The 576,716-nt window shown below is 46.6% G+C and overlaps 2 protein-coding genes across 2 annotated transcripts; one reads left to right on the plus strand and one right to left on the minus strand.

Annotated features, from left to right (window-relative positions):
- Window positions 1–70,254: 70,254 nt before the first annotated feature.
- On the minus strand, window positions 70,255–74,779 carry LOC109746711 (WEB family protein At5g55860). Its single transcript, XM_020305812.4, has 3 exons — window positions 74,445–74,779; window positions 73,248–73,429; window positions 70,255–72,169 (listed from the first exon to the last, which is right to left on the minus strand). Exons 2-3 carry the CDS (start codon window positions 73,398–73,400, stop codon window positions 70,418–70,420), a joined length of 1,905 nt encoding a protein of 634 aa, XP_020161401.1. The 5' UTR covers window positions 73,401–73,429; window positions 74,445–74,779; the 3' UTR covers window positions 70,255–70,417.
- Window positions 74,780–179,656: 104,877 nt separating this feature from the next.
- Window positions 179,657–182,488, plus strand: LOC109746713 (probable auxin efflux carrier component 1b). The gene is made up of 6 exons (XM_020305814.4): window positions 179,657–180,813; window positions 180,896–181,181; window positions 181,286–181,371; window positions 181,452–181,609; window positions 181,706–181,782; window positions 182,095–182,488. The coding sequence occupies exons 1-6, from the start codon at window positions 179,787–179,789 to the stop codon at window positions 182,159–182,161; spliced, it is 1,701 nt and encodes a 566-aa protein (XP_020161403.1). The 5' UTR covers window positions 179,657–179,786; the 3' UTR covers window positions 182,162–182,488.
- Window positions 182,489–576,716: the final 394,228 nt, after the last annotated feature.

Raw genomic sequence — 576,716 nt, forward strand, 5'->3', positions numbered from 1 at the left:
GTCGTCATTGGCCAAGAGCCGCCAGGTATTTAAACTCCGGGTTTACTTGTCAACCGATAAGGTATTCAAATCTTTAATAGCCAAAACTGGCTGATTTTTCATGATGATATTGAATGATTGAGGTTTTCATACCGGATTATATTATTAAAATCTTGAATAGCCAACATGGCTGGATTTCTATTGTGATTATCAATAACTAGTGTTATGATTGAGGTTTTCAAAGTCGCTTTAGCGCAACGGCTATTATTTTTATCAATGGGCATGATTTATTTTACAATGGAGGAAATAGTCCCGAGTCGCTGCAGGCTTACGACCCAGCACTTGGGGGCTACATTGTTCAAATCGAGATTACATCAAATATGCAAGTCCCATGTCAATGCCAGCATGCACCATGGCACTTGGGGGCTAATGCAAAGTCATTTTTTGCTCACCTCATTGAAGACCCGACTCATCACATCGTAATGAGCCGGCCCTTGGGGACTACCAATTGCTCCTGTCAAACAATTCAAGACAATTCTAGGATAACCCGGCTACACTACTATGACTATAGCCGACTCATGGGGGCTACACAACTGGATTTTATTTAAAGCCATGGTGATAAGTCCCGGCTTATTCATGCTGATTAAACCGGCCCTTGGGGGCTACAGGTAATATGGATATAAGGGAGAAATATCTTCAAATTCTCAGTTTTGAGTAAATCAGATTGACCTGGTGTCTGCAAAAATTACAAACCGGCGTCTGTGACAATTATGACTTGGCATCATCTATTTATAACCCGGCAATTTTGGTACTCATAAACCGGCAAGTTTTATATCTTTAAGCCGGCTGAATATAAGTTGAATATTTGAAGACCAATATTTTTGTCAAGTCAGAGCATTGAAAGCCGACTTAAGTGGATTGTCTCTTACAATATTTCTCAACAAAAGACCAATGTCAGCAAATTGATTCTGAAGCTGGCCTGTTGACCCGGATTTTTTCAAAGGAAGTATCTGGATTTTTTGCATTGGCAAAATTTGAACATATCTGCTAAAGAGATTTGTTATGAGATTATGGATACATATCAAGAAGGAAGATGACAAGGACTTAAGGATGATCAAGTGCCGGCTTACAAAGAATATTTAACCCGGGACACAACCTGTCAAATTTGTTCTTGTGTTTATATTGCAGATTAGTTTAACATGGATGAATCCAAATTAAACTGGGGGCTAATGTCGGGGATATACCCCGCGGTATGACCCGGCCGGAAGTATGACCCGGCCGGACTTGGCGCTTCACCGTGACCCGCCAGAGGACTGGCGACTCACGGGTCTGGCGGCTCACTGTCAGACGACTCACGAGCCTGACGACTCACGGATGACCCCGACGGTGGGTCAGATAGAAGACTAGGCCCAAGGCCCAGATGGCCGGCTCATGTGATGGTGGGCCGGCTTAAGAAGAAAGGGATGACGAATATTTCCTTTACAAGGAAGCAAGACCCGGACTTGTAATTAACTTGTAAGAGAAGATAGACTAGTCCTAGTCCTACTAGGACTCCACATGTAACCCGCCCCTCTAACTTATATAAGGAGGGGTAGGGCTCCCCAAAGGGGGACAAGGAACAAGAAACAATCTCTAGGGCTAGACACCGAGAGCCGGCCAAGCCGGCGACTCTCTCATGATCATAATGAGACCTAGCCTCAAACAGCATGTAGGGTTATTACCGGATGATGTTTCCCGGGGCCCAAAGCTGTCTAAATCCCTGTGTTGTGTTGTCTCTCTTGATTCCGCCCAACCCCTCTCAAGCTACCACATAGATGCGCTGGCCTCGCGACTAAGTCCTGACACTAAGGACATCTGCCGTGACAATTCCACAACACATTTTATTATTGCCTCTAGGGCATATTTCCAACAAAACCTTCTCCCGGAAAGACCCGATCAGTCTCGGAATCCCGGTTTACAAGACATTTCGACAATGGTAAAACAAGACCAGCAAAGCCGCCCGAATGTGCCGACAAATCCCGATAGGAGCTGCACATATCTCGTTCTCAGGGCACACCGGATGAACACTACGTACAGCTAAAACCAATCCTCGAGTTTCCCCAAGGTGGCGCTGCAAGTGGCTCTAGTTTGGACCAGCACTCAGAGGAACACTGGCCCGGGGGTTAAAATAAAGATGATCCTCGGGCTCGCGAAAACCCGGGGGAAAAGGCTTAGGTGGCAAATGGTAAAACCAAAGTTGGGCCTTGCTGGAGGAGTTTTATTCAAGGCGAACTGTCAAGGGGGTCCCATAAATCACCCAACCGCGTAAGGAACGCAAACTCAAGGAACATAATACCGGTATGACGGAAACTAGGGCGGCAAGAGTGGAACAAAACACCAGGCATAAGGCCGAGCCTTCCACCCTTTACCAAATATACAGATGCATTAATTAAATAAGAGATATTGTGATATTCCAGAATATCCATGTTCCAACATGGAACAAACTTCAACTTCACCTGCAACTAACAACGCTATAAGAAGGGCTGAGCAAAAGCGGTAACTTAGCCAAACAACGGTTTGCTAGGAAAGGATGGTTAGAGGCTGACATGGCAATATGGGAGGCATGATATAGCAAGTGGTAGGTAGCGCAGCATGGCAATAGAACGAACAACTAGCAAAGCAAAGATAGAAGTGATTTCGAGGGTATGGTCATCTTGCCTGCAAGGTTCTCAGAGTTGTCGAAAGCTTGATCCTCGTAAGCGTACTCAACAGGTTCCTCATTCACGAACTCGTCTCCCGGCTCTACCCAACACAAGAACACAAGCAGCAGAACCACAATCAATCACGGGAAATGCACAAGCAACATGATGCAATACATGAATGATATGCAAAATATGATATGCGATGCATATGCGTGCTCCGGAAGGAAAATGGTGAACAAGGCAGTAACTTTGCAAACCAAGCATGCCACTGGAAAGATGAGATGATTTCGGTCAAAATTGATATAAAGATCACCGGAAACGGATGCACGGTTTGCAAATGGCAAGCAAAACAAGAATGACACGAATCTGTGATTAACAACATGATAGCACTTAGAATGCAACAAGTAACAATTCTACAGCACTCCAACATCGCAACAAAGCATATGACAGTAATCTACAGGAGATGCTTGACAAAAGATGAACAGTGAGCTACGGCTAGATCATAACATAACAGGTTCAAACAAGCATGCCAAAAGTGTAAAAGATAACAGGTCCACAGACTTGGTGAAATTACTGGACATGCCTGAAACAGCATCAGGTAGCAATGTTCAGAGCACAAAATCAACATGCTATAGGAACTTAACATGACAAAACAAGGCATGGCAGTATTCTACTAAATGCATATGACAAAAGTCCCTTAGTGACCATAAGCCAAAAAGGACCAGAAGATATGATAGCAACCTTGTAAACATAGCAAGTTCTGTTAACAGGTTTCAGACTTGGCAGAAAACAGAGCATGGCAGAAACAATAATATGAAGGCATCTTTGTGAGCTTGATGCACTCACCACAAAGAAATGCATGACAGAACAAGCATACCTACAGCAAGATGGCATGTTTATGAAGCTATCCATGGCAAGAGCAAATGCATAGCATGTATGAAACAACTACAACAAGCTTGGAAAAATTGAATAACACGTAAACAATCTGCCATAAATATTTTATAGCAAAAGTAGAGCAAGATTGAGTCATGCTATGGCACTCCATAATTGCAAAAAAAGGCATGAATGGATCAATTACAACAATATCTACAAAAATCCTTACTAAACATCTCCAAAATAAGCATGGATCTCTCTGTAGCCACATGGATACATAGCAACAAAATAACAGCAGTCACAGACTTGGAGAAAATACTAAGTCTCTGAAATCAGAAACATTACGGAGCCTAGTTTGCATGCTTGTGCTAGTCACCACAGAGATCACAAAAATACATGGCATACACCACTGGAAAGATGGCATGGCATACAACAAAACACATGTAGAGCTCATGCCCATAAGATGCACAGATTAAATACAACAAAAATAACAAATCCTCAAGTTCTGATAATTAACAGCAGATAACAGCAACTAGCACTCTTGCACCAGAGATTTGGGCATCAAGATGAAATCAAATGAACATGGTGCAATGGAACAAAATGAAGAGAATCATGAGATGAACATTTATATATATTACACGCGCGAAACAGAGCTATATGCAGAGAGTTACGATGCAATGAACATGGGCAAATATTGTAAAATGCAAAGGACTTGGGATTTGGGGGGGGGGGGGGCAGAAAAAGTCAACCCGAGGAGATCTCTGATCCAGATCGGATCAAGGCCGGTGCGGGCTCGACGGGGCGGCTCGCCGGAGCAGCAGACGGCGGCGGCCGGTGACGGGACGGAGAGGAGGCGAGGAGCTCGGAGTCGGGGAAGGAGGAGAGGAGGACGGCGCCGGCGCGAGGTGCGGCGTCGGCGAACGGCGGGAGCAGTGGCGTGGCGGCGTGGTCGACGGCGGAGGGCGGCGCCGGCCGGCGGGCGGAGCTCCGCGGGAGCGGCGGCGGCGCGCGGCGCTGGAGACGGGAGGGCGCGGGCGGCGGGGGAGCCGCGGGCCGGGAGGGCCACGTGGCGGACGCGGAGTGGCTGCGGGGCGGCGGCGGCTTCGTCCGGCGGCGCCGGAGGCGATTTTTTAGGGTTTTGGACTGCGGATTATTTCGGGAGAGGAGGCATATATATAGGTAGAGGGAGCTAGGAGAGTCCAAATGAGGTGCGGTTTTCACCCACACGATCGTGATCGAACGACCTAGAGCATGGAAGAGAGTTTGGTGGGTTTTGGTCTGTTTAGAGAGGGGTTTTTGCTGCACACACAAACGGACTTTGCGGTTGCCCGGTTAACCGTTGGAGTACCAAACGACCTCCAAATGGAACGAAACTTGACCAGTGGTCTCCTGGTGGTATACCAAGGCCACTTGACAAGCCTCGGTCCATTCCGAGAACGTTTGACACCCGCTCACGAAAGAAAACAAGAGGGGTGCACCGGAGGAGGTGGGAGTGCCGGATTGCAAAACGGACAACGGGGAAAATGCTCGGATGCATGAGACGAACACGTATGCAAATGCAATGCACATGATGACATGGTATGAGATGCATGACATGAAAAAAATGCAAAACGAAAGACAAAACCCGACCACGAAGGGAATATCATAACACATAGCCGAAAATGGCAAGAGTTGGAGTTACAAATATGGAAAGTTACATCCGGGGTGTTACAGTCGAGGAGCGGAGCAACTCTTCTACTATATTGAAGATGAACTATGTTCGGATCTCCGATCTTGAAGTTCCGGATATTCTCTGGCAGAAAGGCATGTTCCGCCCCCGAACATGGAGCTGGACGATGAGCCTAAAGAATCAGTCGATATCTCGGAGCCCGAACTGCCAGGGCCGGTAGACTTCAAACTCCGGATCCAAAATCGGGTCAGGGTTCGGATTTCGTTCCACCCACCCACCCGTAGACGCTCTCATGAGCATCAAACGACAGCCTTAGGAAACGGTCCACCACTTCTGGGCCAGATTCCTCCTTGTCAAAGATAGGATAAAAGATTGTCGTGACGAAGACGCAATAGCAGCATTCTGCAACAACTGCGCGGACGAAGGTGTCCTAAATGCCATCAATCGTCGCCGCATACTAAAGTTCGCTGACTTAACAACTATCGTACAAAAGTATAGCGCGATGGAAAGCGCCTGGAAAATTCAGGCAGCTCGTTGGGAACCTTCGACGCCAACCCAACTCATCCTACAGGCGAAAAGGACGCACCCCCGCGGTGCACCTAGCCGAACAGTCAAAAAACATAAACCCATTACGCTGCACGACACCGTTCTGGAGGGATGGCTCAATGGCCCATGCAAAATACACACAATGTCGGATACCGTGGCAACCCACAGCCTTAGAGCATGTTGGATACTTCGGCAGGTAGCCAAGAGCGACGAGGACATCCTTATCAAGGACACCCAAGAACAGCACCCTCCAACAAACGACGATACTAGAGTATTGACAGTCTTCGAGACATTCGCTTCAAACAATAAGCGTAAAAGGGCACTGCATGATCTCGCCGAAGTTTGCCAGGTCACCGCAATTGACCCCTGGAACGACACGGCCATAACCTTTAACGCTAGTGACGAACCCAAATACAGAACAGTCCGAGCGCCAGCTGCATTAGTCCTCAGTCCCATCGTGGACGGTTTTCGACTTACAAAGGTCCTCATGGACGGCAGCAGCGGACTAAACCTCATCTACGAGGACACGCTCCACAAGATGGAAATAGACAGGAGCCGCATCGAGAAAAGCAGCACGACCTTTCGAGGTATCATTCCCAGTCGGGAAGCGCGGTGTGCGGGAAAAATTACACTCGATGTGGTATTCGGCACGCCGGAGAATTATCGATCCGAAGAAATAACTTTCCAGGTGGCCCCTTTCAATAGCGGATACCACGCCCTGTTAGGGCGAGAGGCCTTCATGCGCTTTCAAGCCATACCCCATTATGGGTATATGAAGCTAATAATAAAGGAAATATGCCCTAGAGGCAATAATAAAGTTATTATTTATTTCCTTAATATCATGATAAATGTTTATTATTCATGGTAGAATTGTATTAACCGGAAACATGATACATGTGTGAATACATAGACAAACAGAGTGTCACTAGTATGCCTCTACTTGACTAGCTTGTTGATCAAAGATGGTTATATTTCCTAGCCATAGACATGAGTTGTCATTTGATTAACAGGATCACATCATTAGGAGAATGATGTGATTGAATTGACCCATTCCGTTAGCTTAGCACACGATCGTTTAGTATTCTGCTATTGCTTTCTTAATAACTTATACATGTTCCTATGACTATGAGATTATGCAACTCCCGTTTACTGGAGGAACACTTTGTGTGCTACCAAACGTCACAACGTAACTGGGTGATTATAAAGGTGCTCTACAGGTGTCTCCAAAGGCACTTGTTGGGTTGGCGTATTTCGAGATTAGGATTTGTCACTCCGATTGTCGGAGAGGTATCTCTGGGCCCACTCGGTAATGCACATCACTTAAGCCTTGCAAGCATTGCAACTAATGAGTTAGTTGCGGGATGATGTATTACGGAACGAGTAAGAGACTTGCCGGTAACGAGATTGAACTAGGTATTGAGATACCGACGATCGAATCTCGGGCAAGTAACATACCGATGACAAAGGGAACAACGTATGTTGTTATGCGGTTTGACCGATAAAGATCTTCGTAGAATATGTGGGAGCCAATATGAGCATCCAGGTTCCGCTATTGGTTATTGGCCGGAGACATGTCTCGGTCATGTCTACTTAGTTCTCGAACCCGTAGGGTCCGCACGCTTAAAGTTTCGATGACAGTTATATTATGAGTTTATATGTTTTGATGTACCGAAGGTAGTTCGGAGTCCTGGATGTGATCATGGACATGACGAGGAGTCTCAAAATGGTCGAGACATGAAGATTGATATATTGGACGACTATATTCGGACACCGGAATGATTCCGGGGGTTATCGGATATATACCAGAGTACCGGGAGGTTTCCGGAACCCCCCGGGGGTTTAATGGGCCTACATGGGCCTTAGTGGAGAAGAGGAGAGGCGGCTAGGGCAGTCCGCGCCCTCCCTCCCCCTCTAGTCCGAATTGGACAAGGGGGGGCGCCCCTCTTTCCTTCCTCTCTCTCCTCTTTCCCCCCTTCTCCTAATCCAACAAGGAAGGGAGGGAGTCCTACTCTCGGTGGGAGTAGGACTCCTCCTGGCGCGCCCCTCTCCTGGCCGGCCGCCTCTCCCCCCTTGCTCCTTTATATACGGGGGTAGGGGGGCACCCCAAAGACACAACAATTGATCATTGATCTTTTAGCCGTGTGCGGTGACCCCCTCCACCATAGTCCACCTCGATAATATCGTAGCGGTGCTTAGGCGAAGCCCTGCGTCGGTAGAACATCATCATCGTCACCATGCCGTCGTGCTGACGAAACTCTCCCTCAACACTCGGCTGGATCGGAGTTCGAGGGACGTCATCGGGCTGAACGTGTGCTGAACTCGGAGGTGCCGTGCGTTCGGTACTTGATCGGTCGGATCGTGAAGACGTACGACTACATCAACCGTGTTGTGCTAACGCTTCCGCTTTCGGTCTACGAGGGTACGTGGACAACACTCTCCCCTCTCGTTGCTATGCATCACCATGATCTTGCGTGTGCGTAGGATTTTTTTTGAAATTACTACGTTCCCCAACAGTGGCATCCGAGCCTGGTTTTATGCGTAGATGTCATATGCACGAGTAGAACACAAGTGAGTTGTGGGCGATATAAGTCATACTGCTTACCAGCATGTCATACTTTGGTTCAGCGGTATTGTTGGATGAAGCGGCCCGGACCGACAGTACGCGTACGCTTACGCGAGACTGGTTCTACCGACGTGCTTTGCACACAGGTGGCTGGCGGGTGTCAGTTTCTCCAACTTTAGTTGAACCGAGTGTGGCCACGCCCGGTCCTTGCGAAGGTTAAAATAGCACCAACTTGACAAACTATCGTTGTGGTTTTGATGCATAGGTAAGAACGGTTCTTGCTCAGCCCGTAGCAGCCACGTAAAACTTGCAACAACAAAGTAGAGGACGTCTAACTTGTTTTTGCAGGGCATGTGGTGATGTGATATGGTCAAGGCATGATGCTAAATTTTATTGTATGAGATGATCATGTTTTGTAACCGAGTTATCGGCAACTGGCAGGAGCCATATGGTTGTCGCTTTATTGTATGCAATGCAATCGCCTTGTAATGCTTTACTTTATCACTAAGCGGTAGCGATAGTCGTAGAAGCATAAGATTGGCGAGACGACAACGATGCTACGATGGAGATCAAGGTGTCGCGCCGGTGAAGATGGTGATCATGACGGTGCTTCGGAGATGGAGATCACAAGCACAAGATGATGATGGCCATATCATATCACTTATATTGATTGCATGTGATGTTTATCTTTTATGCATCTTATCTTGCTTTGATTGATGGTAGCATTATAAGATGATCTCTCACTAAATTATCAAGGTATAAGTGTTCTCCCTGAGTATGCACCGTTGCAAAAGTTCTTCGTGCTGAGACACCACGTGATGATCGGGTGTGATAGGCTCTATGTTCAAATACAACGGGTGCAAAACAGTTGCACACGCGGAATACTCAGGTTAAACTTGACGAGCCTAGCATATAACAGATATGGCCTCGGAAAACTGAGACCGAAAGGTCGAGCGTGAATCATATAGTAGATATGATCAACATAGTGTTGTTCACCATTGAAACTACTCCATCTCACGTGATGATCGGACATGGTTTAGTTGATTTGGATCACGTGATCACTTAGAGGATTAGAGGGATGTCTATCTAAGTGGGAGTTCTTAAGTAATATGATTAATTGAGCTTAAATTTATCATGAACTTAGTACCTGATAGTATCTTGCTTGTCTATGTTGTTGTAGATAGATGGCCCGTGCTGTTGTTCCGTTGAATTTTAATGCGTTTCTTGAGAAAGCAAAGTTGAAAGATGATGGTAGCAATTACACGGACTGGGTCCGTAACTTGAGGATTATCCTCATTGCTGCACAGAAGAATTACGTCCTGGAAGCACCGCTAGGTGCCAGACCTACTGCAGGAGCAACACCAGATGTTATGAACGTCTGGCAGAGCAAAGCTGATGACTACTCGATAGTTCAGTGTGCCATGCTTTACAGCTTAGAACCGGGACTTCAACGACGTTTTGAACGTCATGGAGCATATGAGATGTTCCAGGAGTTGAAGTTAATATTTCAAGCAAATGCCCGGATTGAGAGATATGAAGTCTCCAATAAGTTCTACAGCTGTAAGATGGAGGAGAATAGTTCTGTCAGTGAGCATATACTCAAAATGTCTGGGTATAACAATCACTTGATTCAACTGGGAGTTAATCTTCCGGATGATAGCGTCATTGACAGAATTCTTCAATCACTGCCACCAAGCTACAAGAGCTTCGTGATGAACTATAACATGCAAGGGATGGATAAGACAATTCCCGAGCTCTTCGCAATGCTAAAGGCTGCGGAGGTAAAAATCAAGAAGGAGCATCAAGTGTTGATGGTCAACAAGACCACCAGTTTCAAGAAAAAGGGCAAAGGGAAGAAGAAGGGGAACTTCAAGAAGAACAGCAAATAAGTTGCTGCTCAGGAGAAGAAACCCAAGTCTGGACCTAAGCCTGAGACTGAGTGCTTCTACTGCAAACAGACTGGTCACTGGAAGCGGAACTGCCCCAAGTATTTGGCGGATAAGAAGGATGGCAAGGTGAACGAAGGTATATGTGATATACATGTTATTGATGTGTACCTTACTAATGCTCGCAGTAGCACCTGGGTATTTGATACTGGTTCTGTTGCTAATATTTGCAACTCGAAACAGGGACTACGGATTAAGCGAAGATTGGCTAAGGACAAGGTGACGATGCGCGTGGGAAATGGTTCCAAAGTCGATGTGATCGCGGTCGGCACACTACCTCTACATCTACCTTCAGGATTAGTTTTAGACCTAAATAATTGTTATTTGGTGCCAGCGTTGAGCATGAACATTATATCTGGATCTTGTTTGATGCGAGACGGTTATTCATTTAAATCAGAGAATAATGGTTGTTCTATTTATATGACTAATATGTTTTATGGTCATGCACCCTTGAAGAGTGGTCTATTTTTATTGAATCTCGATAGTAGTGATACACATATTCATAATATTGAAGCCAAAAGATGCAGAGTTGATAATGATAGTGCAACTTATTTGTGTCACTACCGGTTAGGTCCTATCGGTGTAAAGCGCATGAAGAAACTCCATACTGATGGACTTTTGGAACCACTTGATTATGAATCACTTGGTAATTGCGAACCGTGCCTCATGGGCAAGATGACTAAAACGCCGTTCTCCGGAACTATGGAGCGAGCAACAGATTTGTTGGAAATCATACATACAGATGTATGTGATCCGATGAATGTTGAGGCTCGCGGCGGGTATCGTTATTTTCTCACCTTCACAGATGATTTAAGCAGATATGGGTATATCTACTTAATGAAACATAAGTCTGAAACATTTGAAAAGTTCAAAGAATTTCAGAGTGAAGTTGAAAATCATCGTAACAAGAAAATAAAGTTTCTACAATCTGATCGTGGAGCAGAATATTTGAGTTACGAGTTTGGTCTTCATTTGAAACAATGCAGAATAGTTTCGCAACTCACGCCACCCGGAACACCACAGCGAAATGGGGTGTCCGAACGTCGTAATCGTACTTTACTAGATATGGTGCGATCTATGATGTCTCTTACTGATTTACCGCTATTGTTTTGGGGTTGTGCTTTAGAGACGGCTACATTCACGTTAAATAGGACACCATCAAAATCCGTTGAGACGACGCCTTATGAACTGTGGTTTAGCAAGAAACCAAAGTTGTCGTTTCTTAAAGTTTGGGGCTGCGATGCTTATGTGAAAAGGCTTCAACCTGATAAGCTCGAACCCAAATTGGAAAAATGTGTCTTCATAGGATACCCAAAAGAGACTGTTGGGTACACCTTCTATCACAGATCGAAGGCAAGACTTTTGTTGCTAAATTTGGAATCTTTCTAGAGAAGGAGTTTCTCTCGAAAGAAGTGAGTGGGAGGAAAGTAGAACTTGATGAGGTAACTGTACCTACTCCCTTATTGGAAAGTAGTTCATCACAGAAACCGGTTTCTGCGACACCTACACCAATTAGTGAAGAAGTTAATGATGATGATCATGAAACTTCATATCAAGTTGTTACTGAACCTCGTAGATCAACCAGAGTAAAGATCCGCACCAGAGTGGTACGGTAATCCTGTTCTGGAAGTCATGTTACTAGACCATGATGAACCTACGAACTATGAAGAAGCGATGGTGAGCCCAGATTCCGCAAAATGGCTTGAGGCCATGAAATCTGAAATGGGATCCATGTCTGAGAACAAAGTGTGGACTTTGGTTGACTTGCCCGATGATCGGCAAGCCATTGAGAATAAATGGATCTTCAAGAAGAAGACTGACGCTGACGGTAATATTACTGTCTATAAAGCTCGACTTGTTGCGAAAGGTTTTCGACAAGTTCAAGGGATTGACTACGATGAGACTTTCTCACCCGTAGCGATGCTTAAGTCTGTCCGAATCATGTTAGCAATTGCCGCATTTTATGATTATGAAATTTGGCAAATGGATGTCAAAACTGCATTCCTGAATGGATTTCTGGAAGAAGAGTTGTATATGATGCAACCCGAAGGTTTTGTCGATCCAAAAGGAGCTAACAAAGTGTGCAAGCTCCAGCGATCCATTTATGGACTGGTGCAAGCCTCTCGGAGTTGGAATAAACGCTTTGATATTATGATCAAAGCATTTGGTTTTTTACAGACTTTTGGAGAAGCCTGTATTTACAAGAAAGTGAGTGGGAGCTCTGTAGCATTTCTGATTTATATGTGGATGACATATTACTGATTGGAAATGATATAGAATTTCTGGATAGCATAAAGGGATACTTGAATAAGAGTTTTTCAATGAAGGACCTCGGTGAAGCTACTTATACATTGGGCATCAAGATCTATAGAGATAGATCAAGACGCTTAACTGGACTTTCACAAAGCACATACCTTGACAAAGTTTTGAAGAAGTTCAAAATGGATCAAGCAAAGAAAGGGTTCTTGCCTGTGTTACAAGGTGTGAAGCTGAGTAAGACTCAATGCCCGACCACTGCAGAAGATAGAGAGAAGATGAAAGATGTTCCCTATGCTTCAGCCATAGGCTCTATCATGTATGTAATGTTGTGTACCAGACCTGATGTGTGCCTTGCTATAAGTTTAGCAGGCAGGTACCAAAGTAATCCAGGAGTGGATCACTAGACAGCAATCAAGAACATCCTGAAATACCTGAAAAGGACTAAGGATATGTTTCTCGTTTATGGAGGTGACAAAGAGCTAGTCGTAAATGGTTACGTCGATGCAAGCTTTGACACTGATCCGGACGATTCTAAATCGCAAACCGGATACGTGTTTACATTGAACGATAGAGATGTCAGTTGGTGCAGTTCTAAACAAAGCGTTGTGGCGGGACCTACGTGTGAAGCGGAGTACATAGCTGCTTCGGAAGAAGCAAATGAAGGAGTCTGGATGAAGGAGTTCATATCCGATCTAGGTGTCATAACTAGTGCATCGGGTCCAATGAAAATCTTTTGTGACAATACTGGTGCAATTGCCTTGGCAAAGGAATCCAGATTTCACAAGAGAACCAAGCACATCAAGAGACGCTTCAATTCCATCCGGGATCTAGTCCAGGTGGGAGACATAGAAATTTGCAAGATACATACGGATCTGAATGTTGCAGACCCGTCGACTAAGCCTCTTCCACGAGCAAAACATGATCAACACCAAGGCTCCATGGGTGTTAGAATCATTACTGTGTAATCTAGATTATTGACTCTAGTGGAAGTGGGAGACTGAAGGAAATATGCCCTAGAGGCAATAATAAAGTTATTATTTATTTCCTTAATATCATGATAAATGTTTATTATTCATGCTAGAATTGTATTAACCGGAAACATAATACATGTGTGAATACATAGACAAACAGAGTGTCACTAGTATGCCTCTACTTGACTAGCTTGTTGATCAAATATGGTTATGTTTCCTAGCCATAGACATGAGTTGTCATTTGATTAACAGGATCACATCATTAGGAGAATGATGTGATCGACTTGACCCATTCCGTTAGCTTAGCACACGAACGTTTAGTATTCTGCTATTGCTTTCTTCATGACTTATACATGTTCCTATGACTATGAGATTATGCAACTCCCGTTTACCGGAGGAACACTTTGTGTGCTACCAAACGTCACAACGTAACTGGGTGATTATAAAGGTGCTCTACAGGTGTCTCCAAAGGTACTTGTTGGGTTGGCGTATTTTGATATTAGGATTTGTCACTCCGATTGTCGGAGAGGTATCTCTGGGCCCACTCGGTAATGCACATCACTTAAGCCTTGCAAGCATTGCAACTAATGAGTTAGTTGCGGGATGATGTATTACAGAACGAGTAAAGAGACTTGCCGGTAACGAGATTGAACTAGGTATTGAGATACCGACGATCGAATCTCGGGCAAGTGACATACCGATGACAAAGGGAACAACGTATGTTGTTATGCGGTTTGACCGATAAAGATCTTCGTAGAATATGTGGGAGCCAATATGAGCATCCAGGTTCCGCTATTGGTTATTGGCTGGAGACATGTCTCGGTCATGTCTACATAGTTCTCAAACCTGTAGGGTCCGCACGCTTAAAGTTTCGATGACAATTATATTGTGAGTTTATATGTTTTGATGTACCGAAGGTAGTTCGGAGTCCTGGATGTGATCACGGACATGACGAGGAGTCTCGAAATGGTCGAGACATGAAGATTGATATATTGGACAACTATATTCGGACACCGGAATGGTTCCGGGGGTTATCGGATATATACCGTAGTACCGGGAGGTTACCGGAACCCGCGGGGGTTTAATGGGCCTACATGGGCCTTAGTGGAGAAGAGGAGAGGCGGCTAGGGCAGGCCGCGCGCCCCCTCCCCGTCTAGTCCAAATTGGACAAGGAGGGGGGGCCCCCTTTCCTTCCTCTCTCTCTCCTCTTTCCCCCTTCTCCTAATCCAACAAGGAAGGGAAGGAGTCCTACTCCCGGTGGGAGTAGGACTCCTCCTGGCGCGCCCCTCTCCTGGCCGGCCGTCTCTCCCCCCTTGCTCCTTTATATACGGGGGCAGGGGGCACCCCAAAGACACAACAATTGATCATTGATCTTTTAGCCGTGTGCGGTGCCCCCCTCCACCATAGTCCACCTCGATAATATCGTAGCGGTGCTTTGGAGAAGCCTTGCGTCGGTAGAACATCATTATCGTCACCACGTCGTCGTGCTCACGAAACTCTCCCTCAACACTCGGCTGGATCGGAGTTCGAGGGACGTCATCGGGCTGAACGTGTGCTGAACTCGGAGGTGCCGTGCGTTCGGTACTTGATCGGTCGGATCGTGAAGACGTACGACTACATCAACCGTGTTGTGCTAACGCTTCCGCTTTCGGTCTACGAGGGTACGTGGACAACAGTAATTCCCTGTGATCTTGCGTGTGCGTAGGATTTTTTTTTGAAATTACTACGTTGTAACACCCAGTGTCATGCTACAGTAATTCCCTGTGATTAAGCTAATCATTTTTTTCAAACAGTGCTTAATCATCTTGTTCAATATCCCATTTGAAATTCTAGTCAATTCAAATTCAAGTGAAGTTTGAAGTTGCTCAAAAGTTGCTGGAAAAATGTTCATCATTTGTCAAAAATTCCATAACACTCCTTTGTTAAGGAACACAAGATCACTTTTGTGCAAAGATGAGCATTAGCAATTATAACAACACCAATTCAGCATTTTTAAATGCTATCCTATTTATGAAAAATAGAAAATGAATTCTTCTGGTCTCCAAAATATTTGTGGCACTGTCTAATATCACCTGGGAATAAAAGGGGCACTTCCCATATTTTACCAAAGAAAATGGCATGCCCAATATTTTCTTACCCATCTCTGATTATAAAAAAACAGAAAAGCAAAGCTATTTAAATAAAAGAGAAAACCTCCCCTGTATCCCCCCACTGGGCCTTGGACTAACAGGCCGGCCCAACCATCCCACTCCCCCGGGTCGTCTTCCCTGTTCGACCGACCTGGTCGCTACAGGGGCTGGTCGCCGCCGAACCCACCTCGCCGACCACGCCGCTACAGGCGCCGCGGGGAGGATAAGGACGCCAGCGTCGACGCCCTGGCTTCCGCCGAGATCTTTTCCCCCTTCCCCACACACTGCTGCTTCTCCTCTCCACCATGGCCGCCACTACCGTCTCCTCCGCTTGCTTGCCCGCGTAGCCACCGGCCTCGCCTCGCCTTGCCGACCTGTCCAGCAGCTCCATCATCGCCGACTGCCTCGTCCCCGTCTGGAGCGCCTGCATCGACGCGGACGACCCCTTCTTCAACCTCGGACCTCCATCGTCGCCGCCGTCGATTCTCTCCACCGAGCCCTCCCCGAGCACGCGTGTGCACACCTGCAGGGCCCGGTGAGCACCCTACAGACTCCCCTCTCTCCCCGTGTCCTCGCGTGCTCTCTAGCTAGCCGGCCCCGCCCTCGTGCTTCGGCCATCGCTATGACCGCGCTGCGAGAGCCGCTCGAGCTCTCCAGCTCCAGCGCGTGCGGTGGGCGCGCTCCAGAGCGCCCCTAGCGCCGAGCGCCACCCTAGTTCGCCCCTGACCCGCTCCCGCCTCGTTTTGTCTGAAGGACGAACCCCTGCCGCCTTTGCCGCGCTCTGGTTGCCGCCGTTGCTGCCTGCCCCACGCTCCCAAGCCGCTGCTGCCCCTCCCGACCGCCCTAGCGTGCTTGGGGTGCGCTGCAGGTCCCGCCCACCTACTAAACGCGCTCGCAAACACCCCGTAGCCGCGCCTCCGCCTGGTCCGTACGCAGATGCCGCCACGGCTCGTCGCCGGCGTCCTTGCCGGCCCCCTCCGCTCGTTCTGTCGCCACCATCGGACCCGCGGCGAAGTGGTCATTCGAAAACAACCGGCCGCACCCCGAACGGCCGCTCGGAGCCGGATTCCGGCGAGATCCAACGCATCTCCGCCGCGGGAGAGCTCGCCGGGGCTCCACCGGCGCCGGTGCCGACGTGGCCGACCGGGGCCACCCCCTTAGGTCACCGCCCAGTGGCCCGGCTGGCCTTGTTGACCCAGTCAACGGCTGACTGGGTATCGCCCAGTCACTGCCAGTGGGTCCCCCGTGGGCCCCGTTGACTGGTCAGCTAGTATGTTGACCGCTGATGCAGTAATGACGCCAGGATGATGTCATATTATCCTCTTCTGTCGATTTAAATAATTAATAATAATTTCATAATAATGTTCAAATCTTTGAAAAATCATTGAAAATAAACCATAGCTCGGATGAAAATGTTTTCTACATGAAAGTTGCTCAGAACGATGAGACGAATCCGAATACACGGTCCATTCATCTGTCACATGCCTCTAGCATGCTGAACATGGAAAATTCCCCCTCCGGTCATCTGTCTAACACAAGTCCGGTACCGGTAATACATTCCCGATTGATTTTCCCCCTTCACCTATATCGTTCAGTACTACGTTAGGTCGACCCTAGTTCTGCCTTTCGTCTTGTTATGCTTTGTGATGCTTTGTTTGCTTTATATTTATTGTTTCTTCCCCCTCTTCTCTCCGGTAGACCCTGAGACCGATGCCGCCCCTGTGATCGACTACGTCGACGACGACCCCTCCTTGCTAGAGCAACCAGGCAAGCCCCCCCTTTGATCATCCCGATATCGCCCATTCGATTCTATCATGCTTGCATTAGATTTTGCTACTGTTATTGTTTGCTCCTATTCTGATGCATAGCCTGCTTTTGTAACCTGCTCATTGTACCCTGCCTGCTTATCCTAAAACTGCTTAGTATTGGTTGGTTAGTGATCCATCAGTGACCCCCACCTTGTCCTTGTTGCCCCTGCTTCATCATTGAAGACCCGATCACGGGGATCGAAGACCAGGCCCCGGCACCGCACATCACTTTCCCCTTAGTTGCTCGACACTACTGGGTTACTATCGAGTGCCGAGGGTGAGACCTCTACAGCACTTCTGATGTTAACCCTGTAGTGTAGCTATTCGGTCGTGGTCATCGAGGGTGATTCCGCCTTAACCACTTCCGATACGACTCTGTCGTGCAACCCCTCAAGTGTGAACCTCGGGGGTGATTCCTCTTACGTTCACCTTGATGATTACATCAAGTGGAATCCATCTAGGGTGATTCCTCAGGTTTTCCTCTTGGTGTTAGACACACGGTTACTATGGTTACTATGACTTTACACTGAACCATGTTACTAAAGACGGGTCGACCCTGAGGGGTACCCGCGCGAGCTTAATTGCGAGTGATGTGGAGTCGGGTTGACCTGAAAGGTGCCCGCAAGATAATTACGAGGCGTGGCCGGGCATTCCTAGCCCTTGCCGCAAGTCCTCGAGACGGGGCAACGGGGTCACATCTTTCGTGAGTCTCTGCTTGTTACCGCGCGTTCCTAATCCACTACGATTTGGATATTTGATCCGAGGGGCCTCTGGCCTGATAGCACTAACCATCACGTGGGCATAGTATGGGCGTTCTGCGTCGTATGCATCAGCCGAAGCTTAATAGACGTCATGCGACTGAGCGGCGCGCGCCGGGTTGGACTGGTAAGCTCCCGCCTTTTTTAAGGAGGTAGCTAGGTCTGCTCACCGGCCGCCCACGCAACGTGCAGGAGTTCCCGGGGCGATGGCCCATGACCCCTGGGGGCATAGGTTTAGTCCGGCGTGCTTGACCTCTCTATTAAGCCTAGGTCGGGTTGCGGCGTATTGTTTGGCCGAGGCCGGGCATGTCCCAGGAAAGTGTGTCCGGCCGGAGTTAATCGAGCATGGTGGGTAAGTTGGTGCACCCCTGCAGGGAAGAAAACATCTATCGATAGCCTGTCCTACGGTAACAGACACTTGGAGTTCTATCCCGATCGATACAACTAGAACTGGATACTTGTGATGAGACTTGGATATGAGATGATAACTGGATAGTATGGCTCTGGGATTGCTTTCTCGCAGGGAGTCGAGAAAGGATCTCTGGCCGAGGTTGATAACACTTCTACTACTTCACTTTATGCTACTCTACTCCCTCCTGTTGCTGCAAGATGGTGGTTTCCAGAAGATGCTAGTCTTTGATAGGCTAGGCTTTCCCCTCTATTCTGGCATTTCTGCAACCCAGTCCACATATACAGCCTCTCTTTGATAATGTTGCATATGTAGTGTAGATCCTTGCTTGCGAGTACTTTGGATGAGTACTCACGGTTGCTTTGCTTCCTATTTTTCACCTCTTTCCATTCTTCTCGGATGTCGCAACCAGATGGTGGAGCCCAGGATCCATACGCCACCTTCGACGATGACTGCTACTACCCTGAGGGTGCCTACTACCACGTGGAGACCGCCGACGACCAGGAGTAGTTAGGAGGCTCCCAGGCAGGAGGCCTTGCCTTTTCGATCGATGTTGCTTTTGTGCTAGCCTTCTTAAGGCAGACTTGTCTAACTGATGTCTGTACTCAGATATTGTTGCTTCCGCTGACTCTTGTGTATTTGAGCTTATGTATTCGAGCCCTCGAGGCCCCTGGCTTGTAATATAAAGCTTGTATTATTTTAATTTGTGTCTAGACTTGTGTTGTGATATCTTCCCGTGAGTCCTTGATCTTGATCGTACACATTTGCGTGCATGATTAGTGTACGATTGAATCGAGGGCGTCACAAGTTGGTATCAGAGCCGACTGCCTGTAGGTAGCCCCCTTTCCAACTCCTTGGCCGAAGTTGAGTCTAGTCACAAAAAATAACTTTTACTAACATTGGTTGTGTGTCTTACGGGCTCACGTCGCCATTGGGTGGTATTAGGATCTTTTACTCCTCGTCTATACTCTGGGACTCTGATCTCTCTTCCATTCGGGTTAAATAATTTTGCTAACTCTAACACTAGGTTCTCGTAACCGCTTCCTCCTGGAGAGCTCCTTCAACACAGATGATCGTCTGCTACATCAGAAGACTCTGAAGATACTTCTTCGATGTTTTCCCGAGACCCTTGTGCCCTTCGCCGTTGCAATTCCCTGCCACCGATGAATCCCTATGGATAGCGACATACACTTGCCATCCAAACCTTTTCTTTTCCAATTGCTCTTGTTATTACAAGATACCCTGAAATACTTTCCGATATTCCGAAAATCCGTTGCGCCTGCTGCCTTGCAACTCCTTTTCCGCATGAATACATGTTCGAATAATTCCTCACACTTATCGAGGATATGTTCATTCCTAGTTATTCATGTGTTTCACAAAATATCCCGAAATGCTATTCGACCTTCCGAGAATCCTTTGCAACCTATTGCTTTGGAAAGTCTTGCGTGCCGGCATTATGGTTAATTCCATATTGCTAGTAATCTCCGTTGACATCCTATGTCTCTATCATTTCGAGTCCCTTCATCCAATTTGTTGCGAATGCTCGAAATCCTCAATCAGATCCTAGCATTCATCCTTCCGGCTCGGACGTCACTCCGAACATGGGCTTGTTCTTGGAAAATGAAACCTTGATCGATTGTCGATCTATATCAATTCAACTCAATTATCTTTTGATCAGAGCCTCTGCTTCTGATCTTCTGATTTAAAAATTGTAATCCATTTGTATTTAAGCTTTGAAGTTATCTAGATATATCTATAATCCGATGCCTTTGCATTCTTTCTTCCTCTGGTTGAGTACCGATAATCACATCAGATCCTTTGTGGACCGCCAAATCCTTTGTTGGATTATTTTCCGACATTGTCTTTCACATTCTAAATTCTCGTAAGTTTTCCCCTGACACATAATGCCTTTGGTAAATTCTATCATCTAGTTTTGTCAACCATGCTCAGCTTTCGAGCTGGTATAATTTACTCTGAAGTTTTTGCAAATGTTCCTAAGATGCCCCGATGGGTTGAACCAACGCCTTCCCTAATCTGCGTGAACCCAAAAGATTTCACCGGTCATACTTATCTGGTATTGCACCAGGTAAAACTTTCAACAAGTAATGTCAATGTCAAAATATGAGAAGTGAATGAAAGGTTTTGCATTGGAGAAGTGGGAGTCGACCTTGAACTTTGTGTTCATGCCCATGGACCTAATGTGGAACTTATCATGGAAGCTTCTTGTGATATAATAATCCCCTTATTATAAGTTCATATGGTATCTATGTTTGGTCCTTTGCAAGTGTGGTTCTCACCATGATTGTTCCCCTTTAATTCCATTTCTCGGACAAGTTAAAGCACTTGTCTCTGCAGATCAATGCATCTCCGCAACCTCTATTTTGATCTTCCTTCGAGTATTACCCTCCGGTACCTCAAGAATATCAAAGAACTGTGTTGCTTCCTATGAGTGTTCATCTAGTATTGTTTCTCACCGATTTCAGATTTTCCCCCGGGTTCTGAGTTATTAGTCACTCAAGAACACCTATAAGAGAATCGGTTCCACACTCTGATCCAATAACTCTAAGTAATTTTCGTTGCTTACGAGTTTAATAGTCCTTCAAGTCATTCCTAACCTGATCGACTATATCATTATCATACTAAAAATTTTAACTGTGCTACCTGGTCCTTCTTCCCGGAGCACAATTTCCGACAATGAGCTAAGCTTACATCGATCTTCCTTGTCTTATCATTTTTTGCCTTGAACAACAAGCTTGTTTTCGAGTTTGTGTTGTACCCATGGTTCCAATAACCTTTCGCTTCATCATTCCTTTGACTTGATGTCATCGCCGATCGGTTACATCTTCATGAAATCTCTCGACAAATGTGTCGTGATCATCACCAACATTCTGAGCTGTTGCAGGATATCAATCGAATTCATGATGAGAAATACCATTCTTGACCTTCGATGATTTGACTTATCATCGACAACCCCCTTGTCTTCTTTCCAACACATGTTTGATCATGTCTTGGTTTTACCTTGGACTCCTTGCTATTCCTGTATTTGTTCCTTGAGTATTTCTTGTGATCTTCAACTCCAACCCCTACTTGTAACACCATGTTAATGCTACCTCGAAGCATGACTGAGGTGTTCCGAATATCAACAAGAACATTGGAAGCACATTGTTGAATGTTTCTTGATCTATTATCCAAACACCTTTGTATGTGTAATATCATGATTCTTCCCTCGCCCCCTTTATCTAAATGATTTTGAACTTGCGGTCATATCATGTATATCCTGCTCCACTTCCCCTTGGGAAGGATATACTCCCAATTCTTGTGTGTAAACACATTTTCCTTTCCAATGTTCTGATTAATCTAATGATCACCTTTTCTTTTCCATTGTTTTGTTTAACCTTTCTTGTGGTTTATGAGATCTAAGCAGTAATAGTTCCCTGCTTATGAAAACACCTCGATGTACAAGCTCTGTCAGTAAGACCTTGTTACTATTGTTGATGACATTCCGGTAGCCACCGATGGATGAGAACTTTGCATATTGGTCCGCGTCGCCTTAACGAGCAGGAAAATGGTTCTCTTCGTCCCTCGCCCTTGGTACCAATGTTGTTGCCAACATAATTGACAGTCTATGCTCTGACATGCCTTGCTATCCTCGCCCTTCCTACTACTTTAACCCACATGGTGGGCCCATAACCCACAGTTCCACAGGATCGAAACCTGACTCTACCGTACACCCCTGTTTCCAAAGTTATTTCTCACACTTGGCTTCATATGCTAATCACGAGCCACCTTCTTAGAGATGATCAACTCTCGTATCAAACACAATCTTATTTCCGTTGTTCTAAAACCCTTTCACCTTTTTATTAGGCATCGAACAATTGGCTGCTCGCTTGAAACTTCTTATGGTACGTTCATACTTTGCTCTCGATGTTTTATTAAGTTTCACTCGAGAGATACTTTCGCCTCATTCCCTGAATTGTTCAGCAGATAATTAACCCTATAAGGGTCAGTTCTCCCGAAGTTACTCTTTACTTCTCCACTTAAATCTCGGGATGAGATTTCTTGTAGTGGGGGAGATTTGTAACACCCCAGTGTCATGCTACAGTAACTCCCTGTGATTAAGCTAATCATTTTTTTCAAACAGTGCTTAATCATCTTGTTCAATATCCCATTTGAAATTCCAGTCAATTCAAATTCAAGTGAAGTTTGAAGTTGCTCAAAAGTTGCTGGAAAAATGTTCATCATTTGTCAAAAATTCCATAACACTCCTTTGTTAAGGAACACAACATCACTTTTGTGCAAAGATGAGCATTAGCAATTATAACAGCACCAATTCAGCATTTTTAAAGGCTATCCTATATATGAAAAATAGCAAATGAATTCTTCTGGTCTCCAAAATATTTGTGGCACTGTCTAATATCACCAGGGAATAAAAGGGGCACTTCCCATATTTTTCCAAAGAAAATGGCATGCCCAATATTTTCTTACCCATCTCTGATTATAAAAAAAACAGAAAAGTAAAGCTGTTTAAATAAAAGAGAAAACCTCCCCTGTATCCCCCCACTGGGCCTTGGACTAACAGGCCGGCCCAACCATCCCACTCCCCCCGGGTCGTCTTCCCTGTTCGACCGACCTGGTCGCTACAGGGGCTGGTCGCCGCCGAACCCACCTCGCCGACCACGCCGCTACAGGCGCCGCAGGGAGGATAAGGACGCCAGCGTCGACGCCCTGGCTTCCGCCGAGATCTTTTCCCCCTTCCCCATGCGCTGCTGCTTCTCCTCTCCACCATGGCCGCCACTGCCGTCTCCTCTGCTTGCTTGCCCGCGTAGCCACCGGCCTCGCCTCGCCTTGCCAACCTGTCCAGCAGCTCCATCGTCGTCGACTGCCTCGTCCCCGTCCGGAGCGCCTGCATCGACGCGGACGACCCCTTCTTCAACCTCGGACCTCCATCGTCGCCGCCGTCGATTCTCTCCACCGAGCCCTCCCTGAGCACGCGTGCACACACCTGTAGGGCCCGGTGAGCACCCTACAGATTCCCCTCTCTCCCCATGTCCTCGCGTGCTCTCTAGCTAGCCGGCCCCGCCCTCGTGCTTCGGCCATCGCTATGACCGCGTTGCGCGAGCCGCTCGAGCTCTCCAGCTCCAGCGCGTGCGGTGGGCGCGCTCCAGAGCGCCCCTAGCGCCGAGCGCCACCCTAGCTCGCCCCTGACCCGCTCCCGCCTCGTTTTGTCTGAAGGACGAACCCCTGCCGCCTTTGCCGCGCTCTGGTTGCCGCCGTTGCTGCCCGCCCCGCGCTCCCAAGCCGCTGCTACCCCTCCCAACCGCCCTAGCGTGCTCGGGGTGCGCTGCAGGTCCCGCCCACCTACTAAACGTGCTCGCAAACACCCCGTAGCCGCGCCTCCGCCTGGTCCGTACGCGGATGCCGCCACGGCTCATCGCCGGCGTCCTTGCCGGCCCCCTCCGCTCGTTCTGTCGCCACCATCGGGCCCGCGGCGAAGTGGTCGTTCGAAAACAACCGGCCGCGCCCAGGACGGCCGCCCGGAGCCGGATTCCGGCGAGATCCAGCGCATCTCCGCCACGGGAGCGCTCGCCGGGGCTCCACCGGCGCCGGTGCCGACGTGGCCGACCGAGGCCACCCCCTTAGGTCACTGCCCAGTGGCCCGGCTGGCCTTGTTGACCCAATCAACGGCTGACTGGGTATCGCCCAGTCACTGCCAGTGGGTCCCCCGTGGGCCCCGTTGACTGGTCAGCTAGTATGTTGACCGCTGATGCAGTAATGACGCCAGGATGATGTCATATTGTCCTCTTCTGTCGATTTAAATAATTAATAATAATTTCATAATAATGTTCAAATCTTTGAAAAATCATTGAAAATAAACCATAGCTCAGATGAAAATGTTTTCTACATGAAAGTTGCTCAGAACGACGAGACGAATCCGAATACGCGTTCCATTCATCTGTCACATGCCTCTAGCATGCTGAACATGGAACATTCCCCCTCCGGTCATCTGTCTAACACAAGTCCGGTACCGGGAATACATTCCCGGTTGATTTTCCCCCTTCACCTATATTGTTCAGTACTACGTTAGGTCGACCCTAGTTCTACTTTTTGTCTTGTTATGCTTTGTGATGCTTTATTTTCTTTATATTTATTGTTTCTTCCCCCTCTTCTCTCCTGTAGACCCCGAGACCGATGCCGCCCCTGTGATCAACTACGTCAACGACGACCCCTCCTTGCCAGAGCAACCAGGCAAGCCCCCCTCTTTGATCATCCCGATATCGCCCATTCGATTCTATCATGCTTGCATTAGATTTTGCTACTGTTATTGTTTGCTCCTATTCTGATGCATAGCCTGCTTTTGTAACCTGCTCATTGTACCCTGCCTGCTTATCCTAAAACTGCTTAGTATTGGTTGGTTAGTGATCCATCAGTGACCCCCACCTTGTCCTTGTTGCCCCTGCTTCATCATTGAAGACCCGATCAACGGGATCGAAGACCAGGCCCCGGCACCGCACATCACTTTCCCCTTAGTTGCTCGACACTATTGGGTTACTATCGAGTGCCGAGGGTGAGACCTCTACAACACTTCTGATGTTAACCCTGTAGTGTAGCTATTCGGTCGTGGTCATCGAGGGTGCTTCCGCCTTAACCACTTCTGATACGACTCTTTCGTGCAACCCCTCAAGTGTGAACCTCGGGGGTGATTCCTCTTACGTTCACCTTGATGATTACATCAAGTGGAATCCGTCAAGGGTGATTCCTCAGGTTTTCCTCTTGGTGTTAGACACATGATTACTATGGTTACTATGACTTTACACTGAACCATGTTACTAAAGACGGGTCGACCCTGAGGGGTACCCGCGCGAGCTTAATTGCGAGTGATGTGGAGTCGGGTTGACCTGGAAGGTGCCTGCGAGATAATTACGAGGCGTGGCCGGGCATACCTAGCCCTTGCCGCAAGTCCTCGAGACGGGGCAACGGGGTCACATCTTTTGTGAGTCTCTGCTTGTTACCGCGCGTTCCTAATCCACTACGATTTGGATATTTGATCCGAGGGGCCTCTGGCCTGATAGCACTAACCATCACGTGGGCATAGTATGGGCGTTCTGCGTCGTATGCATCAGCCGAAGCTTAATAGACGTCATGCGACTGAGCGGCGCGCGCCGGGTTGGACTGGTAAGCTCCCGCCTTTTTTAAGGAGGTAGCTAGGTCTGCTCACCGGCCGCCCACGCAACGTGCAGGAGTTCCCGGGGTGCTGTCCCATGACCCCTGGGGCATAGGTTTAGTCCGGCGTGCTTGACCTCTCTATTAAGCCTAGGTCGGGTTGCGGCGTATTGTTTGGCCGAGGCCGGGCATGACCCAGGAAAGTGTGTCCAGCCGGAGTTAATCGAGCGTGGTGGGTAAGTTGGTGCACCCCTGCAGGGAAGAAAACATCTATCGATAGCCTGTCCTACGGTAATGGACACTTGGAGTTGTATCCCGACTGATACAACTAGAACTGGATACTTGTGATGAGACTTGGATATGAGATGATAACTGGATAGTATGGCTCTGGGATTGCTTTCTCGCAGGGAGTTGAGAAAGGGTCTCTGGCCGAGGTTCATAACACTTCTACTACTTTACTTTATGCTGCTCTACTCCCTCCTGTTGCTACAAGATGGTGGTTTCCAGAAGATGCTAGTCTTCGATACGCTAGGCTTTCCCCTCTATTCTGGCATTTCTGCAACCCAGTCCACATATACAGCCTCTCTTTGATAATGTTGCATATGTAGTGTAGATCCTTGCTTGCGAGTACTTTGGATGAGTACTCACGGTTGCTTTGCTTCCTATTTTCCACCTCTTTCCATTCTTCTCGGATGTCGCAACCAGATGGTGGAGCCCAGGATCCAGACGCCACCTTCGATGATGACTGCTACTACCCCGAGGGTGCCTACTACCACGTGGAGACCGCCGACGACCAGGAGTAGTTAGGAGGCTCCCAAGCAGGAGGCCATGCCTTTTCGATCGATGTTGCTTTTGTGCTAGCCTTCTTAAGGCAGACTTCTCTAACTGATGTTTGTACTCAGATATTGTTGCTTCCGCTGACTCTTGTGTATTCGAGCTTATGTATTCGAGCCCTTGAGGCCCCTGGCTTGTAATATAAAGCTTGTATTATTTTAATTTGTGTCTAGAGTTGTGTTGTGATATCTTCCCGTGAGTCCTTGATCTTGATCGTACACATTTGCGTGCATGATTAGTGTACGATTGAATCGAGGGCGTCACATACGTTCCCCAACAAAAAATGCCCGGGCCTAATGGAATAATCACCCTCGTCGGCGATCCGGATATAGCACTCCGCGCCGATAAAAAAACTGGATCCTTGGCCCTCGAGGCATTATCTGAGGCCCTTGCGGCTGAAGAACTAACCGCACTACGCTCCACTATGGGCAGAGACGATGTTATCCTGGACAAACGACCCAAATCTACCTCCTTCAAGCCAACAGAAGAAACGGTCAAATTTCAGGTCCATCCAACAGACCCGAAGAAGACAGCCTCTATCGGAGCGCAACTCAGCCCCTCAGTAGATGAAGCGCTGCGAGACTTCGTGCGCGAAAACTGGGATATATTTGCCTGGCACCCATCAGATATGCCAGGAATCCCACGCGAGTTGGCCGAACACAGCCTCAACATACTAAAGGGATATAAGCCGGTCAAACAAACCCTGCGGCGATTTTCCGAACCCAAACGACAAGCTATGGGTGAGGAGCTAGCCAAACTCATCGAGGCCGGATTCATCAAAAATATTAAACAACCGGACTGGCTGGCAAACTTGGTAATGGTACCAAGAAGGATAAATCCTGGCGCCTATGCATCGATTTCAAAGACCTTAACAAGGCTTGCCCTAAAGATCCCTTCCCCCTTCCTTGCATTGATCAAATCATTGATGCTACCGCAGGACACGACTCGCTATGCTTCCTCGATGGATATTCCGGATACCATCAAATCAAAATGAAGGAGTCCGATCAAGCTGCAACAACATTCATTACACCATACGGGCCGTTTTGCTTCAACACCATGCCTTTCGGGCTCAAGAACGCCGGCGCCACCTACCAGCGCATGATCCAAACATGCCTCGAGAAACAGATCGGCAAGACAGTGGAGGCCTACGTGGACGACGTGGTCATCAAAACTAGACACGTCGAAACACTAATAGACGACTTGCGTCTAACATTCGACAACCTCCGCACATACGACATCAAGCTTAACCCGGAAAAATGCGTCTTCGGCGTCCCCGCCGGTAAACTACTGGGCTTCATCGTTTCCAATAGAGGAATTGAGGCAAATCCAGCCAAAATCCGAGCTCTGTCACAATTGGCCACGCCAACCAAACTCAAACAGGTCCAAAAACTCGCCGGGTGCGTGGCAGCCTTAAGCCGCTTTATCTCCAGGTTGGGGGGAAAAGTGATGTCCCTTTATCGCCTTTTACGACGCACCGATAACTTCGAGTGGACAGACGCGGCGACAACCGGACTGGAAGAAATAAAGCTCTTTTGGCAAGCAACCCAATCCTGGCCGCGCCAAACGTCGGCGAACCAATGCTCCTATATATATCGGCAACACACCAGGTGGTAAGCGCCGTACTCGTCGTCGAGCGAGAACAGGACGGGCACAAATTTCTGCTCCAAAAGCCGGTATACTATGTATCCACCGTCCTCACACCATGCAAATCCCGGTACCCTCACTATCAAAACATATCATATGCAGTCTTCATGGCATCTCAAAAATTGTGACACTACTTTCAGGAGTGCTCGATCACGGTGGCTTCCGAAGTGCCCCTCAATGATATAATCAATAAACGGAATGCAACGGGCCGGATTGCCAAATGGCCATTGAGTTCCTGCCATTTGACATCACGTACAAACCACGTCGAGCCATCAAATCCCAGGTACTGGCTGACTTCGTCACCGAATGGACAGAGGCCGAACTCCCTAAAGAGTACGGCGCGTATTCCAACTGGGTTATGCACTTCGACGGCTCCAAAATGTTGGCAGGACTAGGGGCAGGCGTCATATTAACGTCCCCCAGGAGATATCGTCCAGTACGTACTCCAAATATTATACAGACTCCAACAATGCAGCCGAATACGAGGCCTTGCTACATGGCCTTCGGATGGCCGTATCAATGGGCATACAACGCCTGGAGGTGCGCGGGGACTCAAACCTCGCAATATCCCAAATTAATGGAGACTTTGATGCCAAAGATCCAAAGATGGCAGCTTATCGCAATGCCGTCTTAAAGTTGTCGGCTCGGTTCGAGGGGCTCGAATTTCATCACGTCGCCCGCGAAAGTAATCAGGCGGCAGACGTCCTTGCTCGCATCGGCGCTAAGCACGACCCCGTCCCACCTAACATCTTCTTCGAAAGGCTCTTTAAGCCATCCGTGGTGTGGCAAGGGGGAGACAGCAATGACAGTCCCGTTCCGAACACAAACATAGATAGCGAACACACCGATATCATCGGAGGTTGTGCCACCGAAATAACACCATCGGCCCATCTCATCATGGCAGTAATTGCCCCATGGACCGAACCATTCTTGGCCTACTTTAATAGGAAGGAGCTCCCAGAAGATCAGAACGAGGCTCGCCGCATTGTCCGGCGTTCAAAGGCCTATAAAGTTCATGAAGGAGAGCTCTACAAGAAAAGCACTACCGAAGTCCTTCAAAGGTGTATCTCCGAGGAGGAGGGGCGGCAACTCTTGGCAGAAATTCACGTCGGGCTCGGTGGGCACCACGCCGCTGCCCGGGCACTTGTCAGCAAGGCCTTCCGGACAGGATTTTATTGGTCTATGACCCGGGCAGACGCACAGGACCTCGTCCAGCGCTGTGTTGGATGCCAACTCTTCGCCAACCAAAACCATATGCCCCCAACCGCCCTACAAACAATCCCTATTACATGGCCCTTTGCGGTCTGGGGCTTGGACATGGTTGGACCACTTAAAGGGGGAAGCCATAAGAAAAAATATCTGCTGGCCATGGTGGACAAATTCACCAAGTGGATAGAGGCTCGACCAGTTAAAACGGCCGAGTCCGGACCAGTGATTGCATTTATACCCAATGTGGTGCACCGTTATGGTGTCCCGCACAGCATCATCACTGATAACGGTTCCAATTTCACAGCCGAGGAGGTGAAAACCTGGTGTGCTAATCTGGGTATTAAGCTCGATTATGCCTCTGTCTACCACCCGCAAACAAACGGTCAAGTCGATCAAGCCAATGGTCTTATTATGAGCGGCATCAAACCCAGGCTAGTGCGGTCTTTGAAATAACCAGACAAGCACTGGGTCGAGGAGCTCGACTCCGTACTCTGGGGGCTGCGGACCACGCCCAACCGTACTACCGGATACACACCTTTCTTCATGGTGTACGGTGCAGAGGCTGTATTGCCCTATGATATTATACATGACTCACCTCGAGTGTGTATGTAAGAAGAAAAAGAGGCCGAGTTGGATCGGCAGGACAGCCTAGACGCCCTGGAGGAGGAGCGCGACATCGCCAAAGCCCGTTCAGCATTTTATCAACAGCAGGCTCGAAGATATCAAAGCAGAGAAGTACGGGCCAAGACTTACAACGTTGGCGAACTCGTTCTACGCTTGCCGGAGAAGAAAAAGGACAAACTCAAGCCCAAATGGGAGGGTCCCTTCATAATTGACGAAGTTCTTACCAGAGGAGCGTACCGTCTTCGTGACGCATCAGACAATCGCCTAGAGCCAAACCCCTGGAACGCGGCCAGACTCTGAAGGTTCTATGCCTAGCGCCGAACTCTTTGTTAGTCTCCTTCTCCCCTATAGTTTCCATTAATTTTTTCTCTTTTACACATTTTTTCGCTTTAAAGCTCTCATTCGGCTTGATCGAACACTGCTGACGTACACATCTTTACATATATACGCCCATTATACCTGGGGGCTTCTTTAACAGAAGCTTGTTGATATTGTCTTCCGAGCGTCAAGCTCATCACACATACGTGTTTTCCCGTATGTCTTTTCTTCACCATTATATGCATAGATATGACTTAAGTTTTAGCCAAGCTGGGTTGCCTGGCTCCTGTGCTTACCCCTACGTTTCCGATTGTTCGGCTAGGTGGTAAAGGGAGCACCTCTGCGATTGTTACTGCCGGGTCATCCGGATGTGTACCTCAGACTGGGTGAAGCCGAAAGCTAGCGTTCTGAAGGGAATATTCGGTCGGTGGATGAAAAATACTTTTTGCACTCACTCTATGGTGAACCCCAGAAGCTATACACACTGTGATTTTCACATCACAATTCGGACATGTATACTAATGCATGCACACCCAGGGAAAGGAACCCTTAACGGAACCATTCTCCCTGGAAGATGTTTCTTACAATCTCACTGTAATATAACATAACTAGCCGGATACAACTTGTCTGTTCAAGCAATTATGACCCCTACGCTTAGTTTTCCACACATACCCCGGCCTATTCGGTTGTGACGGTATTCGGAAACACTCCGCACCTTCAGGTCCGGAGGTTGAAGCGAAAAGGTCTGCCATGACAAATGATATACAATTCAGCTAGAATTCTACATGGTGAGGAAAGTACATGGTCACTTGGACTCAAACACTTCTGCCTCTATACCATCTAACAGGCAGTCTAACTTATAATCCTGTTGGGAATATTTGGCAGCCACCTCTACTTGGTCATATACTAAACTAACGGGAATTTCTTCCCCATTTGGCCCCAACGGTCCAACCCGGGCCATGTGATTAGGATTCAACTTGGTATATCACGTCTTCACCATGGCCCAGGCTTCTCGCGCACCCTCTCGACAGGCCGATATCTTCCATAATCGGATATGCCGCCGCGCTCCCTTGAACAGCTCTACAAGCTCCTCCATACTTCCCGGAGGGGAGGCGGATGGCCATAAGGCCTTGGCAACACTCCGCATGGCCAGCCGAGCATGCTCGTGCACTTGCGACAGTCTTTGCAGCAGATCACTTGTTGATCCGGACACCTCCTCTTTAGGACAGCATGTTAATATACCTACAAGCATAGCTATATCAGTTCCATTTATCTCCGAACTACTAAAAAACAACAAGTTCGGGAACATACTGAACATGCCGCCCCGCAACTTCTTGTTCTCCTTTACGGAGTCGGCTAGCTGGGCCCGCACATCTTTCAACTCTTCACCCAACTTAGTGTTGGAATCCTGTAGCTTGTTTTTCTCGTCCCTGATGCGGGTCAGCACACGCTCGCCTGCGGCGTGTTGCCTCTTTGCCTCTTTTTCTCCCTCTTGGGCGATCTTCAACTTCTTCTCAAGTTGATCAGGAGACCCTATTACGCGATCAGTGGCAGTATTAGCACAGTTGGTATACATTTACTGTTCCTCGATGGACGGGAACGTTACGAGTGGGCAGCTTCTTCAAATTTTCTAGTTCGGCGGCAGCAGCATTTAGCTGCGCCTGACATTGCTCCAGCTCTCGGGCTAGCAGACTATTCTTCTCCGTGAGGACCTGGTTGTTCAACAATCCTTAAATCATTTGTGCCAACTGCTTTCAGTCTTGGGGGCTACGGGTATATGGCTATCCTTTTTTGACAAAGAAAACTTACCTGCACATCTGTCAGATATTGCCTCGTGGCTTTTCTAAGCCCGTCTCGAGCAGCTCGGATGTATGCGTCGCCCGAGCTAAAGGCATTAAATGCCTCGTTCGAGAACTTCGGGTCTCGTAAAACAGCTCTGCAGCGCCGATGATTCATGGCGCTCTCTACTTACGAGTTGGTAACAGACATATTGTCCGAACCCTCGGCCGAAGGGCAGTCCGGCTTTGTTCCTACATCGGCTCCCGTCTCCCCGACTGGATCTAAATCTTGGTTGTTGGGAGCGCGGCCGGCCGGACCCCCGGACATAGTTCGGCGAACCTTTTTCCTGTAATCAAACAGGCGCATAGGTCACAGTTGGACACGGCCACTGAAAAATATATTTATCCGTACCTCCTCGATGAGGGCCCTGCGGTGCCTTCACCGGCCCTCCTCTTCGAAGGCCTGCCGGCGCAGGAACCGATTTCCTCGGTATCGTCAAACGCCTCCCCTGTAGAACGCGCGACAATGCGGTGGGTGAGGCAGAGTACGAGCACCCTTTCAGAGAAGGTGTTTCTTGATTACCTACCTGTGAAGCAGGAAGAAGACCAGGGTAGTCGGCGATGATGGCCACTTCTGTGCCATCATAGCTCGTCTAGTAAAACACCCCCTCCGCGAGCACCACGAATATATCCGGATCCTCTTCAAACCCGGGATCAAGCTCCCGGTTGTGGTCCTCCGGCTGTGGGGCGGGACTATAAAATCCCTCGGTGACCTTTCGCCAGTGCTATCATAAGCAAACAAACTAGAAATTTATCAAAGGAAATTCGAAGATGGAAGGAGTAAAAGCAGAGGGGTCGGGCCTTACCCAACTGGGAGGGTTATACATAGAGTACCCGTCTCTGAGTTTGATGCGAAGAAATTCCTTTTCCTCCCCTTTGAACAGTTCGGCTAATATCTTAGCCAAAGCGGCAGGGGTATCCGGACCTTTCCGGCCGCAGCGAGAGGCGTCGTCCTCCCCATTGTAGTGCCACATTGGAAGCCCTCTGTATTGGAGCGGCTGAACCCCTCGCGCTATGGAGATCGCCATAACCTCGATTACTGTGAGTCCGGACTGAGTGAGCTCTTTTATCTTGCTCATTAGCTGACGAACCTCCGCGCCATCTTCCTCTTCAAGACTCCGGGGATGCCAACTGTGGCGTTTCTTCAGCGGGACGCGCGCAAATTCGGGAAGACCCTTTCGAACCGGGTCGGGAAGCGCGATGTCCTCTATATAAAGCCATTCAGAGGGCCATTCATCGGGTGCCTTCCTTGGTGTGCTGGATGGATATCCGGTATGGGCGACGTGCCATACTTTGGCTCCGCCCACCTCAAATATTGACCCTTCGTGATTGCGCGGGACGAGACAGAACAACTTCCTCCACAACTCGAAATGAGCCTCGACGCCCAGGAATAGTTCGCATAGAGCAACGTAACCCGCAATGTGCAGAATAGAGGCCGGAGTGAAGTTGTGCAGCTGGAGGCCATAGTACTCCAGAAGCCCTCGGAGGAACGGATGGATTGGAAATCCAACGCCTCTCAGCAGGTAGGGGACAAAACACACTCGCTCTCCCCCGGACGGATTGGGGAAGTCCTCTGCCTGAGTCCCCTCATTGAAGGAAGCTAGCCCCGTTCGACCAGGGACTAGATCTGCATGGTGAAGGAATCCCTGCGTTTGCAACTTCGTCAATCGGCTATGAGACACAGAACACCTCTCCCACTCACCTTTCTCTGGTCCGGGACAAGCGGAGGAGCTGGGAACACTAGCCATGCTGGAATGGTTTCTCCTAAGCAGTCTCTAGGATTTCTTCTGCGTAGCGCTGAATGGATCTGGGATCCAATCTCTTTAAATAGGTGCTCTTCCTCGCGTGGATGGGGTGTTATTCGCAAAAATACCCTGACTTTCCACATTCGCTCGACACGTGGAGGACGAAGATTATTTAACGCGCAGAAGCCAAGGAGGCAACATTGGATCAATGGCCGAATACATTACTTGGAGATCATTGAAGGGGGAACCTGCCTTGCAATGCCGAAGACAATATGTGTGCTGAGCACCTCGCTATTGAAGACTGGTTCGGGGGCTACTGAGGGAGTCCTGGACTAAGGGGTTCTCGGGCGTCCGGCCTGTTATCCATGGGCCGGACTGATGGGCTGTGAAGGCATGAAGGCCGAAGATCGCACCGTGTCCGGATTGGACTCTACTTGGCATGGAGGGCAAGCTTGGCGACCAACTATGAAGATTCCTTCTTATGTAACCGACTCCATGTAAACCCTAGACCCCCCGGTGTCTATATAAACTGGAGGGGTTAGTCCGGAAAGGATACATTCATTAGCATATACACATAGGCTAGACTTCTAGGGTTTAGCCATTACGATCTCGTGGTAGATCAACTCTTGTAACACTCATATTCATTAAGATCAATCAAGCAGGAAGTAGGGTATTACCTCCATAGAGAGGGCCCAAACCTGGGTAAACATCGTGTCCCCCGTCTCCTGTTACCATCGATCCTAGACGCACAGTTCGGGACCCCCTACCCGAGATCCGCCGGTTTTGACACCGACACCGGCCCAAGCAGTAAGAATCTTCTATACTGCGCTCTGCGTGCGGGGAGAAGACACAGCGCACCTGTTTGGTCTGGCCCATGTCCGGGCGGCCTGTTTTTTAAATTTTGATTTTTCTACTTTAAAATTTTTGAAACTTCAAAAAAGTTTCAAAAATTAGAAAAAATGAGAATTTTGAAATATAATGTTTAATAATTCTTAAATATTTGTGGATTCAAAAAATGTTCATGATTTTTTAAGAAATGTTTGAATTCAAAGATGTTTGCAATTTTGAAAACAAATGTTAGGGAAATCAAAAAATGTTCATGATTTTTTAAAAAAGTTCATTCATAAAAAAGGTTAATGAAATTGATTTTTTTTGCCAATTCAAAAAATGTTCATGAATTGAAAAATATCCTAAAAAATATGTTCATGACTAAAAAAATAGTTTATTGATTCATAAAGTGTTCGCTAATTCAAAAAAAATGAGCATGCATTTCAAAAATTGTTCGTTAAATCAAAAACATGTTCGTGAATTTAAAAAATTGTTCCACCAATTTCCAAAAAAAAAATCGTCGATTCTAGAAATGTTCGTCTATTCAAGAAAAATGTTTTAGAAAATGTTCACTATTATTAAAAAAATGTTTTTAAATAGTATATAATGTTCATGAATTCAAATTTCATGATTTTAGAAAATGTTTGAAAGTCTGTAAAAACTTTCACGAATTTAAAAAATGTTCATGATTTCAGATATGTTCACAAGTTTATAAAATGTTCATGATTTTCAAAAATTGTTCGCGATTTCACGAAAATGAGAGTAATAGTGGATCCTGGTGAGGCAGCAAAATGTGGTCATGGCCATTGTAGATCATGATTTTTTTTCTCCCGTTGCAACGCACGGGCCGTTTTGGTAGTAAGTTCTACGTAATAAAACCCTAAAAGCCGCTCAAAAACATAAAACCCTAAAAAAAGTAAAAAAAAAGAGGAAAGTGGGAAGGCCACGATGGTGCCACCGCGCGGCTGCCAATAATTCGTGCCATCAATGACCTAGCAAGGAGACCTCCTATTTGCCGCTTGCTGCGGCAAGGAGTCGGTGGTTCGCATTGGGCGACTTAGCTGGGCCGGCCCATTTGCAGTGACACGGGTTGTGACGTGAAAAAGGCAGAAAAAGAAGGGGCTGGCGTTGGGATTGGAAGTTAACAGTGCCCTCAAAAGTCAAGGTTTCCATGTGGAGACTTTCTAGGCATTCGCTTCCGACTACGGATGTCTTACACAGGCAAAACATGGTTGTTCAAGATGTATGCCCCCTATGCGGTTGTGATGATTCATGGAGACACACGCTCCTTTCATGTACCATGTCGCGTTGCATTTGGGCCCTATCGGATGAGCAACTCGTGTCACAGATGACAGCCAACGAAGAACTGAATGCCAAGCATTGGATGTTCGAGCTCTATGATACTATGAGTCATGAACTATTTACAAGGATGATAGTAACACTTTGGTCGGTATGGTATGTCGACGAAAAGCTATCCACGAGGCAGTATTCCAGAGCCCGATCCAAACCACTGCCTTTGTGGATTCTTATTTACATGAACTACAGCAAACACAGAAGCCGACTGTGCCACCGGTACCAGCTGTTCAAGAACCTCGAGCTGCTATAGAAAGGTGGCTAGCCCCGCCATAGAACTGCACAAAAATCAATGTTGATGGTGCGATCGCCCGATATAGAAGAGAAGGAGCAGTCTCATCTGTTTGTAGAGATAATCAAGGCTTATATCTTGGATCCTCTATGGTGGTGTACTAGGGAGTGACTGACCCGGTTATCCTTGAGACATTCGCCTGCAGAGAAGCGCTACCTCTTGATACGTCTCCAACGTATCCATAATTTTTGATTGCTTCATGCTATATTATATTCTGTTTTGGATGATTATTGGGCTTTGTTATACACTTTTATATTATTTTTGGGACTAACCTATTAACCGGAGGGCCCAAATTGCTGTTTTTTGCCTATTTCAGAGTTTCACAGAAAAAGAATATCAAACGGAGTCCAAACGGAATGAAACCTTCGGGAATGTGATTTTCGGAACAAACATGATCCAGAGGACTTTGACCCTACGTCAAGAAAGCAACCAGGAGGGCACGAGGTAGGGGAGTGCGCCTACCCCCCGGGCGCGCCCTCCACCCTCGTGGGGCCCATGTTGCTCCACCGACGTACTTCTTCCTCCTATATATACCTACGTACCCCCAAACCAACAGAAGCATCCACGAAAACCTAATTCCACCGCCGCAATCTTCTGTACCCGTGAGATCCCATCTTGGGGCCTTTTCCGGCATCCTGCCGGAGGGGGCATTGATCATGGAGGGCTTCTACATCAACACCATAGCCTCTCCGATGATGTGTGAGTAGTTTACCTCAGACCTTCGGGTCTATAGTTATTAGCTAGATGGCTTCTTCTCTCTTTTTGGGTCTCAATACAAAGTTCTCCATGATTCTCGTGGAGATCTATTCGATGTAATCTTCTTTTGCGGTGTGTTTGTTGAGACCGATGACTTGTGGGTTTATGATCAAGTTTATCTATGAACAATATTTGAATCTTCTCTGAATTCTTTTATGTATGATTGGTTATCTTTGCAAGTCTCTTCGAATTATCAGTTTGGTTTGGCCTACTAGATTGATCTTTCTTGCAATGGGAGAAGTGCTTAGCTTTGGGTTCAATCTTGCGGTGTCCTTTCCCAGTGATAGCAGGGGCAGCAAGGCACGTATTGTATTGTTGCCATCGAGGATAACAAGATGGAGTTTATATCATATTGCATGAGTTTATCCCTCTACATCATGTCATCTTACTTAAAGCATTACTCTGTTCTTTTGGACTTAATACTCTAGATGCATGCTCGATAGCGGTCGATGTGTGGAGTAATAGTAGTAGATGCAAGCAGGAGTCGGTCTACTTGTCGCGGACGTGATGCCTATATACATGATCATACCTAGATATTCTCATAACTATGCTCAATTCTATCAATTGCTCAACAGTAATTTGTTCACCCACCGTAATACTTGTGCTCTTGAGAGAAGCCACTAGTGAAACCTATGGCCCCCGGGTCTATTTTCCATCATATTAATCTCCCGACAACAAGCTATTTCTGGCACCGTTTATTTTGCAATCTTTACTTTTAATCTTTATCATAAAAATACCAAAAATATTATCTTATCATATCTATCAGATCTCACTTTTGTAAGTGACCGTGAAGGGATTGACAACCCCTTTATTGCATTGGTTTCGAGGTTTTTATTTGTTTGTGTAGGTGCGAGGGACTTGAGCGTGGTCTCGTACTGGATTGATACCTTGGTTCTCAAAAACTGAGGGAAATACTTACGCTACTTTACTGCATCACCCTTTCCTCTTCAAGGGAAAACCAACGCAGTGCTCAAGAGGTAGCAAGAAGGATTTCTGGCGCCGTTGTCGGGGAGTCTACGCAAAAGTCAACATACCAAGTACCCATCACAAACTCTTATCTCCCACATTACATTATTTGCCATTTGCATCTGGTTTTCCTCTCCCCCACTTCACCCTTGCCGTTTTATTCGCTCTCTCTCCGTTTGCCTCTTCTCGCTCGCCTTTCCTTCGCCATGTCAGAACCAAAAAGAGTTGGGGGTTCTCTCCTGAGCTTGGACGATCCTTCTATTCTATCTAAACTCATAAATAATGCTATGGAAAAACCTGCCGGAGTTGTCAATGAGAGTCTTAATAATTTTGATGAAGATGATTCCGGAATTTTTCGTTATTTACTCGATGAATCTTTGAAAGATGCTTGGCATAGGATGTTAAGGATCCGGGCTAGCTATGTACCCCAATATCAAATTGAGGTTTACCTGAAAATCTTTTATGGTGGGTTGCCTGCTTCGTTCAAACAAGTTTTAGATTCTATTTTTGAAGAGGGATTTCTTGAAGGGGACCCCATAGATACCTATGAAAAGATGAAAACTATATTTGGCCACCCCATGAATGAGAAAGTTGAATCCACATCTCTTTTGCTCTCCTACCAAAACAAATCTATCAAAGAGATAAAAGCTAGCCTAGATGCAAATTTCCACAACGTGCTTAATCTTTCTTGTACCATTAATAGCCACGTGCTTTATCAAAATAGAAAGATTAATTCCACAGATAACAAGTTTGCTCTTTTCTTCCCTAAAACCAAAGATGGTAATACCTAGATCTATCCTTGTTTTTATGCCTAGCTAGGGGCGTTAAACGATAGCGCTTGTCGGGAGGCAACCCAAATTTATTTTTAGTTTTTTTGCTTTTTGCTTCTGTTTAGGAATAAATCTTTGATCTATCCTCTGGTATATTTTTTATGTTTTAATTAGTGTTTGTGCCAAGTTAAACCTATAGGATCTTCTTGGATGATAGTTATTTGATCTTGCTGAAAATTCCAGAAACTTTCTGTTCACGAAAATAATTGTTAAAAATCACCAGAACGTGATAAAATATTGATTCCAATTGCTGCTGATCAATAAACAAATTGTCTAGGTCGTCCTATTTTTTCTGAATTTTTTGAGTTCCAGAAGTTTGCATTAGTTACAGATTACTACAGACTGTTCTGTTTTTGACAGATTCTGTTTTTCGTGTGTTGTTTGCTTATTTTGATGAATCTATGGCTAGTAAAATAGTTTATAAACCATAAAAATTTGTAATACAGTAGGTTTAACATCAATATAAATAAATAATGAGTTCATTACAGTACCTTGAAGTGGTGTTTTGTTTTCTTTCGCTAACGGAGCTCACGAGATTTTTTTGTTAAGTTTTGTGTTGTGAAGTTTTCAAGTTTTGGGTAAAAGATTTGATGGATTATGGAACAAGGAGTGGCAAGAGCCTAACCTTGTGGATTCACATGGCACCCCAATATAATCTAAGTACACCAAAAATCCAAAGCTTGGGGATGCCCCGGAAGGCATCCCCTCTTTCGTCGACTTCCATCGGTAACTTTACTTGGAGCTATATTTTTATTCACCACATGATATGTGTTTTGCTTGGAGCGTCTTGTATGATTTGAGTCTTTGCTTTTTATTTTACCACAATCATCTTTGCTGTACACACCTTTTGAGAGAGACACACATGATTCGGAATTTATTAGAATACTCTATGTGCTTCACTTATATCTTTTGAGCTATATAGTTTTTGCTCTAGTGCTTCACTTATATCTTTTAGAGCACGGCGGTGGTTTTGTTTTGTAGAAACTATTATTCTCTCATGCTTCACTTATATTATTTTGAGAGTCTTAAACAGCATGGTAATTTGCTTAAATTGGGAAATTAATCCTAATATGCTAGGTATTCAAGACTAGTAAAAACTTTCTTATGAGTGTGCTGAATACTAAGAGAAGTTTGATGCTTGATGATTGTTTTGAGATATGGAGGTAGTGATATTAAAGTTGTGCTAGTTGAGTAGTTGTGAAATTGAGAAATACTTGTGTTAAAGTTTGCAAGTCTCGTAGCATGCACGTATGGTAAACGTTATGTAACAAATTTGAAACATGAGGTGTTCTTTGATTGTCTTCCTTATGAGTGGCGGTCAGGGACGAGCGATGGTCTTTTCCTACCAATCTATCCCCCTAGGAGCATGCGCGTAGTGCATGGTTTTTGATGACTTGTAGATTTTTGCAATAAGTATGTGAGTTCTTTATGACTAATGTTGAGTCCATGGATTATACACACTCTTACCCTTCCATCATTGCTAGCCTCTTCGGTACCGTGCATTGCCCTTTCTCACATTGAGAGTTGGTGCAAACTTCGCCGGTGCATCCAAACCCCGTGATATGATACGCTCTTTCACACATAAACCTCCTCATATCTTCCTCAAAACAGCCACCATACCTACCTATTATGGCATTTCCATAGCCATTCCGAGATATATTGCCATGCAACTTTCCACCGTTCCGTTTATCATGACACGTTCATCATTGTCATATTGCTTTGCATGATCATGTAGTTGACATCATATTTGTGACAAAGCCACCGTTCATAATTTTTCATACATGTCACTCCTGATTCATTGTTATCCCGGTATACCGCCGGAGGCATTCATATAGAGTCATACTTTGTTCTAGTATCGAGTTGTAATCATTGAGTTGTAAATAAACAGAAGTGTGATGATCATCATTCATAGAGCATTGTCCCAAAAAAAGAAGAAGAAAGGCCAAATAAAAAAAGGGAGGCCCAAAAAAAAGGGACAATGGTACTATCCTTTTTTTCCACACTTGTGCTTCAAAGTAGCACCATGATTTTCATGATAGAGAGTCTCTTGTTTCGTCACTTTAATATACTAGTGGGAATTTTTCATTATAGAACTTGGCTTGTATATTCCAACAATGGGCTTCCTCAAATGCCCTAGGTCTTCGTGAACAAGCAAGTTGGATGCACACCCACTTAGTTTCTTTTGTTGATCTTTCATGCATTTATAGCTCTAGTGCATCCGTTGCATGGCAATCCCTACTCCTTGCATTAACATCAATCGATGGGCATCTCCATAGCCCGTTGATTAGCCGCGTTGATGTGAGACTTTCTCCTTTTTTGTCTTCTCCACATAACCCCCATCATTATATTCTATTCCACCCATAGTGCTATTTCCATGGCTCACGCTCATGTATTGAGTGAAGGTTGAAAAGGTTTGAGATTACTAAAGTATGAAACAATTGCTTGGCTTGTCATCAGGGTTGTGCATGATGAGAGCATTCTTGTGTGACGAAAATGGAGCATGACTAAACTGTATGATTTTGTAGGGATGAACTTTCTTTGGCCATGTTATTTTGAGAAGACATAATTGCTTAGTTAGTATGCTTGAAGTATTATTGCTTTTATGTCAACATTAAACTTTTATCTTGAATCTTTCGGATCTGAATATTCATACCACAATTAAGAGGGTTACATAAAAAATTATGCCAAGTAGCATTCCGCATCAAAAATTATGTTTTTATCATTTACCTACTCGAGGACGAGCGGGAATTAAGCTTGGGGATGCTTGATACGTCTCCAACGTATCTATAATTTTTTATTGCTTCATGCTATATTATATTCTGTTTTAGATGATTATTGGTCTTTGTTATACACTTTTATATTATTTTTGGGACTAACCTATTAACCGGAGGCCCAGCCCAAATTGCTGTTTTTTGCCTATTTCAGAGTTTCGCAGAAAAAGAATATCAAACGGAGTCCAAACGGAATGAAACCTTCGGGAACGTGATTTTCGGAACAAACGTGATCCAGAGGACTTGGACCCTACGTCAAGAAAGCAACCAGGAGGGCACGAGGTAGGGGGGGCGCCTACCCCTTGGGCGCGCCCTCCACCCTCGTGGGGCCCACGTTGCTCCACCGACGTACTTCTTCCTCCTATATATACCTACGTGCCCCCAAACCAACAGAAGCATCCACGAAAACCTAATTCCACCGCCGCAACCTTTTGTACCTGTCGTGGAATAGTCACGGCAGATATCCTCGTGCAAGGACTTAGTCGTGGAGCCATCACAACTAGGAAGCTTAAAGGGGTTAAACAGGACAAAGGACACGAGGATTATACTGGTTCGGCCCCTTACGGTGAAGGTAAAAGCCTACTCCAGTTGAGGTGGAATTACTTAGGGTTTCGATGACCAGGGAGCTAAACCGCTATGCCTGGCTATCGATCTGATCTTACTTGTCCTGAACCGCCGCTGGGTCGTCCCTTTATATAGAGAGGTTAACGCCCAGCGGCTCTCAGAGTCCCGGCCGGCTTATAAACAGTGTCCGGCTCGGACTCTTAACTATTCTTGCCTTACACTACAAGTCATGCCTTAACGGCGGTTTATCACTACGGGCCTTAAGCCGCCTCTAGGCCTTAGGCCCATTACTGAACCGCCATCCTCAAGCTTGATATTGGGCTTCATGTGATGATCTTCATGACATAACCCGGCCCTTCCTGGACGGGTGACTCCAGTAGTTATATCCCCAACATTAGGCCCCAGATTGATTTGAACCGGTTCATGTCAATCTTCAATACCTTAATAAAAAATCTTCTGGCTTCTGTCTGCGCAAAGGCTATAACCCGCCATGACATCATCTTCTGGATTCTTTGTAACCCGTCGTGACGTCATCCGCCATTAATGCACGTTCTGCTCAACGTATCTCAACGGATCCTTGTCTTAATAACTATCCCGAAAATTGAGGCGTCTCTGTAGCTGGATAATCATGTCTTCAGCCTCCTCGTTTCTCGCGCCCATTCATCAGCCGTCCCTTATAAGTAGGCCCGGCCCTTAGGTCTTCGTCATTCTTCCCTTTCCATCATCTTCCTCCTCTCGACACCTCAGAGCCCGAGCTCCGCCGCCGCCGCCGCGCATCTCGTCTGCACCAACCAAGGCCGCTGCATCGACCTGTCTTGACCAGAGAACCGCGGCGCACCTCCGCTGCTCATCAGCACCAGTAAGTCCTCGCCGTCCCGTATATTAGATCCGCATTAGGGTTCGCGAGTTCTTCTGTGTTCTTCGCGGTTCCTCGCGATTCCTTCGCAGTTCTTCCACAACGGCCTCCTTTGATCCAAGAGTAGTGCATAACTTCGGCGGTAGTCGTTTCACACCCATTTTCAATACTAGCAGATCCCTTTTGCTTGCAAAAAGACATCATTTAGAGCTTATGAACTTCTCTGTATCAGTTTTTAGGTCTAGAAATTTTTCTTTTCTGGACGATCGTTTGATCCAAAATAATCCCTGCAATCTGTGAAACTTGTTTGTGCAACACTTAGGCAGAAAACTGCATCTGTTAGCCATGGCGGCTCATATCGCCGGCTTAAAAGAGGCCATGCTTTGTGAAATTTCCGGATCATTCATAATAGAGTTAAATAACTTAATTGCTCATGGATATCCACGGCGGCTTAAATAACCTGACACAACTAGCCATATATCATTAGGCCCCTTCATAAGCCGCCATCTTGAATACTGAACTGAAATCTTCCTCCGGCTTAAATTTGAACCGGAAATTTTATTTTGTCACAGGCTTCCATCTTTCACAATGCCGCCTAAGGCTCCCAAAGCACCCATCACATGCAACTGGGTGAGATCCAACATCTGACAGCATCTTAGCTGATTTTCTAAAGACGGGTTATCTGCCAAGGAAAGAGATCATGTCTTATCGTGCTCCTGACCCGTCAGAAGAGAAACCTCATCCCAAGGAGGGGGAAGTTGTCATTTTCATTGATCACATGAAACGGGGTTTCGCTCCACCCGGCTCCAAATTTTTCAGAGATATCCTGCATTCTTTTGATCTGCGACCTCAAGACATCGGACCCAACTCCGTGTCAAACATCTGCAACTTCCAAGTATTCTGTGAGGTGTACCTCGGAGAAGAACCCAGCTTGCTACTCTTTAGGGAGTTATTTTATCTGAACCGCCAGAATGAATGTGCCAACGGGCCTAGCTTGGAACTCGGTGGAATCTCAATCCAACGACGGAGAGATTGTCTCTTCCCTTATGCTGAGCCGCCAAGCCACCCAAAAGACTGGAACCAGACATGGTTCTACTGCCAAGACACTTCTCCGGCTAATGAGAACCCTCTGCCCGGCTTTCGCGCCCTGCGTCTGGAGTCAAATCACCCCTTACCAGATAAATTATCTCAAGCTGAACGTCAACCACTTACTCCCACCATCAACAAGATCAAAGCTCTTCTGGGGAATGGCCTAAATGGCATTGACCTGGTCCGGGTCTGGATTGCCTGGCGGGTGATTCCTTTAAGCCGCCGCCCCGGCTTGATGTGTGATTACACGGGCCAGAAGGATGATCCTCTTCGGCACAGTCTAGACGACTTACCTGAGGACGTCATTGATGATACAACCAAGTCTCTTCTGAACGAGAGCCTGGCAGATTGCGGGAGAGTGGGCTTAAGCCCTTTCTGCAAGGCTAACCCGGCTCCAGCGGTACACCATTGACCTGAATACTTCTCCTTCCATTTTAACGATTTTGTCTTAACTCACTAACCTTTGTTGTATTTTACAGGCTAATGATAAATTCTGGAAGGTCAAGTATGACCACGAAGCTGCCAAGAAAGCCAGAAAAGTTAAGAAAGCCGCCAGAAAAGCCGCTCCCCGTAAGAAGGGGAATAACCTAGCGCCTCGGACCTACTTCATCTGGAAGACACCTCTGAGTCAGAGGTAGCTCTTGACTCTTTAGGCTCCTTTTTTAACCATCTTATTGACATGGATTATCAGCAGGAGGACACCGGAGCGAGTCATGAAGTGAATGAAGAGGTAACTATAATTTCCTCCGACTCCGAGCCTTTGCCGAGACAGAAAGTCCGAAGAGTAACCCGGAAAGTAAGATTTTCACATCCTTTATCTTATCAAGATCCTCAATTTCTTTTGAAGCGACAGATTTATGAGAGTCGGAGGCAGCCCCAGACCAGCAAAGATGCAGACCTCTCCTCCGGCTTACCCGAAGCATCAAGGAAGCGCTGGACTGAGGTTATCTCCGACTTATATTCTTTGTATCCTTTGGCGGGCGTCCCTCGTCAACCACTCAATTCTTCCGACTCAAACTACCAGGGAACTTCGTCTTCCTCCGGCGACTCAATGCAGTCCAGCTTGCCGGCTTTCAAAACCGCTCCCGGGTAATGATGATCAGTTTATTTTGTGCTTATCTTACTCATGTTTTTGCACTAACCCTTTGACTTGCAGTGTACAAGTGAAGCCCAGCAAGAGGGCGAAGAAAAATAAGCCGGCCGAAGAGCCGGTCCTGGCTGAGCCGGAACTCAGAACGGCTGCTCCTGATGCCTCTGTTGATGAGTCGCCGGCTGTACCATCTCCTGATGCCACCACTGCTCCAACTGTTGAACAAGCTATGGAAGGTTCTGAGAACCCAGAGATCCCCAGCCCGGCTCATCCAGATGATCCGGACGTTGAGATCACCCGGACTGAGTTCGTCGAACCGGGACGACCTACCGTGCTGGCCAAGTGCTCTGCCAAGGAAGAACTTCTGGAGCGCCGCCAGGCCAAGTTGGACATCACTGATTATGCTCATCTGAGCATTGAAGATATTGTCTCTGGCTATGTGAATCAAGTGCACAACAGTCGGGATCTGGAGATTGACATGGTGAAACAAATACAGCAAAAATCTGAGGTATAACTCTCTTTCTTACTCCATAGTTATACTTACCATGCCAGCCCCCAACTCTATTACTTATGATAAAATATGTTGTAGACTTAATACCGGCTTAGTAATCACTGCAAGAAAACCGGCTTACCTGGTAGCACTCAAGGTCCGGCTTAATCAGCATATCTGAACCGGTCCTTACCTTGTTTTAATCAAGTAGTTGAACAACAATATGCATTAGCCCCCAAGTGCCAAGTACCTTTGCTTGCAAAGTGCTTGGGACTTATTTGCATGAACCGCCACTTTAAATAGAGCTCTTCAGCATACATTAGCCCCCAAGTGCCAAGTGTCTTTGCTTGCAAAGTGCTTGGGACTTAATGTTGCATTATAATCACCCTAACTGTGACCCGGAATTTATACAGGCCGCCGTCAAGCAATTTGAATCGAAGATCTCTGATTTAAAGAACCACCTGAAGACTCAAGAAAATGAAACCCAAAAGGCCAACTCCAAGTTTGAATTCAGTGTAGCTGCTCAAGAGAAACTGAAGAAGAAGTTTGAAGCAGAGAGAAAAGCCTGGGCGGATGAAAAGACGGCTTTGCTCAGCCGGGCCGAACAAGCGGAGACCTCTCTTGCTGAAACAACCGCCGAGCTATCCGGCTTAAAACGCCATGTATCTCAGATGGTCTCCGCAATCTTTGGTAAGTTACTCTGTAAGTGTTTAGCCAGTTTACATCTTTTCCAAAGAGCATCTCAATTGTCGTCAGCTTACCTGACTTTGCAATGCAGGTCCCAAGAACTCCAATCTTAATCAAAACGTGCTGACAAAACTGAAGGCGGTTTATACCTTGGTGGAGCAACTTTACACCGGGTCACAACGTGCCTTAGCCGTTGTGGCTCTGTCAAATGAAGTTCCCACTCATCTGGCGGATGTACTCAGGCGGCTTGCCGTACTTCCTCAACGCTTCCAAGAGTTGAGACGAGCTTCTGCAAGAGCCGGAGCCATAGCCGCTCTGAGCCGGGCCAAGGCATTTCTACCTGAGCTAGACCCGGCTGACATCGCCCTTGGGTATCCCAGTCTAAAGGAGGACGGCACCCCATTTGACCAGAAAGACTTCGCCGCTTGCGTGAAGAGCGTACGCCCCTGTGGCCACACTGATTGGTAATGACACAGATCTTACCAAATATCAACCGGGCTATGACGCGGAGAATCAGAGGATCCCAACACCACGTTATGAAGCAATCAGCCTGATTCCGCCAACTCGTAAGCATACCTTCGCCCCTGAAGTCGACCCGGCTGGGTTAATTGATGATGAAGCTCAATTTGAAGCCTTGAGTGGCATTGACTGGAAATCATCAACCTTCCAGGACATGGAAACAGCCGGAGGAGCGGAAAGGGATGAACCGGAAGCTTCAGCCCAACAGCACCTTTGAGCTCTCAGGCGGCTCATGGTTATGTCTTAAAAAACAATGCATCACCTTTTGGACTCGGGGAGTCATGTAATAGAGTAGGACAAATACTTAATTTTGTCATGTCATCGCGCACGTGTGTAGCGCTCAACACTGTTTAAGCTGCCCTTTTATATGCTTCTGGGTTATGCTTGATCCTCTGCTTTCCTTATGTTTAAAGAGCTGTCTTTAATTGTCCTGCATAGAAAACAAATCACAAGTCCCTTGGCGGCTTACCGCATGGAGAATCATATATTTTACATATAACCCGGAATATGAATCAAAATCATAATAAACCGGTTCTCGATTATATCTTTGAGATAACCATAACAGCATACCTGTGATCCTTCAAGTACACTTCCGGTTTATTTAACACGAATAATGAGGTTGAGAACTCAACTCCGGTTCACCAGCACATACAATGTTTATTATGTGCTATCAACGTTTATTGATCAAAGTTAAACCGGTGGAATAAAAACCACCCTTGAATACTTTTGATGTGATCAAAAGAACTTGTTTGCAACAAAGAGACTTCAAAAATTTGGAGGCTTCTGATTCGAATACGACCAGAAAACCGTCCCAAAGGGGTTAAGCTAAGATTCGAATACGATCATATAGCCCCCAGTGGCTTTGGCGTTGCCGATCAAGAGGGTACCGACAGCTATGTTCTCTTTGGTTCGAATACGACCTATGTTTGAACAGGAAGCCCCCAAATGACCTTGAAAGTTGTTTAACGACGCTGATTCGAATACGATCCACGTCGGTTCCCAAAGGGGGTTGAGCTATGATTCAAGTATGATCAAGAAACTCCCCAGTGAGCTCGGCAATATGCCCATCAAGTGGGTATCGACAGCTATGTTCTCTTTGGTTCGAATACGACCTATGTTTGAACAGGAAGCCCCCAAGTGATCATATATTTAACGGCCAGATTCGAATACGATCATAAGCCGGATCAGCCTCCAAGTGATCATGTGATATCATAATGAAAATAACAATGACACATTTACCTTTGGAGGCGAAAAAAGGACAGAGGTCCTGCTTTATTATTCATCATAATATATACATGGCTATAGAAATATGTACATTATGAGAGCCGTTGGCTCAAGTGTAATACGGCCGAAGATGAGCAATATTCCACGGCCGGTGGGTCTCCTCCTCGGACTTACGTGAATCTTTGTGCTCTCGAACATCGATGAGGTAGTATGACCCGTTGTGCAAGTTCTTGCTGACCACAAAGGGCCCTTCCCAAGGTGGGGATAGCTTGTGTGCATCTGTTTGATCCTGGATGAGCCGGAGCACCAAATCACCTTCCTGAAAGGTCCTGGACTTAACCCGGCGGCTGTGATAGCGGCGCGGGTCTTGTTGGTAAATCGCCGAGCGAGCTGCTGCTACGTCACGTTGTTCGTCCAACAAGTCAAGAGCATCTTGACGCGCTTGCTCATTCTCCGCCTCGACATAAGCCGCCACTCGAGGCGAGTCATGACAGATGTCGCTAGGGAGAACCGCCTCAGCTCCGTAGACCATGAAGAAAGGCGTGTAACCCGTAGACCTGTTAGGAGTAGTATTGATGCTCCATACAACAGAGGGTAACTCCTCCACCCAACAACCCGGCGTCCGTTGCAAAGGGACCAAAAGCCGGGGCTTGATGCCTTTCAAGATTTCCTGATTGGCTCTTTCAGCTTGACCATTGGATTGGGGGTGAGCTACTGATGAAACATCAAGCCGAATATGCTCTCGTTGGCAAAATTCTTCCATGGCGCCTTTAGACAGATTGGTACCATTGTCAGTTATAATGCTGTGTGGAAAACCAAAGCGAAATATCACCTTTTTCATGAACTGAACCGCCGTGGCTGCGTCACACTTACTAACTGGCTCTGCCTCAACCCACTTTGTGAACTTGTCAACCGCCACCAAGAGGTGGGTCTTCTTATCCTTGGACCTTTTGAAAGGCCCAACCATATCAAGCCCCCAGACTGCAAACGGCCAAGTGATTGGAATCATCCTCAACTCTTGAGCCGGCACGTGAGCACGTCTTGAGAACTTCTGACAACCGTCACATTTACTGACTAAGTCCTCTGCGTCAGCGTGAGCCGTCAGCCAATAAAAACCATGACGAAAAGCTTTCGCCACAAGGGATTTTGAGCCGGCATGATGGCCACAATCCCCCTCGTGAACCTCTCGTAAAATTTCTTGACCCTCCTCAGGGGAAACACAACGCTGAAAAGCCCCAATAACACTGCGATGATGCAGCTCGCCATTGATAATTATCATTGACTTAGACCGCCGGGTTATTTGTCTGGCCAAAGTTTCATCCTCAGGCAATTCTCCCCGGGTCATGTAAGACAAGTATGGCACTGTCCAATCTGGGATGAAGTGAAGAGCCGCCACCAACTGTGCTTCTGGGTCAGGAATAGCCAAATCTTCCTCTGTAGGTAACTTGACAGAAGGGTTATGCAGAATATCCAAGAAAGTATTAGGCGGCACCGGCTTTCGCTGAGAGCCCAGCCGGCTTAAGGCATCAGCCGCCTCGTTCTTTCTGCGGTCAATGTGCTCTACTTGGTAACCCTTAAAATGTCCGGCAATGGTATCAACTTCACGGCGATAAGCCGCCATGAGGGGGTCCTTGGAATCCCACTTGCCTGATACTTGTTGGGCCACCAAATCTGAGTCGCCAAAGCACCTTACCTGGCTTAAGCTCATCTCCTTAGCCATCCGAAGACCATGGAGCAAGGCCTCGTACTCAGCTGCATTGTTAGTACAGGGAAACATCAACCGTAGTACATAACAAAAATTGTCACCTCGAGGGGAAGCTAACACGACTCCAGCCCCCGAGCCCTCCAATTGCTGGACCCGTCAAAGTGAATAGTCCAGTATGTGTTATCCGGTTTTTCTTCAGGCATCTGCAGCTCTGTCCAATCGTTGATGAAATCTACGAATGCTTGTGATTTGATAGCCGTGCGTGGCACATACTTTAAACCATGAGGCCCAAGTTCAATGGCCCACTTAGCGACTCTTCCAGTAGCTTCTCTGTTTTGGATGATATCTCCTAAAGGAGCAGAACTAACCACAGTGATAGGGTGGCCTTGGAAATATTGCTTAAGCTTCCGGCTTGCCATAAACACCCCATAAACAAGCTTCTGCCAATGTGGATACCGTTGCTTGGACTCAATGAGTACTTCGCTGACGTAGTAAACCGGCCGCTGAACCGGATGTTCCTTACCTGCCTCCTTGCGCTCCACCACGACGGCCACACTCACGGCTCGTGTGTTAGCAGCTACATACAACAATAAGGGCTCCTTATCGACAGGAGCAGCAAGAACTGGCGGCTCAGCTAACTGTCTTTTCAAATCCTCAAAAGCAGCATTAGCAGCATCACTCCAGACAAAGTCATCTGTTTTCTTCATCATCTGATATAGTGGTATGGCCTTTTCGCCCAGCCGGCTTATAAACCGACTCAAAGCAGCGATGCGACCCGCCAGACGCTGGACGTCATTTATGCACGCCGGCTTGGCTAGAGAGGTGATTGCCTTGATCTTCTCCGGGTTAGCTTCAATGCCTCTGTGAGAAACTAGAAAACCCAAGAGCTTGCCTGGAGGAACACCAAACACACACTTGGTCGGATTAAGCATCATCTTGTAGACCCGGAGATTACCAAAGGTTTCCCTCAGATCGTCTATCAAGGTCTCCTTCTCTCTGGATTTTACCACAATATCATCCACATAGGCATGAACGTTGCGCCCAATCTGATTATGAAGACAATTCTGTACACACCGCTGGTAAGTCGCCTGGGCGCTCTTGAGTCCAAACGGCATAGACACATAACAGAAGGCTCCAAAAGGGGTAATGAACGCCGTCTTCTCTTGGTCCTTAACTGCCATTTTGATCTGATGGTATCCGGAGTAAGCATCCAAAAAACTTAAACGCTCACAACCCGCCGTAGCATCAATAATTTGATCAATACGGGGGAGGGCAAAAGGATCAGCCGGACAAGCCTTGTTTAAATCCGTATAATCCACACACATACGCCAGGTGCCGTTCTTCTTGAGCACGAGCGCCGGGTTAGCTAACCATTCTGGATGAAAGACTTCAATGATGAACCCGGCCGCCAAGAGCCGGGCCACTCCTCACCAATGGCTTTCCGCCTCTCCTCATTAAACCACCGGAGAAATTGCTTGATTGGCTTAAATTTTGGATCAATATTGAGAGTGTGCTCAGCGAGTTCTCTCGGTACACCCGGCATGTCAGAAGGTTTCCATGCAAAAATGTCCCGGTTCTCACGGATGAACTCGATGAGCGCGCTTTCCTATTTAGGATCTAGATTGGCACTGATGCTGAACTGCTTGGATGAGTCGCCTGGCACAAAGTCAATAAGCTTAGTCTCATCGGCCGACTTAAATTTCATTACCGGCTCATGCTCCGTGGTCGGCTTTTTCAAAGACGTCATATCTGTCGGGTCAACATTATCCTTGTAAAACTTTAATTCCTCTGTCGCACAAACAGATTCAGCGTAAGCAGCGTCACCTTCCTCGCACTCCAAGGCTATCTTTCGGCTGCCATGAACCGTAATGGTCCCATTGTGACCCGGCATCTTGAGCTGCAAATATACGTAACACGGTCGTGCCATGAACTTGGCGTAAGCCGGCCGCCCAAATAAAGCATGGTACGAGCTTCTTATTTTGACCACCTCAAAAGTCAGTTTTTCCGCCATGTAGTTGTACTCATCTCCAAAGGCTACTTCCAGCTCGATCTTACCAACTGGATACACCGACTTACCGGGCACCACCCCATGGAAAACAGTGTTGGACTGGTTGAGGTTTTTATCAGTTAATCCCATACGACGGAAGGTCTCATAATAGAGGATGTTGATGCTACTGCCTCCGTTCATGAGCACCTTAGTGAATTTATACCCACCAACTTGAGGAGCCACCACCAAGGCCAGGTGACCTGGATTATCAACCCGGGGAGGGTGATCTTCCCTACTCCATACAATCGGCTGCTCAGACCATCGCAAGTAACGTGGAACTGCTGGCTCAACAGCGTTCACAGCCCTCTTATGAAGCTTCTGGTCTCGCTTGCACAAACTGGTAGTAAATACATGATACTGTCCACTGTTGAGCTGCTTTGGATGGGTCTGGTAACCCCCCTGCTACTGCTGCTAATTACCCTGGCCAGATTGCTGGTTAAAACCACCTTGATTACCTTGAGAATTCTGAAAATTGGAATTTGAACCGCCGCCACCTGAGCCGCCGCCCTGCCCATTGTTACCGTTGAACATGTTGGAATTCTTGAAAGCTTTCATGATCGCACAGTCTTTCCATAGATGAGTGGCCGGCTTCTCCCTAGAGCCATGCCTTGGGCAGGGCTCATTTAACAATTGCTCAAGCGTCGGGCCTGACCCGCCAGACCGGGGAGGCTGTCTCCCCTTTCGTCGGTGATTGTTACCCTGCGTGTTGGTGTTGGCCACAAACTCCATACCATCATCGGCCTTACGCTTATTACCTCCCTGACTCGCCGAGTTATGCTGAGGGCCCTTGCCGTTGCCATTCTTCTTTCCCTTCCCTGTCTTTTCCTCATCAGACGCGGGATCCTTGGTACTATCAGAGTCGGCGTACTTGACCAGAGCCGCCATCAGTGTACCCATATCGTTGCAATCGCGCTTGAGCCGCCCAAGCTTCATCTTCAGGGGCGCAAAACGACAGTTTTGCTCCAACATCAAGACCGCAGAGCCGGCATCCATCTTATCAGACGAATGTATTATCTCTTTGACCCGGCGTACCCAATGGGTTGTAGACTCGCCTTCTTGCTGTTTGCAGTTAGTCAAATCCACAATTGACATAGATTGCCTACATGTATCTTTGAAGTTTTGGATGAACCGGGCTTTTAGCTCTGCCCATGACCCGATGGAATTGGGTGGCAGTCCCTTCAACCAAGTGCGGGTAGTCCCATCCAACATCATGGTGAAGTATTTGGCCATTGCCGCTTCGCTGACCTCCAGCAACTCCATAGCCATCTCGTAGCTCTCAATCCATGCTCCGGGCTGTAAATCAGCCGTGTAATTAGGTACCTTCCTAGGTCCTTTGAAATCCTTGGGCAGACGTTCGTTACGGAGAGCCGGCACCAGACAAGGGACACCTCTGGTCCTCGTAGCTATGCCCGCCTCGATAGAAGCCGTCGGATAAACCGGGAGGGGTTGGTAAGCTGTCAGCTGAGCCGCCTGTTCCGCCTCTTGACGTGCTCTGTCTTGGTCTACTGCGTTAAAGGCTCCATTATGCGCCGGGCCATGGCCAGCTGGCAAGTCACGGCGCCGGACGTTGCTTGAGCCGGTCGCTGAAACCATGTGTCTGCTATAACTTGGGCTCCGGTTTGGACGAGGGGTTGAATGAATCCTGTCCCGGCTATATGAATATGCCTCCTGTTGTGCCAGAGCCGTCTGAAGAAGTTCTCTGACCCTGCGGGTTTCAACTGCCGTTGGAGAGTCACCCTCGACTGGGAGAGCCGCCAGTCGCGCCGCTGCCGCGATCATGTTTTCCAACGGGTTAGAATAATGACCCGGTGGTATTGTCACGTATTGAGGTAGGGCAATATTCACACGGGGAGGCCCCGTCACTTGCGGCTGAACCGGCGTTCCAGCTCCGGGTGCTGTGATTTCTGGTGGGTTACTGGGCCCTGCACCGGGCGTGTTGAAGAGGTTTCGAGGGTCATAAACCGGAAGGAGCCGAGATTGAGCCTTCTGATGCCTCCTCCTCATGATCTCATTGGATGCGTTCTGATCCATCGTGAGCCGGAAAGACTGCGCCTGAATCAGTTGAGTCTGGGCGTCCAGAGCCGCCCGTTCTGCAGCCATCCTGATTCCTTCCGCTGCCAGATCTTCCTTGGCTCGTGCTATATCCAGCTTTAACTGTGCCACCTCCGCATCATGTTGAGCTTGATCCGCTGGGACGATCGTGGCGGTTAGCAGGGCAGTCATCTTATCCGTGAGATCCATCAGCACCTGAGCCGATGAGTGCGCAGGGCCTCCTGCCCCAGCGGCGGAGTTTTGAACAGGTTGCGTGCCGGGCATGAAGATTCCAACCCGGCTTGGCGGCTCAAAAGGGTCCGGAATACTGTTGCCATCAGAACAACCCCCGAGCCTGCCGTCTTGAAGTTGATACAACGAGTCCGTCTCACCTGTGGATGATTCATCATTAGAGCAGATGGCCATCTCGTCGCTAGATCTAGATCCTTCAGAGAGTCCTCCGTGGATGCATCCCACGAAAGCACGTTTCAAGGCGGGCAGAGTCCGGGCGGGACTCGCACGCTGAGCCGTCTCGATGAGGTCGGCGCCGATGTCTGGCTCAGGGCCCGGCTCGCCGATCTTGCCAATGAAAACGTGGATTCTGCCGAAGGGGACCCGGTACCCGTACTCGATTGAGCCGGCGTCGGGGCCCCAGCCTGCGTCGTTGATGTAGAGCTTGCCGCGATGACTCTTGGTCATCCGGCCCACAGCGTATCCCTTGAGCCCTTCGAAGCTGCCCTTCAAGAACTCAAATCCACCCTACGCTAGCCCCACGGTGGGCGCCAACTGTCGTGGAATAGTCACGGCAGATGTCCTCGTGCAAGGACTTAGTCGTGGAGCCATCACAACTAGGAAGCTTAAAGGGGTTAAACGGGACAAAGGACACGAGGATTATACTGGTTCGGCCCCTTACGGTGAAGGTAAAAGCCTACTCCAGTTGAGGTGGAATTACTTAGGGTTTCGATGACCAGGGAGCTAAACCGCTATGCCTGGCTATCGATCTGATCTTACTTGTCCTGAACCGCCGCTGGGTCGTCCCTTTATATAGAGAGGTTAACGCCCAGCGGTTCTCAGAATCCCGGCTGGCTTATAAAAAGTGTCCGGCTCGGACTCTTAACTATTCTTGCCTTACACTACAAGTCATGCCTTAACAACGGTTTATCACTACGGGCCTTAAGCCGCCTCTAGGCCTTAGGCCCATTACTGAACCGCCATCCTCAAGCTTGATATTGGGCTTCATGTGATGATCGTCATGACATAACCCGGCCCTTCCTGGGCGGGTGACTCCAGTAGTTATATGCCCAACATTAGGCCCCAGATTGATTTGAACCGGTTCATGTCAATCTTCAATACCTTAATAAAAAATCTTCTGGCTTCTGTCTGCGCAAAGGCTATAACCCGCCATGACGTCATCTTCTGGATTCTTTGTAACCCGCCATGACGTCATCCGCCATTAATGCACGTTCTGCTCAACGTATCTCAATGGATCCTTGTATCAACTTCAAGACGGCAGGCTCGGGGGTTGTTCCTCTACATCATGTCATCTTACTTAAAGCGTTACTCTGTTCTTTTGGACTTAATACTCTATATGCATGCTGGATAGCGGTCAATGTGTGGAGTAATAGTAGTAGATGCAGGCAGGAGTCGGTCTACTTGTCGCGGACGTGATGCCTATATACATGACCATACCTAGATATTCTCATAAGTATGCTCAATTCTATCAATTGCTCAACAGTAATTTGTTCACCCACCATAATACTTATGCTCTTGAGAGAAGCCACTAGTGAAACCTATGGCCCCCAGGTCTATTTTCCCATCATATTAATCTCCCGACAACAAGCTATTTCTAGCACCGTTTATTTTGCAATCTTTACTTTTAATCTTTATCATAAAAATACCAAAAATATTATCTTATCATATCTATCAGATCTCACTTTCGTAAGTGACCGTGAAGGGATTGACAACCCCTTTATTGCGTTGGTTGCGAGGTTTTTATTTGTTTGTGTAGGTGTGAGGGATTTGAGTGTGGTCTCCTACTGAATTGATACCTTGGTTCTCAAAAACTGAGGGAAATACTTACGCTACTTTACTGCATCACCCTTTCATCTTTAAGGGAAAACCAACGCAGTGCTCAAGAGGTAGCACCTCTTGTGGTAGATCTTAATCGACAAAGTATCACAGTTGCATCGAATTGCCAAGAAGTTGTTAGCGATATCAATAGGGGGAGGGAAGGCCCCCATGCTGCCATAGTGCATGAAATAATAGGGCGTAAGAATAGTTTTCAGCTGTGTACTTTCATTCATGAGTAGAAACTATAATTATGAGGCTCATAAACTTGCCAAGTTCTCTTGTAACCTAGAAGTAGGTAGACATGTGTGGTTGGGGAATTCTCATGACCCACCAGTTGTATCTAGGAATGTTGCTATGGAATAATAAAGCTTGGTGAGTTTTTCTCAAAAAAAAAAACCTTTAAAGAGGTAAACAACACCGGCAAAACTAAAAACATCACATAGAAAAAATTCCCATAAACACAAGTTTGTGTGAGCGATTGAACCGAGAACCTCTTGCTACTGACGAACGTCGCTAGCCACCATCATTACTAACATCTTTTGAAAATCCCTGAACAATTTTTGAATTCAGGAACACATTTTGAAAACATGATTTTTTTGTGAACAGTTTGTAAAGTGAAATTCCCGAACATTTTCAGATTTTGTGAACAAAAATTCAAAGGCGAACATTTTTTGTAATTCCCTGAACAATTTTTTAATTCACGAACACATTTTGAAAACATGATATTTTTTGAAAAAATTGTAAAGTGAAATTCCCAAACATTTTTAAAATTTGTGAACAAAAATTCAAAGGCGATCTTTTTTTGAAATCCCCTGAACAATTTTTGAATTCACGAACACATTTTGGAAACATGATTTTTTTGTGTGGACAATTTGGAAAGTGAAATTCCCTAACATTTTTTAAATTTTTGAACAAAAATTGAAAGTCAAACATTTTTTGAAATTCCCGGAATTTATCTTGAATTTGCGAACAAATTTTGAAAACATGTGCATTTTTTAATTTGTGAACAAATTTTGAAAGTGGGAACATCTTTTGAAATTCCCGAACATTATCTGAATTTGTGAACAAAAAATAAAATGCGAACATTCTAAACTTTTGAACATTTTTGGTAAAGTAGCGAACAATTTTCAAAATTCTAATTCGGTTAGAATTTTGAACAAAATTTGGAAACGGGAACATTATAGAAAAAAAGAACAAAAAAATATTAACATGAAGCCTTTTTAAATCTCTGAGCGTTTGTTGAAAAATAAAAATGAATTCGAAAAAGGAAAGAAAAGAGAAAAAGAAACAAAGAAAAAAACAAAAAACAAAAAAGGAGAGAAAGGAAAAAAAGAAATAGGAAAAATTGAAATTGAAAAAGACATAAACCGGTTCAGGAACCTTCCCTTACCTTCTAGAAGGTTCGGAAAACCACGACTGGAACGTCTTACAATGTTCCCAAAACCGTACGATACTGTAGCGTGTTCTTTACTGATAATTGGGCCGGCCCATGTCAGTCGTGCGTCGCTAGCCTTGTGCCAACCTACGACAATCTGCGGCAGATAGGATTTCCCCTATCAAGCGCGTTTATAGCCTTTCGATATACTCTTCCCGTTCCTCGTATACTCCCTCCATTTACTTATACAGGGTCATTATAAAATATACATTTTGTATCTATATAAGACCACCAACAATAATCGAGATAAAATTAATGATATTTTCTCGTACTAGCAACCTATTTAATACTCGTAGCATGCAATCATAATGACAGTCAGCAGTTTTCTTCACTCAGTTTCCTTGCATGCATGCCGTGTATTAATGATCTCAGTAAACGAAAAGAAAAATTAACTTGCAAAGCTAGACATTAAATTTTACATTAATATCTGTAATATAAGTTTGTGGCCTTGTATATAAAAAATGAAAGGAGTATATGATGTGCATAATCATAGTTCTTCTTGCCGTCTCACCTTCGACCTCCCTTCGTTCTACAGCTCGCCTGTTGTCCTTCTATCCTGTAATGTCATCGGTGTTGTAGCCAGCTTACTTAGTTTTGCTTGTTTTAGGGGCTCCTTGGGTTGGGATTTCTATGTCGGAACTGCTCACTGGGTGTGCACCATGGTCCATGGGCAACAATGGTTTCTGGATTTTGACGGTGGAGAATTGGTTCCGGTGCGGCTGTCGGGGATAGAGCAAAGTCCTGTGTCCCTTGCGGCCACAGTTTGGAGCATGACGATGCCTCAAAGCCTATCACAGTCTCACATCTGGTACTTGTACTTTCACCTTTGTACTATAGAGATAATGAATTTGAAGATCGGATCGGAATTTGAAGAATTTGAAGAATTTGGATCGGATCGGATCGGATCGGATCGGATCGGAGTTTGAAGATGTTGTGCATGAATGCCATGGCCACTGACAGTGCTGTGTATGGGTGTTTCATTGGCAGAAAGTGTCCATACTTCGAGAACTTGTCCACGATGACCAGAATCACATCGTATCCTCCAAATTTCGGCAGCCCTTCGATGAAGTCAAGTGAGATCACTTCCCATGGTCGTTTTGGTATTGGTAATGGCTGTAGCAGTCCAGCTGGCGAGATCCTTTCGGTCTTGGCTTTCTGACATGTCTCACACTGTCGCACAAATTGCTTGACCATGTCCTTTTGAATTTCTGGTTCTGTTCCGAGCCATATGCGCCCTTGGTATTTGATCACCCCATCTTGTAAAGCGAAGTCTTTCTCGCTTTGTAGATCTAGCGCCAATCTTGCCATGAGCTGTCGTGTACTGTCATCTTGCTAATAGCTGGTCACAATTGTCTCCAGCCACGCTGGTCGAGCCACTGCGATTGCTGCTAGTTCCTGATGCTCGGTTGGTTCTTTTCGCGAAAGTGCATCTGCCGCTCTGTTCGTTGTTCCTGCTTGTACTGGATCCTGAACTGGAGCCCCACCATCTTTGTGAATGCCCTTTACTGTATTGGTGTGTTGAGACGCTAGTCGGTGAGGTTCAGGAGGCTTTTTTGGTCGGTACGGATAATAAACTCTGAGTGTTGCAAGTATGGACGCCAGTGGTCCACTGCCAATAGGAGTGTGAGGCATTCTTTTTCATATGCTGACAGACCCAGGTTCCTGGGGGCTAAGCTTCTGCTGAGGTATGCCACCGGATGCCCCCCTTGCATGAGCACCGCTCCAATTCCAGTTCCACTTGCGCCCGTCTCAACTACGAACGGCTTCGAGAAGTCTGGCAGCGCCAGCACTGGTGCTGAGATCAGCGCTTTCTTCAGTGCTTGGAACGCCTCCTGGGCTGTGGGCGTCCACACGAACAGTGTGTTTTTCTTGAGCAGATCATTCAACGCCTTGCTAATGATGCCAAAGTTGCGCACAAACTTGCGGTAATATCCTGCTAATCCCAAGAAACTTCTTAACTGTTTGACTGTTGCCGGTTGTTCCCACTCCTTCACTGTCTGAATGTGTTCTGTAAGTGTTGACACGCCCTTGTCGCTGATGTGGTGGCCCAAATAGTTGATGTGTTGTTGAGCGAATGAACATTTGGATCTCTTTGCCACCAGTTCATACTCTCGAAGGCGTTGTAGTACTTGCCGCAGCAACTGCAGATGTTCTTGATATGTGGCTGTATGCACCAGGATGTCGTCCATGAAGGCAAGTACTCCTTTCCGCGCCAATGTTCCCAGTACAATGGTCACAGTAGTTTGAAATGTGTTAAGTGCAAATGTCAATCCATAGGGCATCACTCGAAACTGAAAGTGCCCCACATGAGTTCTGAAGGTTGTTTTCTCCTTGTCTTCTTCGGCCAGTCTAATATGATGGTACCCTGCCCGCAGGTCCAGCTTCGAGAACCACTTGGAGCCTGCCAATTCATCAAGCAGTTCGTCTATAATTGGCAACGAGCAGTTTCCTTTGATAGTGATTGCATTCAAGTGCCTGAAGTCCACACAGAAGCGCCATGTCTGGTCTTTTTTCTTCACGAGCAGAACTGGGGACGAGAAGGGACTTACACTGGGTATGATCAGCCCTTGTTGTAGCATTTCTTTGATCTGTGCTTCTATCTCATTTTTCTGCTCTGGTGTATATCTGTAGGGCCGAATGCTGACTGGTTTTGCACCTAGTAACATAGGATTCCGATGGTCCCAACTCCGATGTTGTGGCAGCGTCTTGGGTTCTGCAAATACTAATTGAAATTCTTCTAGTAGTGCAGCAATCTCTGGAAGCTCTTGCGTGTCTTGTGCTGCTGAGGAGATGCTGCACAGAACTACCACGTGGGCTATAGCATTTTGGTCCTCCCACTCCATCAGTTGTTGTGCAGAAACTTGGGGCACGGCTGTCACCTTCGGTTGAACTCTTGTCAGCAAGATCCATTCGCATGCGTGTTGGAACTGCAGTGTTTTGTGCTCCCAGTCAACCCACATGGGTCCACATTGCTGCAACCAGTCCATGCCGGCGACCATATCATAGCATCCCAGAGATAGAACTCTCAGATCTGTCTGAAATGTATGCCCTTGTGTCGACCATGAGCAGTTTGGTATCATCCCTTTGCACTGGAGTATTCCACCGTCAGCTATCTTCACTGATGTGGTGGCCATTGGCTGAACTTGCTCCTGCAGGATCGCTGCTATGCCTTCGCTGACAAAACTATGCGAGCTCCCCGAATCCACCAGTATCAGCATCTCTTTGCCTGCAACTGTCCCAACAAGGCGCACTGTATGCGGTGTCGTCTGCCCTGTGGTTGCTACCTTGGAAATTGACATCAGCACCTCCCCTTCTTGCTCTTCTACTTGTTGATTCAGATCCTCTGCTTGCAGTAATTCGAGCAGCTCTTCCACAATGTGAAGCTGCACAGTAGCGGCACATTGGTGCCCTTGGCCCCATCGTTCTCCGCACTTGAAGCAGAGACCGTGTGCGCGCCTGGAGTTGCGCAGTGCGGCAACGCGATCCTCGCCAGCTCGCCCGCGCTCAGGAGCGTTCGTGGCGTCGATGTCGCGTCTGCCGTCAGCCGCGACTGGTGAACCCGGAAGTGGGTTCTGGGGCGCTGGTGCTCCCATTGCCAGCAGTGGTCTTGGGGCCGCTCGCGGTTGTGGCACATCTTGCCGCCTGTACTCTCGCCGCGGTAAGGCGTCCATCAGCTCCTCCTGCATCGAAGCCAAAGAAAACGCAGAGTCCAGGTCCTTGGGTTGATGTAACATTACACCCACTCGAATTTCATGTTTTAATCCTTCTAGAAACTGAGTGGTAAAGAAAACTGGATCAAAAGCTGGATTATGGGCTAAGAGGTGGTGCATGATTTCCTCAAACTGAGACATGTATGCTTGTACAGTGCCTGTCTGACGAAGAGTTCTGAACTGACGCAGGTGTGCCTGATACTGCTCACGGCCAAATTTGCCGCACAGAGCTGCACACAGCCCTTCCCATGACATCGACTCACTCTGCGCCTCATGTAGTTGCAGCCATCGCGTTGCGTTCCTCGTGAAATGGAGAGTAGCCACGCGCACCCACAACTCGGAGGCTATACCATACACACTGAAGTATTTCTCACATCGGGTTTTCCAAAACTGGGGATTATTGCCATCAAAGGTGGGGAAATCCAACTTGGGCGGCGACCAACTAAGATGTGAATTGGGTGCTGCGCGTGGATCTAATTCACCCCGATGCGGAACTAGATGCAGTTCAGAAGATGGGTTGGTGTTCACAGGCGTACCCTTGACCGGAGGCGGTATATGGGTGGTGACCACGCCATACGCCTGACCCCCTGTGTCATCGATCTTGCCGTGGCCTCTCGGCCCGTGGTGTTTGGAGTCGTCGTGGCTTGTAGAAGACGCCGGCCGCACCACCGTGTCGCTCTTCGGGATCGGATCCGTAGGCGCCACCAGTGCAGGGTGGAGCGTGATGCGCCCAACCTATCTGCGCAGATCAGCCACCTGCTTCTGGATGTGGGAGACGGCGGGGCGCCACAACTCCAAGGAGGTCTGGATCGCATCCATCCTCACCTCGGTGGCGATGCGCCCGTCCGTGACGGCCTTAGCGAGGGCCGCGAGCTGCTCCTCTATCGCCGCCACCTGCTGGGCTTGTTTCGTCTGGTAACGGGGCTTGGGGTAGGCGGTCTCCAGATCGATGGAGTACTGGACCTCTGATACCAGATTGTAACGGATCTCGTCGGAGTTTGCTTACAATCAGATCGGATCGTGGAAGAACTTGGAGACGAAGGTAGGAGGGTAGGTGGGGAAAGGGAGAGAGAGGGGGTGCCGTGGAGAGCAGCTCCAGTTATGTTTACAGTAATCCAGCCTACCTACTCACACACACTCACACGCCTTAAGTATTGGTGCCCGCTGGCGCTGTGCTGACTGGGTCGTCGCCCTCTGTTGATGGGCCTGCTTGACTCCCGGCCCCTTCTGTCATTGCCCTTGATGTAGAGGTGCTGACAGATCGTGTGAAGAACACCTGCTGAGATTCTTCTGAAGGGTGTTTACCTCTCCCTTTCAATGCCTTACCGAGCCTTGCTCACATGATCCCTCATCACTGTTTGAGTTTTTTATTTGCTTGACAAAATTTAATGTACTCCCTCAGTTCATTTTTATAAGACGTTTTGGACAGCTGACATTGAATTGTTTTGGGCATTGTCTGAATTGTCTAAACGTGTTATAAAAGTGAACAGAGGGAGTAGTATTTTTTTAGAAACAAATTAAGGTAAGAATGTTTCTCTTCCACTGCTCGGACAGTTTGGTGTGTATTTTTAGTGACAGATATCAAATCTGGTATCAATGAATTGAAGACTCTACTCAAAAGTTTTGAGAGAAGAATTTTAAGACAACGTCAAACAAAGTTAAAAAAAACTTTCCAACTGAATGGGAAAATAAATTCCTCACCTTACAAACTCTCGAGTGCGAGTAAATATGTGGAGAGAAGGTTTTAGTTTGTACTGAAAAATTTGTAGACCATTCTTTTTGAGATTTCTACACTGACTTGAATTATTTTCATGGGATAACTTTATTTGTTCTCCCCCCTTGACTTTATGAATACTTTATTCATGTCTTGTGATTTCTGTACTCATGCTGACATAGTTACAACTCTGGAAGCTTATTTTGAGGAGCTTTTTTATGGTACCCTATACTGCTATAGATGGAAGTGAGTAGTATACAATCATCCACCGTTGATTTCGTGAGGGTAGTCTCGTAATGCTAGCCCATCAGGAATTGATCTCTTGCCCCGGTTGTGTTGTCGCCCCGTTCCCCGCCGCCCACCCGACGACTAGCCGGCTTCGCCGTCGTTGAACTCGTCGTCCCGGCTCGCCCTCGCCACTGCCCCTCGCCTGCGTGCTTGTCACTGCCCATAAAAAAAGTACAGATCGCAGCCTTTCCCACCTCCTCTGTCTTTGGGACATAGCTCCGGTGCTGTAAAGGCACCTGCCTTTGGATCTTTGACATGTGGGCCTCACCATGCACACAAAGACAGGTGCCTTAAGGCATTGAAGTGCAATCCCTGTCTTTGGTAGTGGTACCATGGTAGTTAATCACGCATCTTCTGGTTGATGAAGATGATGTATTTTTGGTTGATTGATGGAGTCCGTCGATTGATGGCTTCTAAAATACTATGTCTAATTTCCCGAGCTAGCCAGCGCCCAAAGGTCGCGAGGCGGCCCCGCTGAAGAAGAGGAGCTCGTCAAAATCAGATGATTGTGCCATACCGCCGAGCGTGGTCCACGAGCATGGCCGAGGAAGGGACGCAGACGAAGACGAGATGCAGCGGCGGACGCCAGCAGAGAGGAAGGGGAGGAGAGGAGGCCTCGTTGAAGAAGACGATGCGGGTGCACGGGGCGGTCAGCGGCATATCAGCATCAGTCCATGAGCATGGTCGGCAATATGGAGGCGACGAGGCGGCCGCTGAAATCCTAGCCGACAGGCGGGTGCTTACGGTCGAGCGGGATAAGTGAAGAGAATGGGTTGGTTCAGTTGTGAGGGCATGTACAATGGTTGATAAGACGGTCTTATCTTAAGTCTTGCATGTAATTTAGAGATGACAAATAAAATTGTCTAAATGGGTCATCTCTTAGCCTTATCTTCAATAACTAGCTATTCCTAAAAACATGGTGAGACATATTATGCTAAGAGATCATCTCTTGTCTTCTCTTTCTATTTCCTTCAACTCATCATTTATCCTACGTGGCACTCCTAAGATAGCACCATTGTACAAGCCCTGGGGCGGGCTGAATTTTCTCTCTTCCCAAATCACCCTCAAGCAAGTATACTACTGCATACCGCTGGCGATGGTACTGGCCCAGTTGAGCAGTATGGATCGATCGTCACCCTTAGATTTCGAGAATAGACAGCCCATATATATCACATGGTACAGTAAAAGAGCTCTTGAGGAGATATAAAGGATAGTTGTGATTTCTTTGATGTGGAACAAGACATCACCGAATCAAGCAACAAATATTAGAGAGCGGCACTGGGAATAATATTCTCTTCATGTTATTGACCCATACAAAATAGAAAATGCTTCTAATTACTACTAACTAAATAAACGTTAACGTCAACTATGGCAACATCCATGTACTCTTCCAGTCTTCCTGTCTTCCTTGACAGCTCCATTGGTGCTTGAAGAATTTTGTTTGAGATAGTGGCCAAGAAAACATGTTCCAAATTATTTCGACTGTGTACAACCAATGTAAGGTACCACTGCTTACTGAAGTCACAAACGATAAAACAAAATTGAGATTTAATAAACATTTCTTTACTTCTATATTATATTTTTGTATGTCTTATATCCTCTTTTTTTTGCGGGTTTATAAATCCTCTCATACATAGTCACACATACCAACGGGTGCGGCAACGTGCATTTTCATGATCTAGTATTCTCTTATTACTCCTTCCATCCCCAAATACATGTCATATAAACTGAGTCAAAAAGTCAATGCTTTCAATGTTTGACCAAGCGCATATATACAAAAATATAAAGATATACAATACCAAATCAATATCAATATATCTATCACTAGATATATATTCATAATGTATTTATTCAATATTATAATTGTTAACCATTTCATCTATATTTGGTCAAAAATATAAAGTATTGACTTTATTACTCGGTTTATACGCCATGCATTTGGGAACGGAGGTAGTAACTACTTTGGCTGGTCTTGTAGGAGAACAACCATGTAGGGCCTGGTGGTATATGGGAAGAACTTTGATTGTGGGATGTTCTAGTGCATTAGCGGAGCTACATGCAGCTTGAGGGGTGGGTTGGGGGGGGAGCATCGCCCCCTGCCCCTCCTAGTCGTAGTATGATCATTATAAAAACCTTTTTTTAGAGGCTTAGATCAAGGAAAAATGAACATAAATGTTATCGATTCCCATTTAACAAATATTATTTCTGACTTCCTTGCATTTTGTTTGATGTATTTTAGGTAGTGTGAGCTTTCATATCCTCTCGTAGGCAAATGTCAACTCATGTTTCGTTCTCCTAACCTTTCAACTCTTTCTTATCCAGTTTAGTAATAACCCTTCCTTTTTCACCTTTCAGAACATAGAAGATGGAAAGACCTACAATCTAGTGATGTATGTTAAATCAGCAGAATGTGCCGAATTGGCAGTTTCACTAGCTCAGATGGGTTGCAGAAGCTGGCTTCACTTACTGTAGTGTTAGTATCATTTTTCTCAATATTTGGTAATGACATGGACGACAATATTTCCATTGGCTTAAAGGCTTTTGTTTTTTTAGAGTTGTTGGCGCACTTCCGACTAGACAAAAGTGGAGCGAAAATTGACCGCTAAAGAAACAAACAGAATCTCAAGACTTCAGATAACATCTAACAAGAATGAAGTTGTACGGTTTGATCAAGTATCACTATTGCCTTCAAACACATCCAGAGGATAAAATTATACATTAATATTCTCCATACTGATAATGACAAGAACTAAAAGTAGGTAGAGATCCAAGGCTTTAGAATACTGAACTATACATCAATTGAAGAGCAAAACTACGAACACAAGCATTGTTGCCGGAAGCATGATGGGTTTCATGGGTCTAGACGTAAGTCATAATAATATTGACAAGCCAGAGAAAATGATTTTCCATGATATACATGATTAGAACTGTTAAGTAGATTAAGATCTCAGCTTGAGAATCTAATATATGATGATGCATATACACGGATATATACGGACACAGTTAGCTCTAACCAACTAACTAACCTGACTTGATTGTTCAACTTTCTCCTACAAACTCAGCATGTGCAAAGGTTGGGGGGCATTGCCCCCTGCCTCCCCCTAGCCATAGTGTAATCATTGAATAAACTTTTTTGTAGAGGTTAGATCAAGGGAAGATGAACGTAAGCATTATCAATTCCCGTTTAACAATTATTGTCATTGACTTCCTTGCATTTTGCTTGATGTATTTTAGGTGGTGTGAGCTTTCATATCGCCTCGCATGCAAATATCAATTGCATGTTTCCTTCTCCTAACCTTTCAACTCTTTCTTATCCAGTTTACTAATAACCCTTCCCTTTTCATCTTTCATAACGTAGAAGATGGAAAGACCTACAATCTTGTGATGTATGTTAAATCAACAGAAGGTGCCGAACTGACAGTTTCACTAGCAAGCTCTGATGTGTAGCGGAAGTTGGCTTCACTTACTGTAGTGTTAGTATAATTTTTCTAAATATTTGGTCATGACAAGGACGAACATATTTCCATTGGCTTAGCGGATTTGTTGTTTCAGAGTTGCAGGCACTTCTAACTGGGCAAAAGTGGAGCAAAAATTGGCCGCCAATGAAACAAAAAGAAACTCAAGACATTAGAAAACTTTTAACAAGAAGCGAGTTGTATGGTTTGATCAAGTATCACTATTTCCTTCAGAAACGTTCCGGGGATAAAATTATACATTAATATTCCTGGTATTGATATTGACAAGAGCTAAAAACAGGTAGAGATCCAAGGCTTTAGAATACTGAACTATACATCAGTTGAAGGGCAAAAATGTAAACACAAGCACTGTTGCGGGAAGCATGATGGGTTTCATGGGTCTAGACGTAAGTCATAATAATTGACAAGTCAAAGACAATGATTTGTCGTGTAATCCCCGAGGGGTTCTCCGTATATTTACGATGAGGAAGGAATACATGGTCATGACTGATACAATAGATTACAAGATCTCAACTATATGGACACGAACAGCTCTAACTTACTAACTAACCTGACTCGATTTTTTAACATTCCCCTGCAAACTCAGCATGTGCAAATGTTGAGGAGGTGGCATTGCCCCTGCCTCCCCCTAGCCATAGTATAATCATTGAAAATACTTTTTTGTAGAGGCTTAGACCATGGGAAGATGAACATCAATATTATCGATTCCTGTTTAACAATTATTATTTTGGCTTCCTTGCGTTTTGTTTGATATAGTTTAGGTAGTTTGAGCTTCAATATCCCCTCACAAGCAAATATCAACTGCATGTTTTGTTCTCCTAACCTTTCGACTCTTTATTATCTTGTTTAGTAATAACTCCTGCCTTTTCATTTTTCAGAACATAGAAGATGGAAAGACCTACAATCTAGTTATTTATGTTAATCAACAGAAGTTGTAGAATTGAGCACTAGCAAGCTCTGATGGGTCGCAGAAGCTAGCTTTAGTTACTTGTATTGTTGGTATCATCTTTCTAAATATATTTTTCAGGTTGACGACAATATTTCCATTAGATTAAAGGATTTTGTTGTTTTAGAGTTGTTGGCAATTCCAACTGGACAAAAGTGGAGCAAAAATTGATTGCTAAAGGAACAAACTAAACTTCAAAACTTCGGATAGCATCTAAAAAGAAGGGATTTAATGGTTTGATCAAGAATCACTATTGCCTTCAGACACGCTCAGGGGATAAAATTATACATTAATATTCTTGATATTGATATTGACAAGAACTAAAAGAAGGTAGAAATCCAAGGCTATAGAATACTGAACTATACATCAATTGAAGAGCAAAACTATGAACACAAGCACTGACATAATGTAGAATATTTCACCTGGCATTAGGAAAAATATTTTGCTGCCAAAAGCATGATGGGTATCATGGGTCTAGACAGATGTCATAATAATATTGACAAGTCAGAGACAATGATTTGCCATGATAATCCTAGAGGGGATCTCAGTGTATTTATAGTAATGAAGCGATACTTGATCGCAACTGTTATAATGGATTACAAATGTAGGATCGAGGGTATATTGACGGGGTCCTTGACCAGGGGTGGCTAACGCCAAGGAGCCCAGTGTCATCAACCACAAGGAGGCCTACGGGCCCACGACGTAGCGCTAACCCCGAGGGGCCAAACGACCTTCTTGACACCCAAGACTAGAGGGCGGCGACGCCCCCAGATCGCATCCAACATGTAAACCCTAAGACCTCTCTTGTCTATAAAAAGGGAGGTCTAGGGTTCCTCTTGATCATCTTGTTAGGAATATGCAACTTGTATTCCCATGAGGCAAGTGACATGGTTAAGACCATATTTCAGAACAATTGGCTTCTTGGCCTCACGGTTTTCCCCTCAGCCTCAGCATGGGCCTTCTTTAGAAGCCCTCTTAGCCGCCTTGTCCTCAGGGCGGTACTTGAGAGGCATCTTAAATAGGTTTGTGGCTGCAACAAGCGATTCATATCAGAGATTTGTAACAAAGTTTTTGCAGAAACTAATATGAATTCAACTTAAACAGTCAACTACTTATTGGCTGATTTTCTTGCTGACCCTTTCCATGCTGTACCCATGACTTAACCAACCATCTAAGCAAGGAACTTCTTTATATTATTGGTCGCCGCCACCAAAATAACAACCAATGTTTTAACATGTCATTTATTTACCAAGCAAAACCACAACAGCTTAATCACCCAAGAGCAGGAGTGTAACATAGTTTTCAACTGGCAGTGATTTTCCCGCTACCGCAAGCCTCTGCCTGCAGCTTTAAACTGAACCAACAAGTTATCATGTCATTTATTTACAAAGTAATGCTTAGAAGACTAATTTCCCGAGGGCAAGAATCCAATATACTTTCAGAATGTGCAGTTTAGACTATCTTTTCTAGTACCAATTCTGAACATAGCACAACAGTTTAGCTCCTACTCCCTCCGTTCCAAATTACTTGTCGCACGTATGGATGTGTCTAGATGTATTTTAGTTCTAGATACATCCATTTCAGAGACGAGTAATTCGGAACGGAGGGAGTATTATTTAAGCTCACAGTATTTAAACCAAGAATTGCTCGCATGTCATGATTTATTTATTTATTGTAGTCGTAATCCCAATAGTACGCATTTAGGAATATCATAGTTAAAGCTAAAGAGGAATCGTCCTAGCATAATTTACATTTCAGAAGCTTACAGCAGTAATGCAAATACAGATGGTTGGGACATAATTTTGTAGCAAAACACATGTCAGAGATGCAATAGATTACATGTGAAGGCGCCCAGTTAAAATTATGTCTCAACCATATGAATCTCAACACCAAATAACAATTGGAATCTTGACTGATAGGTCGCTTCCCCCATTTGATTTTTGCCTGACATACAAACATAAAACTAACTAATTCATTCTTTATTTCCAAAGAAGAGGTGATATAACCAGGTACACATGAGATCAAACAATTCTCCTTCAGCAACACGTGAGATCTAACCAGGTACTAAAGAATCAGTACACGAGCTAATTGTCACTGAGCACTTGACTGGCTTTAGCAAGCTTGCTGTTTAATCCAAATATCATCTCTACATAATGTGGTTGTGGAAATACAATTATCATCTCACCTTCATCTTTTCCTCACCAGTAAAGGTCATTATTTGTTGAACCTGGCAAATGCTTTTTTTTCTTCTTCTAAATTTCAGGTCTGAACACCAAATCAGATTCGCCAATGTTAAAGAATCTGCAAGCAAATCATTATAGTTTTCACAGAAGCGACATGGAATTAATTACATGGAAAATTTGGATATGCAGCAGTAATTAAGTGAAGAAAGCGAACAAATTTTTTAACCAAATTCTTGCCACAATAGCACTCAGGAAACCAACCAGGCCGAGGGATCTATCAGAATATGAACCAACATGTTGTCACTCCATACCATACCATTGAAAAGCATCAATAAGGTGTGATTTGATTTGGACTTTTAGAAACAGTAGATTACCACCAAAAAGTACACAGACATACATATACAACATGAACATGGGTACACGACAAAAGTTAGGAGTTCAGCACATTACAAAGGTACAACACTACTAGAATATACTCGTACAAATGAACATGTGTTAAAAGTTTGAATTTGCAAGCAAGAGCCTGGGACATATTATGAGTGGGAACTGCCATCGGCATTGTTCTTCTTCTTATGGTGGAACATTCCTGTGATGCTGGGCAGCATGAAGCTCTTCCGCAATACAGCTTTGCTGTTCTTCTGATGACCGTTGCTCTTCTCATTGGCTTTTGCGGAAGAAGCCTTGTGAGATGGAGCGTCTGCCAGTGATGTCGCTCCCACCGGAGGCACGTAGGTCTCGGTGTTTTTGTTTTGTTCTTCCTTCTCTCGCCACCTCTTGAGCTCACTTTCGACCGCCTTGTTTGCTGCTTCCGCTGTCTCTGCCTTCTTTAGCGCCTCCTCTGTTGCCAGTTCCATGTCCTCCATCTCCTTGCGGGCAGCTTCCAGTTTCTTGATCGCCTCATTCTCGCTGGCTCTAACAGCGTCCACCTGGGCCATAGCAGCCGCGACCTTCATCTCTGCCAGCTTCTCCGTCTGCTCTACCTTTCGGCTTAGAGATTCAAACTCCTCCTTTGAGATCGTGATGTTTGCACCTGGCTCGGATATTGAGGCACGGACAGCACTTGCCTTTTCTGATAGTTGCTTGATCTGATCAAGAGCCCTTGTTTCAGCAGCTTTTGCTACTTCTGCTTCCTTCAAAGAGGACTGCAACTTTTGCTCTGCTTCCACTAATGAAGCACGTGCTGCTTCAGCTTCGTCTCTTAACTCGGCTGCACGCTTTTGCAGCACCTCAGCTTCCTGAAGAGCATTTTTTGACTCAGAAGACAACTGCTCGAGGGCCAACATCAGGTCATCAGAAGCTAGTGTTGCATCCGATTCTGTGGCTACTGCAGTCTCAAGATCAGATTTACACTTCTGGAGCTTAACATGGAGGTCCCCTACAATAGATTCAATTTCTGCATCCTTATGTTTCAGCTGACTGTGTTCCTCCTTTACAGCCTGTAACTCCAGCCTCAGCGATTCAACTAAACTGCTAAGAGAAGTTTGCTCTTGTGCAACTTTCTGCAACGTTTCTTTAGCATCATCCAACTCTGTGCTGACAGCAGAAACAGACTCCAAATCTCTATCTCTCGCATCTTCGATCTTCTTCTGCAAAGATGCAATCTCAGAATAAGTCTCATCGAGTTTCTCCTGGAGGCCCTTGAAAGCTACAGGATCAAAATCATTTCTCAAATTTGACAATTTTCTCTGAGCTTCTTCCAGAGATTCTTTACAAGTTCTCCTGGCAGCATCCTTCTCAGCAAGGATGTTTGCCTCCTCTTCACGTGCTTGCTCTGTGGCTGCCTTAGCATGCGTAAGTGACTCTTGAACCATTGCAATCTCGGTACGGAGTTGAGATGCCTTTTCCTTGTTTGATTCAGAAGACTGCACAGACTCTGCTTCCTGCTGGGCAGCAAGTAACTTAGCATCCAGTGAGGTTTCAAAATCCTTTCTCATTTTTCTAAGCTCCTGCTTTGCTGCATCAAGATCTGCCAAAGCAATAGCATACTGTTCCCTCGCATTGTCTAGCTCCTGCTTCAAAGGACCATCCTTTCCAACGGCTTCACTAGAGCTGCCACCTTCGAGCTCCTTTGTTCGAATATTTGCATTTTCTGTTGCCCGGATATTCAGTTCTTTTGACTTGTTGACTGCATCAAGCTTATTTGTTAGATCCACAACGCTTTTTTTAGCCCTCTCAAGCTCAGAGAGGGCCTGGAGTCTGGTAGTCTCAGCATTACTCAGTTGTTCCTTGTATTTATCCAACTCTTTCTGAGCCAAGTGCAGTTCTGTCTCCTTAGCCAACACCCTCTACCACAGACAAAATTTATATGTACAAAGGATCAGCATAATAATATGGTACCAAAATACAAGCTAAATCCAAGTGAACTAAAACTGATTGATCCTACAAGGGTTATGTACCATCATGTGTAATATACAAAGCAAGATACACGAGAACCCTCCTACAGTGGAGACGACTTCTCTGCTGGTGGAAGCACCATGGACTCCACCCTAACCGTCCTAAGCAGGGGAGGGGGGGCTGTAGTCGTTGATTATGCTCACAGCATGGGTGCAGGATCTGGAAGCAGCGCAACACTGCCGTCTAAAATGGGGAAAGGCCATTGCCTCGCTGCTTGACACCATCTGTGTGGAAGCATGTCTGTGGGTTAAAGCATGAGCGGTTGCCCTTCAGGTGTCACTGCCGGCTGTGATTAGCGCTAGGGACGTGTGCGTTGTGGTTGTACTTGGTCCACTCTTAGGCTTGCAAAAAACTTTTTCTTCTATCAAATGCATCGAGACCAAAATTCTCTACCAAGATACTAAACTTTGTGCTTTACTAAGATAAAGGGTGTGTCAATAGGACAAATAATTTTCAGGTACAACTAAAGATTTCATGGCACATCATGTCTAGTACAGAAGTTTCTCTTAAGACAAACTGTAACAGCTGCCAAAAATGTCCAAACGTACCACAGATATTAGTAATCAAAGACAGAAGACAGTTTCTACAAATACAATATTCTGATATACATGTAAAATCACTTTCCCTTGTGAGTGCTTTCTGAAACTGAACTACAGGCAATAATCTATAAACGTTTATGCAAATGTCAAATGAACATTGGAAGGGGACAAAAGAAAAGTATACGGTACGCTACAATCTGATGACTTCACTGTTGATACCGACTATGATCTACACATCTGATCACAGAAACCCCTATTTATGCTTAGGTTGGCAGTTCAAGCACTAATATAGCTTTTCATCAATGATATCCGCACTTGATTATTATTCTTAGATAGATGCAGTTGCACACAATGTATACAAAAAATTCTGCATGCAGGCCTATCATATAATTACATATTAAAGCCACAATTTTCTGCTAAAAAATAGTACCTCTGCTTGTGGGGCCTGTGCCTTTCTGGTGGCGGATCTTTCAGAGGAAAACCGAACCTCTCCAAACAAGCTTACTGCAGCTTTAACAGATTCAAAAGGAGCCCTTGTATCTATTTCTCCAGTCTTTTCTGAATCAGCGTGTGGTGTCCCCATAATCCCGTTGCCACAATACTGTATGCAGCCTGTGACAGAAAATAATTGCAGTTACATCAAGTCATATACAATAAAATGGATCGGTTTTACAAAGGGGTCCAGTAGATTCTCTGATGACCAACAAGAGAAATAACCTATGATCTAGCAGCTAAATACAGTGCTGATGATTAGTTTTACGATATTCAAGGGATTAAAAACCCTAAGTATGTTTATGAGGTTTCTGAATTTGTCAACAATCTCATTAGAAACAACCACAGCTTTCCTAAAAATAAACCACAGTACATTTATCCCTTTTTTCTTCGATCAACCCCATTGATCACACTCCCTGCACTAGCAATTTCATTACCAAAACACCATTGCTCCCTGATATGTAACTCTTATACAACAGCATGTGCCCTCTTAATCTCTTATTCCCTCTACTACACTGTCCCTGGCCCCCTCGTTCGCCTCCACTTGATATAATGCTCATTAAAACCATGAGCTGATAAATGTGATCCGGCTTTTTGCAATGCTGAATACCACCAAATAGTAAAGGGTTGCAGCAATAAGTTCAAAGCGATACTTTCGCCATCCATGACAGAGATTCTCTTCAGAAACTAAAATAGAGACCGGGTTCCTAAACTACAATGATGGTAAGAAGGAATCAGCAACAGAAATGTGGCCGTCGATTCCCCAGATAAAGTATTACCCAAATTATGAAAACAGAGAATCGGGCAAAAATGCGTATGCGGCCTGCACCTTGAGCTAGTACTCGAGAAATTTCTCGTGAACACTAAACCATACAACATACTAGGTATGTTCCTAAAAATTTCTCGCGAATCCAGCAAATTCACAAAAGTAATACGGTAATTTCCTCAACGACATCACTAGGTAATTGCAGGCTCGCCGCTACACAACAAACCAATCGTCGCGATCCAGCACGTAGCTGCCACAAAATTCACGGCCGTGTGTGTATTTCCGCCACGCCCACCACGTGACGACGATCGGGTGATGGGAGAAGAAGTATTCAAGCGAGAGGATTGGCCAATGCAGGAGGAAGGGTACCTGACGCGGCGGTGGCGGTCGGAGGAGCGGTCTGACCAAATTCGAAGAGGATGCGGTGCTGGAGGTCCTGCTGCGCCGAGGCCGAGGACGAGGAAGATGGTGCCGGCCGGCCCGAGAGCGAGGTGGCGGTGGCGCGGAGGGGGGAGAAGAGATCAGGTCGTCGTCGGAGGGGAGAGACGACGGGAGCGAGGGAATGGAGGAAAGGAGAAAGGTGGGTGGTGCGGTGGCGGGTTTCACGGGGCGTCCGCTCCTGTCTTGATATATTGCAAGGAAGCCCCTGCGGCGGCTGTGCTTTCCAAGGAAGCCCCTGCCCGGCGTGCAAACCACTCCCACATAGACGCTCTCATGTTCAAATTGGCAGCGCAACATTTAAAGACACGTACGACAGCGACAAAACTGGAACATTAATTTGCAAAAAATCCCAAAAACTGCAGTCCATGTATTGGGTCTAACCGAGGACCTGCAACTGAATTTTTCGAAATTACGAATATTTTCTTCAAAACAAAAACATTTTTTGAATTTTCGAACAAATTTTATAAAACATAAACATTTCGATGATGTGAACAAATTTGGAAAGAAGAACATTTCTTGAATTTGTGAAGAAAGATAAAAATGGTTACATTTTTTCAAACTTCCAGAACATTTTTTGAAACTCCTGAAATAAATGAAAACATGAACAATTTTTTAAAACAGGAACATTCTTTGAACATTGTCAAAAAAAATTGAACATTGTCAATAATTTACGACGTGCAATATGACATAGGCGCAACTGGGATGGGCCTCACGAAACTGCATGCGCGCTCAGTTTCCCAGATCTATTCGGCGTCTTAAGCGCCAGTTATTGAGCTTTCATTAACTTTTTTTTGAGCGGTAAACCAGCGCTTTATTAGATTTTTTTTAGGATACCAACACTTATTAGATAGTAGCAAGGTTTATACAGGGATAATGAGGGGATCGTGGGCTGGAGCTTGCATTAACTGGCGCACACTCTCCCAGCACTAGCTGACGAATAGGCCGGCCCATCTAGAGTTTTATTCCCACTGTTTTTTTTCACGCGGCTTTTCTGGGCCTTTTTTTCCTTGCGGTTTAACCTGTAAACTCGTTTACTCCGTTTTTCTTTTTTGTTTATTTTTCCCTTTAGTTTTTTCCTTTCTTTTCAAATGCGTGAAGTTTCTTCAAATTCAATTTTTTTTGCACATCTGTGAATTTTTTAGAATTTTCGTGATTTTTTTTGAATTTTTAAACTTTTTTCATTTTTGTAAACTTTTCCCAAATTAAAAAGTTTTTTAAAAAGAGTGAAAAAACTCAAATTCATGTATGTTTTAAATTTTGATATTTTTCTACTTTTTATAAAAAATCAAATCCGTGATATTTTCCAAATTTTGCGAACTTTTTTCAAATTATCATCTTTCTCCAAATATTTTCTTAATTTTTTTGTCAAATTCATGAACTTATTTCAATTTACAAACTCCAAGTCTTGAACTTTTTTCAAATTCATGAATTTTTACAAACATGAGAAAAAATCCAACTTTGTTGATCTTTTTTCAGAAAAATGAAATTCTTTTTCCATTTTTTATGAACATTTTCCTTTTTACAAAATTGTCAACGGTCTACTTTTCTTGGTCAACGGTCGATGGTCCACCAGTTAAACAATTTTAAAAAACGCAGATGGGCCAGCTGAAATACTCATGCATGTGAGTGACCTTACCTTAGTTAGCACCACATGTGCTGATTAGGAGGTGTCTCTCAGTTTTCCATCTGAAAGCCTTTTGAATTCTCAAAAAAATAAAAGCCTTTTGTTAATTTCGACGCTGACAACATCGCTAAGAATGCTATGCTACTTCATTCATTTGTGCTGGAGATAATTCAGCAAATGGACTCTTATCTAGGACCAGAGTTGCATTGATTTCTCAATGCAACCAGCTGTCAATGGACTTTGCCAAAATATCGTTTAAACACTATCTCTAGAAAGCTAATCAAGTAGTAGATGAGCTAGCTAAGCATTCTTTTAGAGCTAGATCTTCGAGTTCTTGAGACGATGTAATCCCTAACTTTGTTTCTCATTTACTTGTAAACAACATGTAACACCCAATAATCATGTTACAGTAATCTTCTCCTAATGATTGCCATGTTATCATGATTACTATGCTAATTGTCACTTGGCCCAAAATCAAATTCGAAATCCAATTTAAAATGCAAGTCAAATTATAATTTCTTCAAACAGTCAAAAAAATGTTTGTTGGGTTACAAATATTCACTAACAAATTTGCATGTAAGTACCAACATTATTTGGATATTTAAAGTTCCCTTAACCTAATTAAAATTGGACCAACATCATTTATTTGAGCCAATTTGAATTAAACCTATACTTAAACTATTCCAATTAAATTGAAACTTTGTGTGCTGCTTCAATTCACTGTCTAGAAATTATATGCTAAATATTAGATTTAACTAAATTCATTTAAGTTTACAAAATGCAAAACAGAGATGAATAAAAGTAATGGGAAAATAAAAAGAAGAAGCAAAAAGGTGCATTGTGCCACTTGGGCCGGCCCAGCCCGCCTAATCCCCTCGCCCCCTACCTCTGTTTACTGACGTGGCAGCCATCCACGGTGCCATGGCCGCATCTGGATGCGTGGCGACCATCCGGCACCTCCCCAACGCCTACAAGACCTGCCCCGACGCGCCCTACGCGCGCGCACGCACCCTTGGCCTCATCCCTGCTCGCCCGCACAACCCCGTCCGCTGCTGCTACTTGCTTCCGCCGCTGCCACCACGCGTATCTGCACAAGCCGCACCGCCGGCCATTTGGTCGCCGGAGGGCAGATTCCAGCCACCTCCGCCGCACCTAGCCTCGTCGTCGGCGCGCGCCGGAGTTTAAGCCACCTTGGGCCTATGACATGTGGGGGTGAGGCCGTCAGTAATTAGATTAAGGGCTAAATAAAATAACTAACCCTCACTGACATGTGGACTCGTGCTAATTAACCTAATTAAATCAACTATTAAACCCTGCTAATAAACCTGTGTCACTAACACACTGGCCCCAATGGCGATGTCGGTCGTACTTCGCCTCTCGTGCGCTTGCTCCCACTCCTCCTCGTGTGCACGTGCGCGTGCCCTACTCCCCTGGCACCCCCCCACCAGCCGAGGAGGCCTACGAGGCCTACAAGAAGGCCCTCGAGGACTCCTAGCTTGACAAGCTCGCCAAAGGAGTGGGCATGGCGGAGCAACTAGTCGCATCGGTCGAAGGCGATGTCGCCGTGCCCGAGCAACAACAGCAGCAGTAGCAGCCTAAGGACCACGGTGGGTGAGCGTCATTGGTGGGGCAATCGTGGTCGTGGTCGACCACGGTGCCCTGAACGCCAGAGTGGGTGTCGGGCCCGGTCGTGTGGGTGGGCGCGAACATGTGGTCGCCGGAACAAGGGCAGCAGCCGGAGCAACAGGAGGAGGTGCCCGCTGCACGAGCGCATACGCCAGCGCCACAGGCGGCAGTAGTCCCATGGCTTTTCCATGGGATCATCCGGCCTCTCGTCGACCTCACCAACGAGGACGACGGCGACGACGACGGACACAATGAGATCTATGTTTTAGGTTCACTACAGCCTTGCTTGTTAATGGGTTTCTCTGACGCAAACGAAGAAATGGTCCCGGAGAAAGGAATCGGTCTCTTCAGTCCGAATAAAGAAGAAATAGTAATCTTTGATGAATTAGTATGAAGAACCTCATGTCTTTGGTTGCCAGTATTAGGCTTCTCACTTTTAAAGTAGTAAAAAGTGGAGGGAGAAATAGTGATAGCAACGCTTACAAGGAATGCTGTATCTTTTTTAGTTTAACGAAATCTGAAATGCGCGTGCTGTGTTGGGCGCACCTACAAACCGGTGGACAAGACCGGACGCTGGTGTCCGTCGGGTCGAACCCAAACAGATAAAAAACTAACACATATCGTGTCCATTTGGTGTTGCCCTAATAATAAGGTTTAGTTATGGTCATGAGTAGATTTTCCAGCTTCTACAGAAAAATTTGTCTTGTATGATTCCGGAAAACAGAAATAAGAATGAATGTAAAATCGTATTTTCTCTAGTAGGATTGAAATTTTTGTTTGAATGGGCCGTGAAAAGACACAACATTTTTTTTCCGAAATATTTCATTGGAATTTCCTATCAACATCACTCAAACATGTCGAGCAAAAAAAATGCTCAGTAAAGATTTATATAAACTGCCATCATGTGATGTGATCAAACAACCAAGAAAATCATTCTTTTTTGCGAGAAACCTACTGTAGAAAAATATTTAAACGACTTTGAATAACGTCAAACCTTTGTACACTCGTTCTGACCAGCAATTGTGGCACGGGGAAGCATCAAAGGACGAGTATATCTATACCTATTAATAAAGCAAGGTGTGTTTCATCAATTTTTTCATCCGTTCACCGCCAAAAAGAAATTTTCTCAACCTGAGGTGGTACTAAACTTTTATGCGTCTGTCCGCTAGAAAAAGTATTTTCGTACGTGAGCTGCGCACTGTGGCCCAACGAAGCCAGCCCATTTATTTTTCAGCCCATGCAGCTGGGAAATTTCTATTGTTCGCACTGGGCGAAAAATGGTCGGAGTTTCGCACAGGACAATCAATAATGGGCTGGTCCATTTTTCTTTTTTCCTGTGTTTTACTTCTATTTTTATTCTCCTTTCCTATCTCTTTTTTCTCTTTCAAGTATATTTTTCCTTTAGAATTTATTTCATACATTTGAAACTCTCAATAAATGTTCAGAATTAAAAAAACAAATTTGGGAAAATGTTCAGAATTCCAAATCTTGTTGCTATTTTGAAAAATATTCGGTGCTTGCAAAAAGTTGCCCTTTTTTGAAAAAAAAATGTTTTTCAAAATTGTTCGAGATTTCTAAAAAGAAAATGACATTTCAAAAAATGCTCCGAATTCAAAAAATAATCATGTTTTAGTGAAATTTTCAAAATTAAAAATAATGTTCGTGTATAAAAGATCTATACCTACTAATAAAGCAAGGTGTGTTTCACCAATTTTTTCATCCGTTCACCGCCGAAAAGAAATTTTTTCTACCCGAGGTGGTACTTAACTTTTATGCGTCTGTCCGCTAGAAAAAGTATTTTAGTACGTGGGCCGCGCACTGTGGCCCAACGAAGCAGCCCATTTATTTTTCAGCCCATGCAGCTGGGAAATTCTATTTTTCGCACTGGGCGAAAAATGGTCGGAGTTTCGCACAGGACAACCAGTAATGGGCTGGTCCATTTTTCTTTTTTTCCTGTGTTTTACTTCTATTTTTATTCTCCTTTCCCTATCTCTTTTTTCTCTTTCAAGTATATTTTTCCTTTAGAATTTATTTCATACATTAGAAACTCTCAAAAAAAGTTCAGAATTAAAAAAACAAATTTTGGAAAATGTTCAGAATTTCAAAATATTGTTGCTATTTTGAAAAATATTCGGTACTTGCAAAAAGTTGCTCTTTTTTGAAAAAAAATTGTTTTTCAAAATTGTTCAAGATTTCTAAAAAGAAAATCACATTTCAAAAAATGCTCCGAATTCGAAAAATAAACATGTTTTAGTGAAATTTTCAAAATTAAAAATAACGTTCATGTATTAAAGATACACATTTTCTAAAAATATTATGAATTTTCAACATATGTTCCCGTTTTTAAAAAATGTGCACAAATTCAAATAATGTTCATGTTTTTGTAAAAAAAGTTGGTGTTTTAGAAAATGCTTGTGAATTTTAAAAGATGTTCCTTTTCATATTTTTTCGCGTTTTTTTGAAAGCGTACATAATTTTCAAAAAACTGTTGAGAATTTAAAAAATTATTCATGTTTCCTAGAATATTCATAAACTTCATACCTTAAAATCCCTCGATTGAAAGGATTGAAAGGAAGCGTAGATTGAATAACTCATGGACGTTCTCCGGCATACGACGACGTAACAAAACTCTTAAATGCCCTTGATCGATGAATGGAAAAATAGCGGATTAATTTTCCTTCACATGCGGCGAAACCGAGAAGGTAAATGTTTCTTTTTATATGCACACAGGGTTTTGCTTGCGCATATAATTCTCACTGATTTTAAATGCATATTATTTTATCTTCCGTTGCAACGTACGGCCATATGTGCTAGTATAAAACTAAAACAAAGCGACACTGGCAACATCAAAGTCAAGCAAAAAATTGGCATGTGATCTTGCGTGTGCCACGGACCAAAGCACATCGGCAGTACGTCAGAATACGTTTGTGTGTGTGTGTGTGTGGAGGGTGCAACTTCCAAGACGAAGGGAAAGGAAAGGAGTTGATACAGGATCCGGACTCGTAAAGGCACGACAGGAAGACAGCTGCACTGCACTCAATTCTCACCTCGCCTCAACACTCCACAAACAAACAGCTCGACCTACTCCACTCCACTGCCCGGTGGAGCGAGTGAAGTGAAGTGACCAGTTGCATATGCACTGTTTCGTTTTGTTTAACTAGCAAGATGCATGCAACATCAAAATGCACTTTTTTTAAACACATGTTGTGATTGACCCATGCAGGGGTAGTTCCATGTGTAAAAACTAATAATATCTCGAGAATTTTATCAAAAAAATGGTATCTCGAGAATTTCATCGAAAAAATGATATCTCGAGAAAGATGAGAGATAAGGTGAGGAGGAGTGGGGCGTGGTGGTGACCGGTGGTCGGACTGGGCGGAGGCACGGGGATGGACGGCGCCGGTAGGCGGCCACCATGCTAGATTGTTTCAGAGACTTCTTTTTTAATTGCTCAGCAATGAGGTTGTGGAAGATAAGGATGAACGAGACAAGGCCTTATCTGTAAATGTGGAGAGAGGTGTGGTTTTTTTGTAAAATTGTCATAGTTTGCTTTCTATCCGTCAGATATAGATCAGACGGTCTATATTATAAGATGGCAGGCACACCATCATCACCAACTCAATTTTTTTATAAGAAGTAGAGAAATCCGTGTAAATTGCTCTTTTTAATACGACACAAATAACAAATAAACTGTGTTTTCACCATGTGCACGTTCAGGATATATTTTCAAACCTTTTTTTAATCCCCACCCGCATATTAATTAATTAACACAAATGTTCGTACAATCTCATGTGCCACCATATTCGCCTTCCTGTACACAGCTCTTGCTACGCAGGACGGAACACTATTCATAAGAATACCATCAGATCTATTTATCAAATTAAATTTTGCAATCTCATGCGCCACCATATTCGCCTTCCTGTTTATCTTGGTGATTTTTAAAATACTCATCGTCTTGCAGATACTCAACACTTCCTTCTTCAAATCAACAAGGTTTGGCCTGTTCAGATTATCATTTGCAAAAACAGAGGCCACGAAAGAGCAGTCAGTTTCCAAATATTTTCAAACTTTGGTTTAAAGAATCATGGCTTTTCTTGGCTGGATGTATCTTAATTTGACTCTGAGGTGATGGGACAATGCAGATGCATAGCACAGTGTGTAATGTGCCCCACGTCGTCGTCATTTTCGGGTCCAAACTTTGGGAAAAGATGGCGAACATTTGTACCAGCGGCGCACAGAGGAGATCGGTCCAGTGTGGACCAGAGAATGGAGCATGCAACAAACCCCGGTCACGGCCCCAGAAGTCCAGGACGATGTGTCCCTTGGTGACAGAAATAAAAGGATTTGGGCGGGAGCTTCTCTCGTTTTTTTTAATATGGCGCCCGGGTCGGACAACATTATTTCCAGCTGATGATGCCTTGGATCATTTCTTAGGCCAACTTGACCCTAAATTTATACTTATTTTGTCCGGGTTTTATCCGTACGGAGGAGAAATAGAGAGAACAAACGTTGGATAGAGGTCGGATAAACTCGTTGCACCCAACACTGCTACCCTAAATCTACACCATTTTGTCCAGATTTTGTCCATATGGTGGGCCAGGTAAAAAAAAGAGAGAGTGACAGGTGGGGTTGAGGGCGGACACAGACGGACAACGAGGACGCGAAGACGTCCGCTTTCTGTCCGCTTTGGCTCCAAACCGAGAGCAACTTTGGTCTGGAAATGGGGCAAAAGCGGACACAGACAGGACGAAACGTCCGTATGCTCCCATGCGTTGGGTCGTTCGGTTTATCCGTTTTACCCCAAACGAACACAAACGGACTATTTGGGGTCGATTTGGGTCACGCGCTGGAGTTAGCCTTAGATGCCACCGCTGGAGTTAGCCTTAGATGCCACGATCCCGGAAACCATTCACAAGTCATAGCAAATGCAGCAACCAGTCCATTCACAAACAGATCCTCCAGGTAGGGATGGGATCGAAGGGCGCCACAAAGTGACCACACATAGGGATCCCATGGGCATGCCGGCTTAAAAAAAATGCAGTTTAAATGTTAAAGAATGAAAAACAAAATTCCACCATACACCGTTGCGACATGTGTGCGCGGCACAAAGTCTTATGAAAATAAAACTCTTTCTGTTTTGTCTGCATGAAAAAAGATAAATTTAAGTGCTTATAAATAGCATTTGACCACACTTTTTTTGTCTTTTTTGCACATGTCAAAGAATTTTTTATATTTTTCATCAAAACTTTCTAAGCACATTTAGGATGTGAAGATGTATGCGTGAAACCTTTTTCATAATTTTTTAGCATTTAGAAATGAATTTTCTGATGTGGCTTCATATGCCCATGAGTTCACCATGTATTTTCGCAGACTCTATTAACATGTATCCTCGTCCATTGGGACCTATGGAATGAAAGAAATGCAGGTACCTTCCGAAACCATTCTTCAATGTCGCCAATTATTTTGGCTAAGATTTGAACCAAAGTTGTTGATTGGTCGACCCCCGAGGCTAAGCACTTGAGTTTATCATGCCGCGAGAGTAGTCTTTCAATTTTCTTATCTTTGGGCAACAATCTTGTACTATTAAAGCTTTCTTCTTAATCAATGAAAAGTGGCAAAGCTTTTGCCCTTGTTTGAAAAAGAGTGTGTTAGTCGCCACTCTCTAAGCAAAAGCTTTCACTTTCTAACAAAAATAAGTAAGAAGGAGCACTAGTAGTAGGAAGACTTAAGTGACTTTGTTCATTTATGTTGACATAGATGAGTAACTACTTCTTTCTACTTCCTCCGTCTAGGTGTGTAAGTCACCTTACGAAAACTAAATAATCCCAAAACACTTAGGCACGGTACATTAACTCCCTCCTCGTTTCTTGTTTTGTGACATATCAACCAATAAGAGATGTGGTCCGTGCATGCTTTCAATGACTTGAGACTACCAAACATGACATGCAGTGGTTAATTCATTGCATGCAATGCTATTAACTAGCAAAAGAAATATTAAGTTCTCTCGTTTTCCCCGCCGCCTTGGTCGAGATGCACAACCTAAGATGACTTATACACCTAGACGGAGGGAGTAATTGAGTTTCTACCATGGTGGACAGCCGCCAGATGAGCGATTGTTGTTTTTTCGGTGTAAGGAGGTGCGCACATCGAGAACTAGCATGTTCCCCGATGGGCCGAGTGTTCGCCCACTTCAGTCTTCGTCTTTAGAGAGAAAGTTGTGTCCACCCTAGCAAGAAAATGTATGCGTGTGTGCGGAAGCGCAACGGCTTTCGACATACAGGATTGTCAAATTAACTTCAAGATATGTCTATATCCCTATGGCACCAGACTAGGATTGTCCAACAAACCGATAAAATCGATGCCAAAGTGATACAACAATGGTATAAAAATAGCATAAAACAAACAAAAATTGTAGAAACGTGTGAGCTGTAGCAGGGTGTTTCGGAGGAATATAAAGGTGCAGAAGAATAAGCCATGGATCCAGACCATATGGGGCCCATGTGCCCCCACCTAGCAGCCTACCTCTAGGCCGCGAGCCAGGGCCACATAAGGCCCACAGGGGGGCCTCCCCATAGGCCTCTAGTCCCTCTGGCTCCCTTTCGATGAAAAACTTCAGAAAATATGTTTTCCTGATTTTTTTGCTTTTTAAAGAGGTGAATTCCTTAGAAGTCCAAAAACAAAACAAAAAAGTAACTACTAGCACTTGACACTTGATTAATAGGTTAGTTTAATAAGATAATATAAAATTGATGTCAAAGTGATGCAATAATAATATAAAAGTAGCATGAAATAAGTAAGAATTATAGATACGTTTGAGACGGGTTAGGTGCTTGATAGACTACCATAGTAAATCTTAAAATTGCCAAATAAACCAAACATTGGAAAAGGGGTCTCATGTATTGCTTCTAGTCTATTCACCGTAGAAAAGCTTGACACACATCCTTATTCAACTATCCAAACCGTGCACAATATGTTGACACGATGGTGACATATTTTGAGTGGAGATCGTGTCAAATAGATGCCCACAAGGGAAATATTTGGCCGTCAAAATTCTAGCAAAAATGCTATTTGGGGTTGTAGTAGGCGCCACGTCTGCCTCGCCAACAATGCTCGATTGAAGACTTTATTATTTGTACGCCCAATACGCCCTTTAGGCTTGACAGTGTCCAACCCCAACTCATATTTTCTTAGTATATTTTAAAATCTCCAGAACCAACTCAAAGTTTCCTCTAAAGATCAGCTGCAAGGAGAATTTTGAAGAAACCTAGTGAAAGTGCAACTAATCTCAGGGTGGTTTTGGTAATTCATAATAACATATATCTCATTGAACTAATGTTCATTCAAGTTAAATATTTCAGGATGTTCAATTATTGGCATGGCAAGGATTAGTGATTGTGGACCCCTAAAAACGCTAAGAAAATGGATTGGCAAAAGCTCAAGACTTTACACTTTTGGTTAAGTGATCCAAGATCACATTGAGTCCATTATAAAACCAATACTATTAAAGGGAATGAGGTGTTGCTTAATGATCTTTTTGCTCAAGTGCTTAGTGACATTGCTCCAAAACCCTCAACCACTTTCTCCATCCAAATATGTCCAAACCCTATATTCCAACTCGTTCCACCGAAATTTCCTATCTGGAGCCACGGAGTTCATCTGGACTTAGCCACTGCCAAACCCTAACAAATCAGATCCATCGATATGGATCTCGGTCCCACCGAGATGGCCCTGCCAGCTCTTGCTACCTCTTGAGCATGCGTTGGTTTTCCCTCGAAGAGGAAAGGGTGATGCAGCAAAGTAGCGTAAGTATTTTCCTCAGTTTTTGAGAACCAAGGTATCAATCCAGTAGGAGGCCACACGCAAGTCCCTCGTACCTACAAAAAAAAATAAGAACCTTGCAACCAACGCGATAAAGGGGTTGTCAATCCCTTCACGGCCACTTGCAAAAGTGAGATCTGATAGAGATGATAAGATAATATTTTTGATATTTTTATGATAAAGATTAAAATTAAAGAAAGAAAAATAAATGGCGACAGAAATAGCTAGTTGACGGGAGATTAATATGATAGAAAATAGACCCGGGGGGGCCATAGGTTTCACTAGTGGCTTCTCTCAAGATAGCATAAGTATTACGGTGGGTGAACAAAATACTGTCGAGCAATTGATAGAAAAGTGCATACTTATGAGAATATCTAGGCATGATCATGTATATAGGCATCACGCCCGTAACAAATAGACTGACTCAAGCCTGCATCTACTACTATTACTCCACACATCGACCGCTATCCAGCATGCATCTAGAGTATTAAGTTCATAAGAACAGAGTAACACATTAGGTAAGATGGCATGATGTAGAGGGATAAACTCAAGCAATATGATATAAACCCCATCTTTTTATCCTCGATGGCAACAATACAATATGTGTAGTTTCCCTTTCTGTCACTGGGATCGAGCAACGCAAGATTGAACCCAAAGCTAAGCACTTCTCCCATTGCAAGAAAGATCAATCTAGTAGGCCAAACCAAACTGATAATTCGAAGAGACTTGCAAAGATAACCAATCATACATAAAAGAATTCAGAGAAGATTCAAATATTGTTCATAGATAATCTTGATCATAAACCCACAATTCATCGGATCTCGACAAACACACCGCAAAAAGAGTTACATCGAATAGATCTCCAAGAAGACCGAGGAGAACTTTGTATTGAGATCCAAAGAGAGAGAAGAAGCCATCTAGCTAATAACTATGGACCCGAAGGTCTGTGGTAAACTACTCACACATCATCGGAGAGGCTATGGTGTTGATGTAGAAGCCCTCCGTGATTGATTCCCCCTCCGGCGGAGCGCCGGAAAAGGCCCCAAGATGGGATCTCACGGGTACAGAAGGTTGCGGTGGTGGAAATAGGGTTTCGTGGTGCTCCTGGTTGGTTTCGGGGTACGTACGTATATATAGGAGGAAGAAGTAGGTCGGTGGAGCCACGAGGGGCCCATGAGGGTGGGGGCGCGCCCAGGGGGGCAGGCGCACCTCACTGCCTCGTGGCCTCCTCGGTTGTTTCTTGACGTCCACTCCAAGTCCTCTGAATCACGTTTGTTTCAAAAATAACTCTCCCGAAGGTTTCATTCCGTTTGGACTCCGTTTGATATTCCTTTTCTGCGAAACACTAAAATAGGCAAAAAAACAACAATTTGCACTGGGTCTTGGGTTAATAGGTTCGTCCCAAAAATAATATAAAAGTGTATAATAAAGCCCATTAAACATCTAAAACAGAATATATAATAGCATGAAACAATCAAAAATTATAGATACATTGGAGACGTATCAAGCATCCCCAAGCTTAATTCCTGCTCGTCCTCGAGTAGGTAAATGATAAAAACAGAATTTTTGATGTGGAATGCTTCCTAGCATATCCCTCAATGTAATTTTCTTATTGTGGCATGAATGTTCAGATCCGAAAGATTAAAGAATTTTTTTTAATATTGACATGAAAATAATAATATTTCAAGCATACTAACAAAGCAATCATGTCTTCTCAAAATAACATGGCCAAAGAAAGTTATCCCTACAAAATCATATAGTCTGGTTATGCTCTATCTTCATCACACAAAGTATTTAATCATGCACAACCCCGATGACAAGCCAAGCAATTGTTTCATACTTTTGATGTTCTCAAACTTTTTCAATCTTCACGCAATACATGAGCGTGAGCCATGGATATAACACTATAGGTGAATAGAATGGTGGCTGTGGATAAGACAAAAAGGAGAAGATAGTCTCACATCAACTAGGCGTATCAACGGGCTATGGAGATGCCCATCAATAGATATCAATGTGAGTGTGTAGGGATTGCCATGCAATGGATGCACTAGAGCTATAAGTGTATGAAAGCTCAACAAAAGAAACTAAGTGGGTGTGCATCCAACTCGCTTGCTCATGAAGACCTAAGGTATTTTGAGGAAGCCCATCATTGGAATATACAAGCCAAGTTATATAATGTAAAATTCCCACTAGTATATGAAAGTGACAAAATAAGAGACTCTCTATCATGAAGATCATGGTGCTACTTTGAAGCACAAGTGTGGAAAAAGGATAGTAACATTGTCCCTTCTCTCTTTTTCTCTCATTTTTTTATTTGGGCCTTCTCTTTTTTTTGGCCTCTTTTTTTCATTTTTTTTCTTTCGTCCGGAGTCTCATCCCGACTTATGGGGGAATCATAGTCTCCATCATCCTTTCCTCACATGGGACAATGCTCTAATAATGATGGTCATCACACTTTTATTTACTTACAACTCAATACTTAGAACAAAATATGACTCTATGTGAATGCCTCCGGCGGTGTACCGGGATATGCAATGAATCAAGAGTGACATGTATGAAAGAATTATAAAGGTGGCTTTGCCATAAATACGATGTCAACTACATGATCATGCGAAGCAATATGACAATGATGGACCGTGTCATAACAAACGGAACGGTGGTAAGTTGCATGGCAATATATCTCGGAATGGCTATGGAAATGCCATAATAGGTAGGTATGGTGGCTGTTTTGAGGAAGGTATATGGTGGGTGTATGATACCGGCGAAAGGTGCGCGTTATTAGAGAGGCTAGCAATGGTGGAAGGGTGAGAGTGCATATAATCCATGGACTCAACATTAGCCATAAAGAACTCACATACTTATTGCAAAAATCTATTAGTTATCGAAACGAAGTACTACGCGCATGCTCCTAGGGGGATAGATTGGTAGGAAAAGACCATCGCTCGTCCCCGACCGCCACTCATAAGGAAGACAATCAATAAAAAAATCATGCTCCGACTTCATCACGTAACGGTTCACCATACGTGCAAGCTACGGGAATCACAAACTTTAGAACAAGTATTTCTAAAATTCACAACTAATCAACAAGCATGACTCTAATATCACCATCTTCATATCTCAAAACAATTATCAAGTATCAAACTTCTCTTAGTATTCAATGCACTTTATATGAAGGTTTTTATTATATCCATCTTGGATGCCTATCATATTAGGACTAATTTTATAACCAAAGCAAATTACCATGCTGTTTCTAAAGGACTCTCAAAATAATATAAGTGAAGCATGAGAGATCAATTATTTCTATAAAACAAAACCACCACCGTACTCTAAAAGATATAAGTGAAGCGCTAGAGCAAAATTGTTTAGCTCAAAAGATATAAGTGAAGCACATAGAGTATTCTAATAAATTACGATTAATGTGTGTCTCTCTCAAAAGGTGTGTACAGCAAGGATGATTTTGGTGAACTAAAAAGTAAAGACTCAAATCATACAAGACGCTCCAAGCAAAACACATATTGTGTGGTGAATAAAAATATAGCTCCAAGTAAAGTTACCGATGGACGAAGACAAAAGAGGGGATGCCTTCCGGGGCATCCCCAAGCTTAGGCTTTTTGGTTGTCCTTAGATTTTACCTTGGGGTGCCTTGGGCATCCCCAAGCTTAGGCTCTTGCCACTCCTTGTTCCATAATCCATCAAATCTTTACCCAAAACTTGAAAACTTCACAACACAAAACTTAACAGAAAATCTCGTGAGCTCCGTTAGCGAAAGAAAACAAAACACCAATTCAAGGCACTGTAATGAACTCATTCTTTATTTATATTGGTGTTAAACCTACTGTATTCCAACTTCTCTATGGTTCATAACCTCCGATACTAACCATAGATTCATCAAAATAAGCAAACAACACACGAAAAACAGAATCTGTCAAAAACAAAACAGTCTGTAGTAATCTGTATTAAACGCATACTTATGGAACTCCAAAAATTCTAAAATAAATTTCTGGACATGAGGAATTTATCTATTAATCATCTGCAAAAAGAATCAACTAAATAGCACTCTTCAGTAAAAAGTTGTAGCTAATCTCGTGAGCGCTAAAGTTTCTGTTTTTTTACAGCAAAATCGAAAAGACTTCACCCAAGTCTTCCCAAAGGTTATACTTCGCACAAACACTAATTAAAACATAAAAATAAATCTAACCAGAATCTAGATGGATTATTTATTACTAAACAGAACCAAAAAGTAAGAAACTAAAATAAAATTGGGTTGCCTCCCAACAAGCGCTATCGTTTAACGCCCCTAGCTAGGCATAAAGGCAAGGATAGATCTAGGTATTGCCATCTTTGGCAGGCAATCCATAAGTGGCTCTCATAATATATTCATAAGGTAATTTAATTTTCTTTCTAGGAAAGTGTTCCATGCCTTTCCTTAACGGAAATTGGAATCTTATATTCCCTTCTTTAATATCAATAATTGCACCAATCGTTCTAAGGAAAGGTCTACCAAGAATAATAGGACATGAAGGATTGCAATCTATATCAAGGACAATGAAATCTACGGGCACATAGTTCCTATTTGCAACAATAAGAACATCATTAATTCTTCCCATAGGTTTCTTAATGGTGGAATCCGCAAGGTGCAAGTTTAAAGAACAATCATCAAATTAACGGAAACCCAACATATCACACAAAGTTTTTGGGATCGTGGAAACACTAGCACCCAAATCACACAAAGCATGGCATTCATGATCTTTAATTTTAATTTTAATAGTAGGTTCCCACTAATCATAAAGTTTTCTAGGGATAGAAACTTCCTATTCAAGCTTTTCTTCATAAGATTGCATTAAAGCATCAACGATATGTTTAGTAAAAGCCTTATTTTGACTATAAGCATGCGGAGAATTTAGCACGGATTGCAACAAGGAAATACAATCTATTAAAAAACAATTATCATAATTAAATTCCTTGAAATTCAGGATAGTGGGTTCATTACTATCTAAAGTTTTGACCTCTTCCATCCCACTTTTACCAATTTTTGCATCAAGATCTAAAAACTCCGAATCATTGGGACGCCTTTTAACTAAAGTTGACTCATCTCCAGTCCCATCATTATCAAGATTCATATTGCAAAACAAAGATTTAATAGGACACATCAATTACTTTTAGATCTTCATCCTTATTATCATGAAAACTAGAAGAACACGCTTTCATAAAGCAATCTTTTTAGCACGCATCCTAGCGGTTCTTTCTTTGCACTCATCAATGGAAATTCTCATAGCCTTGAGAGACTCATTGATATAATGCTTAGGTGGAATAGATCTAAGTTTCAAAGAATCAACATCAAGATAAATTCTATCCACGTTCCTAGCCAACTCATCAATCTTAGGCAATTTTTCTTCAAGCAAAGCATTGAAATTCTTTTGAGAAATCATAAATTCTTTAAAACTAGTCTCAAAATCAGAGGGCATCTTATTAAAATTTCCATAAGAGTTGTTGTAGGAATTACCATAATTATTATAGGAATTACTAGGATACGACCTAGGATTAAAGTTTCCTCTATAAGCGTTGTTACCAAAATTGTTCCTACCAACAAAATTCACATCCATAGATTCATTATTATTCTCAATCAAAGTAGACAAAGGCATATCATTGGGATCAGAAGAAACACTCTTATTAGCAAACAATTTCATAAGTTCATCCATCTTTCCACTCATAACACTAATCTCTTCAATTGCATGCACCTTTTTACTGGTAGATCTTTCAGTGTGCCATTGAGAATAATTAACCATAATATTATCTAGGAGTTTAGTAGCTTCTCCTAAAGTGATTTCCTTAAAAGTGCCTCCCGCGGCCGAATCTAAAAGATTTCTAGAAGCAAAATTCAATCCGGCATAATTTTTTTGGATAATCATCCATAAATTCAAACCATGTATAGGACAATTACGTATCATTAATTTCATCCTCTCCCAAGCTTGTGCAACATGTTCATGATCAAGTTGCTTAAAATTCATAATATCGTTTCTAAGAGAGATGATCTTAGCGGGAGGAAAATACTTAGAGATAAAAGCATCTTTGCACTTATTCCAAGAATCAATACTATTTTTAGGCAAAGACGAAAACCAAGTTTTAGCACGATCTCTAAGCGAAAACGGAAATAGCTTCAGTTTAACAATATCATTGTCCACATCTTTCTTCTTTTGCATATCACACAAATATACAAAGCTATTTAGATGGGTAGCGGCATCTTCACTAGGAAGGCCGGCGAATTGATCTTTCATGACAAGATTCAGCAAAGCAGCATTAATTTCACAAGATTCAGCATCGGTAAGAGGAGCAATCGGAGTGCTAAGAAAATCATTATTGTTGGTATTGGCAAAGTCACACAATTTAGTATTATCTTGAGCCATCGTGACAAGCAAGCAATCCAACACACAAGCAAACAAGAAGCAAGCGAAAGAAAAAGCGAACGGAAAAAGAGGGCGAATAAAACGGCAAGGGTGAAGTGGGGAAGAGGAAAACGAGAGGCAAATGGCAAATAATGTAATGCGAGGGATAAGAGTTTGTGATGGGTACTTGGTATGTCTTGACTTGTGCGTAGACTCCCCGGCAACGGCACCAGAAATGGCTCGTTGTCGGGAGATCAAATCTTGACTTGACTTGGTGTACCCGTCCCCGGCAACGACGCCAGAAATCCTTCTTGCTACCTCTTGAGCATGCGTTGGTTTTCCCTTGAAGAGGAAAGGGTGATGCAGCAAAGTAGCGTAAGTATTTCCCTCAGTTTTTGAGAACCAAGGTATCAATCCAGTAGGAGGCCACACGCAAGTCCCTCGTACCTACACAAACAAATAAGAACCTTGCAACCAACGCGATAAAGGGGTTGTCAATCCCTTCACGGCCACTTGCAAAAGTGAGATCTGATAGAGATGATAAGATAATATTTTTGGTATTTTTATGATAAAGATTAAAAGTAAAGAAAGCAAAATAAATGGCGACAGAAATAGCTAGTTGACGGGAGATTAATATGATAGAAAATAGACCCGGGGGCCATAGGTTTCACTAATGGCTTCTCTCAAGAAGCATAAGTATTACGGTGGGTGAACAAATTACTGTCGAGCAATTGATAGAAAAGTCCATAATTATGAGAATATCTAGGCATGATCATGTATATAGGCATCACGTCTGTAACAAGTAGACCGACTCCTGCCTGCATCTACTACTATTACTCCACACATCGACCGCTATCTAGCATGCATCTAGAGTATAAAGTTCATAAGAACAGAGTAACGCATTAGGTAAGATGACATGATGTAGAGGGATAAACTCAAGCAATATGATATAAACCCCATCTTTTTATCCTCGACGGCAACAATACAATACGTGTCGTTTCCCTTTCTGTCACTGGGATCGAGTAACGCAAGATTGAACCCAAAGCTAAGCACTTCTCCCATTGCAAGAAAGATCAATCTAGTAGGCCAAACCAAACTGATAATTCGAAGAGACTTGCAAAGATAACCAATCATACATAAAAGAATTCAGATAAGATTCAAATATTGTTCATAGATAATCTTGATCATAAACCCACAATTCATCGGATCTCGACAAACACACCGCAAAAAGAGTTACATCGAATAGATCTCCAAGAAGATCGAGGAGAACGTTGTATTGAGATCCAAAGAGAGAGAAGAAGCCATCTAGCTAATAACTATGGACCCGAAGGTCTGTGGTAAACTACTCACACATCATCGGAGAGGCTATGGTGTTGATGTAGAAGCCCTCCGTGATCGATGCCCCCTCCGGCGGAGCACCGGAAAAGGCCCCAAGATGGGATCTCACGGGTACAGAAGGTTGCGGCGGTGGAAATAGGGTTTCGTGGTGCTCCTGGTTGGTTTCGGGGTACATAGGTATATATAGGAGGAAGAAGTAGGTCGGTGGAGCCACGAGGGGCCCACGAGGGTGGGGGCGCGCCTCCCTGCCTCGTGGCCTCCTCGGTTGTTTCTTGACGTCCACTCCAAGTCCTCTGGATCATGTTTGTTCCAAAAATAACTCTCCCGAAGGTTTCATTCCATTTGGACTCCGTTTGATATTCCTTTTCTGCGAAACACTGAAATAGGAAAAAAAACAATTTGCACTGGGCCTTGGGTTAATAGGTTAGTCCCAAAAATAATATAAAAGTGTATAATAAAGCCCATTAAACATCCAAAACAGAATATATAATAGCATGGAACAATCAAAAATTATAGATACGTTGGAGACGTATCAGCTCTCTGTTGCTAGTTGCAATTATTTCGGTCCCATCAAGAATTGAAATCGGTACCATCGAGATGGCTTTACAAATTCTCTATTGCCTTATTTCTTCACTTTGGTCCCGCCGAGTTGTTGCAATCGGTGCCACCGAGATGAGGTTTTCCCTAGCCATTGCACATCGATCCCTCCGAGTTGTTCCAGTCGGTCCCAGCGAGATTCCTAACATTCATATCTTTTACACAGGTCAGTGCCACCGAGATTTCTGATTGGTGCCACCGAGTTCGGTCAAAAATGTGTAACAGCTGGATTTTGTGTGGAGGCTATATATACCTCTCTACCCCCTCTTCCTCATAAGAGAGAGCCATTAGAACGTGCCTACACTTCCACCATTCATTTTCTGAGAGAGAACCACCTACTCATGTGTTGTGATCAAGAGATCCCATTCCTACCATTTGAACCTTGATTTCTAACCTTTCCCAAGTTGCTTTCCACTCAAATCCTTCTTCCACCATAGCCAAATATGTGTGAGAGAGTTGAGTGTTGGGGAGACTATCATTATAAGCATAAGAGTAAGGAGTTCATCATCAACACACCATCTATTACATTTTGGAGAGTGGTGTCTCCTAGATTGGTTACATGTCGCCTGGGAGAGCCTCCGACATGATGTGGAGTTGAACCAAGAAGTTTGTAAGGGCAAGGAGATCGCCTACTTCGTGAAGATCTACCCGAGTGAGGCAAGTCCTTTGTGGACGATGGCCATGGTGGGATAGACAAGGTTACTTCTTCGTGGACCTTTCGTGGGTGGAGCCCTATGTGGACTCACACAACCGTTACCCTTCGTGGGTTGAAATCTCCATCAACGTGGACGTACGATAGCACCACCTATCGGAACCACGCCAAAAATCTTCGTGTCCCCATTGCGTCTGCCTTCTCCAAACCCTTCCCTTTACTTACATGTGCCATGTCTTATATTCCGCTGCTATACTCTTAGACTTGCATGTGTAGGGTGTTACTTGACTAGTCATAATTGCTAAAATCTACCTACAATTAAAATTGAAAAAATGCTAGGTTTCATTTGACCAATTAGTCTAATCACCCCCCTCTAGACATACTTTCAATCCTACACCTGGACTATCTCCGCAAATCTTGAAGTCTTGAAGAAACCCTTCGTGTATGCTACCATTCAACAAAAGAGACAAAGCATTAGACTGCATCAATAATTTGGATCGTGGTCACACATTTCGTAACCCAGTTAATCATGATCTAGCATACCTTTCAGAAACGCACCAATACACTTTGTCATCCATCTAGTCTATATACAATGGAAGGCAAATTAGATGGCACATATGTGTGCTAGGGAACCTATTGAAACTAGGAAGAGACGCCACTTGATAAAATTTTCTCCAGCTATGGTACAAGCTTGTATGACAAACAATTGTAATACTTTTTTTAGGAGACAAGTGTAATACTTGTGATTAAGAAATGAAGTTTGTGATTCCAAAAAAGGGAGTCCTCTAAATTTTTTTGGATTTGTGCTAGTATAGAATGGTTCTAATTTGGTACTCCTTCCATTATGATAAATAAGGTGCGAGCACATTTCAACATTTAAATTTTATCATCGATTAGATTAATAATATATAAGTTAGGTGACTTAAAATTTATACCATTGAATACAGTTTCAAGGGTATAACTTTTGTCACACATGACCTACATTTTTTGGGTTAAACTGACGGTCAATCTTGATTCTTGAAATGAGTGTGAGCCTTATTCACTTAATAAGGAATACACATGAATAAAACAATATAAGATTTTCACACGGGTTATTGTTTGCAATTTTTAGAAAATATCATAGACTATTTCCTCTATTTCCATTATGACAATATATAGTAAACACATACAATCCTTTTTGGGGGTTGATGACCCACAAGTATAGGGGATCTATCGTAGTCCTTTTGATAAGTAAGAGTGTCGAACCCAACGAGGAGCAGAAGGAAATGATAAGCGGTTTTCAACAAGGTATTCTCTGCAAGCACTGAAATTATAGGTAACAGATAGTTTTGTGATAAGATAATTTGTAACGAGCAACAAGTAACAAAAGTAAATAAAGTGCAGCAAGTTGGCCCAATCCTTTTTGTAGCAAAGGACAAGCCTGGACAATTTCTTATATGGAGAAAAGTGCTCCCGAGGACACATGGGAATTATCGTCAAGCTAGTTTTCATCACGTTCATATGATTCGCGTTCGGTACTTTGATAATTTGATATGTGGGTGGACCGGTGCTTGGGTGCTGTCCTTACTTGGACAAGCATCCCACTTATGATTAACCCCTATTGCAAGCATCCACAACTACAAAAGAAGTATTAAGGTAAACCTAACCATAGCATGAAACATATGGATCCAAATCAGCCCCTTACGAAGCAACGCATAAACTAGGGTTTAAGCTTCTGTCACTCTAGCAACCCATCATCTACTTATTACTTCCCAATGCCTTCCTCTAGGCCCAAATAATGGTGAAGTGTCATGTAGTTGACGTTCACATAACACCACTAGAGGAGAGACAACATACATCTCATCAAAATATCGAACGAATACCAAATTCACATGACTACTAATAGCAAGACTTCTCCCATGTCCTCAGGAACAAACGTAACTACTCACAAAGCATATTAATGTTCATAATCAGAGGAGTATTAATATGCATATAGGATCTGAACATATGATCTTCCACCAAATAAACCAACTAGCATCAACTACAAGGAGTAATCAACACTACTAGCAACCTACAGGTACCAATCCCAGACTTGGAGACAAGAATTGGATACAAGAGATGAACTAGGGTTTGAGAGGAGATGGTGCTGGTGAAGATGTTGATGGAGATTGCCCTCTCCCGATGAGAGGAGCGTTGGTGATGACGATGGCAATGATTTCTCCCTCCCGGAGGGAAGTGTCCCTGGCAGAACAGCTCTGCCGGAGCCCTAGATTGGTTCCGCCAAGGTTCCGCCTCGTGGCGGCGGAGTCTCGTCCCGAAAGCTTGCTTCTGATTTTTCTTCTGAAGAAAGACCTCATATAGCAGAAGATGGCCACCGGAGGGCCAACAGGGGGCCCACGAGGTAGGGGGCGCGCCCAGGGGGGTAGGGCGCGCCCCACCCTCATGGCCAGGGTGTGGGCCCCCTCTGGTATTTCTTCCGCTCAGTATTTTTTATTATTTCCAAAAATAACTTCCGTGGAGTTTCAGGACTTTTGGAGTTGTGCAGAATAGGTCTCTAATATTTGCTCCTTTTCCAGCCCAGAATTCCAGTTGCCGGCATCCTCCCTCCTTATGTAAACCTTGTAAAATAAGAGATAATAGGCATAAGTATTATGACATAATGTGTAATAACAGCCCATAATGCAATACATATTGATATAAAAGCATGATGCAAAATGGACGTATCAACTCCCCCAAGCTTAGACCTCGCTTGTCCTCAAGCGGAAGCCGATAACGATAAATATGTCCACATGTTTAGAGGTAGAGGTGTCGATAAAATAAAATACGGACATGAGGGAATCATGGTTAATCTTATAACAACAACATATATGGATATTGTCATATGATTTCTTATGCTCAAGTAATAATCTATTCACAATGCAAAGTATGAATCAGAAACTTTATTGAGAACTAACAAACTATAATCTCAGTCGTTGAAGCAATTGCAATTTATCATAACATCAGAAAGAGTCTATGTCAGAGCTTTTTAGCAAGTCCACATACTCAACTATCATTTAGTCTTTCACAATTGCTAACACTCACGCAATACTTGTGGTTACGGAGTTCTAATTGGACACAGAGAAAGATAGGGGCTTATAGTTTCGCCTCCCAACCTCTTACCTCAAGGGTAATGTCAACAATAATAGTTCATGCTAACCCACATCCAACTAGATATATATATATATCAGGATCTTTCCAACATCCTGTGCTTGCCAAAGGATAAAATGTAAAAAGGAAAGGTGAAGATCACCATGACTCTTGCATAAGGTAGAAGGTAATAATAAAAGATAGGCCCTTCGCACAGGGAAGCAGAGGTTGCCATGCGCTTTCAGGGTTGGATGCATAAAATTTTAATGCGAAAGAACGTCACTTTATATTGCCACTTGTGATATAGACCTTTATTATGCAGTCCGTCGCTTTTATTTCTTCCACATCACAAGATCGTATAAAGCTTATTTCCTCCACACCAATCAATCATACATATTTAGAGAGCAATTTTTATTGCTTGCACCGATGACAACTTACTTGAAGGATCTTACCCAATCCATAGGTAGATATGGTGGACTCTCATGGCAAAACTGGTTTAAGGGTATTTGGAAGCACAAGTAGTATCTCTACTTGGTGCAAAGAATTTGGCTAGCATGAGGGGGAAAGGCAAGCTTAACATGTTGGATGATCCATGACAATATACTTTAATTCAGATATAAGAAAACATAACCCATTACGTTGTCTTCCTTGTCCAACATCAACTCTTTAGCATGTCATATTTTAATAAGTGCTCCAAATCATAAAAGATGTCTGCTACCTCTTGAGCACTGCGTTGGTTTTCCCTTGAAGAGGAAGGGTGATGCAGCAAAGTAGCCTAAGTATTTCCCTCAGTTTTTGAGAACCAAGGTATCAATCCAGTAGGAGGCCACGCACGAGTCCCTCGCACCTACACAAACCAATAAATCCTCACAACCAACGCGATAAGGGGTTGTCAATCCCTACACGGTCACTTACGAGAGTGAGATATGATAAGATAATATTTTTGGTATTTTTGTGATAAAGATGCAAAATAAAGAAAGTAAAATAAAAACGGCAATGGAAGTAGCTAAGTGTTGGAAGATTAATATGATGGAAAATAGACTCGGGGGCCGTAGGTTTCACTAGTGGCTTCTCTCAAGAGCATAAGTATTTTACGGTGGGTGAACAAATTACAGTTGAGCAATTGACAGAATTGAGCATAGTTATGAGAATATCTAGGTATGATCATGTATATAGGCATCACGTCCGAGACAAGTAGACCTACTCCTGCCTGCATCTACTACTATTACTCCACACATCGACCGCTATCCAGCGTGCATCTAGAGTATTAAGTTCATGAGAACAAAGTAATGCTTTAAGTAAGATGACATGATGTAGAGGGATAAACTCATGCAATATGATACAAACCCCATCTTGTTATCCTCGATGGCAACAATACAATACGTGCCTTGCTGCCCCTACTGTCACTGGGAAAGGACACCGCAAGATTGAACCCAAAGCTAAGCACTTGTCCCATTGCAAGAAAGATCAATCTAGTAGGCCAAACCAAACTGATAATTCGAAGAGACTTGCAAAGATAACCAATCATACATAAAAGAATTCAGAAGATTCAAATATTGTTCATAGATAAACTTGATCATAAACCCACAATTCATCGGTCTCAACAAACACACCGCAAAAGAAGATTACATCGAATAGATCTCCACAAGAGAGGGGGAGAACATTGTATTGAGATCCAAAAAGAGAGAGGAAGACATCTAGCTAATAACTATGGACCCGAAGGTCTGAGGTAAACTACTCATACATCATCAGAGAGGCTATGTGTTGATGTAGAAGCCCTCCGTGATCGATGCCCCCTCCGGCAGAGCTCCGGAACAGGCCCCAAGATGGGATCTCACGGGTACAGAAGGTTGCAGCGGTGGAATTAGGTTTTTGGCTCTGTATCTGGTAGTTTGGGGGTACGTAGGTATATATAGGAGAAAGGAGTACGTCGGTGGAGCAACATGGGGCCCACGAGGGTGGAGGGCGCGCCCCCTACCTCGTGGCTTCCTGGTAGCTTTCTTGACGTAGGGTCCAAGTCCTCTGGATCACATTCGTTTCGAAAATCACGTTCTCGAAGGTTTCATTCCGTTTGGACTCCGTTTGATATTCTTTTTCTGCGAAACTCTGAAATAGGCAAAAAACAGCAATTCTGGGCTGGGCCTCCGGTTAATAGGTTAGTCCCAAAAATAATATAAAAGTGTATAATAAAGCCCAATAATGTCCAAAACAGAATATAATATAGCATGGAACAATAAAAAATTATAGATACGTTGGAGACGTATCAAGCATCCCCAAGTTTAATTCCTGCTCGTCCTCGAGTAGGTAAATGATAAAAACAGAATTTTTGATGTGGAATGCTACTTGGCATAATTTCAATGTAATTCTTCTTAATTGTGGTATAAATATTCAGATCCGAAAGATTCAAGACAAAAGTTTAATATTGACATAAAAATAATAACACTTCAAGCATACTAACTAAGCAATTATGTCTTCTCAAAATAACATGGCCAAAGAAAGTTATCCCTACAAAATCATATAGTCTGGCTATGCTCTATCTTCACCACACAAAATATTTAAATCACGCACAACCCCGATGATAAGCCAAGCAATTGTTTCATACTTTTGACATTCTCAAACTTTTTCAATCTTCACGTAATACATGAGCGTGAGCCATGGACATAACACTATATGTGGAATAGAATGGTGGTTGTGGAGAAGACAAAAAGGAGAAGATAGTCTCACATCAACTAGGCGTATCAACGGGCTATGGAGATACCCATCAATAGATATCAATGTGAGTGAGTAGGGATTGCCATGCAACGAATGCACTAGAGCTATAAGTATATGAAAGCTCAACAAAAGAAACTAAGTGGGTGTGCATCCAACCTGCTTGCTCACGAAGACCTAGGGCATTTTGAGGAAGCCCATCATTGGAATATACAAGCCAAGTTCTATAATGAAAAATTCCCACTAGTATATGAAAATGATATCATAGGAGACTCTCTATCATGAAGATCATGGTGCTACTTTGAAGCACAAGTGTGGTAAAAGGATAGTAACATTGTCCCTTCTCTCCTTTTCTCTCATTTTTTATTTGGGCCTTTTCTTTTCTTTTTTATGGCCTCTTTTCTTTTCCTTTTTTTTTATTTTTCGTCCGGAGTCTCATCCCGACTTGTGGGGGAATCATAGTCTCCATCATCCTTTCCTCACTTGGGACAATGGTCTAAAAATGATGATCATCACACTTTTATTTTCTTAGAACTCAACAATTACAACTCAATACTTAGAACAAAATATGACTCTATGTGAATGCCTCCGGCGGTGTACCGGGATATGCAATGAATCAAGAGTGACATGTATGAAATAATTATGAACGGTGGCTTTGCCACAAATACAATGTCAACTACATGATCATGCAAAGCAATATGACAATGATGGAGCGTGTCATAATAAACGAAACAGTGGTATGTTGCATGGCAATATATCTCGGAATGGCTATGGAAATGCCATGATAGGTAGGTATGGTGGCTGTTTTGAGGAAGGTATATGGTGGGTGTATGATACCAACGAAAAGTGCGCGGTATTAGAGAGGCTAGCAATGGTGGAAGGAAGAAGGGTGCGTATAATCCATGGACTCAACATTAGTCATAAAGAACTCACATACTTATTGCAAAAATCTACAAGTTATCAAAGAAAGTATTACGCGCATGCTCCTAGGGGGATAGATTGGTAGGAAAAGACCATCGCTCGTCCCCGGCCGCCACTCATAAGAAAGACAATCAATAAATAAATCATGCTCCGACTTCATCACATAACGGTTCACCATACGTGCATGCTACGGGAATCACAAACTTCAACACAAGTATTTCTCAAGTTCAAAACTACTCAACTAGCATGACTCTAATATCACCATCTTCATATCTCAAAACAATTATCAAGCATCAAACTTCTCATAGTATTCAACACACTCATAAGAATTTTTCTTTTACTAATCTTGTATGCCTATTATTGTTAAAGCAAACTACCATGCTGTTTTGTAGGACTCTCAAAATAATCTAAGTGAAGCATGAGAGAACAATAGTTTCTATAAAACAAAATCACCATCGTGCTCTGAAAGATATAAGTGAAGCACTAGAGCAAAACCTATATAACTCAAAAGATATAAGTGAAGCACATAGAGTATTCTAATAATTTCCGAATCATGAGTGTCTCTATCAAAAGGTGTGTACAGCAAGGATGATTGTGGTAAACTAAAAGGCAAAGACTCAAATCATACAAGACGCTCCAAGCAAAACACATATCATGTGGTGAATAAAAATATAGCTCCAAGTAAAGTTACCGATGGAAGTAGACGAAAGAGAGGATGCCTTCCGGGGCATACCCAAGCTTTGGCTTTTAGGTGTCCTTAGATTATCTTGGGGGTTCCATGGGCATCCCCAAGCTTAGGCTCTTGCCACTCATTGTTCCATAATCCATCAAATCTTTCACCCAAAACTTGAAAACTTCACATCACAAAACTCAGCAGAAAATCTCATGAGTTCCGTTAGCGAAAGAAAACAAAAGACCACTTCAAGGTACTGTAATGAACTCATTATTTATTTATATTGGTGTCAAACCTACTGTATTACAACTTCTATATGGTTTATAAACTATTTTACTAGCCGTAGATTCATCAAAATAAGCAAACAACACACGAAAAACAGAATCTGTCAAAAACAGAACAGTCTGTAGTAATCTGTAACTAACGGAAACTTCTGGAACTCGAAAAATTCAGCCAAAATAGGACGACCTAGACAATTTGTTTATTGATCAGCAGCAACTGGAATCAATATTTTATCACGTTCTGTTGATTTTTAACAATTATTTTCGTGAACAGAAAGTTTCTGGAATTTTCTGCAAGATCAAATAACTATCATCCAAGAAGATCCTATAGGTTTAACTTGGCACAAACACTAATTGAAACATAAAAACAAATCTAACCATAGGATAGAACAAATAATTATTCCTAAATAGAATCAAAAGGCAAAAAAATAAAAATAAAATTGGGTTGCCTCCCAACAAGCGCTATCGTTTAACGCCCCTAGCTAGGCATAAAAGCAAGGATAGATCTAGGTAGTGCCATAGTAATAGGATAGATCATTAAAACTCATTTCATATTCTCTACGTTCAGCTGCAAGTTTCCTTTGAGGCAAGCAAAAGTAATCAAAAGGGCTAAATTTAATGGGACAAAAGTCCCCAAGATCAATTTTAGGAGGTATAGGTTCCTCCTTCGGCCCTTCGTATTGCACAACCAATTCATCATTATAAGCATTCTTTTGACAGAACTTTGTGAGCCTATACTCGAGAGAATATCCTAGCTCATTATTTTGAATAGCCAAATCATCATTAATTTCAGAAATTCTATCAACTAGAACATTGGTAGGGACCATTTTTCTAAGGTTTTCATTAAAAGCAACATAGTCTAGAGATTGAAAACGCATTATTTCTTCTTGATCAAAGAGGATAGCCTCTATGGGAGGACGGCCAGCGTCCACCCTATAATGCGCAAAGATTTCTTTGGCCTCTTTTATTATAAATCTGAACTCATGAGCCAAAAAGATAGTAGCGGCACGCTTAACAGAAGAATGCTCTATATTAGAAAATTCTAGGAAAATCCTTTGTATGCAAGGGTCCATGTGCATAAATTGCCTTTCAAGTTCAACTATAAGCATGGCAATAGCGTTCGCAAGACTACTAGTTCTATGAAGAATAGAACTGCCCATAGAAGGCAAAGCACCGACACAAGTAAAGAAATCTTGAATAACCCCTTTTCCAATAATATTACCACTACCAATTCGAATTTTTTTTGTATGCAAGGTAGGGGGATCTTCAGCAGGAGCATCAGAATTTTCCATGATATTATTATTGTCCATATCGACAATAATTTCCCCAATTTCAGACATAACGGCAGAAAGAGCGAGGGGCAAAAAGGAAAGAAGAAGGCGAACGGAAAAGAGAGGGCGAATAAAACGGCAAGGGTGAAGTGGGGGAGAGGAAAACAAGAGGCAAATGGCGAATAATGTAATGCGGAAGATAAGGGTTTGTGATGGGTACTTGGTATGTTGACTTTTGCGTAGACCTCCCCGGCAACGGCGCCAGAAATCCTTCTTGCTACCTCTTGAGCACTGCGTTGGTTTTCCCTTGAAGAGGAAAGGGTGATGCAGCAAAGTAGCGTAAGTATTTCCCTCAGTTTTTGAGAACCAAGGTATCAATCCAGTAGGAGGCCACGCATGAGTCCCTCGCACCTACACAAACAAATAAATCCTCGCAACCAACGTGATAAGGGGTTGTCAATCCCTACATGGTTACTTACGAGAGTGAGATCTGATAGATATAATAAGATAATATTTTTGGTATTTTTGTGATAAAGATGCAAAATAAAGAAAGTAAAATAAAAACGGCAATGGAAATAGCTAAGTGTTGGAAGATTAATATGATGGAAAATAGACCCGGGGGCCATAGGTTTCACTAGTGGCTTCTCTCAAGAGCATAAGTATTTTACGGTGGGTGAACAAATTACTATTGAGCAATTGACAGAATTGAGCATAGTTATGAGAATATCTAGGTATGATCATGTATATAGGCATCACGTCCGAGACAAGTAGACCGACTCTTGCCTGCATCTACTACTATTACTCCACACATCGACCGCTATCCAGCATGCATCTAGAGTATTAAGTTCATGAGAACAGAGTAATGCTTTAAGTAAGATGACATGATGTAGAGGGATAAACTCATGCAATATGATATAAACCTCATCTTGTTATCCTCGATGGCAACAATACAATACGTGCCTTGCTGCCCCTACTGTCACTGGGAAAGGACACCGCAAGATTGAACCCAAAGCTAAGCACTTGTCCCATTGCAAGAAAGATCAATCTAGTAGGCCAAACCAAACTGATAATTCGAAGAGACTTGCAAAGATAACCAATCATACATAAAAGAATTCAGAAGATTCAAATATTGTTCATAGATAAACTTGATCATAAACCCACAATTCATCGGTCTCAACAAACACACTTCAAAAGAAGATTACATCGAATAGATCTCCACAAGAGAGGGGGGGACATTGTATTGAAATCCAAAAAGAGAGAGGAAGCCATCTAGCTAATAACTATGGACCCGAAGGTCTGAGGTAAACTACTCACACATCATCGGAGAGGCTATAGTGTTGATGTAGAAGCCCTCCGTGATCGATGCCCCCTCCGACGGAGCTCCGGAACAGGCCCCAAGATGGGATCTCACGGGTACAGAAGGTTGCGGCGGTGGAATTAGGTTTTTCGCTCCGTATCTGGTAGTTTGGGGGTACGTAGGTATATATAGGAGAAAGGAGTACGTTGGTGGAGCAACGTGGGGCCCATGAGGGTGGAGGGCGCGCCTAGGGGGTAGGCGCGCCCCCTACCTTGTGGCTTCCTGGTAGCTTTCTTGACATAGGGTCCAAGTCCTCTGGATCATGTTCGTTTCGAAAATCACGTTCCCGAAGGTTTCATTCCGTTTGGACTCCGTTTGATATTCTTTTTCTGCGAAACTCTGAAGTAGGCAAAAAACAGCAATTCTGGGCTGGGCCTCCGGTTAATAGGTTAGTCCCAAAAATAATATAGAAGTGTATAATAAAGCCCAATAATGTCCAAAATAGAATATAATATAGCATGGAACAATAAAAAATTATAGATACGTTGGAGACGTATCAATGTCCAAGAAAGTATATTTATATGTGAAACCTCTCTTTCTTTATTACTTCCTATTAATTGCAACGATGAACAAAGCTATGTTTGTCAACTCTCAGCAACTTTTAATCATCATACTCTTTCTGTGTGAAGTCATTACTCTCATCATACTCTTTCTATGTGAAGTCATTACTCTCCATAAGATCAATATGCTCTCTTTGTTTCTTTTTATTCTTTTTCTTTTATTCCCTCAAGATCATGGCAAAATAATCAAGCCCTTGACTCAACACTAATCTTTATTATATAGCTCACGGACTCGATTACATATAGGGATCATAAAGCAAAACTCAAAACTAGATCGTACCAAAAACTTTATTCTACTAGATCGAGATATTACTAAAAGGATCGAACTAAGAAAAACGGTAAAGATAGAGATGTGGTGGTGATACGATACCGGGGCACCTCCCCCAAGCTTGGCAGTTTCCAAGGGGAGTGCCCATACCCATATGATTATGTCTCCTTCCTCAGAAGTGGTGGTGATGGGGTTGTTGATGAAGTAGGCTTGTCGTCCATCTTCCAAGGCATGGGCTCACCATCATAGAAGGATGATCGAGTCTCCGGGATCCTCAAATCTGCAGCCAAACTCATTCTCTTGAATCTATATTCATACTCACAGTTTTGGTTTTGCAGGTCATAGATTTGGGCTTGGAGGTGCTCGATTTTCTCGTGGAGCTCGAAGATGGCCTCCCCAATGTCCTTGGCATCCAGCTTGTGGTTGTTGGTGAACTCCACGATCATCATGTGGTTGGAGTCAAGTCCACGCTCCACCATCTCCTGGCACTTGAAAACTTGTTGCGCCATTGCCTCGAGCCTTGTCTCCACGCTTCCGGTCTTCCTCGGTCCCTCAACATCGCAGATGTGTAGCACCCCCTCATGCATCTCAATGGTTTGAGGGTGTTGCAGCACCTCCGCGAGGTAGGGGTTGATGACCTTCTCGAAGAACTTGTCCTTGGGGGCACTTGGAGACGTCATAATGATCTAGATCTGTCAGAAAAACAGCTTGAAACAAGAACAGAGGATATTTGCGTGATACAGGAGTCAAAACCTTCGGGAGATTATATAATGAATTTTTACCGACCAAAATATGTAACGCGCAAGAAAATGGAGTCCGGAGAGAACACGAGGTGCCCACGAGGCAGGGGGGCGCGCCCAGGGGGGTAGGGCGCGCCCTCCACCCTCGTGGAGCCCTCGTGTCCTTCCCGGATAGCTTCTTATTTTTCTATTTTTCTAAATATTCCAAAACGGAGAAAAATTGCCATTAGAACTGTTTTGGAGTCGGTTTACGTACCGTACCACATACCTATTCCTTTTCGGAGTCTGAAACATTCTGGAAAGTGTCCCTTATGTATTCCTCCGGGGTTACGGTTTCAATAAAATTGGTTTCAACATTTATGGGATTACCTGAGATATAATGTTTGATTCTTTGACCGTTCACCACCTTCGGATTTGTGCCTTCAAAGTTGTTGATTTTTATGGCACCGAAACGATAGACCTCCTCGATAACGTAAGGACCTTCCCATTCAGAGAGAAGTTTCCCTGCAAAAATCTTAAACGAGAGTTGTATAGCAATGCATAATCACCTACATTAAACTCATGCTTTTGTATCCTTTTGTCATGCCATCTTTTAACTTTTTCTTTAAACAATTTGGCATTCTCATAGGCTTGGGTTCTCCATTCATCAAGTGAGCTAATGTCAAATAACCTCTTCTCACCGGCAAGTTTGAAATCATAGTTGAGCTCTTTAATAGCCCAATATGCCTTATGTTCTAGTTCGAGAGGTAAGTGACATACTTTTCCATAAACCATTTTATACGGAGACATACCCATAGGATTTTTATATGCAGTTCTATAGGCCCATAATGCATCATCAAGTTTCTTGGACCAATTCTTTCTAGATCTATTAACAGTCTTCTGTAGAATTAATTTGAGCTCTCTATTACTCAATTCTACTTGACCACTAGACTGTGGGTGATAAGGAGATGCAATTCTATGATTAACATCATACTTAGCAAGCATTTTACGAAAGGCACCATGAATAAAATGTGAACCACCATCAGTCATTAAATATCTAGGGACTCCAAACCTCGGAAAAATAACTTCTTTAAGCATCTTAATAGAGGTGTTATGATCAGCACTACTAGTTGGAATAGCTTCTACCCACTTAGTAACGTAATCAACAACAACTAAAATATGAGTATACCCATTAGAGGCAGGAAACGGTCCCATATAATCAAAGCCCCAAACATCAAATGGTTCGATAACAAGTGAATAATTCATAGGCATTTCTTGACGTCTACTAATATTGCCAATTCTTTGACATTCATCACAAGATAGGACAAACTTACGGGCATCCTTGAAGAGAGTAGGCCAATAAAAACCGGATTGCAATACCATATGTGCAGTTCTATCTCCAGTGTGGTGTCCTCCATAAGCTTCGGAGTGACACTTGCGTAGGATCTGTTCCTGTTCATGCTCAGGTACACAACGTCTAATAACACCATCTACTCCTTCTTTGTAAAGATGTGGGTCATCCCAGAAGTAATGTCTTAAATCATAGAAAAACTTTTTCTTTTGTTGGTATGTGAAACTAGGCGGTATAAATTTAGCAACAATGTAATTAGCATAATCAGCATACCATGGAGTAGTACGAGAAGCATTTATGACATTTAATTGTTCATCAGGAAAGCTATCATCAATAGGTAGTGGGTCATCAAGAACATTCTCTAACCTAGACAAGTTGTCTGCAACGGGGTTCTCAGCTCCCTTTCTATCAATAATATGTAAATCAAATTCTTGTAGCAAGAGAACCCATCTAATAAGTCTAGGTTTAGCATCTTTCTTTTCCATAAGATATTTAATAGCAGCATGATCGGTGTGAATAGTTACTTTAGAATCAACAATATAGGGTCTGAACTTATCACAAGCAAATACAACTGCTAAGAATTCTTTTTCAGTAGTGGCATAATTTCTCTGGGCATTGTCTAGAGTTTTACTAGCATATTGAATAACATTTAATTTCTTATCAACTCTTTGCCATAGAACAGCACCTACAGCATAATCACTAGCATCACACATAATTTCAAAAGGTAAATTCCAATCAGGTGGCTGAATGATAGGTGCAGAAATCAATGCTTTCTTAAGTATTTCAAATGCTTCTACACAATCATCATCAAAGACAAATGGTATATCTTTTTGTTATAAATTAGTCAGAGGCCGAGAAATTTTTGAGAAGTCCTTAATGAACCTCCTATAAAATCCAGCGTGACCAAGGAAACTTCTTATACCTTTAATGTCCTTGGGACATGGCATCTTTTCAATAGCATCAACTTTAGCTTTATCAACTTCAATACCTCTTTCAGAAATTTTAGGCCCCAAGACAATGCCTTCATTAACCATAAAGTGGCACTTTTCCCAGTTCAAGACAAGATTAGTTCTTCACATCTCTGCAGAACTCGATCAAGGTTGCTCAAGCAATCATCAAAAGAGGATCCGTAGACGGAGAAGTCGTCCATGAAAACCTCGCAAATCTTTTCACAAAAGTCAGAGAATATAGCCATCATGCGTCTTTGAAAGGTAGCAGGTGCATTACATAAACCAAAAGGCATATGTCTATAAGCAAAAGTACCGAAAGGGCAAGTAAAAGTGGTCTTAGCCTGATCATCCGCTGACACAGGTATTTGAGAGAAGCCAGAATAACCATCTAGAAAGAAAAAGTGTGTATGTTTGGATAATCTTTCTAGCATTTGATCAATAAAAGGTAAGGGGTAATGATCCTTTTTAGTAGCTTTATTTAGTTTGCGGAAATCAATTACCATCCTATAACCTGTAATAATTCTTTGCGGAATCAATTCATCTTTATAATTAGGAACGACAGTAATACCTCCCTTCTTAGGGACACAATGGACATGACTTACTGATAATCCCCAAGTGCAGGGAATCATAGCAATTTCCAAAGGTGGAAGTGATAAGTATGGAGTGTCGAACCCACAAGGAGGTAAAGGTAAGATCAATATTCTCTCAAGCCCTATCTGCCACTGATACGACTCTACGTGCACCGAACGTTTGCTTCCAACTAGCAACGAGAAATAAAACTATGTTGTGGGCATGGAGAGGATAACTTTGTATGATATCGGAGAGCTAAAATATAAAAGTAGGTGCTGTTATCATAAAGTTAGCATATATTACTAAATAATATAAATAGCGAGTGTGGAATAATGGTGGATCGGTGTGCGGAATTGTCCTAGGCAATTGTTAACAAGACCGGTGATCACTATTACAGTTTCATATGAGGGAGAGGCATAAGCTAACATACTTTCTCTACTTGGATCATATGCACTTATGATTGGAACTCTAGCAAGCATCCGCAACTACTAAAGATCATTAAGGTAAAACCCAACCATAGCATTAAAGCATCAAGTCCCCTTTATCCCATACGCAACAACCCCCTTACTCGGGTTTATGCTTCTGTCACTCAAGCAACCCACTATAAGCGAATCATGAACGTATTGCAACACCCTACAGCGGGAATCCCTCACGCTTGCGCGACACGGAGGGCACAATAGGACAGCACCAAAATAAAACATACAACTCATACCAATCTAGATCATCAATCAACCCAAAGACAAAAGATATCTACTCAAAACATCATAGGATGGCAACACATCATTGGATCATAATATGTGGCATAAAGCACCATGTCCAAGTAGGGATTACAGCAGGGTGCGGGAGAGTGAACCGCGTAAAAGAGATGAGGATGGTGATGATGATGGTGATGTTGATGAAGACGATCACTGCGGCGATGATTCCCCTCCCGATGGCACTCCGGCGCCACCGAGAGAGAGGAGGAGAGGTTCTCCCCCTAGTGCTTCCTCCTCCATGGCCTCCCCCTAGATGGGGAAAGGTTCTCCCTCTGGTCCTTGGCCTTCATGGCGATGATGGCCTCTCTGGGATACTCCTCCATGGCCATCGGTGATGATGGCCCCCTCCGGCAGGGCACCGGAGAGGGCCTAGATTGATTTCTCATGGCTACAGAGGCTTGCGGCGGCGGAACTCCCGATCTAGGTTAATTTTCCGGGGTTTCTGTATTTATAGGAATTTTTGGCGTCGGTCTCACGTTAAGGAGGTGCCCGAGCTGTCCACGAGGCAGGCCCACGCGCCCAGGGGGTGGGCGCGCCCCCCACCCTCGTGGGCAGCTCGGGACTCTTCTGGCCCAACTCCGATGTTCCGTGGTCTTCTTTTGGTCCATAAAAAATCATCAAAAATTGGCACGTCAATTGGACTCTATTTGGTATTCCTTTTCTGCAAAACTCAAAAACAAGGAGAAAACGGAAACTGGCACTGGGCTCTAGGTTAATAGGTTAGTCCCAAAAATCATATAAAACAACATATAAAAGCCCATTAAACATCCAAGATAGATAATATAACAGCATGAATACTTCATAAATTACAGACGTTGGAGACGTATCAGCATCCCCAAGCTTAATTCCTGCTCGTCCCCGAGTAGGTAAATGATAAAAGAAATAATTTATGAAGTGTGAATGCTAGCAAGTGCTTAAGTTTGATCAATGATAATTCCAATCACTTTTTCTAGCATCATTATATGTCATAACAGTAGCTCATCTCATAAAACTTTTCATGATCAAGTAACAAGCTATTCACATGTTAAAGTATAGATCATAAACTTTCTTGAAAACTAACAAACCGTGTTATCAATCATCAAACAATTACAATTCATCTTATTTTCAGGAAGAGTCTATGTCAGAGCTTTGATTTAGCAAACTCCACATACTCAACTATCATTTAGTCTTTCACAATTGCTAACACTCACGCGATATTTATGGGTTCAAAGTTTTAATCATACACAGAGAAAGATAGGGGCTTATAGATTCGCCTCCCAACCTTTTACCTCAAGGGTAATGTCAACAATAATAGTTCATGATGCCTTACGTCCAATTGGATATATATATCAGAATCTTTCCAACACAATGTGCTTGCCAAAGGATAAAATGTAAAAAGAAATGGTGAAAAATCACCATGACTCTTGCATAAGGGTAAGAGATAAAAGTAAAAGATAGGCCCTTCGCAGAGGGAAGGAGAGGTTGCCATGCGCTTTCAGGGTTGGATGCACAAAATCTTAATGCAAAAGAACGTCACTTTATATTGCCACTTGTGATATGGACCTTTATTATGCAGTCCATCGCTTTTATTTCTTCCACATCACAAGATCGTATAAAGCCTATTACCTTCACACTAATCAATCATACATATTTAGAGAGCAATTTTTATTGCTTGCACCAATGACAACTTACTTGGAGGATCTTACTCAATCCATAGGTAGGTATGGTGGACTCTTATGGCAAAACTGGGTTTAAGGGTATTTGGAAGCACAAGTAGTATCTCTACTTAGTGCAAAGAATTTGGCTAGCATGAGAGGGAAAGGCAAGTTCAACGTGTTGGGCGATCCATGACAATATACTTTATTCAGATATAAGAAAACATAACCCATTACGTTGTCTTCCTTGTCCAACATCAACCTTTTAGCATGGCATATTTTAATGAGTGCTCACAATTACAAAAGATGTCCAAGATAGTATATTTATATGTGAAATCCCTCTCCCTTCAATATTCTTTCATGAATTGTTCAAGTGACCAATTCTACGTTTGCTAACTTTCAATAAGTTTACTACCTATACTTATTATGTGTGAAGTCATTACTCCCCATGTTATAAGCATATGAAACATATATAAATTTAGGTTTATGACATTCAATTTATTCAACCATTTACTCATAGGATATACGTGAAGCACATGAGTAAATGACAAACTACTCCAAAAGATATGAGTGAAGAACACTGAGTAGTCAAATAATTAACTAGCCATGGGGGGATTCTTTTTCATTCAATATTTCAGATCCAATGATTTTATTAAAACAGCAAGTAAAATTTAAAATACGCTCCAAGCAAAACACATATCATGTGACGAATAAAAATATAGCTCCGAGTAAGGTATACCGATAGTTTTGAAGACGAAAGAGGGGATGCCTTCCGGGGCATCCCCAAGCTTGGGTACTTGAGTCTTCCTTGAATATTACCTTGGGGTGCCTTGGGCACCCCCAAGCTTAGGGTCTTTCCACTCCTTATTCTCCTCATATCGATATCTCACCCAAAGCTTGAAAACTTCAATCACACAAAACTTAACCAAACTTCGTGAGATAGGTTAGTATGATAAAGAGTAAACCATTCACTTTGGTACTGTTAAGGACAAGTTTCATAATTGTTCTCACACAATTCCTACTGTACCATATCATTTCTACAATTTATATTGAGAAATATAAGTCATAGAAACTAGAAAACAAGCAAACTATGCACTGAAAACAGAATCTGTCAGAAACAGAACAGTCTGTAATGATCTGAACATAAACCATACTTCTGATACTCCAAAAATTATGAAATAAATTGGTGGACGTGAGGAATTTGTCTATTAATCTTATGCAAAACTAATCAACTAAAAAACACTCTTCTGTAAAAAATGACAGCTAATCTCGTGAGCGCAAAGTTTCTGTTTTTTTACAGCAAGATCACATTGACTTTCTCCCAAGTCTTCCCAAAGGTCTTACTTGGCACTTTATTGAAAAAAGCTATAAAACATGATTAATACAGTAGATTAATCATGTAAACACGCAAAAACAGTAAGGGTAAATATTGGGTTGTCTCCCAACAAGCGCTTTTCTTTAATGTCTTTTAGCTAGGCATGATGATTTCAATGATGCTCACATAATAGACAAGAATCGAAACACAAAGAATGCATCTTGAAGAATATGACTAGCACATTTAAATCTAACCCACTTCCTATGCCTAGGGATTTTGTGAGCACACAACTTATGGGAACAAGAATCAACTAGCATAGGAAGGCAAAACAAGTATAACTTCAAAACTTTAAGCACATAGAGAGGGAACTTGATATTATTGCAACTCCTACAAGCATGTATTCCTCCCTCATAATAATTTTCAGTAGCATCATGGATAGCAACTTTGTTCTCATACTCAATTGGAACCTCTTCCGAAATAGTGGAATAATTATTAGCTAAAGTTGACACTCTTCCAAATCCACTTTCATAAATATCACACTAAGATTCAACACCCTCCAAAATATTGGGATCACTAATTCCTGAAGTTGACACTCTTCCAAACCCACTTTAAATTATAGTATTATTAATACTCCAAAAGATATAAGTGAAGTTCATGGAGCATTCTAAAATTAATATAGACTAACCAATATCCAAGCTCAAAATGTATAAGTGAAGCACATGAAGCATTCTATAAAACCATACTCAAAAGATTTAAGTGAAGCACAAAGAGCAATTCTATAAGATCATACTTACAAGATTTAAGTGAAGCACATGAAGTATTCTATAAATCAATGAAGGCCTATCTCATGCTAGCATGGTTCTTAAAGGAAAAACAAAAACACAAAAGACACAAATCATGTGAACAAAGCAAAAACCGAGGTATACCGATATTTGTTGAAGAAGAAAGATGGGATGCCAACCGGGGCATCCCCAAGCTTAGATGCTTGAGTATCCTTTGAAATATTTACTTGGGGTGCCTTGGGCATCCCAAAGCTTGAATTCTTTCCTCTCTTTATTCTTCTCATATTGATAGTTCCTCGATCTTCGAACACTTCATCCACACAAAACTTTAACTAAAACTTGTGAGATCCGTTAGTGTAATAAAGCAAATCACTACCTTTAGGTACTGTAATGAACTCATTCTTTATTTATATTGGTGTTAAACCTACTGTATTCCAACTTCTCTATGGTTCATACCCCCGATACTAGCCATAGATTCATCAAAATAAGCAAACAACACACGCAAAACAGAATCTGTTAAAAACAGAACAGTCTGTAATAATCTGGAAGTTTGGTAAACTTCTGTAACTCCTAAAATTATGAAATAAATATGAAAATTTGAAAAATTTGTACAGAAGTAATGTACAAAAAGTTTCGGACCCATTTGACCTTCCAGTAAAAAATGTAAATTCATGCACTACAGCCAAAGTTTCTGTTTTTGTTCTGCACATAGTAAACAAGCAATCTAATCATCCTAAAACCAAAGCTTGGCACATTATTTTTATAATACAATGGATACATACAAGGGGATAATTATTTACAGAGAAACTTCCATGATAAATTCTACATTGTTTCCGTGAGCATGAACATAAGTGCTCAAGGTCGACCCTCACTTCTTGAATGCATAACTTTCCAATCACTAGTCTTTTTTTTGAAAAACTTTTTAGGCATGAGAGGCAAGTAATAATTTTTTTTGTATTTTATTTATTTTAATTTTTTTGTATGTTTCACCCACAAATAAACATAAACAAAAAGGAAAAACAAAATCTACTTAGTGAAGAAAGCAAACAAGCACACACGAGAATATCAACCCCACGCTATTGCTCCCCAGCAATGGCGCCAGAAAAGAGCTTGATAATCCCCAAGTGTGGGGAATCATCGTAGCAATTTCCAAAGGTGGAAGTGATAAGTATGGAGTGTAGAACCCACAAGGAGCTAAAGTTAAGATCAATATTCTCTCAAGCCCTATCTGCCACTGATACGACTCTACGTGCACCGAACGTTTGCTTCCAACTAGCAACGAGAAATAAAACTATGTTGTGGGCATGAAGAGGATAACTTTGTATGATATCGGAGAGCTAAAATATGAAAGTAGGTGCTGTTATCATAAAGTTAGAATATATTACTAAATAATATAAATAGAGAGCGTGGAATAATGGTGGACCGGTGTGCGGAATTGTCCTAGGCAATTGTTAACAAGACCGGTGATCACTATTGCACTTTCATATGAGGGAGAGGCATAAGCTAACATACTTTCTCTACTTGGATCATATGCACTTATGACTGGAACTCTAGCAAGCATCCGCAACTACTAAAGATCATTAAGGTAAAACCCAACCATAGCATTAAAGCATCAAGTCCCCTTTATCCCATACGCAACAACCCCCTTACTCGGGTTTATGCTTCTGCCACTCAAGCAACCCACTATAAGCGAATCATGAACGTATTGCAACACCCTACAGCGGGAATCCCTCACGCTTGCGCGACACGGAGGGCACAATAGGACAGCACCAAAATAAAACATACAACTCATACCAATCTAGATCATCAATCAACCCAAAGACAAAAGATATCTACTCAAAACATCATAGGATGGCAACACATCATTGGATCATAATATGTGGCATAAAGCACCATGTTCAAGTAGGGATTACAGCGGGGTGCGGGAGAGTGGACCGCGTAAAAGAGATGAGGATGGTGATGATGATGGTGATGTTGATGAAGACGATCACCGCGGCGATGATTCCCCTCCCGATGGCACTCCGGCGCCACCGAGAGAGAGGAGGAGAGGTTCTCCCCCTTGTGCTTCCTCCTCCATGGCCTCCCCCCTAGATGGGGAAAGGTTCTCCCTCTGGTCCTTGGCCTTCATGGCGATGATGGCCTCTCCGGGATACTCCTCCATGGCCACCGGTGATGATGGCCCCCTTCGGCAGGGTGCCGGAGAGGGCCTAGATTGATTTCTCGTGGCTACAGAGGCTTGCGGCGGCGGAACTCCCGATCTAGGTTAATTTTCTGAGGTTTTTGTATTTATAGGAATTTTTTGCGTCGGTCTCACGTCAAGGAGGTGCCCGAGCTGTCCACGAGGCAGGCCCACGCGCCCAGGGAGGCAATGGCAATAATAAGATACTAATTATATATTGTTTATGTGGTTTGACTTCATTTTTCTCAGTTATGCGAGCCAATCACACAGGCTTTGAAAATTCTCATGTGTTTTCAATCCTATGTTTGCACATATAGTCCCATCATATTCATGTGTTTTCCTATTATACTATATTTTCATAATCTCGCAAATCAAAGAGACCCTATGAAAAGTATAATTAAGCAGGGTTGCATCGTATTGATAGTTATTATATTTAAAACTGATTTTAAAAGTCTATGACAAAGCCAAATGGCAATTTCTTTCAAAGAAGTGAAAGATTCTCTGCTTAATGGATGAAATGGTTTGATAACTTTGTGTCTAGTGGAAGCGTATCCATAGAAGTGGATAATAATGTTTGTCACTACTTATAGATTAAAGAAAAGGTTTTTGAAAAAAGGTCTTCGGCGAGGAGACCCGCTATCACCAATGTTTAATATTATGGTTGATATGTTTGAAATTCTTGTCGAGCATGCCAAGAGGTTCGGCCAAATTAGTCGAGTGATCCCAAACCTTGTATAGGGTTGGATATCAATACCATGATATGCAGATGACGTGATTCCTTTTATGGCATAACATTGTCAAAGGTCGAGTCGGTGTTGACCCTTTATGATCCAGTTTCGGATTGTAGAAAGTTCCTTACCCTTTCTCAAGGAGTGACCCCAGGGTATCGAACCCATGGGAGGATGTGCTCTATGACAAAGATTCAAACAAGTTATTGTTCTCACAAAATGTTCCAGCTTCCGTACCTTTTAAACAACCTTTTAGGTGTAAGCAATGATATGGAAATAAGCATGGGTATGAGGACTTAGTGACTTGCACTTACAACCTTGTACTTATGTGTGGGATCTTCTCTTGATATTAATGGTCCTGGTAGATACCCGTTACGATATGCTCACAACATGGTGAAGTGGGGGATATGTCCAAAGTATATCACCGCCGGTCACGACCTGCATCGAGAGTCAGTTGTCGTACCGCTGGCCCTTGTTGTCGCACGGGGTTATCTATGTTATTAAGGGTTTCTCAATATTAGAGCATTGGCTATTTAATCACTACATCTCATATATCCCAAGGAATTTCTTTCCTCTATTGTACTAACCCCTTCTGTCACTAGTTCTCAGAATAGCGTTCCATGCATCATCACTTCTTACCTCCGCGAGAAGAAGACAACATACAATTATGTTGCGAATCACACATACAAATAACGTCAATTAAGAAAAGCTATACAACGATCCCGTTCACAGATACATAGTGTTGCAAGGCCTTGCCTAAACCAATTGCTTAATGGAATTACTCACACATCATGATCTGATTGCAAGAGCAATCATTGAGACGACATAAAGATGAACGATTAATTGATAAATAGTCTTACAATGTTTGCTAATTGCGATGCACCGATTACAAGTATGGCTAACTCGGGGAGAATAGCTACGATGGTGATGAAAAGTTGATGGATATGGATATGGATATGAGATTGAAAATGGCGGCGGCTAGGGTTTGTGAATGGCTTACGGTTCACAATTATCGCTCCGGACGTCTCTGGGTGCTGCTCCTTCGTGAATTAGGCACGCCCCCTTTATAAAGTGTGATGAGGTCGATGCCATGGTGCTCCAGGCGGCGGGTACGCCCGTTGGTATGAGTGGTCTCGCTCGTACCAAGCATCGTCTTTTGCTCTGTTGCCCTTGTGGCACCTCCATTTGACTTGGCTTGGCTCCCACACTTGGTGTTTCCTAATATATGATGATTTTATTCCATCTTTTGGTCCATTTCCTGTGGAAACACATTAAATAAAGGATTTCAAAACTTCTTACATCCATTAGTCATCAGTGGCAATATCGAAGTGATTCCCTTGGGAATTCTGGAATTATCCGGTTTAAACAATTAATGGTGGGATGAGTGCAAAAATATCACTAATCAGTCGGGCGACTAGAGGGTGGGTGAATAGGCATTCTTAAAGATTCTTCAGAAGTTATGAATTCTTCACATAGAGGTGATGAAGTAGTTAAATTAAATTGTAGGGAATGAATAATTCTAACAACCAAAAACATAGAGGTGTGTATGAGAACCACTAAGTGACTAGATAGTGATTACTTAAGAAAGTTATCACACCAAGTACTCGAAGCAAGGAAAATAATGAAGGAACAAAAGTTAAGTAGTGCACGTATACAGTCTTCACATGAACATGCAAAAAAGAACTTAACATAGAGTTACAACGGATATAAAAACACACAAATAAAGTCTTCGCAACAGAAGGAAATAGAGTAGGGAAAATAGCTTACTTTAGTGCAGAGATGAGTTCCTTGAAACCAAGCAATCTTCTAAAAGTACATGAATGTGATAGAATGTCCACTGACAAAGATGACGAATTTGCTTACCCAACTTCAAAATGTTGGCAACAGTTCTATGTCTTGGTTTGAGAGGCTGAGCACACTGCTTTGAGAACCACTAGTTCTCACCTTGTTCTCCTTGAGTTAAGTTCCTCGAAACTCGCCCAACACTCATGGTAGATGTTCCGATGACCTCCGGATCAGTAGAAATTGGTTCTTCGGCAAATCCACTTGTTGGATGCTCAGAACAATGCCTAATCATCTAGAGGATGGCAATTCCTTAGGAGTAACAAGTCAAAAGCTATGCTCGATCTAATTCTTTGATGATGCTCAACCACAACTCAGCTTTGTCTCTGAGAGGTTTTCCTCACTTCAGATTTGGCATAAATCAATGCGAGGAAGAGATGCTCACTGCTACACTTTTCACAATCCAACTCGAGCAACCAACCAAAAACAACGAGTGTTCATGGGCTATTTATAGTTGGTAGACAGACCGAGGGGCTCACATGATCGTTAGACAAGACGCTCCCACCATGCAGATAACACCTAGCAACGGTCAAAATATTGAAGCCGGTGTTCCCTTGTTTCGAAAGTACTTGAGATAACTTGAGTGGCAATTTTTCCAACTCCTCAATGAATAAACTAACCCGGGCGATCCAAAGAATTAACTTCACTATGGGAGCTAGTATGCTCACTTGGAAGGATATTTCCAAGTCTTCACTCATTGAAGAATATGGGTTATGATTGATCACACACAAAGACTTCGGATCTTGCTTTACTTTGACTCGATAATATTGTAGTTTGCCCTAATGACTCAATGAAGGATTAGAGAAACTAGCAAATAAAATCTAGTCAGCAAACTTCAGTTCTTCACCCGGTATTTTGAAGACTTTCATGCTCGCACACCATTTTTAGGGACCATAACCCACTGGTTAAGCCAAATACTTAGGACTTTCACGTGTGTATAGTCAACAAACACATTACTCCCTTTACCGTGTTGCCATTAATCATTAAAAACGACAAGGGGGGGGGCAGATGCACTTATGCATGGCGAAGGCAAAAGAAACTTAAATTATTATTATCTAATTTCGGGCGGTTATCAAGTCTAAGAATTAATTTCGATAGAAGTTAGTTGTTACGCTTCCGGGAGGCTCGCAAAGCCTTCATATGTAAAAAAAAATGATTGCGAGCACAGTCAAATCCCTATTTCATTATTGGGAAACCGATACACTACCATAGGTTTCAAATATCGACATGAAGCATATTGCAGACCATTTTGAAAAGCGCATTAGTAGTTGAAAGGGGGAACTTTTATCCTAGAGAAAGGTTACTTTCTTATAAAGTCGGTGCTAGGTAATATGTTCTTATATATACTATGCTTCTATCAACTTTCAAAATAAGTTTTGCATAAGCTGGACTATTATAGATCAAGGTTTCTCTCACAAAGTGGCCAGAAAAAGGGAAAATGTTGACTAGCAAAATGAGATTCTATTAGTCGTCCAAAAGAGTAGGGTAGTCTTGGGATCCATGACCTGGAAACTAAAAACATTGCGCTCCCCAGTAAATGGCGATTTAAGCTTCTTACAGAGGATGAAGCACGTCAAGACCTCTTGCGTAATAAGTACATTGGCTTGAAAGCACTGTCCCATGTGTTGTGAAAACTAGGAAGTTCACACTTTTGGGATTGTCTTATGAAGGTTGAGAACTTTTTTATTTCTCTTCGAATAGTTCATAGTTAAGGATGATTCTAAAACAAGGTTTCTGTGAGGACAAATGGTTCGAAAACAAAGTAGTACCCAACTTTATATGATATTGTAGCATTCGGACTGGCTCCTCTATGAGAAATTGTGGAGTTTCACGGGTACATCAAGGTGTTATACAAATGGTTTTTAACCCATTTCCGCGACGGTGTTCTGAACCGTCGCCTAGTGAGTGACTGAGATAGGGGGGTCCTTCCCACACGACCCAAAAACCATCGGGGATACGCTCTCCTGGCACACACGCTCGGCAAAATGAGGTCGTGTGCGACGGGCGAGCGATCAAATACGATTATACAGGCCCAATCGGTTTCGGTCGTAACTACATCCCACACAGTCAGTCCCAAACAAACGTTTTCGTTTGTTATGTACATTCCACACAGACAATCCAAGGAATACATTTTCGTTCTTATGTACATCCCACATAGTTAATCCAGGGAAATCGTTTCCGTTCGTATGTACATCCCACACAGTCAATCTAGGGAAAACGTTTCTGTTCATATGTACATCCCACACAGTTTTATGTATAGCCTCGTGTGTGATAGGTGTAGCTATCACACACGCTCTGCCTAGGTTAACCGTTTGCTTTTATTCAACTCACACATGATTTGATGAAGAAAACTGTGTGGCATTGGGCTATCCATCACAAGCGCTTTTACTGCTAGAACCGTTTGCAAAGTTCCATGGCCCATTTAGCAGGTTTATTAGTTTACAATTAATAATTCCAGTATTATGCAAATTCACATTTCCTATCGAACAACTATTTGCCAATTTCATATCAGGCACATAAATATATTTTAGCATCACAGTACGATAGCTACCTGAAAAACAGCACAATGCAGCATATAGCTAGTTCAACTTCATAAGAACAATATTAGAACAATATATTCATTTCCTAATCGAGATCATCCAGGCTCGTCTTATCCACCTCTGCTTTCAGTTCAATAAGAACCTGTTTTGCACTGGCCAAGTGGGAAGTGCCTCCTCCTTCGCCAACACAATCTTAGCAAAGTCTGGTTTATAAAAAGCTGAGCTCATTCTCCACCTTCCTCTTTTTATCCCGCACATTCAAATATTCTTCAGCATTGACAACACTTTCTCTAAGCCTACCTCTATTCTCTTCCTCATACATGCTCCAGAGCTTTGCTAGGCACATCTTCAAAGACTGTGGCCACTCTTGATCAACCCACTCCAAGTAAGAACACTTCCGTTCATCCTATAACATTTAAAACTAGATTAGTAACAATTGTAGGGGAAATGGGTTTATAGCAACATAGAAAATCACCAATACTTATTTTGAAAAACTGAAGAACAAGGTTAATTATGACATATCTTCTCAAAAAGATCAATGTGCAAATGAAATAATTGCCACTGAGACAAAACCAAATTCTGAAACATCAGAAGCTGTAATCAACTACAACAACGCTACAAGTTCTTACTCATGTACTATAAATAACAAATTGAACATTTTATGAGGAAGCTAAATATAATTGCAACAGCATAGCGACAGTGTTTGGATGATAGCAAATTGATACTAACAGGTGTGTACATGCACAAATTTAGTAACAGAGAACTAATAGCACTAAGGCTGTCCACTATGTATGCCACAACTGGTGTAAAGACAATAGTTGCTACATTTCGCACCGGTGCCCTGCACTGGCGAGCCGATGCAGTGGAAAAAAAATCAGGGACCCGGACTCTGGAGCACCTAGTTGCTCGGTTGAAGGTGTGGTATGAATGGGTTGGGACCGTGACAGTGTCTGAATCACATCTAACAAATGATTTGTAACAACGAAAGAGGGGCTAACTATAGGATCGAAAGTATGCCTAGAGGGGGGTGATTAGACTACTTGACCAAATAAAAAACTAGCCTTTTCCCAATTTTAAGTCTTGGCAGATTTTAGCAACTTAGCACAAGTCAAGCAATCAACCTACACATGCAAGTCTAAGAGTATAGCAGCGGAATGTAAAACATTGCACAGGAAGGTAAAGGGAGGAGTTTGAAGGGAGCAAACGCAATGAGACACGAAGATTTTTGGCGTGGTTCCGATAGGTGGTGCTATTGTACATCCACGTTGATGGATACTTCAACCCACGAAGGGTAACGGTTGCGCGAGTCCATGGAGGGCTCCACCCACGAAGGGTCCATGAAGAAGCAACCTTGTCTATCCCACCATGGACATCGCCCACGAAGGACTTGCCTCACTAGGGTAGATCTTCACGAAGTAGGCGATCTCTTTGCCCGTACAAACTCCTTGGTTCAACTCCACAATCTTGACGGAGGCTCCCAAGTGACACCTAACCAATCTAGGAGACACCACTCTCCAAAAGGTAATAGATGGTGTGTTGATGATGAACTCCTTGCTCTTGTGCTTCAAATGATAGTCTCCCCAACACTCAACTCTCTCTCACATATTTGGATTTGGTGGAAAGATGACTTGAGTGGAAAGCAACTTGGAGAAGGCTAGAGATCAATATTTATGTGGTTGGAATGGAATATCTTGACCTCAACACATGAGTAGGTGGTTCTCTCTCAGAAAATGTATGCTGGAAGTGTAGGCATGTTCTGATGGCTCTCTCCACGAATGAAGAGTGGGTGGAGGGGTATATATAGCCTCCACACAAAATCTAACCGTTACACACAATTCACCAAACTCGGTGGGACCGAATCATGAAACTCGGTCAGACCGATTTAGTTCAAAATGTGAACGTTAGGCTTTTCGGTGGGACCGACATGTCAACTCGGTGGTACCGATTTCATTAGGGTTAGGGCATAACGTAATCTCGGTGAGACCGATTACACAAACTCGGCGGGACCGATTTTGGTAATAAGCTAACCAGAGAGTTGGTCAGGCAAACTCGGTGGGACCGAATCGCTCATTTCGGTGAGACCGAAACGTTACGAAAGGTAAACAGAGAGTTTGCATTGCGAACTCGGTAGGACCGATCGCTCATCTTGGTTGGACTGAAACGTTATGAAGGGAAACAGAGAGTTTGCAATCCCATTTCGGTGAGACCGAGATCCCTATCGGTGAGACCGAAGTGATTAGGGTTTGTGGCAGTGGCTATGTCAAGCAAACTCGGTGGTGCCGGATAGAATGTTTTGGTGGGGCCGAGTTTGACTTTTTGGTTTGGGACATATGTGGGTATGAGAAAGTGGTTGAGGGTTTTGGAGCATATCACTAAGCATTTTGAGCAAGTAAGCCATTAAGCAACACCTCATCGCCTTTTGATAGTATTGGCTTTTCCTATGGACTCAATGTGATCTTGGATCACTAAAAGTAAAATGTAGAGTCTTGAGCTTGAGCCAAATATGTGTCCTTAGCATTTTGAGGGGTACACATTCCTAATCCATGCCATGCCAATCACTGAGCCTTCTTGAAATATTTATCTTGAAATAGCATTAGCTCAATGAGCTATATGCTGTTAATAATTACCAAAACCACCCAGGGATAGTTGCACTTTCGCTAACCTTCTCTACACATGCCAGAAACTTCCTCCCACTGTCCGCAGATTCAAACGCAACTAGCTTCACGCATGGAGATTGATGGTGACAACAAGCAGACGGATCTTCACCCACCCCGCTCCATTCTTTGCAACTGATGGTCCTCGAGAGCTACAAGAGGAAGAAATGACTCAAATCGACCGCGGGTTAAAATCCTTCATTCCAAGTCATAGCCCGAGAAAGAGAAGAGAGGCATAACTGGGTGGTGAAGGAGTCGTCGTCGGAGGAGGAAGCGTTGGAGAGGTGCTACCTCTTGAGCATGCGTTGGTTTTCCCTTGAAGAGGAAAGGGTGATGCAGCAAAGTAGCGTAACTATTTCCCTCAGTTTTTGAGAACCAAGGTATCAATCCAGTAGGAGGCCACACGCAAGTCCCTCGTACCTACACAAACAAATAAGAACCTTGCAACCAACACGTTAAAGGGTTGTCAATCCCTTCACGACCACTTGCAATAGTGAGATCTGATAGAGATGATAAGATAATATTTTTGGTATTTTTAAGATAAAGATTAAAAGTAAAGATAGCAAAATAAACGGCGACAGAAATAGCTAGTTGATGGGAGATTAATATGATGGAGAATAGACCCCAGGGCCATAGGTTTCACTAGTGGCTTATCTCAAGATAGCATAAGTATTACGGTGGGTGAACAAATTACTGTTGAGCAATTGATAGAAAAGTGCATAATTATGAGAATATCTAGGCATGATCATGTATATAGGCATCACGTCCGTGACAAGTAGACCGACTCCTGCCCGCATCTATCCAGCATGCATCTAGAGTATTAAGTTCATAAGAACAGAGTAACGCATTAGGTAAGATGACATGATGTAGAGGGATAAACTCAAGCAATATGATATAAACCCCATATTTTTATCCTCGATGGCAACAATACAATACGTGTCGTTTCCCCTACTGTCACTAGGATCGAGCACCGCATGATTGAACCCAAAGCTAAGCACTTCTCGCATTGCAAGAAAGATCAATCTAGTAGGCCAAACCAAACTAATAATTCGAAGAGACTTGCAAAGATAACCAATCATACATAAAAGAATTCAGAGAAGATTCAAATATTGTTCATAGAAAATCTTGATCATAAACCCACAATTCATCGGATCTCGACAAACACACCGCAAAAAGAGTTACATCGAATAGATCTCCAAGAAGATCGAGGAGAACTTTGTATTGAGATCCAAAGAGAGAGAGGAAGCCATCTAGCTAATAACTATGGACCCGAAGGTCTTTGGTAAACTACTCACACATCATCGGAGAGGCTATGGTGTTGATGTACAAGCCCTCTGTGATCGATTCCTCCTCCGGCGGAGCGCCGGAAAAAGTCCCCAAGATGGGATCTCACGGGTACAGAAGGTTGTGGCAGTGGAATTAGGTTTTCGTGGTGCTCCTCGATGGTGTCGGGGTACGTAGGTATATATAGGAGGAAGAAGTAGGTCAGTGGAGCCACGAGGGGCCCACGAGGGTGGAGGGCGCGCCCAAGGGGGTAGGCGCGCCCCTTGCCTCGTGGCCTCCTCGTTGATTGCTTGACGTTCACTCCGAGTCCTCTGGATCACGTTTGTTGCAAAAATCACGCTCCTGAAGGTTTCATTCCGTTTGGACTCCGTTTGATATTCCTTTTCTGCGAAACACTGAAATAGGCAATAAAACAACAATTTGCACTGGTCCTTTGGTTAATAGGTTAGTCCCAAAAATAATATAAAAGTGTATAATAAAGCCCATTAAACGTCCAAAACAGAATATATAATAGCATGGAGCAATCAAAAATTATAGATACATTGGAGACGTATCAAGCATCCCCAAGCTTAATTCCTGCTCGTCCTCGAGTAGGTAAATGATAAAAACAGAATTTTTGATGTGGAATGCTACTTAGCATATTATTCAATGTAATTTTCTTTATTGTTGCATGAATGTTCAGATCCGAAAGATTCAAGATAAAAGTTTAATATTGACATAAAAATAATAATACTTCAAGCATACTAACCAAGCAATTATGTCTTCCCAAAATAACATAGCCAAAGAAATCTCATCCCTACAAAATCATATAGTTTGGCCATGCTTCCTTTTTGTCACACAAGAATGCTCTCATCTTGTACAACCCTGATGACAAGCCAAGCAATTGTTTCATACTTTAGTAATCTCAAACTTTTTTCAACTTTCACGCAATACATGAGTGTGAGCCATGGATATAGCACTATGAGTGGAATAGAATATAATGATGGGGGTTGTGTGGAGAAAAAAAGGAGAAAGTCTCACATTGACGCGGCTAATCAATGGGCTAGGGAGATGCCCATAAATTGATGTCAATGCAAGGAGTAGGGATTGCCATGCAACGCATGCACTAGAGCTATAAATGTATGAAAGCTCAACAAAATAAACTAAGTGGGTGTGCATCCAACTTGCTTGCTCACGAAGACCTAGGGCATTTGAGGAAGCCCATTGTTCGAATATACAAGCCAAGTTCTATAATAAAAAATTCCCACTAGTATATGAAAGTGACAAAACAAGAGACTCTCTATCATAAAGATCATGGTGCTACTTTGAAGCACAAGTGTGGAAAAAGGATAGTCGCATTGCCCCTTTTTATTTCTTTTTTTTGGGCCTTTCCTTTTTTTATTTGGCCTTTTTTTTATTTGGGACAATGCTCTATTAATGATGATCATCACACTTCTATTTATTTACAACTCAATGATTACAACTCGATACTTAGAACAAAATATTACTCCATATGAATGCCTCCGGTGGTGTACCGGGATGGGCAATGAATCAAGAGTGACATGTATGAAATAATATGCATGGTGGCTTTGCCACAAATACGATGTCAACTACATGATCATGCAAGGCAATATGACAATAATGAAGCGTGTCATAATAAACGGAACGGTGGAAAGTTGCATGGCAATATATCTCGGAATGGCTATGGAAATGCCATAATAGGTAGGTATGGTGGCTGTTCTGAGGAAGATATAAGGAGGTTTGTGTGTGATAGAGCATATCGTATCACGGGGTTTGGATGCACCGGAGAAGTTTGCACCAACTCTTAAGGTGAGAAAGGGCAATGCGCGGTACCGAAGAGGCTAGCAATGATGGAAGGTTGAGAGTGCGTATAATCCATGGACTCAACATTAGTCATAAAGAACTCACATACTTATTGCAAAAATATACAAGTCATCAAAAACCAAGCACTATGCGCATGCTCCTAGGGGGATAGATTGGTAGGAAAAGACCATCGCTCGTCCCCGGCCGCCACTCATAAGGATGACAATCAAAGAACACGTCATGTTTCAAATTTGTTACATAACGTTTGCCATACGTGCATGCTACGGGACTTGCAAACTTCAACACAAGTATTTCTCAAATTCACAACTACTCAACTAGCACAACTTTAATATCACTATCTCCATATCTCAAAACAACTATCAAGTATCAAACTTCTCTTAGTATTCAATGCACTTATATGGAAGTCTTTATCTTGGATGCCTATCATATTAGGACTAAATTTATAACCAAAGCAAATTACCATGCTGTTCTAAAGGACTCTCAAAATAATATAAGTGAAGCATGAGAGGTCAATTTATTTCTATAAAATAAAACCACCGCCGTGCTCTAAAAGATATAAGTGAAGCACTAGAGCAAAATTGTCTAACTCAAAAGATATAAGTGAAGCACATAGAGTATTCTAATAAATTCCGAATAATGTGTGTCTCTCTCAAAAGGTGTGTACAACAAGTATGATTGTGGAGAACTAACAAGAAAATACTCAAATCATACAAGACGCTCCAAGCAAAACACATATCATGTGGTGAATAAAAATATAGCTCCAAGTAAAGTTACCGATGGACGAAGACAAAAGAGGGGATACCTTCCGGGGCATCACCAAGATTAGGCTTTTTGGGTTGTCCTTAGATTTTTCCTTGGGGTGCCTTGGGCATCCCCAAGCTTAGGCTCTTGCCACTCCTTGTTCCATAATCCATCAAATCTTTACCCAAAACTTGAAAACTTCACAACACAAAACTTAACAGAAAATCTCGTGAGCTCCGTTAGCGAAAGAAAACAAAACACCACTTCAAGGTAATGTAATGAACTCATTATTTATTTATATTGGTGTTAAAACTACTGTAGTCCAACTTCTCTATGGTTTATAAACTCCATTACTAGCCGTAGATTCATCAAAATAAGCAAACAACACACGAAAAACAGAATCTGTCAAAAACAGAACAGTCTGTAGTAATCTGTAACTAACGCAAACTTCTGGAACTCCAAAAATTTTAAAATAAATTTCTGGACGTGATGAATTTATAAATTAATCATCTGCAAAAAGAATCAACTAAATATCACTCTCTAGTAAAAAGTTGTAGCTAATCTCGTGAGCGCTAAAGTTTCTGTTTTTTACAGCAAGATCGCAAAGACTTTCCCCAAGTCTTCCCAAAGGTTCTACTTGGCACAAACACTAATTAAAACACAAAACCGCATCTAAACAGAAGCTAGATGGATTATTTATTCCTAAACAGAACCAAAAAGCAAAAAATAAAATAAAATTGGGTTGCCTCCCAACAAGCGCTATCGTTTAACGCCCCTAGCTAGGCAGTGATATTTTCAATGATGCTCACATGAAAGACAAGATTTGAAGCACAAAGAAAGCATCTTAAAACACGTGACAAACACATATAAGTCTAACATACTTCCTATGCATAGGCATCTTATAGGAAAAAAATTATCAAGGCAAGCAAAAACTAGCATATGCAAGGAAGCGTAAAGAAACAATAGCAATCTCAACATAACGAGAGGTAATTTAGTAACATGATAATTTCTACAACCATATTTTCCTCTCTCATAATAATGACATGTAGGATCATAAGCAAATTCAACAATATAGCTATCACAAAACATATTCTTAACACGGTCCACATGTATGCAAAGTTGACACTCTTCCAAGATAGTGGGATTAACATTAACTAAAGTCATGACCTCTCGAAACCCACTTTTATCAAAAATTTCATAAGATTGAACATTCTCCAAATATGTGGGATCTAAAGTTGACACTCTTTCAATATTATTGAAAACATTTTTATCAATCTCATATTCATCATGAGGCTTAAATAAATTTTCAAGATCATAAGAAGAGTCACCCCAATCATGATCATTGCAACAAGTAGTGGACATAGCAAAACTTGCATGCCCAAGCTTAGGGTTTTGCATATTATTAGAACAATTGAAATTAATAGAATTTATAATAATACCATTGCAATCATGCTTTTCATTCAAGGAGCTATCGTGAATCACTTCATAAGTTTCTTCTTTCAACACTTCATCACAATTTTCAAATTCACGAATTTCAAGCAAAACTTGATAAAGATAATCTAGTGCACAAAACTCACTAGCAATTGGTTCATCATAATTGGATCTTTTAAAAAGATTAGCAAGAGGATGAGGATCCATAACAATAGATTTTCAGCAAGCGAAGATGCAATCATATAGAAGGCATATGGCAACACGAGCAAACGAAAAAGACGAATGGAAGAGGGGCGAATAAAACGGCAAGGGTGAAGTGGGGGAGAGGAAAATGAGAGGCAAATGACAAATACTGTAATGTGAGGGATAAGAGTTTGTGATGGGTACTTGGTATGTCTTGACTTGTGCGTAGACTCCCCGGCAACGGCGCCAGAAATCCTTCTTGCTACCTCTTGAGCATGCGTTGGTTTTCCCTTGAAGAGGAAAGGGAGATGCAACAAAGTAGCATAAGTATTTCCCTCAGTTTTTGAGAACCAAGGTATCAAGCCAGTAAGAGGCCACACGCAAGTCCCTCGTACCTACACAAACAAATAAGAACCTTGCAACCAACGCGATAAAGGGGTTGGCGATCCCTTCACGACCACTTGCAAAAGTGAGATCTGATAGAGATGATAAGATAATATTTTTTGTATTTTTATGATAAAGATGCAAAGTAAAATAGAAGCAAAATAAAAGACAATGGAAATAGCTTGTTGAAGGGAGATTAATATGATGGAAAATAGACCCGGGGGCCATAGCTTTCACTAGTGGCTTCTCTCAAGAGCATAAGTATTACGGTGGGTGAACAAATTACTGTTGAGCAATTGACAGAATTGAGCATAGTTATGAGAATATCTAGGCATGATCATGTATATAGGCATCACGTCTGTGACAAGCAGACCGACTCCTGCCTGCATCTACTACTATTACTCCACACATCAAACGCTATCCAGCATGCATCTAGAGTATTAAGTTCATAAGAACAGAGTAACGCATTAGGTAAGATGACATGATGTAGAGGGATCAACTCAAGCAATATGATATAAACTCCATCTTTTTATCCTCGATGGCAACAATACAATACGTGTCGTTTCCCCTACTGTCACTGGGATCGAGCACCGCATGATTGAACCCAAAGCTAAGCACTTCTCCCATTGCAAGAAAGATCAACCTAGTAGGCCAAACCAAACTGATAATTCGAAGAGACTTGCAAAGATAACCAATCATACATAAAAGAATTCAGAGAAGATTCAAATATTGTTGATAGATAATCTTGATCATAAACCCACAATTCATCTGATCTCGACAAACACACCGCAAAAAGAGTTACATCGAATAGATGTCCAAGAAGATCGAGAAGAACTTTGTATTGAGATCCAAAGAGAGAGAGGAACCCATCTAGCTAATAACTATGGCCCGAAAGTCTGTAGTAAACTACTCACACATCATCGGAGAGGCTATGGTGTTGATGTAGAAGCCCTCCGTGATCGATTCCCCCTCCGGCGGAGCGCCGGAAAAGGCCCCAAGATGGGATCTCACGGGTACAGAAGGTTGCGGCGGTGGAATTAGGTTTTCGTGGTGCTCCTCGATGGTTTCGGGGTACATAGGTATATATAGGAGGAAGAAGTAGGTCGGTGGAGCCACGAGGGGCCCACGAGTGTGGAGGGCGCGCCCAGGGGGGTAGGCGCGCCCCCTGCCTCGTGGCCTCCTCATTGATTGCTTGACGTCCACTCCAAATCCTCTGGATCACGTTTGTTCCAAAAATCACGCTCCCGAAGGTTTCATTCCGTTTGGACTCCGTTTGATATTCCTTTTCTGCGAAACACTGAAATAGGCAAAAAAACAGCAATTTGCACTGGGCCTTGGGTTAATAGGTTAGTCCCAAGAATAATATAAAAGTGTATAATAAAGCCCATTAAACATCCAAAACAGAATATATAATAGCATGGAGCAATCAAATATTATAGATACGTTGGAGACATATCAAGAGGTCATTGAAGAAGACCATGGCGACCACGGCGGTAGGATGCGAGACGGCGAGAGCGAGGAAGCAAGCGAGGAAGCAAGCGAGGAAGCGGCTATAGCTTAGGAAGGAAGGAAGGAAGGAGGAAACAGGGGAAATGTGACTTGTGGTCAGGGAGAAAAGGGGGTGGGGAAGGGGACGGGGGTAGATATTCGGCGGTAGGCCAAAAATTTCGAAATGTGGAGGAAAACTTTGTGCGCGCTGCTGCCGGACACCATTCACTTTGAACGATTGTGTGCATCACAAACGATTCTTCTGCTTTACGCGCATGGGATGAGTTTGATAATTTATAATTTTGGTGGAAATTTCCCCGTGCACTGTCCTCATCCACATCATTGCATAATTTAACATCTCTTGCTAATTTGGGCACACAAAAGAGCGTACAGCACACAGACCACACTTACTGAATCAAGCAGTTTTAGTAATTAAACAAAGCTAGTTGACCTAAATATTGCTCTAACGAAATACCAACATTAAAAACAAATCCTACGTACGCATAATTTTAACAAATCCGCCGTCGCGCCGGCCTATGCATCGCCGGTGTGAGATGAGACGTCGATGACTAGTCCTGGCGACATGCCGCCGTTGGTCGACTCCGCGTCCCCCTTGTTGAAGTCGACCGCGTCCTCGTCCTCTTCCTCGGCGCCACCCTCAAGGTTGTAGTACTCATAGTAGTGGCTGCGCCATAGGTTGTGTTGGTACTCCACCGCCGATTCCTCGACGGACAGACTCTTCTCTACCTCGACCTCGGCCACATGCAACTCCTCCTCCCGGCGCTCCTCGATCTTCGCCGTCTCCTGCATCTCCAGCTCCCGCTCGGCAATCTCATGAGGAAGGAGGTGCTCCATGGCCACCGCCGCCTTTTCGGACATGGGTGCTACTTCTTGAGCTTGCGTTGGTTTTTCCCTTGAAAAGGAAAGGGTGATGCAGCAAAGTAGAGATAAGTATTTCCCTCGGTTTGAGAACCAATGTATCAATCCAGTAGGAGACAACGCACAAGTCACCGAATACCTGCACAAACAATCAACAACTTGCACCCAACGCGATAAAGGGGTTGTCAATCGCTTCATGGTTACTTGCGAAAGTGAGATCTAATAGAGATAGATAAACGGTAAAGTAAATATTTTTGGTTTATAGATCGGAAAGTAAAAGATTGCAAAGGAGGTAAATCGGAAACTAATATTGTAGATCGGAAACTTATATGATGGAAAATAGACCCGGGGGCCATAGGTTTCACTAGAAGCTTCTCTCAAGATAGCAAATATTACGGTAGGTGAACAAATTACTGCCGAGCAATTGATAGAAAAGCACAAAGTTATGACGATATCTAAGGCAATGATCATGAATATAGGCATCACGTCTGTGTCAAGTAGACCGAAACGATTCTGCTTCTACTACTATTACTCCACACATAGATTGCTATCCCGCATGCATCTAGAGTATTAAGTTCATAAAGAACGGAGTAACGCATTAAGCAAGATGACATGAAGTAGAGGAATTAACTCAAGCAATATGATAAAAAAACCATCTTTTTATCCTCGATGTCAACAATCCAATACGTGCCTTGCTGCCCCTACTGTCACTAGGAAAGGACACCGCAAGATTGAACCCAAAGCTAAGCACTTCTCCCATTGCAAGAAAAACCAATCTAGTTGGCCAAACCAAATCGATAGTTCGAAGAGAATTACAAAGATATCAAATCATGCATATAAAAATTCAGAGAAGATTCAAATAATATTCATAGATAAGCTGATCATAAATCCACAATTCATCGGATCTCGGCAAACACACCGCAAAAGAGTATTACATTGAATAGATCTCCAAGAACATCGAGGAGAACATGGTATTGAGAATCAAAGAGAGAGAAGAAGCCATCTAGCCACTAGCTATGGACCCGTAGGTCTGTGGTAAACTACTCATGCTTCATCGGAAGGGCAATGGTGTTGATGTAGAAGCCCTCCATGACTGAATTCCCCTCCGGCAGGATGCCGGAAAAGGCCCCTAGATGGGATCTCACGGGAACAGAAGGTTGCGGCGGTGGAAAAGTGTTTTCATGGATGCCTCTAGTGGTTTGGGAATATATGTGAATATATAGGAGGAAGAACTAGGTCCGGGGGTCACCGAGGGGCCCACAAGGTAGGGGGCGCACGCTACCCCCCTCATGGCTCTTCTGACTTCATCTCCAAGTCTTCTGGATGTCTTCTGGTCCAAGAAAAATCATCGTGAAAGTTTTATTCCGTTTGGACTTTGTTTGGTATTCCTTTTGTGCGGAACTCAAAAACAAGGAAAAAACAAAAACTGGCACTAGGCTCTAGGTTAATAGGTTAGTCCCAAAAATAATATAAAATAGCCTAATAATGCATATAAAACATCCAAAACAGATAATATAATAGCATGGAAGAATCAAAAATTATAGATACGTTGGAGACGTATCAGTGGGTTGTGCTACTTCTTGAGCTTCCATTGGTTTTTTCCTTGAAGAGGAAAGGGTGATGCAGCAAAGTAGAGATAAGCATTTCCCTCAGTTAAGAACCAAGGTATCAATCCAGTAGGAGAAGAGCGCGGAAATCACCAATACCTGCACAAACAATCAAACTCAAGCACCCAACGCGATAAAGGGGTTGTGAATCCCTTCGCGGTCACTTGCAAATGTGAGATTTGATAGAGATAGATAAATAAAACTAAACAAAGGATAATTTTTTTTGGTTTATAGATCTAAAAGTAAAAGATTGCAAAATAGTAGATCGGAAACTAATATGACGGAAGATAGACCCGGGGGCCATAGGTTTCACTAGAGGCTTCTGAAGGAAATATGCCCTAGAGGCAATAATAAAGTTGTTATTTATATTTCCTTATATCATGATAAATGTTTATTATTCATGCTAGAATTGTATTAACCGGAAACTTAGTTCATGTGTGAATACATAGACAAACAGAATGTCACTAGTATGCCTCTACTTGACTAGCTCGTTAATCAAAGATGGTTAAGTTTCCTAGCCATACACATGAGTTGTCATTTGATCAACGGGATCACATCATTAGAGAATGATGTGATTGATTGACCCATCTGTTAGCTTAGCACTATGATCGTTTAGTTTATTGCTATTGCTTTCTTCATAACTTATACATGTTCCTATGACTATGAGATTATGCAACTCCCGAATACCGGAGGAACACTTAGTGTGCTATCAAACATCACAACGTAACTGGGTGATTATAAAGATGCTCTACAGGTGTCTCTGGTGGTGTTTGTTGAGTTGGCATAGATCGAGATTAGGATTTGTCACTCCGATTGTCGGAGAGGTATCTCCGTGACGATCGGTATTATGAGTTTATATGTTTTGATGTATCGAAGGTTGTTCGGAGTCCTGGATATGATCACGGACATGATGAGGAGTCTCGAAATGATCGATACATAAATATCGATATATTGGATGACTATGTTTGGACATCGGAATGGTTCCGAGTGAGTTCGGGCATTTACCGGAGTATCGGGGGGTTACCGGAACCCCCCGGGAGTATATGGGCCCTAATGGGCTTTAGTGGAGAGAGCGGGGGTGGCCAGGGCAGGCCGCGCGCCCTCTCCCCCTTAGGTCCGAATTGGACTAGGAAGTGGGGGGCCTTTCCTTCTCCCTCTCTCCTCCTTCCTTCTCTCCTACTCCAACTAGGGAAAGGGGGGAATCCTACTCCCGGTGGGAGTAGGACTCCTCCGAGGGCGTGCCATAGAGGGCCGGCCCTCCCCCTCCTCCACTCCTTTATATACGGGGGAAGGGGTGAGAGAGTCCTGGATTAAGGGGTCCTCGGGCGTCCGACCTGTTGGACATGGGCCGGACTGATGGGCCGAGAAGATACAAGACAGAAGACTCTCTCCCTTGTCCGGATGGGACTCTCCTTGGCGTGGATGGCAAGCTTGGCGTTCGGATATGAAGATTCCTTTCTCTGTAACTGACTTTGTACAACCCTAGTCCCCTCCGGTGTCTATATAAACCGGAGGGGTTAGTTCGTAGAGGGAACCCATAATCATAATCATACAGGCTAGACTTCTAGGGTTTTAGCCATTACGATCTCGTGGTAGATCAACTCTTGTAATACTCATATTCATGAAGATCAATCAAGCATGAAGTAGGGTATTACCTCCATAGAGAGGGACCGAACCTGGGTAAACATCGTGTCCCCTGCCTCCTGTTACCATGTACCCTAAACGCACAGTTCGGGACCCCCTACCCGAGATCCGCCGGTTTTGACACCGACATTGGAGCTTTCATTGAGAGTTCCACCGTGTAGTCACCGGGAGGTTCGATGGCTCCATCAATCATCTACAACAATGCTGCCCTGGGGAAGGTTTTCCTCCCCGGCCAGATTTTGTGTTCGGCGGCTGTGCACTGCGGGCCAACTCGCTTGGCCATATAGAGCAAATCGACAGCTACGCCCGAGGTCACCAGATTAGTTTTGGAAATCTGGACTAGGTCGCTGGTATCCGAGGAGACTTGATCTTCCAAGGATTCGCGCCCCCAACCACCGCTCTGGCCTTACATCCAGAGCGTATCGCCAGGTCTGAAGACGAGCTCCCTGAGTTCGCCGGACTGTCTGCGGCCACTAGGCCCATTGTGGGAGAGCTGGGGGAAGAAGTGTCGCTGGCAACCATCATGAAGCCGAACCCTTCTCCGGACACTGGCTCCGAATCCTCGGAGTCGGCATCGTGTGAGCTCGGCCAAGGAGTCTCCCTCCCGCCGTACTCCACGGGCTCTCTTCTCTTGGGCCAAACCTCGCCTTTAAGCGAGGCTCTGGACTTAATGCGATCCCTTGTCATTACGGAGGAGCAACGTCCGAACTATGCGCAGCCCGGACTAGGGGCTGAGAGCAGGGAATTTTACGTCCCACCCACCACCCACCTTATAGCCACTGTCGAGGACTTAACCGACATGCTCGATTACGGCTCCGAAGATATCGATGGTATGGACAACGATGCCGGAGAAGAGGAGGCCCAAAACCCGCCGTTTACTGACGTTGGACGGCCACTTCTTCGTATGACGTGTACATGGTGGATACACCCAAAGAGAATAGCGGCGGCGACAAGGAAGACCCAGTCGAGGATAAACCTCCTGAGATACAGCCAAAGCGCCGACATCAGCGGTGCCGCTCTAAGTCACGCCGTGGAAAAGACAGCAATACCGGCACAGGAGAAAACAATACTCCGGATGATGCCGAAGACGATGAAGACCCCGTTGAGCCAACTTCCGGACAGGACGAACGGGAAGATGGGCAAGTTAGCCCCCATGAACAGGCCGTAAACAAAGACTCGGAGCATAGTAATTATCTTCCACTCTCCAAGGATGAGGTGAGCCTTGGCAATGAGGATTTCATTGTGCTTGAGGAGCCTCTCGAGCAGGAGCGCTTTAAGCGCCGGCTAATAGCCACTGCAAGGAGCCTGAAAAAGAAGCAGCAACAACTTCAAGCTGATCAAGATCTGCTCAATGATAGATGGACTAACGTCTTGGCAGCCGAGGAGTACGGCCTCGAGCGCCCAACCAAAAGTTACCCGAAGCGCAAATTGCTACCTCAATTCGATGATGAGGTGTTGGAGCCTGTACCATCAGCGCGTAACGCGGCTGACCGGCCACCATGCGGTCGGGACAAAGCGGCAACTCAAGCCGAACACCAGCCCGTACTACCTCGCCGTAAAGGCAGAGATAAAACAGCTCGGGGATATACATATGACCTGTGGCAGGACCTGGACAGTAGAGCAGGACAAACCAGATCGATCTACGGATCACGGGGGCGTGCTCCGACACGCGACGACGGCTATCTAGCCGGACGCGACAAGCATAATAACGCCCGGGCCAAAAACTGCAGACGGACTCCATCCGAACTACGTCACGCCGTGGCCCAATATAGAGGCGCCGCACACCCCCTCTGCTTCACTGATGAAGTAATGGAGCACGAATTCCCAGAAGGGTTTAAACCCGTGAAGATCGAATCATATGATGGGACAACAGACCCTGCGGTATGGATGAAGATTTCCTTCTCCATATTCATATGGCCCGCGGTGATGATCTTCACGCCATCAAATACCTCCCACTGAAACTCAAGGGACCAGCTTGGCACTGGTTGAATAGCCTGCCCGAAAACTCCATTGGCAGCTGGGAGGACTTGGAAGACGCCTTCCGCGATAACTTCCAAGGTACATACGTCCGACCTCCGGATGCCGATGATCTAAGTCACATAGTCTAACAGCCCGGAGAGTCAGCTAGGAAATTCTGGACCAGGTTCTTAACTAAAAAGAACCAGATCGTCGACTGCCCGGATGCCGAAGCCCTAGTGGCCTTTAAACATAGCATCTGCAATGAATGGCTCGCCCGACACCTCGGCCAGGAAAAGCCGAAGTCCATGGCATCCCTCACGGCACTCATGACCCGCTTTTGCGCGAGCGAAGATAGGTGGCTAGCCCGTAGCAATAACAATGCAAGCGAACCTGGCACCTCTGAAGCCAGAAATAGCAATGGCAAGCCCCGACGCAACAGACACAAGCGTCGAAACAATGATAACAATACCGATGACACGGCGGTCAACGCCGGATTCAGTGGCTCCAAGTCCGGCCAGCGGAAAAAACCATTCAAAAGGAACAACCCGGGCTCATCCAGCTTGGACCGCATACTCGATCGTCGATGCCAGATAAACGGCACCCCCGATAAACCAGCCAATCACACCAACAGAAGCTGTTGGGTTTTTAAACATGCCGGCAAGTTAAATGCCGAGAACAAGGAGAAGGGGTCGCAAAGCGAGGACGAGGACGAGGAGCCCCGCCCACCGAACACAGGGGGACAGAAGAAGTTTCCCCCTCAGGTCAAAATGGTGAACATGATATACGCTGCCCATATCCCCAAGAGGGAGCGCAAGCGCGCGCTCAGGGACGTCTATGCGATAGAGCCAGTCACCCCAAAATTTAATCCATGGTCGTCATGCCCGATCACCTTCGATCGCAGGGATCATCCGACCAGCATCCGTCATGGCGGTTCAGCCGCACTGGTTATCGACCCAATAATTGATGGATTCCACCTCTTGCAAGTCCTCATGGATGGTGGCAGCAGCCTCAACCTGCTCTATCAGGATACAGTGTGCAAAATGGGCATCGATCCATCAAGGATCAAGCCCACAAAAACTACCTTTAAAGGAGTTATACCAGGTGTAGAGGCCCGCTGCACAGGCTCAATCACATTGGAGGTCGTCTTCGGATCTCCGGACAACTTCCGAAGCGAAGAGTTGATCTTCGACATCGTCCCCTTCCGCAGTGGCTATCACACACTGCTCGGCCGAACCGCATTCGCTCGATTCAATGCGGTGCTGCACTATGCTTATCTCAAGCTCAAGATGCCCAGATCACGCGGCGTCATAACAGTCAATGGAAACACAGAGCGCTCCCTCCGTACCGAGAAGCACACCGCGGCCCTGGCAGCGGAAATACAGAGCGGCCTTTTAAGGCAGAATTTTAATTCAGTGGCCAAGCTCCCGGACAGTGTCAAATGAGTCCGGACTACTCTGCAGCATGACAATCCGGCTCATCAGGAGCTAGACTAGCAATTCGACCTGCGTCTCAGTCCCGACCAAGTGGCGGGATACGTACCGCGCGTACATAACTACGCACTGAAAATACCATGGGCAGAGACGGAGGCATAACCAGACTGTGGTCCGACCTTCCCCGGACACACATACTTTCACTTTTCTTTTCTTATCCTTTTCAGGTCTCTTTTCCACAGGCCCCTCGCGGTGGCCTGCTCAGCGGTCCTTTCGAAGGACGGATACACCAAGGCGGCAAGCAGCACAGACGCGTGGGGGGATTTCTAGATGTCTTTCTCGACGGTCATTCTACCTATTTTCAGGACCCACACGCAAGCTCCCCCCTTGATCTTGGCATGTCAAATAGCCCGGGTGCTTATCGCACTATTTGTACAAATACGCTTTGACGTATTAATCTAATTATAATGAAAACAGTTTGCGGCCCAACTTACGTGGCATTGGCTTACTACTTCATTTTTTTGCTATTTTTATTGATTGCACCCATACACCTTGGTACGTCTTAAATTGGCCAGGGGCTTCACTGTGCTCCATACTACGACAACAAAGTCCGAACACTTTACAGTACAGTTCGGCACCTCGAATTTTAGCATTATATGCATTGGCTCCGAATCATGTCTTTGGTCAATAGTTGGGTTGCCCGGCTCCTGTGCTTACTACCTTACGTTCCGCTCTATCGGCTAGGGTAGTAAAGGGAGAACTACTGCGATTGTGTTTCTGGTTTATCCGAGCAAACACCTCAGTAGAGAAAGCCGAAAACTGACTGTCATGATGTGGCGAGAGCTGGCCTTCACCCGATCAGATGTCTAGAGCACCCTAGTCCGGATTAAATACCAACCAGGGGCTGCGCCTATATTTTTTATTTTGTCAAACTCCTATGGCTAAGTGAGGGTGATAAAGCTGAATAGTCTGATTGCCTGGTTCGTTGCGCTAAACACCTCCTTCAAGGACCAAACTTTTGGATCAAGAGTGTTTAGATTCCATCCCGAACACCCCCGTACTACCTACGTGGGGGCTGAAGGCGACGACTGGCCAACTCTCAGATTTAACAAAATGGCTGCACAAGAGGTAAAATTTTAAGTAATAACAAATAATAACAAGCATTATATTACATATCAGCTTTGTTTCACCATACAGGACAGGGTAACATGAATGTATTCATTCAAAAATAATGTCCTTAGCACATTGCTCCGCTACAGTGCGGGATCCCTCCAGGACATCATCAAAATACCGCTCGGGGGTTCGGTGCTCCTTGCCAGCGGGCGGTCCCTCGGTCGCGAGCTTGACGGCGTTCATCTTCGCCCACTGCACCTTGACACGGGCGAACGCCATCCGCGCACCTTCGATGCAGACCGACCACTTGATGACGTCGAGCCGGGGGCAGGCATTGACCAGCCGCTTCACGAGCCCGAAGTAGCTGTTGGGTATGGCTCCGGCAGGCCATAGCCAGATTATCAAATCCATCATGGCTAGTTCGGCCACCCTATGCAGTTCGACCAGCTGTTTTAGCTTATTGCTAAAGGGCACCGGATGTTCTGGCGCAAGGTATTGCGACCAGAACAGCTTCTCCATTGAGCTCCCCTCTTCGTCTCGGAAGAATTCCGCAGTGTCGGCAACACTGCGCGGTAAATCCGCAAACGCTCCTGGAGAACTCCAAATTCGGGTTAGTGAGAGATACCTCTTCTTCACATATTTGCTCTGCATAATGAAGGCCTTACCCGCCGCGATTTTTCTGGCCTCTTGGATTTCCTGGAGGGCGCCCTGGGCTTCAACCCGGGCATCTTGTGCGCTTTGGTGAGCCTTGGCGATTTTGGTCTCTTGATCAGCAATATTGCGCTCCAAGGACTCGCATTTCTTAACGGCGTCCTGGAGCTCCTACTAGACCTCATCAACCCTGGCCTCGTGTTTTTCACGGGCGGCTTGCTCCTTTGCCGCTTTCTTTTGGGCCTCGGCCAGCGCCTTCTTGAGGGTTTCCACCTCAGTCGCCGCTCCTACAAATACCATGGCACTATAGTCAACATAAATCCTTAACCCTTTCTGATATACAGAAGGTCATTACATACCTTGCTTGTCCTCCAGTTGCTTCTTCACTCGGCCAAGCTCTTCCTCGGCCCGCTCCAGACTCTGCTTCAGTCCGGAGACTTCGGTAGCATGAGAGGTCGCAGCTAGCAGCGACGCCTGCTTATTCGATCCAGGCAAAAATTATTTGAACACTGGACAGAGTCTCAGGGGCTACTGTCCACACTGTGACATTCTTCTTACACAATTACGCCGCTTACCTCAAAGCCTGTCAGCAGGCTGGTGCAGGCTTCGGTCAGTCCGCTCTTAACGGACTGAACCTTCTCAACCACCGTACCCATAAGGATACGGTGTTCCTCAACAGTGGAAGCACCTTGCAGCGCTTCCAGAAGAGTATCCGGTGCCTCTGGTTGGACAGAGGTCACCGGTGGAACATGCGCACCTCCTTGTTTAGAAGGAGGCTGCTTGCCTGAATCCGGAGCCGTACTAGCTTCTGGAATGGTATTCGGCTGGGGGCCGCACTGGATATAGCCCCCATCACCAGTCTCCAAGGGGATTTGCTCCCCCAGGTGTCCGGCAGCCGAGGTTTCGCCCTCCGGTGCCATCCTGATGGCCTCCTGCGTCTCTCCCTGGCCCGTGAAGGTCCTTCGGGACACCGCCTCGACATCGTCTGTGGCCTTGGGAGAGGTGGTTGTCGGCAGCGAATCGCTGTCCATAGCCTTTGGATCCAGCGAATCCCCCGATGAGGATCGCTGGGAGCTATCGTGGGCCGGACTGCAGCACGTGATTCAACACATTAGAATTACGAGATAAAGGAGTCGGACATATAAGTGCGTCAGAGCCTTCGAATACTTACAATCCGGCTGGGGGCTTATCCCTGGGGCGCCACTCCGAGCTGCTGTCGGTATCCGGCGCGGTGTCGTCCGCAAGGGAGGCTCTCCCCCTCTTGGACGCTTCAGCCTCCAGATGTGTGGAGGCCGCCCTTTTCTTCCTTCCCCCTCGGGGGGGAGTTGCTTTCTTCCTCCTCCTCCTCCTCGTCGATGGCGGGTGGGGAATGGGTCTCGGCATCTTCGGACGTCATGTCCGAAGTGCCCTTGTGGCGGACACTGCCTCTGGTCCCCTTGGCCTTCTTCTCCGGCGCCTAGTAGGGCGCCGGAACCAACATCTTTGTCAGAAGTGGAATTGTTGGGTCTTCGGGCAGTGGAGCCGGACTCTTGACCAGCTCCACCTTCTTTGTCCAGCCCCGAAAAAGTAAGATGGGGAAGTTCAGACATACTCCTTGGGTATATAAGTGAAGGATACGGAAAAAGTCACCGGACTGGCGGGGTAGGCCAGGTTGTACCCACGGTCTTCGGTCTCCTTCGGCCACGTCTCGTTGGCCTTGAAGAGCACCTTCCAAATACCTTCGTGCGTAAGCCAAAGAAGTGTTGCAGGGTCTGGTGCTTGGCCGGATCGAACTCCCACAAATTGCAGGTCCGGCTTTGGCATGGAAGGATCCGGCGAAAGAGCATCACCTGGATCACATTGATGAGCTTGATATTCTTGTCGACCATGCTCTTGATGCGCATCTATAGCGCTGTCAGCTCGTCCGACGAGGCCCAGTCTAGGCCCTTCTCTAGCCAAGAGGTGAGCCGCAACGGGGCCCCAGACCTGAACTCAGGAGCCTCGGCCTAGGTGGTGTCGCGGGGCTCTGTGACATAGAACCACTGCTGTTGCCACCCTTTGACCGTCTCCACGGAAGTACCTTTGGGCCATATGACGTTGGGCATCTTGCTCACCATGGCGCCTCCGCACTCTGCGTGTTGGCCGTCCAGCACCTTCGGCTTCACATTGAAGATCTTCAGCCACAATCCGAAGTGGGGTGAGATGTGGAGGAAGGCCTCGCACACAACAATAAATGCCGAGATGTTGAGGAAGGAGTTGGGGGCTAGATCGTGGAAATCCACCCCATAGTAGAACATGAGTCCGCGGACGAATGGGTGGAGTGGAAATCCCAGCCCGCGGACGGAGTGGGGAATGAACACTACCCTCTCATGGGGCTCCGGGGTAGGGACGATCTGTCCCTTGGTCGGGTGCCGGTGGGCGACCTCCTATCCGGCCTCCTGGAGCTTGGTGATGTCCTTCTCCTTGACGGAGGAGACCATCCACTTTCTCTGCGCTCTGGATCTGGACATGATCGGAGTGCTTTCTTGAGGTGGAAGAGATAAGGACTTGGGCGTTGGAGCTCGAGAATGGGTGGGCAGAGAGAGAGAAGGCGTGGGTGGAAAAGGGTGAACCCTTATCTCCTTATAAAGGCAGCGAATATCAAGCGCTTCCCACTCGCCTTAAAACTCGCTTATTCCCCAAGGGCCGTATAGACAGCACGGTTGGATTACCCACGCCCGTATTGATGAGAATCCCGCAATAAGGGGACACGATCTCTGCTTTGACAAGACGTGACAATAAAACTGCATCTTGAAATATGGAGAGAGAGGCTAACAACGGTTCGAAATAATGACCAGGCAGGGACGTGATGTCACGCTACAAAAAGTTGTCAGCAGATTGCACTCGTGAAATATTATACTCTCTGCGGTTGTGTGTGGTACCTGCTTTGCGGAGCCGGACACGTTTTCGATGTTTGAAGGATGCGTTGGAGTATTCCAAAAAGGAACCAGCCTTGCAATGCCGAAGACAATCTGCGCGTCGGACACCTCGTCATTGAAGCCTGGTTCAGGGGCTACTGAGGGAATCCTGGATTAAGGGGTCCTCGGGCGTCCGACCTGTTGGACATGGGCCGGACTGATGGGCCGAGAAGATACAAGACAAAAGACTCTCTCCCGTGTCCAGAAGGGACTCTCCTTGGCGTGGATGGCAAGCTTGGAGTTCGGATATGAAGATTCCTTTCTCTGTAACCGACTTTGTACAACCCTAGTCCCCTCCAGTGTCTATATAAACCAGAGGGGTTAGTCCATAGAGGGAACCCATAATCATAATCATACATGCTAGACTTCTAGGGTTTTAGCCATTCCGATCTCGTGGTAGATCAACTCTTATAATACTCATATTCATCAAGATCAATCAAGCAGGAAGTAGGGTATTACCTCCATAGAGAGGGCCCGAACCTGGGTAAACATCGTGTCCCCTGCCTCCTGTTACCATTGACCCTAGACGCACAGTTCGGGACCCCCTACCCGAGATCCGCCGGTTTTGACACCGACAAGGGGGCACCCCATAGACACACAAGTTGATCATTGTCTTAGCTGTGTGCGGTGCCCCCCTCCACCATAATCCACCTCGGTCATATCGTCGTAGTGCTTAGGCGAAGCCCTGCGCCGGTAGCTTCATCATCACCGTCAACACGCCGTCGTGCTGACGAAGCTCTCCCTCGACACTGAGCTGGATCAAGAGTTCGTGGGACGTCACCGAGCTGAACGTGTGCAGATCGCAGAGGTGCCGTACGTTCGGTACTAGGATCGGTCGGATCGTGAAGACGTACGACTACATCAACTGCGTTGTCATAACGCTTCTGCTTACGGTCTACGAGGGTACGTGGACTACACTCTCCCCTCTCGTTGCTATGCATTACCATGATAGATCTTGCGTGTGCGTAGGAATTTTTTTGAAATTACTGCGTTCCCCAACAGTGGCATCCGAGCCAGGTCTATGCGTAGATGTTATATGCACGTGTAGAACACAAAGAGTTGTGGGCGATAATAGTCATACTGCTTACCAGCATGTCATACTTTGATTCGGCGGTATTGTTGGATGAAGCGGCTCAGACCGACATTACGCGTATGCTTACGCGAGACTGGTTCTACAGACGTGCTTCGCACACAGGTGGCTAGTGGGTGTCAGTTTCTCCAACTTTAGTTGAATCGAGTGTGACTACGCCCGGTCCTTGTTGAAGGTTAAAACAGCACACTTGACAAAAAATCGTTCTGGTTTTGATGCGTAGGTAAGAACGGTTCTTGCTAAGCCCATAGCAGCCACGTAAAACTTGCAACAACAAAGTAGAGGACGTCTAACTTGTTTTTGCAGGGCATGTTGTGATGTGATATGGTCAAGACGTGATTATATAAATTGTTGCATGAGATTATCATGTTTTGTAACACAGTTATCGGCAACTGGCAGGAGCCATATGGTTGTCGCTTTATTGTATGAAATGCAATCGCCATGTAATTGCTTTACTTTATCACTAAGCGGTAGAGATAGTCGTAGAAGCAATAGTTGGTGAGACGACAACAATGCTTCGATGGAGATCAAGGTGTCAAGCCGGTGACAATGGTGATCATGACGGTGCATTGGAGATGGAGATCAAAGGCACAAGATGATGATGGCCATATCATATAACTATATTGATTGCATGTGATGTTTATCCTTTATGCATCTTATTTTGCTTAGTACGACGGTAGCATTATAAGATGATCTCTCACTAAATTTCAAGGTATAAGTGTTATCCCTGAGTATGCACCGTTGCTACAGTTCGTCGTGCCGAGACACCACGTGACGATCAGGTGTGATAAGATATACGTTCACATACAACGGGTGCAAGCCAGTTTTGCAGAAGCAGAATACTCAGGTTAAACTTGACGAGCCTAGCATATGCAGATATGGCCTCAGAACACTGAGACTGAAAGGTCGAGCGTGAATCATAGAGTAGATATGATCAACATAGTGATGTTCACCATTGAAAACTACTGCATCTCACATGATGATCGGACATGGTTTAGTTGATATGGATCACATGATCACTTAGATGATTAGAGAGATGTCTATCTAAGTGGGAGTTCTTAAGTAATATGATTAATTGAACTTTAATTTATCATGAACTTAGTCCTGGTAGTATTTGCATAACTATGTTGTAGATCAATAGCTCACGATGTAGCTCCCCGTTTATTTTTTATATGTTCCTAGAGAAAAACTATGTTGAAAGATGATAGTAGCAATGATGCAGACTAGGTCTGTGATCTGAGGATTATCCTCATTGCTGCACAGAAGAATTATGTCCTTGATGCACCACTAGGTGACGGACCAATTGCAGGAGCAGATGCACACGTTATGAACGTTTGACAAAGCTCAGTATGATGACTACTTAAAAGTTTAGTGCACCATGCTTTACGTCTTAGAACTGGGACTTCAAAAATGTTTTGAAGGTCATGGAGCATATAAGATTTTCTAAGAGTTGAAATTGGTATTTTATACTCATGCCCGTGTCGAGAGGTATGAGACCTCTGACAGTACTTTTCCTACAAGATGGAGGAGAATAGCTCAACAGGTGAGCATGTGCTCAGATTATCTGAGTACTACAATTGCTTGAATCAAGTGGGAGTTAATCTTCCAGATAAGATAGTAATTGACAAAGTTCTCTAGTCACTATCACCAAGTTACTAGAACTTAGTGATGAACTATAATATGCAAGGGATGACGAAAGTAATTCCCAAGCTCTTCGCGATGCTGAAATCGGCGAAGGTAGAAATCAAGAAATAGCATCAAGTGTTGATGGTTAACAAGATCACTAGTTTCAAAGAAAAGGGCAAAGGGAAAGAAAGAGGAACTTCAAAAAGAAGAATAGCAAGCAAGTTGCTGCTCCCATGAAGAAGCCCAAAGCTAGACCCAAGCCTGGAATTGAGTGCTTCTACTACAAAGGAAATGGTTACTGGAAGTGGAACTGCGCTAGATACTTGGCGGATAAGAAGGATGGCAAAGTGAACAAAAGTATATTTCATATACATGTTATTGATGTGTACTTTACTAGTGTTTATAGCAACCCCTCAGTATTTGATACTGGTTCAGTTACTAAGAGTAGTAACTCAAAATGGGAGTTGCAAAATAAACAGAGACTAGTTAAGGGTGAGGTGATGATGTGAATTGGAAGTGACTCCAAGGTTGATAAGATCACCATCGCACACTCCCTTTACCTTCGGGATTAGTGCTGAACCTAAAATAAATGTTATTTGGTGTTTGCGTTGAGCATAATATGATTGGATCATGTTTATTAAAATACGGTTATTCATTTAAGTCAAAAAATAATTGTTATTCTGTTTACTTGAATAAAACCTTCTGAGGTCATACACCCAAGGTGAATGGTTTGTTGAATCTCGATCGTAGTGATACACATATTCATAATATTGATGCCAAAAGATGCAAAGTTGATAATGGTAGTGCAACATATTTGTGGCACTCCTGTTTAGGTCATATTGGTGTAAAGCATATGAAGAAACTCCATGCTGATGGGCTTTTGGAATCACTTGATTATGAATCGCTTGGTGCTTGCGAACCATGCCTCATGGGCAAGATGACTAAGACTCCGTTCTCCGGAACAATGGAGCGAGCAACAGACTTGTTGGAAATAATACACACTGATGTATGCGGTCCGATGAGTGTTGATGCTCGCGGCGGGTATCGTTATTTTCTTACCTTCACAGATGATTTGAGAAGATATGGGTATATCTACTTGATGAAACATAAGTCTGAAACATTTGAAAAGTTCAAAGAATTTCAGAGTGAAGTGGAAAATCATCGTAACAAGAAAATAAAGTTTTTATGATCTGATCGTGGAGGAGAATATTTGAGTTACAAGTTTGGTCTTCATTTCAAACAATGCGGAATAGTTTCGCAACTCACGCCACCTGGAACACCACAGCGTAATGGTGTGTCTGAACGTCGTAATCGTACTTTACTAGATATGGTGTGATCTATGATGTCTCTCACTGATTTACCGCTATCGTTTTTGGGTTATGCTTTAGAGACGGCTGCATTCACGTTAAATAGGGCACCATCTAAATCCGTTGAGACGACACCTTATGAACTATGGTTTGGCAAGAAACCCAAGTTGTTGTTTATTAAAGTTTGGGGCTGTGATGCTTATGTCAAAAGGCTTCAACCTAATAGCTCGAGCCCAAATCGGAGAGATGTGTCTTCATAGGATACCCAAAGGAGAATGTTGGGTACACCTTCTATCACAGATCCGAAGGCAAGTTATTCGTTGCTAAGAATGGATCCTTTCTAGAGAAGGAGTTTCTCTCGAAAGAAGTGAGTGGGAGGAAAGTAGAACTTGATGAGGTAACAGTACCTGCTCCCTTATTGGAAAGTAGTTCATCACAGAAATCAGTTCCAGTGATTCCTACACCAATTAGTGAGGAAGCTAATGATGATGATCATGAAACTTCTGATCAAGTTACTACCGAACCTCGTAGGTCAACCAGAGTAAGATCCGCACAAGAGTGGTACGGTAATCATGTTCTGGAAGTCATGTTACTTGACCATGACAAACCTACGAACTATGAGGAAGCGATGATGAGCCCAGGTTCCGCGAAATGGCTTGAGGCCATGAAATCTGAGATGGGATCCATGTATGAGAACAAAGTATGGACTTTGATTGACTTGCTCGATGATCGGCGAGCCATGGAGAATAAATGGATCTTCAAGAGGAAGACGGACGCTGATAGTAGTGTTACTATCTACAAAGCTCGAATTGTCGCAAAAAGTTTTCGACAACTTCAAGGTGTTGACTATGATAATATTTTCTCACTCGTAGCAATGCTTAAGTCTGTCCGAATCATGTTAGCAACTGCCGCATTTTATGAAATCTGGCAAATCGATGTCAAAATTACATTCCTTGATGGATTTATTAAAAGAAGAGTTGTATATGATGCAACACGAAGGTTTTGTCAATCCTAAAGGTGCTAGCAAAGTATGCAAGCTCCAGCGATCCATCTATGGACTGGTGCAAGCATCTCGGAGTTGGAATATACGCTTTGATAAGTTGATAAAAGCATATAGTTTTATACAGACTTGCCGTGAAGCCTGTATTTACAAGAAAGTGAGTGGGAGCACTACAGACTTTCTGATAAGTATATGTGAATGACATATTGTTGATCAAAAATGATGTAGAATTTTCTGGAAAGCATAAAGGAGTGTTTGAAAGGAGTTTTTCAAAGAAACACCTCGGTGAAGCTGCTTACATATTGGGCATCAAGATCTATAGAGATAGATCAAGACGCTTGATAAGATTTTTCAATGAGTACATACATTGACAAGATTTTTGAAGTAGTTCAAAATGGAACATTCAAAGAAGGAGTTCTTGCCTGCATTGCAAGGTGTAAAGTTGAGTAAGACTCAAAACACGACCACGACAGAAAATAGAAAGAGAATGAAAGTCATTCCCTATGCCTCAGGCATAGGTTCTATAAAGTATGCTATGTTGTGTACCAAACCTATTGTGTACCTTGCCATGAGTTTGGCAAGGGGGTACGATATTGATCCAGGAGTGGATCACTTGACAGCGGTCAAAATTATCCTTAGAATACTAAGGAGATATTTCTCGGTTATGGAGGTGATAAAGAGTTCGTCGTAAAGAGTTACACCGATGCAAGCTTTTACACCGATCCGGATGACTCTAAGTCTCAATCTGGATACATATTGACAGTGGGAGAAATTAGCTAGAGTAGCTCCATGCAGAGCATTGTAGACATAGAAAAATTGCAAAATACATACGGCTCTGAATGTGACAGACCCATTGACTAAACTTCTCTCACAAGAAAAACATGATCACACCTTAGTACTCTTTGGATTTTAATCATATAGCAATGTGAACTAGATTATTGACTCTAGTAAAACCCTTTGGCTATTAGTCACATGGCGATGTGAACTAATCACATGGTGATGTGAACTATTGGTGTTAAATCACATGGCGATGTGAACTAGATTAATGACTCTAGTGCAAGTGGGAGACTGAAGGAAATATGCCCTAGAGGCAATAATAAAGTTGTTATTTATATTTCCTTATATCATGATAAATCTTTATTATTCATGCTAGAATTGTATTATCCGGAAACTTAGTACATGTGTGAATACATAGACAAACAGAATGTCACTAGTATGCCTCTACTTGACTAGCTTGTTAATCAAAGATGGTTAAGTTTCCTAGCCATAGACATGAGTTGTCATTTGATCAATGGGATCACATCATTAGAGAATGATGTGATTGACTTGACCCATCTGTTATCTTAGCACTATGATCGTTTAGTTTATTGCTATTGATTTCTTCATAACTTATACATGTTCCTATGACTATGAGATTATGCAACTCCCGAATACCGGAGGAACACTTAGTGTGCTATCAAACATCACAACGTAACTGGGTGATTATAAAGATGCTCTACAGGTGTCTCCGATGGTGTTTGTTGAGTTGGCATAGATCGAGATTAGGATTTGTCACTCCGATTGTAGGAGAGGTATCTCTGGGCCCTCCCAGTAATGCACATCACTATAAGCCTTGCAAGTAATGTGACTAATGAGTTAGTTGCGTGATGATACATTACGGAATGAGTAAAGAGACTTGCCGGCAACGACATTGAACTAGGTATTGAGATACCGACAATCGAATCTCGGGCAAGTAACATACCGATGACAAAGGGAACAACGTATGTTGTTATGCGGTTTGACCGATAAAAGATCTTCGTAGAATATGTAGGAACAAATATGAGCATCCAGGTTCCGCTATTGGTTATTGACCGGAGATGAGTCTCGGTCATGTCTACATAGTTCTTGAACCCGTAGGGCCCGCACGCTTAACGTTCGGTGACGATCGGTATTATGAGTTTATGTGTTTTGATGTACCGAAGGTTGTTCGGAGTCCCGGATATGATCATGGACCTGACGAGGAGTCTCGAAATGGTCGAGACATAAAGATCGATATATTGGATGACTATGTTTGGACATCGGAATGGTTCCGAGTGAGTTCGGGCATTTACCGGAGTACCGACGGGTTACCGGAACCCCCCGGGGAGTATATGGACCCTAATGGGCTTTAGTGGAGAGTGAGAGAGGGGCGGCCAGGGCAGGCCGCGCGCCCCCTCCCCCTTAGGTCCGAATTGGATTAGGAAGGGGGCGGCACCCCCTTTCCTTCTCCCTCTCTCCTCCTTCCGTCTCTCCTACTCCAACTAGGGAACGGGGGGAATCCTACTCCCGGTGGGAGTAGGACTACTCCCAGGGTGCGCCATAGAGGGACGGCCCTCCCCTCCTCCACTCCTTTATATACGGGGGAAGGGGGCACCCCATAGACACACAAGTTGATCATTGTCTTAGCCGTGTGCGGTGCCCCCCTCCACCATAATCCACCTCGGCCATATCATCGTAGTGCTTAGGCGAAGCCCTGCGCCGGTAGCTTCATCATCACCGTCAACACGCCGTCGTGCTGAAGAAGCTCTCCCTCGACACTCAGCTGGATCAAGAGTTCGTGGGACGTCACACCTAGCTGAACATGTGCAGATCACGGAGGTGCCGTACTTTCGGTACTAGGAAAGGTCGGATCGTGAAGACGTACGACTACATCAACCGCGTTGTCATAACGTTTCCGCTTACGGTCTACGAGGGTACGTGGACTACACTCTCCCCTCTCGTTGCTATGCATCACCATGATAGATCTTGCGTGTGCGTAGGAAATTTTTGAAATTAATGCGTTCCCCGACAACTTCTCTCTTGAAGTAAAATAATACGGTGGGTGCACAAATTACTGTCGAGCAATTGATAGAAAAGCGAAAAGTTATGACGATATCCAAGGCAATGATTATGTAATATAGGCATCATGGCCGTGTCAAGTAGACCGACTCCTGCCTGCATCTACTGCTATTACTCCACACATCGACAGCTATCCAGCATGCATCTAGAGTATTAAGTTCATAAAGAACGGAGTAACGCCTTAAGTAAGATGACATGATGTATAGGAATAAACTCAAGCAATATGATGTAAACCCCATCTTTTTATCCTCGATGGCAACAATACAATACGTGCCTCGCTACCCCTACTTTGTCACTGGGTGAGGACACCGCAAGATTGAACCCAAAGCTAAGCACCTCTCCCATTGCAAGAAAAACCAATCTAGTTGGCCAAAGCAAACCGATGATTCGAATATAAATACAAAGATATCAAACCATGCATATAATAATTCAGAGAAGATTCAAATAATATTCATAGATAAGTTGATCATAAATCCACAATTCATCGGTCTCGACAAACACACCGCAAAGGAAGATTAGATCGGATAGATCTCCAAGAACATCGAGGAGAACATGGTCTTGAGAATCAAAGAGAGATAAGAAGCCATCTAGCTACTAGCTATGGACCCGTAGGTCTGAGGTAAACTACTCATGCTTCATCGGAAGGGCAATAGAGTTGATGTAGATGCCCTCCGTGATCGAATCCCCCTCCGGCAGGATGCCGGAAAAGGCCCCAAGATGGGATCTCACAGGAACAGAAGGTTGCGGCGGTGGAAAAGTGTTTTGATGGATGCCTCTGCTGGTTTTGGAATATATGTGAATATATAGGAGGAAGAACTAGGTCCGGGGGTCACCAAGGGGCCCACAAGGTAGGGGGCGCGCCCTACCCCCCTGGGCGCGCCCTCCACCCTTTTCGCCGCCACATGGCTCTTCTGACTTGAACTCCAAGTCTCCTGGGTGTCTTCTGGTCCAAGAAAAATCATTGCAAAAGTTTTATTCCGTTTGGTATTCCTTTTCTGCGAAGCTCAAAAACAAGGCAAAACAGAAACTGGCACTGGGCTCTAGGTTAATAGGTTAGTCCCAAAAATAATATAAAATAGCATATTAATGCATATAGAACATCCAAAATAGATAATATAATAGCATGGAACAATCAAAAATCATAGATATGTTGGAGACGTATCAGGTTGCATGCTGGATTCGGAGGTGTCCTGGAATATCTTGGTGTGTGCGTCCTCGATCTAGGTGTGGATGGCCTCGACCCGGGCCAGGGCGACATCGACGGCACGGATGGCAGCTCGTGCGCTCTCGGTGTTTGCAGCCGTCGTCACAGCAGCGGCTGCAGCCGTCTCAGCTGCCGCAGACGCCCTCTTGGCGGATGCGGCCGCGCTCAATGCGGATGCGGCGACACTCTTGGCGCAGGCTGCGGCGCTCGGGGAGGACGAGGCCACCTTATGGACCTTCACGAAGCGTTTCCACGGCGTCATTTTTGCAAGAAGGGGTTGCGGGAATGGGGATCGGGATTCGTGGATTCGGGGTTGCCGACACTGGAGCAAACGAGCCGGCGAAGCTTAAGGAGGAAGACTTAAATAGACCCAGGAATTTTCATCGCAAACGGTTCCTACAAAAAACTATGTGTGATGTTGTTGATATTTTTTATTAGCTCTGAAAGAAAATTTTGGAGTAAAGTGGCAATGGATGGTGTTTTAAATGTACGAGAAATTTGTAGTACTAATACAACTATCATGTCAAATTTTGGAAAAATTCACGGGTCATTTGACCTTTTAAGACATTTAAGTGATTTTCTAGTCATTTAATGACCGTAATTCAAATTTGAACTACATGTACATGCAACAGCTAACCATAACGGTTTGAAAAGTCATATTTTGTGTACTTGTGTGAGAGTTAATTCCATGTGCAGTAAATTGGAAGGAATTTTCAAACATATTGGTCACACGGCTATGAAATAATTAAGCATGGAGTGCCATGGCATTTAAATTCCAAAAAATTAAAAAAAGATCAGAAACACAAGAAACCTTGCTTGATGTAATGTCATGCCGCCAAGATGATGTGGTAAAAATTTGGCATGTTTGATGAAAGTTTGGACACACACCCGTCACAAACCGAAGCAACTCACTAGAAGGCTCGTGGTTCCGAGAGGGAACAATGCATGTTTGATGACGAACGGGCGATAGCTTCCTCTTACAGGCTTCAAACATTTTCTACAGTTAACGTGCACTAATACAACTGTCCTGTCAAAATTTGGAAAATTTCAGGGGTCATTTGACCTTTTTAAGACATTTAAGTGATTTTCTAGCCATTTAATGACCGTAATCCAAATTTGGACTACATCTACATGGAACAGCTAACCACAACGGTTTGAAAAATCATATTTGTGTACTTGTGTGCGAGTTAATTCCATGTGTAGTAAATTGGAAGGAAATTTCAAACATATTGGTCTCACACCCTGGACACATGCATGGAGTGCCATGGCATCTAAATTCTAAAAAATAAGAAAAAAGATCAGAAACACATGAAACCTTGCTTGATGTAATGTCATGCCACCAAGATGATGTGGTAAAAAAATTGGCATGTTTGACGAAAGTTTGGACACACACCCCTCACAAACCGGAGCAACTCACTAGAAGGCTCGTGGTTCCGACAGGGAACAATGCATGTTTGATGACGAACGGGAGATAGCTTCCTCTTACGGCCTTCAAATTTCTTTCTAAATTTAACATGCACTAATACAACTATCATGTGAAAATTTGGAAAATTTCAGGGATCATTTGACCTTTTAAAGACATTTAAGTGATTTTCTAGCCATTTAATGACCGTAATTCAAGTTTGAACTACATCCAGATGCAACAGCTAACCATAACGGCTTGAAAAATCATATTTGTATACTTGTGTGCGAGTTAATTCCATGTGCGGTAAATTAGAAGGAATTTTCAAATATATTGGTCTCACGTCATGGACACATGCATGGAGTGCCATGGCATTTTAATTCCGAAAAATTAAAAGATGATCAGAAAAACATGAAACCTTGCTTCATGTAATGTCATGCCACCAAGATGATGTGGTAAAAAAATTGGCCTGTTTGACGAAAGTTTGGACACACTCCTCACAAACCGGAGCAACTCACTAGAAGGCTCGTGCTTCTGAGAGGGAACAATGCATGTTTGATGATGAACGGGAGATAGCTTCCTCTTACGGCCTTGAATTTTTTCTACATTTAACATGCACTAATACAACTGTCATGTGAAACTTTGGAAAATTCTAGGGGTCATTTGACCTTTTAAAGACATTTAAGTGATTTTCTAGCCATTTAATGACCGTAATTCAAATTTGAACTACATCTACATGCAACAACAAACCATAACGGTTTGAAAAATCATATTTGTGTACTTATGTGTGAGTTACTTCCATGTGCAGTAAATTAGAAGGAATTTTCAAACATATTGGTGTCACGGTATGGACACATGCATGGACTGACATGGCATTTTAATTCCAAAAAATTAAAAAAATAATCAGAAAAACATGAAACCTTGCTTGATTTAATGTTATGCCACCAAGATGATGTGGTAAAAAAATTGGCCTGTTTGACAAAAGTTTGGACACACACCCCTCACAAACCGTAGCAACTCACTAGAAGGCTCGTGTTTCCGAGAGGGAACAATGTATGTTTGATGATGAACATGAGATAGCTTCCGCTTATGGCCTTCAATTTTTTCTACATTTAACGTGCACTAATACAACTATCATGTGAAAATTTAGAAATTTCTAGGGGTCATTTGACCTTTTAAAGACACTTCAGTGATTTTCTAGCCATTTAATGACTGTAATTCAAATTTGAACTATATCTACATGAAACGGCTAACCATAACGGTTTGAAAAATCATATTTTTGTGTACTTGTGTGCAAGTTAAAAAATCATCAGACGATGTAAATATCTAGTGTTTAAAAAAGAAAATGTGAAGATCTGTCAATACAACAGGGCCCCACACGATTGGCACTCTACGCGGGTTATTAATCGGACACGGTTCTGTATTGGAAACCGTCAGCTATTAAGTTCACACACGGATTTTGCTACAGGTATCATGTGTAATTCAGACTAAAATACTCGTAAATTCTGGTGACCAGCCTGTGTACTGTTTCCGTCGATCTGGATTCCGGCCGCCAATTGTTGGGCAACGCAGTAATTTCAAAAAAATTCCTACGCACACGCAAGATCTATCATGGTGATGCATAGAAACGAGAGGGGAGAGTGTAGTCCACGTACCCTCATAGACCGTAAGCGGAAGCGTTATGACAACGCGGTCGATGTAGTCATACGTCTACACGATCCGACCGATCCTAGTACCGAAAGTACGGCACCTCCGCGATCTGCACACGTTCGGCTCGGTGACGTCCCATGAACTCTCGATCCAGCTGAGTGTCGAGGGAGAGCTTGTCAACACGATGGCGTGATGACGGCGATGATGAAGCTACCGGCGCAGGGCTTCGCCTAAGCACTGCAACGATATGACCGAGGTGGATTATGGTGGAGGGGGCACCGCACATGGCTAAGATATCAATGATCAACTTGTGTGTATATGGGGTGCCCCCCTCCCCCGTATATAAAGGAGTGGAGGAGGGGGAGGGCCGACCCTCTATGGCGCGCCCTGGAGGAGTCCTACTCCCACCGGGAGTAGGATTCCCCCCCCTTCCCTAGTTGGACTAGGAGAGAAGGAAGGGGGAGAGAGGGATCAGGAAGGAAAAGGGGGGGCGCCGCCCCCCTTCCTAGTCCAATTCGGACCAGATGGGGAGGGGGCGCGCGGCCTGCCATGGCTGCCCCTCTCTCTCTCCACTAAAGCCCATTAGGGCCCATATACTCCCCGGGGGGTTCCGATAACCCCCCGGTACTCTGGTATATGCCCGAACTCACTCGAAACCATTCCGATGTCCAAACATAGTCATCCAATATATCGATCTTTATGTCTCGACCATTTCGAGACTCCTCGTCATGTCCGTGATCATATCCGGGACTACGAACTACCTTCGGTATATCAAAACACGTAAACTCATAACACCGATCGTCACCAAACGTTAAGCATGAAGAAAGCAATAGCAACAAACTAAACGATCATCATGCTAAGCTAACGGATGGGTCAAGTCAATCACATCATTCTCTAATGATGTGATCCCATTTATCAAATGACAAGTCTTTGTCCATGGCTAGGAAACTTAACCATCTTTGATTAACGAGCTAGTCAAGTAGAGGCATACTAGTGACACTCTGTTTGTCTATATATTCACACATGTACTAAGTTTCTGGTTAATACAATTCTAGCATGAATAATAAACATTTATCAGGATATAAGGAAATATAAATAGCAACTTTATTATTGCCTCTAGGGCATATTTCCTTGAGTCTCCCACTTGCACTAGAGTCAATAATCTAACACCCATGGAGTCTTGGTGCTGATCATGTTTTGCTCGTGAGAGAGGCTTAGTCAACGGGTCAACAACATTCAGATCTGTATGTACTTTGCATATCTCTATGTCTCCCTCCTTGACTTGGTCGCGGATGGAATTAAGCGTCTCTTGATGTGCTTGGTTCTCTTGTGAAATCTGGATTCCTTTGCCAAGACAATTGCACCAGTATTGTCACTGAAGATTTTCATTGGACTCGATGCACTAGGTATGACACCTAGATCGGATATGAACTCCTTCATCCAGACTCCTTCATTTGTTGCTTCCGAAGCAGCTATGTATTCCGCTTCACACGTAGATCCCGCCACGACGCTCTGCTTCGAACTGCCAACTGACAGCTCCACCATTTAACAAAAACACGTATCCAGTTTGTGACTTGAGTCATCCGAATCAGTGTCAAAGCTTGCATCGACGTAACCGTTTACGGCGAGCTCTTTGTTGCTACCTCTTGAGCACTGCGTTGGTTTTCCCTTGAAGAGGAAAGGGTGATGCAGCAAAGTAGCGTAAGTATTTCCTTAGTTTTTGAGAACCAAGGTATCAATCCAGTAGGAGGCTACGCTCGAGTACCACGCACCTACACAAACAAATAAGAACCTCGCAACCAACGCGATAAAGGGGTTGTCAATCCCTTCACGATCACTTATGAGAGTGAGATCTGATAGATATGATAAGATAATGTTTTTGGTGTTTTTAGTATAAAGAGAAATAAAGATGCAAAGTAAAATAAAAGGCAATAGAAATAGCTAAGTGTTGGAAGATTAATATGATGGAAAATAGACCCGGGAGCCATAGGTTTCACTAGTAGCTTCTCTCAAGAGCATAAGTATTACGGTGGGTGAACAAATTACTGTCGAGCAATTGATAGAATTGAGCATAGTTATGAGAATATCTAGGTATGATCATTTATATAGGCATCACGTCCGTGACAAGTAGACCGAAACGATTCTGCATCTACTACTATTACTCCACACATCGACCGCTATCCAGCATGCATCTAGAGTATTAAGTTCATAAGAACAGAGTGATGCTTTAAGTATGATGACATGATGTAGAGGGATAAACTCATGCAATATGATATAAACCCCATCTTTTTATCCTCGATGGCAACAATACAATACGTGCCTTGCTGCCCCTGCTGTCACTATGAAAGGACACCGCAAGATTGAACCCAAAGCTAAGCACTTCTCCCATTGCAAGAAAGATCAATCTAGTAGGCTAAACCAAACTGATAATTCGAAGAGACTTGCAAAGATAACTAATCATACATAAAAGAATTCAGAGGAGATTCAAATATTGTTCATAGATAATCTTGATCATAAACCCACAATTCATCGGTCCCGACAAACACACCGCAAAAGAAGATTACATCAAATAGATCTCCAAGGGAATCGAGGAGAACTTTGTATTGAGATCCAAAGAGAGAGAAGAAGCCATCTAGCTAATAACTATGGACCCGAAGGTCTGAGGTAAACTACTCACACATCATCGGAGAGGCTATGGTGTTGATGTAGAAGCCCTCCATGATCAATGCCCCCTCCGGCAGGACGCCGGAAAAGGCCCCAAGATGGGATCTCACGGGTATAGAAGGTTGCGGCGGTGGAACTAGGTTTTCGTGGACGTCTCTGATGGTTTGGGGGTACGTAGGTATATATAGGAGGAAGAAGTAGGTCGATGGAGCCACGAGGGGCCCATGAGGGTGGAGGGCGCGCCTGGGGGGGTAGGCGCGCCCCCTTACCTCGTGGCCTCCTCGACTGTTACTTGACATCCACTCGAAGTCCTCTGGATCACGTTTGTTCCAAAAATCACGTTCCCGAAGGTTTCATTCCGTTTGGACTCCGTTTGATATTCTTTTTCTGCGAAACTCTGAAATAGGCAAAAATAGCAATTTGGGCTGGGCCTCCGGTTAATTGGTTAGTCCCAAAAATAATATATAAGTGTATAAATAAGCCCATTAAACATCCAAAACAGAATATATAAAAGCATGGAACAATCAAAAATTATAGATACATTGGAGATGTATCAAGCATCCCCAAGCTTAATTCCTGCTCGTCCTCGAGTAGGTAAATGATAAAAACAGAATTTTTGATGTGGAATGCTTCTTGGCATACTTCTTAATGTAAATATTTTATTGTGGCATGAATATTTAGCTCCGAAAGATTCAAGATAAAAGTTTAATATTCACATAAAAACAATAATACTTCGAACATGCTAACCAAGCAATTATGTCTTATCAAAATAACATAGCCAAAGAAAGCTTATCCCTACAAAGTCATATAGTTAGGCTATGTTTCAATATTCTCACACAAACTTTCTCATCATGCATAACCCCGATGACAAGCCGAGCAATTGGTTCATACTTTTAACGCGCTTTAGCCTTTTCAACTCTTACGCAATACATGAGCGTAAGCCATGGATATAGCACTATGTGTGGAGTAAAGTATAATGATGGGGGTTATGAGAGAAGACAGGGTAGAAAGTCTCACATTGACGCGGCTAATCAATAGGCTATGGAGATGCCCATCAATTGATGTCAATGAGAGGATTAGGGATTGCCATGTGATACGTCCATTTTGCATCATGCTTTTATATTGATATTTATTGTATTATGGGCTGTTATTACACATTATGTCACAATACTTATGCCTATTCTCTCTTATTTTACAAGGTTTACATGAAGAGGGAGAATGCCGGCAGCTGGAATTCTGGGCTGGAAAAGGAGCAAATATTAGAGACCTATTCTGCACAACTCCAAAAGTCCTGAAACTCCACGAAAGTTATTTTTGGAAATAATAAAAAATACTGAGCGAAGAAGACACCAGAGGGGCCCACACCCTGGTCACGAGGGTGGGGGCCGTGCCCTACCCCCTGGGCGCGCCCCCTGCCTCGTGGGCCCCCTGTTGGCTCTCCGGTGCCCATCTTCTACTATATGAAAACTTTCGTCCGAGGAAAAATCATAAGCAAGCTTTCGGGACGAGACTCCGCCGCCACGAGGCGGAACCAATCTAGGGCTGTGGCGGAGCTATTCTGCCAGGGACACTTCCCTCCGGGAGGGGGAAATCATCGCCTTCGTCATCACCAACGCTCCTCTCATTGGGAGGGGGCCAATCTCCATCAACATCTTCACCAGCACCATCTCCTCTCAAACCCTAGTTCATCTCTTGTATCCAATTCTTGTCTCTAAGTCTGAGATTGGTACCTGTAGGTTGCTAGTAGTGTTGATTACTCCTTGTAGTTGATGTTAGTTGGTTTATTTGGTGGAAGATCATATGTTCAGATCCTATATGCATATTAATACTCCTCTGATTATGAACATGAATATGCTTTGTGAGTAGTTATGTTTGTTCCTGAGGACATGGGAGAAGTCTTGCTATTAGTAGTCATGTGAATTTGGTATTCGTTCGATATTTTGATGAGATGTATGTTGTCTCTCCTCTAGTGGCGTCATTGAACGTCGACTACATGACACTTCACCATTATTTGGGCCTAGAGGAAGGCATCGGGAAGTAATAAGTAGATGATGGGTTGCTAGAGTGACAGAAGCTTAAACCCTAGTTTATGCGTTGCTTCGTAAGGGGTTGATTTGGATCCATATGTTTCATGTTATGGTTAGGTTTACCTTAATACTTCTTTTGTAGTTGCGGATGCTTGCAATAGGAGTTAATCATAAGTGGGATGATTGTCCAAGTAAGGGCAGCACCCAAGCACCGGTCCACCCACATATCAACTTATCAAAGTACCAAATGCGAATCATATGAATGTGATGAAAACTAGCTTGACGATAATTCCCATGTGTCCTCGGGAGCGCTTTTCTCTATATAAGAGTTTGTCCAGGCTTATCCTTTGCTACAAAAAGGATTGGGCCATCTTGCTGCACTTTATTTACTTTTGTTACTTGTTACCCATTACAAATTATCTTAACACAAAACTATCTGTTACCTATAATTTCAGTGCTTGCAGAGAATACCTTGCAGAAAACCGCTTATCATTTCCTTCTGCTCCTTGTTGGGTTCGACACTCTTACTTATCGAAAGGACTACAATAGATCCCCTATACTTGTTGGTCATCACCATGCAACGGATGCACTAGAGCTATAAATATATGAAAGCTCAACAAAAGAAACTAAGTGGGTGTGCATCCAACTCGCTTGCTCACGAAGACCTAGGGCATTTTGAGGAAGCCCATCATTGGAATATACAAGCCAAGTTCTATAATGAAAAATTCCCACTAGTATATGAAGGTGACAACATAGGAGACTCTCTATCATGAAAATCATAGTGCTACTTTGAAGCACAAGTGTGGAAAAGGATAGTAACATTGTCCCTTCTCTCTTTTTCTCTCATTTTTTTTTCTTTGGGCCTTCTTTCTTTTTTTCTTTGGCCTCTTTTTTTTATTTAGTCCGGAATCTCCTCCCGACTTGTGGGGGAATCATAGTCTCCATCATCCTTTTCTCACATGGGACAATGCTCTAATAATGATGATCATCACACTTTTATTACTTACAACTCAACAACTACAATTTAATACTTAGAACAAAATATGACTCTATGTGAATGCCTTCGGCGGTGTACCGGGATATGCGATGAATAAAGAGTGACATGTATGAAAAAATTATGAATAGTGGCTTTGCCACAAAATACGATGTCAACTACATGATCATGCAAAGCAATATGACAATGATGAAACGTGTCATAATAAACGGAACGGTGGAAAGTTGCATGGCAATATATCTCGGAATGGCTATGGAAATGCCATAATAGGTAGGTATGGTGGCTGTTTTGAGGAAGATATATGGAGGCTTATGTGTGACAGAGTGTATCATATCACGGGGTTTGGATGCACCGGCGAAGTTTGCACCAACTCTCAATGTGAGAAAGGGCAATGCGCGGTACCGTAGAGGCTAGAAAATTGTGGAAGGTTGAGAGTGCGTATAATCCATGGACTCACATTAGTCATAAAGAACTCATATACTTATTGCAAAAGTTTATTATCCCTCGAAGCAAAGTACTACTACGCATGCCCCTAGAGGGATAGATTGCTAGGAAAAGACCATCGCTCGTCCCCGACCGCCACTCATAAGGAAAGCAATAAAAGAACACCTATGTGTCAAAATTGTTACACAACTTTTACCATGCATGCATGCTACGGGACTTGCCAACTTTAACACAAGTATTTCTCAATTTCACAATTACTCAACTAGCACACTCTAATATTACCACCTTTATATCTCAAAACGCTTATCAAGTATCTAACTTCTCATGATATTTAATGAACTCAATAAGGAAGATTAATTTCATGATTAAAGCAAATTACCATGTTGTTTAAGACTCTCAAAATAATATAAGTGAAGCATGAGAGATCAATAATTTCTATAAAATATAACCACCGCCGTGCTCTAAAAGATATAAGTGAAACACATAGAGTATTCTAACAAATTCCGAATCATGTGTGTCTCTCTCAAAAGGTGTGTACAGCAAGGATGATTGTGGCAAACTAACAAATAAAGACTCAAATCATACAAGACGCTCCAAGCAAAACACATATCATGTGGTGAATAAAAATATAGCTCCAAGTAAATTTACCGATGGATGAGGACGAAAGAGGGGATGCCTTCCGGGGCATCCCCAAGCTTTGGCTTTTTGGTAACCTTGGATTACCTTGGGGTGCCATGTGCTTCCCCAAGCTTAGGCTCTTGCCACTCCTTGTTCCATACTCCATCAAATCTTTACCCAAAACTTGAAAACTTCACAACACAAAACTTAACAGAAAATCTCGTGAGCTCCGTTAGCGAAAGAAAACAAAACACCACTTCAAGGTACTGTATTGAACTCATTATTTATTTATATTGGTGTTAAACCTACTGTATTCCAACTTCTCTATGGTTTATAAACTATTTTACTAGCCATAGATTCATCAAAATAAGCAAACAACACACAAAAGATAGAATCTGTCAAAAAACAGAACAGTCTGTAGTAATCTGTAACTAACACAAACTTCTGGAACCCCCAAAATTCTACCAAAATAGGACGACCTAGAATTTTTTTTTAATGATCTTCTGCAATTGGAATCAATATTTTATCACGTTCTGGTGATTTTTAACAATTGTTTTTGTGAACAGAAAGTTTCTGGAATTTTCAGCAGGATCAAATAACTATCATCCAAGAAGATCCTATCGGTTTAACTTGGCACAAACACTAATTAAAACATAAAAACAAATCTAACCAGAGGCTAGATCAAATATTTATTCCTAAACAGAAGCAAAAAGCAAAAAACTAAAAATAAAATTGGGTTGCCTCCCAACAAGCGCTATCGTTTAACGCCCCTAGCTAGGCATAAAAGCAAGGATAGATCTAGGTATTGCCATCTTTGGTAGGAAATTCTTCAATAAGGCGCCTATCACCCCTATGAGTTTCTTCCTTTTTATTAATAATCAAACTTATAGGCACGAAATCAAAGAAATATCTTGTGGCAAAAGGTTCCTTAAGGATAGCGAAAAAATCGGGATGAACACTTATAGATTTGAGGTCCGCCTTCCCTTTGCTAGAAGTTTCACCCTTATCGTTAGGAACATACATTAACTTGGAAATCTTAGCATGGAAGAAGTGTTTTTTACAGAAGAAAAGGCAGATCCTAGGTTAGTAATAATATCCTCAATTTTATCAATTCTAGTGGAATCTTGATCTATCCTTTCATTAACCATAGGACCCTTTTCTTTAAAAAATTTAAGAGCAACTCCTACCATAGATTCGTATTGGGTAATTTGGTTATGGATATTTTTATCCAAATTTTCAATCAACTCTACGGTGGCAATTTTATTTTCAATAATTTCAAGCTGTTGCATCACATGTTCCAAAGTTAAAATAGTTCCATTAACCAAAAGAGGTGGTGAGCCAAACAAATCTATCATAGCATTATAGGAATCAAAAGTATGGCTACCCAAGAAGTTTCCTCCGGTAATGGTATCAAGAATATATCTATGCCAAGGGGTGGCGCCTACATAAAAATTGTGGAGAAGAATGGTAGTAGATTGCTTTCTAGCAGATTTATTTTGAGCGTTGCAAATTCTATACCAAGCATCTTTTAGATTTTCTCCCTCCCTTTGTTTAAAATTAAGAACTTCATTCTCAGGAGATAGAGGAGTAGATAAAGGACTAGCCATGACGACAAAGAAGGCGAAAAAGAGGCAAACGGAAAGAGAGGGCGAATAAAACGGCAATGGTGAAGTGGGGGAGAGGAAAACAAGAGGCAAATGGCAAATAATGTAATGCGAGGGATAAGCGTTTGTGATGGGTACTTGGTATGTTGACTTTTGCGTAGACTCCCCGGCAACGGCGCCAGAAATCCTTCTTGCTACCTCTTGAGCACTGCGTTGGTTTTCCCTTGAAGAGGAAAGGGTGATGCAGCAAAGTAGCGTAAGTATTTCCCTCAGTTTTTGAGAACCAAGGTATCAATCCAGTAGGAGGCTATGCTTGAGTACCACGCACCTACACAAACAAATAAGAACCTCGCAACCAACGCGATAATGGGGTTGTCAATCCCTTCACGGTCACTTACGAGAGTGAGATCTGATAGATATGGTAAGATAATATTTTTGGTGTTTTTATGATAAAGAGAAATAAAGATGCAAAGTAAAATAAAAGGCAATAGAAATAGCTAAGTGTTGGAAGATTAATATGATGGAAAATAGACCCAGGGGCCATAGGTTTCACTAGTGGCTTCTCTCAATAGCATAAGTATTACGGTGGGTGAACAAATTACTGTCGAGCAATTGATAGAATTGAGCATAGTTATGAGAATATCTAGGTATGATCATGTATATAGGCATCACATCCGTGACAAGTAGACCGAAACGATTCTACATCTACTACTGTTACTCCACACATCGACCGCTATCCAGCATGCATCTAGAGTATTAAGTTCATAAGAACAGAGTAATGCTTTAAGTATGATGACATGATGTAGAGGGATAAACTCATGCAATATGATATAAACCCCATCTTTTTATCCTCGATGGCAAAAATACAATACGTGCCTTGCTGCCCCTGCTGTCACTTGGAAAGGACACCGCAAGATTGAACCCAAAGCTAAGCACTTCTCCCATTGCAAGAAAGATCAATCTAGTAGGCCAAACCAAACTGATAATTCGAAGAGACTTGCAAAGATAACCAATCATACATAAAAGAATTCAGAGGAGATTCAAATATTGTTCATAGATAATCTTGATCATAAACCCACAATTCATCGGTCCCGACAAACACACCGCAAAAGAAGATTACATCAAATAGATCTCCAAGGGAATCGAGGAGAACTTTGTATTGAGATCCAAAGAGAGAGAAGAAGCCATCTAGCTAATAACTATGGACCCGAAGGTCTGAGGTAAACTACTCACACATCATCGGAGAGGGTATGGTGTTGATGTAGAAGCCCTCCGTGATCAATGCCCCCTCCGGCAGGACGCCAAAAAGGCCCCAAGATGGGATCTCATGGGTACAGAAGGTTGCGGCAGTGGAACTAGGTTTTCGTGGATGCCTCTGATGGTTTGGGGGTACGTAGGTATATATAGGAGGAAGAAGTAGGTCAGTGGAGCCACGAGGGGCCCACGAGGGTGGAGGGCGCGCCCCCTACCTCGTGGCCTCCTCATCTGTTACTTGACGTCCACTCCAAGTCCTCTGGATCACGTTTGTTCCAAAAATCACGTTCCCAAAGGTTTCATTCCGTTTGGACTCCGTTTGATATTCTTTTTCTACGAAACTCTGAAATAGGCAAAAAAACAGCAATTTGGGCTGGGCCTCCGGTTAATAGGTTAGTCCTAAAAATAATATAAAAATGTATAAATAAGCCCATTAAACATCCAAAACAGAATATATAATAGCATGGAACAATAAAAAATCATAGATACGTTGGAGATGTATCATTTGTCACCGCCATAAACGAGAAACATATCCTTAGTCCTTTTCAGGTATTTCAGGATGTTCTTGACCGCTGTCCAGTGATCCACTCCTGGATTACTTTGACCTCCCTGCTAAACTAATAGCAAGGCACACATCAGGTCTGGTACATAGCATTGCATACATGATAGAACCTATGGCTGAAGCATAGGGAATGACTTTCATTTTCTCTCTATCTTCTGCAGTGGTCGGGCATTGAGTCTGACTCAACTTTACACCTTGTAACACAGGCAAGAACCCTTTCTTTGCTTGATCCATTTTGAACTCCTTCAAAACTTTGTCAAGGTATGTGCTTTGTGAAAGTCCAATTAAGCGTATTGATCTATCTCTATAGATCTTGATGCCCAATATATAAGCAGCTTCACCGAGGTCTTTCATTGAAAAATACTTATTCAAGTATCCTTTTATGCTATTCAGAAATTCAATATCATTTCCGATCAACAATATGTGATCCATATATAATATCAGAAATGCTACAGAGCTCCCACTCACTTTCTTGTAAATACAGGCTTCTCCAAAAGTCTGTATAAATCCAAATGCTTTGATCACACTATCAAAGCATATATTCCAACTCCGAGAGGCTTGCACCAGTAAATAAATGGATCGCTGGAGCTTGCACACTTTGTTAGCACCTTTTGGATCGACAAAACCTTCTGGTTGCATCATATACAACTCTTCTTTAAGATATCCATTAAGGAATGCAGTTTTGACATCCATTTGCCAAATTTCATAATCATAAAATGCGGCAATTGCGAACATGATTCGAACAGACTTAAGCATCGCTACGGGTGAGAAGGTCTCATCATAGTCAACTCCTTGAACTTGTCAAAAACCTTTCGCGACAAGTCGAGCTTTGTAGACAGTAACATCACCGTCAGTGTCAGTCTTCTTCTTAAAGATTCATTTATTCTCTAGGGCTTGCCGATCAACGGGCAAGTCAACCAATGTCCACACTTTGTTCTCATACATGGATCCCATCTCAGATTTCATGGCCTCAAGCCATTTTGCGGAATCCGGACTCATCATCGCTTCCTCATAGTTCGTAGGTTCGTCATGGTCAAGTAACATGACTCCCAGAACAGGATTATCATACCACTCTGGTGCGGATCTTACTCTGGTTGACCTACGAGGTTCGGTAGTAACTTGATCAGAAGTTCATGATCATCATCATTAGCTTCCTCACTTACTGGTGCAAGAATCAATGGAACTGATTTCTGTGATGAACTACTTTCCAATAAGGGAGTAGGTACAATTACCTCGTCGAGTTCTACTTTCCTCCCACTCACTTCTTTCGAGAGAAGCTCCTTCTCTAGAAAGGATCCATTCTTAGCAACAAATATCTTGCCTTCGGATCTGTGATAGAAGGTGTACCCAACAGTCTCCTTTGGGTATCCTATGAAGACACATTTCTCCGATTTGAGTTCGAGCTTATCAGGTTGAAGCTTTTTCACATAAGCATCGCAGCCCCAAACTTTAAGAAACGACAACTTGGGTTTCTTGCCAAACCACAGTTCATAAGGTGTCGTCTCAACGGATTTAGATGGTGCCCTATTTAACGTGAATGCAACCGTCTCTAAAGCATAACCCCAAAACGATAGTGGTAAATCACTGAGAGACATCATAGATCGCACCATATCCAATAAAGTACGATTACGACGTTCGGATGCACCATTACGCTATGGTGTTCCGGGTGGCGTGAGTTGCGAAACTATTCTGCATTGTTTCAAATGAAGACCAAACTCGTAACTCAAATATTCTCCTCCACGATCAGATCGTAGAAACTTTATTTTCTTGTTACGATGATTTTCCACTTCACTATGAAATTCTTTGAACTTTTCAAATGTTTCAGACTTATGTTTCATCAAGTAGATATACCCATATCTGCTCAAATCATCTGTGAAGGTAAGAAAATAACGATACCCGCCGCGAGCATCAACACTCATTGGACCGCATACATCAGTATGTATTATTTCCAATAAGTCCGTTGCTCGCTCCATTGTTCCAGAGAACGGAGTCTTAGTCATCTTGCCCATGAGGCATGGTTCGCAAGCATCAAGTGATTCATAATCAAGTGATTCCAAAAGCCCATCAGAATGGAGTTTCTTCATGCGCTTTACACCAATATGACCTAAATGGCACTGCCACAAATAAGTTGCACTATCATTATTAAACTTATATCTTTTGGCTTCAATACTATGAATATGTGTATCACTACTATCAAGATTTAGTAAAAATAGACCACTCATCAAGGGTGCATGACCATAAAAGATATTATTCATATAAATAGAACAACCACTATTCTCTGATTTAAATGAAGAACCGTCTCGCATCAAACAAGATCCAGATATAATGTCCATGCTTAACGCTGGCACCAAATAACAATTATTCAGGTCTAAAACTAATCCCGAAGGTAGATGTAGAGGTAGCGTGCCGACGGCGATCACATCGACTTTGGAACCATTTCCCACGCGCATTGTCACCTCGTCCTTAGCCAATCTTCGCTTAATCTGTAGCCCCTGTTTCGAGTTGCAAAGATTAGCAACAGAACCAGTATCAAATACTCAGGCGCTACTGCGAGCATTAGTAAGGTACACATCAATAACATGTATATCACATATACCTTTCACTTTGCCATCCTTCTTCTCCGCCAAATACTTGGGGAAGTTCCGCTTCCAGTGACCAGTCCCTTTGTAGTAGAAGCACTCAGTCTCAGGTTTAGGTCCAAACTTGGGCTTCTTCACTTGAGCAGCAACTTGCTTGCCGTTCTTCTTGAAGTTCCCCTTATTCCCTTTACCCTTTTTCCTGAAACTGGTGGTCTTGTTGACCATCAACACTTGATGCTCCTTCTTGATTTCTACCTTCGTAGCTTTTAGCATTGCGAAGAGCTCGGGAATCATCTTATCCATCCCTTGCATATGATAGTTCATCACAAAGCTCTTGTAGCTTGGTGGCAGTGATTGAAGAACTCTGTCAATGACACTATCAACTGGAAGATTAACTCCCAGCTGAGTCAAGTGATTGTGGTACCCAGACATTCTGAGTATGTGCTCATTGACAGAACTATTCTCCTCCATTTTACAGCTGTAGAACTTGTTGGAGACTTCATATCTCTCAATCCGGGCATTTGCTTGAAATATTAACTTCAACTCCTGGAACATCTCATATGCTCCATGACGTTCAAAACGTCGTTGAAGTCCCGGTTCTAAGCCGTAAAGCATGGCACACTGAACTATCGAGTAGTCATCAGCTTTGCTCTGCCAGGTGTTCACAACATCTGGCATTGCTCCTGCAGCGGGTTTGGCACCTAGCGGTGCTTTCAGGACGTAATTCTTCTGTGCAGCAATGAGGATAATCCTCAAGTTACGGACCCAGTCCGTGTAGTTGCTACCATCATCTTTCAACTTAGCTTTCTCTAGGAACGCATTAAAATTCAACGGAACAACAACACGGCCCATCTATCTACAACAACATAGACATGCAAAATACTATCAAGACTAAGTTCATGATAAATTAAAGTTCAATTAATCATACTACTTAAGAACTCCCACTTAGACAGACATCCCTCTAATCATCTAAGTGATCACGTGATCCATATCAACTAAACCATGTCCGATCATCACGTGAGATGGAGTAGTTTTCAATGGTGAACATCACTATGTTGATCATATCTACTATATGATTCACGCTCGACCTTTCGGTCTCAGTGTTCCGAGGCCATATCTGCATATGCTAGGCTCATCAAGTTTAACACGAGTATTCTGCCTGTGCAAAACTGGCTTGCACCCGTTGTATGTGAACGTAGAGCTTATCACACGCGATCATCACGTGGTGTCTCGGCACGACGAACTGTCGCAACGGTGCATACTCAAGGAGAACACTTATACCTTGAAATTTAGTGAGAGATCATCTTATAATGCTACCGCCGAACTAAGCAAAATAAGATGCATAAAGGATAAACATCACATGCAATCAATATAAGTGATATGATATGGCCATCATCATCTTGTGCCTTTGATCTCCATCTCCAAAGCAGCCTTATGATCACCATCGTCACCGGCGCGACACCTTGATCTCCATCGTAGCATCGTTGTCGTCTCGCCAACTATTGCTTCTACGACTATCGCTACCGCTTAGTGATAAAGTAAAGCAATTACATGGCGATTGCATTTCATACAATAAAGCGACAACCATATGGCTCCTGCCAGTTGCCGATAACTGCATTACAAAACATGATCATCTCCTACAATAAAATTTAGCATCATGTCTTGACCATATCACATCACAACATGCCCTGCAAAAACAAGTTAGACATCCTCTACTTTGTTGTTGCAAGTTTAACATGGCTGCTACGGGCTGAGCAAGAACCGTTCTTACCTACGCATCAAAACCACAACGATTTTTTGTCAAGTTTGTTGTTTTAACCTTCAACAAGGACCGGGCGTAGTCACACTCGATTCAACTAAAGTTGGAGAAACAGACACCCACTAGCCACCTGTGTGTGAAGCACGTCGGTAGAACCAGTCTCGCGTAAGCATACGCGTAATGTCGGTCTGAGCCGCTTCATCCAAAAAACCGCCGAATCAAAGTATGGCATGCTGATAAGCAGTATGACTATTATCGCCCACAACTCTTTGTGTTCTACTCATGCATATAACATCTACGCATAGACCTGGCTCGGATGCCACTGTTGGGGAATGCAGTAATTTCAAAAAAAATCCTACACACACACAACATCTATCATGGTGATGCATAGCAACAAGAGGGGAGAGTGTAGTCCACGTACCCTCGTAGACCGTAAGTGAAAGCGTTATGAGAAGTGGTTGATGTAGTCGTACCTCTTCACGATACGACCGATCCTAGTACCGAAAGTACGGCACCTCCACGATCTGCACACGTTCGGCTCGGTGAAGTCCCACGAACTCTCGATCCAGCTGAGTGTCGAGGAAGAGCTTCATCATCACGACGGCGTGATGACGGTGACGATGAAGCTACCAGCGCAGGGCTTCGCCTAAGCACTGCAACGATATGACCGAGGTGGATTATGGTGGAGGGGGCACCGCACACGGCTAAGAGATCAATGATCAACTTGTGTGTCTATGGGGTGCCCTCCTCCCCCGTATATAAATGAGTGGAGGAGGGGGGAGGGACGGCCCTCTATGGCGCGCCCTGGAGGAGTCCTACTCCCACCGGGAGTAGGATCCCCCCCTTCGCTAGTTGGACTAGGAGAGAAGGAAGGGGGAGAGAGGGAGGAAGGAAAGGGGGGCGCCGCCCCCTTCCTAGTCCAATTCGGACCAGAGGGGGAGGGGGCGCGCGGCCTGCCCTAGCTGCACCTCTCTCTCTCCGCTAAAGCCCATTAGGGCCCATATACTCCCCGGGGGGTTCCGGTAACCCCCCGGTACTCCGGTATATGCCCGAACTCACTCGAAACCATTCCGATGTCCAAACATAGTCATCCAATATATCAATCTTTATGTCTCGACCATTTCAAGACTCCCCGTCATGTCCGTGGTCATATCTGGGACTCCGAACTACCTTCGGTACATCAAAACACATAAACTCGTAATACCGATCATCACCGAACGTTAAGCGTGCGGACCCTACGGGTTCGAGAACTATGTAGACATGACCGAGACTCATCTCCGGTCAATAACCAATAGCGGAACCTGGATGCTCATATTGGTTCCTACATATTCTACGAAGATCTTTTATCAGTCAAACCGCATAATAACATACGTTGTTCCCTTTGTCATCGGTATGTTACTTGCCCGAGATTCGATCGTCGGTATCTCAATACCTAGTTCAATCTCGTTACCGGCAAGTCTCTTTACTCATTCCATAATGCATCATCCCATATCTAACTCATTAGTTATAATGCTCGCAAGGCTTATAGTGATGTGCATTATCGAGAGGGCCCAGAGATACCTCTCCGACAATCGGAGTGACAAATCCTAATCTCGATATGTGCCAACTCAACAAACACCATCGGAGACACCTGTAGAGCATCTTTATAGTCACCCAGTTACGTTGTGATGTTTGATAGCACACTAAGTGTTCCTTCGGTATTCGGGAGTTGCATAATCTCATAGTCATAGGAACATGTATAAGTTATGAAGAAAGCAATAGCAACAAACTAAACGATCATCGTGCTAAGCTAACGGATGGGTCAAGTCAATCACATCATTCTCTAATGATGTGATCCCGTTTATCAAATGACAACTCTTTCTCCATGGCTAGGAAACTTAACCATCTCTGATTAACGAGCTAGTCAAGTAGAGGCATACTAGTGACACTCTGTTTGTCTATATATTCACACATGTACTAAGTTTCCGGTTAATACAATTCTAGCATGAATAATAAACATTTATCATGATATAAGGAAATATAAATAACAACTTTATTATTGCCTCTAGGGCATATTTCCTTCACCAATAAATACTACCTTGCTCACGTCGTCCCGCCTGCATTCTCATCTACATCCTTCTCTCTCTCTCTCTCTCTCTCTCTCTCTCTCTCAAATCTTGGCCATGGTGCCGCCGATCTGCCCACGCGCCGACGAGGAGGCGCCGTCCCCCGAGGATGCTCAGTCGAAGAGCAACGATGAGGAGGACCCCTATGCGCCACCGGACGAGGTTGCACCGGACCCCCCCAACTTTGGAGTGGTTTTGGGCCAATAAAATCATTGTCTGTGGAAGTCGCTGCCGCCGGCTGAGAAAGCCAGGCAAGTGGCGTTCAAGAAGGAGATGGCGAGGAGGAAGCCAGGTACCAGGCGGCCTGTGAAGCCCGTGATGCCGCTTGGAAAAAGGAGGCGGTTGAGCTTTGGGGGCGGGCGCGTCATCGTGCGGAGGAGGTGTACGAAGACGGGTACATCACAGGGAAGGTCAAAGGCGCTACGCGCCTCATTGCTACATGGAGGTGGGTCGATAAGCTCCAGCATGCCACCGACGAGGAGCTTCGGTGAGCACCCAACGAAATGGCAAGATCGTTCACGCTCGTCCGCCAGCAAGAGGCAGATCGGTACGTCAAGCGCTATGAGGCGGAGGATTCAGAGTACTGCCTTCGCGCTGGGAAGACACCTGCGCACCAGGGAGATGCCGGCAAGGGGCTGCCGGAATACTGCCCCCAGGAGGGATTATTAGTTTTAGTATTGTTCGTTTTCAATTTTATGCATTGTACCTAGAGGTTAAGTATCATCACGTATATATTATGATATTATATATATTATGTCATGAACTAATGAACAATTCATATAGATTATGAATTCCATTTTATATCTGTTTTTTATACTAATTTGTATCTAGCTGTTATCATCCACATATACAGAATGGAAAGCATATATACACACATTGAAACAGAACATATAAGAACGGAAAACAAAGTACACACATTGAAACAGAGCAAAAAATAGAGCAATATTATGATTGCTGTGAATACATAGCGATCCACGTCGAAACGACTCAACAAAATAAAACGCGTCCATGAGACCATGACCAGCAGCCCTTGCCTACGGTAGCTCTTGGCTCTGCCTAAAATCCTGCAGGCGTTCGTCCAAGCGGTCGACACGCTGACGGTACATCTAGAACGCGATCTCGACCAAGTTGGCTATTTCATCGAAGATCACCAACTCAAGCATGCGACGGCCATGTTCCTCTACTGTGCCCAGGTAGACACCTAGGCCAAGGAGGCGGTCAAGCCTAGCGACCAGCGCGTTGGCATCGAGCGGGCCGTGGACAAGGCGAACGACACGACCCATGCGAACGACGCGGCGGGCGTCCGGTGCAAGTATGGCGCGGCCGGCCTCTGGTGCAAGTACGGCGCAGAGGGCCTCTGCCCACTCCTGGCGAGGAATGTGGGTACTGACGGGACGTGTACCTAGCTGCGACGCCATGTCAATAGCAGGCAAGCATCGATGGATCCGCTCTTGCTGTGCGGCGCGCCATGCCTCTCGCTCTGCGGCGCTCCGGCGGTCTCGCCGTGTGGCGAGCCGCAGTCTATCGGCGGGGACACGCCTAGCTTGCTCTGCGCGCGCCATCGATCATGTTGTGCGGCGAGCTGCAGCCTCTCGGCGCTGACATGCCTATCTTAATCCGCGGTACTGAAGCGCCATGCGCCAAGGGTCTGCTCAACCCTAGTGATGACGAGCATCACGGCGTCGTCCACCGTGTTGCCGGGGAGCGCTTCGGCCTCGACGGGCCGTGGCGCCTTCTCGTTTTCCTCGTCAATGAGGTTGATGGCAGAGGCGGCGCTTTGGTGGGTTGGCATGCTTGGAAAAGGTGGATGTGCTACAGGCTGCGCTTGTTGCCTCCGTGCGTCGCGCGCCGCCTAGGTTTATGCGCAATATCGCTGGATGGCGGGAAACCGGTGAGGAAATGGCGGGAAACGGTGGCATGTTCATAAAACGCCATCAATTAATGGAAACTTAGCATAGAAGGAATATCGAGCTAGCACAAGAAGTAGATGATGATCAAATGATCGTTTATCCTACTCCCTCCGTTCCTAAATACTTGTTTTCTAGAGATTTCAACAAGTGACTATATACGGAACAAAATGAGTGAATCTACACTCTAAAATATGTCAATATACATCCGTATGTGGTAGTTCATTTGAAATCTCTAAAAAGACAAATATTTAGGAGCGGAGGGAGTAGTTAATTATGCATGTAATAGTTTATTTTGGTGTGTGAAAATGTCATGTGTGTACTAGCCACCTATGTAATTGGATGTTTGCCGCGTATTACACACATCTTGTTTATGTGAAACGTTTCTGTTCTCTTGGCTCAACACAAACAGTTTATCGCGATGAACCGTATGCCGTATATCGCACACATCTTGATCTAGCTGACCGTTTCTTTTGTGTTGCCCAATCACAAATAGTTCATCCGAGAGAACTGTATGCCGTATATGACACACACCTTAATTTGGCTGCTCGTTTCTGTTGTTCCGCCTCATCACAAACAGTTCATCCGAGTGAACTGTATGCCCTATATCGCACACACTTTCATCTGGTTTCCCATTTCTTTTGTTCTGCCTCATCACAAATAGTTAATTGAACTGAACCATATGCCCAGCATCGCACATGCAACTAAAATCTGAATCGTGTTTGATGTATCCTTCATCGCAAACATTTTGCATATTTTTTGACGGGTTTTTTACATCACCGTTTGCGATTAATGCATCGCACACAGTTTCGTCAAAGGGTCTTTGATCATAGTATCGCGTTAGCAGCATCCTGCAGTAGTGTTTGGAGCTGTAGAGTTTAGCTTCTTGGAGGTAAAGCATTCTGGCTTGCTCCCCTCTGAGAAATTGTGAAGTTTGCAACTCGAGAGATTTAGAACAGGCCCTAAGTGCTTGGTTCAAAAACATCTGTGAAGTTGATGGAGTTAGAAGCCGAATAGAACACGCCCTTAGTCACTCAAAGTCGGCCAATCTAATCCCAAACTAGCATTGCTTGTATCTTGTTGACATGACATTAAGAGTGAAAAATAGTGGCCTTGTTCGAGAAAAGGGGATATGATGTGATGTGATGAAATTCTGTAGAATAGCTCAGCCAAATGAGAGGAAATACGAAACTATGGCTATGGTAATGCCTATGATCTCTGGCATTTTTCATGGATATATCTTCAACGAATATCTTCTTGTTTCTGAAAATGCATACTGGATTTGGTAACAAAATGTTGTGACCTAGTACTACTATGAAATTGCTTACGTGGCAGTGTTGTAAAGGTAGTAGGCCATCAATACCAATGAAGCAGGAGTAGGCTTTTACCTCCACCGTGAGGGGCCGAACCTGAGTATACTCTTGTCTTTCGATTCCGATCAACCCCGTTCAAGCTATCACCTTGTGGCGATGGCCTCACGAACAAGTCCTTTCACGCGGACATCTGCCATGACAAAACCACGACAACGGGAGAGCCACAAGCTCACGTAGCGAACACCCAGGGGGCGCCAGCTGAGCTTGTGGGTCCCACGCAGCTCCGTTTGACCTAATCCCAAGCCTATAAATTCCCATAAATCGCAAAACCAACACAGAGCCACCAGAAATAATTTTTCCGCCGCCGCAAGCTTCTGTTCTTCAATGATCCCATCTGGAGGCCTTTTCCGGTACTCTACCGGAGGGGGAGTCGATCACGGGGGGCTTCTACATCAACCTTGCTGCACCACCAATGATGTGTGAGTAGTTCACCACAGACCTACGGGTCCATAGTGATTAGCTAGATGGCTTCTCCTATCTCTCTCTCTCTTTGATCTTCAATACAATATTCTCCTCAGAGATCGATCCGATGTAATCTTCTTTTATGGTGTGTTTGTTGGGATCCGATGAATTATGGGTTTATGATTGAAATATTCATTTAAAGTAACTGAGTATTTTCTGAACTTTACTATGCATGATTACTATAGTTTTGTATTTCTCTCTAATATGTCGTTTGGTTTGGCCAACTAGATTGATTTGTCTTCAGTGGGGGAGGTTCTTTGTAATGGGTTCAATCTTGTGGTGTCCTCACCCAGTGACAGCAGGGGTAGCGAGGCACGTATTTGTATTGTTGCCACTAAGGGTAAAACAACGGGGTTTAATCATATTGCTTTGTTTTATTCTGTCTACATTATGTCATCTTGCTTAAAGTGTTACTCTATTTGTCATGAACTTAATACCATGGATGCATATGCCGGATAGCGATCGATTGGTGGAGTAATGGTAGTAGATGCAGAATCGCTTCGGTCTACTTGTCGCAGACGTAATGCCTATATACATGATCATTGCCATGAATATCATCATAACTATGTGCTTTTCTATCAATTGATCAATAGTAATTCGTCTACCCACCGTATGCTATTTTCATGAAGAGAAGACTCTATTGAAAACTATGGCCCCGGGGTCTATTTAAATCATATTACAAAAACCAATAATACGTTGATTCAATTATCTTTCTTTCATTTTACTTTGCAATTTATCTATCTGTCATTACCGAATTTAATCTTTGCAAGTAAGAGTTCAAGGGGATTGACAACCCTCTTGCTCGCATTGGGTGCAAGTTTTTCTCTTGTGTGTAGGTACTGTTCACTAGGCATTTGTGTGGTTCTCATATTGGTTCGATAACCTTGGTTCTCATTGAGAAAAATACAATCCGCTACTATATTGCTTCACCCTTTCTCTTCGGGGAAAATCTCAGCGCAACTCACAAGTAGCAGCAACTTGGTGGACTGGGAGTGTTGGACCTAAACAAGCATGGGCTGGCATTAAGACTGAGATGGAAATGGCTCAAACGGACGGACAACACTAGACCTTGGCGGGGCTTGCCAGTAGCTATGGATGCCCAGGTGCAGGCGGCTTTCAATAGTCTGGTTTAGTGGAAAGTGGGAAACAGAAAGCGAGCGTTATTCTGGAAGGATCGATGGATTGATGGATCATCGATGGCAGAGATCGCACCCTTGGTCAATGCAGGAGCCCGTACGCAAGTGGTTAACAGACGCACCGTCAGCAAGGCACTGCTCTCTCATCGATGTAACTGGAGAACTCTCCGCGGACGACATGTTGCAGATCGTCAACCTTTGGGAGATTATGATCAACTTGGTCCTTGATCCGGCGCAAAGTGATACCCCCACCCGGAGATGGAACAATGGTGGTTCCTATACCTCGAGGTCTATGACATGTTGTGGCAACGAAGTATTCGTTTCGTCCTGGCTCGGGCGATCTGGAAATGTTGGGCTCCCTTATCGTGCAAGCTGTTCATTTGGCATGCAACGCAATACTATCTTTGGATGGCGGATCAACGACTACGACACGGACTGCAAGACCAAATCTCCGCTTGCTACATCTGCGCTCAGGAGGAAGATTCAGTTGATCACATCTTGCTTCACTACGTCTTCATCCCGCAAGTTTGGCACTGCTACTTTCTGCGCGCTAGAATCATCATCATGCTAGTACCGGCGACTAACGGCAACATTGTAGATTGGTGGACGGAGACTCGCAAGCGAATGCCGAAGGAGAACAAGGGCTTCGATTCTATCGTCATGCTCATATGTTGGCACTTATGAAAGCATCGCAACAGAATGGTGTTTGGTCCGACGAGGGAAATCTTAATGGTGCTCAGCTTCACCTGTCATATCTTCGACGAGCTGCGCTGTTGGGTTAGGGCGGGAGGACACGGAGTTCATGTATTTTGTGAGTAGTTGAGTCCAGAGTTAGGAGTGAAGAGCTTTGGGCCGGCTGTCTCCTACAAAGCTAAGGTACACGATTGCGTACTTTAAAAAGATGGATATTGATTACGTGGCAGTGTTGTAAAGGTAGTAGACCATTTCCAGTTTTTTCTTAATTTTTGAGACGGACCGTTTCCACTTGTTTTTGTGACAATGGTACAGCGCTAGCAGTAGTAGCAGCATGAGTTAATCGTAGTGGTGGGGTGGGGTGGTCTGCGCTTGGTGTGCCCGGCAGCAAGACGTGGTGTGCTCCATCTCCATGGTTTTGCGGACATCCCCATGCCCATGCCCTACGCCTACGCGCGCGAGAGAGAGTTAAAGTTACCCCGTCCTTTCTTTTTTCATTTGGTCCTGCAAGCAAAAGCTCTGGCTCTGGCGTCGTTGATTCCGTTACACTTGCGCGCCGTGCGTGACTGCACTACGTCACGGTCCAAGTTCGTTCGTTCGTCGCAGGGAGAAGAGGGGACAGCGCAGCGCAGTGAGAGGAGAGAAGACGTACATGACGTCGCGAGGCGAGCAGTGCAAGCAACGAACGAATATATAATCGTCGCAGGCACGTACGTACAGTACGCACACTAGCACAGTGTACTGTACTGTACAGAGATGGAACTCACTCCACTCCACTCCACTCCACCACGAGTCGTCCTTGTCGACCGCCCAACAGCTGGCCCTGCCTGCCTGCCTGCGCTAGTACAACCGCGTCAGCCACCACACCACCAAGACGTACTTCTACGTTAGTAGAAAAGACTTTGGAGTATACAGTACGTACTTGCCACAAAAAAAAGGAGAATGCTATACGTATTGCGTACCAACCAATGCGCGTGCGTGCGTGTGTACTCTACAATGTGTGCATGCACGTACCCAAGAGAGAGAGAGAGATAGTAGAGGAGCGAGGGGTGGCAAGAAAGTCCAACCAAGGCTGCATAAAGTTTGGATGATCTTTATGTGATTCCCTCCCTCGCCTCGTCTCCCCTCTCCTCTCCTCTGTCCTGCAGCAGAGATGTCTATGCAGTCGCAGGAGCATTGGGCAGTCCTATGCTATGCCAATGCTAGCAAGCAAGCTATACTCCTGCACCAGCTGCATCTGCATATGCATGCAGGAGGCCAGGGCGCCAGGCAGGGGCCGCGCACTAGGGACAAGGCCTTGCACCTCCATGTCGCCAGCCACACTCCACACCTCCCAACGCCTCCGCCTTTCTTGTCCGCCATTACGCCAACACCATGCCCCCTTTCATCTCACCCTTCCTTTACGCCGTTCCTCACCTATTCCTAGGCCCTGTTTGGATTCGGTAGGTTAGAGTTAGTTTGGGTTAGATTGGACTCAACTAACCCAAAAATATCCAAACAGAAGGGTTAGTTTGGGTTAGATGCATCTAACCCATCCAAAAAATCTAACTCACCCAAGAGATGTTTTTTGGGTTAGTTCTTCTCGGGACCATAAAAAAAACATGTTTTTCTCTTGCTCTCGCCGCAGCAGATCCCTCCCCACCTCCTCGAAGCTTCTCGTCCTCTCCCTCCCTCCCTCTCGCACCGCCCGTGAAGACGCCTCGCCGTATCCGCGCTCCATCTAACTCTACCATCCAAACACCTCTTTGGCTAGAGTTAGTTTAGGGTTAGTTCAGGGTTAGAATCTAACTCTAACCTCTAACTGAGTTAGAGTATCCAAGCAGGGTTAGTCCTACACCTGCACCTGCCTGCTCCTCCTCTCTCTCTCTCGGACCAGGAAACGCACTGCTCCCTCTACGTCCTCGCCTACACACCACAGTGATCAGATTACCCTCTTGCACCACGCCATGCTGCGTCCTGCGCCGCTTGCCTCTTCCGTGTCTCGCTCCCCTCCCCTCCCCTCCCCTCGCCGCGCCTCGCTCTTTAATTTCCAGCGTCCCCGTCCTCTTTTCTTCGTCTTCTTCACCAAGCCTGCTCTGCTCTCCCCTTCTCTTCCCCCTTGTCTTACTTGAACCGTCTCCCTCTGCTTGACCCAGCTGCCTTGACCACGCACCGTTTCTTGGTTCCGCATTGCGCGCGCTCCCGAGCACCCAGCGGCCATGATCACCGCGGCGGACCTCTACCACGTGCTCACGGCCGTCGTGCCGCTCTACGTCGCCATGACGCTCGCCTACGGCTCCGTGCGCTGGTGGCGCATCTTCACCCCCGACCAGTGCTCCGGGATCAACCGCTTCGTCGCGCTCTTCGCCGTCCCGCTCCTCTCCTTCCACTTCATCTCCTCCAACGACCCCTTCGCCATGAACCTCCGCTTCCTCGCCGCCGACACGCTGCAGAAGCTCGCCGTCCTCGCGCTCCTCGGCCTCTGGTGCCGCCTCGGTAACGGCTCCCTCGACTGGCTCATCACCCTCTTCTCCCTCTCCACGCTCCCCAACACGCTCGTCATGGGCATCCCGCTGCTCCGGGGCATGTACGGCCCAGCCAGCGCCGGCACCCTCATGGTGCAGATCGTCGTGCTCCAGTGCATCATCTGGTACACCCTCATGCTCTTCCTCTTCGAGTACCGCGGCGCCAAGATGCTCGTCATGGAGCAGTTCCCCGACACCGCCGCCGACATCGTCTCCTTCCGCGTCGACTCCGACGTCGTCTCCCTCGCCGCCGGAGGCGGGGCCGACCTGCAGGCGGAGGCCGAGGTCGGGGAGGACGGCAGGATGCGGGTCACCGTGCGCAAGTCCACCAGCTCCCGCTCCGAGGCCGCCTGCTCCCACTCGCACTCCCACTCCCACTCGCAGTCCATGCAGCCGCGCGTCTCCAACCTCTCCGGCGTCGAGATATACTCGCTGCAGTCGTCCAGGAACCCCACGCCGCGGGGCTCCAGCTTCAACCACGCCGAGTTCTTCAACATCGTCGGCGGCGCCAAGGGGGACGAGGAGAAGGGCTCCGCCGGGGCTGGCAACGGCACCGGCGGCCACTCGCCCCAGCCGCTGCCGCAGGCATTGGCCGGGAAGCGCAAGGACCTGCACATGTTCGTCTGGAGCTCCAGCGCCTCGCCGGTCTCTGAGCGCGCTGCAGGCGGTGCCATGCATGTCTTCGGCGGTGGCGCCGACCATGGCGACGTCCTCGCCAAAGGTAACATTTTCTCTCGCCTTTTGTTTCGTCTACTAGCGGCCGTCCAATCGACGAACCAACGGTCCGGATCGTATGGTTTCAGGTGCTCAGGCCTACGACGAGTACGGCCGCGGCGGCGGCGACGACTTCAGCTTCAGGAACAAGAACGGCGGCGTGGCGAACGTGGACGGGCCGACGCTGGCCAAGCTGGGGTCCAACTCGACCGCGCAGCTGCACCCCAAGGACGACGGCGAGGAGAGGGCGGCCGCGATGCCGCCGGCGAGCGTGATGACGAGGCTCATCCTGATCATGGTGTGGAGGAAGCTGATCAGGAACCCAAACACCTACTCCAGCCTCATCGGCGTCGTCTGGTCCCTCGTCTCCTACAGGTAACCACCGTTGTTCTGAACAAAAAAATCAATTTGTTTCTTCATCACTCACTCCACATTTGGTTTGCTGATTGATCTTGTGCGCCGCATTGCGTCAACTTCAGGTGGGGGATTGAGATGCCGGCGATCATCGCCAAGTCGATTTCGATCTTGTCGGATGCAGGGCTTGGGATGGCCATGTTCAGCCTAGGTTTGCACAGCTCTGACTCTACACTCTTCCTGTAAAACTGTTGCGAGTGGCCAGCCGTGCTCATGTTTTGTGCAATGCAGGGTTGTTCATGGCGTTGCAGCCCCGGATCATCGCCTGCGGGAACAAGCTGGCGTCGTACGCGATGGCTGTGAGGTTCCTGGTCGGCCCAGCGGTGATGGCCGCCGCCTCTCTGGCTGTTGGGTTGCGCGGGGTTCTTCTGCACATCGCCATTGTTCAGGTACATCCCAGTTGTGGGCCTTGATCGGCAAGGAGAAAATGTAGGCCGCCACCTAGAGAAAATGTAGTGACCTTATGATATGAATTTGCATTGCAGGCTGCTCTTCCGCAAGGAATCGTGCCCTTCGTGTTCGCCAAGGAGTACAACGTACATCCCAACATTCTCAGCACAGCGTATGATCTCCTAACACACCTCTATCTTTCTTTCTTGCTGCGCCACTGTTATCAATTTTAGTCAAGGAAAGCTTTCAAAAACCATTCCCACCTTTTCTCTTCTTGTATGTAATTGGAGAGCATCATCCACTCAAGTCAGAGGAAACACCTTGTGACTTTTCATGATTCCTATCCTACTCATCATCATCATCGTGCAACATCGATTGATTCCCTTGGAATTTGACATGCTGCTGCGTCTACTTTAAATCATAACATTGATTCATTGAGATGGTGGTATTCCTGACATGATGATGGAATTCTGTTTTGATGCAGCGTGATCTTCGGGATGCTGATCGCCCTCCCCATCACACTGGTCTACTACATACTGCTGGGCCTCTGAACTCTCAGCTCAGCTCAACCGGGTGCCACTGACAGCAGCATCATTCAGTACCGGTGCTCTAGTAGTAGTAGTATCGTTTCCTTTTGCTTGCTTGGTTGATCCCAAATTAGAATGCAGTACTAGTAGTAAACGTAGGTGATTTTAGGTTGGGATGGAAGCATTAGAACTCTGATGGAAGGAGTCGGTTTAGTAGAGATAGTAGAAAGCGGATTAGCGCCAACTAACGTTAAGTCTGGCTAATTTGTAAGGCATTGATCAGATCTATCATTGAGATTTGTAACTCTTTCACTTCGTCTTCATTCATCTATCGTATGGGATTTCCTTCAATGTCATGTGAAATTCATTGCATGTCTTTATACTGGAAGTGCTTTGTTTTCCCTTGGAACGGTGGTGGATCAGAGAATCTTTTGTGCTTTCATGAAGAAAAACGTGCATGTGTTATTGTTTTCTTTAGGGGAACAAAGGTGTATAGCTTTCGTAGTCCTTTTTTGTAAGTGAACTGTGGTCTTTTGTTCTCTTCCGGTGTGGTGGTACAAAACATTGACCCGAAGCATGGAAAGGAGACGGTGGTGTGACCAGCCAGTGCATCCATGCTCGAGTGGAAATCAATGGGTCAAGAGAAGAGAAGGGGATGATGGTGTCGCGAGTCGGACAAAAAGCGTTGGCTTTCTCTTGAGTATAGGCATGCGCAATCGAAGCAAGCCGCAGCCTAGTGAAATGATGCTCCATTCCATGAGGGACTTTTTTTTTTTAACTTAGAAAGGGCACACAATGGACTTTTATAACCAGCAAACGTCCTCGTAGCTGTCGGATCAAGATCCAACGCATGGTAATTTTTAAGAAATTAGGTTGGACGACCAGGAAATTCCTTTTTGCAATATGACGATTTTCGTTTTCATACATGGCAAGTCCTTTACAATGGCGTGGCAAGTTCAGTTGTTTTGGCATGAGAATTCTTGCGTTCGCTAAGAAAACCTTCCCAGCGAACGTCAGATTTTTAACATGAGATTTTTTAACAACTATTATTACCCATACAAAATTACAACTAGTCTTATTTGCTTTCAACTGTAATTTGGATACTCTTGACAGATTTTATTAAATTTCTGATTGCCACTTCACTCGAAGAAATGAAAGACAACCTAGTATCTCACAACGCTTGTCCGACAAAATGACATTTGTTTCTCAACTTCTTTGGTACATGAAATTCATGTTTTTTCGTGAAATTATGCAAAACTCATCAAGCATTACAAGGGCTTTTGCCAAACTAAAAATCTGGCATTCTAGAACGAATTTGACAAAAAAAACATGTTAACTTTTGGAGCAAGCTCAAGACCAAGTACAAAGGCACCTCACCACCATGGTAGACGACTTTCTGAATGCAGGTGGCTTAAAATTGCTTTATACTATATAATAGTTCAAGCTATTTTTAAAATTGTGCAAAACTTATGGTCAGAGATCCCAATATCTCGCTCTCTGCTTAAAATTGTTAGCTTCACGCAATTCGTCCAAAAGTTAACAAAGGAAGTGCTAGGTGCCATCACACTTCCAATTCGGTTTGTTCGTTCGATACCCGACGTTTATATAAAATAAAGTTTCCAGTTTTTTACTGATTGAGAGTTTTCACTAGACAACGTTGCCATCATTTTCCCCAGCTAACTAACATCATGTTATACAGTGATTTTAGTGTTTCAACTCCCAAAACAGGTTTGCAATGGCATTACAGATACAAATTTGTGATATTGGTGGGGAGGTATTGATCACCACCAACAACAGATGCATTGGTTGGCATGATGGAAGATGTTGTGCCAAAGTAAAAGGGAGGAATGAATTTTCAGGATATTCTCAACTTTAACAAAAGCCCTCTTAGGGAAACAATGGTGGAGGCTTATTGAAAATGACCAGTTTCTTTGGACTTGAATTCTTCATGCAAAACATTCTCCACGTGAGAGTATTCTTTCGGTGAGCTTAAATAGGGCTCACCATATATTTGTGACAGTACTTGGACACACATTCTAAGTTTCAAACAGGGCTGCATTTCGAAATTGGGAACCGGAGCCAACAATCATATTTGGGATGACCCTTGGATTCAATTTAGTAAAAGTTGTAACGTACGAGCTAGTGGGTCGAGGAATTGATCCATGACAACTTTTGGGAAGTGGATGTGAACATAATCCTTCAAATCCCACTACCTAGCGTCGAGATGGGTGACTTTGTGGCATGACATTTCATTTTCACCAAGTCAAATACTTTCTCGTCCCGGTCATCACATCACCTCGAATGCGATTCCCAACATGGTGCAAAATTGAGATGTTTTGTCAGGTAAAAGTGGATCCGATGTGAACCCCATGTGGAGAAAATTGCGTGACACACCATGCATGGAGCCATTCCATGTAGAAGGATCCAAGAAGACAGGCATATCAAAGTCTCCCCAATATGTCATGTTTGTGGGAAGGGAAGGAAAGATATCTCACATGCTTTGTTTGAATGTCCAAGAAGAACGCATGGAAGGAGGTGGGCATTTGAGGAAAAATGGACAAGGCACCGCTCGATGACAGGGCCGGATTGGCTATGTTGGAGGAACTCATTTCTAGATAGGGCTTTGAATATTTATTTTTGGAGCAGCCAACCCCCCCGACTGATCTTGTCGATGTGGGATGTTGGTTCATATGGTGGCCAACATGTGCGACAATGAAAGCAGTACAATCATTAGATATAGTTGCGTTCTAAATCCAAACTCTCATGTTGAATTATGCGTGTGTCAGATGCATTATAGCGATTTCGACAAAAGAAGCTCCTTGGGTCGCCCTCCACTAGGTATGGGCAAACTAAATGTGGATGCTTCCATCTTGTATGAAGATAATTTTGGCGTCGGCGGTGCAGTCATTCGTGAGGATAGGGGGAGGTAATTACATGCCGCCCTACGACCGATGCCTCAATGGTGTAGGCCATGTCGTTTGAAGAGGGGCCGAAGCCTGTGTACTCAACAACCGATGGTGCAGTCCAACCGTCTAGAGCTTATTGACAAGATGAACCATGGTTCGAGATCAGCAACCGTTGTGGCACGTATCATTGCCGACCGTTCTGCTTTTCATGTAGAATTTCAGAGAGTCATTTTTTAGCAATATTCTCGTGAGAGGAACCATGGCTCATGAACTACCTAGCTTGGCAAGGATTCATCCTTCAGAGAGAACCCACCCATTTTTGTTTTGGCGTTGGTCATTGATGATGTATGCCTTCTTGATTTGAAACGAACTAGCCATAAATACATTCCCAAAGAAAAAAAATCAAGTCATATAGTAGATGAAAAATCAATCGGTTGATAGATGAAATGTAAATTGAAAGATGAGAAGATTGGCCAAGTACATGAGAAATAAAAGGGTAAATATTTTAATCGATTCCACTCTAATAGGAAGTTGACATTTGCTACAGGAGGACCTTGACGCGAGCGAATGTTTCCTCAAGGAGACTCGTTTGAGTGAACGGGCAACACCGAAGAACATTCCCTCTGTAAACCACGCCAGAGAACATTCATAAGTTGCCATGCTATAACATAGATATTTGTCATGCTATAACAAAGAGATTTGTCATACCAGGAAGAAATAATTGCCATGCTATAGCAGAAAAAATTGTCATGCTACAACAGAGAAATTGCCATGCATTTCAGGGTTTTGCCATACTACAACATGGAGAAATGACATGCTAAGTATAAGGGAAAGTTGCCCACATGTCGAGAAATTGCCATACTATGCAGAGAAGTTGCAATGCATGCTTCTAGTAATTGTTATGCTATGTCATAACAGAGTGCCATATTATACATGTGTACGTTCATTCAGAATGGTGTAGGTGTATGTGAGGAACATTTGCATCGTTCCCTCGGAAGTGTGCATGGAAAAGAATGTGCGCCGACGAAAATTTCCACGTGTCACGGCTTTGAGATTTGTGCATGATTCTGCATCAGAGAGTGTTCCCTGAAATCACATTATCATCACAAGTGCAACTCCCCTCACCACACGTGAACAAGCAACACAACCGCCACCCCTTTTCCAAGAACAAAAGAGCTTAGGATTCCTTTGCCTTGCGTTGGCGTTGGCGCCATCGCTCGTACACCTCAACTCTGATGGCCCTAGGGCTATGGAGGTGCAGTGGACCCTCTCCCTTGCGGGCACGAGGGATCATACTCCGAGTTTAGGTGTTTTTATGAGTTCGTTTGTGATTTGTGTACTGCTCAAGAAGACGAGTCGGTGGTGACTCTCTGAAGATGGAATAAGGTTCTTCCTGCTTAGCCCCGTTCCGGTGATTCGTCTAGCATCGTCGGAAGGCGTGTGGCGGTGTGTCTCTCACAAATCTTGTAGGATTCGGCTGGTGCTGGTCTTTGATGGGTCTGCTTGGACCAAATCTTTGTTCGTCTTCGTTCGTGTGTCTATAGGTTGGACCATTTCGATCAATACTTCTCTTCATCGACATGGTTGTTTTGGTGCGTTGGTCCCGTAGCACGACGACTTTAGATTGTCTACTACAACAAGTTTGGCCCGACTCCGGTGAGGGATGGATGATGACAGTGACACAACTTTGGCTTGTTCCAGTGCTTGTAGTCATTGTTAGTTAGTGTACGGACATGGATGTAATTTTGTTATTTCTGTGTTCTTTGTATTGTCATGACATGATGAATAGATCGAAATTTTCTCAAAAAAAGGTGTTCCTTAAAAAAACCATTCACACATAAGATCGCACATTGCGAATCAACTTATGGCTGGATGATTAGGAGGATAGTGATATCTCCAACCCACCAGGGTTCAAGTCCTAGGCTTGACATGGGTGCTTGCATTTTCGTGTATTTATTTAAAACTTCCCAATAATATTTGTTGAATGAGGGGACATGTTCCCTCAACTATGAGACGTCTGTGAGGTGAGTGTATGGACGCGTTTGGTTGCCCACATTTGGGCCAACCAGGCCCGCGCGGGATTGAAACCACCTGTTTGGTTGGCCTGCATTCACTGTTCGGCCTGCATGGCATAAACTTTAAAGGGCTCATATCCAGGCCCGCGAGCTACGCCCAGATCTGCAGTTTCTCCAGAGCCAGGCTCGTGTGATGCAGGGGAGGGGAGCGTGGCGCGCAGCTCGTGCGAGCAAGGAGATGGCGCGAGCTCGCGCGCATCTCCGAAAAATCGGCGGGAGGATTTCGGCTCACCTCCCGTGGATTCGACCGTCCTATTTAGCTCCCATCCTCTCACCGCCCAAAGCCCCGCCACCCTTCTCTCCCCTTTCGATCTTTCTCGCCGACGCACCGGCACCGACGACCAGGTAAGCAGAGCTCCTTCACCGGCCGGCGGTCGACGGTGGCGGCGACTCCTGTCCTCAACTTCTCTGACCATTCTCATAGAGAGACCTTAGCGGCGCCTCCTGGGATCAGAGCACTTGCTCTATCATTCTGGAGGCTGAACAGTACACCGGCCATGTCGTGGTTAGCTCACTGTCCTCTTGTTGTGCACACTATCATTGCCTTGTAGCAACTTACAACCCTTTAGCTTCTATCTTAGGACCACCCCAAGGACACAGAGTTCCTAAACACACCCATCCGGAACTACAACCAGATGCAACACATCTTCTCTTGAAGGAAATATGCCCTAGAGGCAATAATAAAGTTGTTATTTTATATTTCCTTATTCATGATAAAGGTTTATTATTCATGCTAGAATTGTATTGATCGGAAACTTAAATACATGTGTGAATACATAAACAAACACCGTGTCCCTAGTATGCCTCTACTAGACTAGCTCGTTGATCAAAGATGGTTAAGGTTTCCTAACCATGGACTTATGTTGTCATTTGATAACGGGATCACATCATTAGGAGAATGCTGTGATGGACAAGACCCATCTGTTAGCTTAGCATAATGATTGTTCAGTTTTATTGCTATTGCTTTCTTATGTCAAATACATATTCCTTCGACTATGAGATTATCCAACTCCCGGATACCGGAGGAATACCTTGTGTGCTATAAAACTTCACAACGTAACTGGGTGATCATAAAGATGCTCTACAGGTATCTTCGAAGGTGTCAGTTGAGTTGGCATAGATCAAGATTAAGATTTTGTCACTCCGAGTATCGGAGAGGTATCTCTGGGCCCTCTCGGTAATACACATCATAAGCTTGCAAGCAAATGACTAAGGAGTTAGTCACGAGGTGATCTATTACGAAACGAGTAAAGAGACTTGCCAGTAACGAGATTGAACTAGGTATAGAGATACCGATGATCGAATCTCGGGCAAGTAACATACCGATGAACAAAGGGAATTACGTATGTTGTCATAACGGTTCGACCGATAAAGATCTTCATAGAATATGTAGGAGCCAATATGGGCATCCAGGTTCCGCTATTGGTTATTGACCGAGACGTGTCTCGGTCATGTCTACAAAGTTCTCGAACACATAGGTTCCGCACGCTTAACGTTCGTTGACGATATAGTGTTATATGAGTTATATGTTTTGTGACTGAATGTTGTTCGGAGTCCCATATGAGATCAAGGACATGACGGGAGTCTCAAAATGGTCGAGAGGTAAAGATTGATATATACGACGATGGTATTCTGACACCGGAAGGGTTTCGAGATGCACCGGGTAGCCATCGGGTCACCGGAAGGGGTTCCGGACACTCCGGGTGGGTGTTATAGGCTTAATGGGCCAAGGGAGGGACAGACCAGCCCACAGGGGGCTGGTGCGCCCCTCTCCCTGGCCGGCCGGCCCTAGGGAAGGAAAGGGGAAGGGCTAGCTGAGGGAGTCCTGGACTAAGGGGTCCTCGGGCATCCGGCCTGTTAGCCATGGGCTGGACTGATGGGCTGTGAAGATACGAAGACCGAAGACTGCACCCGTGTCCGGATGGGACTCTCCTTGGCTTGGAAGGCAAGCTTGGCGACCGGATATGTAGATTACTTTCTTTGTAACCGACCTCGTGTAACCCTAGATCCTCCCGGTGTCTATATAAATTGGAGGACTTAGTCCGGAGGGGCATATACTCATTACCATAGTCATACAGGCTAGACTTCTAGGGTTTAGCCATTACAATCTCGTGGTAGATCAACTCTTGTAATACTCATATTCATCAAGATCAATCAAGCAGGAAGTAGGGTATTACCTCCATAGAGAGGGCCCGAACCTGGGTAAACATCGTGTCCCCTGTCTCCTGTTATCATCGACCTTAGACGCACAGTTCGGGACCCCCTACCCGAGATCCGCCGGTTTTGACACCGACATTGGTGCTTTCATTGAGAGTTCCACTGTGCCGTCGACAACAGGATCGATGACCCGCCTCGTCCTTAAAGACAATATCACTACCGGAGGAGAACTGGCCCCAGGCCAAACCCCCCGGTTGGGCAGCTTTACCATGACCGCCCGTTCGGCCGTTAAGCCGACGATGACCTCTCGGGCCATCGAAAATCCTCTTCGTATCGACCCCAAACACTCCAAGCAGATGGATCAGGTGGAGTTTTCGTCTTTAAACGAGCTCCTGGATCGTATCGCCGCCCTCGGACTCGCTACAGATTACGATCGGATCGGGCTTAAACCCGACCGAAGAGAAATCAAATCTCCACCGATCACCCACCAGATAGCGGTAGTAGAGGAGCAAGATGGCGACTATCCCCCTATACTGAAGACGGACTACGTCCGGATCGCCGACTCTACAGAGCCGGATACCCACCCGCAAAAGGAGGTGACCGGCCTTCCGAACATAGAATCGGATGGCGGGCAAAGGCAACCAGAAGATACTCCGGAGCCTGGACTGTTAAGTCTGGAAAAGCTTCAGACTCTGGATCATCGATCGGGTCAGGGTCCAGATCCAATTCCACCCACCCACCCAGACACAAGCGCTCTCACGAGCATACAACAGCAGTCTCAGGAAACGGTCCACCACTTCTGGGCCAGATTCCTCCTTGTCAAGGACAAGGTTAAAGATTGTCGCGATGAGGACGTGATATCAGCGTTCCGCAACAGTTGCCTGAACGAAGGAATCCTCAACGCCATTAATCGCCGCCGCATACTACACTTCGCTGACCTGGCAACTATCGTACAGAAGTACAACGCAATGGAAAGCGCCTGGATGGATCAGGTAGCTTGCTGGGAGCCATCGCTCCCAACTCAACCACTGGTCCAGGCGAAATGGGCGCATCCCCGTGACACGCCCAGTCCAATAGCCAAGAAATACAAACCCATTACGCGGCGCGAAACCGTTCTGGAGGGATGGCTCGACGGCCCATGCAAAATACACACTACACCGGATACCATACCAACCCACAGCCTTAGAGCATGTTGGATACTCCGGCAGGTAGCCAAAAGCGGCGAGGACATCCTTACCAAAAACACCCCAGAGCAACACCCTCCAGAAGACGACGATCCCAGAGTACTGACGGTCTTTGAGACATTCGCCTCAAACAATAAGCGCAAAAGGGCACTTCGCGGCCTTGCCGCCACAGTAAACCCTTGGAACGACACGGCTATAACCTTTAATGCCGGAGACGAACCAAAATACAGGACAGTCCGAGCACCAGCCGCTCTAGTCCTCAGTCCCATCATGGACGGCTTTCGACTCACCAAGGTCCTCATGGACAGTGGCAGCGGACTAAACCTCATCTATGAGGATACACTCCACAAAATGGAAATAGACAGGAGCCGCATCAAGCAAAGCAGTACAACCTTCCGAGGGATCATTCCCAGTCGGGAGGCACGGTGTACGGAAAAATCACACTTGACGTGGTATTCGGCACGCCAGAGAATTATCGGTCTGAAGAGATCACCTTCCAAGTGGCTCCTTTCAGTAGCGGATACCACGCCCTATTGGGGCGGGATGCTTTTACACGCTTCCAAGCTATACCTCATTACAGATATATGAAGCTCAGAATGCCCGGACCAAACGGCATAATCACTCTTGTAAGTGATCCGGACATAGCACTCCGCGCCAAAAACAAAACTGCATCCCTGGCCCTTGAGGCATTATCTGAAGCCCTCGCGGCCGAAGAATTAACCGCACTGCGCTCCACTATGGATAGGGACGATGTGATCTTAGACAAACGACCCAAATCCACCTCCTTCAAACCAGCAGAAGTAATAGTAAAATTCCAGGTCCACCCAACGGACCCCAAGAAGACAACATATATTGGAGCACAACTCGACCCAAGGGTCGACGCCGCACTAAGGGATTTCCTTCGCGAAAACTGGGATATATTCGCCTGGCACCCTTCTGACATGCCTGGAATCCCACGTGAGCTGGCCGAACATAGCCTTAACATCCTAAAGGGATACAAACCAATCAAACAAGCACTGCGGCACTTTTCCGAGCCCAAATGCCAAGCTATGGGGGAGGAGCTGGCCAAGCTAATTGAGGCCGGATTCATCAGAGAAATAAAACATCCTGACTGGGTGGCAAACCTGGTGATGGTACCAAAGAAGGACAAATCCTGGCGGTTATGCATCGATTTTAAAGACCTCAATAAGGCTTGCCCTAAGGATCCCTTCCCCCTCCCCCGCATTGATCAAATCATTGATGCTACCGCAGGACACGACTCACTGTGTTTCCTCGATGCATATTCTGGATACCATCACATCAAAATGAAGGACTCCGATCAAGCTGCAACAGCATTCATTACCCCATATGGGCCATTCTGCTTCAACACCATACCCTTCGGGCTCAAGAACGCCGGCGCCACATACCAACGCATGATTCAAACATGCCTGGAGAAACAGATCGGCAAGACAGTTGAAGCTTATGTGGACGACGTCGTCATCAAGACTAGGCGCGTCGAAACACTAATAGACGATTTACGTCTCACATTTGATAACCTCCGTGCGTATGACATTAAGCTCAATCCGAAAAAGTGCATTTTCGGCGTCCCCACTGGAAAACTACTGGGCTTCATCGTTTCCAACAGAGGAATTGAAGCAAATCCAGCCAAAATCCGAGCTCTATCACAATTGGCTACGCCAACAGACCTTAAACAAGTCCAAAAGCTCGCGGGTTGCGTGGTAGCTCTAAGCCGCTTTATCTCCAGATTGGGAGAAAAGGCACTGCCACTCTATCGCCTTCTACGGCGAACCGATCACTTCGAGTGGACGGACGCGGCAACAGCCGGACTGGAGGAAATAAAAACCCTTCTTGCGAGCAACCCAATCCTGGCCGCGCCAAACGTCGGCGAACTAATGTTATTATACATATCGGCAACACATCAGGTGGTGAGTGTCGTGCTCGTCGTTGAACGAGAACAGGGCGGACACAAATTCCCGCTTCAGAAGCCAGTATACTACGTATCCACTGTCCTTACACCATGCAAATCCCGGTACCCCCATTATCAAAAGATAGCATACACGGTCTTCATGGCATCCCAAAAGCTCCGTCACTACTTCCAGGAGTGTTCGATCACGGTGGTTTCCGAAGTACCACTCAATGACATTATAAACAACCGCGATGCCACTGGCCGGATTGCCAAATGGGCCATTGAGCTCCTTCCATTTGATATTACATACAAACCACGTCGAGCTATTAAATCCCAAGTACTAGCTGACTTCGTCGCCGAATGGACAGAGGCCGAACTCCCTAAAGAGTACGACACATATTCCAATTGGGTTATGTATTTCGATGGCTCCAAAATGCTGGTGGGGCTAGGGGCGGGCGTCTTTTTAACATCACCTACTAGAGATGTCGTTCAGTACGTACTCCAAATACTATGCACAGACTCCAACAATGCAGCCGAATACGAGGCCTTATTGCGTGGTCTCCGGATGGCTGTCTCCATGGGCATACAACGCCTAGAAGTGCGCGGGGACTCAAACCTTGCAATATCTCAAATAAATGGAGACTTCGACGTCAAAGATCCGAAGATGGCAGCTTATCGTAATGCCGTCATAAAAATGTCGGCCCGGTTCGAGGGGCTCGAGTTCCATCACGTGGCTCGAGAAAGTAATCAAGCAGCGAACGTTCTTGCTCGTATCGGCGCTAAGCGCAACCCCGTCCCGCCTAATATCTTTCTGGAAAGGCTTTTTAAGCCATCCATGGTGTGGCAGGGGGAAAACGGCAACACTAGTCCAGATCCGAACATAACCCCAGATTCCAAAAACACCGACATCATCGGAGGCTCAGCCACCGAAATAACACCGTCGGCACATCTCATCATGGCAGTCATTGCCCCATGGACCGAACCCTTCCTGGCCTACCTTAACAGGAAGGGGCTTCCTGATGACCAGAATGAGGCCCGCCGCATTGTCCGGCGTTCGAAGGCCTACAAGGTCCACGACGGGGAGCTCTATAAGAAAAGCGTTACCGGAGTCCTTCAAAGATGTATCTTCGAGGAGGGGTGGCAGCTCCTGGCTTAGATTCATGCCGGTCTTGGCGGGCACCACGCCGCAACTCGGGCCCTTGTTAGCAAGGCCTTCCGTACAGGATTCTATTGGCCGACGGCCCGACCGGATGCACAGGACCTTGTCCAACGTTGCATTGGATGCCAACTCTTCGCCAACCAAAGCCATACGCCCCCACCGCCCTACAAACAATCCCCATCACTTGGCCTTTTACGGTCTGGGGACTGGATATGGTTGGACCCCTTAAAGGAGGAAGCCCTAAGAAAAAATATATGCTAGTCATGGTGGATAAATTCACCAAGTGGATAGTGGCTAAACCAGTCAAAACGGCCGAGTCCGGACCAGTAATAGACTTTATATCTGGCGTTGTACACCGTTACGGTGTTCCGCATAACATCATCACTGATAACGGCTCCAATTTCACAGCCGACGAAGTGAAAACCTGGTGTGCTAATCTGGGCATCAAGCTCGATTACGCCTCTGTATATCATCCACAAACAAATGGTCAAGTCGAAAGAGCCAACGGTCTTATTATGAGCGGCATTAAGCCTAGACTAGTGCGGTCTTGAAAGAGTCAGACAAGCACTGGGTTGAGCAGCTCGACTCCGTACTCTGGGGGCTGCGGACCACGCCCAATCGCACTACCGGATACACACCTTTCTTCATGGTGTACGGCGCAGAGGCAGTACTACCCTGCGACATTATTCATGACTCACCTCGAGTGCGCATGTACAAAGAAAGAGAGGCCGAGCTCGATCAGCAGGACAACTTAGATGCCCTGGAGGAGGAGCGCGACGTCGCAAAAGCCTGTTCCGCATTTTATCAACAGCAGGCTCGCAGGTATCAAAGCAGAGAGGTGCGGGCCAAAACTTACAACGGAGGCGAACTCGTTCTGCACCTGCCGGAGAAGAAAAAGGACAAACTCAAGCCCAAGTGGGAGGGTCCCTTCATCATCGATGAAGTTCTCACCTGAGGGGCGTACCGCCTGCGTGATGCGTCAAACAATCGATTAGAGCCGAACCCCTGGAACGCGGCTAGACTCCGAAGATTCTATGCCTAGCACGGAAATCTTTGTTTGTCTCCTTCCCCCTATTGTTTCCGTCATTTTCTCTCTCTCTTTTCGTTTTTTTCTTTTTAGCTTTAAAAGCTTTCGTGCGGTTAGACCGTACACCCCCGACGCATACATCTTGAAGTATGTACGTCTATTATACCTGGGGGCTTCTTGGACAGAAGCTTGCTATTGTTATTTTCCGAGCATCAAGCTCTTCACATATGCGTTTTCTCCCATATGTACCTTTTCTTCGCCATTATATGCATCAATATGACTTAAGTTTTGGCCAAGCTGGGTTGCCTGGCTCCTGTGCTTATGCCCTACGTTCCCGTTAGTTCGGCTAGGGCATAAAGGGAGCACCTCTGCGATTGATACTGCCGGGTCATCCGGATGTGTACCTCAGACTGGGTGAAGCCGAAAGCTAGCGTTCTTAAGGGAATATCCGGTCGGTGAACTAAAGATGTTTTTGCATTCATCCCATCGTGAACCCCCAGAAGCTATACACATTGTGATTTCTTCATCACAGTTCGGACATGCACATCGATGCATGCACACCCAGGGAAAGGAACCCTTAACGGAACTATTCTCTCTGGAAGATGTTTCTTACACTCTTAATGTAATATAATATAACTAGCCAGATAATTGTCTGTTCAAGCAACGATGACCCCTACGCCTGGTTTCCATACCCCGGTTTATTTTGCCGCTCAGGTAATCGGAAACATTCCGCACCTTCGGGCCGAGAGATTGAAGCGAAAAGGTCGGCCGTGACAATCGTTTTACAATCCAGCTAGAAGGAAAAATACATAGTCACTTAGGACTTAAAAACTTCCTCCTCTATACCGTCCAACAGGCGGTCTAATTTACAATCCTGTTGGGAGTATCTAGCAGCCACCTCTACTTGGCCGTAAACTAAACTAACGGGAATTTCTTCCCCATTTGACCCTAGCGGTCCGACCCGGGCCATGTGATTCAGATCCAGCTTGGTATATCATGTTTTACCATGGCCCAGGCCTCTCGCGCACTCTCTCGGCAAGCCGATATCTTCCATAGTCGGATATGCCACCGCGCTCCCTTGAATAGCTCTACAAGCTTCTCCATACTCCCTGGAGGGGAGTCGGATGGCCATAAGGCCTTGGCTACACTCCACATTGCCTGCCGAGCTTGCTCGTGCAACTGCGACAGCCCTTGCAGGAGATCACTTGATGATCCGGACACCTCCTCTTCGGGACGGCCCGTCAACATACCTGCAATCATAGCTATATCAACTACCTTTACCTCCAAATTATTATAAGGTAAGATCCGGCCACGTACTGAATTTGCCGCCTCACAGCTTTTTATTCTCCTTCATGGAGTTGGCTAGCTGGGCCCGCACATCTTTCAGTTCTTCGCCTAGTTTGGTGTTTGAGTCCTGGAGCTTGTTTTTCTCCTCTCTGACTCGGGCCAGGATACGCTCGCCTGCGGCGTGTAGTCTCTTTGCTTCTTTCTCTCCCTCTTGAGCGGTTTTCAACTTCTCTTCCAGTTGACCTGATGATCCTACTACGAGATAAGCAACAGTATTAGCACAACTATTGTATAATTGTTATTCCTCGATGGAGGGGATCCTTACCAGAAGATGCCTTCTTGGACTCTTTCAGTTCGGCGGCAGAAGCATTTAGCTATGTCCGACACTGCTCCAGCTCTTGAGCTAGCAGGTTGTTCCTCTCCGTCAGAACCTGGTTATACATCGATCCTTAAATCACTTGTGCCAACTGCTTTCAGTCTCGGGGGCTACTAGCATGTGCTTATCCTTTTCGGACAAAATAAACCTTACCCACACATCTGTTAAATGCTGCTTTGAGTGGCTTTGCCAAGCCCATCTCGAGCAGCTCGGATGTATGCGTCAGCCGAGCTGAAGGCATCAAACGCCTCTTTCGAACAGCGGGGGTCTCGTAAAATGGCCCTCAAGCGCCGATGATTCATGGCGCTCTCCACTTCCGAATTGGTGAAGGACATATTTTCCAAGCCCTCAGCCGAAAGATAGTCAGGCGTCACTCCCATATCGGCCCCCGTCCGCTCGGCTGGGGCTGGATCCTGGCTGCTGGGAGTATTACTGCCCGGACCCCCGGACACGGTCCGGCGGACTCTTTTCCTGATACGGGATGAACATGAAAGTCACATTTGGATGCGACTATTAAAAACATATTTGCAAACCCATACCTCTTTTGACGAGGGCCCGACCATGTCTTCGCCTGCCTTCCTCTTCGAAGGCTTGCCCGGTGCGGGAGCCGCTCTCTTCGGAGTCGCTCCTGGAGTAGCACGGTATGTCGAACGCCTCCCCTTCGAAGCACGAGACAGTGCGGTGGGTGAGGCGGAACGAGGGAATCCTTTCGGGGAAGATGCCTCCTGACTACTTACGTGTGAAGCAGGGAGAAGACCAGGGTAATCGGCGATGACGGCCACTTTGGTGCCGTCGTAGCTCACCTGGTAAAACACGCCATTCTCGAGCACCACGAATATATCCGGATCCTCTTCAAATCCAGGATCAAGGTCCTGATCGTGGCCCTCGGGCTGCGGGGCGGGGCTGTAAAGCCCCTTGGAAGTATTTCGCCAGTGTTGTTATAAATGGACGGGTTAATAAAGCTCAGGGAGAAGAATGAGTGGAGCAAAAGGTTGGGAACTCACCCAGCTAGGAGGATTGTACATGGAATATCCTTCTCTGTGCGTGATGTGCAGGAACTCCTCTTCCTCATCTTTGAACAGTTTGGCCAATATTTTGGCTAGGGCGGCAGGGGTGTCCGGACCTTTCCTGCCGCAGCGGGAGGTGTCATCTTCCCCATTGTAATTCCACATGGAAAGTCCTCTGTATTGGAGTGGCTGAACTCCCCGTACTATGGAGGTCGCCATCACTTCGACTATTGTGTACCCGGACTGGGCAAGCGTCCTGATCTTGCTCAGGAGTTGGCGAACTTCCACACTATCTTCATCCTCGAGGCTCCGAGGGCGCCAGCTGTGGCGCTTCTTCAGGGGAACACTCACAGACTCGAGGAAGCCTCTCCGAACTGGATCTGGAAGTACGACGTCATCAATGTAAAACCACTCAGAGGTCCACTCTTCAGATGCCTTCTTCGGCGTGCCGGATAGGTATTCGGTCTCGGCAATGCGCCATATTTCGGCTCCCCCCACTTCAAATATTGATCCTTGGTGGTTACGCGGGACAAGGCAGAACAACTTTCTCCACAGTTCAAAATGGGCCTCAATACCCAGAAATAGTTCGCATAAAGCAACATAACCCGCGATGTGCAGAATGGAGGCCGGGGTAAAATTGTGCAGCTGGAGGCCATAATACTCTAGAAGCCCTCGGAGGAATGGGTGAATGGGAAATCCCACGCCCCTCAGCAAATAGGGGATGAGGCACACTCGTTCTCCCGCAGACGGATTGGGGATCCTGCGCCTGGGTTTTGCCGTTGAAGGAGGCCAATCCTGCTCAAACAGGGACCAGATCTGCAGGAGGGAGAAATCCCTGCATTTGCAACTTCTCCAATTGGCTGTGGGACACAGAGCACCTCTCCCACTTGCCTCTCTTTAGGTTGGAACGGGAGGAGGAGCTGGGAATGTTAGCCATGTTGGAGTGGTCTTTCCTGGCAGTCTCTGAGGATTTTCTCCGCGTGGTGCCGAATGGATCTAAGATCCAATCTCTTTAAATAGACGCTCTTTCTGGCATGGCTAGGGTGTTATTTGTGAAAAAGACCCTGACCATCCGCATTCGCCCGACACGTGGAAGATGAAGTCATAGATACACAGAAGCCGAGGGGTGCGGCATTGAATTAAAAGCTGAATATATTACTTAGAAGCCGTCGGAGGGGGAACCCGCCTTGCAATGCCGAAGACAATCTGCGCGCCAAACACCTCATCATTGAAGCCTGGTTCGGGGGCTACTGAGGGAGTCCTGGACTAAGGGGTCCTCGGGCGTCCGGCCTGTTAGCCATGGGCCGGACTGATGGGCTGTGAAGATACGAAGATCGAAGACTGCACCTGTGTCCGGATGGGACTCTCTTTGGCGTGGAAGGCAAGCTTGGCGACCGGATATGTAGATTCCTTTCTTTGTAACCGACCTTGTGTAACCCTAGATCCTCCCGGTGTCTATATACACCGAAGGACTTAGTCCGGAGGGGCATGTACTCATTACCATAGTCATACAGGCTAGACTTCTAGGGTTTAGCCATTACAATCCCGTGGTAGATCAACTCTTGTAATACTCATATTCATCAAGATCAATCAAGCAGGAAGTAGGGTATTACCTCCATAGAGAGGGCCCGAACCTGGGTAAACATCGTGTCCCCTGTCTCCTGTTATCATCGACCTTAGACGCACAGTTCGGGACCCCCTACCCGAGATCCGCCAGTTTTGACACCGACACTAGCCCCTCCTGCCTTTCCCTCTCATGGGAGAAAGGAAAGGGGGGGCGCCACCCTCCCCTGCATTTCCCCCGCACATATATAAGGCAGGGGACGCGGCTTGGGAGGGACCCCAATTAGGATTTCTCCTACTTGGGCGCCTCCTTTGGCTGCTCCTCCCTCCCACCTATATATATGTGGGAGGGGGCGCCTAGAACACAACATACAATTTCCTAGTCGTGTGCGGCGCCCCCTGCACAGTTTACATCCCGGTCATATTTTCGTAGTACTTAGACGAAGCCCTACGGAGATAACTTCACCATCACCCTCACCATGCCATCGTGCTGTCGGAACTCATCCACTACCTCGCCGTCTTGCTGGATCAAGAAGGCGCGGACGTCCCCGAGCTGAACGTGTGCTGAACGTGGAGGCGCCGTACGTTCGGTACTCAATCGGTTGGATCGCGACGAAAGTTCGACTACTTCAACCGCATTGTGAAATGAAGGAAATATGCCCTAGAGGCAATAATAAAGTTGTTATATATCATGATAAATGTTTATTTTTCATGCTAGAATTGTATTAACCGGAAACTTAGTACATGTGTGAATACATAGACAAACAGAGCGTCCCTAGTATGCCTCTACTTGACTAGCTCGTTATTCAAAGATGGTTAAGTTTCCTAACCATAGACATGTGTTGTCATTTGATGAATGGGATCACATATTAGAGAATGATGTGATGGACAAAGACCTATCCGTTAGCTTAGCATAATGATCGTTTAGTTTTATTGCTATTGCTTTCTTCATGACTTATACATATTCCTCTGACTATGAGATTATGCAACTCCTGAATACCGGAGGAACACTTTGTGTGCTATCAAACACCGCAATGTAACTGGGTGATTATAAAGATGCTCTACAGGTGTCTTCGAAGGTGTTTGTTGAGTTGGCATAGATCAAGATTAGGATTTGTCACTCCGTGTATCGGAGAGGTATCTCTGGGCCCTCTCGGTAATGCACATCACTATAAGCCTTGCAAGCAATGTGACTAATGAGTTAGTTGCGGGATGATGCATTACAGAACGGGTAAAGAGACTTGCTGGTAACGAGATTGAACTAGGTATGAGGATACCGACGATCGAATCTCGGGCAAGTAACATACCGATGACAAAGGGAATGATGTATGTTGTTATGCGGTTTGACCGATAAAGATCTTCGTAGAATATGTAGGAGATATGAGCATCTAGGTTCCGCTATTGGTTATTGACCGGAGATGTGTCTCGGTCATGTCTACATAGTTCTCGAACCCGTAGGTCCGCACGCTTAACGTTCGATGACGATTTGTATTATGAGTTATGTGTTTTGGTGACCAAAGTTTGTTCGGAGTCTCGGATGAGATCACGGACATGACGAGGAGTCTCGAAATGGTCAAGAGGTAAAGATTGATATATTGGAAGGTTATATATGGACATCAGAATGGTTCTGAAGAAGATCGGGGATTTTTCGGAGTACCGGGAGGTTACTGGAAGCCCCCGAGGTTATTGGGCCTATTGGGCCATAGTGGAGGAGAGGAGACAGGCCACGGGAGGTGGTGCGTGCCCCCTTGCCCCAATCTGAATTGAACAAGGGGAGGGGGCATGGCCCCCCTCTTTCCATGTACCTCTCTCTCCCTTCCCCTTTCCCTCTCCGTTGGAAGGAAGGAGGGGGCGCCGAATCGTACTTGGACTAGGAGTCCAAGTAGGACCCCCCCTTGGTGCGCCCTCCTAATTGGCCGTTGGCCTCCTCCTCCCCCTCCTTTATATACGTGGCCAGGGGGCACCCCAAAGGACAACAGTTGTTTCTTAGCCGTGTGCGGTGCCCCCCTCCATAGTTTACCACCTCGGTCATATTGTCGTAGTGCTTAGGCAAAGCCCTGCGCGGATCACATCACCAACACCGTCGACACGCCGTCGTGCTGACGGAACTCTCCCTCGACCCTCTACTGGATCAGGAGCTCGAGGGACATCATCGTGATGAACGTGTGCTGACCACGGAGGTGCCGTACGTTCGGTACTTGGATCGGTTGGAACGTGAAGATGTTCGACTACATCAATCACGTTAACTAAACGTTTCCGCTTTCGGTCTACGAGGGTACGTGGACACACTCTCCCGTCTCGTTGCTATGCATCTCCTAGATAGATCTTACGTGATCGTAGGATTTTTTTTGAATTACTACGTTTCCCAACTGTGGCATCCGAGCCAGGTCTATGCGTAGATGATATATGCCCGAGTAGAACACAATGAATTGTGGGTGATAATAGTCATACTGCTTACCACCAATGTCTTACTTTGATTCAGTGGTATTGTTGGATGAAGTGGCCCGGACCGACATTACATGACCGCGTTCATGAGACTGGTTCTACCGACGTGCGTCGCACATAGGTGGCTGGCAGGTGTCTGTTTCTCCAACTTTAGTTGAATCGAGTTTGACTACGGCCGGTCCTTGTTGAAAGTTAAAACAACACACTTGACAAAAAATCGTTGTGGTTTTGATGCGTAGGTAAGAACGGTTCTTGCTAGAAGGCCGTAGCAGCCACGTAAAACATGCAACAACAAAGTAGAGGACGTCAAACTTGTTTTTGAAGGGCATGTTGTGATGTGATATGGTCAAGGCGTGATGAGATATAAATTGTTGTATGAGATGATCATGTTTTGTAAAATTTATCGGCAACTGGTCGGAGCCTTATGGTTGTCGCTTTATTGTATGAAATGCAATCGCCATGTAATTGCTTTACTTTATCACTAAGCGGTAGCGATAGTCGTAGTAGTAATAGTTGGCGAGACGACAACGATGCTACGATGGAGGTCAAGGTGTCAAGCCGGTGACGATGGAGATCATGACGGTGCTTTGGAGATGGAGATCAAAGGCACAAGATGATGATGGCCATATCATGTCACATATTTTGATTGCATGTGATGTTTATCCTTTATGCATCTTATTTTGCTTAGTTCGGTGGTAGCATTATAAGATGATCCCTCACTAAATTTCAAGGTACAAGTGTTCTCCCTGAGTATGCACCACTGCTACAGTTCGTCGTGCCGAGACACCACGTGATGATCGGGTGTGATAAGCTCTACATTCACATACAACAGGTGCAAGCTAGTTTTGCACGTGCAGAATACTTGGGTTAAACTTGACGAGCCTAGCATATGCAGATATGTCCTCGGAACACTGAGACCGAAAGGTCGAACATGAATCATATAGTAGATATGATCAACATAGAGATGTTCACCACTGAAAACTACTCCATCTCACGTGATGGTCGAACATGGTTTAGTTGATATGGATCACGTGATCATTTAGATGACTAGAGGGATGTCTATCTAAGTGGGAGTTCTTAAGTAATATGATTAATTGAACTTGAATTTATCATGAACTTAGTACCTGATAGTTTTTACATGTCTATGTTGTTGTAGATCAATGGCCCGTGCTACCGTTCCCTTGAATTTTAATGCGTTCTTAGAGAAAGCTAAGTTAAAAGATGATGGTGGCAACTACACAGACTGGGTCCGTAACTTGAGGATTATCCTCATTGCTGCATAGAAGAATTACGTCCTGGAAGCACCGCTAGGTGCAAGACCCACTGCAGGAGCAACTCCGGACATTATGAACGTCTGGCAGAGCAAAGCTGATGACTACTCGATAGTTCAGTGTGCCATTCTTTACGGCTTAGAATCGGGACTTCAAAGACGTTTTGAACGTCATGGAGCATATGAGATGTTCCAGGAGTTGAAGTTAATATTTCAAGCAAATGCCCAAATTGAGAGATATGAAGTCTCCAATAAGTTCTATAGCTGCAAGATGGAGGAGAATAGTTCTGTCAGTGAACATATACTCAGAATGTCTAGGTACCACAACCACTTGACTCAACTGGGAGTTAATCTTCCTGATGATAGCGTCATTGATAGAGTTCTTCAATCACTGCCACCAAGCTATAAAAGCTTCATGATGAACTATAATATGCAAGGGATGGATAAGACAATTCCCGAGCTCTTCGCGATGCTAAAGGCTGCGGGGGTAGAAATCAAGAAGGACATCAAGTGTTGATGGTTAACAAGACCACTAGTTTCAAGAAAAAGGGCAAAGGGAAGAAGGGGAACTTCAAGAAGAACGGCAAGCAAGTTGCTGCAAAAGTGAAGAAGCCCAAGTCTGGACCTAAGCCTGAAACTGAGTGCTTCTACTACAAAGGGACTGGTCACTGGAAGCGGAACTGCCCCAAGTATTTGGTGGATAAGAAGGATGGCAAAGTGAAAGGTATATTTGATATACATGTTATTGATGTGTACCTTACTAATGCTCGTAGTAGCGCCTGGGTATTTGATACTGGTTTTGTAGCTCATATTTGCAACTCAAAACAGGGGCTACGGATTAAATGAAGATTGGCTAAGGACGAGGTGACGATGCGCGTGGGAAATGGTTCCAAAGTCGATGTGATCACCATCGGCACGCTACCTCTACATCTACCGTCGGGATTAGTTTTAGACCTAAATAATTGTTGGTGCCAGCGTTGAGCATCAACATTATATCTGGATCTTATTTGATGCGAGATGGTTATTCATTTAAATCAGAGAATAATGGTTGTTCTATTTATATGAGTAATATCTTTTATGGTCATGCACCCTTGATGAGTGGTCTATTTTTGTTGAATCTCGATTGTAGTGATACACATATTCATAATATTGAAGCCAAAAGATGCAAGGTTAATAATGATAGTGCAACTTATTTGTGGCACTGCCGTTTAGGTCATATTGGTGTAAAGCGCATGAAGAAACTCCATGCTGATGGGCTTTTGGAATCACTTGATGCTTGCGAACCATGCCTCATGGGCAAGATGACTAAGACTCCGTTCTCTCGAACAATGGAGTGAGCAACTGACTTATTTGAAATAATTCATACTGATGTATGCGGTCCGATGAGTGTGGAGGCTCGCTGCGGGTATCATTATTTTCTGACCTTCACAGATGATTTGAGCAGATATGGGTATATCTACTTAATGAAACATATGTCTGAAACATTTGAAAAGTTCAAAGAATTTCAGAGTGAAGTGGAAAATTATTGTAACAAGAAAATAAAGTTTCTACGATCTGATTGTGGAGGTCAATATTTGAGTTATGAGTTTGGTCTTCATTTGAAACAATGTGGAATAGTTTCGCAACTCACGCCACCTGGAACACCACGGCGTAATGGTGTGTCCGAACGTCATAACCGTACATTATTAGATATGGTGCGATCTATGATGTCTCTTACTGATTTACCGCTATCGTTTTGGGGTTATGCTTTAGAGATGACTGCATTCACGTTAAATAGGGCACCATCTAAATCCATTGAGACGACACCATATGAACTGTGGTTTGGCAAGAAACCTAAGTTGTCATTTCTTAAAGTTTAGGGCTGCGATGCTTATGTGAAAAAGCTTCAACCTGATAAGCTCGAACCCAACTCGGAGAAATGTGTCTTCATAGGATACCCAAAAGAGACTGTTGGGTACACCTTCTATCACAGATCCGAAGGCAAGATATTTGTTGCTAAAAATGGATCCTTTCTAGAGAAGGAGTTTCTCTCGAAAGAAGTGAGTGGGAGGAAAGTAGAACGTTATGAGGTAATTGTACCTTCTCCCAAATTGGAAAGTACTTGATCACAGAAATCAGTTCCAGTGATTCCTACACCAATCAGTGAGGAAGTTAATGATGATGATCATGAAACATCAGATCAAGTTACTACCAAACCTCGTAGGCCAACCAGAGTACAATCCGCGCCAGAGTGGTATGGTAATCCTGTTCTGGAGGTCATGTTACTTGACCATGACGAACCTATGAACTATGAGGAAGCGATGATGAGCCCAGATTCCACGAAATGGCTTGAGGCCTTGAAATCTGAGATGTGATCCATGTATGAGAACAAAGTGTGGACTTTGGTTGACTTGCCCGATGATCGGCAAGCCATAGAGAATAAATGGATCTTCAAGAAGAAGACTGACACTGACGATAATGTTACTATCTACAAAGCTCGACTTGTTGCGAAAGGTTTTCGACAAGTTCAAGGAGTTGACTACGATGAGACCTTCTCACCCATAGCGATGCTTAAGTCTGTCCGAATCATGTTAGCAATTGCCGCATTTTATGATTATGAAATTTGGCACTCGCTTTCAAGTCTTGATGATGTTTTAGTAGCTTCGGGTAGGTAGATGTAGACAGGTACCTTTGATGTTTGAACTTATTTGCGATTTTGCTTTTAGCAGAGCTTCCTTTTCCAAGTATTATCTCTATGAACCAATTTGGAGTTCACTCAGAAATAGCATATAAAAATGAAATAAATAACTGAAAAAAGAGCTGGGTTTCATATCTTTTGACCCGGAAGAGAGGTGTTTTGTGTCACAGTGGTTTCGAATCAATATTTTTTTGTTCAGTCTACCGAAGATAGGAATAAGTCAAGGCTGTTTCTTTGTTTTTAGTGCCTTCCGTTTAACACAACTCAAGCTGAAGAAACTTATTCAATGGTCACTGCTAACCGCTTTTGGTCCCAAATCTTTGGTGTTGCTTTTTTTTAATAAGCGTTGGCTACATTTCTTTATGCTATTTGTACCCGTCACCGGTTTATGGATGAGTGCTATTGGCGTAGTTGGCCTGGCTCTGAACCTACGTGCCTATGACTTCGTTTCCCAGGAAATCCGTGCAGCGAAAGATCCTGCATTTTAGACTTTCTACAGCAAAAAGATTCTTTTAAACGAGGGTATTCGTGCGTGGATGGCAGCTCAGGATCAGCCTCATGAAAATATTATATTCCCTTAGTAGGTTCTACCACGTGGAAACGCTCTTTAATGGAACTTTCGTTTTAGCTGGTGGTGACCAAGAAACCACCGGCTTTACTTGGTGGGCTGGGAATGCCAGACTTATCAATTTTTCCGGTAAACTACTTGGAGCTCACGTAGCCCATGCCGGATTAATCGTATTCTGGGCCGGAGCAATGAACCTATTTGAAGTGGCGGATGTGAAAACTGCATTCCTTAATGGATATCTTAAAGAAGAGTGTATATGATGCAACCAGAAGGTTTTGTCGATCCTAAAGGTGCTAACAAAGTGTGCAAGCTCCAGCGATCCATTTATGGACTGGTGCAAGCCTCTCGGAGTTGGAATATATGCTTTGATAGTGCGATCAAAGCATATGGTTTTATGCAGACTTTTGGAGAAGCCTGTATTTACAAGAAAGTGAGTGGGTGCTCTGTAGCATTTCTAATATTATATGTGGATGAAAAATTGTTGATTGGAAATAATACAGAATTTCTGGATAGCATAAAAGGATACTTGAATAAGAATTTTTCAATGAAAGACCTCAGTGAAGCTGCTTATATATTAGGCATCAAGATCTATAGAGATAGATCAAGACGCTTAAGTGGACTTTCACAAAGCACATACCTTGATAAAGTTTTGAAGAAGTTCAAAATGGATCAGTCAAAGAAAGGGTTCTTGCCTGTGTTACAAGGTGTGAAGTTGAGTCAGACTCAATGCCCGACCACTGCAGAAGATAGAGAGAAAATGAAAGTCATTCCCTATGCCTCAGCCACAGGTTCTATATATCATGTATGCAATGCTATGTACCAGACCTGATGTGTGCCTTGCTATAAGTTTAGCAGGGGTTGTTGGGGAACGTAGCAATAATTCAAAATTTTCCTACGTGTCACCAAGATCAATCTAGGAGATGCTAGCAACGAGAGGGGAGGAGTGCATCTACATACCCTTGTAGATCGCGAGCGGAAGCGTTCAAGAGAATGGGGTTGATGGAGTCGTACTCGTCGTGATCCAAATCACCGATGATCCAAGCGCCGAACGGACGGCACCTCCGCGTTCAACACACGTACAGAGCGGTGACGTCTCCCATGCCTTGATCCAGCAAGGAGGAGGGAGAGGTTGAGGAAGAAGGCTCCAACAGCAGCACGACAGCATGGTGGTGGTGGAGTGACAGTTCTCCGGCAGGGCTTCGCCAAGCATACGCGGAGGAGGAGAGGTGTTGGGGAGGGGAGGGGCCGCGCCTTGGATGTGGTGCTGCAGCCCTCCCCTCACCCCTCTATTTATAGGGAGAAGGGGGAAGGGGGCCGGCCCCTCTAGATGGGATCTAGAGGGGGGGCGGCGGCCAAGGGGGGAGGTGGCTTGCCCCCCAAGCAAGGGGGGCGCCCCCTTTAGGGTTCCCCCCCAAACCCTAGGCGCATGGGCCCTAGGGGGGGTTGGCGCCCAGCCCACTAAGGGCTGGTTCCCTTCCACCTACAACCCATAAGGCCCTCCGGGGCAGGTGGACCCTCCCGGTGGACCCCGCGAACCCCTCCGGTGGCCCCGGTACAATACCGGTATACCCCCGAATATTTCCGGTGACCGTATGGTGACTTCCCATATATAAATCTTTACCTCCGGACCATTCCGGAACTCCTCGTGACGTCCGGGATCTCATCCGGAACTCCGAACAACATTCGGTAATCACATACAAACCTTCCTTATAACCCTAACGTCATCGAACCTTAAGTGTGTAGACCCTACGGGTTCGGGAATCATGCAGACATGACCGAGACACCTCTCTAGCCAATAACCAACATCGGAATCTGGATACCCATGTTGGCTCCCACATGTTCCACGATGATCTCATCGGATGAACCACGATGTCGGGGATTCAATCAATCCCGTATACAATTCCCTTTGTCAATCGGTATGTTACTTGCCCGAGATTCGATCGCCGGTATCCCAATACCTCGTTCAATCTCGTTACCGGCAAGTCACTTTACTCGTTCCGTAATGCATGATCCCGTGACTAACTACTTAGTCACATTGAGCTCATTATGATGATGCATTACCGAGTGGGCCCAGAGATACCTCTCCGTCATACGGAGTGACAAATCCGAGTCTCGATCCGTGCCAACCCAACAGACACTTTCAGAGATACCTGTAGTGCACCTTTATAGTCACCCAGTTACGTTGTGACCTTTGGTACACCCAAAGAACTCCTACGGCATCCGGGAGTTACACGATCTCATGGTCTAAGGAAAAGATACTTGACATTGGAAAAACTCTTAGCAAACGAACTACACGATCTTTGCGCTATGCTTAGGATTGGGTCTTGTCCATCACATCATTCTCCTAATGATGTGATCCCATTATCAATGACATCCAATGTCCATGGTCAGGAAACCATAACCATCTATTGATCAACGAGCTAGTCAACTAGAGGCTTACTAGGGACATGTTGTGGTCTATGTATTCACACATGTATTACGGTTTCCAGTTAATACAATTATAGCATGAACAATAGACAATTATCATGAACAAGGAAATACAATAATAACCATTTTATTATTGCCTCTAGGGAAAATTTCCAACAGTCTCCCACTTCCACTAGAGTCAATAATCTAGTTCACATCACTATGTGATTGTAATGAATCCAACACCCATGGGGTTAGTTCATATCTCGCTTGTGAGAGAGGTTATTAGTCAACGGGTCTGAACCTTTCAGATCCGTGTGTGCTTTACAAATCTCTATGTCATCTTGTAGATGCAGCTACCACGCGCTACTTGGAGCTATTCCAAATAACTGCTCTACTATACGAATCTGGTTTACTACTCAGAGTCATCCGGATTAGTGTCAAAGTTTGCATCGACGTAACCCTTTACGACGAACTCTTTTACCACCTCCATAATCGAGAAAATTCCTTAGTCCACTAGTTACTAAGGATAAGTTCGACCGCTGTCATGTGATCCATTCCTGGATCACTCTTGTACCCCTTGACTGACTCATGGCAAGGCACACTTCAGGTGCGGTACATAGCATAGCATATTGTAGAGCCTACGTCTAAAGCATAGGGGACGACCTTCGTCCTTTCTCTCTCTTCTGCCGTGGTCAGGTCTTGAGTCTTACTCAATACTCACACCTTATAACACAACCAAGAACTCCTTCTTTGCTGATCTATTTTGAACTCCTTCAAAATCTTGTCATGGTATGTATTCATTTGAAAGTACTATTAAGCGTTTTTGATCTATCCTTATAGATCTTGATGCTCAATGTTCAAGTAGCTTAATCCAGGTTTTCCATTGAAAAACACTTTTCAAATAACCTTGTATGCTTTCCAGAAATTCTACATCATTTCTGATCAACAATATGTTAACAACATATACTCATCAAAAATTCTATAGTGCTCCCACTCAGTTCTTTGGAAATACAAGTTTCTCATAAACTTTGTAAAAACCCAAAATCTTTGATCATCTCATCAAAGCGTACATTCCAACTCCGAGATGCTTACTCCAGTCCTTAGAAGGATTGCTGGATCTTTGCATACTTGTTAGCATCTTTCAGGATTGACAAAACCTTCTGGTTGTATCACATACAACCTTTCCTCAAGAAAATCGTCGAGGAAACGATGTTTTGACATCCTATCTGCAAGTTTTCATAAATAATGCAGTAACTGCTAATATAATTCCAACAGACTCTTAGCATCACTACGAGTGAGAAAGTCTCATCGTAGTGAACTCCTTGAACTTGTCAGAAAACATCTTAACGACAAGTCGAGCTTTCTTAATGGTGATACTTACCATCATTGTCCATTTTCCCTTTAAAATCCATCTGTACCCAACAGCCTTACGACCATCAAGTAGTTCTTCCAAAGTCTATACTTTTTTTTATACATGGATCCTCTCTCGGATTTTATGGCCTCGAGCCATTCGTCGGAATCTGGGCCCACCATTGCTTCTCCATAGCTCGTAGGTTCATTGTTGTCTAGCAACATGACTTCCAAGATAGGATTATGTACCACTCTGAAGTAGTACGCATCCTTGTCGACCTACGACGTTTGGTAGTGACTTGATCCGAAGTTTCATGATCACTCTCATAAGCTTCCACTTCAATTGGTGTAGGTGCCACAGGAACAACTTCTTGTGCCCTGCTACACACTAGTTGAAGTGACGGTTCAATAACCTCATCAAGTCTCCACCATCCTCCCACTCAATTCTTTCGAGAGAAACTTTTCCTCGAGAAAGGACATGTTTCTTAGAAACAATCACTTTCCTTCCGGATCTGAAATAGGAGGTATACCCAACTGTTTTGGGTATTCTATGAAGATGCATTTATCCGCTTTAGGTTCGAGCTTATCAGCCTGAAACTTTTCCACATAAGCGTCGCAGCCCCAAACTTTTAAGAAATGACAGCTTAGGTTTCTCTAAACCATAGTTCATACGGTGTCATCTCAACGGAATCGCGTGGTGCCCTATTTGAAGGGAATGCGGTTGTCTCTAATGCCTAACCCATAAACGATAGTGGTAATTCGATAAGAGACATCATGGTATGCACCATATCCTTAGGGTGCAGTTATGATGTTCGGACACACCATCACACTATGGTGTTCCAGGCGGTATTAGTTGTGAAACAATTTCCACAATGTCTTAATTGTGTGCCAAACTCGTAACTCAGATATTCATCTCTATGATCATATCACAGACATTTTGTCCTCTTGTCACGATAATCTTCAACTTCACTCTGAAATTACTTGAACCTTTCAATAATTCAGACTTGTGTTTCATCAAGTAAATATACTCAGCATCTACTCAAATCATCTGTGAAGTAAGAACATAACGATATCCACTGCATGCCTCAGCACTCATTGGACTGCACACATCAAATGTATTACTTCCAACAAGTTGCTCTCTTGTTCCATCTTACTGAAAACAAGGCCTTTCAGTCATCTTGCCCATGTGGTATGATTTGCATGTCTCAAGTGATTCAAAATCAAGTGAGTCCAAACGATTCATCTGTATGGAGTTTCTTCATGTGTATAAACCAATATGACTCAAATGGCAGTGCCACAAGTATGTGGTACTATCATTACCATTTTATATATCTTTTGGCACGAACATGTGTATCACTACGATCGATATTCATTTTAGGTGCAAGACCATTGAAGGTATTATTCAAATAAACAGAGTAACCATTATTCTCCTTAAATGAATAACTGTATTGCGATAAACATAATCTAATCATGTCTATGCTCAACGCAAACACCAAATAACAATTATTTAGGTTTAACACCAATCTCGATGGTAGAGGGAGCGTGCGATGTTTGATCACATCAACCTTGGAAACACTTCCAACACATATCATCATCTCACCTTTAGCTAGTCTCCGTTTATTCCGTAGCCTTTTATTTCGAGTTACCAACACTTAGCAACCAAACCGGTATCTAATACCCTGGTGCTACTAGGAGTACTAGTAAAGTACACATTAATATAATGTATATCCAATATACTTCTGTCGACCTTGCCTGCCTTCTCATCTACCAAGTATCTAGGGTAGTTCTGCTTCAGTGACCGTTCCCCTCATTACAGAAGCACTTAGTCTCGGTTTTGGGTTCAACCTTGGGTTTCTTCGCTGGAGCAGCAACTGATTTGCCGTTTCATGAAGTATCCCTTCTTGCCCTTGCCCTTCTTGAAACTAGTGGTTTTACTAACCATCAACAATTGATGCTCCTACTTGATTTCTACTTTCGCGGTGTCAAACATCGCGAGTTGCTCAAGGATCATCATGTCTATCCCTGATATGTTATAGTTCATCACGAAGCTCTAATAGCTTGGTGTCAGTGACTATGGAGAACCATCACTATCTCATCTGGAAGATTAACTCCCACTCGATTCAAGCGATTGTAGTACTCAGACAATCTGAGCACATGCTCAACGATTGAGCTTTTCTCCCTTAGTTTGCAGGCTTAAGAAACTTGTTAGAGGTCTCATACTTCTTGATGTGGGCACTAGTCTGAAATCCCAATTTCAGTCTTTGGAACATCTCATATGTTCTGCGACGTTTCAAAACTGTCTTTGGTGCCACAATTTTAAACCGTTAGCATCACACACTGAACTATCACGTAGTCATCAAAACGTGTATGTCAGATGTTTCGCAACATCTACAGACGACGCTCGAGGTTCAGCACACCGAGCGGTGCATTAAGGACATAAGCCTTCTGTGCAACAATGAGGACAATCCTCAGTTTACGGACCCAGTCCGCATAATTGCTACTATCAACTTTCAACTAAATTTTCTCTAGGTACATATCTTAGTAGAACTAAAGCGTAAGCTACGACATAATTTGCAAAGACCTTTTGACTATGTTCATGATAATTAAGTTCATCTGATTATTTAATGAACTCCCACTCAGATAGACATCCCTCTAGTCATCTAAGTGATACATGATCCGAGTCAACTAGGCCGTGTCCGATCATCACGTGAGACGGACTAGTCATCATCGGTGAACATCTCCATGTTGATCGTATCTACTATACGACTCATGTTTGACCTTTCGGTCTCTTGTGTTCCGAGGCCATGTCTGTACATGCTAGGCTCGTCAAGTCAACCTAAGTGTTTCGCATGTGTAAATCTGGCTTACACCCGTTGTATGTGAATGTTAGAATCTATCACACCCGATCATCACGTGGTGCTTCGAAACAACGAACCTTCGCAATGGTGCACAGTTAGGGGGAACACATCTCTTGAAATTTTAGTGAGGGATCATCTTATTTATGCTACCGTCGTTCTAAGCAAATAAGATGTAAACATGACAAACATCACATGCAAATCATAAAGTGACATGATATGGCCAATATCATCTTGCGCCTTTTGATCTCCATCTTCGAGGCGCGGCATGATCACCTTCGTCACCGGCATGACACCATGATCTCCATCATCATGATCTCCATCATCGTGTCTTCATGAAGTTGTCTCGCCAACTATTACTTCTACTACTATGGCTAACGATTAGCAATAAAGTAAAGTAATTACATGGCGTTTTTCATTGACACGCAGGTCATACAATAAATTAAGACAACTCCTATGGCTCCTGCCGGTTGTCATACTCATCGACATGCAAGTCGTGATTCCTATTACAAGAACATGATCAATCTCATACATCACATATATATATAATTCATCACATCCTTTTGGCCATATCACATCACATAGCATACCCTGCAAAAACAAGTTAGACGTCCTCTAATTGTTGTTGCATGTTTTACGTGGCTGCTATGGGTTTCTAGCAAGAACGTTTCTTACCTACGCAAAAGCCACAACGGTGATATGCCAATTGCTATTTACCCTTCATAAGGACCCTCTTCATCGAATCCGATCCGACTAAAGTGGGAGAGACAGACACCCGCTAGCCACCTTATGCATCAAGTGCATGTCAGTCGGTGGAACCTGTCTCACGTAAGTGTACGTCTAAGGTCGGTCCAGGCCACTTCATCCCACAATGCCGCCGAATCAAGATAAGACTAGTAACGGCAAGCAAATTGAACAAATCATCGCCCACAACTACTTTGTGTTCTACTCGTGCATAGAATCTACGCATAGACCTAGCTCATGATGCCACTGTCGGGGAACGTAGCAATAATTCAAAATTTTCCTACGTGTCACCAAGATCAATCTAGGAGATGCTAGCAACGAGAGGGGAGGAGTGCATCTACATACCCTTGTAGATCGCGAGCGGAAGCGTTCAAGAGAACGGGGTTGATGGAGTCGTACTCGTCGTGATCCAAATCACCGATGATCCAAGCGCCGAACGGACGGCACCTCTACGTTCAACACACGTACGGAGCAGTGACGTCTCCCACGCCTTGATCCAGCAAGGAGGAGGGAGAGGTTGAGGAAGAAGGCTCCAACAACAGCACGACGGCGTGGTGGTGGTGGAGTGACAGTTCTCCGGCAGGGCTTCGCCAAGCACACGCGAAGGAGGAGAGGTGTTGGGGAGGGGAGGGGCTGCGCCTTGGATGTGGTGCTGCAGCCCTCTCACCCCTCTATTTATAGGGAGAAGGGGGAAGGGGGCCGGCCCCTCTAGATGGGATCTAGAGGGGGGCGGCGGCCAAGGGGGGAGGTGGCTTGCCCCCCAAGCAAGGGGGGGGGGCGCCCCCTTTAGGGTTCCCCCCAAACCCTCGGCGCATGGGCCCTAGGGGGGTTGGCGCCCAGCCCACTAAGGGCTGGTTCCCTTCCACCTACAACCCATAAGGCCCTCCGGGGCAGGTGGACCCTCCCGGTGGACCCCCGGAACCCCTCCGGTGGTCCCGGTACAATACCGGTATACCCCCGAATATTTCCGGTGACCGTATGGTGACTTCCCATATATAAATCTTTACCTCCGGACCATTCTGGAACTCCTCGTGACGTCCGGGATCTCATCCGGGACTCCGAACAACATTTGGTAATCACATACAAACCTTCCTTATAACCCTAGCGTCATCGAACCTTAAGTGTGTAGACCCTACGGGTTCGGGAATCATGTAGACATGACCGAGACACCTCTCTAGCCAATAACCAACAGCGGGATCTGGATACCCATGTTGGCTCCCACATGTTACACAATGATTTCATCGGATGAACCACGATGTCGGGGATTCAATCAATCCCGTATACAATTCCCTTTGTCAATCGGTATGTTACTTGCCCGAGATTCGATCGCCGGTATCCCAATACCTCGTTCAATCTCGTTACCGGCAAGTCACTTTACTCGTTCCGTAATGCATGATCCCGTGACTAACTACTTAGTCACATTGAGCTCATTATGATGATGCATTACCGAGTGGGCCCAGAGATACCTCTCCGTCATACGGAGTGACAAATCCGAGTCTTGATTCGTACCAACCCAACAGACACTTTCGGAGATACCTGTAGTGTACCTTTATAGCCACCCAGTTACGTGTGACGTTTGGTACACCCAAAGCATTCCTACGGTATCCAAGAGTTGCACAATCTCATGGTCTAAGGAAATGATACTTGACATTAGAAAAGCTCTTAGCAAACGAACTACACGATCTTGTGCTATGCTTAGGATTGGGTCTTGTCCATCACATCATTCTCCTAATGATGTGATCCCGTTATCAATGACATCCAATGTCCATGGTCAGGAAACCATAACCATCTATTGATCAACGAGCTAGTCAACTAGAGGCTTACTAGGGACATGTTGTGGTCTATGTATTCACACATGTATTACGGTTTCCAGTTAATACAATTATAGCATGAACAATAGACAATTATCATGAACAAGGAAATACAATAATAACCATTTTATTATTGCCTCTAGGGCATATTTCCAACAGGGGTACCAAAGTAATCTAGGAGTGGATCACTAGACAGCGGTCAAGAACATCCTGAAATACCTGAAAAGGACTAAGGAAATGTTTTTCATTTATGGAGGTGACAAAGAGCTCGTCGTAAATGGTTACGTCGGTGCAAGTTTTGACACTGATCCGGATGACTCTAAGTCACAAACCGGATACACATTTATATTGAATGGTGGAGCTGTCAGTTGGTGTAGTTCCAAATAGAGCGTCGTGGCGAGATCAACGTGTGAAGCGGAGTACATAGCTACTTTGGAAGCAGCAAATGAAGGAGTCTGGATGAAGGAGTTCATATCCAATCTAGGTGTCATACCTAGTGCATCGGGTCCAATGAAAATATTTTGTGACAAGGCGCAATTGCTTTAGCAAAGGAATCCAGATTTCACAAGAAGACCAAGCACATCAAGAGACGCTTCAATTAGCAAAGGAATCCAGATTTCACAAGAAGACCAAGCACATCAAGAGACGCTTCAATTCCATCCGTCATCAAGTGTCGGAAGGGGACATAGAGATTTGCAAGATACATACGGATCTGAATGTTGCAGACCCGTTTACTAAGCTTCTCTCACGAGCAAAACAAGATCAACACCAAGACTCCATGGGTGTTAGAATCATGACTATGTAATCTAGATTATTGACTCTAGTGCAAGTGCGAGACTGAAGGAAATATGCCCTAGAGGCAATAATAAAGTTGTTATTTTTATTTCCTTATATCATGATGAATGTTTATTATTCATGCTAGAATTGTATTAACCGAAAACTTAGTACATGCGTGAATACATAGACAAACAGAATGTCCCTAGTATGCCTCTACTTGACTAGCTCGTTAATCAAAGATGGTTAAGTTTCCTAACCATAGACATGTGTTGTCATTTGATGAACGGGATCACATCATTAGAGAATGATGTGATGGACAAAGACCCATCCGTTAGCTTAGCATAATGATCGTTAATTTTATTGCTATTGCTTTCTTCATGACTTATACATATTCCTCTGACTATGAGATTATGCAACTCCCGAATACCGGAGGAACACTTTGTGTGCTATCAAATGTCACAACGTAACTGGGTGATTATAAAGATGCTCTACAGGTGTCTCCGAAGGTGTTTGTTGAGTTGGCATCGATCAAGATTAGGATTTGTCACTCCATGTATCGGAGAGGTATCTCTGGGCCCTCTCGGTAATGCACATCACTACAAGCCTTATAAGCAATGTGACTAATGAGTTAGTTGCGGGATGATGCATTACGGAACGAGTAAACAGACTTGCCGGTAACGAGATTGAACTAGGTATGAGTATACCGGCGATCGAATCTCGGGCAAGTAACATACCGATGACAAAGGGAATGACGTATGTTGTTATGCGGTTTGACCGATAAAGATCTTCATAGAATATGTAGGATCCAATATGAGCATCCAGGTTCTGCTATTGGTTATTGACCGGAGATGTGTCTCGGTCATGTCTACATAGTTCTCGAACCCGTAGGGTCCCCACGCTTAACGTTCGACGACGATTCGTATTATGAGTTATGTGTTTTGGTGACCGAAGTTTGTTCGGAGTCCCGGATGAGATCACGGACATGACGAGGAGTCTTGAAATGGTCGAGAGGTAAAGATTGATATATTGGAAGGTTATATACGGACATCGGAATGGTTCCGAAGAAGATCGAGGATTTTTGGAGTACCGGGAGGTTACCGGAACCCCCCGGGAAAGTTATTGGGCCTATTGGGCCATAGTGGGGTAGAGGAGACATGCCACGGGAGGTGGCGCGCGCCTCCCTTTCCCAAATCCGAATTGGACAAGGGGAGGGGGCGCGGCTGAAAGAGCAATCATGCCCTTACATCATGTTTTGATGTTGATGACAATATACATGTAGGGGACTAACAATGGATGTCAAGTAAATCTCAGGTGTTGGTCCCCAGTTCATCAAAGTGTGTGGATCAAGAGCATACGAAGTGGCTTCACTAAAGGATGAAGTATTAAAATGATTCCATATTTTGTTTCCTTGAGTATAGGATCCCGCACTATTAAGAGGGGATCGATAGGGTTAGTAAAAGTCTTGCTCTTGCCATGATATCTCCTTTCCATAACTCATTTGATCTATCACTACTCTCTAGATTTTTCTGCCCCTGGGAGTGCCGGATGTCCGAGCCTCATGTTGGATGTCCGGGCTGCTCCCTGGATATCCGGCTTGTGCCCCGGATGTCCGGGCTTAGCCCTCTTCATATCCAGAAGGTTTCTGGTTCCACGCCGGATGTCCGGGTTTTCCCCGGATGTCCGGGCCTTCCTGATACGCCGGATGTCCGGGCCCTATCCCGGATGTCCGGCCTCTACTACCCATGGAATAGCTGAGGTTCTGTAACTTTTTAGTGATCGCGCCGGATGTCCGGCCATCTGCCGGATGTCCGGGCCTTCCTGATACGCCGGATGTCCGGGCTTCCCCCCCGGATGTCCGGCCCCTCTGTTTTCTGTTCTGCTTCTGCTTTCTTCCTCCTACCTTGCCAGGCCGGATGTCCGGCCCCTAGCCCGGATGTCCGGCCTGCCCATTCACTTACACTACAGCAGCCATATTTGTGCTCACACTATATATAGCCCTTCTTCCCCACGGGAGAGGGCTGACCATTCACTTTGAACAAACTGTAGAACACATTTCACTCTCTCTCTCACTTCTCCACACCAAATCTTAGATCCCCAAGGGATTTGAGAGGTTTTGAGAGAAGTTGTCCAATCAAGTGATAGATCCACTCCTTCCCCTTCTTTGCACCAAAGGAATTCATGATTTGAGCAAGTCTTGAGCTTTTCCCCCATCGTTCTTGTTACTCTTGGAGGTTGGAGACTCCTAGGCGATAGGAGTCTTTCGGAGAGGAATCGACCTTTGTGATTACCCTCAGAAAAGTTTGTGAGGGTTTGTAGACCACCCCAAGGTCTACCACTAGTGGTTGAGAAACGGCTCCGTGGTGTTGTCTCAAAGGGAGAATAGGGTGAGCCTTCGTGGCGTTGGTGTGCCTTCGTGGTAACATCCACCTCTCTAACGGTGACGTAGCTTCCCTCCAAGGAAGTGAACATCGGCATACATCCTCGTCTCCCGGAGTTGCGGTTATCCCTAATCCTAACTCTCTACTTGTGGTTACTTGTCTCTTAGCTCTTAGTTATATCATATTGTACTTGCTTACTTACATACTTGTGTTACTTGTTTTTTCTTGCTTAGCCCTTAGCATCACACTTGCAATTGTTAGGCTCACTTTCATATTCCGCATTATTGCCTAAAATTGCTAAGTAATAATTAAAATTTGCAATTGTACCTATTCACCCCCCCTCTAGGTCCATCTCGATCCTTTTAATTGGTATCAGAGCCCCGTGCTCTATTCTTGTGGCTTAGCCGCCCTAGAGCGAGATGAACCCCAATGGGACTCCCCTTGTTGCAGATCCGAAGAATACGGGCGCGGCTTCCACGGAAGCCAAGTCCTTCACTTCAGAGGATCTGGAACGAGATCTTGCTAAGAAAAAGGAGGAGCATGATGCCTCTCTTGAGGCCTTGCTCCAAATAAGGCTAGCCACACTAAACCACGATGCTTGCACCACTTTCTGGTGGTGCGGCCTCGAGGCCAGCTGTGCCTACTCCTTTAATTGGCCAACAACCTCCTAGCAATGAACACTCTAGTGTTCCTTGGCTTTATGCAAGACCTCAAATAGAGAAACATAAGTATAACCCTCAAGGCAAACCTCCTTTACTTGATGAAACTACCGATTTTGCTTTGTGGAGAGTTGCTATGCAGGATCATCTTCGATTTGGAAATGATGAGATGTTAGAGATCTTGGAGTATGGCTACCAAGCTGTTGACCCAAAGAATCTTACACCAAGAGAGATATATGACAAGAATCTCAACGACACAGCAACCATGTGCATAAGAAGAGGTATGACTGACAAGCAAAGGAGACCATACATACATATCACAAGTGCTAAGGAATTATGGGATACCATTGTGAGAACCAAGACCGGTACCTCCACTCTCCGGCTTGCTCAATATGAAATTGCCAAGGGGCAATTGCAAAACTTTTGTATGGAATAAGGTGAATCTACCAAGCAACTTCTTGAGCGTCTCATGACTCTCACCGCCGACATCGAGTCATGTGAATGTGACAAGACACAAGATGGATTCAACTTGACTAAGAGATTTCTCATGGATAAGTTGCTTCACGCTCTTGCTCCGTATCATCATCAAATGGTGTGGGACATAAGACAACACCATGGATTCAAGGAAATGACTCCGGATGACATCATATCCACCTTCCAACTATTTGAAGAGTCAAAGGAAAATGCTACAAAACATCTTGCCATGCATGGTACCTCAACATCAAAAATCAATCTTGCATTGAAGGCCCATCATGTATGTGAAGAAGAGCAAAGTGAGAAGAAGAAGAAGATGATGATGAAGATGATGGTGATGAGATTGAATCTGATGAGGGCCCTTCATATGAAGACATGGCTCTCTTTGTCAAGAAGTTTAGCGCGGGAAAATTCAAAGGAAGATTCCAGAAGAAGAAAGTGAGAAAATGCTACAACTGTGAAGAAACCAACCACTTCTCCAAAGAGTGTCCTTATGAGAAGAGAGAAGATAAACCAAGGTTTCCCAAGACCTTTCCTAAGAAGAAGTTGCCAAATCCTTTGAACTCCAAGCTCAAGAAGAGAGATGGGAAAGCAATGGTTGCTCAAGAAGAATCCGATCCAGATGATGTTAGTGGTGTTGCCGGAGTTGCTCAAGACTCTCAAAACACGTTGAGGCTAGTCAACAAGGGTGGTGATGTTGTCACCTACAACTACATGAAGGACTACAAGGGCAACGCTCACAAGTGCCGAATGGCAAAGGCCGTGATAGAAGATGGAGAGGACCAAAGCTCTCCTAACAAGGTCAAGGTAACCCCACGATCAAACCCTCCTCTTTTCACTCCTCCTACTCCTAGTGATGAGTATCTTGATGCGGAGGATAGTTATGAGGATGATGATATAGATGATCCTATGCTTGCTAAACTAAATAAGTTCATGTGCTCCCTCAAAGGAAAGAAGCTCACTATGTTTCGTATGATTATGGAGATGGTGAGTAAGCACACCATCACCATTAAGGAACTCGAAACCCTCGTCACTGAGGAAAAGGAAAAATATGAAATCCTTGAGCGGAAAGTCCAATATGAGGAATCACGAAATGATGAACTATGCTTGAAAATTGGTGCAAACATTGATGTTCATACTAAAGATCTTGCCTCCTTGAAAAAGGCTATTGACTCTTGCGAATAGTTGATGAATGATAAAAGTAAGCTTGTGAAGTCTAATGCTTCTCTCTCTAAGGATTGTGAGCTCCTATCCGTGTCCCTCAAGACTAAGGAAGAAGATCTCACCCTTCTTAAAAAGAGTTTTGAGACGCTCAAGCTTACTTATCTTGAAACTCTAGCCAAGGCTTACTCTTCTCCTATTATCAATGTTGATGCATGTACTACTAACTCTAGTAGTGATCTAGCATCTATTCTTGAGGTGAATCGCTTTATCAAGGCTCAAATCAAGAAAGGTCTCATGACATGTGCTCAAGGGCAAAAGAACCTTAATGAGGTATTGAGGCAACACAATGAGGTGTTTGCCAAAGAGGGGCTCGGGTTTGACCCAAGCGCAAGCAAGAAGAAGACGTCTTCTCAAAAGTGCACCACCGCTCTAAAAGAAACTTTTATACGAGAAGGGCACAAGGAGAAAGGTAAGGTTGTTAGTGGGAAGGCCACAAGGGGCATGCCCACTCTCAACAAGCCAAAAGAGTTCATGCCTCCATCCTATGTACTTCGTAAGACTAAGGATGGAGAAGTTTATGCACAGTTTGTTGGTCCTCAAAATGCATTTCGGTTTTATGATATTTGGGTCCCTAAGACCCTTGTGACTAACTTGAGAGGTCCCATTTCAAAATGGGTGCCTCTAACCAAGTAATAATTGTGTGTAGGTTGCCTTCTCTGGTGGAGTAAAATGGGTGATAGATAGTGGATGTACCAATCATATGACCGGAGATAGCAAATTGCTCTATGATTTCATGGAAGCTATTCAACCATTTATGAGCATTATGTTTGGTGGAGGATCAAAAGGACAGGTACTCGGGTTGGGCAAGGTGGCTATCACAAATGACATGTCTCTTGCAAATGGCATGCTTGTCCAATCCCTTAAATATCATTTGCTTTCTGTTCGCCAATTGGCTTATGTTGGTTATGATACACTCTTTGGACTAACAGATGTGGAAGTCTTTAAGAGAGATACTCTCGAAGTGGCCTTTGTTGGAGAGTTGGATGGCAACCTTTACATGGTTGATTTCTCGAAAGAGAGCACATTCCATGCAACTTGTCTAATGGCCAAGGCCGACAAGGGGTGGCTATGGCATCGCCGGCTAGCCCATGTCGGCATGAAAAATCTTCAAGACCTCTTAAAGGGTAATCACATCCTTGGACTAACCAATGTCTCTTTTGAGAAAGATCGTGTGTGTAGTGCATTGAAAGTGCGTTATATCGACTAGAGGGGGGTGAATAGGCGATTTTTATGAATTCTTCACTGAGGAATTTGTGGGTGAGGAAATTCCTTAGCGAAGAACTACTTGCAGCGGAATAAGTACTCAAAAGTATGCATAGCAGAACACATGCATAGTCATCATGATGAAATGAAAACAAGCACAGAGTACAGAAAGCGTAAACACAGGATAACACAGGATGAAGACAAACAGACTGAGGAAATTGAACTGAGGAAATTGAGAAAGTCTTCAGCCAAAGTCTTCAAACACAGATATGAACAGGTGCACAACACACTTATGAGGAAATGAAAGAGTTGAGGAAATAGAACTAGTTGGCTTGGTGAAGACAATGATTTGGTAGACCAGTTCCAACTGCTGTCTCAGTTGTGCGTCTGGTTGGAGCGGCTAGGTATTTAAACCTGAGGACAACAGTCCCGGACACCCAGTCCTGAACACACAGTCCAGGACACCTAGTCCTCACCGTATTCTCCTTGAACTAAGGTCACACAGACCTCATCCAATCACTCGTGGTAAGTCTTCAGGTGACTTCCGAACCTTCACAAACTCGGTCACTCGGCGATCCACAATTTCCTCTTGGATGCTCTAGACCATGACGCCTAACTGTCTGGAAGAAGCAGAGTCTTCAAAGGTAACAAGCGTCGGATCCACGCAAGATCAATCTCTTCAGTGATGCTCAATCACTTTGGGTTTGTAGGTGTTTGGGTTTGGGGTTTTTCCTCACTTGATGATTTTCGCTCAAAGTCCTCGGAGGGTGGGATGCTCTCAAATGACAAGTGTCAGTTTCTCTCGGAGCAGCCAACCAGCTAGTGGTTGTAGGGGGCGGCTATTTATAGCCTAGGGAGCAGCCCGCATGATAAGACATAAATGCCCTTCAATGATATGAACGTTAGGTGGGTAGATATTTCGGGATAGCTGGCGCATGGCACAGCAACGGTCGGAAATTTGAGGTTCAAATTCCTCAGGGCTATCATGTTCCTCACTGTGTAGGCAATCCGCACTGGCGAATTCCTAACTCCTTAGTCAGAACAAATTCCTCAGAGACCAGAAGAACTTCGTCTCTGTCACTGAAGAATATGACTGAACTGTATGAGATTTCCAATGGCTTCACTCGAAGGGATTGGTAGGTGTTGGATTTTGAGTTGAGCATCACATGGAAAATTTTCCTTAGTATTTCCTCGACCCCCTTTAACAGTACGGTGTTTCCTATGACTCAAGAAAGAGAAAATGAAACTACGAAAACAAAAGTCTTCACGCTTCATATTCCTCAAATGAATACCAAGTCTTCAAGGTCACACCAATTTCTTCACTTTCAGAGTCTTCAGAAAGTCTTCAGAAATCCAAAGTCTTCAGTCGAAGAACTTCATTTTTAGGGGTCGACTTTCTCTGTAAATATCAAACTCCTCGTTGACTTATAGATCTGTGTACACTCACAAACGCATTAGTCCCTTAACCTATAAGTCTTCAATACACCAAAATCACTATGGGGCACTAGATGCACTTACAATCTCCCCCTTTTTGGTGATTGATGACAATATAGGTTAAGTTTTCAACGGGGATAAACATATGAAGTGTAAATTCTGATATTGAGGAATTTGATTGCAAGATATAGAAGAACTCCCCCTGAAGATGTGCATAGTGAGGAATTTGCTTTTGAAGCAATGCACACTTGAAGAGTTGAATCATGGAGATCTCCCCCTATATCTTGTAATTCATACACGCATTTGACATAATATATGAAGAATTTGAAATGCATGATGAAATATGGTGACTGATGTAATTCAGCGTGCGTGCAATAACATTAACGAGGAATGCAGAAGAAACGGCAAAAGTATCAGGTCACCATAGAGTTTAAGTTTACAACTCGATCCAACAAAGTCATCAGAAGAACGAGAGTTGTAACTTAGAAACAAAACGCCCATATAAGATAGACCCGCTTGAAACGCCCATATAAGATAGACCCGCTTGAAGACTAACTCAAATTTCTCCCCCTTTGTCATCGAATGACCAAAAGGTTTGAAAATGAGGACTAACGCCCCTGAAGAATATCAAGTTGATGAAGGAGCGTCAGCGTTGTTGGGGTCGGTTGTTGGAGTAGGGCCCGCCGCAGTGTCGTCCAAATCTTCATGTTCATCAGTGTCACGTGATGAAGAATAGGAGCTGGCCACCAAGGAAGGAACCTTGACCTTCTTGTACTTCTTCGGAGGAGGTGCAACCCAGTCAAGATCGTCCTTGAGACCCATTGTCTTCAGATCTTCTTCACTATAGACTTGAGACAGAATAGCCCAGGTGCGGTTGAGGATTTCATGAAGGTAGTAGTGGTTTTTCTTCACTGCATTGTGGGTAGCAGTCATGTTGTGAAGAATTGAACCAAACTGACGCTTGACCCATTTATGATTGCGATCAACCTTCTGGTGAAGACTGAGGAGAAGCTCATGGTCAGTCATCACCCTGGGTGCTGTGCCTTGAGGATTTTGCTTGGGTGCATTGGCGGCAGAGTCATGGGTGGCAGAGTCATCATTGGTGGAGTAGGATGCAGCCTTGCGAAATTGTCCATCCAATGGACGAATGCCTTCATTTACAGCAGTAGCCTTGCCCTTTTCATCAGCTGAGGAAAATGTCCGTTTGAGGACTTCAATTGGGGGCAAGTAGCTGCAATGGTTCAGTGTATCAGCTTTATAGTTGAGTGAAGACCTTGTCCTGATGAATCTCATAATCCAAGGTGCATAAGGCTTGAACTCAAATGGTGACATGGCGACATTAGCCAGAGTCCTCATGAAGAAATCATGGAAGTTGATGGGAATGCCATGGATGATATTGAAAAGCAGATTCTTCATGATGCCAACGACTTCTTCTTCATTTGAGTCGTGGCCCTTGATTGGACTCAATGTCTTCGTCAGAATGCGATAGACAGTCCGAGGCACATACAACAATTCCTTCACAAGGAATTTTGTTCTTGAGGTCTGACCTGGCTTCAAAGGCTTCATCAGCACTTGCATGTAGTGATCGGTTAGCTCAGGTTCATTGTAGACGCAACAAGCACCTTCAAGGGGCGGACTGAGAGGTAAGGCACGAAGCAATTTAGTAGCTGGTGCCTTGTAGTGAGTGTTTTCAGACATCCAGTCCAGCACCCATGAATTCACATCTTCAGAATTTCCGGTGATGTGAAGCGTTGCATAGAATTGAAGAATAAGTTCTTCATTCCAATCACAGATGTCAGTGCAGAAATTTAACAGTCCAGCGTCGTGAAGAACACTGAGGACTGGCACGAAGCACGACAGAGATTCCATGTCCACGTGAAGAATGTGCTCATGATCGAAGACTTTGTCTTTGTCGAACAACACTGAGGAATAGAAATTTGCCTGGCTGGCGGTCCAGAAACGCCTCTTCCTTATGCGAGCAGAGTCATAAGGGTTGTAATCAGTGAAGAATACATGCTCGCCAAAGAAGGCATTAGTCTTGAATTTTTTCTTCCTGGAAAATGGATCCTTTGGTTTGGGCAGAGGAGTGTCAGTGAGTTGCATCACAACCTCAGGAATCGCAATCTCAGGTTCTTCAGGCTGAGGAATTTCTGGTTCCTCTTCAGTGGCAGCCTGGTTCTTGAATTCTTCATTTTCAGTTTCTTTAGCACTAGCGGCTAGAATGTCTTTATGAGCTTCATCAGATCCCATTTGAACTGTAGTGACTGGGGACTGAGGAATTTCCTGCAGTGGAGTGAAGAGTGGAGAATTGGGGTGCTGACTTTCCCAAAAGTCATCATTCATCACAGGGGTGGTACAGCCAATGTCCACATCTTCATCTTCAATTTCTTCAACGCCGGCCTCTTCAGCAGTAAACTGAGGCACAGGCGAGGAAACAACTGGGGTTGAAGGGATTTCATCCACTTCAATTTCTTCATCCATCTGCTCTGACGTAGCAGCAGAAGGAGTTTCTTCATCAGATCCGCTAGGGATCACATATTCTTCACCAAAAGGAACAAGGACCTTTGATGGCATGGTTGAGATTGGAACAACATCAATCGGGTTTGCAAAAGAGCTGGTCATAGGCTTCATTTTCTTCTGAGCAGAAGAAGCTGATGCTTTCCTTTTCTTCACTGCTGCACGCTCTGCAGTCTTGGTCTTCTTCACATCTGATGCAGATGGAAGGATTGGAGTTGGAGTAGGCGCGGGTGGAGCAGAGGAATTTGGTGCAGTTTCTTCAGGCACAACTGATGCAGTTGCCCTGACCTCTTCATTTTCTTCAGGCGCACCACAAGTGGGTGCCCTGGGGATTTCATCAGCGGCTGGAATGCAGTCATCAGCCCTGGAACTCACATTATCTTCAGCAGCCTGATTGTCATCAGCGGTGTTGGCATGTTCTTCAGTTTGCTGAGCAGATGCTTCAGCCGTAGTGACTTCAATATGCACAGGGGCAACGACACTTGAAGTGAGTGTCTTCATCAGATTGACGAACCTGACCTTGGCTCCTTTCCAATCAGCATAGTAAGCGTTGAAATCATCGCTGAGGACTTTGATTTCAGACTAGAGCTTTACAAGTTCATCAGTTGTCATAGAGACAACGTTGTTCTTCAGGAACTTCTCCTTCCTGTACTGTGCTTTCTTGAGTTGCCTGGCCTTCTCATATTTCCATTTTTCTTCACTGATGAAATGGGTCAGCATGTGACTTTGGCCACGTGTCAACTTGAAATCAGGCATAGGAGTGTTTGGGTCCTTGTGCCAGAGATCAATATAGTCGAGGATCAGCTTTGGATCCAAAAGCAGTGGCACTTCTGTGCCCTTGGCTCTAGCGGCCCTGACTTGCCTGTCTCTGATGATTTCAACAAGTTCTTCATCATCAGCTTCATCTTCATTACACGGTACTTGGAAGGCGACCTGCTTCTTCTAAGGACTTGGGCGAGAGCCTCGTCCAGCAGTTGTCTTTGTCTTCAGCAGAGAGGGTCCTGTTGAAGACTTTGGTGCAGCTGAGGAACTAGGTGAAGCTCCTGAGGCAATAGAGATGCCTGTAGTCCTTTGGCACGTGGCGAGATGCACAAGTGCTGAGGATTTTGTCGGAGCAGCTGAGGACTTTGGAGGAGCAGGAGCGGCTTGAGGAATTTGCCGTGAGGGCCGAGCTGAGGAAATTGGCCGTGAGGGCATTGAAGAAGAGGCACTTGGCTTGTGTGCAGGCTTCTTTGCCATGGATTTCTTCGGCCGTACAGAGGCCTCAGCAGCAGCAGCAGTGGAATCTTCGTTGAATTTCCTCACTGCATCTTTTGCCTGTTTGTCCAACTTGGCTTGGCGCTTGGCCCATTCTTTAGGAAAATCCTCACCGTGCTTGATGCTAGTGGGATCTGCCTCTTGGCCAGGTGCCAATGGAGGTCTTGAGCATGGAGGAGTAACATCGAATTTCTTCATGTATTTTGGAGTCACATACCTGTACTCCCTCCACTCTTTTGCCCATTTCCTTTCTATCCTTTGAATGCGCACCTTGCGCTGATTCTTATCTTCCTCAGGGGGTGTGCAGTACCCAGCATAAATGTCCTCAGGGATTTCAAAGGCAGTATTGACCTCAGGCTTCTTTCCTCCTTTCTGTGGCTTCTTTTCATTAGCCATTTTCTTTAGTTGAGGAATTTGAACAATTGAACTCTCTGAAGAAGTATGCAACTTTTCTTCAAGGAACGCTGCAAATGAGTTAAGTTGATGAGAACCTAGTGATTCAGCAGCGGACATGAGTACCTGTGAACAGAGTATAGTTGCGAGGAATTTGGAGAGGTCATATGCGTTCTCAGAAGGTTTTTCAATAAGAACAAGTTTGAGGAATTTGACCAGATGAGTCTTGAAGAATTTCACTAAGCGTTCTTTGTCTTAGGTTCCAGAGTTGTATAGATCGAAGATCCACACAATTGAGGAATCTTGAAGAAAAGTGATGCTTAGAGAAACGAATCAAGAGCAGATGACATGTGAGGTGTTTAGTGTGTGAGGATTTGAAAAAAAACACCTTTGAAGATTTTGTAGTAAACATTTGAATCAAAGTGGGCAGTAAAAGTAACTTTTAATTACCCTGAATGAAGAACACGACGAACTGGGATGTGGAGAAGTGAAGCTCGTCTGTGCAGATCTTCCACGCCCTAACTTGGCGGAGGAAGACGGCTACGGCGGCGGCGGAGTGAGGATTTCCGCGGCCGGCGTGAGTACAGCGGTGACGAGGTAGAGGCAGCGAAGCTCTTCCTCACCGGCGACGATGATGTAGCGGCGGCGCTAGGGTTTGAGAAACTCGAGCTGGAGAGAGGTCGAGCGGAGTAAAAGAAGTGAGGAAGGGGAGAGGGGGTATTTATAGCCACGATGAAAACGGTTTGCCCGAAGAAATTGGACGAACGTGCCCCTGACCCTTCTCATTCGCATGACATGTGTCACCCACGTACTGAGAGGTGGAGATCGTGTTAGATCGTGGGTGAATAGATAAGTATATCGTGGGAAGCGGAACGGTTTGAGCGGCAAAGCCGAAAATTTGGATAAGATAAGTTAAAAGTTTCGTTCGCAAATTCTTCAGCTGACAAGGACACAGTGAAGATTTTGAATGAGTTTCAAATAGAACGCACATGAAGAATTTGTGAATAGATTGGGTTGAGTATAGCATAGAGGGGGAAGGGTCTGATCACATTCACTTAGCAGAAAAACCAACTTGAAGAATTAGCCATAAGTGAATGTTGTAGAGGACATAAACTCATATATATATATATATATATATATATATATATATATATATATATATATATATATATATATATATAGCCAATGAAGAGAAACGACGGAAACAGTGAAGATTTTGCAAAGTTGAAGAATATGAACAACTGAGGAATTTCAAAACTGAGGAAAAAACTCAAATTGAAGATTTTCAACTTTTGTGGTGGCGTGACCCACCGTATAAGAATGATGATTTCAGACACCGCGTACAATTGTCGTAGGGTTCTAAGAATCAAATTCTTCATTAATTTCTTCACACTTAGAGTGTTATTCTTCATTGATTGAAGAAAAACATTTCTTCATGTGTTGCACATCTAAGTCATCAATTTTGCATAAGTGTTAGGATGAGTGTCCTTTTCAAAGAACATTCGAAGATTCTAGGATATTTAGCTCACACCGCAACTTGCTAAATCTCTTCTCATCCAAGGGCTTTGTGAAGATATCGGCTAGCTGTTCTTCAGTCCTCACATGCTCAATAGAAATGTCGCCCTTCAACCCATGATCGCGAAGAAAATGATGACGAATCTGAATGTGCTTTGTCTTCGAGTGCTGAACTGGGTTGTGAGCAATCTTGATGGCACTCTCATTGTCACAGAAGAGAGGCACATTCTTCACGTTGACGCCGTAGTCCTTGAGAGTTTGCTTCATCCACAGCAATTGAGCACAGCAAGAACCAGCAGCAATGTACTCAGCTTCAGCAGTAGACAGTGATACGCAGTTCTGTTTCTTCGAGGACCAATAGACCAAAGATCGTCCGAGGAAATGACATGTACCAGATGTTGACTTGCGATCCACACGATCACCAGCATAGTCAGAGTCAGAATATCCAACGAGATCAAAAGCCGAGCCCTTGGGGTACCATAATCCTAGTGTTGGTGTGTGAGCTAGATATCGAAGAATATGCTTCACATCCTTATGGTGTGATTCCTTCGGTGTAGCTTGAAATCGGGCAGACATGCAAACACTAAGCATAATATCCGGCCTAGATGCACATAAGTACAATAAAGAACCAATCATGGAACGGTATACCTTTTGATCAAAGTCAATACCATTTTCATCAGTGCACAGATGGCCATTTGTGGGCATTGGAATTTTGACGCCTTTGCAATCTTGCATGCCGAATTTCCTCAGTACATCCTTGAGGTATTTCTCCTGAGATATGAATATGCCATTGCGCTGTTGACGAATTTGAAGACCTAAGAAGAATTTCAACTCTCCCATCATAGACATTTGATATTCTTCACTCATCATATAGGCAAATTCATCACTATAACGTTGGTCAGTACAGCCAAAGATGATGTCATCAACATATATTTGGCATACAAACAATTCATCATCATATGATTTAGTGAAAAGAGTAGGGTCGAGTGAACCAGGTTTGAAGCCTTTCTTCATGAGGAATTCCTTCAAAGTATCATACCACGCCCGAGGGGCCTGCTTGAGGCCATAGAGGGCCTTATTTAGTCTGAAGACTTTGTCAGGATGCTTAGGATCTTCAAAACCTGGGGGTTGCGCAACATATACTTCTTCCTCAAGCTTACCATTGAGGAATGCACTTTTCACATCCATTTGATATAAAGTGATATCATGATGGTTAGCATAAGCAAGTAATATGCGAATAGCTTCAAGTCTAGCAACAGGTGCAAAAGTTTCATCGAAATCAATTCCTTCAACCTGTGTGTAGCCTTGAGCTACTAGCTGTGCCTTATTCCTCACCACAAGGCCATTTTCATCTTGCTTGTTGCGGTAGATCGACTTTGTGCCAATGATATTGTGTTTGCGAGGATCTGGACGATTGACCAGTTCCCAAACGTTGTTGAGCTTGAACTGATGTAATTCTTCTTGCATGGCCTGAATCCACTCAGGCTCCAGAAATGCTTCATCTACCTTAGTGGGCTCTAAGATAGAGACAAAAGCATAGTGCCCACAAAAGTTAGATAAATGTGAAGCTTTTGAGCGTGTGAGAGGACCTGGTGCTTCAATGTCATCGATGATCTTCTCAACTTGCACTTCTTTTGCAACGCGAGGATGAGTAGGTTGTCGTCGAGGAATTTGATCAACATTTTCTTCAGCACCATTTTCTTCAGCAATTTCTTCAGGTGCATTAGCTCAACATTCTTCACGTTCTGGATTGAATTCTTTAGTAGATTCTTCGGTAGGAATGACATCCCCAGTAGCCTTGAACTTGATAGTTTCCTCAGGTGCTGGTTCATCTATCACAGAGGGTAGGTGCTCTCTTTGTGAGCCATTAGTTTCATCGAACCGCACATCTACAGTTTCAACAACCTTGTGAAGAACGGTGTTGAAGACTCTGTAGGTGTGCGAGTCCTTTCCGTAACCAAGCATAAAACCTTCATGTGCTTTCGGTGCAAATTTAGCATTGTGATGAGGATCTCTAATCCAACATTTAGCACCGAAGACTTTGAAATAACTCACATTGGGTTTCTTGTCAGTGAGGAGTTCATAGGCAGTCTTCTTGAAGAATTTGTGAAGATATACCCTGTTGATGATGTGGCACGCTGTATAAATTGCCTCAATCCAGAAATGACGAGGCGTCTTGTACTCATCAAGCATAGTGCGAGCCATCTCAACAAGAGTTCTGTTCTTGCGCTCCACGATGCCATTTTGCTGAGGAGTGTAAGGAGCAGATAACTCATGAGTAATACCAAGTTCATCAAGATAGTCATCAAGACCAGAATTCTTGAACTCAGTTCCATTGTCACTTCCGATGTGCTTGATCTTCACACCAAAGTTGGTTGAAGCCCTCGAGGAAAATCGTTTGAAGACTTCCTGCACTTCATGTTTGTAAGTAACAATGTGTACCCATGTGTAACGAGAGTAATCATCAACATAACAAGCCCATAGAGAGATGCGTCATTTGTGACAGCTGAGTAATGGTTAGGACCAAAGAGGTCCATGTGAAGCAATTCGAATGGTCGAGTAGTGGTCATGATAGTCTTCGCTGGATGCTTAGCCTTGGTCATCTTTCCAGCTTTACAAGCTCCACATAGGTGATCCTTGAGGAATTTGACATTCTCAATGCCAATGACATGCTTCTTCTTCGCAAGTGTGTGCAAATTCCTCATGCCTGCATGACCAAGTCGTTGATGCCATAGCCATCCTTCTGAAGCTTTTGCAAGTAGGCACACGGCTGGTTGCGGTCCTGAGAAATCAACAATATACAAGTCTCCTCTCCTAAAGCCTGCGAAGACTTTGGAATTGTCAGCTTCCATAACCACAACACAACGATACATGCCAAAGACAACTACCATATCAAGATCACAAAGCATTGAGACAGACATGAGGTTGTATCCTAAGGACTCGACAAGCATGACTTTGTCCATGTGTCGATCCTTTGTGATCGCAACCTTACCTAGACCCAATACCTGACTTTTTCCTTTGTCAGCGAAGATGATATGCTTCAGATGCGATGGTGATAAGGGAGCATCTATCAATAGATTCTTGTCACCAGTCATGTGATTTGTACATCCACTATCGAGGACCCACTCAGTGGCTTTGGGTTGATCATCCTGCAGATGAATTAGTGCAGCTTACGAACTTCATATACTTCATCAGTGAAGAATATGACATCAATTCATCAGATCAATTTCATCAAGCAATAGAACAGATAAAGCGGTATGAGGACGTGAGAAATGAAAGTTCATTTCTTCATGATTAGCCTGCGTCCTTTCAGGCAAACTTCAGGTCTCCAGCAAATTCTTCAGACGTTCAAGTACGTCTGGAGACCTGACCCTGCAGAAGAGATTAGTTCTTTTTCTTCACCACCCACATCTGAAGGGGTGGCAAAGAGTTCATCACTCTGCGAGCTCCATACGAGAAAGGTGGCATAGAAGCCAATCCATTTCGTTTCACATAAGAGGAGTTAGGGTAAGCATATGAATAAGCAGAGAAATTCTTCGAGGACTTATGAACATAATGATTAGAAGAATAATGCTCATATTCATAGCCCTTGGCTCCTCCCTGCGAAACAGAGTTGTTAGCACGATGATGTTCATATGAGGATTTTGATCCTCTTGAGGAATTCGATCCATGTGAGGAATTTGGTCCGTATGAGGACTTGGATCCATATGAAGAATTTGGTCCATATGAAGAATTTGATCTGGGGTTCCTATTCCTCACAGGTGGTGTCATGAGGACATTCACCTGAAGACTTTCAAGACATCTTTTGGGAACCCAGATTTTCTTCATAGGAGAACCGTTCGTGCAGTTAGTGCCAACATATCTAGCAAATACTTCACCATTCTGATTTTTGAACAGTTTATAGTTGGAGTCAAATGACTGATCAGAAGAATGAGAAGATTCACATGTAAAGCTAGATAAATTAGATGGATCAACTGGAGGTCCCTTTGCAGCAACCCATGAGGTTTTGGGGTACTGCTCAGGCTTCCAATATGTACCATCAGCATTGAGTTTCCTCTCAAAGGCAATACCCTCTTTCTTAGGGTTCCTGTTGAGGATCTGCTTTTTAAGCACATCACAAAGAGTCTGATGCCCTTTGAGACTTTTGTACATGCCTTTCATGTACAATTCCTTCAGCCCTGCATCGTTAGTGATACTAGCAATGTCCTCGGATGAGGAATTAATGATTGCAGAGACAGTTGAGGAATTTGTAGCATTAGGAGCATTTGAACACTCAGGTGAAGAATTAGCAGATTCACGTTCAATGCATTTCAAATATGGAGGAACAAATTCTTCCTGAGCAGCGCTGATTTGTTGAGCAAGTAATGAATCGCGCTCCTTCTGAAGATCTTCATAACTCACTCTTAGCTTCTCAAGATCTTGCTTTCTTTGAAGAAATTCATAAGAAAGCTTCTCATGATCAGATAAGAGAGTGTTATGTTAATCTTGAAGGGTGTCAAAATTAGTATGAAGTCTCTGAAGACTTTCAGCCAAAGCTTTTGACTGATCCATTTCTTCACCCAACATATCATCACTCTTACTAAGCATGTTTTGAACCTTTTCCAAAGCTCTTTGTTGTTTAGCGGCAAGGGAAACAAGCTTGACATAACTGGGTCCTAATTCATCATCAGATGCATCATCACTAGATTCAGACAGATAGCATTCAGTTACCTTTTCACCATCTACCATAAGGCATGGTGAGGAGGATGATGATTCTGGTTCGAATGTCATTGATTTGAGAGATTCCTTGAAGTCCTCAAACCAAGGATCATGACGGGTTCGATGACGTTCATAGACATCAGAGAGACGGTCCCAGATAAGTTTCGCCTGATCGAGATGCATAACGTTCTCGAACTGATTTTGAGATAGACAGGAAGATGACGCCCTTCGCCGTGAGGATGAGAAGAGTGTACTTGCGAATGTCATCAGCTTCCGCCTTCTTGCACAGATCGGTAAGACCAATCTCAGTGACGGTCCACAGTTCGTTGTTCATCGCCATGAGGCGCTTCTTCATCATGGCCTTCTACTCGGGATAATCATGACCGTCAAAGATGGGACATGTCACTTTCTTCATACCTGTGGTCGACATAACTAAAACTCCAGGTGGTTAAACCAAAATCACACCGAACAAGGGAGTACCTTGCTCTGATACCAATTGAAAGTGCGTTATATCGACTAGAGGGGGGGGTAAATAGGCGATTTTTATGAATTCTTCACTGAGGAATTTATGGGTGAGGAAATTCGTTAGCGAAGAACTACTTGCAGCGGAATAAGTACTCAAAAGTATGCATAGCAGAACACAAGCATAGTCATGATGAAATGAAAACAAGCACACAGTACAGAAAGCGTAAACACAGGATAAAACAGGATGAAGACAAACAGACTGAGGAAATTGAGAAAGTCTTCAGTCAAAGTCTTCAAACACAGATATGAACAGGTGCACAACACAGTTATGAGGAAATGAAAGAGTTGAGGAAATAGAACCAGTTGGCTTGGTGAAGACAATAATTTGGTAGACCAGTTCCAACTGCTGTCTCAGTTGTACGTTTGGTTGGAGCGGCTAGGTATTTAAACCTGAGGACACACAATCCCGGACACCCAGTCCTGAACACACAGTCTAGGACACCTAGTCCTCACCGTATTCTCCTTGAACTAAGGTCACACAGACCTCGTCCAATCACTTGTGGTAAGTCTTCAGGTGACTTCCGAACCTTCACAAACTCGGTCACTCGTCGATCCACAATTTCCTCTTGGATGCTCTAGACCATGACGCCTAACCATCTGGAAGAAGCACAGTCTTCAAAGGTAACAAGCTTCGGATCCACGCAGGATCAATCTCTTCAGTGATGCTCAATCACTTTGGGTTGTAGGTGTTTGGGTTTGGGGTTTTTCCTCACTTGATGATTTTCGCTCAAAGTCCTCGGAGGGTGGGATGCTCTCAAATGACAAGTGTCAGTTTCTCTCAGAGCAGCCAACCAGCTAGTGGTTGTAGGGGGCGGCTATTTATAGCCTAGGGAGCAGCCCGCATGATAAGACATAAATGCCCTTCAATGATATTACCGTTAGGTGGGTAGATATTTTGGGATAGCTGACGCATAGCACAGCAACGGTCGGAAATTTGAGGTTCAAATTCCTCAGGGCTATCATGTTCCTCACTGTGTAGGCAATCCGCACTGGCGAATTCCTAACTCCTCAGTCAGAACAAATTCCTCAGAGACCAGAAGAACTTCGTCTCTGTCACTGAAGAATATGACTGAACTGTATGAGATTTCCAATGGCTTCACTCGAATGGATTGGTAGGTGTTGGATTTTGAGTTGAGCATCACATGGAAATTTTTCCTTAGTATTTCCTCGACCCCCTTTAACAGTACGGTGTTTCCTATGACTCAATAAAGAGAAAATGAAACTACGAAAACAAAAGTCTTCACGCTTCATATTCCTTAAATGAATACCAAGTCTTCAAGGTCACACCAATTTCTTCACTTTCAAAGTCTTCAGAAAGTCTTCAGAAATCCAAAGTCTTCAGTCGAAGAACTTCATTTTTAGGGGTCGACTTTCTCTGTAAATATCAAACTCCTCATAGACTTATAGATCTGTGTACACTCACAAACGCATTAGTCCCTTAACCTATAAGTCTTCAATACACCAAAATCACTAAGGGGCACTAGATGCACTTACTGCATAGGCGGGAGGCAACATCAATCAAAGCACCCACCCAAGAATATTGTGTCTACTTCAAGGCCTTTGGAGCTCCTTCATGTGGATCTTTTTGGGCCTCCTGCATGCGATAGTCTTGGTGGGAAAAAATATGGACTTGTCATTGTTGATGATTACTCAAGATATACATGGGTCTTCTTCCTCAAATCCAAGGACGAGACGAAGATCACCTTCATTGATTTTGCCAAGCAAGCACAACGCAAGTTTGACAAAGAAATCTTGGCAATAAGAAGTGATAATGGCTCTGAGTTCAAGAACTACACCTTGGAAGAGTTTCTTAGTGATGAAGGGATTGAGCATCAATATTCAGCTCCATACACCCCCCAACAAAATGGTGTAGCAGAAAGGAAGAACCGCACACTTGTGGAGATGGCAAGGTCCATGTTGGATGAATACAAGTCGCCACATAGATTTTGGGCCGAGGCTGTCAAGACCACATGCCATGCATCAAACCGACTCTTTCTCCGCACTATATTGGAAAAGACTCCATATGAGCTCCTAACTGGGAACAAGCCGAATGTCAAGTACTTTCGTGTATTTGGGTGCAAATGTTTCATCCTCAACAAGAGAGAACGGTTAGGAAAATTTCAATCCAAAACCACTGAAGGCATATTTGTTGGCTACGGATCAAACTCTCACGCCTATCGAGTCTACAACAAATCCAATGGATGTGTTGTAGAAACTTGTGACGTGGTGTTTTATGAATTTAATGGCTCCCATGGGGAGCAAGTTGATCTAAGTGATGTAGGTGAAGAAGAGTCTTCTCAAGATATCTTGACCATGGGTGTTGGTGCACTTCTTCCAATGGAACAAGAACCTCATGATGATGAAGAAGAAGATGGAAGCTTCCCGCAAGATCAAACTACTTCAACACCCATACCATCACAAGCTCCAATTGCTCAACCAATTCCCATAGACCAAGTACAAGATGATGATCAAGCTCTTCTTCATGATAATCATCAAGAACAAGATCACCCTCAAGGGCAAGAAAAGAAAGTGCAATCATTGACAATGAACCTCAACAAATGCAAGATGAAGAAGATCTTCCACCACACATTACTAATCCATATGTTGAGGACCTGGATGATGGGCATGAAGTTGAACCTCGTGAAACTCTTACCTCCATCATGCCTCGTGTGGCCGGTCGTGTTGATGTTGACAAAATTCTCACCGGCATATCGGAAGGTAGAGTCACTCGTAAACATTTGCCAAACTTTTGTGCTCACTTCTCGTTTGTGTCTAGTGTTGAGCCTCTCAAGGTACAAGATGCATTGATGGACAATGATTGGATCGTTGCTATGCAAGAAGAGTTGAACAGTTTTGAATGCAACCAAGTGTGGTCATTAGTCAAGAGGCCAACTACCGAGCACAACGTCATTGGAACAAAGTGGATTTTCAAGAACAAGCAAGATGAGAATGGTGTAATCATCCGTAACAAGGCAAGGTTAGTGGCACAAGGGTACTCACAAGTTGAAGGTTTGGACTTTGGTGAGAACTCTGCCCCCGTTGCCCGTCTTGAATCCATTCACATCTTACTTGCTTATGCTGCTTTCAATGGTTTTACATTACATCAAATGGATGTGAAGAGTGCTTTCTGTAGCGACCCGACCCGAATGGATCAAGTCTCTGTGCTTAAGTGTCATCCCTGGATCGGTATGCTGACACACACAGTACTCGAGGATTTATAACAGAGGTAAATCACATGTATAAAGTAATGTAAATACTATTACCTCAATCCAAATAGCGGAAGTAACAAAGTTGTGGATTCCCATCAACACCAACGGCAAAGTTGAGTGTAGAAATCGTAACCCTAACGTATCACTTACTTGTCGTAAGAATCCTACAACATGAGACGTTGCAGCCACATAGGGTCAGTACATTGAATGTACTGGCAAATTCACACCATAGAGAAATGATGAACAAAGGCTATCACTACATGCATATATGGCTGGTGGAAAAGCTCTATGGTTATAAGGTTTTTGCGAAAAGCCAATTTTTTCCCTACTGCAAAGGAATAAATTTTATTTGACTATCATGGTGGTTGTTAAACATTGACATGGTTGACAGCATCTCAATCCCAATTAAGTATCATCATTAACCCAACAAGATTAATTAAAGTAACATGATGAGATTCACATGATAATCCAAGTACTAGATACTCAAGATGTCCATAACCGGGGACACGGCTAACCATGATTAGTTTATACACTCTGCAGAGGTTTGTGCACTTTTCCCCACAAGACTCGATCTCCTCCGTTGGATTTCTCGCACTAGATGGTGTTTGAGAAACGGATGACCGAGACACAGTCTTTCAGAAGCGTTAGCACCTTACGATGGGTAGACCGTACCACCTACATCCCCTACATCTGCTAGTCTATGCTAGAGCCCATAATAGCTTGCGGCTGCACACGGAAGTTTCTAGCATGAATAATCTCATGATCCCTTTGAACCTGGGTGGTGGTCCAAAGAAAAAAACAGGCAATCACTGGAATACCCAGGTGCCTCAATCCACCCAGATGTGTGTTTAAGTTGCCACCTTAAGTAAACCATTAATTAACAATCTCACATCTGTCATGGATACACTCACCCAATCCACGTCTACTAGCATAGCATAGCAATAAGCAAACGTAGAAGTAACTCCCAATGGTTTGAATGCAGGTCAATAGGTTCCTACCTCATCAACTACTTCCCAATACCCACATGTTATCAATCCTACTCACGCAATGTTTGAGGGTTGAATCTAATGCATAAAAACTGGGTATGAAAGGGATATGATCAAAGTGTGAACTTGCCTGCAATGTTGATGAAGATGATTCGAACTCATAACTCTTGATAGTTCTACTCGTCACACTCCGTTCAATCTATCGTGAGCAAGCAATAGTAACCACACATAAGCAATCACCCAAAAGATCGGGAAGAACGAAGAAGACAGTTCGGAAAACATCAAACCAAGCAAATAACTCTTGCAACATAAAACAATTTCTAACAGTACCAAAATTATGTGAATTTGGCCTTATCAGAAAGTTTAGGTCAAGAGCTTCGATTTGCGAAAAGAATCAACTAAATCGGAGTTATGGAACTCAAGTTATGTTCAAAAGAAGTTTGAATATGAATCTGAACAAAATTCGAAATTTGAAAATTTCAAAAAGTTGACGTGACAGGTTAACTGGATAGGTGATAACAAGACGAAACTATAGGCGCTGGTTTCATCTAATTTGGATGAACAAGTAAAAAGTTATGGCTATTTGAAAAATCAGGGCCAAGCTGTTTTGCAGAAAAAAATAGGTACAGCTAAAAAAAATAGGTCTAACGTATAAATACAGAGAACGAATAAATATACCTAAAAGATGACTTCGGAGTGAGAAGACAACTTCCAAAAGTCCCGCCGGAGAGGAGAAATATATTTTTCTTTAAAGAATCTAGTCAAACCAAAATATTGATTTACCCGAATCGGATGATTTTTGAAGGCTCTATGGGTCAATATTTATTGGTGGAAAAGAGGTTTAGGGGTCAAAGGCTAGGCAATGTGGGACTAAACATATAGGTACGTAGATGAAAAGAAAACGAAACAGAGAAGGCGCGTCGCATGGGCCTAAACGCGTAAGGCGGTTCGGCCGGCCGCGCAGCTGCAGTTTTTTTAAACAAAATTCGGCCTAAGAAAAAAATGAAAACGCTGGCTGGGCCTGGCCCATATAGGAAAAGAAGAAAAAAAAAGATGGGGCGCCCGCTGGTACTATGATGTGCACCTGGGCGGCAGTTAGTGATGGGCCACGTGTACAGTTTTATTTTTAAATAGAAACAGAAAGGAAAACTGGATAAATAAAAATAAAATAAATTTTTATATAGGCATATAATATATCAAAATTTTCAGAAAACGATTTGCTACAATATGAACATTTTTTTAGCGTCAAATAAAATATATAAAAATTCAGATAAAGCAAAGAGTGCTATTGCTGCAATAAAACCTCATAAAAATTATTTTAAAAATACCAAAATGATTTAAAATTAATTTTTCTCCAATTTTCTATTGTAGGGAATCATGTTACCCTATTTTCCATATATTTTTATTTTGGAGAAAAATAATTTGAATAAAACCCAAATACTCCAAATTGAAAATAATTTCCAAAAGGACTTTAAATTAGATCCTTTTAAACTTCCAACTCATATTTCATATGTTTTGAACAAGTCATTTTATCTTCTCTCATGAAAATCATTGAGTTGCTTGAAGTTTCTGAATTGGAAATATTTTCAAATGATATTCAATTATTTTCAACACCCCTTTTCATTTAAAGAAATGGAAGAAGTCATGTCATCTTCTCTTCAGGGTTTTGTGATGAAAAGAATTTGAATTCATGGAGATCATAAAAGCAAAATGAAAGTTTGGGAAAGTCCTTTTATTCCCTCTCATTTAACTTTCAAAAGATTTCGAATTCACTCACTTTCAGTCAGTCAATCAAACAATCAATCCAATCTATCTGTTTATTATAACATTCCAAAATTTAGAATTTTGGGATGTTACACTTTCCTTAACGGTTCTCTACAAGAAGAAGTATATGTATCACAACCACCTGGGTTCGTTGATCCCGATCACAAAGACTATGTGTACAAACTTCATAAGGCTTTGTATGGCCTCAAACAAGCACCTCGTGCTTGGTATGATCATCTTAAGAAGTTTTTACTCGATGATGGTTTTGTGAGAGGGGTAATCGATCCCACTCTTTTTACTAAGAGGGACACAGGTGATTTGATCTTGTGCCAAATCTATGTAGATGATATCATTTTTGGTTCTCCTAACATTCATTTGTGCAAGAAGTTTGCGGCTTCCATGACCAAGAATTTTGAAATGTCACTCAATGCAGATTTGAAGTTCTTCCTCGGATTTCAAATTCAACAATTTCAAGAAGGAATTTTCTTTTCTCAAGCCAAATACCTCAAGGATATCCTAGAGAAGTTTGGCATGTCTGATGCTAGTCCATGTAATACACCCATGCCAACCAAAATTGTACTCACTGAAGACACAAATGGTATTCCTTTCGACCCATCTATTTACCGCTCTATGATTGGTTCACTGCTTTATCTTTGTGCATCTAGACCAGACATCATGTTTAGTGTATGCATGTGTGCTAGATTCCAAGCTTCCCCTAGGGAAAGCCATCATAAGGCGGTTAAGCACATTCTTAGATACCTTGTTCACACCCCAAAGTTGGCTCTATGGTACCCCAAGGATGCTAAGTTTGATCTCATTGGGTACACATATGCGGATTGGGCTGGCGACAAAGTGGATCGTAAGTCCACCTCCGGCGCATGTCAGTTTCTTGGGTGCTCCTTGGTAAGTTGGTCCTCGAAGAAACAGAATTGTGTTGCCCTCTCCACCGCAGAAGCTGAATACATTGCAAGCGCCAGTTGTGCCATTCAATTACTATGGATGAGGCAAACTTTAAAGGATTACGGTATCACCTATAGAAATGTGCCTCTTCTATGTGATAATGAAAGTGCCATCAATATTGTCGAGAACCCCAAAGATCATCCCCGCAGCAAGCATATTGATATTAGGTATCACTTCTTGAGAGATCATGTGGAGAAGGGTGATATTGACATTGCTCATGTTGGCACAGATATGCAACTTGCAGATATTTTCACCAAGCCATTGGACGAAGCAAGGTTTAGTCAACTTAGGTGTGAACTTTGTATCTTGGAGCTTGAGAATATTATGTGAAATCTAGTACCCATTCATGCATGAACTTAATGTCTTGTCTTGCTGTAGGCATATATTTAGGGGGATATATTCAATTCATGAGTATTATGACCCTACATAATGCATAAATAGAACAAACACTCTCAAAGTTATCATGGTTCTCGAACTATGGTGCTTTAACATGATGGAGTCGTGACTATGTGCCCAAAGTCTACATCTTTGCGGTACTATGCTCCATATGCTCAAACATGGTGACCTCGGTCACCGCTTGCACATTGCTTGTGTGGACATTTCGTTACTTTTTGGTTGGGTTGTTATTACATCTTAGTATGGCCATAGATTACTCAGGTTTTCACCCCTATAATTCTCTCAAAACTCCTTGGCGGAGTCTATATCAAATCATATTTGTTGTCCCCTTCCAAATCTCTCCCCTGCCTGGTCTTGTTGTCCAGTGGCCGGACATCCGGCTCCTCAGCCGGACATCCGGGCCCTGGAGCAAATTCTTCAGTTGCTCAAACTGCAATCGTGCACTTTCAGTGGCCGGACATCCGGGCCCTGAACCTATTGCTCCTTGACCCCCACACGCCGGATATCCGGGCTTATCCCCGGATGTCCGGCCCGTTGGCCCCTGTTTCTCTGCTCCCTGACCTCCGCTCGCCGGATATCCGGATCAGGCCCCGGATGTCCCGCCCATAGCCCACAACCACATATAACAGGGGCGAGGCTTGGGATTTGGGGGCAGTTCCTCCCGTTCCTATCCCCATCTCGCCACACAGCCGCCGCCGGGCCATGCTCCAACGCTGCCCCGGCCCTCTCCTCCGTCCTCAGGCCCGGATCTCCTGCTCACGGCTCCTCCTCCTCCCGATCTACGGTTCTATCCAATCCATTTCATGGGTTGTGGTGTGAATCTCTCGGGAGGGACCGGTGTTTTGTGGGGCTCACTACCGGAGTTCCTCATGGCGCGTACCAAGAACTGCGGTCCCAATCGCCCCAAGCCTTCTTCCTGGGGTATGGATGCTATCTCTCTTGCATTCTACTTTTATGGTGACCGAATCATCTTAGGGCTTCATTATCTCTCATGTGTATCTTGGCGTCTATATCTCTCTAGAGTTTTGGTGTCTCTTGCCTAAGGCTAAAAATCTCTCTATGTACTCGGCTAATCAACTTAAATCATGGGCATGTCGCAATCATCCCATTGTTTAATTTGTTTCATCCTTGTTCATACTTGTTGGCTCCTTCTCATCGGGACCTATCATTATCCGTTTGAGTCGTTCGCCGGCAAGGCTCAACCGACTCCGATGAGCATGCTCGGCCTAAGAAGAAGAAGACCACCACCAAGAAGAAGAAGCGGGCACCATCCACAAGTCCGTCGGCCTCGGATCTAGATGATGCGGACTATGTTGGGGAGGAAGAGGATGACATTGCGCCAAGACATTCCGTTGGGCAGTCCAAGCCTGGTACTAGGAGGGCGCCGGCGCCTCAACTACGTGGTTCTGCCATGCCCGTTGTCCATGGTCGTCGCATCTTCATGGAGCTTCCTGACAGCGGGGATCGCCCCACTTACGACTTCACAACTGTGGGGGCGGGTCAATATCTTGTGTTCCGTCGGGATGTCAATCAATATGAGATGGTGGCTGATGCCGAGGATCCTCGTTTCCGGACTCTTATGCAGCAGGATCTCTATGCCAATTTTGTCCATGGGCGAGGACTTGCTCCTCACAAATACTTGGATCTCAAATTCCTGCGTGATCATCCTGCCATGTTCCCTAACAACCCGGTCAAGATCATTGATGATATGACTCTAGGTCCTGCAATGACCTTCATGTGTGATTGGAATGAAGCTGCCATTCTTTAGTTCTATGCCACCTGTTTCTTTGGTCCGGACAACACTCTCACATGGATGACCGATGACACTACACTGAGTATCACCTATGATCGGTTTGTTCAGTTTTTGGGCCTCTCTGGAGTTGGACATTGCATTCACAGTATGGATCCAGAGTATAAGCCCAAAGGGATTGATGCTTGCTTGCCTCTTGTGAAGCCTACCTCTCAGCTCACTGAAGAGGAACGTGGATATCCACTCAATGAGGTATCCATCTTCCGTGCTCCTTACTACATCCTCTATTAGTGTGTGCTTCACACCCTCTATCCTAAGAAGGGAGATTGCTCAAGGGCTCGCAACTACTGTATTGACTTGATGGTTCGTATGCATGACGAACCCACTCTGCCTCTGGACACAACCATTTCATTTGGCATGAGATCCGTCTTTGCAGCTTCATTCAGTCGCGCCAGTTCCCTCATGCTCCATTTATTCAGGCTCTGATTGATCACACTGCTCCCTTTGAGGTGGTTAAGACTGCTGTGCACTCCATTTGGACGCCTCCTCCTCATATGCGCGTGGTGGCTAGTGCTCAGACTGCTGCTCCTACTCAGTCTAGGAGGTCTGCTAGTGGGACTCAGCCTACTGGTTCCTCTATTCCATCTTCCTCGTCTGCTCCTCGTGGACGCCTTTCCTCGTTCTTAGGCAAAGCTCAATCTGCTATCATGAAGGCAATCACTTTCAGCTGTCAGCAGAACCATGATGTTCAGAAGCGCCTCATCATCTCCAAGAATCAGCTCAAGCAACGCCTCCGTGACCGTGGGAGTCCCGTGAGTGATGATGACCCTCTTCCCGCCGCTCTGTCCACTTCCACTTTCGGTTTCCTGTCTCATGACGAGTACCCCGAGTTCTTTGTTGATGATGATGACACCCGCCAGGAGTGACCAAGTCCGTTTAGTTCTTCGCCCCTTTTTACTTGTTGCTGTCAAAGGGGGAGAAGTAGTATCTTAGTATGGTCATGCTATGATGTGTTGGCTATTTGTGTTAGCTACTATTATTCAAACTTGTTATGTTGCTACCTATGTTATTATCTTGTGGCTATGAAATGTTATTAGTCTATGTGTTATTGTGGTTTCATATGTGCATGTCTCTCACATATATATCTCCTGGAGCTACATATGCTACCGTACGAAATTTGTGTTGTGCGTCCTAACATATTCATCTCATGCTCACAGTGAGGGGGAGCGAAATGCAAATAGAAACATCAACATATTTTGTACTTTTGCTCTCATGTTTGTCAATGCTAAGATTATTTACTCCATCTATGATACTACATGTGTGATTGTCATCAACAAACAAAAAGGGGGAGATTGAAAGAGCAATCATGCCCTTACATCATGTTTTGATGTTGATGACAATATACATGTAGTGGACTAACAATGGCTGTCAAGTAAATCTCAGGTGTTGGTCCCCGGTTCATCAAAGTGTGTGGATCAAGAGCATACGAAGTGGCTTCACTCAAGGATGAAGTATTAAAATGATTCCATATTTTGTTTACTTGAGTATAGGATCCCGCACTATTAAGAGGGGATCGATAGGGTTAGTGAAAGACTTGCTCTTGCCATGATATCTCCTTTCCATAACTCATTTGATCTATCACTACTCTCTGGCTTTTTCTGCCCCTGGGAGTGCCGGGTGTCCGGGCCTCATGCCAGATGTCCGAGCTTCTCCCCGGATATCCGGCTCGTTCCCCGGATGTCCGGGCTTAGCCCTCTTCATATCCAGAAGGTTTCTGGTTCCACGCCAGAGGTCCGGGCCTTCCTGATACGCCAGATGTCCGACCTGTACTACCCATGGAATAGCCGAGGTTCTGTAACTTTTTAGTGATCGCGCCGGATGTCCGGCCATCTGCCGAATGTCCGGGCCTTCCTGATACGCCAGATATCCGGGCTTGGCCCCCGGATGTCTGGCCCCTTTGTTTTCTGTTCTGCTTCTGCTTTGTTCCTCGTACCTTGCCAGGCCGGATGTCCGGCCCCTAGCCTGGATGTCCGGCCTTCCCATTCACTTACACTACAACGGCCATATTTGTGCTCACACTATATATAGCCCTTCTTCCCCACGGGAGAGGGCTGACCATTCACTTTGAACAAACCCTAGAACACATTTCACTCTCTCTCTCACTTCTCCACACCAAATCTTAGATCCCCAAGGGATTTGAGAGCTTTTGAGAGAAGTTGTCCGATCAAGTGATAGATCCACTCCTTCCCCTTCTTTGCACCAAAGGAATTCGTGATTTGAGCAAGTCTTGAGCTTTTTCCCCATCGTTCTTGTTACTCTTGGAGGTTGGAGACTCCTAGGCGGTAGGAGTTTTTTTGGAGAGGAATCGACCTTTGTGATTACCCTCGGAAAAGTTTGCGAGGGTTTGGAGACCACCCCAAGGTCTACCACTAGTGGTTGTGAAACGCCTCCGTGGTGTTGTCTCAAAGGGAGAATAGGGTGAGCCTTCGTGGCATTGGTGTGCCTTCGTGGTAACATCCACCTCTCTAACGGTTACGTAGCTTCCCTCCAAGGAAGTGAACATCGGCATACATCCTCGTCTCTCGGAGTTGCGGTTATCCCTAACCCTAACTCTCTACTTGTGGTTACTTGTCTCTTAGCTCTTACTTATATCATATTGTACTTGCTTACTTACATACTTGTGTTACTTGTTTTTTCTTGCTTAGCCCTTAGCATCACACCTGCAATTGTTAGGCTCACTTTCATATTCCGCATTATTGCCTAAAATTGCTAAGTGATAATTAAAATTTGTAATTGTACCTATTCACCCCCCTCTAGGTCCATCTCGATCCTTTCAGCGGACCCCCTCTTTCCTTCTCCCTCTCTCTCCCTTCCCCTTTCCCTCTCCGTTGGAAGGAAGGATTGGGGGGCTGAATCCTACTTGGACTAGAAGTCCAAGTAGGACTCCCCCTTGGCGTGCTCTCCTTGGCCGCCGGCCTCCTCCTACCCCTCCTTTGTATACGTGGCCAGGGAGCACCCCAGAGGACAACATTTCTTAGCCGTGTGCGGTGACCCCCTCCACAATTTACCACCTCGGTCATATTGTTGTAGTGCTTAGGCGAAGCCCTGCGCGGATCACATCACCAACACCGTCGCCATGCCGTCGTGCTGACGGAACTCTCCCTCGACCCTCTACTGGATTAAGAGCTCGAGGGACGTCATCGTGCTAAACGTGTGCTGAACACGGAGGTGCCGTACGTTCGGTACTTGGATCGGTTGGATCGTGAAGACATTCGACTACATCAACCGCGTTAACTAAACGCTTCCGCTTTCGGTCTACGAGGGTACGTGGACACACTCTCCCGTCTCATTGCTATGTATCTCCTAGATAGATCTTACGTGATCATAGGAATTTTTTTTGAATTACTATGTTTCCCATCATGAAATGCTTCCGCTTACGGTCTACAAGGGTACGTAGACATACTCCCCCCCTCGTTGCTATGCATCTCCATGGATAGATCATTGCGTGTGCAGGAATTTTTTTGTTTTCCATGCAACGTTTTCGAACAGTGGCATCATGAGCCAGGTCTATGCGTAGATGATATGCACGAGTAGAACACAAATAGTTGTGGGCGGTGATAGTCATATTGCTTACCACCAACGTCTTATTTTGATTCGACGGTATTGTGGGATGAAGCGGCCCGGACCAACCTTACATGTCCACGCACATGAGACCGGTTCCACTGACTGACATGCAACTGGTTTTGCATAAAGGTGGCTGGCGGGTGTCTGTTTCTCCTACTTTAGGTGAATTGAATTTGACTACGGCTGTCCTTGAAGAAGGTTAAAACAACAAACTTGATGAATCACTGTTGTGGTTTTTGTCGTAGGTAAGAACAGTTCTTGCTAGAAACCCGTAGCAGCCACGTAAAACTTGCAACAACAAAGTAGAGGACGTGTCGGGGATATACCCCGCGGTATGACCCGGCCGGAAGTATGACCCAGCTAGGACTTGGTATTTTCATTGGTGACCCGGCAGATTGTAAGCCGACAGATTGTATGCCGACAGATGGTTAAGTCAGATGTTTAAGCCAGATGTTTAAGGCGGATGTTAAGCCAGATGTTTAAGGCGGCAGATGTTTAAGCCAGATGTTTTCGCCGGCAGATGTTAAACCAGATGTTTAAGGCGACATATGTTTAAGCCAGATGTTTATGCCGGAAGATGTTAAACTAGATGGTAAGTCAGATTGTGACAGAGTCGCCTCGGGTTAATAAGCCCAAAACATTAAGAAGCCCATGACGTTAAGAAGCCCATGGAGAGAAGCCTGTGATGAGAAGTCAGAATAGTTTAAGTCTTAATCCGAGGTGGACTCTACATGTAACCAGCCCCTTTAACTTATATAAGGAGGGGCAGGGCACCCCAAGAGGGAGAAGTTGAATAATCTTAAGACTAGACACAACTAGGAGAGCCGGTTTACGACGACTCCCTCATGAGCATAATGAGACCTGGCCACAAACAGCATGTAGGGTTATTACCGGATGATGTTTCTCGGGGCCCGAAGCTGTCTAAACCCTTGTCTTGGGTTGCGTTTCTCGATTCCGTTCAACCCCTCTCAAGCTACCAGATAGATGCGTTGGCCTCACGACTAAGTCCTCACACTAGGACATCTGTCATGACAAATCCACGATAGTTGGGAGCCAAATCAAATGAATTATTCTTCATAATATTTCTGTGAGAAACCAACGTCAGCAAATTGAGTATGAAGCTGGCTTATTGACCCGGATTTTCTAGAAGAAGGAAATAACAAGGACTTATGGATGTTTAGGTGTCGGCTTACAAGAATATTTAACCTGGAGCACAACCTGTTAAATTTGTTCTTGTGTTTTGTTTACAGGATTAGTTTAATATTGATAAATCCAAATTAAACCATGGGCTAATGTCGGGGATATACCCCGCGGTATGACCCAGCCGGAAGTATGACCCGGTTAGGACTTGGTATTTTCATTGGTGACCCGACAGATTGTAAGCTGGCAGATGTTGAAGTCAAATGTTTAAGCCAGATGTTTAAGCTAGATGTTTAAGGCAGATGTGAAGCCAGATGTTTAAGCCGGCAGATGTTTAAGCCAGATGTTTAAGCCAACAGATGTTAAAACAGATGTTTAAGCCGACAGATGTTTAAACCAGATGTTTAAGCCGACAGATATTAAACGAGATGGTAAGTCAGATTGTGACAGAGTCGCCTGGGATTAATAAGCCCAAAACGTTAAGAAGCCCATGACGTTAAGAAGCCCATGGAGAGAAGCCAGTGATGAGAAGTCAGAATAGTTTAAGTCTTAATCCGAGGTGGACTCTACATGTAACCCGCCCCTTTAACTTATATAAGGAGAGCCGGTTTACGGCGACTCCCTCATGAGCATAATGAGACCTAGCCACAAATAGCATGTAGGGTTATTACCGGATGATGTTTCCTGGGGCCCGAAGCTGTCTAAACCCTTGTCTTGTGTTGCGTTTCTCGATTCTGTTCAACCCCTCTCAAGCTACCACATAGATGCGTTGACCTCATGACTAAGTCCTCACACTAGGACATCTGCCGTGACAAATCCACGACAGTTGGCGCCCACCATGGGGCCTGCGCACGGTGGTGTTGAGTTCTTGGAGGGATCTCACCCAGGGATTGAGAAGTTCGTGTTTGGCCGGATGGAGAAGAACTGGCAGAAAGTAATCACACGGGATAACCCGGCTTAGTGAAAACCTTGGACAGAGCCGATTAGATTTGGAGCTGATAGTACGAGGTTTGAGTTGATGAGATTAGGGTTGAATCGAGTGCAGTCGTCGCCCTGAAAATCAGGCAGAAGGCAGATTGGTCTAATCCGCCTGGCCTCAGATCGCGTGTCATCGATCACACAACAACCGAAGATAGTCAAATACTCGCATCACACCAGAGCGAATGTTTTCTGCTGCTGTTCTTCTGGCGTGAGGATCAAAGCAATCAAAACACAACCGTCATGAAGTTGACCTCTACAGCTAGTTATGGATAGGATACACGCCAGTCCAACCGGCGGGTCAACTCAACCACGACCCGGACTTTGTATGGCTGCTGACGCAGCACTGCCTCTGCTGTGTTTCTGCTAGGCTTTGCTGGTCTGACCTCGCTTCGCCTCTCCTGTGAGCCGCCCCAACCGCTAAGTGGCCGCAGCTACTACCTCCATGTTCTCACCTCGCCAGTTCGCCGCTGCCTCCACCGGCTTGCCGCCTCACCTTGCCAGGGTACCTCCGTCGACCCGCTTGATCGACCCGGAGAGGATGGGGTCATGGGCATGGACTTGGAGTCAACCGCCCCGGTTCTTCTCCACCACGAGCCGCCCGCAGCTCACCAATTTTGCCTCTGCGTCAAGTCACCTCCGAGCTGCCGGCCTCGGGTCAACCTCCCCTTGCTGGCACTCCGTCTCTGCGGCCGGCCTCAGTAGCTGCTGCCGAGCCGCCCCGGACTCCGCCACCACGGCCGTCACGTCGCGCCTCTGCCTGAGCCGCCACGGCTGTGTGGCCTCACCTCGCCGCCTCCGTGCTTCTCCTGCCGCCTCGCGGCGGGCGACGGCTCAGCCCCGTTTTTCGCCCACAGTGGCCCTGCTTGTGCTCCGCCATGGCCGGCTCCATGTCGCCGCTGCTCCGGGCTAGGCTCCGCCTCGCCTGCCCTGCACTACCTCGCGCTTCCGAGCGCCCGTAGCCAGCCGCCTCTATCACCGCGGGCAGCGTCCGCTGAGACCCGCCTCGCCGGCTGCGAGCTGCCTCCGCCGCCTTGGGTCGCCGCTGCAGGCTCGCTGGTGCTCCGTCCGCCTTCAACCTTACAGGTCGCCATGCAGGGACCTGCCTCGCTCCGCCGTTGCTATCAATCGCCTGGAGCCGCCCCAGCTGGGTTATGCCTGGTCTCTGTTCCGAGCACCCCTCAGCTGCAGAGCCGCCACCATCATCGCGCTTCTACAATTTTGACCCGCCGGACCGCTTCAAAACGACCACCGGCGTCCAAGCCACCTCCACGGGTCCTCGCTTCTCCAACAATCCGCTGAGATGCCTCTGTTGAGCACCCCTGTGCCGCAGAGCCGCCGAGCCTCACCTCCGCGTTACTGGATCCCGTCCGCCAGCCGCCCTGCGAGCCGGCCCCGCACCTCGCTGGCCTCGCCTCTGCCATGAGCCACCGCTGCCACTGCGGTTTACTCCGAGCTTCTGCAACAACCCGCCACGACCTCAAGTCGCCGGCCTCCGCCGGCGTGCCTCCGCTGAGCCGCCGTGCGCGAGTAGCAGTTTTCACCTATGAGCCGCCGGCCGATCCAGAGCCGCCGGATGCTCTCCACCTCGGCTATGGCTGAGCCTTGCCGCATCTCCGCTTCTGGTGCAACCTCGCTACCCCCGTGAGTTGCCGCCGGGTCTCCCGAGTCGCCTGCGAGCCACCCTGAGCCGGCCTCGCTCCACTTCCGCCTCGGCCTTGTCTTGCCTACAAGGCAGGCCACCTGCAGTGCCACGAGCTGCCTTCACCAACTAGGCCCCGCCTCGACTTCACACCGGGTTGCCTCCATCTCTGCCAAGGGCGCGCCTCATTGAGCCGGCCCCGGCACCAGTCTGCTCGAGTCGCCTAATCGAATCGCGGCCATGACCCACCGTCGCCTCCGTCCGCGCCGCGCCAGGTTTTTGCGCTGGACGCCCTCCTCCACCTGGCTGTACTGTCGCAGCGGTGCCTTCCTGCCGTATCGTCGACCCGCCTCTACCACTTGTTTCCACGATAGTACGCCGGCACCGTGTGCCTGGCCGGTTCTCCCTCTGAGTTTCTGTCATCTTGCCATGGTCCATCGCCGGTCCGTTGTCACTGACCCATCATTGCTATGACTCGCTGCCTCGTCGGCCCGCGACACTGATTCGTTGTTTCTGTGACTCACCGCGTCACTGGCCCCGAGCCGCCGAGTTTGCCTTGAGTCGCTGGGTCCCGCTGGTTCGGCTCCGCACCGTCGCCAAGCTGCCTTACCTCCGTTGAGCTGCTGCTTTGCTTCGCCGGAGTGCCTGCGAGCCGGTTCACCTGTGACTCGCGACCTCTGTCGCCTCATAAGCTGCCTCGATACTGCGCACTCACCTACGGCCGCCATCATCCGCCTCAACTGCTGCAGGGGCATGTCTCTGCACACTTCAGCTGCAGTAGGTCTCGGCCTCATCTCGCGCCGGCACGCCCTTGCCGTGGCTGGGCCAGCGAGCTGCCTCCATCACACGTGTCGCTTCAATCCGCCATCTGACCCGCGAGCCATTCCGGAGAGTCGCCACTGCCTAAATCCATAGCTGCGGCCGATGCTTTTGGGGCACCCCGCTGCTTTGACCCGCCATGGTGACTTGCCGCGGCCCTGCTGAGCCGGCCTTCACCGTTGCCTCGTTGCTACCTTCGCTGTTCACATCTGCTGCCCTGAGCCGCCAATGCACCCTAGCCAAATCCAAGTTGTCGCGTCAACACGTCTGAGCCGCCTTTCAATTAAAGTCGCAGAGGCCGTGACCCACCGACGCCCTTGCTGAACCGCCTCTGCTGCGGCCCTGCTGCCATCGAGTCGCCCGGTTGCCCACGCCGTTGTTTCCTTCCCGTGCTCTTGCACTCGTTGGAGTAGCAGAAAAGGAAAAACCAAAGTGCTCAAAGTGCTAAAAAAATCACCCGGAGGATCTTTTTGAGCCGCCCGATTCCGCGCTTTAAACCGCCACCTCCACCGCAGCCATGAGAGAGTGGCTAAATGACAGTTGAAGCTACTGGAGGTGATCTATGGACGCTATATACGATTCATTTTTTGTCCAGACAAATCAGGTGAAAGCTGTCCAATCAATTTTTATTGATACATTTTTATTTTCTTCGGGAACAATTACTCTCGTCTGTGCAATTTTTTATACAGAACGGTTCATCCTTACAAAAGAGGCCGTCAAGCTATGGCCCTTGCCTACACCGGACGGGTCAATAGACAGGGTTAATTATAGCCCACCGAGATTCAACATATTCCAGCAATCCACTAGCCATATCATGATCAAGCATGGAGAGTCTCAAGCCAACTCCTTGAGTAGTCTTAAGATTCAGGGGCTACGATGACATGACTTAACAAACATTGTGAGATTCAAGACCCCGGGTCATTGGAGGGAAGATAGAGGCTACCGCCATATTGGTGAAAATTTAAAGGCCGTCAGAAAATTTCCGGCTTAAAAAGAAGGATTCCGGTTCAAAATCCGGCTCAAGGGAAATCTGTCTCCCACAAAGCACTAAAGCTCTCAATATCCGGTTTAAAATTCTGGCTCAAGAAGAATTTATCTCTCGCAAAGTTTGAGTTCTCAGAAAAAATAAAGGTTGCCAAAGAGAACTTGCTGCTATGATGCACGGTTCAAACATGGGTATCCTGCCTTATGGGCTTATCTTGGTTACTTGGGGGCTTCCTGCTCATTGAGCATAGCTGTGAATATACTCTTGATCGGCTCAACGCCATACTTGTAAGTATGTCACTTGGGGTCTTCCTGTTCTAACATAGGCGTATTCGACCAAAGAGAACATAGCGTCGCTACCCACTTGACTGGCTTGGAACACCAGGTGTATTCACCAAAGTTTCCAGGTTATCTTGTTCAAACATAGGCGTATTCGACCAAAGAGGACATAACCTTTCCGGGTCATCCTACCTGTATACCAGCTGCTTCAACTCCATCAGGTCATCCTGATTGACCCGCCGAACTCTTAACGATCAATCTGTATGGTGTATTCGACCAAAGATATGAGCTTGTTAAGGTTAAAACGCCGGTTTGTCATGCGAGAGCACGGATTACAGATAGTCAGGATAGATCCAGGCTTCATAAGCCGCCTTCCTTGAAACTTGGATAAATCGGCCCGTGATGCATGCTGCTACTCTGACCCCGCGTACTCCTGATAAGTCTATCTTTAAATAAGACCTGAACTTATCTGGGTTCAAATGTCGATTGGGTACTGTGAGTGCCGGCCCACGGAAAGCACGTACCTTCCAGTGGCTCAAGCTAGTTTCATTGAAGTATTCTGTCATCATACACATACATCATCATACATTGCATCATACACATACATCATCATACATTACATCATACATTGCATCATCATTACATCATCATAGCATGCATCATATATGTATAGATATACTGGTTTATATTGCAGGAACCGGTTTTCAAACCAGGTTATATTATTCAAATCTTTAATAGCCAACATGGCTGGATTTTTATAATGGTTATCAATAACCAATACTATGATTAATGTTTTCAAAGTCTCTTTAGTGCAATGGCAATTATTTTATCAATGGATATGATTTATTCTACAATGAAAGGAATAGTCCCGAGTCGCTGCAGGCTTACGGCCAGGCACTTGGGGGCTACATTATTCAAGTTGAGATTACATCAAATATGCAAGTCCCATGTCACTGCCAACATACACCATGGCACTTGGGGGCTAATGCAAAGTCATTTTTTGCTCACCTTGTTGAAGACCCGACTCATCACATTGTAATGAGCCGGCCCTTGGGGGCTACCAATTGCTCTTGTCAACAATTCAAGGTACACAAGTCTTAATCCATTATATTGAAGGGTCCACTGCTCAGTTGGTAAAGCACAAAGCTCTTAACCTTGTGGACATGGGTTCAAGCCCCGTGATGGGGGTTACATCATATGATGTTTTTTTCAATGAAGTATTTATAAAGTCCCAGCTCAATATTATCTTACTGAGCTGGCCCTTGGGGGCTACACGTTGCTATTCAAGTCTACATGATCATATTTATAAAGTCCCTGCTCATTATCGCATAATGACCAGGCCCTTGGGGGCTACACTGGTTGAAGTTTTTATGAGTATAAGCTAATTGCAAGTCCCAGGTTGTTGCAAGCATAACAACCCGGCACTTGGGGGCTACATATGTGGAATATTCAGTTTTGACTAGTGACTGGGATGAACAATCTGGATTTCTTCAAGGTTGCAACATTTATATTTGAGACAAGTCTTAAGCTATCACTATGTTCTCCTCTTAAGACTTGGGGGCTACAGGTAATATGCATATAAAGGAAGAACATCTTCAAATTCTTAGTTTTTGGGCAAATCAGGAAGATTAATTGTGTGGCCCGGCGTTGGCAACAATCATGACCCGGTGTCTATAACAGTCATAACCCGGAATCATCAGTTTGTATAACCCGACAGTTTTGGTAATCATAAATTGGCAAGATCTACATTTTCAAGCCGACTGAAAATCAGATGAGTATTTCAAGACCAATATTTTTTAAGCGTTGGGAGCCGAATCAAATGAATTATTCTTCATAATATTTCTGTGAGAAACAAACATCAACAAATTTAGTATGAAGCTGGCCTATTGACCCGGATTTTCTAGAAGAAGGAAATAACAAGGACTTAAGGATGTTCAGGTGCTGGCTTACAAGAATATTTAACCCAGAGCACAACCTGTTAAATTTGTTCTTGTGTTTTGTTTACATGATCAGTTTAATATGGATAAATCCAAATTAAACTAGGGGCTAATGTCAGGGATATACCCCGCGGTATGACCCGGCCGAAAGTATGACCCGGCTAGGACTTGGTATTTTCATTGGTGACTCGGCAGATTGTAAGCCGACAGATTGTAAGCCGGCAGATGTTTAAGGCAGATGTTTAAGTCAGATGTTTAAGCCGGATGTTTAAGCCAGATGTTTAATGCAGATGTTAAGCCAGATGTTTAAGCCGGCAGATGTTAAACTAGATGTTTAAGCCGGCAGATGTTAAACCAGATGGTAAGTCAGATTGTGACAGAGTCGCCTGGGGTTAATAAGCCCAAAACGTTAAGAAGCCCATGACATTAAGAAGCCCATGGAGAGAAGCCCGTGATGAGAAGTCAGAATAGTTTAAGTCTTAATCCGAGGTGGACTCTACATGTAACCCGCCCCTTTAACTTATATAAGGAGGGGCAGGGCACCCCAAGAGGGAGAAGTTGAATAATCTTAAGACTAGACACAACTAGGAGAGCCGGTTTACGGCGACTCCCTCATGAGCATAATGAGACCTAGCCACAAACAGCATGTAGGGTTATTACCGGATGATGTTTCCCGGGGCCCGAAGCTGTTTAAACCCTTTTCTTGTGTTGCGTTTCTCGATTCCGTTCAACCCCTCTCAAGCTACCAGATAGATGTGTTGGCCTCACGACTAAGTCCTCACACTAGGACATCTGCCGTGACAAATCCACGACAGGACGTCTAACTTGTTTTTGCAGGGTATGTTGTGATGTGATATGGTCAAGACATGATGTGATATACGTTATTGTATGAGATGATCATGTTTTGTAATATATTGGCAACCGGCAGGAGCCTTATGGGTGTCTCTTCATTGTACTAAATGCAAACGCCATGTAATTGCTTTACTTTATCACTATGCGCTAGCGATAGTTGTAGAAGCAATAGTTGGCGAGACGACCATGATGCAATGATGGAGATCATGACGATGCTTTGGAGATGGAGATCAAAAGCACGAGATAATGATGGCCATATCATGTCACATATTTTGATTGCATGTGATGTTTATCTTTTATGCATCTTATTTTGCTTAGAACGGCGGTAGCATTATAAGATGATCCCTCCACTAAATTTCAAGATAAAAGTGTTCTCCCCGAGTATGCACCGTTGCCAAAGTTCATCCTTTCGAAGCACCACGTGATAATCAGGTGTGATAGACTCTATGTTCACATACAACAGGTGTAAGACAGTTTAGCACATGCATAATACTTGGGTTAAACTTGACGAGCCAAGCATGTACAGACATGGCCTCGGAACACTAGAGACCGAAAGGTCGAACGTGAATCATATAGTAGATATGATCAACATAGAGATGTTCACCATTGATGACTACCCCATCCACTACAAAAAAATACACTTCCGTCATGATATGTGTTTGTCACAGTAGGTCACGTTTTCTGTCATGCATGTGCATCTATGATGATTTTACGACAGAATCAAGATAGTCATACCTGTGTTGTCGTAGAAGTGTTCCATGACATTACCAAAATTATCATCACAGAAGTGTCCACTTCCATGACGATAAATCGCGCGTCATAGAAGTGCTTTCATCAAGGGTGACCGACACGTGGCATCCACCGTAATGACTCGCCGTTAAGCTATCGGGTCCGGTTTTGGATCCGATAACCCGTTAACAGCCCCGACCAATGGGGATTTTCCACGTGTAAAATCATCATTGGATGGAGGAAACACGTGTCGGCTCACCGTTGGGAAAGATGTCATCCACTCATTGGACCGAAGGCGCCTATGATACGTTGACATGTGGCACGGCCCAACAGAGGCCCATTCCTGTGAAAAGGCCGGCCTGTTTGACTTGGTTAAAAGGTGGCGGGCCGGCCCACAGAAAGCCTGTTAACGGCCTGTTCACATATAGCCCATTTATAGCCCGCTAACCCAGGGCCCGTTACGACCTATCCGAATTAGGCCCAGTAGCGTCATCTGGGCCGTCCAATATGATTCCAGCCCGTTTTAACTTCCGGCCCATGTATGGCCCATGACGTCTTTCGGCCCATCTGAGGCCCTTTGTAACTCTTGGCCCATTAACGACCCGTGGTGAAACTGGCCCGTAATGAACAACATATCACTTTATACCCATTAACGGCCCATTATTCCATTGGGCCGTTTCCAGCCCATGTTACCTTTCGGCCTTCTCAGGGCCCATTTATTCTTGGGCTCATTTCCAGCATTCGTTTACTTATGGCCCTTTACTGTCATTTTCTGCTTGTGGGCCAAATTCAGCCTATGGTTATAGTCGGCCTGTTGGTGGCCCGTTAATATGTTGGGCCATTTTCATAGCGTCATTAAATACGGCCGATTAACGACGGCTCGTTATGGTCGGCGCATGAATGGGCCATTCCAGCTCTAGCCCGTTTATGGCCATAATGGGGTCTATTATTGGCCCATGTTTGGCCAATCGATCATACGGCCCGTAGAAGGCCCATTTATGATACGACCCGTAGAAGGCCCATTGTGTCTACGACCCGTAGAAGGCCCATTGTTTCCATGCCCCGTAGAAGGCCCATTGTTTATACAGCCCTTAGAAGGCCCATTGTTTCTACGACCCGTAGGAGGCCCATGGTAACTACAGTAAATATGTAGCCCATGGTTATTGTGGCCTAGTTTTAAAAAATAGGTTATTGCGGCCACTAGCAAACCTCGGAAAAAGAACTGCACTGACTACAAGCAAACAAATAAACAAGACAATAAGGAAATAAATAAGCAAGCAACTTACGCTAGGCTATCACGGCTATTACACATATTACATCCACTGGGCATCAAAGTTCGCCACCAGTGCAAATATAGGGAACAAAGCAGCATATCATATACACTGGTTGTCAAAGTTGGCGACCAGTGCAAATAAACACTGCAGCAAAACAAGTCCAGAACTGAAACCACTTCAGAAGAGCTCAAGAAACAATATCCTGGGTACCCATAATGCTGGCAAGATGCTTAGCAAGCTTATTAACTTTCTCTTGTTTGGCGCTTAAATCCTCCAACACTTGCTGTTGCACCAGAAAGTATGCATCTGAATTCTGCAGGGACTTCCTGAGTCCTTCGGCTTCCTGTCGCATAACATCTGATCGATGTCTTTCAACTTGAAGTTGAGACTAAAGAAGCCGAACTGATTCAGGCAGCGAGTTCGAAGAGTTGGTGCCAGCAGTAGTAGCCAGTAACTCGAACACTACATCAAGACAGGACTTTGGGGTTGTCTCAGTGTCTTCAGTATAGTTTTTATCAGCTTTCTTGGAGACCAACAGGGATGTCTCACTATCTTGAACCTTATCTGCATTAGTTCCTTTACCATTGCATAACGGGGTACTCTTCTCCAATATTTTGAAGCGACCCGACCTCAGATGGTCAAGTCTGTGTGTTTCAGTGTCATCCCTGGATCGGTAATGCTGACACACACAGTACTGAAAGGATTTATAGCAGAGTAGCAATCACACACTTATTACATCGAATGTCTCAAAAGAGAACTTATTACAATAAATATGGCTTATGGCCATCTAATACGATAACAACGGAATGCTTGGAAGATAAAGTGAGTCCATCAACTCCAACGGCATAGCTGAGTGCATGACAACGACCTATCGCACCTTTACTCGTCGTGTGAAAAGTCTGCAACATAATACGTTGCAGGCCGAAAACGGGCCAGCACATGGAATATGCTGGCAATGTAACATAGTAGAGCAATGAACAGATAAAAGCTATCACTACATGCATATATGGTTGATGGAGGCTCTATGGTTATATGTTTTTGCGAAAAGCCAATTTTTTCCTACAACAAAGGAATAGATTTTATTTAACTATCATGGTAGTTGAAACATCATTGAGAAGGTACCTCCAACTCAATCCCAATTAAAAGTAATTATCAAACCAACATATTAAAATAGAGTGATGAGATACATTTTATAATCCAAGTACTAGATACTCAAGATTGTTCATAACCGGGGACACGGCTAACCATGATTAGATTGTACACTCTGCAGAGGTTTGTGCACTTTTCCCCACAAGACTCGATCTCCTCCGTTGGATTTCTTGCACTACATGGTGTTTGAGAAACGGATGACCGAGACACAGTCTTTCAGAAGCATTAACTCTAACCCGGGTAGACAGTACCAACCTACATCCCTCTACATCTGCTAGCCTACCACTGGAAGAGGTCATGCAACACACTCAACTATGCTAGAGCCCATAATAGCTTGTGGCCGCACACGGAAGTTTCTAGCATGAAATATCTCACGATCCCTTTGAGCCTGGGTGGCGGACCATAGGATGATCACACGGATACCCCGGGATCTCCTAGGACAACACTGGATTCCCCAAGTGCCCAAACAAGCAATCCACCCAGATGTGTATTAAAGTTGACACCTTAAGTTGAACCATTAATTAACAATCTAACATCTGTCATGGATTCACTCTACGAGCATAGCAGAGCAATATGAGCATAACGTAGAAGTAGCTCCCAAGGATTGATAATAAAACAGGTAATAGGTTCTACCTCATCAACTACTTACCAATACCCACAAGTTAATCACATCCTAATCATGCACTGTTTGAGGATTGGAACTAATGCATAAAAACTAGGTATGAAAGGAGTATGGTCAATGTGTTACTTGCCTTGCTGACGATCCGCAAAACCTAGTGACTCGTAGTAGCACGCTTCGCACTCCAGGAATTCTATCGCAAACAAGCAATAACATACATAAGCAATCAAGCAAAGATGCACGGGTAAAGCTCAAATAACAAGATCTAACCAGAAGGTTCAACTTAAGAACTCCGGTTTGCAAAAAGAATCAAATCGAATGGAGCAACGAAACACAAACTGCGAAAGAAACAAGATCCGTTTACTAATCTGGACTAAAGTCAATTTTACAATACCAAAATCTTGTTCAAGTTGGTTAAACAGAAAGAGGGCTTCGAGACGAAGATCTAGGCGCTTGAATCGCCTGATTTCGATAAACGAGCGAAAAGATACGCTAAAACGAAAATCGGATCAGAAATCGCGATCAGAAATAATCGCAAAAAAATCCCAGAAAAAGAAAAACTGACGAACAGGCTAACGAACGAACGTTCGCTGTCTGTGACTAACGAGTGAACGGCGTTCGTTTAAATGAACGAACGGACGAACGTCCGCAAAATAAATAAACCGTCAGAAAAACCGATCTATCGAAAATAAACCGAAGAAAAATAAAAAAAAACAGGGTTATCCGTAGAAAACCGACCGGTCAACGGCGGTCAACAGTGAGATCCAGGGAGATCCGGCGCGGCGACGGTGGCGCGGCGGTGGGCGGCGACGAGCGGCGGCGGCTAGGGCTTACGGGGCGGGGCAGCTGTGGTGGGCTGTGGGGGGTGCGGAGTGGCGGCTTATAAAGGGCCGGCCCGAGGTCTCCTTGCCGGGTACGGCCCGAATTCGGTTCCCTTAAAAAAATAATTCCAGCGTGAAGAAAAAGAAAGGAAAAGAGTACTAAATGGACTCCAAAAATTCCGAAATAAATTTTGCCCGTCCTCTAAAAATAAGCGGGACAAGGTGAACATTTATTTGGGCCTATAATGCAATTTTGAAAAACGCACATTTTTCCTATGCAAATAAAATAGCAATAAAATCCGAATGAAATCAAATATTTGATTTTAATATTTTTCCTCCAATATTTCATTTATTTTGGAGAATTCATATTATCTCCTCTCATATATTTTAATATGAAATATTTTCGGAGTGAAAAATAATTAAAACAAATGATCCTCGTTTCGATATTTGATAAAAATTCAAATATGAAAACGGTGAAATCCCCAACTCTCTCCGTGGGTCCTTGAGTTGCTTAGAATTTCGAGGATCGGAAATCGAAATGCAATAAAATATGATATGCATGAATGATCTATGTATAACATTCCAAATTGGAAATTTGGGATGTTACAAACCTACCCCCCTTAAGATGAATCTCGCCCTCGAGATTCGGGTTGGCTAGAAAATAGGTGAGGGTGATCCTTGCGAAGATCATCCTCTCGTTCCCAGGTGGCTTCATCCTCGGTATGGTGGCTCCACTGAACTTTACAAAACTTGATAACTGATACGTCCATTTTGCATCATGCTTTTATATCGATATTTATTGCATTATTTTCTGTTATTACACATTATGTCACAATACTTATGCCTATTCTCTCTTATTTTAAAGGTTTACATAAGGAGGGAGAATGCCGACAGCTTGAATTCTAGGGTGGAAAAGGAGCAAATATTAGAGACTTATTCTGCACAACTCCAAAAGTCCTGAAACTCCACGAAAGTTATTTTTGGAAATAATAAAAAATAATGAGCGGAAGAAATACGTCAGGGGGGCCTCCACCTGTCTACGAGGGTGGGGGGCGCGCCCTACTCCCGTGGGCGCGCCCCCTGCCTCGTCGGCCCCCTGTTGGCCCTCCGGTGGCCATCTTCTACTATATGAGGTCTTTCGTCCGAAGAAAAATCATAAGCAAGCTTTCGGGACGAGACTCCGCCGCCACGAGGCGGAACCTTGGCGGAACCAATCTAGGGCTTCGGTAGAGCTGTTCTGCCGGGGACACTTCCCTCCGCGAGGGGGGAAATCATCGCCAACGTCATCACCAACGCTCCTCTCATCGGGAGAGGGCAATCTCCATCAACATCTTCACCAGCACCATCTCCTCTCAAACCCTAGTTCATCTCTTGTATCCAATTCTTGTCTCCAAGTCTGGGATTGGTACCTGTAGGTTGCTAGTAGTTTTGATTACTCCTTGTAGTTGATGCTAGATGGTTTATTTGGTGGAAGATCATATGTTCAGATCCTATATGCATATTAATACTCCTCTGATTATGAACATGAATATGCTTTGTGAGTAGTTACGTTTGTTCCTAAGGACATGGGAGAAGTCTTGCTATTAGTAGTCATGTGAATTTGGTATTCGTTCGATATTTTGATGAGATGTATGTTATCTATCCTCTAGTGTTGTTATGTGAACGTCGACTACATAACACTTCATCATTAATTGGGCCTAGACGAAGGCATTGGGAAGTAATAAGTAGATGATGGGTTGCTAGACTGACAGAAGCTTAAACCCTAGTTTATCCGTTGCTTCGTAATGGGCTGATTTGGATCAATATGTTTCATGCTATGGTTAGGTTTACCTTAATACTTTTGTTGTAGTTGCGGATGCTTGCAATCGAGGTTAATCATAAGTGGGATGCTTGTCCAAGTAAGGGCAGCACCCAAGCACTGGTCCACCCACATATCAAATTATCAAAGTACCGAACGCGAATCATATGAACGTGATGAAAACTAGCTTGACGATAGTTCCCATGTGTCCTCGGGAGCGCTTTTCTCTATATAAGAATTTCTCCAGGCTTGTCCTTTGCTACAAAAAGGATTGGGCCACCTTGCTGCACTTTATTTACTTTTGTTACTTGTTGCTCGTTACCAATTATCCTATCACAAAACTATCTGTTACCTATAATTTCAGTGCTTGCAGAGAATACCTTGCTGAAAACCGCTTATCATTTCCTTATGCTCCTCGTTGGGTTCGACACTCTTAGTTACCGAAAGGACTACGATAGATCCCCTATACTTGTGGGTCATCTAGACTCTTTTCTGGCACCGTTGCCGGGGAGTGAAGCGCCTTTGGTAGGTGGAATTTGGTAAGGAAAAATTTATAGTGTGTTGAAATTTACTGTCACTTGTTACTATGGAAAGTAATCCTCTGAGGGGCTTGTTCGGGGTATCTTCACCCCGACCAGTAGAGCAAAGAGTTGCTCCTCAACCTACTGAACCTACTGAAAATGAAAATGTCTACTTTGAAATTCCTTCGGGTATGTTAGAAAAACTGCTAGCTAATCCTTTTGCAGGAGATGGAACAATGCATCCTGATGAGCACCTAATCTATGTGGATGAAGTTTGTGGATTATTTAAGCTTGCAGGTATACCCGGTGATGTTATTAAGAAGGAGGTCTTCCCTTTATGTTTGAAGGGAGATGCATTGACATGGTATAGGCTATGTGATGATACGGGGTCATGGAACTACAAACGATTGAAATTGGAATTTCATCAAAAGTTTTATCCTATGCATCTTGTTCATCGTGATCGCAATTATATATATATATATATAATTTGTGGACTCGCGAAGGAGAAAGCATTCCTCAAGCTTGGGGGAGGCTTAAATCAATGTTATATTCATGCCCCAATCATGAGCTCCCAAGAGAAATAATTATTCAAAGTTTTTATGCTCGGCTTTCTGATAACAATCGCACCATGCTCGATACTTCTTGTGCTGGCTCTTTTATGAGGAAGACTATTGAATTCAAATGGAACTTATTGGAAAGAATTAAATGCAACTCTGAAGATTGGGATCTCGACGAAGGTAGGGAGTCAGGTATGGCACCTAAGTTTGATTGTGTTAAATCTTTTATGGATACCGATGTTTTCCGTAAATTGAGCACTAAATATGGACTTGACTCTGAGATAGTAGCTTCCTTTTGTGAATCTTTTGCTGCTCACGTTGATCTCCCTAAGGAGAAGTGGTTTACATATCATCCTCCCATAGAAGTAAAAGTAGCCGCACCTATTAAAGTTGAAGAAAAGACTATCACTTATAATGATCCTATTGTTCCTACTACTTATGTTGAGAAACCACCTTTCCCTGTGAGGATAAAGGATCATGCTAAAGCTTCAACTGTGGTCCGTAAAAGCAATATTAGAACTTATACACCTCCTGAGCAAATTAAAGTTGAACCTAATATTGCTATTGTTAAAGATCTCTTGTCTGATAATATTGATGGCCATGTTATTCATTTCTGTGATGTAACTGCTAGAATTGCCAAACCTTGTGCTAAAGATAAACATAGACCTGTGGTAGGCATGCCTGTTATTTCTGTTAAAATAGGAGATCATTGTTACCATGGCTTATGTGATATGGGTGCTAGTGCTAGTGCTATACCTCATGACTTATACAAAGAAATTATGCATGATATTGCACCTGCTGAGATAGAAGATATTGAAGTTACCATCAAGCTTGCCAATAGAGATACCATATCACCCATTGGAATTGTTAGAGATGTTGAGGTCTTGTGTGGGAAAACTAAATACCCTGCTGATTTTCTTGTTCTTGGTTCCCCACAAGATAGGTTTTGTCCCATTATATTTGGTAGACCCTTCTTGAACACTGTTAATGGTAAGATAGACTGCGAAAAGGATGTTGTTACTATTGGCTTGGGTGATATGTCTCATGAGTTTAATTTCTCTAAATTTAGTAGACAACACCGTGAAGAGGAATTGCCTAGTAAGGATGAAATTATTGGTCTTGCTTCTATTGCCATACCTCCTAGTGATCCTTTATAACAATATTTGCTAGACCAAGAAAATGATATGTTTATTAATGAAAGAAGGGAAATAGATAAAGTATTCTTTAAACAGGAACCTATCCTGAAACACAATTTGCCTGTTGAAATCCTAGGGGATCCTTCTCCACCCAAGGGTTATCCCGTGTTTGAGCTCAAACCGTTACCTGATACTCTTAAATATGCTTATCTTGATGAGAAAAAGATATATCCTGTTATTATTAGTGCTAACCTTTCAGAGCATGAAGAAGAGAGATTATTGAAAACTCTGAAGAAGCACCGTGCTGGTATTGGATATACTCTTGATGATCTTAAGGGCATTAGTCCCACTCTATGCCACCACAAAATAAATTTGGAGAAAGATGCCAAACCAGTTCGTGATCACCAACGACAGCTAAATCCTAAGATGAAAGAAGTGGTAAGAAAAGAAATACTAAAGCTTCTGGAGGCAGGTATAATTTATCCCATTGCTGATAGTCAGTGGGTAAGTCCTGTCCATTGTGTCCCTAAGAAGGGAGGTATTACTGTCGTTCCTAATGATAAAGATGAATTGACCCCGCAAAGAATTATTACAGGTTATAGGATGGTAATTGATTTCCGCAAATTAAATAAAGCTACTAAAAAGGATCATTACCCCTTACCTTTTATCGATCAAATGCTAGAAAGATTATCCGAACATACACCTTTTGCTTTCTAGATGGTTACTCCGGTTTCTCTCAAATACCTGTGTCAGCCGATGATCAATCAAAGACCACTTTTACTTGCCCTTTCGGTACTTTTGCTTATAGACATATGCCTTTTGGTTTATGTAATGCACCTGCCCTTTCAAAGATGCATGATGGCTATATTCTCTGACTTTTGTCAAAAGATTTGTGAGGTTTTCATGGATGATTTCTCCGTTTATGGATCCTCTTTTGATGATTGCTTGAGCAACCTTGATCGAGTTTTGCAGAGATGTGAAGAAACTAATCTTGTCTTGAATTGGGAGAAGTGCCACTTTATGGTTAATGAAGGTATTGTCTTGGGGCATAAAGTTTCTGAAAGAGGTATTGAAGTTGATAAAGCCAAGGTTGATGCTATTGAAAAGATGCCATGTCCCAAGGACATCAAAGGTATAAGAAGTTTTCTTGGTCATGCCGGTTTTTATAGGAGGTTCATTAAGGACTTCTCAAAAATTTCTCGGCCTCTGACTAATTTATTACAAAAGGATATACCATTTGTCTTTGATGATGATTGTGTAGAAGCATTTGAAATACTTAAGAAAGCATTGATCACTGCACCTATTGTTCAGCCACCTGATTGGAATTTACCCTTTGAAATTATGTGTGATGCTAGTGATTATGCTGTAGGTGCTGTTCTAGGGCAAAGAGTTGATAAAAATTTAAATGTTATCCAATATGCTAGCAAAACTCTAGACAATGCTCAAAGAAATTATGCTACTACTGAAAAAGAATTCTTAGCAGTTGTATTTGCTTGTGATAAGTTTAGACCTTATATTGTTGATTCTAAAGTAACTATTCACACTGATCATGCTGCTATTAAATATCTTATGGAAAAGAAAGATGCTAAACCTAGACTTATTAGATGGGTTCTCTTGTTACAAGAATTTGATTTGCATATTGTTGATAGAAAGGGAGCTGAGAACCCCGTTGCAGACAACTTGTCTAGGTTAGAAAATATTCTTGATGACCCACTACCTATGGATGATAGCTTTCCTGATGAACAATTAAATGTCATAAATGCTTCTCGTACTGCTCCATGGTATGCTGATTATGCTAATTACATCGTTGCTAAATTTATACCACCTAGTTTCACATACCAGCAAAAGAAAAAGTTTTTCTATGATTTGAGACATTATTTTTGGGATGACCCACATCTTTATAAAGAAGGAGTAGATGGTGTTATTAGACGTTGTGTACCTGAGCATGAATAGGAATAGATCCTACGCAAGTGTCACTCCGAGGCTTATGGAGGACACCACGCTGGAGATAGAACTGTGCATAAGGTATTGCAATCCGGTTTTTATTGGCCTACTCTCTTCAAGGATGCCCGTAAGTTTGTCTTGTCTTGTGATGAATGCCAAAGAATATGTAATATTAGTAGACGTCAAGAAATGCCTATGAATTATTCACTTGTTATTGAACCATTTGATGTTCGGGGCTTTGATTATATGGGACCTTTTCCTGCCTCTAATGGATACACACATATTTTAGTTGCTGTTGATTACGTTACTAAGTGGGTAGAAGCTATTCCAACTAGTAGTGCTGATCATAACACTTCTATTAAAATGCTTAAAGAAGTTATTTTTCCGAGGTTTGGAGTCCATAGATATTTAATGACTGATGGTGGTTCACACTTTATTCATGGTGCTTTCCGTAAAATGCTTGCTAAATATGATGTTAATCATAGAATTGCATCTCCTTATCACCCACAGTCTAGTGGTCAAGTAGAATTGAGTAATAGAGAGCTCAAATTAATTTTGCAAAAGACTGTTAACAGATCTAGAAAGAATTGGTCGAAGAAGCTGGATGATGCATTATGGGCTTATAGAACTGCATATAAAAATCCTATGGGTATGTCTCCGTATAAAATGGTTTATGGAAAAGCATGTCACTTACCTCTCGAACTAGAACATAAGGCATATTGGGCTGTTAAAGAGCTCAACTACGATTTCAAACTTGCCGGTGAGAAGAGGTTATTTGACATTAGCTCACTTGATGAATGGAGAAACCAAGCTTATGAGAATGCCAAATTGTTTAAAGAAAAGGTTAAAAGATGGCATGACAAAAGGATACAAAAGCGTGAGTTTAATGTAGGTGATTATGTATTGCTATACAACTCCCGTTTAAGATTTTTTGCAGGAAAACTTCTCTCTAAATGGGTGGGCCCTTATGTTATCGAGGAGGTTTGTCGTTCCGGTGCCATAAAAATCAACAACTTCGAAGGCACAAATCCGAAGGTGGTGAACGGTCAAAGAATCAAACATTATATCTCAGGTAATCCTATAAATGTTGAAACTAATGTTATTGAAACCGTAACCCCGGAGGAATACATAAGGGACACTTTCCAGAACGTTTCAGACTCCGAAAAGGAATAGGTACGTGGTATGGTAAGTAAACCGACTCCAAAACAGTTCTAATGACAATTTTTCTCCGTTTTGGAATATTTGGAAAAATAGAAAAATAAGAAGCAGTCCGGGAAGGACACGAGGGCTCCACGAGGGTGGAGGGCGCGCCCTACCCCCCTGGGCGCGCCCCCTACCTCGTGGGCACCTCGTGTGCTCTCCGGACTCCGTTTTCTTGCACGTTACGTATTTTGGTCGATAAAATGTTCATTATATATTCTCCCGAAGGTTTTGACCTCTGTATCACGCAAATATCTCCTGTCTTTGTTTCGAGCTATTTCTCTGACAGATCTAAATAATCATGACGTCTCCAAGCGCCCCCAAGGACAAGTTCTTCGAGAAGGTCATCAACCCCTACCTCGCGGAGGTGCTGCAACACCCTCAAACCATTGAGATGCGTGATGGGTTGCTGCACATCCGCGATGTTGAGGGACGACGGAGGACCGGAAGCGTGGAGACAAGGCCTGAAGCAATGGAGCAACAAGTTTTTAATTGCCAGGAGATGGTGGAGCGTGGACTTGACTCCAATCACATAATGATCACGGAGTTCACCAACAACCACAAGCTGGATGCTAAGGACATTGGGGAGGCCATCTTCAAGCTCCACGAGAAAATCGAGCACCTCCAAGCCCAAATCTATGACCCGCAAAACCAAAACTGTGAGTATGAATATAGATTCAAAAGAATGAGTTTGGCTACAGATTTAAGGATCCCGGAGACTCGATCATCCTTCTATGATGGTGAGCCTATGCCTCGGAAGATGGACGACAAGCCTACATCATCAAGAATCCCTTCACCAGCAAAGGAGATATAATCACAAGGGTATGGGCACTCCCCTTGGCAACTACCAAGCTTGGGGGAGATGCCCCGGTATCGTATCACCATCACATCCCTATCTTTACCTTTTTTTCTTAGTTCGATCCTATTAGTAGTATCTTGATCTAGTAGAATAAAGTTTTGGTATGATCTAGTTTTGAGTTTTGCTTTGTGATTCCTCTATGTAATCGACTCCGTGAGCTATATATAATAAAGATTAGTGTTGAGTCAAGAGCTTGATTATCTAGCTATGATCTGGAGTGAATAAAAGAAAGAAAAAGAAACAAAGAGATCATATTGATTTTATGGAGAGTAATGACTTCACATAGGAAGAGTATGATGATTAAAAATTGTTGAGAGTTGACAAACATAGCTTTGGTCATTGTTGCAATTAATAGGAAGTAATAAAGAAAGAGAGGTTTCATATATAAATATACTATCTTGGACATCTTTTATGATTGGGAGCACTAATTAAAATATGACATGCTAAAGAGTTGATGTTGGACAAGGAAGACAACGTAATGGGTTATGTTTTCTTATATCTGAGATAAAGTATATTGTCATGGATCATCCAACATGTTGAGCTTGCCTTTCCCCCTCATGCTAGCCAAATTCTTTGCACCAAGTAGAGATACTACTTGTGCTTCAAAATACCCCTAAACCCAGTTTTGCCATGAGAGTCCACCATACCTACCTATGGATTGAGTAAGATCCTTCAAGTAAGTTGTCATCGGTGCAAGCAATAAAAATTGCTCTCTAAATATGTATGATTGATTGGTGTGGAGGAAATAAGCTTTATACGATCTTGTGATGTGGAAGAAATAAAAGCGACGGACTGCATAATAAAGGTTCATATCACAAGTCGCAATATAAAGTGACATTATTTTGCATTAAGATTTTGTGCATCCAACCCTAAAAGCGCACGGCAATCTCTGCTTCCCTCTGCGAAGGGCCTATCTTTTATTATCTTCTACCTTATGCAAGAGTCATGGTGATCTTCACCTTTCCTTTTTACATTTTATCCTTTGGCAAGCACAGGATGTTGGAAAGATCCTGATAGATATAGCTAATTGGATATGGGTTAGCATGAATTATTATTGTTGACATTATCCTTGAGGTAAAAGGTTGGGAGGCGAAACTATAAGCCCCTATCTTTCTCTGTGTCCGACTAAAACTCCGTAACCACAAGTATTGCGTGAGTGTTAGCAATTATGAAAGATTAAATGATAGTTGAGTATGTGGACTTGCTAGAAAGCTCTGACATAGACTCTTTCTGATGTTATGATAAATTGCAATTGCTTCAATGACTGAGATTATAGTTTGTTGGTTCTCAATAAAGTTTCTGATTCATACTTTGCATTGTGAATAGATTATTACTTGAGCATAAGAACTCATATGACATTATCCATATATGTTGCTGTTATGAGAAGGATCATGCTGCCCTCATGTCCGTATTTTATTTTATCGACACCTCTACCTCTAAACATGTGGACATATTTATCGTTATCGGCTTCCGCTTGAGGACAAGCGAGGTCTAAGCTTGGGGGAGTGGATACGTCCATTTTGCATCATGCTTTTATATCGATATTTATTGCATTATGGGCTGTTATTACACATTATGTCACAATACTTATGCCTATTCTCTCTTATTTTACAAGGTTTACATAAGGAGGGAGAATGCCGGCAGCTGGAATTCTGGGGTGGAAAAGGAGCAAATATTAGAGGCTTATTCTGCACAACTCCAAAAGTCCTGAAACTCCACGAAAGTTATTTTTGGAAATAATAAAAAATAATGAGCGGAAGAAATACGTCAGGGGGGCCTCCACCTGTCGACGAGGGTGGGGGGCGCGCCCTACCCCCTGGGCGCGCCCCTGCCTCGTGGGCCCCCTGTTGGCCCTCCGGTGGCCATCTTCTGCTATATAAGGTCTTTCGTCTGAAGAAAAATCATAACCAAGCTTTCGGGACGAGACTCCGCCGCCACGAGGCGGAACCTTGGCGGAACCAATCTAGGGCTTCGGCAGAGCTGTTCTGCCGGGGACACTTCCCTCTGAGAGGGGGAAATCATCGCCATCGTCATCACCAATGCTCCTCCCATCGGGAGGGGGCAATCTCCATCAACATCTTCACCAGCACCATCTCCTCTCAAACCCTAGTTCATCCCTTGTATCCAATTCTTGTCTCCAAGTCTGGGATTGGTACCTGTAGGTTGCTAGTAGTGTTGATTACTCCTTGTAGTTGATGCTAGTTGGTTTATTTGGTGGAAGATCATATGTTCAGATCCTATATGCATATTAATACTCCTCTGATTATGAACATGAATATGCTTTGTGAGTAGTTACGTTTGTTCCTGAGGACATGGGAGAAGTCTTGCTATTAGTAGTCATGTGAATTTGGTATTCGTTCGATATTTTGATGAGATGTATGTTGTCTATCCTCTAGTGGTGTTATGTGAACGTAGACTACATAACACTTCATCATTAATTGGTCCTAGAGGAAGGCATTGGGAAGTGATAAGTAGATGATGGGTTGCTAGAGTGACAGAAGCTTAAACCCTAGTTTATGCGTTGCTTCGTAAGGGGCTGATTTGGATCCATATGTTTCATGCTATGGTTAGGTTTACCTTAATACTTTTGTTGTAGTTGCGGATGCTTGCAATAGATGTTAATCATAAGTGGGATGCTTGTCCAAGTAAGGGCAACACCCAAGCACCGGTCCACCCACATATCAAATTATCGAAGTACCGAACGCGAATCATATGAACGTGATGAAAACTAGCTTGACGATAATTCCCATGTGTCCTCAGGAGCGCTTTTCTCTATATAAGAATTTGTCCAGGCTTGTCCTTTGCTACAAAAAGGATTGGGCCACCTTGCTGCACTTTATTTACTTTTGTTACTTGTTGCTCGTTACCAATTATCCTATCACAAAACTATCTGTTACCTATAATTTCAGTGCTTGCAGAGAATACCTTGCTGAAAACCGCTTATCATTTCCTTCTGCTCCTCGTTGGGTTCGACACTCTTACTTATCGAAAGGACTACGATAGATCCCCTATACTTGTGGGTCATCAATAACCTTGCTGCAAGTAACTCGGTTGGCAAACTCAAGAATCTTGACAGGTTTCTCCTCATATGTCAAATCACTGTCCAACTGAATTGCTTCCAGGGGCACTGTATCTCTCAGAGGTATATCGGCCATCTCTGCATGGCACTTCTTCAACTGGGAAACGTGAAACACATCATGTACTCCTGACAGTCCTTCAGGTAACTCCAACTTGTAGGCAACTTCTCCCATGCGTTCCAAGACACGGTAAGGTCCTACAAACCTCGGGGCTAACTTTCCCTTAACCCCAAAACGCTTAACTCCTCGAAGAGGTGATACTCGCAGATACGCTCTGTCTCTGATTTCATAGACTACCTCCTTGCGTTTTGAATCTGCATAATTCTTCTGTCGGGACTGGGCTACCTTTAGTCTATCTCGAATTAGCTTGACCTTCTCTTCAAATTCCTTAATCAAATCCGGTCCAAACAACTGGCGGTCTCCAACTTCATCCCACATCAACGTTGTTCGACATCTCCTTCCATACAGGGCTTCGAACGGTGCCATTTTCAAACTGGCCTGGCAGCTATTGTTGTATGAGAACTCCGCGTAGGGTAAATAGTCATCCCAACTAGATCCATAATCCAACGCACAAGCTCTCAACATGTCCTCCAGAATCTGATTGACTCTCTCGGTCTGTCCATCTGTCTGCGGGTGAAAAGTTGTACTGAACTCTAGCCTGGTTCCCAAAGTCTGATGTAACTAATGCCAAAACTTTGAAGTAAACTATGTTCCTCTATCCGATATGATGGTCCTCGGAACTCCGTGCAGACATACGATCCTGGTCATGTATATCTTGGCCAACTTCGCACTCGTATAAGTGGTTTTCACTGGGATAAAGTGGGCTACTTTGGTCAAGCGATCCACTACTACCCAGATAGAATCATATCCTGATCGGGTCCTGGGCAATCCGGTGATAAAATCCATGCCAAGTTTATCCCGCTTCCATTCGGGTATCGGCATAGGTTGCCATAATCCTGCTGGCTTCTGATGTTCTGCCTTTACTCTCTGACATACATCACATACGGCTACATACTCGGCAATATCCTTCTTCATTCCGGTCCACCAGAAACGCTCCTTCAAATCCAAATACATCTTGGTGTTCTTGGGGTGTATCGAGTATGGTGAGTCGTGAGCCTCCTGAAGTATCAACTTCCTGATCTCCGCATTATTGGGCACATAAATGCGGTCCTCGGACCATAGGGTGTCGTGCTCATCCTCACGAAAACCTTTGGCCTTTCCTTTGCTCATTCTCTCCTTTATCTCGGTGATCTCCTTATCATCCTTTTGCGCTTCTCGAATCTTTCCCAACAATGTAGACTGAACTTCCATTGCTGCAACAAAACCTCTAGGGACTATCTCCAAACGTAGTTCCCTGAGATCCTCGGCTAACTCCTTTGGCATCCCTCTGCTTACGAGGGTGTTTACATAACTCTTTCGGCTCAAAGCGTCTGCTACGACATTGGCCTTTCCTGGATGATAATGCAGCTTCATGTCATAATCCTTTATAAGCTCTAACCATCTCCTCTGCCTGAGGTTCAGCTCCTTCTGTGTGAAAATGTACTTCAAACTCTTATGATCCGTGTACACATCACAACGGTTTCCAATAAGGTAATGTCTCCAAGTCTTGAGCGCATGCACTACGACTGCTAACTCTAAATCATGAGTACATAGTTCAGCTCATGCGGTCGAAGCTGTCGGGATGCATATGAAACAACTCTTCCATCCTGCATAAGTACACCTCCAAGTCCTGAGCGTGAAGCATCGCAATACACTTGGAAGTCCTTGCGTATATCCGGCAGAATCAACACTGGGGCTGTAGTCAAACATTTCTTCAACTCTTGAAAACTTGCCTCACATTCTTCCGTCCATTTGAATTTGGTATCTTTCTTCAATAACTCCGTCATGGGTTTCGCAATCTTGGAAAAATTCTCAATGAATCTTCGATAGTATCCCGCGAGTCCAAGGAAACTGCGGATCTCGCTAACTGAGGTGGGTGCCAACCACTCAGTGACTGACTGAACCTTGGTGGGGTCTACTGCTATACCTTCTCCTGATATAACATGTCCAAGGAATCCAACTTCCTTCAACCAGAACTCACATTTGCTGAACTTGGCATACAACTGATGTTCCCTGAGTTTCTCGAGAACTAAACGCAAATGCTCCTTGTGCTCCTCTTCATTCTTCGAGTATACCATTATATCATCAATGAACACCACAACGAACTTATCCAAAAATTCCATGAACACTTTATTCATCGTACTCATGAAATAGGCAGGGGCGTTAGTCAGTCCAAATGACAAGACCATATACTCATATAACCCGTACCTTGTGGCGAATGCTGTTTTTGGTATATCCTTCTCTCGAATCTTCAGCTGGTGATATCCTGATAGCAAATCGATCTTGGAAAACACTTTAGCTCGTTGCAGCTGGTCAAACAAATCATTGATCATCGGCAATGGCTATTTGTTCTTGATCGTCACTTCATTCAACGCACGGTAATCAACAACCATCCTTAAGGATCCATCCTTCTTCTCAACCAAGAGCACTGGTACTCCCCATGGTGATGAACTTCTTTGAATGTAACCTTTCTCCAATAACTCCTTAATCTGCTTCTTGATCTCTTCTAGATCATTTGCGGGCATCCGGTATGGTCTCTTTGATATTGGTCCGGTGCATGGCAACAGCTCTATCAAAAATTCAATATCTCGATCTGGTGGCATGCCTGGCAACTCCTACGGAAATACATCCGGGTAATCCTTCACTACAGGCACTTCCTCCTGAACAACTCCCGTGAGAGAATTTACTTGGGTCCTCCTTGACGCATACCTGGATACATACTTGATCCTTTTTCCCTCCGGGGTAGTGAGCAGAATTGACTTGCTAGCACAATCAATGCTTCCTCCATACTTCGACATCCAGTCCATGCCTAATACCACATCCAATCCTTGTGACTCCAAAATTATTAGGTCTGACGGAAAAACATGGCTACCAATGGTTAAGGGTATCCGGTCGCACCATCGGCTGGCCATATACTCTGCTCCAGGTGAACTTACTAACAGGGGTGTCCTAAGGCTAGGGTTGGCAACTTAAACTTGTCCACAAATCCCCTTGATATGTATCAATGCGATGCACCAGTATCGAAAAGAACAAGAGCGGTAAAAGACTTAACCAAAAACTTATCGATAACTGCATCAGGCTGCTCCTCAACCTCCTCCATGTTCATGTGGTTCACTTGTCCCCTATTGAAAGGGTTGGGCTTCTTCCCAGCGCTTCCATTGCCATTGCCGTTCTTTAATTCCGAACAATCGTTGGCGTAGTGCCCAGTCTTCCCGCACTTGAAACAAGTAATGTGACTTTGATCCTTCTTGGCGGGTGTGGATGGGTTAGAATGGTTCTGATTGCTGCCTGCTCCATTCCCGTTTCCATTCTTGGGGCCATTATGGTTGTGAGAACTTCCTCCATTGTGGTTGTGGCCTCCATGATTATGGACAAGCCCTCCCGAATTTGGGGTGAAACGAGGCTTCTGTTGGGATCCAGAATTGTACTTTCCTTGTCCATACTTCCTCTTGCGGCTCTCAATCTGTTGCTGCTTCCCTTCAATTATAAGAGCATTGTCTACCAACTCCTGGTAATTGTTGAATGTTGCCACCATCAACTGTATGCTCATCTCATCATTCAGCCCTTCCATAAACTTCTCCTGCTTCGCGGCATCTGTGGCCACATCATCAGGGGCATAACGAGATAGCTTACTAAGCTCATCCACGTACTGAGCTACAATACGGTTCCCCTGGCGTAAGTTGCGAAACTCACGTTTCTTCATGCTCATAGCTCCAGTTGAGACATGGGCTGTGCGAAATGCTTGCTGAAACTAGTCCCATGTAACGTTGGCTATGGGAAAAGTGGCTGTGTAATTCTTCCACCATGAGGCTGCTGGTCTATCCAACTGATGTGCGGCGAAACACACCTTCTCTGCATCTGTGCAACCTGCGATGGTCAACTCCCTCCCAATCCTGCGTAGCCAGTCATCCGCAACTATTGGCTCGGTGCTACTGGAAAACACTGGCGGCTGTAACCTCAAAAAGCAGGCTAAGTTGTCAACCGGAGGCGGGTTGTTGTTGTTGTTGTTGTTGCCTTGGTTCTGGACTAATATCTGCATCAAGGCATTCTGCTGCTGGATCAACTGGGTGATCTCCGGTGGGAAGACAAATCCGGGGTCATGTCTCGAAGGCATCTGATGGGTTTAGAGGGGAGAGATTAGAATAGAAATTAGGTCTAGTGAGAAAGCACTACCCATATGCACATGAGACAAACACAATCATATCACACCAAATCAATCAAGCAAGGGCATACAAACGGTCTAGAACTATCGTTAAAAGTGCTCAGACTACTACTATATACATGGGGGAATACTACTAATCATATGGTGGTCTACTAGAAATTTTGATCCGTGGAAGACTCCATGATGTCTGCTCCAGCTTCGTCTTCAAAGTCATCATCACTGTCGTCGGGGTCGGAGTCGGTGTCGTCAATGATGATGTAGTTCTACTGGCATGTGGAATCGCCATCATCTCCTTTTGGTGCGGGGTCTCCCATGAATACTCCGATCTTCTTTATTAGGTCGTCGTTCTTCTCTAATAGTGTCGCGATTTCCTCCTCATATCCATCGCGTGTAGACTTGAGTTCCTCTTCTAGGTCGGTTATCCTTGTCATAGCCTTCTTCAAATTTATCATGTCTGCACACATCTGGTTCTCCTGGCGTCAAATGTGCTGGTTTAACTCCTGGATGAAAGCTGCAATGGACCTGTCCTTCCTGGTGGTGATCATCTCCCATTGCTCATCTCGGCGCCCGCATATCTGGTAGATAGTATCTTTGAGATCCTTGTGGTAAACTTCACCGATGCATCCCATGGCAATGTGGGCTGCCATGCTCTTGCCTAGACTCCATGTTGGGGCATCAAAGGAAAAATCTATGGGCTCAGTGACTGGCGTGAATGTCCTTCCTGGAATTTGAACTTGAATCATCCAGCGCTCCTCTTCTGGTAAGGTGGCGTTGAAGGTCCCGGTGAAGCTTGGTATTCCTGTGTTCAGGTATCGAGTAACTTCCTTCAAGTGTCGTCCAAAAGGTGTATCTACATCCGGTTGAGCAAACTTGTTCCTTGAGTCCACCATCCTAAAGAGTAGAAAATGGAGAGGAGTCAGAAATAAGTAGAGAAGAGTGACCTATGGCTTTTCTTAGTGGTCGTTTCCTACATTCAGCGTGTGCTCTGATACCATCTTGAAGCGACCCGACCTCAGATGGTCAAGTCTCTGTGTTTCAGTGTCATCCTTGGATCGGTAATGCTGACACACACAGTACTCGAAGGATTTACAGCAGAGTAGCAATCACACACTTATTACATCGAATGTCTCAAAAGAGAACTTATTACAATAAATATGGCTTAAGGCCATCTAATATGATAACAGCGGATGGCTTGGAAGATAAAGTGAGTCCATCAACTCCAACGGCATAGCTGAGTGCATGACAACGACCTATCGCACCTTTACTCGTCGTCTGAAAAGTCTGCAACATAATACATTGCAGCCCGAAAATGGGTCAGCGCATGGAATATGCTGGCAATGTAACACAGTAGAGCAATGAACAGATAAAAGCTATCACTACATGCATATATGGCTGATGGAGGCTCTATGGTTATATGTTTTTGCGAAAAGCCAATTTTCCCCTACAACAAAGGAATATATTTTATTTAACTATCATGGTAGTTGAAACATCATTGAGAAGGTACCTCCAACTCAATCCCAATTAAAAGTAATTATCAACCCAACATATTGAAATAGAGTGATGAGATACATTTGATAATCGAAGTACTAGATACTCAAGATTGTCCATAACCGGGACACGGCTAACCATAATTAGATTGTACACTCTGCAGAAGTTTGTGCACTTTTCCCCACAAGACTCGATCTCCTCCGTTGGATCTCTCGCACTACATGGTGTTTGAGAAACGGATGACCGAGACACAGTCTTTCAGAAGCATTAACTCTAACCCCGGGTAGACAGTACCAACCTACATCCCTCTACATCTGCTAGCCTACCACTGGAAGAGGTCATGCAACATACTCAACTATGCTAGAGCCCATAATAGCTTGTGGCCGCACGCGGAAGTTTCTAGCATTAAATATCTCATGATCCCTTTGAGCCTGGGTGGTGGACCGTAGGATGATCACACGGATACCCCGGGATCTCCTAGGACAACACTGGATTCCCCAGGTGCCCAAACAAGCAATCCATCGAGATGTGTATTAAAGTTGCCACCTTAAGTTGAACCATTAATTAACAATCTCACATCTATCATGGATTCACTCACCCGAACCACGTCTACAAGCATAGCAGAGCAATATGACTATAACGTAGAAGTAGCTCCCAAGGGTTTGATAATAAAAGAGGTAATAGGTTCTACCTCATCAACTACTTCCCAATACCCACAAGTTAATCACATCCTAATCATGCAGTGTTTGAGGAGTGGAACTAATGCATAAAAACTGGGTATGAAAGGAGTATGGTCAATGTGTTACTTGCCTTGCTGACGATCCGCAAAACTTAGTGACTCGTAGTAGCACGCTTCGCACTCCGGGAATTCTGTCGCAAACAAGCAATAAAATACATAAGCAATCAACCAAATATGCACGGGTAGAACTCACATAACAAGATCTAACCATAAGGTTCAACTTAAGAACTCCGGTTTGCAAAAAGAATCAAATCGAACAGAGCAACGAAACACAAACTGCGAAAGAAATAAGATCCGTTTACTAATGTGGACTAAAGTCAAACTTTACAGTACCAAAATCTTGTTCAAGTTGTTTAAACAGAAAGAGGGCTTCAAGATGAAGATCTAGGCGCTTGAATCGCCTGATTCCGATAAACGAGCGAAAAGATACGCTAAAACGAAAATCGGATCAGAAATCGCGATCGGAAATAATCGCGAAAAAATCCGAGAAAAAGAAAAACTGACGAACAGGCTAACGAACGAACGTTCGCTGTCCGTGACTAACGAGTGAACGGCGTTCGTTTAAACGAGCGAACGGACGAATGTCTGCAAAATAAATAAACTGTCGGAAAAACCGATCTATCGAAAATAAACCGAAGAAAAATAAAAAAACTGGGGTTATCCGTAGAAAACCGACCGGTCAACGGCGAGATCCGGCGCGGCGGCGGCGGGCAGCGGCACGGCAGTGGGCTGCGACGGGCGGTGGTGGCGGCTAGGGCTGACGGGGCGGGGCGGCTGGGGTGGCCTGCGGGGGGTGCGGAGCGGCCGCTTATAAAGGGCCGGCCCGAGGTCTCCTGGCCGGGTACGGCCCGAAGTCGGTTCCCTTTTTTTAAATAATTCCGGCATGCAGAAAAAGAAAGAAAAAGAGTACTAAACGGACTCCAAAAATTCTGAAATAAATTTTCCCCGTCCTATAAAAATAAGCCGGACAAGGTGAACATTTATTTGAGCCTATAATGGAATTTTGAAAAACGCATATTTTTCCTATGCAAATAAAATAGCAATAAAATCCGAATAAAATCAAATATTTGATTTTAAAATTTTTCCTCCAATATTTCATTTATTTTGGAGAAGTCATATTATCTACTCTCATATATTTTAATATGAAGTATTTTTAGAGAGAAAAATAATTAAAACAAATGATCCTCATTTCGATATTTGATAAAAATTCAAATATGAAAACGGTGAAATCCCCAACTCTCTCCGTGGGTCCTTGAGTTGCTTAGAATTTCGAGGATCGCAATTTGAAATGCAATAAAATATGATATGCATGAATGATCTATGTATAACATTCCAAATTGGAAATTTGGGATGTTACATATTTTATCCGCGTTCTAAAAGGGAAACAAACAAACACATCACAGGTTTACAATGTAGTATATGATACTCATTTTGGTAAACCAGTTCAGTAGTAAGGTGGACAGGATAACAGCATGAAACAAACATATATCTATGTACTATGGTCACTATATGGTCTATATCATTCTAGTTTATGTTGCCAAATCAAGATAGATACAGTTTGAATCATATCTATTTAAGAAAAAAGTGGCATAGACATAATATAAGTGTGGGAAACTACACAACAATAACAACACTTGTAGTGTGCATGGCATGAGAACATAACTGTTTATTCAATTGAAACTGAAATCAACATAGAGCAAGTTACAACAGCAAACACGTTAAAAAAACAGGTTTAAAACATACCTGTTGCGCCATTGGAGTTTCAATTGCATCCTTCAAATTTGAAATTAGTTGGTATGAGTAAATATAGTGATGCAAGAGCAAAGTAGTATGAACCATAGCTATGGAACCTGACCTGAGAACAATTCTTCTTCTGCTTTAAGCATTGACTTGGGGTTCGGAGTGGTGGTCCTCGTGCTTTGGGCACTGCAGTTGCCTTACTAACTGCTCGTGTTTGGGTGCTCTGTGGTGGAGACCGTGCTGTGTCAACTGGAACTGGGTTACTATCTGCTGGGGTTGGGGTTAGAAGGGGTGTAGCTGGTTCTCTGTCCACTGGGTACAATCTGCGTGAGTCTGGGTTATGTGTGGTGGGGCTGGTTCTTGGGCAAGTACAACCGTGGTTCTATCTGCATCGACAGGTAGCACGATCTTTTCACCGTGTTTTTACTCCCACAGATAATACCATCACCCCCTCCAATTGAAATGGCTGATAAACAAGAAAAGTAATTGAATGTACAGACATTGTAAGATAGACAGGTGCAATGGATAGTAGGGAAGAAAACAGGGCATGAAATAATTCACATTTATGTTGTCTAACCAAACAAAATAGGAGGACATAATTTCACATATATGATGGCTAATTAAACAGGATAGCATGACACAATTTCACATGTAAGATGGCTAACTAAACAGGATAGAATGACATACTTCAAAACATGATGACTATGTAAACAGGATGACATGATATAACTATACGATGTGTCTGTTAAAGTGGTTGGCATGCCATAAATCACAAACATGTCGTCGATGGAAACATGATGGCATGATATAATTCACGGATAGAAGGACATAATTCAAAATATGATGACTATGTAAACAGGATGAGATGATATAACTACATTATGTCTTTAAAAAATGGGTTGGCATGCCATAATTCAGATAAGCTGTCTATGTAAACATCATGGCATGATATAATTCAAACATATGATTTATATACTAAGCAAGTGAGCAGAGGGCAATCGCATATATGATGTGTCAATGTGACGCCCGGATAATTAAGCTACAGTAACTTTCTACTAATGATGCCACGTCACCTCGATTACTATTGCTAATCTCACGTTAGTTCGAAACTGACTCAAATTCAAATTCAAAATCAAGCAAACAATAAAAGTTTTCAAATATTAAAACTAAAATGTTCAGGGTGAGCCAAATAATCCATACTAAATATTGGTGTAGAAACCACACTCCTCTAAAGTATTTAAATGCACCATAGTAATTAAAACAGCGGCAAAACTGTTATTTGATAAATACTTTTAAATAATAAATAATTACAAAACTATTTTATTTAGGTGCCAAAGTTAATGTGGCAGTAGTATATTTATAAATACAAATTTAGGTGCTAGTGTTAATTTTTATAAAACTGAAATAAAAAGGAACAAAAATAAAACAGAAAAAAGGAAAAGACTAAACAAAGAAATAAAGTCAAACAAGAGAAAAGAGAAAAAGCCCCCCCCACTGGGCCAACCGGCCCAGCCCTCGACCTGACCGGCCCAGCCCCGTATAACTCCCCCAGCCCCCGACCTAACCCTAGCTCCTCCTGTCCCGATTCCCATCTCTCCCTCATTCCCACCTCGCGCCGCCAGGGACGAGCGAGAGCGCTCCCGCTCGACCCCGCAGCTCCTCCCGCCGGCCACGCCCTGCGCCTCCCCCGAGCTCCCCTCACCCTCCCCTGCACCTACCTCTGCCGCCACTCCCATGCCAAAGCCCCCCCGACGCAGGCCCGCCACCTCGACGCCGTCACCCAAGCCGGTGAGCTAGCGCACCCTGCGCCTCCGACGTCGGCGCCCATCCCCGGCACCGCCTCGTTGCTGTCGTGCTCCGCCACCTCGTCGGCGTCGCCCCATCGCCTCTCCCTCACCGACGCCACTGTCCCCCTTCGCCCCTTTCTTCCTGGGTCGCCACGGTCACCACCCCCCCACGCGCGGTCGACGCGCTTCGGCCGTGCCCGTTGCCCACTCACCGTCGCCCCGTCTCCTCCGCCTCGTCGTGCCTTCCCGGCCAGCCGTGGCCACCGACCGCGCCCTTGGCCGTCCTCCCTGGCCTCGCCCCCACGCCCGCCGTTCGCTCGCCGTCGCCGCCAACCGCGGCCCCGGCCGGTCGGCGCCCCGGGGCTCTGCTCGCCGCGCTAGGGTCAGCCCCGACGGGCGCCCACGCCCGTTTCCACGCGCCCGCCCCGGTGGGCCCCCTGGGCCACTGCCAGGTGGGGCCCTGCGCCCCTGAGCCACTGCCCCTGGGCCCGAACCCCCTATGGGCCACAGACAGGTGGGCCCCGCGCCCAGAACTTAAATAAAAAAAGAAAAAAGGGAATTAAAAAGAATAATAATATATAAATAAATAAATAAAAATAAAAATAATTAATTAATTAGTTAATTAACCCTATTTAGATTAATCTAATTTAATTAATTAGTTTAATTAATTAGTTTAACCTAATTACCCTAATCAGTCTATGACATGTGGGACCCACGTGTCAGATGACTGCTGACGTCAGCATGATGTCATGCTGATGTCATCGCAACACTATTTTGGATAATGTTGAATTAAATAATTAATTAAAATTTAGAAAATGATTAAATCTTTAGAAAATCATATAAAATAATCCATAACTCGGATGAAAATACTTTCTACATGAAAGTTGCTCAGAACAACGAGACGAATCCGAATACGCAGTCTGTTCGTCCGCCACGCGTCCCTAGCATAGTGAACCTGCAACATTTCACCTCCGGTTCATCTGTCCGAAAACGTGAAACAGCGGGGATACTTTCCCGGATGTTTCCCCCCTTCACCGGTATCACCTCATACCGCGTTACAACACGTCTAGCTCTGCCTGTTGTCCTGTTATGCACTTTCTTGCTATGTATTTACTGTTTCTCCCCCCTCTTCTCTTCGGTAGACCCCGTGACGATGCTGATGCCCCTGTGGTCGACTACGTCACCGACGACCCCTCCTTCTTGTCTGAGCAACCAGGCAAGCCCCCCGCTTGATCCCCAGATATCGCATATTCTTCTCTATACTGCTTGCATTAGAGTAGTGTAGCATGTTACTGCTTTCCGTTAATCCTATCCTGATGCATAGCCTGTCATTGTTGCTACAGTTGTTACCCTTACCTACTATCCTACTGCTTAGTATAGGATGCTAGTGTTCCATCAGTGGCCCTACACTCTTGTCCGTCTGCCATGCTATACTACTGGGCCGTGATCACTTCGGGAGGTGATCACGGGTATATACTATATACATTATATACATGACACATGTGGTGACTAAAGTCCGGTCGACTCGAGGAGTTCCCGCAAGTGATTCTGATGAGGGGGCTGAAAGGACAGGTGGCTCCACCCTAGTAGAGGTGGGCCTGGGTTCCTGACGGCCCCCGACTGTTACTTTGTGGCGGAGCGACAGGGCAGGTTGAGACCACCTAGGAGAGAGGTGGGCCTGGCCCTGGTCGGCGTTTGCAGATACTTAACACGCTTAACGAGATCTTGGTATTTGATCTGAGTCTGGCCATTTGGTCTATACGCACTAACCAGCTACGCGGGAACAGTTATGGGCACTCGACGTCGTGTTATCAGCCGAAGCTCTTCTTGACGTCAGCGACGGAGCGGCGCGCGCCGGATTGGACTGGAACGCCTGCTAGGCTAGGTCTGCTTCCGGCCGCATACGGAACATGCAAGTGTGCAATGGGCGATGGGCCCAGACCCCTGCGCGCATAGGATTTAGACCGGCGTGTTGACCTCTCTGTTGAGCCTAGGTGGGGCTGTGACGTGTTGATCTTCCGCGGCCGGGCATGACCCAGAAAAGTGTGTCCGGCCAAATGGGATCGAGCGTGTTGGGTTATGTGGTGCACCCCTGCAGGGAAGTTTATCTATTCGAATAGCCGTGTCCCTCGGTAAAAGGACGACCCGGAGTTGTACCTTGACCTTATGACAACTAGAACTGGATACTTAATAAAACACACCCTTCAAAGTGCCAGATATAACCCGGTGTTCGCTCTCTAACAGGGCGACGAGGAGGGGATCGCCGGGTTAGGATTATGCTATGCGATGCTACTTGGAGGACTTCAATCTACTCTCTTCTACATGCTGCAAGATGGAGATGGCCAGAAGCGTAGTCTTCGACAGGACTAGCTATCCCCCTCTTATTCTGGCATTCTGCAGTTCAGTCCACTGATATGCCCCTTTACACATATACCCATGCATATGTAGTGTAGCTCCTTGCTTGCGAGTACTTTGGATGAGTACTCACGGTTGCTTCTCTCCCTCTTTTCCCCTTTCTATACCTGATTGTCGCAACCAGATGCTGGAGTCCAGGAGCTAGAGATCCCGAGGATGATTCTACATGGAGTTCGGCTTCGAGGAGTAGTTAGTAGGTCCCAGGCAGGAGGCCTTGCCTTTTCGATCGTTGCTACTTTTGTGCTAGCCTTCTTAAGGCAAACTTTTTTAACTTATGTCGGTACTCAGATATTGTTGCTTCCGCTGACTCGTCTATGATCGAGCACTTGTATTCGAGCCCTCGAGGCCCCTGGCTTGTATTATGATGCTTGTATGACTTATTTATGTTGTAGAGTTGTGTTGTGATATCTTCCCGTGAGTCCTTGATCTTGATCGTACACATTTGCGTGCATGATTAGTGTACGGTCAAATCGGGGGCGTGACAAGTTGGTATCAGAGCCGACTGCCTGTAGGAATCCCCCTTTCCAACTCCTTGGCCGAAGTTGAGTCTAGTAATTGCTAAACTTTTACTAACATGGCTGTGTGGCTTACGGGCCCACGTCGCCATTGGGTGGTATTAGGATCTTTTACTCCTTCTCTATACTCTGGGACTCTGATCTCTCTTCTATTCGGGTTAGTTGGATTTTGCTAAATCTGACATTAGGATCTTGTTATCACTTTCACCCGGAGAGCCCCTTATTACTGATGATCGTCTGCTGCACGTGAAGACCCTGAAGATACTCTCCGCTGATAACCCGAGAACTTGTGTTCATCGCTTTTGCAATTCCCTTTCATCGATAAACCTCTATGGATAACCATGTACACTTGCCATTCATACAATCATTCCTCGTTGATCTTGTTATTATAAGATACCTCGATATCCTCTCTATTGTTCCGAGAATACTTTGGGCCTACTGCATTGCAGTTCTTTGCCACAATAGATACCCCTACGGATAATTCCTCGCACTTACCGAGTATCCGCTCATCCCCAGTTGATTCAAGTATTTCACAAAAGTGTTCAAAATATCATTCGATCTTCCGAAAATCCTCAGGAGCCTTTTTGCTCTTGAAATTCTTGCTTACTTGCATTATGATTAATCTTAAGTCTCATATTCTTATTGGCATCTCTTGTCATTATCATTTTGAGTCCGTTGATTCAATTTGTTACGAATGCTCGCAATCCTCAATCAGATCCTAGAATTCATCCTTCCGGCTTAGACGTCATTTGAAACGTGAGCTGGTTCTCGCCAATCAAATTGTCGTCGATTGTGCCCCTATGTCTACTGAACTTATCCATCCTTGATCAGAGCGTCTGTTTCTGATCCTTCGCTTTGTAAATCATAATTCCTTTGCAATTGAGCTCTAAGTTACTTAGTTGTTTCTATAATCCAAGGTCTTTGCATTAATTCTACCTCTGGTTGTGTGCTGATACTCACATCAGATCCTTTATGGACCATCAGAACCTTGTTGGATTTTATCCGACAACGTCCTTCATATTCAATCACTTTGGAAGTTCTCTTCTCGGATACATAATGCCTCTGATAAATTGTATCCTCTGCTTTGTCAACCGTGCTCTACTTTTGAGCTTGTGTTATTTACTTCTGAAGTTCGTGGTATACGTTCTAAGAAGCCCCAATGGCTTGAACCTATGCCTTCCTTAATATGTGTGAGCTCGAAAGTTTTCACGAGTCATACTCTTTTGGTATTTTGCCAGATAGAATTTTTCAACACTCCAACTTCATCAAACACGAGAAGTGAATGAAAGGGTATGCATTGGAGAAGTGCAAGTCGACCTTGAACTTTGTGTTCATGCCCATGGACACGATGTAGATCCTATCATAGAAGCTTCTTGTAATAATAACTATTTCCTTGATATGATATCGTCTAGTATCTGTGTATTGATCCTTTTGCAATCGTGGTTCCGACCATGTTCTCCTTTAAATACCATTTCTCGTGCAAGTTTAAGCACTTGTCCTCTGCAGAGCAATACCCCCGTCCAACCTCTACTTTGATCTACCGTCGAGCATTACACTCTGGTATCTCAAGAATACCACGGAACTACATAACTTCTTATGAGTTCTTGTCAACTATTATTCTCGCCAATTCCAATTTCCCTCGGGTTCTAAGTTATTAGTCACTCGAGAACACCGTTAAGTGAATCGATTCCGCACTCCGATTCAATAACTCTAAGTAATTTTCGTTGCTTATGATTTAATAACCCTTCAAATCATTCCTAGCCCGATCGGCTATATCATTATCATGCAACTTTTTAACTGTGCTATCTGGTCCTTCTTTCCGAAGCACGATTTTCGATGATGAGCTAAGCTTACGCCGACTTTCCTCGTCATATCATTTCGCCTTGAACAACAAGCTTGATTCCGAGTTTGTGTCGTACCCAGGGTTCCAATAACCTTTCGCTTCATCATTCCTTTGACTTGATGTCATCGCCGAGCGATTGCATCTTCATGGAATCTCTCGACAAATGTGTCGTGATCATCATGAGCATTCTGAGTCCTTCCAGAATATCGATTGAATTCATGATGAGAAAGACCATCCTTTCCCTTGATGATTTGTGTTATCATCGGCCACTTTACTGCCTTCCCTCCAACACAAACTTGTTCGTGTTATGTGTTATACCTTGAGATCCTTGCTATCCAGCATTTGTTCCTCTTTACTTTGGAGTGTTACCAAATTTTATATCAAGAATGTCGTGAGAATTTCACCACCTCTTTAGAATTCTTGATATAGTAATACATCTTGCCGTCTACATTCAGTTCTTGGTCCCCATGTTGATTTTAACCGAAGTACCCACAAATGAGTTGTGATGTGTAAAATTCAAAACTTCCAACAACCCTATTGCTTGTAAGTTAATGAACGATAATTCATTCTTAGCCTATCGGTTGCTGAACCACCATTCTAACATTGATCATGCTACCTAACCCCATATTTCGGGTGCACCTTTCAACCAATGTTTAATTGTGTATGTTTTCCTCGAGCATACAACACTATACCATTTGATCTGACAAATGTTATCTCCTTGTTCACATAGTTGTGGAAATCCATCTTTTGTTAATCTCGATGAATTGTCGCTGATTCCATCAGCCACCTCCTCATCCTCTCGTTGGTTTACTGGTGGACTCTTGTTTCGGAACTCGCTTCCATAGTTCATTTCCCGAGAATCTTACAATGTCATCTCGACAATTTGAGTTGCACCTTTCTTCTCAGGCATCCTGAGTCTGAGTTATCCTGACACCAATCACATCTGAATCTCGGTCAAATATGATGGTTGGAACATATTTCCAAGAGTTATAACATTGGTCTATTTATGACCCGATAAGGTGATGTCATGCCTAACCCACCTGGCCGGAGGACCTATTGTTATAAGTTTTCCCTTTTTAGCAAGGTTAGCTATTCTTCCATGAGGAAATTGTAAGACTTACTCTATAAGTTGTTCCTGATAGATCCTTTGTGTATCCATAGCCTGATCTTACCTAATGACCATGTCAATGCTATCTCGAAGCATGTCTGTGTTACTCCGATCTTCAATAAAAACATTTGAAGCACAATGCTAAATTTTCGTTATCAATTATTCAAACACCGTTCTTTGGGTAATGTCATGAACTTCCTCTTCCCTAACCTAAATGGTTCTCTTCTAACCATTGTCCTTGGGAAGGATATACCCCCTGAAATATGTGCTTAAACACATTTTCCTTTCCATTGTTTTGTTAATCTGATAAACACCTTTTCCTTTCCATTGTTTTGTCTAACCTTTTTGGTGATCATTATGATCTAAGTAGTATTAATTCCCTGCTTATGTTAACACCTCAGTGTACAATTCTGTCAGTAAGACCCTGTTGCTTTTGTTGATGACATTCCGGTAACCACCGATGGACGAGAACCTTGCCTATTGGTCCGCCTCGTTCAACGAGCAGGAAAATGGTTCTGTTCGTCCCTCGCCCTTGGTATCAACGTTGTTGCCAACATAACTGACAGGCTACCCTCTGACATGTCTTGCTATCATGACCGTGTAAGATGCCAACGGCCTTCCTACTTTTAACCACATGGTGGGCCCATAACCCATAGTTCCACAGGATCGAAACCTGACTCTCCTGTACCCCCATGTTGCCAAAGTTATTCCTCGCGCTTGATTTCGTATATAATTGATGGGTCATCTTCCTAGTAATATACTTTGGTATCAAACGCAATACTTATTCTCGTTGATCTGGACCCCTTTCACACTTTGTTCAGGCATCAAACGATTGCCGACCCGCTTAAACTTCTCATAGTACCTTCTTACTTTGCTCTCGAAATTTTCTTAAGTTTCAGTTCGAGAGTTACTTTCCGCCACCTTCCCCTGATGTTAGCTACCAGGTAGTCAACCTTGTAGAGGTCCGTTCTTCCGGAATAACCACCCTTTATTCTTTCGTAAGTACGATGGAGTTCCCGAAGAAAGGATGACGACTTCATCATGGTGACTTGAAGCAGAGAAATGAAGACATCAACATAATGGATCAACCTCTTCGAGAAGAGCAACCAAGACCGAGAAGAATCGTTAGAATTTCGTAACCTATTCTTCCCCTTACTCCCCTCTTAAATCTCGGGACGAGATTTCTTGTAGTGGAGGAGAATTGTGACGCCCGGATAATTAAGCTACAGTAACTTTCTACTAATGATGCCACGTCACGTCGATTACTGTTGCTAATCTCACGTTAGTTCTAATTTCACGTTAGTTCGAAACTGACTCAAATTCTAATTCAAAATCAAGCAAACAATAAAAGTTTTCAAATATTAAAACTAAAATGTTCGGGGTGCGCCAAATAATCCATACTAAATATTGGTGTAGAAACCACACTCCTCTAAAGTATTTAAATGCACCATAGTAATTAAAACAACGGCAAAACTGTTATTTGATAAATACTTTTAAATAATAAATAATTACAAAACTATTTTATTTAGGTGCCAAAGTTAATGTGGCAGTAGTATATTTATAAATACAAATTTAGGTGCTAGTGTTAATTTTTATAAAACTGAAATAAAAAGGAACAAAAATAAAACAGAAAAAAGGAAAAGACTAAACAAAGAAATAAAGTCAAACAAGAGAAAAGAGAAAAAGCCCCGCCCATTGGGCCAACCGGCCCAGCCCCCGACCTGACCGACCCAGCCCCGTATAACTCCCCCAGCCCCCGACCTAACCCTAGCTCCTCCTGTCCCGATTCCCATCTCTCCCTCATTCCCACCTCGCGCCGCCAGGGACGAGCGAGAGCGCTCCCGCTCGACCCCGCAGCTCCTCCCGCCGGCCACGCCCTGCCCCTCCCCGAGCTCCCCTCACCCTCCCCTGCACCTACCTCCGCCGCCACTCCCGTGCCAAAGCCCCCCCGACGCAGGCCCGCCACCTCGACGCCGTCACCCGAGCCGGTGACCTAGCGCACCCTGCGCCTCCGACGTCGGCGCCCATCCCCGGCACCGCCTCGTTGCTGCCGTGCTCCGCCACCTCGTCGGCGTCGCCCCATCGCCTCTCCCTCACCGACGCCACCGTCCCCCTTCGCCCCCTTTCTTCCTGGGTCGCCACGATCACCTCCCCACGCGCGGTCGACGCGCTTCGGCCGTGCCCGTTGCGCACTCACCGTCGCCCCGTCTCCTCCGCCTCGTCGTACCTTCCCGGCCAGCCGTGGCCACCGACCGTGCCCTAGGCCGTCCTCCCTGGCCTCGCCCGCACGCCCGCCGTTCGCTCGCCGTCGCCGCCAACCGCGGCCCCGGCCGGTCGGCCCCCCGATCCGGAGCCCCGGGGCTCTGCCCGCCGCGCTAGGGTCAGCCCCGACGGGCGCCCACGCCCGTTTCCACGCGCCCGCCCCGATCGGCCCCCTGGGCCACTGCCAGGTGGGGCCCCGCGCCCCTGAGCCACTGCCCCTGGGCCCGAACCCCCTAGGGCCACAGACAGGTGGGCCCCGCGCCCAGAACGTAAATAAAAGAAGAAGAAAAAAAGGGAATTAAAAAGAATAATAATATATAAATAAATAAAAATAAAATAAAAATAATTAATTAATTAGTTAATTAACCCTGTTTAGATTAATCTAATTTAATTAATTAGTTTAATTAATAGTTAATTAATTAGTTAACCCTAATTACCCTAATCAGTCTATGACATGTGGGACCCACGTGTCAGATGACTGCTGACGTCAGCATGATGTCATGATGATGTCATCGCAACACTATTTTGGATAATGTTGAATTAAATAATTAATTAAAATTCAGAAAATGATTAAATCTTTAGAAAATCATATAAAATAATCAGTAACTCGGATGAAAATACTTTCTACATGAAAGTTGCTCAGAACAACGAGACGAATCCGAATACGCAGTCCGTTCGTCCGCCACGCGTCCCTAGCATAGTGAACCTGTAACATTTCACCTCCGGTTCATCTGTCCGAAAACGTGAAACACCGGGGATACTTTCCCGGATGTTTCCCCCATTCACCGGTATCACCTCATACCGCGTTAGAACACGTCTAGCTCTGCCTGTTGTCCTGTTATGCACTTGCTTGCTATGTATTTACTATTTCTCCCCCCTCTTCTCTTCGGTAGACCCCGTGACGATGCTGATGCCCCTGTGGTCGACTACGTCACTGACGACCCCTCCTTCTTGTCTGAGCAACCAGGCAAGCCCCCCCTTGATCCCTAGATATCGCCTATTCTTCTCTATACTGCTTGCATTAGAGTAGTGTAGCTTGTTACTGCTTTCCATTAATCCTATCCTGATGCATAGCCTGTCATTGTTGCTACAGTTGTTACCCTTACCTGCTATCCTACTGCTTAGTATAGGATGCTAGTGTTCCATCAGTGGCCCTACACTCTTGTCCGTCTGCCATGCTATACTACTGGGCCGTGATCACTTCGGGAGGTGATCACGGGTATATACTATATACATTATATACATGACACATGTGGTGACTAAAGTCGGGTCGGCTCGAGGAGTACCCGCAAGTGATTCTGATGAGGAGGCTGAAAGGACAGGTGGCTCCACCCCGGTAGAGGTGGGCCTGGGTTCCTGACGGCCCCCGACTGTTACTTTGTGGCGGAGCGACAGGGCAGGTTGAGACCACCTAGGAGAGAGGTGGGCCTGGCCTTGGTCGGCGTTCGCAGATACTTAACACGCTTAACGAGATCTTGGTATTTGATCCGAGTCTGGCCATTTGTTCTATACGCACTAACCAGCTACGCGGGAACAGTTATGGGCACTCGACATCATGGTATCAGCCGAAGCTCTTCTTGACGTCAGCGACGGAGCGGCGCGCGCCGGATTGGACTGGAACGCCTGCTAGGCTAGGTCTGCTTCCGGCCGCGTACGCAACATGCAGGTGTGTAATGGGAGATGGGCCCAGACCCCTGCGTGCATAGGATTTAGACCGGCGTGTTGACCTCTCTGTTGAGCCTAGGTGGGTCTGCGACATGTTGATCTTTCGCGGCCGGGCTTGACCCAGAAAAGTGTGTCCGGCCAAATGGGATCGAGCGTGTTGGGTTATGTGGTGCGCCCCTGCAGGGAAGTTTATCTATTCGAATAGCCGTGTCCCTCGGTAAAAGGACGACCCGGAGTTGTACCTTGACCTTATGACAACTAGAACTGGATACTTAATAAAACACACCCTTCCAAGTGCCAGATATAACCCGGTGTTCGCTCTCTAACAGGGCGACGAGGAGGGGATCGCCGGGTTAGTATTATGCTATGCGATGCTACTTGGAGGACTTCAATCTACTCTCTTCTACATGCTGCAAGATGGAGATGGCCAGAAGCGTAGTCTTCGACAGGACTAGCTATCCCCCTCTTATTCTGGCATTCTGCAGTTCAGTCCACTGATATGCCCCTTTACACATATACCCATGCATATGTAGTGTAGCTCCTTGCTTGCGAGTACTTTGGATGAGTACTCACGGTTGCTTTTCTCCCTATTTTCCCCTTTCTATACCTGATTGTCGCAACCAGATGCTAGAGTCCAGGAGCTAGAGATCCCGAGGATGATTCTACATGGAGTTCAGCTTCGAGGAGTAGTTAGGAGGTCCCAGGCAGGAGGCCTTGCCTTTTCGATCGTTGCTACTTTTGTGCTAGCCTTCTTAAGGCAAACTTGTTTAACTTATGTCTGTACTCAGATATTGTTGCTTCCGCTGACTCGTCTATGATCGAGCACTTGTATTTGAGCCCTCGAGGCCCTTGGCTTGTATTATGATGCTTGTATGACTTATTTATGTTGTAGAGTTGTGTTGTGATATCTTCCCGTGAGTCCTTGATCTTGATCGTACACATTTGCGTGCATGATTAGTGTACGGTCAAATCAGGGCGTCACAGTCAACTAAGGAGATGGCATTCAATATTGTGTATATGATGTAAAAACTAAGCATTGCAATACAACATATGCATGATATGAGTAATATAACCCTGCCAAGTTTGAGAATACACCTCAGGGGGATAATAGGACTGGTCATCTGCCTCTGAATCCTCCTCTGAAGAGCTATCTGTAACCAGCAAGATATCTGCTTCAGCAGGTAGCATTGTCTGCTCTGAAGACCTTGTATTCACTCCAGATTTCTCCATCACCAATTCAAATGACTGATGCACAGGAAGAGCAGCTGAATATACAAACATTGTCGACAAATGTAACGAGAAATACAAAAAAAAAGGACGACATGATATAATTCACATATATGACGCTTGGCTAAACAGCATGGCATTGCATAATTCACATATATAATGCCTTGCAACAAGATAGCATTGCATAATTCACATATATAATGTCTTGCAACAAGATGTCATTGCATAATTCACATATATGGTAACTAGACACTAAACAGGTGGCATTCACACAAAGCATGTCTAAACTAAGCAAATGGCATAGCAATGCAAGATACCATACGCACGATATGAGCAACATAACCCTGCCAAGTTAGAGCATGCACCTCGGGGGGGGGGGATAGGACTGGTCATCTGTCTCTGAATCCTCCTCCGAGGAGCTATCCGTAACCAGCAAGACATGCGCTTCGTCAGATAGCATTGTCTGCTTTGAAGACCTTGTTTCCACTCCAGATTTTTCCATGACCGTGCCGAATGGCTGATGCACAGGAAGAGTAATTGAATGTACTAAAATTGTTGAGAAATTTAACACGTAATAAAAAATGATGGCATGATATAATTCACATATAAGATGGGGCTAACCAGGGTGGCATTGCAAAATTCACATATATGATGCTTGGCTAAACAAGATGGCATTGCATGATTCACATATATGATAAAGACACTAAACAGATGGCATTGACACAAAGCATGTCTAAACTAAGCAGGTGACATATTTGATGTATATAGTAAGCAATGCAAGGCACCATATGCATGATATTACCAACATCAGCATGCCAAGTTAGAGCGAAGACCTCAGGGGGTAAATAGGAGTGGTCTTCTCCTTCTGAATCCCCCTTAGAACAGTTATCTTCCTCTTGATTACGATCCGAAATGGGTGGAGGGGGGCTGCCTTTGCGCCCACCATGGAGCGACGTCTGCATGAAATTTTATTGCCACGCAAGGCTCGTCTCTTTTGCTCTAGATGTTCAGTTTCATTGTGTACAATAACTGACATGCATAGGAATAAAACATAGTGAGATTATGTAAGGAGTGCGTGCACAAATCCAGAGTGATGGTAGCAAACTGTGGATAGACCCAAAACCAATGATAGTAGGCAGATAATAACTTTAGTTAAAAAATACAAATAATGGCTCCTTTTATGTTTGTTTGCACCCAACATGAAACTCATAGTAGACACCCGAGATTAACCAGATAGTAGACAGATAGTACTGATTGCCGCCCCAATATGTACCCCACAACCATTTAAAAACTCAAGTTTCAGCATTAGTTTGGACCTGACTCAGAGTCTAATAGGTGAACACGACGATAAAGTAGCATGTCATCATATTAAGTGATGCATAACGTAAGCAGACACGAAAGAGTGCGACCTCTCTTGCGTACCCGTGTAGTCCTCAAGGTCATCTGCTCAGTTGATGATGGTAATGCAGTTGTCGTGGCTGCCGGTGGCGGGGAAGAAGATCTGAGGCGGTGAAAGACAGTCTAGAGAGTGGATCCCTACTGTGGTGAACCCTTCCGTCGTTGGAGCAGCTGAGCTGGGGTGGAACACAGCGCAGCAAGAGCAGGACAAACCACACAAGGTTTTCTTTGACACATATCTGTAAGAGAAGTAATTGTGTAAGGGCTTGTTTGAGTTTGAGTATTCTAACAATGCAGGGATAGGAAATAGACAGGAATAGGATAGGAATGCACGTGCAAAACAGAGAATTTAAAAACACAGGATTTCTGCCAATCTGGGTGTTTGATTCACAAGAATTGGAAGATCACAGGATGCAAAGAATCATGGTGAGGTTAAGTCAAACCACAAGAATATGTATGGTTATAATGCTATTATGCTACTATCTCTTAGTCTTGTGCTTCATGAATAGGAATTTGAAAAGGAGGACAAGTGGAAATTAAAATTCCTACGGTTTTTCTTTCAAGGAGACACTAAAGGAACAAATCCTACATTTTTCCTTTGCTCCATTCCTTTGAACCAAATTCATGAATAGTAGTACCAAAGGAAACTTTCCAATTCCTATGTTTTTCCTTCACTTTTCCTTTCAAGAAATGGCGATTCTAGTAGGCAGGCTTGAGCAAGGAAATGCCTACACTCAAAAAATGTTTTTGTGCTACTTCTATTACTTTGGACCCAGGCCTCTGCCCTATTAGCTCAACTCCCAGGCCCATCGACAAATGCACAGCTTAAACGCGCAGAGATAAATAATGATGGCGTTCAAGAGAGTCCATCACAGATAGCTAAGTCGCCTGGTACCTCACTGCTTGTCATATAGTAGGATAAAATAATCATATTTCACGTTACTACGTGTGCTCAGTGGACAATATATATAACATGTAGAGTAAAAAAGAGATGCAACAAGTGTACAACCTATTTAGCAAAGCCATGTCGATCTCAGCGTGATTGAGTTGGTCGGTGAGGATGCTCTGGCTGACTTGGCTGTCGGAGGAGGGGAAGAGGATCTTAGGCGTCTGGAGATGGAGCCCGTGGTACTGCTCTGCTATGATGGAGGGTCTCATCGTTGGAGCAGCTCTGGTGAGTTGTACGATGCCGAGGCTGAAGCATGACAAGAGACAACGTTAACCTGAGTGGAATTCTAATAGCATCTCCAATAGATGACATAAAATACATAACCACAAAGTGCTAGATGTAAAATACATCAGCCGCTCATCTTCGAACTTAACTGTCGAAACTGAATTTAACTATCGAAACTGAACTTAACTGTCGAAACTGAATTTTGCTATCGAAACTGAACGCACTAGTAGCAGAAAAGCAGTAGCAGCAGCAGCGTGTGCGAGAGACGGGGCAGCTGGTCGTGTAGAAGCATCAGGTGAGGCTACACGTCAGTCGACTGACTTTTTCATCTCTGGCCAGTCGATTTTCTAGCCGTTGGATACGAAATCAAGGGCCTGCAGTTCATCTTCAACCTCCACCCCCTGAGCCGCCAGCCACGACCGGCCAAACAGCTGCCCCCGCCGCCCGCGGCCGGCGGTGCGCCGCCCCACCTGCCCCGAAACCACTCCCCACCGACGTCCGTCGCCACCCCGGCCATCCCTCTAGCCCCCCCCCTGTGCCAAGCTTTTTCTCCGGAGATCTGCACGCCACTGCCCCACCACCGCCAGTGACCACCGTCCCCACTCTGAATCCTAAGATAGATAGTGGGGTACCTCTCCGGTGAGCCCCCTCCCTGCTGCGGCTGGTTCTTCCTTAACTCCGGCGAGCGCCCCACCACCTGAAAATCGACTAACCCAAATGTCGATTCAGTCGACTAAAGTGTAGCAAAATCGGAGCAGCATCGCAAGGAAGAGCAAGAGCGAGAGCAGCAGCGTGAGCAAGAGCAGACCACGCAGGGGACCGAGAGCAAGAGCAGAGCAGCAGCATGAGCGAGAGCTAAAGCAGCAGTAGCTCCTACTGATGTGGACGTCGCCGCCGAGGGAGTGACGTCGTGGAGGAAGTTGCTGGCGACGCCGTCGTGGATGGAGCCGCGCCGTGTCGGCTCGGGACCGAGCGCCGGCAGCACCGTGAGATCGAATCAAGAAGAAAATGAGGCGATTAGTGTACAACCTCTTTGGTGGCGCCGATTAGGCCGCAGCTTCACTCGAGGAAACGGTGATGATGTTGCTCTTCCGGTGGTGCAGGTGAAGACGGTGGTGTGGGAATGGAGGTGGCGCGAAAGACGAGGGGAACGTCGGGGCAGCTCCTTGGAGGTGGAGGACGGGGTGGCTGAACCGGCGGGACGACGAGATCGACGACGGATCCTCATCCAGTACGGTGGATGAGGGACGTCGAGGTGTTGCTGTGGACGACGTCGTCGGGGAAGAGGCTCCGGCTGGGTGGCGGACGGAGGAGGGCGTGGGGCTTCGTGGGTTTTCGCGGCCTCGGTGTATGAATGGGTGGGCAGATGGGATGGGAGTGGGGAACCATGGCTTAGGGACACGCTTGTCCGAAATGTGGGGGTATCACGGGCATTTCGCGGTCGGGATTTCACAGGAGGTGGGAGTTTTCGCGCGCGTTGTAATTTTGGAATAGCAAGGTGCGGGTTGAGATGGAGTGGGTTGTCGGAGCACAACGAGACAAATATGTATATTAAATATTCGGGGTAACAAGGCGCGGGGTTGAAGAGGCGGGAGTTTCACAGCACGATAGACAGAGACGCTAGCTTGAAATTTTGGCATAACGAGGCGCGGCTTGAAATTTCGTGAGAACAAGCTTAACGTGTACCTAAAAAAAGACAATTCGCACCTCATCACTAGAGAGAGCCATGTCCCGTTTTACTATATTACTAGAAATGCATCCAAATACAACAAAAAAACTAAAAGAATTGGGACAACAAACATAACGTCTATAGTACCAAAACAATTTTCACTTCCCTCAACAATAAAAAAACAATGTGTGTTGTCTAGCATATGGACTAAATTTGAGTACATTTTCGCTGTTTTAATGGGATTGTACTCGGGTTAGTTATACAACCATCTAAATATTATCTTCACAACACATGACATGAATATAGGAGAAGTAAATTCCTATATAAATACGAACTACATGTACATACGATCTCAAATTCAAATATATGTATCCATTTTATGTTGAATTCAAATCATAGTACATGTATGCTCTATCTAGATGTTCGGAATCTAAACCATGTATGATATACTACGTACAATGTGTTTAACACGCACAACACACACACAAACACCATTTAGACTAGTAAGGTACACGTGCGTTGCACGCATAAGATTTGGCAACCTAATTATGAATAAATACCACATTATAGCATGTAAGCTTTGAGTCATATATACATGATGTAGATGTTCGTTTAATTCTTATAGTTCATTTCATTCAAAATCATCGGGTTTTTATAAAAAGCTAATCTATTTTAAGATTCATGGAATTGTGCGTTGTAAGGCATAAAGTAAAAACAAATAATGGCAAATCATGTAGAAAAACATTTGGGCAATTCTGATACGGAAGATTCTAGAACAAAGAAGAAGTGCTTGTGTTTTGAGGTTTGTGCATTATGCTTAAGTTCAGCCATGGAGTCTTCTAGATTGTACACGTGGCAAAATCTGGTGGAATCTAGATGATATCCAACGGCCAGTAGTGCTCAAATTTGCCATCTCTGCACCATCGGATTGGCCTCATCCAACGACCATCTTTCAAAGTTAAAGTTATCCGCACACTATATAAAAATAGAAAATATAATATATATAGGGGGTATAGATATAGATATGTGATGAGAAATCCACCCATCACCTCCAATTAGAATTGTGTGTCCATGCACAGATGCAATGTGGCCAAACGATGTCTGCCATCGGTATCACAAATTCAAATCAGTCTGACCTTGTTCAATGTGTATACAGTACAACATGCTCATTTCCAAACCACACCGCGCATATCTCAGTTATATTCATGCATGCATCGGTTTCAAACATCATGATCTCTTATTCAAATATTTTAATTCAACTTTACATTGATTATGACCTCGCCTAGTCTTTTACACCCACACAGTCGTCTTCTCTTTATAATTGTACCACTAACTTTCTCTCGTGCATGCATGCACACACACTACCAGTCGGCATTATCCATCGCACACATGCAATCTTTTTTTTCAGGTCGGTCTCCCATGCATGCACACACACACACACACCTCCCCCTCTCCATCATATCGGGCATTCTTTATCTCTCACGTGCATGCGCAACGATTGATGTTCCTCTACGTGTGTGTATATATAGCTAGGTCTTTCACAGTTTTCCACACAAATCGATCAATCTATATATCTAGTGAGGTCTCACCCTCTTTCCCACGTCCACATCGATCAATCTATACCTTTCTATATAGGATTACATAGCTAATACACCCACATTAATTATATATCCAACGCCCCCCTCTCATCACCCATGCCTTCCGCTTCATCTCTCAGACGCACGCATAGTGGCGAAGACAGGGGTAGCAAGGGACCTGTCCCCCCTAACATCACTATATATCGAGGCTAATATGAATGTGCTCATGAGACAATTGCTGGTAAAATGGTTTAAATTGATGAATTGGCCCTCCTCGTAAAGGATTAGCAATGCTTGGCCCCCTAGCTCCATTATTTTTCATGGCTCTGCCACTGCGCACAATAGCGCACGTTCTCGCCCCCTCTCTTTAAATATCGATCTCGCACTTGTGCACTCCTTCATAGTCTCCCTCCACTTGGCCCCTTGCACCATCTTCTAGCCCCCCACTGGATTTTGCCACATGTACAATCTAGCAGAATCCATGGCTGAACTTAAGCATAATGCACAAACCTCAAAACACAAGTGCTTCTCCTTTGTTCTACAATCTTCCGCATCATAACTGCCCAAACTTTTTTTGTAGTTTAATTGCCATTATTTGTTTTTTACTTTATGCTATACAACGCAGAATTCCATGAATCATAAAATAGATTAAGGGCTTCTTTGATTCGAAGGATTCTCAAAGGAATTTTGGAGGATTCTAATCCTTAGGAATTTTTCCTATCTTGGTTGTTTGATTTGTAGGATTGTAAACCATAGGAATTTTTCCATAGGATTCATTTGCACTAGATTTCATAGGAAACATCCCATCCACTCAAACCTCTTTGAAAGAATTCTGCATTTTTTCTATGCACAATCAAACACTCGTACAATCCTGTAGGATTCAAGACGACATTCCACTCTAATCCCATGTTTTTCCTATTCCCGCGTTTTGGAAATCCTACGAATCAAAGAGGTCCTAGCATTTTTACAAAAACTAATTGATTTTTGAATGAGATGAACTATAAGAATTAAACGAAGGTCTACATCAGGCATATATGACTCAGAGCTTACATGCTATAGTGTGGTATTTATTCATAATTTGGTTGCCAAATCTGATGCGTGCAATGCACGTGTACCTTACTAGTACTTCAAGTATGTGCAAAACACGTAAATTAGAATTCCAATGGCACGCTACACGGTGTCTCTCTTACAGTTCATGAAGCCGCATGGCACATGTGGAGGCGTTGTCGCGACCTCCTTGTGTGGATTGATCACAGTGACGTGCTGCATGTTCCAGAAGAATGTACTCGTCCTCTCTGAGCCACACTGGCGGTACATGCACGAAGCGAAGATGTGCACGCACGCCACGCACGCACGCACTCATTCCCTCGCACGCACACGTGGGTAAACGGGCGGGCGCATTTTTGTACGAAGATCCACCCCATGTGATAATTTGACGCGTGTAAAGTCCTTCACTTCATTGATGGCCAATTAATACAGCGCATGCAAATTGAGTGGACGTGAGGGCGGAAGAAAGACATTACTACTCCACTGCGCGCATGCGTGTAGTTAAATCTTGGGTTGCTAGTACTTCCATTCGTCTCCTTTGTATTTTGTGCCAATTTTTGACCATATTTGTAAGTAACATAATATTTATGCATGTCATAAAAAGTGGCACAAAAAAGGGGGCCAATAAACCAGGACGCAGGCAGCATGATCAATTTTTGCCAGGGCTACTGTTGGTGCCCTTTGTATTTAAATATGGGCGGAGTGGAGTAGTACTATCTTTATCTTAGCCTCGTAGGGCTCTCCCAGCGCCTAGGCTTGCCTGCACGCCTCGCCCGCCGGATCCCGCCATGGAGGATCCCTTAGATCCCAGGATCCCGCGGGCTGCCCTCTCGCTGCGGCCCGCAGCACTGCCGCCTTTGAGCGAAACCCACATGTGCTTTAGAGGGAATCCATTGCTCTGGAATCACAGATCGGTGGCGCCGGAGGACATGCTACGGCTGCGTTTCAGGTTGTGGGCAGCAAGGGCAATTCAGATCGAGGAAGCGTCGCATCGATTGGAGAGAAGTTCCAAGGAGCTGCGCCTAGCGCAGCACAAGGCGGAGGCGCAAGTCAATCTCATGGGAGTGATGCTGAGGGATGTCAGCATCTGGCAGCGTCACGTTGATTTCGAGCTAGGGCTAATGGCATAGATCATATTCACAGAGTCAAATGCGGAGGAAAGAACGCGCATGCCTACGCAATGGCATGAGTAGCCGGTGCAACTGTTCAAATGGGCAGTAGGAGAAGCCAAATCCCGGGACCAGTTGCGGCGGCGCCGTTGGGCATGCATCATAGGCGAGGTGAGCTGCCCTCCTTCCCCGCCAGCGATGCAGTGACCTAGTCGGTTACTGCTGCAGTGAACTTGCAACACCATGTCGGTTTGCAACCTTGACAATCACTCCATCTATATGTATTGTATTCCTATGAAAATACTTGGTCGTTTGGAATAAGATGGTAATTTATTTATCAATAGTTTTAGAATGCTTGATCATGACAATCAACCGAAGCCACAACCAGAAGTCTCCATCGCGTAATACTTTACGGTCGGTCGCACCAACAGACGGTCGGTCGCACCCGCGTCTCACCGAAGGAACACGCATCGGCTTGGTCTGACATGTACGACCAGTTACATCACAGCTTGTGCGACCGCATTTGAGCAGTGTAGTACTCCATCTATCTCAGTTTACAAGTCTTGCACGTGTACCTAGGTCATTAATTTGACCAACTTAATAAGAGGCATAGATTACGAAAACTATATCATTACAAACTTCAAATATTCTATTTTTTAATGATATATATTTTATGTTAAACAATTTATTTTATATAAGTTACATTGACGACCTAGATACATGTGCAAGCGTTGTAAACTGAGATGGAGGGAGTACTTGAAATTTATGTTGCACTAAACTCATCGGGAGCCGTTTCGGGCCTCGAAACCAAAACCATCAATTAATCTTTACCTTCTTCCCATCACATTCGAAAGTACTAGTGCTACAATTAAGTGCAAGCCTGCTCACACCTACTAGTACGTACCAACCTGAACGTGTTCCCACTATGCAGGTTTTAGTGCTAGTGCTAGTACTTAGGTTATAAAAAGGGGAACTACCTAACCGAAAATTACTCTACCTTCCTCCTCATAAGTCCTTCTTCTTCGTCCGTCCTTGCCATGGCCGGTGTGCAGAGCTCTAGGTCGAGAACTGCTCGTAACAAGGGAGCGGGAACCAAGGCTGCGGAAAAAAAGAGAGGGCTCGCCGCCACGCAGAGACCTCGAAAGATCTCTCACGGGCAAGCGATGGCTCCCAGGAGCGCCCTAGCCGCGGAGGCGAACATGCCGAGCTGGCGGCGCTGGAGTCGTTATCCCTCGACGACATGCCTGATCAGCTCAATAAGCACCTCAATAAGTAGAAGGAGTTCATCCATGGCTTGGTGGAGCTACTGAAGGAGAGCCTCGACGACATGCCCGTTGAGCTCAATGAGTAGGGGGAGTTGACTGCCGGCTTGGTGATGCTGCTGAAGAAGAGCATTGCCTTGGAGAAGAAGGCGACCGGCGAAATCCTGCAACTTCAGGAGGACAAGGCGAAGCTCTGCCACGAGCTCGACCTGCTGAAGGAGGAGAATGCCGGCTAGAAGAAGCTGCATGAGAATAGTAGTTCCTCGGTGAAGATGCTGCAGGCCCTCGTCACAGAACAGAAGGAGGAGTTGGCGAAGCTCCGCATCGAGCACCCGGCTGCTGTCAAGGTACGTAATGCGGCCGTGGAACAGATGATAAAGGCTCGCGTCGAGAAATCCCGCGTCATGGACATAATGAAGAAGATGGCGGAGGAGACACGCAAGGAGATGGAGGTCGTGGAGGCGATGAAGAAGCAGTTACGACTCCGCGGCCAGCAACCCTTCATGTAGTGAGAGCAGCACCCCAGACTTGTGTGTGCATCTTCCTTCTTCTTTTGGGGTGATAATCTTCCTTCTTCTTTTGCTCCTGTGTTTCTTATTTTGCTTCGGGTGTTTCGCCGCACGTGTCATGTTTTCTGCGAGGCATGAATAGAACAATGCTAACAATGAGATGACTAGCAAATTAGATCATTTTTTATCGCCATATGGCACTGGGCTGCCGTGTTTCGTGCTCCTCCGTCGTACTCCAGTGGAAAACTTGAGTATACCGCACGGTTCTTTGCTCCTCCTCAGGTCGTCGGCACATTTATACGAGCAGTCAAATCACAAGGCCCGCCTTCCAGCAGTAATGAGCTGTCAAATCACAAAGGCCCTCGCCTCTCGTGAAACCGACCAAGCTAGACTGCCCCGCCCTCTAGCCTTTTAAAAAATGTATACTTTTGTACAGTAGTAGTATCGATGGATTGCGCCATGGAGCAAAACTAACAAGATGAAATTAAAGAAAAAAGGTGGTACATATAGAGAGCGCTCGTCGCCAAATTATGCATATAGTACTATTAAAAAAGCTAGTACGTGCTTAAATGGGGTGCTAAATTCTATTAAAGAAATTAGCATACCTATTTAATTGTTGGGTTCTTATTATTTATGCCACTAGTTGTGTATCACTACTCAATTTTGCCATTAGAAGTTACAACTACTCAAAAATGCCATCGATCCGTGAGATGCATGCTGAAAAATGCAATTAGATATCTCAAAAATGCCATCGTTAAGTTAGATGTTTGCTCAAAAATACCATTAGACATTGTTATTTTCACGTCAAACCCGTTGACCATGTTACATGACAAAAATAAGTCGATTCTCAGGACGATAATTGTGGCCCCGCTTGTCAGGAGTAACCAAACGAATAATTTTACAGGAAAATAAGAACGCTGTTGGGATCAAGTAGGACCCACACTTTATTTTACTATAGTGAGATAGAGGGAGAGCTGGCATGTTGGTCCATCGGTATTTTTGTCATTATAACATGGCAAAAGATATTTGAGTCACAATAATGGTGTCCAGCACAACACACCCCTCAAATAAACTAAGCACCCTGAAATTCTTTGACAAAACTAAGCACCCTGAAATTCTTTGACAACTAAACTGCTGGCTATATGATGTTGGCCATATATATTGTACGTGAAAGAACATGCGGTGCCCCCATGTTTGGTTTTGGTAATTGATGACAATCTCTATGGACTAATGGTTGCCTTGAGTTATATTTGAAGGATTTGTCCATAGGCATTTCTTGAAGTCCATGTGTTGGTTTCAAGGAGTCTATGTGGTGACCAAGGTGTTATTAAGGAATTATCCAAAGATTGGTCATGTGAGAGTTGAGCTTATTGCAAGCATGTCTTGAAGAAGAAGATTGTGTGATCATTCATGTTTACCTTCAAGACATCATCCAAATGAAGAGAGTTGGAAAGAGTCAAGGTTGATCAAGACTAAGTCAAGAGTGAATCAAGCTGATCAACACACAAAGTGCACAAGATGTACCGAGGGATCAAGCGATCCCATGGTATGGTAAGCTTTGTCAATTACGCCTTGTGTACTAACCCATGGTCTTCGTGAGTGTTCTATGTGGGGTTAGGTACGTGTTCATGGGCTTGTGGCAAGAGGAAGATATCACTCAACCCATGGAGAGGATGACATCAAGTGGTGATCGTCATCAACATTGCCGTGTGCAAGTTCAAGTGGAGCATCACGAAGAGATCAAGTGCTTGAAGCTTGCCGTCCATTGTGGTGACAATGGACTTGTGAAGATGTGCGGAAGGGTGGCTCACCCATAGTGAAGTATGGGGGAGCAATCAACTAGTCTTCATCGAGCCAACGCAATCAAGAAAGGTGGTCCATCTTGAGGGAGTCAAGATCGTCATCATCTAGCTCAAGTGGACCATGTGCAAGGCAAAGGTTTGCTCTTGATAGGTTTTCTATTTTACCGGTCTCATGATGGTAGTTGGGAGACCGGGTTGTGGGATCGATTGCCGTACTATCAAGGGGGGCTCTCGATGAGTAGCTTGATCATATCATTCATAGAGAGCTCAAACCATTGCATCCTTGCATCATCTTTATTGGTTCTTGTTTGGTTCTTCTCTTTGTGAGTTTTGGAGCTTATGGTCATCTTGATGACAAGCTCGAGTTCGTCGAAAACGGAGTTCACTCGCATCTTCTATGATGTTTTCGATGTTGGAGGTTATGCCGGTTCTCCTCGGTTGGAGGTTTCACTCCTCTATTTGTTAGGCATACCTCCCCTGCCTCTTCTTACTATAACCAGTCGCTTTAGGATGGCGCCAGCGGTAGTACCGCGGTACCCAAATGTAGTACCGCTTAGGAGTCACAGGCGGCAGTACCGCTTCGCAGCGGTAGTACCGCCGGTGGGTCCTCAGCAATAGTACCGCTGCGGTACCAGGCCCCTGCCGCGTTGACTCGAGGGGTCTTTTTTCGGGTCGGATTGTGCGGTACTTCGCAGCGGCAGTAGAGCGGCAGTGCCGCTCATGAGCGGTAGTACCGCCCTACCACCGCGGCAGTACCGCTCGAGTACGTATCTCTCCTGCCCTCCTAACTCCATGGTAGTACCGCCCGGGGGAGCGGTAGTACCACTATTCTCAGCGGTAGTACCGCTGCCTTATGCAGTAGTACCGCCCTCTGCGGGGCTGTTTTGGGGGTAACGGTTGGATTGTTCCCCCCACTATAAAAGGGGGTCTTCTTCCCCATTCAACCTTATCCTTTGAGGTCGTGTTCTTCCCCCATTGTTGACCTTCTTCGAGCTTGCTAACTCTCAATCCCTCCATGGATTCTTGCTAGGTTTTGAGGGAAAAGAGAGAGGAGATCTAGATCCACATTTCCACCAATCACTTTCTCCTCTATGTGAGGGGAACCCCTTGGAACTAGATCTTGGAGTTCTTGGTGTTCTCCTTCTTGTTCTTCCTCTCATTTTCCTCCCTAGCATTAGTTGCTTCGGTGGGATTTGAGAGAGAAGGACTTGGGCACTCCGTGTGCCCTTGCCATTGCATTTGGTGCATCGGTTTGAGTTCTCCACGGTGATACGTGGAAGTTACAAGTTGAGAAGCTTATTACTCTTGGGTGCTTGGTACCCTTGAGCTTGTTCCTCTTGGGTGCTTGGGCGCCCTAGACGGTTGGTGGTGTTCGGAGCTCAATCATTGTGGTGTAAAGCTCCGGGCAAGCGTCGGGGTCTCCAATTAGGTTGTGGAGATCGCCCCGAGCAATTTGACGGGTTCCGGTGACCGCCCCCAAGGGTTGCCAAAGTGTACGGGTTCGGTGACCGCCCCCAAGGGTTGCCATTTGTACGGGTTCAGTGACCGCCCTCAAGGGTCCCTTAGTGGAATCACGGCATCTTGCATTGTGCGAGGGCGTGAGGAGATTACGGTGGCCCTAGTGGCTTCTTGGGGAGCATTGTGCCTCCACACCGCTCCAAACGGAGATTAGCATCCGCAAGGGTGTGAACTTCGGGATACATCGTCGTCTCCGCGTGCCTCGGTTATCTCTTACCCGAGCCCTTTACTTATGCACTTTACTTTGTGATAGCCATATTGTTTCTTGTCATATATATTGCTATCACCTAAGTAGTTTTTCTTGCTTAGCATAAGTTGTTGGTGCACATAGGTGAGCCTTGTTGTTGTAGGTTTTGTGCTTGACAAATTAACCGCTAGGTTTATTCCGCATTTGTTCAAGCCTCAACCATAATTATTTTAAAGCGCCTATTCACCCCCCCTCTAGGCGACATCCACGATCTTTCAGTCCGTACATAATGTAAAGAAACAGGTGGTAGAATGATGACCCACAAGTATAGGGGATCTATCATAGTCCTTTCGATAAGTAAGAGTGTCAAACCCAATGAGGAGCAGAAGGAAATGACAAACAAATTTTAGTAAGGCATTCTCTGAAAGCACTGAAATTATCGGTAACAGATAGTTTTGTGATAAGGTAATTCGTAACGGGTAACAAGTAACAAAAGTAAACAAGGTGCAGCAAGGTGGCCCAATCCTTTTTGTAGCAAAGGACAAGCCCGGACAAACTCTTATATGAAGGAAAGCGCTCCCGAGGACACATGGGAATTATCATCAAGCTAGTTTTCATCATGCTCATATGATTCGCGTTCGTTACTTTGATAATTTGACATGTGGGTGGACCGGTGCTTCGGTACTGCCCTTCCTTGGACAAGCATGCCACTTATGATTAAACCTCCTCGCAAGCATCCGCAACTATGAAAGAAGAATTAAGGTAAACCTAACCGTAGCATGAAACATATGGATCCAAATCAGCCCCTTACAAAGCAACGCATAAACTGGGGTTTAAGCTTCTGTCACTCTAGCAACCCATCATCTACTTATTACTTCCCAATGCCTTCCCCTAGGCCCAAACAATGGTGAAGTGTCATGTAGTCGATGTTCACGTAACACCACTAGAGGAAAGACAACATACATCTCATCAAAATATCGATCGAATACCAAATTCACATGACTACTTATAACAAGACTTCTCCCATGTCCTCAGGAACAAACGTAACTACTCGCAAATCATATTCATGTTCATAATCGGATGGGTATTAATGTGCATAAAGGATTTGAACATATAATCTTCCACTGAATAAACCAACTAGCATCAACTACAAGGGGTAATCAACACTACTAGCAACCCACATGTACCAATCTGAGGTTTTGAGACAAAGATCGGATACAAGAGATGAACTAGGGTTTGAGAGGAGATGGTGCTGGTGAAGATGTTGATGGAGATTGACCCCCTCCATATGAGAGGATCGATGGTGATGATGATGGTGACGATTTCCCCCTCCCGGAGGGATGTTTCCCCGACAGAACAGCTCCGCCGGAGCCCTAGATTGGTTCTGCCAAGGTTCCGCCTCGAGACGGCGGCCCTTCATCCTGAAAGCTTCCTTCTGATTTTTTTCCAGGGCAAAAGACACCTTATACCAGAAGATGGGCATCGGGGGGCTTCCAGGTGACCCACGAGGCAGGGGGCACGCCCAGGGGGTAGGGCGCGTCCTCTACCCTCGTGGACAGTGGGTGGCCCCCCTCTGGTGCTTTCTTCGCCCAATATTTTTAATAAATTCCAAAACTGACTTTCGTGGAGTTTCAGGACTTTTGGAGTTGTGCAAAATAGGTCTCTAATATTTGCTCCTCTTCTAGCCCAGAATTCCAGCTGCCGGCATTCTCCCTCTTCATGTAAACCTTGTAAAATAAGAGAGAAAAGGCATAAGTATTGTGACATAATGTGTAATAACAGCCCATAATGCAATAAATTTCGATATAAAAGCATGATGCAAAATGGACGTATTAACTCCCCCAAGCTTAGACCTCACTTGTCCTCAAGCGGAAGCCGATATCGAAAAATATGTCCTCGTGTTTAGAGATAGAGGTGTCGATAAAATAAAATACGGACATGAGGGCATCATGATTTTTCTTAAAAATAGCAACATATATATATATATTGTCATATGATTTCTTGTGCTAAAGTAACAATCTATTCACAATGTAAAGTATGAATCAGAAACTTCATTGAAAACTAACAAACTATAATCTTAGCCATTGAAGCAATTGCAATTTATCATAACATCGGAAAGAGTCAATATAAGAGCTTTTCAGCAAGTCCACATACTCAACTATCATTTAGTCTTCCACAATTGCTAACACTCACGCAATAGTTATGGGTATGATGTTTTAATCGGAAACAGAGAAAGATAGGGGTTTATAGTTTTGCCTCCCAACCTTTTACCTCAAGGGTAACGTCAACAATAATGCTTTTATGAAAACCCATATCCAATTGGATATATATATATATATATATATATATATATATCAGGATCTTTCCAACACATAGTGCTTGCCAAAGGATAAAGTGTAAAAAGGAAAGGTCAAGATCACCATGACTCTTGTATAAGGTATAAGACAAAAATAAAAGATAGGCCCTTCGCAGAGGGAAGCAGAGATTGTCATGTGCTTTTATGGTTGGATGCACAAAATCTTAATGCAAAAGAACGTCACTTTATATTGCCACTTGTGATAGGGACCTTTATTATGCAGTCCGTCGCTTTTATTTCTTCCATATCACAAGCTTGTACAAAGATTATTTTCTCCACACTAATAGATCATACATATTTAGAGAGCAATTTTTATTGCTTGCAACAATGACAACTTACTTCAAGGATCTTACTCAATCCATAGGTAGATATGGTGGACTCTCATGGCAAAAATGGGTTTAAGGATATTTGGAAGCACAAGTAGTATCTCTACTTGGTGCAAAGAATTTGGCTAGCATGAGGGGGAAAGGCAAGCTCAACATGTTGGATGATCCATGACAATATAATTTATTTTGGATATAAGAAAACATAACCCATTACGTTGTCTTCCTTGTCCAACATCAACTTTTTAGCATGTCATATTTTAATGAGTGCTCACAATCATAAAAGATGTCCAAGATATTATATTTATACGTGAAAACCTCTCTTTCTTTATTACTTCCTATTAATTGCAACGATGACCAAAACTATGTTTGTCAACTCTCAACAACTTTTATTCATCATACTCTTTATATGTGAAGTCATTACTCTCCATAAGATCAATATGATATCTTTATTTCTTTTTATTCTTTCTTTTTTCTTTTATTCCCTCAAGATCATAGCAAGATAACCAAGCCCTCGACTCTAGACTAATCTTTATTATATATAGCTCGCGGACTCGATTACATAGATAAGGATCAACACAAAAACTCAAAGCTAGATCATACTAAAATTTATTCTAATAGATCAAGATATAACCAAAAGGATCAAACTAAGAAAAAGGTAAAGATAGAAGTGTGATGGTGATACGATACCGGGGCACCTCCCCCAAGCTTGGCAATTGCCAAGGGGAGTGCCCATACCCATGTATTTATGTCTCTTTCTTCAGAGGTGGTGATGATGGAGTTGTTGATGATGTAGGCTTGTCGTCCATCTTCCCAGGCATAGGCTCACCATCATAGAAGGATGATCGAGTCTCCGGGATCCTCAAATCTGCAGCCAAACTCATCCTCTTGAATCTATATTCATACTCACAGTTTTGGTTTTGCAGGTCGTAGATCTGGGCTTGGAGGTGCTCGATTTTCTCGTGAAGCTTGAAGTTAGTCTCCCCAATGTTCTTGGCATCCAGCTTGTGGTTGTTGGTGAACTCCGCGATCCTCATGTGGTTGGCGTTGAGTCCGCATTCCACCATCCCCTGGCACTTGAAAACTTGTTGCTCCATTGCTTCGAGTCTTGTCTCCACGCTTCCGGTCCTCCTTGGTCCCTCAACATCGCGGATGTGCAGCACCCCCTCACGCATCTCAATGGTTTGAGGGTGTTGCAGCACCTCTGCGAGGTAGCGGTTTATGACCTTCTCAAAAAACTTGTCCTTGGGGGCGCTTAAAGACGTCATGGTGATCTAGATCTGTCAGAAAAACAGCTCGAAAGAAAAGCAGAGGATTTTGTCATGGTACCGTGGTCAAAACCTTTGGGAGATTATATAATGAATTTTTACCGACCAAAAGAAGTATCGTGCAAGAAAACGGAGTCCGGAGGGCACACGAGGTGCCCACGAGGAAGGGGGTGCGCCCGGGGGGGTAGGGCGCGCCCTCCACCCTCGTGGATGCCTCGTGTCCTTCCCGGACTACTTCTTTTTTTCCTATTTTCTTAAATATTGCAAAATGGAGAAAAATTGTTGTTAGAACTGTTTTGGAGTTGGTTTACTTACCGTACCACATACCTATTCCTTTTCGGAGTCTGAAACGTTCTGGAAAGTGTCCCTTATGTACTCCTCCGGGGTTACGGTGTCAATAACATAGGTTTCAACATTTATGGGATTACTTGAGATATAATGTTTGATTCTTTGACCGTTCACCACCTTTGGATTTGTGCCTTCGAAGTTGTTGATTTTTATGGCACTGGAACGATAGACCTCCTCGATAACGTCAGGACGTTCCCATTTAGAGAGGAGTTTTCCTGCAAAAAATCTTAAACGAGAGTTGTATAATAGAATATACTCACCTACATTAAACTCGCGCTTTTGTATCCTTTTGTCATGCCATCTTTTAACATTTTTCTTTAAACAGTTTGGCATTCTCATAGGCCTGGGTTCTCCACTCATCAAGTGAGCTAATGTCAAATAGTCTCTTCTCACCGACAAGTTTGAAATCATAATTGAGCTCTTTAATGGCCCAATATGCCTTATGTTCTAGTTCGAGAGGTAAGTGACATGCTTTTCCGTAAACCATTTTATACGGAGACATATCCATAGGATTTTTATATGTAGTTCTATAGGCCCATAATGCATCATCAAGTTCCTTGGACCAATTCTTTCTAGATCTATTAACAGTCTTTTGCAAAATTAATTTAATCTCTCTATTACTCAGTTCTGCTTGACCACTAGACTGTGCGTGGTATGGAGATGGAATTCTATGATTAACATCATATTTAGCAAGCATTTTACGAAAAGAACCATGAATAAAATGTGAACCACCATCAGTCATTAAGTATCTAGGGACTCCAAACCTCAAAAAAATAACTTCTTTAAACATCTTAATAGAGGTGTTCTGATCAGCACTACTAGTTGGAATAGCTTCTACCCACTTAGTAACGTAATCAACATCAACTAAAATATGTGTATACCCATTAGAGGAAGGAAACGGTCCAATATAATCAAAGCCCCAAACATCAAATGGTTCAATAACAAGTGAATAGTTCATAGGCATTTCTTGACGTCTACTAATATTACCAATTCTTTGACATTCATAACAAGACAAGACAAACTTACGGGCATCTTTGAAGAGAGTAGGCCAATAAAAACCGGATTGCAATACCTTATGTGGAGTTCTATCTCCAGCGTGGTGTCCTCCATAAGCCTCGGAGTGACACTTGCGTAGGATCTGTTCCTGTTCATGCTTAGGTACACAACGTCTAATAATACCATCTACTCCTTCTTTATAAAGGTGTGGGTCATCCCAGAAGTAATGTCTCAAATCATACAAAAACTTTTTCTTTTGCTGGTATGTGAAACTAGGTGGTATAAATTTGGCGACAATGTAATTAGCATAATCAGCATACCATGGAGCAGTATGAGAAGCATTTATGACAACTAATTGTTCATCAGGAAAACTATCATCAATAGGGAGTGGGTCATCAAGAACATTTTCTAACCTAGACAAGTTGTCTGCAATGGGGTTCTCAGCTCCCTTCCTATCAATAGTATGCAAATCAAATTCTTGTAGCAAGAGAACCCATCTAATAAGTCTAGGTTTATCATCTTTCTTTTCCATAAGATATTTAATAGCAGCATGATCAGTGTGAATAGTTACTTTAGAATCAACAATATAAGGTCTGAACTTATCACAAGCAAATACAACTGCTAAAAATTCTTTTTCGATAGTAGCATAATTTCTCTGGGCACTGTCTAGAGTTTTACTAGCATATTGGATAACATTTAATTTCTTATCAACTCTTTGTCCTAGAACAGCACCTACAGTATAATTACTAGCATCACACATAATTTCAAAGGGTAAATTCCAATCAGGTGGCTGAACAATAGCAGCAGAAATCAAGGCTTTCTTAAGTATTTCAAATGCTTCTACACAATCATCATCAAAGACAAAAGGAACATCTTTTTGTAAGAGATTAGTCAGAGGCCTAGAAATTTTTGAGAAGTCTTTAATGAACCTCCTATAAAAACCGGCATGACCAAGAAAACTTCTTATACCTTTAATGTCCTTTAGACAGGGCATCTTTTCAATAGCATCAACTTTAGGTTTATCAACTTCAATACCTCTTTCAGAAATTTTATGCCCCAAGACAATACTGTCGGATCTCGGGTTCCGGCAAAACCCTTAAGGTTCGAACTCTGGGGTGCGCGCGAAGTTCTTTCCCTCCTACCGATCCACGCCCTAGCTTGCTAAGATCTCACGGACGAACTCGACGAACTCACAACACAGAGAGACACGAGATTTATACTGGTTCGGGCCACCGTTGTGGTCTAATACCCTACTCCAGTGTGTGGTGGTGGATTGCCTCTTGGGCTGATGAGAAACAGTACAAGGGGAAGAACAGCCTCCTGAGGTTGAGGTGTTCTTGTGCGAGCGTGGGTTGGCTCCAGACCGGATGAGATGCCCCTACCGTGGTACCTAGCCCTACTTATATAGGCCCTGGTCCTCTTCCCAAATATTGAGCGGGAAGGGAGCCAACAACGGCGGGCAATTTGAAAGGGGATAGCTAGTACAAGCTATCCTGACAAAAGTGGTCTTCACCTACAAAAGGGCTCTGGCGGTGACGCCGTCTTGGGCTCCACGGTGACCTCCGTCCTGCCATCCTGCTGGTCTTGGTCTCGTTGCACCGATATGGAAACCTTTCCTTTATGCCTCGGTACTACGCGCCTGCGCTTGCCGCCTTAGCACCGAAGAGGAAACAAGGACGCTGCGCGCGCTGGCGCCTGCCTGGCGCCCACCTGGTGTCGACCGTCATGGCTCACGTCACGAGAGCCTCATGAGGTTTGCCCCGCCTTGATATCTCCGCTCCTCATGAGCCTGCCTGGCTAGGCCGCTCCTGAGGAGGTCTTGCGTCGTTCGCCTCGCGAGGCTTGGCCCCTCGCGAGGGTCTTGATTGCCTTGTTGATGAAGATGGGCTGTACGGCCCGCTAGCTTAGCCATGCCGTGGGCCGCAGGCAGGCAAGTCTGGGGACCCCCGTTCCCAGAACGCCGACAGTAGCCCCCGGGCCCAAGGCGCGCTCGGGCTTGGCTTCGAGGCGAAGCCAAGGGTCAAGTACGGAGCGCTGCAGGCCCCAAAAGCCCGCGTCCTCGGTCAACGTGTGGCGGTTGATTGGACGTGGGCGTCTCCGCTTCCCACGCTGCCTCGGCAACTGCTCGACTTGACAAGTCCCTGCGACATGCAAGGAAAACCATCATTACTTGTGATCGTGGGAGGCGCCAGTTGGCCTCCTTCCGCTATAAATGGGGAGGGAGGGGCGGAGCCCCCGTCGCCCATATCTTCCCTGTTCGCTTGCTTCTTCCTCCTTGCTTCTCTGCTTGCAACAATGGCGCCCATCCGAAGGTTTTCCGCGGACGAGAAAGGAAAGGCTGCCCGCGACGATCTGGGGCCGCTCCCGCCGAAGAAGAGGCCGGTCCATCGCCGCGACGAAATGGCATTGCAAGTGGTGACGAGGCCTTGGTGCGAGCGGCCTCCCCCTGGGTATCCGCTACCTGTGTATGCCCGAGCCGAGGGCTCAGGAGGGCGGAGCGACGAGTGGCGCCGCCCGCGCCGCGCTGGTGGTTGCCGGGCGGCGGCAACGCGTGCGGTCACTCCGGGAGTCCACGCTGCAGACTCCTCACGCGAGCTCGTGCTATGGGCGCCGATGCCCCCAAGCTCTTGGATCTGCTTCCCGCGGTTCTTCTCCGACGTGATGCCGCCGAGAGGGCCCCTCGAGCTTTGGTTGCAGCACGCCGACTGCGACGCTCCGACGACCGGAGCAGAGATCGAAGCGGTCCCCGCCGACAAGATCTTCATGACCCGCGGCTGGGGCGAGCTCGCGCGGGTTTGCCGTGCGATGGGTGCCCTTGCGATCCACTTCAAGTACGACGGCGCCACCACACTCTTCTTCAAGGTCTTCGATGCGGAGGGCCGTCGCCTGAAGTGTTGCCCTGGAGGGGAGCGCCAGGCTGACGCGCGCTCCGCTCGTGGCTACTCCAGCAGCAGCAGCCCCTGGGAGTCCAGTAGCTCTCCTGAGACTTACGAGACTCCGGAGACGAGCGACGACAGCTATGTGCCCCCGAGCTCTTGCCAGGCTCAGAATAGGGCTGCGGCGTCCAGCCGCCGCCGCCGCCGATCTGGATGAGGTTGGCGCCGGCCTGCCGTGGCCCACTGTTGATGATGGCGTCCGCCATGGGGGGGTGTAGATAGGATTCCTCTTAGTTCTCATTTCCGTTTCCTGTGGAGAATCATGAGATACCCCGTGGGGGTGTGTAAGGATCCGTGATGCCCTTTTGCGTATATCTTCCTTATTATAAAAATTTGCGAACGCATGTCCTGTCAAGGCTCAGTCTCCCCTTTCCGACCCCGCGATAGCTTGTTGCTCTACGCTGACAGGTCCCAGTCCCCAGGCGGGCTACAACGTCGCTGGTATGCCAGGTCACGTGCCATGGTCAAGGCCAGGAGGTGTGCGGCCCGAGGTCCGGTAAGAGCCCCTGAGGCGCGATGCTTAGGAGGCCCCCTTTAGCGCTCAAGCAGCTAAGACAAGATAAGAAAGGGAGGCGATGTGGGCGCGGCAGAGCTGCGATGACCGCGACCCTAAGATTCCAACGATTAGCCGATCCAAGCGCGAGACTTATCTAAGTGGCGCGGGATCGATTCTTCGCGATGCGCCAGGGCTTTGCGCAGATCCCCGCAGTGGAGCTAGGTTAGGCCCGCACGAGTCTTCCCCTCCCCGTGCTCTCCTTAGTACTCTACGTCCTTAGGTCCCGACCCTCGAGCGAGCTCAGCCGCCGCTGGTATGCCAGGTCGCGATGCCATGGGCAAGGCCAGGGGGTGAGGGCTGGAGAGCCAGTAAGAGCTCCTGAGTCGCGATGCTTAGGAGACCCCCTTTTAACGCGCAAGCGAATTGCACGAAGGAAAAGGAAGGTCGGGGTGCAGCCCGCTGTCTTCTTCATGAGGTTCCTGTAATCCATCACAAAGGGAGACACGGTTTTGCCGTTATGGTTGCCAGCCTGCCGCTGGTCGCTTGGTGAGGAGACGAATGCACTGAGGGCCTGGTGAGGTGACGTGCGCGAGGCGTGCCGCGAGCCAGAGCTCGACCGCTCAGGTTTGTCGACGTGGCAGGGACAGACCCATGGACTAGCACCGTGTCAGTGTGAGGAGGCCCCGTGAGGGCGACGACCGAGCAGGTAGCAATCAGGCAGGTTAAGCACAGAAGGCAAACCAGCTTAAGTAAATGCAGAAAGATACATGCCACTGGGTCAGGCCCGAGCGGCTTGGGGATGATGCAGCCCGAGGGGCGCCCCCAACAAGGTAAGCTAAAGACATAAGCAAAAGGGATACATGCCACAGGGACGGACCCACGCGGCCCGGGAATAATACAGCCCGAGGGGCGCTCCTAGCTAAATGAACTTGGAAAATGTCACCTGGTTTTGTCGACGAAGAAGAGTTGGTGCAGCTGAAGGCGTGCGTCGAAGGAATGGCTCCTCACGAGCCACCGGGGCCCTGAGCCTCAGGAGGCTCTGGGGGCTCAGGTGGTTCCCTGAGGACCATCTCCATCTCCGCCAGGACGGCGTGGTACCTGGCCTCCTGAGCCGCCAAGACACGCCGCATGTTTCGCTGATAGGCCGACGCCACGCTCGGCAAGCCGAAGGGCATGCGAACGTAGCTGTGTGGTGGGCCCTTGCAATGGCCCACATGCGAAGGCCAGAAGCTCCTGAGATGCGGCCCTGTTGAGCCCTGGGACGTCGATGCAGACGCGCGGCCCGGCATCCTCGCCTGGATGGGGAGCTGCGCCTGGTGAGCAGCGGTCGCCGCGCATGGCCCTTGCGTCTTGCAGTTCCTGAGTGGTCTTGGTGATGAACTCCTGAGTGGTGGGCACTCCTTGCCCTGTGTTCTCCTAAGGGAAACGTGTCGCGAAGCACGCCTCCAAGTGGTGCCCAAGCGCCTCCCTCGTGAGGTTGGCAAGGTCCGAGGCCCTCCAGAAGAGAGCCCCCGAGCCCTGCCTGAGGAGGGCGCCAGGCGCGCCTTCCTATGCGATGGAGGGAGGCGCCCCTGGAGCGGGCGCTGATCCTGACGAGGCTCCAGCTGTGTCGACACCCTCCTGAGATCTGCATGGCGCAGTTGCTTCTTCTTCAGGATGGCCTCCGGAGGGCCCTTACTTCTGCTGTCGGGGTCGTCGATTGGTGTAGCTTGGAAGGCACGCTCGAGGGAGCACACCACATCTCTTTCTTCACATGGGACCGTGATGATTCCGCTGCTTCCTGGCATCTTGAGGACGTTGTAGCCGTGGTGGGTGACGGCCATGAACTTGGCCAGGGCTGGATACCCGAGGATGGTGTTGTACGGCAGACGGATGTGGGCGACGTCGAAGTCGATGAGCTCGGTGCGGTAGTTCTTGCGTTCCCCGAAGGTGACAGGGAGGCGGACCTGCCCAATCGGTGTGGTGGAACCGTCGGTGACCCCTGAGAAAGGCTTGGTAGGCTGAAGTTGCTCGTATGGCACTTGGAGGTTGTCGAATGTGTCGACGGATAGGACATTGAGTCCGGCGCCGCCATCGATGAGGGTCTTGGTAACTTGCACGTTGCTGATGACTGGGGAACAAAGCATCGGGAGGGCGCCAGCAGTGGCTGCGCACTTGAGCTGATCTGCCGAGTTGAAGGTGATGGCGCACTGGGACCACTTAAGCGGGCGCATGGCCTCGAGCTTGGGGAGGACTGCGTTCACTTCACGAGCAAACTGTTTGAAGATCCGCTGCGAGGATGGGGCCTGAGCTCCGCCCAAGATACAGGCGATTGCACGCGGCTCCTGGAAGCCCCCATCCCCCTCGTCTTGGTGGTGGTCGTCGTTCTTCCTTGGCGGTGGCGGCAGCAGGGGAAGACCGGCATTGCCCTAGGGGCAGTCCTCGCGAGGCTGGTCTCTCCAGGCGCCCTCGCGAGGGTGATCCTGCCAGCGGTCCTCACGAGGACGGCCGCGCCACTCCTGGCGTGGGCCACGGTCGTCCCAACGTCCACCACCACGTCCTCCTCCACGGCCGTAGCCACGGTCGCTCCATTCGGGGCGTCCACCGAAGTGTCCCTCACGGATGGCTCTGAGGTCGTGACAGTCACTGGTGTTGTGGGTGTTCAGGTTGTGGAAGGCGCGGAACGGTCGACTGTTCTTGGATGACTCGGGCTGATCTCTGCCCCGCTTGGTGTCGGGCTCCGCTATGAGCACGGCCGCTTCCTTGCGCTTCATGTCCTTGGCCTTGGCCTTCTTTTCCTCTGCACCCGCAGCTGGCAGCTCAAGGAGGGAAAGGCGCCCCTCCTCAGCTCTTGCGCACTTGGTTGCCAGGTTGAACAGCTCCTGAGATGTGCACAACTCCTCGTGGATAGCGAGCTCTTCCTTCATCTTGACGTCACGGACGCCATCGGAGAATGCGGAGATGATGGCCTCGTCGGTGACCTTGGGGATCTTGAGGCGGGTGCTGTTGAAGCGCTGGATGTACTTCTGGAGGGTCTCTCCTGGTTGTTGCTTGATGCGGCGCAGGTCACCCCGCGGGCGGTCGCGCGTGCCCTGGAAGTTGGCGATGAAGCGGTCGCGCATCTCGTCCCAGGAGGAAATGGAACCATGTGGCAGGTTCAGGAGCCACGAACGGGCGCCATCTTTGAGTGCCATAGGGAACTAGTTCACCATGACTTTCTCGTCACCGCTGGCTGCTTTGATGCTCAGCTCGTAGAGCTGCAGGAACTCCGCGGGGTCGGCGGTGCCGTCGTAGCGAGGAGGCAGATCCGGCTTTAACTTGCCTGGCCAGGCGACGCTACGCAGCTCGGGGGTGAAGGCGCGGCAGCCGGCCGTGGTTGCCGGGGCCTCTCTCGGAGGTGGAGCATAGTCTTGGCGAGGCCCGCGTGCCGCTACCGTAGGTAGCGCGCGGTCTTGGCGAGGTGGCGCGGGGAGCGCAGGTGCAGCTTCTCGCGGCCGAGGGACTTCTTGGCAGCTTTTCTCTTCGCGCGCAGGCATCGGGCGTGGTGGTTCATGCCGCGGGGCCGCGTGCCTTGGCGCCAAGAGGCCATCTTGGGGAAGAGGTGGTGGAGGCACGCCGTGAGCCATGTCGCCTGTGGCTGGCGGAGGGCGTGGCAGAGAGTGGGACGGCGCCGGGGAGCCCCCTGCGGCGTGGACGAGCTCGGCGACGCGGTCGAGCCAGTGCTCATAGAGGTCGTCGACCGGGCGGTAGCGCAGGAGCTCGTTTGCCATGGGGAGCGCGGCCTGCGCATCCATGGGAGCGCGGTGTGCGTGGGACGAAGAACCGGCCAGGGTCAGCGATGGAGTGGCGGTGCGGCCGTCCTGCCGCACCGATGGGTGCAGCGAGGACGCTTACTACTCATTCCCCGCCGGACCGGTGGCGGCGGGAGACGGAGAACGACGAGGTGGCCCGCCGACGGGAGCTGTCTGAGCAACGTGGGCGATGAGGGCAGCCCGGCGCTCAGCTCGAGCGCGGCGAGCATCCGCCATTGAAACGACGGAGCGACGGAGCGACGGATCGATGAAAGGGAATCTACGGCGCACCCCTACCTGGCGCGCCAAATGTTGGATCTCGGGTTCCGGCAAAACCCTTAAGGTTCGAACTCTGGGGTGCGCGCGAAGTTCTTTCCCTCCTACCGATCCACGCCCTAGCTCGCTAAGATCTCACGGACGAACTCGACGAACTGACAACACAGAGAGACACGAGATTTATACTGGTTCGGGCCACCGTTGTGGTGTAATACCCTACTCCAGTGCGTGGTGCTGGTTTGCCTCTTGGGCTGATGAGAAACAGTACAAGGGGAAGAACAGCCTCCTAAGGTTGAGGTGTTCTTGTGCGAGCGTGGGTTGGCTCCAGACCGGATGAGATGCCCCTACCGTGGTACCTAGCCCTACTTATATAGGCCCTGGTCCTCTTCCCAAATATTGAGCGGGAAGGGAGCCAACAACGGCGGGCAATTTGAAAGGGGACAGCTAGTACAAGCTATCCTCACAAAAGTGGTCTTCGCCTGCAAAAGGGTCTGGCGGTGACGCCGTCTTCGTCTCCATGGTGACCTCCGTCCTGCCGTCCTGTTGGTCTTGGTCTCGTTGCACCGATATGGAAACCTTTTCCTGATGCCTCGGTACTCCGAGCATGCGCTTGCTGCCGTAGCACCTAAGAGGAAACAAGGACGCTGCGCGCGCTGGCGCCCGCCTGGCGCCCGCCTGGGGTCGACCGTCATGGCTCACGTCACGAGAGCCTCGTGAGGTTTGCCCTGCCTTGATATCTCTGCTCCTCGTGAGCCTGTCTGGCTAGGCCGCTCCTGAGGAGGTCTTGCGTCGTCTGCCTCGTGAGGCTTGGCCCTTCGCGAGGGTCTTGATTGCCTTGTTGATGAAGATGGGCCGTACGACCCGCTAGCTTAGCCACGCCGTGGGCCGCAGGCAGGCAAGTCTGGGGACCCCCGTTCCCAGAACGCCAACAAATACCTTCATTAACCATAAAGTGCCACTTCTCCCAATTCAAGACAAGATTAGTTTCTTCACATCTTTGCAAAACTCGATAAAGGTTGCTCAAGCAATCATCAAAAGAGGATCCATAAACGGAGAAATCGTCCATGAAAACCTCACAAATCTTTTCACAAAAGTCAGAGAATATAGCCATCATGCATCTTTGAAAGGGCAGGTGCATTACATAAACCAAAAGGCATACGTCTATAAGCAAAGGTACCGAAAGGGCAAGTAAAAGTGGTCTTTTCCTGATCCTCTTTCGACACAGGTATTTGAGAGAAACCAGAATAAGCGTCTAGAAAGCATAAATGTGTATGTTTGGATAACCTTTCTAGCATTTGATCAATAAAAGGTAAATGGTAATGATCCTTTCTAGTGCTTTATTTAATTTGCGGAAATCAATTACCATTCTATAACCTGTAACAATTCTTTGTGGAATCAATTCGTCTTTATCATTAGGAACAACAGTAATACCTCCCTTCTTAGGGACACAATGGACATGACTTACCCACTGACTATCAGCAACATGATAAATTATACCTGCCTCCAGAAGCTTCAGTATTTCATTTCTTACCACTTCTTTCATCTTAGGATTTAACCATCGTTGGTGATCAACAACCGGTTGAGCATCTTTCTCCAATTTTATTTTGTGCTGGCATAGAATGGGACTAATGCCCTTAAGATCATCAAGAGTATATCCAATAGCAGCATTGTGCTTCTTCAGAGTTTTCAATAATTTCTCTTCTTCCTGCTCTGAAAGGTTAGCACTAATAATAATAGGATATATCTTATTTTCACCAAGATAAGCATATTTAAGAGTATCAGGTAATGGTTTAAGCTCAAACACGGGATCACCCTTGGGTGGAGGAGGATCCCCTAGAATTTCAACAGTGAAGTTGTGTTTCAAAATAGGTCCCTGTTTAAAGAATACTTCATCTATTTCCCTTCTTTCATTCATAAACATATCATTTTCATGGTCTAGCAAATATTGTTCTAAAGGATCATTAGGAGGCACGGCAATAGAAGCAAGACCAATAATTTTGTCTTTACTAGGCAATTCTTTATCATGGGTTTGTCTACGAAATTAGCAAAATTAAAATCATGAGACATATCCCCTAAGCCAACAGTAACAATATCCTTTTCATAGTCTATCTTAGCATTAACAGTATTCAAGAAGGGTCTACCAAATATAATGGGACAAAAGTCATCTTGTGGGGAACCAAGAACAATAAGATCAGTAGGATATTTAATTTTCCGACACAAGACTTCAACATCTCTAACAATCCCAATTGGTGAAATAGTATCTCTATTGGCAAGCTTAATAGTAACATCAATATCTTCTATTTCAACAGGTGCAATATCATGCATAATTTCTTTGTATAAGGAATGAAGTATTGCACTTGCACTAGCACCCATATCACATAAGCCATGATAACAATGATCTCCTATTCTAACAGAGACAACAGGCATGCCAACAACAGATCTATGTATACCTTTAGTATCGGGTCTAGCAATTCTAGCAGCTTCATCACAGAAGTAAATAACATGCCCATCAATATTATCGACCAAGAGATCCTTAACCATAGCAATACTAGGTTCAAATTTAATTTGCTCAGAGGGTGTAGGTGTTCTAGCATTACTCTTTCAAACCACAGTTGAAGCTTTAGCATGATCCTTTATTCTAACAGGGAAAGGTGGTTTCTCAATATAAGCGGTTGGAACAATAGGATCAACATTTTAAGTAATAGTCTTTTCTACAACTTTAATAGGTTCAACTACTTTTACTTCAATGGGAGGATGATATTTAAACCACTTCTCCTTAGGGAGATCACCATGAGTAGCAAATGATTCACAAAAAGAAGCTACTATCTCAGAGTCAAGTCCATATTTAGTGCTAAATTCACGAAAAGCATCCGTATCCATAAAAGATTTAACACAATCAAACTTAGGTGTTATACCTGACTCCTTACCTTCGTCGAGTTCCCAATCTTCAGAGTTGCATTTAATTCTTTCCAATAAATCCCATCTGAATTCAATAGTCTTCATCATAAAAGAACCAGTACAAGAAGTATCAAGCATGGAGCAATTATTGAGAGAAAGTCGAGCATAAATTTTTTGAATAATAATTTCTCTTGAGAGCTCATGATTGGGGCATGAATATAACATTGACTTAAGCCTCCCCCGAGCTTGAGCGATACTTTCTCCTTCGCAAGGCCAAAAATTATATATATAATTACGATCACTATGAACTAGATGCATAGGATAAAACTTCTGATGAAATTCCAATTTCAATCGGTTGTAGTTCCATGATCCAATATCATCACATAGCCTAAACCATGTAAATGCCTTTCCCTTCAAAGATAAAGGGAAGACCTTCTTCTTGATAACATCCTTGGGCATACCTGCATGCTTAAATAATCCACAAACTTCATCCACATAGATTAGGTGCATATCGGGATGTAATGTTCCATCTCCTGTAAAAGGATTAGCTAGCAGTTTCTCTATCATACCCGAAGGAATTTCAAAGTAAACATTTTCAGTAGGTTCAGTAGGTTGAGGAGAAACTCTTTGCTCTACTGGTCGGGGTGAAGATACCCCGAACAAGCCCCTCAAAGGATTATTTTCCATAGTAACAAGTGACAGTAAATTTCAGCACACCATATAAAATTTTCCTTACCAAATTCTACCTACCAAAGGCGCTTCACTCCTCGGCAACGGCGCCAGAAAAGAGTCTTGATGACCCACAAGTATAGGGGATCTATCATAGTCCTTTCCATAAGTAAGAGTGTCGAATCCAACAAGGAGCAGAAGGAAATGATAAGCAGTTTTCAGTAAGGTATTCTCTGCAAGCACTGAAATTATCTGTAATAGATAGTTTTGTGATAAGGTAATTCACAACGGATAACAAGTAACAAAAGTAAACAAGGTGCAGCAAGGTGGCCCAATCCTTTTTGTAGCAAAGGACAAGCCTGGACAAACTCTTATATAAAGGAAAGCGCTCCCGATGACACATGGGAATTGTCGTCAAGCTAGTTTTCATCATGCTCATATGATTCGCGTTCGTTACTTTGATAATTTGTGGGTGGACCAGTGCTTGGGTACTGCCCTTCCTTGGACAAGCCCCCCTCGCAAGCATCCGCAACTACGAAAGAAGAATTAAGGTAATACTAACCATAGCATGAAACACATGGATCCAAATCAGCCTCTTACGAAGAAACACATAAACTAGGGTTTAAGCTTCTGTCCCTCAAGCAACCCATCATCTACTTATTACTTCCCAATGCCTTCCCCTAGGCCCAAACAATGGTGAAGTGTCATGTAGTCGATGTTCACATAACACCACTAGAGGAAAGACAACATAGATCTCATCAAAATATCGAACGAATACCAAATTCACATGACTACTTATAACAGGACTTCTCCCATGTCCTCAGGAAGAAACGTAACTACTCAAAAATCATATTCATGTTCATAATCAGAGGGGTATTAATGTGCATAAAGGATCTGAACATATAATCTTCCACCGAATAAACCAACTAGCATCAACTACAAGGAGTAATCAACACTACTAGCAACCCACAGGTACCAATCTAAGGTTTTGAGACAAAGATCGGATACAAGAGATGAACTAGGGTTTGAGAGGAGATGGTGCTGGTGAAGATGTTGATGGAGATTGACCCCCTCCCGATGAGAGGATCGACGGTGATGACGATTTCCCTCTCCCGGAGGGATGTTTCCCCAGTAGAACAGCTCCGCCGGAGCCCTAGATTGGTTCCGCCAAGGTTCCGCCTCGAGACGACGACGCTTCATCCCGAAAGCTTCCTTCTGATTTTTTCCAGGGCATAAGACACCTTATACCAGAAGATGGGCATCGGGGGGCTTCCAGGTGGCCCACGAGGCAGGGGGCGCGCCCTCCACCCTCGTGGACAGTGGGTGGCCCCTCTCTGGTGCTTTCTTCGCCCAATATTTTTAATAAATTCCAAAACTGACTTTCGTGGAGTTTCAGGACTTTTGGAGTTGTGCAGAATAGGTCTCTAATATTTGCTCCTTTTCCAGCCCAGATTCCAGCTGCCGGCATTCTCCCTCTTCATGCAAACTTTGTAAAATAAGAGAGAAAAGGCATAAGTATTGTGACATAATTTGTAATAATAGCCCATAATGCAATAAATATCGATATAAAATCATGATGCAAAATGGACGTATCATAGTACTATGCCAACTAAAACATGAACTGTAAGAAATACTAGTATGTACATACTGAAGAGTTAAAGTAACGAGAAGAAACATAACATAGTTCTGTTGGGGGCTCAGCACAACACACCCCTCAAATAAAACTAAGCACACCTGAAATTAAACTAAGCAACTAATCCAGTAGACACTGCATTAGAACCACCATGAGCACCGACACTGCCACCTTACTCGGAGTCCTCGTCCACATCCTCGACTTCGTCCTTGTCCCTCTTCCTCTTGGGCGATACTTCTTTGCTTGAACCGCACACTTGGGTCTTGCTCTTCATCCAACCCTTGTAGATATTAAAACAAAGGTGGCCATCCATTGTAGCGTAGTGGATGTGGTATATATCTAGTACATTCCACTGCCATGCACGACGAAACGTGTGCAGAGGTTTCTTCCGTTTACCGTTGGAAGGATGAACCATGGCTCCTGCCAGGTTCAGCATTGAAGGCTGATCATGGGAGTGCACCAGCCCATTCTTCTGGAGGTCGAAGGGGTTGCCTACAACGAGGCCTATCCGATTCAAGACTTCCTTGTCGTTCCTAAAGTCTACAGTAATGAATTTGACTCGGCCGCCCTTGAGGAAGTTCTTAAATTCCTCACACTCAACGTCAGCATGGCATATGTGGTAGACCAAGCATAAGTCATGCACGCAAACCTGGATCACGGCAGGTTTCTTCTTCTCTGCCTCCTTTAGATTCTTCTCGCTTTCCAGGACTGTGGTGTACTCAACATCTAGCCCAGCGACCCACTCATCCTTTGAGTTTTCGAATATGCTTCTGAGGCGAGCAAGGCATCCTTTCACCGTCGCGGAAGAATGGGTGTAGATGGCATCGAACTCATCGCTGGTGATGGTTCTAACCTTGTACTCACCGCTGATCATGGAGATTTGGGACGCCATGGATTTTGGAGGAGGGTTAGGATTAGTGGAACTGCCGTATTGTGAAAGGACGGGACGACTAGGAGCGAACTGCCGTAATGTTAAAGGACGTCCGGGGACGAGTAGGAGCAAACTGCCAGCTGTCGGGTGGTTGGTGCGACATATGCCAAGGGATGGCTTATCATTGTGGGAGCCAATAAAACGTCGCCGGTGCCTGGAAACGGGATGAGGCGAAGACATGCACGCCGGCGAATCTTACCCAGGTTCGGGGCTCTCCGAGGAGATAACACCCCTAGTCCTGCTCTGCGGGGTCTCCGCATGATCACTAGATCGATAAAGGGTAGTTACAATCGCTCCTAGAGCTGTTAAGTTCAAGGGAGAAGAAGAACGAGGGTAGCTCTTGCTTCTCTCTATCTATGGGGTGTGTGTTGTGCTGAGAAGGCAACTCTATGCTCAGAGGCCAACTATGCTTAGGTGCGAACCCTTTGCATGGGTGCTCCGGGGGGTTTATATAGGCCTACCCCCCGGGGGTACAATGGTAATCCGGCTGGGCTCTGGCCCCAGCCGTCAGTGTCTACGCCTGCCGGCTTCTCCGCCGGCTGCTGGGTCCCGCCGGCTGGTGGGTCCCGCCGGCTGCCGGCTACTCGATCGACAGGCCGGCCCCACCGCATAGGGTCCTGTCGGCGGCTGCTTACTGTAGCCTCGCCTGTGATGACGAGGGCTTTGTCGAGGTAAGCGTGGCTACAGTGGGCCGCCTCGGGGGCTATCACTGTAGCCTTACCTCGTCTTGTCTCCTTAATGGGGCTCCCGCTTCGAGGAAGGGAGTAGCCGGCTTCTGGAGGCCGGCTACGCTCTCGGCCGACTGGGAAAGGCCGGGCCGCCTTCACGCCTCTCTCTGGCCGAAAGGGCCCGCCGCCCGCGGGCCGTACAGGAGTCGGTCGTGGGTGACGTCGAGGCCAACATGGCTACAGTGCCGAGCCGCACGGGAGACGTCCGTCCCGTACGGCCTCCTGTAGCCACGCCCGCCTCGGGCTTCGGGGGTAGTCGGCCGTACTGTGGCCACACCCCGTCACGTCGCCGTTATGTGGGAGTGGTTTGGAGTGGTTATGGCCTTGGCCGGCTCCTAGGAGTCGGCGTCCTTCTTGGCCGGCTTCTTGGAGTCGGCCACCCCGTAGTCGTCCTGGGGAGGAATTGGTGAGGCGCGGTCGCCTTCCGGGAGTCGGCTTTAGTGGTAGCCGGCCAGGGAAGGCGGCCCAATGCTCGGAGTGCTTGGAGGCCCGAAGGCCTGATAATTTTTTCAGAAGAACCAGGGGCAGTCGGTTAGGCTACCCGTGGCCATTTACTCCGACACCAGCGGTTTTTCGATTGTAAAAGTGCTGAGTGGGCGTGCGAACGGCAGGGTAGTGGCTTGCCTGGTGGATAAATGGATTCATGCACAGTACCATGGGGGCCTAATTAGATGTCATGTCTACTTGACGCCCAATTAAATAGCTTTCGATGTCATGTCAAGCATCGGGAAAATTATAGGTGATACGAAGCTTTCGATTCTCCCATGATACGGGCTTCCGAGAGCCCTTGGATCTGAGATCGAACGGTTGCATGGCGTGATTCTAGACCTATGGGTGAATATCCTATCCTGGAGGGTTATTTTGCAAATTTTCAGCAACTTAGCATGCGACCGTTCGATCTCAGATCCAAGGGCTGCCAGCAGACCGTATCTTGGTCGCGCCTACCACGACCGTCGCCTCGCTCGCGCGGTCGCGCCCTTGGAGATTTAACACGGTGTGTTAGGCTATCTGATGTTGGTATGTCATACATAGTCATCACTTAGTCACTCATACTACAACAAGGTTAGCTATAAGGTTGGCTATAAGAGTATTTTTTACTTCTCCCTATCTCTTTCTTCATAGTATTTATTGCATTTGCCAAGGAGTGACCTCTTCTAATGAAATGGTGCTTTCTAGATGAGGTGCTAAGGGCATTAAATGGCTTAGCAACTCAAGTCCCCAATGCATAGGTGCTTAGTTTTTTGTTGCTAAGTTTGCTTCATTTAATTAGCTATAGACTCAAAATTGTCTTTTCACCTAGGTACACGCGCTTAGCACCGTTTCTTCCTGGGGTCACCAAACTAGTCTCTCTCTTCTTAGGCTGGCCATAGTGGGGGAGCCCACTCCTCCACTTTTTTACTTCTCTCTATCTCTTGGGACTAGCAAACATGCTTATGTGGCACACAATTAAATAAGAGAGAGAGGATTAGAGTAACATAGGTAGATACCCTATCATGCTAAATGCCATGCTACTTTGTGTCATGCATGGCAATAAATATGGTCATCTATGATACTACTTTATGATACTATGCACTATGAAGGTAGTATCATATACTAGTATCATATGCATGATACTAGTATATGTTACTCCCCACTATGAGTAGCCTTAATTAACTTGCCACATCAGACTTTATGCCTATGTGGCAGGCTTAGCACCTATACGAGCAAGTACAATGGTGGGCTATAAGCCCGCTTACATGGCATTTTTGCATATGTGGAGGAAAGAGGCAAGGAAAAAGTGGAGGAGTGGGCTCTTATGCAAGAGCCAGCCTCTGCATGGTGGAGCATTGGGAGAGGCACCTGTATACCATGGAGGTGGTCAGGAATCGGGAGACTCACGCCGGCCGTAGCGCCGCAGTTAAAATGATAAAATGGCAAGTCAAATCACGGGGCCCCACCTGTCCAGCAGTAACTCACTATCAAATCACACAGCCCTATGTTTGCAGCAGCCTACTCCCTCATCTTCTTGCGTCTCTGTCGAACCGACTAGGCGGAACTGCCCCGCCTACCGTGCGGGAAAAGCCCCGCCCTCGTCTTTTGAATAGTACAGTATACTAATATTGTATCCATGTAATGCGCCATGGAGCAAAGCCTCACGAAAACGGCGGTACACATGTAAGGAGTACACAACACGCCCGTCGTGTTCGAGTCGCACCCCAGACGGTCGGTCGGTCTGGCACGCCGCTCTCCGAATGGAACGCGTGTCATATTGCGTTTGCACACACAAGTGGGACCGCAATCGAGAACCGACCATAGGCACACTCCTGGGCCCCACAAGTCGGGTGAGTTAATAGAAGAGAGAGATGAGCGATCGTACTAGAGAAGTGTTGTACAGATGTTGGTGCCTGGACGATCCCTGCATGACACGGAAGATCAATTCGTCCATGCATGTGACCAGACTCCAGCAGACACGCCTGGATTGGCTATCGTCTACATATCGTGCAGGCTGTTTTATATAGGGCTGTAGTTCTGATGAGAAATCTAAAAAAGGTTTCTTGTCATCTCGCAATATTAGGTGTCATGTGCTTCGGATCACTTCGAGGGTTGAACAATGACAACTGAGTTCCTCCAAGGCGCTGGTCATTGGGGGCACATGCACGAAGACTACTCGGCTGCCATCTAGGTCAAGCCGGCTATGTTAATTAGGATATCTGTCGACGGACCCCTTTTCTACGAGTTTATCTTTAATTTGAGCTTTGATCCTCGTCTAGTTTGTCCGTCGGGATTCATGTTGTCTCCTTCACTACTAGGGAAAACCCTAGCAGTAGCGCGGGTATTTTGCCTATCAGTAGCGCGGGACGACGCGCTATTGATAAGGCGCTACAGCTAATGTGTAGCAGTAGCACCTGTCATCCCACGCTACTGCTATACATGGCTGGCAGTAGAGCACTGGTACTAATATCTGTAGCGCTTTTTAGCAGGAAGCGCTACTGGTAAGGCAGCGCTACTACTAACTTTGTTCCCCTCGCTACTGCTAGTTTTATTAGTTTCTATTTTTTATGCATATTTGTTTTGTATTTGAATAGGCTTTATACAATAATCTTTAGCATATCATACACATACAAATGTAATCATAGCATATACATACAAATAGTCCCATCAAATCATGTCATCATCATAATCATCATCCAACACAAAGTGGTCTCTCGTCATCATCTCGAAAATAGCGATACAAGTCTCGATTACTTGCAACTACATCGTCATCCATCTAAACAACGATATACGCAAGAAGAGCTATCACTTTGAGTGAGAGCGGAACTATGCAGTACATGAGTTCGTATCCCTCTCTCGCATTAGCGTGAACCTAAACTAACTACTGCCTGTCGCTCGAAAACCGGAAACTGGTACACCTGGGCCTGACACTCCGGCCACTCGTCGTATATATACTCCTGGCGTAGCACTTCTTCGCCATCGATGATCTGTGCACCTGCATCGTCACATGAGTCGATGATATGCAACATATATAGTTGAGCAATAGAAAGAGACAGACTTGGCAAAAATAGAAGCAACATATCATAAGCATAAATAACAAAGTTGATCGTACCCAAAATGCCCTAACTAGAGTGATCGTCGCTAGTCGAGGAGGACGGTTCAATTACATCACAAATAAAGTTTCGTTGTGCATAACTCAAAGTTCCGTCATATAGAAAGTATGGACTAAACGGACACATTGTCATATATCGACAATCACTCCAACATGTAGTGCCATCCATCCAAGTCAGGGAGATAGTCCCCGAGCCTAGTGAAAGGCTTCAGGCCGAGATGCTGAGTGGCTACCCATGTTCGAACATCTTCCCTCGACATTTGTCCTTCTTCATAGAACATCCCTGTTTTTCCGATGACCTCCTTCATGATGATTTGGGCAAGTTCGCGCTGGATGTGATAGAACTCAGCTCGAAGTCGATGATCCTCGATATCTCCTACATTCTTTGCCCATTGCAGAATATGGGCATTGCCGGATGTAGGTGACATGTGAAGGTTCTGGTGATCCCGTCTGTACTCCAGCATGATCCCGTCTCCTACATTCTTTGACCATTGCAGAAGTCGGTCTTATGGCCGAAGGCGGGCCTGCCGTCCCTTCTCTTCTTGTCCTTGACCTCTCCACCCCGTGCATCGTAGTAAAACATAGCACTGTCGAGAACAGACTTGATGTGGGTGTAATCCTTTTTGTTAATATTCTTCGACGAGTCCAAGTAAAGAGCATGGGAGTTTCGGGGGGTAGAGGATGATGAGGACGACGCGCCCGCCGCTGCGCAAAATAAGTACACCTCAAATTAATTAGCCTCCACCGTGCAAATGAATGATTGAAATCGAAGGAAGGATATCCGCGCGGATGACTTATAGGGGATGATAAGGCATGAGAATCGCCTCCTTGTCCTCATTGGCGAGCATGAAATTGACGATGTATTCCCTCGCGTATTCACGGTGCTTTGCGCAGACTCCCAAGAAGCCCTCGTGCATGAAGTACGGGTCAGCGACACAAATATTAGGTATCTGCTCAACCCCGATGATGTAGTTCATGTGCAAGGCATAAAGGCGGACAAACGTAAAATCCAGCTTCTTCACGTGAAACATGTCGAATATGTAATCGAATCGAAGGAAGAACTTCTCCGCGGGGAATGTGTCAACGTACGACAATTGTCGTGGAACGTTAACCACGTAGAGTGGGTATCCTAGATATTTCGAGGTGATGAGGCCTTTCTCTATCCACAGCACATCGTCATGAAGTCTCCTTAGATCGCCGAATCTGGCCCCTAGCGCTGCTGCAGGTAGGATTGGTTGACCGGGGATATGCCATTTATCCGCACCGGGGATATCTATACGGTCTTGAACCCGAGGCGGCTGAGGCGGCTGGATCATAGAATCAGCTTTTTTGCCTTTCCTCGGTTTCTTCCTAGACTTCTTTACTACCGGAAGGTCGTCCATAATACGTTCAGCCTCCGGAGACGGCAATTCAGCCACCGACTCATGACGCTCAAACCCTAAGTAGGCGCCAGTATTGACATACTGTTGAGTGCCATCGTCATCGTCAGCCTCATCTATGGCAACGTCACCAGCGACTAATGGAGCCTTTTCCTCACCCCCTCCGCTATGACCCAGCACAACAGCTGACGCTAATTGGGTAGGTGAGGTGTTGATGTTCATACCTAACTGCGTTCTCGTGGGTGTGCTCCCGGCCGCCTCCAGACGAAGCAGACTCTTTGGCCACAACAAGACCCACCCATTGCAACAATCACCAAGCCGCCGTGGGGTCTCGTCGTCATCCCCCACTAGTACCAGATGAGCCAAATTCTCGTGGCCCGGTTTGACACTGGCCACGGAAACCTTGAAGACGTCCGTGGGGATCAGTCGGTTGTGGAACAATGGTTCCTTCGGCTCCATTATCGTCGCCTTCCCCACGTCCACCTTCTGGTCGCCGATGGTGTACAATATGCACTACCAAAAAAAGACACATCCGTGACATTTTGGGCCGAACGAAAATCTTTTGTCATACTTATGACACTTCTGAGATGTGGTGGGGTCCTACTTCTATGACAAAAAATCATGACATAAAATGGGCTTTTCGTCCTAGGTGGGCCGGGGATGTAGCTGCATGACATTCTTTGGGCCATCCATGACGGAAAAAACTGTGGTAGAAGCGAGGGCGAGGAAAATATCGGGGTGTTCCCGGTTACGGTGGGTGGTCGGGCCAAGCGATGCGCGTTTCTCTCGTAAACGCACGCGCGTAGGTGCGAGGCATTGGGCTCTAACTCAACCTGAGCGATTGCAGCAGGCTACGCGTTACTGAACCCGAGCGATCGATCGATGGCTATTAACTGAACCCGATCGAGCGATTCCTTCGCTACTACTGCTAACTGAAGCCGATCGATGCTGCCTCTGGATGAACAGTGAGTGTTGCTGGGGGGTTTGGATGAACAGTTCCCGGTGGGGGTGGATGAACAGGACCCCGTGGTGTTTCCTCTGGATGAACAGGACCCCGATCGATCGAGCCGGTTGGGGCTGGATGAACAGGACCCCGTGGAGGGTAGGATGAACAGGACCACCCCATGGAGGGCAGGATGAACAGTAGACGGTGAAGGGCTGGATGAATAGTATCCCGTGGAGGGGTGGTTGAACAGGAGCCCGTGGAGAGGGCTGGTTGAACAGTAGCCGGTGGAGTAGCGCGCGGTGGAGGCTGGATGAATAGGAGCCCGTGGATGAACAGTCGCAGGTGGAGGCTGGAGGAGGTCGACAGTGGATGAACAGTAGCCCGTGGAGGCTGGAGGGGGTCGACGGTGGAGATGAACAGTATCCCGTGGAGTCCCGTTTTGCGGTATGCTACACCCCTCCCGATGAATAGGACCCCCGTTTCGACCGTAGCGCTCCAACACAAGTCCGTTTCCTCCGTTTTCGGTACGCCACACCCCTCCCGATCAACAAGACCCCCGTTTCGACCGTAGGAGGTCTGTTTCCTCCATTTTGCGGTACGCCAGACCCCTCCCGATGAACAGGATCCCGTTTCGAACGTGGCCGGTCGAACACAAGGCCGTTTCCTCCGTTCTGCGGTACGCCAGGCCTCGTTTCCATCGGATGTTCCGTCCAAGCCCTCCCGATGAACACGACGACGCATTCCGTTCCGACCCAGCCGGTTGGCTCCCCATGAACACGACGACGACGCTGTTTCTCCGTTCCGACCCAGCCATATACACGAGCCCTGGCCGTACGTACGCGCGAGTAGGCGTTCGAGACCCCGCCCGTATGTACGTACGTGGTCGTATTTACTTTCTTGCACCCTGGCCGCTGTACGTACGTGTACATGCTACGTGCGCGCCTCTGCTACGACACGTGCGCGCCTCTACATCGACCAGTACGTACGTACACGTTCGCGACCAGAATGACAACGCTCCCTTGCGTGCGAAGATGTAGCTGGTGGGTCCCAGCAGTCAGGGGGCGAATCGTTTTTGTTTGTTTTTGCCCGGACGCACTTCTTTGCGTGCGAAGATGTAGCTGTTGGGTCCCAGCAGTCAGGGGGAAATGTTTTTTTTCGCGAAATACGGTGGCCCGTCCGGTGGGTCCCCGCTGTCCCGTGGAGGAATAATTATTTTGCGCGTAATAAGGAGGCACTTCCTTGCTGCAGCCGTGGACCCAGCTATCAGCCTTTCCACGTATAGTCCACGTCCGATGGAGGCCGTTCCTTGACCACGTTGACCACGCCACGCCGAGAGCACCAGGGCGGTGGACGACGGTGAGGCCTAGGAAGGGGACGACACAGAGCCAGGGAAGACGCGGGAGTGGAAGCCCGCGCGGAGAGGAGTACGAGGGTTCACTGGTTCGCTGTGGTGTGAGGCTGCCGTCGCCGCAGGGCCTGGCCAGCGGTGGGAATAGTAGGGGGCGGTGAGGCCTCCGCGGTAGCACTCCGGCCACGGGAGGCAGGAGCATGCGGCACGACCGGCGCTGCTTTGGGCGGCTGGAGCAACAAGACCAGAGGTTGAAGAAGCACTACAGCCGTTGGATGGACATTGTACGGTCACTGGAGCTAGAATCGTTCATATTGACTAAGTTAACAAAGCACTCCGTCCCCGTCAACTTAGTAGGCCCACAAGTCAGCCTCCCACCAAGGTGGGTCCCAACCAGCAGGGGGACTATTCATTTTTTTGTGCGTAATAAGGAGGCACTTCCGGTGGGTCCGAGCTGACAGTGGGGGAACGTTTTTTTGCGCAGTACGGTGGCCCGTCCGGTGGGTCCCAGCAGTCAGGGGGCAAAGGTTTTTTTCGTGAAATACGGTGGCCCGTCCGGTGGGTCCCTGTTGTCAGGTGGAGGAATCATTATTTTCCGCGTAATAAGGAGGCACTTCCTTGCTGCCATCGTGGACCCAGCTGTCAGCCTCTCCACGTAGAGTCCACGTCCGATGGAAGCCGTTCCTTGACCATGTTGACCACGCCGTGCCGAGAGCACCAGGGCGGTGGACGACGGCGAGGCCTAGGAAGGGGACGACGCGGAGCCGGGGAAGACACGGCAGTGGATGCCCGCACGGAGAGGAGTATGAGGGTTCACTGGTTCGGCTGCGGTGTGAGGCTGCCGTCGCTGCGGAATAACAGGGGGTGTGGGTGAGTAGAGGGATGGCCTGGCCAGCGGTGGGAGTAGTAGGGGCGGTGAGGCCTCCGCGGCATCACAGCCGGCCACGGGAGGCAGGAGCACGCGGCACGACCGGCGCTGCTTTGGGCGGCTGGAGCAAGAAGACCAGAGGTTGAAGAAGCACTACGGCCATTGGATGGACATCGTACGGTCACTGCAGCTAGAATTGTTCATATTGACTAAGTTGACAAAGCCCTTGGTACGCATCAACTTAGTAGGCCCACAGGTCAGCTTCCGAAACGGTGCGCGCCAGATGTCAGGGGGAGGAATCATTTTTTGGGCGGGTGAAGCTAGAATATCCAAGATTGAAGAAGAAGCACGGAATCCGTTGGATGAACATCCAACGGCCACTGCTGCTAGAACCGTGTGTTGACTATAATAAGTTGACAAAGCCTTGCATACGCGTCAACTTCTTTTTTTAGGGGACGCGTCAACTTAGTAGGCCCACAAGTGTGTGGGAGAGAACTTATAGCCCATTTGCGATTTGTAAGAATGTACAGCCCATTTTTGAATTCTAATGGAACTTACTACAGCCCATTTACAGTTTGTTGAAAGTACATCCCATTTTCTAGCTAGGACAAAGATTGATAATTTCAACCAACCATTCAAGACAGAATTCAGTAAAATTTCCCACATTTTGATGGGATCCGGAATATTTTTATCTCGAAATTTCTAGTCAGATTAAATATAAATTTGTATTACGTAAAAATCTAACGAAACATTGCACGCGCAACAATAAAAAATTAAGATTTTCAAAATCCATAAATAATATTTTATAAACTAATTCCGTGCTTGGTGCATTTTTTATAGTTACAGCCCAGTTTTTATAATTACATCCCATTTATTATTTTTTAAAGCCCATTTTCCTGTTAAGCCTAATGCATCCCTCCTAGGAAAGATTTGCAGCCCAGCGGGGCGGAGAATAACAAGTTGACCTTGCCTGGGTATTCCTCAAAAAAACGTATAGCTGGGCTAGCCATTTTCATCTTGAAAAAAATTAATATCTGGGCTGGATATCTGTCCTGGGCTAGACGGGCCACAACCCACCCAGTTAATACATTGCTCTCCTCTGAACAACAACGAGAACATCGCCAAGAAAAACTCTGCGGTGCACACGCCTCGAAAACACAAATACTACTCGAGCTGCTTGGTCCCAGCTGTCGGCCGCACCTTGCGCAATTCTCTCGTTTATTGACTACATAGGTTGACAATGGTGTGGGCCCGTGATGTCAGGAAACCAGGAGGAAAAAAATATAGTTGTACATAATAAGGATGCACTTGCGTACGTACGGCTATGGCCCTAGTGGGTCCCTACTGTCAACCAGTCAAAATAAAGTCATCTCCTGAATCCTCATGTTCATTGACCATGTTAACACTGCTCGGCGCCATTTCGAGCGCAACAACGCGAAGGACGACAGAGAGGGCCTCGCGGGCCCTACGGATGGTCTGATACAGCACCCACTGCTCATTCAGGAAGCCAGGATCATCGGACACCTATGAGCACCTTTGAGAGACTAAGACGGCATGAAACGGTAAGGCTGCGCTTGGGAGCTCTGGTTTATTTCACAACTGTATTAAGATACAAGTGTAATTTACTCGTCATCGGAAACAACACATAAAATACAGGCGTAATGAAACCGAGGGAACGAGGTCTGTAAGTAAAACCGGCGGGTTACGTGTGTAATTTGAGAGACCGGTGTATATTTTACTAGTCGAAATCGACCAACCAAGCGCTTCGCCCGAGACCATTTGCTTTTACTTACAAGCGTCAGCTTTACAAGCGATTTTGGTTGTAAAATGACGATCCAATCACGGCCTAAGATGATGAGTTGGTCGGAAGATCATATGGTTTCACGTCTAACCTACCCGACTTGTCGTATAGGCTATGAATGAAACATAAGACGATGAACTTCTTAAGCACGGAAACAACAGAAGAGGATGAACTTCCTAACAAGCAAATCACTGGCATTAGATCGACATGCAAAACAATACGAAGCATTATTCTCAGGAGGCACGGTGAACAGCTCGTGATGCCGCATGCCACAACATTCCAAGCTCAACTTTGTAATCAAACACAAGGCCTGGCATTACATAGACAATATTCAGAACAAACTCTTAAAATATCTTACATAAGTCAACATTCATGTGACTATGCATCTCAGCAGAGTAAATATTTACTTCTGAACTGAAGACAGGAATAGGAAGAAACGATCGACGTTGCTCACAGCAAAGGGCGTCCCACTCGAAAATATCAAATGCATGTCTTCTGGCTAACATCAATCGGCAAAAATTGACAAGGTTTTCCAATTCCAATATATTAAACTAATGTCAACTTTGACAAGCTTTTCCCATTCAAAATATGTAATGCCTATGTTTGTGGAACAGGCAGGGTTTGTCATCAGTTTGTCATCTGATAGTCCGGTGGCTCAAGGTGACGACGAATGATTAGAGAACCATTCGATGTATTGTGCATGATGGAGTATTATTACGCAGGGTTTGTCATCAGTTCTACTAAAATCAAGCTGACCATCCCTGTGGATTTCGTATTTATATGCTACCAGAAAACAAAGACACACCAGCACACACATAAATATTGGCCCCAGTGTCAACCCACCAATCGGTGGACTAACAAACTGAAAGTACGGTAAACAGATTACCATACCTAGATGCCCCATCATTGTTGCTTAGAGTGACATTGACAAACTTGGAGTCCTGTCCTGGCTTCTTGGTACTTGTTTGGGCACTTGTTTGCCCAGTGTTCCTCCGAACCACAAGTAAAGCAGCCATCTCTGCAGACTAGTCATGTCACCAGCGTCTACTAATACTCTGTAAAGCTTCTCGATCATTCCTTGTGTAATGTAGCGCAAACAGTGACTGCTTCTTTCTGCAAAGTGGTAAGACCAACTGGACCCACTAATGCAGCAGTTTGCCTTAGACACATTGGCTCCTTTTGTGCAGTTCAACTAAAATCAAAGTCGGAATAAAACTGAGCTTTAATTTTGATATCCCTGTAAGCAACAAAAGGTATAAGGGAAACAATTACTGAGAAATAACGGTTGATGACTTGTACTCCCAGAAGAAAAACATCTACGGATCTACCTTATCTTAATGGGAAACAAAGCAGGAGAGTAGCAATTCTCAATCAGTGTGATTCATTCATATTAACTGAGACATTATCTTAACAATGCCTTGTTTCGACATGTATAAAGAATGACAAAGCAGAAAAGTATCATTCAAAAAACAATGCGACTGATTCTTTTTAACAGAGACATTATCTTAACAATACCTTGGTTAAACATGTAGAAAGAACTACAAAGCAGGATAGTACCATTTGTAAAACACTGTAACTGATATATAATAACAGAGACATTATCTGAACAATACATTTCTTAAACATGTACTCCGGCCGATCCCTAACAGAAATGGTACTCCCGCCGATCCCTAACAAGTGTTGCAGTTTTGAACTAAGATTCAGTAGTTAATTCCGAGGAAAGTAGGTACTGACCTTTCAAGACCAAGATTTGAAACAACGCCTGAGGTGGATCTAAAAGAGATCTCAACACATATAAGGAAATCCGGTCTCATTTTGTGCAGTTCCACCAAAATTAAGCGAAGCAAAATGTCGCAATAGCAACAAGTTGAATAGATATCCCTGTTTTAACAGGGGCAAAAAAGGGATCAATTACTGGCCAATAAAGGAGGATGAAACATGCGGCCACAAAAATGGTAATCCCGCCAATTCCTAACAAGTGTTGCAGCTTTGAAATAAGATTCAGTAGTTAATTCTGAGAGTGGCATTGCTTAATTTTACCAGCGGCATTAGATTAACAAAAAGCATAAATAGTTCCAGGGGAGAGTGGGCGCAACAACAACATGTGCTTCCATCTACTTATAAAGGGGGTGATGCAGAGTTTGTTGTAACAAAGCAACAAGCATAATGTCTGGGTTGGTCCCATTTTTGTTCACTACTTAATGGGAAAAGACAGCAATACAATAGCTTCAATTCAACATTTATTTAAAACAGTACCAATACAAGTAGCACAGCATCTCAAAACACACTGCACGATCATGTGGATGAAGGCAAGTACCAACCTGTCATGACGCACACAAGACCACGTACGAATCTGCCAACACGAATAGGAAATCCAATCTCGTTTTGTGCAGTTACTCTGAAATCAAGTAAAGTCGCCGGTGAGACATTTAAGTTTTCTATAACAACAAGTTGAATAGATATCCCTGATTTAACAAAGGCAAAAAAGGAAACAATTACTGCCAATAAAGGAGGATGAAACATGCGGCCACAAAAAGAAGCATCTACCTTATCTTGATGGAAAACAAAGTATAGGACAGTAGCATTTCTAAAACGGTTGCATTGATTCATATTAACAGAGAAATTCTCTTAAAATAGTTCAGTAGTTAATTCTGAGAGTGGCATTGCTTAAAATATAATAGCTTTGATTCAACATTTATTTAAAACGGTACCAATACAAGTAGCACAACATCTCAAAACACACTGCACGATCATGTGGATGGGACAAGGGACATGCCAGCACCATGTGCGTCCACACGTATAAATGGGTGATGCAGAGTATGTAGCCAAGCAGCATATCTGCGTTGGTCCCATATTTGTTCTCTTTGAAACTTTTTCCGATGTGAGGGCAGCAAATCTAGTCCTGCACAAACTACCCGACCCCCAGTTTCTTTCCCTTTTCAACAAAGAGTTGGGTTCCTTACAGATGTGTGTACTGGGTTACCCCCTTTTTCCCTTTTCGACCAACAAAGCGGCTGGATAGCTAGTCTATACTACTTTCCCTCCCTCCTTTCCTCGTTGAACCACGTCCTAGATTCATGCTCCACCCCACCGCACCCTTCTTTCCTCTTTGAACCAAGACCTAGATTCGACTACAGAATCAAAAAAGATCAGCATGCAGCTAGACCAATGACAGTTTCAAAGAAACTTATACCTTAGGGTCTTCGGGATGTGGCAAGGCGTGCGGCGGGAGGTCGGATCTGCCCACAGTATGTACGACAGCGAGGAAGAAGGAGTCGGTGGCCCTCCCGCACAGGCGCTGGGTGAAAGAGAAAAGCACAGCCGGCAGTGGATTGACTCCCTCGCCGAAGGCGATAGAGTGAACGCTGCACCTCCTCCCCTTCCCGGTGCGACGGGATCCGGACGCCTCCTTCGCCAGCTATCTGTGAGGGGGGTGAGAGAGACAGACGCCACAACTCATTCTTGTTTAGATCTGGTGAAGAGGGTGAGAGACAGTGAATATAGCAAACCCTAGCAAAGGAACGCTTAGCCTCCAGCGTGTATATATATATGTAGTGCGGCGAGAGTGTGGAGAGTGCAAACCCTAGCGAACAAGCGCTGAGGCTCCAGCTTATATATATACTGTAGTACGGACTGAGCTCCGGTGCCTTAAATGCACCTGCTTTTGGCTGTATGACAGGTGGGCCAGCCACATTTTGGGCCCACCTGTCATAAACTCAAAGGCAGGTGCACTAAAGTCACTGAAGTTGCGTCCATATAGTACTCGTGTATACGACTAATATATAGTGGAGTGGTTTTCTTATTCTCTCCATAACAATCGTTTTAAATTGTGTAAGTACGAAACGAAACACTTTATTTAACGTACCAGTGAAGAAAACTAGTACTCCCTCTGTTTCTAAATATTTGTCTTTCTAGAGATTTCAACAAATGACTACATACGGAGAAAAATGAGTGAATCTACACTGTAAAAAATGTCTATATACATACGTATGTGGTAGTCCATTGCAAACCACTTGAAAGACAAATATTTAGGAACGGAGGGAGTACTTCCGATGAACTAACGATCCACGCGTCCTGGTCGCACTTCCTGTCCTTCACGTGCGGTACACTACCCTCCCTTAAGTGAACAACCACACATGCGCCAAATTATCGGAAACGTGTGAGAGTGTGTACAAATAAAGAATTTTAATTTCAATTATCGGAAAGGTTTGAGAGTATGTACAGTTTGCCCTCTCTAATAATTATGGTTTGTTGTGTTCGGCCTAAACTTGGTCAAACTTTACAAAGTTTGACTTTAATCAAATCTAATATGCGGAGTAAATAAAAATGGAGGGCTACTACGTCCATCCGGGTTTTTAGTCCACACCATTTTTTTAATCAAAGTTAATAGATGGACAAATAAAATTACAGGGGAGCTGGAGACAAAGTTGTGAGAAGGCTTAGAAATCAATACAAAACTTATACTCTTAGTACCAACGTCGATCCTTCTTCGAGGAAACATTTGGTTCATAGCCAATTGTGTGATAAAATTGCACCAACGTGAAAGACGACCGCGTCTCCAACGCAACCAAGGTGAACTGACGAAGGATATCATCTTTGTGGGTAACAAGCAAAGAGCACTGATGGAAGACAGCTTGTTTTTCATTGAAAATCGATCAGCCTCACCAGCTGACGCAACCATGAGGCGCAACCATGAGCATCGATAGGTCATCGTGGTGATGCATCATCCATTTGGCATCAAGTTTCGGTGAGGCACCTATGAAGTTCGACAAATCCTCACTATGGTCTGTTTCTTCTCAGTAGTCAAGCTCGAGGAAGGAAGAACCACATGGCAGAGGACAGTGAGGCGGAACAACAATGGCCATCCAATTTTGTGCAGTTCCACTAAAATTGAGGAAGACATGCCCGGGTATGGAGATACACATCGCTGTTTCCAAAAATATAAAAAAGGGATATGGTGTTGTTACTTTGTTTTACAAGATTAACAACGACATCTCAATTGTCAATAAGAATTATGAAAAGTACACCAACGAACAGAAGCATCATGATTATCTTGATGGGAACTAAACCATGATACCCGAGAAAAAAAGCATTTCTTCATTTAACCAGTGATAGTATTAGATTAGCAGCAGCAATAGGAGCATATGGACAATGACCGCACAGCCACCATGTACTTTTTGTCGAAACAAAATGTATACCTCCACCGAGGCATAAATCAGGACAACTTTTCGAGTGGCATTTCCTCTATAATAGTAGGTGATGTTGGACCAGCCGACGAACCCTAGCTACTATACATGGGGAGCTGGGGAGTAGTCGCATAGAAGAAAACCCGCATGCAGCGACCTGGGGAGCTGGACGAGTACAAGAAGGTATACCTCAGGTGGGCGAGATGTCGCTTAGGCGGGCGGGTGGGATCTGCCCACATGACGGCAGCGAACAAGAGGGCAGAGGACCTTCGTCCGCGCCAGCGCCGGCTCCGAGAGGACGGTGCACATCGGCTTCCTCCATCGCCGACGGCAACAACGTCAACGCTGCACCTCCACACCTCCCGCAGCGGACGGGATTCAGCCGGATCTGTGACCACCGGTGAGGAGAGAGATAGTGTGGAAACTGTCATCTTGTTTTGATATGGAGAGGGTGAGAGAGCGAGACGCGAGAAACTCTATCAAACAAGAGCCTATAATGGAGTAAAACAATCTCTCCATAGCAGTGGTTTTAAATAGAATACACGCGTTCCCGGAAAAAAGTAACGAAAGCTGGCAGACAATTTTTTTAACGTACCAAGAAAGAAAACTCGATCAAAAACACGCCCCCGCTTCCAGGTCGCGAGAGTCGTCGTGCACACACACATAGACATAGACATGCATATCCGTATTTACGTAAAATTCCATTTCCATTTCCATCTCCATCTCCAATCATATTTGTCCAACTAGTACATTATTTACGTTGTTAATTATATACGCGGCAATATTAACGTATAGCATCTCTTGTTTGCGGGCGTCTGGACCGCTGTCACGGCCGCTCCTGACCAACCCGAACCCTCTTCATCACCCGCGCGTTCTTCTCGCCCGAAACGGTCAGTGCAGCATTCATGCCCGGCCAGAGCGGACGCGACCTCTCACTAGCGCCGGCATTGAAGTGGCGCGCCGCCGAGAGAGCGTCGCCCGCGACGCTTCTTGGTGCACGCAACTGCTCCGCGTTCAAAGGTCGCAATAGCCGGCCACAACATGCATGTAAAAAGTTCTTGGGAGTCTGTGCTACAGCTAGCTGTCCTCCCCAACTCGTCAATCTCTTCCAGTAGTACTAGTACTCCATGGCGCGATCCATAAACAAGCAGGCGGGAAAGTTATCATATACTCGGTCTGCGGTGAGTGGCATGCCGAGCGACCGTGTGGGGTCGAGCCGTGGAGGAGGGTGAGACACGAACGCGACACACGTGATTTAAACGTTGGTTTTGCTCGATGGCGCGATCCAACGAAACGAAACGTTGGTTTCTCTTCGTTTCCATTTTTTCTCCGGAAAAACAGAAACTTTCCACTCCATTTTCCTTCCTACTCCAAGGTTGCCCCGTTACAACATTCCATCAAATACAAAAGAAAACTAACACGCATGCTGATGCATCTCAATGATTCACAGATCATAGCCAATATTTACTTCACAACTAAAGACAAAAGTTGTGAGAGCGTGTACGAAAGAAAAACTACTGATGGGGTCACTACGACTTAAACCCTAAACCCTAAACAGGATTTAATTTCCTGGCCAGGTAGAACCTGTCGAAGGAAAGACGGCTGGCACCCTCGAATCATACGATGCTTTTGTGCAGTTCCACTAAAATCGTGCTGAGCATCCCTGATGGCAAAGATATTGAAGAAGTGTGGTTAGAATAATAGTACTGGCACTAGTTCATGAGACATAAACTCATCACAAGTAGAAGCCGGTAGAAGTAGAGAAATATCGACATGGAGATGGAGCTATGCGGGAAGCTGCGGCAGTGGAGCAAGCCGGCTCCAAAAGGAAGATGGACTACCTGGGACGTCGGGCTGTAGTTAGAAGGGCGGTTGGGACGCGGCATCGGCCCATACCGCGGTGACCCCCGATTGGGACGCACCGACTGTGGATTTTCTCCCTCGCCGATGTCGACCGCGTCTATGCAGAACATTGTTCCCTTCCCCCTGCTGTGGGATGAGGCCGGATATGTGACCAGCGGTGTGGCCACCGTCGTTCTATGCTTATGAAGGGAGCAACCCAAGCAAGCAGGCTTGTAGCTCAGGTTCCTGCTAGTGTATATATAGTGGTTTTCTTTTTCTCTCCATCTCAACCATTTTATATTGCGTACGTGTCATTGAAGAGTGAAATGATGGTTGCTTCTTCCGACTAACTTACTGTGTGATTTGACTGCTCCTTTAGTGGCCCCTACACGTACCCCCCCTACGTGTATGCAACAGTCACACGTACACATGGACGCAAAAACACGCGCGACGCCCTAATGCATGCATGTCCGAGCACACGACGGAACACACACGGTCACGCTCAAGTGCTCAACCTACACGTGCATGCACAAACATACTCAGCCAGGGTGAGCTAGTGACCGTATAAACACTGGAAAATGTATATATTGAGCGCAATGAGCGTATTATGAAGTCCACTGACCGTATTTTTACAAATATACAGTGACATACAGTGTATTTATCTCGTTTGAAATTAAGCCATATTAACCGGAGAGGAGGCAGTATGGACTAGCATTACTTTGCTGTGTCCCGTCAACTTGCCGAACGAGGAGAAGCTTGCAGGACGGGAGCAGCTTGCGCGCGGTGGCTCGCAGGACAAGGAGAAACTTTTGACTAATGCAAGCTGTCCTTCACTCAGGCGGTGGACGTGCAACAGTTAATTCGGTGTCAGATTGCCAGAAGCATACACTATACTAGTACTATTATTGTTGCACTACCCGAAGAGGGGAACAGCCAAGCGCAAAGTTTACTAGTACTACTACTATAGTCTATAGAGGTACTATACTAGTACTAGGAACCGGATGGAGGAGCGTCTGCACTCTTATTATATTTTTAAAATGTGATAAAGCAATCTTCAACACATTTGGTTCTCTTCGAGGGTTCTCGCATGTGATAATGGAAGTTGATTGCATGGAACACTCGCCACAATTCTCGCTTAATTCTGGCTCATATCCTGTGACAAATAGGAGCGCTCGGTAATATTTCCTCTTTTTTTGTTATTCAGCATGTAAACAGGTCAGCAAACCTTGCGGCGCATCTTTGTGCGAACCGTGCTTGCTGCACTTTGAATGTGGCCGAGAGCTGGCTTGATGAAACACCTCGCTTCCTACTTCTTTTTTTGCGGGGTACCTCGCTTCCTAGTGACCAGTGTCTTGGCTGATCGTCCTAAGAATGCTTATATATGAATAAAGCTCTCTCATTTACCCGCAAAAAAGATTAAGCCATATTAACCGGAAAGGAGGGAGTATGGACTAGCACTACTTGTTGGTGTGTCCCATCAACTCGCAGAACGAGGAGAAGCTTGCAGGACAAGGTGAAGCTCGCTTACGCCTTTTGACTAATGCAACGTACCCTCGCCCAGGCGGTGGACATGCATCAGTTCATTCGGTGTCAGATTGCCAGAGGCATACACTGTAGTACCGAACATGCGGAGTACCATCATTGTTCGACCTCACGAAGAGGCGAAGAGCCAAGCGCAAGGTTTAGTTACGAGTACTACTACTACTAGAACCGCATGGTGGAGCCTCTATACTCTTATTTTTCTTAATCTTTGATAAAGTACACATTTATTCCAGAGAAGGGCGGAAAACGGCAGCCCAACATGTAATGATGATATCGATCAACCATGCTCGAATATATCTTGGCCTCCGTGCGAGCCCGTCTGTGTGTTCTCGCTCCTCGTCTCTCTCAAGGAACGGCGGGTTAGCCATTTTGCCGTCAATTGAGATCGGTTTGCTCACACTCCGGTCCCACATGTCAGTGATATGCCAAGAGGAGGTGCGTTGACCGACTGGCCATACGCGTACTTGGTTTTGCACCTTCATACTACTCCTCCCTCCGTCACAGTTTACAGGGCGCGCTTCATTATGATGCATTTCTCTCAATGCATTTCCACCACCAGAGAGACTTTAGATGCGTTTGGTTTAATGCTCAATTAATTTGGGCGTGGTAACCGCAATTTTCTCTGGATGTAGTACTATGGAGTGGAGTAAGTGCATGCATGTGTCTACCTGGGGTGGAAGCACTGCATGCATGTGTGTACGCATTATTTCCTCTAGTAATAGATGCCGTACTATAACTACCAATGCTATTTTTCAGGCTGATCGCTAGTCGCCTTGGTCCCAGAGATTTTCTATTTTTCTGAAGCGCGCTCTATAAACAGTGATGGATGGAGTAGTATGAGCGGATTCAAAGAAGATCGTATTGATGGTTGCTTCTTCCGAGCAACTTATAGTGGGAAAGGTGGGGCTTATGATTTGACTGCTCATTACTCACTATTAATGTGGCGCAACGACCGGCCTGAGTCTCCCATGCGGCTGTGCACTACCCCCTCGGTTCTTAAATATACTCCGGAGTATTTTTCTTTCTAGAGATTTCAACGAGTGACTACTCAAATATTTGTCTTTTTAGAGATTCAAATGGACTACTACATACGGATGTATATAGACATATTTTAGAGTGTAGATTCACTCATTTTGCTCCGTATGTAGTCACTTGTTGAAATCTCTAGAAAGACAAATATTTAGGAACGGAGGGAGTACACATACGAAGCAAAATGAGTGAATCTGCACTCTAAAATATGCCCATTTGAAATTTGTAAGAAGACAAATATTTAGGAACAAAGGAGTATAATTTTGTGCATGACACATGGACCCGGATGCCGAAGAGGCTTCTGGCAATGCTATCAAGCTTCCATCATTTGTTTACATAATTGACGTACTATACAAATAATTTTCCAGCGACATGAAATTGTACAATGGTGTGAGCTTTCAGCTTTTGTTTCGTGTGTCTTACCATCGATGCTCTTTCGGAAACAATAAAAAACTAACTTCCTTGCTAATCAGAGCTAATATTTACATCACAACTGAAGACAAAGTTGTGAGAAGGTGTTAAATTAAAATTGATCCATGCTTTCATTGGCAGCAACGTCCCCCCAGCTCTGTCTAAATCAACAAGGCATGTTGGGAAAAAAGTAGCTGTCTAGAGCATGCAACATTCCGATCATTTTGTGCAGTTCCACTAAAATAGAGCTGAGCGTCCCTGTTCCAAAGATATTAAGTGTGATTACGATAATAGAGGACTGTTGATGAAACAATAAACACACAAATAGAAGCTGGTCACCTTTGCAGTCTCTCTTAAGACTAACTAGTTGGATAAGATTAGCTCGGAGTTGGATGAGGAGGATAGAGCAAAACCAATCTCCCTTTGTGCGGTCGCAATGAAATGTAGAGACGTTGCCCATGTGACATTTTGGCAGAACTGCACAAAACACTCTTAAGAAAAAAGTGATTTGTGCAGTTCACCAAAAGGTCGCAATAGCAACAAGGTGAAATGCATAGCCCTGTTTGCAAAAAAAAGAGGTAGAAAGGAAACAATTACTGGCCAATAACAGTTGATGACACATGCGACGACAAAAAAGAAGCATATTCCTCGTCCTAAGGGAAGATAACAACACGGTTGTGTTTGTCTAAAACGGTGTGAGGACGAGATTGCAATATGGAAAGTACGCCGGACGAGCTACGTTTTGGGCAAAGAACTATGGAAGATCCACATGCAGTGATGTGGGAAGACGGGCAGTGGAGCAAGGCCGGAGGGGATACCTGGAGGTCGTCGGGATGTAACTAGGTGAGCGGCGTCATGCGGAATCTACCCATACTGCGGCAACGAGCAGGTGGCATAGGCCCTACCATGCCGGAGCTTGGTCAGAGAGAATGGCGTGTACCGCAGATCGGGACGTGCTGCCTCGGCACCGTCGAACGGAGAAACGATGCACATCCTCCCTTTCCGCCGGCGGGCGGGATGCAGCCAGATTAGTGACCAATGGTGAGAGAGAGAGAGGCCACCGCAACATTGTCTGAGATACTCTAAAGAAGAACAAACCAGGCAGGCAGGCTCCATTGTATATAGTGGAGCGGACTACCTTTTTCTCCATAAAAATCGTTTTATATTCTGTATACGTGCCACTGAGTGATAACTTTATTTAAAAATAACGCGCCAACGCATCAAGTCGAACTTTGTTTCGTGCACGCGTGGTACACGACCTCCGCAGGTAAACAACCGCTACACGCGTTCAAATTAGCACGTGGGCTGCCATTTCGTACAGAAATGAGCTCCACCGTGTACCCGCGCGGGTGTGGCTGTGCACGAAGCGTGAGTACGAGCATGGTGCACCTATTCTCTTCTTGTATACGTACACCACCTACGTGGGGTTGTGTGAGAAAGATACAAACGTAGAGAGATATAGTGTGTGGGTTCATGAGAGTTTTTTTGGGGGGGGGGTGGGGTCAATCAAAAAATGTAACATATGCAATGTGTGTGAAATAGAGTCCTGGATATATCATATATATATAAAGGGGGCGATCCACGAGAAGAGAGTGGAGGTATCATCAGCTTGAGGTGTCCATAGAATCAAAGAGAGGGATGATGTGTGTGTGTGCGCGCACGATCGATAAAGAGTGCCATCGAATTTGTGTGTGCCCACGTCAAAGATATAGAGTGGCTGGCCTACTGGAACGTGAGAGGGGATAGGTGCAGTTTGTCTCTGTGGCATGGATACCTACCTACAGCGCTCGACTATCGGTGTGTGGTGGGGGGGGGGGGAGGGAGGCCTAATTAACTATAGAGGTACAATGGCTGGTATATGTGTGGAGGAGGAGAGAGGCCTACCTCATGTATTAAGGGAGATCGATCTACCTCATGTATTAAGGGAGATCGATCGGCATCCATGCTTTTGTGTAGGAGAGGAATAAGGTTAGGAGAGAGACAGAGCTAGAGTGTTGGAGGGGGTGGTAGTGGAGTTGCTTCTAACAAATGGTGATATAGGCTTGCTAGACAACCGGAGGGCACGCCTGCAATATCAATAAGAGATGGGATGGCTGCCTGTCTGTGCACGTGCATGTGAGAGACGGGTCAGGAGGCATGCACGAATGATGAGGGGGGGTGATATGGATGTGGTAAGCAGACATAACTACATAGGAAGATCAATCGTCCTTTGTCAGAGAAAGGAGAGACATAACTTGTGAGGTACGTCGATCAATGGGGGGGAATAGTTAAAGTCTACCTAGGTATATGTTGGGAGATTGATCGGTATACATGCATGTGTGTGTTAGAAGCAAATGAGGCACGGGGAGATGGATAGAGAGAGAGAGGGGTGCATCTAGGAGGTGGTGCGAGAGTCATACTATATCGAGGGGGGAGAAGTGTGCGAGTACGAGATCGATGAAAAGAGTGGTGGGAGTGAGGCATGGACGGTGATAAGAGAAGAGGGGAAGCTTGTGTTTTGTGCTAGGCACACCTGGCTAGAGAGGCATATCGATCGATGTGTGCCGTAAAGAAGGAGCTGGGGGCCTACACACACCGTGGGTGAACGACCTAAAGTGAAAAGACGAATTTGCGCGATGGAGCTAGAGAATGCTGAGGGAGGGTTAGAGGGATGTGGGCGTCTGCATGCACGAGAGAAAGTTAGCGCTAGCTAGCTACAAAGATAAGAGGATTGTGTGGGTGTAAAAGACGAACAGAGATCATACTTCATTATAAAAAGCGAATTCGGATATTTGAAGAATTTATCATAGTGTTTTAAACCGACGCATGTGTGAATACATATAACGGTGATACACATGGTGTGGTTATGAACATGTTATACTACATATAATATATTTTATCTCTACTCTTATAAAAAATGGAGTTGTTGATGATGGTGCCATCCTGCAAGATAGGCCGTCCGATTTATATCTGACGGATAGGAAGGAAACAATGGCAATTTTGAAAAAAGATACCCACACCCCTCTCCATATTTCCAAATTAGGCCTCCCCTTGATCATGTTGATGTTCTGTGGAACGCATGGGCATCTTGCTAGTACTACGTATAACATATAGAACATTGATCATATTTTGGGCTAATGTGTGGCTTTTGCAGCTCAGGTCTAAATACTTGTCATAATGTAGGCGGCGGGCACTATACTATGTGTTATAAACACGGTGTACACGTATGGAACATGATTTAGATTATGAATATATAGTTAGTACATCAAATGTACTATTATTTGGAATCAACATCAAGTGTATTCAAAAAATAGAATTCGAGTTCATGTAGTACACATAGTTCATATCTATCTCTATAGTAATCATGTGGTGTGTTATTAAGGTAATACACGAATGATGGTTGAAGTTGGCAACAATCATGATTGTAGATTTGTTACTGAAATAGAGAAACGAATTCAAATTCAAATCGAATTGCAGCGGTAGTATAGACATTTGGAATGCACTAAAATGTTGGTATGAGTAGGTTACATGCATTATACAGCAAGCGAAAAAATTTAATTGGACATAACATGGAGTCATACTACCGAATAGCATTTAATTGCACTAAATTGTTGGTATGAGTAGCTTTAAATAGCATTTTTATAGTAAAACGGGGCAAGACTCTCTTTGTGTGGTGTGAATAGTTTTATTTTTTTCGTTTTCTTTTTGGTTGAGGGAAGTGCGAATTGATTTGGTACGTACAAGTACAATATTACTCGTTAGGCTTGTCCCTAAAATTCAACCCGCGCCTTGTTATATCCCGAAAATTCAGATATCGTGCTCCCAAAACTGGCACCTTCACAACCCGCGCCTTGCTATCCCGAAACTACAACGCGCGCGAAAACTCCCTCCAGCTGCCAAATCTCGACACGCGAAATCCCCCTTCTAACCCTGAGCCAAAAGGGCCGCTAGTTCAAATCACTGGGGGGTTCTTTTGTAACACACCCTACATTTTGGACAAGCGCGTCCCTAAGTCATGGTTCACCCCCTCCCATCGCCTCCTTTTAGCCATTCGAAATCCCAGGCCGCCATAACCTCTTCACTCCAGCCGCGAAACCCCACCCTCCTCTGTCCGCCACCTCACCGCTGCCCAGCCGGAGCCTGTTCCCCGACGACGTCGTCCACCGCAACAGCTCGACGTCCCTCGTCCACCTTCCCGGATGAGGATCCGTCGTCCATCTCGTCGTCCCGCCGGTTCAGCCGCCCCGTCCTCCACCTCCAAGGAGCTGCTCCGACAATCGCCTCGTCTATCGCGGCTGCTCCATCCCCACAGCGCCGCCTTAACCTGCTCCACCGGAACCACGGCATCCTCACCGACTCCTCGGACGAAGCTGAGGCCTACTCGGCGCCACCAAAGAGGTTGTACACTCATCGCATCGCACCTTCTCCTTAGCTCGACCTCCCAGTGCCGACGGTGCTCCATCCCGCACCCCCATGGAGCGGCTACCTTGAAGCCGGCGCCGCGGGCGACATCTCCATGGCGGCTCTCCCCTAGTGCGAGGCCCCTTCGGCGGCGGCATCCATACCAGCTGGATCTGCTGCTGCTCCGGCTCTCGCTCGCTCGCTCGCGCTGCTGCTACTCCGGCTCTCGCTTGATCGCTCGCTCGCCCAGTTGCTGCTGCTCCGGCTCTCGCTCGCTCGCTCGAGCTGCTGCTGCTACTCCGGCTCTCGCTTGATCGCTCGCTCGCCCAGTTGCTGCTGCTCCGGCTCTCATCAATCACCCCCTTCCCTACTTAAATGGAAAAGGGGGAATCGCCCTTTCACAGCCGCCCCTCCAGAAAATTTATACATATCCTTTCGCCTAAGATGATCACGAACGAAGACAGAGAATTGCGTAGATAGGAGGAGGAAACGAACCAACCCGAAAAAACAAACAAAAGGCTCGCTCGCGCTTCTGCTGCTGCTCTCCCCCTCGCTCGTGCTGCTGCTCTGCTCCGATTTAGCTACACTTGAGTCGACTGAATCGACTTTTGGGTCAGTCGATTTTCAGGGGGTGGGGGGCTCGCCGGAGTTAAGGAAGAACCACCCGCAGTAGGGACGGGGTCTCGCCGGAGAGGTACCCCACTATCTATCTTAGGGTTCAGGGTGGGGGCGGGGGGCCTATAGGGCTGGCCGGGGCGGCGGCAGACCGGCGGTGGGGAGTTGTTTCGGGGCGGCGAGGCGGCGCTGGGGCCGGCGGTTCGGCTGAGGGGGGTGCAGGTTGAAGATGAACTGCAGGCCCTTCCTAAACTACATGTCAAGTGCCTCTCTACTACCATTGCGTTCAATTTCGACACTAACATTCAGATTCCACAGTAAATTTCAGTTTCGACAGTTAAGTTCAGAGTCAACAGTTTTTACCTCATCTGTTGTAGTCAGGTGGTTTTTGGTGATGTAAATTTTACATCTATTTTACATCATCTATTGGAGATGCTATTAGAATCCCACTTGAGATTGACGATGTCTGTCTTGTGCTGCTTCAGCCTTGACGTCTTACGGCTCACTGGGGTTGCTTAAGCCTTGACGTCTTACGGCACATATCGAGGAAGCAATGAATAGTATCTCTGTCTAATATCTGGTTCACCTAGGGTATACCTATGTTGTTCATCTTGGGTGGGAAACAAATAGTAAAGCAATCATCATCTGTCTTTTTATTAAATTAAAGCAATCATCAGCCTGCTATCATTATTTTTGGATCCATCCACTGGTTGTTACCATCACTCTAAATTTCTGCATGCTCTCCTTACATAATCTCACCATATTTTTTCGTATGCATGTCAGATATTGTACACAGTCATGCTGAACATGTAGAGAAAAAGAGAAGAGTTTTGCGTGGCAATACAATGTCATGCAGACATCGCTCCATGCTGGGTTCAATGGCAAACCCTCCCCACCCCTCTCCAGATTGTAATCCAGAGGAAGATATCTGTTCTGAGGCGGATTCAGATGCCGCTGACCACTCCTATTTACCCCCCAAGGTGTTTGCTCTACCTTGGCATGATGATGTTAGTCATATCATCCATATGTTGCCTTGCAGTGCCTACTTTTGACATCATATATGTCATCTGCTTAGTTTAGACATGTTCTGTAATGCCACCTGTTTAGTTTCTATATCATATATGGGAATTGTGCAGTCTCATGTCTTTTAGCCAGCCATAATATACGTGAAATGTGCAATGCCATCCTGGTTAACCAGGAATCATATATTTGAATGATATCTTGCCCATCCTTTTCATCATTACATTTCCATTTGTCGATAATGTCTGTACATTAAACTACTCTTCCTGTGAATCAACCATTTGGGTGGGAGATTGAAAAATCTGGAGTGAAAACAACGCCTTCTGCGCAGACAGTGCTACTTGTCGAAGCAGATCTCTTGTTGGGTCCCAATAGCTCCTCACAGATGGATTCAGAGACAGATGACCAGTCCTATTCCCCCACCGAGGTGTATGCTCTAACTTGGCACGGTTATACTGCTCATATCATGCATATGGTGTCTTGCATTGCATAGATTAGACATCATATACACAATATTCAACACCATGTTCTTAGTTCAGACATCATATCTAATGCCCTCTGTTTAGCATATAAATCTCATATGTGAATTAAATGATGTGATCCTGATTACTTAGATAACATGTAGGTGAATTATGTCATGCGATCCTGTTTAGTTATTCATCATATCTTTGAATTATGTTATGCTATGCTATCTAGTTTAGATAGACATCATATATGTGAAATTATGTCATGCTATCCGTTTTAGTTAAACAATATACATGTCAACTATTTCATGCCCTCTTTTTTCCACACTATCTATTGCATCTGTCTCTCATACAATGTATGTACATTCAACTATGTTTCCTGTCTATCAGCCATTTGAATTGGAGCGGGTGATGCCAGCATCTAGCAGACTAAAAACACGGTCTTCAAATAAAACAGTGCTACCTCTTGATGGAGATAGCACCCCGGTTGTACATGCACGAGAACCAGCCCTACCACACATAACCCAAACTCTCGCAGATTGTGCCCCTACTGCAATGGACAGAGAACCAGCTTCACCCAATCTAACCCCAACCCCAGCAGATAGTAACCCAGTTCCTGTTGACACAGCACCATCTCCACCAAAGAGCTCCCAAACAAGAGCAGTTAGTACGGCAGCTCCAGTGCCCAAAGGGCCAGTACTACCACGGTGAGCCCCAACTCCACCAGTTAGTACGCCTATTCCTGTGGAGGAAGCACAACCAGCTAGTCGTAGTTTAGCATCTATCGCACTTGATGTTGTTAAATCGTATGTGCGTATCTTCCCATCTTTTAAATATTATACTCAAGATGAAGGAAAATGCCAGTTATAGGTGTTTATCCAGGAGTTATGTGCAAGTAATGTTATTCATGGCAATTACTTTGCTTTGTCCCATACATCCTACCTCCATGATGGTTATAATACAGCAAATTTTCCCATTTTTCTCTATAGAGAAGGACCGATTTGGAAACTCGGGATGAGGTAACCTGTGCTAATACCTCTGCCATCTTCAAGAATGCTTGGTGGCAGTATCGGAATTACCAGAAGAAAACGTACTTCACCAGCAAAGAAACTCATCAAATTCCCTTACGTTCTCCTGAGACACATTTACTGGACGATGAGTGGGAACGCCTTGTTTTGTACTGGTCCTGAACCAAGAATGTGGTAAGGTCTATGAGCTCATTTTCTATTTTTAAGTACTATATTCTTGCGTCTTACTGTACTCTGTTCATGTAGAACAAGTGCCTAAACCTGAAGAACGACTATTCTAATTTAAGATTCCATTGCTATCATAGTTCAAAAAAGCGCTAGGCGTTAATTGTGCGTTTTGCCACCACCTTGCGCTTTACTGACCAAAGCGCATGCTTATGCGCAGTTATGCACAGATTAAGCGTAGTTATGCGCAATGCGTTTCGCCAATGCCTAGAGCCTAGGCGCGCTTAAGCGCTCGCTTAGGCGCGCCTTTTTTAACTATGATTGCTATCGTGCATACTGCTTTGCTCTTGTATCACTGTATTTACTCATACAAACTTATTTTTAAATTGAAGGATCCAATCGAAACTTCAATGGCACAGCAGGTATGTTCACGCATGTTTCTTTAACAGGCTTGCTCTTATCAATAGCTTTGTTGATTTGAATTTCAATTGTGTATACAGTTGACTTCTCATATCATGCACATTACTAGCATCACAACAGAGCCAATAGTGTTGTTGTACATGTAGACCCGTGGTACCCATCTGAAATCTTGTTGTGCCGTATAGTTTCCCACGCTTTGTATTCTTTCACTGCTGCTTTGTCTTGAACTGATACGATTTGAATCGTGTCTCTATTTTGATTTGGCAAGACAATGCAGTGACCATAGGACATAAATATATGTTTGTTTGATGCTTTTATTATGTACTAGTACTTGCAATAGAAGACTTGGTAGTTTAATCCTGTCCACCTTACTAATGAACTGGTTCACCGAAATGAGTTTCATATACTAGTACATGCTAAACTGTTATGTGTCTGCTTGTTTCTTCTTTTAGAATGCTGACAGAATATTGGGGAAGAGTGCCTTATTAAGCAATGGTAAAGTAATGCAGATAAGGTTCAGGATAGTGACACATCCTTGTTGGTCTCCAACAAAGCTGATAAAACAGCTAAGGAAGACTATCTCGAAGACAGTGAGACAACCCCAAAGTCCTGTCTTGGTTTAATGTTGGAGTTACTGGCCATTACCGCTTGCACAAGCTATTCAAACTCACTGTCTGAATTAGTTCGGTTTCTTGAGTCTCAACTACAAGCTGAAAGACATCGATCAGCTGTGCTGCGACAAGAAGCGGAAGGACTGCGGAAGTCCCTGGAGCATTCAGATGCATACTTTCTGGTGCAACAGCAAGCGTTGGAGGATTTTAGCGCCAAACAGGACAAAGCTAATAAGCTTGCTAAGCTTATTGCCAGCATGGTGGATACCACGTTTCTTGAGCTCTTATGAAGTTGTTTCAGTTATGCTCTTGTTTTGCTGCCGCGTTTATTTGCACTGGTGGCCAATTTTGACGGCCAGTGTATGTAATATGCTGCTTCGTTCCCTATATTTGCACTGGTGGCGAACTTTGATGCCCAGTGGATGTAATATGTGTAATAGCGGTAATAAGCTAGCGTTAATTGCTTGCTTATTTATTGCCTTATTGTCTTGTTTAGTTGTTTGCTTGTAGTCACTGTAGTTCTTTTTCTGTGTTTTTCTAGTGGCCACAATAACCTATTTTTGGAAACTAGGCCAAAATAATCATGGCAACACACGGACTGTTGTAACCATGGGCCTCCTGCGGGCCGTATGATCCATGGGCCTTCTACGGGCCGTAAGATCCATTGGCCTTCTATAGGGCCGTAGGATCCATGGGCCTTCTATGGGCCGTACGATCCATGGGACTTTTATGGGCCGTAGGATCCATGGGCCTTCTACGGGGCGTATCGTCATTTCGCCAATCATGCGCCGTACTATTCGTGGAAAATAATGGGCCGTTTATTGGCCGTATTGATAACTCTATGAAAACAGCCCAACGGGTTTTTTCGACATGAAAACTGCCCAATGTATTAACGGGCCACAAACGGACCGACTGTAACCACAGGCTGAATTTGGCCCACAAGTAGAAAATGACGGTAACGGGCCGTAAGTAACCGAATGCTGGAAATGAGCCCAAGAATAAATGGGACCTGAGAAGGCCGAAAGATATCATGGGTTGGAAACGACCCAACGGAATAATGGGCCGTTAATGGGTATAAAGTGATACACTGTTCATTATGGGCCAGTTTTACCACGGGCCGTTAAGGGGCCGAGGGTTACTAAGGGCCTCATATGGGCCGAAAGACGTCATGGGCCAGAAGTTAAAACAGGCTGGAATTATATTGGACGGCCCAGATGACGCTACTGGGCCTAATTTGGATAGGCCGTAAACGGGCCCTAGGATAGCGGGCTGTAAATGGGCTATATGCGAACAGGCCGTTAACAGGCTTGCCGTGGGCCGGTCCGCCACCTTTTTACCAAGTCAAACGGGCTGGCCTTTTCACAGGAATGGGCCTCTGTTGGGCCGTGCCATGTGTCGGCATATCATAGGCTCTTTGGGTCCAATGAGTGGATGACATCTGTCCCAACGGTGAGCCGACACGTGTTTCCTCCAGCCAATGATGATTTTACACGTGGAAAATCCCCATTGGTCGGGGCTATTAACGGGTTATGGAATCCAAAACCGGACCCGCTAGCTTAACGGCGTTCCGTTACGGTGGATGCCACATGTCGGTCACCCTTGACGAAAGCACTTCTGTGACGCGCGATTTATCGTCATGGAAGTGGACACTTCCATGATGATAATTTTGGTAATGTCATGGAACACTTCTACGATAGCACAGGTATGACTATCTTGATTCTGTCATAAATTTGTCATGGATGTACATGCATGACAGAAAACGTGACCTACTGTGATAAACACGTATCATCACAGAAGTGTATTTTTTTGTAGTGATGGTGCATGCGGTTTCGTCGGCCGGCAAAGAAAAGTCTGCGACGTGAGACATCCGAAAGGCAACGAAAACGTGAGATTATACATTTATTGAAGGGGGCCGGTGTGACAGATACAGTGAGGGCGTCGAGCTCAGCTAAAGACGAAGCACCGCCGAGCACGCCCGGTGCCGAAGCCGGTGCGGGAGCAGGTGCAGGAGCCGGTGCGGGAGCAGGTGCAGCTGCAGGTGCTGGTGCAACGCTAGTCGAGCTGCTCCCCAAGAAGTCAGCAAGGGGAAAGTCCGCTGCATTTTTTTCTGGATTTTGCCTGCTCCAGTTGAAAACGACCGGAACCAAGGAAGTAGACATATCTACAAGCACCTGTTTTGCGGCAGCTACCGCTGTTGCGACTGTCTCAGATGATTTCTTCTCAACCACATTCTCAACCTTCTTGTCGATGTTTTCTTCAGTTAACCTCCGTCTTTCCTTTCTATCCTCCGTGGTCTCACAGTAGTACTTCTTCCACGTGGCGCCGTCTCCGACACCGTGCACGCGTCCATATGACGGTCGAGTCTCCACCGGGAGTCGTTTCAATATGTTCAATGCCCGGTTGAATGGAGTGTCCCACTTGGGCCTCGCCAACGCCTCAGACGGCGAGTCACTTTTGGCCGCAATCCTGTGCTGCTCTCTCTGCAAAAAGCACAAGGATCGTTTACAAATATGACTAACATGCAGTCGAATTGATCAGAAACTAAAATTACCAGCAGTCTCATGAACTCCGTCGTGACCGCGTTCGTCTCAAAAACCTTCTTCACTGGGTCCTAATATTGTCGGGCCCTGAGGACATCACGCTCCTGCGGGACGGTGAACTCCGCCAAGGGGTCTGGGATGCCCAGACTCGCGGCTTCCGCGTCCTCCTTGGCCCATATGGACCTCTTCCCGCCGTAACCACGGCTTCCGAGGTGGTGGCACCCAATGTTCCTCTGTTGAAGCCCCTTCATGTACTTCGACTTTTTTTTGGCAGCTTTGGCCTCACAAGCCACCTTGAATATTTCAAAGTGCTCTGCCGTGATTGTCGGATTATCCTTTACAATCTCGGAGTAGGGTTCCTTTTTGTTGACGATCCGATATTTCACCCTGTATTTCCAGGCGGCCAACGCGTCGCTAAACTTGGTCATGGCGTGTTTGTTTATCTTCTAAATTGCCGGGTCCTTATCTGGATCTTTATAATCCTTTTCATTCCGGCCCGGGAACAAGAATATCTGGTGCAGCTTCTTTAGGAGGGAGGGCCTCATATTATCTATCTTCTGTAGTTTCTCATCGTTGATGGTGGCGGTTGTCCGTATGATGCAACCTATTTGATTCCCGTAGCACGCGCGCGCTTCCTGGGGCGCGTTTGGCTCAAAATTGCCGTCGTCCACCTCCGTGACCACCAGTCTACTAGTCCTGAGCTTGTTAGGAAGCCGTTGCCTCTTTGCTTTCTGTTCTATACTGGCTCCGCTAGTCTCGGCGCCGGTCTCAGTCTGAGGGCCGGTCTCGATGCCTGTCTCAGTCTCAGCGTCGGTCTCAGTCTCAGCACCGGTCTCGATTTCGGTCTCAATCTCCGATGTGACAGGTGGACCCAGCAACATCAACTCTTGATCGTCGGCTTCCCTAAAAAATTCTTCTGCCGCCAGGTAGACGTTGTCACAGTCACCAGAACCCTGGCCTTCATCGTTGCTAGCCATGTTTCCTATGATTAAATCTAGTCAATTAATTCTAGACCTAATAAAATGAATAATGACATAAAAAGTCCTATGCTTTGCAGGAATGTTGACTCCTTCCCGGTGCGGTAAATCGCGGGCACTCGATATGTCCTAGTTTGTAGCACAAGTCATGCAGAAATTCACGGAAAATTTCGGCATGACCTTTGCTAAAATTGGACAAATCGAGCACCTGAAATTTGCCGGAACAGAAATGAATCAACATTCCGGCAAAACATAGGCCACCCGCGCTTCATTCCCTGGAAACAACAAAAGGCCACATGGGCACAATCGAACCACTTCAATGAAAAGATATAACATGACCACTTCAATGAAAAGATAAAATCAACAATAAAAGTCTAGGAAGGATAATCTTTAAAATAAAACTTGCCTAAATTCTTTTCCTAGAAAAATAGTGGTCTTTTCAAAAATCAAAAACCTTTGCAACATGACCTCACTAAACACTTCTCTGCCTAGGACAGAACCCAAATTCTGTTCTAGCTATTCCTCTCTCTCTCACACACACACACACAAAAATTATTTTCTCTAACGCTTCTCTGCCTAGGACAGAACCCAATTAAATTGCAAAGGAACTCCATTTCTCTAACCCTTCTCACCTAATGCTCTAAAATAAATTTTCCTCTAACCTAGCGAATCTAGTTAACCTAGCTTGTTAACCTAACGAACCTAATTAACCTAGCTACTTAACCTAGTTAGTTAACCTAACGAACCTAATTAACCTAGCTATTTAACCTAGTTGGTTAACCTAGTTTACCTGGATAATTGACCTAATTAAAGTAGTTAACCTAGCTAGATCTCTGTCAAAGCCCTAACTAAGTTTTTGCACTAACCTAGATAATTAACCTAATTAAACTAGTTAACCTAACTAGTTCTCTGTCAAATCCCTAACTAAATTTTTGCACTAACCTAGATAATTAACCTAATTAAACTAGCTAACCTAGCTAGCTAGTTCTCTGTCTAATGTTTTTGCTATGCATGAGAGAGAGGAGGGCCGGGTGGGGGCTTACAGAGGATGGCTCCGGTCGTGGCGAGGGAGGCAATGGTGGCGAGGGAGGGAGGGGCGTCTCCGGTGACGGCGAGGGAGGCAGTTGAGGCGAGGGAGGCAGGGCGTCGAGGGTGGCTCCGCTGGCGCCGAGGGCAGCTCCGATGGCGTTGATGTGGCCGCGCGGCTCCGGTGGCATAGGCGGCGCGCGGCTCTGGTGGCTCCGGGGGCGTTTGACGTCGGCAGGAGACGGCAGCGAAGTAGCGCGACGGCGAATTGGGGAGACGGCGGCGAAGTGGGCGAGAGATTTTGGGGAGAAGTGGTGGCCGGGTGGAAACCGCTTTTGGGTTAAGTCAAACTTAGCGGTAGCGTGTTTCTGTAAAAGCGTTATAGCTAAGTTAGCTATAGCGCTTTTCAGTTAACGCGCTACTGCTATAGCTATGTATTTTCCTTTTCTTTTCTTATTTCCTTTTCTCTTTCTATAGCGGGGGTCAAAACAAGCACTACTGCTACGTTATCTATAGCGCCTTTGATGAACAGACGTTACTGCTATTCCTTTCTCCTTTTTCCCTTTTTCATTTATTTTTCTTTACATTTTATTTTTTTCCTTTCTCCTTTTTCTATTTCTTTCATTTTCATTTACTTTTCTATTTGTTTTTCATTTAAGTTTCTTTTCATTAGCAGTAGCGCGTTTAGCAGTAAACGCGCTGCTAAAATAAACTCAGCGGTAGCGCTCTTTCTAGAAGACCGCTACTACTATATGTAGCCTATCGGCTTAGTAGTGTGAATTTTAGTAGTAGCGCTTTGAAAAGTAGATGCGCTACTGCTACGTTTGTGTCTGCAGCGCGTTTATCCTGCACGCGCTATTGCTATTTAGCAGTAGCGCCCTTTTTTAACAAGCGCTACTGCTAAAGTTCTGTGTATAAGGTTTTCCCTAGTTGTGTTTGGGCAATGGCATGTTTGCTATAGCGCTTTTTAGTTATATATTATAATCCGGCCACAACTGCGCCTCCGGGGCATTTGCATGAAGACTTCTCAACAGTCATTGACGAGGTCAAGCCGGCTCTGGCAGACAAAAGAAAACTAGTAGTATACTTCACTATATAGGCATGAGCGTGTGCGATTGCTTGTCAGTGTTGCTCTCTTCACACTGTCTCGTCCTCTCCAGATCTAAACATGACAGTGGTGGCCACACTCTCTCTCTGCTCACCGCTGGTCACAGATCCAGCTGGATCCTCTCTGCCAGGGAACGTGAGAAGGTGCAACATTCACACGGTCGTCCTCAGCGACGGCTCTTACCCACTGCCGGCACGTCCCGACCAGCGTGCCTTGCCGTTCTCTCCCAAGCACCGCTGGCTAGGGAGGGCCTCCGGCCCCTTCTTTCTCGCTGCCTAGTGTGGGCAGATCCGGCCTCCCGCCGCCCACCTAGCGACATCCCGGTGACCCTCAGTTATAACTTCCTTCGAAACCGGCCTTGCTCTACTTCCCGAGCTCCCGACGTCGCTGCATTTGTATCTTTTACTATTTCTCAGGCCCCCTCATAGATAGGATCGATTAGCTGTTTGAAAGCCACCTAAATTTTTACTGTTAAGAGGTAAAACTAGTTCATGCGCTCGAATCTAGCACTACTTGGTTCAAACAAGGAAGAAAGGGGGTGGGGGTGAGGGAAGATTTGTTACCTGAATCTAGGACTTGGTCGAAAGAGGAAATAATAGGGGCGAAAAGTAGCAGAGACTGGCTATCCAACTGGTCTCTAGGTCTAATAGGGAAATAAAGGAAACGCAGTACAAACTCAATATAAACCCGATCTATTGGTTGAAAAAGGAAAGAAAGTGGGGACTGGGGGACAAGTCAATAGAGTAAGTCCAGCACTAGATTTGCTAGCCTCACACAGTATAAGGTGGCTATACCGAACAAAAATGGGACCAACCCAGATATCCACTCTTATGTAATGCCACTGGTAAAATGTAGCAGTCGCACTGTTAAAAGTAAGGACACGTTAAACCAATGTTGTTTTCAATGTAATGCCTCCAGTAATATGAATCAATGGCACTTTTTTTATGTCCTGCTAAATTTGCCATTAAGATAAGTTGCTTCTTTTTGTTAAAAATGCAACTGTCCTGGTCCGCCTACTCTCCCGTGCCCAAATACCGACTCTGTAGCAGCTGTGAATGTAATGTTGCTGGTAAAATGAAGCAATGGCACCATTAAAGTAATGTTGTATTTAATGGTTGTCATAGTTAATCCTAATGCCCACACTAATATCTAGCAATGTTGCTTCTTTAGAAATTGCTACTGTCCTTGTAGGATTGCCATTCAGATAAGGAACATGCTTCTTTTCATTTGATGTATGTTTCATCACTTGTTAGTCACCCTCCTTTCCACCTTTTTTGTGCAAACAGAGATATACATTTCACGCTTGATCTTATTTGAATTGCACAAATGATATCCAAATTATAGTTGAACATTCCAGGAGCTTCACAACCAACCTTGATGTTGCTCAATTTTATTGCAACTAATGAAGAAGAAGCTCTATGGGTTTCCTTTTCTGATGGAAATGGAACCGGGGCTGGAGCCCTTTTCTTAAAAAAAAAAGAAGCTGCTAGCTCATGGGACATTGCTTCATTTTAGGTCAACTGCACCAAAAGGTCCCATGAATTGAACCATCCATGTTGGTGACTGGTGTCATCCCTTCTACGATGGCGTTGACTGCAGATATGGTTCCCATCACGAGGTATGTTCCTTTTTGGTCTGACCGTTTGCCAAAGATCCTGCATGTTGAGTCTGCTCTTGTGCTACTGTTTTGGCACAGCCATGATAAAGCAGTAATGTTATTATTTTGCACCTTAATCTAGTGGCACTATTAATTTGAGGCAATGTTTTGGCACCGCTAGTGCCACTGATTTTTTTATATATCGAAAGAGGGGGTTTCCTCCGATTTCATTAAAGAAACCCAACCATAGAGAACCATTATCCAACAACATCTCACTGTAAACGGGCAGTTATGCAACTAATACTAGAACGAACTGAGTACTAGCAGGAGACAAGTTCGCCACATAAGTTAGGCAGGTAGGGGGACACAGCACCAGCTCAACCAAGTTTGGATTACAACCCAAATGCTACCACAGAAACATCAAGGGGGAAGATAGGGACTAAAAGAGCCAGCTTCAGCATCCCAGTCTAAGCACCCCCGGCCTCCATCCTTGCGACGCACGGTTCACCTTGTTTGCCACCTGCTCGACCCTAGTGCCACTGATAAAATGAAGTAATAATACAGTTAAAATAGCGCGAGTGTCCTCTCAATCATTTCATTTCCAATGTAGATAAAGAAAGTGATTCTCTTTGTTAGTATATGTTTCATCAACTAGTCCCATTGTTAATGTTTAAGCATTTCTACAAACTGGGGTGCTTAATTTTAGTTGATTTGCACAAAACTAGAGATTGGAATCTCTCGAGGCCCCTCCTTGTACTACTGCTTTACACTAATGTTCATCACTAGCAGAAGGTGTATCGGGGAGACTTGGGTCGATTTCCAGTACGAGGTGTACCGTGTGAGGCGTCGCAGGGCCCATCTCGCCCTCGCAGCATGGCATACTATGATTCTATCGCAATATTTTCCTCTATTTATTAGTGTATGTTTCATCAACTAGTGCCACTATAATGTAATCACGCTTTTTCATTATCTGTGCAAACAGGGTTATTCAGCTGCATTTTGGTGGAACTGCACAAATGTATGGATGGAACCGGCATATATGCAGAGTGCGAGGTGTCCCATGTAAAAATTACCGACACCAACCATGCTCCATGCACGCATTAGCATCCACCACCACCAGTGGGATGTGTGGCACTCTGTGGACGGATCTTTCTTGGCAGCAAATCCTGTAACCAAATACCAGTAGCTTATATTGGCAGTTTTCTAGGGAGTACTCTTTTCTGAAAGAAGCACCAATCTATTTTTCTTTATTTGTACACAGTGTCACAACTTTGACCCAAAGGTCCAGAGCTATTTTAGGGTGATTGGCGTAGTACTCGGAGACTGATTGTAAGCATGATTTTCGTTAGCTGTCACACTGATTGTAAGCATGAGCAGATGGAAGATTAGGTTAGTGCGAAGCTTACCTTAAACCCTACCACCGCCGTTGTAACGAGGCGAGCGTCGAGGGAACCATGAAGAACGGCGGGGAAGCGACATCGCGCCATCCGGGCTCCTCTTGCGTTGGGAGAACGAATACTCCTGTGGCTCTGGCTAGCTCTGCACCCTCACGAACGGCACATCGTACTCGATCGATTCGTTATCCTCTAGGTGCTGGACCTTCGACCTGTACGCCCACCACCTCTATCGTGGAAGTGTCACGGCAGGTGTCCTCATGGAAGGACTTAGTTGCGGAGCCCTTGCGATGAAGTTAGCTTAAAGGGGTTAAAACGGGACAAAGGACACGAGGAGTTTATACTGGTTCGGCCCCTTGCGGTGAAGGTAAAGTCCTAGTCTAGTTTGAGGTGGTATTGCTAGGGTTTCGATGACTGGGGAGCAAAGACGTTTTGCCTGGCTCTTGATCTGTTGTTTTCTTGCCCTAAGCTGCTGCCGGGTCGTCCCCTTATATACACGGGTTGACGCCCTGCGGCCTACAGAGTCCCGACCGGCTCATACAACGTGTCCGGCTCGGTGACTTATCTTACATGCATTACAATACAAGTTTACATATACATGGCGGTTTATACTTGTGGGCCTTATGCCGCCTTCGGGTTTGGGCTCTCTAACAAGCCTGTCTATGAACCGCCATCTTAATATACTCTTGGGCTTCATTGAGATGAACCACCATAGGGATGACCCGGCCCCTCCTGGGCGGGTCATATCTAACAGTCATATCCCCAACATTAGGCCCCAGGTTGATTTGAACTTGTTCATGTCAATCTTCAACACTTAGAAAAATCCTTCTTTGTCTTAGTGTGATATATTGTAACCCGCCATGATGTCATCTCCGGAAATTATGGTAACCCGCCGTGACGTCACCTGCAATTAATGCTTCACAGAACCCATATCTTAATAAATCTCTTTCTTTACTGACCCTCCGAAAATCGAGGCGCCCGCGCCGTCGCTTATCCATTTTTCTGTCTCCTCGAATCTCACGCATGCCACTTATCCTTCCCCCTTATAAATAAGGCCACGGGTTCCCCTTTCTTTCTCCCCCTTTTCCTTACCGCCTTCTTCTTCCTCCTCCGACCTTAACTCTGGCCGCTGCATCACCCTGAACGGACCAGAATACCGCGGCGCCTCTCCGCTGTTTCATCAGCATCAGTAAGTCTTCCCTTTCCCCGCCATAGATCTGTCATTAGGGTTTCAGTGTTCATCGGTGTTCATCACCGCTCCCCTTTCTCCTTTCTAGATCGCGTAGTTTTGATCTGAAAATAACATAGGTCTTGTGTGGTAGCAGTTTTAGCACCTGTTTTTGATACTAGAGCATATCCTCATCGCGACAGATCTCCTCTGGGGTACCTCCACTTTTCTGCTGCCGCCTCCATAGGTTTAGAATTTATTTCCTTTTTCTGAACAGTTGCAGATCCGAACTTATAGCTTTAATCTATTGACCCTATTTGTCTCAACATTTAGTAAGATTTACGATTGTCAGGTCTTGAATACTAGTATTTGTCATGGCGGCTTACATCCCCGGCTTACCATTACTCATATATCATTAGCCCTTACCTAAGCAGCCATTTTGGATATACACTGCAACTGTTAACTTGTAATTTCACCAACTAATTTGAACCGGCAAAATTTTCCTTTCCTTTAGGCCTTCTTTCTTTCACAATGCCGCCAAAGACAGTCTATACATGCAATTGGGTCCCCTCCGTCATCACCGAGGGTACATTCAGAGACTTTGTCAAAGTCGGCTACTTGCCTGCAAAGAGTGTTATGCATTATCGCGCTGCTGAACCGGGCGAAGAAAAACCGCAGCCAAAGGATGGCAAAGTCATTGTATTCACCGATAACATGAACCGAGGCTTCTCACCACCCGGCTCTAAATTTTTCCGGGATGTTCTGCACTTCTTCCAGCTGCATCCTCAAGACATCGGACCCAATTCCGTGTCAAATATCTGCAATTTTCAAGTGTTTTGTGAAGTATGCCTTCAAGAGGAGCCCCGTGTTGAACTTTTTAGGGAATACTTCTATTAAAACGCCAAAATGAGTATACAAACGGACCCAGCTTGGAACTTGGCGGAATCTCAATTCAGCGAAGAAGAGATGCCACCTTCCCTTATGCGATATTGCCGAGTCACCCTAAAGATTGGAATAATACATGGTTCTATTGCAAAGATAGCTCTCCGGCTGATGAGAATCCGTTGCCGGGTTATCGCATTGAATGCCTGGACCCAAAGCATCTTCTTCCTGAAAAACTTACTGCTGCTGAACGTGCAAAGCTTGCCCCACTATTGTAAAAGTGTCAGGGGTTGGGTGCGACATATGCCAACGGATGGCTTATCATGGTGGGAGCGAGTAGAACGCCGCCGGTGCCTGGAAGCGGGATGAGGCGTAGACACGAATGCCGGCACAGTTTACCCAGGTTCGGGGCTCTCCTAGCAGATAACACCCCTAGTCCTGCTCTGCGGGGTCTCCGCATGATCACTAAGGCACTAGTGAGTACAATGGTGCTCCTCGAGCTGTATGCTAGAGGTAGAAGAAGGCAGGCATGCTCTCTCCTTCCTCTAGGTGTGAGTCTAGTTATAACAGGTTGGGAACCCTTTGCATGGCTGCCCTGGGGGTTTATATAGGCCTACTCCCCAGGGGTACAATGGTAATTGGCCGGGCGTAGGACCCGGCTGTCAGTGTCTCCGGTCGCCGGCTTCTCCACCGGCTGCTGGGGCCCGCCGTCTAGTGGGCCCCGCCGAATGGTCTGGTACGGAGCAGACAGGCCGCTCACGGGTCTTGCCGGCTGCTGATTACTGTAGCCGTGATGCTAATGACGCGTGCTTGGTCAGGGGGGCGTGGCTACAGTCCCGCCGCCTGGTGGGAGATCACTGTAGCCACTCCGTGTCTCGTCTGGTTAATGGTGCGTGGGTCCCGAGGAAGGAGCGGGCCGCCTGCTACAAGCCGGCCTCCCTCGGGTCCGACTGGTCAGGCCTCCGCCGTCTTCCAGGCTCTCGTTGCCTGCTAGGGCCCGCCGCCTGCAGGCCGTACCGACAGGCCGTCGTGGGAACAGGGCTCCGCCTGCCAGCTGTGTGTGAGGAGCGGAGTGGCAACAGTGCCGCGCCGGGCAGAGATCTCCGCCTGTACGGAGCACCATGGCCACGACCGGCCCGGATATGGGGGTGATGGGCTATAGTGTAGCCTCACCCTGTCTTGTCTTCTTAATGGGGGCGCAGACTCTGAGGGCGCTGTGTGCCGCCTGCTAGAAGCCGGCCTCTCTGGAGGCCGCCTGCAGGGAGTCGGCCCGTCTTGGTGCCGCCTTCTGGCCAGCCGGCCGCTCGGCCAACCGGCCTCAAGAAGGCGGCGCTTCATCTTGATGTCTGGAGGGGCACGGCCAGCCCTAATGTCTTGAAAGGTTTAGGGACTCGGGTTAGGCTACCAGTGGCCCATTACTCCGACAGTAGTCCCCGAAGCTGGTGAGGCGCCGCGGCTGAGGAGCCGAGGAGCCTCAACAGTTTCCTCCTCCGGGTGCTCTGGACGGAAGCTTCATCCGACTCCCGGCAAGCCGCCTGGTGAGAGTCGACCAGTCCAGTCGGATCTGTCTGAAACTTCGAACGCAGCGGCGAGAACTAGGTGGCGTGCTAGCTAAGCCTCCAGGCCCGCCGCCCGTCGCGAGCACACCACGTGGCGTCAGCCAGCCAGGCCAGCCTGCCAGCCCACACGCACGATGGGACATGACAGCAGGCTCGGCCCGCCACTACCGGGCCTCGGCACGTGAGCGGATCCGCTGCGGCCGAGGCGGGCTATTGAGCTTCTTCGCGGAGTTACTGCGCGTAGTAACTCGTGTGGTAAACGTGGGGACGTGGGGTCGTGGGCGCAGTTAATCCCACGATCCCACACCTCGCCTGTCAACGCCCAATATGCGATACTATCCTAAAGAGACTCGAAGGTCCCACCAAGGATAGAACTGCATATTGAAACGCTTTTGCAAGGTGGATATCATTACATCAACATTACATAATAGAAGGGGATACATACAAGGCATACAAATGCCGCAAGAATACAACAATACATCAAACATAAGATCAACATCCAACTACAGATGAACAGCAACAGAAACTCAAACGACATCCACCCTGCTAGCCCAGGCTGCCGACCCGGAACCTAACCCAAGATCGACGAAGAAGACAAAGAACTCCAACACGAATAAACATTGCTCTCGCGTCATGATCATCGCAAAACCTGTACCTGCAACTGTTGTTGTAGTAATCTGTGAGCCACGAGGACTCAGCAATCCCATTACCATGGGTATCAATACTAGCAAAGCTTAATGGGTAAGGATAGGGTAAAGTGGTGAGGTTGCAGGAGCGACTAAGCAAGTATGGTGGCTAACATACGCAAATAAGAGCGAGAAGAGGAGCAACGGAACGGTCATGAAGCTAGCAATGATCAAGAAGTGATCCTTAACTCCTACTTACGTCAAACATAACCTAGAAACCGTGTTCACTTCCCGGACTCCGCCGAAAAGAGACCATCACGGCTACACACGCGGTTGATGCGCTTTAATTAAGTCAAGTGTCAAGTTCTCTACAATCGGACATTAACAAATTCCCATCTGCCACATAACCGCGGGCACGGCTCTCGAAAGTTTATACCCTGCAGGGGTGTCCCAGCTTAGCCCATTATAAGCTCTCACGGTCAACGAAGGATATTCCTTCTCCCGGGAAGACCCGATCAGTCTCGGAATCCCGGTTTCCAAGACATTTCGACACTGGTAAAACAAGACTAGCAAAGCCGCCCGATGTGCCGACAATCCCGATAGGAGCTGCACATATCTCGTTCTCAGGGCAACACCGGATGAGACATCCTACGAGTAAAACCAGACCTCGAGTTTCCACGAGGGGGCCCCGCAGTCTACTCAGTTCGGACCAACACTTAGAGAAGCACTGGCCTGGGGGGGTTAAATAAAGATGACCCTCAGGAGCGCGACTCCCAAGGGAAAAGAAATAGGTGATAGGCAAATGGTAAGACCAAGGTTGGACCTCGCTGGACGAGTTTTATTCAAAGCGAACTATCAAGGGGGTCCCATAAATCACCCAACCGCGTAAGGGACGCAAAATCAAGGAACATAACACCGGTATGACGGAAACTAGGGCGGCAAGAGTGGAACAAAACACCAGGCATAAGGCCGAGCCTTCCACCCTTTACCAAGTATATAGATGCATTAATAATATAAGAGATATTGTGATATCCCAACATAAACATAATCCAACATGGAGCAAACTTCATCTTCACTTGCAACTAACAACGCTATAAGAGGGGCTGAGCAAAGCGGTAACATAGCCAAACAACGGTTTTCTAGGAAGGATGACAAGGGTTAGAGGTTCATGGCAATTTGGGAGGCTTGAGGAGCAAGTGATAGGTAGCGCAACATAGCGATAGAACGAAGCAACTAGCATAGCAATGATAGTAATGAGATCCAAGGTTACGGTCATCTTGCCTGAAATCCCGCTAGGAAGAAGAACGAGTCCATGAAGAAGATGAAGCCACGAAGACAAACCAAGCGTAGACGAACGAATCCTCACGATCGCAACGAAACGGGAACTATCGAGAAGAAGCACAACCGGAAAGAAGCAAACAACAACGTAAACACACAACACATAACCAAACATGATGCTCAACCAAGTATGATGCATGTCAAGGCTATATGATGCTACTCATGGCAAGAGATGATGCATACAAGAGCAACACATCAAAGCAAGTTTAAATGAGGCCGGAAACAACATATAACAATTCCGGTAAGTCCTCATCTGCAAATTTCGAAATTGGTCCAGATCTGAATAAACCTTATGTTCAAGTTGTTAAACAGCAAGTTAAAATGCACCAAGATGATCTACACGAAATTCTAGTCAAGTTACATATAAAGTTCGTTTAATTCGGAGCTACGGCCTAGAAGATAGCAAAACAAGTTAAACATGGCATTGATGCAAAATGCAAGTAAACATCAAGCAAACACACTCAAAACATGAATGCAACAAGGTAACATGAAACTACATGCAATTCTAAGCAAGTTTCATATAGAGCATGCTCAAAACGGAGCAACGGTGCAACACATACACTCCAAACAAGATATAGCAACAATCTGTCCAAAACAGCAACTAGGCATCTAGCAAGCATCAAAACAATATGCTACAGGACGTCAACATGAAAACAAAAGGCATGGGCATGATGTACAGGTAAAGCACGATAAAACATGAACACTGAGCTATCTCCAGAAACCACTAGAACATGCTCAAAAGGACATGGCAAGATTGCAAATAATAACGGTTTCACAGACTTGGCAGAAAACACTGGACATGGCAGAAATAACATCAGGTTGCTAAGTTTAGAGCTATCAAACAACATGCTACATGAACAGATCATAGCAAACAAAGGCTTGGCATGAATCTACTAATTGCATAGAAGATATGATGGCACCCATGTAAACATAGCAAGTTTCATAAACAGATTCAGACTTCGTGAAAATAACAGTTCATGGCAGAAACAACGATAAGTAGGCATGTTGGTGAGCTTGAACCAATCACCACAGAGCAATACATGGCATGACAAGGTGACAAACATCAAGATGGCATAAATATGAAGCTAAGCATGGAAATAGCATGGTCATAGGGTGCATGCATCACTAGCAAAACACATGTCAAAACTGAACTTCATGTTAATAGGCTGACAGCAACATTATTTAGCAAGTTGAGAGCAAGTTTGCAACAATCTACACAGGCTATAAATGCAACCAAGGGCATGGATGGATATACCATAACAAGTATAACAAAACACCCTTATTGAACATCTCTAGATTATGCATAGAACTCATGGTGACAGCAGGTTTACATGGCATCACGATGCTACAGCTACAGACTTGGCAGAAAACACTAAGTCACAGAAATCAGCAACATCATGGAGGCTACTTTGCATGCTTGTGATAGTCACCACATAGATTACAAAAATACAAGACAAGCACCCCTGTAAAGATGACATGATGTAGTCTAAAACACATGTAGACATAAATCTCATAGGATGCACACACAAAATGTAACGAAATTAACAAATCAGCAAGTTCTGTATATAGACAGCAGTTAACATCATATAGCACTCTTGCAACGATGGTTAGGGCATCAAGATGGACTCAAACAAGCATGACCCAATGGAATAAAATGAATAGCATCTGATGATGAACATTTTTATGAATTATGCACGCAAAACCGAGCAATTTGCAAAGCGATATGACACGATGAACATGCTAACATAAAGCAAGATTTTCGGGACTTGGAGCAAAATCAACCTCGCGGGGTCAACGCGGATCGGGTCGGGCGAGATGGATCTGGGTGCGGTCCCGCGGATCGGGCCGGGGCGGACATGGACGGCCGCGGCGGCGGCTCTCCGGCGAGGGATTGCCGGCGGCGAGCTTGAGGCGGCGGAGGAGGTGGATCCGGGGTCTCCTTCCCCGGATCTGGGCCGGGGAGGCACGGGGGCGGCTAGCTCGGCCGGCGGGGCGCCGGAGGACGGCGGCGGAGGCGCGGCAAGACGGCGGCGGGGCTGGAGCACGCCGGCGGCGGCGGGCGGACGGGGCTTGGGCGGCGCGGAGGACGAGCGCAGGCGGCGCGAGATCCAGGCGGCGGGGTCGGGCGCGCGGGCCGGGAGGGCCCGATCCGGGCCGCGGCGCGGGGACGGCGGCGGGAGGACGCGTGGCGCGCCCCGATTGGCCGCGGGCGGCGGCAGATTCCCGTCCGGTGAGGCCGGACGTGTCCAGTGGCGGCGGAGGGCGATTTTTAGGGTTTTGGACCCGGAAATGGAAGGGGAGGGGGCGTTTATATAGGTAGAGGGAGCTAGGAGTGTCCAAATGGGGTGCGGTTTTCGCCCACACGATTGTGATCGAACGACTGAGAGCATGGAGGGGGTTAGGATGGGCTAGTGGGCTGTGGTGGAGGGGTGCTGGCCTGCAAAGAGAGAGGGGTTTCGGGCTACGCGGTTAACCGTTGCGGCATCAAACGACCTCCAAATGGAACGAAATTTGACGGGCGGTCTACCGGTGATATACCAAGGCCACACGGCAAATCTCGACCCATTCCGAGAACGTTTTTATTCCACTCATGAAACAAAGTCTGAGAGGGGCGACGGGCGCGAGAGTGTCGGATCGCTTAACGGACAACGCGAAAAAAGACCGGATGCAAGTTTTGAAAATATGAGGATGCAATGCAGACGATGACATGGCCAAATGCAACATGCAAGCAAATGACATGGCAACAACGACGAATAGCTGGCGGACACCTGGCGCATCGGATCCGAGGCATTACATCGCCCCCTCCGCTTCATAGCCCGCCTGGCTATAAGCAGGGGGAGGAGGGGGAGCGGCGGAGCACGCGCGCCCCTCACCCCATTCTTGCCTCCTTCTTCCTCCTCTCGCCACAACACCCCAAAGCTCTGCCGGAGTGCTGCCGCTGCTCGTTTTCCGTTGAGCTCTTCCGCCCGAGCTCTCTTGGCCCTGCTCCGATCCTTGCTCCCCCGCAGCGCCATTTGCCTCGTCGAGCTTTCCATGGCGCGCGAGCGGGGAGGAGACCGGGATGGGTCGAACGTCAATGAAGACCACATCGCCTTCCTTCGCGACACGCGGCGTCTTCCCGGCGCAGGCTACGTGAAGGCGTGCGTGCCTCCTGCGGGGGAGATCTCGCCGGCGCCGGCGGAGGGCGAGTGGGTCGTCTTCCGCTCGCACTTCATCCGCGGCTTCGGCCTGCCGGCGAGCGGCTTTCACCGCTCGTTCCTCGAGTTCTACCATCTCCAACCTCATCACATCACGCCCAACACCATGATGCTTCTGTCCGCCTTCATCATGATGTGCGAAGGCTACCTCGGCATCCTCCCCACCATCAAGTTGTGGGGAGCGTTCTTCTACACCAAGCTAGGCACCTCCGTCCGGGAGGTGGCAGCCCAGTGCGACGCCTTCGTCGCGGTGCGTCGTCCATCTCCCAGGAATGCCTTCCCCTCCATCAAGCTGCCACAGTCGGTCAAGATGTGGCAGCAATCTTACTTCTACGTGGAGAATGTCGACCCGGCCGTCGACTTCATCAACCTGCCGGCTTATGAAGCCGGCCCTCCGGCTGAGCCTCGGGCCAACTGGGGCTACAAGCCGAAGCCGGTGTCAGCAGACGGCGCTGCCGCCATCAATCGACTCCGGGTGCTGACCGAGGCCAAAGGCCTCATTGCGTCCGACATGTTGGTTGCCTTCGTGGCGCGCCGGGTTCTCCCGCTCCAAGGCCGGCCTCACTTGATCAGCCGAATGAGCGGGCACCGCGACCCATGCCGGCTGAGTACCAAGGAGATGTTGGCTGCTGAGGTGTCGAATCTAGTGAACGAGATCTCCGACCTCAAGCTGCAGGTGCCCTGGCGGTTCGGCAAGCTGCCGTACTCCCGCACGGACCCGCCACTAGCCGTAAGTTCTTCTACCTTTCCCTTCTTCAATACTTCGTCTTGATTTCGTCTTGTGGTCTTGAACAGTCGGCCTCTTGCCCTTTGAAACAGATCTACATGTCGGAGGCGACATCCGCCATCATGGGGGTGGGTGGCCCCTATGCACCGGACCGAGCTGTGAGCGACGTGGACGACCCCGACCTGGGGGTGGCCGCCTTGGATGACGACGCCACAGGCGGCATCTATGGAGCCAGCGGCTCCGAAGAAGGCGGTATCGAGACTTGGCCTGACGATGACGATGAGGAGGACGAGCTGCGCCCTGCACGAGGCGCCGGCAGGGCGGTCGCGGGCCCCTCCGCCGAATGGACTGCTCGAGGCGGCACGCGAAAGCGTAAACAGGGCGTCGCCTTGTTCGGTAGCACGCCGAAGAAGGCCAAGAACCCGACCGCCGTGACAAGGCGGAAGGAGGCCGCCATGAAGGCGGCCAAATTTCAGAAGCTCCCGAAGGCGCCTCCCATGGTGTCGGCGTAGGTATCTTTCCCTTGTGCTTTTCTTTCTTGTTGATTCTTTCTGAGCTTCCCCTCTTCGTCTTTCCTGATTTAGGGCCCCGCTCTCTCTTGAGAAGACGGCCGCCGCCTCCATCGTTGGGTCGGCGGAGACCTCCACCACCACCCGACGAATCGATCCGGCCGCCGACCTCCCGGAGGCTCGGGAGCGAAACGCGCGGGGGGTGTGCGAGGAGCAAGAAGCCGCCCGCCTGGAGAAGGCGGAGGCACACAAGGCGGAGGCTGCCGCATTGAAGAAGCTGGCGGAGGCAGAGGCCGCTGCCAAGGCGAAGGAGCAGGCTGAAGAAGCCGCGCGCCGTCAGTCGGCGTTATTCGTCGTCCCCTTAACCTCCGCGCCACCGCCACCAGAGTTCATGGGGCCGACTGGGGGAGCAGGCGACGAGCACCCGATCATGGAGAGGGATGGCGGCGAATGTCGTCATGCCGGATGTGGCCGTGCCTCCACCACCACCATCTGGAGGGGCGCGAGACAAGCAGCCGGCGGACCTGCCGGTGCCGCCAGCCGGAGACGAGATGGTGACGGGCCCGACTCCCGAGGTCCGCACACCATCACGCCGCCGGTTTGCAAAGGCGGCTTCGGCGCCACGCCCGCAGGATGCCGTAGCCGCGAGCTCTTCGATCCCGGACGCCGAGGCGACCAGCGCCGCGCCCGCTGATTGGGTGCGGGGAGGCGGGACAGGCCCTTTGAATCAGGCGATCCTGGATGTCCAAGGCAAACTCCGGGCCGAGGCCGACGCCCAGAAGCGGTGCAACCAAGCGTTCCTGGAGTCGCGAGCCGCCGTCCGGGTATGCTTCTTCATCTTTAATTCTTGTATTTCTCTGTGGGGGCGCGCCATCGCACCCACTGGGTGTAGTCCCCGAGTTTCGGGCCGGCTGCTGAGCAGGCGGCTCGGAACTTTAATTGGCAAGCTCCGAGTACTAACATTGTCTGATATCTTCACTACAGGATTATCATAATCTCCGCGCGGCCGCCTTCAACTCCAAAGTCCAGGAGCTGAATCGACGGACCACCGACTTGTCGGAAAGCCAGAGTAAGTCTTTGTTTTCTTTCTCTGCGGGGGCGCGCTGGTGCACCCGCAGGCTGTAGTCCCCGAGATTCAGGCCGACTGCTGAGCAGTCAGACCGGATCTTCCCGGCAACTGTTCTTCTTCTTTGTTGACATTGATAACTTCTTTCTCTGCGGGGGCGCGCTGGCGCACCCACGAGCTATAGTCCCCGAGATTCGGGCCGACTGCTGAGCATTCGGGCCAGATCTCCCCAGCGACTGTACTTCTTCTCTATTGGACGCTGACGCCTTTTTCTTTGTCTCTTCTTGCAGAGGCCAACACCGCCCTGCAGCAGCAGCTGGGTGAAGCCAACACCGCGCTGCATGCCAAGGAGGCAGACTACAGCAAGCTGGCCGAGGAGCGTGACCGGCTGACCACGCAACTGGCGGAGTAGGCGGAGCTTCTCAAGAAAGCCCAAAAGGAGGCGGAGGAAAAGGATGCCGCTCTCCTTGCTGAGTTCGAGACCGAACGCTCCGCCTGGACCGATAAGGAGGCGTTGCTGACTGCCGGCTTTGGTGAGATTGAAGACATGGTTGATACGTCTCCGCCGTATCTACTTTTCCAAACACTTTTGCCCTTGTTTTGGACTCTAACTTGCATGATTTGAATGGAACTAACCCGGACTGACGCTGTTTTCAGCAGACTTTCCATGGTGTTATTTATGTGCAGAAACAAAATTTCTCGGAATGACCTGAAACTCCACAAAACATCTTTCTGGAAAATATTAAAAATACTGGAAGAAAAATCCATGCCAGGGGCCCACACCCTGTCCACGAGGGTGGGGGGCGCGCCTGCCCCCCTGGGTGCGCCCCCTGCCTCATGGCCCCCCTGACACCCCACCGAACTCAACTCCAACTCCATATATTCACTTTCGGTGAGAAAACAATCAGAGAGAAGGAGTCATCGCGTTTCACGATACGGAGCGGCCGCCAAGCCCTAAAACCTCTCGGGAGGGCTGATCTGGAGTCCGTTCGGGGCTCCGGAGAGGGGAATCCGTCGCCGTCGTCATCATCAACCATCTTCAATCACCAATTTCATGATGCTCACCGCCGTGCGTGAGTAATTCCATCGTAGGCTTGCTGGACGGTGATGGGTTGGATGAGATCTATCATGTAATCGAGTTAGTTTTGTTAGGGTTTGATCCCTAGTATCCACTATGTTCTGAGATTGATGTTGCTATGACTTTACTATGCTTAATGCTTGTCACTAGGGCCCGAGTGCCATGATTTCAGATCTGAACCTATTATGTTTTCATGAATATATGTGAGTTCTTGATCCTATCTTGCAAGTCTATAGTCACCTACTATGTGTTATGATCCGGCAACCCCGATGTGACAATAATCGGGACCACTCCCGGTGATGACCATAGTTTGAGGAGTTCATGTATTCACTATGTGTTAATGCTTTGTTCCGGTACTCTATTAAAAGGAGGCCTTAATATCCCTTAGTTTCCATTAGGACCCGGCTGCCACGGGAGGGTAGGACAAAAGATGTCATGCAAGTTCTTTTCCATAAGCACGTATGACTATATTCAGAATACATGCCTACATTACATTGATGAATTGGAGCAAGTTCTGTGTCACCCTATGTTATGACTGTTACATGATGAACCGCATCCGACATAATTCTCCATCACCGATCCAATGCCTACGAGCTTTTCACATATTGTTCTCCGCTTATTTACTTTTCCATTGCTACTGTTACAATCACTACAAAACCCAAAAATATTACTTTTGTTACCGTTACCGTTACTCCCATATTACTTTGCTACTAAATACTTTGCTGAAGATAGTAAGTTATCCAGGTGTGGTTGAATTGACAACTCAACTGCTAATACTTGAGAATATTCTTTGGCTCCCCTTGTGTCGAATCAATAAATTTGGGTTGAATACTCTACCCTCGAAAACTGTTGCGATCCCCTATACTTGTGGGTTATCAAGACTATTTTCTGGCGCCATTGCCGGGGAGCATAGCTCTATTCTTTGAGTCACTTGGGATTTATATCTGCTGGTCACTATGAAGAACTTGAAAGACGAGAAAACAAAAATTTATCCCTCAACTACGAGGGGAGGTAAGGAACTGCCATCTAGCTCTGCACTTGATTCACCTTCTGTTTTGAGTAAGCTTGCGACACCTAAACCTGCTTCTGCTATTAATTCTGATATGTCGCATATTATTGATGATGCCACTTCTGCTATGCATGATACTTATGATGAAACCACTTCTATGCTTGATACTACTGTGCCACTTGGTGAATTTCTTGATGAACAACTTGCTAGGGCTAGAGAGAATGAAATTATTGAAACTGATAATATTGAAGATAGTGATGATGAAGACTCTCCCCCTAATAAATATTAACTACCTGTTGTGCCTGAGGGTTATGTTCTGGATGAAGAATCTGCTAGAGCCATTCTTGCTTGCAATGATAGAAGTGATCTTAAGGAGTTATTGGCTAAGTGGAAGCAGCGATCTCTTAATGCTAGAATGAAACCTGACCCTGCTTTTGCTACTTCACCTTCTGTGTTACTTATAAGGATTATGAATTCTCTGTTGATCCTGATATAATTTCTTTGGTTGAAGCTAATCCTTTTTGTGGCTATGAATCTGAAACTGTTGAGGCACATCTTACTAAATTAAATGATATAGCCACCCTTTTCACTAATGATGAGAAATCTCGCTACCTTTATATTCTTAAAATATTTCTATTCTCATTAAAGGGTGATGCTAAGATATGGTTTAATTCTCTTGATCCTGGTTGTGTGCGTAGCCCCCAGGATATGATTTATTACTTCTCTGCTAAATTTTCCCCTGCTCATAAGAAACAAGCTGCTTTAAGGGATATATACAATTTTGTGCAAATTGAAGAAGAGAGTCTCCCACAAGCTTGGGGGAGGCTTCTCCAATTAATTAATGCTTTGCCTGATCATCCTCTTAAGAAAAATGAAATACTTGATATCTTTTATAATGGACTAACCGATGCTTCCAGAGATTACCTGGATAGTTGTGCTGGTTCTGTTTTCAGGGAAACAACACCGGATGAAGCTGAAATTCTATTGAATAATATGTTGACAGATGAAAATAATTGGACACTTCCTGAGCCAACTCCTGAGCTTATTCCTAAACCAACTCCGAAGAAGAGAGGTGTTCTATTTCTCAGTCCTGAAGATATGCAAGAGGCAAAGAAATCTGTGAAAGAAAAGGGTATTAAAGCTGAAGATGTTAAGAATTTACCTCCTATTGAAGAAATACATGGTCTTAATTTACCGCCTGTTGAAGAAACATATGATCTCAATCCATCACCTATTGAAGAAACTCATGGTCTTGATAACCCGACACAGGTAGTAAAGGTAAATTCTCTCTATAGATATGATAAAGCTGAAATCCCTCCTACTAAGTTTGCTAGCCATTGTCTAGATGAGTTTGATAACTTTATGGTTAAGCAAGAAGACTTCAATGCTTGTTTTGGTAGACAATTAAAACAGAATGCTTATATGATTGAACACTTGAGTAATTACATGGCTAATGTTAAAGGTGAACTTAAACTCATTAGTAAACATGCTTCAATGGTCACCACTCAAGTAGAACAAGTACTTAAAGCTCAAAATGATTTTCTCAATGAATTGAATAGTAAGAAAAATGACTATGTTGTTAGAGTGGCTACTAGAACTGGTAAAATGACTCAGGAACCTTTGTATCCTGAAGGCCACCCTAAGAGAATTGAACAAGATTCTCAGAGAAATAATATTGATGCACCTAGTCCTTCTAAAAAGAAGAAAAAGAAAAATGATAAAACTTTGCATGCTTCTAGTGAACCTATTGCTGAGCCACCTGAGAATCCAAATGATATTTCTATCTCTGATGCTGAAACACAATCTGGTAATGAAGATGAACCTAATGAAAATGTTAATGATGATGATCAACCTAGTAATGATAATGATGCAGAGATTGAACCTGCTGTTGATCTTGATAACCCACAATCAAAGAATCAACGTTATGATAAGAGAGACTTTGTTGCTAGGAAACATGGTAAAGAAAGAGAACCATGGGTTCAGAAACCCATGCCTTTTCCTCCTAAACCATCCAAGAAAAAGGATGATGAGGATTTTGAGCGATTTGCTGAAATGATTAGACCTATCTTTTTGCGGATGCGATTAACTGATATGCTCAAAATGAATCCTTATGCTAAGTATATGAAAGAAATTGTCACTAATAAAAGAAAGATACCGGAAGCTGAGATTTCCACCATGCTTGCTAATTATACTTTTAAGGGTGGAATACCAAAGAAACTAGGAGATCCAGGAGTACCCACTATACCATGCTCCATTAAAAGAAACTATGTTAAAACTACTTTGTGTGATCTTGGAGCCGGTGTTAGTGTTATGCCTCTCTCTTTATATCGTAGACTTGACTTGAATAAGTTGACAGCTACTGAAATATCTTTGCAAATGGCTGATAAATCAACTGCTGTACCCGTCGGTATTTGGGAGGATGTGCCTGTTGTGGTTGCAAACGTTACTATTTTAACGGACTTTGTTATTCTTGATATTCCCGAGGACGATAGTATGTCTATTATTCTTGGAAGACCTTTTTTGAATACTGTAGGGGCTGTTATTGATTGCAACAAAGGCAATGTCACTTTTCATGTTAATGGTAATGAGCATACGGTATACTTTCCGAGGAAACAACCTCAAGTCCACAGTATCAATTCTATTGGAAAAAATCCATCGATTATTTTTGGAGGTTTTGAATTTCCTCCTCCTACTGTCAAAAAGAAATATGATATTCTTATTATTGGGGATGTGCATATCCCCGTTGAGGTAACATAGTGTCATTCGAAATTTCTCCGGTTGCATGTTATTCGGAATGAGTTTGTTAACAAGACTTGATCAACCTTGTTAATTGTTCCTTTTGATGAGCATGAGATGGATGAAACTAGAAGGCACAACCTTCTGTACCCTCTTTCTACTTTCTGTTATTTAGTTGAAATAAAGTAAAAATAGTATTTTTCTGTCTGTTTTCTGATTTATCCGTGCAATATAAAAATACCCCGAAAATAAAAGTTCTCCAAATGCCCTGAAAATGGAATATGATTTTTTCTGGAATATTTGAGAATATCTGGCACTAAGAACACAACAGGGGGAGCAAGCACCTGGCCACGAGGGTCCAGGGCCCGCCCACCCCTACAGGGCGCGCCCCCTGCCTCGTGGGCCCACGGTGGCTCCCCTCCACTTATTCCTGCACCCACACACTTCTTCTTCCTCCCAAAAAAATCACCATCCAGCTCAAGCACGAGTTCTAGCTCATTTTGCTGTGATTTTCGATCTCCTTGCTCAAAGCACCTCTCACAAAACTGCTTGGGGAGATTGTTCCTTGGTATGTGACTCCTCCATTGGTCCAATTAGTTTTTGTTCTAGTGCTTTATTCATTGCAAATTTGTGCTGCCTAGGTCACCATGTTCTTGAGCTTGCATGTCAAATTTATATGGTTCCAAGTAGTTCTAATGCTTGATAAAGGCTCTAGGCACTTGTAGGAGTAGTTGCTATCAATTTTGTTGAGCTTGGTTCACTTTTATTTGAAGTTACTAAAAATTTCAGAAATTTTTCAGAGGAAGAAATATGCTTAGGAAAATGTACCAAGGTGGTTCTTCAAGGAAGCAAGGACCCAGGCTTGCAATGCGTGATGCTGACGATGAGCCGCCAAGGGACGCTCCAGTGCGGCCTTCTGAATGGCCTTAAGAAAACTTTATGGATCGAGCGGGAATCAAGGAAGAATTTAACGCATATTTGCGTAACGCCGATCTTGTGAGCTTCGAGGAAGAAAAGTGCCGCCAGTACCACTATCTCACTAGTTCCTTTGTGAGGATGTTTGAATTTTCATCTTCACGCAATTCTCCAACTGTCCTGTTTGATCTTTATGAAAAATCTTATACGATGGACTTAGAGGATTTTACTACTGCTTGCAAACTTCCACATTGGGGTAGTACTAGTGAACCCCGCAAATCTAAATTTAGAGAATTTCTTGCTAGTATAACTGTGGGGGAATCTAGAGACATAGCACAAGCTACCATAGGGAGCATTCATTTTCCTGCTATACATTATTTTGCTCTCTTCATAGGTAGGTGCATAAATGGTAAAGATGAAGCATGTCACATGTGTGTCCCTGACCTCAGTATTCTTAGGAGTGCTGTGTTAGGAGACAAATCTTATAATTTGGGAGCCATTGTTGCACGTAGGTTGCATCATAATAGATTTAATGGAGATTTCTTCGGTGGAATTTACGCAACCCGCTTAGCTGATTTTCTTGGTGTAACCATACGTAATTATGATATTGAATTGCCTCCTGCTTACCTAGACTTTAATGCTATGGTTCACCACCAGTTTGTCGAGAGGAATGAATCACCTCTCCAGTATCACTTAATCTTTGACAGACGTCGTGCTGTCCGTATTACTCTCCCTGCTCCTGCCTTCTTTGATTATCAGGCAAAAGGAAAATATGTTATTACCAGAGAGGAGGCAGATGAGTACGAGAGGAGGGCGGAGGCAGCTCGCCGCCACGCTGCAGCTCAGGAGGCAATAGCCGCTGCATCTCAGTACGACCCCGGCTACCACTATGGATATCCGCCAGGCCATCCGTGGCAATAAACCAACTTAGGCCAAAAGCCTAAGCTTGGGGGAGTACGTATCTCTCACCGACATTACATTTATGTTCACACACTCATTGCTAGATGTCGGTGCTCATACTCTTTCACTGTAATATCCTTGCTAGTTTATTTTCTTTTTCTTGCTTTCTTCTTGTGTGTTTGATAAACCTTAAGAAAAACCAAAAAAATAGTGTAGATTTTATCTAGTTTATTTTTCTTGCTGTAGTAGTAATAATTAAAAAGAAAACCCAAAAAGATTTCCCGTTCTTCTTTTGCTGGTTGGGAGCTTTCCCGTGTAAATAGTTTTATTTCTTTTCTTTTCTTTGGGGGTCGATAGGAGAAGACCATAATTAAAATTGTTGAAGTGGCTCTTATATGCATTATTGTTGATTTAACCAAGAGCCCATATTGCCTTGTCTTCTCCTGTTTATTGAATGCTCGCAGATTCCAGCTTAGTCCAATGCACGTGCACTCTTATTATTTTCACATCGTTCGGTCGTGCAAGTGAAAGGCAATTATGATGATATATGATGGACTGACTGAGATGAGAGAAGCTGGTATGAACTCGACCTCTCTTGTTTTTGTAAATATGATTAGTTCATCGTTCCTGATTCAGACTATTCTGAATAAACATGTTTGCAATGACAATTAGAGATCATAGTTGCTTATGCCATGCTTGATTAGCTATGAGTTATAATGGTTTACCTTGCGTGCCAACATGCTATTAAAATGGTTGTGATGTGGTATAGTGGGGTGGTATCCTCCTTTGAATGATGTAAGTGACTCGACTTAGCACATGTTCACACATGTAGTTGAAACCAATCAACATAGCCTTCACGATATTTATGTTCATGGTGGATTATATCCTACTCATGCTCATACTCAATGTCTATTAATTTTAATGCATGTTCATGACTGTTGTCGCTCTCTAGTTGGTCGCTTCCCAGTCTTTTGCTAGCCTTCACTTGTACTAAGCGGGAATACTGCTTGTGCATCCAATCCCTTAAACCCCAAAGTTATTCCATATGAGTCCACTATACCTTCCTATATGCGGTATCTACCTGCCGTTCCAAGTAAATTTGTATGTGCCAAACTCTAAACCTTCAAATGAAATTCTGTTTTGTATGCTCGAATAGCTCATGTATCAACTAGGGCTGTCTGTATCTTCTATGCTAGGCGGGTTATTCTCAAGAGGAGTGGACTCCGCTCCTCACTCACGAGAAAATGGCCGGTCACCGGGATGCCCAGTCCCATGCTTTATGCAAACTAAATAAAAATAATTGCAAACAAAACTCCCCCTGGGACTGTTGTTACACTACAAAAAAACGACACATCCGTGACATTTTGGGCCGAACGAATTTTTTTCTGTCATACATATGACACTTCTATGACGATAATTGTGACAAAACCCGGTATCATCATAGATGTGGTGGGCTCCTACTTCTATGACAAAAAATCATGACAGAAAATGGGCTTTTCGTCCTGGGCGGGCCGGAGACGCAGCTGCATGACATTCTTTGGGCCGTCCATGACGGAAAAAACCGTGGTAGAAGCGAGGGCGAGGAAAATTTCGGCGAGTTCCCGGTTACGGTGGGAGGTCGGGGGCCGAGTGATGCGCGTTTCTCTCGTACACGTACGCGCGTGTGTGTGAGGCGTTGGCTCTAACTGAACCCGAGCGAGGCGTTGGGCTCTAACTGAACCCGAGCGATTGCACTGCAGGCTACGCGTTACTAAACCCGAGTGATCGAGCGATTCCTTCGCTACTGCTGCTAACTGAAGCCGATTGATTGGATGAACAGTGAGCGTTGGGAGGGGGGTTGGATGAACAGTGAGCGGTGGCGTTGCCTCTGGATGAACAGGACCCCGTGGTGTGGAGGGCTGGATGAACAGTAGACGGTGGAGGGGTGCCCGTGGAGGGGTGGTTGAAGAGGACCCCGTGGTGTGGAGGGCTGGATGAACAGTAGACGGTGGAGGGGTGCCCGTGGAGGGGTGGTTGAACAGTAGCCGGTGGAGTAGCGCGCGGTGGAGGCTGGATGAACAGGAGCCCGTGGAGGCTGGAGGAGGTCGACAGTGGAGATGAACAGTATCCCGTGGAGTCCTGTTTTGCGGTACGCCACACCCCTCCCGATGAACAGGACCCCCGTTTCGACTGTAGGAGGTCTGTTTCGTCCGTTTTGCGGTACGCCACACCCCTCCCGATCAACAGGACCCCCGTTTCGTCCGTTTTGCGGTGCGCCACACCCCTCCCGATCAACAGGACCCCCGTTTCGTCCGTTTTGCGCTACGCCACACCCCTCCCGATCAACAGGACCCCCGTTTCGACCGTAGGATGTCCGTTTCCTCCGTTTTGCGGTACGCCACACCCCTCCCGATCAACAGGACCCTGTTCCGAACGTAGGAGGTCCGTTTCCTCCATTGTGCGGTACGCCAGGCCTCGTTTCCATCGCCTGTTCCGTCCAAGCCCTCCCGATGAACACGGCCACGCATTACGTTCCGACCCAGCCAGTTGGCTCCCATGCTATCCGTTGCCTCCCGATGAACACGACGCATTCCGTTGCCTCCCCATGAACACGATGACGACGCTGTTTCTCCGTTCCGACCCAGCCATGTACACGAGGCCTGGTCGTACGTATGCGCGAGTAGGCGTTCGAGACCCCGCTCGTATGTACACATACGTGGCCGTATTTTCTTTCTTGCACCCTGGCCGCTGTACGTACGTGTACATGCTACGTGCGCGCCTCTACTACGACACGTACGCGCCTCTACTACGACACGTGCGCGCCTCTACATCCACCAGTATATATGTACGTACACGTTCGCGACCAGAATGACAACGCTACGTACGCTTCGACCAGGTGGGTCCTCACTGTCAGGCACTTCCTTGCCTGCGAAGACGTAGCAGGTGGGTCCCAACAGTCAGGGGGGCGAATCATTTTTTTTTGCCCGGACGCACTTCCTTGCGTGCGAAGATGTAGCTGGTGGGTCCCAGCAGTCAGGGGCAAACATTTTTTTCACGAAATACGGTGGCCCGTCCGGTGGGTCCCCGCTGTCAGGTGGAGGAATAATTATTTTGCACGTAATAAGGAGGCACTTCCTTGCTGTGGCCGTGGACCCAGCTGTCAGCCTCTCCACGTACAGTCCACGTCCGATGGAAGCCGTTCCTTGACCACGTTGACCACGCCGCGCCGAGAGCACCAGGGCGGTGGACGACGGCGAGGCCTAGGAAGGGGACGACGCGGAGCCGGGGAAGACGCGGTAGTGGATGCCCACGCGTAGAGGAGTACGAGGGTTCACTGGTTCGCTGCGGTGTGAGGCTGCCGTCGCCGCAGAATAACAGGGGGTGTGGGTGAGTAGAGGGATGGCCTGGCCAGCGGTGGGAGTAGTAGGGGCGGTGAGGCCTCCGCCGCATCGCAGCCGGCCACGGGAGGCAGGAGCACGAGGCATGACCGGCGCTGGTTTGGGCGGCTAGAGCAACAAGACCAGAGGTTGAAGAAGCACTACGGCCGTTGGATGGACATCGTACGGTCACTGGAGCTAGAATCGTGCATATTGACTAAGTTGACAAAGCCCTCCGTCCCCGTCAACTTAGTAGGCCCACAAGTCAGCCTGCCACTATACTGGGTCCCAGCTAACAGGGGGAGTCTTCATTTTTTTTGTGCGTAATAAGGAGGCACTTCCTTGCGTCCGAAGATATAGCTGGTGGGTCCGAGCTGTCAGCGGCGGTAACATTTTTTTCGCGAAATACAGAGGCCCTATCGGTGGGTCCCTAATGTCAAGTGGAGGAATCATTATTTTGCACGTAATAAGGAGGCATTTCCTTGCGTGCGGCCGTGGACGCAGCTGTCGGCCTCTCCACGTACAGTCCACTTCAGATGCATGTCGGTCGTTGACCACGTTGGCCAGGCCGCGCCGAGAGCACCAGGGCAGTGGACGACGGCGAGGCCTAGGAAGGGAATGACACGGAGGCAGGGAAGACTCGGCAGTTGTTTCCCACGCGGAGGGGAGTACGACTGTACGAGGGTTTACTGGTTCGTCTGCCGTCGCCGGAGAATAACAGCAGGTGTGGGTGGGTAGAGGGATGGCTAGGCCAGCGATGGGAGTACGGTGGGGCGGTGAGGCCTGCGCGGCAGCACAGCCGGCCGCGGGGAGGAGGGAGCAGGCAGTCCCGCCCGCGCTTGTTTGAGCGGCTGGAGCAGGAAGAGCAGAGATTGAAGAAGCACGACGGCCGTTCGATGGACATCCAACAGTCACTGCTTGTGCGTCAACCTTTTTTAGGAAATCCTCAAATCTGTGGAAAATAGCATACAGCCCATATGCCATTATTTCTAATAATTTACAGCCCATTTGCTAATTCTTAAGGTTTTTTTAGAGCCCATATTATTTTTGTTAGCATTACAGCCCATATTGTGGCCACGGTTAAAAAATTATACGAAATTTTGCATATTTCGGTGCGGTCCGAACTGTTTTTAATCCCGAAATTTCGACTCACATTCAAACTGATTTTAAAAATAAATGTATATCAGTATAAAATCCAACAAATTCTCCACGCATAAAAATTAATGTAATTTAAAATCTCGAAATGAAAAAAAGATATTTGAAACTAATTGCCAGTTTGATGTGTTTTGAAAATGTACAACCCATTTCTCATTACTGATAGGCCATTTTCTCGGCCAGCCGAATGAAGCTCTCCTCGTCTTGAAAGATTGGCAGCCTAACAGGCCTGACAAAGCGACTTACTTGGCAAATCAGAAAAAAAAACTGGGCTGTGGCCGTGGACCCAGCTGTCAGCCTCTCCACGTACAGTACTCTTCCGATGGAAGTCGGTCGTTGACCACATTGACCACGCCGCGCCGAGAGCACCAAGGCGGTGGACGACGACGAGGCCTAGGAAGGGGACGACGCAGAGCCAGGGAAGATGCGGCAGTGAATGCCCATGCGGAGAAGAGTACGAGGGTTCACTGGTTCGGCTGCGGCGTGAGGCTGCCGTCGCCGCAGAATAACAGGGGGTGTGGGTGAGTACAGGGATACCCTGGGCCAGCGGTGGGAGTAGTAGGGGGCGGTGAGGCCTCCGCGGCATCATAGCTGGCCACGAGAGGCAGGAGCACGCGGCACGACCGGCGCTGCTTTGGGTGGCTGGAGCAAGAAGACCAGAGGTTGAAGAGGCACTATGGCCGTTGCATGGACATCGTACGGTCACTGGAGCTAGAATCGTTCATATTGACTAAGTTGACAAAGCCCTCCGTCCTCGTCAACTTAGTAGGCCCACAAGTCAGCCACCCACTATGGTGGGTCCCAGCTAGCAGGGGTATTCATTTTTTGGTGCGTAATAAGGAGGCACTTCCTTGCGTGCGAAGATATAGCTGGTGGGTCCGACCTGTCAGCGGGGGGAACTTTTTTTCGCGAAATACAGAAGCCCTTCCCACGTACAGTGCGTAATAAGGAGGAACTTTCCTTGCGTGCGACCATGGACCTCATGGGTCCCAGCCGTCAGGCTCTCCACGTACAGTCCTCTTCCGATGACTCTCGTATGTTGACCACGCCGCGCCGAGCGCACCGAGGCGGTGGACGACGGCGAGGCCCCAGACTGGAACGACCCGGAGATGGGGAAGACGCGGCAGTGGAGTCGCAGACGGAGAGGAGTGGGAAACTTGACTGGTTCGGGTGCGGGGTGGGCCTAGACTCGGCAGAGAATAATAGGAGGTGCGGAGTGGAGGGATGGCCTGGCCGTCGGCGGGGTAGCGTTTCGCTGAGGAGCGCAAAACAACGCCGCTGGACGCCGAAGGCTGGAGCAGGCAGTTCCGGCAGCGCTGGGGGAAGAAGACGAGAGACTGAAGAAGAATGCCGGCCGTTGGATGTAAATCCAACGCCTTCTTAGGCTTCGACCTACTGGCCCACATGTCAGCCAGTCCATTTGTTTTTTTAGTCCATTTGGTGGGCTGGGTGAAACAATGATGTAGCATCTATGCAGCCCGTTTAAATCCCATTTGCATTTTTCTCGAAATCCGCGGACTTGCTAGGCTGGGTGAAAATATCATGTTCGGCTAGACGGAGAAATGTTATAAAAACATAAACACATGATTGCACGTCAGTAAAATCTTTGCAAACTTATATACGCAATCACTAGGAGTTAACTTGCCAAGTTATATATAAACAATTATTATTATTATTTTGTAAGAACTTTCAACTTATGAAATAAAATATCATTTTAATTTGATGAGTTAATAGTACGTGGGGTATTATTATTTTTAGGCTAGACGTGGGACGGTTGAGTTGGTTCTAGGGGAAAGTAATGGGAGAAAACTCAGTTTACATCAAAAAAGAAAGTGCGAGAAAATTCAGAGACCTGCTTGGTCCACCTGAGGAGGGGAATATGTTGGGAGGAAGGAGATTCAAAGCACGGCAGCCGAGTGAACTAGTTTTTTTACGGACAAGTGAACTAGTTTACATACATAAGCAAATAGCCACTAAAAAAGCAATCACGTTAATGGGTTCTTAAAAGAAATATTTTGGACAAAACAGATAATTACGACACATAGGCTAATGCATGAAACACTCAGATGATAAAGGTGCTTATAAACAGATAAAGTACAACATCTAGACCTTCCTGGCACGCTTGATCATGACGCTGCGGCTGTCCGTGTACTCGTCGGTTACGGGAAGCAGACACGCCCTCATGTCCAAGATCTGCTTGTACATGTCGTAGCATGCGTATGCGTCCTTCGCCGCGTAGGTTATGTAGGCTAGATTCAGAGGTACCTCCCGCGTGTTTAGGTCGTCTTCTTTCATGTTGGCGTATCAGGGGTCGATGATGGTCTCAGCGAGGTCAACCACGGAGTCCTTCTCCTGCCCGTTGCTGATGATCTTGTATTGCTTCTGGATGTCGACAAGCTTGTTGCACCAGATGGCCGAATCGTCGCGTTCTTCCTTCTCTCCACCATAGCGAAGGTGCAGTCGGCGCTGCCGATGAAACGGGCGAATGCTCCAGAACCTGGTGCAGCCATAGGACTGAGGCGAGGCAGAGCTTCACCGAGTCCGTATCGTTGGGATACATCACATTCAACTTGGTGCAGCCATAGGACTGAACGGCGAACTCAAAGGGGTACTCCTTGCTGAAGTCCATATCCAGCAGGCTCACCCCTCGGATCGCCATTGGAGTCTCTTCGAGTGAACGAGTGTGTAGGCGGCAGCAGTTCGTTTTTCAGCTCTTGGGGAACTGGATTCAACTGTAAGCTGAGTGTGTACAGGCGAGAACAGTTACTACCCCTCCCTCGTCCGCTGCACGCCCGGCAGAAGATGCACCCTCGGCCACACGTCGGTTCACGAGCGGGTCTGTATTGGTATTGTAATAACAGGAGTTAGTGGTCACTTTACTTAAATTTAATTACCTTTAATAGAAATTTATACTTAAAACAAGCAATGCATTCGCTCGTTCTATCAGTGCCACAGGATCAACATGCACAACAATTAGAATTATTATTCTCAGGACGCACATGATCAACACATTTGTCGCACTTTCACAAAGATAATACTACCAAGTTTGAACTGTTTGTTATGGTTGTTGTCCTCTGCATCATCATGCCGTGTTTCCCAGCTTGCAAGATTCAGAACCAACAAATAAGATCCAAATAGTAAGTACAACAAAGATGCCTACACATCTCATTGATTCCCAGCTTGCAAGATTCAGAACCAACTAATAAGATCCAAATAATAAGTACAACAAAGATGCCTACACATCTCATTGATTCCCAGCTTGCAAGATTCAGAACACAAATAAGATTCAAATAATAAGTACAACAAAGATGCCTACACATCTCACTGATTCCCAGCTTGCAAGATTCAGAACCAACCCATTAGAGCCTTTTGATAAAGTGAATATCGGGATTAAATCCATCTTGGCTAGCCATGTCATACAATCGAAGAACTTGGCGAATGCTCTTGACCGTCACAACATCGGTAGTTGAGTATTCCTGTTTGCACAACATGTTTGCACAGCACAAACAAGGAGACAGGAGAGCATGATTTCACTTTAATAGCGGCCTCCTTGAACTCAACCTCCAGCTCTACTTGGATGAGGTCTGCCTGGAGTTCCATGATTCAATTCATGCGCCTTTTTCTGCAGTTCACCTGAAATGAAGCAAAGATTGCATCATTCAGCTAGCAAGAAGTACTTGCTCTTGTGAGCTAGCAGGTTCTTCTTTAGTAGTTGCACTAAAATTGAGGAACATTAAGGGTGTCTGTCCGGCTCATGTAAGGTGCAACTATAATTTTCTTATCCTTTTGTGCAGTTCCACTAAAATAAAGTGCCATTGTGGTGACAGTGACGGCTCCATCTTGCAAAGGCTAATAAAATGTTGCACAAGATTACCAGCAGAACTTGATGGAGATTTTGGAAACTCCAATCACCATTTTGTGCAGTTCCACCAAAATTGAGAGATGTTGCCCACGTGACATTTTAGTTGAACTGCACAAGACACTCATTCCAAAAAAAAGTGTTTTGTGCAGTTCACCAAAAGGTCACAATAGCAACAAGGTGAAATGGATATCCCTATCTGCAAAAAAAGATAGAAAGTAAACAGTTGCTGGTCAATAAGAATATACGAAACATATACAAAATGAAAAGAAGCATCTTAATTATGTTCATGGCAATCACGCAAGGACAGTAGAAATTTTAAAACGTCAGCAATGCTTCATGTTACCAGAAGCATTACGATCAACAATGAGATTCCTCAAATATGGGATTACTTTAATGGTGTCATTGCTTGTTTACCAGACACAGTAAATCAACAGCAGCTAAAGAGTTGATTTAAGGGCATGGGGCCGTGGGGGCACCAGGACACTCAGTAGCGTAAAGGAGCAACTTACTTATCATAATGGGGAAAACAGCAGGAGTGCCATTTGTAACATAGTTTAATTGCATCTTATCACTGGAGGCATTAGATTAACAATAACACTGGTTAGACATCTCCCTAAGGTAACAGTGTGATCGCTTCATTTTGCATGCGCCCTTACATTAACAACAGCAAAAGGTTGGTATAAGGACATGCGACAGTGGACGCATCAGCACAATGTACCTACAAGGAGGCATAAAGTGGTGATGCCGAGTTTGTTCATGCTATGTGAGGGCAGCAAACCTAATCCTGGAGACCTTGTACGATGTGAGGGCAGCAAATCTAATCCTGGAGACCTTTTACTATGTGAGGGCAACAAATCTAATCCTGGAGAGCTTTTACTATGTGAGGGCAGCAAATCTAATCCTGGAGACCTTTTACTATGTGAGGGCAGCAAATCTAATCCTGAGACCTTTTACTATGTGAGGGCAGCAAATCTAATCCTGAGACCTTTTACTATGTGAGGGCAGCAAATCTAATCCTGGAGACCTTTTACTATGTGATGGCAGCAAATCTAATCCTGGACATACTCTGTTGACTTGTCCACCAGCCGCCACTTTCTATCCTTTTTTCAACCAATAATAGATTTGTTCCTTATCCAGCTTGTACTGCGTTTTCCCATTATTTCCTTTTCAACCAAGAGACCGGTTGGGTATCCGGTCTCTACTACTTTCACCATATTATTTCCTCTTTGAATCAATTCCTAGATTCATGCTACAACTTTCCCCCCTTTCTTTGTTGTTTGAACAAAGCCCTAGATTTGAATGCATGAAGTAGCTTTACCTCTAATAATACTAAAAATTTAGGTGGCTTTGGAAGAGCTGATGGGAGTAGAAAAAGATGCACATGCAGACACGTGGGGATCTGGGGCAGTAGAGCAAGGAAGCTTTCGAAGAACTTATACCTAAGGGTCGTCGGGATGTTGGCGGCGGCAGGTCGGATCTGCGGACAATACGGCAGGGAGGAAGAAGGGTCGGAGGACCTCCCGAGCCGGCGCTGTGTCGGAGAGAACGGCACGGGCAGAGGATCGGGCCCCTCTGGTAGCTGTGGGTTTCCTCCCTCGGCGGCGATGACCGCGTGAATGATGCACCTTTTAGTCCTCTACACACACCGGCCGAAGGGATCCGGCCGGATCTGTGAACAGCGGTGAGCAGAGAGAAAATGTCGCTACCGCTGTCTTGTTTATATCTGGAGAGGATGAGAGAATGAAGAGAGCAACCCTAGTAAAGCAAGCGCTCAGGCCCCTGCGTCCATATATTGTGGAGTGATTATCTTTTCTCTCTCCACAACAAGCGTTTCAATTTGTGTACATGGCATTAAAGAAAAGAAACTCTCTATTTAAGGTGACTACTGTACGACTCCTACTTACTACTAGTAGTACTACAGTATTGTTCACTTGTGCTCCCCGCCCCTCCATTCATTGAACAACCCCACGGGTGAATAAACATACAGTAAGTACTATATTTATATAGAACGAACAAGCTCGAACTATTTTCACGTAGTTAAAAGTTGAGGGCGGGGCTTTTCCCGGGCAGTACGCGCGGCAGTTTTCGGGTAGGCGGTTTGACAGAGAGGCGAGGAGGGTGAGCGAGTGGGGCTGTGCGATTTGACGGCGCGTTACTGCTGGAAAGACTTGTGATATGACCACTCACTATAGTCATGAATTACTGGCGCTCCGACCGGGGTGATGCCCCCCTTCTGTTCCGCGCTCTAATCTGGTGCATGACACGTCGACCCGGATGCTGGCTCTCCCACATGTCGGAGTAGTAAGAAGGAGCAAAGAATGATGCGGTATATACTAGTACTATACTACTCCCTCCGTTCCTAAATATAAGTCTTTGGAGAGATTTCACTATGGACCACATACGAAGAAAAATGAGTGAATCTACACATAAAATGCATCTATATACATCCGTATGTGGTCCACAGTGAAATATCTATGAAGACTTATATTTAGGAATGGAGGGAGTACTACTCAGGTCGGAGGAGTGCGAACCACGGCAGCCCAGTGAACCAGCAGTGCGAACCACGGTAGCCCAGTGAACCAGTAGTAGAAAACAATGTGGTGATATGGCCATAAAAAACAATGTGCTACGGTCCACACTGTAGCATGTACAGTAACACTCCTCTTTGTTTGGATCCCTGAGTTAGAGCTAGTTTGGGTTGAAATAGCCTCAAATTATCGAAACAAGACGGGTTAGTTTGAGCTAGTTTGCTCTAACCCAGCTAAAAAAACTAGCCCGGTGGAGAGGTTCTAATTGGGTTAGTTATCCTCGGGCCCACTAAAAGAGAACTAAAAAAATCTCCCCTGCCCGCACCAGATCGCTCCCCCCCTCTCGCACGACTCCTCTCTGTTCCCCATAGGGCCGCTCGCCCTCTCTCTCCTCCGGCTGCCCTCTCCTTCCGGCCTCCGCCGCCCTACTCCGGCCGCCCTCTCCCTCCGGCCTTCGAAGGTCGCCCCGCTCCCCCATCACCAGTCGTTTTTCTCCCTCTGTTGTGCGCGGCGGCGGCGCATCTACCAGGGAGGTCGCGAGAGGGGTGAGTTTGTTCGTTCCTTCTCTGTCTGACGGCCATATCATTGATCTTGCTTGCTCTAGCGCTAATTCTGATTTGGAAAAGTAGATCCTGATCAAACTTGGTATAGATTTGTGGTGCACGCATGGAATTGTTTGATGCTGCTGGAGGAGGTAATAAATCTTTCTAGAGGCCCTAAGATTCAGGTCACCTTTCTAGGTATTTCAATTTCAGGCTTGCATTATTTCTAGAGTCCCAAAGATTCAGTTCACCTTTCTAGGTATTTTAATTTCAGGCTTGCATTATTTCTAGAGGCCCAAAGATTCAGTTCACCTTTCTAGGTATTTCAGTTTCAGGCTTGCATTATTTCTAGAGGCCCAAAGATTCAGTTCACCTTTCTAGGTATTTCACTTTCAGGCTTGCATTAGTTCTAGAGGCCCAAAGAATCAGTTCACCTTTCTAGGTATTTCAGTTTCAGGCTTGCATTATTTCTAGAGGCCCAAAGATTCAGTTCACCTTTCTAGGTATTTTAGTTACAGGCTTGCATTATTTCTAGAGGCCCAAATATTAAGTTCCCAGTCAGCGGCAAGCGACCCTGCTACCCATGCCGGTGTCGACCTCAACTCGCAAGGGCCGGCGTCGGAGGGGTTCCCGGGGCTTGGGCTCTAAAGAGCCTTCCTCCAGAGCGACGATGGCGAGCTCCTCCCTTGGTGCGTGAGGGGCTCCGGGCTCCCTCCCTATCGTGAATGACTTACGTGATGAGTTAGCTCATTCTTTTTTTCATGAAGTGTTTTTTTATTTTGTGAAGCTTGATTGACGACTTGTATGTTTAAGTGGGATATCTCATTTGTATGGACAAAGTAAAAATTATCATGTTTTGCATGCTTGATTTGTATAGATGGTTCGTTTATGTCAATTGTGAGCGGGAGGAGGCCACAGAAGAGCCGGCCACACCAAGAGGGTGCTTGGATCCAAGGGACTTATTTTAGTCTGACTAAAAATAGTCTCTTTAAGAGGCTAAAGTTCCAAGCACCCCTGACTAAAGAGGGGCTAAAACTAGTCTTGAGACTAAAAAATTTTAGTCAGGGGTACCCCTACTAAAATGTGGATTAGTCCTCTCTCTCCTCATTTAACTCCTCTCCTTTAACACAGGCGAGTTTTGGATTGGAGGGTTTGGAGGATAATAAATGCTCATTAACTTGATTTTAGTCTCTTTAGTATTTGGATCCAAGCATGGGTGACGCTAGCAAGTTTTAGTCCCACTACTTTTAGTCATGGAACTAAAATGTATCCAAGCACCCTCCAAATCCGGCAGGAAATAGGGTCCAAAGTAGTCAAATGATTGAGATAGAACATTTATTGTCAATCTAACCCTGCCATCCATACACCTCTTTGGTTTAGAGTTAGTTCAGGGTTAGAATCTAACTCTAACCTCTAACTAAGTTAGAGTTCTCCTCGTCTCGGTTCATCGCCATCATACTTTCCCCATTCCTATGTTTTTAGTATCCTGCGAATCAAAGAGGCCCTTTTTTGCGAAAAAAATCAAAGAGGCCCTTAGACTGGTTTCGGTCCGGTCATTTTTTATAAACGTGTTATGTCCAAAATTTAATGAACGTGCTCCGGTTTCCACGAAAATAATCCGGTTTCATGTAGTAATTCATTCATTTATTTATTCTTCTGCGGGAGGTTTGCATGTAATTCGTGAGGTCTGAAATGTAAAGTACCCCGGCATATGATCCGAGTCGTGCATGCACTACGACCCAGATGCTCTATGTCCCACATGTCGGCGAATGGGAGCACGTGGAAATAGCCTAGGAGTACATATAGGAGGATAAATGCATGAAATAATATGTACTGTGAAGCGTAGCCGTGGTTCGAAAAGGAGAGCTAAAGTGATGACAGCTATAGGTCGCACGCACCCAACTAGTGGTACTAGACATACGACTAATTTTTCCCTCAAAAAAAAGAGGCACGAGTGCTCAGTACTCCTATTCTATAAACACGAGTACCATCTGACAACAGCGTCCATGCTACAGCTAGCTCTCCTCCCTCGTTTCTCTCTTCTAATTCTAAACTCGGCCGACGCCCGGTAGGCGGGGTGGGTTTGCTCAACTGCGGCCCCAACTCACAGTGAAAACGTTACGACTGGAATAAAAATGCCATATACTCCCTCCGTTCATAAATATAAGCCTTTTTAGATACTATTTCAAATGAAATACATCATACAGATGTATGTAGACATAGTTTAGAGTGTAGATTCACTCATTTTGCTCCGTATGTAGTAGTCACTTGCTGGAATCTTTAGAAAGACTTATATTTGGGAACGGAGGGAGTACTATACTAATAAAACATTAAGGCCACGAGGCAATGCAGTGCTGGTTACAGGAGGCAAGAAGAGATGCATCCATCGACGACGTCCACCTGCTCGACTTAGGGCGCCGGCCCACCGAACGGCGCCTAAGTAGCAGCGGCTTCCGTGGCCAGGTCGACGTGCTTCTGAACAATGGCGTCCAAAGATTCCAACCGCTGGAAGAAGGCCAACGTCTTTCTGTCCTCGCTTGCCTTGTAGTGGGCTATGTAGATGATTTCCTCGTAGACGTGGATGTGCAGGTCGACGGTTTCTTGCATGGCGAGGCGCTGTGCGGCGAGCGCGGCCTTGAGGTGCACATTCTTTGTCGCGACCTTCGGCACCTCCAGGGCCACGAGGGCTTGAAAGAGTTCGTCACCATGGAGGCCGATGAGGGTGGCAGGCAATGAGGAGCCTGGGCGTGCGGGCTGGAGCAGTACGGCAAGGTCGTTCGCGCGCTTCTTGACGGCGGTGAACTTGCGGATGGAGTTGACCATCATGTCGTCCATGCGAGAGGCGAAGCCGGCGTTGGCGAGGGCTACGATGCCTGCGGTCGCCAGCACCGTCTGGAAATGCTGCACGGTGCGGGGCTGCAGGCCGGCGCCTTGTATGATTTGGCACAGCCGACTGCCGCTCGCGTCCATCGCCTCCATAGGTGCTTGTGGCTTCTGGTCACTTGGTCTTGGATTGGAGTGAGCAGTGTTGCGCAGAGACTTGGGAGTAGATGGATTGGAGTGGTGGGCGCCTTTATTATATGAGAGTCCAAACTCTGTTGCATTCACATCGTGCTGGCTCTATTCTGCTTCTCCAATTAATTCCCTCTGCATGTAATTGAGGATGCATCATTGACCGTTCAACGTCTCGGGAACCGCTACCCTCTCCCTCCTTGGCATTCAAGCACCTATGGACCCATCGACGACGAGGTGCCTATGGTGACTTCGTAAATTTCAAGATGATAGTGCCGTGCGTGTGTGCGTTCATAGGGGTGAGTGTATGCGTGTGTATATGAGCGCTTGCGTCTGTACTGTGTAAAAAAACATAAATGCGTGTCAAAAAGAGACTAGTCAGTATACTCAATATTGTGCACCTCGGAGAGGAAAACGATAGAACTAGTACGTATTTATTTACGGTGCAGATTCACTCATTTTGCTCCATATGTACTCCGTCTCGGTGTAGTCTAGTCACTTGTTGAAATCTCTAGAAGGGCAAATACTCCTTTCTGGTTTACAGGGCTATACTAGCAAGTAGTTGTACGTACTAGTACAATAGTGGGCTCACATAGCAATTTTGTCTCATGCAAGAGCCTGGCTATATGCGTGCTCCAATGTTCGCAACTGCAACGTTCGGTTTGCGCTTGGCTCTTCGCCTCTTCGAGAAGACGAACAATGATGTTACTACTACTGTTCTACAGTGTCGAATCCACTGCTGCATGTTCGTCCACTGCGAGCGGGACGGATAGCTTGTTGAAGAAGTACTACTCCCTCCATTCCCTTATACAAGGCCACAAACTCAGATTACAGGTATCAAGGTAAAATTTAATAACCGCTTTGTAATCCAACTTTTCTTCTTGTTAACCGGGATCATTAATGCGCCCACATGCATGCAAGGAAGGAATGAGAAGAAAGTAGCATAGTGTCATTATGACTACATGCATGCAAGTGTTAGACAAGTTGCTACTACGAGAAAACATCATTAACTTTTATCTCGATTGCTGTTAGTGGCCGTGTATAGATGTAAAATGTATTTTTCATAGTGGCCTTGTATAAGGGAATGGAGGGAGTACTAAGCAAAAGCATGTCCTCGTTTGCGAGCAACCGCGCGCATGGGTGAGGGAGAAGGCGTGTAGTAAAATCAAGCTTCTCCTCGTTGTACGAGTTGACGCGACACATCATAGCACTGGCCCCACATGCTTGCCTCTAAACTTGGCTAAAAGACCTGCAGTGTACAATATATTTGCTGCAACCTCTAACATTTACCCACCACAAATTAAAATATATGTGGCCGTATGCATCGTTCAGATGCAGAGGCCGGGGAGTCCCCCCTTTTTGAAAAAAAAAACAAATTAAAATATATATTCTTGTCTTGACCAGATAAGCGTGCAAACTACAATCACCAGGGTGTCAGGTAGGGCCAGAAGACTATTTTTTTTAAAAAAAAACTTCAAGACGGCCACATAGAATGGAGCCGACCCCAACGATTTTAAGCTTACAGACACGGTACACGCTATCCTAGACTACTCTACACATGAAACTGCCACACGAGCGTCCGGGCTGCGCTTGGCTCTTCGCCTCTTCGGGAAGTCGAACAATGATGGAGTACTACTACACTGGAGGAGTACTACAGTACGCTTCTGGCCATCTGACACCGATTGAACTGCTGCATGTCCACCGCGTGCGGGAGGGAGAGCATGTAGCGAAAGCTTCTCCTAGTCTTGCCAGCCACCACGCTCATGGGCGAGGGAGGGACGCTCCTGCCTTTGCGTGTATGACAGGTGGGCCCGACAGGTGTGTGGCCAACCTGTCATACTGCCAAAGGCAGGTGCAGTTAAGTCCGCGAGGGAGAGGATAATCAAACTTCTCATTGATGTACGAGTTGACGCGACACATCAAAGCACTGCACTCGATATATTTCAATAATTTGCGTACTGATGCATTAATTACAACGCATGCATGCATGCCGTGACTCTCCTTTTAATACTTGCATGTGTTGATTTAATGCACCTTGAAGTAGTATAAAATATGTGACGATAAAGCTTTGTAATACCCCGGCCCAAGTCGAGAGACGGTTGTGCACGAGGAGGGCGAGATCATGCAGACCGAACAGGACCGACGATGGAGCTCTCTAAAATCTCGATGGACCTCACTGTGCTCCACTGCTCCTTGTGCCTCCGAACCTTGACGCCTCCAGTGTATGAGGTTTGAATACACCTCGTTCGTTCGGCTGATTGAGCAAGGTGCAGGTTTCTTGATTGATGTGCTGTTCGATTGATTTCTGCAGTGCAAGGGAGGGCACCTGGCCTGCGCGGACTACCGCGTCGAGCGCCCGGGGAACCAGTGGCAGTGCGAGAAGTGCGAGCGCGGCGGTGGCTTCGACGTGCGGAACACGGCGGTGGACTCCGTCCTTTCGTCGGTGAGGGTGGAGTGCCCGCACGAAGGCTGTGGGCTCTACGTCACTTACCACAAGCTCGCAGAGCGTTTGTCCGCTCGCGCCCTGCAAATGCCCCGTGCCCGTCTGCGGCTACGAAGGCCCGCCACCGGCGCTGTACCACCAGATCAGCACCGCGCATCCCATGCCCGTGCACATGATCCAGTACGGCAAGGTGCTCCAGCTGCAAGTGCCACTGTCGGAGCCACGGCTCTTGCTGTTCGCGGAGGAGGACCGCCACGCGTTTTTCTTGGTCGACGGCGTGCTCGACATCGGCTCGCCTATCGCTGTGTCGGTCGTCTGCATCAGAGCGGGGGCGTCCCGACTGCCGCACTACGTGGCCAAGCTGTGAGTGAACGGCCCGCCGGGGGAGCCCAAAGGCACGATCGACGCCGTCAAGGTGGAAATGGAGGTGACAAGCAGCAAGGATCCCGGCGACGTCAACGTGCAGGAGCTGACCTTCTTGACAGTTCCGCCCAAGCTGCTGGCCGGGGCTAAGTTTGTGTCCCTCCACATTCAGATTGATAAGCTCACGTCCTAAATGTTTCTATAGTGCCTTCTGTTTATCTTAGTAATATGCTAATATAGGGATTACCTCGGTCTACTTTGGCTTAAGAAATGGTGGGTTTTGGTGGCGATGCAGCAATTACTTCGACATCAGACCAGTAATTTCCAACAGTCGAACGGATATTTTGTGTCTGTTGGATATAAAGTTCCTTTGGGTAAGAAGTACTACTTGTCATCAGAATGGATAAAAGGAGATGTATGTAGACGTATTTTAGTTCTAGATATGTCCCTTTTTATCCATTTTGATGACAAGCACTCCCTCCATTCCACACTACATGCCTTCCATTTGTCAAAATATAGATGTATCTAGACATGTTTTAGTATATAGGTACATCCATGATAGAGCCAATTGGATGGTTGAGAACACTACAATTCGTAGCTACAGATGCATGTGTGACTCCCAGATGCAGAGGCCGGGGGTCATCATCCTCCTTTTCGAGAAAAAATAGACGCGTGTGTGAGAGGACGAGTGCGTGCGTGCACCTCTTCTCTTCCTGTATAACGTACTACTAAACTCATATTACAAGTTTTTGTGGGTGGCACGATGGTGCATGCGAGAAGTCCCGAGAGATAGGTTTAATGCGTCTGAAAAAAAGACTAGCCTAGAGCTCGCCACGCGGCTATTCCTGTCGAACGCCCCATTAACCGTAAGATATGTATACGACGGTGCCAGTTATTGCACGTACACAGCAGTACTCCCTCCTTTCCGGTTTATAGGGCTTAATTCAAAAATCTCACCAACCAAGATGGTGAGTGGTGGAATATTTTTTGTAGTTTGCAAAAGCACCTAATTAATGCTCTTGTTTTTCTCAAAAAATTATGTTTATCAATGCATTAATTGCAATGCATGCATGCATAAAGTACATGCATTGGTCAATTTTCTCTTAATACTTGCATGTAATGATTTAATGCACCTTGGAATCCGAACATGTGTTGGGGAACAACCAAATTGAGCCTTATAAAATGGAAAAACTAAAATTTTGAGATAAGCCCTATAAAACCGGAAAGGAGGGAGTAGAAAAAGAAGTACTCCATCCGGGAATAGTGCCGCACTTCTAAACTAGAACCGTCAATAAATTTTGAGCTTGCGTCTCGTCACGTTCCAAATTGCTCCATGCTATATTGAATTGCAAACCTATTCACACCGATCACAACCTAAACGGTTTCCCACTTAGGAGCGTATTAGTACCACGCTATATTGAATTGAAACCTGTTCACACCGATCACAACCTAAACGGTTTCCCACTTAGGAGCTTATTAGTACTCGGTTATAAATACTAGTATGCCAAGATGACTGCACATTCCTCCTCAACTCCTCATCCACAAAAACAAACAAGTCATTCAGCATCCTTCCCTTGTGTCTACCATGGCCAGCGTGAGTTCTGGGTCCAGAGATTGCGACCAGGGAGACGCGAGCATGGAAGCGGAAGCATGAGAGATGTCCCGCCTCGCTGCGAGAGCAGCCGGCATGTCCCGCCGCGCGGAAGTAGCAGCACAGAGGTCCCGCCGCGCCGTCGATGCAGCAGACTGGTCCCGCCGCACCGCAGAAGCAGCAGAGATGTCCCGCCGTGCCACGAATGCAGCAGAGATGTCCCGCCGCACCGCGGCGGCCTAGGAAAATTTCTCGCGGGTAGGCGACCACTGTTACAGGCGCATTCATGCGATCGTCCATAGCCAGATGGATCAGATCTCCGACTGGGCGATGTTGCAGGACGACATGAAAGCCTCGTTTGAACAGGCTACCGGCATCGTCCGGCAACTAAGGGAGGGCAATGAGAGGCTCCGGGCCAAGCGCGACCTGCTGAGGGAGAAGATCGTCCGAAGTGCAGACCAGCTGGAGGAGACCAGTGCCTTGTTGAAGAGGACCGGCGTCATCGTCAAAAAACTGATGGACGAGAATGACATGCTCCGCAACAAGGCCAAAGGCTGGTGGAGGAATCCGTGGATGTTCTCAAGCAGCGTCTTGAGTACACGAAAAGGCTCATCGCCGCTCACCGTGGAGACTAGTTCCCGCGGCCTGCAGCAACGCATCAAGAAAGTAGAGATCTGCGAGCCAGATCCTTGTCTTCCTTCTTCTTTTGCCCTTGTATATTTCGGGCGTAGCTGCATGTGGCTTTTTTAATTATCTTTCTAATTATGTAAGACAATTAATCATCCTTATCTTTCTGTGGAAGACCAATGTTGCGAGGCTGGAATGAAGAAAACTCTTGCTATGGCGACCCTGGCGTTGCTGTTCTTCTAGTTGCTGCTAGGCTTCCTTCAGTTTCCTGGTTTCTTTTGATGTAATAATCGGTTAGGATGTGGATTGTGTCATCGGTTGTGAAATGTTGGGTTCTAGCGCGGATGTTTGGCCTTTGTTGGCCTCTTGGGATGTTGCGATTTCAATCTGGTAGCTTTTAGTCCTTCGTGTTAGGCTGGAGTTGTGCTGAACTTCTTGTGAATTGTGGTGGTTTTCAGTAATAAAAATTGGAAGGGGCAAGCCCTTCTTTGCTAAAAAAAATCATCCTTATATATTCATCAGTCTTGCTATAAGTCGCAGTAGATGCTATATAGGTCCGTCGGATCTTACATCAAGATCCGTGCTTTCAGATTTTCTTTTTTCTCTCTTAAATCTCAATTGAGTGAGACATAGCCACGCCATTAAACAGAGGCTCGGGCGCCATTAATGGAGACCTTGGGAGAGAGGTGGACGGCAGATGGAGGTCAAAGGGCTCTCCTCCCGATAAGCACGCGCATGGGTCTGATCGCACGCCTCTCGTACTCAAATAGCTACCCTGCACGGCGCCTCCTAGCTAATAAAAAATGGGGACGCATGACGGCACGTAAATGGTACTGGTAAGTAGAACGCCCACGGTTTCAATAATACTTGTGTTTCCGATTGTAACGTGACAGCACTTGTTCCAAAATGACTTTGTTGATTGTTAATGTGTGCACCTTCGCAAATCGGACTGCAAATTTACCACAGCATGTTGGTGCCATGTCATGGCACCAAGCCAAGTTTCATTATTTTTATGCGTGTTTTCGATTTACAGGAATTAAAAAACTAAGTTTCTCAATGTTTCCAACCCAGCCACGACGCCCAGAATTTTGAATTTCATTCCCATTTCTTGCATGGAACCTAGAAATTTACCCGAGGACAAACATGTGATTTTTCAACCAACTTTGGTGCACTGGAACATGTGCTTGTATTTCAAATTTGAATTATGCACACAAAGGTGACACGTTCCCTCCCAGAACCACGAGCCTTCTTGAGAGAAGCTCCGATTTGCAAGAATCTTATACCAAATTTGTTCCTATTCGGCCAATTTTTTTTACCACGGCATGGTACTACCATGACATGACACCATGCCAAGTTTCATGATTTTAAAACCAAGTTTCTCAATGTTCTCGGTCGAGCCACGATGCCCAGATGTTTCAATTTTATTCTCATTTTTTGCATGGGACCTACTGTTGGAAATATGCCCTAGAGGCAATAATAAAATGGTTATTATTGTATTTCCTTGTTCATGATAATTGTCTATTGTTCATGCTATAATTGTATTAACTGGAAACCGTAATACATGTGTGAATACATAGACCACAACATGTCCCTAGTAAGCCTCTAGTTGACTAGCTCGTTGATCAATAGATGGTTATGGTTTCCTGACCATGGACATTGGATGTCATTGATAACGGGATCACATCATTAGGAGAATGATGTGATGGACAAGACCCAATCCTAAGCATAGCACAATATCGTGTAGTTCGTTTGCTAAGAGCTTTTCTAATGTCAAGTATCATTTCCTTAGACCATGAGATTGTGCAACTCCCGGATACCGTAGGAATGCTTTGGGTGTACCAAACGTCACAACGTAAATGGGTGGCTATAAAGGTACACTACAGGTATCTCTGAAAGTGTCTGTTGGGTTGGTACGAATCGAGACTGGGATTTGTCACTCTGGGCCCACTCGGTAATGCATCATCATAATGAGCTCAATGTGACTAAGTAGTTAGTCACGGGATCATGCATTATAGAACGAGTAAAGTGACTTGCCGGTAACGAGATTGAACGAGGTATTGGGATACCGGCGATCGAATCTCGGGCAAGTAACATACCGATTGACAAAGTGAATTGTATACGGGATTGATTGAATCCCCGACATCGTGGTTCATCCGATGAGATCATCGTGGAACATGTGGGAGCCAAAATGGGTATCCAGATCCCGCTGTTGGTTATTGGCCGGAGAACGTCTCGGTCATGTCTGCATGGTTCCCGAACCCATAGGGTCTACACACTTAAGGTTCGATGACGCTAGGGTTATAGGGAATATATATACGTGGTTACCGAATGTTGTTCGGAGTCCCGGATGTCACGAGGAGTTCTGGAATGGTCCGGAGGTAAAGAATAATATATAGGAAGTGAGGTTTTGGCCACCGGAAGAGTTTCGGGCGTCACCGGTAATGTACCAGGACCACCGGAGGGTTCCGGGGGTCTACCGGGAGGGGCCACCAACCCTGGAGGCTTGCGTGGGCCAAGTGTGGGAAGGGACCAGCCCCTAGGTGGGCTGGTGCGCCTCCCACAAGAGGCCCAAGGCGCAGGGAAGGGGGAAGGGGGAAAACCCTAGGCGCAGATGGGCCTAAGGCCCACCCTAGGGCGCGCCCCCCTCTCTCCCCCTCTTGGCCGCCCCCTCCATCCAATCTAGGGCTGGCCGCCACCCTAGGGGTGGGAACCCTAGAGGGGGCGCACCCTCCTCCCCTCCTCCTATAAATAGTGGGGGTTTTGGGGCTGCAAAAGACACGAGTCTCCCTCTCTCTTGGCGCAGCCCTACCCCTCTCCCTCCTCGTCTCTCACAGTGCTTGGCGAAGCCCTGCTAGAGTGCCACGCTCCTCCACCACCACCACGCTGTCGTGCTGCTGTTGGACGGAGTCTTCCCCAACCTCTCCCTCTCCCTTGCTGGATCAAGGCGCGGGAGACGTCTCCGGGCTGCATGTGTGTTGAACGCGGAGGCACCATTGTTCGGTGCTTAGATCGGATTCGGCAGCGGTCTGAATCGCTTCGTGTACGACTCCACCGACCGCGTTCTTGCAGCGCTTCCGCATCGCCATCTTCAAGGGTATGAACATGCATTCCCCTCTCTCTCGTTGCTAGTTAATCCATAGATTGATCTTGGTGATGCGTAGAAAATTTTGAATTTCTACTACGTTCCCCAACAGTGGCATCATGACCTAGGTCTATGCGTATATTCTATGCACGAGTTGAACACAAAGTAGTTGTGGGCGATGATTTGTTCAATTTGCTTGCCGTTACTAGTCTTATCTTGATTCGGCGGCATTATGGGATGAAGCGGCCTGGACCGAACTTACATGTACTCTTACGTGAGACAGGTTCCACCGACTGACATGCACTTGATGCATAAGGTGGCTAGCGGGTGTCTGTCTCTCCCACTTTAGTCGGATCGGATTCGATGAAGAGGGTCCTTATGAAGGGTAAATAGCAATTGGCATATCAGCGTTGTGGCTTTTGCGTAGGTAAGAAACGTTCTTGCTAGAAACCCATAGCAGCCATGTAAAACATGCAACAACAATTAGAGGACGTCTAACTTGTTTTTGCAGGGTATGCTATGTGATGTGATATGGCCAAAAGGATGTGATGAATTATATATATGTGATGTATGAGATTGATCATGTTCTTGTAATAGGAATCACGACTTGCATGTCGATGAGTATGACAACCGGCAGGAGCCATAGGAGTTATCTTAATTTATTGTATGACATGCGTGTCAATGAAAAACGCCATGTAATTACTTTACTTTATTGCTAACCGTTAGCCATAGTAGTAGAAGTAATAGTTGGCGAGACAACTTCATGTAGACACGATGATGGAGATCATGGTGTCATGCCGGTGACGAAGGTGATCATGCCGCGCCTCGAAGATGGAGATCAAAAGGCGCAAGATGATATTGGCCATGTCATGTCACTTTATGATTTGCATGTGATGTTTGTCATGTTTACATCTTATTTGCTTAGAATGACGGTAGCATAAATAAGATGATCCCTCACTAAAATTTCAAGAGATGTGTTCCCCCTAACTGTGCACCGTTGCGAAGGTTCGTTGTTTCGAAGCACCACGTGATGATCGGGAGTGATAGTTCTAACGTTCGCATACAACGGGTGTAAGCCAGATTTACACATGCGAAACACTTAGGTTGACTTGATGAGCCTAGCATGTACAGACAAGGCCTCTGAACACAAGAGACCGAAAGGTCGAACATGAGTCGTATAGTAGATACGATCAACATGGAGATGTTCACCGATGATGACTAGTCCTTCTCACGTGATGATCGGACACGGCCTAGTTGACTCGGATCATGTATCACTTAGATGACTAGAGGGATGTCTATCTGAGTGGGAATTCATTAAATAATCAGATGAACTTAATTATCATGAACATAGTCAAAAGGTCTTTGCAAATTACGTCGTAGCTTACGCTTTAGTTCTACTAAGATATGTTCCTAGAGAAAATTTAGTTGAAAGTTGATAGTAGCAATTATGCGGACTGGGTCCATAAACTGAGGATTGTCCTCATTGCTGCACATAAGGCTTATGTCCTTAATGCACCGCTCGGTGTGCTGAACCTCGAGCGTGGTTTGTGGATGTTGCGAACATCTGACATACACGTTTTGATGACTACGTGATAGTTCAGTGCGTAATGCTAACGGTTTAGAATTGAGGCGCCAAAGACGTTTTTGAAACGTCGCAGAACATATGAGATGTTCCAAAGACTGAAATTGGGATTTTAGACTAGTGCCCACGTCAAGAGGTATGAGACCTCTAACAAGTTTCTTAAGCCTGCAAACTAAGGGAGAAAAAGCTCAATCGTTGAGCATGTGCTCAGATTGTCTGAGTACTACAATCGCTTGAATCAAGTGGGAGTTAATCTTCCAGATGAGATAGTGATGGTTCTCCATAGTCACTGCCACCAAGCTATTAGAGCTTCGTGATGAACTATAACATATCAGGGATAGACATGATGATCCTTGAGCAACTCGCGATGTTTGACACCGCGAAAGTAGAAATCAAGTAGGACAATCAATTGTTGATGGTTAGTAAAACCACTAGTTTCAAGAAGGGCAAGGGCAAGAAGGGATACTTCATGAAACGGCAAATCAGTTGCTGCTCCAGCGAAGAAACCCAAGATTGAACCCAAACCCGAGACTAAGTGCTTCTGTAATGAGGGGAACGGTCACTGAAGCAGAACTACCCTAGATGCTTGGTAGATGAGAAGGCAGGCAAGGTCGACAGAAGTATATTGGATATACATTATATTAATGTGTACTTTACTAGTACTCCTAGTAGCACCAGGGTATTAGATACCGGTTCGGTTGCTAAGTGTTGGTAACTCGAAATAAATGGCTACGGAATAAACGGAGACTAGCTAAAGGTGAGATGACGATATGTGTTGGAAGTGTTTCCAAGGTTGATGTGATCAAGCATCGCATGCTCCCTCTACCATCGAGATTGGTGTTAAACCTAAATAATTGTTATTTGGTGTTTGCGTTGAGTGTAGACATGATTGGATTATGTTTATTGCAATACGATAATTCACTTAAGGAGAATAATGGTTACTCTGTTTATTTGAGTAATACCTTCAATGGTCTTGCACCTAAAATGAATGGTTTATTGAATCTCGATCTTAGTGATACCCATGTTCATGCCAAAAGATATAAGATAGTAATGATAGTACCACATACTTGTGGCATTGCCATTTGAGTCATATTGGTATAAAACGCATGAAGAAGCTCCATGTTGATGGATCTTTGGACTCACTCATTTTTGAAAAGATTGAGACATGCGAACCATGTCTATTGGTAGATATGCATGAAGAAACTCCATACAGATGGATCGTTTGAACTCACTTGATTTTGAATCACTTGAGACATGCAAATCATCAGACATGGGCAAGATGACTGAAAGGCCTCGTTTTCAGTAAGATGGAACAAGAGAGCAACTTGTTGGAAGTAATATATTTGATGTGTGCAGTCCAATGAGTGCTGAGGCACGCAGTGGATATCGTTATGTTCTTACTTCATAGATGATTTGAGTAGATGCTAAGTGTATTTACTTGATGAAACACAAGTCTGAATTATTGAAAGGTTCAAGAAATTTCATAGTGAAGTTGAAGATCGTCGTGAAAAGAGGATAAAATGTCTGTGATTTGATCATAGAGATGAATATCTGAGTTACGAGTTTGGCACACAATTAAGACATCGTGGAAATTGTTTCACAACTAATACCGCCTGGAACACCATAGTGTGATGGTGTGTCCGAACAACAAAACTGCACCCTATTGGATATGGTGCATACCATGATGTCTCTTATCAAATTACCACTATTGTTTATTGGTTAGGCATTAGAGACAACCGCATTCACTTTAAATAGGGCACCACGCAATTCCGTTGAGACGACACCATATGAACTATGGTTTAGAGAAACCTAAGCTGTCGTTTCTTAAAAGTTTGGGGCTGCGATGCTTATGTGGAAAAGTTTCAGGCTGATAAGCTCGAACCCAAAGCGGATAAATGCATCTTCATAGAATACCCAAAATAGTTGGGTATACCTCCTATTTCAGATCTGGAAGCAAAAGTGATTGTTTCTAGAAACGGGTCCTTTCTCGAGGAAAAGTTTCTCTCGAAAGAATTAAGTGGGAGGATGGTGGAGACTTGATGAGGTTATTGAACCATCACTTCAACTAGTGTGTAGCAGGGCACAAGAAGTTGTTCCTGTGGCACCTATACCAATTGAAGTGGAAGCCTATGATAGTGATCATGAAACTTCGGATCAAGTCACTACCAAACCTCGTAGGACGACAAGGATGCGTACTACTTCATAGTGGTACGTAATCCTGTCTTGGAAGTCATGTTGCTAGACAACAATGAACCTACGAGCTATGGAGAAGCGATGGTGGGCCCAGATTCCGATGAATGGCTCGTGGCCATAAAATCCGAGAGAGGATCCATGTATAAAACAAAGTATAGACTTTGGAAGAACTACTTGATGGTCGTAAGGCTGTTGGGTACATATGGATTTTAAAGAGAAAACGGACAATGATGGTAAGTATCACCATTAAGAAAGCTCGACTTGTCGTTAAGATGTTTTCTGACAAGTTCAAGGAGTTGACTACGATGAGACTTTCTCACTCGTAGCGATGCTAAGAGTCTGTTGGAATTATATTAGCAGTTACTGCATTATTTATGAAATCTTGCAGATAGGATGTCAAAACATTGTTTCCTCGACGATTTTCTTGAGGAAAGGTTGTATGTGATACAACCAGAAGGTTTTGTCAATCCTGAAAGATGCTAACAAGTATGCAAAGATCCAATAATCCTTCTAAGGACTGGAGTAAGCATCTCGGAGTTGGAATGTACGCTTTGATGAGATGATCAAAGATTTTGGGTTTTTACAAAGTTTATGAGAAACTTGTATTTCCAGAGAAGTGAGTGGGAGCACTATAGAATTTTTGATGAGTATATGTTGTTAACATATTGTTGATCAGAAATGATGTAGAATTTCTGGAAAGCATACAAGGTTATTTGAAAAGTGTTTTTGAATGGAAACCTAGATTAAGCTACTTGAACATTGAGCATCAAGATCTATAAGGATAGATCAAAAACGCTTAATAGTACTTTCAAATGAATACATACCGTGACAAGATTTTGAAGGAGTTCAAAATAGATCAGCAAAGAAGGAGTTCTTGGCTGTGTTACAAGGTGTGAGTATTGAGTAAGACTCAAGATCTGACCACGGCAGAAGAGTGAGAAAGGACGAAGGTCGTCCCCTATGCTTTAGACGTAGGCTCTACAGTATGCTATGGTGTGTACCACACCTGAAGTGTGCCTTGCCATGAGTCAGTCAAGGGGTACAAGAGTGATCCAGGAATGGATCACATGACAGCGGTCGAACTTATCCTTAGTAACTAGCGGACTAAGAAATTTTCTCGATTATGAAGGTGGTAAAAGAGTTCGTCGTAAAGGGTTACGTCGATGCAAACTTTGACACTAATCCGGATGACTCTGAGTAGTAAACCGGATTCGTATGGTAGAGCAGTTATTTGGAATAGCTCCAAGTAGCGCGTGGTAGCTACATCTACAAGATGACATAGAGATTTGTAAAGCACACACGGATCTGGAAGGTTCAAACCCGTTGACTAAAAACCTCTCTCACAAGCGAGATATGAACAAACCCCATGGGTGTTGGATTCATTACAATCACATAGTGATGTGAACTAGATTATTGACTCTAGTGCAAGTGGGAGACTATTGGAAATATGCCCTAGAGGCAATAATAAAATGGTTATTATTGTATTTCCTTGTTCATGATAATTGTCTATTGTTCATGCTATAATTGTATTTTAACTGGAAACCGTAATACATGTGTGAATACATAGACCACAACATGTCCCTAGTAAGCCTCTAGTTGACTAGCTCGTTGATCAATAGATGGTTATGGTTTCCTGACCATGGACATTGGATTTCATTGATAACGGGATCACATCATTAGGAGAATGATGTGATGGACAAGACCCAATCCTAAGCATAGCAAAAGATCGTGTAGTTCGTTTGCTAAGAGCTTTTCTAATGTCAAGTATCATTTCCTTAGACCATGAGATTGTGCAACTCCCGGATACCGTAGGAATGCTTTGGGTGTACCAAACGTCACAACGTAATTGGGTGGCTATAAAGGTACACTACAGGTATCTCCGAAAGTGTCTGTTCGGTTGGTACGAATCGAGACTGGGATTTCTCACTCCGTATGACGGAGAGGTATCTCTGGGCCCACTCGGTAATGCATCATCATAATGAGCTCAATGTGACTAAATAGTTAGTCACATGATCATGCATTACGGAACGAGTAAAGTGACTTGCCGATAACGAGATTGAACGAGGTATTGGGATACCTGCGATCGAATCTCGGGCAAGTAACATACCAATTGACAAAGGGAATTGTATACGGGATTGATTGAGTCCCCGACATCGTGGTTCATCTGATGAGATCATCGTGGAACATGTGGGAGCCAACATGGGTATCCAGATCCCGCTGTTGGTTATTGGCCGGAGAACGTCTTGGTCATGTCTGCATGGTTCCCGAACCCGTAGGGTCTACACACTTAAGGTTCGATGACGCTAGGGTTATAGGGAATAGATATACGTGGTTACCGAATGTTGTTCGGAGTCCCGGATGAGATCCCGGACGTCATGAGGAGTTCCGGAATGGTCCGGAGGTAAAGAATAATATATAGGAAGTGACGTTTTGGCCACCGGAAGAGTTTCGGGCGTCACCGGTAATGTACCGGGACCACCGGAGGGTTTCGGGGGTCTACCGGGAGGGGCCACCAACCCCGGAGGCCTTCGTGGGCCAAGTGTGGGAAGGGACCAGCCCCTAGGTGGGCTGGTGCGCCTCCCACAAGAGGCCCAAGGCGCAGGGAAGGGGGAAGGGGGAAAATCCTAGGTGCAGATGGGCCTAAGGCCCACCCTAGGGCGCGCCCCCTCTCTCCCCCTCTTGGCCGCCCCCTCCATCCAATCTAGGGCTGGCTGCCACCCTAGGGGTAGGAACCCTAGAGGGGGCGCACCCTCCTCCCCTCCTCCTATAAATAGTGGGGTTTTTGGGGCTGCAGAAGACACGAGTCTCCCTTTCTCTTGGCGCAGCCCTACCCCTCTCCCTCCTCGTCTCTCGCAGTGCTTAGCGAAGCCCTGCTAGAGTGCCACGCTCCTCCACCACCACCACGCCGTCGTGCTGCTACTGGACGGAGTCTTCCCCAACCTCTCCCTCTCCCTTGCTGGATCAAGGCGCGGGAGACGTCACCAGGCTGCATGTGTTTTGAACGCGGATCTGGATTCGGCGCTTAGATCGGATTCGGCCGCGATCTGAATCGCTTCGTGTACGACTCCACCGACCACGTTCTTGCAACGCTTCCGCATCGCGATCTTCAAGGGTATGAAGATGCACTCCCCTCTCTCTCGTTGCTAGTTAATCCATAGATTGATCTTGGTCATGCGTAGAAATTTTTGAATTTCTACTACGTTCCCCAACACCTACTCCCTCCTTCCATCTATATAGGGCCTAATGTGTTTTTCAAGACAGCCTTTGACTATTGACAAGATTAATAGCACATGAGATGTATACTATGAAAATTATATTATTGGAAGCTCCTTTGACATACAAATTTGACGGTATGCTTTGTGTAAGTTGCATGTCATATATTATTGCTCTAATGTTTGTCAAAGTTAGCCTCGAAAAACGCATTAGGACCTATATAGATGGAAGGAGGGAGTAGAAATTCACCCGAGGACACAAATGTGATTTTTCAACCAACTTTGGTGCACGGGAGCATGTGCTTGTAGCTCAAATTTGAATTATGCACATTAAATGACCAAAACTCAATTAATGTGTAAATAAGGCCAAACGAAGCCGGAATAATTCCAAAATTGAACAAGGCACTCATGTAGTTCTATGTTGCCTTTGTAAATAAACTCAAGGGGGACAACGTATATCGGTTCGCACTCAAAGGTGACACGTTCCCTCTCAGAACCACGAGCCTTCTTGAGAGAAGCTTCGGTTTGCAAGAAGCTTATACCAAAATCTGTTCCTATTCGGCCAACTTTTTTTACCACAACATGGTAGTTCCATGACATGACATCCATGCCAAGTTTCATGATTTTCAGACGTATTTTGGATTTACAAGAATTTTAAAACCAAGTTTCTCAATGTTCTCGGCCGAGCCACGATCCCCAGATGTTTTAATTTTATTCTCATTTCTTACATGGGACCTAGAAATTCACCCGAGGACACAAATGTGATTTTTCAACCAACTTTGGTGCACGAGTGCATGTGCTTGTAGTTCAAATTTGACTTATGCACATTAAATGACCAGAAACTCAATTAATGTATAAAAAACAACAAATGAACCCGGAATAATTCCAAAATTTAACAGGGCACTAATGTAGTTCTATGTTGCCTTTGTTAAGAAACTCAAGGGGGGGGCAGCGTATATCGTTTCACACTCAAAGGTGGCACGTTCCCTCTTAGAACCACGAGCTTCCAAATCGGCCCAATTTTTTTACCACAACATGTTAGTGCCATGACATGACACCATGCCAAGTTTCATGATTTCTAGGCGAGTTTTGGATTTACGTGAATTTAAAATCAAAGTTTCTCGATGTTCTCGGCCGAGTCATGACGCCCAGATGTTTGAATTTCATTCTCATTTCTTCCATGGGACCTAGAAATTCAACCAAGGACACACATGTGATTTTTCAACCCACTTTGGTGCACCGGAGCATGTGCATGCAATTGATATTTAGATTGTGCACATTAAAAGTCCAGAAACTCAATTAATGTATAAAAAGGCCAAATGAACCCGAAATAATTCCAAAATTTAACAGGGCACTCATATAGTTCTATGTTGCACCACAAAATTTAACAGGGCACATTAAAAGTCCAGAAACTCAATTAGTGTATATAATCAGGGGGGAGGCAGCGTATATCGTTTCGCACACAAAGGTGACACGTTCCCTCTCGGAACCACGAGGCTTGTTGAGAGAATCTCCGGTTTTGCAAGAGGCTTATACCAAAACTTGTCCCAATTCAGCCAAAAATTATACGTATGAAAACAGGGTTTAGATTATCCCAAACATCTCGCTACCTAGACCAATAATGTACTATGATTTGAATTCAACATAAAATGGATACAAATATTTGAATTGGAGAGCGTATGGTACATGTAGTTCATAGTGAAATATGATTACTGCTATATGTATGTTTTTTGTTATCAAGATAATATTTAAATTATTGTATAACTTGACAACAATCGTATTCAAATAAGGAAAATTGATTCAAATTTAGTCCATATGGTAGACGACAATATATATGTTCACATGGTGGAGTAAAATGTTCATATATGATGGAAGATCAAAATGTACGACTACATCAATTATAAACCGCAAGGTCACCTAACGATATATTCGAATTTAACATAACGTGGATTCAAAAATTGAAATTCGAGATCATGGCATCTGTAATCATATAAAAAGGGACATTACTCTTTCTTTGGTGGGAATTGATTTGTTTTTGTTGTTGTTGAGGGAAGTGCGAATCGATTTGGTACTATGCAGGGTAATCTTGTTCTCCCGATTTTTTTTACATTTTTCTTGTAGTTTTTTCAATGGCATCTATAGCAATATAGTAAAAGGGGACATGACTCTCTTGTGTCTTGTATGAATTATTTTTTTACACGTTAAGTTTGTTCTGCTGAACAAGGAATGCGCACCTTGTTATCCCGAAATTTTCAAGCTCGAGTATCTTTTGTCTCACCTGCTTTGAAACTCCCGCTTCTTCAACCCGCGCCACGCCTTGTTATCCCGAAATTTGGACGCGCGCGAGAACTCCCTCCTCATCCGAAATCGCTCCCGCAACCCAGACACGCGAAATCCCCCTTCTACCCCTCAGCCGGAAATGAAGCTCCACGTCGCGGTGTCAAAACCGGTTGGGCTACGCTGGTAACTTACCCTACATTTCGGACAAGCGCGTCCCTAAGCTTGGCTCCCCCCTCCCCCTTCGCCCCCATTCGTACACCGAGGCCGCCAAAACCCGCGAAACCCCACGCTCCTCCATCAGCCTCCCGACCGCCGCCCAGCCGGAGACTCTTCCCCGACTACGTCGTCCACCGCAACAGCTTGCCGTCCCTCATCCACTGCACCGGATGAGAATCCGTTGTCGATCTCGTCGTCCCACTGGATCAGCCGCCCCGTCCTCCACCTCCAAGGAGCTGCCCCGACGTTCGCCTTGTCTATCGCGCCTCCTCAATCCCCACAGCGTCGTCTTGACCTGCCCCACCGGAACCGTAGCACCCTCACCAATTCCTCCGATGAAGCCAAGGCCAACTCGGCGCCACCAAGGAGGTTCTGCACTCACCGTTGCATTTTATGTTTTATTCGATCTCACGGGGCTGCCGGTGCTCGATACCGAGCAGACATGGCGTGTCTCCATCGACGGCGCCATCATCGGCCACATCATCCACGGTGTCTCTCCCCCATGTCGTTGCTTCCTCGGCGGCGACTTCCGCAACGGCACTAGCTGCAGCTGCTCCGGCTCTCGCTCGCGCTGCGGCTCTGTTCTTGCTGTCGGTCCTGCTGCTGCACTGCTCCTGCTTTCGTTCGTGCTGCTGCTCTGCTCTTGCTCTTGCTTGCGCTGCTGCAGCTGCACGATCTCCGGCAGCTACATGAGTTGCTGCTTTAGCACTCGCTCGCGGTGCTACTGCACGACTTGCTCTCTGCTGGTGCGTTCCCTGCTCGAGTGTCTGCTGATTTAGATCACTGCTTCTCTGCTACTAGTGCTCGAACGCCCTAAACATCTATTCCAATGCTCTGTTACTAGTTCAATCAGTTTCGACAGTAAAATTCAGTTTCGACTGTGAAGTTCATTTTCTTCAGTTAAGTTCAGAGTGAACAGTACTTATAGCATCTGTCGGAGCGGCCGTGGCGCGGCTGATGCGTTTTACATCTAGCACTTTTTGGTGATGTATTTTACATCATCTATTGCAGATGATATTAGGCTCCCACTTCATATTAACGTTGTCTGTCTTGTCATGCTTCAGCCTCGTCGCCGTACACCTTAGCGAAGCTGCTCCAACGACGAAACCGTCCATCACAGCGGAGCAGTACCCTCGGCGCCATTTCCAGAGGCCTTGGATCTTCTTCCCCGCCTCCGAGAGTCGCACCAGCATCATCACCAGCCTCCACGTCCAACCCAATGATGCTGAGGTCCACAAGGCTATGCCAAAGAGGTTGTACACTCGTCGCATCACTTTGTTTCTCCATTCCTCTGTTCTTCCAATTCATGTGAGCCAAACACCCAGGTTGACTGAAATCCTATGTTTCCAAATGCTCTGTTTTGCACGTGCATTCCTATCCTATTCCTGTGTTTTTCCTGTCCCTGCGTTTATAGAATCCTCCAATTCTAAGGATCCCTTACATATTTACTTCATTTTCAGATAGGCGTCAAAGAAAACTCTGTGTGTTATGTCCTGCTCCTGCCGTGCCGTCATCCACCCCACCTGAGGTGCACCATCGACAGAAGCGTTCACTGCAGCAGAGATCCCCCCTGCAGACTTCCTTTCGCCGCCTCAGATCATCTTCCCCGTTGCCGGCAGCCACGCCAACTGCATACCATCATCGACTGAGTAGATGAACCTGAGGACTACACAATTCCGGAAGAGAGGTCGCAGTCTTTCGTGTTTGCTTACGTTATACATCGGTTATTATTACCTGCTACTTTATCGTTCAATCTTGAGTTTTGAATTGCCCATGGGTCTCATATCGAGCCAGCAACGAATAGTATATGTCTACTATCTGGTTCATCTGGGGTCTTCTATGTGGTTCATGTTGGGTGGGCAACAAACAATAGATGATCCATTGTCTATCTTTTTAAACTGAAGCTATAATCTACCTGCTATCATTAGTTTTGGATCCATCCACTCGTTTCCTACCATCAGTCTTGATTTTTGCATGCACCCCTTAGGCCTTACAAAATCTAACTATTTTTTTATTATGCATGTCAGATATTGTACACAATCGTACTGAACATGTAGAGAAAAAGTGTCACGACCGGTTTTCCAACAAAAATATTTATTGAGAAACCGATCCCTTTTACGGACCAGTAGAGAAGAATTCCTCCTCACTGGTAGACAATGTCTTGATCACAGAAGAAAAACTAGGAGTACTAAATATAATACAAGGCTGAGCGGAGACTGCTCAACAATTTATTACAAGCACGCCGAAAATACATAAAGGCGGATAGGGTGGCATACTACTGACTCGCAAAGAAACAACGGTGGTGGATATGTCACAGTGAAGTGGGTGACATGACTCCTGAATCTAACAACTCTTCGAGCGTCGGAGTGAGGCTCGAGGATTCTTATTGTGGGTGGCGGAAGCGAATATAATACAAGTGACCAATATCCAGGATCGCACGGGACTGACTGGGATTCCTCTAGGCGTCGGACTCACTATCAAACTCTTCATCCATGAGATCGCCTTCGTCAACATCTGGCCAAATCAACAAGCCAGGTGAGTACTATGAAAGTACTCGCAAGACAGTTCGGACATAAGATATAATAAATGTAAACATGATGCATATGAACAGATTAACAAGCGCACTCAGACAATGAGATAGCAATGCATGGAAATATAAAAGGGGAGTCGGGCGGTAGTCCTCCCGAAATCCCAAAGTAATACTGAAGGCCAATCGAGTGTCTGAAAGACTCCTCGGAAGGGTAAAAATGAAATAACAATGCCGCAGTCGGGCGTCAAGGCGACACCTCATAAAGGGCTTATAATAGAATATAAAATACAGTGCGTGCCACAGTCGGACGTCTGAGCGACATCACATAAAGGGCTTATATCAAAAGTAAATAACGAGCGTGCCACAGTCGGACGTCTGAGCGACATCACATAAAGGGCTTATATCAAAAGTAAAAGACAGGAGTGCCACAGTCGGACGTCTAGGCGACATCACATAAAGGGCTTATATCAAAAGTAAATGACAAGAGTGCCACAGTCGGACGTCTGAGCGACATCACATAAAGGGCTTGTATCCAAAGTAAATGACAAAAGTGCCACAGTCGGACGTCTGAGCGACATCACATAAAGGGCTTATATTTCATAACTCAATATATCAGTAGCTCATGAATTTAAATCATCGCAAGGGAATATTCAGATACGTGATAAATATAAGGTTAGTCCATCCACAGGAATAATAATTCAACCGGGTTTACCACTCAAACTTGTCACCGGGGATATACCACTCAAACTGACATAGGAACTAACATGGATATGGATAAGTTGGTCACGGTCCTTGACCATGGACACGATGACTCGGAAGGATTTGACTCTGCTGAGTTAGTACTATTTAACCACAGCCAACGGATTTCAGTAGTCACAAGGGACTAGTTCCGTTTACGGTGTTTTAGGAGAAACACATCTAACCAGTACACACCCATTCAACATTCCGATGCCAGGAATCACCCTCGGCAACGTTCAAGAAAAACCTTGAGACGGGGAGCCTACAACCTCGCGTAGCGTGGGATCAAATTTATACCGCGCGCTCTAAGGGGTGCCCCCTCTCGGTCCCAACCGGAAACACCCATGCCCCCTGACCGGATGACTGGCTTTAATCCAGGGCCATGGAACCCTCATCCCGGCCCCTCTATTTGGTGTGTACAAGGAAAGAGGTTAACAACTTACTAAACCGTATTCTTTGCAGAAAACATGTGGCAGCACGAAAGGGAAGGAACGGTAACGTGACTCAGTCCACGTTAACGTCGGAGTTTAACGGATGACGTAAGGCTGGCTTGGTACAACAATACCACCTCACTACCTTTCATGTCACCACATGATCAGGTCATCTCTCATCAAAGATCACGGTAACTTTGGAACACACGGATAGTTGCCTTGCAGGCAACGAGATACTCACCGATGCTCATATGCCATGCACAACCATTCAAGCAAACATGCAAAACACCTATCATATCAAAGGTTCGAACATGCTTGCCTGGTTCGAAGAAGTCGGAGTCTAGCTCGGCGAAGTTCGCGGCTCCGTCACCTCCTCCGGAACCTACGGTATAGCGAAACCGTACACTAACGTGAAAATCATCATGTGCATAAAAATTGTTCCAAAAATATTCCAGATAAATACTATAAAAAACTAGACAAAATTATAAGACTGACAGAAAAAGAATCAATCAAAAATCATCTTTTATTAAAAAGATATAAGGGTTTTAGTCCAGGGACTAATCTGTGATGAAACAGAAAAGAACCAGGGACTTAACTGAGAAAACAGAAAACGATTCGGAAAGAAATGCGCCAGCCCAAAGAGAAGACGCATTTTGCCCGAAGGTGCCATCAGAAAACGGTTCGAGAGGGAAAATAGAAGAGAGGCTGACGGGGGGGGTCCCACACGTCAGGTTTAAAACTTCGCCGGCGCCCGAAGGCTGCGGTGGTCGCCGGCGTTGAACCACGGCGAGGCAGGGAGATCGGAGGGTACCAAGAGGTTCAGTGTGTTCTTCCGCGTCGGTGGGTGGTGGACTTGGCCGTCGGAGAGCACCACGTCGACGGCGACACCTTCTCCGGCGGACGGTGGTTCGGGCGATGGTGGAGTACTCCGGTGGGTGCTGCAAACTCCAAATTGAAGCGCGGGTCAGCAGAGTGGATGTACTAGGAAGCTACTGGCAAGAGCTGAGGGGTAGAGGTGCACGCACGGGAGCGAATCGAGCTGGGTCCCGTGGCGGGTCGAGGCGGCCGGATTTGGGGAAGAAGGCTCCTTCGGGGCTCTTCTAGTGGCTTGGCGTGGTATTGGTGGTGTGTAGAGGTGGTGTGGGTTCGAGTTCGAGCTCGGGGCCTCCTTTTATAGGCGATCCGAGGGGGTGGCCGTGAACGGGGTAGCTCCGGCGAGCGATTACGGCGAGGCAGAGGTTGGGCAGGGGTTTTAGGGGGCTAGGCACCATCAGGGAAGATCACTGGTGCCGTTCCACCGCTAAACCTCGGTCGGGCAAGGCGTAATGCGCCGATCCTCGACGGGGCGGCCGTACGGGCACGGCGGCAGTAGAGAGCGCGCTCCGCGCCTACCAGTTCACGACGAAGGATGGCAGCGTGCACGGGTGAGTGGATGGCCACGCGGCGGCCTCAGGTGGCTTGGGCGGCGCTGGGCGGCGCCGGCCAACGCTGCGCCTCTCTGGCAGCCGCAAAAGCCGCTGCTGCCGTTGCTCACGGGGTGGCGCACCTCCTCCTGCTCATCGCCGACGTCTGCAAGCCTCCAGGAGATCGTGCGGTGCAGGGATAAGAAGGAGAGAACAGGGAGCAAGGCGCCACCGCGGCACTGGCGAGATCGAGAAGGAGTTCTGAAGAAAACGACAATGCTCACTGAAACTGTAACTCTGAAAATCTGAACTTGACAGAAACAGTGTCATTCAAGTGCTCGACGAAATGATTTGGCATGAAGAAATTTTTTCTGGAGCTGGGACTTGGTGAGGTGACCTCTCAATGCATCCAGAGGCTGCCTGAATTTTCTCAGATTTTTAGGAGGAGAATTCAAATGAATTTCATCAAATTTGGCAAATATGGTCCAAACTTGCAGCAAGTACAATTTGAAATATTTGAACTGGAGACCAGTGGATCTTCATGGATCTTGGTTGAGGGCTCTAAGGACTGGCCAGGGAAAAAGGTTTGGAGGCAAAACTCAAAGTAGAAAAGGTAGCTCCTTTGTAAATCTTCAAGAGCCAAAGTAGAAGGCAGAAATTATTTTTGAGAAGAAATAAATGGAAGGAAGAACATGGGGAGGCTCAACTTGCTGGATTTGAAGTATACCTTGACACAAAGATGGGGAATGGCTTTTGGGAGGGGATTTCCACTTAGGACATGGCAAGAGGAGATTTTGAAAAGGGGAAAAGATCACTCCAAATGCCATAGGGCTTTTTAAAAGATTTTTCAAAAGAAATTTCCCAAGTGAAAAGCATTTGGTTTTGAGTCTACATAAGAAGGAAAAACCTCCAAGACCAAAAATCAAGTCTTGGGTGAATCCAAACAAAACACTTGTCATAAAAGAAAGTTTTTGAGAGGGAGAGTTCTTTAGAAGAAAATTTTAAATAACCTCCCTCAAATCAAATAAAAGTTTGAAAAAGCCAAATAAAATTTTTTTTGGGTGTCACAAAAAGAGAAGACCGTTGCGTGCGAATATAATGTCATGCAGACGCCGCTCCATGGTGGGCGAAGTGCCCCCCCTCCTGCATTTCCATACTGTATTCCAGAGGAAGATAACTGTTCAGATGGAGATTCAGAAGGAGCCGACCACGCCTGTTTACCACCTGAGGTGTTTGCTCTAACCTGGCATGCTGATGTTGGTCATATCATGCATATGGCGCCTTGCATTGCTTACATTATACATCTTATATGTCATCAGCTTAGTTTAGATTTGCTTTCTGTGAATGCCACCTGTTTGGTTTCTATATCATACTCCCACCATTCCTAAATATTTGTCTTTTTAGATATTTCAACAAGTGACTACATACGGAACAAAATGAGTGAATCTACACTCTAAAATATGTCTATATACATCCGTATGTGGTAGTCCATTTGAAATCTCTAAAAAGACAAATATTTAGGAACGGCGGGAGTATATGGGAATTATGCAATGCCATCTTCTTTAGCCAGGCATCATATACGTGAATCATGCAATGCCATCCTGTTTAGCCAGTCATCATATATGTGAATTGTATTGTGCCATATTTTTTCCATAATGTATTCCATTTGTCAACAATGTTTATACATTCATCTACTCTTCCTGTGCATCAGCCATTTGAGTCGGTCATGGGAAAATCTGGAGTGAAAACAAGGTCTTCTGAGCAGTCAGTGCTACCTGTCGATGCAGATTTCTTGCTGGTTACAGATAGCTCCTCAGAGGAGGATTCAGAGAGAGATGACCAGTCGTATTCCCCGCCCCCCGAGGTGCATGCTCTAACTTGGCTGGGTTATATTGCTCATATCATGCATATGGTGTCTTGCATTGCCATTCCATCTGCTTAGATTAGACATGCTTTGTGTGAATGCCTCCTATTTGCTTTCTATATCAGATATGTGAATTATGCAATGCCATGTTTTTCAGCCAGTTATCATATATGTGAATTATGCACCACCATGGAGCCAGGCATCGTATATGTGAATTATCTCATGCCATCTTTTTTTTCATTACGTATTCCATTTGTCGACAATCTGTGTATATTGAACTACTCTTCATGTGTATCAGCCATTTGAGCCGGTTATGGAAAAAAATCTGGAGTGAAAACAAGGTCTTCAGAGCAGGCAATGGTACCTGTTGAAGCATATATCTCGATGGTTACAGGGAGCTCCTCAGAAGAGGATTCAGAGACAGATGACCAGTCCTATATCCCACCTGAGGTGTATGCTCTAAGTTGCAATGTTTATATTTCTCATATGATGCATATGGTGTCTTGCATTGCTTAGTTTAGACATCATATGCACAATATTGAATTCTATCTGCTTAGTTGAGAGATCATACATGCGAGTGCCAGCTGCTTAGTATATGAATCAATTATGTCAATTATATCATGCCATCCTGTATACTTAGACAACATGTATGTGAATTATTTCATCCCAACCTATTTTAGAAAGACATCATATAGTTTTGTCATGTCATCCTGTTTAGGTACTCATCATATGTTGAATTATGCCATTATATCCTATTAAGTTATCCATCATATATCTGAAACTGTGTCATGCTATCCTGTTTAGTTAGGCATCATATATGTGAAATTGTGTCATGCTGTCCTGTTTGGTTAGACAACATATATGTGAATTACCACATCTGTCTATCATACAATGTCTTTACGTTCAATTTCTTTTCTTGTTTATCAGCCATTTGAATTGGAGCTGGTGATGGCAGTATCTAAGGGAGCAAAAACCCGTTCTTCACAAAAGACAGTGCTACCCATCGATGCAGATAGAACCATGGTTGTACTGGCCCACAAACTAGCCCCGCCACACATAATCGAGACTCTTCCAGATTGCACACTTACACCGTTGGGCAAAGAACCAGCTACAACCCATCTAACCGCAACCCCAGCGGATAGTAACCCACTTATAGTTGACAAAGCACCATGTCCACCACAGAGTACCCCCACACGAGCAGTTTGTAAAGCTACTGCAGTGCCCAAAGCACGAAGACAACCACAGCTAACCCAAACTCCACGTTTAAAGCAGAAGTGCAACTGTTCTCAGGTCAGATTCTGTAGCTATGGTCCATACTCCTTTGTTGTTGCATCACTGTATTTACTCATACCAACTACTTTCGAATTTGAAGGATCCAATTGAAACTCCAATGTCGCAACAGGTATGTTTTAAACCTATTTCTTTAACTGGATTGCTGTTCTAACTTCTTGCTCTATGTTGATTTCAGTTTAAGTTGTATAAACAGTTATGTTCTCATGTGATGCACATTACAAGTGCTGCCAATGCGGTGTAGTTTCTCACACTTATATTCTGTCTATGCTGTTGTGTCTTAAAAATATATGAGTTGAACTGTGTCTCTATCTTGATTAGGGAACATAAACTAGAATGATATGGACAATACAGTGACCATAGTACATAGATATATGTTTGTTTCATGCTGTTATCCTGTCCACCTTACTACTGAACCGGTTTACCAAAATGAGTTTCGTATACTACAAGCTAAACATGTGATGTGTCTGCTTGTTTCTCTTGTAGTATGCAAACGGAATATTGGAGAAGAGTACCCCACTATGCAATGGTATTGAAAGTAATGCAGATAAGGTTCAAGATAGTGAGACAACCCTGTTTGTCTCCAAGAAAGGTGATAAAAACGATCTTGTAGACAGTGAGAAAACCCCACAGTCCTGCGTTGATGTAGTGTTCGAGTTACTGGCCAGTACCGCTGGCACAAGCTCTTCGAACCACTTCGGCTTCTTCCATCTCAGCTACAAGCTGAAAGACATCAGTCAGCTGTGCTCCGGCAAGAAGCCGAAGGACTAAGGAAGTCCCTGCAGAATTCAGATGCGTACTTTCTTGTGCAACAGCAAGCGCTGGAGGATTTAAGCGCCAAACAAGAGAAAGTTAATAAGCTTGCTAAGCATCTTGCCAGCATTATGGGTACCCAGGATATTGTTTCTTGAACTCTTCTGAAGAGGTTTCAGTTCTGGACTTGTTTTGCTGCGGCGTTTATATGCTGCTTTGGTCCCTATATTTGCACTGGTGGCGAACTTTGATGCCCAGTGGATGTAATATGTGTAATAGCCGTGATAGCCTAGCATAAGCTGCTTGCTTATTTATTTCCTTGTTGTCTTGTTTATTTGTTTGATTGTAGTCAGTGCAGTTCTTTTTCCACGGTTTGCTAGTGGCTGCAATAACCTATTTTTTAAAACTAGGCCACAATAACCATGGGCTAATATTTACTGTAGTGACACTGGGCCTCCTACAGGCCGTAGAAACAGTGGGCCTTCTACGGGCCGTAGAAACAGTAGGCCTTCTACGGGCCGTAGAAACACTGGGCCTTCTACGGGCCGTAGAAACAATGGGCCTTCTACGGGCCGTATCATCAATGGGCCTTATATGGGCCGTATGATCGATTGGCCAAACATGGGCCAATAACAGGCCGCATTATGGCCGTAAACGGGCTAGAGTTGGAATCGTCCGTTCACGGGCTGACCATAACGGGCCATCGTTAATAGGCCGTATTTGATGACGCTATGAAAACGGCCCAACGTATTAACGGACCACAAACGGGCCGACTGTAACCATGGGCTGAATTTGGCCCACAAGAAGAAAATGACAGTAACGGGCCGTAAGTAAACGAATGCTGGAAATGAGCTCAAGAATAAATGGGCTCTGAGAAGGCCGAAAGATAACATGGGCTGGAAACGGCCCAACTGAATAACGGACCGTTAATGGGTATAAAGTGATACACTGTTCATTATGGGCCAGTTTCACCACGGGCCGTTAATGGGTGTAAAGTGATACACTATTCATTACGGGCCAGTTTCACCACGGGCCGTTAATAGGCCAAGAGTTACATAGGGCCTCATATGGGCCGAAAGACGTCATGGGCCATACATGGGCCAGAAGTGAAAACGGGTTGGAATCATATTGGATGGCCCAGATGACGCTACTGGGCCTAATTCGGATAGGGCGTAACGGGCCTTGGGTTAGCGGGCTGTAAATGGGCTATATGCGAACAGGCCATTAACAGGCTTTCCATGGGCCGGCCCGCCACCTTTTGACCAAGTCAAACGGGCCGGCCTTTTCACAGGAATGGGCCTCTGTTGGGCCGTGCCACGTGTCGACGTATCATAGGCGCCTTATGTCCAATGAGTGGATGACATCTGTCCCAACGATGAGCCGACACGTGTTTCCTCCAGCCAATGATGATTTTACACGTGGAAAATCCCCATTGGTCGGGGCTGTTAACGGGTTATCGGATCCAAAACCCGACCCGATAGCTTAACGGTGTTCCGTTACGGTGGATGCCAGGTGTCGGTCACCCTTGACGAAAGCACTTCTGTGACGCGTGATTTATCGTCATGGAAGTGCACACTTCCGTGATGATAATTTTGGTAATGTCATGTAACACTTCTACGACAGCACAGGTATGACTATCTTGATTCTGTCATAAAATCGTCATGGATGTACATGCATGACAAAAAAGGCGACCTACTATGACAAACACGTATCATCACGGAAGTGTATTTTTTTTGTAGTGTTAGTTGGAGGCACTCGTTGTTTCGAGCAAGCCATGGATTGATGCTTGTTGGTGGAGGGGGAGTATAAACTTTACCATTCTGTTTGGGAACCGCCTATAATGTGTGTAGCATGGAAGATATCGCCATCTCTTGGTTGTTATGTTGATAATGAAAGTATGCCGCTCAAAATATTATTTATCTCTATTTCAAAACCGAGCTCTGGCACCTCTACAAATTCCTGCTTCCCTCTGCGAAGGGCCTATCTATTTACTTTCATGTTGAGTCATCACCCTCTTATTAAAAAGCACTAGCTGTAGAGCACTGCTGTCATTTGCATCCATTACTATTAATTTATATTGGGTATGACCATGACTGGATCTCTTTTACCATGAATTACAATGTCTAGTCAGTCCTTGATCTTTAAAGGTGCTCTGCATTTATGTCTTGCGGTCTCAGAAAGGGCTAGCGAGATACCATCTTATTATATCATATCATGATTGTTTTGAGAAAGTGTTGTCATCCGAGATTTATTATTATTGCTCGCTAGTTGATTATGCCATTGACCTAAGTAAACATGAGACCTAAGAGTTATTGCGAATGTGGTTAGTCATAATCTTTGCTGAAAACTTGAATGCTGGCTTTACATATTTACAACAACAAGAGCAAACAGAGTTTGTAAAAGTTTTTCTTTATCACTTTCAGTTTATCAACTGAATTGCTTGAGGACAAGCAAAGGTTTAAGCTTGGGGAAGTTGATACGTCTCCGTCGTATCTACTTTTCCAAACACTTTTGCCCTTGTTTGGGACCCTAACTTTCATGATTTGAATGGAACTAACCCGGACTGACGTTGTTTTCAGCAGACTTTCCATGGTGTTATTTATGTGCAGAAACAAAAGTTCTTGGAATGACCTGAAACTCCACGGAACATCTTTTTGGAAAATATTAAAAATACTGGAAGAAAAATCCACGTCGGGGGGCCCACACCCTGTCCACGAGGGTGGGGGCGCGCCCCCTGCCTCGTGGGCCCCTTGACGATCTACCGACCTCAACTCCAACTCCATATATTCACTTTCGGGGAGAAAAAAATCAAAGACAAGGATTCATCGCGTTTCACGATAGGGAGCCGCCGCCAAGCCCTAAAACCTCTCGGGAGGGCTGATCTGGAGTCCGTTCGGGGCTCCAGAGAGGGGAATCCGTCGCCGTCGTCATCATCAACCATCCTCCATCACCAATTTCATGATGCTCACTGCCGTGCGTGAGTAATTCCATCGTAGGCTTGCTGGACGGTGATGGGTTGGATGAGATCTATCATGTAATCGAGTTAGTTTTGTTAGGGTTTGATCCCTAGTGTCCACTATGTTCTGAGATTGATGTTGCTATGACTTTGCTATGCTTAATGCTTCTCACTAGGGCCCGAGTGCCATGATTTTAGATCTGAACCTATTATGTTTTCATGAATATATGTGAGTTCTTGATCCTATCTTGCATGTATATAGTCACCTACTATGTGTTATGATCCGGCAACCCCGAAGTGACAATAATCGGGACCACTCCCGGTGATGACCATAGTTTGAGGAGTTCAGGTATTCACTATGTGTGAATGCTTTGATCCGGTACTCTATTAAAAGGAGGCCTTAATATCCCTTAGTTTCCATTAGGACCCCACTACCACGGGAGGGTAGGACAAAAGATGGCATGCAAGTTCTTTTCCATAAGCACGTATGACTATATTCGGAATACATGCCTACATTACATTGATGAATTGGAGCTAGTTCTGTGTCACTCTATGTTATGACTGTTACATGATGAACCGTGTCCGGCATAATTCTCCATCACCGATCCAATGCCTACGAGCTTTTCACATATTGTTCTCCGCTTATTTACTTTTCTATTGCTACTGTTACAATCACTACAAGACCCAAAAATATTACTTTTGTTACCGTTACTGTTACTCCCATATTACTTTGCTACTAAATACTTTGCTGCAGATATTAAGTTATCCAGGTGTGGTTGAATTGAAAACTCACCTGCTAATACTTGAGAATATTCTTTGGCTCCCCTTGTGTCGAATCAATAAATTTGGGTTGAATACTCTACCCTCGAAAACTGTTGCGATCCCCTATACTTGTGGGTTATCAATGGTTAACGGTAAGCTTCCTTCTTTACTCTTTCTTCGAGCCGCCGGCTTCTGATCAAGCCGGCTTCTTGTCTCTAATTTTGGCTTTTTTGCTTTGTGTTTGAGCAGACTTCTTCCCCAGTCACTCCGGCGCTACCAATCAGGCCATTGAGGCCGACCGCGAAGGGCGGAGCGGGGAAGGTGCGGAGATCGCTGCCGATGCCCCCCGGACCCTTAGCGATTAGCTTGTTAACATCCAGGCCCGTCTTCAGCCAGCTCATTTGATGTTGCGCCATCTTCAGCGTGTCAGCGCCCAGGCAATTGCCGCCCTGTGGCCAGACATGCCGGCTCCACGTACACCCAGTCGGACTGCCGACTGGCTGGAGGTGGCGGTCGGCCGTCTTGAGGCCTAGAAGGGTTCCTCGGCCCGGGCTGGAGCACGCCGGGCCTTGGAGTTTGTCAAGGCGTGGTACCCTGGGCAAAATCTAGCCTAGTTGGCCACACTGCGACTGGAATCCCAAGAGGAGCTGGTGGCGATGGAGCATGAACTTGTCCAGCGGGCCGCGGCGATCGCCGAGTACACCAACACCAGCGTCTTTGTTCCTGAGCTGGCTGAGAACGGCACCGAGGCGCTGCAGGAGTGGTTCGGGCTGAACCCATAGGATGGCGAGGACTCGGCCGAAGTGATCGACTCCAGCGACGAGGGAGAAGGCGGGGAGGACGAGGAAAGTGAAGAGGAGGAGCCAGAGGTTAGAGCGGAAGCCCAGCCTCAACTCGACCGCGCCTCTAGCAACGAGCCACGCCCGAGCGAGCTGGCTGTTGCTGAAGGCGACCAAGCGGAGACCGACCAGCCGGCCGCTCCACCAACTGGCACCACCGACTCCACCGTTCCGCTGAACCCGTCTGCTGGTCCCTAGGCTGCCAATTTACCTTTTGTTTTTACCTGCTTATCAGTCTCGACAAACTTTGTAAACTTTTCACAATTCCACCCGCGGGGTGTATTTCAAACTTCAATTGAATGTTGGCCAAGGGCCTTTTTATATGTAAATATTTTTGCTGAGTTCTATCTTTCCTTGCTTTCTGCTCTTTGGCCTTTTTCCTTTGCCGCCTTCCCTCGGTTGCCGTCTTGCAAGCCGAACAGCCACCCTGCGGACTGTGGATGGGTCAAGTACTTAGCCACTTTCGGGGAGGCAATTACTTAGCCGATTAGAGTTTTCTAGCAAGTTAAGTAGAAGTTGGCCGGCCGGCTGCTCAGCAGCCGGTCGGCAAAGCAGGAAGCCGGTTTGAACTATGTGCATGCTTTGGGTCCTTAGCCATTTTTCATGCGAACACCCTTTCTGCCTTAACTCCTACCCACCGGACAGTCGCTCTGCGAGCTGCGGCTTCCGGCAGGAGAAGGCTTAAGTGCCAACACATTACTTGTCTGGCTGCAGGAAGCATTACATAGTACAAGGCGGCGAGTCCCCGGGTCGACTGGTCGAACCCGGTGCCAGGCGGACTAATGAAATAACACTTTAATAGGCATAATACTTATCATATAGATAAAAGAGGGCAGTCCCCGAGCTCTTCTAGGGGGACCCGGAGTCTTCGTACTTAATACAAAAGGTAGCGTGATACATACTGCATCAACTGTAAAACCTTCGAAGGAGATTCGCATTCCATGGCCGCTCCGGCTCCTTGCCGGAGTCGTCTCTTTTGCGTGCTCGAGGCTTCTGAGCATCGATCAGTAGGAGTCATTGCCCAACACCTTGCTGATGATGAAGGGGCCTTCCCAAGGTGCCGAGAGCTTGTGCTAGCCGGTTGTTCGCTGGATCAGCCGGAGCACAAGGTCTCCCTCTTGGAAGGATCTTGGCTTGACCTTTCGATTGTAGTATCGGTGTAGGCTCTGCTGGTAGATGGTGGACCCAACAACCGGCCCTCTTCCAGCAGATCGGCGCCGTCTTTTCGTGCTTCTTTTGCCTCCTCTTCGGTGTACATGGTGACTCGAGGGGAGTCGAATTCTATGTCCGTCGGGATGACGGCTTCGGCACCGTAGACGAGGAAGAAAGGCGTGAAGCCAATTGACTTGTTTGGAGTTGTGCGCAGACTCCAGAGGACGGTCGGCAGCTCGTCGAGCCAGCAGCCGGCCGACCGCTCTAGAGGCTCGACTAGTTGGGGCTTGATGCCGGACAAAATGACGCCGTTTGCTCGCTCCACTTGGCCGTTTGACTACGGATGGCCAACGGACGCTTAGTCCAGTCGGATGCCGTGTGTCGCGCAGAAACAGGCCAAGGTGCCTTTGGCAAAGTTTGTGCCGTTGTCGGTGATGATGCTGTGTGGTATACCATACTAGATGGTGATGTCGGAGATGAAAGTCACAGCAGTCGGATCATTCAACTTCTTGATTGGTTTTGCTTCTATCCACTTGGTGAACTTGTAAACTGCGACAAGCAGATGAGTCATGCCACCGCGTGCTGTTTTGAATGGTCCCACCATATCCAGCCCCCAGACAGCGAAGGGCCAGGCAATGGGGATAGTCTTGTGTGCAGAAGCCGGCTGATGTGGCTTGGAGTGGAACTTCTGGCACCCTTTGCATTTCTGGACCAAGTGTTTGGCGTCTTCTAGAGCAGTCGGCTAGAAAAAACCATGGCGGAGAGCTTTGGCCACGAGTGCTCTTGAAGCCGCGTGGTGACCACACTCGCCTTGATGGATATCTTTGAGGATTGCTTGGCCTTGCTCTGGCTCCACGCAGCGTTGGTAAACACCAGTGACGCTGCGCCTCACAAGCTCTCTGTTGACAATGGTGTATGCTGCTGCCCGGCGTTGCACTTGCCGGGCCGAGATCTCATCGGTCGGCAGCTCTTTGTTCATCAGAAAGTTGAGGATGGGCTGAGCCCATGAAGGTGTTGTTATTTCTTCGACAGTCAGAACTGCAATTTGCACAAGGGCGGTTGGGCCGGGAGGCGGCGGGTTGGAGTCGGTTGCCGCCTACTGAGTCGATGAAGTCCCCGGACCGACTGCTGCAGTCCCCGGGCCGGGTGCGGCTGCTGCAGTCCCCGGGTTGCCTGCCGAATTCCCTGTGCCGGCTGCTGGGGTCCTCAATCGGATCCGACTGCTTCAGGAGGAGCCGGCACGAAGATGGAGTCTGATTCTGGTGACGGCTTGACAGACGGCTTGAGGAGGCGTTGTAGGGCGACGCCGGCTGGTATATCTTGCTGGGTAGAGCCAATCAGTGCCAAAGCATCGGCTTGCTCATTGTCATTTCTTGACACATGGAGGAACTCGCACCCTTCAAAGTATCCACTGAGTTGCTGGACGAGGAAACGGTAGCTGGCCATATTTGCGTCCTTGGCGTCCCAGTCGCCTGACGACTGCTGGACCACCAAGTCGGAATCACCATAGCACAGGATCCGGCGAATGCCGAGTTCCTTGGCAAGCCGGAGCCCGTGAATGAGTGCTTCATATTCAGCAACGTTATTGGAGGCGGCAAAGTGGATTTGCAGCAAATATCTGAGCTTGTCGCCTTTGGGAGAGGTGTGGATGATGCCGGCTCTCAGACCGGTGCGCATCTTGGAACCCTCAAAGTGCATCCGCCAATGAGTGGAGTCTAGCGCTGGCGGCAGGTACTGGGTCTCAGCCCAGTCGACGAGGAAGTCGGCCAGTTCTTGTGACTTGATGGCGGTGCGAGGCTGGTAGTAGATGGTGTAGAGGGGGCCAAATCTATGGCCCATTTGGCCACTTGGCCTGAAGCATCTCGGCTTCCAATGATCTAGACAAGTGGGGCAGTGCAGACCACGGTGATTGGGTGCTCTTGAAAGTATGGCTTCAGCTTCTTGGCGGCGAAGTGCATGATGTAACACATCTTATGATAGTGGGGGTAGTTCTGCTTGGAGGCGGACAACACTTCACTCAGGTAATACACCGGTCTCTGGACTGGTAGTGTTTTGCCTTCTTCCTTGCGTTCCACAACTATGACTGTGCTGACCACCCGGCTGGTGGCGGCGATGTAGAGGAGCATGGGCTCCTTAGGAGTCGGAGCCGCCAGGACAGGCGGAGTGGTCAGCATCTTCTTCAGCCGGAGGAAAGCTTTATCCGCCTTGTCGTTCCACTCGAAAAAAGTGGTCTTCTTCATGAGCTGGTACATGGGAAGAGCCTTCTCGCCCAGCCGACTGATGAAACGGCTGATGGATGCCAAGCAACCGGTGAATTTTTCCACGTCCAGCAGTCGGGCAGGCACCTCCATCCTTTCGATGGCCTTGATCTTCACAGGGTTGCACTCTATGCCGCGCTCTGAGACCAGGAAGCCAAAAAGCTGGCCGGCTGGCACTCCAAAGGCACATTTCTCCGGGTTGAGCTTGATTTGAAAACGGCGCAAGTTCTCAAAGGTCTCCTTGAGGTCTTCTAGCAGCGTTCCGCGCTTCTGCGTCTTCACCACAACATCGTCCACATAGACGTGGGCATTTCTGCCGAGTTGCTTGAGGAGACACTTCTGAATGCAATGCTGAAACATGGCGCCGGCATTTCTCAAGCCGAACGTCATGGTCAGGTAGCAGAAGGCTCCAAATGGCGTGATGAAGGCGGTCTTCAGCCTGTCGGCCGGGTTTGGCTTGATCTGATGGTACCCTGAGTATGCATCCAAAAAGCTCAACAGCTTGCATCCGGCTGTGGAGTCAATCACTTGGCCGATTCTTGGCAAAGCAAATGGGTCTTTGGGGCATGCTTTGTTGAGGCTGGTATAATCAATACACATGCACCACTGCTTGTTCTTCTTCAGCACGAGGACTGGGTTGGCTAACCATTCTGGAAAGAACACTTCCATGATGAAGCCGGCTGCTAGGAGCCGGGCTATCTCTTCTCCAACAACTCTTCTCTTCTCTTCTGAAAGGCGGCGCAAGGGCTGCCTGACCGGCTTGGCATCAGATCGGACATGTAGCTTGTGCTCGGCAAAATCCGTCAGAACACCCGGCATGTCCTTGGGAGACCATGCAAAGATGTCTCGATTCTCATGAAGGAAATCGACGAGCTCTCATTCCTATTTGCTGTCAAGGTTTGCGCCTATGACAGCGTGCCTCTCCGGGTGCTCCGGGTCAAAGGGTATCTTCTTTGTTTCTTTTGCCGGCTTGAATGAGCCCTCAGCTTCCGACTCCTTGGGGTTGGGTGACATTTCCGGCTGCTTGCCTGCCATTGCTACAACCCGGTCAAGGAGCCGCTTTTCAGCTGTGATCATGAGGGACTCGGCTAGCCGGCTGCTGTCTACTACACAGGCGGACGACTTCTTATAGTCCCCTGCTATCGTCAGGATTCCCTTGGAGCTCGGCATCTTCATCTTGAGGTAAGCATAGTGGGGGACCGCCATGAACTTGGCCAGCGCAGGCCGACAAAGTAGCGCATGGTAGGGGCTCTCAAGGTCCACCACCTCAAACCAGACTGGCTCTCTACGAAAGTGATCTTTGTCTCCGAAGAGGATGTCGATCTGAGTTTTGCCGATTGGTGAGCAGGAAAGGCCAGGAACTATGCCATGGAATACAGTCCGGCTGGGCTGAAGATGTTTCTGCTTGATTCCCAACTTTTCCATGGTATCTTTGTACAGGATGTTGATGCTGCTACCGCCATCTATCAGAACTCGGGAGAAGCGAGCAGCCCGCCTCTCCGTGGCAAAGGTGGCAACTAACAACAGAGCATAAGAACCGGGATTGGGCATCACCTCCGGGTGGTTGGCTCTGCTCCAGCTGATGGGCTTCTCAGACAAATGCATGAACTCGGGGGTCTCTGATGCTACTGCATTTACCTCTTGTTGTCGTTGCCGTCTGCTGTGCCTGTCATCGTCCATGCTGGTGAACAAGACATAAGCTCCATGCTCTTCAGGGTATTCATATTGTATTGCACCGACTGGCCGAAGCGCCGGCTGCCGGGGAGGAGGAGGCGGCGGGCCGGCAGGCGGGGAAGGCAGGAGTCCATCACCCTTGGTGATCCTGGTGAGTCAGTGTCACTTCCGAGTGGTGTGGTTGGACGGCTTCGCGCCGCTGTGGAATTTGCAGGGTGCATCAAGAGTTTGCTTGTATGAGAAGGCTGGTAACTAGTTGGGCTTGTCGCCCTTCTGACGCTTGGGTAGTGGCTACCCTTCCGGCTGCTGATCTTCGACTATCGCCACCTGCCGGGTGGTGGAAGCCGGCTGCATGGCCATGCGCTTGTTATCGTTCGGCTGCTGACGCCGTCTGGCATCACCAGCCGGGGTCCGACGAGCTTGGGGTGTCACTTTGCCTGACGCATCAACTTGGATCTCCGCCTTCATGGAGGAGTCGGCCGTGGCATACTTGTCTACTATGATCAGCAGTTCGTCGAGGGTCATCGGCTCGTCGCAGAGGAGCTTGTGCTTGAGGAGGGTGCCCTCTCGGCACCCGGCGGTGAAGTACTCGATGGCCCGCACCTCGTGCACACCCTCGCAAGAGTTGCGCAGCTCGGCCCAACGCGTGAGGTAATCGCGAGTCGACTCGTTGGGGCCTTGGACGCACAAGGAGAGCTGGCGAGGCTTGGGCGGCCGCTTGTACGTGCTGGTGAAGTTGCGGATGAAGGCTTTAGTGAAATCGACCCAGCTGTTGATGCTGTGGGGCTTCAGGCTGTTCAGCCATGTCCAGGCTGTGCCCTGGAGCATGAGCGGAACGTACTTCACAGCAACGCGCTTGTTGCCGTTGGCGATGCTGACGGCTGTGGAGTAGCCAACCAGCCAGTCCTCCGGCTTCACGGAGCCGGTGTATTTGGGCATGTTTCTCGGGAAAGTGAACCCTTGGGGGGAAGGGCTCATCTCAGATGTGGGGGCCGAAACAAGGCGGACCCAGCTCGTCTTCTTCTTCTAACGCAAGGGATCGATTGAGGCGGTCGATCCGGTGGTGGGCATCGTTCTCTCCGACTCCCTCTCGGCGGCCAAGGCGGTCGCCGAGTGTCGGGTGATCAACAGGCGGCGGGGAGGCGCGCCTCTCCCTGTGATGGGGAGGGGGAGGCGGACAGTCGTCCCGCCATTCCACTGCTCTCGGGCGGTCGTCTTGGTCGTGCTCGATGGTGATGCGAGTCCGGCTGCGGCTGGCAGCCGGCTCCTTGTCTCTTCTACCACGGGCGCCACCAGTCGGCGTCCGGGATGTCGTGCCTTGGTCTCGGCGAGGAGGCGGGTCATCGTTTCGCCGGTTGGGCGCTTCAGTGCGGCACCCGGCCTGTTGCTGCTCAGCAGCCGCATCAAGGAGCTGCTGGACGCGCTCCGTCATGTTGCGACGCTCGTCGTCCTCGAGCTTGTCTAGCTCGTCTGCTGCCGCCTGGGCAGCTCGTATGTTCTCTGCGGGCATGGCATAGACAGGACGATCCGTCCCGAACATGCTAGCAATGGTCGCGCCACGCTGCCGGATCAGGCCAATGCGGCTAGGCCCACCAGGAGCCGGCGTGCCGCCGACGGCACGGTCCATCTCACGCTGGTAGGCCTCAGAAAGGCGTCTCATGCTGGCTAGCCGGTTGGCGCTTTCGACGAGCTGGACATGGCGTGCCTCCAGCGTCTCGGCGTCGGCGTCTTCCGGGATGGGCGCAGTAAGGTCTTGCAGCGCCGCCTGCAACGGGTCCTTGCCACCTCCGCCAGAGTGCTCGCCGTGGCTGATGGCGAGCACCTCCGTGACGGTGCCGCCACCGCTGTCCGCGCGAGGGAGCGGTTCGTCGTAGACTACCACGTTGGTGGGGAACGCGTTGAGCGACGCCGTGTCGGTGTCGACAAGCATCGGGTCGGTGGAGCCAACCGACTCCAAGTCTGCAACAGGCTCGCTGGCGACATGGAGCTGATCGAGGAGGCTCACGAGGCGGCTTTTGGGGCCATCGGTGCCCGCATCAAACGCGGGCTCGTCGGAGAGGCGAATCTCGCCAACAAGATCGGCGAGGCAGCTCGCCACGCAAGCGACCTCCGCGTCGTGCAGCACATCGACGCAGACGCCATCTGGCGTGCCGGGCTGGCTGCGCTCGCCAAGAAGGAACAAGGTTCCCGTCCAGAACAGGTCTCCGGGAGACGGTGCACCTCGCCCCACGGTGGGCGCCAAATGTCGGGGGTTGGGTGCGACATATGCCAACGGATGGCTTATCATGGTGGGAGTGAGTAGAACGTTGCCGGTGCCTGAAAGCGGGATGAGCATAGACACAAACGCCGGCGCACTTTACCCAGGTTCGGGGCTCTCCTAGGAGATAACACCCCTAGTCCTGCTCTGCGGGGTCTCCGCATGATCACTAAGGCACTAGTGAGTACAATGGTGCTCCTCGAGCTGTATGCTAGAGGTAGAAGAAGGCAGGCACGCTCTCTCCTTCCTCTAGGTGTGAGTCTAGTTCTAACAGGTTGGGAACCCTTTGCATGGGTGCCCTGGGGGTTTATATCGGCCTACTCCCTAGGGGTACAATGGTAATTGGCCGGGCGTAGGACCCGGCTGTCAGTGTCTCCGATCGCCGGCTTCTCCGCCGGCTGCTGGGGATCGCCGGCTGCTGGGCCCCGCCGACTGGTCTGGTACGGAGCCGACAGGCCGCTCCTGCCGCTCGAGGGTCTTGACGGCTGCTGATTACTGTAGTCATGATGCTAATGACGCATGCTTGGTCAGGGGGCCGTGGCTACAGTCCCGCCGCCTGGTGGGAGATCACTATAGCCACTCCGTGTCTCGTCTGGTTAATGGTGCGTGGGCCCGAGGAAGGAGCGGGCCGCCTGCTAGAAGCCGGCCTCCCTCGGGTCCGACTGGTCAGGCCTCCGCCGTCTTCTGGGCTCTCGTTGCCTGGTAGGGCCCGCCGCCTGTAGGCCGTACCGACAGGCCGTCGTGGGAACAGGGCTCCGCCTGCCAACTGTGATGTCAGGAGCGGAGTGGCAACAATGCCGCGTCAGGCGGAGATCTCCGCCTGTACGGAGCACTCTGGCCACGCCCGGCCCGGATATGGGGGTGATGGGCTACACTGTAGCCTCACCCTGTCTTGTCTTCTTAATGGGGGCGCAGACTCTGAGGGCGCTGTGGGCCGCCTTCTAGAAGCCGTCCTCTCTGGAGGCCGCCTGCAGGGAGTCGGCCCGTCTTGGTGCCGCCTTCCGGAGCTTAGCCGCCTTCTGGCCAGCCGGCCTCCAGAAGGCGGCACTTCATCTCGATGTCTTGAGGGGCGCGGCCAGCCCTGATGTCTTGAAAGGTTCAGAGACTCGGGTTAGGCTACCCGTGGCCCATTACTCCGACAAAAAGTCAAGGCTCTACTGGCCAATGGTTTAACTGGCATTGACTTGGTTCGGTGCTGGATTTCTTGGCGGATCATACCCTTGAGTCGTCGGTCCGGCTTAATGTGCACTTACACTGGTGGTGTAAAGGATACACTGTGCCACACCTCTGTGCAATTAACTGACGAAGCAATTAATGAAATGACCGAGTCCCTTCTGAACGAAGACCCGGAAGATTTTGGTAAAGTGGGTCTGGCCCCTTTCTGCAAGCTTAACCCGCCACCAGCTATAAGCCTCTAAATTTTCTTACCTTTACTTCAATATTCCAATATCTTTGTTAACTCCTCATGTAATGACCTTTACAGGCTGAGTCTGACTTTTGGAAAGGGGAGTACGATCATGAGGCTGCCAAGAAGGCCAGAGCCGCCAAGAAAACCACCAAGAAGACCACCAAGAAAAAGAAGAAACCAAGCGCCTCTGATTTGCTTAGTCTGGATGATACCTCTGAGTCGGAGGTAGCTCTTGACTCTCTTGGCTTGTTTTCAATCATCTTATTAACACTGACTATTATTAGGATGATACGGGAGCCAGCCAAGCAGTTGAAGAAGAGGTAACTATTATTTCCTCCGGCTCAGAACCTTTGCCAAGACAGAAACTTCGGCAAGTAACCGTGAAAGTAAGGTTTTCACACCCCTCAGCTTATTTAGATCCTCACTTTCTTTTGAAACAACAGTAACATGAGAGTCGTCGTCAAACCCAGACCAGTGGAGGTGAAGAGTTGTCCTCCGGTTTACCAAACACTCTTGTTCCTCGAAAACGGCGAAACGAGGTTCTTTTTAACTTACTCCTTTGACCCGCTGGCGGGTCTTATTTATCTATCACTTAATTCTATTGATGACCATTGACCCGGAACTTGCCCGTTCTTCCTCTGGCGACTCATCGCGAACCGAGTTACCGGCTTTTAAGACTGCCCCTGGGTAATGATAATCACTTCTTACTCTGCACCTCTTTATATTCTGATAATTATACTGATTTGTTATAATTCGTGCAGGGGACAAGCAAAACCTAATAAAAAGGCAAAGGTGACCAAGCCCACGGAGGCACCGAAAACTGCTGAGCCGGAGCAACAAGTTTCTGCTCCTGGAGCTTCTGACAAACAGCCGGAAGAACCTGCCTCTGGCCCTCCACCTGAAATTCCTGACCTATCCCGTGACCACACGGATATCAATCCTGCGCCCACCGAGTCATCCAACCCACTTAAGCCGCCAGAAGAACATGAAGAAGACGTTATGATTACTGGCACCAGCTTCCAAGAACCGGGATGTCCAACTGTCTTGGCCAAACACTCCACGAAGGACGAGTTCATTCAGAGGCGGAAATTGAAATTTGATTTTGTTGATTACTCTCAACTGATCTTCAATGAAGTTTTCTCTGGTTATCTTAACCAAGTTCATTCCAGCCATGACCTTGAGATTGACATGGTCAAACAAATGCACCAAAAATATGAGGTATGAACTCCGGCTTTAAATAAAATATGTACATCCTGCCAGTCCCCAAGTCTACTGGCTACGATAAGATTGAATAGGTTGTAGACTTAGAAGAATCCATAAGCATTTGTAGTAGAATCCCTCCAAGTCCGGTTTAAATATAAACCGGATATTTAAGCAGTTTTAACTTTGCATCCGTAGTCCCCAATGGCAGGTTTAATCAACATGAATGAGCCGGTCCTATTTACCATTGTGTAAGAAAAGAGAGCTTATCTGCATAGCCCCCATGAGTCGGTTGGGACTGTTTTCAGCACATCCGGCTCATTATGAAGAAGATACAAGCGATATGCATTAGCCCCCAAGTGCCAAGTAGTCTTGCTTGCAAAGTGCTTGGGACTTTAGTTATAAAAACCGTTTCCTTGAAGAAAAAATTGACAGACATTAGCCCCCAAGTGTCAAGTGTTGTTGCTTGCAAAAGACTTGGGACTTATATTCTTGTAACTTTGATATAAATGTGTTGATAACCCTATACTTCATACAGGCTGGCACTGCTGATCTGGAGTCTCAATTAAATGATGCAAAGACCCGGCTGGCGACTCAAGAATCTGAGACCCGGAAAGCTGAGTCAAATTCCAGTTTAGCGTAGCTGAATCAGAGAAGCTGAAGACCAGTTTTGAGGCGGAGAAGACCTCTTGGGCTGAAGAAAAGATTGCTTTAACGAAGCATGCTGAAAAAGCAGAGGCGGCTCTCCAAGAGGTCACCACTGAGCTCACCGGCTGAAAACGCCGTGTATCTCAGATGGTTTCTGCTATCTTTGGTGAGTCGCCTTAGTAGTTATCAAAAAATGAATCCTTATCATAATGATATAAACCGCCATTTAACCAGTCTGTGATGTATCCAGGTCCCAGGAGCAGTAACTTGAATCAAGATATGCTGGTGAAGCTCAAGGCTGTCTACACTCTTGTAGAACAGCTGTATACCGGAGCCCAGCGTGCATTGGCCGCAATTTCTCCAACGAATCAGGCGCCTACTCTGTTGATAGATGTGTTGAAAAAGCTTTCTGTGCTACCTGCCAGGTTTGAGGAGATGAAACGATTGTCTGCAAGAGCCGGCGCCATGACGGGTTTGAGCCGGGCTAAAGCATGGGTACCAGAGCTTGACCCGTCCGAGGTAGCCACTGGATACCCAAGCTTAAAGGAAGATGGCACTCCGTTTGATCAGAAGGACTTCTCAGCTTGCGTAAAGGAAATACGTCCAATGGCGACGCTAATTGCCAATGATTCTGATCTTGCAAAATACCATCCGGCTTATAACCAGGAGAATCAGAAGATACCGACCCCGGCTTTTAGAGTGATGGACTTAATCCCCCCAATCCGTAAGCACACTTTTGCCCCTAAAGTTGAGCCGTCTGATCTTATAGATGACGAAGGTGAATTTCAAGCTTTATCTGCCATCGATTGGTCATCACCAAATTTTCAGCCGGCGGAGGAGGACAAAGAACCGGCAAGGGATGACGCAGAAGCCTCCAATTAGCAGGGCTAGGAACATTGAACCACTGGGCGTTTTAGATACTTGATCGTTTAGAAAATACTTGATCTCATTGGGCTCATGAAGCCATGTAATTGGGTAGTAAAAACTTGAATGTGTGGTGCCATCGTGCACGTTGCTGCTTTTGCTTAATACTGCTGATCCGCCGGTTTAAAAAAACCATTATGGGTATGATAGCCTTTGATTTATGCAGATCTGAATGATTATTATCCTGCACATAAAGAAAATACAAGCCCCCTGGCGGCTTACTGCCAGGTGGGTCATGATACCCAATTGAAGCCATTGGGGACGAAAAGTCCATAACCAGGGCCGGTCTGGCACTTGTTAAATAAGATGTCATACCTGTAGTATATACTTACACCGCCGGCTTATCAGCTTCATACAGTTAGAGGTATTTTAGAGCTGTATCTGTAAACATAAGAGTATGATACTCTGGCAACTTAGAGTCAGCCATCCTGGCGGGTTATAGAGACCCAGAGGATGCTTCAAATATGAGCCATAAGTAGGGCAGTTGGGCCCGACTTGTGAAAAAACAGAAGTCAAAGAAGAAATCTTCGAATATAAATGAAAAATCAAAAGAAATTTGATGCTTTTGTGGGCTGCCAAGCCAGAGTGTCTTCTTCAATGGAACTAGCCTGAGCCATTGGATTGTTCGTGCGTTCCGTGACCCTGACTCACAGTGTGCCCAATCGACATTTGAACCCTAGATAAAGTCTGGTCTTGCTCAAAGACTTATCACGAGTACGCGGGGCTAGAGTAACAGCATACATCACAGGCCGATTTATCCAAGTTTCAACGAAGGCGGCTTATGAAGCCTGGATCTATCCTGACTATCTGTAAACAGTGCTCTCGCATGACAAGCTGCCGTTTGAACCTTAACAAGCTGAGATCTTGGTCGAATACGCCGTAAGACTGATTGTTAAGAGTTCGGGGTCAATCGGGATTACCTGATGGAGTTGAAGCAGCTGGCTACATGTAGGATGACCCGGAAAGGTTATGTCCTCTTTGGTCGAATACGCCTATGTTTGGACAAACCTGGTCAAGAGGGTAGTAACGCTATGTTCTCTTTGGTCGAATACGCCTATGTTTGAACAGGAAGCCACCAAGTGACACACTGACAACTCGTACTCATCAGGGACCTATGTTTGAGCCGTGCTGTGCATCCAAATCTCTTTGGTCCCTGAAGTTTAGGCGTTGAGCCTCATAAACGAATATGATGACAAAGACTCAGCTTCGAGTAAGTGAAACGATAGAGGCCCTGAATTTTCAGGGATGCCGGTTTTATTATATTGCTTATAATATATACATCAAGTAGCTATGTACATCATGAGAGCCGGTGGCTCAAGTATAGTAGGGCCGAAGATGAGCAATATTCCATGGCCGATGGGTCTCCTCCTCCGACTTACGTGAATCCTTGTGTTCTCGAACGTCGATAAGATAATATGACCCGTTATGCAGATTCTTGCTGACCACAAAAGATCCTTCCTAGGGCGGCGAGAGCTTATGCATGTATGTTTGATCCTGGATGAGCCGGAGCACTAAGTCGCCTTCCTGAAAGGTTTTGGTTTTGACCCGGCGGCTGTGGTAACGAGGTAGGTCTTGCTGATAAATCGCCGAACGAGCCGCCACGAGATCACGCTCCTCATCCAATAGGTCAAGTGCATCTTGACATGCCTTTTCATTGTCAGCTTCAATGTAAGCCGCCACCCAGGGTGAATCGTGACGGATGTCATTAGGGAGAACCGCCTCTACTCCATAAACCATGAAAAAGGGTGTGTAACCCGTAGATCTATTGGGGGTCGTGTTGATGCTCCATAACACCGAGGGCAACTCCTCTACCCAACAACCCGTCGTTCTTTGCAAAGGGTCCATAAGCCGGGGCTTGATACCTCGCAAAATCTCTTGATTTGCTCGTTCTGCCTGACCATTGGACTGAGGGTGAGTCACAGATGAAATGTCAAGCCGGATATGCTCCCGTTGACAAAATTCTTTCATAGCACCTTTAGAGAGATTAGTGCCATTATCTGTTATAATGCTGTGTGGAAAGCCAAAACAGAAGATCACCTTCTTCATGAATTGAACCGCTGTTGCTGCATCACACTTACTGACTGGCTCTGCCTCCACCCACTTAGTGAACTTATCAACCGCCACCAAAAGGTGGGTCTTCTTATCCTTGGACCTTTAAAAGGCCCAACCACGTCAAGCCCCCAAGTCGCAAACGGCCAAGTGATTGGAATCATCCTCAACTACTGAGTCGGAACGTGAGCTCGTCGTGAAAACTTCTGACAACCGTCACATTTACTGACCAAGTCCTCAGCATCAGCATGAGCCATCAACCAATCGAAACCGTGACGAAAAGCCTTGGCTACGAGAGATTTAGAACCGGCATGATGACCACAATCTCCTTGGTGGATCTCTCGTATAATCTCACAGCCCTTTCAGGAGAGACACAACGCTGAAACGCCCCTGTGACACTGCGATGGTGCAACTCCCCATTGAAAATTGACATTGACTTAGACCGCCGGGTTATCTGTCTGGCCAAGATTTCATCCTCTGCCAACTCTCCCCGGGTCATGTAAGCCAAATAAGGAACCGTCCAATCAGGAATAGCATGAAGAACCGCCACCAATTGTGCTTCCGGGTCAGGAACAGCGAGGTCCTCTTCCATAGGTAATTTGACCAAAGGGTTGAGTAAAACATCCAGGAACGTGTTAGGTGGTACTGGCTTACGCTGTGACCCTAGCCGGCTTAAGTTGTCAGCCGCCTCATTCTTCCTTCGGTCAATATGCTCAACTTGGTAACCCTTGAAGTGACCTGCAGTGGCATCAACCTCTCATCGATAAGCCGTTATAAGCGGATCCTTAGAATCCCAAGTACCAGAAACTTGCTGAGCCACCAGATCTGAATCGCCAAAGCACCTCACCCGGCTTAAGTTCATCTCCTTAGCCATCCGAAGACCATTGAGCAAGGCCTCATACTCAGCTGCATTGTTAGTACAGGGGAACATTAGCCGGAGAACATAAGAAAATTTGTCACCTCGTGGGGAAGTCAAGACAACTCCAGCCCCCGAGCCCTCCAACTGTCTGGATCCATCAAAGTGAATAGTCCCATATGTATTATCCGGCTTTTCCTCAGGTGCCTGTAACTCTGATCATTGATGAAATCCACAAGTGCTTGGGACTTGATGGCCGTACGTGGCACATACTTTAAACCGTGAGGTCCAAGCTCAATGGCCCATTTAGCAACCCGGCCTGTGGCTTCCCTCTTTTGGATGATGTCTCCTAAAGGAGCAGAACTAACCACGGTGATGGGATGACCCTAAAAATATTGCTTAAGCTTCCGGCTTGCCATGAAAACCCCATACACAAGCTTCTGCCAGTGTCGATACCTCAGTTTGGACTCGATAAGCACCTCACTGATATAGTAAACCGGCCGTTGAACCAGGTACTCCTTGCCTGCCTCTTTCCTTTCCACCATGATGGCTACACTGACGACCCGACTATTAGCAGCCACATATAACAATAGAGGCTCTTTATCAATAGGGGCAGCAAGCACGGGCGGCTCAGCCAACTGTTTCTTCAGATCCTCAAACGCTTGATTAGTAGCATCACTCCAAACAAAGTGATCCGTCTTCTTCATCATCTGATAAAGGGGAATAGCCTTCTCACCCAGCCAGCTTATGAACCGGCTTAAAGCCGCAATACGACCCGCCAGACGCTGAACATCATTAACACACGCCGGCTTAGCCAATGAAGTAATGGCCTTGATCTTCTCCGGGTTAGCTTCAATCCCTCTGTTGGAAATCAGAAAGCCCAAGAGCTTGCCTATTGGTACACCAAAAACACACTTAGCCGGGTTAAGCATCATCTTGTAGATCCGGAGATTGTCAAATGTCTCCTTCAAATCATCAATCAGAGTCTCCTTCTCTCTTGACTTCACCACAATGTCATCTACATAAGCATGAACATTGCGCCCAATGTGATTGTGAAGGCAATTTTGTACACACCGCTGATAAGTCGCCTGGGCACTCTTGAGCCCAAAAGGCATAGACACATAGCAGAAGGCTCCAAACGGAGTAATGAAAGCTGTCTTCTCCTGGTCCTTAACTGCCATCTTGATCTGATGATAACCAGAATAAGCATCCAAAAAACTCAAACGCTCACAACCCGCCGTAGCATCAATGATTTGATCTATACGAGGGAGAGCAAACGGATCAGCCGGACAAGCCTTGTTCAAGTCCGTGTAATCCACACACATCCGCCAGGTGCCATTCTTCTTGAGTACCAGCACCGGGTTAGCCAACCACTCAGGATGGAAAACTTCAAAAATAAACCCGGCCGCCAAGAGCCGGGCCACTTCCTCACCAATGGCCTTCTGCCTCTCCTCATTAAATCGGCGAAGAAATTGCTTGACCGGCTTAAACTTCAGATCAATATTAAGAGTGTGCTCAGCGAGTTCCCTCGGTACACCCGGCATGTCTGAAGGCTTCCATGCAAAGATGTCCCAGTTCTCACGGATGAACTCGATGAGCGCACTTTCCTATTTCGGACAGGGACAAAATCAACCATTTTAGTGTCGTCCACCGACTTAAAATTTGAGCGAAGGATCATGCTCTGTGGTTGGCTTTTTGAAGGATGTCATATCTACCAGGTCAACATTATCCTTGTAAAACTTCAGCTCCTCTGCCGCACAAACTGATTCAGCATAGGCAGCATCACCTTCTTCACATTCTAGGGCCACCTTGCGACTCCCATGCACTATGATGGTGCCCTTGTAACCCGGCATCTTAAGCTGTAAGTAAACATAACACGGCCTTGCCATGAACTTAGCATCAGCCGGCCACCCAAACAAAGCATGATAAGGGCTTTTGATCTTGACCACTGCGAAGGTTAAAGTCTCAGACCTGGAGTCATGCTCATCTCCAAAAGCAACTTCCAAAGATATCTTACTCACTGGATAGGCTGACTTGTCCGGCACCACGCCATGGAAAACATTGTTTGATGGCTTAAGATTTTTATCAGTCAGTCCCATACGACGGAAGGTCTCATAATAAAGTATGTTAATGCTACTGCCTTCATCCATGAGCACCTTAGTGAATTTATAGCCTCCAACCTGAGGTGCCACCACTAGAGCCAGCTGACCCGGATTATCAACCCGGGGCGGGTGATCCTCACGACTCCATACTATAGGCTGCTCCGACCAGTGCAAGTAACGTGGTACTGCCGCCTCAACCGCATTCACGGCCCTCTTATGAAGCTTCTGATCTCGCTTCCATAAGCTAGTGGTGAAGACATGATACTGCCCACTATTGAACTGCTTCGGGTTGCTCTGATAACCAGACTACTGCTACTATTGATTCCCCTAATTACTCTGCTGATTATAACCACCCTGGTTGCCATGGCCCTGAAACCCGGAACTTGAACCGCCGCTGCCATGACCCGGACCATGAGAACCGGACCCTGATCCGCCATTTGGGCCATGCTGGCACTGGATGAACTCCCTAAAGCTTCTCATTATGCTGCAATCTTTCCATGAATGAATAGCCGGCTTCTGATCCGTTCCGTGTTTCGGACACGGCTGATTTAACATTGCCTCCAGGTCGAATCCTGTCCTCTGAGTCGGATGTCCCTTAAGACGCTGGTTATAATTGCGCACACCGGTGTTAGCCACAAAATCATCAGTCTTGTGCTCACCGTTGTCGCCCTGATTGGTAGGATTGTACTGTTGTCCCTTCATGCCGCTACTCTTCTTTCCCTTTCCCGATCTTTCATCCTCAGAGTTGGGGTCCTTGGTACCATTAGAGTTGGCATACTTAACAAGAGCCGCCATTAGAGCACCCATGCCGTCACAATGATGCTTGAGCCGTCCAAGCTTCTGCTTGAGTGGAGTAATACGGCAATTTTTCTCCAACATCAAAATCGCTGAACCGACGTTTATGTTATCCGAAGAATGTATGATAGTCGAGACCTGGTGCACCCAGCTTGTCATTGACTCACCCTCAGCTTGGACACAAGAAACTAAATCCACGATCGACATAGGCTGCTTGCATGTGTCTTTGAAATTCTGGATGAACCGGGCCTTCAGCTCCGCCAATGACCCGATGGAATTAGCCGGCAACCCCTTCAACCAGGTGCGAGCCGTCCCTTCCAACATCAAGGTAAAATACTTAGCTTATGCGGCCTCACTAACATCTAGCATCTTGATAGCCATCTCATAGCTCTTGACCCAGGCCTCAGGGGGCTGATCTGTTGTGTAATTGGGCACCTTGCGAGGGCCTTTGAAGTCCTTGGGCAGACGCTCATTCCGTATAGACGCCGTTAGACACGGCACACCGAAAGCTCTCGATGTTACACCAGCTTAAACTGAAGCCGTCGGGTAAACCGGCACGTGCTGATAAGCCGCCAGTTGAGCCGCCAGCTCGGCCTCCCAAAGCGCTCTGCCCTGGTCCACCAAATTCTGTGCATTGGCACCATTGCGCGCCAGGTCATATCCGTGAGGTTGGTTACGACGCCGCTCCGTACTCAAAACTGCCGGCGAGTCAATGTGCCTACTGTAGCTCCGGCTCGGACGAGGGGTCGCATGAATCCGGTCATGACTATAGGAATAAGCCTGCTGTTGCACCAAAGCCGTTTGAAGAAGTTCCCTGGCCCTTTGGGTTTCAACCGCCGTTGGAGCCTCGCCTTCGACCGGCAAAGCCACCAATCACGTTGCTGCAGCAATCATGTTGTCTAGAGGGGTGGAGTAATGACCTCGCGGTGTCACTACGTGCTGAGACGGGGTGTTATCCATGTGTGGAGAACCGGCTATGCATGGCTGACTCGACGCTCCACCCCCTGGTGCCTCAATCGCCTGGTTTACCACCGGCGGGTTACTCGCCCCCGCTCCGGGCGTGTTGAAGAGATTCCTTGACTCGTAAATCGATGGTAGACGACTCTGACGTTTTATCCTCAAGACTTCGTTTGAAGCGTTCTGATCCACCATAAGCTGGTATGAATCTGCTTGAATCCGTTGTGCCTGGGCGTTTAAGACGGCCCGCTCTGGAGCCATCCTAGTTTTTTCCGCTGCCAATTCCGCCTTAGCTTGCATTATCTGATCACACAACTTAGCCACATCCACCTTATGATGTTCCTGGTTGTCTGCGGTTACCTGCACTCCCATCAAAGTCGCCAGATCGTCCAACAGATCTGTTAAAACTTGAGCTGGCGGGCGAACTGTCCTGCCAACACCAGCCGCTGTTACTGCCACCGCACTGGAGGTCATGGCCGCGGAGGCTGTTGAACCGAGAACCAGCTGGGTGCCAGCCATGAAGATCGCCACTCTGTTCGGTGGCTCAAGGGGGTCCGGAATACTGTCGCCATCGGAACAGCCCCCAAGCCGTCCGTCTTGCAGTTGATACATAGAATCGGTTTCGCCTGTGGACGACTCACCATCAGAGTAGACGGCCGTCTCACCCCCAGACACAGAGCCTTCCAATTCAGCCCCATGGATACATCCAACAAAGGCACGCTTCGCGGTGGGTTCAACCCGGGCGGGTTGCGCACGCTAGGCCATCTCAATGGTGTCGATGCAGATGTCCGGCTCAGGGCCCGGTTCGCCGATCTTGCCGATGAAGACGTGGATTCCGCCGAAGGGGACCCGGTACCCGTACTCAATTGAGCCGGCCTCGGGGCCCCAGCCTGCATCGTCGATGTAGAGCTTGCCGCGTCGACTCTTGGTCATCCAGCCCACGGCGTATCTTTTTATCCCTTCTAAGCTGCCCTTTAAGAACTCGAAACCACCATGCGCCAGCCCCACGGTGGGCGCCAACTATCGTGGAAGTGTCACGACAGATGTCCTCATGGAAGGACTTAGTTGCGGAGGCATCGCGACAGAGTTAGCTTAAAGGGGTTAAAACGGGACAAAGAACACGAGGAGTTTATACTGGTTCGGCCCCTTGTGGTGAAGGTAAAGGCATAGTCCAGTTTGAGGTGGTATTTCTAGGGTTTCGATGACCAGGAAGCGAATACACTTTGCCTGGCTCTCGATCTGTTGTTTTCTTGCCCTAAGCCGCTGCCGGGTCGTCCCCTTATATACACGGGTTGACGCCCTGTGGCCTACAGAGTCCCGGCCGACTCATACAATGTGTCCGGCTCGGTGACTTATCTTACATGCCTTACAATACAAGTTTACATATACATGGCGGTTTATACTTGTGGGCCTTAAGCCGCCTTCGGGTTTGGGCCCTCTAACAAGCCTGTCTATGAACCGCCATCTTAATATACTCTTGGGCTTCATTGAGATGAACCGCCATAGGGATGACCCAGCCCCGCCTGACTTTCGCCTCGGGCGAATCTGTCTGCTCCATCGCCCAGAGGAGATACTCGATGAACTCGAAGGACTGCGGCATGACTGCCGCCGAGGGGTACATCGCCACCGTCTTGCTCTTTCACATACATTGCCAGATGGCCCACACCGTCCTTGAAATCTCCCACTCATTGTCAAGCCAACTAAGGATCTCCTTCAACCTGGCTAACTTTGCCTGGTCGCCACCGGCGATCTGCCTGATTCGCTGTTGCATCCTCTCCATAGATGTCCTTCTGAGTGGTCCGGTGCTAGCTTTGGAAGATGGGAGGAGAGACAGTGGTCTTGCAATAGAGAAGAGGGAGAGGCGAGACGGTGGTTTTGGAATGGAGATGATGGAGAGGAGAGGGTGTGGTTTTGCAATGGAGATGATGGAGAGGAGAGGGTGTGGTTTTGCAATGGAGAAGAGGGAGAGGAGCGTGCAGCAGCGATTTAGGATTGGACGAGAGGGCCGGCGCGCTGTGACTGGATCAAAATCAAAATCAATTTACCCTTCAATTAAAAAAGCGACCCCACATTAACTAGTCTCCCTTTTATTCTAGGTCATAATTGACCACGATTTTCACAAATAAAATATATGTTATACGTTGCAAAATAATATAATTTGAAAGTACATTCAGATTTGAACCAAACGATACGATTTTTGGTGACATGGATTCACATTTTGCTTGTCAAATATAGTGTCAAACATTGACCCAAAATACGCAAAACAAAAAAATACTTCCAAGACCAGCGCCGCTCCTCTCCTCTTAAACCACCGCCGCTCCTCTCCTGTTCCAATCTAAATTTAGCGCCGCTCCTCTCCTCTTCCATTTCAAAACCACCGCCCCTCCTCTCCTGTTCCAATCCAAAACCAGCGTCGCTCCTCTCCCGTTCTAATCCAAAACCAGCGCTGCTCCTCTCCTCTTCCATTCAAAAACCACCGCCGGCGAGTGAAGGTGCTGTGGAGAAGTAGATCGATGGAGGTGTACAACCGATACGTGAGGATCGCAGACAGCGACCCTGTGAAGCTAGCTAGGATGTTGGAGATATAGTCTTGGTTTGACAACAAGGACCAAGTAGCGGTGACGACGACATCCATGGCCAAATATCTGCAACAGAGCGAAAAGGCGGCGATACTCCCGAAGGGAGTCGCGCGGGAGTACATAGAGCTGCTCCTCTGGGCCATGGAGCAAACAGATTCACCGAATCCGATCGTGAGGGAGCGGTGGTGGGAGTATCGATCCCAGATGGAGCATCCACCGGATTGATTGAAGGATCGAGCATCTACAGGGTAACGTTTGTGAGGGTGTCGTGCCAGAGCGAGCCGGTGGAGTCTTCGTCGACCGAACCCAACTGCAAGAGGAGAAAAGCAGTTGGCCCGACGACGCTTCCCCGCCATCCTCTCCCTCGCCGTTCACATCGTCTCACGGGGCGGCTGTCTGCCACCGAGGAATAGGAGGGGACTGCCCCCCAGCCCAATAGTCGGGCAGGTTGTGAATTGTCAGGAGGAGCTTAGGGTTGTCAGTATTTGCAGGTTGTGAATTGTGTTTTGTGTTGTGTATTTTAAGAGTACTTTCAGATATGAATATCTTTTGAATTTCAGATTTGCAGTATTGAGCATATGAGGTATTTTATGAATGAGATCTATTTTTAGCACTTAAAAAATTGTAGTTTCATAGGAGTATAAAAGTGCAGACAATGTGATTCCCAGAGAAGAAACTGCAAGTTTCAGTTTCAGATAAGAAACTGCAAGTTCAGTTTCAGATAAGAAACTGCAACTTTCATAGGCAGAGCATTTATATTAACACGGCCTTTTCAAACAGGGTTAACATCATGTTGGAAGTTTTATTCATGGTCGAAAATGGAACTACCAGCCAGTTAACATCATGCTGATCAACATTCATGCATAGCACATCTTCGTATCATGCACAGTCAAAAAGATATGTTATTTTCAAAATGCCCACACAATGTCGAGTGTGCGAAAAACAGAGAAAATGAGGGACGAAGTTTTGGCAAGTGTTGGACGTGGTGTGCGTAGATGACAATGGGGACCCACATGTCAATAATGGTAGAGGCAAAAAATTTGGAGATATTTTCCCTGCATGAGGTGGAATCAAACCCGGGTGGAACAGCTGTCGGGTAGTGTCACTTGGCCACTGGGCTAGTTCAGTACTTTCATTACAAATAAGGCACTGCCTCAGGTGGTCCGATCTCCTCCTGCGCCTTTGTGCGCTCACCGCGGCGCCGCTGTCTGCCGTTGTGAACATGCTGAACAGACGAGAGGAATCTGGAGAGGACTGTATGTGGAGAGGCGGACAGTCGGGACCCACCAGGTCTATGGCCGTACGCAAGCAAGTGCCTCATCGAAAAAATACTTCCTCCTAATGCTATACTGACGTTGGGGCCCACGGGTTTGTCAACATAGTTACATTTTTTTAGGTGCTTCAACGTAGTTACTATAGGAGATTAATTCACAACGATGCCGGGGAGCTGGCAGGTATCATTTATTATCACTGGGGCAGCAAGTATCAGCTGGGTTTTGGGCTGCCCCATCTAGGCTTTCTTTTTTAACATGCACAGCCCACGACATGCCGGTTTGTATTTTCTTGAGGGCCGTCATGTATCGACCGGCCTATGGACCTCCCATCCGAGGTTTTATTTTTCCTGAAACATCGGCAGCCCAATTTATGTATTTTTTTTGAAGAAAACGCAGAGGTCTGTTCTATTTTTCTATATAAGAATAGGAATGCCTGGTCCAACTTATGTTTCCCTTCTAACTATATTATATATATTTAAATTATTTTATATGTTATTATATATTATAATTATTGTCATCATATATTTAACAGATACTTACATATGTAAGAAAACAATATCCCACATCTTATTAACTTATAAAAATAATTTCTTAACAATAAAATCCTGTATTTTTTGGGCAACGAAAATCCTGGTGATTGTGTACAAAAGCTTGGTAAGATTTAAGGACCAATGTAATAATAAATCAGTTATTATTTAAATATATTTATAACAAAATGCTCAGCCCCTTTTATTTTTTGATAACATTGCTGCGCACAGCCCAACATTATAATTAGAATCAGCCCAACAAAATCGTGTATTTCGAGAAAGTGCAAATGGCCTGTAATTTTTTAGGAAAAAAATAAATGGGTCGCATGGACGCTACATTATTTGTTCACCCAGCCCAGCTAATGGACTGTAATTCAAAAAAAGATCAAATTGACTGTAAATTCTGAAAAAATGGGTTGAATACGTGCCACATTTTTGGAGGCTGAAATGTGGGCCAATAGGTCAAAGCCAACGCAAGTCGTTGTTAACTTGGTCAACAAATGATTCTGACATCGTTAGCTGTTGGATTTACATCCAACGACTGGCATCCATCTTCAATCTCTCGTCTTCTTCCTCCAGTGCTGCCGGGACCACCTGCTCCCGCCTCCTGCTGCTAGCAGCTCTGCTTAGCACGCTTCGCTGTGAAGCGCTACCCCACTGTTGGCCAGGCCATCCCTCCACCCATCCTGTTCTTCTCAACCGACTGCCGAACCACATCGCACCAGAACCAGTTAACCCTCGTACACCTCTCTGTCTGTGACTCTACTCCCGCGTCTTCCCATCTTCGGCTCGTTGCTGTCTGGGGCCTTGTCGTCGTCCACCACCTTGGATGCGCTTGGTGCAGAGTGGTCAACGTGGTCAACGAACGACATCCATCGGAAGTAGACTGTGCGTGGAGAGGTTGACAGCTGGGTCCATGGCCACACGCAAGGAAATGCCTCCTTATTACGCGCAAAATAATGATTCCTCCACCTGACAGCTGGGACCCACTGGAAGGGCCTCTGTATTTCGTGAAAAAAATGTTCCCCCCGCTGACAGGTCAGACCCACCAGCTATATCTTCGCACGCAAGGAAGTGCCTCCTTATTACGTACAAAAAATGAATACCCCCATGCTAGCTGGGACCCACTACAGTGGGAGGCTGACTTGTGGGCCTACTAAGTTGACGGGGACGGAGGGCTTTGTCAACTTAGTCAATATGAACGATTGTAGCTCCAGTGACCGTACGATGTCCATCCAACAGCCGTAGTGCTTCTTCAACCTCTGGTCTTCTTGCTCCAGCCGCCCAAAGCAGCGTCGGTCGTGCCACCTGCTCCTGCCTCCCGTGTCCGGCTGTGTTGCCACCGCTGGCCATACCATCCCTCTATACTCACCCACACCTCCTGTTATTCTCCGGCGACGGCAGCCTCACACCGCAGCCGAAGCAGTCGACCCACGTACTCCCCTCCGCGTGGGCATCCACTGCCACGTCTTCCCCGGCTCCGCGTTGTCCCCTTCCTAGGCCTCGCCGCCGTCCACCGCCCTGGTGCTCTCGGCGCGGCGTGGTCAATGTGGTCAACGAACGACTTCCATCAGAAGAGTACTGTACGTGGAGAGGCTGACAACTGGGTCCACGGCCGCAGCAAGGAAGTGCCTCCTTATTACACGGAAAATAATGATTCCTCCACCTGACAGTAGGGACCCACCGGACGGGCCACCGTATTTCACGAAAAAACATTTCCCCCTGACTGCTGGGACCCACCAGCTACATCTTCACATGCAAGGAAGTGCCTGACAGTCGGGACCCACCCGGTCGAAGCGTACGTAGCGTTGTCATTCTGGTTGCGAATGTGTACGTACATACAGGTGAATGTAGAGGCGTGCACGTGTCGTTGTAGAGACGCGCACGTGTCGTAGTAGAGGCGCGCACGTGTCGTAGTAGAGGCGCGCACGTAGCATGTACAACTACTTACAACGGCCAAGGCGCAAGAAAGTAAATACGGCCACGTACGTACATACGGGAGGGGTCTCGAACGCCTACTCGCGCTTACGTACGGCCAGGGCTCGTGTACATGGCTGGGTCGGAACGGTGAAATTGCGTCGTCATCGTGTTCATGGGGAGGCAACGGAATGCGTCGTGTTCATCAGGAGGCAACGGAAGCGTGCTGTTCATCGGGAGCCAACCGGCTTGGACGGAACAACCGATGGAAACGAGGCCTGGCGTACCGCAGAACGGAGGAAACGGCCCTGTGTTCGACCAGCCCCGGTCGAAACGGGATCATGTTCATCGGGAGGAACTGGCATACCGCAAAACGGAGGAAACGGACCTCCTACGATTGAAACGGGGCCCTGTTGATCGGGAGGGGTGTGGCGTACCGCAAAACGGAGGAAACGGACTTGTGTTGGAGTGCTACGTTCGAAATGAGGGTCCTGTTCAATGGGAGGGGTGTGGCGTACCACAAAACGGGACTCCACGGGATACTATTCATCTCCACCGTCGATCTCCTCCAGCCTCCTCGGGCTACTGTTCTTCCACCGTCGACCTCCTCCAACCTCCACCTGCGACTGTTCATCCACATGCTCCTGTTCATCCAGCCTGCACCGTGCGCTCCTCCACCGGCTACTGTTCAACCAGCCCTCTCCACAGGGTCCTGTTCAACCACCCCTCCACGGGCTACTGTTCATCCAGCCCTCCACCGGCTACTGTTCAACCAGCCCTCCACCGGCTATTGTTCAACCTTCCCTCCACGGGGTCTTGTTCATCCAGCCCTCCACGGGGTCCTATTCATCCACCCCCAACCGGCTCGGTCGATCGGGGTCCTGTTCATCCAGCGGCAACACCACGGGATCCTGTTCATCCAACCCCCCACCGGGAACTGTTCATCCAAACCCCCCAACAACACTCACTGTTCATCAAGAGGCAGCAGGTTCGATCGGCTTCAAGTTGAGTAGTGAGTGGTTCCTTGAGGGGAGTCGGCAGAAACCTTTACTCATTTGATTTCCTCCCAAAAGAAGGAGGGGTTTTCCGGGGGTGGGGCAATAAGCTTGCTTCTTCACAAGCTTATCCCCACCCCCTTTCCTGTCCGTCCCGACCGGCAGCAGTTGGGTCTCCCCATCTCCCCTCAACTTCCCCGGTCTTCGTCCCGAGCTGTATGAGGCAGAAACTCGTCCCACGTATGGTTCGGAGGCCGAGCCCCACCCCTGCAATAATGGTGCGGCTTAGGTCAACTAATACGAATAAGATACAGTTCACTCAACGATTGCCCTTGGGTCCCGAACTCCATATGGGGAAGGAACATTGTTAGTTAGCAGTAGTAGCGAAGGAATCGCTCGATCAGGTTCAATTAACAGCCATCGATCGATCGCTCGGGTTCAAGAACATGTAGCCTGCAGTGCAATCGGCCGGGTTCAGTAGGCGAACGCCTCGCTCGGGTTCAGTTTAGAGCCCAACACCTCGCACCGACACCCGTACGTGGACGAGAGAAACGTGCATCACTCGGCCCCCGACCACCCACCTTACCGGGAACTCCCCGATATTTTCTGTGCCCTCACTTCTACCATGGTTTTTTTCCATCATGGACGGCCCAAAGAATGTCATGCAGCTGCGTCTCCGGCCCGCCCAGGATGAAAAACCTATTTTCTGTCATGATTTTTTGTCATAGAAGTAGGAGCCCACCACATCTATGATGATATCGGGTTTTGTCACAATTATCATCATAGATGTGTCATAATTATGACAAAAGAAATTCGTTCGGCCCAAAATATCACGGATGTGTCTTTTTTTGTAGTGATCTCACGTGATGATCAGACATGGGTTAGTTGATTTGGATCACGTATCACTTAGTAATTTGAGGGATGTTTATTTAAGTGGGAGTTCATTAGTAATTTGATTAATTGAACTTAATTTATCATGAACTTAGTCCTGATAGTATTTGCATATCTATGTTGTAGATCAATGGCTCGTGCTACCGTTCCCCTAAATTTTAATGCGTTGCTAAAGAAAGCTAAGTTGAAAGAGGATGGTAGCAACTACACAGACTGGGTCCATAACTTGAGGATTATCCTCATTGTTGCACAGAAGAATTATGTCCTTGATGTACCGCTAGGTGAAAGGCCAACTGCAGGAGCTGAAGCTGATGTTATGAACATTTGGCAAGCTCGATCTGATGACTACTCAATAGTTCAGTGTGCCATGCTTTACGGCTTAGAACTGGGACTTTAAAGATGTTTCAAACGTCATGGAGCATATGAGATGTTCTAAGAGTTGAAGTTAACATTTCAAGCAAATTCCCGGGTTGAGAGATATGAAGTCTCCAACAAGTTCTATACCTACAAGATGGAGGAGAATAGTTATGTCAGTGAACACATACTAAAAATGTCTGGGTATTATAATCACTTGACTCAGCTGGGAGTTGATCTTCTAATTGATTGTGTTATTGACAGAGTTCTTCAATCACTGCCACCAAGCTACAAAGGCTTCGTGATGAACTATAATATGCAAGGGATGAACAAAATAATTCCGAAGCTCTTCACAATGCTCAAGGCTGCGGAGGTAGAAATCAAGAAACAGCATCAAGTGTTGATGGTTAACAAGACCACTAGTTTCAAGAAAAAGGGCAAGGGAAAGAAAGGGAACTTCAAAAAGAATGGCAAGCAAGTTGTCACTCCCGGGAAGAAGCCCAAAGCTGGACCCCAGCCTGAAACTGAGTACTTCTACTACAAAGGGACTGGTCACTTGAAGCGGAACTGCCCGAAGTATTTGGCAGATAAGAAGGATGGCAAAGTGAACAAAGGAATATTTGATATACATGTTATTGATGTGTACCTTACTAATCCTCGTAGCAACGCCTGGCTATTTGATACTAGTTCCGTTGCTCATATTTGTAACTCGAAACATGAGCTTTGGAATAGACGAAGATTGGCTAAGGACGAGGTGACAATGCGCGTCTGGAATGGTTCCAAGGTCGATGTGATCGCCATCGGCACGCTACCTCTACATCGACCTTTGGGATTAGTTTTAGACTTGGATAATTGTTATTTGGTGCCAGCGTTGAGCATGAACATTATATCTGGATCTTGTTTAGTGCAAGACGGTTATTCATTTAAGTCAAAGAATAATGGTTGTTCTATTTATATGAATAATATCTTTTATGGTCATGCACCCTTGAAGAGTGGTCTATTCTTGTTGAATCTCGATTGTAGTGATACACACATTAATAATATTGATGCCAAAAGATGCAAAGTTGATAATGATAGTGGAACATATTTGTGGCACTGCCGATTAGGTCATATTGGTGTAAAGCGCATGAAGAAACTCCATGCATATGGGCTTTTGGAATCACTTGATTATGAATCATTTGATACTTGCGAACCATGCCTCATGGCAAGATGACTAAAACTCTATTCTTCGGAAAAATGGAGCAAGCTAATGACTTATTGGAAATAATACATATCGATGTATGCGGTCCAATGAGTATTCCAGCACGCGGCGGGTATCGTTGTTTTCTGACCTTCACAGATGATTTGAGCAGATATGGGTATATCTACTTAATGAAACACAAGTCTGAAACATTTGAAAAGTTCAAAGAATTTCATAGTGAAGTGGAGTCTCATCGTAACAAGAAAATAAAGTTTCTATCATCTGATCGTGGAGGCGAATATTTGAGTTACGAGTTTGGCCTTCACTTAGAATAATGTGGAATAGTTTCACAACTCACGCCACCTCGAACACCATGGCGTAATGGTGTGTCCGAACGTCACCGTACTTCATAACATATGGTGCATTCTATGATGTCTCTTACCGATTTACCACTATCATTTTAGGGTTATGCATTAGAGACAACTGCATTCAGGTCAAATAGGGCACTGTCTAAATCCGTTGAGACGACACCGTGTGAACTGTGATTTGGCAAGAAACCTAAACTGTTATTTCTTAAAGTTTGGGGATGCGACGCTTATGTCAAAAGGCTTCAGCCTAATAAGCTCGAACTTTAATCGGAGAAGTGCTTCTTCATAGGATACCCTAAGAAAACAATTGGGTACACTTTCTACCACAGATCCGAAGGCAAGATCTTTGTTGCTAAGAATGGGTCCTTTCTAGAGAAGGAGTTTCTCTCAAAAGAAGTGAGTGGGAGGAAAGTAGAACTTGATGAGGTAATTGTACCTTCTCTCGAATTGGAAAGAAGCACATCACAGAAAACCGTTCCCGTGATGCCTACACCAACTAGAGAGGAAGCTAATGATAATGATCATGAAACTTCAGATCAAGTTACTACTAAACATCGTAGGTCAACCAGAGCACGATCTGCACCAGAGTGGTACCATAATCCCGTCCTTGAAGTCATGTTACCAGACCCATTGACTAAGCCTCTTCCGCGAGCAAAACATGATCAGCACCAAGACTCCATGGGTGTTAGATTCATCACAATGTAATCTTGATTATTGACTCTAGTGCAAGTGGGAGACTGAAGGAAATATACCCTAGAGGCAATAATAAAGTTGTTCTTTTATATTTCCTTATTCATGATAAAGGTTTATTATGTTGGGAAATGTAGCATGCAATTTTAAAATTTCTCTACGCTTACGCAAGATCTATCTAGGAGACGCATTGCAACGAGAGGGGGAGAGTGTGTCCACGTACCCTCATAGACCAAAAGTGGAAGCATTTAACAACGCGGTTGATGTAGTCGAACTTCTTCTCGTTCCGACTGATCAAGCACCGAACGTACGACACCTCCGAGTTCTGCACACATTCAGCTCAATGATGTCCCTCGAACTCTTGATCTAGCAAAGTGTCGAGGGAGAGTTCTGTCAGCACGACGGCGTGGTGACGGTGATGGTGAAGTTATCCGCGCAGGGCTTCGCCTAAGCACTACGTGAATATGACCGGAGGCATAAACTGTGGAGGGGGTGCCACACACGGCTAACAATGGTTGGTGTGTCTTCTAGGCGCCCCCTCCCCGAGTATATAAAGGAGGGAGGGGGAGAGAAACATCCTAGGGCGTGCCCAAGTAGGAGGAATCCTACTTGGGCCCCTAGTCCAATTCGGCCTCCCCCCTTTCGTTTTACCAGAGGGGGAAAAGAGGGAAGAGGGAAGGAGGAAGGAAAGGGGGGCCGAACCCCCACCTGCTTCTCCTATTCGGCCTCCTACCATAAGGGGGGGCACCTATTGTGGGCTGGTGTGCTCCCCTCCTATGGCCCATATCTTCCCCCGGGGGGTTTCGGTAACCCCCCCTCCCCGGTACTCCGATATGTACCTGATACATCCCGGAACACTTTCGGTGTCCGAATACTATCATCCTATATATCAATATTTACCTCTCGACTATTTCGAGACTCCTCGTCATGTCCGTGATCTCATCCGGGAGTCCGAACAACATTCGGTCACAAAAACACATAACTCATATAATACAAAATCGTCATTGAATGTTAAAGCGTGCAGACCCTACGGGTTCGAGAACTATGTAGACATGACCGAGACACCTCTCCGGTCAATAACCAACAACGGAACCTGGATGCTCATATTGGTTCCTACATATTCTACGAAGATCTTTATCAGTTTTACAATGACAAAATACGTAATTCCCTTTGTCATCGGTATGTTACTTGCCCGAGATTCGATCGTCGGTATCTTCATACCTAGTTCAATCTTGTTATCGGCAAGTCTCTTTACTCGTTCTGTAATACATCATCTCGCAACTAACCCATTAGTCACATTGCTTGCCAGGCTTATTATGATGTGCATTACCGAGAGGGCCTACAGATACCTCTCCGATACTCGGAGTGACAAATCCTAATCCCGATCTATGCCAACCCAACAAACACCTTCGAAGATACCTGTAGAGCATCTTTATAATCACCCAGTTATGTTGTGATGTTTGATAGCACACAAGATATTCCTCCGGTATCCGGGAGTTGCATAATCTCATAGTCAAAGGAATATGTATATGTCATGAAGAAAGCAATAGCAATAAAACTTAACGATCATTATGCTAAGCTAACCGATGTGTCTTGTCCATCACATCATTCTCCTAATGATGTGATCTCGTTCATCAAATGACACCACATGTCTATGGTTAGGAAACTTAACCATCTTTGATTAACGAGCTAGTCTAGTAGAGGCTCACTAGGGCACGGTGTTTTGTCTATGTATCCACACTTGTATCAAGTTTTCGGTTAATACAATTCTAGCATGAACAATAAACATTTATCATGATATAAGGAAATATAAATAACAACTTTATTATTGCCTCTAGGGCATATTTCCTTCAGTCACCCACTTGCACTAGAGTCAATAATCTAGATTACATTGTAATAATTCTAACACCCATGGAGTCTTGGTGCTGTTCATGTTTTGCTCGTGGAGCAGGCTTAGTCAACGGGTCTACCACATTCAGATCCGTATGTATTTTGCAAATCTCTATGTCTCCCTCCTTGACTTGATCATAGATGGAGTTGAAGCGTCTCTTGATGTGTTTGGTTCTTTTGTGAAATCTGGATTCCTTCGCCAAGGCAATTGCTCTAGTATTGTCACAAAAGATTTTGATTTGACCGGATGCACTAGGTATTACACCTAGATCGGATATGAACTCCTTCATTCAGACTGCTTCATTCGCTGCTTCCGAAGCAGCTATGTACTCCACTTCACACGTAGATCCCACCATGACGCTTTGCTTGGAACTGCACCAACAGATAGCTCCACCATTCAATGTAAATACGTATCCTGTTTGTGACTTAGAGTCATCCGGATCTGTGTCAAAGCTAGCATCGACGTAACCATTTACGAGGAGCTCTTTGTGTGACGCCCCCGATTGGACCGTACACTAATCATGCACGCAAATGTGTACGATCAAGATCAGGGACTCACGGGAAGATATCACAACACAACTCTACAACATAAATAAGTCATACAAGCATCATAATACAAGCCAGGGGCCTCGAGGGCTCGAATACAAGTGCTCGATCATAGACGAGTCAGCGGAAGCAACAATATCTGAGTACAGACATAAGTTAAACAAGTTTGCCTTAAGAAGGCTAACACAAACTGGGATACAGATCGAAAGAGGTGCATGCCTCCTGCCTGGGATCCTCCTAACTACTCTTGGTCGTCGTCAGCGGCCTGCACGTAGTAGTAGGCACCTCCAGTGTAGTAGGAGTCGTCGTCGAGGGTGGCGTCTGGCTCCTGGGCTCCAGCATTTGGTTGCGGCTACCAGGTAGAAGGGAAAGGGGGAAAAGAGGGAGAAAAGCAACCGTGAGTACTCATCCAAAGTACTCGCAAGCAAGGAGCGACACTACATATGCATGGGTGTATGTGTAAAGGGCCATATCGGTGGACTGAACTGCAGAATGCTAGAATAAGAGGGGGATAGCTAATCCTGTCGAAGACTACACTTCAGGCCACCTCCATCTTGCAGCATGTAGGAGAGAGTAGATGGTAAGTTCACCAAGTAGCATCGCATAGCATAATCCTACCCGGCGATCCCCTCCTCGTCGCCCTGTTAGAGAGCGATCACCGGGTTGTATCTGGCACTTGGAAGGGTGTGTTTTATTAAGTATCCAGTTCTAGTTGTCATAAGGTCAAGGTACAACTCCGGGTCGTCCTTTTACCGAGGGACACGGCTATTCGAATAGATAAACTTTCCTGCAGGGGTGCACCACATAACCCAACACGCTCGATCCCATTTGGCCGGACACACTTTTCGGGGTCATGCCCGGCCTCGGAAGATCAACACGTCGCAGCCCCACCTAGGCACAACAGAGAGGTCAGCACGCCGGTCTAAATCCTATGGCGCAGGGGTCTGGGCCCATCGCCCATTGCACACCTGCACGTTGCGAACGCGGCCGGAAGCAGACCTAGCCTAGCAGGCGTTCTAGTCCAATCCGGCGCGCGCCACTCAGTCGCTGACGTCACGAAGGCTTCGGCTGATACCACGATGTCGAGTGCCCATAACTGTTCCCGCGTAGTTGGTTAGTGCGTATAGACCAAATGGCCAGACTCGGATCAAATACCAAGATCTCGTTAAGCGTGTTAAGTATCCGCGAACGCCGACCAGGGCCAGGCCCACCTCTCTCCTAGGTGGTCTCAACCTGCCCTGTCGCTCCGCCACAAAGTAACAGTCGGGGGCCGTCAGGAACCCAGGCCCACCTCTACCGGGATGGAGCCACCTGTCCTTTCAGCCCCCTCATCAGAATCACTTGCGGGTACTCAACGAGCCGACCCGACTTTAGTCACCACATGTGTCATGTATATAAAGTATATAGTATATACCCGTGATCACCTCCCGAAGTGATCACGGCCCAATAGTATAGCATGGCAGACGGACAAGAGTGTAGGGCCACTGATGGAACACTAGCATCCTATACTAAGCAGTAGGATAGCAGGTAAGGGTAACAACTGTAGCAACAATGACAGGTTATGCAGCAGAATAGGATTAACCAAAAGCAGTAACATGCTACACTACTCTAATGCAAGCTGTATAGAGAAGAATAGGCGATATCTGGTGATCAAGGGGGGGGGCTTGCCTGGTTGCTCAGACAAGGAGGGGTCATCGGTGACGTAGTCAACCACAGGGGCATCAGCACCGTCACGGGGTCTACCGAAGAGAAGAGGGGGGAGAAACAGTAAATACATAGCCAGCAAGTGCATAACAGGACAACAGGCAGGGCTAGACGTGTTCTAATGCGGGGATAGGTAATGCCGGCGAAGGGGGGAAACATCCGAGAAAGTATCCCCGGTGTTTCGCGTTTTTGGGCAGATGAACCGGAGGGGGAAAGTTGCGAGTTGGCTATGCTAAGGATGTGTGGCGGACGAACGGGCTGCGTATCCGGATTCGTTGGATTTTTCTGAGCAACTTTCATGTATAAAGTTTTTCCATCCGAGCTACGGTTTACTTTCTATGAATTTTCAAAGATTAAACCATTTTTGAATTTATTTATTTTAACAGAAAATGAATTATGACGCCAGCAGAGTGTCAGCATGACATCAGCAGGTCAACAGACCCGCTGACTGGTCAAACTGACCAGTGGGTCCCACCTGTCATAGACAGAGGGCTAACATTGGGTTATTTTAATTGAACAGGGTTAATTAGCAGTTGGGCCCCACATGTCAGTGACTAATTAGTCTAACAAGTTAATTTAATTATTTAAAAAAACATGGTTTAGTTAATTAAAGGGCGGGGCCCGTCTGTTAGTCGCACTGGGTGGCCCAGTCAGCATGTTGACCAAGTCAACATGTTCAATAGGGCCCACGGGACCCACCTGCAGCGACCCAGGGTGGGCCCCAGTGCCAGCCACATCATCGGCGTCGCCGGAGTTGGCTCCGGCGACCTCAAACGCGGCGGCCGAACCACGGCAAGCAGCGGAAAACCGCGGTAGGGCATCATTTTGCGCGATTTTCATTGCGTTCGAAAGGGTACTCCTCCGCGCGTTGATCTGCAGCATCGGAACGGGCGGAGGTGGCCGGCAGAGGTGTCAGCGATGAGCAAAGGCGACGATGGCGGCTTCGGGCGTGGACGGGGATCGCGCTAGGAGGCATGGGAGGAGGCGCGAATGGCTGGGAGGCCTCCGGGCAGCGCTGCGGGCACGAAGCCGTGCTCGAAAGCGAGCTCGGCCGGTGGTGGCCGAGACGGAGAGGCTCGGCAGCAGCGACGAGTTCAGCCACGGCGGCAACAATGGCCTACGGGCACGGGAAACGACAGGGGAGTAGGGGAAGGAAAGGGAGGTGCTCACCGAGCGGCTAAGAAAAGCCCTCGACAGGTTAGGAGCGCAGGGGAAGGCCGGAGTTGACGGCGACGGTGACGTTCGTCGGAGAAGACGCGGCGACCGAACAGAGAAGACGGTGTCGATCCGGTCGGTGAGGTGGCGCCAAGATCGAGCTCGTGGTTGGAGAAGGAGCAACGGTCGATGACGGAGCAGAAGGGCCTGTCTGCGAGGCAAGACTGTGACGGTGGCCGCGGTGGCGATGTAGCACGGCGACGGTGGCGCTCGGGAGGAGCGAGCGCGTGAGGGAGGGGGAACGAGCGAGGGGAGAAGGGAAAAGATCCCGGGTGCTGACGAGGCCGAGGGGGAACCGAGGCGCCAGGGGGCGGCCTTATCCTCCCGTCGGTGGCGTATGGGGCGCGGCATCGGGTCCGGCGGGGACGAGCAGGAGTCCCCCTCCCGGTCGGTCGTACAGGGGAGAGGGAGACGACCCGGGGAGGGGTTGGGCCGGTCTGTCCAGTTGGGCTGCTTCGGTCTTTTGGGCCAAGGGGGTCTTTTCCTTACTTTCTTTTTTTTGTTTCCTTTTCTTCTTTTTATTTTTATTTTTCTGTTCTGTTTTATTTTAGATACACATTGTTTTTAGCTTAGAAAAAAATGATAACAACTCCTAAATTGATGTTTGAGAACCACCCACTGCCATAAATGTTTTACCCCAAAATAAATTAGTTTAGAATTTTATCAATCGAAAAAGGTATTCACTTAATTGTTTTGCTGCAGTTCTAATCACTTTAGAGTAATTAATTATTTTATAAAAATGTTGTTTCTCCACCAATACTATCGATGATTTAATTGTCACAATAAGAACATTTTAGTTTTGAGAATTGAAAACTTTTATTGTTTGACTTTAATTCAAATTTGAATTTGGATCGGTTCTGAACTAACACGAGATTAGCAACAGTAATCGTGGTGACGTGGCATCATACCAGAGGGTTACTGTAGCTTGATTACCCAGGCGTCACACTTTGTCACCTCCATAAAAGAGAAACATATCCTTAGTCCTTTTCAGGTACTTCAGGATGTTCCTGACCGCTGTCTAGTGATCCACTCCTGGATTACTTTGGTACCTCCCTGCTAGACTTATAGAAAGGCACACATCAGGTCTGGTACACAACATAGCATACATGATAGAACCTATGGCTGAGGCATAGGGAATGACTTTCATTTTCTCTCTATCTTCTGAAGTGGTCGGGCATTTGAGTCTGACTCAACTTCACACCTTGTAACACAGGAAAGAACCCTTTATTTGACTGATCCATTTTGAACTTCTTCAAAACTTTATCAAGGTATGTGCTTTGTGAAAGTCCAATTAAGCATCTTGATCTATCACTATAGATCTTGATGCCCAATATATAAGCAGCTTCACCGAGGTCTTTCATTGAAAAACTTTTATTCAAGTATCCTTTTATGCTATCCAAAAATTCTATATCATTTCCAATCAACAATATGTCACCCACATATAATATTAGAAAATGCTACAGAGCTCCCACTCACTTTCTTGTAAATACAGGCTTCTCCAAAAGTCTGTATAAAACCATATGCTTTGATCACCACATCAAAGCGTATTTTTCCAACTCCGAGATGCTTGCACCAGTCCATAAATGGATCACTGGAGCTTGCACACTTTGTTAGCACCTTTAGGATCGACAAAACCTTCTGGTTGCATCATATACAACTCTTCTTTAAGAAATCCATTAAGGAATGCAATTTTGACGTCCATTTGCCAGATTTCATAATCATAAAATGCGGCAAATTGCTAACATGATTCGGATAGACTTAAGCATCACTACGGGTGAGAAGGTCACATCGTAGTCAACTCCTTGAACTTGTCGAAGACCTTTCGCGACAAGTCCATCTTTGTAGACAGTAACATCAGCGTCAATCTTCTTCTTGAAGATCCATTTATTTTCTATGGCTTGCCGATCATCGGGCAAGTCAACCAGAGTCCATACTTTGTTCTCATACATGGATCCCATCTCAGATTTCAGGGCCTCAAGCCATTTTGCGGAATCTGGGCTCATCATCGCTTCCTCATAGTTCTTAGGTTTGTCATGGTCTAGTAACATGACTTCTAGAACAGGATTACCGTACCACTCTGGTGTGGAACATGCTCTGGTTGACCTACGAGGTTTGGTAGTAACTTGATCCGAAGTTTCATGATCATTATCATTAGCTTCCTCACTAGTTGGTGTAGTCATCACTGGAATAGTTTTCTATGATGAGCTACTCTGCAATTCGAGAGAAGGTAGAATTACCTCATCAAGTTCTATTTTCCTCCCACTCACTTCTTTCGAGAGAAACTCCTTCTCTTGAAAGGATCCATTCTTAGCAACAAAGGTCTTGCCTTCGGATCTGAGATAGAAGGTGTACCCAATAGTTTCTTTTGGGTATCCTATGAAGACGTACTTCTCCGATTTGGGTTCGAGCTTATCAGGTTGAAGCTTTTTCACATAAGCATCGCAACCCCAAACTTTAAGAATTGACAGCTTAGGTTTCTTGCCAAACCACAGTTCATTAGGTGCTGTCTCAACGGATTTAGACGGTGCCCTATTTAAAGTGAATGCAGCAGGCTCTAATGCATAACCCCAAAATGATAGTGGTAAATCGGTAAGAGACATCCTAGATCGCACCATATCTAATAAAGTACGGTTATGACGTTCGGACACACCATTACGCTGTGGTGTTCCCGGTGGCGTGAGTTGTGAAACTATTCCACATTGTTTTAAATGAAGGCCAAACTCGTAACTGAAATATTCGCCTCCGCGATCAGATCGTAGAAACTTTATTTTCTTGTTACGATGATTCTCCACTTCACTCTGAAATTCTTTAAACTTTTCAAATTTTTCAGACTTGTGTTTCGTTAAGTAGATATACCCATATCTGCTCAAATCATCAGTGAAGGTCAGAAAATAACGATACCCGCCGCGAGCCTCAACACTTATTGGACCGCATACATCAATATGTATGTCGGATTTCGGGTTCCGGCAAAACCCTTGAGGTTCGAACACTGGGGTGCGCGCGAAGATCTCCCCCTACCTAATCATGGACTCAGCCCCACCGCGATCTCAAAGCCTAGCTCGACGAACCCGCAACATGAGGGACACAAGGTTTATACTAGTTCGGGCCACTGATGTGGTGTAATACCCTACTCCAGTGTGGTTGTGGTGGATTGCCTCTTGGGGGCTGAGGATGAACAGTACAAGGGAAGAACAGCCTCCTGATGAGGGGTGTTCTTGTGCTTCGTGAGTGTGAGGGTGGAGTGGATCCAGTCCGAGATCAGATGAGTTGCCTCCTAATGTGGTGGCTAGTCCTATTTATAGAGGCCTTGGTCCTCTTCCCAAATATTGAGCGGGAAGGGATGCCACAACGGCCAATTTGAAGGGGGCCAGCTAGTACAAGCTATCCTGACTAAAGGTGGTCTTCGCTTGCCAAAGGCTCTGGTGGTGACGCCGTCTTGGGCTCCACGGTGACCTCCGTCCTGCCGTCCTGCTAGTCTTGGTCTTGTTGCACCGATATGGAAACCTTTGCCTAATGCCTCGGTACTCCTTGCCTGCGCTTGCCTCCTTAGCACCAAAGAGGAAACGAGGACACTGTGCACGCTGGCGCCCGCCTGGTCTTGGTTGTCATGGCTTGCGTCATGGGAACCTCGCGAGGTTCCCCTTGCCTTGATCTCTCCGCCCCTCGCGAGCTAGCCTAGTGAGGCCGTCCCTTAGGAGGTCTTGCGTCGTCCGCCTCGCGAGGCTTGGCCCCTCACGAGGGTCTTGAGTGTTTGCTGATGAAGACGGGCCGCACTGGGCCGCTGGTGGAGCCACGCTGTGGGCCGCAGGCAGGCAAGTCTGGGGGCCCCCGTTCCCAGGATGCCAATAGTAGCCCCCGGGCCCAAGGCGCGCTCGGACTTGGCTTCGAGGCGAAGCCAAAGGGCAAGTGTGGAGCGCCGCGGGCCCCAATAGCCTGCGACCTTGGTCGACATGTGGCGATTGATTGGATGTGGGCGTCTCCACTTTCCCATGCTGCCTCGGCAACTGCGTGAATTACAAAAGACTGTCGTGGGTAATGCTCACCTTCATTGCTTTCCTTCGTCTCGCTCCAGATCCCCTTTCTCGCTCCTTGCCTCCGAGACCTCCAGATCTGCCTCAATCCCCTTCCTTTCAGCAACAAATGGCGCCCCGCAAGGTCAAGGTTGCTGCACCGCCTGCTTGGTACGAGCCGGTTCTCGACGCGCCCAACGTTTTGGAGAAGAATCTCGCTGCCACGCGCCTGCTGACGGCGGGGGAAAGCAACGAGAAGGGGAAGACCGAGCTCCGGGCCGGTTCCGCCGAGCCGGAGGCTCACGGGAGCACCTTCTACCCCTTCTTCATGAGCAGCGTCATCGCAGGCCTGGTTCCCCCTTCTCCGACTTTTCTACGCTGTCCTCCGCCATTACAGGTTGCAGGCCCTTCATCTCCATCCCAACTCCATTCTTCTCTTGTCGATCTTCGCCTCTACTGCGAGGCGTATGTCGGGGTGATGCCGTCCGTGGCCCTGCTGCGCCACTTCTTCTTCCTCTGAATCAACGACGGTCACACTTCTGGGTGCGCCAACTTCATCGCGGCTGACAAAGCCAACACGATCTCGAAGGCCGGGAAGAAGGCCGACGGCTTCAGGAGCAAGTGGGTCATGATGGATGCCAAGTGCGTCCATCCGCGCCTGAGGCTGCCGACGGAGATGCCCCAATCCGACGAAGGGTGGTCTTGCGCGAAGCTTATTGATGACTGGGCGAAGCTGGTGCTGGAGAAGGTGATTGCCGACCTGAAGCCGGGCAACACGAAGGCTGCGAAGCTGACGTCGGCCATGCTTCTGAGGGAGTTCATGATGCCGCGCGTGGCCCCTCTCTAGGCGCGCTCGCGCCCCTTGTGGATGCTTGAGGGTGCGGAAGATAAGCTCCGCTTGAGTCCGGCGGCCTTATCTGACGAAGAGCTGGCTGTGGCTCTCCACCTCTTGGTCGGGGACGATCAGGAGTACCCGCCGAGTCCCTTCGTTCCTCTGTTCCTTCGCGAGGATGGAGCGCAGGTTGCGGCCGCTGTCGGTGTCAAAATTGGCGGATCTCGGGTAGGGGGTCCCGAACTGTGCGTCTAGGATCGATGGTATCCGGAGACGGGGGACACAATGTTTACCCAGGTTCGGGCCCTCTCTATGGAGGTAATACCCTACTTCCTGCTTGATTGATCTTGATGAATATGAGTGTTACAAGAGTTGATCTACCACGAGATCGTAATGGCTAAACCCTAGAAGTCTAGCCTATGAGTATATGGTCACGAATCTGTCCTATCCGGACTATGCCCTCCGGTTTATATAGACACCGGAGAGATCTAGGGTTACATGGAGTCGGTTACATAGGAGGAAATCTTCATAATTGGTTGCCTAGCCTGCCTTCCACGCCAAGTAGAGTCCAATCCGGACACGGGTATAGTCTTCGGCCTTCATGTCTTCATAGCCCATCAGTCCGGCCCAACAGATAACAGGCCGGACGCCCGAGGACCCCTTAGTCCAGGACTCCCTCAGTAGCCCCTGAACCTGGCTTCAATGACGAGGAGTCCGGCGCACAGATTGTCTTCGGCATTGCAAGGCGGGTTCCCTTCTTCCGAACTCCAAGATAGCCCTCGGATGTGTCGATCGTATCCGGACCTGTGTATATAATTGCAGAAAATACAATACTCCATGAGTCCAATCTGTTGACAACTGTTTATGACATTGTATCACGCCTGCCCGGTTAGTATTTCCAACCGTTGGCTAGCTAGTCGCCCCACGTCTCGGGAAGTGGTTTTATTGGCACGTCTTGTCAAAGCAGAGATCGTGTCCCCTTATTCACGGGATTTTCAATAATGTAGGTATGGGTAACCCAACCGTCCCCTGGGCACAACTCGTTGAGGATAGGTAAGTTTCAAGACCCACGAGGGGACGTTCGATATACAGGGCCTTTATATAGGGACCCAGAATTTTCTTTCTCTTCTGCGCTTGCTTCTTCCTCAACCCTAGCCTCCTCGAGTTCCAATCACCACTGGCTCCAATCATGTCCGGGTCCAGCCGTTCAGGCCGGTGGGTGGCCTCTTCTGTCACGGAGGAGGATATTGCGAAGCTCCGCGTAGCGAGGTACCTGACCCCAGAAATCCTTCATCGGCTTCCTGCCGAGGGGCAGATTATTCCCACCCCCAAGTCCGGCGAGAGGGTAGTATTTGTGTCTCACTTCCTCCATGGGTTAGGGTTCGCGCTTAACCCCTTCATCCGGGGGCTCATGTTCTACTATGGGCTAGATTTTCACGATCTGGCCCCGGACTCTTTTCTTCTCATCTCAGCATTCATCGTCACGTGTGAGGCCTTCCTCCGGACTCCTCCACACTTTGGTATGTGCCTCAAGACTTTCGATGTGAGACCGCGGGTGATGGAGGAGGAGCAGGCGGGTTGTAATAAGCAAGCTCGCCAGTGCGGTTTGGTTTGAAGGATCCTTCGCCGAGTCCTCCGAATTATGGCAGCAGGGGTGGTTTTATGTCAACGAGCCACGAGGCTCCAAGTGGGTGGCTATGCCTGCGTTCCGACCCGGCCCTCCAACTCAACTTGCTTCATGGATCAACAAGGGATCGGACTGGGGATCCTTTAATGAGGTGCAGACTCTGCAAGGCCGCATCCGAAGCCTTACCGAGAAGGGCATCGATCTTGTGAACGTCGTTCAAGTAATGCTGGTCTGCCGGATCCTGCCGTGTCAACGGCGGCCTCTCCGTATGTGGGAGTTCAATCCAGAAGGGCGGCGGACTCTTCAGCACTTCTTCGGCGCTACGCACGAAGGAATGTGGAAATTATATTTCGGGGACCGAGAGCAATGGCCGGACCCCACCGAAGACGTCGGCCTCCACTGCAATCATCCGGACACTCTGGTAAGTATTCAATCGTCGTACACCTTTCATCCAAGCATCTCTTGACAAGACACTGAGCAACTCGCCCTTGTACAGGACTGGATAAAGAAAGCGGTGTTGATCTGGTGTCCGGTGCCCCTTCCCGAAGACCCTGGGTCTGCCCTACTGACGCGGATGTTGACTCCGACACCGTACTTGGTGTCTGCGGAGGGGGGCGAGAGCAGGGAGCCCAGAGGCGATGCCCATCCTGAGGGCGATTTAGGCTCTGTGTTTGGGGAAACCGAAACCCTTTTCCCAGGGGCAAAGGTGTGGAGGGAGCACTTCATGGCAAGAAGGGGGCTGCTTCTGGAGGTCAAGAGGGAAACCTTCCAAGAAAGGGAAAATGCCATCGCCGGGTAGCTTGGGCCGGGCAAGCAATGCTGTCGTAGAGCTTGATGATGAGGACGAACCTCCGGCCAGACCGTAAGTGAAGCAGGGCACTTTAACCATACCTCATTCTTTCCCTTATTACTGAAATAATCCTCCGACATGCATGCATCCTCGCAGGTTAACACCTGGTGTTTCTCAATCGTCCTCCTCCTCGCGAGACCTTCTTCCGGAGATGATGCAGAGTGACACGCCTTCTCCAGCCTCTTCGCCCAACAGGGTGGATAATCTCGAGGTGTCGTTCCAAAGGGCTCCGCCCAACCAGCAGGTAGCGCAGGAAACGAGGAAGGAGGTACCCGAAGGTGGTGTCTCTGTCACTCAGGATTCGGGGATCAAGAATGACGACCCCGAACTGTCCGGTTTACAGCCGGAGACAATGCTGGAGGCGGGTAAGCGAATTCCTTCAAAGGAATGTCATGCTCCGGCAGCGGTGTCCGAAGACCCAGGAGTGCAAGAGACGCTGACGGACATGCTGCGGTGAGCATCCGTTTCAGAGGAGCACCGTGCCTTAATGGTTACGGTGGTCGAAAAGGTTTTATCCGCGAAGAGCGGGTTGAACGAGGCCTTTACGAGCCTTCTGAGGGGTTTTAAGGTTTGTGATGTAATGTTGCCAATTGAATAATGTTGACAGAATGCCCCTGTTGTGTATGCAGTAGCCCCTGAGACTCGGATCGCCTTCCAAAGGAAGCGATCGGAGGATCGAAAAGATATTTTCAGGTGCTAACCTTGGTTTAATTTGGAATGCAGGTTGTCTCCTCTCCCGCCACTGCCCGAAATTTGGAGGTGACCGAACTGCAGCGAAAGATGGATATTGTGGAGGATCACATTGCTTTGATCAACAGGCGTCTTGACGACTCGCAAGGCATATATTTTGAGTATTTCTTACACCAATGTGCTTGTAATTTAAGCCGGACTCTAAAAAGAGTTTGATATGAAATGTGCATGAATGCAGATGGTGCTGCCGCCGTGGAAGCCCTTCGGGCGGAGCTAGCCCAGGCCAAGGAGCAGGCCCGGTTTAGTATTGTGGCTGCCGAAAAGGCATCGGCTGAATTGCAGGCCGACCAAGCCACGCGGTGTCAAGAAAAGGAGACGATGTCCACCATGGCGCGCGAGTTAGAAAATGCGGCTAGCCGCTATAAACTTCTTGAGACGGAAAATGAAGCCAAAACGCCTGAACTTGACAAGGCCTTACGAGAGGCGAGAGAAACGCGGTCTGAATCCAGAGCAGCCCGTGAGGAGATCCGGCAAGCTGGGGAGATTGTGGCTGGCAAGCCCTTTTTGCTACAGGCTAGGTTCGGCGATCCGAACTATGCTCAGCTTAACCAAGTATGGAGCTCTCCGGACAATTTTTTAGATTTGTCGAAGAGTTCTTCCGATGCGGCGCGGTTTTATCAGGCGCAAGAGGGGTATGCAACGGAGAAGCTTTTTTGGTCACAATTTGGCGCGTCGAAGCACCCTCTGTTGCTTAATGAACAGATGTCCCAGTGGGCCGAGCTGCTTAGGATATCCGGCGCGGCCATGAAGGACGTCATAGTCCGGTTGTGACCGACTGAACCTGTTCCGAGTAGTTACTTCGGCCTGGTGCAGCGGCTTGCTGTCGCGGTGCCGCGTATCGACGCTGTGAAGCGGTCGGCATGCATTGAAGGTGCACGGATGGCCTTCGCCCATGTCAAGACATTTTGGGGGAAGGTGAAGGCCACCGACGTTGCGATGAAGAGTCCACCCAAAGGCAAGGACCGTCCGGAACCGGAGCGTTATTTTGAAGACGTTCTGGGGCCGCCCGCTTGATAGGGGGTCAGTGCTCGAAAAACATAATATTCGAGTGATCTGTACAAGGGTTGTAACAGAAAACTTTATAGTTAATCTATTTTTATGTTTTGCTCGAGAGCTTATATTCCTCCTGTGCGGCCGTTTTAATATAAATTGAATGTTTTCCAGTTGTCGGCTTCAGCCCCCTCGTAGGAAATACGGGGGTGTTCGGAGAAGCATTGAATCACTCTTTATCCAACGTCTTGGTCCATAAAGGAGGTGATAATGCGGTGAACCAGGCAATCGGACTATAGGGCGTTAACACTTTCACTTAGCCATAGGAGTTTTATGGTGGGGCTATGACATAGCCCCTGGTATGTATGCGGCGTATCCTAGTAATGTGCCTTACATGTTTTGATCTGAAAAAAATCCTTCGTGTAACACGGAGAATCGCTAAGGATTCGAATAAGTCGTCAAGTGGTTGACCAGCTCTCGCCGCATCATGACAGTCAGTTTTCGGCTTTCTCTACTGAGGCGCTCATCCGGTCAAAGCCAGGGCACAATCGCAGTAGTTCTCCCTTTACTACCCTAGCCGATAGAGCGGAACATAGGATAGCAAGCACAGGAGCCGGGCAACCCAACTATTCACCAAAGACAATGATTCGGAGCTGATGCATATAAGGCCAAACTTGCGATGCCGAAGTGCGCTATAGAGCTGTTCGGACTTTTATTGGCGACTCATTTGTTCCCATACCGAGCCCTTGGCAGGTTATGCCGAGGTGCGTCTTGTAACACAGCCAATGCAGCCGTACTCATTGTATGAAGAGTATTTAATATTAGCTCAGAGAAAGTTTACTGGGAGGGGAGCAATATGCCAATGATAAATTCATATATATATAAAAAGGAGAACCACAACCCGGCTATTTGACATGCTCGGGGTCGGGAACGGAGGAAAAGGGCATAGTACAGGCTCAAAATAACGAGTGCGGTCTACAAAAAGCTATTTTGGACCTCCTGTCGCACGTCTGCGCCGCCCGTCCTCTGGGAGGGGAGTTCTTAACGAAAGTAGCCCCTTAGGTGAGTGTACGGGTCCGAACTCCGATAGAGTCCGACTAGATGCTGTCCTGATGGTCACCTGTTTTTAAGAGATAATAAAGAAAAATATGGAAAACAGATAAAAACGTTACGGGAATGTTTGCAGGGTTGCCCGTATTGTGGTTCCGCCGGTGTCCATGGTATCTTTAGCGCATAGTGATGCATGCGTGGTGTGAATCTTGCCGGTATAGCGGGTGGGTCGCGGAAGCCGAACTGCTACTTCCATTCCGGGAGTGGTCGAACTTCGGAGGGAAACTGTTTCTGGCCCCTGGTGTTCGGCTGGCGAGCCCCTCCGTCGTGTTTATCGCCTCGTGGCCTCCTCCCATTGTGTTCGGCGTTAAGCTTGCCTACCTGCTTAAAGACCCAACAGTTTCTGTTTGTGTGATTAGCTGGCTTATCAGGGTGGCCGTGAATTTGACAAGGTCTGTCCAATATCCTGTCGAGGGTGGATGGTCCATCCTGGTTTGCCTTAAATGGCTTCTTCCGTTGACCGGTTTTCGGATTGTGAAATCCGGCATTGACCACTGTATCGCGTAATCTTTCACTATTGTTGTGACTGTTGTGTTCGTTTAGTCATGGCTTGCCGTTGCCGTCTCAGATTTCGGAAGTGCCTGGGTCGCTGGCGTTGTTGCTTTTACGAGCGAGCCAGTTGTCTTCTCCCGCACAAAAGCGAGTCATTAGAGCGGTGAGGGCTGTCATGGATTTAGGTCCTTCCTGGCCGAGGTGACGTGCTAGCCATTCGTCCCGGACGCTATATTTGAAGGCCGCAAGGGCTTCCACGTCCGGACAGTCGACAATTTGGTTCTTTTTGACTAAGAACCTAGTCCAGAGTTCCCTGGCTGACTCGCCGGGCTGTTGGACAATGTGACTTAAGTCATCGGCATCTGATGGCCGGACATATGTTCCTTGAAAGTTGTCATGAAAGGCGTCTTCCAAATCTTCCCAGCTGCCAATAGAACTTTTTGGCAAACTGTTTAACCAGTACCGCGCTGGCCCCTTAAGCTTGAGAGGCGGGTATTTAATGGCATGAAGGTCGTCTCCGCGAGCCAGGTGGATATGAAGGAGGTAATCCTCAACCCATACAGCGGGATCTGTTGTTCCGTCGTATGATGCGATGTTGATGGGTTTAAACCCGTCTGGAAATTCGTGCTCCGTTACCTCGTTGGTGAAGCAAAGAGGGTGTGCGGCTCCTCTATGTTGGGCCACACTGTGAAGCACCTCCATTGGATGCCGTTGGCGGCTTAGGGCGTGGTTGGCTCGGTTAAGTCCGGCTGATTGACCATCATCACCGGTCGGGGCATATCCCCTCGATCTGTACATCGATCTTGTCTGTCCTGCTCTGCCCACTAAGCTTTGGCGGATGTCGCGATTGTTTTCCCTAACCGTGTTGTTCTTATAGCCGTATTGGTTAGTATGTTGTTCTTCTTGGGCTGCTGCTTTATCCGGCCCGAACTATGGTCGATCTGCCACATTGTTCAATGGTGGAATGGGCTCCAACGCCTTGCCATCATGTGGAGGGAGCCACCTGTTCTTGGGGTGGCTTTTGTCCAGGCCACTAGGGCCGTATTCTATGGCGGCTAGGACCTCGGTCCATTTATCATTGAGCAGATCCTGGCTTGCTTTGCAGCTGTTTTATTCTTAGATTACTTGCTGTGGCTATTAGCCGGCGTTTAAAGCGCTCCTGCTCGAGAGATTCCTCCGGTACGATGAATTCTTCATTGTCGAGGCTCTCCTCCTCCTCGGAGAGGGGAAGATAATTACTATCCTCCGAGTCTCCATACATGACCTGTTCATCGGGGCTATCTTGCCCGCTTTCCTGGTCCTCCTGTTCGGATCCTGCCTCAACAGGGTTTTCGATGTCCGGCGTATTATCACCTCCAGTGCTAGTATTGTTTTCTCTTGAGTGGTGTGACTGAGAGTGGCGCGGGGGGGGGGGGGGCGCAGGTGTTCGGAATGTGTACCAGCAGGCTTATCCTCGACCGGATCCTCCTTGTCATGGTCGAGATCGTCATTGGGTGTGTCTACCATGCACACGTCATACCAGGAAATGGTCGTCCCGCGTCTAGCGGATAGTAAGCTCTGGCCCTGCCCCTCATCGTCGTCCAGACCGTCGATGTCTTCGGAGCAGAGGCCAGGCGTGTTGGTTGGGTCTTCGACGGTGGCTATGAAGTGGGTGGCGGGTGGGGAGCAAAATTCTCCATCATCCGCCTTAAGGTCGAACCGAACATAGTTCGGCGATGAGCCGTCTGCCAGGGATAGGTTTTTTAGTGAGTTTAGTTGGTCGCCCATGGGCGAGTGTTGGAAAATACCCGCGGCGCTGAACTTGAAGATCGATAACCGATCGAGTTCGGTATCCGCGGGCTCACAGGGTTCGGAACTCGATATCGGAGACGAGTCCGGGGTTCCGTTGGTGCAGGTATCGTATGAAGAGGGATCTGCATGCGGATCCAACGCCATGGACTCGGTGGCCCCCGTGATGGGGTCGAGTCTCCCACCTTCGGACGTCTTGATCGGCTCCGGACCTAAGGCCAGAGTTGTTGCAGGAGCCGTCTCCTGGATGCGGCCCGAGGACAGGTTTAAGCCATGTTCAACGGGGTGAAGGAGAGCGGTTGCCGCGGTCTCAAATCCGTCGAATATCAAGTCCCCACGGATGTCCGCGACGTAGTTCAAACTTCCGAATCTGACCTGATGGCCACGGGCGTAGCTATCGATTTGCTCCAGATGGCCGAGCGAGTTGGCCCGCAGTACGAACCCGCCGAATACGAAGATCTATCCGGGGAGGAAGGTTTCTCCCTGGACCACGTCATAACTGACGATCAAAGGAGCCATCGAACCTTTCGTCGGCGGCATAGTGGAACTCTCAGTGAAAGCACCAATGTCGGTGTCAAAACCGGCGGATCTCGGGTTGGGGGTCTCGAACTGTGCATCTAGGATCGATGGTAACAGGAGACGGGGGACACAATGTTTACCCAGGTTCGGGCCCTCTCTATGGAGGTAATACCCTACTTCCTGCTTGATTGATCTTGATGAATATGAGTGTTACAAGAGTTGATCTACCACAAGATCGTCATGGCTAAACCCTAGAAGGCTAGCCTATGAGTATATGGTCATGAATATGTCCTATCCGGACTATGCCCTCCAGTTTATATAGACACCGGAGAGATCTAGGGTTACATGGAGTCAGTTACATAGGAGGAAATCTCCATAATTGGTCGCCTAGCCTGCCTTCCACGCCAAGTAGAGTCCAATCCAGACACGGGTATAGTCTTCGGCCTTCATGTCTTCATAGCCCATCAGTCCGGCCCAATAGATAACAGGTCGGACGCCCGAGGACCCCTTAGTCCAGGACTCCCTCAGCCGCCATGCCCACCTTTGATGGACGCGGGCTGGTGCCGCAGGCGCCTACTGGGGTCCCGGTGGTGACGATGTCGGTGGACGTGTCTTCTGGCGATTCCCGCAGGGAGGGGGAAGAGGAGGAGGACGAGGAGCGCGACTCGGAGGCGACCCCCGAGGGGACGGGGGAGACCTCCCCTTTGCACAAGGCTGGCATCCTCCACACCCTGCCAGACGACGACGACGAAGCTGACGCCCTTCCGGAGAGGGAGGAACCGGCCGAGGTTCCGACAAAGGGCAGGTCGGCGCTGATCTCCCGGGGCGCTGCTTCAGCTCCAAATCGCCTGGGGCTGCCTCCAGCCCATCTGCTGGCCCTTCTTCTACTCCTAGAGCCCGCGCGCCCGCGCCTCAGGCTGCGAGGCTCTCAGGCTTCAAGCTTAGCAAGAGGAGGGTGGACTACACCGCAGTGGATCAGTAAGTGCTCGTGCTCCGTCTTGTCCTTTCTTATGTTGTTGATTCTTGACGTTCACCGTTGATTGGCTAGGCCGCCGCCTGCGGCGAAGAAGAGGAAGGAGGATGCGGCGACACTGCCCGGGACCAAACCTCATGCGGCAGCCGCACCTCCCTCCGTGGGGAAGGGGAGCGATGGCGCTCGCACCTCCCCGGCCTGGTCGTCCTCGCGAGGCCCGGAGGGGCATCCTCGTGAGGAGTCTGCCCCCGTGGCCCCACTGGCTTCGGAGGCGCTGATGTCTGGCGCGGCTGCTGAGGTCCCCAAAGCTCAGGAGCCCCCAGTCTCCCAGGCTATGGTGACGACGTCGGCTCCTCCTCCTCCTGCTATACCACTAATTCCAGATCCTTCCGCCTCCCCTGACGTCTTGGAGCGCGCTCTTCTTGAGATGTCCCGGCTGCGAGAAGATCTTCAGGGCGCCGACCCTCACCTGGCAGCCGGGCGCCTGGAGCTGGTCTCTGGCTGGCTTCATTCTGACGCGTCTGTTCGGGCGGCGTTGAGCCAGGCCGCGGCGACCTCCAAGAAGGAGAAGCAGGCCGCCGCCCAAGCCGTGGCTGCTCGTGAGGAGGTCCTGAAGGATGTCGAGGCCGCCCGGGATCGCTGCCGGGTGCTGGAGGCCGAGCTGAAGACCCTGCGCAACGAGCGTGCGGAAGAATCTCGTGGCCGGAAGGTGGAGGAGGGGGAGATGAAGGACCGGGAGGACGCCGTCAAGGGTCACGACGCCGAGCTGGAGGAGTTGGCGAAGGTGCAGGCCGCGGAACGCAGCCGGCTGGAGAAGCTGTAGCAGAAGGTAGGGGCGGAGAAGGCCGAGCTTGATGCCAAGGCGAAAGTCCTGGCCGAGGACCGCGCGGCCTTCGCGCTCCTCGAGGAGAGGTCTCGCATGGCGCTGAAGGCACTCTACGAGAAGGGCTTGGAGAAGCCGCTGACCACCAACGAGGAAGGCCCCGCCTAGCTGCTTCTCTACTTGGTCGAGGCGCTTGAGGAAGTCGTGAGCGGTATCGGCCCCATGGCAGAGGAAGAAGCTCGTGTCCTTTCCTCAGCTGCACTGACGCACGTCTTCAGCCACCTCCATCTTCGCGATCGTGCCGCCCGCCTCGACGAGCTGCTGGAGCCCATGGACGACAAGCACTTCGCAGCCGCTAACGCAGCCATGAAGGGTCAGGTGGAGGCCCTGCTGAAGAAGTTCGCGCCTTCGCTACCGTGTCTTCGACCGGCGGTGCTACTGATGCTGCAGCCCCGGCCGGTGGCACAGGTGAAGGTGACGCCACCAAGGAAGGAGCACCTGTTGCGGGCACCGGCGGTGTCCAGGGATGACTTGCTTGCGTCCCCTTTCTTGTTTAACTCCTGCAACATGCACCATGCCTCGTGGAGGCATTTAAACTTGCGTTTGGTATTGAGAACAATATGTCCTGTAATATTTGCTTTGAGATTTTGCGATTTCCTTCCTATTTGCTTTACGTTCTACGTTGGCAGAGCCCGACCCCGCGCAAACCTCAGCCGCCGTTGGGTCGTCCGGATCACCAGGACGAGACCAAGAAGTGAGGGGCTACGTGGTCATTTAGGCTCCTGAGTCGCGATGCTCAGGAGTCCCCCTTGACGTGTAAACACCTTTACGGAAAGGAGATGCAGGAGCAGGTCTAGTGTTCTATGTCGGTAGGGCCTGACCCCGCGCATACCTTAGCCGCCGTTGGGTTGTCCGGATCACCAGGACGAGACCAAGGAGTGAGGGGCTACGTGGCCAGTTAGGCTCCTGAGTCGCGATGCTCAGGAGTCCCCTTGACGCTCAAACGACCTTCATACCTTTGTCCTCGCCGAGGCTCGACTCGGGAGGGGCACGCGACGACCAGGTCTGGGGGACCTGGCTGGGTGGCATACGCTTGGGCGTGACCCGAGAGCAGCCCCCGTGCCCAGCCCCCTCGCGTGACTCTCCCGAGGGGAGGTGTTGCGATGTGGCCGGACACTGAGCTCAGGGGCTCCCTGAGGTTGATACGGCTGTGGGGCCACCCTCAGTTGTTTATCACTAGCGCAGAGTTAGCGCTTCCGCACTTGCACGGGCATAGCCGCTCCTCGGTAGTGTCGACGGCCAGCGTGGAGCATGGTGCTTCCACTGGTACGTGGGAGGGGGCTCCCTACTGCGGAGAGCCCCCGGGGCGTGTACAGCCCCGCCCTGACACGTGGCTTGCACGGCAGGCCTAGACGAGGTGTGTTTGGGCACTCGTGAGCCAGCGCGGGACTCACGAGGCCCTACCTCAAGGCGGGTTGCGCTTGGTCTTGATTCTTGTTTGCTGTGGTGGTCCTGCGAGGTGGTTAGACAACTTGCGCCGAACGAATCTCCTGAGGTTATCGTGTGAGAAGGCCAAGCACCAACGACCCCAGGAGGTGACGTGAACGGGGCCGGCCCGCCAGACAGAGCTCAGCTGTTGGATTTATCGACGCTGCAGGGACGGGCCCGAGCACAAACGCTGTGCCTAACCCTCTCATGCGAAGGGTACTGAAGAAAGACGATCGGCGCGCGGCTCCCGTGGTGGGTGATAGTCAAGCAGGTGATAATCACAGATGGGTTAAACATGGAAAGCAAGCTAGCTTAAGTAGACGCAGGAACGATACATGCCACTGGGTCGGACCCGAGCGGCTTGGGATGATGCAGCCCGAGGGGCGCCCCCAGCAAGGTAAGCCAAAGACATAAAAAAGAGATACATGCCGCAAGGACGGAGCCACGCGGCCTAGGAATGATGCGGCCCTGAGGGCGCTCCCAGCTAAATAAACTTGGAAAATGTCACCTGGTTTCGTCGTAGAAGGGGTGTTGGGGCAACTGAAGATGCGTGGCGAAGGGGTTGCTTCTCACGAGCCACCAGGGCCCTGAGCCTCGGGAGGCTCCGAAGGCCCAGGCGGGTCCTTGAGGACCGTCTCCATCTCCACCAGGACTGTGTGATGCCTGGCCTCCTGAGCCGCCAGGACGCTCCACAGGTTGCGCTGGAAGGCGGACGCCACGCTCGGTAGGCCGAATGGCATGCGAACGTAGCTGTGAGGCGGCCCCTCGCAACGTCCCACGCGCGAAGGCCAGAAGAGCTCCTGAGATGCGGCCCTGTTGAGCCCTGGGATGTCGATGCAGACGTGCAGCCCGCCATCCTCACCTGGATGGGGAGCCGCGCCAGGTGAGCGGCGATCGCCTCGCGTGGCCCTTGCTTCCTGCAACCCCTGAGTGGTTTTGGCAATGAACCCCTGAGCGTTGGGAGCTCCTCGCCCGGTGTCTTCCTGAGGGAAACGTGCCGCAAAGAACGCCTCCAAGTGATGCCGAGGGCCTCCCTCGTGACGTTGGCAAGGTATGAGGCCCTCCAGAAGAGAGCCCTCGAGCCCTGCCCGAGGATGGAGTCGGGCGCGCCTTCCTATGCAAGGAAGGGAGGTGCCCCAGGCGCGGGCACCGATCCTAACGTGGCACCGCTCGAGGCGCCCCTCCCCTGAGGCCCTGCACGGAGTAGCTACTTCTTCTTGGGGATGGCCTCACGAGGGTACTGTTGGCGTTCTGGGAACGGGGGTCCCCAGACTTACCTGCCTATGGCCCGCGGCGTGGCTGTGCTAGCAGGCCTGTCGGCCCATCTTCATCAACAGGACACTCAAGACCCTCGCGAGGGGCCAATCCTCGCGAGGCGGACGACGCAAGACCTCCTCAGGAGCGGCCTCACCAGGCTGGCTCGCGAGGAGCGGAGAGATCAAGGCAGGGCAAACCTCGCAAGGTTCTCATGACGTGAGCCATGACGACCAAGATCAGGCGGGCGCCAGCGCGCGCAGCGTCCTTATTTCCCCTTTGGTGCTAAGGGAGCAAGCGCAGACGCAGAGTACCGAGGCATCAAGCAAAGGTTTCTATATCGGTGCAATGAGACCAAGACCAGCAGGACGGCAAGAAGGAGGTCACCATGGAGCCCAAGGCAGCGTCACCACCAGAGCCTTTTGCAGGCAAAGACCGCTTTTGTCAGGATAAGCTATACTGGTTGTCCCCTTTCAAATTAGCCGTTGTTGGCTCCTTTCCCGCTCAATATTTGGGAAGAGGACCAGGGCCTATATAAGTAGAACTAGCCACCACAGTAGGGGGGATGGATTGGAGCTTCCATCCTCACACCCACAAGTTCACTGAGCACAAGAACACCTCAACCTCAGGAGGCTGTTCTTCCCCTTGTACTGTTCATCATCAGCCCAAGAGGCAATCCACCACCACCACACTGGAGTAGGGTATTACACCACAACGGTGGCCCGAACCAGTATAAATCTTGTGTCTTTTGTGTTGTGAGTTCGTCGAGTTCTTGCTTGAGATCTTAGCTAGTTACAACGCGGATCGGTAGTAGGGAAAGAACTTCGCGCGCACCCCAGAGTTCGAACCTTAAGGGTTTTGCCGGAACCCATGGTCCGCCATTTGGCGCGCTAGGTAGGGGTGCGCCGTAGCCTTCCCTCCAATCTACGCTCCGCCGCCACCGCGCTTCGCCTCTATGGCAGGCTCCCCGCTTCTGACTCCGACGGCCGGCGCTGACGACGGCGCCAGGGGGCTCCGAGCCCTGGCCCCCGCCCTGCGGCAGGTGCGATGGCTGCCCAAGTCCAAGCCGGAGATGCCGCCGTGCTATGAAAGCGCGGCGGACCCGTCGGCTTTCCTGCTGGCATATGAGTAGGCCGTCCTCGAGGCCGGGGGCGACGACAAGGTCATGGCCAACTGGCTCCCCATGGCCCTCGCCGGCGAGCCGCGCGCCTGGCTGCTCAACCTCCCTGGATCCACGGCGGCGTCTTGGGAGGAGTTGTGTGGTCTCTTCGCCGCGCGCTACGCGGCACCGGCACACCACGCGGTCGCGACACTGCTAGGCGGCTCTCAAGCGCCGCCTTCAGATCGCCATGTCAAGCCATTCCTCCGCCAGATTTGCGCCGCCTCCAAGCGCTCGGGGGCTCTGCCGGGCTGGGATGCACCCGAAGCCGACCTCACCTTCGGCTCAGAAGACTACCCCGACTCCACCGCCGGCTCGGGCATGCTCCCGATGCTCTGCACGCCCACCATCTGCAACGTGGCTGTCACCAAGACCCTCATCGACGGCAGCGCTGGCCTCAACTTGCTCTCCGTGGAGGCCTTCAGCCTTCTTCACGTGCCGCTCGAGCGGCTCATCCTCAGCAAGCCTTTCTCAGGAGTTGGTGGCGGCACTGCTCGCTCCCTAGGGCAAATCCGCCTCCCCGCACCTTCGGCGCGCGCGACAACTACCGCACCGAGCTGGTCGACTTCGACATCGCCCGCATTGGCCTCCCGTACAACGCCATCCTCGGGTACCCAGCTCTGGCCCTGTTCATGGAAGCGACTCATCCGGCCTACAACCTCATGAAGATGCCCGGGAGCAAGGGCGTTCTCACCGTCAAGGGGGACGCCAAGGAGGCACTGGCGGCGCTCAAGCTCGCCCTCAAGACCGTCGCGGCGGCGCGGCCCGCCGATGCAGGCACCTCCGAGGCCAAGGGAGCCGCGCCAACCAAGAAGAAGCAGTTGTTCACCCAAGACAAGGCGGAAACCAAGCAGGTGCCGGTCAACGAGGACGGGTCCTCAGAGGCCACCTTTGCCATAGGTGCCGGCCTCGACCCGAGCCAAGAGGAAGCGTTGGTGAAGTTCTTGCGCGCAAACAAAGATATATTCGCATGGGAGCCCAACCAGCTGGTGGGGGTCCCGAGAGAGGTGATTCAGCATCATTTGAGGGTGTGCCCCAATGTGCGCCCCGTGAAGCAGCGGGCGAGACGGCAGTCCACGGAGAAGCAGGCCTTCATCGTCCAAGAGACCCGCAAGTTGGAGGCAGCGGGTGCCATTCGCGAGGTTCGGTACCCCGAATGGCTGGCGAACCCCGTTGTAGTGCCGAAGAAAGGCAGGAAGGAGCGAATGTGCGTCGACTTCACCAACCTCAACAAGGCCTGCCCCCAAGATCCGTTCCTGCTCCCATGCATCGACCAGATCATTGAATCCACCGCCGAGTGTGACCTGCTGTGCTTCCTGGATGCGTTCTCAGGGTATCACCAGATCAAGATGGCGGTAGAAGATGTAGGGAAGACAGCCTTCCTGACCCCGTGTGGGGTGTACTGCTACACCTGCATGCCCTTCGGACTGCGCAATGCGGGCGCGACCTTTCAGCGGCTGATGCACATCGCCTTAGGGCGGCAGCTCGGGAGAAACACGGAGGCCTACGTCGACGACATTGTGGTGAAGTCTCGTGAGGCAAGGACCTTGATCCATGATCTGGAGGAGACCTTCGCGAGCCTGCGCCAGGTGAACTTGCGGCTTAACCCGGAGAAGTGCGTGTTCGGTGTCCCTTCCGGCAAGCTGCTAGGATTCCTCGTGTCCCACAGAGGGATCGAGGTGAACCCAGAGAAGATCAAGGCCATTGAGGACATGAGCCCACCGCAGACCCTCAAGGAAATGCAGAAGCTGGCTGGTCGGGTGACTGTGTTGGGATGCTTCATCTCCAAGATGGGAGAGCGCGCCCTACCCTTATTCAAGTTGATGAAGAAGAAGGGCCCATTCGAGTGGACCCCGGAGGCCGACCGACCAAACCAGCCCCTCTGGTGATGGTGGCGCCACGACCTCTCGAGCCCCTAGTACTCTACCTTCCCGCCACCCCGTACTTAGCCAGCACGGCGCTGGTGGCAGTTCGGGAAGAGCACCGAGCCAAGGGCACGCTGCGCCAAGCTGCAGCCGAAGTGACGCCAGATCAGGAAGGCGCAGCAAGAGCCTCAGCAGCATCAGCAGACGACCAAGCTCGGCAGGACGACGTCACCGAGATTCCCGCAAGCGATCAGGCGTCAGGAGTCCCACCACCTCAGGAGATGCCCCAACTTCCGCAAGACACGAGCCTCACCAACATGCCAGCCCTTGTCGAGCACCCGGTGTATTTTGTCAGCACGGTGTTGCGGGACGCGAGGGCGCGATATCCCATGCCTCAGAAGCTCCTGCTCGCGCTCTTAGTGGCCTCGCGCAAGCTGCGGCACTACTTTTAGGGCCACCCCATCAAGGTCGTCTCAGCCTACCCATTGGAGAGGGTGCTCAGGAGCCCCAACTCTGCTGGAAGGGTCGCTGAGTGGAACATCGAGCTGCAGGCATTCCTGTTGGAGTTCAACACTACCAGGGTTATCAAGGGAGCTGCACTCGCTGATTTTGTGGCGGAATGGATGGACGCCCCGACGCTTGAAGTAGGCGAAGACCGGTCCACCTCACCAGGAAGCGAGGCGCCAGACGGTTGGGTCATGTATTTCGATGGCGCCTTCGCGCACCAGGGTGCGGGGGCTGGAGCAGTACTCATCTCGCCCACACAGGACAAGCTCTACTATGCTGTGCAGCTCTGCTTTCAGCAGGGCGAGAAGGTCTCCAACAACATCGCAGAATACGAAGGCCTCATAGCTGGCCTAAAGGCCGCGGCAGCTCTGGGGGTGAAGCGCCTTACCGTTATGGGCGACTCGCAGCTCCTCGTCAACTTCTCCAACAAGGTATACGAGCCGAAGGACGAGCATATGGAGGCATACCTCGCGGAGGTGCGCAAGATGGAGAAGTAGCTCTTGGGCCTGGAGTTGCAGCACGTGCCCCGGGGCACCAACAAGGAAGCTGACGACATCGCCAAGAGAGCATCCAAGCGGCAGCCACAAGAGCCTGGCATCTTTGAAGAACGGCTCTTCAAGCCATCAGCGACACCACCACTTTCAAGCACAGCTCAGCCTCGGGAGGAGCTCCCACAGGAGCCCCAGCCTGTGGCCCGACCTCAGGAGCTCGCCTACTCTTGGCGCTCGAGCCCCAGGAGGGATGCTGGACCAAGGAATTCAAGGAATATCTGATGCAAGGAGCGCTGCCGGAGAAGGAGGAGGACGCAGAGCGCGTGGCCCGGGAAGCTACGGCATACTGCATCCAGGACGGTGAGTTGTACAGGAAGCGACCAAATGATGTTTCAGTGCGTTGCATTTCCAGAGACCAGGGGAAGGAGTTGCTAATCGACATACACGGTGGGGACTGCGGGCACCATTTCTCATCACGGACCCTCGTCGGCAAGGTATTCCACAGCGGATTCTACTGGCCCACGACGCTCAATGACGCGGCCGAGCTGGTGAAGTACTGTGAAACCTGCCAGTTCCACGCCAAGCAGATCCATCAGCCAGCTCAGGGCCTCCAGACCATCCCGCTCACATGGCCGTTCGCGGTCTGGGGGCTGGACATCTTGGGCCCGTTCCCTCGAGCGCCCGGGGGCTACAGCTACCTCTACGTCGCCATCGACAAGTTCACCAAGTGGGCGGAAGTGGAAGCCGTCCGCACTATCCCAGCCGGCTCCGCAGTCAAGTTCATCAAGGGTCTCGTGAGCCGCTTCGGGGTCCCCAACCGCATCATCACCGACAACGGCTCGCAGTTCACTAGTAACCTCTTCAAAACATATTGTCCTAACCTTGGAACGCAGATCTGCTACGCTTCGATGGTGCACCCCAGGAGCAATGGCCAGGCCGAACGCGCCAACGCAGAGGTCTTGAGGGGCCTCAAGACCAGGACCTTCAAGAAGAAGCTCGAGGCCTGCGGTAGAGGCTGGCACGACCTGTGGTCCATCTGCACCACCGCCACCAAGCCGATGGGTGAGACCCCGTTCTTCCTCGTCTACGGAGCCGAAGCAGTCCTCCCTCACGAGGTCAAGCATCGCTCCGCACGGGTCCTGGCGTTTGATGAAACACAGCAGGATGGCACGCGGGGGATGGACCTCGTGCTGGGGGAGGAACGTTGCCGTGAGGCTACACTGAGGGCGGCAAGGTACCAGCAAGCGCTGCGGCGATACCAGTGCCGCAACATCCGCTCCAGGAAGCTCGAGGCGGGTGACCTCGTCCTAAGGCGGGTCCTCTCCAAGGAAGGGCTGCACAAGCTCTCACCTATGTGGGAGGGTCCGTTCAGGGTCGTCCATGTCTCCAGGCCTGGCGCCGCGCGCCTGGAGATGCAGGACGGGATACCCATCCAGAACGCCTGGAACATCCAGCACCTCCGGAAGTTCTACCCATGAAGCAAGGCCCAGTGCCTGTGAAGAAAGGCCCAGTGGCTGTGAAGAAGGCCCGGTGCCTGTGAAGAATCGCCGCCCGTGACACTCTCACGTAATAATGAGTGGGGCTTTACATGCCCCGGAGTCTTCGGAGAGCCGCCCTCGGGCCTCGGGGGCTCCCTCCCACGCCTAGTGGCAGCACTTAGCTCCACGCTGGTGAGAAGACTGAAGACTAGACTAGGTGCCAGACGCGGCTTTTCATTTGCTTTCCGTAGTTGGCTCGCCTCCTTTTAATCGAAGTTTGTTTCTGGTGTTCCTTGCTGATTTGGTTCCATCGCCTTTTATCGTTGTTTCCGACTTCAGTTCGCTTGCGTTCTCTCTCTCGCATACCTCGCGAGGGGGCTAGGCAGGTGCCCTCGCGAGCTCTTTTCCTTCTCTCTGCCTTGTGAGCACTTTTCCTTCTCCCTGCCTTCCATCCGCTTTCTCGTGAGGCACCCTCGTTCAAGCCCACAAGCTGGTGCATCTCTCCTAATCCGTGCCCCTCGGGTACAGCGATACGAAGCTTTGGACCCAGGCTTGGGTGAACGATAAGTCTCCTAGCGAGCTTCCTAACGAATTTTCTGCAGTTCCTGAGCAACCACTAAGTCAAGACGGGCACGAGGAAACAAGTTCCTCGTGAAGAGGAGGCTGCCACGAACTCGCCAAGCTAAGTTACCTCTGCACAAAGTAACCACACAGCACGGAAACAACAGGCATAGCGTAGGAATGATAGTTCGATACACGCCCCTCTGTGCCCATACTGGTTTCATTCTTGATGTAGGAAGGAAAATAAGAACAAAACAAAAGTGGCGCTGCACCGGTCCACGGGGGCAGGCCCCTGGCGACGTCCCGAGCTTAGCCGGATCCCTCCTCGCGCTTCACGGAGGTGCAGCGACGAGACGACCCGCTACCACCTTCGAAGCGAGCGCGGCGGCTGGTCGTAGCCGCCGCTGCTGGAGCTGTCGCCAAGAGAAGAGCCACCAAAACTGGACGAGGCGCGGCCAGCGGGCTCGCCCTCGTCGCGGCCGTCACCGAGGCCGAGCACCTCCTCGCCGTCGCTCATCTCGGGGCAACACCCGGCGCGGCGACCATCTTCCCCAAACACCCTCACGTAGAGGGTCGCATCACCGTTGTACTTGAAATGGAGGGTGCATCGCCTGCCCAGGCCGCGCGCACGGGTGAACGTCTGCAAACCTCGGGCCAGAGCTATGTTGCCCGCGGCGGAGACCTCGACCACGACCCAGGAGGCCCAGCTGCAGCAACCGTCCGCCTGCAGCCAGAGCCCCCTGGACCAGAGGCTGGCAGCTCGTCGACGAAGAAGCGCGGAAGCTGAAGCCAGTTGCCAGCCGGATCCTCCAACCAGACAACAAACTCTGGCAGCACCTCTGCCGAGTGGAAGCGCGGCCGGGGAGGCCGCGCAACCACGGCGCGTCTCCCTTCATCAACGGGGCTGCCGCGCCCGGAGCGACTCCTGCCACGCGCAACGGTGCCACCCTGGGAACGGGGGGCCGTGGCGGGGGTCGCAGTATGCTTACGAGGGCGGCCACGTCCACGCTTGGGCGCCGGGGAGCCGGGCCCCTCCCGAGGGGCCTGGCCCTCCGCTGCGGAGAACCTCCTCGACAACGCCATTGCTACTAGCGGTGGGGCAAGGAGGAAGAAGCAAGCGGACTGCAAAGAGATGGGCGACGGGGGCTCTGCCCTCTCCCCGTTTATAGCGAAAGAAGGCCAACCGGCGCCTCCCACGATCACAGGTAATGATGGTTTCCCTTGCATGTCGCAGGGACTTGTCAAGTCGGGCAGTTGCCGAGGCAACGTGGGGAAGCGGAGACGCCCACGTCCAATCAACCGCCACGCGCGACCAAGGCCTCAGGCTTTTAGGGCCCGCGGCACTCCACACTTGACCTTTGGCTTCGCCTCGAAGGCAAGCCCGAGCGCGCCTTGGGCCCGGGGGCTACTGTCGGCGTTCTGGGAACGGGGGTCCCCAGACTTGCCTGCCTGCGGCCCACGGCGTGGCTGTGCTAGCAGGCCTGTACGGCCCATCTTCATCAACAGGGCACTCAAGACCCTCGCGAGGCGGACGATGCAAGACCTCCTCAGGAGCGGCCTCACCAGGCTGGCTCGCAAGGAGCGGAGAGATCAAGGCAGGGCAAACCTCGCGAGGTTCTCGTGACGTGAGCCATGACGACCAAGATCAGGCGGGCGCCAGCGCGCGCAGCGTCCTTATTTCCCCTTTGGTGCTAAGGGAGCAAGCGTAGACGCAGAGTACCGAGGCATCAAGCAAAGGTTTCCATATCGGTGCAACGATACCAAGACCAGCAGGACGGCAAGATGGAGGTCACCATGGAGCCCAAGGCGGCGTCACCATCGGAGCCTTTTGCAGGCGAAGACCGCTTTTGTCAGGATAAGCTGTACTAGCTGTCCCCTTTCAAATTGGCCGTTGTTGGCTCCTTTCCCGCTCATTATTTGGGAAGAGGACCAGGGCCTATATAAGTAGAACTAGCCACCACAGTAGGGGGGATGGATTGGAGCTTCCATCCTCACACCCACAAGTTCACTGAGCACAAGAACACCTCAACCTTAGGAGGTTGTTCTTCCCCTTGTACTGTTCATCATCAGCCCAAGAGGCAATCCACCACCACCACACTGGAGTAGGGTATTACACCAACGGTGGCCCCAACCAGTATAAATCTTGTGTCTTTTGTGTTGTGAGTTCGTCGAGTTCGTGCTTGAGATCTTAGCTAGTTACAACGCGGATCGGTTGGAGGGAAAGAACTTCGCGCGCACCCCAGAGTTTGAACCTTAAGGGTTTTGCCGGAACCCATGATCTGGCAGGTACTCGTCCTTGCTGTCGGGGTCTTCGATTGTTGCGGCTTGGAAGGCGCGCTCGAGGGAGCACACCGTGTCTCTTTCTTCGCAGGGGACCGTGATGATCCCGCTGCTTCCTGGCATCTTGAGGCCGTTGTAGCCGTGGTGGGTCACCGCCATGAACTTGGCCAGGGCCGGATACCCGAGGATGGCATTGTACGGCAGGAGGATGTGGGCGACGTCGAAGTCGATGAGCTCGGTGCGGTAGTTCTCGCGCTGCCCGAAGGTGACAGGGAGGCGGACCTGCCCTATCGGGGTGGTGGAACCGTCGGTTACTCCTGAGAAGGGCTTGGTAGGCTGAGGCTGATCATAGGGCACTTGAAGGCTGTCGAATGTCTCGACGGACAGGACGTTGAGCCCTGCGCCGACGTCGATGAGGGTCTTGGTGACTTGTACGTTGCTGATGACGGGTGAGCAGAGCATCGGGAGGGCGCCAGCGGTAGCCACGCACTTGAGCTGATCTGCTGAGCTGAAGGTGATGGTGCACTTGGACCACTTGAGCGGGCGTGTAGCCTCGATCCTAGGGAGGACCGCGTTCACCTCGCGAGCAAACTGCTTGAAGATACGCTGAGAGGCTGGGGCTTGAGCTCCACCCAAGATGCAGGCGATAGCTCGCGGCTCCTGGAAGCCCCCAGCCCCTTCGTCTTGATGGTGGTCGTCATTCCTTCTTGGTGGTGGAGGCAGCGGAGGGAGGCCAGTGTTGCCCTGAGGGCGATCCTCGCGAGGCTGATCCCTCCAAGCACCCTCACGAGGCTGGTCCTGCCAGCGGTCCTCACGAGGTCGGTCACGCCACTCCTGGCGAGGGCCACGGTCGTCCCAACGTCCTCCACCACGTCCTCCTCCTCGGGCGTAGCCCCGGTTGTTGCGCTCGGGGCGTCGATCGAAGAGTCCATCTCGAATGGCCCTGAGCTCTTGACATTCGTTAGTGTTGTGGCTGTGAACGTTGTGGAAGGCACAGAATGGTCGGTTGCTCTTGGATGACTCGAGCTGGTCCCGGACGCGTTTCATGTCCGGCTCCACCGCGAGCACGACCACTCCCTTGCGCTTCACGTCCTTGGCCTTGGCTTTCTTCTCCTCCGAGTCGGCAGCGGGGAGCTCGAGGAGGGAAAGGCTCCCTTCCTCAGCTCTTGCGCACTTGGTCGCCAGGTTGAACATCTCCATAGACGTGCATAGCACCTTGTGGATGGCGAGCTCTTCCTTCATCTTGACGTCGCGGACGCCATCAGAGAACGCCGAGATGATGGCCTCGTCTGTCACCTTGGGGATCTTGAGGTAAACGTTGTTGAAGCGCTGGATGTACTTCTGTAGGGTCTCTCCTGGCTGCTGCTTGATGCGGCGCAGGTCACCCGCGGCCGGAAGGCGGTCGCGAGTGCCCTGGAAGTTGGCGACGAAGCGGTCGCGCATCTCATTCCAGGAACGGATTGAGCCTGGAGGCGGGTTCAGCAGCCAAGAGCGGGCACCATCCTTGAGCGCCATGGGGAACTAGTTCGCCATGACTTTCTCGTCGCCGTTGGCCGCCTCGATGCTCAGCTCATAGAGGTGCAAGAACTCCGCGGGGTCAGGGGTGCCGTCATAGCGAGGAGGCAGATCCGGCTTGAACTTGCCCGGCCAGGCGACGCTACGCAGCTCGGGGTGAAGGCCCGGCAGCCTGCCGTGGTCACCGGGGCCCTTCGATGGTGCAGAGCTTGCCCTTGGTGTCCGCGCACCACCGATGCGGGCCGCACGCGATCTTGTCGTGGTGGCGCGGGGCGCACGGGAGCGTTTTCTTGCGGCCGGGGAACTTCTTGGCAGCTTCCTTCTTCTCGCGCGGGCGCCCGACGCGGTGGGTCGCGCTGGGGGGTGCGCGCCTTGGCGCCAGGATGCCATCTTGGGGCTGAGGTGGTGGAGGTGCTCCGTGGGCCACGTCGCCTGCAGCTGGTGGAGGGCGAGGCAGCAAGAGAGATGGCGCAGGAGAGCCCTCGGTGGCGCTGACAAGCTCAGCGATGCGGTGCAGCGAGTCCTCGTAGAGGTCGTCGACGGGGCGGTAGCGCAGGAGCTCACGGGCCATGAGGAGCGCGGCCTACGCGTCCGTGGGAGCGCGACGAGCGTGGGATGATGAGCTGGCCGGGGTCAGCGACGGAGTGGCGGTGCGGCCGTCCCGCCGCACCGAGGGGTGCAGCGAGGATGCTTGCTGCTCGTTTCCCGCCGGGCCGGTGGCGGCGTTGGCGGCAGGCGAAGGAGAACGACGGGGAGTCCCGCAGACAGGGGCCGTCTGAGCGACGCGGGCAGCGAGGGCGGCCCTGCGCTCAGCACGGGCCCGACGAGCGGCTGGCATGGATGCGACGAAGCGATGGGACGCGAATCGGCGAAAGGAAGGCTTCGGCGTACCCCTACCTGGCGCCCAAATGTCGGATTTCAGGTTCCGGCAAAACCCATGAGGATCGAACACTGGGGTGCGTGCAAAGATCTCCCCTACCTAATCACGCACTCAGCCTCACCGCGATCTCAAAGCCTAGCTCGATGAACCCGCAACACAAGGGACACAAGGTTTATACTGGTTCGGGCCACCGATGTGGTGTAATACCCTACTCCAGTGTGGTGGTGGTGGATTGCCTCTTGGGCTGAGGATGAACAGTACAAGGGAAGAACAGCCTCCTGATGAGGGGTGTTCTTGTGCTTGGTGAGTGTGAGGGTGGAGTGGATCCAGTCCGAGATCAGATGAGTTGCCTCCTACTATGGTGGCTAGTCCTATTTATAGAGGCCTTGGTCCTCTTCCCAAATATTGAGCGGGAAGGGATGCCACAACGGCCAATTTGAAGGGGGGCAGCTAGTACAAGCTATCCTGACTAAAGGTGGTCTTCGCCTACCAAAGGCTCTGGTGGTGATGCCGTCCTGGGCTCCACGGTGACCTCCGTCCTACCGTCCTGCTAGTCTTGGTCTTGTTGCACCGATATGGAAACCTTTGCCTGATGCCTCGGTACTCCTCACCTGTGCTTGCCTCCTTAGTACCAAAGAGGAAATGAGGACACTGTGCGCGCTGGCGCCCACCTGGTCTTGATCGTCATGGGAACCTCGCGAGGTTCCCCTTGCCTTGATCTCTCCGCCCCTCGTGAGCCAGCCTGGTGAGGCCTCCCTGAGGAGGTATTGCGTCGTCCGCCTCGCGAGGCTTGGCCCCTCGCGAGGGTCTTCATTGTTTGCTGATGAAGACGGGCCGCATTGGGCCACTGGTGGAGCCGCCGTGGGCCGCAGGCAGGCAAGTCTGGGGACCCCCGTTCCCAGGACGCCGACAATGTATTATTTCCAATAAGTCAGTAGCTCGCTCGATTGTTCCGGAGAATGGAGTTTTAGTCATCTTGCCCATGAGGCATGGTTCGCAAGCATCAAATGATTCATAATCAAGTGATTCCAAAAGTCCATCCGCATGGAGTTCCTTCATGCGCTTTACACCAATATGACCTAAACGGCAGTGCCACAAAAATGTTGCACTATCATTATCATCTACACCTGGAAACTTAATATCTGCAGCAAAGTATTTAGTAGCAAAGTAGTATGGAAGTAACGGTAACGGTGGCAAAAGTAACGGTAGCGGTTTTGTACTAATTGTAACAGTGGCAACGGTAAAGTAACTAAGCAAAGATCAATATGTGAAAAGCTCGTAGGCATTGGATCAGTGATGGATAATTATGTCGGATGTGATTCTTCCTGCAACAGTTATAACATAGGGTGACACAGAACTAGCTCCAATTCATCAATGTAATGTAGGCATGTATTCCGAATATTGTCATACGTGCTTATGGAAAAGAACTTGCATGACATCTTTTGTCCTACCCTCCCGTGGCAGTGGGGTCCTATTGGAAACTAAGGGATATTAAGGCCTCCTTTTAATAGAGTATCGGACCAAAGCATTGACACTTAGTGAATACATGAACTCCTCAAACTACGGTCATCACCGGGAGTGGTCCCGATTATTGTCACTTCGGGGTTGCCGGATCATAACACATAGTAGGTGACTATTGACTTGCAAGATAGGATCAAGAACTCACATATATTCATGAAAACATAATAGGTTCAAATCTGAAATCATGGCACTCGGGCCCTAGTGACAAGCATTAAGCATAGCAAAGTCATAGCAACATCAATCTCAGAACATAATGGATACTAGGGATCAAACCCTAACAAAACTAACTCGATTACATGATAAATCTCATCAAACCCATCACCGTCCAGCAAGCCTGCGATGGAATTACTCACGCACGGCGGTGAGCATCATGAAATTGGTGATGGAGGATGGTTGATGATGACAACGGCGACGGATTCCCCTCTCCGGAGCCCCGAACGGACTCCAGATCAGCCCTCCCGAGAGAGATTAGGGCTTGGCGGCGGCTCCGTATCGTAAAACGCGATGAATCCTTCTTTCTGATTTTTTTTCTCGCCGAACGTGAATATATAGAGTTGGAGTTGAGGTCGGTGGAGCCTTAGGGGGCCCACGAGACAGGGGGGCACGCCTAGGGGGGTAGGAGCACCCCCACCCTCGTGGACAGGGTGTGGGCCCCTGGTCTTGATTCTTTCGCCAGTATTTTTTATTAATTCCAATAGTATTCTCCGTGAAGTTTCAGGTCATTCCGAGAACTTTTATTTCTGCACAAAGATAATACCATGGCTATTCTGCTGAAAACAGCGTCAGTCCGGGTTAGTTCCATTCAAATCATGCAAGTTAGAGTCCAAAACAAGGGAAAAAGTGTTTGGAAAAGTAGATACGATGGAGACGTATCACACCACGATCGAGATTCAATAAAAATAGACCACTCTTCAACGGTGCATGACCATAAAAGATATTACTCATATAAATAGAACAACCATTATTCTCAGATTTAAATGAATAACCGTCTCGCATTAAACAAGATCCAGATATAATGTTCATGCTCACCGCTGGCACCAAATAAAAATTATTCAGGTCTAAAACTAATCCTGAAGGTAGATGTAGAGGTAGCGTGCCGACGGCATTCACATTAACCTTGGAACCATTTCCGACTCGCATCGTCACCTCATCCTTAGCCAATCTTCATTTAATCCGTAGTCCCTGTTTTGAGTTACAAATATGAGCAACCGAACCGGTATCAAATACCCAGGCACTACTACGAGCATTAGTAAGGTACACATAAATAACATGTATATCAAATATACCTTTGTTCAATTTGCCATCCTTCTTATCCGCCAAATACTTGGGGCAGTTCCGCTTCCAGTGACCAATCCCTTTGTAGTAGAAGCACTCAGTTTCAGGCTTAGGTCCAGACTTGCGCTTCTTCCCGGGAGTGGCAACTTGCTTGCCATTCTTCTTGAAGTTCCCCTTATTTCCTTTGCCCTTTTTCTTGAAACTAGTGGTCTTGGTAACCATCAACACTTGATGCTCCTTCGTGATTTCTACCTCCGCAGCTTTTAGCATTACGAAGAGCTCGAAAATAGTCTTCTTCGTCCCTTGCATATTATAGTTCATCACAAAGACTTTATAGCTTGGTGGCAGTGATTGAAGAACTCTGTCAATAACACTATCATTTGGCAGATTATCTCCGAGTTGAGTCAAGTGGTTATGATACCCAGACACTCTGAGTATGTGTTCACTGACAGAACTGTTCTCCTCCATCTGCAGCTATAGAACTTGTTGGAGACTTCATATCTCTCAACTCAGGCATTTGCTTGAAATATTAACTTCAACTCCTGGAACATCTCATATGGTCCATGACGTTCAAAATGTCTTTGAAGTCCCAATTCTAAGCCGTAAAGCATGGCACACTTAACTATCGAGTAGTCATCAACACGCGACTGCTAGGCGTTCACAACGTCTGCAGTTGCAGGGGGTACACCTAGCGGTGCATCAAGGACATAATTCTTCCGTGTAGCAATGAGGATAATCCTCAAGTTACGGACCCAGTCTATGTAGTTGCTACCATCATCTTTCAACTTAGCTTTCTCTAGGAACGCATTAAAATTCAAGGGAACGGTAGCACGGGCCATTGATCTACAACATACATATGCAAAAACTATCAGGACTAAGTTCATGATAAATTAAGTTCAATTAATCATATTACTTAAGAACTCCCACTTAGATAGACATTCCTCGAGTCATCTAAATGATTACGTGATCCAAATCAACTAAACCATGTCCGATCATCACGTGAGATGAAGTAGTTTTCAATGGTGAACATCTCTATGTTGATTATATCTACTATATGATTCACGTTCGACCTTTCAGTCTCCATTGTTCTGAGGCCATGTCTGTACATGCTAGGCTCGTCAAGTTTAACCCGAGTATTCCGCATGTGCAAAACTGTCTTGCGCCCATTGTATGTGAACGTAGAGCTTATCACACCCGATCATCATGTGGTGTGTCAGCATGACGAACTATCACAATGGTCCATACTCAGGGAGAACACTTATACCTTGAAATTTAGTGAGGGATCATCTTATAATGCTACCGCCGTACTAAGAAAAATAAGATGCATAAGAGATAAACATCACATGCAATCAAAATGTGTGACATGATAGGGCCATCGTCATCTTGTGCCTTTGATCTCCATCTCCAAAGCACCGTCGTGATCTCCATCGTCACCGGCTTGACACCTTGATCTCCATCATAGCGTCATGGTTGTCTCGCCAACGCTTCTACAACTATCGCTAACGCGTAGTGATAAAGTAAAGCAACTACATGGCGTTTGCATTTCATACAATAAAGCGACAAACATAAGGCTCCTGACAGTTGGCGATAACTTTTACAAAACATGATCATATCATACAACAACATATATCATATCATGTCTTGACCATATCATATCACAAGATGCCCTGCAAAAACAAGTTAGACGTCCTCTACTTTGTTGTTGCAAGTTTTACGTGGCTGCTACGGGTTTCTTGTAAGAACCGTTCTTACCTAGGCATCAAAACCGCAATGGTGATTTATCAACTTTGCTGTTTTAACCTTCAACAAGGACCGGCCGCAGTCAAATTCGATTCAACTAAAGTTGGAGAAACAGACACCCGCCAGCCACATTTATGCAAAACTAGTTGCATGTCTGTCGGTGGAACCGGTCACATGAACGTGGTCATGTAAGGTTGGTCCGGGCCGCTTCATCAAACAATACCGCGGAATCAAAATAAGACATTGGTGGTAAGCAGTATGACAATCACCGCCCACAACTCTTTGTGTTCTACTCGTGCAAATCATCTACGCATAGACCTAGCTCGGATGCCACTGTTGGGAAATGTAGCATGCAATTTTAAAATTTTCCTACACTTACGAAGATCTATCTAGGAGATGCATAGCAATGAGAGGGGGAGAGTGTGTCCATGTACCCTCGTAGACCGAAAGTGGAAGCGTTTAACAACGCGGTTGATGTAGTCGAACTTCTTCTCGTTCCGACCAATCAAGCACAGAACGTACGGAACCTCCGAGTTCTGCACACGTTCAACTCGATGACGTCCCTCGAGCTCTTGATCCAGCAAAGTGTTAAGGGATAGTTCCGTGAGCACGACGGCGTGGTGATGGTGATGGTGAAGTGATCCGCGCAGGGCTTCGCCTAAGCACTACGTGAATATGACCGGAGGCGTAAACTATGGAGGGGGGCGCCGCACACGGCTAACAATGGTTGGTTTGTCTTCTAGGCGCCCCTCCCCACGTATATAAAGGAGGGAGGGGGTGAGGGAGTCCTGGATGAGGGGGTCCTCGGGTGTCCGGGCTATTTGATGTGGGCCGGACTGACGGGCCGTGAAGATACAAAGCGGAAGACTTTCCCCCGTGTCCGGGCAGGACTCCCCTATGCGTGGATGGCAAGATTAGTGTCCGGATATGTAATTTCCTTCCTCTACAAACCGAGTCTGCACAACCCTAGACCCCTCCGGTGTATATATAAACTAGAGGGTTTAGTCCGTAGGGGCTATCAGAATTCACATAGGCTAGACATCTAGGGTTTAGCCATTAAAATCTCGAGGTAGATCAACTCTTGTAACCCCTATACTTATCAAATACAATCAAGGAGGACGTAGGGTTTTACCTCCATTAAGAGGGCCCGAACCTAGGTAAACATTGTGTCCCACTTGTCCCTTGTTACCTTCGATCCTCAGACGCACAGTTCGGGACCCCCTACCTGAGATCGGCCGATTTTGACACCGACATTGGTGCTTTCATTGGGAGTTCCACTGTGTCGTCGGCAGAAGGTTAGATGGCTCGTTTGATCATCGACAACGACGCTATTTGCAGGGAGATCTTTCCCCTGGTCAACTTTTCGTGTTTGGCGGCTACGCTCTGCATGCCAATTCGACTGGTCACCTCGAGCAGATCGATAGCTAAACCCCTGGTCACCAGATCAGGTTCGGAAGCCTGAATTACATCGTTGATATCCGAGGAGATTTGATCTTTGAAGGGTTCTCGGCCTCGGCCGCGGCTCCTCATCTACATGAAGGAAACCCGTCGGATCCACCACCAGGCTCCGTTCAAGGTTCAACTCTTGTTCCTGCCCCGGCCTTAGATCCAGAGCGGACCCCTCTTTCCAAAGAGGGGAGGCTAAGCCCCACCGGACTCTCTCCTGTTATGGAGTTACCAACCGGAACCCCAGACGTGGCCATGTTGTCAACAGGCCCGGAGTCAAACAAAACTCTCTCTGTCATCGGGAAACCGGACTCGTCTCTGGAGGTCAACTCCGAACCCTCGAGGCATGCGTCCATTGAGCACAGACAAGTGGCGTTTGCCAGGTCCAGCCTCGCAGTTCCTCAGTCACCCGTCCAGCTCTCGCTCTTAAACGAGGCTCTGGACTTAATGCGATCTCTCGCCATTAGGGAAGTCCAACCCAAACTAGGGGCTAAGAGAGGGGAATTTTACGTCCCACCCACCACCCACTTGACAGCCACTATTGAGGACCTAACCGACATGCTAGACTATGCCTCTGAAGACATTGACGGCATGGACGATGATGCCGGAGCCGAATCAGGCCAAAACCCACCCATCACTGGGCGTTGGACGGCTACTTCTACATACGACGTGTACATGGTGGATACGCCCAAAAAGAATGACGACGATGACGCTCAGGATCTGATCGAGGACAAGCCTGTCGAGGCACCACCAAAGCGCCGACGTCAGCGGCGCCGCTCACGATAGCGTCGCAAAAAGGAAAGCAACACCAGCACCGGAGATAACAACACTTCGGCTGAAGCCTTAGACCCCGAAGACCCCGTCGAGCCGGCGTCCGAGCAGGATGAATGGGAGGAGGGGCAAGTTAACCCCGACGAACTTGTTGATCATGAGGATTCGGAGGATAGTAATTATCTACCAACCTCCGAGGAGGATGTTAAACTCAGCAACGAAGATTTCATCATTCCAGAGGAACCCCTCAAACAAGAGCGCTTCAAGCGACAGCTCATCGCCACTATGAGGAGCCTCAAAAAGAAACAGCAACAGCTTCAAGCCGAACAAGATACGCTCAACGATAGATGGACTAAGGTCCTAGCTGCCCAAGAATATGGCCTTGAGTACCCAACAAAGAGTTATCCAAAACGTAAACTACTACCGCAATTCAACGACGAGGCCATGGAGCCAATACCGTCGAGATACAATCATGTCGATGAACCAGACCGACCACCGTGTGGTAGGGACAAAGCGGCCAACCATGCCGAACACCGACCCGCATCACCTTGCCGTAGAGGCAAAGAGGCAGTAGCTCCAGCTACACGTACGATTTACGTCAGGACCTGAACAATAGAGCCGGCCAGACCAGATCAATCTACGGATCAAGGGGACGTGCTCCAACACGAGATGACGGCCATCAAGCCTGGCGTGACAAGCATCACCAAGTTCGGGCCGAGAACCGAACACGGATGTCATCCGAGCTCCGTCGTGATGTCGCCTGATACAGAGGCGCCACACACCCCATGTGCTTTACCAATGAGGTAATGCAGCACCAATTTCTAGAAGGGTTTAAACCCGTAAACATCGAGGCATACGATGGAACGACGGATCCCGCTGTATGGATTGAACATTTTCTTCTCCACATTCACATGGCTCGCGGTGACGATCTCCATGCCATCAAATACCTCCCCTCGAAGTTAAAAGGACCAGCATGACACTGGTCAAATAGCCTCCTAGAGAACTCCATTGGTAGCTCGGAGGACTTGGAGGATGCTTTTCGAGACAACTGAAGGAAATATGCCCTAGAGGCAATAATAAAGTTGTTATTTATATTTCCTTATATCATGATAAATGTTTATTATTCATGCTAGAATTGTATTAACCGGAAACTTGATACATGTGTGAATACATAGACAAAACAAAGTGTCCCTAGTATGCCTCTACTTGACTAGCTCGTTGATCAAAGATGGTTATGTTTCCTAGCCATAGACATGAGTTGTCATTTGATGAACGGGATCACATCATTAGGAGAATGATGTGATGGACAAGACCCATCCGTTAGCTTAGCATAATGATCATTAAGTTTTATTGCTATTGCTTTCTTCATGACTTATACATATTCCTCTGACTATGAGATTATGCAACTCCAGAATACCGGAGGAACACCTTGTGTGCAATCAAATGCCACAACGTAACTGGGTGATTATAAAGATGCTCTACAGGTGTCTCTGAAGGTGTTTGTTGGGTTGGCATAGATCAAGATTAGGATTTATCACTACGTGTATCGGAGAGGTATCTCCGGGCCCTCTCGGTAATGCACATCACTATAAGCCTTGCAAGCAATGTGACTAATGAGTTAGTTATGGGATGATGCATTACGGAACGAGTAAAGAGACTTGCTGGTACGAGATTGAACTAGGTATGAGGATACCGACGATCGAATCTCGACCATAAAACATACCGATGACAAAGGGAATGACATATGTTGTTATTGCGATTTGACCGATAAAGATCTTCGTAGAATATGTAGGAACTAATATGAGCATCCAGGTTCCGTTGTTGGTTATTGATCGGAGATGTGTCTCGGTCATGTCTACATAGTTCCTGAACCCGTAGGGTCCGCACGCTTAACGTTTGATGACGATTTGTATTATGAGTTATGTGTTTTGGTGACCGAAGATTGTTCGGAGTCCCGGATGAGATCACGGACATGACGAGGAGTCTCGAAATGGTCGAGAGGTAAAGATTGATATATTGGAAGGTTATATATGGACATCGGAATGGTTCCGAAGAAGATCGAGGATTTTTCGAAGTACCGGGAGGTTACTGGAACCCCCCAGGAAAGTTATTGGGCCTATTGGGCCATAGTGGAGGAGAGGAGACAGGCCACGGGAGGTGGCGCGCCCCCCGCCCCTTGCCCCAATCCAAACTGGACAAGGGGAGGGGGCGCGGCCCCCTCTTTCCTTCTCCCTCTCTCTACCTTCGCCTTTCCCTCTCCATTGGAAGGAAGGAGGGGGGGCGCGAATCCTACTTGGACTAAGAGTCCAAGTAGAACTCCCCCCTTGGCGTGCCCTCCTTGGCCGCCGGCCTCCTCCTCCCCCTCCTTTATATACGTGGCCAGGGAGCACCCCAAAGGACAACAGTTGTTTCTTAGCCGTGTGTGGTGCCCCCCTCCAAAGTTTACCACCTCGATCATATTGTCGTAGTGCTTAGGCGAAGCCCTGCGTGGACACCGGAATAGTTTCAAAATGGTTCGGGTATTTTTTTGGAGTACCGAGGGGTTATCGAAACCCCCCGGGGAAGTATTGAGCCAACATGCGCCATAGGGGAGAGGGGAGGCAGCCCACAAGGGGTGGCCGCGCCCCACTCCCATAGGGAGTCCGAGTTGGACTAAGGGAGGGGGCGCGCGCCCCTTTCCTTCTCCTCTTCCCTCTCCCTTTCCCCTTTCCCCTTTCCCCCTCCATGAGAAGGAAAAGTGGGGGGCCGAATCCTACTAGGACTTGGAGTCCTAGTAGGACTCCCCTCTCCTTGGCGCGCCCCTGGTGGCCGGCCTCCTCCTCTCCCTCCTTTATATACGTGAGCAGCGTACCCCTTGGAGACACACCAATTGTTCCAAGCCGTGTGTGGTGTCTCTCTCCACAGTTTACTGCTCCGGTCATATTCACGTAGTGCTTAGGCGAAGCCCTGCGATGATCACATCACCATCACCATCACCACGCCGTCGTGCTGACGAAACTCTCCCATGACCCTCTGTTGGATCAAGAGTTCGAGGGATGTCATCGAGCTGAACGTGTGCTGAACTCAGAGGTGCCGTATGTTCGGTACTTGATCGGTTGGATCGCGAAGACATTTGACTACATCAACCGCGTTAACCTAACGCTTCCGCTTTCGGTCTACGAGGGTACGTGGACACACTCTCCCCCTCTCGTTGCTATGCATCTCCTAGATAGATTTTGTGTGATCGTAGGAACTTTTTTGAAATTGCATGCTAAGTTCCCCAATAGTGGCATCCGAGCCAGGCCTATGCGTAGATGATGTGCACGAGTAGAACACAAAGAGTCTTGGGCGATAATAGTCATACTGCTTACCACCAACGTCTTACTTTGATTCGGCGGTATTGTTGGATGAAGCGGCCCGGACCAACCTTACATGAGCACGTTCATGAGACCGGTTCCACCGACAAACATGCAACTTTTTTTGCATAAAGGTGGCTGGCGGGTGTCTGTTTCTCCAACTTTAGTTGAATCGAGTTTGACTACGGCCGATCCTTGTTGAAGGTTAAAACAACACACTTGACGAAAAATCGTTGTGCTTTTGATGCATAGGTAAGAACGGTTCTTGCTAGAAGCCCGTAGCAGCCATGTAAACTTGCAACAACAAAGTAGAGGACGTCTAACTTGTTTTTGCAGGGCACGTTGTGATGTGATATGGTCAAGACATGATGTGATATAAGTTATTGTGTGAGATGATCATGTTTTGTAAAAGTTATCGGCAACTGGCAGGAGCCTTATGGTTGTCGCTTTATTGTATGAAATGCAATCGCCATGTAATTGCTTTACTTTATCACAATGCAGTAGCGATAGTTGTAGAAGAAATAGTTGGCGAGACGACAACGATGCTACGATGGAGATCAAGGTGTCAAGCTGGTGACGATGGAGATCATGGCGGTGCTTTGGAGATGGAGATCAAAGGCACAAGATGATGATGGCCATATGATGTCACATATTTTGATTGCATGTGATGTTTATCTTTTATGCATCTTATTTGGCTATGTACGGCGGTAGCATTATAAGATGATCCCTCACTAAATTTTAAGGTATAAGTGTTCTCCCTGAGTATGCATCGTTGCCATAGTTCGTCGTGCCGAGACACCACGTGATGATCGGGTGTGATAAGCTCTACGTTCACATACAACGGGTGTAAGACAGTTTTGCATGTGCAGAATACTCAGGTTAAACTTGACGAGCCTAGCATATACAGAAATGGCCTCGGAACACTTAGACCTAAAGGTCGAACGTGAATCATATAGTAGATATGATCAACATAGAGATGTTCACCATTGAAAACTACTCCATCTCACGTGATGATCGGACATGGTTTAGTTGATATGGATCACGTGATCATTTAGATGACTAGAGGGATGTCAAGTGGGAGTTCTTAAGTAATATGATTAATTGAACTTTAATTTATCATGAACTTAGTCCTGATAGTTTTTGCATATCTACGTTGTTGTAGATCAATGGCCCGTGCTACTATTCCCTTGAATTTTAATGCGTTCCTAGAGAAAGCTAAGTTGAAAGTTGATGGTAGCAATTAGACGGACTGGGTCCATAACTTGAGGATTATCCTCATTGCTGCATAGAAGAATTACGTCCTGGAAGCACCGCTAGGTGCAAGGCCTGCTGCAGGAGCAACTCTGGACGTTATGAATGTCTGGCAAGCTAAATCTGATGACTACTCGATAGTTCAGTGTACCATGCTTTACGACTTAGAATCAGGACTTCAAAGATGTTTTGCACGTCATGGAGCATATCAGATGTTCCAGGAGTTGAAGTTAATATTTCAAGCAAATGCCCGAGTTGAGAGGTATGAAGTCTCCAACAAGTTCTATAGCTGCAAAATGGAGGAGAACAGTTCTGTCAGTGAACACATACTCAGAATGTCTGGGTACCATAACCACTTGACTCAGCTGGGAGTAAATCTCCCGGATGATAGTGTCATTGACAGAATTCTTCAATCACTGCCACCAAGCTATAAAGGCTTCGTGATGAACTATAATATGCAAGAGATGGAAAAGACAATTCCCGAGCTCTTCGCAATGCTTAAGGCTGCAGAGGTAGAAATCAAGAATAGCAAGCAAGTTGCTGCTCTCGGGAAGAAGCCCAAGTCTGGACCTAAGCCTGAAACTGAGTGCTTCTACTGCAAAGGGACTAGTCACTGGAAGCGGAACTGCCCCAAGTATTTGGCGGATAAGAAGGATGGCAAAGTGAAAGGTATATTTGATATACATGTTATTGATGTGTACCTTACTAATGCTCGTATTAGCGCCTGGGTATTGGATACTGGTTCTGTTGCTCATATTTGCAACTCGAAACAGGGGCTACAGATTAAACGAAGATTGGCTAAGAACGAGGTGATGATGCGCGTCGGAATGGTTCCAAGGTCGATGTGATCGCCGTCGGCACGCTACCTCTACATCTACCTTCAGGGTTAGTTTTAGACCTGAATAATTGTCATTTGGTGCCAGCATTGAGCATGAACATTATATCTGGATCTTGTTTGATGCGAGACGGTTATTCATTTAAATCAGAGAATAATGGTTGTTCTATTTATATGAGTAATATCTTTTATGGTCATGCACCCTTCATGAGTGGTCTATTTTTGTTGAATCTCGATCGTAGTGATACACATATTCATAATATCGAAGCCAAAAGATGCAATGTTAATAATGATAGTGCAACTTATTTGTGGCACTGCCGTTTAGGTCATATTGGTATAAAGCGCATGAATAAAGTCCATGCTGATGGGCTTTTGGAATCACTTGATTATGAATCACTTGATGCTTGCGAACCATGCCTCATGGGCAAGATGACTAAGACTCCGTTCTCCGGAACAATGGAGCGAGCCACTGACTTGTTGGAAATAATACATACTGATGTATGCGGTCCGATGAGTGTTGAGGCTCGCGACGGGTATCGTTATTTTCTGACCTTCATAGATGATTGGAGCAGATATGGGTATATCTACTTAATGAAATATAAGTCTGAAACATTTGAAATGTTCAAAGAATTTCAGAGTGAAGTGGAAAATCATCGTAACAAGAAAATAAAGTTTCTACGATCTGATCGTGGAGGTGAATATTTGAGTTACGACTTTGGTCTTCATTTGAAAAAATGTGGAATAGTTTCGCAACTCACGCCACCTGGAACACCACAGCGTAATGGCGTGTCCGAACGTCGTAACCATACTTTATTAGATGGAAAACGTTTCTAATCATCCGGCTGATTTCAGCCAGGCGTAAGCCGCCTCCGCAAGCCGCCACATGTCTGTGATTCCGGCGCTGATTCCACGCTCGTTCATTGTGTACCACGACTGCTCCGTGCCCATGTGAGACCGCTGCTGCTACTGTTTTTTCCTTTCAAGAGAATCTGCTGCTACTGTTTAACTCGCGCACCCGCATGCACCTACACCGCTACTGCTGCTACTCTCTCTCATCTGCACTTCACTGCCATGGGCGTCTTTTTCCTTTACCGAGTTTACCGCATGTCTCTACATGCTGCATGCATTAACCATTCTGAAGAAGCTAGGTCTACATAGATTGGCACTGACCATTGTCCATTAGTAACAACAATTTTCCTGCAAAAGAAAAGTTCACAATGCAATCAAGGCCAACATAGTGTCTGATGCAATTATAGTCCGTGCTGCAAAGTGTTTTTTCGTGTGATATAAGTATTTGGCTCGCCTATTTTATTTTTGTGTGAAAAAGCTTACGTAAGTGTAATAAATTTTTAATTGATATTTTCCAACTATCAAAATAGATATTTGCTACATAAGAAAGTCAGTAACGCGGACGCTAGAAGGATGGGTGACGCTACTGCATACACTTGACGCTATAAGACAAACTAGTTGTAAAAACAAACGGGTGGCGCTGGGTGGACGGCCGGTGCTGCTGCAAACTGGACATGCAATGCTACAAGTCGGCTCGCCACTAGCTTTTCTGGCATGCGCTATTTCGTTGTCCGGCTGACAGATGGATGCCTCCAGAACTATTGGAAGTCATGCACTACAGTCGTCTGATTTGGACGCGTTAGCCATTTAGTTGTGGCCACCATTTGCATCATGACTCATGTTGCACTCGCCATTTTGCAACATGACCTATGTTGCACTCGGGAGGTTCTGAAACTAGGCCGGCGTTGCAAACACTCATCGCCACATAACATCGCAATGTTGCGGCCATCACAACATGTCCCACGTTGCAATCGCAACCTTTCCCAGGTTGCAGCCATCGTCGCACAACATCGCCAATGTTGCGGCCATCGCAACATGTTCCATGTTTTGCAATCACAACCTCTCTCAAGTTACACCTGTCGCCGCACAACATCGCCCATGTTGCAGTCGCAATATCACCGAGGTTCCAGCCATCACAACATGTCCCACATTGTAGTTGCTATGATGGAGCATCGTCGGAGCGCCGGAGCATCGTCGGTGCTACGATGGAGCATTGTTGAACCATCGAAAACATCGCCCGTGTTGCAATGGAGCTTTGTGGACCATCACCCATACTGCTACGGTGCATCGTCGGCCGTCGGGGCATCACCCGTACTGTAATGGAGCATCATCAAGGCCGCCGAAACATCGCCGCTGCTACAATGAAGCTTTGTGAAGCATTACCGGTGCTGTTATGGAGCATTGTCGGGTCGTCGGAGTATCTGTGGTGCTACGATGAGCATCGTCGGGCCGTCGGAACATCGTCGTTGCTACAATGGAGCTTTGTGGAGTATCGTCGGTGCTGTTATGGAGTGACGCCGGGGCCGCTGGAACATCGCCATTGCTACAATGGAGCACGTCGGTGCTGTAATGGAGCATCGCCGGGCCGCCGGAGTATCATCGGGTCATCGGAGGATCACCGGTGCTACGATGAGCATCATTGGGGCCACGGGAACATCGTTGTTGCTACAATGGAGCACGCCGATGCTGCGATAGAGCATCGTTGGGCCGCCAGAGTATCATCGGGTCATCAGAGGATCACCAGTGGTACAATGAGCATCGTCGGGGCCACCAAAACATCGTCGTTGATAGGAGAGCGTCGATGCTGCGATGGAGCATCACTGGCTGCCGGAACATCCTTGGTGCCGCGATGAAGCAAATGTCGGACCGTCGGAACATCGATGGCGCTGCGAAGGAGCATCACTGGCGCTATGATGGAGCATCGTCAGGCCACTGAAACATCTCGGTGCTCCAACGAAGCATGGCTGAGCCGTTAGAGCATTGTCGGGCCGCTGAAACATTGCCGGTGCTGCAACGGAGCATGGCTGAACCGTCGGAGCATCACCGGCACTACAATGGAGCATACGAAGCGCCGGAGCATCGCCGATGCAGCAACGGGGCATCAATGGTCCTTGAAAGGGTGGTCGCACTAGGGGCGTTGCTGCAACCCTAGAGCTCATCAGCGTTGTTGCCGTGGTGATATATCGCAAGCTCGCTAGCCATTTTGCTGTAAGGTGACCGGCCGTATGACGTGCTGATGTATGGAGCATCATCGTGGGACACAATGCTGCTGCCCTCGTTAGAGTATGAGCATGCGGGGATATTGCGGTTCTTTTTACACGTGCAGGGACATCGCGTTGGTGGCTGGAGCTGCGGGAGACGTGCATGTTTGGATTTAAGTCATGCTGTGGTCCGTCGTCAAGGAATCCAGCGGCTCAGATCATATTGTATTAGCGGAAATCAACGACGGGCAGGGTGGCTTATTTCCCCGGGACATCATCCGGATGACGCCTAGTAGGCGCCATAGATATGGTGCGATCTATGATGTCTCTTTCCGATTTACCACTATCGTTTTGGGGTTATGCTTTAGAGACAGTTGTATTCACGTTAAATAGGGCACCATCTAAATCCGTTGAGATGACACCATATGAACTGTGGTTTAGCAAGAAACCTAAGCTGTCATTTCTTAAAGTTTGGGGTTGCGATGCTTATGTGAAAAGCTTCAACCTGATAAGCTCGAACCCAAATCGGAGAAGTGCGTCTTCATAGGATACCCAAAAGAAACTGTTGGGTACACCTTCTATCACAGATCCGAAGGCAAGATATTTGTTGCTAAGAAAGGATCCCTTCTAGAGAAGGAGTTTCTCTCAAAAAAAGTGAGTGGGAAGAAAGTAGAACTTGATGAGGTAGTTGTACCTTCTCTCGAATTGGAAAGTGGTTCATCACAGAAATCAGTTCCAGTGATGCCTACATCAATTAGTGAGGAAGCTAATGATGATGATCATGAAACTTCAGATCAAGTTACTACTGAACCTCGTAGGTCAACCAGAGTACGTTCCGCACCAGAGTGGTACGTTAATCATGTTCTGGAAGTCATGTTACTAGACCATGACGAACCTACGAACTATGAGGAAGCGATGATGAGCCCAGATTCCGCAAAATGGCTTGAGTCCATGAAATCTGAGATGGGATTCATGTATGAGAACAAAGTATGGACTTTGGTTGACTTGCCCGATGATCGGCAAGCCATAGAAAATAAATGGATCTTCAAGAAGAAGATTGACGCTGATGTTACTGTCTACAAAGCCTGACTTGTTGCGAAAGGTTTTTGACAAGTTCAAGGAATTGACTACGATGAGACCTTCTCACCCGTAGCGATGCTTAAGTCTGTCCGAATCATGTTAGCAATTGCCGCATTTTATGATTATGAAATTTGGCAAATGGATGTCAAAACTGCATTCCTTAATGGATTTCTTAAAGAAGAGTTGTATATGATACAACCAGAAGGTTTTGTCGATCCTAAAGGTGATAACAAAGTGTGCAAGCTCCAGCGATCCATTTATGGACTGGTGTAAGCCTCTCGGAGTTGGAATATACGCTTTGATAGTGTGATCAAAGCATATGGTTTTATACAGACTTTTGGAGAATCCTGTATTTACAAGAAAGTGAGTGGGAGCTCTGTAGCATTGCAAATATTATATGTGGATGACATATTGTTGATTGGAAATGATATAGAATTTCTGGATAGCATAAAAGGATAATTGAATAAGATTTTTTCAATGAAAGACCTCGGTGAAGCTGCTTATATATTGGGCATCAAGATCTATAGAGATAGATCAAGACGCTTAATTGGACTTTCACAAAGCACATACCTTGATAAAGTTTTGAAGAAGTTCAAAATGGATCAGTCAAAGAAAGGGTTCTTTCCTGTGTTACAAGGTGTGAAGTTGAGTCAGACTCAATGCCCGACCACTGCAGAAGATAGAGAGAAAATGAAAGTCATTCCTTATGCCTCAGCCATAGGTTCTATCATGTAAGCAATGCTATGTACCAGACCTGATGTGTGCCTTGATATTAGTTTAGCAGGGAGGTACCAAAGTAATCCAGGAGTGGATCACTGGACAGCGGTCAAGAACATCCTGAAATACCTGAAAAGGACTAACGATATGTTTCTCGTTTATGGAGGTGACAAAGAGGTTGTCGTAAATGGTTACGTCGATGCTAGCTTTGACACTGATCCGGATGACTCTAAGTCACAAACCGGATAAGTATTTATATTGAATGGTGGAGCTGTCAGTTGGTGCAGTTCCAAGCAGAGCGTCGTGGTGTGATCTACGTGTGAACCGGAGTACATAGCTGCTTCGGAAGCAGCAAATGAAGGAGTCTAGATGAAGGAGTTCATATTCAATGAAAATATTTTGTGACAATACTGGAGCAATTGCCTTAGCGAAGGAATCCAGATTTCACAAGAGAACCAAACACATCAAGACACGCTTCAACTCCATTCGCGATCAAGTCAAGGAGGGAGACATAGAGATTTGCAAAATATATACGAATCTGAATGTTGCAGACCCGTTGACTAAGCCTCTTCCACGAGCAAAACATGATCAGCACCAAGACTCCATGGGTCTTAGAATCATTACAATGTAATCAAGATTATTGACTCTAGTGCAAGTGGGAGACTGAAGGAAATATGCCCTAGAGGCAAAAATTATGTTGTTATTTATATTTCATTATATCATGATAAATGTTTATTATTCATGCTAGAATTGTATTAACTGGAAACTTGATACATGTGTGAATACTTAGACAAAACAAAGTGTCCCTAGTATGCCTCTACTAGACTAGCTCGTTAATCAAAGATGGTTAAGTTTCCTGACTATAGACATGTGTTGTCATTTGATGAACAGTATCACATCATTAGGAGAATGATGTGATGGACAAGTCCCATCCGTTAGCTTAGCATAATGATCGTTAAGTTTCATTGCTATTGCTTTCTTCATGACTTATACATATTCCTCTTACTATGAGATTATGCAACTCCCGAATACCGGAAGAACACCTTTTGTGCTATCAAACGTCACAACGTAACTGGGTGATTATAAAGATGCTCTACAGGTGTCTCCGAAGGTGTTTGTTGGGTTGGCATAGATCAAGATTAGGATTTGTCACTCCGTGTATCGGAGAGGTATCTCTTGGCCCTCTCGGTAATGCACATCACTATAAGCCTTGCAAGAAATGTGACTAATGAGTTAGTTACAGGATGATGCATTGAGGAACGAGTAAATAGGCTTGCGGTAACGAGATTGAACTAGGTATGAGGATACCGACGATCGAGTCTCGGGCAAGTAACATACCGATGACAAAGGGAATGACGTATGTTGTTATTGCGGTTTGACCGATAAAGATCTTCGTAGAATATGTAGGAACCAATATGAGCATCCAGGTTCCGATGTTGGTTATTGATCGGAGATGTGTCTCAGTCATGTCTACATAGTTCTCGAACCCGTAGGGTCCGCACGCTTAACGTTCGATGACGATTTGTATTATGAGTTATGTGTTTTGGTGACCGAATATTTTTCGGAGTCCCGAATGAGATCACGGACATGACGAGGAATCTCGAAATGGTCGAGAGGTAAAGATTTATATATTGGACGATAGTATTCGGACACCGGAATAGTTTCGAAATGGTTCGAGTATTTTTCGGAGTACCGAGGGGTTACCGGAACCCCCCGGGGAAGTATTGGGCCTACATGAGCCATAGGCGAGAGGGGAGGCAACCCACAAGGGGTGGCCATGCCCCCCTCCCATAGGGAGTCCGAATTGGACTAGGGGAGGGGGCGTGCCCCCCTTTCCTTCTCCGCTTCCCTCTCCCTTTCCCCTTTCCCCTCCATGAGAAGGAAAAGAGGGGGGGGCGAATCCTACTAGGACTTGGAGTCCTAGTAGGACTCCCCTCTCCTTGGCGCGCCCCTGGTGGCCGGCCTCCTCCTCTCCCTCCTTTATATACATGAGCAGGGCACCCCTCGGAGACACACCAACTGTTGCAAGCCATGTGCGGCGTCTCTCCCCACGGTTTACTCCTCCGGTCATATTCACGTAGTGCTTAGGCGAAGCCCTGCGCGGATCACATCACCACCACCGTCACCACATCGTCGTGCTGACGAAACTCTCCCTCGACCCTCTGCTGGATCAAGAGTTCGAGGGACGTCATCGAGCTGAACGTGTGTTGAACTCGGAGGTGCCGTACGTTTGGTACTTGATCGGTTTGATCGCGAAGACGTTCGACTACATCAACCGCGTTAACCTAACGCTTCCGCTTTCGGTCTACGAGGGTACATGGACACACTCTCCCCCTCTCGTTGTTATGCATCTCCTAGATAGATCTTGTGTGATCGTAGGAATTTCTTTGAAAATGCATGCTACGTTCCCCAATAACTTCCAAGGAACTTATGTCCGGCCACCGGATGCCGATGACCTCAGTCACATAGTCCAGCAACCCGGAGAGTCAACTCGCAAACTCTAGACTTAGTTCTTAATTAAAAAGAACCAAATTGTTTACTGTCCGGACGCCGAAGCCTTTGCAGCCTTTTATCATAGCGTCCGTGACGAATGGCTTGCCTGACACCTCGGCCAGGAAAAGCCGAAGACTATGGCAGCTCTCACTACACTCATGACCCATTTTCTGTGCGGGCGAAGATAGCTGGTTGGCTCGTAGAAGCAATAGTACCAACGACCCATGTACCTCTGAAGCCAGGGATGGCGATGGAAGGCCACGACGTAACAAAAATAAGCGTCGAAACGACAACGAAGAAGCCGGTGATATGACGGTCAATGCCGGATTCAGTGGCTCCAAACCTGGTCAGCGGAAAAAGCCATTCAAAGGAAATAGAGACGGTCCATCTAATTTGGACAAGATACTAGACAGGCCTTGCCAGATTCATGGCACCCCCGACAAGCCTGCCAATCATACCAAAAGAAACAGTTGGGTTTTTAAACAGGCCGGTAAGTTAAATACAGAACACAAGGGGAAAGGGCCTCAAAGCGAGGACGACGATGAACCCCGCCCTCCGAACACAGGGGGACAGAAGAAGTTTCCCTCTGAGGTGAAAACAGTGGCCATGATATATGTCACACATTGATAACCCACAAGTATAGGGGATCGCAACAGTTTTCGAGGGTAGAGTATTCAACCCAAATTTATTGATTCGACACAAGGGGAGCCAAAGAATATTCTCAAGTATTAGCAGCTGGGTTGTCAATTCAACCACACCTGAAAGACTTAATATCTGCAGCAAAGTATTTAGTAGCAAAGTAGTATGGAAGTAACGGTAACGCTGGCAAAAGTAACAGTAGCAGTTTTCATAGTAATCGTAACAGTTGCAACAGAAAAGTAACTAAGCAAAGATCAATATGTGAAAAGCTCGTAGGCAATGGATCAATGATGGATAATTATGTCGGATGTGAGTCCTCATGCAACAGTTATAACATAGGGTGACACAGAACTAGCTCCAGTTCATCAATGTAATGTAGGAATGTATTCCGAATATAGTCATACATGCTTATGGAAAAGAACTTGCATGACATCTTTTGTCCTACCCTCCCGTGGCAGTGGGGTCCTATTGGAAACTATGGGATATTAAGGCCTCCTTTTAATAGAGTACCGGACCAAAGCATTAACACTTAGTGAATACATGAACTCCTCAAACTACGGTCATCACCGGGAGTCCCGATTATTGTCACTTCGGGGTTGCCGGATCATAACACATAGTAGGTGACTATTGACTTGCAAGATAGGATCAAGAACTCACATATATTCATGAAAACATAATAGGTTCAGATCTGAAATCATGGTACTCGGGCCCTAGTGACAAACATTAAGCATAGCAAAGTCATAGCAACATCAATCTTAGAACATAATGGATACTAGGGATCAAACCCTAACAAAACTAACTCGATTACATGGTAAATCTCATCCAACCCATCACCGTCCAGCAAGCCTACGATGGGATTACTCACGCACGGTGGTGAGCATCATGAAATTGGTGATGGAGGATGGTTGATGATGACGACGGCGACGCATTCCCCTCTCCGGAGCCCCGAACGGACTCCAGATCAGCCTTCCTGAGAGAGATTAGGGCTTGGCGGCGGCTCCGTATCGTAAAACGCGATGAATCCTTCTCTCTGATTTTTTTCTCCCCGAACGTGAATATATGGAGTTGGGGTTGAGGTCGGTGGAGTTCCAGGGGGCCCACGAGGCAGGGGGCCGCGCCCCAGGGGGGGCGCGCCCTGCACCCTCGTGGACAGGGTGTGGGCCCCCTGATGCTGATTCTTTCGCCAGTATTTATTATTATTTCCAAAACGTGTCTCCGTGAATTTTCAGGTCATTTCGAGAACTTTTATTTCTGCACAAAAATAACACCATGGAAATTCTGCTGAAAACAGCGTCGGTCTGGGTTAGTTCCATTCAAATCATGCAAGTTAGAGTCCGAACAAGGCAAAAGTGTTTGGAAAACTAGATACATTGGAGATGTATCAACTCCCCCAAGCATAAACCTTTGCTTGTCCTCAAGCAATTTAGTTGACAAACTGAAAGTGATAAAGAAAAACTTTTACAAACTCTGTTTGATCTTGTTGTTGCAAATATGTAAAGCCAGCATTCAAGTTTTCAGCAAAGATTATGAACTAACCATATTCACAATAACATTTAGGTCTCATGTTTACTCATATTAATGGCATAATCAACAAGCGGGCAATAATAATACATCTCGGATGACAACACTTTCTCAAAACAATCTAACATGATATAACAAGATGGCATCTCGCTAGCCCTTTCTGAGACCGCAAAACATAAATGCAGAGCACCTCTGAAGATCAAGGACTGACTAGACATTGTAACTCATGGTAAAAGAGATCTAGTCACAGTCATACTTAATGTAAATTAATAGTAATGCATGCAAATGACAGCGGTGCTCTCCAGCTGGTGCTTTTTAATAAGAGGATGATGACTCAACATAAAACTAAATAAATAGGCCCTTCGCAGAGGGAAGCAGGGATTTGTAGAGGTGCCAGAGCTCGAGTTTTGAAACGGATAAATAATATTTTGAGTGGCATACTTTCATTGTCAACATAACAACCAAGAGATCTCGATATCTTCCATGCTACACACATTATAAGCGGTTCCCAAACAGAATGGTAAAGTTTATACTCCTCCACCACCAACAAGCATCAATCCATGGCTTGCCCGAAGCAACGGGTGCCTCCAACTAACAACAGTCCTGGGGGAGTTATGTTTGCAATTAATTTGATTTGCGCATGGGACTGGGCATCCCGGTTACCGGCCATTTTCTCGTGAGTGATGAGCGGAGTCCACTCATCGTGAGAATAACCCACCTAGCATGGAAGATACAGACAACCCTAGTTGATACATGAGCTATTCGGGCATACAGAACAGAATTTCATTTGAAGGTTTAGAGTTTGGCACATACAAATTTACTTGGAACGGCAGGTAAATACCGCATATAGGAAGGTATGGTGGACTCATATGGAATAACTTTGGGGTTTATGGAAGTGGATGCACAAGCAGTATTCCCGCTTAGTACATGTGAAGGCTAGAAAGAGACTCGGGAGCGACCAACTAGAGAGCGACAACAATCATGAACATGCATTAAAATTAATCAACACTGAGTATCGTGGAGGCTATGTTGATTTTGTTTCAACTACATGCGTGAACATGTGCCAAGTCAAGCCACTCGAATCGTTCAAAGGAGGATACCACCCTATCATACCACATCACAACTATTTTAATAGCATGTTGGCACGCAAGGTAAACCATTATAAACTCCTAGCAAATTAAGCATGGCATGAGCAACTATAATCTCTAATTGTCATTGCAAACATGTTTCATTCATAATAGGCTGGAACAGGAATGATGAACTAATCATATTTACAAAAACAAGATAGGTCGAGTTCATACCAGCTTCTCTCATCTCAATCAGTCCATCATATATCGTCATTATTGCCTTTCACTTGCACGACCGAACGGTGTGGATAATAATCATAGTGCGCATGCATTGGACTAAGCTAGAATCTTCAAGCATTTAATACAAGGGAGAAGACAAGGTAATATGGGCTCTTGGTTAAATCAACAATAATGCATATGAGAGCCTCAACATTTTCATCATGGTCTTCTCCTCTTGACCCCCAAATAAAATAAAAGAAATAAAACTATTTACACGGGAAAGCTCCCAACGAGCAAAAGAAGAACGAGAATTTTTTTGGGGTTTTCTTTTAATTACTACTACTACAGGCATGAAGAGTAAACTAGCTGAAAGCTACAACTAATTTTTTTTGGTTTTTCTTAAGGTTTTTTAGACACACAAGAAGAAGGCTTAGAAAAGAAAATAAACTAGCATGGATAGTACAATGAAAAATTATGAGCACCGACAACTGGCATGAGTGTGTGAACATGGATGTAATATCGGTGAGAAATACGTACTCCCCCAAGCTTAGGCTTTTGGCCTAAGTTGGTCTATGGCCACTGCTGGCCTGGCGGATATCCAAAGTCGTAGCTGGGGTTGTACTGAGATGCAGCAGCTTCTGCCTGAAGAGCTGCAGCTTGGAGGCGAGCTGCCTCTGTCCTCCTTTCATACTCGTTCGCCTCCTCCCTGGTTATAACATATCTCCTTTTGCCTAAAAGTCAAAGAAAGTAGGAGCAGGGAGAGCAACATGGACAGTGCGACGTCTGTCAAAGATTAGTCGGTACTGGAGGAACTGTTCATTCCTCTCAATAAACTGATGGCGAAGCATAGCATTATAATCTAGATAAGCAGGAGGTAACTCCATATCATTTTCATGTATGGGTACATCAAGATAATTAGCTACACGAGTTGCATAAATTCCACCAAACAAATCTCCGCTTGTACCATTAAGATGCAACCTACGTGCAACAATGGCCCCCAAGTTATATTGTTTATCTCCTAAGACCGCACTCTTGAGGACACTGAGATATGGAACGCACATGTGACAAGCCTCATCTTTACCGTTAATGCATCTACCTATAAAGAGAGCAAAATAATGTATGGAAGGAAAATTAATGCTCCCTATGGTAGCTTGTGTGGTTTCTCTAGATTCCCCCACATTGATACTAGCAAGAAAGTCTTTATATTCAGATTTGCGAGGTTCGCTAACATTGCCCCACTGCGGGAGTTTACAAGCAGTATTAAAATCTTCTAGGTCCATGGTATATGATTTATCATAAAGATCAAATAAAACAGTATTGTAAATTTAAACCTTTTCACAAAGGAATCAGTTAGGTAGTAGTATTGTGGGAACTTATCTGACACGAAGCCCTCAAGATCAGCGTTACGCACATACGCGTCAAATTTATCCTTGATGCCTGCTTGGACCATAAACTCCTCTGACGGCCATTCACAAGGCTGCACTTGAGCTTCCCTCGGTGGTTCATCGTCCGGCTCACGTATCGCGAGCCTTGGTCCTTGCTTCCTTGAGGAAGCACCTTGGTACATTTTCCTGAACATTTTTCTTTCTCTGAAAACTTTCTGAAATTTTAGTGACTCAAAATAAAAGTGAACCAAACTCAACAAGATTGATAGCAACTACTCCCACAAGTGCCTAGAGGCTATATCATGCATTAAAACTACTTTGGACCATATAAATTTGACATGCAAGCTCAAGAACAGGGTCACCTCATCAGAAAAAATTGCAATAAATAAAGCACTAGAACAAAAACTAGTTGGACCATTGGAGGAGTCACATACCGAAGAACAATCCCCAAAATAGTTTTGTAAATGAAGCTTTGAGCAAGGAGATCGAAAATGGCAGCAAGATGAGATAGAACACGGGTTTGATCTATGGGAGGATTTTTTTTCTGGAGGAAGATGAAGTGAGTGGGTGTAGGAATAAGTGGAGGGGTCCACGTGGGGCCCACGAGGTAGGGGGCGCGCCCCGGGGGTGGGCACGCCCTGTGCCCTCGTGGCCAAATGGTGGGGCCCCCTGGTGTGTTCTCAGTGCCAGTAATTCTTAAATATTCTACAAAAAATCATACTTCATTTTCAGGACGTTTGGAGAACTTTTATTTTTGGGGTATTATTTTATTGCAAGCATAATTCAGAAAACAGACAGAAAATACTATTTTTGCTTTATTTAATCTAAATAACAGAAAGTAGAAGGAGGGTACAGAGAGTTGTGCTTTCTAACTTCATCCATCTCATGCTCATCAAAAGGAATCCACTAACAAGGTTGATCAAGTCTTATTAACAAATTCTTTCCGAATAACATGAAACCGAAGAATTTTAAAATAACACTAGGTTACCTCAACGGGGATATGCATGTCCCCAATAATAAGAATATCATATTTATTTTTGACAGTAGGAAGAGGAAATTCAAAACCTCCAATAATAATCGTTGAAGTTTTTCCAATAGAATTGATACTGTGGACTTGAGGTTGTTTCCTCGGAAAATGTATCGTATGTTGTACCATTAACATGAAAAGTGATATTGCCTTTATTGCAATCAATAACACCCCCTGCAGTATTCAAAAAGGGTCTACCAAGGATAATAGACATACTATCATCCTCAGGAATATCAAGAATAACAAAGCCCGTTAAAATAGTAATGTTTGCAACCACAACAGGCACATCCTCACAAATACCGACAGGTATAGCTGTCGATTTATCGGCCATTTGCAAAGATATTTTAGTAGGTGTCAACTTATTCAAATCAAGTCTACGATATAAAGAGAGAGGCATAACACTAACACCGGCTCCAAGATCACATAAAGCAGTTTTAACATACTTTCTTTTAATGGAGCATGGTATAGTTGGTACTCCTAGATCTCCTAGTTTCTTAGGTATTCCACCTTTAAAAGTACAATTGGCAAACATGGTGGAAATTTCAGCTTCCGGTATCTTTTTTTGTAACAATATCTTTCATATACTTAGCATAAGGATTCATTTTAAGCATATCAGTCAAACGCATACGCAAAAAGATAGGTCTAATCATTTCAGCAAAGCGCTCAAAATCCTCACCATCCTTTTTCTTGGATGGTTTACGAGGAAAGGCATGGGTTTCTGAACCCATGGTTCTCTTTCTTTACCGTGCTTCTTAGCAACGAAGTCTCTCTTATCATAACGTTGATTCTTTGATTGTGGGTTATCAAGATCAACAGCAGGTTCAATCTCTACATCATTGTTATTGCCAGGTTGAGCATCAATATGAACATCATCATTAACATTATCACTAGGTTCATGTTCATTACCAGATTGTGTTTCAGCATCAGAAATAGAAATATCATTGGGATTCTCAGGTGTGTCAACAACAGGTTCACTAGAAGCATGCAAAGTCCTATCATTTTTCTTTTTCTTCTTCTTAGAAGACTAGGTGCATCAGTATTAGTTCTTTGAGAATCTTGCTCAACTCTCTTAGGGTGGCCCTCAGGATACAAAGGTTCCTGAATCATTTTACCCCCTCTAGTCATAACTTAAACATCATTATCATTTTTCTTATTATTTAACTCATTGAGCAAATCATTTTGTGCTTTAAGCACTTGTTCTACTTGAGTGGTAACCATAGAAGCATGTTTAGTAATAAGTTTAAGGTCACCCTTAACTCTAGACATATAATCACTCAAGTGTTCAATCATATAAGCAGTACGTTTCAATTGTCTACGAACATAAGCATTAAAAATTTCTTGTTTAACAATAAAATTATCAAACTCATCCAAGCATTGGCTAGCAGACTTATAACGAGGAATATCACCTTCATCAAATCTATAGAGAGAATTTACCTTTACTACCTGTGTCGGGTTACCAAGACCATGTATTTATTCAATAGGTGGTAAATTCTTAACATCTTCAGCTTTAATACCTTTTTCCTTCATAGATTTCTTTGCCTCTTACATGTCTTCAGGACTGAGAAATAGAATACCCCTTTTCTTCGGAGTTGGCTTAGGAGTTGTTTCAGGAAGTGTCCAATCATTATCATTACTCAATATATTATTCAATAGCAATTCAGCTTGCTCAAGAGTTCTTTCCCTGAAAACACAACCAGCACAACTATCCAGGTGGTCTCTGGAAGCATCGGTTAGTCCATTATAAAAGATATCAAGTATTTCATTTTTCTTGAGAGGATGATCAGGCGAAGTATTAAGTAATTGGAGAAGCCTCCCGCAAGCTTGTGGGAGACTCTCTTCTTCAATTTGCACAAAATTATATATTTCCCTTAAGGCAGCTTGTTTCTTATGAGCGGGGAAATATTTAGCAGAGAAGTAATAAATCATATCCTGGGGACTACACACACAACCAGGAGTAAGAGAATTAAACCATGTTTTAGCATCACCCTTTAACGAGAATGGAAATAGCTTAAGGATATAGTAGTAACGAATTTTTTCCTCATGAGTGAATAGGGTGGCTATATCATTTAATTTAGTAAGATGTGCCACAACAGTTTCAGATTCATAGCCATAAAAAGGATTAGATTCAACCAAAGTAATTAACTCAGGATCGACAGAGAAATCATAATCCTTATCTGAAATACAGATAGGTGAAGTAGCAAAAGCAGGGTCATATTTCATTCTAGCATTCAAAGACTTTTCTTTCAGCTTAGCTAACAGTTTCTTAAGATCATATCTATCTTTGCAAGCAAAAAGATCTCTAGTAGTTTCTTCATCCATAACATAACCCTCAGGCACATCAGGCAATTCATATCTAGGGGGAGAATCTTCATCATCACTTTCATCAATATTATCAGTTTCAATAATTTCATTCTCTCTAACCCTAGCAAGTTGTTCATCAAGAAATTCACCGAATGGCACAGTATTATAAAGCATAGAAGTAGTTTCATCATAAGTATCATGCAAAGCAGAAGTGGCATCATCAATTACACGCGACATATCAGATTCAATAGCAGGAGTAGGTGTCGCAAGTTTACTCATAACAGAAGGTGAATCAAGTGCAGAGCTAGATGGCAGATTTTTACCTCCCCTCATAGTTGAGGGATAAATCTTGGTTTTTTCATCTTTCAAGTTCCTCATAGTGATCAACAGATATAAATCCCAAGTGACACAAAGAATAGAGCTATGCTCCCTCGCAACGGCACCAGAAAATAGTCTTGCTAACCGACAAGTATAGGGGATCGCAATAGTTTTCGAGGGTAGAATATTCAACCCAAATTTATTGATTCGACACAAGGGGAGCCAAAGAATATTCTCAAGTATTAGCAGCTGAGTTGTCAATTCAACCACACCTGAAAGACTTAATATTTGCAGCAAAGTATTTAGTAGCAAAGTAGTATGGAAGTAACGGTAACGGTGGCAAAAGTAACAGTAGCAGTTTTTGTAGTAATCGTAACAGTGGCAACGAAAAAGTAACTAAGAAAAGGTCAATATGTGAAAAACTCATAGGCAATGGATCAATGATGGATAATTATGTCGGATGCGATTCCTCATGCAATAGTTATAACATAGGGTGACACAGAACTAGCTCCAGCTCATCAATGTAATGTAGGCATGTATTCCGAATATAGTCATACCTGCTTATGGAAAAGAACTTGCATGACATCTTTTGTCCTACCTCCCGAAGCAGCGGGGTCCTATTGGAAACTAAGGGATATTAAGGCATCCTTTTAATAGAGTACCGGACCAAAGCATTAACACTTAGTGAATACATGAACTCCTCAAACTTCGGTCATCACCGGGAGTGGTCCCGATTATTGTCACTTCGGGGTTGCCGGATCATAACACATAGTAGGTGACTATTGACTTGCAAGATAGGATCAAGAACTCACATATATTCATGAAAACATAATAGGTTCAGATCTGAAATCATGGCACTCGGGCCCTAGTGACAAGCATTAAGCATAGCAAAGTAATAGCAACATCAATCTTAGAACATAATGGATACTAGGGATCAAACCCTAACAAAACTAACTCGATTACATGGTAATCTCATACAACCCATCACCGTCCAGCAAGCCTACGATGGGATTACTCACACACGGCGGTGAGCATCATCAAATTGGTGATGGAGGATGGTTGATGATGACGGCAGGGACGGATTCCCCTCTCTGGAGTCCCGAACGGACTCCAGATCAGCCCTCCCGAGAGAGATTAGGGCTTGGCGACGGCTCCGTATCGTAAAACGCGATGAATCCTTCTCTATGATTTTTTTCTCCCCGAACGTGAATATATGGAGTTGGAGTTGAGGTCGGTGGAGTCCCAGGAGGCCCACGAGGTAGGGGGGTGGGCGCGCCCTGCGCCCTCGTGGACAGGGTGTGGGCCCCCTGATGCTGATTCTTTCGCCAGTATTTTTTTATTACTTCCAAAATGTGTCTCCGTGAATTTTTAGGTCATTCCGAGAAATTTTATTTCTGCACAAAAATAACACCACGGCAATTCTGCTGAAAACAGCGTGAGTCCGGGTTAGTTCCATTCAAATCATGCAAGTTAGAGTCTAAAACAAGGGCAAAAGTGTTTGGAAAAGTAGATACGTTGGAGACGTATCACACATATCCCAAAGAGGGAGCGCAAGCGCGCACTAAGGGAAGTCTATGTCGTAAGCCCGTCACGCCAAAATTCAATGGTCGGCTTGTCCGATCACCTTCGATCGCAGGGACCACCCGACCAGTATCCGGCATGGGGGTTCGACGGCCCTGGTAATCGATCCCATCATCGATGGATACCATCTCACTAGAGTCCTTATGGATGGGGGCAGCAGTCTGAACCTGATTTGTCAAGACACTGTCCGAAAGATGGGCATTGACCCATCAAGAATCAAGCCTAGAAATACTACCTTTAAAGGAGTAATACCCGGCGTGGAGGCCCATTGTATGGGCTCCTTAACATTGGAAGTAGTCTTCGGTTCGCCGGATAACTTCTGAAGCAAAGACTTGATCTTCGACATTGTCCCTTTCCGCAGTGGTTATCACGCGTTGCTCGGACGAACTGCCTTCGCCCGCTTCAATGCGGTCTCGCATTACGCCTACCTGAAGCTCAAAATACCCAGACCGCGTGGCGTGATTACAGTCAATGGAAATATGGAGCGCTCCCTCCGTACTGAGGAGCACACCATGGCCCTCACAGCCGAGGTGCAGAACGGCCTCATCAAGCTAAACAACTCGTTGGCCATTAAGGCCCCTGACACTACCAAGCAAGTCCGGTCTACGTTACAGTATGACAGCTCGGCGGATCCGAAGATGGATTAGCAGCTCGGCCTCCGCCGATCGCCCCATAAGGTTGTGGAATACGTACTGCGCGTGCATAATTACGCACTCAAAATACCTTGGGCAACGTCGGAGGCATACTACGGAGAAGGGTCTATAGTACGGCTTGACCCTATTTAGACCTTAAGCCTTTTTCTTCCTTTTTTTCTTTAAACTACAGGTTCATTAAAACCTGTCTTTACAGTTATATAGGGGCTACTTTCTACAGCTCCGCCTTCCTGTAAACGACCATCAACCTCTCCTCTCAAAGGATTTTTTTTAATCAAGGAGAAATGGCGCAGACGTGCAGCAGGCAACATTAGGACCTTTAAGCCGATACTTCCTCTAACGGCCCTGTGTAAATGTTCCCTTGTATAAACTCTCGGCATGTAAAATAGCCTTGATATTCATGGCATTATCTGTAATAGCACGTCTTGATGTATTAATCAGGGTATAAAGGAAACAGTGAATCACCAACTTCTGTTCGGTATTGGTTTATTTTTCCCATCTGTATTCCTTCCTTGCTTCAGATTGCCACATATGCTTTGGTCCGACCTCAATGTCGGGGGCTGTATCCGGCTACGCATATTAAAAAAAGTCCGAACACCTATAGGGTACTCTTCGGCGTCCCGAATATTGCATTATATGCATCAGCTCCGAATCATGTCTTTGGTCTATAGTTGGGTTGCCCGGCTCCTGTGCTTACCACCTTACATTCCACTTGTTCGGCTAAGGTAGTAAAGGGAGAACTATTGTGATTGTATTTCTGGTTCGTCCGGTCAAATACCTCAGTAGAGAAAGCCGAAAACTATGTGTCATGATAAGGTGAGAGCTGGTCAGCTATTCGACGACTTACTACAAATCGTTGGTGATTCATTCCATGTTATACGAGGGGCTGGCCTTTGTCCGGCCGCATGGTAAAGGCACCCTAGTTCGGATCGCCGTACACGTACAAGGGGCTAATATTCAGCCCCACTGTCAAACTCCTATGGCTAAGTGAAAGTGAGATAGCCGCATAGTCTGATTGCCTGGTTTGCCTCATGGACACCTTCTTTATGGACCAAGATGTTGTATAAAGTGTGATCACGTGCTATACCGAACACCCCCGTAGCATCTACGTGGGGGCTGAAGCCGACGACTGGCAAACTTTCAGAATTAAAACGGCCGCACAGGAGGAAAATAACTCAAGATAAAAGGCGTAAATATATGACAAGCCTAGGTTCACAAAACAAAGTTTTTAGAGCCCAGACACATTTTTTCAAACATAACGTCCTTTGAGCATTGGCCCTCTACTATTCGGGCACCCGCCAGGACATCTTCAAAGTATCTCTTCAGCTTGCGGTGGTCCTTGCCTTCGGGCGGGCCTGCGGTCGCCACATCAGTGGCCTTCATCTTTGCCCAGTGCATCTTGACAGGGGCAAAGGCCATCCGCGCACCCTCTATGCACGCTGAGCGCTTCACAGCCTCAACTCGAGGCAGCGCATTGACGAGTCGCCTCGCCAGGCCGAAGTAGCTGCTAGGGATTGGTTCGGCTGGCCAAAGCCGGACTATGATATCCTTCATGGCCAAGCCGGACAACCTATGTAGCTCTGTCAGCTGCTTCATCTGGTCGTTCAGAGGCATCGGATGCTCCGGTGCCAGGAACTGTGACCAGAACAGCTTCTCGGTCGAGTTCCCCTCCTGGGCTCGAAAGAACTGTGCAGCGTCGGAGGCACTCCTCGGAAGATCTGCAAAGGCGTCCGGAGAACTCCACAGTCGAGTGAGCAAAGCATATCTTTGACCTCCAAATATACTCTGCAAGAGAAAGGGCTTACCAGCCGCTATCTGTTTGGCCTGCCGGATCTCTTCACGAGCACTCTGGGACTCGACCTGCGCCTCTTTAGCCTCCTAGAGGGCTTTGGCGAGCTCGGCCGCCTGGGCCAAAGTCTTCTCCTCCAAGTTCTCGCACTTGCTGATGGCGTCCTTCAGCTCTTGCTCGACTTCGGCCACCCTATCTTCATGCTGGTGGCAGGCGACCTTTTCGGTCTTTAGTTCCGCAGCCGCTTTGTCAGCGGTTGCTTTATTCTCCTTCGCCTCCTCCTTGGCCTGGGCAAGGGTGCTCTTGAGGGTCTCGACCTCGGCCGCGCCAACTGCGCTCATAATCACAACAACACATGAGTTTATCTCTGAATACACCTATTGCATATGATATACAACCAAAAACTTTTAAATACGCATACCTTGCGTCTCATTGAACCGCTTGTTAATGCGGTCGATTTCGTCATCAGCCAACCTCAGTTTCCGATTAAGCTCGGAAACTTCGGCGGCCTAGGCGGTTGCCACCAACAGGGAAGCCTGTTACAAAAAATAGACAAGTATGTTAGCTCTTCCGAACACTATGTGATCCTCTGTCCGGCTTTTCTCAAGACCAGGCAGAGTCTCAGGGGCTACTGTCTATGCACAGGTATATTCCTTTATGTATACAAAAATGTCTAGACCATTACGTCGCATACCTCGAAGCCTGTCAGTAGGTTGGTAAAAGCTTCATTCAGCCCGCTCTTAGCGGACTGAATCTTCTCTACCACCACACCCATTAGGGTGCGGTGCTCTTCCACGACGGAGGCATGTTGAAGTTCCTCCACTAGATTGTTCGGCACCTCCAGATTGGTGGAGGTCGCCGATGGAGCTAATGCTCCCCCCTCCTTCAAAGGGGGTTGCTCGCTCGATCTCGGAGCCACGTTGGTCTCCGGGAGAGTATCCGACTGGGGCCCGGAGTGTTGACGGTCCCCACCATCAGTTGCCATAGGGGTGGCCTCCCCCATGTCTTCGGCGGTCGAGGTGTTACCCTTGGGCACCTTCTCGACCGTCTCGCCCGCCCCTCCGCAGCCAGGAGAGGTCCTTCTGGATAACACTTTGGTGTCATCCGCGGTAAGGGGCGAGGGGGCTTGTGGCGGTGTCTCGCTCTCCGCCATTTCAGGTGGCAGAGAACTCCCCTCCGATAGAGAGGGGTTCGGTAGGTCGCGGGGAGGTCTGCCAAATGCGTAACATGGTAACTCAAATAATGAAAATAGGAAAACCAAAACAGTAAGAATCTAGATACTTACGTTCCAGCCAGGGGCTTCACCCTCGGAGGTTTTTTGGGGACCGGTTCGGCATCTGATTCCGAACTGTCCTGGAGGATCATTTTCCCCATGTTGGGTGCCTCCCCCTTCGGGTCTTCGGAGGCCGCCTTCTTCTTCTTCCACCCCTTGCGGGGGAGTCACTCTCCACCTCCTCTTCCTCTTTATCGTCTCCCTCATGGGTGGTTGGGGCCTCGGTCTCTCCGGACATAGCGTCCGAAGAACCCTTGTGGTGAGGGCTGCTCTTTGCCTCCTTGCCCTTCTTCTTGGCCTTCTTCTCTGGTGCCTGATACGGCGCCAAGACCAGCATCTCTGTCAGCTGGGGCTGAGCTGGGTCTTCTGGCAGCGGTGCCGGACAGTTGATCCACTCCGCCTTTGCCATCCAGCCGTGTATGAAAGACAGGTAATATGACTTAGTTAATACTCAAAATACTAACCGGATACGTCTTCGGAAAGGATATGTTTACCTCTGAGGCCGCATTCTCGATGTCGATTCCGATGTCCTCGTTCTTCTCCGGCCATGTTTTTTGGGCCTTGAAGAGCTGCTTCCAAATATCTTCGTGCGTGGTGACGAAGAAGCGCTTCAACGTTCGTGGCCCCTCCGGATTTAACTCCCGCCTGGAAGGCCCGGAGTTGGCAGGGGAGAGTGCGGCAGAAGAGCATCACTTGGATCACGTTTGTGAGTCCGGTGTTCTTGCCTATCATGTTGGTGATGCGTTTTTGCAGCATCTGCACCTTCGTTGTGGGTCCCCAGTCCAGGCCCTTAGCGGTCCACGAGGTAAGCCTCGTAGGGGGTCCGGATCTGAACTCAGGAGTGGCCGCCCACTTGGCGTCACGGGGTTCGGTGATATAGAACCACTCATGCTGCCATACCTTGACGGTCTCCACGAAGGCCCCCTGGGCCAAACGGCGTTGGGGAGCTTGCTCACCATGGCGCCGCCATAGTCCACATGTTGCCCGTCAACCACCTTCGGCTTCAGATTGAAGACCTTGAGCCATAGGCCAAAGTATGGGGGGATGCGGAGTAGCGCCTCGCCCACGACGATGAACACCGAGATGTAGAGGAAAGAATTCGGGGCTAGATCATGGAAATCTAGCCCGTAGTAGAACATAAGGCCCCGGACAAAGGGATGAAGGGGAAACCCTAGCCTGCGGAGGAAGTGGGGGATGAATACGACCCTTTCACCGGGCTTCGGAGTGGGGATGACTTGATCTGTGGCAGGGAGCCTGTGCGCGATCTCCGCGAACAGGTATCCCGCCCCTCGGAGCTCCTTGACGTCCTTCTCGGTGACGGAGGATGCCTCCCACTTGCCCTGAACCAGATCCTGACATGGCTGGGGAAGCTGGTGGCGGTGGGAAATATTGAAGTTTGGGCGCTGGAGCTTGAAGATGGGAAGGCAGGAGAAGGAATAAGGCGTGGGAAAAAGGGGAATCTTTACCGTCTTAATAGGCAGTGAATATCAACCCCCCCCCCCCTCGAGCCTTAAAACTCGCCTGTTCCCAAGGGGTCGTGCGAATGGCACAGTTGGGTTGCCCAAAACCATGTAGATGAGGATCCCGTAATGGGAGGACACGATCTCTGTTTTGACAAGACGTCCCAATGGAGGTTGTGCCTCGAAACGCGAAGCGGGAGGCATGAAAACGGTTCGAAGAGGCCAGACACGACGTTTTCGCTGGAAAAAGTTGTCAGCGGAAAGACACTGTTTTGTTTGATATCTTGCCTTCGTGGTTAAGGGTTGCAACAATTATGCAGAGCCGGATACAGTTCTTTTGTTTATAAAGCTACTTTGAAGTATTCAGGAGGCGGAACCCGCCCTGCAATGCCGAAGACAATCCATGTGCTGAACATATTATCATTAAAGACTGGTTCAGGGGCTACTAAGGGAGTCCTGGATTAGGGGGTCCTTGGGTGTCCGGGCTATTCGATGTGGGCCAGACTGATGGGCCGTGAAGATACAAAGCGGAAGACTTTTCCTCGTGTCCGGGCAGGACTCCCCTATGCGTGGATGGCAAGATTAGTGTCCGGATATGTAATTTCCTTCCTCTACAAACCGACTCTGCACAACCCTAGACCCCTCCGGTGTATATTTAAACTGGAGGGTTTAGTCCGTAGGGGCTATCAGAATTCACGTAGGCTAGACATCTAGGGTTTAGCCTTTATGATCTCGAGGTAGATCAACTCTTGTAACCCCTATACTTATCAAATACAATCAAGGAGGACGTAGGGTTTTACCTCCATTAAGAGGGCCCGAACCTGGGTAAACATTGTGTCCCACTTGTCCCTTGTTACCTTTGATCCTCGGACGCACAGTTCGGGACCCCCTACCCGAGATCAGCCGGTTTTGACACTGACAGGGGGAGAGAGGTAGCCTAGGGCGTGCCAAAGTAGGAGGAATCCAACTTGGGCCCCTATTCCAATTCGGCCTCCCCCCTTTCCTTTTACCGGAGGGGAAAAGAGGGAAGAGGGAAGGAGGAAGGAAAGGGGGGCCGAACCCCCACCTCCTTCTCCTATTCGGCCTCCTACCATAAGGGGGGCGCCACCCCTTGTGGGCTGGTGTGCTCCCCTCCTATGGCCCATATCTTCCCCCGGGGGGTTTCGGTAACCCCACCGGTACTCTGATAAATATACGAAACACTCTGGAACCATTCCGGTGTCCGAATACTATCGTCCAATATATCAATCTTTACCTCTCGACCATTCCGAGACTCCTCGTCATGTCTGTGATCTCATTCGGGACTACGAACAACATTCGGACACCAAATCACATAACTCATATAATACAAAATCGTCATCGAACGTTAAGCGTGCGGACCCTACGGGTTCAAGAACTATGTAGACATGACCGGGACACCTCTCCGGTCAATAACCAACAGCGGAACCTGGATTATCATATTGGTTCCCACATATTCTACGAAGATCTTTATCGGTCGTACCGCAATGACAACATACGTAATTCCCTTTGTCATCGGTATGTTGCTTGCCCGAGATTCGATCGTCGCTATCTTCATACCTAGTTCAATATCGTTACCGGAAAGTCTCTTTACTCATTCTGTAATACATCATCCCACAACTAACTCATTAGTCACATTGCTTGCAAGGGTTATTATGATGTGCATTACCGAGAGGGCCCAGAGATACCTCCCCGATACTCGGAGTGACAAATCCTAATCTCGATCTATGCCAACCCAACAAACACCTTCGGAGATACCTGTAGAGCATCTTTATAATTACCCAGTTACGTTGTGACGTTTGATAGCACACAAGGTATTCCTCCGGTATCCAGGAGTTGCATAATCTCATAGTCGAAGGAATATGTATATGTCATGAAGAAAGCAATACCAATTAAACCTAATGATCATTATGCTAAGCTAACGGACAGGTCTTGTCCATCACATCATTCTCCTAATGATGTGATCCCATCATCAAATGACAACGCATGTCTATGGTTAGGAAACTTAACCATCTTTGATTAACGAGCTAGTCTAGTAGAGGCTTACTAGGGACACGGTGTTTTGTCTATGTATCCACACATGTATCAAGTTTCCGGTTAATACAATTCTAGCATGAATAATAAATATTTATCATGATATAAGGAAATATAAATAACAACTTTATTATTGCCTCTAGGGCATATTTCCTTCATATTATTCATGCTAGAATTGTATTGATCGGAAACTTAAATACATGTGTGAATACATAAACAAACACCGTGTCCCTAGTATGCCTCTACTAGACTAGCTCGTTAATCAAAGATGGTTAAGGTTTCCTAACCATGGACATGTGTTGTCATTTGATAACGGGATCACATCATTTAAGAGAATGATGCGATGGACAAGATCCATCTGTTAGCTTAGCATAATGACAGTTCAGTTTTATTGCTATTGCTTTCTTATGTCAAATACATATTCCTTCCACTATGAGATTATGCAACTCCCGGATACCGGAGGAATACCTTGTGTGCTCTCAAATGTCCCAACATAACTGGGTGATCATAAAGATGCTCTACAGGTATCTCCGAAGGTGTCTGTTGAGTTGGCATAGATCGAGATTAGGATTTGTCACTCCGAGTATCAGAGAGGTATCTCTAGGCCCTCTCAGTAATACACATCATAAGCTTGCAAGCAAATGACTGAGGAGTAAGTCATGAGGTCATGTATTACGGAATGAATAAAGAGACTTGCTGGTAACGAGATTGAACTAGGTATAGAGATACCGACGATTGAAGCTCGGGCAAGTAACATACCGATGGACAAAGGGAATTACGTATGTTGTCATAACGATTCTACTGACGTAGAATATGTAGTAGCCAATATGGGCATCCAGGTTCCTCTATTGGTTATTGACTGGAGAGGTGTCTCGGTCATGTCTACATAGTTCTCGAACCCATAGGGTCCGCACGCTTAACGTTCATTGACGATATAGTGTTATATGAGTTATATGATTTGGTGACCGATTGTTGTTCGGAGTCCCGGATGAGATTGCGGACATGACGAGGAGTCTCAAAATGGTCGAGAGGTAAAGATTGATATATAGGACGATGGTATTCGGACACCGGAAGGGTTCCGGGATGCACCGGGTAGCCATCGGGTCACCGGAAGGCGTTTCGGACACCCCCAGTAGGTGTTATGGGCTTAATGGGCCAAGGGAGGGACAGACCAGCTCACAGGGGGCTGGTGCGGCCCTCTCCCTGGTCAGCCAGCCCTAGGGAAGGAAAGGGGGGAGGGCTAGCCCCTCCTGCCTTTCCCTCTCATGGGAGAAAGGAAAGGGGGGCACCCTCCCCTACCTTTCCCCCGCACCTATATAAGGCAGGGGCGCGGCTTGGGAGGGATCCCAAGTAGCATTCCTCCTACTTGGGAACCTCCTTTGGCTGCTTCTCCCTCCCTCCCACCTATATATATGTGGGAGGGGGGCACCTAGCACACAACATACAATTGCCTAGCCGTGTGCGGCGCCCCCTCCATAGTTTACACCCCCCGGTCATATTTTCGTAGTGCTTAGGCGAAGCCCTGCGGAGAGAACACCATCACCGTCACCATGCCGCCGTGCTGTCGGAACTCATCCACTACCTCGCCGTCTTGCAGGATCAAGAAGGCGCGGACGTCCCCGAGCTGAACATGTGCTGAACGCGGAGGTGTCGTACGTTCGGTACTCGATCGGTTGGATCGCAAAGAAAGTTTGACTACATCAACCGCATTGTGAAACGCTTCCACTTACGGTCTACGAGGGTACATAGATGTACTCTCCCCCTCGTTGCTATGCATCTCCATGGATAGATCATTGCGTGTGCGTAGGGATTGTTTTTGTTTTCCATGCAACGTTTCCCAACATCTCCTTCGGCCTGGCAACCGGCAAGCATGCCATGGGCTCCGATGAGCCTCTCGGTTCTCCCATGCTGGAGTTCCCAGGCACCTCGGACGCAGAGGCAGTCCTTGGTGGCCCTGACAAGCCATTTGAGCATGTCCTTGTGCTTGATAGGAAGAGGAAGAGGGGCCACTACGAAAAAATACACTTTCGTGATGATACGTGTTTGTCACAGTAGGTCGCGTTTTCTGTCATGCATGTACATCCATGACAAATTTATGACAGAATCAAGATAGTCATACCTGTGCTATCGTAGAAGTGTTCCATGACATTGCCAAAATTATCATCACGGAAGTGTCCACTTCCATGACGATAAATCACGCGTCACAGAAGTGCTTTCGTCAAGGGTGACCGACACGTGGCATCCACCATAACGGAACGCCGTTAAGCTATCGGGTCGAATTTTGGATACGATAACCCGTTAATAGCCACGACCAATGCCGATTTTCCACGTGTAAAATTCTCATTGGCTGACGGATCCACGCGGCAGCTCCGCGTTGGCACAGGTGTCACTCATCCAACGGTCGAGATGGGCCTATGATATGTTGACACGTGGACCGGCCCAAAAGTGGCCCACAAAGTTTAAATGGGCCGGCCCAACCGAAGGCCCATAAGATTTAGCGGACCATAATGGGTCGGCCCAGCTAAAGGCCCACAAAATTTAGCAGACCATAATGGCCAGCCCAGCTAAAGGCCCACACGATTTTGCAGACCATAATGGGCCGGCCCAGCTAAAGGCCCACAAGATTTTGCGGACCACAATGGGCCGGCCCAGCTAAAGGCCCACAAGATTCTGCAGACCATAATGGGCCGGCCCAGCTAAAGGCCCAACATTCTCTGTCAAATTGGCCCGTCAACGGCCTGTCCTAAACTTGTCATCAACGCGGCCCATGGTCACTTCTGGCCCGTTAACAGTCTGCTAAGTAATTGGGCCGAATTACGGCCCGGTGTATTTCCGGCCTGTTAAAGGTCCGGCTTCATTTGGGCCCATTTACAGGCCATCAAAACTTTCGTCCCATAAACGACCGTGAAGGATTTGGGTCATATTCGGCCATGTCTGACATTCGGCCTGTTAGAGGCCCACTATAGCTTTGGGCCACTTTCGGCATGTTGTCATTTTCGGCCTGTTAACGCCGGACGTAAACCATGGGCCATATGTGGCCCAACGTCATATCAGGCCCATTAACGGCCCATATAAAAATGACGATAATCTAGCCCGACCGAAGTTTCGGCCTGTTAAAGGCACGTGTATTAGGTCGGCGCATTTACGGCCCGTCCGAATTTCGGCCTGTCAAAGATCCGCATCGTAAATGGGCCACCATTTCGGCCTGCTAAGTCCAGTGGGTTATTTGGCACAATCAGGGCCCAATCTCACTTTCGGTCTATTAAAGGCCCATGTTTTTTATGGGCTCGAGATATTTACACCTGTAAACGGCCTATTTTTACTGAGGGCCCAAATTATGTTTAGGCCTGTTAAAGGCCCACTATGGGCACAGGCCTACCAGAAAAATATGAAAGCTTATGCTGATTTAGGCCCAGATATTTTTAGTGGGCTACATGCCAATTTTGGCCCATAATTGTTTTTAGCCCAATTGGAATGGGCTCGACGAATGTTGGCATGTTGGGATCCTACGAAGCTTTCGGCCGAATACATTACTAAGATAAACCTACACTATACAAAAATAGCATCGTAATTACTGCAGCCTGAGGCAGCATCATAAATGTTGTATCACAACAAAATAAATTCCAACCATACAACAAAAGGCCTATTGGCATAAAGTTTACAATCCTTCCAGATAAAAGCACCATCAGATGTATAGAAGCACAGATCATTTGACCTGAGTGCTAATGTTTCAGGCTGTAGAATCTGATGGAGCAGCACGATCTCCACCTTTTTTCCGCCATTGCTCTTGAAAAACGAAGTGAATGTCTGATAGTCTGGTTTCAAAACCATTCATATCTTGACGACATTTCTCAACCACTATTCTTGTTTCCGAAACAACGTCCATTAGGGATTGGACTTGTGTCTGGAGCACAGATATATCACTCTGTCTAGCAGGAAGATTTTGTTCAGTAGGCGATTTGGACGAGGTTACCTTGACAACCAACCCAGAATTACGGAGGAAGGTGCTTTTTGCACTGTTAGTGGAGAGATACTGACGCACTGCAGCAAGAGGTGACATTGTGCCTGTAGTAGCCTCATCACCTTCAGGTGGTTGTGGTTGTTCAATCATTTGTTCCATAGCTTCCTGAAAGTTTGAACTTGTAGATTAGTGTACCAGATAAGTTACTAATGAGACAAAAACAAACAAAGTAGGTTAAACATTTATACATAACTTATTTTGGTGAACTACTGTAATACATTAGCATGTATTGTAGTGCCAACTACATAATAAAATCACTTTCGGAACATATGTCCATGTAGCATGCCTACTGTATTGTCTATTTCCTCACATTCGTTGACATCTAAGGATAAAGAGACATGGTTTAAAGTAGGATGAACATAGTATGACATCATTCATATCATGGGTAAACAGATATAAAACAAACAGGCTATTTTATCATTGTGTGCGCACGTGAACATAACAACTAGATTACAGATCAAGACCAAAAGAATATCCTTCATCTCTTTTAAACCATGTAAGGTGAAATGATACGTTAAGACAACTTTGAATAAAAGTGAACAGAGTAACTGACATTGGCTGCAAACCAAGTAGTTAAATGAACACATCACAGTATCAATCAGTTCAAGGCAGGAGGAGTAAGGGCTTACAACAGCGGCTTGAACTGGTGTGCTCATGCCCTTCATCATGTTGGTGTGGCAATCCTTGAAGATTTGGACTGCATTCGGTTCAGGTTCTTTTTGGTCCGCACGGGCTTTCCTCTGTATTTGGAACAAGTCAATATAGATACGATAATATGGCACAAAAAAAGAAGGAAGTAGCAGCTATTTACAAGAGCCTCGCAGTGTGCAATATAGCTACGAGATCCTGTTGTCTGTTGGAATTTCACTTTAGAATGGTTGGTTTTGTTCTTCAAACAGTTAGCCTAGAAGAAGATACACTTGTAAGGCACATACATAAATACAAGTTCAATATGTGGTCTGATCAAATACATATAGCCTACCTGATACTTTGGATCAGACCAGTGTTTAATGAGGGCTGTCCAGTCTTCATCTGTAATATATTCCACTGGAGATGTTTGGGCGATTTCATTGTTAGCCTTGCCTTCAAAGTGAGATTTTCTAAGGTGGTACCGATACTGTCGCAGAGCAGACTGAAAAACATGAGTGCATGCTTGTTTAGTTGCATCATCTTTCGGATCCAACTTGAACCTCATCTGTTGAAAAAAGAATGTGAGTCTTATTAGGAGGAAGCTAGAAAGTATGGGACAGAGCAAGACAATATTACTAATTGCGATGAATAACATTACTTACGGATAAATGGTCAAGGAAGGTGTTAAACTGGGTATTGTCTTTCTCATTCCTGTACTGGATCCACGTTGGGAGGATACGTGCATGACACCTAACGGCAACGGCTGCCTCTGATACTAACTTGGCTGACTCTGTAGCATCACGTGGCCTTTTTAAACCTGCCTCAAAATGGATCTTCATTCTTCCTCCTTTAGATTTTGTTAATCTGTCAAGCATTATCCCTGATGTCTGTTTCCGCTTGCGCCGTGGTGCTAGTTCAACAACGAATATGGAAAGTGTTAGTGTACATCAACTGTGAGAGTACATATAAAGGAGCATGCAACTGCAACTTGACTCGGTCAGGTACCGTCTTGGTGTTGATGCTCATGAGGTTCATCTGATCTTGCGAAGTCCTGTTGTGTTAGCAGTGCTTCGGAAGTAGTGTTAGGTGTGAAGGCAGCTTGGGAACTGGCCAGTTCCGGAGCAAACGAACGAGTAACTGGTTGAGATGCTGGTACAGTTGAAGCAGATGCTGCAGCTGGTGGAGCAGGTGATACTGTGTTTGTAGATTTAGCCGGTGGACTTGGACCTTCTACTGCACTATAAGTACCAGCAGAATCTCGACGGCAGAACCTTTTCCGTTTCACCCGACGAGTAACAGCACTCCCTACTATATTATTTTCCTTGCTCTTTTTTGACTTTGCCATGTCAAGCTGTACCCACAACACAAAAGAATAAAATCACTCTTCAGAACTCATTGATGCACGATACAGACAAGCAATACTTTGATGTAAGACAACCGTATGAGGATGGAATATGTAAGAAAAATAGGACGGCATGACATATTCACAGCTACGATGTGCAAACTAAGCAGAAGGATTTTCAAGAAAATAGAAGTAATGCAAGCTAGACACCATATGAAAGATGCAACCAATATTACTCTGCCAAGTTAAAAGTGTCTTGTCATAAGTGGCAATTCAAAAAATTAGAAGCAGTACAACGTAGAAATCAATGCAAGATGCAACCACTATCAAACTGCCATGTTAAAAGCGTCCAATCATGAGTGACTGATGCGGGATACACAACAGCGGTACTTTGATGTAAGAACATGGTATGATAGATAGATGCAGTGTATTCTAGACACAGAAAGCCATGTCATATGCACATGTATAACGTATGAACTCAGCACGTGCAACTTAATCAAAATAGAAGAAATACAGGCTAGACAACATATGCAACATGAAACCAATTATCACACTGTCAACTTAGAGCAAGCACCTGCGATGGTGGAGTATGGGAGATGAACTCATCATGTAGACTTGGGACTTCAACTTCATTAGCAGTAGCAGTGGCAAATCTAGAGAGTCTCTGTTTGCGTCGGTCCGGAGGACCACCAACATCCCCTAACTTACTCTTTTCCTTCCTATTTTCTGATATTGCCTTATGAAGTCAAAACCACAAGAAGATGAATAAAATTAGCTCTGCATAACTGGTTGATGCATGATACAAACGAACACTACTTTGATGTAAGGCAAGCGCAGGATAGGAGGATGGAATATATACAAAAAAAAGACAGCGTTTCATATTCACACGTACGATAGGAGGATGGAATATGTATGAAAAAATAGTAAGCGGAAGGCATTTCAACAAAATTAGAAGAAATGAAAGCTAGGCACCATATGAACATGCAACCAATATCACTCTATCAGGTAAAAAGTGTCTCGTCGTAAGTGCCATTTAAGAAATTAGAAGCAGTACAAGCTAGAAGACAATGCAAGATGCAACCTACATCACAGTCCCAAGTTAAATGTGTCTTATGGGTAAGTGATCGTTGCAGGTATAAGTTGTAAGCTACGCAGATGCAATTCAGCATAATCAGAAGCAATACAAACTAGACATCATACGGAAAACGCAACCACGTATAACAGTTCCAAGTAAGAGCAAGCACCTGTGATGGTGGAGTAGGGGAGATGTGCTCATCATGTACACGTATGTTCTAGAAATAGGAACACGTGTCATATTCACAGGCATTATGTGTAAAGTAAGCAGATGCAATTCAAGTTAGAAGCAATACAAGCTAGACATCATACGCAACATGCAACCACATATAATAGTGTCAAGTTAGAGCAAGCACCTATGATGGTGGAGTAGGGGAGATGTGCTCATCATCTACACAACTACGTTGACTGTCCAGCCTTGTGTTGTCTTGCGAATCTTGTTGGGAGGATGGCGGAGTAGAATCTGTAGAGACCCCCTGTTTGAGTTGCTCCGAAGGACCACCATCATCCACTGCTGGACTAATTTCCTTCAGCTGTAATGATTTTGCATTGTGAAGTCAAACCGATAAGAAAAAGGAATAAAATTCGCTCTTCAGAACTCATTCATGCATGATACTGACGAACACTACTCGGATGAAAGGCAAACACATGATGCGAGGATGGAATATGTATGAAAAACATGATGGTGTGACATATTCACACCTATGATGCGGTAACTAAGCAGAAGGCATTTCAACAAATTAGAAGCACTGCAAGCTAGACACCATATGAAAGATGCAACCAATATCACTCTGCCAAGTTCAAACTGTATGTCGTTTCAACAAATTAGAAGCAGTACATGCTAGAAATCATATGCAAGACACAACCAATATCACAGTGGCGACTTAAAGGTGCCTTATCATAAGTGACTGATGCGGGATATGCAAGAATAGTAGTCTGATGTAGAAACAGGAACACATGTCATATTCACAGGCATTATGTGCAAAGTAAGCAGATGCAATTCAACAAAGTTAGAAGCAATACAAGCTAGACATCATACGCAACATGCAAACACATATAATAGTGCCAAGTTAGAGCAAGCACCTGTGATGGTGGAGTAGGGGAGATGTGCTCATCATCTACACAGCTACGTTGATTGTCTAGCCTTGCGTTGTCTTGCGAATCTTGTTGGGAGGATGGCGGAGTAGAATCTGTAGAGAACCTCCGTTTCAGTTGCTCGGAAGGACCACCATCATCCAATGCCTTGCCAATTTCCTTCAGCTTTATTGATTTTGCATTGTGAGGTCATACCGACAAGAAAAAGGAATATCATTCGCTCTTCAGAACTCATTCATGCATGATACTGACGAACACTACTCTGATGAAAGGCAAAGTCATGATACGAGGATGGAATATGTACGAAAAAATGGACGGCTTGACATATTCACACCTATGATGTGGTAACTAAGCAGAAGGCACTTCAACAAATTAGAAACACTGCAAGACACCATATGGAAGGTGCAATCAATAACACTCTGCCAAGTTAAAACTGTCTCGTCATAGGTGGCGTTCATCAAACTAGAAGCAATACATGCTAGAAATCATATTCAAGATGCAAACCAATATCACACTGCCAACTTAAAGGTGTCCCATCATAAGTGACTGATGCAGGATACACAAGAAGAGTAGTTTCATGTAAGAACATGGTGTGATAGACAGATATAGTATGTACCAAAAACAGGAAAGCGTGTCATATTCACATGTATCATGTGTAAGCTAAGCAGATGCAGTTTAGACTAATTAGGAGCAATACGAGCTAGACACCATATGCAACATGCAACCAGATATCACACTGCCAAGTTAGAGCAAGCACCTTGGATGGTGGAGTAGGGGAGCGGACACTTGGACCTTGTAATGCACTATCAGTACAAGGAGAATCGGTACAGATGCTCCGTTTATGTTGCTGCAAAGGACCACCATCATCGCCTTCCTTACTCTTTTCCTTCCTCTTTCTTGATTTTGCCTTGTCAAGTCAAACCCACAAGAAAAAGGAATAAAATTTGCTCTTCAGAACTCATTGATGCATGATACTGATGAACACTACTTTCATGTAAGGCAGCCGCATGATAGGAGGATGGAATATGTATGAAAAACAGGACGGCGTGACATATTGACATGTATGATGTATAAAGTGTAAACTAAGCACAAGGTGCTTGAACTTGTTAGAATCGATGCAAGCTAGAAACCATATGAAAGATGAAACCAATATCACTCTGCCAAATTAAAAGGGTGCCCTAACAAATGTATTTGACCAAATTAGAAGCAATACATGGCAACATGCTAGAAATAATATGCAATATGCAACGAATAAAGGTGACTCATCGTAAGTGATTGATGCAGGATACAGAAGAGAGGTAGTTTCATGTAAGAAGAAGGTTAACACATAGATGTAGTGTGTACCAAAAATAGGAAGGCATGTCATATTCACAGGTATAGTGTGTAAACTAAGCAGATGCAATTTACCCTAATTAGAAGCATTACAAGCTAGACACCGTATGCAACATGCAACCACATATCACACTGCGAAGTTAGAGCAAGCACCTGTGATGGTGGTGTAGGGGAAGTGCGGTCTTCAGGTACAGAGCTACGTTCAATATCTTCATTTAGGCTTGCTGTTTCTTGAGAATCATGTGGAGAGGATGAAATTGCATTCTTTATAAGAGTATTGCGTCTCATATTAACCCACGCGCGTGACTGTCTCATCATAAGCGATAGACGCAGGATACACAAGAACAGTAGTTTGATGTCAGAACATGGTGTGATAGGCAGATGTAGTATGTACCAAAAATAGGAAGGCGTGTCATATTCACATGTATAATGTGTAAGCTAAGGAGATGCAATTTAACAAATTAGGAGCATTGATGAGGGATACACAAGAAAAGTAGTTTGATGTAAGAACATGGTTAATAGAAAGACGTAGTATGTACCAAAAACAGGAAGGCATGTCATATTCACAGGTATAATGTGTTAACTAAGCAGATGCAATTTACCCTAATTAGAAGCATTACAAGGTAGACACCATATGCAACATGCAACCACATATCACACTGCCAAGTAAGAGCAAGCACCTGCGATGGTGGTGTGGGGGAATTGCGGTGATCAACTAGAGAGCTACGTTGACTATCTTCATTTAGCCTTGCTATTTCTTGAGAATCATGTGGGGAGGATGACACTGCACTCTTTAAACGAGTAGGGCGTCTCACAGTAACCCACTCGGGTGACTGTCTCATCATAAGTGATTGACGAGGGATACAAAAGAGCATTAGTTTGATGTATGAACATGGTTAATAGACATATGTAGTATGTATCAAAAACAGGAAGGCATGTCATTATCAAAGGTATAATGTGTAAAGTAAGCAGATGCAATTTAACCCGAAGTTAAAGCAAGCACCTGGGATGGTTGTGTGTGGCAATTGAGATCATCAACTGCAGAGCTACATTTACTGTCTCCAACTGCTGACACTGCACCCATTAGAGCTCTGAAACGCTTAGTGCTTATCTTTGAATTACACTGCAACGACTTCTGTCTTTTCTTTTCTGCATTCATCAACACTGCGTCAGAGTCTGAAATGCCCATGCATAAAAAACAATAGTGTGAGTATGGGTGAAGTGTGTGCACAATTAGTACAATGTAAAGGTAGCAGATAGCAGGTCGGTGAGAAATAAATGACGGGAGACATATGATAGCTCTACAACATGCATGGCACACTAAATTACTACAGGATCCTATGAAAATAACAGTCGACTGAAAGCAAATAGGTCAGTCCATTTTTTCTGCACCGTCCGATGTACAAAGAACGGGCAGATCGCCTTCATCTACCTCCAGCCAGTCAGTGTTGACGATCTTCCTCGAAGCGCCAGCAACCACCAGCCCAGTATTCCTCCCCTGCCTGCGCCCTCCCCTCGACCTCACCGCACCGCCGTGCTTGGCACCGCCCCCCCCCCCCCCGGCCATCCATTCAAGCTCCGCCGACCTCCAGATCGGGCGCAAGCAGCTCCTGCGCCCCACACCCCTATGATAGACACCGATGCGCCGCTTCCCCGGGGAACAGGCGGACTACGTGCTTCGCGCGCCTAAGCGGGTGCTGCTTTTTTTAATTGCGGTTCGACTGACCCTGAATTGAAATCCAGGCGGGCTACTGACCTCTAGCAAAGGTGAAATAGTAAAAGGGAGGAAACCTTGTCCATTTAGTATCACGAAGAAGATGCAGTAAGAAGCGCTCAACTAGTTTCTTTCGTGGGATGAATACGGTGTGAGCGGAGACGTAAGATTTGCATGAATAAGGGAAGAGGAGTACCTCTTTCTGCTGGCAGTGCGGTGTCCTCCTTCTGTTTTTCCGACGATCTTCTTGTTGTTCGCCGGAAACCAGAAGTTGTGGAGGACGGTGTAGCCTTGGACGAACCCATGGCCAAGTTGTTGAGTGTGGTGCGGTGGCCGTCTGTCGGCGGCGGGGAAGCAGATCCGAGGCGGCGAACGACGGCGTAGCGGGAACAGCTCCGATGCGGTGGACGGTTGCGACAGTGGAGCCGCAGCAGTGAGGCGCAGGAAGGCGTGGTCGGAGTGGTTCTGGTACGGCGCACGTCGGCGTCGGCGTCGTGGAGGCAGCTCTGCCTCGGCTTCAGCTGCTAAGTCCCTGAGGGCGTTGCGGTTGCGGTTGCGTTGGACGACGACGTCGGGGTACCGGCTCCGGCGTGATGGAGGAGGGCGGCGGTGGATTGGCCGCTATGGGGTGGAGGACGGAGGAGGCTGGGGTTTCGCGGCTGGTGGAGAGGGCATTTTCGCGCCCACGGAGTATGAATGGGTAAACGGAGGGAGGCGGGGAACTAAGGGGGAACAATGTTTCAGTTTGAGACGCGCTTGTTTGAAATTTGGGGAAAGTTACAAACTTTCCCCAATCTAAAATTTTGAACATATTGCGGGTTGGGGGTAGGACAGTCATGTCAGGTGTCCCAAATGTGGGCGGGATAGATTTCGGCCGAGCGCATGGGTAGGCGCCCACGGCGTATGAATGCTTCTCGGAGGCGGTTGAGACTGGCGTCTTGGTGAAGTTACAAACCTACCCTGGTTTAGACCTTTGGACATCGGGCCGATAGGCTACACGGGCCAGAGTCAGGACAGTAATTTTCTACCACCAAAACATTAGTCTCGCGCGGTTTCGGGTGACCAGAGGCCTATTTGGCGCTTCGTTCAATATTTGGGAGCATAAGCATTAACGTTTTCGGTTCTCTTGAATTGAACTTTCAGGATTTGTCAAACTTCACAAATCTTTACTCTTGAAAATCCTAAAGCTACGATTATTTTGGAATGGAGGGGGTACATTTGAATATACATTGTACACGAGTATATATTAAAAAATATGCAACTTACCTCAGTTCATGCATGGTTCCAGATATAATCTCCTTGGTTGCAAAAAAAATTTAGATATGCGTATGAATATATATAGCATGTTCAAACTCACAACAAAGATATATAGATGCATTAATTAAATAAGAGATATTGTGATATTCCAAAATATCCATGTTCCAACATGGAACCAACTTCAACTACCTGCAACTAGCAACGCTATAAGAAGGGCTGAGCAAAAGCGGTAACTTAGCCAAACAACGGTTTGCTAGGAAAGGATGGTTAGAGGCTTGACATGGCAATATGGGAGGCATGATATAGCAAGTGGTAGGTAGCGCAGTATGGCAATAGAACGAACAACTAGCAAAGCAAAGATAGAAGTGATTTCGAGGGTATGGTCATCTTGCCTGCAAGGTTCTCAGAGTTGTTGAAAGCTTGATCCTCGGAAGCGTACTCAACAAGTTCCTCGTTCACGAACCCGTCTCCCGGCTCTACCCAAAACAAGAACACCAGCAACGGAACCACAATCAATCACGAGAAATGCACAAGCAACATGATGCAAAACATGTATGATATGCGAGATATGATATGCGATGCATATGCGTGCTCCGGAAGAAAAATGATGAACAAGGCAGTAACTTGGCAAACCAAGCATGCCACTGGAAAGATGACATGATTTCGGTTGAAATCGATATAAAGATCACCGGAAACGGATGCACAGTTTGCAAATGGCAAGCAAAACAAGAATGACACGAATCTGCGATTAACAGCATGATAGCACTTAGAATGCAACAAGTAATAGTGCTACAGCACTCCAACATAGCAACAAAGCATATGATAGTAATCTACAGGAGATGCTTGACAAAATATGAACACTGAGCTACGTCTAGATCACAACACGACAGGCTCAAACAAGCATGGCAAAAGTGCAAAAGATAACAGGTTCACAGACTTGGTGAAACTACTGGACATGGCTGAAACAGCATCAGGTAACAATGTTCAGAGCATGAAATCAGCATGCTACAAGACCTTAGCATAGCAAAACAAGGCATGACATGAATCTACTAAATGCATATGACAAAAGTCCATTACTGAACATAAGCCAAAAAGGACCAGAAGATATGATGGCAACCATGTAAACATAGCAAGTTTCGTTAAGAGGTTCCAGACTTAGCGAAAACAGAGCATGGCAGAAACAATAATATGAAGGCATCTTGGTGAGCTTGATGCACTCATCACAAAGAAATACATGACAAAACAAGCATACCTACACAAATATGGCATGTTTATGAAGCTATCCATGTCAAGAGCAAGTACATAGCATGTATGAAACAACTACAACAAGCTTGGCAAAATTGAATATCATGTTAAGAATCTACCAGAAATATTTTATAGCAAAAGTAGATCAAGATCAAGTCATGCTATGGCACTCCATAATTTCAAACAAGGGCATGAATGGATAGAGCACAACTATATCTACAAAACATCCTTACTGAACATCACCAAAATAATCATGGATCTCTCTGTAGCCACATGGATACATAGCAACAAAATATCAGCAGTCACAGACAGTAAAATTACCAAGTCTCTGAAAACAGAAACATCACGAAGCCTAGTTTGCATGCTTGTGGTAGTCACCACATAGATTAAAAAAATATATGGCATACACCTATATAAATATGACATGGCATAAATCAAAACACATCTAGAGCTCATGCCCATAAGATGCACACATTAAATGCAACAAAAATAACAAATCCTCAAGTTCTGATAAGTAACAGCAGTTAACAGCAACTAGCACTCTTGCACCAAATATTTGGGCATCAAGATGGACTCAAATGAACACGGTGAAATGGAACAAAATGAAGAGCATCTAGAGACGAACATTTCGATATATTACACGCATGAAACGGAGCTATATGCAGAGAGTTATGGTGCGATGAACAGAGGCATATTATGTAAGAAATAAAGGACTTAGAGAAATTCGGGGAGAGGGAGAAAAAGTCAACCGAGGCGTTTCAGATCGGATCGGGCCGAGGCTCGCCGGAGCTCGGGGCGCGCGGGGCCGGAGTTGGCGCGGGGAGGAGCCGACGGGGAGGACGAAGAAGGGGCGCGGCCGGAGGAGGAGCGCGGCGGGCGCGGGGCGCGGTCGCCGGCGGGTGCGGCGGTGGCGCCGGCGGGAGGAGGAGCGGTGGCGCCGGCGGGCGAAGTCGCCGGAGGGCGGGCGCCGGCGCGGCGAGGCAGAGGGCAGCGGAGGGCGGCGGCTGGCGGCGGCGCGCGCGGGCGGGGAGGCGCGCGGCGGCTGCGGGCTCGGGGGCCAGGCACGGGCCCGGCGGGCCGGCGGCGCGCGCGGCGTACGGCTGCCACGTGTCGGCCCCTGGTTGGCCGGGCGTGGCGAAAAGGGGAGGTGTGCAGTGGCGGCGGACGCGTCCGGCGGCGGCGAGGAGATTTTTCTAGGGTTTGATCTGCGAATATTTCGGAGGGGGGAGGTGTTTTATAGGTAGAGGGAGCTAGGAGAGTCCAAATGGAGCACGGTTTTCGCCCACACGATCGTGATCGAACGACCTAGAGCATGGAAGTGACTTAGATGGGTTTTGGGCTGTTTAGAGGGGGGGTTTTCTGCAACACATAAACGGACTTTGCGGTTACCCGGTTAACCGTTGGAGTACCAAACGACCTCCAAATGGAACGAAACTTGACAGGTGGTCTACCGGTGGTATACCAAGGCCACTTGGCAAGCCTCGGTCCATTCTGAGAACGTTCAACACCCGCTCATGAAAAGAAACAAGAGGGGTGCGCCGGAGGAGGTGGGAGTGCCGGATTGCAAAACGGACAACGGGGAAAATGCTCGGATGCATGAGACGAACACGAATGCAAATGAGATGCCCATGACATGAAAAAAATGCAAAACGACAAACAAAACCCGACCGCGAAGGGAATATCATAACACATAGCCGAAAATGGCAAGAGTTGGAGTTACCATATGGAAAGTTACATCCGGGGTGTTACAACACTCCACCACTACGAGAGGATCTCGTCCCGAGATCTAGGACTGAAAGAACTCCGGATATTCGGAACGGAGATGGTCCTCGCGTTCCCAGGTGGCTTCTCGGTTGGAATGATGCGACCACTTCACTTTCAGGAATTTGATTGACTTGTTGCGAGTCTTGCACTCAGTTTCTTCAAGAATAGCAACGGGGTGCTCATGATAAGACAGGTCTTCTTGGAGGTCAATCTCTTTGAAGTTGATGGTGCGCTCAGGCGTCTTGAAGCACTTGCGAAGCTGTGACACGTGGAACACATCGTGCACGTTCGCGAAGTTGGAGGGAAGCTCAAGTTGATAGGCGAGGTCGCCTCTTTTGCCAATGATCTTGAAAGTACCCACGTATCTAGGGGCAAGCTTCCCTTTGATACCGAAGCGACGAGTGCCTTTCATTGGAGAGACGCGGAGGTAGACATGGTCTCCGATCTCGAAAGCCACATCACGGTGCTTACTATCATAGTAACTCTTCTGGCGCGATTGCGCGGCTTTGAGATTTTCATGGATGACTTTACACATTTCTTCAGCCTCTGTGATTAAGTCATTGCCAAGAAGTTGGCGTTCACCAGTCTCTGACCAATTGAGAGGAGTACGGCACTTTCTGCCATAGAGAATCTCGAATGGGGCCTTGCCCGAACTCGCTTGGAAACTGTTGTTGTATGAGAACTCGGCATATGGAAGACAATCTTCCCATTTCATGCCAAAGGAAATGACACAAGCCCTGAGCATATCTTCAAGAATTTGATTTACTCGCTCGACTTGGCCACTAGTTTGAGGATGGAAAGCTGTGCTGAAGCGAATGTTGGTGCCCATGGCCTTCTGGAAAGAGTCCCAGAACTTAGAAGTGAAGATGCTTCCACGATCTGAAGATATCAATTGTGAAATGCCATGCAAGGAGACAATCCTGGAGGTGTATAGCTCTGCCAACTGAGCTGTTGTGATAGATTCTTTGATTGGAAGGAAATGAGCCACTTTAGAAAGCTTGTCGATGACAACGAAGATAGCATCATTTCCGCGCTTGGACTTGGGAAATCCAGTCACGAAGTCCATTTCAATATGATCAAACTTCCATTCTGGGATAGCAAGAGGTTGGAGGAGACCAGCTGGTCGTTGGTGTTCTACATTCACTCTTCGACAGACATCACATTCGTTCACGAATTGGGCGATTTATCGCTTCATTCGAGTCCACCAATACGACTGCTTGAGGTCATGGTACATCTTCGTACTTCCAGGATGAATGGAAAGAAGAGAATTGTGTGCCTCGTTCATAATGACTTTCCTTAGATCACCTTTAGGAACCACAATCCAGTCCTCGAAGAATAAAGTGTCTCTGTCATCAATGCGATAGCACTTGTATTTGGAAAGACCCTTGTCGATACCACGTTTCACCTTCTTCACCATGGTATCCAGGAGTTGTGCCTCACGAATTTGATCTTACAAAGTAGGAGAGACTATGAGGTTGGCAAGAAAGCCTTGAGGAACAACTTGGAGATTCAGCTTGCGAAAAGCTTCACAAAGATCCGGTTGGAATGGCTTGAGAATTAAGCTGTTGCAATAAGCCTTCCTGCTCAAAGCATCTGCAATGACATTGGCTTTGCCTGGAGTATATTCAATACTCGGATTGTACAATTGAATCATTTCGACCCATCGAGTTTGCCTGAGGTTGAGGTTGGGCTGAGTGAAGATGTACTTGAGACTCTTGTGATCGGTGAATATGTCCACTTGTCTTCCCAACAAGAGATGTCTCCAAGTTATTAATGCATGGACAACTGCCGCCAACTCAAGATCATGAGTGGGTAGTTCTTTTCGTTGGGCTTCAACTGACGAGAGGTATAGGCCACAACTTTCTTCTCTTGCATTAACACAGCACCGAGACCTTGAAGAGAAGCATCACAGAAAACTTCAAATGGCTTGGATTCGTCAGGAGGAGTTACGACAGCAGCTGTGACTAGTTTCTCTTTGAGAGTGTTGAAAGCAACGTCACACTCAGGATACCAGACATACTTCACGTGCTTCTGGAGGAGGTTGGAAAGAGGCTTTGCAATCTTAGAGAAATTCTCAACGAATCTTCGGCAATAGCTTGCAAGACCAAGAAAACTGCGGAGCTGCTTGACATTCTGAGGAGGTTCCCAATTCACAATTGCGGACACCTTCTCGGGATTAACAGCGATGCCCTTGGCAGAGATGATATGACCAAGGTAAAGAACTTCATCAAGCCAAAACTCACATTTTGTAAACTTCGCATAGAATTGATACTCTCTGAGCTTGTCGAGCACTAATCGCAAATGTTTGGCATGGTCCTTCTTATTCTTGGAGAAGACCAAGATATCATCGAGATACACCAGCACGAATTCATTGGTATAGGGGTTGAAGATGAAATTCATCATTCGAGAGAATGTTGGAGGAGCATTGACAAGGCCGAAAGACATGACAGTATATTCATAAGAACCAAAGCTTGTTCTGAATGCTGTCTTGGGAATATCTTCTTCACGAATGTGAATCTGATGATAACCCATACGAAGGTCAAGCATGGAGAAAACTTTAGCACCTTTAAGTTGCTCGAATAGCTCATTGATGTTGGGAAGTGGATACTTGTTCTTGATTGTCTTCTTGTTCAATGGACGGTAGTCGACACAAAGTCGTTCCGTGCCATCCTTCTTCTGGACAAAAAGAACACCACAACCCCATGGAGATGAACTCGGTCTGATCAAACCCACACGCTCTTGTTCATCGAGCTGTTTCTTCAATTCCTTCAGCTCCTTGGGTCCAAGCTTGTAAGGACGCTTGCAAACGGGTTCAGTGCCCGGCTCAAGATCGATAACAAACTCAACTAGCCGGTGAGGAGGCATACCCGGAAGCTCTTCTGGAAAGACATCTTGATACTCACAAATGACTGGAATCTGAGAGATGGCATTCAATTCGCCCTTCTCATTGAGAGAAAACAACCGAATGGTTTCATCACGAGCGGCATAAATGATAACATCCTCAGAAGAGTGTGTCAATTGAATTTCCTTGGCAACACAATCAAGTTGAGGTTTGTGCTTAGAAAGCCAGTCCATCCCGAGAATTAGATCAATATCCGAGTCACCAAGAACAACTAGAGAAGACAGAAATTTATAGTTTCCCATCTTGATGGAAACATCCGGAACCATGGATCTTGCGTTCATGAATTTACCCGGAGAGACAATTGATAACGGTCTAGGCAAATCTTGAAAAACCAACTCATGCTTGAATGCAAAAGGTCTTTAAATGAAAGAAAGAGATGCACCAGTATCAAATAAGATTTTTGCAGGAATATCATTAACTGAGAGATTACCCATTATCACATCAGTAGACTCCTCCGCTTGAGCTGCATTCATCATGTTCACCTTTGCAGACTTGGGATTATGCTTGACCACTGCATTGCTGGAAGATCTCACAGGAGGAGGAGGCGGAAGACGCCTTTGGTTGAAGCACTTGTTAGCATAGTGACCTTTCTGCTGACACTTGTTGCAAGTCACCTCTGAGAGTGGACGATGATAAGGAGCATTCGAATTTGGAGCTTGATTCTGAGACTTGTTCTGATAGCCAGGGTTGGAAGAGTGGGAAGATCCATGGCCACCTTTGTTCTTCTGCTGGTAAGGCTGACGAAACGGAGGAGGAGGCAACCAGAACTTCTGTTGCTTAGCTGCCACAAGTGAGGAAGAAGAAGACTGGACTGCGTCCCTGACTCTCTTCTTAGAAGCCTCACACTTGAGCTGAGCAGCCTCTTGCTTCAGTGCCATATTATAGAATTGATCAAACTGAGTAGGCTCAACAAGAACGAGAGCTAACTGCAGATCCTCTCTAAGGCCACCTCTGAAGTGATAGATCATGCTCTTTTCATCAGGAACGTCTTGTTTAGCTGAGCGAGCAAGTTTCTGAAACTGGATGTTGAATTGATACACAGACATGTTGCCTTGCTTGAGATTGCAGAACTCCTCACGCTTACTCTCAACAACACTTTGTGGAATGTGGCGCGCTTTGAAGTCCCGACAGAAGTCAGTCCAAGTGATCACACGACCTCCTCTGGAATCTTTGTATTGTTGATACCAATCAGCAGCTTGGTCCTTGAGCTAAAAAGAAGCGAACTTGACATAGTCCTCAGGCCTGACATTGCTACATTCAAAATGCTTGTTGATGTCCACGAGCCAATCATCGGCGTCTGTGGCCTCGGCACAGTAGCTGAAAGACTTGGGCTGATTTGCGAGAAACTGGTTGAGGGTAGCGAAATGAGGCTGATTGTTGCCTTGGCCTTGATTTCCTTGATTGCCTTGCCCTTGGGTGCGTTCTTGCAAGAGTTGCAAAATCATCTGAGCATTGGCGTTGGTGGCTGCCATGATAGCTTGCCATGCCTCCGGAGGCGGAGGTGGTGGCGGAGGGTTCGCCTGACTCCCTTCATTGCGTTCCGAATTCTGACGCGTTGGCGGAGCCATCGTGAAGAGGGTGACATCCGTTAGCATCTTGATAGACAAATAGACAAATTGAATCAACGGGTAGAAATTGCAACATATAGCCTTCACAATAAACATTCGAACGAGGATGAACGAATGAATTCCATAGTAAATCATCACACTTCCATTAAGTTGAGAAGCCACTTAGAAAAAGGTACGGAATCAACATTTGACTTCGAAGCAACTCGAATACCACAATTCAAAACAAAACAAAGTATTGGCTTGCAGAATAAGCCGGAACAAACATATGATAGAGATTTCGTCTGAAGTTTTCGTGGTGGGGCCCACACGGGCTCGATCGTACAGCACCATCATGTACAAGGCAGTGCACATGACATACGAAGCGTCCCCGAGTTGGCATAGCCAAGGACTCTTTAAGACACTACGAGACCACTGTAAACCAACCGTGGAAAGGCGGACCACTAGACGTTGAACCCCAATCTCATATCATGCGTCTGTCGGAAAGATATCCTAGGAGCTACTTGAATTCCCACTTATAAACTCCCGAAACTTTCTGGTTACGCAATCTGGTGTTGGGGATACAAGGGACACAAAATATATCACCCAAACTAGCAGTCCCTAGATCCAGCTGTATCCATCCGTTAACACATAACTAAGAAACCTTCGGAAATCGTGTACCTCAACCTTCGAAAAGCATCTGTTACACGAGTTATGGCAATACTCCCGAACCCCCGCCCCAGTACTGGGTGGCGTCGAGGTGATCTCACCAACAACTGCATAAAAGAGAATTCGATGTCGGCGAAACTCAGGTATTCCAGAACTGCAACGATAAAATTGTGACGACAACACCTCGGAGCTCAACTCCCCGGGACACCGCCACAACCCCTAAATGTCAGGAGGCACCAAGAACAATGTTCTCATCACAAAACCATCGGAACGATTCTAAGATACCCGCGTGATCCAAAAAAAATTTAGTGAAATTCGAGGAGAGAAGAGTCAAAACTTCTACGTCAGGAGGCCTCACCAGAGCGACGAAGGGATTGAGGAGTAAAAAGAATCCTACTCTCCGATATATATAATCCTAAGACTCAAAACATTTTTTGTTCTAGACTCAACAACGCCAGCGATTCGATCAAGCAGGGGGCTCCTAAGTCGGGGATGGCTCTGATTACCAACTTGTAACGCCCACGATGCGGCTATATCTCCCACGTGTCGAGGCACGACTTAGAGGCATAACCGCATTGTGGTTTTGTCGCAAGAAGGGTCATCTTCACACAATCCCATGTAATGAACAAGAATGGGATAACGAGAGTTAGCTTACAATCGCCACTTCACACAATACATAAATATAATTCATACATCATAAAAAATCCACACATAGACCGACTACGGTCAAATCCAAATGAAAACAAGATAACCCCAAATGCTAGATCCCCGATCGTCCCAACTGGGCTCCACTACTGATCATCAGGAAAAGAAACATAGTAACGACCACGTTCCTCATCGAACTCCCACTTGAGCTCGGTTGCGTCATCTGCACTGGCATCGTCGGCACCTGCAACTGTTTTGGTAGAATCTGTGAGTCACGAGGACTCAGCAATCTCACACCCGCGAGATCAAGACTATTTAAGCTTATAGGAAAGGATGGTGTAATGAGGTGGAGTTGCAGCAGGCACTAAGCATATATGGTGGCGAACATACGCAAATGAGAGCGAGAAGAGAAGCAACGCAACGGTCGCGAAGCTAGAAATGATCAAGAAGTGATCCTGAATCTACTTACGTTCATGCATAACTCAAACCGTGTTCACTTCCCGGACTCCGCCGAGAAGAGACCATCACGGCTACACACACGGTTGATGTATTTTAATTAAGTCAAGTGACAAGTTCTCTACAACTGGACATTAACAAATTCCCATCTGCCTCATAACCGCGGGCACGGCTTTCGAAAGATAATACCCTGCAGGGGTGTCCCAACTTAGCCCATTATAAGCTCTCACGGTCAATGAAGGATAATCCTTCTCCCAGGAAGACCCGATCAGTCTCGGAATCCCGGTTTACAAGACATTTCGACAATGGTAAAACAAGACCAGCAAGACCACCCGCTGTGCCGACAAATCCCGATAGGAGCTGCACATATCTCGTTCTCAGGGCACACCGGATAAGCTAAGCGTACAGGTACCAACGTAACCCAAGTTGCCAAGGGACGGTCCCGCACGGTGCTCTAGTTTGGACCAACACTCGGAGGAGCACTGGCCCGGGGGTTTAAATAAAGATGACCCTCGGGCTCGCGAAAACCCAAGGGAAAAAGGCTTAGGTGGCAAATGGTAAAACCAAGGTTGGGCCTTGCTGGAGGAGTTTTATTCAAGGCGAACTGTCAAGGGGGTCCCATAAATCACCCAACCGCGTAAGGAACGCAAAACTCAAGGAACATAATACCGGTATTGTTGAGGATATAGCTACCGGTGTAACCCGCCTAAGATGGGCCGGGTTACGTTGCAACAGCTCTTCGTTCAGAAGCCCAAGGACAGGTTACGGATGGCGGTTTAGTAGTAGGCCTAAGGCCCAGAGGCGACTTAAGGCCCGTAGTGGTAAACCGCCGTTGTGGCATGACTTGTAGTGTAAGGCAAGAATAGTTAAGAGTCCAAGCCGGACACAGTTTATGAGCCGGCCGGGACTCTGAGAGCCGCTGGGCGTTAACCTTTCTATATAAAGGGACGACCCGGCGGCGCTTTAGGACAAGTAAGATCAGATCGATAGCCAAGCAGAGCGGTTTAGCTCCTTGTCATCGAAACCCTAAGCAATACCACCTCAACTGGAGTAGGCTTTTACCTTCAACGTAAGGGGCCGAACCAGTATAATCCTCGTGTCCTTTGTCCCGTTTAACCCCTTTAAGCTTCCTAGCGGCGATGGCTCCACGACTAAGTCCTTGCACGAGGACATCTGCCGTGACAATTCCACGACAGTTGGCGCCCACCGTGGGGCCAGCGCACGGTGGATTTGAGTTCATGAAGGGCAGCTTCAAAGGGCTCAAGGGATACGCTGTTGGCCGGATGACCAAGAGTCGTCGCGGCAAGCTCTACATCGACGATGCAAGTTGGGGCCCCGACGCCGGCTCAATCGAGTACGGGTACCGGGTCCCCTTCGGCGGAATCCACGTTTTCATTGGCAAGATTGGCGAGCCGGGCCCTGAGCCGGACCTCTGCGCCGACCTCGTCGAGACGGCTCAGCGTGCGAGACCCGCCCGGACTCTGCCTGCCTTGAAGCGTGCTTTCGTGGGATGTGTCTATGGAGGACTCTCTGAAGGATCTGGGTCTGGTGATGAGACGGCCGCTCGCTCTGACGGCGAGTCGTCCACAGATGAGACCAACTCGTTATATCAACTTCAAGATGGCAGGCTCAGGGGTTGTTCCGACGGCAACAGCATTCCGGACCCCTTTGAGCCGCCGAGCCGGGTTGGAATCTTCATGGCCGGCGCACAACCGGTTCAAGACTCCACCACTGGGGCAGGAGGCCCTGTGCACTCGTCGGCTCAGGTGCTGATGGATCTCACGGACAAGATGATGGCCCTGTTAACCGCTACGGTCGTCCCAGCGGATCAAGCTCAACATGATGTGGAGGTGGCATAGTTAAAGCTGGATATAGCAAGAGCCAAGGAAGATCTGGCAGCGGAAGGGATCAGGATGGCTGCAGAGCGGGCGGCTCTCGACGCCCAGACTCAGCTGATTCAGGCGCAGTCTTTCCGGCTCACGATGGATCAAAACGCACCCAATGAGATCATGAGAAGAAGGCATCAGAAGGCTCAATCTCGACTCCCTCTGGTTTACGATCCTCGAAACCTCTTTAACACGCCTGGTGCAGGGCCCAGTAACCCGCCAGAAATCACGGCTCCCGGGGCTGGAACGCCGATTCAGCCGCAAGTGATGGGGCCTCCCCGTATGAACACTGTCCCGCCTTAGTACGTGCCAATACCACCGGGTCATTATGCCAACCCGTTGGAAAACATGATCGCCGCAGCGGTGCGACTGGCGGCTCTCCCAGTCGAGGGCGACTCTCCAACGGCGGTCGAAACCCGCCGGGTCAGAGAACTTCTTCAGACGGCTCTAGCACAACAGGAGGCATATTCATATAGCCGGGACAGGATTCATTCAACCCCTCGTCCGGGCCGAAGCCCAAGTTATAGCAGACACATGGTTTCAGCGACCGGCTCGAGCAACGTCCGGCGCCGTGACTTGCCAGCTGGCCACGGCCCGGCACATAATGGAGGCTTTAACGCGGTAGACCAAGACAGAGCATGACAAGAGGCGGAGCAGGCGCATCAGCTGACGGCTTACCAGCCCCTCCCGGTTTATCCGACGGCTTCTATCGAGGCGGGCATACCTACGAGAACCGGAGGTGTCCCTTGTCTGGTGCCGGCTCTCCGTAATGAACGTCTGCCCAAGGATTTCAAAGGACCTAGGAAGGTACCTAATTATACGGCTGATTTACAACCCGGAGCATGGATCGAGAGCTACGAGATGGCTATGGAGTTGCTAGAGGTCAGCGAAGCGGCAATGGCCAAATACTTCACCATGATGTTGGATGGGACTGCCCGCACTTGGTTGAAAGGACTGCCGCCTAATTCTATCGGGTCATGGGCAGAGCTAAAAGCCCGGTTCATCCAAAACTTCAAAGATACATGTAGGCAATCCATGTCAATTGTGGATTTGACTAACTGCAAGCAGCAAGAGGGCGAGTCTACAACCCATTGGGTTCGCCGGGTCAAAGAGATAATACATTCGTCTGATAAGATGGATGCCGGCTCTGCAGTCTTAATGTTGGAGCAAAATTGTCGTTTTGCGCCCCTGAAGATGAAGCTCGGGCGGCTCAAGCGCGATTGCAATGATATGGGTACGCTGATGGCGGCTCTGGTCAAGTACGCCGACTCTGATAGTACCAAGGATCCCGCGTCTGATGATGAAAGGACAGGGAAGGGAAAGAAGAAGGGCAATGGCAAGGGCCCTCAGCATAACCCGGCGAACCTGGGAGGTAACAAACGTAAGGCTGATGGCAGTATGGAGTTTGTGGCCAACGCCAATGCGCAGGGTAACAACCACCGACGTAAGGGGAGACCACCTCCCCGAGCCGACGGGTCAGGCCCGACGCTTGAGTAGTTGTTGAATGAGCCCTGTCCAAGGCATGGCTCTAGGGAGAAGCCGGCCACTCATCTATGGAAAGACTGCGCAATCATGAAAGCCTTCAAGAATTCCAACGCTTTTAATGGCAACAATGGGCAGGGCGGCGGCTCAAGCGGCGGCGGCTTTCATGGCCCGGGCGGTGGCTCAAATTCCAATTCTCAGAATTTTCAAAGTAATCAAGGAGGTTTTAATCAGCAATCTGGCCAGGGTAATCAGCAGCAGTAGGGGGGATACTAGACCAATCCAAAGCAGCTCAATGGTGGACAGTATCATGTGTTTACTACCAGTCTGTGTAAGCGAGATCAGAAGCTTCATAAAAGGGTTGTGAATGCTGTTGAGCCGGCGGTTCCACGCTATTTAAGATGGTCTGAGCAGCCTATTGTATGGAGTAGGGAAGATCATCCTCCCCGGGTTGATAATCCGGGTCACCTGGCCTTGGTGGTGGCTCCTCAGGTCGGGGGGTATAAATTCACTAAGGTGCTCATGGACGGAGGCAGTAGCATCAACATCCTCTATTATGAGACCTTCCGTCGTATGGGATTAACTGATAAAAACCTCAGCCGTTCCAACACTGTTTTCCATGGGGTGGTGCCCGGTAAGTCGGCGTATCCAGTCGGTAAGATCGAGCTGGAAGTAGCCTTTGGAGATGAGTACAACTACAGGGTGGAAAAACTGACTTTTGAGGTGGTTAAAATAAGAAGCCCGTACCATGCTTTATTTGGGCGGCCGGCTTACGCCAAGTTCATGGCACGGCCGTGTTACGTGTATTTGCAGCTCAAGATGCCGGGTCACAATGGGACCATTACAGTTCATGGCAGCCGAAAGATAGCCTTGGAGTGTGAAGAAGGTGACGCTGCTTACGCTGAATCTGTTTGTGCAACAGAGGAATTGAAGTTTTACAAGGATAGTGTTGACCCGGCAGATATGACGTCTTTGAAGAAGCCAACCACGGAGCATGAGCCAGTAATGAAATTTAAGTCAGCTGATGAGACTAAACTTGTTGACTTTGTTCTAGGTGACTCATCTAAGCAGTTCAGCATCAGTGCCAATCTGGATCCGAAATAGGAAGGCGCGCTCATCAAGTTCATCCGTGAGAACAGGGACATCTTTGCATGGAAACCTTCTGACATGCCAGGTGTACCAAGAGAACTCGCTGAGCACACTCTTAATATTGATCCGAAATTTAAGCCAGTCAGGCAATTCCTCCGGCGGTTTAATGAGGAGAGGCGGAAAGCCATCGGCGAGGAGGTAGCCCGGCTCTTGGTGGCCGGGTTTATCGTTGAAGTCTTTCATCCAGAGTGGTTAGCTAACCCGGTGCTCGTGCTCAAGAAGAACGGCACCTGGCGTATGTGCGTGGATTATACGAATTTAAACAAGGCTTGTCCGGCTGATCCTTTCGCTCTCCCTCGTATTGATCAAATTATTGATGCTATGGCGGGTTGTGAGCGTTTGAGTTTTTTGGATGCGTACTCTGGTTACCATCAGATCAAAATGGCTGTTAAGGACCAAGAGAAGACAGCGTTCATTACTCCTTTTGGAGCCTTCTATTATGTGTCTATGCCTTTTGGGCTCAAGAGTGCACAGGCGACTTACCAGCGTTGCGTGCAGAATTGTCTTCATAATCAGATTGGGCGCAACGTTCATGCTTATGTGGATGGTATCGTGGTCAAATCCAAAGAGAAGGAGACCTTGATAGATGATGTGAGAGAGACCTTTGATAATCTCCGGGTCTACAAGATGATGCTTAACCCGGCCAAGTGTGTTTTTGGTGTTCTTGCAGGCAAGCTCTTGGGTTTTCTGGTTTCTCACAGAGGCATTGAAGCTAACCCGGAGAAGATCAAGGCAATCACCTCTCTGGCTAAGCCGGCGTGCATAAATAACGTCCAGCGTCTGGCGGGTCGCATCACTGCTTTGAGTCGGTTTATAAGCCGGTTGGGTGAAAAGGCCATGCCACTGTATCAGATGATGAAGAAAACAGATGACTTTGTCTGGAATGATGCTGCTAATGCTGCTTTTGAGGATTTGAAAAGACAACTAGCTGAGCCACCAGTCCTTGCTGCTCCTGTCGACAAGGAGCCTTTATTGTTGTATGTAGCCGCTAACACATGAGCCGTTAGTGTGGCTGTGGTGGTGGAGCGTAAGGAAGCGGGTAAGGAACATCCGGTTCAGCGGCCGGTTTACTACGTCAGCGAAGTACTCATTGAGTCCAAACAACGGTATCCACATTGGCAGAAGCTTGTTTATAGGGTGTTCATGGCAAGCCGGAAGCTTAAGCATTATTTCCAGGGCCACCCTATCACTGTGGTCAGTTCTGCTCCCCTAGGAGATATCATCCAAAACAGAGAAGCCACAGGAAGAGTCGCTAAGTGGGTTATAGAACTTGGGCCTCATGGTCTAAGGTACATGCCACGCACTGCTATCAAATCTCAAGCATTGGTGGATTTCATCAACGATTGGACAGAGCTGCAGGTGCCTGAAGAGAAACTGGATAATACATACTGGACTATTCACTTTGACGGGTCCAGGCAATTGGAGGGCTCGGGGGCTGGAGTTGTGTTAGCTTCCCCTCGAGGTGACAAGTTTTTCTATGTACTACGGTTGATGTTTCCCTGTACTAACAATGCAGGTGAGTACGAGGCCTTCCTCCATGGTCTTCGGATGGCTAAGGAGATGAGCTTAAGCCGGGTAAGGTGCTTTGGCGACTCAGATTTAGTGGCCCAACAAGTATCAGGCAAGTGGGATTCCAAGGACCCCCTCATGGCGGCTTATCGCCGTGAAGTTGATGCCATTGCTGGACATTTTCAGGGTTACCAAGTAGAGCACATTGATCGCAGAAAGAACGAGGCGGCTGATGCATTAATCCGGCTGGGCTCTCAGCGAAAGCCGGTGCCACCTAATACTTTCTTGGATATTCTACATAACCCTTCTGTCAAGTTGCCTACAGAGGAAGACTTGGCTATTCCTGACCCAGAAGCACAGTTGGTGGCGGCTCTCCACGTTATCCCAGATTGGACAATGCCATACTTGGCTTACATGACCCGGGGAGAATTGCGTGAGGATGAAACTTTGGCCAGACAAATAACCCGGCGGTCTAAGTCAATGATAATTATCAATGGCGAGCTGCATCATCGCAGTGTCACTGGAGCTTTTCAGCGTTGTGTTTCCTCTGAGGAAGGTCAAGAAATTTTACGTGAGATTCACGAGGGGGATTGTGGCCATCATGCCGGCTCAAAATCCCTTGTGGCCAAGGATTTTCGTCATGGTTTTTATTGGCTGACGGCTCATGCTGATGCAGAGGACTTGGTCAGTAAATGTGACGGTTGTCAGAAGTTCTCAAGACGGGCCCACGTGCCGGCTCAAGAGTTGAGGATGATTCCAATCACTTGGTCGTTTGTAGTTTGGGGGCTTGATATGGTCGGGCCTTTCAAAAGGTCCAAGGATAAGAAGACCCACCTCTTGGTGGCGGTTGACAAGTTCACAAAGTGGGTAGAGGCAGAGCCAGTTAGTAAGTGTGGCGCAGCCACGGCGGTCCAGTTCATGAAAAAGATGATATTTCGCTTTGGTTTTCCACACAGCATTATAACTGACAATGGTACCAATCTGTCTAAAGGCGCCATGGAGGAATTTTGTCAACGAGAGCATATTCGGCTTGATGTTTCATCAGTGACTCGCCCTCAATCCAATGGTCAAGCTAAGAGAGCCAATCAGGAAATCTTGAAGGGCATCAAGCCCCGGCTTTTGGTCCCTTTGCAACGGGCGCCGGGTTGTTGGGTGGAGGAGTTACCCTCCGTATTATGGAGCATCAATACTACTCCTAACAGGTCTACGGGTTACACGCCTTTCTTCATGGTTTACGGAGCTGAGGCGGTCCTCCCTAGCGACATACGTCATGACTCGCCTCGAGTGGCGGCTTATGTCGAGGCGGATAATGAGCAGGCGCGTCAAGATGCTCTTGACTTGTTGGACGAACAACGTGACGTAGCAGCAGCTCGCTCGGCGACTTACCAACAAGACCTGCGCCGCTATCACAGCCGCCGGGTTAAGTCCAGGACCTTTTAGGAAGGTGATTTGGTGCTCCGGCTCATCCAGGATCAAACAGATGCACACAAGCTATCCCCACCTTGGGAAGGACCCTTTGTGGTCAGCAAGAACTTGCACAACGGGTCATACTACCTTATCGATGTTCGGGAGCACAAAGATTCACGTAAGTCGGAGGAGGAGACCCGCCGGCCGTGGAACATAGCTCAGCTTCGGCCTTATTACACTTGAGCCACCGGCTCTCATAATGTACATATTTCTATAGCCATGTATATATTGTGATAAATAATAAAGCAGGACCTCTGTCCTTTTTCCCTCCAAAGGTAAATGTATCATTGTTATTTTCATTGTAATATCACATGGTCATTTGGAGGTTGATCCGGCTTATGATCGTATTCAAATCTAGCCGTTAAAAATATGATCACTTGGGGGCTTCCTGTTCAAACATAGGTCGTATTCGAACCAAAGAGAACATAGCTGTCGATACCCACTTGATTGGCATATTGCCGAGCTCATTGGGGAGTTTTTCTTGATCATATTTGAATCATAGCTTAACCCCCTTTGGGAACCGACGTGGATCGTATTCGAATCAGCGTCGTTAAACAACTCTCAAGGTCATTTGGGGGCTTCCTGTTCAAACATAGGTCGTATTCGAACCAAAGAGAACATAGCTGTCGGTGCCCTCTTGATCGGCAACGTCAAAGCCACTGGGGGCTATATGGTCGCATTCGAATCTTAGCTTAACCCCTTTGGGACGGTTCTCTGGTCGTATTCGAATCAGAAGCCCCTAAATTTTTTTAGATCTCTTGGTTTGCAAACCAGTTCTTTGATGACATCAAAAGCATTCAAGGGTGGTTCCTATTCCACCGGCTTAACCTTGATTAATAATGTTGATGGCACATAATAAGCATTATATGTGCTGGTGAACCGGAGTTGAGTTCTCAATCTCATTATTCGGGTTACATAAACCGGAAGTATATTTGAAGGCTCGCAGGTATGCTGTTATGGTTATCTCGAAGATATAATTGAGAGCCGGTTTATTACGACTTTGATTCATATTCCGGGTTACATGTAAAATATATGATTCTCCATGCGGTAAGCCGGCTAGAGACTTGTGATTTGTTTTCTATGCAGGACAATTAAAGACAGCTCTGTAAACTTAAGGAAAGCAGAGGATCGAGCATAACCCGGAAGAATATAAAGGGGCAGTTTAAATAAGAGTTAAGCGCTACACACGTGCACGATGGCACGACAAAATTAAGTGTTCGTCCTACTCTATTACAGGACTCCCCGAGTCCAAAAGGTGAGGCATTGTTTTTGAGACATAACCATGAGCCGCCTAAGAAATCAAAGGTGCTTGTTGGGCTGAAGCTTCCGGCTCATCCCTCTCCGCTCCTCCGGCTATTTCCATGTCCTGGAAGGTTGATGATTTCCAGTCAATGCCAAGGCTTCAAATTGAGCTTCATCATCAATTAACCCGGCCGGGTCAACTTCAGGGGCGAAGGTATGCTTACGAGTTGGAGGAATCAGGCTGACTGCTTCATAACGAGGTGTTGGAATCCTCTGATTCTCCGCGTCATAGCCCGGTTGATATTTGGTAAGGTCTGTGTCATTACCAATCAAAGTGGCCACCGGGCGTACGCCCTTCACACAAGCGGCGAAGTCTTTCTGGTCAAAGGGAGTGCCATCTTCCTTCAAGCTAGGATACCCAAGGGCGATGTCGGCCGGGTCTAGCTCCGGTAGAAACGCCTTGGCCCGGCTTAGAGCGGCTATGGCTCCGGCTCTTGCAGAAGCTCGTCTTAACTCTTGGAAGCGTTGAGGAAGCACGGCGAGCCGTCTGAGTACATCCGCCAGATGAGTGGGAACTTCGTTTGACAGAGCCACAACGGCTAAGGCACGTTGTGACCCGGTGTAAAGTTGTTCTACCAAGGTATAAACCGCCTTCAGCTTGGTCAGCACATTCTGATTGAGATTGGAACTTCTGGGACCTGCATTACAAAGTCAGGTGAGCTAATGGCAATTGCGATACTTATGGGAAATGAACGATGTAAACTAGTTAGAAACTTACGGAGTAACTTACCGAAGATTGCGGAGACCATCTGAGATACATGGCGTTTTAAGCCGGATAGTTCGACAGTTCTTTCAGTAAGAGCGGCCTCCGCTTGTTCGGCCCGGCTGAGCAAGGCAGTTTTCTCATCCGCCCAGGCTTTTCTTTCTGCTTCAAACTTTTTCTTCAGTTTCTCTTGTGCAGATACACTGAATTCAAATTTGGAATTGGCCTTTTGGGTCTCACTTTCCTGAGTCTTCAGGCGGTTCTTCAGATCAGAGATTTCCGATTCAAATTTCTTACAGACGGCCTGTACAAATTCCGGGTTACAGTTCGGGTGATTATAATGCAACATTAAGTCCCAAGCACTTTGCAAGCAAAGACACTTAGCACTTGGGGGCTAATGTATGCTGAAGAGCTCTATTTACAGTGCCGGATCATGAAAATAAGTCCCAAGAACTTTGCAGGCAAAGGTACTCGGCACTTGGGGGCTAATGTATAAAGTTGCTCAACTACTTGATTAAAATAAGGTAAGGACCAGTTCAACTATGTTGTTTAACCCGGCCCTTAAGTGTTACCAGGTAAGCCGGTTTTCTTGCAGTGATTATTAAGCCGATATTAAGTCTACAACATATTTCATCATAAGTAATAGACTTGGGGGCTGGCATGGTAAGGATGACTATGGAGTAAGCAAGAGAGTCATACCTCAGACTTTTGCTGTATTTGCTTCACCATATCAATTTCCAGGTCCCGGTTGTCGTGCACTTGATTAATATAGCCAGCGACAATATCTCCAATGCTCAGATTGGCATAATCAGTGATGTCCAGCCTAGCCTTGCGGCATTCCAGAAGTTCTTCCTTGGCAGCGCACCTAGCCAACATGGTGGGTCTTCCCAGTTCAACAAACTCGGTCCGGGTAATTACAACGTCCGGGTAATCTGGATGAGCCGGGCTAGGGATCTCCGGGTTATCAGAACCTTCCATAGCTTGCTCATCAGATGGAGCAGTGGTGGTTTCAGGAGCTGGTGCAGACGGCGGCTCATGAGCAGAAGCATCAGGTTCAGTCAGGACCGGCTCTTCGGCCGGCTTGTTTTTCTTCGCCCTCTTGTTGGGCTTTACTTGTACACTGAAAGTCAAAGGGTTAGTGCAAAAACATGAGTAAGATAAGCACAAAATAAGCTGATCATCATTACTCGAGTGCGGTTTTGAAAGCCGGCAAGCTAGACTGCATGGAGTCGCCGGAGGAAGGTGAAGTTCCCTGATAGTTTGAATCAGAAGAATTGAGTGGTTGACGAGTGATGCCCGCCAAAGGATGAAAAGGATATAAGTCGGAGATAACCTCAGTCCGACGCTTTCTTGATGCTTCGGGTAAGCCGGAGGAGAGGTCTGCATCCTTTTTTTTTGATTGGGTCTGCCTCCTTGCTGGTCCGGGTCTGCCTCCGACTTTCATGAACCTGTCGCTTCAAAAGAAATTGAGGATCTTGATAAGCTAAAGGATGTGAAAATCTTACTTTCCGGGTTACTCTTCGGACTTTCAATCTTGGCAAGGGCTCCGAGTCGGAGGAAATTATAGTTACCTCTTCAATCACTTCATGACTCGTTCCGGTGTCCTCCTGCTGATAATCCATGTCAATAAGATGGTTAAAAAAGGAGCCTAAAGAATCAAGGGCTACCTCTGACTCGGAGGTGTCTTCCAGGTGAAGCAGGTCCGAGGCGCTAGGTTTACTCCCCTTCTTGCGGGGAGCGGCTTTCCTGGCGGCTTTTTTTAACCTTTCTGGCTTTCTTAGCAGCTTCATGGTCATACCTGACCTTCCAGAATTTATCATTAGCCTGTAAAATACAACAAAGGTTTTTGAAGTTAAGACGAAATCGTTAAAATGGAAGGTGAGGTGTACAAGTCAATAGCTTACCGCTGGGGCCGGGTTAGCCTTGCGGAAGGGGCTTAAGCCTGTCCTCCCGCAATCTGCCAGGCTCTCGTTCAGAAGAGACTTGGTCATATCATCAATGACGTCCTCAGGTAAGTCGTCGGGACTGTGCCGAAGAGGATCATCCTTCCGGCCGGTATAATCACACATTAAGCCGGGGCGGCGGCTTAAAGGAATCACCCGCCAGGCAATCCAGACCCGGACCAGATCAATGCCATTCAGGCCGTTCCCCAGAAGAGCTTTGATTTTGTTGATGGTAGGAATAAGTGGTTGACGTTCAGCTTGAGATAGTTTGTCTGGCAGGGGGGTGATTTGACTCCAGACGCAGGGCACGAAAGCCGGGCAGAGGGTTCTCATCGGCCGGAGAAGTATCTTGGCAGTAGAACCATGTCTGGTTCCAATCTTTTGGGTGGCTTGGCGGCTCAGCATAAGGGAAGAGACAATCTCTCTGTCGTTGGATTGAGATTCCACCGAGTTCCAAGCTAGGCCCATTGGCACATTCATTCTGGCGGTTTAGATAAAATAACTCCCTAAAGAGTAGCAAGCTGGGCTCTTCTCCAAGGTACACCTCACAGAACACTTGGAAGTTACAAATGTTTGACACGGAATTGGGTCCAATGTCTTGAGGTCGCAGGTCGAAAAAGTGCAGAACATCTGTGAAGAATTTTGAGCCAGGAGGAGCAAAGCCCCGGCTCATGTGATCAGCAAATATAACAACCTCTCTGTCCTTGGGTTGAGGTCTCTCTTCGGACGGGTCAGGAGCACGATAGGACATGACCTCTTTCTTGGGCAGGTAACCCGTTTTCACGAAGTCAGCTAAGGTGCTATCAGTAACGTTGGATCTAACCCAGTTGCACGTAATGGGCGCCTTGGGAGCTTTGGGCGGCGTTGTGAAGGATGGAAGCCTATGACAAAATAAAAAGTCCGGTTCAAATTTAAGCCGGAGGAAAATTTCGGTTCAGTATTTAAGGTGGCGGCTTATGAAGGGGCCTAATGATATATGGCCAATTGTGTCGGGTTATTTAAGCCGCTATGGATACCGTGAGCAACTAAGTTATTTGACTCTGTTATGGATGACCCGGAATATTCATGAAGCATAGCCTTTTTTAAGCCGGTGACATGAGCCGCCATAGCTAACAGATGCAATTTTTGCCTAAGTGTTGCACAAACAAGTTTCACAGGTTGCAGTGATTATTTTGGATCAAACGGTCGTCCAGAAAGGAAAATTTTCTAGACCTAAAAACTGGCACAGGGAAGTTCATAATTCCTAATGAGGTCTTTTTGCAAGCAAAAGGGATCTGCTAGTATTGGAAATGGGTGCGAAACCACTACCGCAGGAGTTCTATACTGTTTTTCGAATCAAAAGAAGTCGTGGTGGAAGAACTATGAAAGAACAGAGATGAACTACGAAGAACAGGGAGGAACGCAGAACCCTAATGCGGATCTGATGTTTGAGAAGAAGAGGACTTACAGTTGCAGGTTCACTGCGGAGAGTCGCCGCCGTTCTCTGGACTAGCTCAGGTTGATGCAGCGGCCGAGGCTGAGGAAGACGGGAGGCGCGGCGGCGGCGGCGGAGCTCGGGCTCTCAGGTGTTGAGAGGAGGAAGACGATGGAAAGGGAGGAGTGAGAGAGGACCCGGTCGGGTCTATTTATAAGGGACGGGTGTTAAGTGGGCACGAGAAACGAGGAGGCTGAAGACATGATTATCCAGCTGCAGAGGCGCCTCGATTTTTGGGATAGTTATTAAGATAAGGATCCGTTGAGATACGTTGGACGGAACGTGCATTAATGGCGGATGACGTCACGGCGGGTTACCACGAATCCAGAAGATGACGTCAAGGCGGGTTATAACCTTCGCGCAAACAGAAGCCGGAAGATTTTCTCTTAAGGTATTGAAGATTGACATGAACCGGTTCAAATCAATCTGGGGCCTAATGTTGAGGATATAGCTACCGGTGTAACCCGCCTAAGATGGGCCGGGTTACGTTGCAACAGCTCTTCGTTCAGAAGCCCAAGGACAGGTTACGGATGGCGGTTTAGTAGTAGGCCTAAGGCCCAGAGGCGACTTAAGGCCCGTAGTGGTAAACCGCCGTTGTGGCATGACTTGTAGTGTAAGGCAAGAATAGTTAAGAGTCCAAGCCGGACACAGTTTATGAGCCGGCCGGGACTCTGAGAGCCGCTGGGCGTTAACCTTTCTATATAAAGGGACGACCCGGCGGCGGTTCAGGACAAGTAAGATCAGATCGATAGCCAAGCAGAGCGGTTTAGCTCTTTGTCATCGAAACCCTAAGCAATACCACCTCAACTGGAGTAGGCTTTTACCTTCAACGTAAGGGGCCGAACCAGTATAATCCTCGTGTCCTTTGTCCCGTTTAACCCCTTTAAGCTTCCTAGCGGCGATGGCTCCACGACTAAGTCCTTGCACGAGGACATCTGCCGTGACAATTCCACGACAGTTGGCGCCCACCGTGGGGCCAGCGCACGATGGATTTGAGTTCATGAAGGGCAGCTTCAAAGGGCTCAAGGGATACGCTGTTGGCCGGATGACCAAGAGTCATCGCGGCAAGCTCTACATCGACGATGCAAGTTGGGGCCCCGACGCCGGCTCAATCGAGTACGGGTACCGGGTCCCCTTCGGCGGAATCCACGTTTTCATTGGCAAGATTGGCGAGCCGGGCCCTGAGCCGGACCTCTGCGCCGACCTCGTCGAGACGGCTCAGCGTGCGAGACCCGCCCGGACTCTGCCTGCCTTGAAGCGTGCTTTCGTGGGATGTGTCTATGGAGGACTCTCTGAAGGATCTGGGTCTGGCGATGAGACGGCCGCTCGCTCTGACGGCGAGTCGTCCACAGATGAGACCAACTCGTTATATCAACTTCAAGATGGCAGGCTCAGGGGTTGTTCCGACGGCAACAGCATTCCGGACCCCTTTGAGCCGCCGAGTCGGGTTGGAATCTTCATGGCCAGCGCACAACCGGTTCAAGACTCCGCAACAAAATATCAGCAGTCACAGACTTGGTAAAATTACCAAGTCTCTGAAAACAGAAACATCACGAAGCCTAGTTTGCATGCTTGTGCTAGTCACCACATAGATCAAAAAAATACATGGCATACACCTCTGTAAATATGACATGGCATACATCAAAACACATGTAGAGCTCATGCCCATAAGATGCACACATTAAATGCAACAAAAATAACAAATCCTCAAGTTCTGATAAGTAACAGCAGTTAACAGCAACTAGCACTCTTGCACCAGAGATTTGGGCATCAATATGGACTCAAATGAACATGGTGCATTAGAACAAAATGAAGAGCATCTAGAGGTGAACAGTTCGATATATTACACGCACGAAACGGAGCTATATGCAGAGAGTTATGGTGCGATGAACAGAGGCATATTATGTAAGAAATAAAGGACTTAGAGAAATTCGGGGAGAGGGAGAAAAAGTCAACCGAGGCGTTTCAGATCGGATCGGGCCGAGGCTCGCCGGAGCTCGGGGCGCGCGGGGCCGGAATTGGCGCGGGGAGGAGCCGGCGGGGAGGAGGAAGAAGGGGCACGGCCGGAGGAGCGCGGCGGGCGCAGGGCGCGGTCGCCGGCGGGTGTGGCGATGGCGCCGGCGGGAGGAGGAGCGGTGGCGCCGGCGGGCGAAGTCGCCGGAGGGCGGGCGCCGGCGCGGCGAGGCAGAGGGCGGCGGCTGGCGGCGGCGCGCGCGGGCAGGGGAGGCGCGCGGCGGCTGTGGGCTCGGGGGCCAGGCACGGGCCCGGTGGGCCGGCGGCGCGCGCGGCGTACGGCTGCCAAGTGTCGGCCCCTGGTTGGCCGGGCGCGGCGGCGGGGAGGTGTCCGGTGGCGGCGGACGCGTCCGGCGGCGGCGGGGAGATTTTTCTAGGGTTGGATCTGCGAATATTTCGGAGGAGGGAGGTGTTTTATAGGTAGAGGGAGCTAGGAGAGTCCAAATGGAGCACGGTTTTCGCCCACACGATCGTGATCGAACGACCTAGAGCATGGAAGTGACTTAGATGGGTTTTGGGCTGTTTAGAGGGGGGGTTTTGCTGCAACACACAAACGGACTTTGCGGTTACCCGGTTAAACGTTGAAGTACCAAACGACCTCCAAATGGAACGAAACTTGACAGGTGGTCTACCGGTGGTATACCAAGGCCACTTGGCAAGCCTCGGTCCATTCCGAGAACGTTCAACACCCGCTCACAAAAAGAAACAAGAGGGGTGCGCCGGAGCAGGTGGGAGTGCCGGATTGCAAAACGGACAACGGGGAAAATACTCGGATGCATGAGACGAACACGCATGCAAATGAGATGCCCATGACATGAACAAAATGCAAAACGACAAACAAAACCCGACCACGAAGGGAATATCATAACACATAGCCGAAAATGGCAAGAGTTGGAGTTACAATATGGAAAGTTACATCCGGGGTGTTACACATTATCTCGGGTTCAAATAGATGAGTGCACTTCCTATGAATTCGAATCTTCGAAACCCCCTTTATGTTGAATTCGACATGTATTCTATTTCGTAGCTAGCAATTTGGAATGTATCCATGCAAGTGAAAAATGTATAAAGTGCTTCACACTAACAACATGGAGTGCACTAATTAATGTTTATATATGAATTGCAAAAGCATCCATTGCCTGTATTTCAAACTGCTCTCACTCTATGGATCGCTAATATGAAATAAACACATGCACATGCTAGAATTCAATAGAGTATGGGTGTCTGATAGACCGATTTTCGTCCATACGCAATTTGCAAAATTCATGATCTCATCCAAAAATAATAATGCCATTTATATTTTAATTTAATGCGTAGAACCGCCTTTTACACGTAGATGCACTATGCCTCGCCCCGTTCTCACAAACCCGTTCTCACTATCTAACGCATAAGTGCACACACTTTATATGCATCGACATTTCTCTTTCACACATGCTCACAATCTCTCTCAGGGTGTCGGGGTGTCTCACGCACATGCTCTCTCTGTTTCTCTCTCTCTCTTTCTGACTACTATGTACCACTCTTTTCACTAATCTCAGTTGGAAAACACTATTTCTCTCACATGCATATATACACATGCACGGTCTCTACTAGCCCTCTATACGCACATATATGTGCCTACGTGTCTCCCGCACGCACATTATCTTTAGGCCTCTCTCGCACATATTGCCCCCCCCCCGACACACCTCTCTCTTAGTAGTTGGCAGATATGATTTCATCATATCATTCGGTAGGATACCCCTGGCTGTTAGGATGGATGGTAATACGAGGCAAAGTTTTACCCTAGTTCGGATCGGACCCTTGCAGTTGAAGAAAGAGCCTACTCCTGGTACTGTATATTAGTGATAGGGGTGTGTACAAAGTACACGTGAATACCAGGCATTGTGCGTGTGTGTATACTATCGACGAACTAGCCCCCAAGCTTGTATAACATACTAAGGGCCTAGGGTTACAAATCATATATAGTCGGCTTATCACCAGTGGGGATAGAGTCCTCCGCAACTCTGGTAGCTTCGTGTTGTACGCCGAGTCCTCCACATGGGTCTTCGTATAACACGTCTCGGTCCAACCTATATGTGGCTCAGGATAGAACCGACCCATGAGTCTTCATGTTGACCCACCACAACTAGAAATGATGTGCCCACCACACCACACATGCAATCGGCCACTAAGAAAATAAGCATATACAATAGTACAACGGTATCTAGCTCACAATACGTCTCCATATTTTGTTGATGACACTGACGGACTTTGCATTTGATGTGTGCTCCGTATTTTGTTGACGACACTTACGGTCATTGTATTTGAAGCGAAAGCATGATATGGTCACTGGACTTCAGAATAAGCTCATCACGGTCACCACATACATTTTGTCGTGCTAACCAACATGTGGTTGGATGGTTAGAGGACAGTGGTTTCTCGAGCCCACCAAGGTTAAAGTCCCGGTGCTCGCATTTATCTTGTGTTAATTTCAGTATTTTCCGGCGATGTACATTCAGTGGGAGGAGACGTTCCACTCGACTACGAGGCACCTATGGTGACTTCATAAAATCTCAAGATCATATATGCTGGCCCACTCTCTCGAAGGTGCTCATAGGGGTAGGGTCCACGTGTGTGCGCTTATAGTGGTGAGTGCTTGCGCGTATATATGAGCCCTTGCGTCTGTACCGTGTTAAACAAATACATATCATGATTATACGGTCACTGGCTCACCCGTACAACTCCGTATTTTGTTGATGACACAATCAATTGACCAGTCAAACGTTCCATGCGGCGCAACTAGTGTTGCACCATCGGGGCGCGTAACCATGGGGCCCACCTGTCAGCCCGTATATGAAAGAAAGAAATGGTAGTTTGAGTCTGTACTGTGTTAATAAAATAGGAGTACATTTTAGGGTGATCATACGGTCACTGGCTCACCATACAGCTCTGTAATTTGTTGATAACACGATCAATTGACCAGTCAAACGGTCCACATTCAGCAGCGCACATTACCATAGGGCCCACCCGTCAGCGCGTATATGAAGGACAGAAATGGTAATAAATTAGTGGTCAGTGGGTATTCGAAGTCGTGAGACCTCTGGTTGGCAGTCACTGGCGGTTGGGGGGCGTTCATTGGGCGGTGGGGTGGGGATCCCCGGAGAAAAAGCTCGGCGGGGGGGGGGGGGGCTAGAGGGATGGCCGGTGCGGCGGCAGACCGGCGGCGGGGAGTGGTTTCGGGGAGGGCGGGCCGGCCGCGGGCGGCGGGGGCTGGCGGTTCGGCCAGTGGTGGCTGGCGGCTCAGGGGGGTGGAGTTTGATGATAAACTGGAGGCCCTTGATTTCGTATCCAACGGCTGGAAAATCTAATGACCAGAGATGAAAAAGTCAGTCGACTGACGTGTAGCCTCACCCCGCACGTACACATGCACACGCGCAAGACACGCACGCATGTAGGCGTGCAACACTAACACATACACATGCACGCATGCTGGCGTGCAACACTGACACGTACACATGCACTCACGAACACACGCACGTACGCACCCATGCATGCAACACTGAAACGTACCCTTGCACGCACGCAACACTCGCACGCCTGCATGCACACAGCACACGACGCAAGACACGCGCTCAACCTATACGTGCATGCACCCTTTGTTAAGGACATGGATTTTTACGGGTATTAATCAATCTTATCTGTGATAAGCAGAACATTGATGTTTGCAGCGGTCTTTATGAATCACAACGTATCGAACGGGCTATCAACATAGTAGGCTTATCTACATGAAAAAGATGACATCACACTCAATGAACAATCATCGGTTTATGAAATGCCCGCTTCTGACCGCCCTGGCCCACCAAAGGTTCCTCTGTTGTGCGCTGCCTGCGTTGGGTCACTGACATGCAGGCCATGCACCCAAAGAGCCCATACGTCAGTGGAAGAACGGCGCAGTGTCCTAGGTCAGAGTCGAGGGCGCCACTCGCGGCACGCCCGGCTGAACACGCCTCCATGCCGCATTCAAACGCCTCCATGAAACCCGCCCGTGTGGAAGCCGAGAAACCCACTCTGGACACACGTCCGTTCATGACCAGGCCCGCGTTAAACGCAACGTCGGCCGAGCTCCTCCCGTCCGCCGTCTATTTAATCTCCTATTTAAACGAGGCCAAACGCCGGCCAAGAATCGCACACCTCCGCCGCTCCCCTATCTCCTCCACCATTTTGTCCACTCTTACAATGGCTTACGAAGAGTAGTTATTCCGCATCCAAGCCGGCTGGGTAGCCCGCCGGATACGAGCTATGCAGCTCGCTGATCCACCTCCCTCCCCTCGCCCGACGGAGCCAGTTGCCGCCCCAAGCCGGCGCGTGGTTCAGCAACTCGCCGCTCCAGGCCAGCTCGACGAGGAGCAGCGCACGGGCGTCGTTGCTGCCGTCACGCCGCCGCCTCGTACCGCGTCTCCCGTTTCTGTGGCCGAGACTCCCATGCCGGCGGTCGCGCCATGCAAGCAGCGACAGAAGCCGGGTGCGCGGAGAACGACGAGTCGGCGGCCAGCGCCTCCGCGTCCGCCGCCATCATCGAGGAGAAGTAGAACACGGGAGGCCGCCGCCGCTTGGGTCCCATGAAGGCCACCGCTGAGGCAACGCCGGCGTACACAGCAGGTGTCTTGTCGGATCCTTTTGTTGCGAGGACCTTCGTCGACCCCGCATGGGCTCCACGGAAGAGGGGAATGTTAGGATGAACTCGAGCCGGTGCCGGCCATGGCGAAGTAGTGGCCGGTGATGAACTCGAACCGGTGCCGGCCACCATCATCTTCGGCACCAGCCAATGATATTAGTTGGGCAGTGGGGAAGCGAGCCGTCCTTTGCGCTGAAGCATATACCTCCGGGGCTCCCGGCAGTCGGGTGATCGTGCTGCCGGACATGAGGAACACAAATCGATCGGTGGGCGACCATTTAGGCCAGGTATTATATACCTGTGCTGTCCAGAACTAGCACTGCGTAGTTCGTTTGAATGTAATGAAATCCGTCATGTTTGTATGAAAATCCGGTATTTTATATGATTTCCATCGTTGTTTATATGAAATATCAGTTTGTCTACGTGTTTGCGTGAATTTCGTCCGGTTGGTTGAGTTGCTGTCATAATGTGTGCGGCTACGGTTGGATGGCGTAATTTGCGGGTCGCCGGTCGGTCTGCGGGCGGCTCGGGCGGTGTTGTGGGACAAAAAAACACAGCTCATGCGAGCTCGTCTCCAACGTGCGCACTGGAGGATGCATGACAGCATGAGCACCCGAGCCATTCCTCGTTCATCGGTGGCAAAGGCACCGGTGGACAAAAGGGTCGCCAATATTTTGGCTACCCCGGGCAAGATCCAAACAGCCCCTCCCAACAGATTCAAATCCCTTGTTCGCCGTGGAATTTTGCCATGTGTTGTTTTCATGGACTAGCAAGATGCCCGTGCATTGCACGGAACATCAAGATGCATTTTTTTACAAACTCCCGCATGCATGCAAGGGATAATTAATGTCCTCCTTTGCTAGTACCACGAGGCAAACACCATTAATATTGCATCGATTAGTGTTAGTGGCCTTGTATATCTGCAAATTGTAATTTTGATAGTGGCCCCTTGTATATAAAAATGGAGGGAGAAAGATGAGAGATAAGGTGAGGAGGAGTGGGGCGTGGTGGTGACTGGTGGTCGGACTGGGCGGAGGCATGGGGATGGACGGCGCATTATGTCTAGGTTTGTATCTCTCTCACACACACCCACGTAGGTGGGGGACGTCCACGAAGAGAAGAGGTGCACGCACGGCGCACGTACTCCCGTCTCTTTCCCAACCACACCCGCGCGGGTACACGGTGGAGCTCATTTCTGTACGAAAAAGGCAGCCCACGTGGTAATTTGGCACGTGTACTGGTTGTCCACTTGGTGGAGGGAGGATCGTCTACCACGGGTGAACAAACAAATTGTGACTTGACGCGTTATGTTAAATTAAAAAAAGAGGTAAACCATGTGGGGCCTACCTTAGAGGCAAGGCTCTATACACTGGAGTACTTTTGATGTGTCACGTCAACTCACAGAATGAGGAGAAGCTTGCTTAGTACGCCGTCTCCCCCGCCCACGGGGGCGGTGGCTCGCAGGATGAGGTGAAGCTTGCTTACGAGTAGTAGTACTACTACTACTACTACTACTGTACGCCTTTACGCCCGCTCCCTCGCCCACGAGCGCGGTGGCTCGCAGCACGAGGAGAAAATGTTACCACCCCCTCTGTTTACTCCTCGTCCCTACTACGTACTTTGGTTAGTACTCCCTCCATTTACTTATACAAGGCCACTATAAAAAATACATTTTGAATCTATACAAGGCCACAAATAGTAATCGAGACAAAAGTTACTACTCCCTCCTTTCCAGTTTATGGCTCAATTTCAAAATCTCTCCAACCAAGGTAGACGGTGAGTGGTCGAATTAATTTCGTAGTTTGCACAAGTAATTAGTACGCTCGTTTTTCTCAAGAAGTTATGTTTACCGAGGCATTAATTAGAACGAATGCATGAATGACCACTAAATTTCCATGAACTTGTACATGCATTGGTTAGTTTCCTCTTGACACTGCTTGTGTCGGGTGATCTAACGCACCTCGAAATCCAACATGTAATGGTACTACTACTAGTATAGTAGAATTGAGACTTATCAAACGGAAAAACGAATGTTTTTTAGATGAGCCCTATAAACCCTAGTGGGTACGTACTCCGTAAAAACAGATTTTTCCAAAACTAAGTCGCTCCCTTTCATGAATTCTGTAGTATACTCCTCCGTCGACGCTCCCTTTCATGAATTATGTACTTCCTGTCGCCGACATGTGGGACATATAGCAACCGGGTCGACGTGTCAAGCACCAAATAACAGTGCAGAACAGCAGGGGGGACGCACCCCACTCGTACCGGCCCAGTAGTAGTACTGAGCAATGAGACGTCAAATCACAATGTCGCACCTTCCCAGACGGACAAAGCAACCATTATTTCACACTTCGGTTCGCCATCATCTCAAACCACGTAGTATTGCTTCTGCCTCAAGAGGGACACGCGCATCGCCATGGTACATCATGACACGTGGGACCGCATGACAGGCCATGCTCCCCCGCCGATCGCTTGGTAAAATCACCTCATTTTTACTATACTTCCTCCGTATCGGTTTACTACATGGCATGCACGTCGTTCTAGGTTGAGAATTTAACTGGCTATATATGTGATGAACAGTACTCTAGCCTTTTAAAAATGTATACTTTTGTACAGTAGTACTATCGATGGATTGCGCCATGGAGCAAAAATTGAAATTAAAAAAAAAGGTGGTACATATAGAGAGCGCTCGTCGCCAAATTATGCATATAGTACTATTAAAAAAGCTAGTACGTGCTTAATTGGGGTGCTAAATTCTATTAAAGAAATACTAGTAGTATGTACATACTGAAGAGTTAAAGTAACGAGAAGAAACATAACATAGTTCTGCTGGGGGCTCAGCACAACACACCCCTCAAATTAAACTAAGCACACCTGAAATTAAACTATGCAACTAATCCGGTAGACACTGCATTAGAAGTTTAGAACCACCATGAGCAACGACACTGCCACCTTACTCGGAGTCCTCGTCCACGTCCTCGACTTCGTCCTTGTCCCTCTTCCTCTTGGCCGATACTTCTTTGCTTGAACCGCACACTTGGCTGTTGCTCTTCATCCAACCCTTGTAGATATTGAAACAAGGGTAGCTATCCATTGCAGCGTAGTGGATGTGGTCTATATCTAGTACATTCCGCTGCCATGCATGACGATGAAACGTGTAATGAGGTTTCTCCAGTTTACGGTACGAAGGATGAACCATGGCTCCTGCCAGGGTCAGCATTGAAGGCTAACGAGAGGGCACCAGCCGATTCTTCTGGAGGTCGAAGGGGTTGCCTACAGCGAGGCCTATCTGACCCAGGACTTCTTTGTCGTTCTTAAAGTCTACAGTAACGAATTTCACTGTTTTGTCCTTGAGGAAGTTCTTAAAATCCTGGCACTCAACGTTGGCATGGCATATGTGGTAGACCAAGCAAACGTTATGTACGCAAACCTGGATCACGGCGGGCTTCTTCCTCTCTTCATCCTTTAGATCTTCTCTCGTCCCAGGACTGTGGTGTACTCAACATCTAGCCCAGCCACCCACTCATCATCTGAGTTTTCGAACATGCGTCTGAAGCGAGAAAGGCATCCTTTCACCGTCGCGGAAGAACGGGTGTAGATGACGTCGAACTCATCGCCGGTGATGGTTCTAACCTTGTACTCACCGCCGATCATGGAGATTTGGGACGCCATGGATTTGGGAGGAGGGTTAGGATTAGTGGAACTGCCGTAATGTGAATGGACGGGATGACTAGGAGCGAACCGCCGTAGTATTGAAGGACGTGCGGGGACGAGTAGGAGCGAACTGCCAGCGTGCGAACGGCAGGGTAGTGGCTTTCCATTATCCCATGATACGGGCTTCCGAGAGCCCTTGGATCTGAGATCGAACGGTTGCATGCCGTGATTCTAGACCTATGGGTGAATATCCTATCCTGGAGGGTTATTCTGCAAATTTTCAGCAACTTAGCATGCGACCGTTTGATCTCAGATCCAAGGGCTGCCAGCAGCCCGTATCATGGTCGCGCCTACCACGACCGTCACGTCGCTCGCGCGGTCGCGCCCTTGGAGATTTAACACGGTGCGTTAGGCTATCTGATGTTGGCATGTCATACATAGTCATCACTTAGTCACTCATACTACAACAAGGTTGGCTATAAGTGTAATTTTTTTACTCCTCTCTATCTCTTTCTTCGTACTCCCTCCGTCCCATAATATAAGAACGTTTTTGACACTAGTGTAGTGCCAAAAATGTTCTTATATTATGGGACACAGGGAGTACTAGTATTTATTACATTTGCCAAGGAGTGACCTCTTCCAATGAAATGGTGTTGCTAAGTTTGCTTCATTTAATTAGCTATAGACTCAAAATTGTCTTTTCACCTAGGTACACGCGCTTAGCACCGTTTCTTCCTTGGGTCACCAAACTAGTCTCTCTCTTCTTGATTAACTTGCCACATCAGACTTTATGCCTATGTGGCAAGCTTAAGCACCTATAGGAGCAAGTAAAAGTAAGTACAATAGTGCGCTTTACATGGCATTTTTGCATATGTGGAGGAAAGAGAGGCAAGGAAAAAGTGGAGAAGTGGGCTCTCATGCAAGAGCCAGCCTCTACTACATGGTGGAGCATTGGGAGAGGCACTTGTATGGAGGTGGTCAGGAATCGGGAGACTCACGCCGGTCGTAGCGCCGCAGTTAAAATGATAATGGCAAGTCAAATCACGGGGCCCCACCTGTCCAGCAGTAACTCGCTGTCAAATCACACAGCCCTACGTTTGCAGCAGCCTACTCCCTCGTCTTCTCGCGTCTCTGTCGAACCGACTAGGCTGAACTGCCCCGCCTACCGCGCAGGAAAAGCCCCGCCCTCGACTTTTAAATACAACTACATCCGCTTAAGAATCCAATGATATACTTTTTGTGACATAGTAACTCATATTTAGTTAGTCAAATGGATGACCTAGAACTACATGCAAGCCCTATAAACCGAGACGCCTAAAAATAAAAAACCGAGACGGAGAGGGTAGTTCAGCACGTATCTTTTTAGATCAATATAGTCGGGATTCACCAAGGAGCAAAACCAAGTGGTAGGCTGCTCATGTCGTGATGGCGTAGCGACTCAAGCAGGGTCAGTCCGCACACGAAATGGTGACACACTTAACAGGACCCCTTTGGCCGACATGTGGCTCATCCACCGTCTTGTTCCATGTGCGATGTACCAAATTACAGTTTGGAGCAGCGGTTGGAATTGGAGGCACCCCGGTCGTAGCGCCGCAGTAGTAGAAAATGAGCGATGAGGGGTCAAATCACAAAGCCCCACCTTTCCCGCATTAAGCTGGACGGACGAAGCAACCATCATTTCACTCTAGGGTGCAAGAGCATAAAGAAAAGAGAAAACAATGATGCGTGCGGCAGCTACCTAGGGCACCCTAGGGTAGGGGTCTCCACTACAGTTCCTTTTTTTTAAATCGCCTCCACTACAAATCGGCTTCTCCCTCGTCCCCTTGAAGAAAACCGATGATGAGTGCGGCGGTAGGGTTTGTAGGAGTACTACGGCGTGCGGGGCCACGTCGTAGTAAACGGGTTCGAGTCGACGCCTTAAATATGTCTGGGCCGCTTGGTTTTACGGGAACGAGGCAGCATCTTGGGTTCGGGGACCAGTGGAGATATAGTACGTACAAAAAATTGTGGACGTAGGTTCGACCGAAAGGCAATGATGCATGGGCCCTGCATTTTGATATACCCGGGGCCGCGTGAAATTTGCTACTCTACTCAAAACTAGTAAGGTACACATGTATTGAACGCATGAGATTTCGAAACCAAATTACGAATAAATACACACTATAGAATGTAAAGCTTTGAGTCATATATGCATGATGTAGATGTTCGTTTAGTTCTTATAGTTCATCTCATTCAAAATCAATTAGTTTTATAAAAATGTTAAGATTCATGGGGTTGTGCATTGTAAATCATAAAGTAAAAAACAAATAATGGCAATTCATTTAGAAAAAAAATCAATTATGATACAGAAGATTCTAGAACAAAGGAGAAGTGCTTGTGTTTTGAGGTTTGTGCATTATGCTTAAGTTCAACCATGGAGTCTTCTAAATTGTACATGTGGCAGATCTGGTGGAATGTTGATGATATCCAATGGCCAGTAGTGCTTGGATTTGCCTATCTCTGCACTGTCGGGTTAGCTTCATCCAGCGACCATCTTTCAAAGTTATTGGCACACTATATAGTTCTTGTGCCATAGTTGCATGTTTTGGAAAAAAGCTACTAGTGGGTTGTACTATCTATTTAGGAATAGAAGATGTATACATGGAAGTTGTAGGGAAAGAGATGACATGGAGCATCTCAATTCCTATGAGTAGGGATTGGAAAAGAGATGTCATTTGGTTCACATCATAGGAACTTTTCTATTGAATCTAGAGATGACATGTATCTCAATTCCTATGAGGAGGGATTAGAAAAGAGATGTAATTTGGTTCATATCATAGGAACTTTTCTATTGAATATACGCTAATGTTTATTTTCCTTTGAAATTAAGGGAGTATAGGAATCCATTCATATGAACCAAGTGGCTCTAAAGCTATAGAAATGATATCATGTTTATTTCCTTTGAAATGTGGAGTATATGAATCTATTCCTATGAACCAATTGGCTCTAAAGGAAAAAATCCTATAAAATCATATCATATAGAGTTCCTATGATATTCCTCGACACTAAAGGATGCTTGGAATTGCCGCAGGTGATACGATGGTCTTTCTTTGTAGAGTCCTCACCCATCTTTATAGTTACCTCTCGAAGATGAATGAAATGATATATACATGGTATTCTACATGTGCAATTTGGTACACGAAAACTCGGTAAAAGTTTGCGAGGTTCGAATTTTCAATAAAGCTATATGCACTGCATTTTGGAACGGAGGGAGCATACGGCAGTTGCTAACACTCACGTGGAAGATTTGTGTGTAGGAGGAGTGGTTGTTCTGTTAAATGACATGGCAAAACTGACACTGTCGGATGCCGATCTAACGGTTCTTACGGCGTTCGTCATGAAAAGGCTTGTGGCGAACGTTTGTCGGATAATGATTTATGGACACATGCATTGCATTGATACGTGCCCCCCTCTCTCTCACGCACACGCACCCTCACGAGTCACAACTCTCCCGAGTCCTCTCGCAGACTCGCACGTCGCACCCACCGTCTATCTGCGGGTAGACATCACGCACATATGTGCTCTTCACACCCTACCCTCAGAACTTCTAAAAAACAAAAGACGGCGCTCACATTTTATTTTAGCTCACACGTCACACACTTATACTATTACTCTTGCGGCGAACGTTCTTTTGGCATAGTATATTGTACTCTCACGAAGAGAAGCGGTGCACGCACGCACTAGTTCTCTCACACCCACTCGCGGGTACACGTAGGAGCGCATTTTTTTGAAGCTGGTACAAAAAAATCATTCCACTATATATAAAAGCAGGAGCCTTAGCGCTTGCTTTACTAGGGTTCCTCTCGTTCACTCTCTCATGCTCTCTAGATCTAAGCAACACATAGGCGGCCACACTCTCTCTCAGCTCACGGCTGGTCACAAATCCGGCCGGACAACCTTGACCGGGGAAGGGGTGTAGGTGCATCGTTCACGCTGTCGTCGGCGGCAAGGGAGGAGACCAAGGGCTGCCCGCGCGTCCCAATCGGCGGCCGTGACGTTCTCTCCGAGAGAGCGCCGGCTCGGGAGGGCCTCCGACCCCTTCTTCATCCCTGCGGTATTGTGGCCAAGATGCAGCCTCCCGACGCCGTCTTTGCCACATGCCGACGACCCTCAGGTATATATTCCTTCGAAACCTGCCTTGCTCTACTGCCCCAGCTCCCTTTGTGTGGATCCTTTTCTACTTCCGTCCGCTGTTCCAAAGCCACCTAGACTTCTACTATTATTAGAAGTAAAGCTAGTTCATACAGTCGACTCAAAGCGTTGGTTCAAACAGGGAAGAAAGTGGGAAAGTTGTAGCATGAATCTAGGACTTGGTTCTAAGAGGAAACGGGGGAAAGTAGTAATATCTGTCACTGTTTAAATAACCGTATTTCGTATTTGCGCAAACAGGGATGTCTGTCTCCGTATAGTTTCTATCCGTGCAATCAAAAGCACACACCTCAGTTTTAGTACAACTGCGCAAAATGAGATGGCTATCCCTCGTTGCCGTCGTCTAACCTCCCGTCTTCAAGGTATCCCTATATTGGTACTAGTAACTAAGGTAGAATGACCAACGCAATCTAAAAGAAGCTGATTCGTACGTTTTACTTCCTGATTGCAGTGCAGGGACGAGCGAAAACAACTGCATCATAGTCCGGAATGCACTTTCTACCAGTTCATCCATGGACCGAGGACTAGCTGGCACGGCTGCACGGCGGTTTTTTGGACAGGTGCGCGGACAAGAGGCATTGTGGTCTGCTTATTTCTGCAAATAGCGGTGCTTAAATTTAGTGGAATGCACAAGCATTTCAGCTGGTCAGTACACTGCATGGTTCAGTTCAGCATTCTAGCTGAGACCACAATTATAATTGGTTATTCTGGAATGAGAGAACCTAACCCTGAATGGTGGCAACAAGAAAAAACCAGAGTGAACTCCAGGAAATTTAAGCCTGCCGGGAGGCCCTTTGCTCAGAGAAGCCTTGCTTGTTTTTTCCTGATTTGTAAACCTTCTCACAACTTTGTCTTTTGCTGTGAACTAGTATATGTTTGTTATGTTCTATGAATCATTGAGATGTATAAAATTGCTTAACTTATGCTTTTCAAGTTTTTTATGAAGACGAGTTTAATGTGAGTGTTCCACATGAGCGCTGGACTAGCGTGTGAACATTTGGAATTTATTACATTGTGGCCTCAATTAACTGCATGAACCACTGTAACAAGATACATAGTTGATTATATGTCAGACAGCAGATTGTTGATTGTTAGTTGGTCGATAGCCTAGTATTGAAGCGAGCTGAGCCAATGTGCCGTGTTTTGCACAACTGCTTACAAGTGGGGTAGCACCAACAGTGTTTACAAGTACTTATGTATACGTCGGCGCATGGTTCTCGAACGAGTGCTCTATTTCATCAAAACACACACTGCTCGTATGATAAACCGTGACAACTTATGTCTTACCATGCCATATTCATGAAAAAACTAGTGAGGACGCATCTGTTTCGGCAACAATTACGATGGTTCTCACATGATTCACGGGCACACAAAAGTAGCAGCAGTTCCCATAGACGGATTCAAACAGAGTACTAGCCCCAGAGGGGTCGATAACAGGCAAGGTTCGGATAATTAGACACAATCCAAACTACTATTAAACACTAGTTGGGGCAACTATTTCATGCCTCGATCTAATTTGGGCTGGACACAAGACGGACCTTGCCATGAACATCATCGAGGACGTCCCGCGGCAGCTCAATCCTGTGAACCTTCATGAAGACAACCTTGTGGCCTTGCCACTGATAAACTTGTTTGTGGAGGCATGCCACGTCATCTTCCTGCGTAAGCTTGACAAGAATAGTATGCCTCGCAAACGAAGGAGTAGCTTTGAACTTCTTGTGCTTCAGTACACCCTGGACAACACGCCTGACAACAGTGAGGCTAGAATACAACTCTTCATTGGTATAACCGCAAATGGCTTCCAGGATCCAACAGCCTAAGAACTCTGTTTTCCCAGTGCGTATATTTAGGTCGTCCGCCTCATAGCGAGTGGCATGTACAACCACACAATCCTTGTCTGCATCAGGGCTCTAATTGAAACAGAAACAAATTCTGAATTACTTTTCAGTATAAGAAACACAAGTTATTTAAACACTATGTATAGCATGGCATTGAAGCTAATAAAATTTTGCATTATTAATCACCACATACTTCCTTTTCTAAAAAAATCACCACATACTTAGATGAAAAACCACAATCGAGATTGGCAAAGAAGGAAATCACCTTGGGCAGCTCAGCGGGGGGGGGGGGACACATCCTCGAAGGGGGAAAACTGCTCCTGCAGTGCCACGGGGGTTGTAACCTCAAACGGGGCGTTGACCATCTCAGTAGTGGCCGTGAGTGTATCTGGGGTCAGCTCGGTGGTTGCCTCCATCTTCTTGGAGCTCTCTGTCTCATGGTGATCAGCCTCCCGCGTCTGCTCCAATATCGGCAGATCTTTGCCTGGTTCTCCTTGGTCCATCATGAAACTGACGAATACTAGGAGACCACTGAAAGGAAAACACAATCGCAATGACAATGAAACAAAAAAGAGAGTGGGGATCGATTACTGCTTTGCAAAAGTTCTTTTTTTTCTCTGAACGAAAATATACCAACATCACGAATCCGCTTACCTTCCCTTCGTTCGGAGAGAAGAACAGTGGCAGATGCGAGTGTTGCCTTTCTTGAAGACGGTGAGGGAGAAGGATAGTCCAAGGGAGAAGGGGATTCAGCGAAGAGTGAAATGATGGTTGCTTCGTCCGTCAAACTTAGATTGTGGGGAGGTTGGGTT

The sequence above is a fragment of the Aegilops tauschii genome, chromosome 4 (assembly GCF_002575655.3).
Source record: "Aegilops tauschii subsp. strangulata cultivar AL8/78 chromosome 4, Aet v6.0, whole genome shotgun sequence".
NCBI lineage: Eukaryota > Viridiplantae > Streptophyta > Magnoliopsida > Poales > Poaceae > Aegilops > Aegilops tauschii.

Bases quoted from the DNA above. Each gene is read 5' to 3' on its own strand.
- LOC109746711 (XM_020305812.4), bottom strand. From the start codon at position 73,400: ATGGGGACACCACACGCTGATTCAGAAAAGACTGGAGAAATAGATACA. The intron at 72,170-73,247 runs GTACTATTTTTT...TGTCTGTGGTAG, and splicing joins CACAGGCCCCACAAGCAGAG to AGGGTGTTGGCTAAGGAGAC.
- LOC109746713 (XM_020305814.4), top strand. From the start codon at position 179,787: ATGATCACCGCGGCGGACCTCTACCACGTGCTCACGGCCGTCGTGCCG. The intron at 180,814-180,895 runs GTAACATTTTCT...GTATGGTTTCAG, and splicing joins TGGCGACGTCCTCGCCAAAG to GTGCTCAGGCCTACGACGAG. The intron at 181,610-181,705 runs GTACATCCCAGT...TTTGCATTGCAG, and splicing joins TGCACATCGCCATTGTTCAG to GCTGCTCTTCCGCAAGGAAT.